The sequence below is a fragment of the Cydia strobilella genome, chromosome 18 (assembly GCF_947568885.1).
Source record: "Cydia strobilella chromosome 18, ilCydStro3.1, whole genome shotgun sequence".
NCBI classification, from domain to species: domain Eukaryota; kingdom Metazoa; phylum Arthropoda; class Insecta; order Lepidoptera; family Tortricidae; genus Cydia; species Cydia strobilella.
In genome coordinates this window covers 3,957,156-4,459,302 of record NC_086058.1, presented here as the reverse complement: position 1 = coordinate 4,459,302, position 502,147 = coordinate 3,957,156, and the positions used below count along the sequence as shown (strand labels likewise).

At 37.3% G+C, this 502,147-nt stretch overlaps 8 protein-coding genes and 2 non-coding genes across 25 annotated transcripts; 4 read left to right on the top strand and 6 right to left on the bottom strand.

Moving 5' to 3' along the window:
* Nucleotides 1-62,647: 62,647 nt before the first annotated feature.
* LOC134749421 (synaptic vesicle glycoprotein 2A-like) lies at nucleotides 62,648-98,672 on the bottom strand. The gene is made up of 10 exons (XM_063684345.1): nucleotides 98,598-98,672; nucleotides 90,329-90,553; nucleotides 88,046-88,208; nucleotides 84,122-84,303; nucleotides 72,935-73,119; nucleotides 71,892-72,070; nucleotides 70,242-70,398; nucleotides 68,902-69,075; nucleotides 64,678-64,805; nucleotides 62,648-62,757 (listed from the first exon to the last, which is right to left on the bottom strand). Exons 1-10 carry the CDS (start codon nucleotides 98,632-98,634, stop codon nucleotides 62,700-62,702), a joined length of 1,488 nt encoding a protein of 495 aa, XP_063540415.1. The 5' UTR covers nucleotides 98,635-98,672; the 3' UTR covers nucleotides 62,648-62,699.
* LOC134749432 (hemicentin-2-like) lies at nucleotides 85,486-403,826 on the top strand. The gene is made up of 8 exons (XM_063684360.1): nucleotides 85,486-85,545; nucleotides 336,553-336,646; nucleotides 337,477-337,628; nucleotides 340,664-340,744; nucleotides 350,663-350,746; nucleotides 396,990-397,124; nucleotides 402,445-402,661; nucleotides 403,604-403,826. Exons 2-8 carry the CDS (start codon nucleotides 336,553-336,555, stop codon nucleotides 403,717-403,719), a joined length of 879 nt encoding a protein of 292 aa, XP_063540430.1. The 5' UTR covers nucleotides 85,486-85,545; the 3' UTR covers nucleotides 403,720-403,826.
* On the bottom strand, nucleotides 91,535-92,509 carry LOC134749309 (uncharacterized). The gene has a single exon (XM_063684208.1). It carries the CDS (start codon nucleotides 92,421-92,423, stop codon nucleotides 91,605-91,607), a length of 819 nt encoding a protein of 272 aa, XP_063540278.1. The 5' UTR covers nucleotides 92,424-92,509; the 3' UTR covers nucleotides 91,535-91,604.
* LOC134749653 (uncharacterized) lies at nucleotides 279,880-280,560 on the bottom strand. Its single transcript, XM_063684669.1, has one exon. The coding sequence runs from the start codon at nucleotides 280,558-280,560 to the stop codon at nucleotides 279,880-279,882; it is 681 nt and encodes a 226-aa protein (XP_063540739.1).
* Trnaa-ugc (transfer RNA alanine (anticodon UGC)) lies at nucleotides 296,909-296,981 on the top strand. Its single transcript has one exon. It is a non-coding gene; the product is annotated as a tRNA-Ala (tRNA).
* On the top strand, nucleotides 315,902-317,412 carry LOC134749348 (uncharacterized). The gene is made up of 2 exons (XM_063684267.1): nucleotides 315,902-316,313; nucleotides 316,369-317,412. The coding sequence occupies exon 2, from the start codon at nucleotides 316,397-316,399 to the stop codon at nucleotides 317,282-317,284; it is 888 nt and encodes a 295-aa protein (XP_063540337.1). The 5' UTR covers nucleotides 315,902-316,313; nucleotides 316,369-316,396; the 3' UTR covers nucleotides 317,285-317,412.
* Nucleotides 403,827-409,521: 5,695 nt separating the features above from the next.
* Nucleotides 409,522-423,847, bottom strand: LOC134749200 (mitochondrial potassium channel ATP-binding subunit). Its single transcript, XM_063684064.1, has 14 exons — nucleotides 423,711-423,847; nucleotides 423,283-423,625; nucleotides 422,526-422,681; nucleotides 422,003-422,148; nucleotides 420,271-420,346; nucleotides 419,501-419,641; nucleotides 417,229-417,413; nucleotides 416,328-416,505; nucleotides 414,886-415,005; nucleotides 414,254-414,357; nucleotides 413,496-413,670; nucleotides 412,067-412,245; nucleotides 410,705-410,852; nucleotides 409,522-410,279 (listed from the first exon to the last, which is right to left on the bottom strand). Exons 1-14 carry the CDS (start codon nucleotides 423,755-423,757, stop codon nucleotides 410,187-410,189), a joined length of 2,091 nt encoding a protein of 696 aa, XP_063540134.1. The 5' UTR covers nucleotides 423,758-423,847; the 3' UTR covers nucleotides 409,522-410,186.
* On the bottom strand, nucleotides 421,526-421,632 carry LOC134749795 (U6 spliceosomal RNA). Its single transcript, XR_010128519.1, has one exon. It is a non-coding gene; the product is annotated as a U6 spliceosomal RNA (small nuclear RNA).
* A 22,669-nt stretch (nucleotides 423,848-446,516) lies between the features above and the next one.
* LOC134749321 (uncharacterized) lies at nucleotides 446,517-452,841 on the top strand. Of its 16 annotated transcripts, none has more exons than XM_063684234.1 (4): nucleotides 446,517-447,434; nucleotides 447,923-448,042; nucleotides 451,500-451,570; nucleotides 452,009-452,840. In XM_063684234.1, the coding sequence occupies exons 1-4, from the start codon at nucleotides 447,396-447,398 to the stop codon at nucleotides 452,286-452,288; spliced, it is 510 nt and encodes a 169-aa protein (XP_063540304.1). In that variant the 5' UTR covers nucleotides 446,517-447,395; the 3' UTR covers nucleotides 452,289-452,840. The 16 variants fall into 16 exon arrangements, 14 of the variants coding, with proteins under 14 accessions (XP_063540304.1, XP_063540298.1, XP_063540292.1 ...); XM_063684236.1 differs by lacking the exon at nucleotides 446,517-447,434 and adding an exon at nucleotides 447,446-447,755 and having other exon boundaries at nucleotides 447,923-449,821; XM_063684228.1 differs by having other exon boundaries at nucleotides 446,533-447,434; nucleotides 449,655-452,834.
* Nucleotides 452,842-483,666: 30,825 nt separating this feature from the next.
* LOC134749291 (forkhead box protein D5-like) lies at nucleotides 483,667-485,547 on the bottom strand. Its single transcript, XM_063684189.1, has one exon. The coding sequence runs from the start codon at nucleotides 485,265-485,267 to the stop codon at nucleotides 484,383-484,385; it is 885 nt and encodes a 294-aa protein (XP_063540259.1). The 5' UTR covers nucleotides 485,268-485,547; the 3' UTR covers nucleotides 483,667-484,382.
* Between the last annotated feature and the right edge of the window lie 16,600 nt (nucleotides 485,548-502,147).

Here is a 502,147-nt window from a genome sequence, read left to right as displayed (position 1 = left end):
ATGAGGTTTTTTACCGGAAGAGGTGTCAAGGGAAAAAACGTATAGCCACAGAATAAATAATATCGGTACGTACATAATTTATGTACCTATGTCATGTTATTCCTATATAAGCCGCATGTTTACTCGTACTTTCTTGCTCTTTAGACTGCCAGGCCAATTCGAACGTACTGACATCAGAATGATATTTGAATCATGTTATTTAGTTTTCATCACGTTTGCTCGAAAAATATCTTATTTCATGCAGGTGTACGAAGGGTAAAAGGCCTATATTGTTCCCGCGGGATTTATGGATTGCGAAACTTACTTACTTACTTAGTTTACATTTTAATTATGTCACGAATTCATACGAACCAAGTAGGTTGTAAGGTAAATACTTTGTTTAAAGTCAAGGTATAAGGGAGTTTTACTTTTAATATACTGACGTTTATATTGTTCCCGCGGGATTTATGGATTGTGAAAAAAAGAAGCTATAACTCCCTAGGGAGTTATAGTTTACTTTTTTAATTATGTCACTAATTCATACGAACCAAGTAGGTTGTAAGGTAAATACTTTGTTTAAAGTCAAGCTCAAGGTATAAGGGAGTTTAACTTTTAATATACTGACGTTTATAATTTAATATTTTTTGTTTATGCTTAAAAATATTTAATTTGATTAATTTTATAGCCGTTTAAAATAATTTTACACAATTTTCAATCGTGGCTGAATGCGAAGGTCTGTGCCTTCAATGCCTATAACCTGTTAAGAAATGAAAATAAGACGGACGAATGTTTGAGCCGTTCGCATAAAAAAACCGCAAATCGATGTACAGGTTAGCCATTGTTTTAACTAAAAAAAATGGCTGAAATTTAATGATGTGGTATATTTTTAGAATTGCCTCAAAAAGTCCTTTCGTAAACCAATTAAAAGACATGGGTGCTGCCTTGTCTGCTCCGTCTTGTAGGTATCGGCCAAATATTATCAAAAGGAGAGTGGGGAGGAGCCTGGGACCCGACATTCGGTCATCCCCGGTCATAATAATGGGAGATTTCAACGCTAAGGTCGGACAGCCGAAACCAGAGGAGCATAGGGTCATAGGTAAACATGGTTATGGCTCTCGCAACCAGCGAGGTGAACTACTGATAGACTACTGCCTTGAGAAAGTGACGGAAGTGAGAGAATCTATCATAGAAACTAACTGACCTACAGACTTTTTACAATCTCCGTTTAACAACAGTTTTTTTACGACTGACTTACTTACCGACATAACTAACTTTCTCCAAGACCTGTGTTCCCTCTGGCCACAGGCAACCCCTTTTTCCCCGGGGTGTCCCTCCGGGACCCCCCGGCGTCATAGCAGTAGTAACGGGAGTGATCTTCCGACTCAGTTTAACATAAAAAAAAGTCCTTTCGTATGATACCACACACGATAGGTTTTTGAAAAAACTTTTAGGAACTGCGGGCCAAAAATTTTGTTTTGAACTCTAGTATGCGTGTGCCAAACGTCTAACCTGTACATCGATTTGCGGTTTTTCTTTGAAATTCGGGTCGAGCGGCTTCCTCTATTAGTAATTATTTCGCTAAAAATTTCGTTTCTTCGCAAGTGTGATGAAAATCATTGTGTGTAACTCCGGGGGAGTATTGTAAGCTCGAGTCTTAAATTCCCTCTAGCCTGCGGCTGTGAGGAATTATAGACCTCGTTGACAAAATCTAGCTTACCCCCCTCGTTGCACAATGTACGATTATCGTGCGTTCATCAAGTACAGTCAAGGGCATAAAAATATATACATTCCCAAAGTTTCAAAAATATGTGTACGCTCTTACACTTTAGATAATAACGTTGTATTCACATATTTTTGAGCCATTTGTCTGGATCGATATTTTTTGCCTTCGACTGTACCTACGTATGCGTGCGATAAGTAAGAGCGAAATGCACGTAATGAGGTAAATTTTAATGGAATACCTACGTGTTTGTTTGCTGATTAAGTAGATGAACGATATTAAATCTTAAATTAACATAATCGTTGTGAAATTAATTAATTCCATTTCCAGCCACAAAGGTGGCCTATTTCCCGTTCGCGATTTTTGAATGATAATTTGAATAAAAATAATAAATCACTTACTTAATTGGATGGATGGAATTGTCCATAAACTTAAAAAGTTGTAGGTAGGTAAATAGGTTACTATACTATAATATAGTATATTTTAAGTCTTTGGGCACTAGCACGGGCGAAAACACACGTATTGTAAATTTCGCACGTGTACCGCACAACGTTTTACAGTGCGTAAACTTTAAATTTTCGACGTAGTTACGTAATGTGCTTATTATAGCACAGTGTGTCGTAATGGAGCACCAGATGTACTGTAAATATTATTAAATAATGTGTATTAAAAATATATTTTTTTGTTACAGGTACGTATTACTCCATAATTTAAGCCTACGGACATCGCCTTTGGAAATTTCGAGATTATCCTCCAAGATATGATAGCTGCAGCTTAGCATGTAGGTGTTGTTGGCATAGTCAAACATAAAAATAAACAGGAACTGATCGTGAAAAAACGAGTTTCAATGTCTTATCATACTTACCTTTCAACCACCATAAACTTTCGTGATAACTTTTAACACACACATATAAATATTATTATTACTTTCATAAACATTAACACCCTTAATGCGACACCCGGGCCGAAAGTCCCGATGCAAAGCACATTTAGCATCCAAAGCCCCATACACTAATTGCCCCAACGAGACTGTTCAATAAATGTATAGTCAGCTGCAGAGAAAAGTGAACCCCCCCGCAAAGAAGTTTGTTTGCAAAGGTGCTAAGCGAATAGTATTGCTGACTTTACAGTTACCTCTTAATTCGTGTCCGTTTTTATATTCTTAATTCACGGTTATCGGCAATTTAAACCGAAATCACCCTGTAAACAACCAATTACATAAATTCACACATGATTTCAAAACACGGAGCGACAAAAGGGTTATCAAAATCAATACGACCCAAGCCAAACAGATTTACATGGAACTTTGGCTATAAAACTTTGGTATATACAACTATTAATAGAGGGAAGGGACACATAAAAACTGAATACTCAACACGCCGTTTTGCTTACGCTTGAAGTCGTCAATGAAGACGATATGTACCTTTATCATCTAGCGTTCTTCCTACCTTCCTAATACTAGAACTAATTACCTACAATGACGTTTAAATTATTAAATTTATTATTAAATGGAAAAAATATATAGTTATATTTCCGTCGATTTTAAAACAAGAAATTCAATTCATTATTGTAATACCATTGATTTAAATTTAACCAATGAAGCCATTTTTTTGGTATGGTGGACCGGCTAGAGGTTATAAAATAAGTATTTATTTGTGAAAAAATCACCAAGTAGGTAATATTATTTATCTAAAAAATAGGATAAATTAAGGTATTCGATACATTATCGCCTCACGGAAGCCGAAATATCGTCTACAAAATGTAGTGGACATGTGGCGAGAACTGGCTGACGCGCGCAATCGCGCAGCACAGTCTGTCTTGTCTACGTTCTTTCTGTCTTCTATCACGTCAAGGAAGTATCTCAAATTTTTAAATTTAAGATTTCAATACATGTACTGTTAATTAATTGTTGCGCCTAGGTTTATTTATTCATTTTCCCAATTATTGATTGTTGTGTTGCAGTTATGTTATGCCCGGATGTTTTCTACAGGTCGCGATTCGTAACCAGTTCTCGTGAAATTTTGTGAGCAGGTTTTATATTATTTCGGTGATGGTAGGCAGTGCGGTCTTATGGAAACACTTGCTCCTACGGACTGCTATAGTAAAATAAAACAAAATATTTTCGATTGGAACTCAAACCCATTTATTCAAATAAAAATAACTGTCTTCATTTATTCAAATAAAAAAATATTTTTTTGATCGATTGTTTTTTTTTTCGTAAGTACATTTATTCAATTTTAAGATATTCTCGCGAGGTCAACAGCTCACCCAGCCACTAGTTTAAATACCTATATTATTTGTTGATAAATATATAATTATGTACTATATTTAAATAAAGCTTAGGTTATTATTTGTAGATAACGCCAAAACGAAAATATCCTTGTTTTTAAGAGTATTTCTTCGCGTCGTTCCGTGATAATTTGGAAACTGGAAGTCTCTTAAGAAGGTTTTACGCCAAGGTTGTTAAGATAGCTATCTTGGTAATGGTAGCGGCGCTTGATCTGAATTTTTAACAGGCTGGATGCCGTTGAGGGCTTTAAAAAGAAAAAGGATTTTAGAGTTTATAACATAAAGGAAAAAAAAAACATGAATCCAAACTATTTTCATCGTCTTACTTCTACCAACCGAATAAATAAATTCCGGTAGTATGTTACGTCTTGCTCAAAAATATAAAAATGTTGAGATAACGAAACGGACTTTAAACCAGATGTTAAAAAGTAATTGGGATGACGCAACATGTTTAACTTTATAACAACATGTAATTAAATATATATAACCATATAATTATAATAAACTGGAAACTAAATATATTTAATATATTAATAACTTTAATATATTAAATATATTTTAAAGGGTCACTTACGTATTTTAAGTCGAAAGTATTGAGTCGACCTGTTATTAATATATTTAATATGACTGTGTCTCACGGAAGTTTTGGTAACTAAATAATATATGGAAATGATGAAAAAACCAGGACTCGAAATTTCAGTTTGTTTTTCTAACATCCAAAAAAAAAGGTACCTACCATTCGATTCCTTACATATTATTAAACAATATATTGTGCATCAACTACACTCATGGACAAACTTAGAGAAACGCAAAAAAAAATTAAGTACCTATACCTACTAATTCTGAAATTATTTTAGGTGCTGTAATCCAGTAATTAAACCTTTTTTTCTGCATTCCTTTAAATTTGTCCATCGGTATAATTATATCGATACCTCCTAAGTTTACCTACTGAAAGTACAAGTGACAATTCTATGATTTTACGTTTTTTACTTATTTATATTATAATGACGTCACGATCACGCACCGTTTAGTGCCTTGCGTTGTGTGCGTATATTACGATATCACCCTTTGATTGTCATTTCTGGCTTTTGTATTTATTTAATGCCATGGGTCCTATATAGGATCCTCAAAACAAACCGGATCGACTGATACCATAAAAAAATGTCATCTAGCCTATTTAGAAGTTCGTTATTAATTATGTCTAGAAACGATATCATTTATTATTATTTCTAATTTTAGAAAAATAGTCGGCTCCTAAAGTATCAATATTTTAGACAATACCTTTATCTAGGTATTATACAGTCATTATTACCTAGACCAAATCTATCTAATGACCTAGACCAAAGTCAATTCTAATTATACTGTCCTCTAAATCTGGCATAAATTCCACGCAATACCATGCCAGTCTCAGGGAATAAAAACCATAATAAATAAATAAATAATAACAATACAACAACAACTACAACTACTTAGAAAGTTCCAAACAAGGTTGAAACTAATCAGTAAACAATAACACCCTAAATAAGTACCAACAAACACTTGTTCACACAAGTATGCAATATTTGACACGCGTGCGTGACCTACTTAAATAATTACATAATTTAGAGGATCGCGCGAAATCATATTTTCATACAAACGTAGTCCTCAATTTCCTCTCTGGATACTAACATTATTAAAAATATATTGACACAATTTGTTGTATATCAACCACAGCTATGCCCCTATGTTTGATTTTTTTCGAGTCTTTAATTATTATAAGAAATAGGGCTTCGTCACTTTTTCTTTAATATATGACATCTATTACAGTTTTTAAGAGATAGGAGCATTTACAAATGTGTACTTACAAAATCTGTATGTCGCTCCTAATTTTTACACAAATAAAAAAATGGAAAAAAGTCAAACAAAGGGCATAGCTATGGTTAATATACATCAAAATATGTTTAAACATTTTCCATAAATGTATGTATATGTATTTTTACTTTGTATATTATATTTTCATAGTAATGTGTATGGCTTCTGTGTAAATAATTTAAATATACAGAGAGGAAAATGAAGCCTACGTTTGTATGGAGAAGCGGCCGCAGTTAATCACAATACAGAGTTCCGAGGGCGGGAGAATTATTACGTACCCCGAGGCCTTCATTGATTACGTTAATTTTCTTGAATGATTAATTACTTTAGTTACCCGATTGCTCTAAGGCACATACCACTACCTATCATACTAGATTAAATTATGAAACTTGTAAGCAATTTTAAACAGTAAATATACTATGGTGCGTCCCGCTCGCCCACATAAATGATTAGATCTAGCACACCATTTTTTTATTTACGAGGCACCCATAGATTGTGACCACTTACCATCAGACGAGCCGTATGCTTGTTTGCCACCGACATTTAAAAAAAACCATAATCACATCAAATTTGGCTTCCTATCTTGAAGTGTTCAAAGAGTAGCTTTTGTGAAAATTATGCTTTAACGTTAAGTAGCTTGTTTAAATGAATTTAATATTAAGAGGGAAGAAAAGCTTTGCGATTCTAACGAAATAACGGTACTTTTTCTATGTCCGTTTCGAGAGAAAATGGTTTCCACTAACTAAATCTTAACAAATCACTTCGATTTTGATGTCGATCGCTTCAGCATAATATATTATAGGTTTATAGGTTTCGCTTAGATTTTTATTGGATTGCAAATTTTGAAAAAAAGAAACCCATAAACCTAGTTTTTTATTGTGTCAATAACATACTTAAAAAAATCATGGAGAATGGAAAATATTTAGAAGTGGAAAAACATTTTTTCTTTTTGTATGGACAAGTACGTGGTATACTTCCCTCTTAAGCACAAACGCTTAGAAATAAATGAATAGTGAAAAAATGTAACCTAAAAGAGCTTTTTGGGGTTCCGTACCCAAAGGGTAAAAACGGGGACCTTCTACTAAGACTTCCTCTGTCCGTCCGTCTGTTCGTCTGTCTGTCTGTCACAAGGCTGTATCTCATGAACCGTGATAGCTAGACAGTTGAAATTTTCACAGATGATGTATTTTTGTTGCCGCTATAACAACAAATACTAAAAAAACGAAACCCTCGGTTGTCACTTGTTTAATCATGTATGGGAGTGAAATTTATAAGTTTTACATAAATACTTACACTCGGTCTTGCTTCATAAATCTCTTAAATATTTTATTTTAAAAATTTACGTTTATTTACAGCCTATCGCATCCAATTTATTGGATCGTCCAGCCAAAAACTATATTGAATGCACGAAATACGAGAAATTTCAGTTACAAATATTTGATTTAGAGAGCGCTAGTTTGATGGATTAATATACGCGACGGGAATTTCGGAATCAAAGTTATGTGCTACTGCTTAATTGTTTAAAACAAACTCTGGATTAATCAAATGTTTGGTTGAATTTCAAAAGATAACAAACTAAAGAGAGGGTTATTAGCATACCCGGACGAATTGGGTGCAGGCATGATTTATGTTATGTTAATTTATAACTATCAACCTAAGATTTAACGATTTTAAAGTTATTACCTACTACTACTAACCAAATCTAGATATAAAATAGTGCTCGTGATTGGGAGTAAGTACATTTTTCGATTTTCTAAAAACACTTGTACTTAGTTGTAACGATTTCTAAAAACACCCATACTTTGGTAGTCTGGCAAGTTCAACATTTTATTACCATCACTTACATGATTGGCAGTCCTCAACTCTGCTTTTTCCAGAAACTGCCTCGCACAGCTTACCTGTGGAATGAACTGTCGCTTGCAATATTTTCCGACCCATACGACCTTCAAACTTTCAAGAAAAGAGCGTACTTGGGTTTAGAAACTTTATTGTCTAAGAAATTAGAGAAATTTCGCTTACAAGACAAGTCATAAATAGCTATTTTAAAGTAATTATTTACAGATAACGCATTAAGCAAGCACTTGATATCATATGATGATAACAATAAACAAATGTATTTGCATTTGAACTAAAATAATATACAAGAATAAAACTAAGAATCGACCCTAATGGTCTTAACGTAAGGTTTAGATTTAATTGGTTAGTAATAGGAATATGAGAGGATATCTTTTTTGTTCGGCTCATGACTGCCAGACTTGTTAGCATGGAGACTATATAAAGGAGCCAAATCTCTATGTATGAAAAGTGTCCATCAATAAACAGTAATTAGGCGGCGCCACCATACACCGATACTATCAAAAACAACCTACGTAATTTGGTCGGGTTATTTGTTGCCTTATATGGTTCATGTTATACTCATGTCCCAGAGCCTAACTAGCGCCACCGGAGAGATTAGGAACTATTATTTAAAGCTGGAATTCTGCCATAAGAGATTGGCATTCTTTCTATACCATCCATACTTGTTAGGGCCAGTTACTTCTATCTTAAATGCTGGCAAAGCACTTGCGACCCTTCTAGTGTTTCAGGGTGGTGGTGTTGCATGGACATGACGACGGTACATGCTGAGCCGTTTTGTCTGCTCATATGTCTCCTAAATCCGTATCCATACTTCACTACATAGTATAAAACAAAGTCGCTTCCTGCTGTCTGGATGGATGTCTGTCCCTATGTATGCTTAGATATTTAAAATTACGCAAAGGATTTTGATGCGATTTTTTAAATACATAAGTATCAAGAGGAAGGTTATATGTATAATACATCAGCATTGCACCCGTGCGAAACCGGGATGGGTCGCTAGTAATATTATAAATGCGAAAGTCTGTCTATCTGTCTGTGTGTTACCTCTTCACGCTTAAACCGCTGAACCGATTTAGTTGAAGTTTGGCATAGAGGTAGATTGAGTCCCGGAGAAGGACATAGGATAATTTTTATCCCGAAAATCATCCCTTAAGAGGGTCAAAAGCGGGGTGGAATTGAGATAATCAATGAATTGCCTGATAATTTGTGTAAGCAATTTGTGTGACCAAATTGAATGATTGCTATTACACTTTTTCTAGGCACTACACTTACTCTAGCTGCTGTTACTGATTCCACGCAGACGAAGTCGCGGGCAAAAGCTAGTATATCATAACAAAAATTTCTTGAGTGGTATCATAGATGGAGGTTCTCTTGCGGACTGCCTTTTCGGGCGGGCGGGCCTTATTCACAAATCGATCATGTGTGGGAATTCCGAGTATTCCCTTACCTGGCCTTATTTTCGGCTTTGAAGTATATCCGTAAATAGATCTCGCGTTTGAAACACGCCCCGTCATGTTACCGACCTTACACAGCTATACTAATACTTCTATTATGCTGTACTTACTTATACATATGAAGTATAGGTATTTCTGGTAGTAAATATTCATATTACTAACGCAGCGTACTACGTAGGCGAACAACATGCGAACGCGAAGCGAAACGATACGGCGCGGGGTGAATCAATCTTTTGATACCTATAGAAGTGTCGTACGTGGGCGATCTCGTTGCGAACGCGAACGCCGTGGGCCCGCCCGCCCGCGTTCGCGAGTTGTGCGCTTTCGTAAGACGCTGCGTAAGAATCCAAAGCTCCTGAAAATGCATTGACAGTGTGAGGCAAAGAATGGCAGTAGTAGGTAGTATACCTAGTTACTTTTGACGCATCAATATGATTCGCTACTTTTGATGCTCAATGTAATAGGTACAAAGAAATTAGATACTAGAAGTTTAACATACAAAACTTCTATTAGCTCAACTTTCTTTGAATAACAATTTTAGCAACTAAAAGTACTCGTAATACCAGACATAAATTCATTATTTAAGTATGCCAATTATGTTTCATGTCATTGCATAGTATTGTCATCAATGAGAGCTTGACTTCGATTGTATGGCGGCGGCTAGGTCCTTTTGACTCTTAAATACAATAAATTATTTAGACATACATACCTAGGTATATAAATATATGCGGTGTTTGCGTACTATCTATATTTAGAAATATGACGTACAAAAATTGTATTCTTTGTACCAATAAATAATATGAATCTGAATCTATCTGGTGGACGATACACATTTATTTGGTACGGTGTCGTGTTATAAAACTTTAATAGGTAGGTAACTCAATTTAATAGGTACGCTTTCGTGTCCCTAACTATTACTTAATCACACACATGACAATTTAGATTATTACTTTCTATTAGTTAACGATATGCTTTGACACAAGCTGTATTGGTTCTCACGATACCAAGAAGTTTTATTGAATACCAATACATATTATTAATATTTAATTATATAGACTGCCTATGTCGACTTAGAAATCCTATTTCAAATATACTTATCGGTAGGTTTAAAAAATAGCTACCCTGTCGTATCACTTAAGCGGCCGTCCTACATTCGTAGTTACACTCGCAAAGCGTTGTCTCGTAAACATCGGAGCGACGTGCGAATCGCATCCAGTATGATAACCGCCTAATTTACGGAATCTTTGTTAATTTTATAAATGGTTTTGCCAAAATAATAGACCTTGCGAACAATTTGCGTAGGCTTAAACGAAGCGTAGGCTATTAAACTCAAAATCGGCCCAACATCAAACGATAAACGCGGTACCAAAGGATCACAGACTATAATTAACTGACCGCACAATCTACATAACGCAGCGTAGGCGAACAACACGCGAACGCGAAGCGAAGCGATGCGGCGCGGCGTGAATCAATCCTTTGATACCTATAGAAGTGTCCTACGTGGACGATCTCGTTGCGAACGCGAACGCCGTGGGCCCGTCGCGCCGCTTCGCTTCTCGTTCGCGAGTGTTCGCTTACGAATCCGGCCTGAAGCGCTCACAGCTTACAGACTATTCTTCCATGGAACTGATTTCTCTATAATATTTCTTGATTCCACATTTCTATGGATTAAAACAAGAGGACACATAATGTCATTCCTAAATCTAAATTTATACCCAGTTTCAGTGCTGAATTAGAATCAGTCCTAAACCCACTTCATACGCTGCGATAAATCGATGGTGCGTGATCAGAGTTTGAGTTGAAACGAATCAAGTTTAAAAAAGCCAACGTTACGTGGTTATCACTTTTCCGTTACAAAAAACTTTTGCTCTGGCGATCCAGAAATCGGTTTGCAAAAACGCTTGTGTTCGCACCAGTATTGATTTAAAAAAAGTGTGGACCGTAGGTTGTTTTTCAGGTTACACTCCCAAGTGGATCAGTGTTGTGTGACTGTAGATATTGGTACCTATTATTTGTTCTTAATGGGGTACATGCATGATTTTTTTTATAATATTCCTTTTATAAACACTTACAACAAAGCTTAATTAATGCAAAAATGTGAAATCTGAATTTTTTGTTACATATTTGTAAAAACAAAACGAGTACCAAAAACGCAAAATTTGAACATACAATATACACTTTCATTATGTACCTACTTGTCCATGTATAATCCAAAAATAAATTAAACACATAAAAAACGTGACATAAACACAACTAGCATGCTGATAGTATATTGTAGCTCGAATAGTGATATAAATCACTCCCCCTGCTCGCATTAGGGGGGATGAAGGAAGCATACCTGCCAAATGCTATTCTCATCGCCTGCCCAACCAGGTTTTGATAGATCATAACATGGTTTTATAACACTTTAAACTCTCGCGTTTTGAACACATGTTTAATTATATTTTATTATTTTATTTTATACATGAGTTTGTGAAAAGTCAAGAAATCAGGTTTCGAATCGATGATGTTACTAGAGAAAGGCCTCAATATTGCTAATAAAATTTTTGGCGACCATATTATGATTTAATTTCATTGCTTTTACCGTCGGAATTTAAGGTAAAAACAATGAAATTAAATCATAATATGGTCGCCAAAAAGGCCATTCTCTAGCAACATAATCGGTTCCAAACCTGATTTCTTGACTTTTCACAAACTCATGTATAAAACGTAGGTAACCTCAAAAATTTGTAACAATTTTTGCACAAAAGCTAAAAACATGAAAATTACTTCTAAAAACGCGCAATTTTATTTTTGATCGAACTCATAGATTACTTTTTTTGTTAAAACTAAAAATAACAACTCAAAAACATGACGCGATCCCGGGCACGCACACTGCACAGCCATCTCGCTCATGCTTACGCTCAGTGAGAGTGTGAGAAGAACCTGAAAACTCAAAAAAAAAACATAATTCTATTATATGCCATTCTGTACCAATGATGACATAGACATAGACATAGACATTTATTCATACTTACTTACTGCTGTGGCGCGATGACCCGAAGTGGATCTTGGCCTCCGACACCAAAGACCGCCATGCTACTCTGTCCAAAGCCGTTTCTGTCCAGTCGACGGCGCCAAGTTCGCTGAGGTCTTTCATTGCTTTTTATTGCTTTATTTTTTTTTTGGTATTTATTCATAATATTTTTAAATATTACGTGTCAAGCATTACACGGGAATGTGGTTAAGTTTTCATTGACGTGTATTGCTACGTCATAAATGTACTGAGAAAGAAGTGTAAGAATATTGTTCACTTTAAATAGGTCGTGTGCTGGAGTACGAGGTCGCACAAGCGAGATGATACGTACAGCTCGCTTTTGAAGAATAAAGGCGCGTTGCCATTCAGCAGCCATAGCCCATATTTCTAAATCATAACTCATCACCGAGTGGAAAACCACCACTTTGACTAAATATATTGAAATTGGGGCATAATTTGACAAGGGGAGGGCAAGGCACAGTAGTCAGGATTGAACTTTACCCTAAGGTATCATGTCACTCAAGCATCCAAATGTTATTAATAAGTTTTTCCAAAATACATCAAATCATATAGGTAAATGATATAATAAAGTAACTAGAGTGAAGGCGCAGCGTGGGTAGACAAGTCACAAGGTGGACTGATGCCTGGTAAAGGTCGATGGAGTCCGCTGGATGCAGGTGGCGCAAGACCGGTCATTGTTGCACTCTTTGGAGGAGGCCTATGTCCAGCAGTGGACGTCCTCTGGCTGATATGATGATGATGATGATGAACTCTCGTGCTCTACTCCTTGCTCAATAATACACCATCCGGAAGGTGCGTAGATTTACGAATACCGCCAGGTTATATTTTATTCCCGTAGCGCAGATTACTTGCAAAATAATCTTTAGGTATATCTGGCTAACATGAGACGTCAGATAAAAGGGGGATGGTTTATTACTCTTTGATCTCGTTGCCTTGCGAAAAACCTGCCAGTGCGAGTACCATTACGCAAGAAAACGGCAAAAAAAATCACGATTGTTGTATGGGAGCCCCATTTAAACATTTATTTTATTTTGTTTTTAGTATTTATTTTGTTGTTATAGCGGCAAGACAAATACATCTGTGAAAATTTCAACTGTCTAACTATCACGGTTCATAAGATACAGCCTGGTGACAGACGGACAGCGAAGTCTTAGTAATAGGGTCCCATTTTTACCCTTTGGGTACGGAACCCTAAAAAGGAGGCTTGACACTCGAAAATTAGGGTTTGTGTCTTAAAAAATACATCTTCACTTCTAATGCTCGTAAAGTTCGACTTTAAGTCGTGCGTAGATGACATTGCTTATTATGTTCTAGAGCATAAAGTAAAATCATCTATTACAACACTTATTGACTTAGCAATAAAGTCCAAAATCTGTTATACAAACTGCCAGCCCTGCCGGCGCGTCCCCGACCGGCGCGCTCCCGACCGGCGTGCCCCGCGCCCCCGACCGGCCCGAGTACAATTTTCTTTATTCTTGAATAAATACGGTAAAATAACCTATAATACTGGATATTTTTGTATATTTTACTCACAATCGAAGTGAAAAGTAGAGTAGAGTGCATAATTCAGGTACTTAAAGCCTTACTTTAAGTTTATTTGTAGTTTATAATATTATTATTTTTAAGTTTATTTATAGTTTGCTGTTAATGTTGTTATGTGTAATTTCGTTTAATAAATATTTTTTCCCATACTTAGGTATAAATGTCCATTTTTATCCTCGACTATATTGCCTCGGATAAAAATGGATGCCCTTGTTCTAAAATCTACTATTTTCTTGTCACGATGGTGATTAAAATTTTACTGTTTGACGGTAAGCAGGCGACGCGGAATGGGGACGCTTACAACTGTAAGATAAGATAAGATAAGATAAGATATATTTATTTGCAAAAATGTAGTGGTAAACATAGTTGGACAGTGGGTAATTTTAAGTGCGTACATTTTACTTAAAGAAGCATGCAAACATTCCTTATTAACTAGGTACTATAACTAAGTATACAGAATAAATAATAAACCATGCATTATTGCAAACCAATCATATAGTATCAGTTAACTTTACATCAGTTAGAACACATATACTAATTATTAATTTCTATCTAAGATATACAATATATTATAATCATTATTCATCATCATACATTATTTCCATTATTAAAGGGTTAAAGGTAAATATTTAGGCATACAAGTTTTCACAGCGTTGAGGTTCAAGGATGCATGTAGTTTAATTTAGAAGTAGTTAAAATTAACCATATTTTCTTAATAGTATACGTGGCAGTCAGCAGCAGCATACGTAGAATAGCGGACGAGTTTTTAAAATGACCTACATATGCTCTCATTAACTTAACGACAAAGTTGTATTTCTTTTATTTCCACATCGCTTGTTTAAGCTAGCTACTTCTGAGGCTAACTATACTTACCTATTATATAAACTTAACAGAATTACCAAATAAACGGTACTCCCTGAACTCTTTATTTGTTAATCGTTATCTTTTTGAGCTTGTCTTTTTACGACTTCGGCTTAATCACCGAAGCGCACGCAAATAAACACAATTAAAGCAAATTAATGACGAAAAAGCTAAAAACATAATTTAAAGTTGAACCAATCTAACTTTAACAATTGAGGGTCAGTACCGGCGTTAAGACGAGCCTCTTCGTCTCCAGTTTTTAGTTCGAGGTTATTTTGACTGTTATGTAGCTGACGTTATTTTATAGATTTCGTTAAAAAATAAGCTCCTGTCTCTTAAAGCCTTTCTTTAGTTAGGCTTTAGGCCTAGCTTTAGCCTCAGCTTTAGCATTTAGGCTTGCAATGGTGGGGTACATAAATTACGTTAAAAACATATATTATGGAAACTTATACGCATAGGGGCCATTTTAATAAAAATCACTACACTTTCTTTTTTAATTTAAATTTTTTATGTCAATTTTGAGTGGAACATAAGATAACATAACAAATAACTTTAAATAAAATGGTCCATATTTAGAAATTAGAACACTTACTCTACAAACAATGGCTCTTTTAATCTCTTCGAATGTTATAAATACGAGCCGAAATATGACGACTGTACAATAGTGTATAGTGTACTGTTACGGATGAGATGAGTATTTTTGTTTACCTATGTGCACCAATAAAAAAAATCAAAGTCATAACAGTTTTAGAACAAGAAATGTTAGTGGGTACCTAATTAATAGTGGCACATTTATTTACTTTAAATAGGTAGGTACAAATACAATGTTTATTGGTTCTTTACAAGTAGTTTACAGCATGGGATGGGATCTTCTTTTAAGCATTAGATATGCTTGTGTCAGAAAACTCCGCTCTTCCGAAATCGCTAGGTTATAAACCAATATGTTCGTGTCTTTAAATGTAGTATTTAACATTTATATCTAAAACTAAATACTTCTTTTATACCAAAAAGTAGTAGAATATTTTTTCATATAATGCGACTGGGATTTTTGTGTTGTTTTTACTATTCCCTACAACCTCAAAGCGACGAACGAGCCTTTTGTACCCGAGAGTGGCGAGAGTTGCAAAACGAAATTAAAAAACTTAGAATTTTTATTGAAACTCGCTCAGTTCATTATGCTAATGAACTAGCAATGCAATATAGGATAATGTTTACTCTGTCTAATATTATAAAGTGCTAATTGATTTTGTGTAATGAAGTATCTTAAGTCTGGGGCTTTATTTGCGTTTGTTTATATTTCGATTACAACGATATTGTTGTACGAGAAGGGTAAACTCGCATTATTTGGTGACACGCCTAATTCGGTGATTGTATTGTAGTTCGGGCGATTTTCCGCAACTCGACGACTGGCGCCTATTTTGCGTGACATGGGGGTGGGCTAGTCCTGCCAGCCCAGCTCCTCGAGGAAACCTATCAAACCTTTGATGTTGAGTAGGACCTCGGGGAGGTCTCTCGGGGATCCGAGATGTTTTGCCCTGTATGGGGCCACTCCGCTGCACTCCAGCACCACGTGAGAGGCTGTTTCTTCTGTCTCCATGCATCCTCTGCATAGGGGACTGTCTGTGACACCTGTTATAAAAAGATGTTTGTTAAATAGTCCATGACCTGTTATGACACTGGTTACCATGCTCAGTCGGGTCTTTCCTAATTGAAGGAGCACCCTTGTGAGCTTTCCGTTGATGCCAGGCATGGCTTGTTTGGCCTGTCTGCATCCAGTCTGGTTTAGCCAATGTTCTGTGTGTAGTTTCCCTGTACGTGCCAGCAGCATTGAACGTACCTTGCTAAACGGTATCGGGAGGATCGGTTCTGGGCCAATCGCTCCCGCACTCGATCCTTGCCTGGCAAGCTCGTCCGCAGCATCGTTACCCCGGGATCCGCTGTGTCCTTTGATCCATTGTAGGGTGATCTTATTGTTATGACATACCTCCATTAGTCGTTCGTGGCATTCGTGTATAAGTTTGGATGTGACTATATGGCTTTTTAGAGCCATCAAGACTGCTCTACTGTCGGAGAGTATGCGGATGGAGGATCCTACTACCTTCCTTGCAGTAATGGCAGCCGCCGCGTTTATGATGCCCATGCACTCAGCCTGGAATACCGAGTTATGGGCTCCTAGCGGAGTGGTGATTGACATGTTCAGGTCTTCTGAGAAGGTTCCAGAGCCCGATCCGCTGTCTGTTTTGGACCCATCAGTGAAGATTCTGAGCTCCCGAGGATTGAGTCCTTCGTAATTGTCGTCCTCGTATAACTGTATTTTGTACCTTTTGTCGAAGATAGCTTGTTTATGAATCCGATCCGTGCCCGAATTGAGCACTGGAAATTCGTCATATACCTTATCCAGGCAAGTTGTGTGAAGAGCTCCTATGATGTTGGACCATATGTTAAGGGCTCGCAGCCTTACCGCTGAGAGACTGGCCTCTTGTTGTATGTGTAGGTGCAGCGGTGGAAGGCTTAACATGACCTCCATGGCTGCAGTCGGTGTGGACCTCGTACAGCCAGTGGTGGCCGCGCATGCGAGCCTTTGGAGTCTTTGTAGCTTGTCTCGTACGTTGCCTAGGTTTGTTCTTGGCCACCAAACCAGAGCACCGTAACAGAGTAAGGGGCGGATTATGGTCTTATAGAGCCAGAGAGTAATTTTTGGGTTGAGTCCCCACCTCTTACCAATCATCCTTCTGCATTGCCAAAAGACAACTCCCGCCTTGTCTATACGTTTGTTGATGTGATTGTTCCAGTTGAGTTTACTGTCGAGAGTTAGCCCTAAGTACTTAACTTCATCGGTCAGCTGTAGCTCGGTTTGGAAAAGTGTTGGTCTGGTAAAGTTGCCAAGCGCTCTTTTATTGGTGAACATTACCATTTCTGTTTTGGTGGGGTTGACTGATAGGTCGAATTCTCTACACCAGCGTTCTACAATCCGAAGAGCAGCCTGGGTGAGATCGCAGACTGTACTGGCAAATTTACCTGATATTAATATTGCCAGATCATCAGCGTAGCCTATTGTGTAGAAGTGTTTCTCGTTCAGTTTGGTTATAAGGTTGTTGACTACTAGGTTCCACAGCAGAGGTGACAGGACTCCCCCTTGAGGGCATCCTCGCACCGCCGCCACGGCCTGCGGTTCACCTGCATACCTTATAGTTCTTTTGTTTAGCATGTTCATAATCCACTTTGTTAGTCCGGGTTCCGCGCCGTGGCTATCCAAGGCATTCCCTATGCTGGTAAAGTGGGTCTTGTCGAAAGCGCCCTCGATGTCAATGAAGGTGCCAAGGCACAGTTCTTTGGCATGGATGGCTCTCTCAATGCGGCTGACGACCATGTGTAGTGCCGATTCTGTGGATTTACCTGAGCTGTACGCGTGCTGGTTGTTGTGCATCGGTGTGTTCTTTAGCGTTCGATCCCTCAAATCCCTGTCGCACAGTTTTTCCAGTGTTTTCAGCAGGAATGATGTGAGACTGATGGGCCTGAAGGATTTAGCCGCCGTGTAGTCATTCTTACCTGGTTTTGGTATGAATATCACGTTCACATCCCTCCATCTCCTGGGCACGTACCCCCAGGCTAGGCATGCTGCCATGATGCTGGTCAGGGTTTGCTGGATGGGCTCTAGACCCCACTGTAGGAGAGCAGGGAAGATCCCATCCGGACCAGCCGCCTTGAAGGGATGGAAACTGTTTATAGCCCACCTGAGTTTCTCAGCGGTGACGACTCTGTGCGCCATTTGCCAGTTGTTGTCTGCTGTACTGTATACCTCATCCTGCTGATCTTCATCGGCGAGACTTACGCATCCTGGAAAGTGAGTTTCCAGGAGAAGGCGTTGGGTCTCTACAGGGGAAGATGTGTACGTGCCATCGGGTTTCCGGAGTGAGCCCAATTGCGATGTGGTCTTGTACGCTAATGTTTTCCTTACACGGTTGGCGTGGTCTAGTGTTTCGATGCTGCTGCAGAAGTTCCTCCATGATAAGGATCTCCAGTACCGCAGTCTTTTTTTGTAATTGGCCTTGGCTTCATAGTAGTTGTCCCAGTCTACCTCGGCCATTGTGTTCATGGCCCTGTTGAAGAGTCTCCTGGTTTTCCGTCGGAGTCTCTCCAGTTCTGGACCCCACCACTTGTGTCCCGTTATGGCAGTCCTTGCCGGTGGTTTTAAGGGACACGCCTTGTGGTAGCTGTCTACGAGGGCATCGGTTAAGATGTTTACCTGCTGTTCTATTTCAGTCGGTTCCCGGAAGTCGTCCCTCGGAGGAAGCAGGTCGAGGCTTTCACCTAGGACCTTCCTGAAAGTGGCTCGGTCCGTTTTCCTGGGATTCCTTCGGGCGGTTGGTGTGTCACTAGATGCTAGTAGATTGAAGCGAATCCATCTATGGTCTGAGCAAGAGGCCTCCTGGGAGACGTGCCATCCCATGACTAGTTCACTGACCTCCTCCGAAGCCAGAGTCAGGTCAATAATCGTCCTGCATCGTTTGTTTACGAATGTTGGTTCGGCACCTACATTTAAAATGTTTAGATTAGTAGTCACAAGATATTCAACAAGTGTCTTACCTCTGTTGTTACTGGTCTCCATTCCCCACAGCGGGTGGTGTGCGTTGGAGTCGGCCCCGATGATTAATGCGAGGCCCGCTCTCTCGCAGTGGCTGACCAGTCGTTGTAGTTCGGCGGGCGGCGGCTCGTCCTCTCCGGGCATGTACGCCGAGGCAAGGACTAGGTCGCGACAGCCTGTTGGCAGTGGAACTTGTAGTTTAATCGCACACAGGTCTCTGGAACAGAACTCAGTGAGCGGTTGTGCAATGATATTGTTAGTGGTTAGGATACAAGCCCTAGGGACGGCGTGTACCGTGGAGTAATAGAGCTTACCTTTCGTGTCGGAGAGCCCGCGTATGTGACCGTTGCCCACCCATGGTTCTTGTAGGAGGGCAACGGCTGTTGGCAAACCTACCAGGCAGCGTCTCAGTTGGGCCGTAGCGGCCACGCTGTGCTGGAGGTTTGCTTGTAGGACACTAGCCGGTGTCCATGTTGTCGGTGGTGGGGTCTCCGTCTTGCATCTCCCCTCCCTCCTTCAACATGTCGGCCAGCCCCGTCTCTATCCAAGCCGACAGGTACTCACCGTCGGATGATGTCCCGGCTGGTTCGTCACCAGTGCCAAGGAGTTCATCCTCCGAGGGTTCGGCTGTCGTTGGCTTGGGCATCGATGGGGGGGCAACTTCCTCTCCGGAGGCAGATTTACTCTGACCGGGGGTGCCCGGGGCCTGTCGACTAGGGACCTGTGCTCCCGTTACCCTTAGGGTGGAGTCCTGCAGGGTGGGAGGCTGGTCCAGGTATTTGCCTCCGGGACCCCTGAACCTGAGGTAGACATTACCCACTCCACAGTTCAGGGATCTCCCCCTCTCCATAAAGGCGGGGACGAGGTCTTCGGGGATTGTGAAGGCGACAAACCACCCCTGGTCTTGCCGCAGTATCTCAATGATGGACCAAGTGCCGACCTTGGCCCATTCATTCTGGTACTTCAGTCCGTCAGCTGCCTGACGGACGTCTTCCCAGGACGAGTTGTTGATGTTGGGTATAAGGAGCCCGCACTTAACTCTCCTTGCCATCTCCGACTGGCGAACTGCCGTTAGGGAGATGTCTGGCAAGGTTAGGGACTGGATGCATCGCTGAGACCAGGCGGCCGAGTATTCGTCCTCTGCGAAGACCCTCAGCTGCCCCTCAGCGAAAACCGGTTTACCCTTGAATTTAGGTGGCCGGGCTCCCACGATGTTCTTCCTCGCCTCCACCACGATTGCTTGGTGCAACCCGCGGAGAATGGCGTGGGATGTTTCAGCGGAGATCTTACCCGACTTTGCGTCCGTGATGACGATCGTCAGGTCAGATGCCGCTGCTTGTGCGTACGACGCTTTCGGTTGGCTGGGGCTCACTAGTCGCTGCTTTTTGTTATCTCCTTGCGGGGAGAAGGACTCTTCTCGCGTCCTTTTAGCAGTGGCTCGTGCGAACTTGCCTGGCCGTCGTTTGGGTGGAACTGCAGTCGGAACAGCAGGGCTACTGGCCGACCTTCCTGCCTTAGGGGGTAGGATGGAACCTTTCCCCTTCGGCGGAGGCTTGCCAGCAGCATCCTGCTTGTTCGGCGCCGGTTCGGGTGCCGGCTTCTGAGAAGCCCGTGCTCCCTCCTCGGTTGCAGGGTTGTGTGTCTGTGTGTGTGTGTGTGTCTGTGTGGTGCCCAGTTGCTGCTCTCGTGCTAGCCGAGCCGCGCGCCTCTGGTTCTTATTTTTCTTCTTCTTCTTAGCCACCCCACCTTGACGTTGAACAGGGGGGGGTGGGTTGGAAGAGGAAGAAGTCCCGGCTCTGGCTGGGTGAGGCTTCCCACTAGTGGGTCGCTTCTTGGGCCTGCGGTCCACTACCTGCCAGTCCTGGAATGTGTTTGGGCCAGTCTGCTCCCCAGATGAACTAGGTTGCTGACCAGCCGGGTGGTTTGCTTGACGCACTGTCTCTGGGACAGCTTGTCTCGCATGTGTGGCTTCACCATTAGCGATGAACGCTGCTGGATCAGCTTGGGGGTTTTCGTTCGACCTGTTATCCATAGTTCGTACGTTTTATCTTCATCCTCATCGGCTCCCACCCTACAAGGGCCCACAACATTGGGAACGCTTACCGGCACATATAAAAGGTGCTTTCAGTCGTTAGGACACCGACTCGGGTATAGAAGTGAGAAGTTGGCTAGTTGCGCGACATCGGAAATTTGTGAAGGTGGGACGTAGGGTCGCCCAGGTCAGACGCCCTCCGCCAGAATCACCTAAACGAATCTCCTCAGCATGGCCTTTCACCACCACATCAGCAGCCGAAACTACCTCTGCGGCCCTCCCACTTCTTGCCGTGAGTCCACCTACGGTACCTCACTAGACCATTTCCCGGACTGTGGCTAGTAGCCCGGGCCACCGTTTCGCCCGAAATTCGGGCCGAAGCAGACGTGTTGCCACGCGGGTTGGCAATGGCTCAATCGCCAGGATCCCGTCATCCTTGCTTACGGCGCTCAACTGTGCAGGTCCTAGCACAGGTGGGTTGTGTGTAGGTTGTCAGCAGTAACCCACTCCTGCTGACAACACCAGTGTGGATGTTAGCCGTGACTAGAAAGAGGCACGAATGCCAGTCGCTAGTGACGTTGCCCAGGGTGGACCAGAGGAGACAGACGGACCTTTGGGCGGGCCGAAGCCCACCCAAACTTCCCCCCGTCTCCCGCTCGGGGAGGTCATCACACCACTCCACCCCTAATTCGGTGATACAAATTTTGAAGCATGACACCGAGGAAAACTAGTGAATTAGGGCCTTTTAAATGGGCCTCACGGCAAAGCCGCCGAAGCCGGAAGCCGTGAGGTCCCATTTAAAAGGCCCCTAATTCACTAGCTTTCCTGGGTGTCATGCTTCAAAACTTGTATTACCGAATTAGGCGTGTCACCAAATAATGCGAGTTTACCCTAAATGTCACAGGCAAATTCTAAGAATCCATCGTTTACAAACGGCGTCGTTATCTTACAAATGACGCTGCTCATCAAAACTATGAAAATGCTGGGGTGTCAATCATATCTATTCTGGAGTTCGTCGGACTTATTACGGGCTCGTGGGAGGGGGAGGCTTTTGGATCTGGGTGGCTCCGGCGCTGCGGAAGAGCAGCCCTTCCGCCCTCTGCGCCTCCGATTTCGTAATTACTCTACAGGACAGACAAGACCACTTGGATAGTGGGAGCTCTTATTCTGTTTTGGGTGACCTTGAGATTTTTGTGGCTGTGAGTATGGTGGTGTGGTATAAAAGTTAATAATATAAATTGATAAAACAGCAAACCATGGCGACACTCAGATAACCATCACGTTTACGTTGACCCTATTGATCACACTTACAATTTGCCTTTGGCAAATTTTGCAAACGTTTGTAAAATAACGACGCCGTTTGTAAAATGCCGATTCTTACAATTTGCCTGCGACATATATATTAAAGTAGCATTAAGTGCTATAACCGATAGAACTTTAATATGAGAAAGTCAAAATTTATAATTAATAAGGTACCTATGTTGTATTGGATTTGCAAAAAAAAAAAAACGATTTATGTCGAGCAAAATTTGATTTTAATTTTGAGTAAATTTATTTAGAAAATTTAAATTTTATTTAGTTTTATTTTAGATAGAATTACATTTTATTCAATGTTTTAACTTTTGATGTTGACATGAATAAAATTTATGAAAAAGAAAATCAATTGGAACATATGAAGCCAATATAGATTGCACCTACCTTTTTCACAGTGAAATTGGGTTATATTTGCAATCAGATACCTTTTGTTTATGCCCAATAAACAGAGCCCGAGCCAGTCGACGCCAAACGGCAATCGTCGTATAATCGAGGAAAAAATGACTCGATTAAAACAAGCGTAATAATCGAATTGCGATTCAATGCGCGCCATATTGCGGCGGCCATTTTAATTGCAAGTGATCTTGTGAATCTTGATTGTATTCGAAATAATACAGGTGAATATTAAAAACTTGTACCTATTGATGATAAATAAATGATCCATAGTCGTCCAAGAAGGCCGTTGAGAGAAATAAATGAATAATGCATCATTTATACCATACACAAATTTAGTGAAATGAACTTTTTGATTTTTATAATTGATAATTGTAAGTGCATCTATAAAGCTTACCTATAAAGCTTACATAGTTTTTCGTCACCGGCTCTCTTCATTCTAAAGCGCCAGGGCTGTAAGAATCATCAATTTTGGCCTACGGGATTGGTCTCTACTTACAAAAATATTTAATTATATAGACTGATAAAAACATGACCCTCATTGCCGGTGCGTTGTCGGGTAAATAAAGGAAATTTCTCCATCCTACTTTACATTCAACCCATCGACTTTCGGCATTCATATGTACTTGTAATTTGGTATCCAACCAACATTTACCCGACCACACCCCAACCCTAAAAATACATACATACGTAGTCGTCACGTCTGGATTCGTTTTTCAAATGCCTTCATCCCGAGGGTCTCGTTTTTCCGGAGCCCACCTCTATGGGTAAAGTGGGAAAGCTGTGGTTTTTTGACAGCGTATTTCGTTTGAATTTTTAATTCGAACTTTGCGATGCAAATTGGGATTTATTTGAAGCGGGAATTCGAGATAATGGAGGTCAAGCCGAGGTTTTGGAGTTTGATGAAATTTGGTTAGCGGATTATTTCTTTGCAAGGACGACGTATTTTTAAAATATCGATTTCAACTTTCACGATTATAGCAGGTTTACAGAACAATAAAAAAACTCTCTCAAGTACTAAAAGGTATCGACAATTTAATTCATTGATATAAGAACTGCCCACTTGTCACTAATTTTCGCCCTCTAAAACCCGATTTCTGGTGGTAAATAAGTACCTAATAACTAACGATTTATTTACATAATTGATATATACAGTGGTACTATTAAACTGAATTAATAACTAGCTTAAAGTACCTAATTAAATTATGTGGCCTCGGTTAACTGTTAACTTCTACAACGATATTTAAGACGCATAGCTAAGAAGATTTCTTTTGAATTATTTTCTGTGTAGTAAGTGTCTGAGTCGAGGCCACCAGATTCCTTTATATAAATGGCTTATTCTTTTGTAGTCCAAACAATAAAGTACCAGTCAACTCGGAAGACAAATGACATTCTCAACCTCACCTAACGCGCCTCAAATATACGTCTCAAACAATCCGCCATGAAATTGCTAAAGAAATAAATCACGTAGAACAGAAAATTCGTAGACAATTAAAAACCCGAGAATCCGTTCCTCGCCTGCGGAATTGAGTTAGTCTCCGCATGCCGTAGACCGTCTCCGCTAGACTCCGCATTGTCCTATTTATCAAGCAGATACGTCTTCGAGCGATAGAGTACCTACAAATTGTTATATTAAAGGAAACATTGAATTGAATTTCTGAGCTTAAATTAAGTAACTTTCTCAAAGGAACCGGTATTCTAATTTACTCCATTTTGGAGATAATGCTTATTATTTCAAATAAGGCCTCTATGAGCGTGTACACTTGCCTTAGGGCCTGTTTACTATTGACAATAAGTGTTTAGTATGAGTTTATATATAATTGCTACTAAACGCAAGTATTATCTCGGACGATAGATATTCGAAATGTCATTGATATGTCATAGTTTACAATTGTTTGGTGGATTTAAATATAGAATCTGTTCGGAAAGAGAAGTCGTGGAATGTATTGGGCCCTATACATTTCACGACCCTTCTCTTTCCGAACAATATATAATGTCCGTGTTACAACAATGCTATTAATTACTTTTTATGAAAAAAAATATGCCATTCAGTTTCCTTAAATATTATAGTTAGCCATACCCCGGACATTAACGGAGTTTAAAAAAAAAACATCGTGTATGCTACAGCTATTGTGTATTCTGTGCTGCACGTATAATGTAATAAGAAATCCCACCATTTTTCATCATTTCGCCTCTGCGCTTGCCTCCATTCCATAATTTACTCGTAGGTACTTCGCTTCCTATCTCCAAGTTTTCGAGTGCTCGTTTCATGCAAAAGTTCAGTGTTTTGTAAATGAAACTGAATTTGTAAAAATGTAAGTGTTGTTAGCTTAAGAAATGGAAGTGATCTGTGTCGCACATAATATATAACGTAATGTAAGCAGATAATAAATAAATATATAACACTTTTTTTTTCACTTTTATAAAAATATTTTTGAGTACTAAATATTCGATTTTATGTTTAATGTTATTATTTAATGTTATCGTTAACATTAACCGTATCGACTAGTAGAATAAAATAGCGAGTGTATTTTTTTGGAATTTTTAGTCCTAAAAAAAATATTTGAATGAAGTTATGTTTCTTTTTAAAACTAGAAAATTATATTATAGTTCCAAAACAAAAAGCCATGCTATAAACACAAATAACCGCCCTCACCGACCGGGATTCGAACTCGGGACGACCCCGAAATACTATTACCCTGTACAGTCCGACAAGAAATTGTAGAAAATTATTGAGGGCGCCACGTCCTACGTAACTGTAACGTTTTTGAACGGCAGCAATTAGTATGACAATTTTTTTGTTAAATTTTATTTAATTTCTACTATGTTATATCGCACTATAGGGTCACTAACTGATTAGGCTAGGAAGCCGTCAAATTCAAATAAATAAAATTTATTTCATTTTCAATATCAGTTTTAGCATTTTAATTAAGTAAAATATTAGTATTAATACACCGCACGGATACGCCTAATGCAAATCATTAGTGTACCAGAGCATTAGGATAATGTGAGTATTATATAAATAGATACTAATGGACTTTGCGGCCGTCCTAATATGAGGGCCTACCGCGAACCACGTTCGACGTGTTGCCTTTCTGTCGCACTTGTAAATTCGTACGTAAGTATGACAGGGAGGCAACACGTCGAATGTGGTTCGCCGTAGGCCCTCAGTCGTTATTTGATACTCACAGTTCACCAAACGAAGGTATATTGTTTTGGCATTAAGTTAAAGTGGGACTTATAATTACAGTTTATGTGACTGCCACGTTTTGAAAGGCATTAAAATACGCGTCTAGGTTTATGAAACGAGCAAAACGAGTTTAATAATAGCATATAAACTACTATTAACGGAACGGGATGAAAAACGGGAACATATCACTGTAATGACCATCTGATATGCTTAGTTTCAGTCCCTATTAAAATATCTAACAGGCCTATTCGAACGTACACTGATATCAGAATAATATTTGAATCATAATATTAAGAGGATACGGGAGCTGAGATTGAAATATTTTAGGTGAATATATCCGTCTCGCTAACGGAAGTGGCCCCTAAAACTAGTGCGATAAGGACAACGCCAGGTTAGGCGTCCTAATTCCTGCGTAATCTCAAAAACCGAGGTTTCGTACTGGACTGTTTCCTCCACCAAAACATAACCAAATATAACGAGTATTTGTGATCTAAATGTTAATGAAATTATCTGTGTCGGACTGTTTTGCTTTTAAGGCTAAAATTATGTCCGCTTTGAATACCATGCTTCTCTTTGCGGCCTAGTAAATTAGGTCGTTTTTGCGAATATTTGAAGCCTTAAAAACAAAAATATCACAAATAGCAAAACAGTCCGACATAAATATTAATAATAATAATCTGTGTTGAAAAAATCATTGCTTTAACTTAAAAAACCACGGAGGAAACAGTCTAGTACGTTTGTATGGAAAAATGACCACTCCTGTTGCCTCTTAAGTTATCGTGCGTCTCGCCCGCGCCAATACATGTAGGTACACAAGTAGGAGCGAAATGCACAGTAATTGAATAACAGTTAGATGTCATTCTGATATCAGTGCACGTTCTCGAATTGACCATTAAGACGATTTTTTAATGTTAGGAAAAAAAAATTGGTTTATACAAAAAAAATGCATTTATTTCAGACGAATGTGTCCATAGTTTGTTAGTACCAAAAAAAAAATACTTAAAAATAATACTTAAATAACTATATTAGTACCTAAACCTAAGTGAAGCGAGGACCAGTGCCTGATGAAATTATATTAGGTCATATTTTTAAATTTATTTAAAATGTATTTTCAAATGCCTAACTTATTACATTTTGTACATTAAATGTTATTCTGTATAGGTACTTTAGTTCTTAGCTCTTAAATGTATTGCAATACCCTCACAGGGTTGTGTTGAGACATGTAATGATTTATGCATAAGATCTTTTGTACACACACTAAGCAAGGAATAAATGAAAATGAAAATGAAATGAGGCCACTGTCCCACCTCCATACCTCCATTTATACTACAGCGCAGCTCGGTTACTTCAAAGACAACAAAATATATGAAATCTAAAATTAAACCTACTTGGGACAAAATAATAGTATTAAATATCACAGAAGCACCAAGCTTTAAGTACAAAGGATTTTGTTCTAAGTAGGTACTTTATAACTACTGTATTATTACCCAAAATTAGTTTAATATAAATTGAGCATATTTTAAGCAAATTAGAGAGAAAAACCCCTTTAAAGTACCTACTGAAATACCTTGCTTCCTTTTAACTTTAATTGCTTTTACTAAACGGTTAGGTTTTGTTTCTGTAACAAATACTCTTTTGTATATTTCATTTATACGTGCCAAAGTAGGTTACAATACAGGGAAGTCTTGAAAGGTCTATACGTATAATACGTATAGTTACTGTAGGAACTAACTGGCTTGATTGTCTCATGAATCTTGACGATGCACACTATTGCACAGTTTGGGTGCAATTTTAGGATTTCGTAACAAAGCGGCAGCCTGTTTGATGTCAATAAAAGTAAGTGTAGGTTTCTAGATCCGTATGTCTTTGATTAAAGCACTGAACCGATTTAGAAGAAATTTGGTACTCATGAAGATACTGATTTAAAGAACGGGACTTAATCGCGTGTTTAAGTTTTAACACTCCGACGTTTCGAGGACGGCCTTGTCCCCGTGGTCTCGGAGAATAGTGGCTAAAGTTGACATCAACATCTTCTAGCTGCGCGAGTCTTGTGCTTGAACGTTTTGCGCACTAGGGATGTTACTCTGTCGACACACAACACTAACGATATTCGATTTATCGACTGTCGATATTCGTTTCCGCCTAGGTACTAGATGTCACTTGTGTCGCGACTGACGAAAAGTCTATTGCTCAACAATTTACAACTAATATTATAAGCAGGAGTTGAAAAAACCGGCCAAGTGCGAGTCGGACTCGCGCACCGAGGGTTCCGTACTTTTTAGTATTTGTTGTTATAGCGGCAACAGAAATACATCATCTGTGAAAATTTCAACTGTCTAGCTATCACGGATACAGCCAGTTCTCGTTTGTTTGGTTATAATATTAGCTGAAAATCGTTGAGCATTAGACTTTTCATTCGTCGCGACATCTATTGTCCAGTAGCAGTACTGATAGTTCCGCTACTTTACAATAGATGTCGTCAATTACTTGACTAGACTACGAAAATAATAGTCGTTTTCGGTAACAAAACTGACGTATGGAGTGAGCACTCTATGTCCTCTTAATTCTCTTTGTTTTTAGATACAAAACATCTACTCGCTCTATTTATTTACTTTGTATTACAATTATTAGCAATGAAATCCAGTAACAGTAACGATCCGGGTCGGGGACGAGGCGTCCGACACTTCTTTGTCTATGACAGGTGGTCGGTGATCATGTGATGTTTGTGTCGGACGCCCGGCCCGGGCCCGGACTGTTCTAGTCATCAGATTTTTGTAGCACTGATAGCAAACTGGAAGAGGAAGTTTCGATCTCTGAATTTTTCCAATGCGATTCACCAAAGGTTCGTCGGCCTATGTCATTCAATTTCAGAACAATAAATTTAAAATCAGAATCAGGCTGAATGTCTTTACTTAAATTTCAATGTTGTTCAGCTCTTCAATTCAATAAACTGGAAGTTATTTCCTTTTATAAGAATGGCTTAAAAGTTACAAGTTTTAATTAGATTTTTTTCATTAACGGGTTCAACTTTTTATCGTTTTTCAAAGAATCTACCCCTTGGTGTAAATTAAACGGCTGTTACAAATAATAAGAAGTGATTCCTTATTGGAATTTTCTGATAACTTACTAATTGAGACTTAATTTATATTGAGAATAGATTAAAGGTTTTTCATTATTATAAGATATCTAATTCAAGTTTACAATCAAATACTTATATAAAATACTTAAATTTAATACCTACATGTAGTTTTAGTTTAGTAACCACAAACTTTATTATTAAGTATGTAAAAACTTTAATATATCCAATTAATTGATTACCAAAATAACAATGTATTTAATGACATGATATTTTTATCGATATATTTATCTCTCTGTGCTTGTTTATTAACAAGCTTTTCGCGTTAGTCATCTTCCTCGCGTTATCCCGGCATTTGGCCACGGCTCATGGCAGCCTAGGGTCCGCTTGGCAACTAATCCTAAGAATTGGCGTAGGCACTAGTTTTTACAAAAGCGACTGCCATCTAACCTTCCAACCCAGAGAGGAAACTAGGCCTTATTGGGATTAGTCTGGTTTCTTCATAATGTTTTCCTTCACCGAAAAGCGACTGGTAAATATCAAATGATATCAAATGAAAAACTCATTGGTACGAGCCGGGGTTTGAACCCGCGACCTCCGGATTGAAAGTTGCACGCTCTTACCGCTAGGCCATCAGCGCTTTTAAGCTTTTCGAGCACGTATAATGAAAAAATTGTTGGTAAACCTAACCTTTGGGGAGGCGTCGTGGTTAGAATGCTAGCGATCACATGGCGCCTCTCGTCAACGGCAGGTGACGGAAACGCCACAGGGGATTTTAGTGGGTATTCTCCTCCTCACTCTCTGACTAACAGAGGGAGCCTTGGGAGGAGCGAGTCCCACATACCACCCCCCAATGGGCTTCCCCATTGCCCGGGGGGCGAGATGCGTAAATGCATTTACCCCTGCGTAAAAAAAAAAAGGTAAACCTAACCTTATCCCCATTTATAACAGCAGCTGCTCAAGCACTCTTAAGAGGTGTAAATCCAGGAACTTAGACGAAAACAAAAGGTATGGCACGCCACGCGTAACTTGCGAAGGAAGATATGGCCGTTGCGTGAGTTTTTACCTTTTATTCTATAATAATAATTACTCTGAATATATACTTCTGTTCAAAATTTTGCTCACCAGATTCCTCGCTATATCACTAGTTAGTTTTTATTAAAATTATACTTCTATGGTTTGCAGAGTAACGATACCTACATATACAACTGGAAATAAATGAAAATTAGACATTTTAAATTATGAAACTCCCGTGAGACTTAAAGATATTGTTTTTAACTCACGTATTATTAAGTCGAATAAACGCTCGAAATTTTTTGATTAAATTTTCGAGGATCTTCTTCAAGGACCACCGACTGCTCACCTTTACTGGTCGACCAGTAAATTTTGTGATTTGTACCTTTGAAGGTTTTGGTAAGAGTGACCTTGCAAATATTGTCTACTTTCCGAAAGAATTGTTTCATGGCAGCCCTTGATTAAGACGTGTAAAAATTCAATATAAAACCTAAAATTTTGCGTTTTTTTTCTAAAATTCTTAAACACAATCAATGAGTCTAATATCTTCGCAATAAGTTTTACGAATCATCACTCAGTTAACAGTGCACGATGGTACAGTCGCATCGGAGCGGCCGAGGTGGTCAAAAATGTCTGAACACGCAATCTAACGCCTTTACAATAGAGGCGTGTTCAGATATTTGTGAGCACCTTGGCCGCTCCGATATAACTGATGGCCACTGTACATGGCAGGCGTAACTGTCTCCCGTTACTTCGAATTTCATTTATCAGCCGCGTCACCGAGATTTGTTCCGTGACGTCACTATTCCGCTCCCCATTGACACGTTTTTGCCCCAATCACGTAACAAGCGACTGTGAAGCAACATAAATAAGGTATACAATCGTGCGATCGAACGGTTGAGGGGAGCCAAACAATACAATATTAGTATTACAGTTTGTTTATGTCAAGATGAAGAGATTGCAAGGTTTTGATGATGTGACCTGTGTAAGAAAAGGTTTATTTTAGATGGCACTTTAGTGTACACATTGTGATGCGTTCGGTTTGGACAGTGCCCGTTACGTACTGAGCGATGTACGTGTTCAACAATAAATCTGTGTTCGTATTTCTGGCTTATTTATTGACTATCAAGATTCAATCATAGGCTCACTAAAGCACCTTTTATCCAAATGAGGTAGGTGGACCGGTATATGACTATGTGACTTGACATGTGTGTCGTGATTCCTTTTCAAAGTTGTCGGTGCGGAATCTAGCATAGGCACGGGCCGGACTGCACCCCGTATCCGCGCCAATCTGCCAACCTAAACATCATTGTCTCGATAGACAAGAATAACAAAACTATGTGTAATTTTCATTTATTCTCAGTTGTATATCGTTACCCTTCATACCATAGCAGTGCTTAAAATAAATTTAAATTTAAAAGTGGAAAACCACTTTTAAGTTTATTCTAAGCTTAATAGCATCGTTTGCAGACGTTTTTGGTTGTTAAAAATTAAATTAGTATGGGTAGCACATCGTAACTGGTGAATTTCCAATATGACTTGGAACTCCGGTAGCCGTTTAAGAAGTGTAACGCTCTTACGGTAGATGTCGCTAGGGTCCTGTAGACCCATATGGTGGAAAGATTCGCTAGACTATGGATGAGGTCTTGGTGGCTCAGTTGGCAGAGCGCTAAAGTATCGATCCAGAGGCCGTGAGTTCAAGTCTCACCCAAGACAGTAATTTTTCCACCTTTAAATTTATTTGCAGACGTTTCCGCTTGTTAGAAATTAAACATAGCTGTATTATTTTAGTATAAAATAGCTAGTGTGATAGCCGAGTGATATGATGTATGATGAGAAAACTTTTAAGCTGAAATACATAATAATATAATTCATGCCAAAGTAATTGAGATAAAAAGTAAACATCCATACCCAATATACCCATATCTATTCTTCTGTCGCAAGTTTCGCGCGGTACACCATATCTTTTGTTTCTTTGTTCTAATCTTCTGGCTTTACGCCAACCAATGTGTTTCATGGCCGAGGCATAATGCTGTCAAGTTTATTTTCGTGACCTTAAAGGGGCCAACTGATTACCAGTCCGCCGGACGATATCGGCCTGTCAGTTGTTCGGAACTGTCATATTTTTGTTCTAACCGACAGGCTGATATCGTCCGGCGGACTTATAATCAGTGGGCCCCTTAAGCCGAACGACCTTTCTGTCAACCGAAAAAATATATAAGTAAAAAGAAATAAAATAAAACTATGAAAACGGATTATATCGCGTATATTGAATTGACCACGAACGCTGTAAAGAGTTCTAAACGTCGGGATGTATTATAAATTCAATATACGCGATATAATCCGTTTTCATAGTTTTATTTCATGAGTAACTATCGCGGTAACCGAAGACAATATTAAAAAGAAATAATTTCTTTTGAAAATAATGACCAAATATTAAGTATCAATAAATATTCTTATTGAAGTCAGCCGATTGCATCATTGGTTTCCAGCGAAGTAGAATGAATACCTATTGTATTCAAATTGACGAAAACATTTTTTACCATTGAGTTTTGTTTCTTTGAGAAGGTAACCTAAAAACATTTTCGATATGATTTCAGATTATTATAGTTAAAAAAAGTATGACAGGATAAATAATGGCAAGGGAATATGATTATGTTTATTCAGCAAATTGGGATATAATCAACTTGTATACCGGAACATAATCAATCTCTCTGCTTTAATTGCCTTAAAGTTGACTGGTAGGAAATGCCTTTTGGGATTAAGTCCGCCTTTTGTACGATACATTTTATTTTGTGCAATAAAGTTTAAATAAATAAATAAACTTGTATCGATGAAAACGGTAACAAAATACAGTTGTAAACTTTTACTACTTAATATTTTTAAGCGCTGCTGTCATGTATTCATGGTTCATATTAATATAATATATTAATATGAACAATAAATACAATGACATGAATACATCAGATATGTAAATAAGCAGGTAATAAGTGAAACTTCCTTACCTTTTAGTTAAAGGGCAATTTGCAATATTCTGCATGAGACGAAGCGCAGCCTGCTTTTGAAATATTTTCTTTACAAATTGCTCATAAAAAGCTATTTTAACGTAAAATCCTCTTTAATTATTTATACTGTTCAGATTGAGATCTAATACTACTAATTGGCGCTTATTTCTCCTTCAGCTGCTTCAGATTAACCTAAAGTTATATATAATATTGTCTTCGGTTACCGCGATAGTTACTCATGAAATAAAACTATGAAAACGGATTATATCGCGTATATTGAATTTATAATACATCCCGACGTTTCGAACTCTTTACAGCGTTCGTGGTCAACGGGTGACTGAGGAAAAATTACAAATTACTTTGCATTTTGTAATTTTTCCTCAGTCACCCGTTGACCACGAACGCTGTAAAGAGTTCGAAACGTCGGGATGTATTATACATTCAATATACGCGATATAATCCGTTTTCATAGTTTTATTTCACTAAAGTTATATATTTATTATTACCTACATTCAATTCGTTTTTCGTGAATAAACTTTCATTTGATAAAAAGACATAGGGATGCCTTTTCATGAATGTAACTTAGGGTTTTATGATGAATAATTAATATATCATTTACTGTTGTAAATGATATATGTATATTATTTATGAAAAATTAGACCTCTATTATTTGAAGACAAAAATAACAAAACACGAGAATGTACATTACATAAACACAAATGCTCGCTGCGCTGTAGTACTTCTAGCGCAGCGAGCATTAGTGTTTATGTAACGTACATTCTCGTGTTTTGTTATTTTTGTTATTTTTAATCGTTACATAATGTAACTCAATGGATGACTGTTATTGGCCTTGTTTTATGTAAACATAATTATGTCTTAGTTATATTTACGGCTGTTGTTATACTTAATACCAATAAAAAATAAAAGACAACTTACATATTATTTTAGTTGCATACATACAAACACTGCCAGTTAAATAAAAGTTTGTTCTGTACATATCGTAACGAAATATCGTTATTTTGTTCACAAGTGTTGAAGTGTTACTTTTAGTTAAAGTGGTTTCGAGACGTGTTGAAAGGTGCTCGATTTTGTAAGAACGTACATAGAACGTAAGTAATTGGACTAACTGGATTTGCCACTTGGTTTAACGGGTTAGTACGTTTTTAGATTTTAGGGTTTTATAGTTGTGCCAATTTTATACTAGTCTATTTATTTGTACCATAAGTAGGTAATGTGCTAAGTTTTTTAAGGCGTTAGTAGCACACTAAACTATACAGCGTGAATATTTGATACGACCACATATTTTAATATTAGTATAGGTCCTAATGTGTTAACTTTCATTTATTTATCTAAAAATTACAACTTTTATTTTTCCTTGCCTACTCTAGGCAAATGAAAGTCTGAACACAAAAACTTTTTCTTCTAAAATTACACGTTGTAGTATCTTGAAAAAGCCTCAGTAGTGAGTTTATGTCACGGATGGATTGTTTGCGCAGGAAACTCTGAACCCGCACAAACTTAAATTATTTATAAGTAGTTTTACTTGCCCGTTCTTTAATCAAACCTTAGAAGTTGTTACTTAACCATGCGCAGGAACTCTGAATAAAACAATGCAATCTCCTTGGATTTAGGGTTCTAAGAATAGTCTTGATTAATCGTAACAGTGCTTAACCTATTGGACGCCAATGACGGATATATCGGCATCGCAGGTCCAACGCCAAAAACTGATTAATCCGTCACAGACTACAGAGCAACATAGACCTACGTGCATGTACATAAAGTTCAATTTCAGTTTTGACACTTCGGTGACGTGGCGTCCGAGTGACAGCTTTTGTGTTTGACACGGCGTCGAAAAGGTTAAGAGAAAATAGATCAACCGGACGAAGACGTACGTGGCTCAAAAATCTACGAATATGGTGGCACACGTTCTATATTTCTCGAGGTTGAATAAGTATCCAAAGTCTGTATAGATTTTATGATATGGCACTGGAAGAAAAACTGCCAAGAATTTTGATAGGTAGGTAAGTAGGTAAATGGGAAGGGAAATAAGTTTTCTGGCATCTTTGTTATATTTATGCCGCCGTGATTTTGAAAAGTTATATAAGTAGGTATATAAACTTACATTTCGTTCGACGTTCAAATACTTAATATCTATCACATAAGATATTTAATTATCTTATCAGATAATTAAAGAACAATTTATTAATTTGCCTACGAAGTTTGTAATTGCCACAAGAAAGTTCGAATTTTGATAACTGGAGTAGCTATATTGTATTGAATACCATTTTCTATATACCTACTAACTTATGTTTTTCAATAAAAGCACGACTGTTTAAATTTAATGTCGCCACGCGTATCGTCGCTTACGTTACAAAACGAATAAATAACACATTGCAAATAGGTTAAAAGTAGATCGATTCGAGTAAAATTGTCCACAAATATTTATTTCCGAAACGCAACTGATGGGTATGTAAAGGATTTATTTGCCCAATGTTCGGCGGATTCCAGTAAATAAACTTGAAAACGTACAAGGAAAACGTCCCTAGAAATAAATATGACGAAAACCAGAACTAACCCCTCCTTAAGGAAAACCGCTAGAATTTATTTTCTGTGTGATATTGTAAATGCGAAATGCCTCGTGTTCTGGCTTATATGTCTCGATTTACACTTTCACTTACAGCAGACAAAGAGATAATTATTTATATTATTTTTCCCCTCACTAGCTCGGAAAGCCGTCTTTTATCCTTTAAAACAAGCGGGAAAAAACGCATTTTATCCACTAGTGGGGAAAGTAATTTGACCTTGGATGGCCTGTTTAAGTAGCTTTTGACAGATAACAAAACGTAAAACGTTCATAGTAATGATTCGTTCGATATTAATAATGATTAAATAAATGGTTTATGGTATCCTAAAATTATAAATATATATATATATTTGAGATTCCCACAATGAGCTCTTTCATTTGATATGTAACATGATATAGTTGAAAAACTGTTTTTTTTTTTTAATTTTCTCATTTATCCCCCAAAAGTGGCTCCCATGTATAAAATTCATTTGTTTACGTTACATGTCTGTCTTTGGATCACAAACTTACATAATATGTATACCAAATTTCAACTTAATTGGTCCAGTAGTTTCGGAGAAAATAGACTGCGACAGACGGACAGACAGACAGACAGACGCACGAGTGATCCTATAAGGGTTCCGTATTTTCCTTTTGAGTTACGAAACCCTAAGAATACAAGCATACTACACAAATGGAATAAGCGAACATACCCCAGGGGACGCCCTGACATAAGCTACATAAAATAGCTTAGCTATTAACTAATTACTCTCTTTTTAAAACCCGACCTTAAACGTATGAGACGCTTAATACATTTTTATTTATTTTCATATTGTGCTACTACTTCTAGGTTAGGTACTTATGGTACTAAACAATGTAAGTGCCTCGTGTTATTAAAATTCAATTTGGTATAAACTATCTTTTTACAGCCTAATGTGAAATGAAAATTACAAACTATTTTAAACCGTAAAATGTAATTTTATAACTGTGTTTTTAACTTTTAGTTTTTGCTGCAAGGGAATTATCCATACAATAAAGTTAGTGAAAAATGCGAATGTGTTTCATGTTTCAGTTAAATTGTAGATGATGTCATAATTTAATGCTGAAAAATTATTTTGGTGTTTGTTTAAGATGATTTTAAACGTATTCGATATAAGTAAATATGTACGTAGTGTAAATAAAAAAATAGGTATTAGACATCTGAAATGCAAGTATGTATATTATAAAGGCGAAAGGTGAGACAATAAATATGCATAATATATTATAGATCATTTTTTTTTTCTAATGCAGATTCGATTCAGTAATTTTTTTAAAGAAAAAAGTGAAAAATTCACCGCTTCGGGCAACACTCAAACTTGAGACCTGGAACACCGGTCCACCGGTCCAATCGTTCTTAACCAACTGAGCCACCGCAAGTTACCAGAAGCAGGAGAATCTTTCCATTTCTTCCTTCCGTTTACACGCCTTAGGGAGGAGCATATAGCGACATCTACCGTAAGAATGATCTATCTCGTTGTATTGAGAATTCACCAGTAACAAAGGGCTAACCCATACTAAACTATGTATCAAGCGTAGATACGTTTTATAGATACGTATATAGCTATTTTGTTCTGTCATTTTGACATATGTATTTGTATGAAAGGGATAAACCATAAATTAACTAATTGAGGCTTATAAAGTTTTATAAATAGGGGGTTAATTATTACGGGTAACGCGTCACGTGTCATCTGATAATACCATTGAAGCTTAAATATAGGTTCACCAAAATCTTTTACCCTTTCTTCTGTTTTAACCATTTCTTCTGTTTTCCAGGTCATGTAATCAGGATCACATTATGGCGTTTATTCTTTATTGTATTGCAGTCATGTTCATAATACATTAGGTGTTACAGTTTGAGGATGGTAGGTATATGACACCCTGTCAGGGCACTCAATTTTCTTAAGTCTAGGTAAAATTACATGCATCTCATACAAATAGCAATAAAATCTATATTTATAACTATATTTTATCGACGTTTATGCAACGTTAAATGTCAAGTTCGTTTTTGAAAATTAGTAAAATAATAAAATAATGATGCTAAATATTAAATGTTAAATGTCCAGGTTAATTTATAAATAGATTTAAATAATGTGAAACAATATAGTTAATATTTAAGAAGGTAAATGCATGGTTACATGTCATTGAAAATAAAATGGCGTTAAGTAGGTATCTAAAATTAAACAAGAGTTTAACGGCCCACTTATCATTGCAAATTTTCCTTGTTTTGTAAATATACTTGGTACAAGCAAAAATGACGCAACCATATTTACTGAAATTCTTTTTTTGGCTGTTCTTAAACAAGCTGTAGTTTCATTGGCATATTATTCACCCTACAACCAATAGGTTTCTAGTTTAATACTTGTATGTCCCAAACCACGCACAATTCAACATATTCGCTTTGCAACCTCGTATCTACATAACTATAAAACCCCTAATACAAACTTTATATTCAAAAACAGAAGGTTCTAATTCCGATGCAGCCAGGAAGACTTACGAGTTTAGTAAAGCGGTTGTAGTACACAGTCGTGCGTATCGACTCTTGGGGAACGTTTTTCACGTCCTTACGGCTTTTTACGAGCGCAACAAACCGTCACGCACCTGAGCTTCGTTTTAAAAGAAAAAAGTAGTAAGTGTGTATGAAGCTTAAGCATTTTAATGCGTTTCTGAACAACAGGTGTAGTGTGTTGGTCGGAATACGATTGTAAATTGCTTAGTAGCAAGATTGATGACTTATTTTGATACGGGATTGGTTCCACATTTGGTTATACTTGAATGTGAACATGCTCGAATGCCTCGCCCGAGTCAGATGTATTTTCGGGAAAAATACATTTGTTCATACGTAAAGATAAAGGCAGTAATGCAGATTTATTATGCTCGTTAGAAGACTTCAATTTTGGGAAAGTATTGACACTTTTGTAGAAAGCTCCAGGGTTTCGAAGGACTCAGACTAAGGAAGAGTTAATGAGAGGATGTTGTTACCAATAAAAATAAATTGCAATAAATACATATAATTTTATAACGTGTAATGCCAAAGTTTTTTTGCCGAGGTTTTTCCGAGGGGCTACAGTATGGGGTTCTTCAAAAATGAAAGGTACAGGTTTTTAAAGGGTCGGCAACGCGCATGTAATATCTCTGGTGTTGCAGGCGTCCATAGGCTACGGTAACTGCTTACCATCAGGCGGGCCGTATGCTTGATTGCCACTGACGTGGTATAAAAAAAACTATTGTGTAGAATTCAGAAAATGCAGATTTGCGAACAGGAAGAATCGCTACTGTACACAAATAATGAATGTGCACAGTAACGAATGTGGTGAAATACTATTGTGTAGAATTCAGATTGTGCAGATTTGCGAACAGGAAGAATCGCTTCTGTACACAAATAATGACTGTGCACAGTAGCGAATGTGCTGAAATACTATTGTGTGGAATTCAGATTGTGCAGAATTGCGAATAGGAACAAAACGATATTGGCATGAACGTCGAATAATCCATAATATATTCTTGCCATTACTTACCACAAAATTTAATGTTTTCAATAGTAAAACATGTTTATGATGTTCATTTATAATAACTCTGCCCCAATACCTAAGGGTCAGCACGATTAACTTTCGAATTTCTTAAATAAACACACCTACCTATTCAAATTTCTTACCGCCCACAGTTTTATTTGAAGGCAAAATCTAAATATATCAATTTGCTGTCAGTAGAATGAGCTTTTACTATAAATAAAATACAATGAATAAAAAAAAAGATGGAGGAATCTTAATTTTAACCTGGAGGTTGTCAAATTATTCGAAACACCTTCGTAACAATAATATATCCAAACTTACGGCCGACATTTTCCTGGATTTGTTATAAATAAAAAGTAATGGAGACCATGATTCATTTCCTCAATAAATCATCGTGGGTTTAGTCACAGAAAACGTATAGTACAGTAGAATATCTATGTAAAGTAATAAATTTCGCTCTTACTAGAAGTACTTATCTCATATTTTTGCAGTATTGTACTAATAATACAGGTAAAAAAGAAGTGTACCTAACTACCAATTCAGCAAATAAAACGCTAGTTATTTTACGTTTGCTGTTCATGTATAGTTTCTTAATTTCATAGGTTTGATATAAATCTTCATTTGCTTCTTGCTTTCTGCTAGGTGTTAAGTACAGGTATAGCTATTCAATTCGATTCAATTTATTTATTTCTCTTGAACACTACCACCACTATACCACTACCACTACCACCACCACCACTATACTACTTTATACTATTGTAGACGTCAATAGAGAAAACTATAGATGATTAAATATCTAAATCGAGATACTTTTAGGATTCGCCAATAATTTAATGTTAATTTACACTGTCCATCAAAATCTGTGATTAATTTTTATTCAGTTTCAAAACGTGTTTAAAGCAGGCAATTAATAAAATATTTTGAAAGCGTGTAACGCAAAATATTTTAATATTAATTACCTGCTTGTTTGACTTTGAAGTAAACAATTTTGAAACGCCAGCCCATTACACAGAGAAAGACTTCTGTAATATGATGCTATTGTGTTATTTGTTGTATTATGTTTTCGTAAAAATATACAACCATTATTAACTAACGTATTTTCCATTTGCTCCACAAAAAATATTAACTATTACTTTCCTGGAACTAAATAGAGTTCGCGAACCAAAAGGTCAAATTTATATTGAACAAACTTGTCACTTAAGTCCTTTTGGAAACGAAGCGCGTGTAAGATAAAATGAAACCACTCATGTATTATTTATCCCCCGGTTATTTTTCTTATTCAACTCGAGAACGTCGGAACATACATAAGTTGACATTTTATTGTACAGAGAACGGAGCTGATTTTCTCAGAAAATATTATTCTTTGCTTTTACGTGGGGACGATGCCGATGTTTTTATATATATTTGGGATCCATACGAAAATATTGAGGGAAATGATCATTTCCGCGCTAGAAGGTAGCGTACCTGCGGAATATCTAATATTTAATCAAGGCAAATGGTTGTGTAACAGCCAAGGTTGGTACTAGGTATCTACAATAATGAATTTATACATATATTTATGCCCGACGCAACCCAAATAAGCTTCTGTTGAGTTTTGTTATGTAGCCTTGGTCTTATTAGGCACATAATTTGTTAACAGCTTAATTTACGTACACGCGTATCCTTGTTTCTTCCAATGTACAGTCAGTAACAAAAGTTGCGGATCAAAAGTATTTGCATTTCCTAATAACTTAACCGTTCCCCGCGACTATGGGTGCTCTGGACTATTATATAATCTGTGGTTCTGGTAGCGGTCAGGGCACTGGCGGAGTCGGGGGTGCTCAGAAAAGACCCACAACAAGATGGTCCGACGATCTGGTCGCGGGGAGCCGATGGATGAGAGCGGCGCGAGACCGGTCGTTATGGAGATCCCTGGGTGAGGCCTATGTCCAGCTGTGGACGTCTTTTGGCTGATATGATGATGATGATGATGAAGAACAATCAGATTTTATATTAAAGGAAAAAATGGAAAAGTTACACTTCCGGTAGGAGGAATTTGGAGTATCGCTCGCAGACGTATCTGCATGTTAAAAAATTGAACAATTAGATTGTAAAATGTGTAGAAAAATGTATAAATGTGTCTGTAATACTTATGAAAGCAAAAGTATGTATTAGATTGTTACAGATACTTTGAATGCAAACTGTAGAGATAACTATATCTCTATTTTTTTTATCTATTTACACAAAGGGTACATGCTTTACACAAATTTTATGCATCGCGAAACTGTAACCAGTTTGTTGGCGATTGACGCGCTCAATTACATAATAGAAAAGTATTCCAGGGTGACAATACTTTTATCGCGTTGTTTCATCCGCTACTATAAAGGCTGTCTGTACTTGTAATTGTGACATTTTGACATTTTGATTCAGAAATTGTTTAATTATTATTGTTTTCTATATTGACATTGTATTCTTTATCATAAAGACGATCCTTATTGGGAGATTTTTTATATTATTGTGTGTTGACGATTCTTATTGGGAGATATTATTTGTTATTTTACGAGTATACCTACTCCATTAATATGACACTGTAACCACTGTTCCCATTTGGGATAAATTGACTTTTTATTTATTGTTTCTACTTTTATTGTTCTTGTGTGTTGTGTTTTTATTGTTTAGTGTAAGTTTTGACATTGTAAATTTACTTATATTTTCGATTTGTAAGTATTTATCTACTGACTCTTATTGTAATTGTGTTGACAATCCTTATTGGAGTTATAATTTTATTTTCATTAGTATTGTTATTATTTTCATTTTTATTTTTATTTTGACGATCATGATAGAAATTCTTATATTTTTGACATTAATGCAAACTTATTATGTAAATTGTCTTTCATGAAATAAATCATCTAATCTAATCTAATCTAATAAAAGATATCTGCAAATTATAAATTCAAGTAAAGGTTAGGTACGAATGGTACGATATTGGTTTTTCGTCCGCACGATTTTCCGCGTTCCCGACGCCTGTTTTGGATCTTTCACGACACCAGTCCAACGGGTCAGCGATTTTCCATTTTCCCCTTTTCTATCCACGTGGTCGAACACAATAAGCTATTAGTAAATATGTAGGGTGCGTTGAATATAATTTGAATGCATATGTCATATCCGGCTAGGTATCGTTAGGTAATAATAGTGGCGATAAACAGTATATTGTGTTACAAGGGAGCTAAATGACATATTTACGGCGAGGGCGTACATTGAATCCTAAACGAAGCGAAGGATTCTACGTAATAGAATCTCGAGAGCAAAGAGGGATTCTAAACTAGAATTCTGAGTGTAGGAATTCAGCTGGTGTGTTACGCCCAAGGTGGAAATAATTTTGCTACCATGTGACACATACTGCTCTTCACATCACCTATGAGGTAATTATGATGTTACAAATATTATTTAAACTGAAAAAATAATGCGCAATTTTTTTTTTTAATAGTGTCCTAGAACAGAAAAGAGTTACTTTGATCCCTCCTAGCAAGGAAGAAAAGTGCCACTTTGATCCTTCCTAGCAGGGAAGAAAAACCCCTTTTTTGAATTGGTGATGTGAAAATAAATGTTTTGATTTTGACACAATTACGTATAATAAAGGTTCAAGTCTCTGACCTAGGCAAACCTCTTGGATTTCTCCTAGGTATGTATGTTGTCGAATAAACCACGAAACTCAAAGCAGTCCTAGGTTTCCAAGGTATTATGTTTCACTTAGAGAAACTCAAGATAACTAACGAACCTCTACCAATCTAGGTTCCTGCCTAAACTTAAGAACCTACCTAAATAAGAATATAAGTAGAAAACATCCAATACTTAGAAACAATTTGATTAGCTCATCAAGCAAAGAGTCCCCGGCAACCTCGGTTCTTCATGCAAACGTAGTTACGCTCTCATTTTAAAACGATTGCTCTGACATTTTGTACTTACAATAATATAAGGTATATCATATCATATCATATAATATAATATCATATCATATCATATCATATCATATCATATCATATCATATCATATCATATAATATAATATCATATCATATCATATCATATCATATCATATCATATCATATCATATCATATCATATCATATCATATCATTTATTCAGTAATAATCTTACATTGCCATTGGTATATACATTTCACTTATAGAAAAGTTAAGAATAAAATAATAATAATACAGAAATTGATTAATAGAAATTACAATGTCAATTTGGGTAAATATAAATGTTAATTTAGATATTTATTTATTTTAATGTCAGGTCTCATTATTCTTATCCATAAACTCATTCACCGAGTAATAGGCCTTCTGTACCAATAGAGATTTCAAGTGTGAATTAAAACCTGAAATGGTGTTCTTACTTTTAATGTTGGGTGGAAATTTATTATAGATCTTAGATCCGACTATATTTACACAGTTGCCAGTTTTCCTAAGGCTATGAGTGGGCTGTTCCAAGTCATGCTGACGACTGTCCTGGAATCTATTGATGTTCCACTGTTTTTTGGGGAAAGAAGACAAGTCTGAGTCTATATCTAGGTCTGTAATAAGTTTATGTAGCTTCAGATACCGTAGTATAAAAATACAGAGAATTTAAGTTTTTCATACAAAACTTGTTTTTACTCTTTTCGTTTGTTTTTTAAACTGGAGCTATATAAACTAATTACAGACCTAGATATACCTCATACCATTGTATATGCAAAGTTTCTTTACAATCCAACACGTAGTTTTAAAATGAGAACGAAACTCCGTTTGTATGGAAAGGTGAAATTCGGCCGAGCTTGCCACTCTTAATTAGTGTAGGTAACTAATATAGCTTTTAAGTTAATGTAAATAACCATATATATGGTCTTATGGATTTGGAGTAAAGATATTTAATTTAATTTAAGAGTTTCTAAGCCTTAGTATGACGTTTCAAAACATCCCCAAAAGTTTCCGAACCCCAAATTCCAACTCACTTTCTAATAAATAATCTTCGACTTCACCTTTCTAATTACCATGTCAGGTGCAGCTGGTCGTAAATTAAATAATTCTACTTATTAATTAAGCCGACTTTCTTTTGTTCAGTCCCCATTGTTTCAATTTAAAACCGTGAAGAACTTTTCGAGATTTTGGCAAATTTTCCATTGTAACCAAAAGTATTGAATGGCTTGTAACAAAAGGTGAAAATGGATTGTTATTGTGAGAATTTGCACGCTTGGAACGGGGGTGATAATAATGTCTTATTAATCTTATTATAAAACCAGTTTCGTTATGAAGAATTATTCCTTTGATAAACAAGTCAGAAAAGTCAGTGGATATTTTAAACTTTTGCTTTATCTCATTTTTGGAGTATCTGTAAGGGCATTTATTTGTGTGATGAACACGGAGCAATGGTATTCTTATTTAGAAATATAATAAAACTAGCGACCAGCCCCGGCTTCGTACGGCTAAACCTTAATAAATTAGATACATGAACCTTCCTCACGCATCGGTCTATTGGTAGGTGAAAGCCGCATGAAAACCGTTCAGCAGTTTTCGAGTTAATCGCTTACATACAAACACACAGACATACAGACAGACGCGGCGGGGGACTTTGTAATATAATATGTATATAGATAGATATCTTTAAATTCAAACAGATTTGATATCTTAATGGATATGAAGATTAAACTTGTTAATGTTACGTAACAGTGTAATAATGACTCTCTCTTTCAATAGCTTAGTGTTAAAAGTGATAATTCTATAGGACGTGGATAACCCCGTCCATAATAGTCTGTGCGGAATAGTATTTTATGCAATCGTGATATAATAGAGAGCTTTTTAGTCGAGTACCGTGTTTAAGCAACGAAGCTTGCTGAGTTGCTTAACTAAGGTACGAGATTGAAAAGCTTGATTATATCACTATTGTATACAATACTTTTTCTACGAGACAAAAAAATAATACTTTCAACTAGTAGAATCATACCACCAAACCAAACCGAAACCAAAAGTATACAGCTATACGCGAGCTGCCGCAGCCCGCGATACCTTCATACTCGTACGCGCGCCGGCCGCCGGGCCTGGCGCCCCTGGCGGGTTGGTCAACGACACCTCCTCGTAACTCATGAGGCCCTGGTACCTGCTCCGCGCTAAATTCAATTTTAAGACAGTTTTTTTCTCGATTTTGGCCACCGAGACTAACAAGCAACGCTAAGCGGTTTTCGTAGGGTATGGATGTTGCTATATGAAGGGTGTCACATGCGCGTTTCTGACTTATGAAGCAATTGTTTCTACTACAACATAAAATAAAATGTTTTTGTTGGCCAACCAATCACAAAGCAGATGCGACGCAGCAGCGTGTTTAAGTAGGCTAATTTGCATTGAATCGAGTCTCCTTAAACAAGAAATTTTTATCGAAATGTATAAAGTTCCATTTTCAAGATTTTTATAATTGACTAAACCGTATCGATAAAAGTCTTATGCTTGAGTCGGAAGTGCCATAGACTATCCAACGTTGAAAAGAGTACGGTTGTATTGTTGCATGTGAAGTTGTAATACACAGATTATACTCGACGAGTAGAAAAAGATGTATTTCTGTAGCCGCTATAACAAGAAGTACTAAAAACAATACAATAAATATTTAAGTGGGGCTCCCATAAAACAAACGTGATTTTTTTGCCTTTTTTGCGTAATGGTACGGAACCCTTCGTGCGCGAGTACGAATCGCACTTCTCCGGTTTTTTTACACTGTGCCAACGCTGACGGCTGAGCGAGGTAGCGGGGTGAAAGGGACCAATACGATTAATAAGTTAATGAAAGAAGGACAAGATTAATCGATAGCTGCGTTCATTTAGCAGCTCAATCAAGCGTTCATTTTCGGAATTACAGACGAACTTGTCTTTTTAAGAAATTAAGGATATTTCTGAAGATTAAATAATGAGAAATGTCTCGTATAAAAATAAATATCCACTATCTCCTATATAAAAAATACTTATAGTATTTTCTGTATGTGTTACATTACGATGGACGTTAAAATAAAAGTGTGTGTGTATGAAATGAGCAGAAAGCGAGTTTTATAAAATACCACACATTTTTGGACCCGGGCATGTCCTTAAACTACGTCCAAAAGAAAGGTAGGGGCACTGTGAATGTCATATCGCGATAGTGTGGTAGGGACCAGCACAGCAGATGTCATTCCAGATCCAGAGCAGACCACAACTGGGGTAAGGATCTCCACCTTACAGAAAACCGCAGCCAAATAACACACTAGACACTACTCATAGTGTTGTGTTCCTGCCGGTGAGTAAGATTGCCAGAGCTCAACGAGGGTGAGTTGCAGGCGTCCATAAGCTTTTTTTTTATACCACGTCGGTGGCAATCAAGCATACGGCCCGCCTGATGGTAAGCAGTTACCGTAGCATATGGACGCCTGCAATACCGGAGATATTACACGCGCGTTGCCGATCCTTTAAAAACCTGTACACTCCTTTTTTGAAGAACCCCATACTGTACATTTAGTTACATAGACTGTTGTATCTACACGCATATTATAAGCTCTTTATGATACATTTAGAAACCGCATGTTACGACCGCTATAATAATATTGCGGTATTTGTCCACACTGTTTGCAATTGGCATTTTATCTCGCCTGATACTAGAAATGTGGTCAACTCAAATTCATTTCACAGTTTTGAATGGTTCACGGTTAGACTTATATTGATTGTAGTGTGAATGCGACCGGTGGTAATGTTGAAAGCGAACGCAGCCAACACGCACGAATGAGGGTAGACCGAGCGCGGTGTACACAACTTTGACACCCACCCGCTATCTTCAGTTACCCGTGAACAAGATGCATGTAACTGCGTCGAAATATCGGGAGCTCGAAAACAAAACAAAAGGTAATCACGGTCCATATCCCGGTCAATAAAAGTCGAGTTTTGCCTTGGATGTTCGTAATTTTAATTTCATTATTAATTCGATATCGACGTTTCTATTACGTAATTAATAACATTTTTAACAGTTTATAGTATAGTATTCTGGCCGTAATTTGCGGATTTTAACACATTATAGAGGGTTGATATATTATGTATGTAGATAGGAGTTTTCAGAAAATTGTGTACCCAATTAGCGTGAGTAGCTAAGAAAAGTTAATCGCTGTCAGTTGTGACGACAATTTAGCATGAAATCTTAATAGGAATCAACTTTTTGCCTTTTACATTGTAATATCGGTTATCTTTCAAAAAATATCCTTCGTTTCATAAAAAAACAGATTAAAAAAAGCAGATTTTAAAAAGTATTTTTCTTTTAAATATGTTTAGTTTAAGTTAGTTTTAAGTTTAACATTAATTTAATTTTTTAATTTTAATTTTAATTTTAATAATATGTAACTCTATGGATGTAATAAAACTATGAAAACGGATTATATCGCGTATATTGAATTTATAATACATCCCGACGTTGACCACGAACGCTGTAAAGAGTTCGAAACGTCGGGATGTATTATAAATTCAATATACGCGATATAATCCGTTTTCATAGTTTTATTTCATGAGTAACTATCGCGGTAACCGAAGACAATATTCTATGGATGTAATTAATCCGAAATAAAAGCTTTTTGATTTTTGATTTTTTTTGATAAAAAGACAAGTTCGTCTGTAATTTCGAAAATTGGTTATAGTTTATGAAATGAACACCAAAGCCAAGTTATAATTGAAATTTAATGCTTAATTATCATCACAAAACTGACAGTGGTTAACTTTTCTTAACATTTCACGCTAATTAGGTAGGTACACTATTTTCTTAAACTCCCAGATAAAGATGTTACTCGTAATTAATGGGTAATTTACACAATCAACGCAATATTATAATCAACTTATAAACTATTGTGCGTTATAGCTTATACCCATATCAATACGAGATTAATATGGGTCTTATTTATAAAAATAAAATCTGCAATTGAGGCCGATCTCTCACTTCCGACAAATAAATGTCATTACCCATATCAGAAAGATATAGGTGTTATAGGAATTCTGACATTTAATATTTCCAATGATCCTTAATCATTTTCCTGTGACAAGCAAGGGCAAAAAAATGACGTTTAATGAAAATTTTACGATTGCCTATTATGGACCTACCGTTACTAACTATGTTATCGAATTTAAACTGTTGTGAGACATACTAACATTAAATCATTTTACGGTTTAGACTCACTTGTTTTAGTCACTCGCGCGACATGTTTCGGAGAGCCTAGGTCTCCTTTCTCAAGCACTAATAGAATGATTAAATGATTTAATATAAATAGTTAAGTTGATAATAATACCTATATTTATACCTGGACTAGTACTTGTTCTATAGAACAAAGTGTATGAAAAATGAATAGATGGCGTACTAAATCAATAGAAAAAACTATTAACACTGCTAAAGCCTTAGAACAAAAGAAAATAAGTACCTACCAACATATGTTACTTAGCAAATATACATTAAAAATTTAGTTATGACTTTAGTCGTTTATTACCTACTCGTACTTTACGTAATTGCTTTACCTACATTGTTAGGCTTGTTAGTTAAATACTTTTGGCCAAGGGCGGCTATTTTTTAACTAGGTAATGGCCTAATATTCATGTATCTACATCTACAGTATTCATATATGGCTAAGTCATTTTTGTTAACCTACGAGTACACAGACGTTTAGAATTAAAAGAAAATAATTAAAGAAAAAAACAGTCGTTTCTTTTCGTCGCTAGCCAAGGGTGGAAAGAGAATCATATTTTGGCGCTCTCACTTCGTTCGAGCGCCAATATTTCGAGGGTGGGTTGGTTACTTTTACCCGAGTTAAACACTCTACTTTTTATTTCAACTATAAGGAAAGTCAAACACGAAAATATTCTGACGGTTAAGAGAATTAGGGACTGGAATTGGCGCCATTTACATTTTGATGGGAAAAAATTCTAAAATCATAACTAAGTCAAACCGATCTTAAATTGGGATGTGTCGCGCCTTGAAAAAAAGTGAAACTGAATGAATGAATATAATAATAAATGAATATATGCAATGATAATATTTTACACATATATCATCGTCGTTATATTGATTTATTGACAAATATTTACGTTTATTTCATTTAAATACAAGTACTTAGTATATTTTTTAATAATGCAATGCAATTGAGATTTAATTGCGATAATACTTGGTATGAAAATGCGGAAGTCAATATGAGAGTTTTTAACTGAATAATATGGCATATATGGCTGTTAGCCGTTGCTCGAAGTACGAATATAAAAATAATAATACTTTCCACCCTAGGGTGGGAAATGCAATTTTCCACTCGGCTATCAGGCTATCAAAGGTGAACTTTCCTAATAAGAGATATTAAAATGTATTTATTAGTCAGAATATAAAACATTTATGCGGTCTTAAATTAAAATTAATGTAGTTATATTCCATTAAATTCTACTTATTAATATTTTATTTTATATCTATTTCTTACATCAATATCTATGGAATATTACAAAGCAGCAAAAGTGGCTAATTGCGTAAAGCGAAAGAGAAACAAAAAAGTTGTGCTCCGGTCCATTCCATGCATTTCAGCATAACACTAATTGTCACTAAGAAACCCATGTATTTAGAAACACGGTATTTTAGATCAGCAAAGCACTAAACGGATTATATTTTGATGACGCCATAAAATAGATTCCATAAATGTCTTGACTGTGCCCCAATAATAGATTGCCCTCTATTCGCAAACGCGAAATAATGCTAGGTTCACATGAGTTTAGTATTTGCCACTAGAACTAAGTATTCTAAGTAACGCTGCGTCTTACGTAAGCGACCAACTCGCGAATGCGAAGCGAAGAGGCGCGGCGCATCGGCTACGGCCCACGTAGGACACTTCTATGTATCAAAGGATTTATTCACCCCGCGCCGCATCGCATCGCTACGCGTTCGTGTGTTGTTTACCTACGTAGTACGCTGCGTAAGCCTTTATCTGTATTGTAAGTGGCATGTAGCTATTACACACTGCTGTTTATTAAAGAATGGCATTATCACTCTGTTGCAACGTAGGTATTTCACTGTTTGTAACATAATTATCACATTTAATATGGGATATGTTTTCATAGTATATTTCTGTAGGAAGTAATATAGAATAATTAACTTATAAAAATATATATGTTAATCAAGGTTAAAATATTTCTGCTTACTAAACCTGATCCAAATACGTTAAGCTGTTTTTGAGTTATAATCATTTAAACATACAAACTTTCGCGTTTATAAAAATGGTAAGGTGAGTGGAGTTATGATAAATAGTCACAAGCTCATGTAAACCCAGGCTAAAGCGTACAGAATCGATAGCGAATGGAGCCGACATGTCAACGTCTGCATGTCAAACGCGCGGTGTCGGATACAAATCTGTCAATTTACATAACAAACCGATGCAAAATATAAACTCGCTTGCGAAAACTCAAGAACACGGCTGTCGAAAACAAAAACTTTGCCAGATATCGAGAATATTTAGTTCGTTCTATTAGCTTTTTTTCTTAGCTAAATTTAGCACTGACTTGAAATGAACAAAGTGTGGGTGTGTCGTAATAAACATCATATTTTCCACACGGCCATTGCAAATGCCATGCATACAGTTAGCTTGGTTCTACCAAAGGTATATAACTCCGTAATAGATGGATACAGTTCAAGAAATTTGATTTTATTGTAATTTCAAATTTCACTTGTAATTTGGCGTAATTGAATTTAATTTTTTATAATTGTGTTATTTTATTTATTTATTAGGTAGGTTGACATTATTTGTATAGTTATTTTATCTCAATAATATTATTATCTTTTGAGCGTTTTGGGGTCACCTGTAAGCCCGCAAGAGATTTTTCACAAATAAAACAAAACAAATAAAACAAATACACAGTCTAAGGATTGGATTCTCGATCAGATGACGCCACTAGCTTTGCCCTACTCTCGTATAGAGGGCGTTGACGGTTTCGTTTGTTATTTATAATTTTAACGCATAACTTATTTCCGTTAAAGAACATGGGTCAAAATCATATAAAAATAATTAATGCAAATAAAAAATCATTTATCCATATTTAAATACATTTTAACGTATTTTTATAAATCTTCATTTTTAGTTTTAAAGTATGTCGATAGATGGCAGTGAATTTACAGTGGTTACAAAATTTACTATGACAGTACCGCTCTATCTTATTGAGGATATAATAAGATAGAGCGGTACTGTCATAGTAAATTTTGTAACCACTGTAAATTCACTGCCATCTATCGACATACTTTAAAACTAAAAATGAAGATTTATAAAAATACGTTAAAATGTATTTAATATGGATTTAATATGGATAAATGATTTTTTAATTTGGTTCTACTAACATTTCGAGTTGAATAGATTTCTATTCAACTGTTATCTCACATAGGTAGTTGCTTTTGAATAGTTAACACACAAAAAAATTTTAATACAAAAAAACAGCGTTGGTAGCCTGTAGCCTAGCCCCAGGACGCTGAACTAATTCCAATAAGGCCTAGTTACCCCTCTGGGTTGGAAGGTAATATGACAGTCGCTTTCGTAAAAAATAGTGCCCAAGCCATTTCTTGGGAAGCCCTGGCTCCCATGCGCCGTGACAAAAAGCTGGGACAGCGCTAATAAGTCAAGCAAAAAGATATGTTGAAGTTGAAATATTTGGCATTTACTAAGTTATCGCGTGAGACAGTCAAATCCAGATAACGAAGACCGAAGAACACCCCCATTTTCTTATCCACCAAGGATCTTATGTGATAGTCGGTATATAACATGGGTTTATACAACACAGTATGACAGGATAATAAGGAAATATGTAGGGACGGATGGGAAAGGGTCCTTATTAAGGGTGTCGCCGTTGACTACCTCGCATAGACTCCGTATTATGGAGCGTTTACTAAAACTTGCGGAAACCACATACTACACATACACATTGCGAAAATACTGCCTTTTAGGTTGGGCGGTTGAATTTTTATAGGTACGAAGTTAGTAATGGAGCGCTAATTTAATTCCAACAAACTTTGGATTGAAGACATTTAAAAAATATAAGTAACAAAACTAAACGCTGTGTTCATACTCCAGGAGCTCGGCATCACACAGCGTTTATCGACCTTGATACAGTCGCGCATACTGCAGTACTTTGGACATGTCTCTAGGCGTGATAACTACTCAATATAGAGCGCCTGGTCGTACAAGGAAGAGTGGAGCAAATCAGATCGTGCGGCAAAACACCTATGCGCTGGACTAACCAAATAAAATCCGTAGTTGGAAACCACGTATCTGACAGTCTCTGGCGTAGGAACAGGGAGAGATGGCGGGAGATCGTGCGATGAGCTGTGTCCGCCTCTGCTATCGATGCGGACGCCTCAACGGGCTTAACGTGACAACGACCGCTTTGTCGTTGCTTCAAATTTGAATCTCAACGCATGATGTCAATGCTTGGTTTTACATGTTTCATCTAGTAAAATTTATCTGTGGAACTTGAATCAAGGACGATATTCGAGCTACGAGGTAAACTACCCGTGAATATTCACCTTACACAATTTATGGGGTAACGGAAATGAGTTATTTACTGAATGTTGCCTTTCGCTAAGAAGCATAAGTCGGAGCTGAACTTATTTTCATGTATAAATATTTAAAGGAGCGCATTCAGAAACAGATATTTATTTACTTCCTTGTCCATAAAACATAGCAAACTTCTGTTTAGTTTTGTCTTTTTCTAACAAACAAAAATCTCCAAATGATGGATTGTGGCAAACGATTATCAACGACTTGTTAGATTTGATATTGGTCTAACGAAAATTTATCGTACAAAAGTAGGACTTAATGCCCCGAGGCATTTTATTATGTAGGTACTGTATTGTAAATATGAAAAGTGTTCCTACGATTGTGATATTACCTACTTCCCGTTAGAAAGGATTCATTAAGTTTTTTTATTGATAATTTTAAGTTGGTGATGTTACAAATATTTATCACAAAAGTTTAAAAAACCAAAGGCGATTACTAAATAGTTTTACCTATATTTGCGATATTTTTGTTGTATATACTTAGGGGGAAGTCCCGTAACCACGGACGGCATATAGTGCCGGACACACGTACTATCTCAGCAACTAACAACGCGAGCAATTCAAGGATAAACAAAAGTGGCGCGGGGAACGTACCATGGACGTGCAAGGGACGCGCATTGCTTGTGAGTTGTGAGCCTTGTGACGCCGCAGCGACTGTGGGAGCATTTTTTTGTGTTTTGTAGGGAAGGCACTTGCATCGCATAAGTTTCGGGTGTGTGTTTCGGCCTATTTTTTGGGTTCAGGTGGGTGTGTTTATTTTTAAAAAACTCACAAATCACTTAAATTTCGTAGTCTATTAAAATATTTTTTACATAATTGAAATAGTTGAGGTATACGATTAATAATTGTAATGATTTCCTATCCCTCAGTACCGGACACAGTAGTAGTCCCGTAACGCCTTGTACCTACGATGTTTCAGATAAAAGAACGGACAAGGAAAAATGGAAGAGAAGAAAAAACAATTTCAAAAAAGGAGGTGTGAAAGAAGTGAAAATTTGATATATATTATTAAAGCTGACAATTTAAAAAGTAAAGAAAAAGGTGAAGCTGAGAGGAAACTAAATAAGTAAAGAGCGAAGTTAATAAAAAGGAAAAACACCAGCAACTGGTTGATGCATGTAGTATGTTTAGACCATGACGAAGGCTGGATACAGTGCTCCAGTTGCCATGGATGGGCGCAGGAAGAAATCAGAAATCAGAAATCAAAAACATTTATTGTTCAAACTGTGTAGGTACAAGAAGTATAGCTAGGTACATTTTTTTATGGGTATCAACAGTTTTACCCTTTTCGGGCATACAATTTATTTTATCTTAAACTAAGTAATCTTAAACTAAATTTTAATATACATTTAGGTTTACAGAGTTATAAAATTCTTTTAGGTTATAGAAGCCTGTGCTTGACATTCCAGAATGTTCAGAAGATTATATTCGTGATCGGTATCAAATGTTTTTAAACCGTCCGGTGCTAGGGGTTCGAAATTCGAAATGTACTAGGTGCCTCTTGCAAACCTTTTTTTTTGTAATTCATAAATGGAGATATATTTTTTCATATACTTTTTTATTTTCCTCAAAAAGGCTTAGGTGTCCGCCACTCGGGGACTATATTATAAGTATGACAATAACAACATCTGTCATAATCATCGACATCGACAAAACCAACAACACAAAAAGTTCCTGAAACATTCAAACGTGTTTACGCCCGTCCAAAAACAAATTGTTAAAAGTTAACGGAAAACTCAATTAACTTTTCGAATACTCGGCAAACTTTGCACACGCGATATCTCTGAAATAATATATTACGGTAACTAACAACTAATAAAGTCCTGACGAAGCATAACTATTTAGTTTCGACCCTCGATAATGTTGATTCGCGTTTCAGCCAGAGAAGTGTTTCCTCAAAAGGCCGCGAGGGGATTGCTCGCAATCACTACCCTTGTATCTGTTTATTTCAAAAAGGACTTAAGTCTGTGACACTGACGTAGCTTATACAACCTTTTAAAGTTAGTTTTGTGGACGGAGAAGTGATATTTAACATTAGAAAAGATATATCAGCATCTTCATTGAGTCGGACTTAAGTGAATTTCATCAGAGCGCGGTTTTCCTAACATTGTGATGTTTTCTGCGGGGTACAAAGGTCATAGGGCAGTGTTATACAAAAAAGTTCGAAGTAAAGTCCGGTACAAGTTATTCTTTTTTCTCAGGACTGTACTTTATATATTAGCAGCTTTCTCTAAATTCCTTATCTATTTGTTATGACTGGGACATAATTTTGTTTACTTGGCTGTCTGTATCGTACTTGCTGTAGAACTAATCTTCTTTGTAGTGCTTAAAAAAAGAATATCTAATTTATTGAATTTAAACTGTTGTGAGACATACTAACATTAAAACACACACTAGGCTCTCCGAAACATGTCGCGCGAGTGACTAAAACAAGTGAGTCTAAACCGTAAAATGATTTAATCTAATTTATTCTTTGGTTCATAGTGAATTTTACGTTTATTATTTTCGAGTTCAATCTTTTTTAGGGTTCCGTACCCAAAGGGTAAAAACGGGACTATATTACTAAGACTTCGCTGTCTGTCTGTCCGTCTGTTCGTCCGTCTGTCCGTCTGTACGTCTGTCTGTCTGTCACCAGGCTGTATCTCATGAACCGTGATAGCTAGACAGATGAAATTTTCACAGATGATGTATTTCTGTTGCCGCTATAACAACGAATACTAAAAACAGAATAATATAAATATTTAAATGGGGCTCCCATACAACAAACGTGATTTTTTTGCTGTTTTTTTCTGTAATGGTACGGAACCCTTCGTGCGCGAGTCCGACTCGGACTTGGCCGGTTTTTTTATTTACATTACGGTAAAGATTTAAGTATTAGTATCTGGCCTAAAACTCTGAAATTTTTAGATTACCCTGTGCCTTCTACTGTTTTTGTTTTATTTTAATATTTTGCGTGTAGTTCTTTTTTATTATGAACTTCGAAGAACATGTGTTTATATTGTAAGTAATTAAGTAGAACAACCTCGACTTTTAATATAATCCTACATTTTAAACTCCATTGAAGGCAAAACTCATACTTACCTTTCATGCGAATAGCGGCTTCATCCGTAACAAAACTTGTAATACACTTAGTTCTATGGAACTCCGTTAACTTTCAGCACTGAATAGAACCATGTCTTTGTTGCGCTTTAATGTAGCAAACACGTTTTGTGAAATGTAACAGCGGAGTTGCCGAGCACGCTCTAGTGTAGCAAAGTTCTATCACAATTTTACTTAAGTAGATAATGCATTGAGGAAAACTACTTGGAACGGATATATTTACCTAGATAATAAAATTATTTACCCCCTTATTCATAAAACTTAGTAAACCTTTATTAAATTTTCCTTTCTAATAACACAAATGTCAAAATGCCAATAAGGAGAAACGATTATAAAGGGCTTGCTGGACTTGACAAGCTTTTATGAATGTACCATTAGAGTGGTGAGATTTTTATCTTCCTTGTGACTTGCGTGGGTTGGAACAAGGCGTTCCGTCACACATCGGTGTGGGTACTCTGGCGCAAGATAAGCCAGGGCCGCCGGAAGGAGTCACGGTAGAATCTCAGGCATCCCATGGCTCCTTCAACACGGTGAAGGGTGACGCCGGAGTGGCTTTTAGTGGGTATACCTCCTCGCCTACTCTCTTTAGGAGAGGATGGCTGCAGGAGGGAGTCCCACATATCCCCCAATGGCTCCCCAGGCCGGGGAAATGCGTAACGCATTTTACCACTCCGTCAAAAAAAAAAGGCGTTCCGTCACAATGCTTTTTTAAATTAATTACAAAATACATAATCACGCCTATTTCCCGGAGGGGTAGGCAGAGACCACGGATTTCCACTTGCTACGATCCTGACATACCTCTTTCGCTTCCTTCACGTTTCACGTTCATAACATTCCTAATACACGCTCGCTCATTTCTTCAATTTTATGATCAAATTATACTTTGCTGAACATAATTGTGACTTTTAGGTCATGTACTACTTTTAGGTTTAGGTTATGTTCACTTTGGTGTTACGTAACTTTTAGGTACGGGAGGGATTACACGAAAACGTCAAAAATCTTCGAAAATTGCGTTACGTAATATTTGAACGCCCCCTTTCTTGTTTGTCACAGAAATGCTGAACATTAATTATTATTATGATACAGTTCTGTTGTTCCGTTCCAACTGTGCTAAACTTTAGACCTTAATCTAACTTCAAACACGGCAAAGGACTAAGTGTGATGACATTTCTAGAACCAACTTGCTCGCTGCGAATCAAACTACTGCACTTAATATAACGCGCAGTTACCGTTTGCTCTCATAATTAGATGTCGGCTTTAGAGCACTTTCAAAGAAACATTTTCAACCGTGTCACGCCGCGCCGTGTAGTAGTACGGAAATCGTTTTTGTGTATGTGCGCACTACATGTCTGTATTATACCCATCAATGTGTTTGTGCGTTCTTTAGTTTACGTTTTCTTTTATATGTTATACTATTGACGCATAGTCTGATACATTACTTTTGATGCTGATTATAATAAAAATTTCTGAACTGTTTAAATATTTAAGAACATTCAATTAAGTACAATACCGTGATAATACCTACCTATTTACAGTTACAATTACATATGTTGTAATATTCATGTAAGAATATAACCCACAAAAATGGAACGAATTTTATTACGTACGATTGTTATAGGTAATACTTGTGTCTCTTTCAAAGACATAATACCACGCAAGCTACTTTCGACCTTACAATTTGTGGCTAGAGTTGAATTTAAATTAATTCGGCCCAAAAATACGGTGTGCAATTATGTTTTTGAACGTTTTATTATCTCAGTCCATAATATACCGGCTGTTTCCTGTAACAGGAGCATCAAATTAAGCTGTAGGCTGTATTCCTCAAACTGACCAACATTTGTTCAGCGACTTTTAAAAATAACTTGTGTTTTAATTTTCATTACACTTTAAAGTTTATTCGAAGGCGCAATGTACTTATTGCAAAATTTGTTGTTTAAAGGGTGACAAGCAACTTCAAACACACAGATGACAGCGTACATTGAAAATAATATTTAATTAGTATGAAAAAGGTATAACATAAACTTTCATTTTTATTAAGTTGCTGAACAAATGTTGGTCAGTTTGAGGCGTACAGCCTCCAGTTTAATTTATTGCTCCTGTTACAGGAAACACCTTGTATAACGATAAAAGCTAAGTTATATAGTATGAGACTAATGTAAAACCATTCCGTGGTTCACACTTACCTATAATACCTATACCTCTATGTATATATAATTATTATATACATATAAGTTCACTGTTTATACCAATTCTCCCTGTAAATCAAGATAAGCAAAATATAATTATAAGTAAGTATATTACATTCGGTGGTTGCGAGCGGCACAGGATCGGTCGGAGTGGCGAGCCTTTGGGGAGGCCTATGTCCAGCAGTGGACGTCTATCGGCTGACATGATGATGATGATGATGATGATATTACATTTGTAGATTTGTTATTTCGCACGCCATCTATTTTACGCAGTTTCTATCTGTAGAAACTTGTAATTGGCTCACTGTTTCTATGTCATTACCTAACTTGTTACTCTAGCTCTAAGTTTTCCTAACAAATAAAATAAATAAAATAAGTACCTACAGATTAAAGTCGGCTACTTGAAAGAGCGAAGGTGACTTTTGCTTCAATCTAAAACTGGTAATTTTATTATAAAATGGCTCTGTTTATCCTCGAATCACTTTAATAATTTTGAAAATAGTAGGTATTTATTAAATATTTTTGTTGTTTATTTTGATTAAATAATAATTGAATGTGAATTTTATTTTTGAATTTGCTAACACACTATTGCACACAGCTAACACAATAACATTTGTAAGTATTTTCTTCAAAGCAATTTTATTCTTTATCGTGCAAAGTTAATTCTGAATTAGATAAAAAAACCGGCCAAGTGTGAGTCGGACTCGCGCACCGAGGGTTCCGTACTTTTTAGTATTTGTTGTTGTAGCGGCAACAGAGATACATCATCTGTGAAAATTTCAACTGTCTAGCTATCACGGATCATTTTTTTTTCTATTTATTATTTAGGGACTTAAACCAGTTACATGATTATGCCAGCCCCATTGTACCTTATACTAGTATTCTTACATGTCTACTTATGGGATAGTATTGTACCGTTTGAAAAAATTTATAACATATAAAAATATATATTTGGCCTCTTCTGAGGTCGGTACAGCTAAGATGCTCTGAAAAGCACCTATATCTAATCGATTTACCTTGAGGGTAGTTAGTAACGATTGTCTATCGCTTTCATTCCGTGCACATTCTGTCAAAATATGTTGCAAATCTTCAACAGAACCGCAAACTTGGCAATTTGGTGATGGTTCTTTTTTCATCAAATAAGCAAATTTTTTTGACGGGATATGCCCGGAACGCAATCTTAAGCCTATCTTAATTAACTGTCTACTTAAATTACTGTTAGTAAACCAAGATCATGAGATACAGCTGGTGACAGACGGACAGACGGACAGCGGAGTCTTAGTAATAGAGTCCCGTTTTTACCCTTTGGGTAAGGAACCCTAAAAACCTAACACACCTCCAACATAATAACATAACATACACATAACATGATACATATGCTCCAAGCAATCGCAATCAAGCGCAAGCTTGCCAAAGTTCCTATTTTGTTACACGTAGATAACAATAAGTGAATTGATTCGACATCAAACTAAGTCCAACCTTCATTAACAAGAGTTCGGCCCTTTACGTTAACTTTGGTACTTAACCAACTTGTCAAAGGAAGGTTTTAATTTAAGGCAAATTACGAACAGAGGGTGTGTGTGGTTATAATTAGAAAGGGTAGAAGTTTCTGTGGGAGAAAGAAGCGGAAAAGTACCTACCTATTATAATTGTATAAGAATAGTGGTTTGTGAAGAAATCCTAATTTAAGGCTTCTTAACTAATAAACAAATATAGCATATTGAATTCAACACCTTCTCTTCGTCTAATTTCTATAAAGAAATGTACCTACTGTATGTAATTGCATGAATTCTATAGTAAGTAATTTAAATTGTATTTTTCCGTATTTACTCGTAATGCATTTTAATTATAAGTTGTAATGTTTTGAAAAGATGTGTCGCGCCGAGTTTATTGCCGGTCCCATATTGGGATAACCTCCTCCAATTAAGGAGGGATTTAAATGTTCTTGAGGTAGAGGTGTAGTGTTAGAGCCGGCGTAGCTTTATTTGACGTTCATAAGCGCATTGTAATATTATATGCCTACTTTTTTTTTTAGAGAACTGGTTATTTATTTTATTTTAAAATATAGAATTTGAGAAAATCTTAAAAAATAATATAGTTACATGTAAAAAATCCGCAACGCAGGCTTCGTCTGGTGGCCACAAATACAAATCAGCAACATGCTTCGTCCCAAAAATACCAATGATGATATCCGCAACAGGCTTCGTCACTTTTTTTTGTTTAAATAAAATAACCGTCACGAATCGCACCTGGCTCAAATGTCCCCATTACGCATATGCCTACTTGAATAATAAACTATCTTTATCTTATCTTTCTCGAATAATTTTCGCTTTCAGAAAAGTTCTATAGACTAAAACAGTACGAGTGTTCAACGAAGTGACAGCACTTTAATTTTGCTGCCTCGATTGTGTGACAGAGAAGGCAGATCTAATAAGAGAGCTGTCTCAGCACGGGTGTAATACGGGCAGTATGCACGTACCGCTGACTTCAGTGGTCGCGCGTTATTGAGGCAAACTTGCTAACGCGATTTAAGGAACAATGTTCAGCGTTGGAACGACATAACTGATGAAAATTGTGGCAGGGGTCGTGTAAAGTAATTAAAGTTATTATTCTTCTTCTTGCTCGTGTAGAGGGATCAAACTTCTTAAACTAAATTTTTGTCTGCCAATGTTTTGCCACTTCTAGCCCTCGGGGTGTGGCCCTAAGGAGATCTTCCTCAGTGCACATCGTTGAGCACAGAGAACACTGTCTCATGTGTATTGTTGTTTGGGTTACTCCACACTCGCAGAATGTATCACCTTGTCGCCCAATTCCCCATCTCAGAAGATTATCTTTTGACCGACCAACTCCCGTTCTAAGTCTGTTAAGGGCTTTCCAAGTTATTATCATATATATGGTTATCAGTATATCAAGTTTACAAATATGTTGAGTTATTGAGTAAGCGTATGCTAAGATTTTTGGTGGAAGTAGTAGTTTATATATTTTAAAATAATTTATAGGAATTATAACTAAATTCCAAACTTAAAAACCATGACAAATTGACTATAGAGTTATTTGTCCATTTATTAAATTAAAACTTGGATTATAAATTCTTCTTTCGAAGAAAACTTGTGATTGTGACAACCTAATTAACTCAATATTTGTTTTACTTTTGTGTCGCATTCCAGATACATACAACCTCTTTACGCTTTAACTGCTGAACTGATTAAGGTATGGTATGGATATAGTATGAGACCCGGGAAGGACAAGGATAATTTTTAACAATCATCATCATCATAACTCCTCGCAGACAAAGTCGATGTAATAGGAAGCAAACGAGCAGACGAGCCGCGTGATGGGAAGCAGTCATCGCCGCCCATGGACATAAGCAACACCAGAGGAGCCACTTATGCGTTGCCCACCTTTGAGAACCCTAAATACCTGCTTCTTGAAGAACCTCATGTCATAGCGCAAGGGAAACACCTCAGATGGTAGCTCATTCCACAACTTGCACGTTCTGGGCAAAAACGAGCGAGATGCCTGCTTGTTTTTGGTTTGCCTCGTGTCAAGAAAGTGAGGATGAGCTTTGTTTCTTTGGCGGGAGGTGCGGTGGTAAAAACGTGACGGTGGCACCAGATCAAAAAGTTCTTCAGAACATTCCCCATTGTACAGACGGTAGAACACGCACAGAGAGCCAACGTCCCTCCGAAGGCTAAGAGGTTCCAAACCGACTGTGAGATCGGGATCGCCAACAATGCAAACTTAATACTACACTTCTAGCGCTTAATGTGTATTTTTAGGGTTCCGTACCCAAAGGGTAAAAACGGGACCCTATTACTAAGACTCCGCTGTCCGTCTGTCCGTCTGTCCGTCTGTCTGTCTGTCACCAGGCTGTATCTCATGAACCGTGATAGCTAGACAGTTGAAATTTTCACAGATTATGTATTTGTGTTGCCGCTATAACAACAAATACTAAAAAGTACGGTACCCTCGGTGCGCGAGTCCGACTCGCACTTGGCCGGTTTTTTCTATACTATCAACCGATTAGAGTAGCCTATTAGTATGTCTTGTGGAGAAATGGTATTTTTGTTTATAATTAAACAAATAATACAAAAAATATTAAATTTGTTCATGTATTTTTTACAATCATGCTATCTTTCTCTTTCTTCTTCCTTGCGTTATCTCGGCAATTTGCCAAGGCTTATGGGTAAACAATCATATTCTATCTGTACAAATTTAAAATAAATAACTTACACTACACTTTACAATATAGGTACAATACTTTAATTTAATTATTTACTATTATCGAATTTAAACTATCGTGAGACATATTAACTAACTTAGCGGTTTCACTCACGTATTTTTAGTCACTCGCGCGACATGTTTCGGAGAGCCGTAGGTCTCCATTTTCAAGCACTAACAATGCCTGAGTGAGTAGCGGTCACGACGGGTGGGCGTCACGTACTCAAGCTACCTACCTAGGCTCTCCGAAACATGTCGCGCGAGTGACTAAAAATACGTGAGTGAAACCGCTAAGTTAGTTAAGTTATTAACTATTAATTTGTAAATATCACTGTTTCTTTGATGGCAGGAACAATCCACATATGGTGACGCCTGCAACAAATAAACACACTTTAAAAAATCTAGCGTAACCATGAACAGTAAAAAAATACGTAAAGCGAAGCCTACCGCAAAAAAGACAATCGAAAATTCTTTATCTGCCTCTCTATCAAACATCAAACATTTATTCAGCAAATAGGCCACAGGGGCACTTTTACATGTCAATTTTTATATCGGTCTTCTATATTCGTGCGATAGAGAGACAGATAACGAATTTTCCATTTACGTTTTTCAAGGTACCCTCTGTCTTCTGTTCTTCGACTAAAAAGAGCGAAAGTATAGAAAAATCAAACCAAAGAAAATAATTCCATCTCATCCGCAAAGCAAGTATACTGTAGAGTTGCCAAATATATGTATGTATAAAGCTTCAAGTATTTGTATACATAATAATATATTTATAAACATAGGTATATTTATAAACATAGGTATATTTAGGGTTCCGTACCCAAAGGGTAAAAACGGGACCCTATTACTAAGACTCCGCTGTCCGTCTGTCCGTCTGACCGTCTGACCGTCTGTCCGTCTGTCAGTCTGTCCGTCTGTCCGTCTGTCAGTCTGTCCGTCTGTCCGTCTGTCAGTCTGTCAGTCTGTCCGTCTGTACGTCTGTCTGTAACCAGGCTGTATCACATGAACCGTGATAATTGAAATTTTCACAGATGATATATTTCTGTTGCCGGTATAACAACAAATATTAAAAAAGTACGGAACCCTCGGTGCGCGAGTCCGACTCGCACTTGGCCGGTTTTTTATTTTAGCTATAACATGCAGTTACAAAATTTCACTATTTTATATCTTTGTTTGAAACTTAGAGGATATAACCAAACAGAGATAAAATAGTTGTCTGTAATTTTCTGTACACAAAGTCTGCCGATTTTTGCATGCGGGGGAGGGGAACGTCAAAAGTATATGTAACGTAAAAATAGCTATGTCAGATTTTTAAACGTCAATCCATACGTTGTATATGACTATTGGCCGACTATTTTCGACAGAGGGGAACGCCTGTTAATGGCTACTCCGTTTGGTTATATCCTCTAAGTGATGAAAGGTCTTTCATTAACATGTGTTATGTTGACATAATTTCCTTTAGTCCCAAACCGTTAATATTTCAATAAAATGTCACAAATGACCTCGATTAAAACCCTTATCACATAAGCGTTTAATCCAGATAACAAAGACGGATATTAATAAAGGAAAATACTCCTTAACACTATTTCTTTAAGCTTCACAGCGCGAATTCTATGCTTCTAGGTCACTGTTGGCAGATATTAATTGCTAGGTATAAAAATGCTGAGTCAATCCGAAAAAACTTATTACTTTTTGCAATTTCAGGAGCAGGCCTGTCATTGCGACTGCTGTGCCTGAGTAAAACTAACCAGTATACTTAAGCATCGAGATCAGTAACAACCATTGGTGATCAGAGATCATGCTCACACTGGACACTCAGCAAATAACTGTGGGAATAACGCCAAGGATTAAGTTAAGCACGCCATTTTACGATGATTCAGCTGATACTCTTTTATTTCGAAGAATTTTCGTGTCGTGTCGTGTTGACGATTTTCACTGGGAGTGAATTCTTTAGACGAAATAAGTAAGTAATCACATGACAGACCTCCCAAAAACTGGATTAAGATAAAAGACAAATCCTTAAAGATGTGGGAAAGATTTTATACTCCTTGACCCGAGATTTGTTTTTTTCGTTTATTTTTTTACATTTCTATTATTTGCAGAGGTCAGTATAAAAAAATTCAGACCATGGACACATAGACACATCATTATAAATGTCAGAATTTAAAGTTTTTTTTTTCACAATATAATATGAAGTACACAAAAAATATTCTGATATTCAAAATTTTGTATTTTTGGTATCAGTGTGTCCCTAGATTAACTTTTATTTGATAGTGTATAAGTACTCACCTATCATCAAGCCACCGAACCCAAAAAACGGCACCACACAACCCACGTCCAATAATATAGGAAACAGGATGTTTCCAACCAGCGTGCCGATACGTCCTATGAGCATCACGATCGAAATAGCCAGCGTTCTGAAAAAAAAACATAGGTTAAAAAACTATCAAATTAGAATGTTCGTAAGTCGCACTAGCTCTATCAACTTCGACCGATCTTCAGCATTCTTAATGCGCTTGAATTAATTGAATGTGCCTACACTGTACACGTTTTTATAACAAAGTTCCCACTGATATAGCAAAACCACTTAACAAATTTAAGTCATAAGCGCTCCTTGTTAAGTAAGACGTACTACACTGTAAATGATTTTATAGACGATAGAGATGCATTTAAGCCGGTAGCTTGATTTCGATAAGTAGTAAGAGGTAAATAAATATTTTTTTTTCATGTGACTTAATATTTGCTAGTCCAGTAGAGTTGACACATGAGACAATCATGCATGTTCTCGCTTGATTATATTGTATAATTTAATTTTAGTTTTCGACACTTGGAGACCTTATACATCTCTAAGTTATTGTAATACGTTAGTTTGAATTGGTAGTTGCAGTTAGTTGTATATTATAATTATAATTGATGCTGTATTATAATTTTTTTGCTTGTATGTAAATTCAATATTGACGTGTAAAAGTTTATTGAATATTCAAGCAATAACTCAGAGTAATATTCAAGCTTAAGCATAATGTATAATGGCAATGCTACCTACTTATAAAACGATTCAGAGTTCCTATCCAATACATTAAGAAGTTATACATAACAAAAGAATATACTCGTATTCTTAACTCCAAAGTAGGTATATACTTTCGTAAAATCGTAAACTGTAATGAATGCGCCAAGTTTCAAATGTGTTTATAATCGAGGAGTGTCTTTTCAAAAGGGCTTATTTCTGTATGAAATCCATTGAAAAATAAACCCTCTATGTAGGGTAAAAGGGTTTATTTTTGTATGGATTTTATAGAGAAAAAAAGCCCTTTTGAAAAGACACTCCTCAATCGTAATAGGCACTGCGTTGTTAAAACGTAATGATAATATTTGGTGTTTATTCTAGCGTGTTTACTGCCAAAAAAAATTTTTTATGGGTTGCTATTACATGCCAGAGGTATAAAATTATGAAAATTTTCGATACAGTTATCCCGGGTTATATTTTATGAAAGAACGTTTATGGAAAACCGTATTCTTACAGAAACTTATTTTTACTCTTGAGTTTTTTTTGCTTAATCGTTGGCGCTTAAACTTCAGTAAGTATGAAAATGGAGATTCTGTAAGATTTTTCTGGCTCTAAAACACTATGCTCTCTGTAACTTTTTTTTCACACTGTAGTGTCGCGTAATTAGGCATTTAACTTGCAATTTTCTAATTTCTACGAAATATGATCTAAAAACTGGATTAAGATAAAAGACAAATCCTTAAAGATGTGGGAAAGATTTTATACTCCTTGACCCGAGATTTGTTTTTTGGACTAACCATTTGTGGAACAATTAACAATCACACTTAATTTAATCAATACCTCTATTAGCCAGACCTAAAATGGATGCAACCACATTGAACCATGAATTTTAATGATGCCCGCGCGTTGAAATGTATAATTGAGCTATCGATATGTGGATCAAAGCATTTGAAACTATTGAACTGTGTGCCTTAATGAATCGTTAGTGTGAACTCCCCATGCTTTCATTTAATTAATTAAATTGTATATTATATTGACACATGTTTAAATATGTATAAACCTTATTTATCTGGTAACCCATTTAATTGCTAAATACATTCCAGCTTGCAATAAATAAGGGTCGGCTGTATTTTTTTTTTTTTATGAAATAGGAGGCAAACGAGCAGACGGATCACCTGATGGAAAGCGATTACCGCCGCCCATGGACACCCGCAACACCAGAGGGGTTGTAATTGCGTTGCCGGCCTTTAAGATGGGAATACGCTCTTTTCTTGAAGGTTTGAAGGTCATATCGGTTTTTTTTTAATAGTAAAAAAGCTCTTGTTAAATTTAAGTTTCCATGAAATGTTTATTTTAATACTTTGATAAAGATAATAAGGATTGTACCTAAGTACTTTTGCTCAAAAAAATTTGCTTTGATAATCTTAACTTCTGCACCCCTGTCGGAATTAAACTTAAACAGATGTTTAAGTACTTTCTTTTTCCTTTTTGCATCACCATTTCAAATATGAACTGCAAAAGCTAGTCCCATTGTCATTACGTCATATACCTAGCTGTTGTTCTATGTAATAGCCAACGTGCATTCTGAGGTAAACCTGAATACGGCTGCATAACCGTCCAACAATACCTCTATCGTGTTCCAACTCACAATAGGACTGAAATAGACTTGCCTGAGAAGTTTTAAGTTAAACTCGGCCGCTTAGACTTCGTATGGGAGTTCTTAAATCGAGTGACGTCGGTAAGTTAAGCCTATTCAATGTATTGGGAAAATAAAATGCAAGTGCACTTAAACTTTGCACTTCGAGTTACATTTAGTGTCTAAGGATCTCAACTGTATTGAGCCTTGCCGGGAGACTTTTACTTGGTATACTAAAAATGGAAAAATATATCAATAATATTAGTAAATATTTTTGGAATTCTGGCGTAGAATTTTCATTCTAATTTTATACGTTTGAATATTCAATTTGTTGTTAAAGCTGGTTTGAAAACTTGGTTGTAATACGTTTTTAATTTAAACATTTTTACATTTATACAAGCTGTAAAAACCGTACCATGGATCTATTTGCTAACAAATTTTTAAACAAGTTTCGTATTTAATGGATGAAAACAGGAATGTATTTTTAAAAACTCTATGTGATCTACATTTCTCGTATCTAGTAGCTTGTTGTAAGTGGCATTTTATTTCCTTTAAATCATCGTCTGCTAGTCTTATGCAGGAAGAAAATTAGTAGACGATGATTCTAAATCTGGCATGGTGTCCGATATCCGGCAATAACCTGCCCGCGCAGCATGGTTTCCCCTATCACTAAGTCCGTCACTTTCGCACTCACATACTTGTTAGAACGTGACAGGCATGGTGATAAGCGTTACTCCTGGACGTTTCCCCTCCAGACACGCCGCGCTAGAAAACCTATTAAGCCAACTGGCTGGAACTTGCCTGCCAACGCAATCTATATTTATACTTGCGTGATCTCCTTTTTGAAGCTAACCTATAAAGAAACACAAGAAAACTTGCCTTGTTGTAGTTGGAAATAGGTCCACAGCCGTCGCTACTAGCAGACTTTTCATAGTCTGTGCAACGGAGATGTCCACAGAGAAAAGCACCACCAGCATGACCTTAAGAGTATGCCCAAAGGCCAAAAGAAATACATAATAGCATATACATCTAACTACAAATACTCAAAATTGTTTAAAGCACTAAAGCTCAGAAAACTGTTTTGGTCAATTCCATGGTTATTTTTAGGATTTCCTCATCAAAATTATTTTTTAAATCTTTGGTCTGATGCTAGTCACATTATACCATATTTATTTAATTCCCAAGGTATACCAAATATTTGGTTAGTAGGTAAATTACTAGATGTTTGTTATTAAGGTTATGATTTACATGATTATCTCTTTTCAACTTAAGGAATGTAGCTAATAAAAAATTTCGAATTTCGAATATAAAAATTACCTTATAATCTGCCAGCCTGAACTTGCAACAGACTTATATTAAATCACATTTACAATTGGGTCTATCGCGAATTTATTTTGTTATCTTTAATTACCGACGTTTCGACACAGGTTTCACTGGTCGTGGTCGCGGCTGGTGGTGGTGATTTAATATGTGTTCAAAGCGCGAACTTATTGCAACAGACTTATCAAAATATGATATGCATAGAATATAATAAGCAGAAAAATATGTGCTACTTACCTTAAACGATAGTTGAAAACGTTCTCAGTCAAAAGACGACAGGAAAAAAGAACCAAAAGTGACCTTAAACGGCCCCTGATGGCATTATTGCATCTAAACTGCTTTTATTTTTAATTTTGCCCGAGCCCGATCACTATGGCTGTCCATAGGGATCGGGCTCAAAAAAAAGTATCTGTATACCATGAGATAATTGTATAGAGAAGTACAACACTTGCCTTATCATAGTCGGGAACACATCCACGGTCGTAGCTTGCAACAGACTTATTATGGTCTGTGACACAGAAATTTCCACAGAAAATAGCGCCACAACTGCTACCTTTGAGCTGGCCCAACGCAGTCCAAACGTAGCGCATACACATATTGCGCCTGCGACCAGAACAAGGGCTTTCTTGCCCACTTTGTTGACTAGTATACCCGTGATGAGGTAAGGCAGGAAACAGACGGTGCCGACAATCATGCTGTTTATATAGGTTTCTGCGCCGCTGGGGTGCTGAAAAAAAATGCCTCCATTCAAAAAGTGGCTTATAAAAACAATGATAAAGATTATTCAGTACAGCAGTATCGTATATATATATAACCAATGAATGAAAAACTGCAAATTGGGGCACTAAAATAAAATGAAAAGAAAAGATAATTCGACAATTTACTTTTACTACATATAAAAATATTTAGATCAGAACGGTTTCACTCACTTGTTCCGTTCTGACCTAAATATTTTGAAATATGTCTCACGATAGTTTAAGTTCGTTTACTACATATATTTTATTTTGTACTTTATAAGTACTGGCTGCCAAAATTCGTTATAACTGCTAATAGAACTCAATATTATTTAAAATATATTTAAGCTGAATCCGTATATCCTAAAGACAAAATAAATTTAAATCATTATTTAAAATATTGACTAATCAGAAGCAATATTTTGCCGGAGCAAGCAAAATTGAATAATTCAATTTATGCCTTGCGCATTTAATTTATCCCTGTTGACTTAAAAATTGAACGGAGGATTAAAACAATTAGTAAGGTTTGTAAAATAATTATTGCCTTTGATAATTTACAATTGAAAATGAAAATTAAAAATTAAAAAAAAAAAAAAAATGCACAGTAAAAATGGGTTTGACAGGGATATACGTGAAGTCAAGGTTGCGTGCATACAGCGGTACTTATATATAGGACAGTATGAACGGGGGTCCCCAAACTGGGCATAGCCTGTATCTTGGGCGACCCGTTAATGAATTAAACAACTAGATTGAAAAAAGTATGCCTAAAGGTAAAGATAGGTGCTAATATTTAACCTTAGCTACTAGGGATTTACGTTAGTCAGTCTGTCAGTCAAGTCTCTTAAGGCTAAGTGTCTAAACCTATAAGTATCTAATTATAGTTAGTTAGTTTAGTCTATGGTACCAAATGACTAAATAGTTTTTGGTAAACGGGATGCTGCTTAATTCGACCAATTCGACCGTACAGACATCAGAATGATATCTACTCGTAAATTATGTCTTAGTTATCGTGCATTTCGCTCGTTTGTCCGTACATGTATTGGCGCACGACAACTAAATGACATCATTTAAATATCATTCTGATGTCAGTGTACGTTCGAATTGGCCTGTTAGTCTAAGTAACTAATTATAGTAAACAAGACACTGGAACTAAACTTACCGGCACGCATACTGTACCCGTGTCCAACAGAGTCCTATTCCTAAGGCCCTCAGTATATGCATCCAGCATAGTACACAGGTCTCCGTTGCTGGTCGTGCTGCTATAGTGTTCCACCACAGTTGAGAGCTGAGGGTACCATAACCTAAACACATTGTATCTGTAACAATAAACATGACCATTTGGAATTTATAAAATAAATCGTTGAATATTTAGCGGATAAACGAATGCTTTCGACGAAATTATAGGTATGCTCAGAGCACTTTTTTACTATACTTTTAATATCCGCCTATAAATTAAATTTTATTAAAATAATTGAATTATAAATTATATTAAAATCAACATAATGAAAAAATGTTAAAAATAATTATTTTGTAGACATACAGTAAATTATTTAAAATTTAAAATATAAGTTATGCATGCACTATTAATTCGATATTTCTCTTATAATATTGTAACGATATTAAGGAATAAACGGCTTTTTTATTTTTATTTTAATATCCGCCTACACTGCTATCTCGTCAATAAATGTAGCAGCTTGGCAAAAATATAAATGTATAGTAACTGAGTTGTAAATTTTAATATATAAATAAATAAATAAAAAATTAAGACTTTTTAAATTATAAATACCAACTAAGAGCATAAAATGACGGCAAGAGACACCAAATCATCATGTAGTGACACGTTATTTTACATGAAGTTAATTGTGTACCTGACAGTTAATATAGCATTAAGTACTAATTAATGCTGAAAACACGTCGCTGAAGCGCAGTTAGGTAAGCGTAATCTACTCAAATTATTCCAAACAAATAGCTACATGATAAATTACGTCACAACTTCCTAGCATGTATCTTAGGCAGCACATTATTGTCCAATCAGCAAACCGGCTCGCCAGTTACCAAGTTTCTGGCCACACCAACTTGGCAGATTTTGCTGACTGACTATTAATAGATCCTGAAACTATCAGACTGGCCCCTTAGAGTTTTCAATGACTTGGCAGTTTGTAGTTGGTTACCATCCTTCCGTCCATCCGTTGATGTAATGTTTGCCCGTTTTGTGAATAATTACGAGTAATATATCCTATTTACAATTACCTCAATTGTTTACAGATCTTTTTTTTTATACTTACTAATACATCTCTACGCTTATTAATATATTCAGGTACCTACACACTTTTTTACATTCTATTAGGATCATCAATGACTTATTTATTATTTATTGTTTTTATCTTCAACAAAATATCTAATAAATACGTTTAATAGTGTGTGTTCTTCCAAAATAAGTCTTTTGAAAAACAAAAAATAATAACATGATGTAGTATTATAGTCCATGTGGTACCTATATTTTGAACCTTCAATTGCAGCTTTCCTAGACATACAAACAATTAACTTAGAGAACTTGGTACAACTTCTATTGTAGTTTGCTCTTCTCTTAAAAAAGTGTACCGACCCCTGTTCTAAGCTTAAGAAAACTAACTAAAAATAAAAATTCCATCATTGCCTTTTTTTAACATTAACACATGTTTACATTGTTTACACATTTTATATATTTAGTTTTATTATACATATTTTAACCTGTCTTATGTGCATGTGCAATAAAATGTTTACACACATATAAATAAATACATAAAATAAATGTCTTTAACGTACTTACACAGCCATGGTTAAGAACCCCATGGAAGAGATGACAGTTAGAGGCAGCACTAGGGGCATGCTGAACATAGGTTTCACATTATATAAACCAGCCATCAACTGATCAGATAGACTTTCATTTTTAAATTCCGGCGCTTCGTCTATTACTTGTTGCTTAGCTGATTTCCATAGGTTAGGATACTAAAACAATGAATAATAAATACAAGATAAAATCAATACATAATGATAAAAAAAATGCTACAATTTACACTTAACAAAACAAAACCTTATATTATACGTATAAAAAATATCTACAATGAATCCAAATAAAACTTAAGCTACACTAAGCCTAAAATAACCCACTGCATCGTACCTGGCTCAAAGGTCCCCATAATGCCTGCAGCATTCCTCCGCTGAACTGCTATGGAGAGTTGCTGAACCAAGTACGACCCGGAGCCAAGTTCACCTCTTTCCCGCAAACGCTAGACTATTTCCCAAAAAAGTCGGCGAGCTTCCACTCCCTACTGCCCCGTACTAAATCGTACGCCGACACAGAATAAATAATAGTACTTGGTACAGAAGGTTCACTCTCTAACAAAACGCCAGATAAGACCGCTAGGTGGCGTTCCGTAGCGGTGCGTGGTAACTACTATGGATAGACACCAAAGTTGGTGTGGGCCGCATGTACTTGTAGCGGCGCGGAGTGAACGACGCCTGACGCCGATGCCAGTGCAGAGTATTTACTGTGCTTCTGCTTGGCAGCAGTTTCCGCCGCCAAACCGGCACAATAGTAAATTAAATATAACTAGGATCATGCAGTAAACGCTGATTGGTGATCACGAAATGCAATCAAGAAGCGTCTATCAGACATCTCGCTCGCACTTATTGTAACCTAAGATCTTATTAAAATAAGATCAAAACCATATCAAATTCTAGGGAAAATCTTCGATACTTGCCCCTTTCTTCAATGGCATATTATCAGTTTTGTCTGTTCAAAGTTAACAAACTCCAAGATCGCTCCCTCTCCTCGATTTTTAGATCTTTAAAAATTCTTTAAACATTTACCGGAAAAGTATCTGCTGGCTTCCCTGTATTCCTGACATAAATCCTGATGAGAATTTCTCGTGCTTCCTCGTATCGTTGTTGAGTGATCAAGAATTTAGGACTTTCCGGTAATAACATGTAGAGGACGCTGGCAGTCAAAGACCACAATGACATCAGGTAAAGGTAGAAGTTCCATGTATGGAGGACTGAAACAAGATTTAAGGTTAAAAAGATGTTCTGATATAATATTTAGGTCTTGTCCTTGAAATGTTTGGTCTTAAAATATTATTGTTCCAATCTCATCAGTCGTCAAATGCACATTCAGTAAAATCTATTGCTCGAATTTAGAGGACCCCCGTCGACATAAAGATTGATCAAGAACATAGAATTTCAGAAAATCTATTGAGCGTTATATTGTATGTTGGAAAGCAATGGCAAAAAGAAGAAAAAAACTGTTGAAACGTGGTATCTGGCAACAATGCAATGAAAATACACGAGCTTGTCTTCCCGCCTCTTATCTCAGCTATTGTGTTAACGCCGAACGTCAATCCCTCGCCGCGATAACACGGCCATTTTGTGCGCAGGACAGTTATTGTCGCGTTTTTGAGGACTACATTATTGTCAATTAAAAACATTGGTATATGTTTAAGAATTGTGATAATTTTGAAAGCGGTCTATTATTTTAAATGAAAAGGCGAATGGTTATGGAATTAACTTGAAAGAAATTTATTTATATCAACCTGGCAAACTGGTTTTTTTTTTATAATGAGATTATTTTAATTTTTAGGTTTGTATTTTAATTTTAATAGATTTTTATGTTTCAAAGCTTTTATGAGCCATGTTGTTGCTCGAATTAAATGAATACAATACAATACAAAAATGTTACTAAGCTAACACAATGTTATAAGTGCAAAGTTATCTGTCTGGTCTCTTACCTCTAAATAGAAATTGTTGAAGTCCCAGAAAAGAACATACGATAGTTTTTATCGCGGAAATCACTATTTAATTCTACTAAGATAAAATTGCAGACAGGAGCTAGTATAATATAAAACAAAAAAATCTAAAGGACAAGATGCTTACACTTTTACCTTACCCGCTGTCAACTTTAACCGGCGGGCGTATTTATAATATAAAACACACTACATACAGAATAAGAGAATTTTTTTTTCTAGAGCAACCTAATCTGCTTGCATTTAAAACTAGTTAAATCAATCTTCAATCTTAGTAATTGCCTTGAACTTGACTCCATTTTATGTCGCCGTAGATTTTTATCGGAACCCTTTTAGCAACAATATTATCAGAAACTACCCCCAACTTACAACACTGCTACATTTTGGATAGATAAGACTAGGTAGTACCTAGCTATATATTTAGATAGAATTACGTTTGTCGATGTTAATACGTACTAAACAAGCAAATCTGTGATATGTATTAATTGGTAAGACTAAAACAATCGTAAATTCCACGAATTAATAAACTAGTGGATGTGAAATGACTCCTATTTAGTATGAAAACCAGTGTCGCTAAACTCACACATTCATAGCCACGTTAAAATACGTCACACACTTACAAAATTGCTCTGATTCGTAGCAACTTTCCATACCAAAAGGTTATTACCGGTGGATATTTCTCGAAAGAATATCAACTGTAGGCTACATGAGTGACGGTTTAAAATATAATGTCAAAGCTATATGACATACGACTCTTTCATTATCTCATTAATCTCACAAAAGCTCGCTCAACGTTCACCTAATACAACTACTCAACACCAGATGGCGTTATTTTATAGTTTTAAAATCACTTACTTATTACAGGCGAGAAAAGGGCTAAAAAACCAGTATAAGTAAGGTCTAATTACGCATGGTTTGTTACGGATCTCACGGTCACGTTACACTGGTGTTTTCGAGATCTCTACACGCCTGCGAGTAGCTAACCGTTGGAACATCGTTCCATTCGATATAGGGAGGGGACAGTGTAATCGGAGTGTTTTATCGATATTTGTGTGTTCAGTTAGGTATTGATATTTCATTACCGTATGTACACATACACATATACACATTTAGATGATACTTTATTTATGATTATAATATAGGTAGTGATAATCGTGATTGTATGAAAAATAATATGTACAACAAATATCTAACTAGAAATTTGTTTCTTATTAATTGACCAACTAGGTTGTTAATGTGAACATTAAATATATCTTAAAGTCAAACAGATAAAATCATAGTTCTTTAAAGGTCTATTAACTCGGTATTGCTGTTATTTTGTAATAACAAATCTGCAATTACTTACATAGGTAAGTATTCGTCTTTAACAATATATTTACTTGTAGCAGCATTTAAGGCCAATCTAGACGGGACAACCTGATTAAATTGTCAAATTAATTGTATGGTGTGAAAGCATACATGAAACTGGCTCATCGATCCCACTTGATTTGATTGTAAGATTGTGACCTATCAAATCAGGAAGGGGGGCGGCAAAATTCCAATATTTGACGCTAGTTTGCGTGGTATGGAACACTTTTTATTAATTTAGTGAGCCCGAATGTCACTAATAATTACTAAATTAGTAACTAAGTTTTAGGCGTGTGGACGCTAGATGAGATGTATGGCAATTTTATCCCCAGAAATCTTTCTCTAAGAAATGCTCCGAGCAAATGGTGCTATATTTTTGCGGAAACTAATTTTCTTGCCCAGTAGCATTGATCCATTTATTTTTAATATCGGCATCTTGTGGGAACCTACAATAATTAATAATAAAGAAATAGAAAATATAAATCGTTTATTCATGGCACATTGCATGCATTGTACGCATAAGTACATTAAGTACCTAGTCTAATTATTTTAACGATGAAAATATGATAGGTGTAAAAAACAAAAACGTATGTAAAGGAATACGAAGGTTTGAAAGGTTGCCATGAAATGACCCCGACTTAACTTAGTGCTTGATGACCAGAGCTGCCATATTTACTTAGACATTGATTATCCCAAATAATAATTAGAAACGTGTCTAAAATAATAATTTATTACCGAACCAAACATCAAACTTGAAATATCGTAACTTTAACTTTATCGATATAAATATCGACATTGCGCAGCATCTGAGTAGCGAAGTTATTTGACATTTAGGATAGCGAATATTCCAGATAAACGTAAAGAATAGTGACAAAGGATTGTGAACTCTAAGTTCTAACTGATAAAATATAGATTTACTTAACGAACATTCGTAAATAATGCAAAATAAACAGATTTTTCGTATTAATCGGATTATATTTAAATAAATAACCACCGGTGATGGGAAATACCTCCACGTGAAAGATTTTTTAAACCGCTGTGATTTCTGCAGCTTAATACTGCACAATACGGCATTTTAAATTTAATTATCAATTTTTGTTAGACGAGCGTACGTACGACGTGAATGTCATTCGAGCATGAAGTTTACACAACAACTGAGCATAGTCTGTGCATAAAGTAAGTCGGTCGCTACTAACTGTCGGATAGACGGGAACGCCCACTTGCCATCTCCATCCTACTCCGTGGTAAATTCAATTCAATAACAACATTTTTATGCAAAAACGGTGCGAAAGATTTAGGTTTATAGAATAGAAAGGCGTTTTCGAATTTTTTACATGATCATAACAAATGTTACGAAATTCAAAATGGCGGCTATTTATCACAACCTTTGACTACGAATTCATAATAAGGTAATACCTTTCGGATTCTTAGAATAGAACTTTCATCATGATTAGACCAAATTGTCCGTGGGACTTAACGTTTTTGAGCTACAAGCAAAAAACAGGAAAATAGCAAAAAAATTGCACACCTGGGATGGAGGCAGCTCGAATTACACGAATCTAGAAACAAATGAAGGTATTAAGACGATTTCCAGTTTGCTGGGAATGAATTCTTCGAAAAAATCTAATTTTATTGGCCTGAAGAGAAGAGATGATTTAGGTTTAAGAGAGAGTTGGGAAAGAGTTGTGATTAGATAGGTTTTAGAGACTAGGTAGATTTTGGCACACAAAATCTTTGAACCTGTATTACATAAAGTATACTTTTTATCTCCGAATTCACACAAGTAATAAAAAGGTGGAATTTTGTGGAGGAAGTCACAGAAAAAAAACAATTGCATTAGCGAATAATACTATCATAACGTTAAATCATTAACGTTAACGTTAATACATTGCGGGGTTACGCGAGTTCTTTTTTAATCATATAGTTTTGTTGCAATCGTCGCTTTTAATTTTTTTTTTACAGCTGGCGCATATTCATTTAGTATTCAAGCATCAAGATCGTCGTCATTATTACCTCAAACGACTGAAACGACTAATAAACGGAACGAACGAATAATATTGAGAAACATAATTTCTGTGAGAGATTCTGTCCCTTTAATGTTAAATTACTTGCACCGAGGTGATGATACGGATTGGCGCCATTTCAATTTGAGAAGTCAGTAATTTAACTTTACGAGAGTCATTTCAGATGTAGATACGGAGCTAAACTAAGGCAACAGAGGACTAATCGTCTAAACGATATTGTTACGTAATTACCCCATAGAAAGATTGAAACTAGAGATGCCCCGAATAGTGGTTTTGGCCGAATATCGAATATTCGGTCCCTCTCTCGGCCGAATAGCCGAATATTTGGCATGACATACGAACATTTTGAGTCATAATTATTATGAAAACTGTTCGCCAACAAAGCACAACGTTTGCTAAGATATATTTCTTGTTGAACAGAATTAATGAAAGAGTCAATCAAAGGATGTCCTTTAGCCATCGGACAAACCCTGAAATCCCACATTACTTCACAGGAATGCTCTAACGTTAATATTTATTTTAATTAGAATAAAAGATAAAAAACAAAATTTAAACAAAAGTTATTCCCAATAATCGATGACAAAAAGAAACATACTGTATTAATCATAGGCAGTGCTTATGACAATTTGTACGAAAATGTGCGGCAATGATGACATTTGTCAAAAGTCAGAATCTTATTAGTGTCACAAATAAAAAAGATAATCAAAAAGGTCGAAGAAGGTTTCATGTCTATTTATTACCTCAGGAACTACTAATACATACAGGCTGCTCCAAAGTAAAAAATCGTAATTTGTTAATTTCTTCATAACCGCTACATCGGTTGTTATGATACTTTGTATACTGATTCTAAATACCCTAATGCATATGTAGATTTCGGCTGTGTCCAATAGCTAAGGACAACCTGTATATCCAGCGATACATGAGTGCCACGCAATGATGCACGACCCTATTCAAACATGGGGCAAATAAATAGCTTGATAATTGTTATTTTATAGCAACGCTATGAAGTTTTAATAACAAAACTTCCGTAAGATACAGACATTAAACATATTAATAACGGGTCACCCGGGGTAAATACGTGAGTGACCCGTTATTAATATGTTTAATAAGGCTATGAATGAAGTGCTCAAAAGAACTTGCACGAGGCGCCGAAGGAAATTAAAAAACCTTGTCAGCATTAATTATGAATTATGATAATGATTCTTTTAGACTTTTGAATGATTCACGGTTAGTTTCACTAGACTTATATTGGCCGGGATATACGAGCCCCGATGCAAATTAGTTCGTCTAGTTCCACACAACAATTTTGTGTATTCTAATAAATTTTATACATGAAGATAAAATGACCCAGTAATGGGAACCGTAATAGTAATGTTTAATCTAGTTTATTTTGATCGTATAATAAAATTGCATGAGACTCTTATTGTAAAAAAAATGTACTTTTCAAAAACTTTCTCCAAATCATATTGTCCTCTCCTATAGCATTGATGCATGCATGCATGGTCTCGAAATAAAATTGTCAGTACATTGGTAGAGCCGTGTTGCTTTCCCTAGTAATAGTCCTTTTGATATTTGTTATATTCCTACCCGTCAAATAAAAAAAAAATCGTTATTTTTTTTCTTTCAGTACAAACGATATTTCTTGTATTTGGATTTAGTTATTGGAGAATATTACCATATAAAATTAAACTACATTAGCATTAGCATTAAATGTTAGTGATTTTTAAACTTAAACATTATTTTTGTACAAACGCGAGAAACTCAAAAAATGGTCCGACTAGACGAAAACATATGCATCGGGGCTCGTAGACCGTGAATATTGGGAGCTCATAAATAATACAAAAAGGTAATCACGGTCTATATCCCGGTCAATATGTCTAATGTTTCTTTTTATTTTTGTTTTGATCAATTTTTTATTTACATTTACACAGAAAACGAGCTAGACAATCACTTCAAATATGCTTACAGTTTTCGCGATTTTCGCTGAGGTATTCATTGCATTTTTTTTTAATGTTTTTTTTTTATGTTGAATAGGCAGGCATTTGATCACGATCCCACCTGATGGTAAGTGATGATGTGGACTACGGTGGAGCACGCATACCTATGAGATACCTATTAACTCTTGCCCTGAAGAGCCCAATAGACGAAATATATTGATATGATATGAAATATATTATTTACTAGCTGTGCCCGCGGCTTCGCCTGCGTGGAATTCGGTCTGTTTCAGTAAGCGGCTAATTCACCCCTAATTTATCTCCCTGTCCCCTGGAGACAGAACTTAAAGTAAAGTTGACAGATGGATACGCTAGAGGACTGTAGTCCAGATAAAATATTTTACAATTAGGTACCTACCACCAAAGATAGATATAACTCCGTAATAGATGGATACAGTCTAAGGAAAAAACGTGCCTCGAAAATCACGAAAATTTGATTCTCGATCAGATGTCGCTACTACCTTTTGCCTACTCTCGTATAGAGGGCGTTGACGGTTTCGTTTGTTATTATCTAACAATTTTAACGCATATCAGTGAAAGAACATGGGTCAAAATAAAAAAATTATTAATGCAAATAAAAAAGATCCATATTTAAATACATTTTATCGTATTTTAATAAATCTTCATTTTTAGTTTTAAAGTGTGTCGATAGATGGCAGTGAATTTACTGTGGTTACAAAATTTACTATGACAGTACCGTTCTATAATATTATATCCTCTTTGCTACCACTAAATAAAATTACACTACAAAATGAATATTTTTTTTGCCCTTATTCAAATTTTTTGTCGTGATTTAAATGGCATAGAGTAGTATAGGTGTATTTCGAACGATACAGTACCATTTTTGTTTAACGTCCTTGACTGTACCTATGCAATTCGGGTACACTACATAATTCCGAAATTTTTTATTTCGAATTTTAGAATGTCGAATTTTATCATTCCGATTTTTAAATGCTCGACCCATCAAAATTCCGACTGTCATAATTACGAATGATGAAAATCACGAAGATTTATATTTCCGAAAACCCAAAAAGCCGAATATTGTAAATTCCGAACTCATAATTCCGACTATAACAATTCCGATGGTGGCAAACACCGAATTTAACATTTACGATTTTCAAAATCACGAATTCGGAATTGCCCTTATTCCGAATTAACGTGATTCCTATTTTAAATATCCCAATTTTTAAATTTCCACTTTTCTGGCAACAGTTCGTTTTCTTGGGGGTCGCAGTTCTAACCTAACCTAACCCACTTTTCTGGCAACAGTTCGTTTTCTTGGGGGTCGCAATTCTAACCTAACCTAACCCACTTCTGGCAACAGTTCGTTTTCTTTGGGGTCGCAGTTCTAACCTAACCTAACCCACTTCTAGCAACAGTTCGGGTTCGCAGGTTCGCAGTTCTGTCTAATTTATTTATGCCGAATTTTTATGCCAAACATATTTTATGCCGAATTTAACATGATGCGGCACGACAGGTACCCGTAATAATTACTAAAACGTGAGTCTTCATTTGAATATCACGGATTTCATTTTTCCGATCTTGTAAAAAACCGAATTTCTGAATACCGAATTATTTTATTTCCGATCGGACAATGATTTTTTAGAATTTAGGAATTCGGAAAAAAAAATATTTTCGGAAAAGTGTAAAATCGGAACTTTAAGCTTTCTATCAAGTGACAATCGGATTTTAAGTTTTCGGAAATAGCACATTCGTGATTTTATTCCATCGTGTTTTTAAAAATCGTAATTTTGATATTTCGGACTTATAAATAATCGGGATTATGAAAGTCGTGGTTATAAAAATCGGAAAAACATATTTCGGAATATTTGGGTGTTCCCATCAAAATCATGTCATCCAAATCGGTCCTCCAGTCAAATCAGTCAAATGACGCCGGCGGCGGGCAGCGTCTGCCCCTTTTTTTTTTTTTTCGGAGTTTGAAATGCATCTGCCCCTACGACTTGTTGATGGTCATAGCGAAGCAGACGCTCACGGGGACCTGTAGGCGCTTGAAGCGGAACGGGAAGTTGCTCGGAATGAGAAGGATACGCGGGATGAACACGGCTTCTCCGGCGCCACACTCCGTCAGGATCTGCGCCTACATATGTATTACGTACGATATATTTGGGATCACAATCGAACTCGCGCTGGCTTGCCGTTTCAGCCGAAAGCGAAGCGACCTGCCTAGAGCCCCACTGAGTCTCTCACCGTGGTTTTTCTCAGTCTCCTGAGACCGTGCCCCTTGTGGCCGCAATGCATTGCGAGACTTTTGCGAAAGATTCGATTTTTTTCGGCAAGGCATGGTAACGCGTTTAAGTCACAAATCGTTTGACATTTACTGAAAAATGATTTTTTTAAAGTACCCACCTTCGTGACCATTATTAAGAGGAAAGGGCACGGCCGCTTCTCCATGCAAACGCAGTCTCCATTTTTTTGGTTAAAAACTACCCTATGTTCTTCCACGGGACTCAAACTATCTCTATACCAAATTTTATCTTAATCGGTTTAGCGGTTTAAGCGTAAAGAGAAATTAAAAAAGTTTTTTCATATTTTTTGTGTTTTCACTCGGGAATGGTGTCATTTTGATATCATAAATGAATTCGGCATACCCGATTTATACAAAATCGATACCTAACTTGGCCTAGTAGCTAAAATGATATAGTTATCAAGATAAAGTTATTAACCGCTTTTTCACCACCATCGGGGATGAATTTTTAAAAACGCTGAAAGTAATTTTCTTGCTTTTTAATATAATAACGTTTTGCAAAGTTTTAACTTCCTAGCTTAAAATAAAATTTGCACCCCAAGACAAACTTTCATCCCCTTTTCAACCCCCTGAGGGGTTAAATTTCCAAAAACGTCAAAATTAGTTTTTTTGTAATCGTCTATCATACCTTTCTAAGAAGTTTCAAAGCATTTGTAATGGATTCAAACTTTCAACCCCCTTTTAACCCTGTTAGGGGACGAATTCTTGAAAACGCTAAAATCACTTTTCCTGTATTATAATAATATGCTCATTATACAAAGTTTCAAGTAACGCACTCAAAAAAAATTGATCTCCATACAAACTTTCAACCTCTATTTCACCTCCTTAGGGCGTGAATTTTCAAAAACGCTGAAATTAGTTTTCTTGTATTTCAATAATATATCTTGTTACGAAGTTTCAAATTGCTAGCTTAAAATAAATCTTGAACCCCATACAAACTTTCATCCCCTTTTTAACCCCCTTAGGGGTAAAATTTCTCAAATTTTTATAGCCTAAAACCTGGCCGTGGATTTTTTCGACAGATTAGTAAAGTTTGCATCAAAATCCGTTCAGCCGTTTTCATTTGTAGCGCGGTCAAATAAACAGACAAACAGATAAACAGACAAACAGATAAACAGACAAAAATTCTAAAAACTGTTGGAATGTGTTCTGTTATCGATTCTAAGTATCCCCAGGCAATTTTTTTTCGAATATCTTCCATGTACAGACTTTCGACCCTCTTCCGCTTTATTATATGTATAGAAGATTGCATTTTATTTAATGAACTATTTAACCTTATCTTAAATCGTACATAAAATATGCTTATAATCAATTAATCATTGAGTGACAAAGCAACAACTTACATCGAATTGATTATATTTGATTAAGGCAGTTATTACTTAAATACTGAACACTAAAAACTAAAAGCATATATAGGTAAGTCAAAATAAAATCATCATTGTTACTGTTGTAGCTATACAATTGACTTGATTACCACCATCAAAAAAATTGGTGTCAAATTTCCAAAGTCAATAAATTTCGTCGTAGATTAAAGTATCCAGACATTGTTAAATTCGTAGCTACATAATTAATGTTTTTTCAAACGAGAGGTATTATTTTGATTACTAGCAATTAGACGTTTTTTATTGTTTTATACCGAAGGTGTCACCAAAGTCGTACCAAGGACGTAAGGTTAATAAAGTTTATGTTCGTAATGATAATGAATTATGAAAGGCTGTTATTCAATTTCAACTACTTGGTTATTGAAATTATTGTAATAGAACCATCATCATCATCATCATCATCATCATGTCAGCCGATAGACGTCCACTGCTGGACGACCGATCCTGTGCCGCTCGCAACCACCGAATTCCCGCGACCTTCACCAGGTCGTCGGTCCATCTCGCTGGAGGCCTACCGGCAGTTCGTCTTCCGGTACGCGGACGCCACTCCAGAACCTTCCGACCCCACCGGCCATCAGTTCTGCGAGCAATGTGCCCCGCCCACTGCCACTTAAGGTTTGCAATTCTGCGAGCTATGTCGGTGACCCTAGTTCTACTGCGGATATCATCATTTCTGACTCTATCACGCAGAGAAACCCCGAGCATAGCTCTCTCCATTGCCCTTTGCGTGACCTTGAGCCTTCTTATGAGGCCCAATCATCTGAGGCTTATAGAACCATCGCCTAATGTTAAATGACAACTTTTAAAGACATAAAGTTCACCTATGCTCCTATAGTCAGTTAATAAGGGTGTTACTATTAGTACAAAATCATTATTTTAATGACGCGTTGATTTTCAAAAAGATTATTAATTACTAATTAAATATCAGCGTCTACAAATGAAGAAAATGTATGCTATATTATTTGTAAAAAGATACATATTAAGTACCTCATGTTTTAACGAAGCGAAAATATTTTTAAAACTCAATTTCATGTACGGTTACGGGGACGGTATACGGCTTCGCAATGCATAACATACAGAACTAAACAAAACTCGTTCAATTTGCTTTTTTTGTATTCTCGAGCAACATGGCATTGTAATAATATCCCAACAGAACTCAAATATGTTTACAACTTATGACTCGATTTGTCGAAGTTAATGTTCTGTAAAAATAGCATGATCTTATATATTTACAAGTAAACTTACCAATGAACCCCCCAAACAGACTAGCAGTCCAGTCGTTAGTGAAGATGGCCCAGGACAAGCCAGCAATGACGACTTGAGAGAACCCGGAAAAGGAGGACTGGCATAACAGCACTCGGTCTCTGATCTCCTTGTGGCAGAACTCTGAGGTATAGGATACAGTGGGGCTGAAGGATGAGGCGAAACTGGAAAATAAAAACAGCGAAAATAAAAGACTTGTAGGCGTGAAAACTGGTGGGAAATACTGGGAACAATATTCTGTGCTTGGCACTTACTTACTTTTTTTTGCATTTCACTTTTTAACGCCTGAGAACAGTAAAAAATAAGAGAAATAATATAAAATTTTACTACATACTTATACTTAATTTTATAAACAATGTATTTTTTTGCATGTCACTTTTTAACGCCTGAGAACAGTAAAAAATAAGAGAAATAATATAAAATTTTACTACATACTGATACTTAATTTTATAAACAATGTAGTATACGCACTCAGTAGAGACGTATCAGCGAAAACTTACAGAATAATTAATCATTGTTAAAAGGCTTTTATAAACTTCTCAAGACATTTAACAATTTTGTATGCACTATTTGTTCCTTTATACATTTTTTATAAGGTTGTGCAATATAAAGGATTGTATTGTTGCAATGTATAAAATCACATTTTCTCTCATCGTTCCCCATTGTATGAACCTAAACGCAAATTCAATTATGCAAAACATGGTTGTGGCTTTGGTAATCGAACGACACCCATAATCAATGTAACGACTGCAAAATTTCCCATTTCAGTATACCTTAAGCTTAAATTGAAACAACGTGCCAAGATGGAAATAAAGATTACTCTAAAATATGAAGACCTATAAAAATATCAAAGTATTAATGACTCAGTATCCATAAATCAGTAAAACGTGAAACGCCTAATTCTCGGTTTCCGGCGTTTACGTAAATGGCTGCCGTTATCGTGAAACTTTGACAAATGTCCGAAGGAAGAGTTTCAACGGAAACCAAAAATTATCAGGTTTGTTTTGTAACAAAACTGGGTTAAGTGTTTTTGTAATTGCGGTTGATACGGTTTTATAGATTACCTATCAATTCACATATTGGGTGTACTTCCGTTTGGGCCAAATAGGTATATTTCGCCAAATTTCACTTCCCAACAAACTTGTCCAAGTAATTTTATTATTTGTTAATAATAATGTAGAACGGCATGCGAATTTTTAAAGTTTTCAATCATTCAATCAATCGTTTATTTGCAGATAAAAATATAGTACAATGCATGCAAATACAATTTATATTGAACATTACACCACCGGTAAAGTTGTATGTATATTGTATACCTACATTTTCTTACAAAATATTGTTTTTGCTACAGGTAAAACATATCAAGTAGACATCCGCCTGGCAGACAAGACAGCAGTAATTTAAAGGTAAGAAAAACAAACAAACTTAACAAAATTATGGTAATATTCCATACATTCTGACACTTATTTAGCAAAAGTTTGTGATTTATAATCAACTGTTTTATGAAAAGTATCACATCATAAATTATAAACGTTAACATCTAACAAACTGTAAAATATATTAATATCATCTTCCCAGCGTTGTCGAGGCGTTTTACCACGGCGCATTTAGGGAACCTCACGTCCGCTCGGAAACGGGTAGAGGGTAAAAAAAATACTATCTCAGATCAAAATAGACATAACGGTCATTGAAAAACAAGCTTGAATTTGGAATTTATAACGCAAGATTACGAGTTACCATTGGGTTTTCCAACAGCTGGTATACTATGGTAGGCATTGTAAACACCAAATACCTAATGCGATTAAATTCTAATCTACGAAGCGGTTGCCTGTTATCATAGATTCCTACTTACCCAAAGGCGATTACGTGGGATTGTATCCCCGTATCGAATGACTCGCTTAATGCTTCTTGAATGAGCGTTGGCAATTACGGGGGAATAATTTCGGTGTCAGTATTACTTGTACGGGAAATTCAGGTAATTCCTGATGGAGAAGCATGAAGAAGCTCAACAATGACATTAGTATTCAAATTTCAAACAATAATGAGATTGCAGTTGACAGAAGAATCTTTTGCCACCCGAATATAGTGTTTACCTATACTAAATATTCTCTCTGATCTAAACATGAATCTTTTTAATTAATGTTAGATATTAAGCAAATAATAATTTTCTTCTTTATTCATAAATCATAAATAACCTTCATTTATAAACTTTGTCTCTTTTGTCTGGCACAAAATTCAAAATGACGGATAGGTACCTACAAATGATTATCAAAGGCTTGTTTTTAACAGATATTTACGAATAACGCCATTCATTGTCTTTAATACCGCATTAAGGATGACTCACGTTAGACCGGGCCGTGACCGGTCCGGAGCTTCCGGCGCTTCGTTTTCTATGGAAAGCATCACGTGATCACCTGTCATGTCATAGAAAAGTCAGCGCCGGAAGCTCCGGCCCGGTCACGGCCCGGTCTAACGTGAGTCATCCTTTAGGCTGCATTTCTTAATTGATAATATGTAAACACTTGGTTCTCTCAGATTTGACATCAAATTAGGCTTAAAAGAATCGTCTTAATTGGAGACTTACGTTAAAAAGATTTGAGCAACTTAATCTGACACACAAATAAAACTATGAAAACGGATTATATCGCGTATATTGAATTTAAAAAAAGAAAGAAAAACGAAAAGAGTTCGAAACGTCGGGATGAATTATAAATTCAATATACGCGATATAATCCGTTTTCATAGTTTTATTTCATGAGTAACTATCGCGGTAACCGAAGACAATACTGACACACAAAGTTAAACACTGATTTAAACTTTCACGATTTTTACTCATTATTATTCACAACGTCGGGACTTAATCGCGTAAATATTATTTTAAAACCGCTCGAAACGTCGGAGGTAAATTTAAAACTTAATTTTACGCGATTAAGTCCCGTCGTTGTGGACACAAAGTTAAAATGAGAAACGTATAACACCATATTAGAGTCAGTACAACTTTACTACGAACTGCCGGTCTGCAATACTTCTATTTACTAATTTAGATATAGGTAAAATCGATCCCTAGTGTGTGAAACATTTTATAAACTTAAATAAGACTCCGCCGTAACTTAAAAGCTTATGTGAATGTTCCAAGTTTGCTGCAAGCTATTTAAGGTTAAGGCAATGGCGTGATTTGTTCGTAATATTCCTTAAGCCTCTTAAAGCAAAATCGTATTTTACATTAAATTGTGACACGTCTTTACAAAGAATGCATGTTTATGCGAAAACAAGATTATATTTGCAAAGGCAGACTAATCAAAACTTTATTAGGTTAAAGTTAGCTCGATAGAAGGTTGGACTAAAGCAAATTTTCATCGGAGTGATGTTATTATGACACCTATTTTTTATTATGTTATCGTAGAGAATACGCTAAAATAAGCATGTTTTGTAGGAAGAACTTTTCTCTAAAATAAAAAATGGCCGAGATATTTGACCCGCAAGTTGAAACCACTACTTGACAAAATCAATCATTTGGAACAGTAAATTTAAGTAACAGAGACAAGATAAGTGCGACGACGAGCGAAGCGAGGAGGAGTGTGTTAGGTTGACCGCAATGATTGCGATCAAACAGAGCCAGAACAGACGTTATTGTACCTACTAAAAAAATTCTAAGTCTTTTTTTGCACCCCCTTTGCTTTAGGCCAACCAAAAGTTATTAAATTACTGAACATTGAAAACTGTTTATACTGAACGACTTTTTTTAATACAGAAAGTTTATACCGCTAAAAGTACCTAAGTCGGAACCAAGACTTATTTTTTTATAATAAAATCTGTGTATCGAATAAAGGCATATAATGCGAAAACTGGAGAACGTAATTAATTCCAATGCAGTAGGGCTATGAATTATTAGATCACGATACTTACAAGATACCTTCAAAGAATTTAGCTGTAAGTAAAACTTCGTAAGTCTGGCTGCTCCCTGCGATGAGAGTGCAAAAGAAAATGCCAAAGTAGCCGCCGACGAGGAACAGCTTTCGGCCAAACTGGTCCGTGAGAAAACCGGCAATTAGGGAGGAGAACATCATACCTGTAATATAAAATGAGTTACATTGCTAACTGTGCACATAGTTTACAGTGATATTATTATAGTATTAAATCACATTTACGAACGGGTCTATCGCGAATTTATTTTGTTACCTTTATTTACCGACGTTTCGACACAGGTTTCACTGGTCGTGGTCGCGGCTAACTGACGTCCCAGCAAAATGTCAAAACATAGATTTGTGTGACTACCCCACGAAAAGTGCATTTAAAGTTTGAGGTAGACATCACATCGGTAAATAAAGGTAACAAAATAAATTCGCGATAGACCCGTTTGTAAATGTGATTTAATAATATTGTGTTCAAACCGCGAAAGTTTTAAATGTTATATTATTATAGTGTTGAAATATCTCCATAACCGTCAAATTACAACTAAAATATGATTATTATATTTATAGCTGAAATAATCTGCTATGCCGACGACACAGTGATCATTTTTAAAGGCGATACCTGGGAGAGTGTTTTTGCGGCAGCAGAAAAGGGTATGAGTAACGGACTCTAAAATGCCTGTACCTAATTTAATATGAGATAAAAGGTAATGTTAGAAATTATGTGAACTCAGCAGCTCAGTACAAACAATTACTACACATTTACTCTGCAAATCCAGTGTGTAAATCCAATACGGGCAATAAATTACACCAGATATATAATTTATCCGTCTAATCATTATTATTCTTAGGTCCTATGCTAATCACCGTTTAAATATTCACCCGTATTGAATTTACATACTGTATATTTAGTAGTGAGCGACAAGCATGTGCTGGTATTGCAATAGTTATTTGTGCAACAAGAGAGGAAAGTTGGTTTTTCTTGCGAGAGTTTTTATACCCACACACACACGATGTAACACGAGACGTAACATCTCGCACCATGCAAGTCGCACTTTCCTCACTCCAGGGAGTGACGAAAGTAGGCTTGTTCGAGCTGCTGAGGTGAAAATGTCCATCAGGCGATCCGTGCTTGCTTTGCTTTGCTACTATCGTATTTATCTTTTTTTTTATTAAACGGTGTGAACGAGACTTGAGTTCACAACTGGGATACCAGTCCGTTTACCAACTGATTCCTATTATGTAACATCATATTGCTCCGTTGATTTCAATATAAAAAATAATCCTCTTAATTAATATAAAACTGTATACAATTGGAATCCGATCCAGTGGTCGCATGAGCGCACTTCAAACTTCAGGGTATCAATTCGGATCGATCGGAATATCACAACTAATGAAACGCAAACAAGCTCTCTCTCTCTCTCTCTCTCTCTCTCTCTCTCTCTCTCTCTCTCTCTCTCTCTCTCTCTCTCTCTCTCTCAAGCTCTGCAGGACTTTTGATGAAGTTTGCGTGATTTTATTTGACGCTTGAATTTCCACGAAATGTTTTCAAAATTATAACGAGCTGTTTTGTGAGCTTTATAGCTTTAGGCTTATAATGGGGTTGGGAACTGTCAAAGGTTTGCAGAGATGGCGCCATCATAGCTTGCCCCTTTTTCTATGAGATTTGGCTTAAAGGGCTGGCATCCAGGGCATTAAAAAAACAAAAATTTGACACAATTCTAGGAATTGACAGGGCAAGCTATGCTGGCGCCATCTGCTAATTATTTCGACCGGCCATTAAATGTGGTTGAGTCAAAATGGTATGTGGATCAAACTAAAATAATTTCCATTTTACTTCTTTCCACACGGCTTTATCTAGTCAAATCCAAAAATTTGCTTGTAAACTATTTTCTACAAAAGCGGCTGCTAAGTATATGGCATTGTGAGAAAGAAGGATGTGTCTTGTTGAGATTAAAGCATTTCCTCATGAATTTTTCTTTTTTGGAAACCTAACGGTAAATATCAGATTCTGGGAAACTTTTTAATACTGTGTATATATACAACATGCAATCATCATCATCATCATGTCAGCCGATAGACGTCCACTGCTGGACATAGGCCTCCCCCAAGGCTCGCCACTCCGACCGATCCTGTGCCGCTCGCATCCACCGAATTCCCGCGACCTTCACCAGGTCGTCGCTCCACCTCGTTAGAGGTCTACCGGCAGTTCGTCTTCCGGTACAATGCAATGTAATCAATCAACTAATCATACAAATAAGAAAAATTATATGTTTACCAGTATAAGGTACTGCGTTCAGCATCCCTTTCTGCACCAAGTTCATATCCAGGTCACATTCTGCATTCGGTAGTAGATAAGCAGTTGAGTTGCTAACAAGTAAACTGGCCACTATTGCGATTAGTGCCGCTCCCAGGATTTGGACTTGAAATCTGCCAAACGTGCATGCTTTTAAGGCAAGGTCGATCTCTTGCATGGGATTCTTGGCTTCAACGCGGTCTTGACCTGTTGGTAATGATTGATATAAATCTTACATAGTTAATAAGTACTACTTACTAAGGACTTTTCTGACCTGAATCATGCGACATCGGGGGCCAAGATTATAATCTTACATGGATAAACGCCAAACGAAAAGTCACGTGAGTATTTCCATGACATGTGTTATATTGGCCATGGTGCCTATCCAAGATGCCAATCGTTTACGCTACAACGAAACGCTATCTGTCTCTCTGTCACACTAATATGAAAGAGTGCTAGAGACATAAAGCGTTTCGTTGTTGTATCGCAAACGATTGAAATCTTAGCTAGGCCCCCAGACTAACGCTATAAAGGGATAAAGGGGTTATTTTTTTGTTTTTATTTCTGTGTTATTAATTCGATTTAATTAAAAGAATGACGGATAAACCCGTTTATCATAATCATAAGTATATAGAAGAAGCTCTAAATACATTTTTGACATCGAAAAACGGGCCATATGACTGATAGTTGTCTGACACAATACTATTTACTGAAAGTTATGTTTTAGTTGTTATAGTAATTTTTTCTACTCCAGCACTCTTATTTGTACATTATATGACTGCTAGTGAGATCGAAATCAACTTCATAAGAAGTGCGGCGCGCGGGGCCCGCAGTGAGCAGTATTCTTAGGAATATTCATATAATATTATGAATCAGAATCAGAATAACTATGCAACTTTTGTTTTTTTTTTAATTCTGAATTCTAGGCAAAGATCTACAAACAATTATTTACTTTGATTTTATTTAAAATGTTAGCTGTTTGCTGTTCTTAGAAAAAATATTGTGTGCATCAGTACATAATTAGGTTTTAAATTTTTTGAGCGTCTTTACAAAACGAAACGAAGTTGAGACTTCGGACTTGAATTTTAAAAACCCTTATTATGCACCTCTTGCACAAAAGAATATTATGTTATAGTTTAATTAGAAAACACTTAAAATTAGAAACACTAAAATTGAAATAAATTAATTAATACGTCAAATTAAATTTTAATTAAAACAACATAATTTCATATTTGCAACCACTGACAAGGAAATCCAATCACAAGATAATTTCCAATTTATCAATGTTCGCGCGTCTGATGTAATCCACGTCATCCCAGAGCCGAAAATCCTGGACTTTATTTGACTTTTTCCGTCCCGATACGTAAATTTCCCTATACTCGTCCAACCAGCTCCATCCCTCGAATTTATGCGCTTCAGAAAAATCCCTGTTGTAAAGACGGGACCAAACTCTATCCTCTTTTACGATACAATTCATTATTTTGCACGATTCAGATAAGTTCAACACGTCTTTTATGGGAAGTTTTAAAAGTATCTCCAAAATAACGGCTTTAGGGAGGCTTAATAAGGTCCCCTGTTTTGTAGTGTATTGGTTTAGTATGCAACTTTTGATTGGGTCCGTAATCTCTTTTACCGTTCGCTCAAGAACCGAAAAGTTTTTTATAGAACATGGTATTCCAAGTTCAGAAATGCCCAAAAAGCGGCTCGGTTCTAGGCATACTGCGTAAGAATTTCCTGTGTCTGGTATAATAGAATTCAATAGAAAAGCGTTGGATAGAGGCTTGGCGAAAATTTTTATCGGTATATCTTGGAATCCGTTCAAAACGAATGTGGCTTCGTAAATATCTGTGTTCTTTCTTGTGGATAATATATACTCGGATATATCGATAGCGCCTTCGTTAAGAGCTTTTATTTGAAGGAAATCGTTTTCCCTCATTAAAATAAGCAACAAAGAGAAGAAAAGCTCGCGCTCGAACCGGCGAGGTTCGATTAACACTTCTATCAATGAACCCAATGTCTGTCGTTGCTGGAGCGGTAATTTTTCATTTAAGAATGGTTTTGTGTGTACCCATTCCATTATTGAGCACGTTTGCAATTAAGTTTCACAGTTTTTCCTTTCTCCAAATAAATATTGTTTAGTTTTTTATTTTGTTTGGTATTAAAGTTATTTTTGTCACGAGACTTTGACGTTGTCAGGTTTGATTGAATTGCAAAAAGGATAATATACTATATTTGAAACCTCAAAGCAAGTATGCTATAGAGTTGGACCATGCATGCACCCATGAGACAAAACATAAAATGCAATACAACGAAATAAAAAACACGTTTTAACATTTATGACAACATACCACAAACAACCTTCGTAATTGTCCCACATTAGGCTTTGGTGGGGAACAACAATATATCTACCGTTTTGATGTGGCAGAAGTAGGCAGAAATGAAAAGTGAGACATTACAAGGTTAAGCAATATCAGCGCTTTCTCTGCTATTCCTACTAAAAGTTTCATACATCTCCCCCTTCCTCTCTTGTAACCTCTATAGTATTGTTCCTCTAAGTATTAAGTTGTCTAAAGCTCAATATTTATTTGCAAAGGCCAGGATTACACTCGTAAGTTTTACTTACGTAAGTAGGGATAAAGCTATTTGCTAGAATGAGATAACGATATTCATATCTCATTCTGTAGTATAGCTGTGTCCCTACTTACGTAAGTAAAACTTACGTAATCCTGGCCAAAGATTAATCTTATTGTATTTGTAGCCTACAGTGTAAAATATAAAAATATATTTGCATCCCAAACATTTGACAACTAAAGTAGATACGCTTTTTGCTGTCTTTTGCCATTCCAATGTTTCCAGCACTACAGTGTAGGTTACCTACCTATTTACCTACCGTTTGTCTGTGAGTTTGGCTCGAGCCTCAGCATTGTCTGTTCTCAGTACAAAATTGAGTACTCAAGCCGTAGCAATTTTGGTGGTGGGCAAGCTGTATGTGTGTGCGTATAAATGTGTATGTGTGGGCTTTTAGCATGCATGTAGTCTTGTCAATTTTAATCAAGTCATATATCGATAATCTCTACACAGCGGAACGGAATAGCGATTAATAGAAGCTTCGATATCTTCACTAAAAATAAGACTCCTTTGCGCATGTGACTCCTCTGGAGTTGCAGGCGTACATAAGCTACGGGGACTGCTTGACATCGGGCGGGCCGTGTGCTTGTTTGCCACCGACGTAGTATTAAAAAAAACATCATAGAATGCTAATGGATAATGAACGATACTTTATGATATAATAAAAAAACTCAATTATTGCGGAAAACACATTTTAGTTGGTGTTATTGTAACTTTTATATATTTCCGCCGTTGATTATTGTAATAAAGAATTCACAAAAACATACTGTTTGATAATATATAAATTGTTAATTTTAGGTAGTTTAAATCCTTTCAAGTAAAATTTATATTGTAAAAAATGCCGATGGTTTATCGATAATATGACTTTATCGTCATGGCCACAGCATCATTGTTCCTCATTGTTAATCGTACCAAAGAGGATATAATAGGATAGAGCGGTACTGTCATAGTAAATTTTGTACCCGCAGTAAATTCACTGTCATCTATCGACACGCAATTAAAACTAATAATGAAGATGTATAAAAATACCATAATAGTTATTTACGATACAAGTGCGGAAAAGAGGAAATTGGCGATAAATTAAAACACGACCGCAGGGAGTGTTTTAAATCGACACGAGTTGCGAATTACCTATTCGCACGTGTATCGTACAACGTTTTACAGTACATATGGCCCTTTAAACTTTCGACATATGCACGAAAAGTGCTATTTGACGCACTAGTGCGAGAAAGTAGCACCATATGTACTGTAAAATGTATTTATATATGGGTAAATGATTTTTTATCTGCATTAATTTTTTTATATGATTTTGACTCATGTTCTTTCACTGATATGCGTTAAAATTGTTAAATAACAAACGAAACCGTCGACGCCATCTATCCGAGAGTAGGCCAAAGATAGTGGCACCATCTGATCGAGAATCAAATTTTCTTGATTTTCGAGGCACGTTTTTTCCTTAGACTGTATCCATCTATTACGGAGTTATATCTATCTTTGATCGTACATAAAAATGTGGCTGTGTATGTGAGGCTACGGTGACAGCTGGCTTAGACTTCGTCTTTCGGAATATTATATCTATGGTTTGACTAGTTATCAAGACGCATTCCGTCACTGTCCTGTCACGAAGCCAAATCAATTATGTTGAAGATCCTGATTGCTTTGTAGTTGTACCGGGCGCCACTTAAATTCAGTGTTAGCGTAATGGCCGCTCGAGATGATTAAACAGCGATCCATTTTGCGGTTGCTTGTATAATTAGTGATATATTTATTCTGACAACCCTGAGGAAAGAATAAATAACAGTGCAATGTAAAGTAAATAGTAGACTGACCACGCTAATTTTGGATAAAAAAGGAGGAGGATAATGAAGGTAAGAAAGCATGCATTATTACACCTTATAAAACAAAGTCCTCCGCCTTTCTGTCCGTTTGTATGTTCGCGATAAACTCAAAAAATACTGAACGGATTTTCATGTGGTTTCCAGTTATCAATAGAGTACTTCTTGAGGAAGGTTTAGGTGTATAATTTGTTAAGATTTTGTGTAACCCGTGCGAAGCCGGGTCGGGTCGCTAGTGTCCCTATAAGCTCCATATTTGATGTAGAACTTTGCATGAAAATTTAGCGTGGGCTGATTCTATTTTTGTGTTTGATGATTGAAAATATTGGATGGTTTCTATGCAGCCAGTCTTTTTTAGATGCACTGCATTATTAATATTATTATTTTGGGGTTTACTGTTACTTAGTAGTACTGAGACTGAGATATGATTTAAGTAAATTTGATTACATAATTATTCATAACGCCATTATGCTCTACGAAACATGCCGCGCGAGTGATTAAAAACACATGAGTTAAAACCACGTTACATTCGAGTTTTGAATGATTCACGGTTAGTTTCACTAGACTTATATTGACCGGGATAAAAAATACAAAAGGTAATCACGGTCTATATCCCGGTCAATATAAGTCACGTTACATTCGTTTTCTTAATCATGGTGGGAAATATCGTCATAACATTCTTCTTTTTCTATACCACGACGGTGGTAAATAAACGTGCTGCCCATTTGATGTAATAGTAGGCTGATTGGTTTAGTTTGCACGCTTTTTTTTATCATAGCCGATACCCGTGAACCGGTCTGGATGGATGCGTAGCCAACGTGCATTGCAATCGTTAACGCTCCGTAGCGAACAAAACGCACCTGTCACTGTCGCAATAGTGTGGAAGAGTGATAGAAAGACATGACTACGATACGCTACGGAGCGTTAACGATTGCACGTTGGCTAGGCGCCCTGAGCAGGCAAGGCAGTAGAAACTTTTGTAGAAATATGGAAAGAGAACTGGTATGGTAGCTTAGTTTGACCTAAGGAGTTATCATATCAAAGTACAAGGTCATTGCCACTACAATCATAGTTAGGCAGACGTTATTTATTACATCGGATAAAGGTGCAAAATAACGTGACTTTCATATCAACTGTTTACAACGAACAACGATCAACGTTTGCGATTAACAAATAATTTGTACAAAATTTATTTTCAACCTTATCACAACTGTCATAAAGTTTATACATTTCAAGCATTATTTTGGTTGGATAACGTGGCTTATATATACTTTTTAGGGTTCCGTACACAAAGTGTAAAAACGGGGCCCTATTACTAAGACTCCGCTGTCTATCTGTCTGTCTGTCTGTCCGTCAGTCACCAGGCTGTATCTCATGAACCGTGATAGCTAGACAGTTGAAATTTTCACAGATGATTTTCTGTTGCCGCTATAACAACAAATACTAAAAACAGAATAAAATAAATATTTAAGGGGGCTCCCATACAACAAACGTATTTTTTTGACGTTTTCTGCGTAATGGTACGGAACCCTTCGTGTGCGAATCCGACTCGCACTTGGCCGGTTTTTTTGTCTTACGGTAATTTTAAAATATGCCAGTCTTTGTTTTAGAAGTGCAAAGCGCGCGGTTGGTTTATGCGATAAACGCAGCGTTGAACGTTGAACGCATGCGCCAACGGAATGTAGGAAAAATGACAATGCGCTTATTACCGCTGCGTTTATCGCGTAAAACAATGTAGTGTCATTTCATTTTTATTTTTTTTATACTACGTCGGTGGCAAACAAGCATACGGCCCGCCTGATGTTAAGCAGTCTCCGTAGCCTATGTACGCCTGCAACTCCAGAGGAGTTACATGCGCGTTGCCGACCCTAACACTCTTCTCCCTCGAGCTCTGGCAACCTTATTCACCGGCAGGAACACAACACTATTAGTAGGGTCTAGTGTTATTTGGCTGCGGTTTTCTGTAAGGTGGAGGTACCTCCACAGTTGGGCTCTGCTCTAGATCTGGAATGAAATCCGCTGTCCTGTGCCCTACCACACAAAGCGAATTACTGTCATTAGATTATCTAATGTAAAATAGATGTACAGCAAACGCATTGCGTTTAAAGGATGGCTCCCGGGCCGAGGCAATCGATTATTTCATATGACAGGTAACCGGTGATCACGTGATGCTTTATATAGAAAACGACGCGTCAGATGCCTCCTACTCCGTGGATGCCTCGGCCCGGACCTGGCAATTCAAACGTGAATGATCCTTAATGATGCGTTTATCGCATAAAATAACCGCGCGCTTAAGGGGATCCCATACCCCAATGACCTTCGATTTGAATCCCTTAGTTTTCTAATGTTTCTTGTAGCTTATCATATTAACAGCAACGGATTTTAGCAATATAGTATCCTGTTATGTATGCATGTTTATGTGTTGTGTGGCTGCGCCCACCTTAACCGTTACCGTTACCGATGTAATAAACCAGTGCGATTAGAGCAGCCCGTAGTTTCAGTCGTGTCCTCGTACGCGTCACTGGCGACGAATCGGTTAAATCCCACGTGTTTGTTTCGCGATATTATAAAATGTCTAGTGCTAATTTCGGTGTGTTGGATACCTTTGATCATAACGTTCAAAGTTGGAACAGCTACAAAGGCCGATTACAACAGTATTTTATCGCAAATGATATAGATAATACGAAAGATGCGACGGGAATAAAAAGACGGGCCATCTTACTAACGGCACTCAAGGAAGAAACGTACAAGCTTACAGCTGATTTAGTCCTGCCAAAGCAACTGGACAGCGTGCCTTATGAAGATATTGTAGCACTTCTGGACAAACATTTCACACCCAAGCGGGTTGGATTCGGCGAACGCCACAAATTCTACGCCGCAGTGCAGCAGGCCGGCGAGACCCACACACAATGGGCCGCTCGGCTACGTGGACTCACCGCTTATTGTAGTTTCAGCAACGTGGAAGAGGCATTACGCGATCGGTTTATCATGAGCATCCGGCTCCACCGATTGCCGGTACCTCGGACGAGGATGATTTCCAAGAAGCGATCGAGGAACCTCAACCAGGCGGACCTCCTAGGGACCCACCACCAGTGGTGAACCGCAGAGAAAGATTGCGTAACCGTCCTAAGGTCAATTATAAAATATAGTGAACTTTATTATTGTTATTTTAGAGATAGTACTTATACTAGGGGAAGGGAATGTTATGTATGCATGTTTATGTGTTGTGTGGCTGCGGCCACCTTAACCGTTACCGTTACCGATGTAATAAACCAGTGCGATTAGAGCAGCCCGTAGTTTCAGTCGTGTCCTCGTACGCGTCATATCCCATATTTACTTCAAAGTTCATTGTTTTCGAAATATTTGGCATCAAAGCTAAACAATTTTAGGCCAAAAAACCGGTTTTCTGGCCATAACTTTTGTGTTAATTAGTTTAAAATTAAAACCTTAGACAAATTTTTAGAGACGTCTAAGACAAACCAAAATCAGCACTCGAGATACGAAAAAAGTGTTTTTTTAGACAATGTTTAAAACAATCATAAATAAATAAGTATTCATTTTTTTCACAATCCGGTAGACAAAAATGGAGATAAAAGATTGAAGAACCGATAGCCGCTTGTCTTATAATTTTATATGTAGTGCAAAAGTTGGAGATACGATTCAAAACTTGTCAAAAATCGATGAAAACCTCAGGTAGCCCCTTAAGAAGTCATAAAATGTTCTAATGTATGTAAACCGTGTTCGGGTGTATTGTTCGGATGTAAACTGCATGCATAAAAACCACGTACCGCTTTCCGCCAAAGCAGCTAAATTCACTTCACTCATTTTAATATAAACTGATCACCGAACATCACTTATCAAGACTTCACTTGCTACTAACTAGGCATATTATATAAAATCATGTTATAAATGAATGTTATAATTTATCTTACGATGATGTCGTTGGTAATTCGTCTGTTATAACTTGGTCTGTCTTTTATCTCGCAGCTACTTCTGCAATAAGAACGTCTTTGATATACGGGATGAGGGACAGGTCAATCAAAGTTGGTTGTGTCGTATCATATGAATCGCGGTATGGTAAACTTTAGATAAAAATGATTTACAGAAATTTCCGGTCTACGTAACGCATAATGGGAATGCTTGTGCAATAATACCGTTATGGTTTTGGCTTTTATTAATTTAATTAATTTAAATTTATTTTAATATATTAAAAATAAATTTATTATTAGAACATCGCGTTATGTGAAACCACGTTTTTTTTAAATATGATTAGGTGTATAATTATACTCAGGTATTTGAAGAACCACATTATTTAAAGAATAGGTATATTTACGTTAAATTAACTATTGACATTAAAATGAAAGTAGCTTTATATAGATTATGAAAAACACCAACAGTATATTCCAAGGAAGAACTTATGAATGAAAATGAACAGCTAAAAATGTTTACACAATTTTGCCCTCTAGATGTGAGAAACCTAATTAATGAATATAACTAACACTGATTTAACAAGAAGATGTATGAGTAACTACTCACTTGGGAAATCCTACCTAAATTCCTTTTATCTGATTCGGTGGTCCATATTGCACAATCCGTCATGGTTTGCGTATATTTTCCATGGTCCATATTTTTCTTTAAAATAATTAAACTGTATTGTGATTAATATATAAAATATTTATGACAACGGCACTATGCCTTAATTTCTTATATTTTGCGTAATAAATATTTTCTACATCACTTAACACAACTGGTTTGGTTAACGACGAAATAATACTTGTGGCAGTTCGCTAAGTCACTACTTAAGCATAATATTTAATGACACGTGTAATTATTGTATTATTAATTAGTGTGTCGCATGTGGCATTAAAATCATAATGGATGTATCGACACCAGACTTGAGTTACGCCGCACACAACAATATTTCTTAGTTTGAAATAAATTTAGTGTTATTTTATCTTAGCAATCAGCCAAACTGCAAGATTAACCAAAATGTATCTTCAATGTATAGTATGAATCTTATCAAATGATTTTTACGTCTAAGACCCTAAACTGTTAAACAAAAGCCATTGTTTCTTTTATGCGAGTGGTCGGCTATTAGAAACAATGGCTTTTGTTTAACAGATTAGCGTCTTAGACGTAAAAATCATTTGAGAAGATTCATACAATATGCACTTATTAGCAGGGACCGGACAACCCTTTCCGCGATAAAACCCTTTCAATGGGCGACACTTAAACACGGCTAACACATTGAAAGACTTTCCCTTTTGAACTGCAAGCCCATTCATACCCTTACCTTTGACTAACCCTTACCGAAAAGCTAACCAAAAATAAGGCTAGCTCTTAATAAGGGTTACCCTTATCTTTAAGCGCTTTTTATAAAGGTTTCCCTTTGCGTGAAAGAGACAGGATTAGTATATATCTACGGTAGTGTATGAAAAGGAAAGAAAATACGTGCCTAGTCAAAGAACGCCGCCGTCGCCGCCGACGATCGCTCGGATTTGAAGTAATGTGTGCTTTATGAACAAGGTAGACGACTTAAATTAGCACGCTTATATGCTAAAAGGGAAGCCCTTTATAAGGCTAACCCTTATAAGCAATATGCAAGGTGTTGGTGAGCGGATGATAAGGCTTTTGTAAGGGTATTTGGGCTACCGATTACTCAAATGTGGTAGCTTTATATAAGGGTTTTTAAAACCAAAACAAAGGGTTTCGTCTGATAAAGGGTATGGTGAGTTAAGCCTTATGCAATACCCTTATAAAACCCCGATAAGGGATAGCGGGCCGGTCCCTGCTTATTAGAGAGGGCTAACGCAAAACTGTAGGTTTTACATCAATGATTGTTTACACGTTTTAATCTATGCCAAATGCCATAAAATAAATACCACGGAAACTAGCCGAGGAATCTAACAAGTTTTTTAACAGAAATATATTTTCGAGTTAGTGAGATAAAAGTTAAAGAACTCGCGCGACGGCCATATCTTGATGAAATGATCCCTGATTCGTTCGTTCTTTTTGCATGTAGTACATCTAGCAGCAGAAGTTGCTAAGCGGGCGAGGTGTTCAAAATGATCTTGACGCTACTTTATTGTCAAGAGAATAAGAGCGTGTTAAGGTAATTTTGGACTTAGCAACTTCTGTTGCTGACTGTACGAGTACTCATTGTAGCCTGTGTGTGTAATCATTTGCCTCGACTCTCCTGCCAACACCTGAGCATACACGGTAAGAATACAATGTCTGTTTTGTAATATACGTCCTTATCCTTATCGTATTTATAATTAGATATTTATGATTATGACATTTTAAAGAAGAAGATTATTTTGGTAAGATATAAATACACAGATGAAGGTACACAGGTTTTTAAGGGCTTGGCTTGGCCACGCATGCTGTACCTCTGGTCCCGGCCCTCGTCCGCAACATGACTTCCGCCGTATCCTAACTTTTATCTAATAAGGCCAATAGGTATCTGGTATAGGGATGTGTGACTGGCCTTAACATCTGGACCTGTATACATACGGCACTGATTAGCAGTGATCGGCTAAATCATCGCAAAAATCATTCATATCTCAAAATAGGACAAGACTTATTAAACTCGTATTATACAGTGTTTTTGAATAAAATTTCCAGATTATACTCAAAACTGCAGTTCAAAATTGTTCAATTTTTTTATCCTGTTCCATACCATATTTATTTTTGCGATTATATGTCCGAACTCTGCTGATTAGTGTTAAGTTTATTGGGAATTCATACATTTACTACTTGCAACTTCCTAGCGGTTGCTAGTTTCGTGCTATAAACACAACGTGTAACGTGTAATCAGCCACACTTGCCCGTATTGACCTTACCTGTCGCCTTATTAGCGAACAGAATACATACTATGCATAACGTCGAATTTAAAACCTTAATTAAACTTCTAGATGCTGAATCACCAGCAAAGTATTTTAAGAGACCTGGTACTAGCATTAATTCTAAGGAAAATAAATGAAATAACATAATACTTTCTATAAACTTATTCAATGCATTACAAAGGTGTCCAGGTTTTGTTTTGTTATTAAGAGCCAACAGGAGCTGAGCGAATTCTCAATTTTGAGATTTCAAACTGATTATCTCCGTCGCGCTGACGGGGGCGGCGCCGCCATATCCCCGTGTGTGTGGTGCACGCACACAGACGCGCACGTCATTTGCGCTCACGGACCTTATGCCTGCAAGTCGCGTCGCGGTCGCGGCCCGCTATATAGGCATATCATAGGCTATAGCTAGTTCTTACAAACTTTTTCTGTTAGCTTAGCTCGCTACCACCACTGAGCGTTTACTTATTTCCTGTTATTGTGATTTAACTTCTTGATTTTAGGTAGCTGAATTCAATATCCTTCTACAACCTGCAATCCAAATAACATTTTGACTTTTACAGGAGAGTAAAAAAACAATCATTTCTTTTCTCGTTTCCGTGCGGAAAGTATCAACTTTCGACACGCTGTGCTATTAGTACCTACATTGTGCAACGAGGGGGGTAAGTGAGATTTTGTAAAGGAGGAGTTTACAATATTCTTACCCCCGGAGTTACACACAATGGTTTTCGTTACACTTGTGATGAAAAACTAAATTTTCAGGGAAATAATTATAAAATACGGTGACATTTCAAATATTCGTCCGCCATATTGTCATTTCTTGACAGGTTAGGCATCTAAGGCACAGACCTTCGGCATTCAGCCACGATTGAAAATTTTGTGTAAAAATATTTTAAACGGCTATTAAATTAATCCAATTAAATATTATAAACAAAAATGCTAAATTATAATTGTCAGTATTTTAGAAGTAAAACTCCCTTACACACCCTTATACTTTAAACAAAGTATTTTACTTATAACTTACTTGGTTCGTACTTCGTATGAATTAGTGACATATCTAATTAAAAAAAGAAAGCTATAACTCCCGCGGGAACAATATAGGCCTTTTGTTTTCCCTTCAGTACACCTGCATGAAATAAGATCTTTTCGAGCAAGTGTGATGAAAAACAAATTTGTCGCTCTCCGGCTTCGTTGATTAGAAAAAAAGAAAGATAAAATTAGATAAAATCAGGTTAGATAAAATTATCATAACAAGGAAACATGTGACATGAGATATTTCTTACGTTGATGTAATTATACAGTTTTATTAATGGTCCGTTTTTTATTTATGAGTCAGATAAGGATTACTTATCTTATGTTATATATAAGGATTACTGTCTAAGCTGTTAATTATTTTGTTCAGGTGCATGATTCCATTTTGTTATTGAGCGCTTCAATCGCCAACAAACTGGTTACAGTTTGGCGATGCATAAATTTTGTTTGTAAAGCATGTACCCTTTGTGTAAATAAATAAAAAAAAAATAAAAAAAGATTTTGATTAAAATAGGTATGTTTGAAGAGCTCCTAATCCTGGTCGGAATGAATAAGAAACCCCAATTTGGGACAATAGTCTAGTCTACAAAACGTTCAAGGTGGTTAAAAATATAGTGTAAGCTGTTCGCATTAAAAAACCGCAAATCGATGTACAGGTTAGCCGTTTGGTACACGTATACTAAAAAAAAATCCCTTGGGAGGGGAGTGCTGAAACTTTTTTTTGTATAAAAAATCTTTTTTTTTGTATAAAAAAACTTTTTTTTTTAAACCTATCGTATTCTTCTCTTATCTATCATACGAAAGGGCTTTTTGAAGCGATTCTGAAAATATATCACATCATTACATTTTAGCCATTTTTCTTAAATTGAAACAAAAAGAATTTTCAAAACATACCAAGTTTGGGCTCCTCCAGATACGATATGGCTGATTTTTTTTTGTACAATATACCAAAAATGATACGTGATTTCCTCATATCTAACCCAAAAAAAGGAATTTTAAAAATAATTTTATTTAGTTTTTTTTTAAATACAAAGTGACACAGTTAGGTTTTAAGATCTTTATTTTCTCATAAGAATACATAATATTCACTTACACGAGAATTAATTGTTTTTTCACGCAAAATACATTTTATCGGTGAGCGCACACTTAACCTATAACAAATAACTTAATACTGTAGGTATTAACATATATGACTTAAACTAAAAGTATACAAATTAAACTAAATTAAACAAAAAACACTTTTTTTTGGTTTTTTTTTTGTCGGGTATAACAATAACTTATAAACAGAACAATTAGCAATGGAATGCGAGCGTAGTTGCTACGGCCCGGACCGGCCGTTCTACTTCAATACCAATTTTACGAGACTTATGGAACTGTACTGCAGATACGGTACATATTAATCATACAAGGATACGTAATATCCATATATCCAACGGGAAATACCTCTTTAACCCTTTAACTTGACCCCAAACTTGGTATGTTTTGAAAATTCTATTTGTTTTAATTTACAAAAAAAAATGGCTAATTTGTAATGATTTGGTATACTTTTAGAATCGCCTCAAAAAGCCCTTTCGTATGATACCACACACGATAGGTTTTTGAAAAAAAAATGTTTTTTTCCATACAAAAAAAAAATGTTGTAGCACACCCTTCCTAAGGGATTTTTTTAGGAACTGCGGGTCAAAAATTTTGTTTTGACCTCAGTATGCGTGTGCCAAACGGCTAACTTGTACATCCATTTGCGGTTTTTCTTTGAAATTGGGCTTGTACGGCTGCCACTAATAGAGATACTAACTCCTAAAAATACGTATGATACTTCATTAGATTCGGAATGATGTCTAGAAAAATTTATTCGAAGCATTCCCACATAAAAAAAGTTCAAAAGCTATTAACAAAAAACGCAAACGTACCATTACGCAAAAAACAGCAAAAAAATCACGTTTGTTGTTTGGGGAGCCCCACTTAAATATTTATTTTATTCTGTTTTTAGTATTTCTTGTTATAGCGGCAACAGAAATACATCATCTGTAAAAATTGCAACTGTCTAGCTATCACGGTTCATGAGATACAGCCTGGTGACAGACTGACAGATAGATTGACAGACAGTCAGACAGACAGACAGATATTATTTTAAAGGTATTAAATATTCTTTTAAAAATTAGAAAAAAATATGGTGCATTTAAAACATATCATGGAATATACTACGGTTATAAGTTGATAGTATGTAAAGTTATTTTTTCAACAAGTTAGGCAATTATTAAGTAACCACATTTTTCTCGAACTTTCGTCTTTGTTGTAAATAAAAAAAAAAGAAAATAATTGGCGTAAAAAGTATTTCGCCTCGTGGAGCCCTTTTCATATACATACTTACTAAGATCACGTCATAAACGATTTAATAAAAGTAATACTTTATTAAAAATAAATTTTAGAATAATAGTGAAAATTGTAAAATATAAAACAATATTTTAACCAAAGTATTACTAATTCTTTTTACAATCAAATGTATGAATACGTACTTAGAACTGATACTTTTCTAAATAACGAATAAATGGACTAAATTGTGTAATTAATTTTTAGTGCAAATCACCACAATTTGCTTCTAAAGAGCAAATCAGTGACCAAAAATTATATATGATTTTAATGTTTCGTTCATATATTCAGATTTGTGTATGAAAATGTGAAACTATTATTTCTAAAATAAATTATTCGTCCCTAATTTACACAATAATTATACCAAATTTGATCTCATAGCAACAGATATGTAGAAATAGAGGCAAACTGGACCGCAGAAGCCGACTTTTCCCCTCCCTTTTTCGCGGGTTACCAGGACTTAATCTCGTAGCTAGTGCGTCAGCTCAGCTTTGTATGAACCAAGGAATAATAAATAGTGTTAAACGATATCCCCTGAGGCCAAAGTGCATACTCACTTTACTTACTTCGTCTACTAAGAGGCAAATCGCGACTTTGAAAAGGTTTATCGATCTTATCACATCACTAGATTATCGACATTTAATGTCGACTATTGCCCATCACTTTTCTGTCTGTGTACGTATTTAGAAACTTGACCCCGCCCCTAAAATTAGTGCGATAAGAACAACTGCAGCTTAGGCGAAAAATCCTGCGTAAAAATCTCAAAAATCGAGGTTTTGTACTCGACTGTTTCCTCCTCCAAAACTTAACCAATCGTAACCAAATTTGGAAATCTAAATGATTATGAAATTGTCTGTGTCGGACTGTTTTGATTTTTTGGCTAATTGATACCAGTTTTGAATACCACGCCTGTCATTGCGGCATAGTCAGTGAGGCCATTTTTGGCCATGTGTGAAGGGCTCTAGCGCCTTAAAAAACAAAAATATCAAAAAAAGCAAAACACACCGACACAGATATTGACAATATTAATCTGTGTTGAAAAAATCATTGCTCTAGCTTCAAAAACCACGGAGGAAACAGTCGAGTACGTTTGTATGGAGAAATGACCACTCCTGTTGGCTCTTAAATGTCAATTGGCATTGACAATTGTTTTTATACTGCCATCTGATCATCGGATACAACGATCCGATGCTAGCCACGACCAACTTAGAATTGTCATTATACGTTATAATTGTGTAACAAACATACACACAAATTGAAAATCCCCTACTTTCTTCGAAATTTAAGGAAAAAGTAAACGCATTATTTAGCCAAACTATAATATACTTTCATTATGTAATAAAAAAAGAAAAAAACAAGTTTTTGTACACCATCAGGCAGGGTATATGCTACAAATATTTATTTACCGCCACTGTAATCAGTTTGACATATACTCACAAATAAAAACACTTTGAACTTTGAGAGAATGGAGCATGAGAAGGTACGACGAGCAAGCGGACAAGGTTTTCCTAAAAATCTCAAGCCCTATGAAAAAACTTCTGTTTATTTTTTGTATTGTTAAACAATTTGCTTTTTATAAATGCCAATAGAAATATTTTGTTCTTTTATTTAATAAATGATAAGAGAATTGGGTGACAAAGTTTATTGAAAACACGTTGTCTATTTGACAAGATAGAAATTGTGTTTCGATGGCGTTTAGGTATAAAAAAAAGTTGATATATTTTCTTCGAGTAACTGAATAAATGTTATTAACATGTTTATTAACAAGGTTATCTTTTTATATTAAAACTTTTCTATAATATAATATGGCATTAAAAAGGGACTGGATTTATTTTAGGACTAGAATACTTAAAGAGGTAAACGTCCAGGCAAAGTCACTTACAGGGGTACAACGTAGGGTAAGACGCTGTGTGAATAGTAATAGAAATCTGTCCCAAAAACACTATATTTGCGAACTTATATTTGTAAGACACCCAACGTCCGTTTAAAACTTAATAGCAGTTTTTTTCATCTGATTTTATGTTTAAGATATTTTATCAATGAGGATTTTGATGTCTTCCAATAATGTATTAAAAGTCTATTCATACGCGATGACATCATTAATTCATTATAAACGAATGCTAGTATTGATGGAAGAATTCACAAATGCAAATGTTGTCTGCAGAGATATTTTCATTGTATCACAAGTTTGTAGTAATACTTATATGTACCTAACTGACTTCCTGATCCTGGATGAGATTGGCTCAGGATCGGGATAAGTGGCGTAATCGAAGAGAGGCCATGTTCAGCTGAGCAGTGGGCGATAAAAGACTGATATGAAGATGATGAACTACCAAAAATTTGTTCGAAAGTGGTTCTTTGGTTTGATAATAACATAATGGACAAAGCATTACTACTAAAATTACATACTTAAATAAAGAATAATACGCGAACAAATATACATATTTGTATTGTTTTTTAACTAGTGTTATAAATGTGTATTAAAATGAACTACTGCGTGATAACTTTTACAGGCTAAGATTGTTTTATTTATTATATGATAACGCTGAATTTGTACGTTAGTTAATGTTTGTTTGAAAAATAATTTGTCATTCCGAGTTTATAAATAGCTCCATAATTATGTTAATTATTTACTGTTATAAAAAGAAACAATATTTGCATTCAAAATGGGGTCAACCCTTTTTATCAATTAAATAATATATTTTAGAAATGAACTTAACACTTTATTGAAAGTACTTAAATAGCTCAATATTAGAAGACAAATAGTTAAAGAGAACATTTGAATGTGTGAAAAGGATATGAAACTTAATTTTAAATATTGTCGTTTGATCCATTTTAGTGATAACAACTTTTAGCGTTACGTGCCAACGTTGTTTAATGGAACACTTTCTGCCGGGCATAAAGGGGTTATTACAAGTAGATTGCTTTATAACAGGGATTTTAATGAAGACACGCCTTTTATTATTTTTTATGTGACAAAATAAGTACAGAAATTTAGAAATAACTAAGAAACCAAGGGCGAAAATTCTCCCCTGAAGATGGTTATGTCAATCAAGAGGCAAATAGGTTTTTAGTAGGTGCATAGGTACCTACATAGTAATTTTTTATATATGGCATTTGTATATAGGTAAAAATGGGCCGCATGCTTGATTGTCGCCGTCGTGGTCGGTATTATAGGTATCGTCTTTAGTTGTGTTTGAAAATATTCTACCTATACATTTTACAAACGTTGAAATCAGAAAGCCACAACCAACATTGAGTCGACATAGGGTTAAGCTCACACAGTCTTAATCGGATTGAACTCACTTTCCGACGCGGGGCGAAAACGCTCCTGTCGTTATTTCCTGGCCCTCTGTTCACACGAGCGAGCCAAGTTATTGATGACCAGGGTAATGTGACCTTATGTATGTAACTACTATACGAGGTCGGAGGGGGCACTTCTCTATAATTGCCAATGACTATACATAGGTTATACTCGTACATAAGAGCCTGTGCATATTTATTTTCATACCTAAGAAGAAAACTGTCATTCATACCCTAGTTGTCGCAACAAACCGTCAAAATAGGGATACCTACTGGGGATACCTATACTCTTTTTACTAAGCGACGAAACGATATAAAAATTTGATAGGGACATTAAAAATTAGAATCACCACTTTACATATCATCAAAGATCACCCCTACCGTTTTCATGAGGCTATGAGCTAGTAAGCAAAGTTAATCACATCTATTCTCTAGTCCACTAATCTCTGTACACATTCGCTGTAAGCCAGAAAGTCGTATCTTCCTATAAGTCACAAATTAATACGTCGTTTTAGATCTAAGTGGCAGTCCAGGTAATCCCTGCTTTATTTGTAATCGAGGCTTCTATTTGATACAACAGCCTATATATTAAAGTCGGATCTCTTTATCCGGTCGTTCAACCCTCTGTCATGCCATTTGTTTTACGCTTTACTACAAAGTATTGACTTTTAATTATTTTACTTAACCCTTAAATGCATGTTTTTTTTTGGGTTGGTTTAAAGGTGCGTTCAGAAACTTAAGCTCTTTTCTGTTGACTGTGAAACAATATGCATTTAAGGGTTAAGAGGGTCACGTATAATATGTACATACCTGTATGTTAGTGTATTGTTTACAAATGAGTCACAAACTAATTATTTTTAGGAATATCTTTCTTCCTTACACGTCTTATTATACAACATATAATAAAAAATGTTAATGCACCCAATCGAAAAAGAACAGAAGCTTATGAAAAATTACGTTCCGTACATTTTTATATATGTAGTGATGGTATGTATTCGACTAGCAAACAAATGCATATACGCGATACAAGCTGGCGGCGTCATGACACGCATCACCGAATACAATGAAAGACACGCGTGTTAGCGATATGATGCCAGATACCCATTACGCTCGAACGCATGCCAAATACACGTCCTGAACAGAAATCTGCTGATATTTCCTGTCGCCAAGGAGGCTAATTCAAACTTACGTTTTGGCATCAAAATGATATCCAAATTATGTCATATACGGTATGATATACGGGCAAGTACCAGCAAAATGTACGCGCGAAAGACAACTCAATGACAGCATTTTTCTGTCAAAATATAATTCGAATTGGCCTCTAGATTCTCTTAAGCGCCACTTGCACCATCCCACTAACTCGGGGTTAAGCGGTTAAACCGTTAAACTAGTGTCAAATTGTACTGGTAACCATGGTAACTCCAGGTTTAACTGATTAACCCCGGGGTAGTGGAATGGTGCAACTGGCGCTAAGTGTAATTTAGTGTGTGTTAGTGGCGCTTGGGTTCTCATCGGCTGTCGCGTGTTGATAAAATAATGTATTTTTTTGTATCAATTGTCATACCTACGTATTAATTATCGTGTCTTTATACTTCGATTTATAACTGTGATGGGCTTGCAAATTCAAAACTGAGGTGTAGGTTCGATTCCTGAAAATTAAGGTTACATTCGGATGGCAACTGCAGCTGTATTACCAGTATCAAAGATAGATATAACTCCGTAATAGATGGATACAGTCTAAGGAAAAAATGTGCCTCGAAAATCACGAAAATTTGATTCTCGATCAGATGGCGCCACTAACTTTGGCCTACTCTCATATAGAGGGCGTTGACGGTTTCGTTTGTTATTTATAATTTTAACGCATTTCCGTTAAAGAACATGGGTCAAAATCATATAAAAATAATTAATGCAAATAAAAAAAAATCATTTATCCATATTTAAATACATTTTAACGTATTTTTTAAATCTTTATTTTTAGTTTTAAAGTATGTCGATAGATGGCAGTGAATTTACAGTGGTTACAAAATTTACTATGACAGTACCGCTCTATCTTATTATATCCTCTTTGCCAGTATTAATATTTCGGCATTACTGCCGCGGTGTTGACGCGGGCGCTGTGTCTGTCAAATTCCTTGATAAAATGAATGACGGATTGAACGTTGTAATCAGATTTGTAATCTAATGTGTCAACGAACGTCAGCACCACCGCAGCAAAAAAAAAACAGCAACCGCAACAGGAATGTAGCTAGAGCTCTAGAGAGGCAAATTTTCACTGCAATATGTGGCCGGCAACTATTGGTGTCTTTCTCTAACATAAAAGAGACACCAATAGTTGCCTGCCACATATTGCTGTGAAAATGTGGCCCGTCTACATGACTTTTGATGTTATAATAAACCTTTTAATTGTTAACTGTATAGCAATATTTCTATACAGACAATTCATGATCATTAGTGCTCAGGTGCATTCACATAATTAATATGATTGCTGATGCAAAGCGTGCAGTAAGGCTATAATTGCTGCCCGCTGCAGTAATGGATGGCAAACACATCCAAATAGTTGCAGGATAGCGTTCCCTGCTGAATTGAGCTCCATTTGTACACAGCTCGTTTGTGGGGTCTCAGTGACAGAGAATTATAAGTCTTTCGCTACCTTCTGCAATGCTTATTAAGGCATCTTGCTTAGGGGAAACCGAGGTGAGTTGTGACATAGTCGATGCTCTTAACTGTTAGCGAGCTCGCAACAGTGCGCGTTTTTTAGCTATATAGTAACTTGAACTAACAAACGCGCGCTATTGCGAGCTCGTTATTAGTTAAAAGATACCAAAAATCGAAGATGTTCATACTCTCCTCTGTCAAAACTCACCTCGGTCTCCCCTACTGTTGTTACAGTAGCAACTGCTTCAAGTTCAGTAGATATTTGGGAGAATTACATTTCTATTTGTTACAGGTACATGCGTTCTATACATACACACTAATTCCTGTTCTCAAGTTGTTAGGGTTTGTGGCATACTGCATAAGGTTTGATTCATTTAATATTCGACAGTTCTTTTGTTGATTCTTAACAATTTTATTATGAGTTTCGAATCATTTTTCAGTACTTAGTTTATATTTTCACTTTTAATCAGCTGGGGATATCCAGAACAATTGATATAATGACTATGTACAAGATATTGTCTTCGGTTACCGCAATAGTTACTCATGCAATAAAACTATGAAAACGGATTATATCGCGTAAAGTAAGTAAGTAAGTAAGTAAGTAAATATTCTTTATTGCACCAAAATTATACATTTTACATACATGTAAAACTACAAAGAAATATTTATCGCTAAAAAGCTAGAAAGCGAAGCGAAGCGATAAATTGAATTTATAATAAACGTCGGGATGTATAATAAATTCGATATACGCGATGTAATCCGTTTTCATAGCTTTATTTCATGACTATGTACAAGGATAATTATGTAGCAAAAAAGGTAACAGACAGACAAAGTTACTCGCATTTACAAGAAAAAAACTACTTTCAGTTCTAGTTCGGAATTTACTGAAATACATAGGTATTCGTAAGTCAATAAAACTATTTTTTTACCAGTACTGCTCCGCTAACACTGCGACCACAAATTCAGGAACAAACATCGGTTCGGCGTTAATTGTTTGCAAACTGGCTACAAATGCCATACCGCGCATTCCGCGCAACAAAACTACCCACCTTTATACCTTTACTTTCAAATTTATGTAGCTTTTACTTGTGTGAAAAAACATTGTTTTACTTTTCCATAATTTATATCCTCTACTTTATTGCTGTTATGTAATATTTACAATATAATAGGTAAGCGTATTCATAATAATGACATCTGGCGGTCTAGCATGAGGCGTTCTCGCACGCGAGTCCATACTTGAAGTCACGCTAGATGTAGGGTAAACTCGCATTATTTGGTGACACGCCTAATTCGGTGATACAAGTTTTGAAGTATGACACCCAGGAAAGCTAGTGAATTAGGGCCTTATAAATGGGCCTCACGGCAAAGCCGCCGAAGCCGTGAAGCCGTGAGGTCCCAGAGTTTACCCTAGGTATGGAGTCGCGCGCGAGAACGCAACTCATGCTGGCAGGTCAGATACTACCTGCATAATACGTTCACACGATTCTCTTTCTCTCTTAACACAGTAAATTTGTCCTCTATGTAATCAACATGCAACTTGACTGTAACGGAACTGCAATCTTACTTTCTGTTACTGCTTCCGCTCCGATTTCTTCTCCCTCTAAACACATATTATTTCGAAATATTTAGATCAGTACGGTTTCACTCACTTTTGTTTTTAATCGCTTTTGGCGACATGTTTCGGTTCGTCGGACATCCTTTCTAAACAAACGCCACTTTGGCGTTAGTTATTGCCAAAATACTTGCACCATTGAAACAGTAGAGTTGAAGGCATACATAGCCTACGGAGACTGCTTAACATCAGGCGGGCCGTATGCTTGTTTGCCACCGACGTAATATAAAAAAAACAGCAGCTTTATTTTCCAATAGCTCTCCCACTCCCTCTCATGCTTACTCAGCGACCGCATGCTTTTTAGGGTTCCGTACCCAAAGGGTAAAAACGGGACCCTATTACTAAAACTCCGCTGTCCGTCTGTCTGTCACCAGCCTGTATCTGATGAACCGTGACAGCTAAACAGTTGAAATTTTCACAGATGATGTATTTCGTTGCCGCTATAACAACAAATACTAAAAAGTACGGAACCCCTCGGTGGGCAAGTCCGCCGCTACTCGTACTTGTTCGGTTTTTTTGTAACAGACATCATTTCGGCGTTAATCATTCTGATAGCACACCGGCGGTGTTAATAATTGCATCCACTTATTATTCCTGTTCCGCTCCCGCCGTCGCTTATACTCCCGCTCACTCAATGACCGCATCCCATTTGTAACAAACATCACTTCGGCGTTAATCATTTGCTAGCACACCTGCGCTTGGAACTGCAGCGTTGTATTCCGCACTAATGCGGCTTCTAGCTGAATTAATTTGTTGAGATTGTTGAGAATAATAGTTAAACGAACACCATGCGTACTCTTCCATCCTGCATACATTCCTTAAATATTAGTTTTAACACATTTGCGGTTTCCTTTGTAGCCTTTTCGAAGAACTGAATAATTTCATATTTCGAAATTACTAGGTTCACTGAAAGGTAAATAATAATATGGATGGTCAAGCATTGTCAGTAAAAAAAGGCGGCAAATTAAAAAAATGTAAGCGCGAAGGGATAGCGGCCTGTAGAAAATTTGAAGTTCGCGCCTTTTCTACTGACAAGATTTGCTTGACCAACTATATAAAAAAAAAACTGTATCTCATGAACCGTGATAGCTAGAATGTTGAAATTTTCACAGATGATGTATTTCTTTTGCCACTATAACAACAAATACTAAAAACAGAATAAAATAAATATTTAAGTGGGGCAACTATACAACAAACGTGATTTTTTGCTGTTTTTTGCGTAATGTTACGGAATCCTTCGTGCGCGAGTCCCACTAGCACTTGGCCGGTTTTTAATATGAATAGTTTGCTTCTAGAAAAAAGCAAAAATACCCAACTCTAACAGCCAGATCTTATCGCAACCTTCATATTTTATATTTTTTACGCCAAAACTGCCGTGCTAACAACATCTGCAGTAATCGCAGTCATGCGTCATGCATTTGTTTATCTTGTTCTCTTTGAATAAACGAACTCTTTATTTAAACGGATGTTTTTCATGCAACTAGGACTGCACATGCGGGAGGCAGGACAGTAAACGCGTAACGTTTAAATTACGACTCCTGCATAACCCACCATCCAGCAATAGTACATTATTGTCGAGGCTCGGAAGTAGCTATTTGCTGGCTGAGGATTCGTTTTAAACGGACGACCTTGGGAGTCCGTTTAATTGAATCCGAAGCCAGCAAGTAGCCTTCCAGCCGAGTCATATATAGTGCTTTTCTCAAAAATGGCGCAATAAATACAAATATAATAGAAATATTTTACAGAAGCAACGTTCTTATGTACATATTTTCACAGAAAAAAGTGAAAAGATTTGCTTTGCCGCCTTTTTATTTTTTTAATTAAAAATAGAAGTGTATTTTTCTGCTGAAAATACGCCAACCTATTTGAGACACCTAAATAGTCGCGGTACCAACATTATAATAATAAGTACTGATCATCTGTTTGGCTGTTTCATGGACCTATGCCTTCATTTGATATGCCACTTCAACTTTTAAAAAGTTTGGAACTCGACAAATAATGGAATTTGTATGCAACATTGCAGTCCCGAAATCGAGACTGCAACGTTTTTAACTTTTTAATTTTTTGACTGACCATAAACTACGCACTTCGCGACCTACTTTTTAACCGGCAACGTCGACTTTGCCGTCCATTTTTGAGAAAAACACATTATCCTGTATACATACCCTAACTTGTCTACTTTGCATATTCTGTTACTATACAAAACGCTTCGTGCAGGCCTTCGCAACCTTCATATTTTATACCTTTTACGCCTAAACTCCGCTGAACTGTAGGTATATACCTAAACGCATAACGTTTAAATTACGACTCCTGCTAAAGCCACCTTCCAGCAAGACACGTTATCCTGTATACATCCCCTAACTTATCTAATTTGCATATACTGTTACCATACAAAGAGCTTCGTACAGGCCTGTACAAAATCCAATCTCTCAGAGATTCACGCAAAATGAAAGGAGCATAATGGAACAGCAAATGATAACGTATAAAAATATGTAGTTCCACAAAAATAGGAGCGTATTCGAGTCATTAACTCGCTCTCGGATTGATATCTCACGAAGGTTGAAACTCATCCTTTCACCCCAAAGGGAGAAATTGAGATATAAAACAAGGATAAAGAGAGCCCAGCAGCGCTGTTCTATTAGCTTGCCGAGCTGAAGTTAGTTTTGATTATAGCTTTCGAGTGTTCTTGTCCTCTGACGAACTTCCACCAATCAGTTGCTTTCCGTTTTTCTTGTTGTTAAGCTGAGAATTACGCTTACCATTTAGTGATTACACAGAACGGTTTTGGTCCGACCAGGGTGCGTAGCCAACGAGAGTGCGTAGCCAACGTGCGAATACGATCCGTAGCGAAATAAAATACAACTGTCGCACTAGTATGGAAGAGTGATAGAGAGAGATGAGACGCTACGGAGCGTTAACGATTGGCAAGTTGGCTAAGCACCCTGGCCTTTGTTACACTTGACATTTGTCTGGTTCTTCGTTTCCGTAATGTCTATCTATATATCTATTAATGTATGACTTTGTTGGAGTTAGCCATTGTATTTAAGTTTGTTTTGCAGTTCTGGACTAGTTTCTGTTAAGAGGATAGTCTGGACTGCAATGTCTCTACGATTGTATGCGGAGGGACGACAAATTTTTCCTCAGTTTACATTGGCATTTATTTAAAGGTGGCTTAGTTGATCGTTGGCCTTTACCCAGAATTGGGTCCCCAAAAACTTTAGTTAATTTTATTTTTATATTTTACGTTTTAAAATAATTAGTACTTATTTGTTATAATTTATTTTAATTATTTTGCAATTTTAACTTTATATTCCTATTGCAATTCTTGATGTACTGATTAAATAATATTACTAATATTCATTCTTAGTAAGTACATAACATAATTTAATGTAAATTTTAATATGCTTATATAATGAAATACATAACTATAATAATTTATTTCAAAACTTAACAACTATGTTTATTTACACGAATAAATTAAAAGCAAAATGAAAATAAAGATGCTTGAATAAATTATAATCTAAAGTAATTGATAATTCTCAAAGTAAAACTATGCAAAAGTACCTATATAAAATGTTTAATCATTAAATTGTTTTAAATGTGTAATTATTAATTTGTACATAGATTGTATAAAAAAAAAGGAATCAATAATATTTTGAAAAATTGCATGATATAATATAAGTAGATAAGTTATGATTAAGTAGCTTTAGGTAATTGATGATAATCGATTTTATAAAATTTCTTTTAATTTTTCTTTTGGTTGTAATTGTTTTGCCTAAATTTTATGTTTTTGTGGGAATAAATGGCTTTATTATTATTTCTCTTTATTAATCTTTTTTCTTAAGTTAGGATTTTTATAATATGTATATAAAAGTAAAATATAAAACACTAACAAAACAATACAAAATACATATAAACACATTATAAAAAACCTAACCTAGGGTGCCGCCAGCAGCGAGGCAGGGCCCAAGCTGCCGGTGGTCAGGGCCGCAGAGAGAGGAACCGGCGGACTATCCGCGCCGTGTCCAAGATCACCGCCTTCTGCATCTGACCCTTGATCCAACCACCCAGCGAGAGTCTCTCTAGGTGTTGGTCGAGACTCTTCGCAATGAGACCGTTCGCTGACACGACTATAGGAACAATGATCGTCGAGTCAACATTCCACATGGCGGTTATCTCGTGAGCCAAGTCTAGGTACTTGCTGGACTTGTCCTTCTCGGCCTTCACGAGATTCTCATCATGGGGGATGGTGACGTCGACGAGCACTGCCCGGCGCTGCGTTCGATCTATCAGCACGATGTCAGGCTTATTGGCTACAATAGTCCTGTCAGTGATGATAGACCGATCCCAATAGAGCGTGGCACGACCATTCTCGAGAACTGGCACAGGCAAATACTTGTAGTACGGTACTTCGCGGTCCACAAGGCCATATAGAAGAGCAAGCTGCTGGTGAATAATCCTGGCTACGAGATTATGTCTGTGCAAGTACTCGCCGTTAGCAAGATGAGAACAACCGGAAATGATATGCCTGAGTGACTCTCCGGGACGGCGGCATGCCCGACAAATGTCGACCGTACCGTCCTTCAGGATATATTTCCGATAGTTGTTCGTCATCATAACTTCGTCCGCAATTGCACAGGCAAAACCCTCGGTTTCTCCGAAGAGGTCCCCGAATCGTAACCAGTTCACCGACGCGAGCAGGTCTACATCGGGTCCCGTGAGGGCCTTGTAGAACCGCCCGTGTAGCTGCTTATCCTTCCATACCGCCTTGCGGTCCGCAGTACTTTGTACCACAGGTTTGTGCCAGTTCTCGTTTGCCAAGGAGAGCGGCGTGAGTTTCCTGTCTACTGCCACCACGTCACAATGTATCCCACACTCGTTGTTAAGGAAATAATTCCTGAGATTGCACACCTCGCGGTTGTGGAGATCTTTGGCGTTTAGGAAGCCTCGGCCTCCACACTTCCGTGGGATGTACAATCTCATAACTGACGAGCGTTGGTGTAACATACGGTGTGTGGTGAGCAGTAGCCGGACCCTCCGATCCAGGGCATCCAGCTCGGTCTGAGTCCACCTTAGTATGCCAAAGGAGTATATGAGTAGGGGCATTACCCAGGCGTTGAAGGCGCGCACTTTGTTGCCTCCTGACAAAAGACTGTTAAGGACTTTTGTGAGCCGACTGAAAAAGCGCTCCTTCACCGTCCGTCTAATACCCTCATCCTCAATACCTAACGACTGTGACATACCAAGGTATTTATAGGTTTCTGATTCAGAGATAGATCTGAAAGACATAGTCTCAGAAAGTTGTAAATTTATTGAACTTACAACCTTCCCCCGCTGTACATGCATAACCGCACACTTATCGACACCAAACTCCATTCTGATGGCGGTACTGAAAACTTCTGTGGTTTTCAGTAGCACCATCAAGTCTTGGTTATTTGGCGCAAATAGTTTGAGGTCATCCATGTACAGAAGGTGAGAAATGACTTCACCCTCTCTCCGAAGCCGGCAACCTAACCCTGAATCCTTCAGCAGGGTGCTGAGGGGATTCAGAGCTAGGCAGAACCACAGGGGACTCAGACTGTCACCCTGAAATATTCCTCGCTCGATCCTTATAAAGTCCTGCGGGCCAGGGCGGTCATCTCCACCTCCTGGTTGACGAAGGACTGTGATCCACTGCCTCATACATGCACTTAGGAAGGATATTAAAGCTGCATCAAGTTTATACAGCTCCAATACCCTTCTCAGCCATGAGTGAGGCACCGAATCATAGGCCTTATTATAGTCAATCCAGGCGGCCGAGAGGGCCCCCCCGTTCCGACGAACTTGTTGGCATATGGTCATGTCTATGAGGAGGAGCTCTTTAGTACCACGGGACCCAACCCTACATCCATTTTGAGCGGAGGCCAAAATATTGTTTGCGACAATATGCGCGTTGATTTTTGCTCTCAAAATGGATGTAAGGAGCTTGTAGAGTGTAGGCAAGCATGTGATGGGTCTGTAGTTCTTCGCTTCCGTGGTACTACCGGACTTGTAGAGCAGGAAGGTGACACCAGTTGTTAAGGAAGGTGGGAGAGAACCAAGCTCGAGGGCTTGTTGAAATTGTGCTGCCAAGCAGGAGTGCGAGCATCGGAACCATTTTAGCCAGAAGTTGTGCAATCCATCCGGCCCAGGACTTTTCCAGTTCTGGGCCGTGCGGATGGCACAACTTATGTCATCGGGGCTGATGGTGACTGCCCCCATAGGTTCGATGGACTCGCACTCATGCTCAACAACACTCATCCAACTCCCCTCTGTGTGTCCGACAGGCACCGACCAGATGCTACGCCAGAAGTCAGTCATGACAGTAGCATCCGGCGTCTGCGTGTCGGACGCGCGAAGGTTGGTTTCCTCCCACCTTCGGTACACCTTCCTTTGGTCACTCTGGAAAAGACGATTCTGTTGGAATCGATCCACACGCTCTCTGTAGCGGCGAATACGGTTTGCCCATGCATAGACTATTATTATTATTATTATTTGTATCTCCTCGGATTTCTCGGGCCTATAAATCCCGGTCTTTTGATAGGCTTGCGTGGGGATATAGATCCAACACGTAGAGGCCCCTTGGAGAGCTTTAATGTCATGTAGAACGCCTGCTGGAACCCGTTCACAGGTGCAACAATAGACACCCATGAACCGGTTGCAACAGGCATTGGGACTATTGTAGAAAAAGTGAACAGTATACCGGTCTATGGATTGAAGTTTGGGTGGACAATGAGACTGGGCTATTGAAAAGAAGTCCGGACACCTGCCATAACAATGCTAACACACGTTATCGAGGCAGGTGGTGACTTGCCGCTGACTAGATGGGCCCCTGAAACTGCCGTCGTGAAGACGACCAGGAGCAACACCGGTGTGAGCGGCTCAGGGGTGTCGAGAGGTGTGCGCCGCTTTCTACCCAGTGGCTGTTACCAGCCACTGTGCCAACTCGCGTCTTATGCATCTTTCACTTCCACCCCTGGAGCATATAGCTCTAGCGACTCCTCTCTGGACAGCCAATGAAGGCAAGCCAGAGCTGAGAGTCCTGCGGGTCCCCTTGGGGTCCACTCCGACCGACGAAGACACGCCGGAGACGGAGACCCTGACCGACTCTCGGGAGCACTCGGGTCCGTGGGGTCGTTACTCCCCAACAGCTCGCCACAAGCTGCCCTGCGGGCTTATTATTATTATTATTATTATTAGTTGATCGTTCATGCGAATCAGATCAAAAAAAAAATATATATATACGTAGTTTATAAGTATATTAGTTTGCTTTTCTTTTAATTCATTGTTTTATTTATCTCTCTGCAGCAATTGTTAGTGTCTCTGTTTGACCCTATGGTTGACTGGTAGAGAATGCCATTTGGCATTAAGTCCGCCATTTGTACGTTGTTGTCTTGTTGTATATATTTTGTGCAATAAAATTTAATAAATAAATAAAGTCTAACGGAGGCATAGACTAATTTGAGAAAAACGAAACGCTTCTCTTTACTATAATGATCAACTACTCTCATAAGGATATTGAGGTCACTTTACACTGGTTCTACCAAAAATAACCGCTACACCCGCTCATCCAATGAGAGCACAAGGGTAGGATTTCTATGTCATTACTTTACCAAGCATTATTCTATGGAAAACCAGTATTGATGAAATCTAAGGCTAAGAATAGTCCTAACTGATTGTGAGATCAATTTGTATTGGTTTTTCAGTTTTTGAGTGGGATAATATATGGAGGGGGTGGGAATATAGACGGTTACAGGACGTTGAATAAAAGGATGCTTTATAAAGGGTTTTTGACGCTTAAATTAGTATGGAGAATTTGGGGATACTTTCATCATAGGATTTATAATAAGATCTTGATTACATGAATTGAAATGAGTCCTGGACGTTCTGGTTTTCTAATAAAAAAAAACGCTAATCAGTTTTTAAAATCTGTTGTAGTTTTGATATTGATATGATCGCACGCGCTTATTTATGTGTGCGAAATGCACTGCTATTCGTGTCAAGGTCATATCGTCATTACAGATTTTCAACTTAGAATCATGCCCTAGAATAAATATAACAGTTTTCTTATTTTAATTTCAAAGTTGAAATGTTTTCATGGAAATGTCATTTAAAGTTGTTAGTCGATAACAAACTAAAACTACAAATTATTCAAACTTTACAACAACCTAATTATTGAAACTAATACTGAGTTTAAAAGAATATAAATTTAACTTACACGTGATTGTGTACCAACCAATAACAATGAATAATTAAGTCATTTAGGTGACATTCGGGTGGTATCTGCAACAGCATTACTGCTGCCGCGTTTCCCGTTGCCGCATTCTGTCGCGATTAGAAAATTTAGTCTGTCACTCATTTTTATTATAAAGGAGAACAGATAGGTGGCGATGGCAACTGAAGCTGCACGTCATAATCGCGGCAGTAATGTAGCGGCGAAAGTCACTAATTTTATCAAGGAAATTGAGAGATACAGCGGCGGCAACACATTCCGCAACAGTAATGCAGTTGACTTTCGAACGTCACTTTTAAGCTGCTGCAGTCGCAATGTTAATGTCACATTTTAGAAACTCATGTCGACTTTGTACAGTTGATTGTCATTTACAAAATCAAACCCTAATACACAGTGTTCCCCAGGGACGAAAGTAAAATATTAAGTACCGCTCTAGCCCCTTCCAGGCTTTCGCTTTGTAGGTCAGTGAACATTGGGAACCTTTTTGTAAAGGCAGAACTTCTGATAAGTTTACGTTACCCCTTTTAATAAGAGGATATAACCAAACCCCAAACCCTTGTCTGTAATTTTCTATACAAAACAGTCTGCCGATTTTTGCGGGGGACGGGCACGTCAAATGTATGCGTAACGTAACAATAGCCATGTCAGATAAACGTCAGTCCATACATTGTGTATGACCATTGGCCGCCTATTTTCGACAGAGAGGAATGCCTGTTAATGGCTACTTCGTTTGGTTATATCCTCTAAGGTTTAAGTCAAGTTATTAAGTAGGTAAGTTAACTCAAGATATTTTAAATTAAGGTAAGGTACGTACTGACTTTCCCCGTTTATTATTACGGAGAGATGTATAGGTTATAAATAATATATCCAAATCAAATTTTCATCTATTGGTATGTTATATTCCACCCAAATCGATGCAGCTGTTTTTGTGCCATTAAGTAGCAAACATTAAAACTTACATTAAACTATAGGTATGTGTACTACAGCTACGTTGCAAAAAAAAATCACATGAGGGCTATAACAATTGTGATGCTAGTTAACTCGAGATATTCAAGATATTTAGATTTTTGACCAACCCTGTTACCTCCAGAGAATTGCTGTTTCCCACAGCGGTATTTACCCCCAGGTTTGCAACGATGAACGAAGTAAACCAACGTCATCGAACCATACAGAATGTTGCACATCAAAAGTCAAACAAACGCTCTTCCGAACTACAATAAAAGCTATTTGAAATTCTAATTCTCAATGACGAGTTCGCGGTAAAATTCTAAGGCTGAGCGTTTCAAACTCGGAGCTGAACAAATAGAAGTTTAGACGGGAGAGGAAGCTGCTATTCTTATTGCTTAAGTAGATTATAGCCTCTTAAATACCAGTGAAACTATCAGGCCAATGCAAACGTCCAGTAACACAATGGGTTCAGGATGCTGTTGGGACTGCCTCGTTTTTGCAGCGCGTCAGGTATGTTCGCGGAGGCGCGTACGGACTGCTTCGGTGCGATAATACGCAAAAAAACTGCCTCCCTGATGCGTCGCGTGCGAGACAGTTCCTCGTGCGCCTAGTGTTAGATTCGCCTGCTTGCGCCTTCTGGAAACATTGGGACAATGTACATATGGGATCCAAAAGGCTTAGTTTATAAGTTATTATAAGTTAGTATAGGTTTAACTAACATAGGCTTAAGGGAATGTACACTAACACTATGGACATGGTCTGAAAATAAAATATATTGATATTGATTGATATTGAAACGTACTAGGACATCAGAATGATATTTGAATCATGTTATTTAGTTATCGTGTGTCTTTCCCGCACCAATACGTGTACGTACAAGTAGTACGTGCGAAACGCATGATAACTGAATGACATCAGTTAGACTCATATCACCCTATTTGGTTGGATGCGTTTAGTAAGCTCGGGCTGCTCCGTATAGCCTTTAAGGTCCAGTGTTTAGGGAGAAACAACGTGATTTGTAACTAAGCCTTGTAGAAGCTTAACAAACATCGGTTTTGTTAAGCCCCTTCTACAAGGCTGCAATCAAAGCTTGCGGACTTGTAGTGTAGTAGTAGGTGGTTTGCTGGTTCGCTATCAAAATGTATTGCACCCGACCAAGGCCAGGGTGACCTAGGATCGTCGGAAGTTTGGTCGGGCAGATACTATGTCGTTAGGCCTTTAGATAGCCGATTTGCTGATTTCTGTGCCATTTCGTACGTTGTCACAGTGCTAATCTCATAATTATACTTCTATTAAACCTTAAAAAGGTACGTAATGGTATAAAAATCAAATTCCATGACCGTAGGGGAACCGGGTACGGTTGTTTCACGGATTAGCTATCACAACAGCCATAACACAACTGAACGAACAAATGAGTTCATCGATTGGTGTCGAAACATTGCAAAAACTCTCCCTTACTTAACGAATAAGTTGATAAACTATATTTATCAGTACGGTTTTTACTCACTATTATTTTTAGTCGCTTTTGGCGACATGTTTCGGATTCTGATAAATATTTTGAAATATGTCTCACGATAGTTTAAGTGCGATTGATAAACTATCTACTACACAGTACTGTGCTAGTACCTTAATTCGTGTCTCTGCTGTAATCGCATACTCGTTTCAAAATGGCCGACGAAAAATACGGACTGCCGCTCCGATTGCAAGTGCCAAGCCTAGTGCAGATAGGAATTTGGGCCGAGACGTGAATGTTTATTCGGATTTAGAAGCACGGGCGGCAATGGAGCCGTGTTTCAAGCGTGCTGTTACAGTTACCTGCCAATAACGAGTCGAATAAAAAGAACCAGTTTAAACCACACATCTGTAATGACGCTTACGCTTAAAGATAATGATGCAGTGTGTAAAAGGGAAGTGCGAAAAAGGCAGAACTACAGGTGAAAGTACGTGACCACTTTTGAGTTTCATAGCGACCGCTTGAATGTACCGAAACGTAAGGTTAGCAGACTAAATAGGAAATACTGTAGATATTCAGGAGATACGGTATTTTAAAATCGGGTCTAACATACTATAGTAACATTTTTCTGCAAATAACAACAGTACGTTCACTAAAATCATTACTGATATAAGTGCTGAGAAGAATAGACCTATTGATTCTTCTGACTGAACTATTTACGTAGGCAAGCTACGGGAATACCTACACTGTCAGTCGTGCTACAGACTCAGTCTTAAAGGCCATTTATACTGTACGAGTTTCTCGCCTTAAACGATTATAGATTATTATGTAACACGAGGAGAAATATAACATAAACTTAGTACACGTCAAAATATCGCAAAAATATAAATGTATGTGAATTATTTGTCCCCTATTGTTTAGCACCTGTCGAATGACATAATTGTACAGCGCATACTTATTTGATAATTTGCCTTTTTGTTAACAGTATCTAGTGAACGACAATTGCAGAGCAGTTATCATCCTCGCTGTATTTGCTCAAATCCCTTCGCTTAGCCCACTTGTTTTACTTCATTATTTGCTTAATGCTTATTTATAGATAAAAAGATTCATAGATAAGTAGATTCATAGCTTAAATGTGCGTAAATAAAGAGCAGAGAATTTTTCAAATTTACGAGAAAATCGTATAATGTAAATGGGTCTTTATGGAGACAGACTACAGCAGCTAGATAAAACTGTGGAAGTGGAAGATTCTCCTTTAGAAGGGTGTTTGCATCCTTTGAAGTTCAGTGGAAAGAGACAGATCGCGTTTTGAAGTCAAGATAGCATAGGAAATGAGATGTCGATTTTTTGGTAGTCTGGTGAAAAATCATATACTTCATATGGCTGGTTTGCTTTATTTATTTGCGTACTTCTTTGCGGTGGGAGGGCGGAAATATTCTTTGCATGTAAAAAATGCGCTAATAACTATTAGTAAACACCCCTATGATGGGACTGGCACCAGTAATGGGATGGTATAGACCAAAGGCCTAACACTCTTTGATAGAGAAAGATAGTCTTATTGCGATTCCTATAAGAGGAAAGATAAAATAGTGCCATGCTTTGTCCTTATCACCACCGGCATCATAGTTAGAAGGCGATGGCAAAATACCGAAATTTATAAGAGTAAAAGAGAAAAAATCCTACGCTGCCCAAATTTTATATGAATATTTTTTCTCTTACCCCCGGTCGTTCGGTGACGCGTCTATTATATACTATGTTTATGGTATAGACAAATCCTGTAAAATAACTGTTTACCATCAGGTTTTAAACGATGGCAACATTATACCATAAACAAGAGCAATAGAGCTACTTATAGGGCGACATAAAATAGTAGAAATTAAATAAAATGGAACTAAAAAAAATCCATATTGTTGCCATGTTTAAGCATTTTACGTCAAAAATGTGACAGTTACGTAGGAAGTAGCGCCCTCAATAATTTTATACAATTTCTTATCGGACTATAAGTTTAATTTTACATTGATGTTTGTTAGTTTGAAAATTAATGGCGCCATATATCCCATAACTGGAGCAAAAAAAACCTGGGTTTAATTTGTTAATAATATTGCAACCAATTGCAGCTGCTTTTATTAAATACTTAGAAAACATAAAGGATGAATAGGGCATTAAACTTTAAACGCATAACGCGGTAGAAATTTTAAGGTGTCGGTGAAATATCAAAAATACTCCAAATTTTTTCTTTAATGTCCCATGATCGGTGTCGTTAACATATACGGGTAAGCATTAATTAACTGGCACTACAATATTATTTATTTTAATCAGCACACTCTAAAAAAACCTAATGCCGCCCCTAAATGAGCGAGGTAAATGTATATCATACGAGTACGCTTTGCGCCATAAAAAAATCAAAGAAAAAATATTTCCAGCGTGAAAAGTTTCTGTAACTTTTTTGTTATATTTCAGTTAGCTAACTGGACGGCGAAAGCTTGAATTTTAGTTGAATACTAAATTGCAAGTCTGAAACCTGTAACAGAAGGCGTAGGTAGTCAGGCTCGTGAAATACAGAAGTTAATCCTAAATAATATTCGAGTGAAAAAAGTGCACCCGATATAATTCAGATTCGTTTATTTTATTTCATAAAAATATAGAATATATATTGTGCTACATGCATCTATGTATGTAGGTATATATGATATCGTCCATATGTCGTATATCATTAATCTATTAATGACACTTATAACTTGGCAAATATACAAATTATTATAACAAAAACAGAAAACAATACGAAATTATATATTACAAATTACGAATAAGTATGTGGATGTGTGGATAGGGGAAACTTGCCTAATTCGTACCCCCTAAGAGAAAATGGTAATTATCTGAAAATATAAATAAGAAAAGAACATTCAGTTGATGTATCATGGATCTTTATTTATTTAGTAATCAACTAAAATAATTATTTGAACTTAAATTTAAATAACTTCTGTAAAAAATATTTTTTTAAGCGACCTTTTCCACGAACTAGGCTTAATTATATTCCTAAATTGTACCAGCATTCCCATATCGTACCTGTATATCCCTATGGCAAACTCGAGGTCCTATGATTATATAATATCAGGACTGATATGAGACTTCTCATAGACAGATCAATTGAACTACATAAGCTATAGTAAATATTATTGCTTAACTAATCTAATTAATTTGTCGATACCTGTGACATGATTTCAGATACCTACCTACTTATCTGGGATGCAACTTGTGTGGATACTCTGGCGCCGTCCCATTTAGCCGCTACTTCATTGAGGCCTGGCGGAGCGGCGGCAGCAGCTGAAGCTCTAAAGCGCCGCAAATATGCTGGACTATCGAGCAATCACTTATTTGCGGCGTTTGCGGTGGAGACTCTGGGACCTTGGGGTCAGGAGGCACTAAGTTTATTTAAAGATTTGAAGAAGATGCTCCTAGACACCACCAGAGATCCTAGAGCTGGCTCATTCCTTGGCCAAAGGATCAGAATTACCATTCAGCGGGGGAATGTAGCCAGCATTATGGGCACCCTTCCGCAGGGATCAGACCTGGGGGACTTTTTTAGTTAGTTCTAATTTAGTTGTAATTTATTTTATAAGGTTTTAGTTTTATTTTAAATTAAGATTAGTTATTGTATTTTAAATGTAATTTGTATGTGATGTAATTGTTATTGTGGAAATTAAATCTTTTAGTTTCAGATATAAAACAAACATTTTAGTGATGGATAGCATGTCTAACTAATTAACTCTATTTTTTAATTCTTTGCAATCATCACACATAAAATTACCAGCATTTTTGTCAACTTCAGCACAAAGTTCATGAATCTAGGTTTCACAGTGATGAGCACAAATTAGGCACAAGATAACTAATTATGTTAAATTTGGCGTGTAACAAAATAGCTGCCAGGCTGGCATATGGACGTCTGTAACTTAAAACGTAAATAAGTATAGAATTAAGCAAGAAACTTCTAAGATATATAATTCAGCATAAACGAAATTGGAAACCTTATAAATCAACGAACAAAAATAACTCGAAAACAGCAAAATTACCTTTTTTAATAATGTTAAATTAGCAAGAGCGTGGAGTCGTTGCTCGGGTGACATGACATGGCGAATTAGTAGTTCCTTTTTCTAGCACTCGCATCGCCATTGCAGTTACACGTAACGAGAACTTGATAGGGTACAATTTAGAAACAAATACGATCTAGGCAAGTTTCTCCTATTTGGATGTGTTTTCCTAACTTACGCATAATAGCTATTAGACGTAGTTGGCTGGACACGCCAATAGTTCTAAATTTCGAATAAAAAATAGGTTAAATTAAAACGATAAAAATAAATTATATCGCGTATAGTTTTATTTCATGAGACAATATTAAAATATAGGATAATAATTTCTTCCTAATCTATCCCTTAATCATCTTCCTTGCGTTGTCCCGGCATTTTTGCCACGGCTCATGGGAGCCTGGGGTCCGCTTGGCAACTAATCCCAAGAATTGACGTAGGCACTAGTTTTTACGAAAGCGACTGCCATCTGATCTTCCAACCCAGAGGGGAAACTAGGCCTTGTTGAGATTAGTCCGGTTTCCTCACGATGTTTTCCTTCACCGAAAAGCGACTGATAATCTATCCCTTAATAGGGGTTGAAATTTAGAAAGGGTGGAGAAAGTGGGAGTAACGACTTCTACACGAACGAGGTGATGACGGGCTCTAGCTAATAGTTATTAATACGGCGCCGGTGTTAGGCTCACGTAACTTTTGTTCAAAGAACTTTAATATATCAATAAAGTTCAATGTTATATTATAACTGCCATATATGGCTTCGCATGAACTAGACTCTAGTTACTAGAGGGTTAAAAGCAATAAAAAAAATTGTTCGTACAAATTTATCCCGTAAATGATGTGAAAAAGCTAGTTTACGAACTGAAAATATAATCCAGCAGCGTAACCTGAAATAAGTTAGTTACGAGCGGAATGAAGGCTACCCCTTACCATGAGTTTTACGCGGCCATTTTTGCTAGTGACTACGCAAACTCTCCCGCAATGTATCTTGCTCGTACTGTCAGTATTCATAGTAGCGGATAAAACAACCTTCTGCCACTGCCAAGGATCTGCCACCCCTTAATACGAGTAGTTTTACAACTATTGATATATTAATATTGTCTTCGGTTACCGCGATAGTTACTCATGAAATAAAACTATGAAAACGGATTATATCGCGTATATTGAATTTATAATACATCCCGACGTTTCGAACTCTTTACAGCGTTCGTGGTCAACGGGTGACTGCGGGTGGAAACGTCGGGATGTATTATAAATTCAATATACGCGATATAATCCGTTTTCATAGTTTTATTTTATTGATATATTATTATCTTTATTATTGTATATAGGTATGTCTATAGTACGCGCTTAAAGTTTTGGCCACGAAATGCACAATGTATGGCAGTCGGTATCAGCGTCGATAGTGCACGCTCCGTGCATGAATTCCATAGCTTTCGGATAGAAGTATCGTCTTCGCCATGTGGCGGATTTTCAGTGGTATTCATTTATTTTATCGGCAAGGAGACTCTTTGGCAACAGACGTTGAAAATCATCAAATGTCACCGATGTAAACAAGAAAAAAAGATTTCGCAATCATAAGCGATTTTAACACAAAATTGCCAAAAATATTGTAAAAAATGCAAGAAAATATTTTGTATATAATAAAACATTTACATCAAAAGGAGAAAGGATTGCATAGCATTCCAATAAACAATGTTTTGAGACTAATCTTTGTCATGAACGGTACTATTATTTTATTGTATTGTGATACATAACGTATGTATGCATATTATTGCCATATTATATTAAGCTGATGAAGTGACATTATCTCAAGGCCAAATATAATATTGTCAAGCTCTCTCAGAAAAGAGTCTCTCACTTTTCGTAGAGCTATTATATTAGAGAATGGTACTTTGGATGCGTACTTAGTCTATTAATCCATTACTTTTTATGTCGGCTGTACTGATTTACTGATACAGTATTGGTGCAAGCGAGACTGCGAGTGAGATGACGCCGCTAGCGTTTACAGCTGCGGTGAGCTCATGGTAAGGGTACCGGTTTATGAACTGACTTCCTACTTTCGTTTACGACCACATATTAAGGGTTTATGTCCCGTTACATAACATATAAGGCGAATTACATTCTGGCTTAACTAAGAATCTGGTTCTTTTACAAATTGTTAAAATACTCATGAAATAAAACTAAATTGTTAAAATACTGTTAATGAGTTGAACATACCGAGTGACATCGGGATCATGATCCAGAATGAAAAAGACTGATAAATTTATTACATAATGAGTAACTTTTCTCATATAGGACCATTGGAGCGAAACACAATTTCTCGAGAAAAAAACCTTATTCCATAGAATACAAAACATATTATTTTTAATGTTTTTAATATTGGTGATATAGAAAAAGTTGTTTAGTACGGCCATGGAATCACCCAGTTTATTTCTGAACATACATTTCTAACCGAATAGTAATGATTCTAAGATGTTTGTGAGGGTTTCTACCCGCAGAAGGTCCCTCTGGGATCGAAGCCTCAACTTGTCGCCGGTAAAGAGGCCTGTTTAGTGTGAGATATACGCAGGACTGTCAAGAAAGGCGGGTAGGTACTAAGCACTTCCTCTTGATTGGACCAAGTTTAAACTTTAAGGAATTTTGCCCTCTGGTATATTTTTATTTTGAAAAGCTTTAGTTTCTGTTGCCAAAATATTGAAACTAAAAAGATGCGGACGATTGTTTCAAAAACCGGCCAAGTGTGATACGGATTTTATTTACAATATTGTATGATTTCATTAAGATCTGCTTTTTTTAGGGTTTCCTTACTAAAAAGGCAAAAACGGAAGCTTTATAGTTTGTTCATGTCCGTCTGTCCGTCCGTCCGGCCCTATTATGTCACAGTCACAGAGTGATATTTATTTAGTAAATATGAACGTTTGACACATCTTTTGATGTCTCTCAAAATTAGCTTAGGATTTAATTTTTTATCGATACTTAGAGTGAATACTTTTTAAAATAATCACTTCGTAAGTCGAAAATAGTGTGCCTCTCTCTAATTTTTGAACCAGGGGAGGGGTATAAAATAAAATATAAAAATTAAGAAAATGAAGCGTAATAAAGGTATGAAACCCTCCATTATGCGTGGCCCGACACGCATTCAGTCGGTTTTTTTATTTTAAACTCATCTTGGGTATTTATTCTTTAATCCGATAAATATTTAAAAAATATTCGTTGTTTAGTTTTCTTAACAATTCTATTCGACTGGTAGTTCTACACAAGATACTTCGTCGTTTTAGTGACATCAAACAATTGCTAGTTACCATCGTAAACACTGTTAATTGACCATTTGTATACCTTACTGCAACGAGATAAGGTTTACCAATGGCCAGTTAAGGGTGTTGCTCATTGACAAATAACGTGTCAAATGCTAGTTATTGATATTGTACTACAAACTTGTAGACAAAAAAATATAATAATAATAAAAAAAATACCCCCATTAAAATATAGCGCAATCGATTCTCCTATCGATTCTGAACAAATTGTTTTTAGGTTTTCAGTGGGTCATGAAACACCGTGTATACTATTTCTACACCACAGCAAACTGAAGTTTAAATACATTACACATTAGGTACCTACACCGTACGCATCTGGTGTGGATCGGCCTTTAAGCCAAGCTAACTTAGTCCAACATTAACTATGCATAGCATTTCCTAGACGAACCTTTGTTCTAGGACGTGACCCAGCTACCTAATTAATAAAGCATGTGTTATATCTAACACATTTTGCCTGAAATCCACTCTTAACGCTTTTGAAATTTAAATTCTTCCCGTTTGATGGAACGGCACGGCATACTTAAGTGAACTAATGTAATGTTTTCGCATAGTAATGAGCCTGCCAGGCCAATTCTGTTTTGACAATTTGATAAGGTTTTGATCTTATTTTGATACGACCTTGAGTCGCGTCGTCAGGCATCTCACGCGCATCAAGAAGTTCTAGAGAGATGCCCTAGAAATAGAGAGAAGACTCCTGATTGCATATCTTGAGAACCAATCAGCGTTAGTGGCTCACGCTGAATGGTGCACTCAAGGTCGTGTCAAAATAAGGAAACCATATCAAATTGGTAAAACAGCATCAGTCTTTGTGTTTGGATAAAGTGCGACCGTTTGGAAATCATTTGCATTTTACTATGGAAATTTTACTTTGATTCATTGCTTCAATAGCATATGGCCTTGAAGGAAACAAATTTTACAAAGTATTTTCCTGCAGTGCTAGAATATTAAAAAAGTAATCGAGCATTTGAGTCGATGGGGTAAAGCTTTTTTATTTGGAGCCTGAATAAATTTTCACGTGAAATTAGATTTATTTCAGTGACTTGGCACTTAATTTGGTTTCGTTTCGTTCCAATTTGAAATGCTAAATATGGCACATGAAAGAAGTCAGAGAAGTCTGCCACTTGACACAATACATGACAATAATGGCAGATAAATGGCGTTTGAGTTTAAATCTTTACAGGCAAAAATTATTTAACATTCTTTCACCAGCCTTCACAATTCAATAGGAGGTTGATTCAAATTTAACAATGTGTTATGGTTTAGATACGACGTTGTCGATCGAGATCGTCTTGGTGATTGACGCGTATCTCACGCACAACTCGCTTCATTTAACATGCACCAATCAGCTTAAAGCGACCTTCAATATCGCATCAAAATAAGTTCAAAATACGACGATTAACTTACTTACCTACCTGCTGATACCTACATTATACAAGGCGCTAATTATAATTACATATTAAAGCCTGACCAGGAATATACGATCACGCGCTATGTTGCGGAATTTCACTGGAACTAATTTTTTCATACTATACTAAACTGTCACTCTATACATGAGAATAGCAGTGCCCTTTTGACAATGATCATATTCCTGGTCAGGCTTTATATACATAATGGTGGTTATTGGTATGCTGCCGGCTTGGTTCCGTATTATCGCTACAGAGAAAAATATTCGTGTGTCGAGACGATATATATTTCTTTATCACTTTTTGTCATTCTAGATCATGGCCAGTATATTTTTGAAAACACGTTTAATCCAAGTAGTAACAAGAAGTCCCAATGGGGTCAGTGTGTTGACTCTTTACGATTTACAACTCGAAAAGTCAAAGAAAGGACAATGAAATCCAATGTCAACCAGAAGGGGCCTTCTATGCCTAAGCCAACTCACAACACTATAATTACAAAATAGAACCCTTGAAACGAGACAAACTTATACACGCGGTCGACCGCACTCCAAAAACTTTACGGTTTAATATCTTAAGCAGCATAAAAGCTAACCGAAAGTGCGCATCCCATGTATCAAGCACCCAACATTATTGGAGACCTGATATCTATACAGATGTATACAAATCAAGTGTAGGGGTATGCTGGATGTGAAGTTGTGAAACCATCCGTGATTGATTACCTCGAAGAGGATCTTTTGAATTGGGCATCTTTATCGCTAATGTCGTCAACGCTATTCAGAGCATGTGTCGTCTTTATATTGGGAGCAAAATGTCTAAAAACGATTACGAAGTAATAATGGGTCCTTGAACACTATACAAGAAATTAGGTCATGTGGGGAGGCTTGGTGAATTTTGTTATATTTTATACCAACCTACTGTTTAATATATCTAGTGCTGGATCAACTTCTTCTGAACGTGATCCCATCGGCGTTCCATTTTTTCAAGCCGCTGCTACCCTTTATTTCCCAAATGGTTCTTTCGAGGTATGAGTTCAGAACAATAAAAAAACACAATCCATACGGATGATAATAAAATAAATAAATGAAGAAGGAACTCTCAACTTCTCCTGAATCCCATCATCGAATTTATATATCTATCTTCTAGGAATCGGGAAACATACCAACATATATAAAAACCGAATGCATCGGATGCATGTTTTGGGATGAAAACTGAAACGGCGTTACTGTTGCATCACTGCCATTTCCTTGATAAAACTCGGCCTCTACTTATTTTTAAATTGACAGGGACATGACAACCCCCGTGTCAACAGAGCCGCAACAGTAAATTTGCAACAATAATAAATGTTGCAGTTACCATCCGATTATTATCTTTAAGAGCCGAGAATGGACTAAGTAGAGTCCGTGTAAGCTAACTTTATTTTAAGTTAACCGACTTTAATATTATAGAACAAAGTCAAAGTGTTATTATAGACTTCACATTTATATAAATTAATAATGACATAGCCACACTCTGTCATTGCAAATGCTGTGCAGAGTTAGCTTGGTATGGCTCTCGCGACCAATCAGAACATGAATCAGATTACGGGAGTTTTAATACCTCCTCCCAAATCACTCGTCTCGCGTTCGGCCATTCGAAGCTTTAATTTTCCTTTTACTAATAGGAACAGCTAGCCAAAGCTAATTGATGATAGCGAGCCCTATTAGTTGATTGAGCTTTGTGAGAGCTTTTTATGGGTCACCCGATATAGTTAAGTATTCTATGTACATATTGTTTATTCATTGAAAACATGCGCAGATTATAGTTATTTAGCAGCTGAGTACCCAAACCAAATAGATTGGTTTGGGTATTCAGCTGCTTTATAAACCCTAGGCCATAATTTTATATATGAATTTATAGGTCATAAATGGGGTCCCTTTGTTTGACATAATTATTGAAAGTCATAATGTAATAATTGTCATATTATCATTAGTCATAATTCTGAAACCGTTAACTTTCCAGGATTTTCCTCAGGTTATCATATAGATAGGTTAGGTTAGGTTTGTTTTATGGCAATCCTGAAAGTTACGCGTTTCTGAGAAAAACTAAATGATGTCGTAACGAAAATGTGGACAAACAATACATTATGACTTAAAACTATATGGGAAACAATAAGAGACCCGTCATAAATATATTAAGCAATTTTTACCATGGGACCCTGAAATCATGAAAAAAAATGGCTGGTTCATACTTTTCTAATTTTTGCTTATTTAGATGTCGATGTTTTTATGGGAGGATTGAGAAAGCCAAAACTTTTCCCCGATTTCGGGGTTGGTCCCATACTAAAAGTTGCTCAATATGGCCTTTATTCACCTTGGAAAATTTGGTTAAAGGTTTAACAAAACCCGTCTGTAACAGCAGATATTCAGCTAAGTGTTTTTATAACATTTTGCTGGTTAAACGCTGCGTCAGCATTATTTAAGTTCGAGGGTAATCCTTTCTCATCAAAATTACAAAATAGCCTGTCCTAGTGACCCACTTAACTGTAGATACCTACATCTCGACATCTTAACAACCCCGTAACAGATGAATAGTTCTAACTGATGTATTACCAAAGCGATCGCCTTATGCTTCGCCTATTTGCTATTGTAATCAGTGAACCCATCTTGCGGTAGACCGATCTACGCCGCATGTGGTTTGAACTTTCTATTAAATTACATCTCAATTATTACTCCATTCTAGATAGAATAGAGATGATGACACATGTTGAATTTTATAAAAAACTTAAGTAAAATAGATAGCAAATGAGCAATAATGTAAGTATTAAAATAATATATGGCAATAATACAAAAATACAGGATCTAAAAGTTTAAGTATTTTTAACTTCAAAAAAGGAATAAAGTAAAGATACCATTCGATTCCTTGCATTTGATCCAAAAAAGATTGTACAGAAACTATATGCATAAACGCAATATTTTTCCATACATTCAAGATGGGCTCTCAGTGACATTGACGTCATGTTCACTTATCGCTTTGTTAGGAGCGTTTCGCGAGTGAAGTACGACTGTCGGACTTTGACTATCATTCTGACTTCTGACTTTTGTATTGCTTTAATGCAATAGGTCCCATGCAGACATTTGATCCCAAAAACCAACCTGATCGATTTATACCATTAATAAAAAAAATTCATTTGCCTATTAGACGGATGGAAATATGGTTATACCTATACCTACTTTTAGCATAATTTTAATGATGTCATTCAATAATTAAAAATTTCTTAATAATACTCTCCAAACATAGTTCTATATAAAATATCCAAGAAGAAAATATATCCAATCATTTTATCCATTACAATAATTGTATTGTAGTGACTTTTTCACATCATAATTTGTAAAGAATAGAATATTCTTATTGTAGTTTACAATAAATAGAGTTTCCGTAGAAGACATCTCAAGAGACAGAGGTCAACATCGCTCGATGTCACGTATCGTTACTGTCACTGACTGTCTACAGTTTACTTTTGTATTATTTCACGTTGTATCAAAGTCGAAGTTGTTTGCTGTACGACTTCACAGAAAAAAGTTAAGAATGTTTCTGTCATCTTCTACAGTGTACTTAATGGATCTGGACTGGAGTATACAGTGTGTAAATCCAATATGGGCAATAAATTTAACCAGATATAACATTTATCTGTGTCCGTATTAATTAAGAAGTTTTTTTAAGTTACACCTAAATATGGCCCCGTAATAAATCTTTGAAAATTCGGGGTTTCTCTGCGTGATAGAGTCAGAAATGATGATATCCGCAGTAGAACTAGGGTCACCGACATAGCTCGCAGAATTGCAAACCTTAAGTGGCAGTGGGCGGGGCACATTGCTCGCAGAACTGATGGCCGGTGGGGCCGGAAGGTTCTGGAGTGGCGTCCGCGTACCGGAAGACGAACTGCCGGTAGGCCTCCAACGAGATGGAGCGACGACCTGGTGAAGGTCGCGGGAATTCGATGGTTGCGAGCGGCACAAGATCGGTCGGAGTGGCGAACCTTGGGGGAGGCCTATGTCCAGCAGTGGACGTCTATCGGCTGACATGATGATGATGATGATGAATAAATCTTTGAAAATTTACCGAGCAGCAATTGCACTCGACATCATTACGAGACACAACATGACACGTCATTTCGAGACGATACGAGCTCATATCTCGTAACTTGTGCTTTGCTTTACATTGCGGGCCGAATTATTTAGTATGGTTAAATTTTCATTGTATTTCTAAAAAAAATTATCTCAATATACTTCTTAGGTCCTATGCTAACTATATACCCTTTAAATATTCGCCCGTATTGGATTTACACACTGTATAGGTAGTTATAGCAGAAATGTTTGTCAGTTCCTTCGACATCTTTCTTAAAGACTGGCCCAAGGATACCTAGCATCGAACCGCGAATGCCCTGGGCATTGGAGGCCTTGGTCACATTTTCTTTAGTATACGATATCTACATCAGTTTATAAAATTTGTACACTTGATGTTACTTGCCCTGTTGATCAAAACCTAGGACTTCCCTACCTAATCTATTAAAACTTTGATAATATAAGAACTCAGGCAGGAAAGTAGCAAACTCAAAGTGTTTTAAGGAGCCCTGTCTCTGTATCTTATCATTGATGAAGGCAATCGAGGAAGCTGAAAGGAATTTACATACTTAAACAGAGGGGACGCTGAGGGTAGTGGAAGCATAGACTATCTCCCAAAGATTTCTCATTTAGAAGTATACCCTGGAAAAAAATAACCTCCTTAATGTACAGTCAGCTGCAGAACTAGTTGACCCCCCTGCAAAAAAAAAACAATCCAGGGAGGGTCAGTTATCACAGCAGCTGACTGTACCTAAGAGGCTAAGACCGATACTGAATTAACGATTGTTACGGTTTTGATAAGACCACCATTTTAAAAAAATACCACGACGATCATAATATTATATTTAGGCATCTCATTAATTTCACCAATAAATACGACCAAGATGCCTTATGATACGAATTTCTTAGCAATTTGCGTACATTCATCAGTGTAGGCGATCGTCAAGGTCGTATCAAAACAAAACCGTAATAACAAATTATTAATTCAGGATCGGTCCCCTTTACGAACAAAACCCAATGCGTTTGCAAATTCATGTTAAAATAATGTTTGATTGATGTGTTCTAGTCTGGGGATAGTAGCAATCACCTATGTATAAGTTCTGCTTCTATAAAGAAAACACAATTGATCTTAAAAGTGTTGCTTATTGCATAAAGTAAAGAGGTATCCGTTACAATTATATTACACATGAAAGTACTAGTTATCTCATATTTCCTAGAAGCATTGAATATTTTCAATTTACGATCGTACAGTTTGTAAACGTGAATGTGATTGAACTGTAGTAGCATTCTCATACGAAGTAAAAAGGCCAATAATGCCCCATCTAGTATGCAAGTCTGCGGAAGGGGGTGAAGAATGTTGTCTTATTTTGCTGAATACATTTAGTTTCCGATCCTTGGCTTCACATAAAGAATTAATATTGGGAGCACGTTTCTTGATACTGTATGTTCTTTTCCTGGGGGAGAGAACTGGCTTAAAGGAATCTGATACCTTTTCATGCTATCTTGGGCCAATGTTTGTTAAATAAAAGTACAACATGTGTGTGGCTTGTATTGTAAGTCATACTTTTTTTTTTCAAATTAATATGTTTTCCCGCTAAAAACACGTCATTTGGTTCCTTTTGAATTTTCTTAAGCGGATATTATACTTAATTTATCTCTTCTCAAATGGTGGTGGAGTGAAATAAAAATACTTACCTATTAATCACTTCCAAAAAAACTATAAAATTCAAAATCAAATTCTAACCAATTAGAGCGAAGTAATTAAACCTGCGCTTATGTAAAAGCTCCAGTGCAATCAAGGTTTTGTCTAAGCCTAGACTGCCTAGCTCCCAGGCGAGAGTAGGATCAAAGAGCTTTCAAGTCAAACACTACCTAGTCTATCTACACTGCACTCTAGGTATCTGGAGTGGCATATTGCGCGTTGTTCTAGTTTGTTTTTTGGCGGCGCGTGACATCACAAAATGTTGACACACACACACAGATACACACAGAGAGAGAGAGAGACGCACGGAGAGAGACACGCACGCACACACACACTCTCTCAAATTAAATATCAGTAATAAAACATGCGTGGGCCGGGTTTTTGTAAAAAAAAATATTCTTTAGATATTTTGCTATTTTGAAAATGTACATAAGCATGCTCAGATAATATATGTCAATTCTTATATAATTATTTCTTTGTAATATATGAAACGAGCGAGCGAACGAGATTTCTTTGTAATGTATGATGAGCGACGACCTGGTGAAGGTCGCGGGAATTCGGTGGTTGCGAGCGGCACAGGATCGGTCGGAGTGGCGAGCCTTGGGGGAGGCCTATGTCCAGCAGTGGACGTCTATCGGCTGACATGATGATGATGATGATGATGATGATGAATATATGAAATTTGTAATATTACAAGAAAGCAATTTACACGCAAATACTAGGCTTAGAAAGTTATCATGTAGGTCACCAACTGTCTGCCCTTTGACTGCATGGAACAACGTTTGTCAAATATCAAGTAAGTTTGTATTTTATTTGCCTTCTTCGAGACAAATTTATTCATATTTTACCCATTTGAGATTTATCATAAAATGAGTAAATTTTAAAGATAAATGTGATGAAACGTGACAAATCAAATACGCTCTTGAAATTTTAATTTTCTTCTCTGTTGCGAGCTCTCATGCATGTAAAGCCTTACGAAAGTAGTCACTCGTAACTCTTGTTCTTATAAATTTGTATTTGGTTTGTTAGTAGAGTTGATTTTGATTACACATATTAAAAGTTAAATTAAAGTTCATAAAAATATTCTTCATTGGCAGATTATAGAAAATTGTAGTGTAATTCTACAATTATAAATATATATTTGTTATTTATTTTTTATACATTTAAACAAACAAAAATACCTAACAAATATCAAAAAAACGAAATGTGAATTACTTCGTTCACAAAACAAACACAATGAAATCTAAACGTGGAAATGACATTTTTACACCGTACTATTTCAGTATAACACTTTTCCAGGCCGTACCAAGTGCAAATACCTAAAAACATAATGTTTTATTTCGGATAAAAAATTATAACAGTATTATATTTTATGCTGGCCCCCACACTAGGCATAACCTGTCTTATGGTGGACATAATACGGCTTACAAGTAAAAACAACACTACAATGAGGCTTGAAAGAAACAAAAAGAAACAAGTAAGTCTAAACCGTAAAAATTACTTAATGTTAGTATGTCTCACAACAGTTTAAATTCGATTAATTATTTAGTTAAAAAGAAACGGTGAAGAATTTACAAAGATACAGTTTACAGAATGACAAAGAATAAAAAGGAGATCGAGAAAAGTAATATTGAAACAAACATAAATTACGTTTAGCATACTAATGCTAAACATAATTTATGTTTGTTACTAAACAAAGAAATATTCTTTGTAAAATAATTTTAAAAAAATTTTTTTGTCGTGTTGGAGGCTAAGACACACTTTGGGTCGCAGCGCCAGAGGAGTAAGTAAGTAAGTAAAATAATTTTTAAAATATAATAACACTTGACGTAACATGTGCGTAATTGTGTGTATGTGAGTATGTCGTACCAATCTACAAGGTTTCAAAAAAAATAATAAGTACCGTACTTTTGTATTTAATAAGGTACACTTATTTTGGTCTAACATACAATTGCGATAGTTATCATTTTATTCTACCTACTTATGCGTTATTACTTACCTACTTATTATGCCTTACTTACTTATTATGCCTTATTACTTACCTATGCTATAATAGCAGCGTGTTTAATTGATATTTTTACAGACAATACCAGGTTATTATAGGTCAGGCCGCGTAGCCAACATGCCAAACGCTTACGCTGGTGATCGAAACGCAACTGTCATTGTCGCACTAATATGGAAGAGTGATTGAGAGACACAAAGCGTGTCGCTGTCGTAGCGATAGCGATTGTCACCTTGGCTAGGGCGGCAGATATAGGAAAAAAAAACAATGTGAAAATAATTAAATACAAGTTCTGTTTTAAAACATGTGTATGACCTATGTAGATCTGTACCGAAGTAATGGTCGTATGTATGTATGTATAAACTCTTTATTGTACAAAACACAGAACACAAATATGGCACAGAAATAGGCAGTATGTCGTATTTGTCCAGTGATTTCAAAAAAGACATAGATAGATTACTTATTTAATCATGTGGTTAAAGCCATCGATAATAGGCTGGTTAAGAATAGCTGGTTATCTCTTAGAAATCCTTTTTCATATTCAAAAATATTAACGTCTAGCATAAGGCTTTTCCACCACTTTCACACACATAGTACTATCAAAGCAGAGCTTCCACTCGGCTGGACATAACCTAATTGAAACAAGAAAATGGGTCAATACATTTTTAATACGGCCTTTGGAACAAAATTAAATGACTAACAGTAATTATTAGGTGAGCGTCATTTGTAGTGTTTCTTGAAATATTAACTTGGAAACAAATGGTTGGAGGGTTGGAAAATTGTTGTTTGTTTAAAAGTAAGTCTTTATATTTTTATATCACTTGTGTATTCAATAAGCTGACATCAGAGAAAACGCATTCGTTATAACACTTTTAACTATCGCATTTTAGTGATGAGATCGGTTTTAACGCGATATAGTTGCATTATTTTTACCTTTTTCCGACGTTTCTGATATAACCCAGCTGAGACGTCGGATAATGTAAAAATAATCACTAGTTCTAATCACTAAATGTGTCGTTTTCAAGCAAAAGGTACCACATTATCGCTTGCCATAAGGACGCTCTGAACGTTTTTCGTATAAAGATACAAGCAATTTTCGTCCTTATGGTAAGCGACAAAGCGACCTTTTGATTGAAAACGTCACAAATATGCACGCAATATTTAATAGGTACTTATCGTTTTTAAGGAGGAACGTGATGGTACTACTTTATATTACACACACAGTTTAAAATTGTATAGTGAAAAAAAAAACGAAATTTAAAAAGGTGCTGACAGTATCATGTCTACTACAATTGATATTTGCGTGGTCGCTTTCTACAGTGTGATAGTTACACCAACAACGCAGATTAGACACAATTACGTCGCTTATTACACAACTACTTGTAGGTAACATTTAACGCAGTCCTAAATGATACTTCCAGTAAATCACGAGCGATAGCCGCGCAGTTAATCATCTCTGTATCTCGGATAACTTGCTAGTTGTCTCGACCCAGTGAAAACATGCGAGTATGTGCGTGGCAGTTTCGTAGATAAGCTTACTTGTCTTGAGCATTAGTAAGAGCGGGTACACTACATCCATACTAATATTATAAATGCGAAAGTCTGTCTGTCTGTCTGTGTGTTCCCTCTTCACGCTTAAACCGCTGAATCGATTTAGATGAAATTTGGCATAGAGATAGGTTGAGTCCCTGAGAAGGACATAGGATAGTTTTTATCCCGAAAATCATCCCTTAAGAAAGTAAATAGCGGGGTGGAATTGAGATAATTAATGAAGTGTCTGCTAATTTGTGTGCATAATATGCTCAAATTGAATAATTGCTATAAGACTTTCTCCAGGCGCTATTCTTACTCTAGCTGGGGTTACTAAGTCCACGCAGACGAAGTCGCGGGCAAAATACACATATATATGTAAAAATACATATATATGTATATGTCGTGGTAAGATGATTACATCCGTGATATAATTATATCGCTAGGTTACCACCTACCCACCGCATGCCGTAATCATATGGTGTAATATTCGTCCTTAATTATACTAAGTTAATTATTGTAATAAACGTTGTCGTACGTGTTGCTATCCATTTGAAAGCCTGTTCGGTCGCGTTTTTTTTTTTTTTTTTTTTATACCACGTCGGTGGCAATCAAGCATACGGCCCGCCTGATGGTAAGCATTTACCGTAGCCTATGAACGCCTGCAACACCAGAGATATTACACGCGCGTTGCCGACCCTTTAAAAACCTGTACACTCCTTTTTTGAAGAACCCCATACTGTAGCCCCTCGGGAAAACCTCGGCAGGGAGCTCATTCCACAGCCGAAGCGTACGCGGGAGGAAATTCCTCTTAAACCGCACAGTACGCGACCATTTAGGTGCTAGGGTGTGAGGATGAACACCCTGCCGATGGCGAGCGGTGCGGTGATAGAAAGCGGCCGTTGGCATCATGTCAAACAATTCTTCAGAGCACAGCCCATTGTACAAGCGGTAGAACACACACAAGGAGGCGAAGTCTCTCCTTAGACTTAAAGGTTCGATACCGCTTGTGAGTTTGGGATCGTCGACGATTCGTACAGCGCGCCTTTGGACTGAGTCGAAGGGTCCAAGCTGGCATCCAGGTGCTCCTGCCCAAAGGTGACAGCAGTACTCCATATGGGGTCTGACTTGCGATTTATATAGCAGCAGTCTTTGCCCCGGAGTAAAGTATCGCCGTGCTTTATTGAGCACACCGAGTTTTTTGGATGCCAGATCAGCCTTCCCTTCCAGGTGGCTACGGAATTGGACGTCACTGGAGATGTCGACACCGAGGATCCCAATACTCCCTGACATGGTAAGGGCTGTGCCTTCGAACTGTGGGACCACAGTAAATGGGGTTTTCTTAGCGGTAAACGCGCAAACTTGTGTCTTGGTGGGCTTGAATCGCACTAAATTGTCCCGGCCCCACACCGAAACTCTGGATAGAGTGCCCTCAATATCCGACACAAGCTTTTCACGACTCTCTAGCACCACGGAACGAGGGATGTTGGCACGGCCTGCGTAATAGGCATCCCCAGTACTGTCGTCTGCATAGCAATGAATGTCGTCGATAGACAACATGTCATTGATGTGCAGCAAAAACAGCGTTGGGGATAGCACAGAGCCTTGCGGAACGCCAGCGTTAATGTCCATGCTATTGGAGCAGCTTCCGTCTACTACGGCTCGTATGCGTCTGCCAGACAAAAAGCTAGCGATCCATTTGCATAGTCCCTCCGGCAATCCATAAGATGGTAACTTCGACAGGAGACCCCGATGCCAGACCCGATCGAACGCCTTCGCTATATCTAGGCTAACTGCCAATGCCTCACCTTGACTCTCAATGGCCGAAGCCCAGCGGTGAGTGAGATACACTAGAAGATCACCAGTCGAGCGACCGTGGCGAAAACCATACTGACGGTCGCTGATCAGGTCGTGTTCTTCTAGGTATCTCAGGAGCTTTGCGTTGATTATACGCTCCATGACCTTAGAGAGAAGGGAGGTAATAGCGATAGGCCTGTAATTCGATGGGTCCGATCTGTCGCCCTTTTTAGGCACAGGGTGCACAAGGGCCGTCTTCCACGAATATGGAACATGCCGTTTGTTGCTAGAGAGTGTGAAGAGACGCGCCAACACGGAACATAACTCAGGAGCACACTGCTTAAGCACAAGTGCTGGAATGCCGTCTGGCCCGCTCGACTTATGAACGTTTAGGGATAGCAACTCCCGCCGAATATCCCTCTGCGTGAATGAGATTTCGGGCATGGAGTATGCACACCGCGGGATGGTGGGCGGCACGGCGCTACCGTCGTCGTTCAAGGTCGAGTTCGAGGCAAAAAGAGTACCAAGAAGATCGGCTTTCTCTTTTGCACTGTGGGCCAGATCACCATCAGCTTTTCGCAGAGGTGGTAACGACGACTGACAAAAATTTCCCTCGGCAGCTTTGGCGAGCGACCAGAACGCGCGACTCCCAGAGGGATAGCCCGCTAGCTTGTCGCCAATTCTGCCGACGAAATCGTATTTAGCCCTGGCAATGGCTTTTTTACTGGACCTCGAGGCAGCGTTTAAGTCGCGTTTCACATCAGAAACGTTCGGATCCTTATTAGCTACGGCCTTGGTCCAAGCCCTGTAAGCGGCTTGCTTGCGAACTGTAGCCTCTTTACAAGGCCGATTAAACCAAGGTCGTCGCTTTGCTCCCGCTGCTATTACCGTGTTGGGAATGAAACAATCCATTCCCAGCAGTATGGTCTCGGCAACATTGGCTGCGCAGGAGTCAGGATCTTCTGATGTGAAGCAGAGCTGCCTCCATGGGTACGAAGCGTAGAATTCACGCAGTCCGTCCCAATCTGCTGATTTATATTGCCACACGCGTCGCGAGCTAGTTGGCCGTGGTGGATCGGGCCGCGCGCAAGGCGCCTGTGTCCGGACGAGGCAGTGATCGGACGAACCGAGAGGTGCATTCACTGAGATGGAATATCCGTCCGGACGTGTAGTCAGCAGGAGGTCCAGTAAAGAGCTAGTATGATCCTCGATGTCTGGTATTCTCGTGGGAGAATGTACCAGTTGCGAGAATCCATAGGCCAGAGAAAATTCGTGAGCAGACCTCCCCGCGTGGTCGGTGGACCGGGAACCAAGCCACTCAACGTGGTGGGCATTAAAGTCCCCTAAAATCACCAGCTCTGCGGAAGGGTACTGCTCTAGAAGTTTGTCAGTCGTCGATTGCAGGTGCTCGAAGAGCCGGGTTGTCTCCGTGTTTCCGCTATGAGACCTGTACAGGCACGCGTAGACACGAGTGTGGCCGCTGTAGTCCACACGCACCCACAGAACTGACAGGTCCCTGTCTTCAAAGGCATGGAGGCGGCGACAGCAGACCCCCTGCCGGGCATACATGCATACACCAGCGCGTCTCATGAACTTGTGTTCAAGTGTATAGCCGGTAGTTATAGTATATATAGTAGTTATAGTTACTTCATATACATACAATTGTAGGTTAACCTATTAAGAAAGCGTACACAAATGGTGGGCTGTCTCTAGCTATTCAACTCAAGACATTCAAAAGGGGAGAACGACCTTGAAAACAAATGACGCCTTTCCAGCTGTTTTCTTGCAAAGTGATCCCTCTTCGTTTTATATTCTATGTAAATTCAAAAGTTTTTTAGTGCTTTTAAACAGTATAAAATAGCAATTTAGAGTGAAGGCGCTTGTAATAATTGAGTTTATTTGATTGTGGTGGGAATAAATTTGAGAGATTTTATAGCATTTCGAAAGTTTTAATATAAAATAAGTTGTGGATTTATTGTCTTCGTAAAGTAGTTTAAGTAGTTCATTGAAGAGTAGGTAATGTTTTATTAATTTCAACTACCTACAGGCCGATATCGTCCGGCGGACTGATAGTCAGTGGGCCCCTTTAGAATCATGTTATTTAGTTATCGTGCATTTCGGTCGTACATATCCGGACATGTATTGGCGTGGGCGAGACGCACGATAACTAAATTAAATTATTCAAATATCATTCTGATGTCAGTGTACGTTCGAATTGGTCTGAAAGTCCAAACTCTATGTTATGTAAACTAAAATAGATGCCATATACGAGATAAAAAGTGATCGAGGCGAATCGAATTTTCGAATTTCGAATTTTCGAATTTTTTCAGGTATATGCAACCTTACGGTGCCCTCTGGCGTACATTCTATGTAATATATTTATGACACGGAGCCTAACGGGTATAGATGGTATAGAAAGGATGCCAATCTCTTATGGCAGAATCGTTGCAAAAGTGACCGCTTTTAGCTTTAAATAATAGTTCCTAATCTCTCCGGTGGCGCTAGTTAGGCTCTGGGACATGAGTATAATATGAACCATATAAGGCAACAAATAACCCGACCAAATTACGTAGGTTGTTTTTGGTAGTATTTCGGTGTATGGTGGCGCCGCCTAATTACTGTTTTTTGATGGACACTTTTCATACATAGAGATTTGGCTCCTTTATATAGTCTCCATGCTAACGGGGTTAAACAAATCGAATTAAATTTGACTTTGTCACTTCACGCCAGTAAACAGTTGCTGGCTCTAGAACAGTTCACGACGATGTTCGTCCCAAGAGCGTGCTGTTGCGCGTTGGAAGGTCTGCCATCTTGTGACCTAAATAGGAAACTCAAACTTGACATTACCGAATCGCGCCAATAAACGGGGGCCCCTGTGCTACTCCCTATAATAGTTCATGACTTCATTTATCTCTGGGTGAAAGTATATTCTATATAATCTGGCAACATAAATGAGGAGCATCAAGACATTCATCAGTCTTTAAGTCGCCGAAATCTTATTAGTGTTTAGTATTATTTCATAATATGTATGCCAATTTTATAGCAAATAAGATATTATTGATTATCTAGGAGTGTATACTCTCTCTTCAGAAAATCGTTTTTTCCAGATTTACCAGACTTTTTTTTCAATAACTTCCTTTCCCGAAAGAATTTCTAACCAATCGCATATTTTCCCATTAATTTTATATTCCAGTAGCTTATTTTCCTGTTACGTTTTCTAACCAGTCGCATCTATAGACCACTAAATTAACATTTTTAATTTTTCAATTTCATTTCATTATTAGTATGAAAAGATACAAAGAGGCTCAGAATTCAATCTGTTTGCATGTTATGTATCTATATAAATTCCCCATAATCCCAGTCTCGAGAAAACTGCACACTATACGTTCTAATGGACACTTTACCCTAAGCACAGCTTCTACTAACACCTAAAGCTAAATAGGTCGCTCGGCTGAAAATATGATCTCGCTGAAATTAGCTTTTCAGCTCATTTCATAGCGATAGCGTTATTTTTTTCGTAGCGCAGAGTGCAGTGGGATGTTTTAGAGTAATAAAACATTTACATTTCATCTGGCTTTATGCTTGACTTAACACGGGGTGGTTTTATGAGAATATGAGGATGCAACGTGCAGCTTATGCAATAAAAATTTTATAAAATTGGAGCAAAATGAGGACTAAGGCTACTGAAGAGTCTTTCAATTTACACAAAAGGGCGAGGGTCTTCGCAGCGCTTTGTACGTACGTCTTTTTAGAAGGAAGGGAAGACTTTTTGCGATAACTCAAAAATTGCTTATTGCTTATTCGCTATAGTTTTTATTGAATGTCTTTATTAAGCTCTACTTTCACGATTTTATTTTTTTATTTTTTGATCCCATGGATCACTAGCTAAAATATAGCTAAAATAGCTGTAGCTTTTTTCTCGAGTAATTGTTTCCGAGAATTTAAAAGGCCAATCTGCGACACCCCACAACATAGGGTTGAAAAAAATATCCCTTTTCTGTGTAGGGAAAATATCCGATTTTTTTATGTTTTTATATTACCAGCACTAACGATCATGGAGCAAAGCCTCGAACGGACGGACAGACAGACAGACAGACAGACATGGCAAAACTATAAGGTTTTCTAGTTGGCTACGGAACCCTAAAAATGATGTACCTAAACCAAGACGCTAGTTGTACCTAGTTGTGATATTTGTGTGCGTAATTTTAATGTAAGATTAGGACAAAAGCGACTAAAAATAATAGTGAGTAAAAACCGTACTGATAAATATTTTGAAATATGTCTCACGATAGTTTAAGTGCGAGTAAGATTAGGTGTTCGAAGTATCAAAGTCCGCAGATCAAAAAGGAACGAAGTGGGCGCCATCAGCTTACAATTTATAACGCTAACGAAGTCACGTGCGGAAATTAGTCCTGCATATTATTCATTGTAAGTATAGTAGAGTTTGGTCTTCCTTTACTGACTTTCATCTAAAACTGTTTAGAACACAGTATAAATAAGCAATCAACTAGACATAGCCGTCTCTATAATACATTTCCCATAGCTCTCTATCGGATTTCCCGAGGGGCCATCAAATTTCTCAGGGTCAGAGGACGTCAGTTTCAGTCGTGGGTAATTCTGAGATCGGTCTCTCAGATCGCTGATTAAAACGGGATACTCCGGAACTAATAACTACTCCAGATGAAAAGTTTTTATACTACGTCGGTGGAAAATAAGCATACGGCTGTGCTTATTTTTTTATTTTATTTATTTTATTTTATTATAAACTAATCGGCGATTGGCCCTAGTCACACCTGATGGAAAGTGAAGACAGGGCCTAAGATGGAGCTCACCGGTTCAGTAACAGCCTATTCACTCTTGTTTTAAAGAGACCGAGGTCATATTGATCAGGGAATACAGATGGCGGGAGCGCATTCTATTCCTTAGCCGTCCATTCCTTATTTTATTATATTATGCTTATTAGTATTATTTGATTATGACGTCCATTCCGTCACTCGTTTTATTAAGGAAATTGGTAGCTACAGCTGCAACAATGACGCCGCAACAGTAATGCAGTTGACATCCGAACGTCACTTTAAGGCTGAACAATGCGCGGTTCGTTGATTAGATAAATACTCGTATATGTATACCCTATATATAGTAGCACAGATAGCTCTATCACTACTCACTTTTAGTTATATTTAGCGCTCAGTGCGTATTAGGACACTTATATATAACAACACACTCGTGGTCCCACAGCTGATTAGCTCTCAGTGATATTTAAATAGCTTAGGACTGATTAAAAGCTGCATTACTTCTGTTACCCCTTAAATTTCCGTTAAATTGTTGCCGCAACGCTGTAGCTATGTGAACTTAAGGCTGCCTAAATTTGTGCCCATTTAAGAGTTGTAAGAGCTATTATTAACTCGCTGATTCAGCTCTTATGCAGCTTTTGTATTCAGCTTCAAGCGTATTCATACTTCATTATTCGGCTGCTATACAGCTATCAGTGCTAATTGGCAACTTGAATTACAATCTTTCACTCACCCCCTCTTATGTTTATGTTTTATATTTATACGTATAAGCTACGCGTACCTAGTTATTTATTTATGCTTTCACCCTAAACGTATTCGTTTGCAAGCGAATCATAAACACAAATATCTAAACAATAACTTTGATACTTGTTAATACCTAAATAAATACCATTTTTATTTATTTATTATTATTAAGACCCAAGGCAATATTTGGTAAAAAAAAACAATTACTCTACATATTACTTAGTAAAATTATCTTATACAAACTTACGTTCTACAAACGCATATAAATGTTCTTGCAGAAGCACCAATTTCCATTATACCGCGCAACAATTTCCAACTTTAACTACTAAACTTCCATTAACAAACGTCCTACATAAAGTACATATTTTAATAATGTCTGCGTGCACTGTTCGCCTTTTGGAAGAACGCCATGTATAATCCCACTGTAAGTTAAGGGATCCACTTGGATTCATAGAAAGAGAATTTATGATATCTTTTTAATGAGAATGAAACGTAGCTTCCTTAAAAAAGGGTAAAACAACTTTTGTTTGAACTGGAGAGTGGGTACTGGAACTGCAGTAATTAAGACAGATTTTTTCTTTCCTCGAATGCTGTTAGTGTTTTACTTAGTATCTACCCACTAACAGAAATTTATCTGAGGGCACGGCAGTTCCCCCGCCAAGTCGAGCAAAACAAAGAGGCATGGCCGTACCATCCTTTTCTCGAAGCCATTCAGGCCATTTTCAACGTCCTGTAATTTTCCAACAGATCAAATTATTTACTATACATAAATTATAAACTGATATAGATAGGTAACATACACTTAGCCGCGTAAGCTGAAGACGCGGGTTCGATTCCCGCCTCGGTCACGGTGGACTTGGTCATTTTTTCTTTAGTGTATGTTATCTATTTCAGTTTATAGTCCTGTAATTTTGTACTGTGTAAAACTATAACCCTGAATTTTCAGTGATTCAAATTGAAGATATTAAAATATAAAGACCTCATCTAATATAGATGGTCGCCGCCAACTTAAACACAGGCCAATTTAAACCTGATATCAGTTATCAGACTGAATAACATATTATGTATGAATAACATCGTGCATTTCGCTCGTACTTGTCCTTACATGTATAGGCGCGGGCAAGACGCACAGTAACTAAATAATAAGATTCAAATATAATCCTAATAATTAGTGTTAATGCAACTTATGTGGGAGACCGTACCCAATGCAACTTACGCAGCCTACCGTTCGAGATCGCATCATCGGCAGCCAATCAGCGCCGATATCACGACATCTACAGCCCCTGTGATTGGTCCAGGACGTTGCTACGGAGGAGCCGATCCCCACCTACTCAAGGCATTCGCTATTCACCGCATTACCAGATGCACGCATACGTGCCTTTTTATATATACTTATACCTTTTCTGATTTCTGTACAAATTGTACTAGTTTGTAATTAAAGTATTTAAAACGAAAGGCGTCGTCTACATTATTGCTGCTGAACCCGCTCCAAGAGGCTACGAGCTGAACCTAGCCATATCCACGCGCGTACAATTAGGTATACTAGTATAACTTATAAGGGCCTGTTTCACAATGTCCAAGTAAAGTGTTGGATAGCTAATTAACAAATAAAATAACTGCCAGATAAAATTTCCTACAAAAATAGCACTTTATCCAGCAGATAAAGCTTATTTGGAGATTGTGAAATGCCAACGATGACTTTATCCGTTAGATAAGTGGCAAGTAGCTTATTCAGGACTTTACTTGGACATTGTGAAACAGGCCCATAAGTGTAACATAACTTAATAGTACGTGTCATAAAAAATTCATAGCAACATTTAAAAATACAACAGTCAATACTTGGGTATAGAGAACATTATAATAATCTTAAAATAAATATCAATTACAATATAACAGAAAAGTTAATCTCTAGGCTTAAAAACAAATTGGGAGATGTAAAACATCCCCAATACCCGAGAACGGCTAATAGGTACTAACTGCTAATAAGATTTGGACGTGTAAAAGCTCTCCAAGCGTCAGCTGCTCAAGCCGATTCAGCGTCGTCGATAAATACGGTACTTCTAGCTAGACTAGGTACATGTAGCGAGAGCCATCGCAGTCACATCACTGTTAACTGAGAATATGTATTGTGAACCGTATTGCAATCACGTAAGGTCCATCGATAGTCACTTATATAGTCGTTATTACATTTTGTTGGGTGGCATTACATAATGGGTCAGCCGGCCCACATGTTTCCTCTTCGTGAATAATTTACGCCGTTGATGAAATTAGCTTTAATCGGCATCAATTTCCAGTGTATAGGTTTTACTGGTCCTTAATGTTTTTAATTATTTATTCAATTGTGGTTTGATTTTGACATTTAAGCAATTTTGATAATTGTGTTTAATTTTTAAATTAGTAAGGTTATGTTGCTATTAGGTAGTGATTCAGACCTTTTTACCGAAGAAGTGGACAATTGCTTTAATATGTAGACGTAATAATAAACGAGTTTTTCATGAGGTTTCGATAATTTTAATGTTGGAAATGGTTTCACATATGTATGCAGGACCTATTTTAAAGCATTTGTATAAAGTGCCGTTACTGGATAGTGCGCGTTAGGAATATTGCAAACCCAGTAACCGCGCAAATGTGTTGATTGTTAGCCTTCTGCGAAATGACTTATTAAAATTTGGCGTTATGAATAAACTATCTGACTTTTTTTTGTCACGTGATAGATTAGGGAGACATAGGTTATCTTTTCTCTATAAGTAGGTATAAACTTTCAGTATAAAGAGAAACGTGCCTTTACAAGAAATCAACTTCATATACCAACAACCACCATGGTACCATGGTATGGTGATATGGTGGTAGTAAATACCATGGTGCGTCAACGTACAGAATGACGCACTGATATTCAAACTCGTCAAATTAATAAAAGAAGGAGATAAATACCAACATTAAGCGAACTTGGTCATTTACAGTAGTTATAATTAGTACAAAGTTGCGTACTGCTTGACCGCTTACAGTAATAACGATCTCTTAACTAGTAAACTGCCCGTTGCCTTCGTTCAAACTCTAGCCGAGCTCAAGCAATCATTGGCCCTAATAGTAGTTAGTGATCCTACTCTTAAGAACAACATGCTGTAAAAATAATATTGTATTGAATTCAAAATTTACAAGCATGACTGGAAGAGTGCCGCAACCGCTACGGACGACATCTTGATGATTTAATTTTTAAAACGTAAAATTTATTTCTTTATTCCAAATTATAAATATAATTTTTATTTAAAAACATAAAAAAATATTATTTTTTATTATTTTTTAAATGCATTTATCACTGGCCCACCCTGTATCTATCATCTATTTCAGTTTATAATTTATATATAGGAGCGTGAATTCAAAACACAAAAACCCAAATCAAAATATTTGATAAAAATAATTAGATTTGTATCCAAAAGTTGTGTATCGATAATAACAATTGGGTTGCCCGCCCCTCTATGGCTTGAATAAAAAGAAATAATTGATTCGTAAGCTACAAACACAGGAAGAGAAAATTATACAAAAGAAAAAAAACAAAGGAAGGAGAAAGTGCTACGAAATGGTCTCATCTCAGCATGATGCTGGCGACTTCCAGCGCTGATCTGTTTGTTGACGTGATCAGGTCCTAGCAGAAAATCAGTGCTTTTCCTAATGGGTGAAGCGTAATACTGAGCCAGAACCTTTTTGTTTTACTGCGACGCACATAGGATTTTTATTTGTATAAAACAGTATTTTTATGTATTTTTTCCTTTCTCTCTACATATTATGTAAAAATCGGTGTGACTTATTTGTTGTTGTAATTTTTATTTATTTTCTGGATTGTTCTGTGTACCTATGTCATTTCTGTATTTGAATATTTTGTGTGTATTGTGGCAAACAAATAAACAGTTATCTTATCTTATCTTATCTTTGATCTTCTGTTAAGACCATCACGACAGGTAACAAAAAAAATAAAGTTCTCCAATAAAGAAATCTGTAAAAACGACTCATATGTGATCGGTTAGCGTTTGTAATCGAACTTCGCCTGCTTCAACGATGCAGCAGTGAATTGCAACAGTAAAGCTGCAGTTGCATCCTATCCTATGCAGTTACAGCCAAGTACTGCAGCCATTCCATAAGAAATAAAACTACCTATACAAGTAACATGATGTAATATCAAGTTGCAATTACCTAACTTTCAAAGAAAGCGTAAGGCAAAGTTACAATTTCATTGTTACTGCTGATTACAATCTCGGTTGAAAGTTAGATTCCCTGACAACTGTAACTCGATTAAGTTAAACTGAACTTCCTTGTAAAGCTACTTTAAACTAGTTATAACTACGATTTATCATTAAACTACGTACCTACAGACTTTTATTTTCGCACACAAAAAATCTGTGTGTCTATAATAAATCAATTCTTCTAGCGATTTTTCTTAAGCCACTTCCCAACGGAGTCTATCCCATTCTTTATTCCACAGATAAGATCCTTCGGGACCCTCAATTGGCGCTAAAATCAATCAAAACGGTGCCCTGATAGAAGAAAAATGAATTCGAACGGAGGATGGCGTGTTAATAAACGAGAGCGTTTTGTTTTGCATTAAATTGTAAAATACATTGCTAAAAAGTAGAACAAGAATCGTAATTAGGGTTATACACAAATAACCAATAATCCTGCTGCTGGAATAGACAGTAACTCATTTTACGACAACGTTGAAAGAAAGATTTTTGAACCAACTCTACCTTTTCCTTAATATCTGTTTTTCAAGCTTTAAACTTTACTTTCTTTTTTTTTAAACTTGTATAACATGTTATATTAAAAGTTTGTTTGTGTAGCAATGTTTGAAACCTACACGTTATTCCATTCCGAAATTTAACGTAGACTATAATATATGTAGGTATACAATTTTTTTTTACTTTAAAATAAGTAAGTAAGTAAAAATTCTTTATTGGACCTATGATTATACGTTTTACATATATGTAAACCTACAAAGAAATATCACTTTGGAATTAGAGTATTTTATGAATCAATGGAATTCAAGAAAGAAGGTAGAAACCACAAAAAAAACCTTTCAATTCAATTAATTTCTTGCATTTGCTTTTAGAAAGTTCATTAACTTTTTAGTATTGAAAATGATTTTTTTATGTGGCCACAAAATCTTTTACTTATTGCTTTCAAAAACAATACTAATAACACCATTGCCCTTGGCACAGGGAGTTTCATTTCATCGTTAAACATTGAGGGCGTTCGTAAAATTTTTATGTTTCCTGATTTCGACTGTAATTTGGCTTTTGGCCGTTACGCACACGTGGCGCCATTTTAGTCGATAGGTACAAATTTTTTTGATAAAATTGTTACTTATTTTGTTACAAGAATCACACTTATTTTAATTGTATTAAAAAAATGTCTCGTCCCGATAAAAATTATCGACTGAGTAATTAGGATTACGATTGTAAAAAGGCCCAAAAAGAAAAGTACTCTTGTTGACTACTTATACCTTAGAGGATATAACCAAATGTAGACGCCTCTTGTCTGTAATTTTCTGTACAAAACAGTCTGCCGATTTTTGCGGAGGAGGGGAACGTCAAATGTATGCGTAATGTAAAAATAGCCATGTCAGATAAACGTCAGTCCCTACATTGTGTATGACCATTGGCCGCCTTTTTTCGATAGAGGGGAATGCCTGTTAATGGCTATTCCGTTTGGTTATATCCTCTAAGACTTATATAATAATGTAAGTAATCAATTCAATAGAGGTACAACTGTTCTAAAAGCTAGGCAATATCTAGTATCTGCAAGACGTCATGTTTCTCGGAAAAATCTTAACACCGCGAACTATGATTTTAAACACACTATACAGCGACATCTAGCAGGCAATTTGACAACTAAAATTAACTTCTTGCAAATGACACTAAGAAATACATGCAGGGGTTGAACACGATTCCAAATTACTTGTGGTAATGACATTTTTGAGTAAGGTCAATATGAAGAAAACCGGCATATACAATGTTTGGTTGGAAAGACTGTTATAGGGCAAAAACTCTCGTATTTGTATTGTGTACCTACGTACTTCGCTCAGACACGGTCAGAAAGGAAGACCTTCGCTCCTTCTGCTCTACCTACCTGATAGACGGTCGTTCCAACATTTAACTTATTTTTAAAAGAAACGCTATCTTTGATCTTCTTCTAACTCAAAGTTTTGTCTTGTCACTATTAATTTAATTTTAAAACATTTGAATTTTGTTGCGACATACTAAGTCATTATTTTGCGGCAGGAAGTTCAATTAAATCTGCCTTTTCCATGTCGTAACCTATTAAGGACATAAAACGAAACCGTATTTCGTAGGCAGTCTGATAATCATTAATTCGACTAAATAAATCTTATTCCAAAAACTTTCATGTTGGTAAAGTTCTAAATCATTTTGTCTTTTTCCAGGTAATATATTAGCTGTCGCGCCGACCTCTTTCGTGTGATCATCAATACGTAATTCACCAAGATCGTGGGGTTCGTGTTTAGGTACTGTTGTATTGAATGTCTGTCATCAGTGGTAATGCGTTGTTGTCAAGGTTTAATAATTGTGCTGTTCTCAGTTGAAATGCAGGGGTGTTGCTAAGTTAAAATATTAAAGCCGTAAAGTCGTGAAATTTCTGATTGTACAATGTACATCGTTTTTATTTTCTTATTTTACCTATTATGAATTTTCATAACTGTAGCAAACCCTTACGTAGACATGTATGTTCAATAAAGCATAGGTACTTAAAATTCCGAAGAAGACCGGGCAAAGTGGAGAAGACTGAGTAGGAAAGCGGACCCTGACGCTAGGCCGGGAAAACGCTAGGTTAAAGAAGATGTCTCAAAATATTAGCTAAAAATTGTCAATTAAAGGAAAAAAAAATCACCGTTTCGGGTCAGACTCGAACATGTGACCTTTGGAACACCAACAGTCTAATTGATCTTAATCAACTGTGCTAAAATGCAAAAAAATTAATGCTAGTTAAAAATACTGGGAACTGTCTAGTTGAAATTCGTTGTGCTACATTAAATAGAATAAATGTCACTGTCTCGGGCATCCGCTGTTCGATTGTAGCCGACATTCTAGCTCAGCACTCAGACACTCGATACTTATTAATCTTATTTCTACTGAGCTTTATTGAGCGAGCTAATTTTATATCCGCCATTGGAATGCAGTGTTGTTGAATATATATTTGATTTTAAAAGTTAACATTTTTCTTCTTCTTTTAAAAATGTCTATCATCAAATTTATGATGATTTCGCCAATGACAAAAGTGTGGTCGTAGAGCACGATGACGACGTTGTTTCCGGGTGCTGACTCATGAATGATTTGATGTATAATTCTTCAGCAGCAAACTTCCACGTTACTTCGCTACATAATAAACTATCAAAATAACAACATTAATGAGCTTTCAAAAAAAAATCTCGAGACGACTTCGCCGTTTTGAAGTTCAACCAGATTTTGTTCGTATTTGAGCTTAATTAATTACCTATATATCCAACAGCGCTCTTTGCTTTGAATTATCTACTTTTGAAACAGTTACAGTTTGGTGTAAGGTGTGGCGTCAATGATACAACTGTTGGTGTCTAAATACGAATATATTCTGTTTAAATAACGCGTACATGCTATTATATACTACAGCTACGTACATGTGGTGGTGAGGCATAGTACACACACTACAACATATTATATTGTGAACTAAAAGGTGTCACATATTAAGCCAAAATATATTATGAGAAATATTTTATTCAATATACGCGATATAATCCGTTTTCATAGTTTTATTTCATGAGTAACTAACGCGGTAACCGGACACAATATTAAATATACAAGGTTGAAAAATACCTACCAAAGTAACGATATATGCCAGGAACCCGATTCATTAACAACTTGTTACGATTATGATTTTATTTTTATACGACCTTCAAGATTGCGCACGCTGATAGGTGCATGCGAAATGAGTATGCGAGCCAATCACCTTCCAAGACGATCGTCAAGTAGTATCAAAACCATAACAAGTTGTTAAAGGGGGCTCCAGGAACGTGTTACTGCTTAACGTAGGTATAGAGGAGATCAGTCCAAAACCGTGACACGGGGTTAAACAAGGACACGTCAGTATGGCTACTTAGATAGCTTCAGATTGACGAACGCTTTGGTCACTGCTGTCTACCATCTTGGTAAGTTTGTCAACAAAATTTGAATGACGCGCGTGCTGGCGTACAGAAATTAAATTTAAAAAAAAACGTTTTCAGTGGTGCCTGATAAAAAAATCCATAGAATTCATCACGTCACATTTGTCGTACGTTGACGTAAGTACAATTTGTATTTTTTATGTGATTATGTATGTATTAAGGATCAACAAACATATATTAATTTGATTGTTATTACATTACGATTTTAGGTCAGCAGGTTTTTTAGTTTCTCGTAGGTACGTTCGGGTCAAAACCGGACGGGGTAAAGCCGAGTCGTCCCGGTTTTGTACAAGTGTCTTTTTTTGTACAAGACACGGAAAAACAAGGCTTGGGTGCAATGTCTCAAGTGTAGAAAGTTAGCCCATGAAGGGTGTACTGGTTGGGAACCTGAAGAACTTGACGAGTTCCATTGCTATTTTTAGTAAAGGGCGAATTCGGGTAGAGGATTTTGGTATACCCGGTTTTGGACAAGGCATGGGCTAAAACCAGACAAAATAGAGATTTAAAAATGGATAGTTTTTTCCACGTTTTATATAATATTTATATAAATTACTTTACGATTGAATTCTGACTGTCGATCCACATAGATCATGACCTTTTGAATACCAAACTGAAGTTTCGTTATTATTTCTTGCAAAAGTATGTTCCTTTGGCAAACTCTCGAGTAAACAATTGAGTTAGAAATGTTAAAATGACAATACAACGTAAGAAACAAAAGGGGCTGACGGCTGGAAGGGAAAAGGGCCGAAGTTATATTAATTTGAAAAGTGCCGACGCGTGACTGATTGTCCTGGATTCTTTCTTACACTTTATCTTTCTGATGTTAGTACAATTTTATGTTTATACAGAGTGTAATTTTTATCTCTGATCATACTCTGAGGGGTGAATATGTAGATCATAACTGAACATTTTTTACTATGGGGCCAACCCCGAAATCGCGAAAAAAAAACCAGCTATTCTATAAAAAACATTGACTGAACTCTGGTTCACTGAAATGTATGAAACGGTAGATTTTTTTTTCAGCGATTTCGGGGTTAAGAATAAGAATAAAGAATAAAGATCATTTATTTTTCAGCTAAAGGGTGGCCCCATAGTAAAAGTTCATCGACCTATATATTCACCCCTCAGAGTTTTTCTGTCAAGGACTGACTCTCTGCACTTGACTTTGAGGAATATAAACTCGTGAAATGTTTTTTTTAATACGGAGTATAATATTTGTGTAAGTAAACCGAGGTTCAAATGCTGCTGCTTCTGAAAATACCAATACCAATGTCTCAGATAATGCTATTAATGTATCATTGTGCCGTAGAAATACAATATGCTTTGCTTCGACATGGCGAAGAAATTTTTTGACCTCTTAATTTGACTCATAGTAACATTAGATAGGTATTATAGTCATAAAAATAATGTGTGAAGAAATGGATCCCTTAAAACTCTCGCGTACACACATATTTAGCGATTTAAATCGATCTAACGCGATAACATTATTTCATTTTTTTTTATCCGACGCTTAAGCTGGATTGCACCAGCTATGGTCACGAATCTTACTGACGTCCCAGCAAAACGTCAACGGACATATGGCTAAATAACACTAAAGTACCCGGAAATATTTTATAAAATGTTCAAAGTTGACAAAGAAAACGAAAATACCCGTTTATGTATGGCACGACATACAACACGACATCCGTATACTGGTCCGAAGATAGATCCCTTGGTTCCAACATGTGTCACTGGTCCCCAAATTGAAAATAATTTTACTGATTATCTGTGATGATGCCTCCTACAAGCATCAACTGAAAACTATTATATCTCCCTATTCACCCATTTACTGAGAACTCTCTCACAACCGAGTGGAACGTAATTAAAAATGCATTAAAACTTGGAAAATTAAGGCGTTTTCGATATCATTTTACGAGTTTTCGATCCAGTTTGTCTAAAACGACCTATTTGCTTTTATAAAGTATGCCGCTTACGCCTCTTTATTGTTGATAATTGGACGCGCGAATTAACTTTTAGCGATTCGAATACGACACCGCTGGGAGAAAAGTTGTTGTATATTATTTATTGTTACATTTGATAGCAGTTGCGGATAAATGTAGGAATCTGATGATTTGTTGCAATTAGTAAGTACAAACATAAATCGAAAATGGACTAAAATGGCCACGGCGTTAGGGTTACCACACACACAATTCTCCTGCCAAATCAGAGATAGATCATTTTGTCGTCAGCATTTTTTGATTAGGCAACTAACCAAATATAGGTAGGTAAAGTAAAGTTCAATAAAAATGGAAAATAATATAAACAAACCAATTTTCTTTCATTTCTTCGTAATCTCGCACTTTTTGTGGACACTTGGACTGTACTTAAATCTTTTATTTATATAAATAATAAAAATGATAACAATGACATTACCGCAGTTTCCATGGATCTTAAATATCTTAATTCCATGGAAACAGAAGGTCAGTGAAGTAAAAAAAGGTTAAACTTATAAATAATTTATTGAACGTCCCTAAACTTCCATGAACTCGTTCGAAAAACTAATACAAAAGATAAACTCCAAGAATTTAACCACATTATCTTAAATCAAAGAAACCTACATCTACAAAACAATTCTACTACCAAACGAAACTTAAGAAATCTCTTAATCTCGCCAAAGAGTACAACACGTTTCACAAGGACAAGATAAGGTATAAATAAAAAGGAAGAAAACTTCATTGAGCCAAGGGTCTTAAAACGGGATCAAAAGAAAACTGGCCTTCGTGGAAACTTAGCGACAAACTTTGTAGGCGTTTGTGCTCGTCTTATTGCGTTAGTTAATAGGGTTGTTGAATTTTACAACTAAATCTAGTTAAAAATATTGGTATATATGGGAATAATAAAAAAATACAAGACACCAGTTCCATAAAAAAATTTTTAAAACATCCAAATAGGAAAAAACAAATTAAAATATTGCAGCCGCGAGGCGGCAAGTTTTCCATATTAAAAATGGCGGCCGCCGCACGCGCCGTGCCGTGCGCCGCGCAGCCGCGAGGAATCAAGTTTCCCATATCAAAAATGGCGGCCGCCGCATGCGCGGTTGTCAGAGAGCGTCCCATTCGAGGTAGCTTGCCGCCTCAGGGGATAAATGGTTGCATTGCCGCACCGTAAAACTATACGATTGCTCAGAGCTGCGTTGCGTACTGCTACGTTCCTATTTGAAAATAACTTATATTTGCCATGTCGAGAGAAGTGGTACCAGAAACATGTAAATCTAATAAATTATGTTCTTATTTTATTAAAGGTTTATGGTTATTGTAATCAATTACAACCCCATTGCTTAAATTGATTCTATGTTTTTTTTTTTAAAGGAAAATAATTCGTATTACAATTCTGTAAGCATTTTGTATGCAAGAAAGATTAAACATTTTCCGCGTCTACCATCCATTGTTTCAACAAAGCGATGGCGTTCTGTTTACACAATTACGACCGTGAATTTCTAAAAAGGCACAGCCCTGATATGGAATTATCATTTTTAAAAGTAAAGTTTCCTATAGCAATTTAAGTATTAAATTGAACGGAAAAATTATCCTCGTGTTTTTTGTTTTAAGTACCTATCTGAATTTTGTATATTAAACAGATTCGTCTTCATTATTGTAACAATTTTTATATTATTATATTAATCTAGAAGTAGAATAATGGGTCATTAGAGACTCAATTAATTAATCCACGCTTAGCCCTGGTAGGGTTCCGTAGTCACTAGAAACCCTTATAGTTTCGCCATGTCTGTCTGTCCGACTCAACTGCGGCTTTGCTTTGTGATTGTTAAAGCTAGAAAGCTGCAATTTATAAATTAGTTAAAAACTAAAACAAACAACAAAAACAAAAAACAATGTTTGTTTTTATTATTATTAAAAATTTACATTTATAAAATTGCAAGCATTTTCAGCGCAATATCATTGTAATTTTATTTTATTTTATTATGAAATAAAAAGCCTTAATTATTATTATATAAATTAGTTACGCCGAGTCTTAAAATAAAAACTAGAAAAAAAAAATTTTGGGTTGAGGAGCGAGGGATGTTTTTTTTTCGCTTCAACCCTATATTGTGGGGTGTCGTTCGATAGGTCTTCCAAATCTAATATGGGTCTCCAGGAGTCCAGGAACCATTTTTAGGAAAAAATAATATTTTTAATATAGAACATGATCGACTAAGCCGTTTTTGAGTATTTACAAAAACTCTTTTTTGATGGACAGGATGGACAGGTAACAACGGAACCCTACACTGAGCAGGATGACCCGACATGATTAGGGTTTTTGTTTCTTATCCAAGCAACGATATACGAATATATTCACTATTTTAATTTAATGTAAGTATAAATCTTCATACTATTTTCAGATGAAGAAAGTGGGTAATTAAAATAAAATAATATAAGAAGTTTTGGTTTGTTCGTGCTTGCAAAGACGCCATGGACGACATGAAATATGGATACTAAGAAAAAATATAAATAAAGACGACCGGTTTGGCCTAGTGCGTAGGTAAACCCTGCCTGTGAAACCGATACTCCTGGATTCGATTCCCGGTAAGGGCATTTATTTGTATGATGAACACAAATATTTGTTCCTGAGTCATGGATGTTTTCTACGTATACTGATGTATTTATCTGCATAAGTATGTGTATCGTCGCCTATCACCCATAGTACAAGCATTGCTTAGTTTGGGTCTAGGTTGATCTGTGTAAGATGTCCCTTAATATTTTAAGACATCAGTAATAACTTCAATATCTTCAAAAATCTAATAAGTTAAGTTTATTGTAGCTCTCAAAATTATACCATGACGCAATAACAGTTTATAAGGCTAGGCGAAACGTTTAGCTAAACTTTCTCAATCAACGAGATTCAACATAATAATCTCAAATTCAATGAAGCCAGTGATTTCGCCAAATACTTAGGCCAATTCTGATTTAACAATTCGTTACTATTTGTTTTGATACCACAATAACGATTATCATTTGTCATCTCACGTGCACCAATAAATGCGAGGGAAATACCTAATGACTTTCATACCTAATCAGCTTGAGCGATTGTTAAATTTAGAATCGGCCTCATAATATCTTAGGAGTCGATTTTCGTTTAGATTAAGAGCCCGGCAAGCTCGGTTCTCCATACAAACGTAGTTACGCTCTCATTTTAAAACGACTAGCTAGATTGCTCTGAAACTTTGTATTTACAATAGGATAAGGTATATCTAGGTCTGTAATTAGTTTATGCAGGTTCAGATACAATAGTTAAAAGAATACAGCGAATTTGTTATTCATACAGAACTTGCTTTTGCTCTTTTTCGTTTGTTTCATATACTAGAGCTATATAAACTAATTAGTCTTAAGCTTGTATTTTGCTTTCTGTGTATTTTTTTAACTTTATGGTGCACAATAAAGAATATTTACTCACTTACTTACTTACATATATGTTTATCTACACATGAGGGTCATTGTATGTGCCAAGATTCATTACAATTAGGGTTGCCACCCATACTATAATATATAGTATCGTACTATATTTTAGTCACTTGTACTATATATTATACAAAAACGATATAGTACGAAAAATACTATATTTTCATCACTCAAGAATGGGGTATACAAATGTCACCGATATCGCATCGTATGCGAATTGGATTTTTAATTCGCCTCAAATCGGCTCAACTTTTTTTTTTCAAATTTCCCAGTAAATACTATATTTTTTCAATATTTTGACAAAAATACTATATGTGTATAGAAAAAAGGTGGCAACCCTAATTACAATCCAACACGTAGTTTTAAAATGAGAACGTAACTCCGTTTGTATGGGAAGGTGAAATTCGGCCGAGCTTGCCGGGGACTCTTAAGGTCAATAGCGAAAATACCGAAAACATTATGTGTCCTTTGTGTGTTCGGTCAATAATGTCATACCAGACACAATGTTGAGATTGTTTGTTTTACGAAGAGAAAGGAATTTACTTGAAAGATTAATTAATTTTGTGTTTACAGAGCCACTTGCACCATTAACTAAACTAAGTAACCCGGGGTCAACCGGTTAAACCTGGAGTTACTATGGTTACCAGTATAATTTGACACTGGGTTATCGGTTTAACCGGTTAACCCCGGGTTAGTGGGATGGTGCAAGTGGCGCTTAGTGTATGATATCTATTTCATGTTAATTTTGTGCTACCAAATCGTGTGCTTCATTTTTTTTTTATAATGGGTTCAAACGTAGAAATAAAATTCAGATTTCTGCTGTGGACATATTTATTTATTTAAACTTTTTTGCTCAATACATGAAAGCAGCCGATTCAACGGAGCCACGCCGGTTGATTGCATAAAATATAGTGTTTAGTTTCAACAAAGATAGATATAACTCCGTAATAGATGGATACAGTCTAAGGAAAAAAAGTGCCTCGAAAATCAAGAAAATTTGATTCTCGTTCAGAGGGCGCTACTAGTTTTGGCCTACAGTCGTATAGATGGCGTTGACGGTTTCGTTTGTTATTTAACAATTTTAACGCATATCAGTGAAAGAACATGGGTCAAAATCATAAAAATAATTAATGCAAATAAAAAAATCATTTATCTATATTTAAATACATTATATCGTATTTTTATAAATCTTCATTTTTAGTTTTAAAGTGTGTCGACAGATGGCAGTGAATTTACTGGGGTTACAAAATTTACTATGACAGTACCGCTCTAGTATAAGTTACTCTATGGTTTCAAGTTTATAAAGTGTAGATACCTATATGTACATATTTATAAGGTATTTGTAATATGGGCCTTGTTGCGATAATAAAATTTTCAAACAAATAAATGAAACATCCAAGTTAGTCCTACAGTTATAATAAGAGCAATTAAAAAACGTAGTACCTAAATTTATTTTTCCCCCTCAACAACTTTTGCCTTAGTCATGCAATTTCTTAAATGTGACGTTTTCAACCAAAAGGTATCACATTGTCGGTAGTCGATAAGGTTGATTACTAATTGAAGCTATATGGAGATAGCGCCTTACTGACAAGCGTCAATAAGTATCCTTTTAATTGAAAATGGCATAAATACTTCGCCAATATAGGTAAACAGCAAAGAACGTGAAAATTGCTCGTTCCAAACAATCAGTCAATATTGGAAGTTCCCAAGAATCGCTGATGGAGTTAGGGTCAGTTCGACGTAGGAACTGAAGGTTATATACCTAGACTAAACTTGATTGGTCTGGAAAGTTCTAGTAATTATGTACTTATGTACCAACAGAATGTTTAAGTAAATAGAGAAAAGAATTTGTTGCGAACAACTGAAAAATACATTAGTCGAGAATACTAATGTCCAAGCAATATTGTTTAGGTACCTACTTATTTGAAGCTAGCAGCAAAAACTTTTATTATAAAAAAAAATATTTATCAAACACTACGAAGATATCACAATTGGTAACAAACGCATAGCTCACCACCCAGTACCTCGCTGTAATAGTGCATTTCTTTTCTTATTACAAAGGAGTAAGGTGCAAAAGTGGAAACATATAATTATTTGACGTCGACGGGACGTCACACGCTGCAACACCAGGGGCTACAAAACCTGTATTCTCAATCTTACAAAAACTTAACACAATCCATTTTGAAAAATCTATACTGTAAAAATTTTCAGTTACCAGTACCAGTAATCAAAATTTTATAAACCAACATATGCAAATTCATACAGTATTCAAAAAATACCTTTGAAACCCATAAATCCATTAAAAGATCCCGAAGAAAGGCTGATTCTAGATATCAAACAAAACTCGCCTACAACTAATACTTACAAAACTCTTTGTATGTTTAAGCTTTCAATTTCTTTTCGAAAAAACTTGTTTGAGATACGCAAATAATGGGCCTGAACTAAAAGGTTCTCACAATCGGAGGCACAGGCAAAGACAGATAAAATACTTATAAGAAATTCTCAAGAATAGGTATTCTCTGAGAAAACGGCAGACACTTAGCGGATCGCGAGAGAATTTTAAACAGTTGGTACGAGTACGTCCCAGTTTTGGAGACTTATCATTCGCAGTTCTTAATAAATTCTGTTTATATTAACAACGAAACTTCTGCTAAGCTGCATATTGCAGGCTGTTTAATCTTAACGAAGTTCATTCTCATCTGTCTCGGTTTTGGTTCTCGGAACTTTGTTTAATTTTCTCTGTGACTTGAATAAAGGGAGATTGTTGACGGGTTTGTGTCTAACTCTAGAGCAATTATTTCAAACACTAATTTTGTAATTTACGATAAGACATAGGAAATGTGTATTGTTAAAAGCTTGGGCCAATATGCCTTCAACAGATTTGATGAAAAGCAAGCCATTCCATCTGATAACGAATCAATAATTCCTACAGTAAAATATATCAATGTAACGGTCCATTGGTCTATAATAACAGTATGCCAAGCCAATGAACGGAATTAATAAAATTTTACCAACTTCTATAAAGTACGGGGTATCTAACAGAAACCTGGCAAGTTTACAAACTCCAAACACATTGCAGGATCGGACCGGAGTGCACGCCAATACTGTTGCCGGGGGATAAAATTTTACGACGATCTAAATAACTGCTGCTTTGGAATGTCATTTTATCCGATAAAATTTTGTAAATGGACCTTGCTGGCTTAATCTATTACATACTTAGCAGTTTAGCGACTGCATATTCTTTTTGTTTTAGTTTTGTGTATTCACTTAGTGATTGAAAGAAAGAAGAAAGATTAAATAAATTTATTTATAAAATCAATTTTAAAATACAAGCTTTCTTTAACTTGACTAAACCAAATCTTCAAAAGATAAAAATAACAACAAGGAAAAATAAAAGTATTATCAAATTACAAACAAAAACACGACAAATTGCCAATTATAAAATCGAACCCCGCAAGTCTGGGCAACTAATAAACTAACTTTATTATTATTACTTAATTCTTCTTACTACTACTAAACTAAACTAATACTAAACTTTCTAATTTATACTACCTAAATGGAGTTAGTAAATATTTCGATTTTGTTTATACTATAATCTTTCTAATAACACTAATTTTAAATAATTGCCTTACTTAATCCCTCATTTTTTAAATTGCTTCCTTCGATACACGTTTTAATTAACAACAGATTACGAGTAACAAGTCGTTTGTAAGTACCTACCTTTTACAAATGGTTAAAGCTAACTTGCTTCGTTAAAAGGAGAATTGGGTGTACTGTAATCCGACGTTTCTACTTAAGCAGTTTTTGTACCGCCATTTTTTCCCAACCATTTTGATCTCTAAAGCTTGCAATACTTGCCCCCATTTACAGTTAATAAAACATTCTTTGTGACATAATTCAAGTCCCGATTTCAGAGCAAGTTTGCTTTCAAAAGAGTTTTTATTCACGACTAAAGAGTTTCAAAAATACGCTTCTGTACGCTACACCGAAATTTCAGTGCACGTAATAAATTCAATATTTGTAAATGTCTAGTGCTTACGCTCGTGAATCTTTTATCGAATTACTTTCAAATTCTTAGGTTTCACTCACTCAACGTTTCGGGTCTGAAGTTCATATGAGATCATTTATTTACTCGTGTCTATCAATTGGTTCATATTTAATTCGATTTATTGAGTCGAGTTGAAACACCCAAACACGTTTGCGCGTGTTACATACAAAATTAAGTGGGTGATTTGGAACTTCGTGCGCCCTTTCCACCTTTCCGTTGTGTTCGGGCGGAGTAAGAGTTATTCAAAGTATAAATTATTCCATCTTAAATCAGGTACAGGTACATACTCAATACGCGTGCCAAAAATAAAAGTGTTCATTATATGACAGTAAACTTACTATTTAAATGGACATCCTATTAGGTACTAGAGAAGAATAATCGTTGTATTCGAAACTAGGATGTCGAACGAGATTTCGAAGATAGTTTACTCTGTTTGCCCCAATACTGTGTTTTGGTTGCATGGTAGTCACGCGCCAAAGTACTTTACTGTAAAGCGTTAAATCGAGGGTGTATATGACAGCGATTTCCGCTGCCTTCTTTAACGTAAGGAGTTTTTTCATCGTGTATTTGACCATTCGACCTAGTTATCGCTTGTGGCCACCAAATATATGAACAACTTGTAATTTCCTTTTTTACTGACTGTACGAGTAGTCTTTTGATTACAGAACGCTGCCCTACTTTTACACGTTTTGTCAGATCTTCCAAGTCAAATTGTTTCACAGAAAGGCCTATTTCAATATTCATGAAATAAATTGAGCGTGATAGTATAAATGATAAAATGGAAGTCTGACCTTAAACTCGAGCAGATATAGCGCGGCCAGATGGGCGCGGTGCCAACCAAGTTGTAATTTCCACAGAGTAAACTAAGAACTTTCAGTAAGTAACCATTTGTTCTTACTTTGAAACGATATTGAGGAATAATTGAACATGGGGTTTGTTTTCTGTGAATAATTTAAAACTTGGAGCGTCTTGTCCGTCCCTTTGCTTTTCGACTTTACGTTATGTTCTGAAACTTGGGAAGTTTGGATACTTTAACCTTTTGGACTTGAGGGAAGAAATCAATCAAAAGGTTAATTAAGGGAGGCAGCTGGCAATATTTTGTTGAAACAATTTTGCGAATACCAAATTAACTGAACAGTCAAGGATTATCATATTGATATTTATCACGGGGATCAATCATGAGGCTATTAGCCAACGACGTAAAATTATAAATAATACCTATTGATGAAACACTGAAACAATGTAGGTAGTATGAAATTTGTAGCCAAACAAAATCCTTACCTTTCTCCGGAATTAAAATTATACAAATGAATTATATTAAAGCTCCTTTTCTAATATTCTCTTATCCTTGATTTATTATTCCGGATTGAAGAGCAATTTTTGTCGAGTTAGAGGCCTATTTAAACTATAAAAATCTCTACTTAAAACGACCGGGATGTGGACTGTGATTAACTTTTGTGTTGTTTAACTACGAGCTGACATCTTGTTCACGGGTAACTGAAGATAGTGGGTGGGTGTCAAAGTGGTGTAGACCGCGCTCGGTCTACCCTCATTCGTGCGCGTCGGCATCGTTCGCTTTCAACGTTACTACTTGTCGCGTTCACACTTGTTTAAGTCTAGTATAACTAACCGTAAATCAAAAACTGTAATAGATGTCATATATTAAAGAAAAAGTGATGATGCCCTCCAGTGGTGAAGGCCACTACTAACTACTAAGATGGCATATAGTCGAGAAATTGGGACGGGCACCGCCGTGGCGGGGTGGCCTAGGGGTTCATGGCGTTAGCCGCGATAGCTAAAGACGCCGGTTCGAATCCGGCCATCACCACTGGAGGGCTTCGTCACTTTTTCTTTAATATATGACATCTATTACAGTTTTTGATTTATCTACTATATATAAATCAAAAACTGTAATAGATGTCATATATTAAAGAAAAAGTGATGATGCCCTCCAGTGGTGAAGGCCACTACTAACTACTAAGATGGCATATAGTCGAGAAATTGGGACGGGCACCGCCGTGGCGGGGTGGCCTAGGGGTTCATGGCGTTAGCCGCGATAGCTAAAGACGCCGGTTCGAATCCGGCCATCACCACTGGAGGGCTTCGTCACTTTTTCTTTAATATATGACATCTATTACAGTTTTTGATTTATATATAGTAGTGTGACTACTTTAAAAACACAAATCAAAATATTTAATAAAATAATTTGATTTTTTCTCAAACTTGTTAACCGTAAATCATTAAAAACTTTTATTATAAAAATCTCAACTTGATTATATGAAACGTCTCGCAGTGCACTTCGCTAGCACTTATTGTTGCTCGCGTCATTCTCTGCGATTATCAAATTGAAAACAAGTCAAATGAGATTTTTAATGTCGCTTTTAAATCTCAAGGTGAATTCAAGGGATAAAAAATCGCTGATTCTATAGGTAGCATGATAAGTAAATTCTGAAACAGCAGGGTCCATGTTACTGCGTAGATACACAAATAAGTAAAGAGTTCAAAAACACTTAACCTAACTACAGTCTTTTCTGCATAGAACCTCTTTTTGGGAAATCGCTTAAAATACAATCAGTTACCCGGGTCATACTACTAATGGATTTACAAGTAGTGTTTTTTTTTCAAAATTGGCTCAATAGTTTTGACACTACGGCAGATCATGTGACAAAAACATATGTACCTACAGTTAAATTTATAACCCTTCCTTTTGGGTTTTCCGTAGTCGGGAGATGAAATGATTTTCATGAATGTGCAGGATTTTCGAGATTGAATATGTGCTTTAGTACCCATTATTCGTTAACCATCAAAACATTCTTTTCATCAACGGAAATAAACACAACTCATTCGTTCCGATCACATCCAATTTGATCCCAGGACAGCTCTTGAAAATGCTACCGAGGAAATAATACGAAAATTATGTGACATTTTGTGTGTTCAGCGGAATTCTAATTAAAAACAAGGCAAACAACTGGGGTTGGAACAAAGCCTTAAAAAGCCGTGATATCGCTGCGTCCTTAACAAAAGTGCGGGAACTGTGTTCTAGATTTTGTATACGGAAATAAGGCTGGTAAGGGGGCTGTGCCATAATATATCGTAGCACATGACTCTATTTTAGCTGTGTTTTGGTGTTAGGAAAGAATTGTTTTGTATTCCCGTCTTTTTTTTTATATGGACAAATAAACAAAAAAACACATCAGTATATTACACGTAAAAAAAAGAAACAAAGAACATTTTAATACAAAATGTACAATTAGACAATTAAACATGGAACGCAAGTTGTAATGACCTTGTAGTTATTCTTAAATCACCAAATATGGTAAATAATTTATGAAACTGTAGACATAAAATAAATTGTACAATATTTGGGACATTTGACAGTAAAATTAGTTTTGTCGAATATTAAAACATCTACTCATTCGACATAATATTATGTAGACCGGGATATAAGTAGACGTGATTACCTTTTCTATTGTTTTTGAACTCCCGATATTTCGACGCAGTTACATGCATCTTGTTCACGGGTTACAATACAAAAGGTAATCACGGTCCATATCCCGGTCAACATATGTTTAGTGAAACTAACCGTGAATCATTCAAAAGTGTTATCTACTCATTTTATTTTTCATTATTTAAAGTATTTACTTCTTCCTACTCTAAAACAACAACTACATTTTGGGACATTAATGTCGCATGTAGCACTTATCGTTATCACCATTTGTAATTTAATATGATACTATTGTAACATACTACCCGTCCTTGCTCCGGTCGTTACGTTTCTGTTTTATCTTCCTATTCCTAGCAGCTTCTATAGAAATATTCAATTCGAACATTTAACTGAATTACTCGAATCTGATGAAAAGAAAAAGGACATAGAAATTTGGCTCAGTTCTCTAGAACACTAAAAATAGTGCATTTGGAAAACTTTTCCTTATCCTCCGCAGCGCTGTCATACCCTCATATTCTATTCTTGGCGCAGCGTTGACGTACACTTGCAATCTTACTTTTACATAGTGTTTTAAAATTTTACTCGTAAACGAGTTTAAGCTTTAAGCAGTTTTTCATTTTAACGTATTATCCTATCTTTGTTTTAGCTGGAGCTCGCTTTATTAAATATGCAAAAAGGATCCCACATTCTGTCTACCATTACGTGGCCTTGTCGTATTTCTCCATTAGGTTACATTAAGAGCGCACATTTATTAACTCGGATACATAATGGCAATAAGCGCCTAATGCTTGTATGTTTCTGTTTTCTTATTAATGTGTTCTGTAATCGCTGGGTCCGCAATTTATCTTCGGGCATGAGTTATTGTTGGTTGATAGTGTCGGGTTTAATCGAGATTAAGAGTAACCTTTGAGCTACATTTTCGGGGCGTTTAAATTTCTTGAGCAAAATGCCCTAGCTCGTGTGGATTATCTAGAAAAAGAAATACATTTTCTTAATGATACTCTAGTAGCGAATACTCTGTCTGTCTGTCTGTTACCTCTTCACGCTTCAACTGCTTGACCGATTTAGATGTAACGTGGCAGGTCTAAACTATCTATAGTTTGAGATTCGGGGAAAGGTATTTTTAATTAATCATATTCATCATTCTACGCAGACAAAGTCGCGGGCAAAAGCTAGTAATATAAAGAGTCGGTCCACACTAAGATTTCATGCCAAGTGCTACGTCAAGTATGGCGCTCCTATGGAATATGTATTGTAATATGCATTGTCATAGCTAAACCGGCGCAAGTTTAGTGTATTCATTACAGTCACTATTATTGTGTGAAATAAATAATTAACTGCCATATTTATTCATTTAATAGATGTATGTTATGTTTCTAGATTGTCATTTGTCATTTGTTTTTAGATTGTCATGTCAATCATAACTTACGTGATTTCTTAACAGAACTTTCCTTAACATCCGCCTAACAACATACCTACCTGCTGAAAGGCTTCAAACTCAAAACGATCGCCGAATACTAATTAGAAATCTCGTAAACCCAGTATCTACTTAAATTAATCCAGCACCGATTCCCTCGACGCTTACCGTTGACGAATTGTTATAACTAACTTAATTAATTAAACCAACAAAAGCCATAAATTGAGCCACATCCATCAGTTTTAGATGCACAAGATACGCTGAAATTAGGCAAGTGTTATAACTAACTTAGAGCCTTTGGACAAGTTCTCTTTGAAGAAAGTTTGCTTTTCATAGCGAGGGGAGGTTATTCAGAAGCTGATTCTGATTTAACAATTTGATAAGGTCTTCATCTTATTTTTATACGACCTTGATCGAGCACCAATCAGCGTTAGCGGCTCACGCGCATTGGTGGTCACGAAATGTAATCTGAACTAATACGCCGTGTCATTGAAGTGAATAAAAGGGACCAAAGCAGAGTTGTGCCGTTCCTGGTAACTTTCCCCATTTTGTATGGGGAAATTTCTCGCTCGGTACAAAATGGGGAATGTTACTGGGAACGGCACAACTCTAGACCAAAGTAATGAGGTGCTAAAATAAGAGGTGCAAAGACGGCAATACTCAATTTATTGATATTTCTCACAGTATCTACTGTGAACTCCTATATTAACAGATATTACTACTATCACACGTGTGACCGTAAGGCACTCCACGGGTTAATAATACTTCAAATTAAATTCCCATAAAAACAATACATTCTTTAATAGATGTAAAGTATCAGAATTTCACATTTTTTGTTGTCTTTTATTAAATAATCTAATAATACTCTTAATATGATGAACCCTAATTCCGGAACCAGTTCCGGAATTCCGGAATCGGGATGTATCCCAATATCGAAACTCAGTTCCGGAATTGGAAACCATCCTATATTGCATGCCCTAGTCGTCTTAGGCTGTTGTCCACTGTAGCGGAGATTGTTACCTCGCTTACCGCTCCGCTGCCTCGCTCCGCTCCAGTAAGGTGGAGGTTCGCGCCGCGACAGAGACAAGCGACCGAGACGGTAGACCGCGTCCGGCGACCGCGACCGTCACGACGGTAGGCAACATATTAAAGCGACAGTTTGCGAGCGAGACAAAGACAGAGCGTCTCCTGTCTCTGTCTCTTGTCTATGTCGTGGCGCGAACCTCCACCAGTAGACAGACAGTTATTAGGCATGTCACTCGCACTTATTAATGCACTTGAGATTCCTGATAACACGACAGGACTCAAGGTCGTATCGAATTGTTGAGACAGAACTGTTCTCCATGTTTACGTTTGATCGATAAGTTGGTGCGTGCTGTGGTTAGGAATCATTCGCGTGGAAGCTATTGCAAACATGAAAGGTATTATTGTCTTCGGTTACCGCGATAGTTACTCATGAAATAAAACTATGAAAACGGATTATATCGCGTATATTGAATTTATAATACATCCCGACGTTTCGAACTCTTTACAGCGTTCGTGGTCAACGGGTGACTGAGGAAAAATTACAAAATGCAAAAATACCCACATACTAAAATAATGAACAATCATAGACTACAAACTTTAAGGCTGGTTGTACATGCAAAATCGGTTCATAAGGCTAGTTATACACTATAATTATTTTTCAAGTAAAGATATATATATACGCGATAAAAATAAACTATGCCGGCTCCAACCCTACACCACGGACCCGAGAAGATTTAATTCCCTCCTAAATTGTAAGAAGGGTATCCCAATATGGGACCGGCAACAAACTCGGCGGGACACATCTTTTCAAAACATCAGAATGTCCAGCATCATCCAACACTACGGTCTCACAGTCTATGTCTCGCTTGCTCCTTTATCAGGTGGACTACAGGATCCCAAGCTGGTGGTAGAGAAAAGCCATCTTCCCTATTAAAGTTTGGATATTTCTTAATCTCAATGGCCTCGCGCAGCATTCTGGGTATGTAACGCTTCTCCTTGGCAAGAACCAGAGGCTTATCAAACTTGATTGAGTGATTGGCTTTATCCATGACATGCTCACAGACAGCAGACCTAGGTCGACGGTGCTTGACATCAGCTATGTGTTCCTTCACCCGAGTGGAAATGCTCCGTTTCGTCTGCCCGACATATGATAGGCCACACTCACAGTCCAGCCTGTACACTCCTGCAGTCTGTAGAGGGGTATTGCATTTTACAGGCCTCAGGAATTGTGACATCTTCTTCATTGGCTTGAAATATGTTTTTATAGAAGCACGCTTCAAGATGTGGCTGATCCTGTCCGTGACCCCCCTGACAAAAGGCAGAATGGCCCAGAATGCTGCGCGAGGCCATTGAGATTAAGAAATATCCAAACTTTAATAGGGAAGATGGCTTTTCTCTACCACCAGCTTGGGATCCTGTAGTCCACCTGATAAAGGAGCAAGCGAGACATAGACTGTGAGACCGTAGTGTTGGATGATGCTGGACATTCTGATGTTTTGAAAAGATGTGTCCCGCCGAGTTTGTTGCCGGTCCCATATTGGGATACCCTTCTTACAATTTAGGAGGGAATTAAATCTTCTCGGGTCCGTGGTGTAGGGTTGGAGCCGGCATAGTTTATTTTTATCGCGTATATATATATCTTTACTTGAAAAATAATTATAGTGTATAACTAGCCTTATGAACCGATTTTGCATGTACAACCAGCCTTAAAGTTTGTAGTCTATGATTGTTCATTATTTTAGTATGTGGGTATTTTTGCATTTTGTAATTTTTCCTCAGTCACCCGTTGACCACGAACGCTGTAAAGAGTTCGAAACGTCGGGATGTATTATAAATTCAATATACGCGATATAATCCGTTTTCATAGTTTTATTTCATGAAAGGTATTATTAGTTAGCCAATTTTTTTTGTGTACCTACCTACTTACTGAAAGATTTAGCGGGTCAACTAATGTAGAAAAGTGCAAATTATACACTAAATCAATAAATAGCATATGGTTGATTTAGGGTCGGTTGTACCAAACTGATTGTCATCGTTAAAGAGTTCGCAAAATTTTATTATATGGAAAGTTTCATAGTAAACCGCCGCGGCGCACCGGGTGACATTAATCAGTCTGTCAAGTGCGGATGGTGCAACTGGCACTTAATGTGCTCTGTGACCAGTAAATAAGGACAAAAATGCTCAGATAACTTGCTTGTCCAAGTTTTATAAAAAGAACGCTTATAATTGTGTGCTTATCACGAATATTTGTTCCTGAGTTATGGAAGTTATCTATGTATCTGAGTATGTATTTATCTACTCAAGTATGTATATATAAATGGTCGTCCAGTACCCGTAGTAGAAGCTTGGTTTGAGATTAGGTTGTTCTGTAAAGATTGTCCCAAATAATTATTTATTAAATATAAATTTATACCGGTAAACACCTAGCTATATTTTATAGGATTTAGATTTCCACACAAAAAGTTAAATAACTAAATAATATATATAGTAGATTGTTAATCAAAGCGAGATCCATAGAAAGTACCTACCTAAGTTACGTTCAAGCTAGCGTATATGTCAGTGCAAACTGGACTGTGGTAGTAGAGGTAGCTGTACAGGTATTGGCGCGAGTGGGACGCACGGACGAATAATTACAAAATGATATCATTAAGATATCATTTTGCTATCAAAATATAAGTTTGAATTGGCCTCCAGAGCGTGTCTCGCTGCATCAGCGCTGCATCCCATTTGTGACAGCTCACGAAGTGCCTCTGCGTCATACTCGTAAAATGTCATGACGTTAAAGTTTCCGATTCCGTCTCGGATGTAGCTTCCTTTTTCGAGTGCGGAGTGAATTTAAGTCGCTCGTGCTTAGGTACGTTAGATACAGTCAGCAGCAAGCCATTTTTAGGGTTCCATACCCAAAGGGTAAAAACGGGACCCTGTTACTAAGACTCCGCTGTCCGTCTGTCCGTCTGTCCGTCTGTCCGTCTGTCCGTCTGTCCGTCTGTCCGTCCGTCCTTCTGTCTGTCTGTCACCAGGCTGTATCTCATTAAGCGTGATAGCTAGACAGTTGAAATTTTCACAGATGATGTAATTTTTGTTGCCGCTATAACAAATACTAAAAAGTACAGAACCCTAGGTGCGCGAGTCCGACTCGCACTTGGCCGGTTTTTTTTATTAATGTTAAAGTTTAAGTTTATTAAAATACGAATAATAATGACACTCCCTCACTTTATTCTGTTCAAGCCGCAACAGTTAGCCTAGAAAGGCTCTAGAACTTATTACATTCCATTAAAAAACCGGACAAGTGCGAGTCGGACTCGCCCACCGAGGGTTCCGTACTTTTTAGTATTTGTTGTTGTAGCGGCAACAGAAATACATGATCTGTGAAAATTTCAACTGTCTAGCTATCACGGTTCATGAGATACAGCCTGGCGGCAGACAGACGGACAGACGGAAAGCGGAGTCTTAGTAACAGGGTCCCGTTTTTACCCTTTGGGTACGGAACCCTATTAACAATGCTTTCTCCATTTAAATGTTAAAAGACGCCTGTGTCCTGCATCATCTTTGAGGTCTACATCAGTTTTGTAGATGTAACGTAATTAGCCTGTGTAACATCCAGTACTTTATGTGAAATTCATGCATAAAATTTATTTATAGCGTCAAAGTAAAACTCAATATTCAGAAGCGTCGGTACACTTACTAGCTGTGTACCTATCTATGTCTCCCTTTGATGTATCCTTTGACGAACCCAAACCGAACTGACGTAATATCCGCTTTTCTATCGACATTCTCTTGCAGGCGGTTCACGGATCACTTACCCTCATAATCTAAATGCCCTTTTTTGGATTTATTTGGAGCATTGCCAACACGGCCATTAGCTCATGCAGATACCCTTAAACCATGTGTTTACATGACCGCACTCGCTAGCTATTGTCTAAACATGCAGAAGATTCAAGGTTCAAAATATTATTTAGTTATTAGATTAGGCCTGGCAACAAGCAACACTCGATTCGAATATCATTAACGTATCTGAACGTATCTAGGCATCCTAAGTCCTCGCATACTTGTACAAGTACAAATTGATGATAGTAGCTCAGAACTGTCGTTTAAACTTCATAGATGATTTTAAACTGCATGATGTGTTTAAACTGCATTACAATCAGAATATGACTCTATGCTTTTTGCACAAACGATGTATGATGCAACTAATTGTACGCGCGAAATAGCACCGACAAGGTATGTTACAACAACAACTGTTCTTGGCATCTATGCGAGTGTCGTGAAGAGTCCTGCCGTGATAACAACATATACCAACCACATACATCCTCCCAAGAATACCGAACTCCTCCTCACGCGTGAAAGTCAAAAAACCGACATTGGCAAATTCACCCTGTGCAAAATTGCGGGGAGTAAAAGCCAGATAAGAGAAAACAAAAACATACAGTAATCGCAGTAGAAATGTCATGCAATTATTTAAATTGTTCTCTTTGAATAAGTTCTTTATTTAAACGATGTTTTACATGCAAGTACTGCACATGCTGATAAGCAGGGCAGCCAGTCGTCATTAATATTTTATCTTGCGGAGTCTGTCCGTCGGTGGTCTATGAGACGGTCCCAAAGCGAGCTAAAACTTGCAAAGTTTTCTGTGTTGTTGCAACTAAGGACGTTGATTAGGTATGTACATTTTGCTCTGAAAGTTCTGGTGGTCGCAATTAACTTAGTCCTGATGTGTGTTGGCCAATTAATTTCACCCTTCAATTGAACCTCGACGAATAGACCCTTAGATACGAAGTTAAAAGCTCGGAAAAGTACTACATAATTAAATAAGTATTTGGGGAGATGACAGGTATATAGTGACCATGAGTGTAAAGAATTAAGTGTGTCCTCACCAAAAAGTTAAGAAATAGGAAATTTGTGGATATTTTTAGCCAGGTATTGTTTATTTACTCTTTCAAAAGGTGAAAGCTTTGGTTTACGAATGACGTCTTTTTTAGGGTTCCGTACCCAAAGGGTAAAAACTGGACCCTATTACTAAAACTCCGCTGTCCGTCCTTCTGTCTGTCTGTCTATCACCAGGCTCTATCTCATGAACCGTTGAAATTTTCACAGATGATGTATTGTATTTCTGTTGCCGCTATAACAACAATTACTAAAAAGTACGGAACCCTCGGTGGGCGAGACCAACTCGCACTTGTCCGGTTTTTCAATACAACGAAGAAAAACAATTCAGAGACTTCGTATAATTACGTCCCTGAAGAATATTCGTATTGTATTGTATTAATAAAAATACGGCCCATCAGGGCTTACATTTTTTGCATGAACTTTAATGTGGCCTTAAATCGTATATTTAGAGTACAAACTGCAACACTCTTAACTGTCCATCGGTGGGCCTTATGGCTTTTGTAATAAGGTTTACGAACTGTCAGTTAACAGTGTGGGCAATGGTACATAGATTCAGAGTAAAAGGCAAATTCCTAAAGGATGAAACACATATCCAAGATGGCGGCGGTTTCTCGAGGTCAAATGAAAACAAGGCCTACTATAAACAATATGATAAATAATTTTTCAGCCTATATACGTCCCACTGCTGGGCACAGGCCTCTCACGCGCGAGAGGGATCTGTGCTATAGCCCAATGCAGGTAAAATGCACATAAACATACATAACAAAATTTCAGAACTGTTCTAGAGATTTCGACATTTGTCCTATTTCGATTCTGCTAAAGACTAGAGCAAGTTTATAAAAATAGTAATTCTGGTTGGCAACCCTTTTGTCGCGAAGATCGCGATAGATGGCGCTAACAGTCACGTTCAAGTTTAATATTTTTGCTAGGCGGTGATGATTTTTAGGTAAGAAGAGGTGGGTAGACGCTCGGACGACGGGAAACAAGTTGGTTGTGTGGTGTGCGAACAAATCAAGGGTGAGTGCTAGAATAATCGCTTTTATATCAATTCCTGAACTTTCTTATGGTATTATGAGGAGGATGATGTGTCTCACGTAGATTGACTAACGCATATCAGTGTACAGTGAGCCGAGAGAGTTATTGATGGCTATGAACTCAGGATAAATTTAGTGTGTGGTATGGGGTCGCTATAAGGGGAGGTTTTGGAGGCGACTATGAGGCCCAGGAAGTCAGGTGAATGGTCACGTGAGACTGTCGGTCATGTGTAGGCAAAGAGTTATCGTCATCTCACCATTTGTCCAGGCCTTGTGTATGTCACATATTATCTCTCCAGTAGTATCAGTAAAAGCATCAGCTCATTCTATAGATTAAATGGTATCGAAATATGGTGAGCTTGACGACAGGTTGGCAACCCTTTTGTATCGAACCCTAAAAAAGATCGTTAGACCCTAGTCTATTAGTACGATCCGCGTGTGCCCCAAATGGGTTTATAATGTGTGTACGATTCACGTGTGCCTCAAATGGGTTTATAACCCAAGTGGGTTTCAATTTGATCGAACTGGTAGGTAATTGATATTCAAACAGAATTTTCTACTTCCACTACCGTACTACCGTAACGTGTGATTATATCTAATCGAGAGGTGTGTGAAATGGGACGTAGGTGTGTTATTATTTATACCTACTTATGTACGTAGATACGTGTCGAGTACCTTCTAGTACAGTGGAAAAGTAAAATCAAATTTCTTTATTTAAATCAATTGTGAACGCTCGCAGGGGAATCGAAATCTATAGGTAAGGGGCTTCCCGTTGACCTAGTATTAAGAAAAAGTCAGAAAACCTACCGATATAATATGGGGATAACTGTTATACACCAGCAAATTTTATTTTGTCACTTGGTTGGTACATCTTATCTTTTCGTTAGAAAATTGGGATTCGATTCGTTGGAAAGTTTGAAAGAGTATTAAAAGAACATCCACAAGTTTATATCCTAAAACCTATGTCCTAAACTACGTCCAAAAGAGAGGTATGGGCACTGTGAATGTCATCTCGCTTTGTGTTGTAGGGCACAGCACAGCGGATGTCATTCCAGATCTAGAGCAGAGCCCAACTGAGGAAGTAGGTACCTCCACCTTAAAGAAAACCGCAGCCAAATAACATTAGACCTTACTTATAGTTTTGTGTTCCTGCCGGTGAGTAAGGTTGCCAGAGCTCAACGAGGGTGCGGAGTGTTAGGGTCGGCAACGCACATGTAACTCCTGAGTGAAGTTGCAGGCGTACATAGGCTACGGAGACTGCTTGATATCAGGCGGGCCGAATGCTTATTTGCCACCGACGTAGTATAAAAAAAGCAATACTAGGCTATAGCACTTATTATTGCTAAAAATTTAGACAAAACACAGAGATTTTTCAGTAACAGATTACAAATATCTACTCCAATTTCATGCGTAATCATTATTTATAAAAGGTCGTTACTACAATCCTAAAATCATGAGTTGTAGCCTTTTTTTAAGTAAAAACATAACGTCAAACGATATGTCCACAAATTTGGTCCTTATTTCTTTGTAATAAAGTGTTAGCGATCCAACCTTTGTGGTCTAGCGCGGATGCTACTTATAAAACTATGATTTCAAATATATGTCATAAAACATTCGCTATAAAAAAACAATAAGATATGTCAATATATTCAATGTTAAACACAATAAATAATATTCTGATTCATTATATTAACAAGTTTTCATTATTACAATAATAAAATCAAGAATATAGTTCACGCCTCATAGGCGCGTGAACATAAAGTGATAAACGTATACATATTTTTGACCGTCTTAAGAAGTCCTTAGGGACAAAGATGACGTATGCCATCCAACAAGATTGATGAGAGGGAAAAATGCGGAGTAGCTCGTTACAGAGGTTTAATGTAAAAGTGTTAACGGTTTTATAAATGTGAGATTTTTGATCTTTGGTAGTGATATGGGCGAGCATTCGTAAGATTTTTTTTTGTATACTACATTATAGCATTACATAAAATCTCATCTCTGACTTATAAATGCGCGTTGTTTTTTTTATGATATAGGAGGCAAATGAGCAGGCAAATCGCCGAATGGCACGCGAGTACCGCCGCCCATGGACACTCGACAGCAGACAGTTGTAAGTCCGCTGCCGGTATTAAGTTGGGAGTAAGTACTTTTCTTGAAGGTTATATCGGTCCGGAAATACCGCAGGCGAAAGTTCATTCTTCATTCTACAGTTTGGCCATGCGAGGCAGGAAATTAATTTAATGTTTTGTTATTAATTCAACATCATAGTTACAAGTAAAAGCCATAAATTATAAAGCTATAAAAGTAATTTCAAAAAAAATCATTTAGTTTACGAAGCTTATATATCACAAAATGGTCTACCAAACATTATTTATTTGTTTAATCTTTATTGCACAAAAGAAAATACAAACTTACAAAAGGCAAGCTTAAGTCTATAAGGCATTGTCTACCAGTCAACCTTCGAGCAAAGCAAATTTAGGCAGATTTAAAAAGTTGTTTTAATTATAATATTTTCTTCGGTTACCGCGATAGTTACTCGTGAAATAAAACTATGAAAACGAACCCACCCACCCAACTCAAACGGACTCGGTCACCTGTTGACCACGAACGCTGTAAAGGGTTCGAAACGTCGGGATGTAGTATAAATTCAATATACGCGATATAATCCGTTTTCATAGTTTTATTTCATGTTCTAAATTATTTTTACACAATACCTACAAGATACATTTACATATTCTGTCACCGAGCTTGCTCAGCTCAGGTTACCAAATATTAACGACCGGACCAAAGCCATGTGCACCTTACCGACCCTTAAATGTCTAGACAAATTACCTTGCCCTATACTGTACCGAATAATACCTAAATGTATTCAAATCACTTACCAAGCTTACTGAAAACACCAGCGTAGTTTGGTCAATACTGTCGCATAATTGTTACGGAGGTTAAGCTCAAGTTATACTGTGGTTATCCAGGATGGCTTGCGAATTAGAGCTATCTGTGAAAGCAGGTTAGGTGAGCCGATAACCCATCAATCACGCGAAACGAGCCCGCAATAATTCCAGCTGAAATATGACGCTGAATAACAGAATAACATGGCGTCCGTGAAATATATACTAATGGCAAATATCTGTCTGGAAATAGTAACACGTACTACTCATACTAGACGTGGGTGATTTAATTTTCTTGATGCCGGTTGATAAAATGATATCTATTGCTGAAACCTGTAAGTTTTCAACTTAGACGTTTTTATTTGGCCCAAGTTATGAAAATAAACTTTCAAATTGAAAATACTACCTACAGGTTTTAAGCTTCTTCATCACTACACATAAAACAAAGTCGCTTTCCGCTCTGTATGTATGTCTGTTCCTATGTATGCTTAGATCTTTAAAACTAGGCAACGGATTTTGATGCGGTTTTTTTAATAGATAGTGATTCAAGAGGAAGGTATGTATAATATGTAAAGGTTTTGTGTAAATTAGTTGAACTACCAAGGGCCCGTTTATCAAAATCTTGTAGCTTGTAATACAAGTGGAAGTCCCTTTCTAACAAAAGCTGTCAAAAAGGGCCTTCCACTTGTATTACAAGCTACAAGCTTTTGATAAACGGGCTCCAGTGCGTAGCCGGGGCGGGTCGCTAGTAAATAATAAAACAAGCAATTCTCAAATTTTCTTCTTCTATTATCAAAAACCTTTAATAAATAAAAATGTCACAACACTCAGAAAATAATATTGGATTTCTACCTTGTCATAATTTCGAAATGAAAAGTGCGTAACAACTTTTACTATCTGCGTGCTTTTACTTTCGTATTTCGGCGTCACGAACAAAACCAACAAAATATTACGTGTAAGTAATTGAATGTCATCGTATGCATTATAAATCTTTTCAAACAAGCAGTCCATATAAAGTTCTCATTACAACTTTCCCAGAATCTTGCACGCACCTACTTCAAACAAAAACTTTCCTTTAATTTCCTAAAAAACACAACACAGACAACAACGACTTAATATTTAGTTTTATAAAAGCCCAATTACAGAATAGATGGCGCTGTACTATTAGCTACTTTAGCCTATTAAGATGTTTCTGGAGCCCCTTTATGAGGTAAATTAGTTTTCAAATGAATGAGTTCTCAGGGTAAATAGTAATAGGGCTGGATTTGTCCGACCTACTTGGCTTTCCATGTTAAAAAAAAACGAATACATTTAATCTGTATTAAGTTGTCACGTAAAGTGTTCTTATACAAATAGAAGTAAGTGAAGCAAATACCTTATAAGCTATTTATGCACTCGTCAAATATATCAAAGTAGCCAAATGAACCACAGGTAAAATGTAAAAGTCACAAAGAATCAAAGGTAAAAGAGGGGTGGAAATCTTCGATCTGTTAAAATCACCAAGGTAACGCTGTCGACTTTTTCATCCCTCACAGGAAAGTCGCTTACTGTAAGTTTTTTGAATGCTTGTTTTTTAATACACGCATGGAAATAACTTGACAGTTTTGAATGATTCACGGTTAGTTTCACTAGACTTATATTGACCGGGTATAGACCGTGATTACCTTTTGTATTGTTTTTGAGCTCCCGATATAAAATATCGAATATCGGGAGCTCAAAAACAATACAAAAGGTCGAACTTAAACTATCGTGAGACATATTTCAAAATATTTAGATCAGTACGGTTTTTACTCACTATTATTTTTAGTTGCTTTTGGCGACATGTTTAGGATTCTTTGGGAATCCTTCCTCAGGCACAAGTGTCCGCGGCGGTCGCTCGTTGCGCACGCGCTGATGGGGCGGGGGCGGGGGGCGCGGGGCAGTCCGCAGATGGAGTCGTCAAGTGAAGGTATAGTAGTGAGTAAAAACCGTACTGATCTAAATATTTTGGAATACAAAAGGTAATCACGGTGTATATCCCGGTCAATATAAATCTAATAATTTAACACTCCGAAAGCCTTTAAGTGTAAAATTATTTTAAATACCTGCGCTTAAAAATGTTATGATATGTATGTCACTTGCTACATATAAGTAAATCAATTTGCAAGTTTATAGCATGCATAATAAACTAACGAATAACTCAGTTAAATAAAAATAAAAGGCTGCTAAAATACAGCGAATATGCTTACTTTAAATATAAAATATCCCAATATGAAAGTTGCGAATTTTCCATCTACTAATTAAAATTTTATTACACTTGGCAAGGCCGTTGGAAACCTCAATATTTCAATAGTTGGATAGTTTTATCATAAATATAAACTTTCCGCCGTTTTGTGCAGCCATTTAAAGGTTTTTCCGAAAAGCGCAGCCAGTATTTATGAAGGCATTTTCTATTCGGCCTGTTAGTGTGGTCGAACGCACATTTTGATGTACGCTTGAATACACGTAACTCTAACCATCGGCACCAGGCAGACGTGACGTGTTTTTAACATCAATAAAAAAAAATACACAACATTTTAAGCGTTTATAAGTGATGTTTGAGCGTCAACTGCTGCTGCATTACTGTTGCCAAACTACCGTTGCGGCCTTGCGGCTGTATCTGTCAATTACGTCAGCGAACGTCACTCATTTTATCAAAGCAACTGACAGATACACTGCGATATCAACGCCGCTGCTGCAGTAATGTCGAACAGTAATGCATCTTCAGTTGACATCTGAATGTCACCTTTAATTTAATGAATAATGACGTAATTAATGTTTTTAAAGTTGTTAGTATTTTTTCATTGTCAAAAACGTTCTTAATCTTAACCTTTTAAACGCTATATGTCAAACAAAAACGTCACTGACACGCCTAGATCCTGGGCGCAAGCGAGCTAATGTAAACCTTATACTTGAAAGTGTGACGGTTACTTTGACAGCCGAGCGTCCGCAAACACCTACCTATATAGTTGTCCTTGCCGCTGTCGGCTCGACTAGTTTAGGACGACGACGACACCTTTAGAAATTCTTGGCTTTCGAAGGGTTAATCATACCTCACTGACATCTCATTTTATACTCAAATTGTAATTTGGCGGTTTTTCTTTGTATTTTATTTTATTTTATTTTGCAGTTTTATTACTTTTAGTCAAACGTCAGTGCACTCATACAATTATTATGTACTTAGATCATGTTTCAAAGGAAAACTACGAGTTCAATGGATTTGCTTAAAAATAAAAAAAAAATTTAGTCGGTTTAATTAGAACAGTCAGTTTCAAGTCAAGTAAGTTTACATAATTATTGTCATTACCGGGTCTAACGCGATTAAATTCATTATTTTACCTTTTTTCCGACGTTTCAACTAGGTTGCACTAGCTGTGGTCACGGAAGACTAACGTCCCAGCAAAATGTCAATTGAGATATTGGCACGATATCGGTAAACAACACTACCCGACATTAGTTTATATAAATGTTCGCTATGTACTAGTATGTAGTATGTATAATATGTAGTGTGTGTATGTAGTATGTTCGGTATGTGCTAGTTGAAACGTCGGAGAAAAGGTAAAATAATGAAATTTAATCGCGTTAGATCCGGTAATGACGAGTATGTGTACAAAACGCGAGAGTTTCAAGTGAGTTTAATGTGAATTCCCGAGGTAGAGGCTACCCCGCTTCTGTTATTAGATTGATCGATGGATTCGATGGGATCCACTAACGACGTAGCGGTGTAAGGCATTTTTTCCCCATTTTCAAGTTATTTATTTTAAGGAAATGTTCGCTGTTCAGCCATTAACTCTACGTTCGTTTTTGGGAAAATGGGTGGATTGAAGACGAATATATTATTGGCCAAATTAATGTCATTTGTGAATGAAGATTGAAACAATGTTTGTTTAAGGTTATATTTAAGTTATAAATATATATGTATCACTACATGACATCAATTTGTATGTTTAGTGCGATTCAAATATAATATAATAACTGCTGCAGCAGATTTTGAGGTAGTAAGGTGTGCATTGCTATAAGAAAAGGTAACTTTATCAAGCCATTGATATTAAATTTGAGTTTTTGAGAATTTGAGTTTCCTGCAGCAATGCAGTCGGCAGCAATGCTGCAACGGAACATTGCAGATAGTAACACTGCACTGCGATTCAATATCGTAAGTAACTCGTATCTCGTATCGTAAGTAACTCGTAACAATGTCAGTCGTATGTACGAACTTTCACTTTGGCAAAGTAAACACATCCACTATTTTATATTGTAAGATTGTATTTTTAGTTTTTGTTATGTAATCACGTTGATTTTCTTTTGCTTGTACCAAATACTAGTGTTATATATTATTTTTTTATATAAATAATACATTAATCAGCACATGTACGACATGGCCCTCTATGTCATCATGACATCTCACCGGCAGATTAGATGGCGCTGATCGCCGCCCATTCGCCGCCGCAAAGTCGCGTTCTGTGTTTTAAAATAGGGCCGTGTCGTACAGCTGCGTTCGTTCGTGGCCCTCAAAATGGTTTCGCCGGAAGATCAGCGCTGACTTTTGGGTTAGCATTATGCTGAGGCGGGACCATTTCGTGGTAAACTATTTATTTTTATGTTTATATTTCTTTGTTCTTTTATACTTTTGTATGTCATAGTTTATCACGAATAAATGCGATGATTCTGATTCTGATTCTAACAGAGGGCTCATAGATCCGCCTAAAAAGTTATGACTGCCGATATTTTCTGCCAGTTTAATAACATAATAAAAATATTCATTGTTTATTCGTCAAATATAAAGGTAAAATATTCAGAACATTCACCCGAAATAAAAGTACTTTTTATTACAACCAGATAATAAATCTATCCCTTTGTTTTCGAGTTTCGGTTTATACACATACTTTGAGGTAGGTATTTGGAATGTTTATTTTATGTTTAACATTTATCGTAGCTGTTACCTAGTATTACCTATATCCAATTATATTTTACTCGGTACAAAAACTTGTGTAGGTGTAGGTACATTATTAAGTTTATTTACATCCATATCATAACCTCCCTATAATATATTCAGATACGATATATTAGACACCTGTATCTGTGGTGGAATCTTAAAGTTTATTTTATAGTATCGATAACACATTTTTTAATTATATTCAAATGTAGGACATCTCTGAGAAACAAAGCAATTAGATGTGACCTCTATTGTATACGAGTTCTATACTGATTCTATAACAGTCAAGATGACGTTTTGTTAGAAATGAACTGACAATTGCAACTTTGACAAATCTCGCATGTTACTTGATATGCAACGATATGATGGCCCTCGACTCTAGCTTGTCTTTGAATCAAAAAATATATATATCTAATTTCTAAAATATACTGTATACACTAGGTACCTTAATATACGGGCAATAAGGTCATATATATTTTTGGCACTTTTTACATATTGGTAGTTTTAGACGTGACTGTACCTCCGTGTAACGTTCTCATTGATTGGACTACGAAACCACATCAATAAATAAGGTTACAGTCCGGTCGTTTTGACAAATTACTGTTTTATTACAATGTTTGTAACTTTATATGTATAGGGCGGCTGTAAACATATATGGCGGAATGACCTCTTTTAGGGTTCTGCAGGCACCAAAATTGACAGAACCGTTATAAAACCCGTGGTTTATTACATCTTAAAAACCAGCTGATTCAAAACAGACCTTAAATTTATAATTGAAAAATTCTACTATACGCATACTTATAACTAAATCTAGTTAAATAGATAGAAAATTAGCAATTTATCACAATAAATTAGAAACTAAAAAAATATATGGGAACATTAAAAAAATACAAGACCTCAGCTTCAATTTTTTTTTTACTTTCAAATAGGAATAACTAATAGTAACCATTCGATTCCTTACATTTTATAAAAAAAAAATGGCAATAATGTACATAAACGCAATATTTCAACGAGAAAATCGCAATTTCCTTGATTTCCATTCATCGAAACGGCTTCTAAGCAATAGCGACGATACAGTCATGTTGTTCAGAAGCGTTTCGTCAGTAAAGTGCGGATGCCAGACTTTGACCATCGTTTGTGACTTTTGTATTGCTTTAAGGCAATGGGTCCCATACAGACTTTTGATCCTCAAAAACAAACCTGATCGACTGATACCATTAATAAAAATTTGTTAAATACCCTATTGAGACTACACCGGTACTACTGTTGCCGGCAGCAATTCAGTAGGCATCAATGTTGCGCCGCAATACTGCGACAGTAATGCTGGTATAGTAGATATCTAACAGTAAATATCTTTACTCAAACATGTATAAATGCAAATATCTGGGAGACATATGTACGAGTATAGGAGACAATAGGAGAGGGTAAACATATAAAAAATCAAAAATGCACGTTTTTCCAGAGATAAGACCTGGCTAGATCGATTTTTTCCCCCCGAAAACCCTCATATAGCAAATTTTATCGAAATCGTTAGAACCGTTTCCGAGATCCCCGAAATATATAAATTTATTATCGCACTAGTGCGGTAAAGTAGCACCATATGTACTGTAATAGTACATTATGATACAAGTGTGCTAAGTTGGTTATCACACACGAGGCGATATTGTGCGCGCGAGCTGTAAGCGAGCGCGCAATAAGAAAGCCGATGTGTGTAATGACCAATGCACACGCGTTTCATACGAGCGAGTTTCACTTACAGCTTACAGCCTTGATAACTTTTATATTCCAGTATCTGTATTGAGTTATTATGTACTAAAATAAACACATTAGTGGGTATTTTTAGCCAGTTATTGTTTATTTACTCTTTCAAACGGTGAATGGAGCTTTGATTTACGAATGACGTCACTTTTGAAAGAGCCTTTTGTCTGTATTTTTAGCAAACATTAAGTTCTACCTCTCATTTCTGTTTTACTTTCAGACAATTATTATTACGTCTATTCTTGTAGGAGATGCCATTTTCACAGTTAGAGCGTTTTCGCATTGTCCGATCCGATATCGGATGTCGGAAGGAAGTAAAATGTAAGATATATGTGTTTCTCTGTATTAATTGATGCATTTAATAAATCATTATTACTAAAAACCTATAAATAACGCAAACAAGTCGGACGGAAGATCTCATAAAAAATTAACTGTTTCTTACATTTTGGCTGGTCTGATGTTGACATTATGGGGGGGTTAATTTTTTTTGCGATTTGGGGTTGATCCTTTAGTGAAAGTTGAACAGTATGACCTATTCACGTTGTAAAATATTAAAGGTCATAAAAAACACCCTGTGTAGCGGCCAAACCTTTTGCTTGATCCGTCTTGTATCGCCGTAGCCGGGTAACGCGCGGATAGAATCCAGAGCGCTTGTAGATTTGTACTTTCGTAGTTCGATGTAACCGATAAATTAATGTTTTAGCATTTATTATTGTTAAAGCCGGGCGCAGAAGCAGACAATATTATTTATAAATTTAAAATGTGTTAATTAAGCCCTTTCAAATGATATACAACACGTTATCGATAGTTACGTTATCATTATTTAATTATTTTTTTTTGGTTCCTGACTTTATAGCCTATAACCAGCAGATGATTCAGATGATTCGAATGACCCATCGTTTGTTAAATTATATTTAGAAGTCTCATAACAAATGAATATACATACATACATATATACATACCCACATACATCTGTCAAAATCATAACCCTCCTTTTGCGTTGCCGTAGTCGGGTAAAAATTAACAATAGGGGTTCTCTTGGTTTAATTTTTAATTACATTTTGAAAAAGCCTGTAAACACAGACAAAAAAATACTTTATTCTCTTTGGTGTAAGAAAAATATTCATACAAAAATTTAGTCGACGTGTTTTTGGCCCACCCTTTAGTCACCAAGTAGGCGGTGAACATACACAAAAAAAGATTCGGACGAATTGAGAACCTCCATTCTTTCAATTCGGTTTAAGTACTAAACATATCGATAGATAGAATCAGACTTAGTTTAAGTTAGGTAATAAATAGCCTCTCCGAAAAGCAATCAAAATATTATATGGCCCCTTTTACCGGTAACCGCATAAATTTTGCATCCCCTTTTTTATTCCATTACCTTCCTAGGGAAGCAGATTTACATATTCTGGCTTCTTTTACTGCATATTGTTTAAGGTCTTGGTAAGAAAGGCTAGTAGTAAAGTTTATGTGTTATTACTAACTAGCGACCCGCCCCGGCTTCACACGGGTGCAATGCTGATGTATTATACATCTTATCTTATCTTATCTTATAGTTTCGGGGGCCCTTACGGATACACTTCGACCCATAGGGATCTTTTGTGCAGTTACCCCCTAGGAAAGATCCGTCCGCTACTCAAGAGCCTTCCCCACCATCTCCATATGCTGGATGATGGACCTTATGGGTAGCTTTTTGAATTCCTTTGGTACCAGGTAGCCTGTTCCAAAGTCCTTCATTCTTTGTCTGGCGAGGGCGTGACATTCACACATAAGGTGTTCTATTGTCTCTTCCTCTTCGCCACACATACGACAATATACATACAAACCTTCCTCTTTAATCACTCTATCTATTAAAAAAACCGCATCAAAATCAGTTGCGTAGTTTTAAAAATCTAAGCATACACAGGGACAGACAGACAGTGATTTCGGTCGGTGCTTTGTCTGTATTGAAATTGTTGAGAGCACTATAAACCCCATTTTCAGATATTTACAATCATAAACATAAAACTTAACTATGTAAATTAATAAATAAATACTATGCTATTCAAAAAAACCTCTGCGAGCTGTGTCGGCTACAAAGGTACCCATCACACTTGCCACGAGTTACCACGTTGCATGGCGATGGCCAACCTTCGCACCGTTTTTAGGCTATTAAGCACTAGCTTATTGTCTAGTAGGTATTATCACACATAGTTACTCATTTACTTGCAAATTACTATGCAATGAGCTGCCGGTGGGGCCGGAAGGTTCTGGAGTGGCGTCCGCGTACCGGAAGACGAACTGCCGGTAGGCCTCCAACGAGATGGAGCGACGACCTGGTGAAGGTCGCGGGAATTCGGTGGTTGCGAGCGGCACAGGATCGGTCGGAGTGGCGAGCCTTGGGGGAAGCCTATGTCCAGCAGTGGACGTCTATCGGCTGACATGATGATGATGATGATGATGATGAGCTGCAATATTCAATTACATCATACACCATTTCTTATAACACATCCCCTACCACTTAGGTATAGGTAGAATCTTTTTCTATGTATATTGGGTGACATCCGTTATTAATATACTAACTCATCATCATCATCATCATCATCATCATCATGTCAGCCGATAGACGTCCACTGCTGGACATAGGCCTCCCCCAAGGCTCGTCACTCCGACCGATCCTGTGCCGCTCGCATCCACCGAATTCCCGCGACCTTCACCAGGTCGTCGCTCCACCTCGTTGGAGGCCTACCGCCAGTTCGTCTTCCGGTACGCGGACGCCACTCCAGAACCTTCCGGCCCCACCGGCCATCAGTTCCGCGAGCAATGTGCCCCGCCCACTGCCACTTAAGGTTTGCAATTCTGCGAGATATGTCGGTGACCCTAGTTCTACTGCGGATATCATCATTTCTGATTCTATCACGCAGAGATATACTAACTAATTATATATATTTACAAGAAAAAGAAACACCAGACAGTTGTATGTAAATCGTATCTTTGTGAAATAACTTGAACCTCAATTATATTTCATTTTTTCCTTTTCAGGTAAATTATACCGTCACTTCGTGAAAGCTTCGCAAAGCGTCAGCTGGCAAGTAAAATTCAACCTTACACACCCAGTATTAAGTCGATATTTCACTGTGAAATATATTTATACAATTCCTATAAGTACAATGAGCAATCGTTCCCGTATTTTATAGCATCCTGTATAATGGATGAAGCCGGTCACATACATAAATCGTCCTAAATGTATTCAAATCTTTCTACCCTAAAGACGGCGCAATAATTTTAAATCCCCTTTATATTTAGTACTTACACTTGAGGACAAAGAAAATGTACATTCGTTTTATTGTTCTGACATAAAAGAATAAAGATCTTACAATGCCGTGAAGATTTTTTACACACATTATCTTCAGCCCTAAAAATGGAGTTTTCTTTATAACGAAGAGTTTTCTATTCTAAATGGTTGTGTTCTTTCATAAAATATTTTTTATGAACGAACAGTAACATATAAAGCTTTATAAAAACTCGATATTGAGTTCATTATGTTTGAGAGCGCGCATGAAGACACTTTATTTTGTTAATTATAAAACATAAGTCACTGCTATCTCGAAAGAATTTTTAAAATTAGCTTTGTAAAAACAAGACGTAGAATAAGTTAAGAGTAATTGATCTAGTTCTTATTTTACTACAATATGACATATGAAAAATGTGACAGGACAAGATTTTTGCTTCAAACTCAGACAGTGGCATTATCATAATATATCGTATGTCGGTTTAAGTTTTGGTTGATTCATTTAAATCACAATTGAAGAAAACCACTCAACCAGTTTCTGAATGTCCTAAACATTTGTTTTTATTTTTTCATATGGCAATTCTAATCAATATTGTGACGTGACCTATATTACAAACTATAATTACCTATATCAAAATGTCCAAAATAACGGCGGGTACTTAAAGAACAGTACAAAATAAATTACTCGACACAAATCACTAGCATCAAATAATAACCAACCATTTAATATTCCCAAACGACAGCGATCATGTCACGATGACATAACGTCATTATGTATGTTATTAATGTTATTATATATTAGGCGTATCTATCAGGGGTATCGTCTCGATTCCCAATTACAGATAGGGATGATCAATGACTGTTGACTGTCAGGTTGAACCTAATGTCAGCGGGGGAGAATAAATTCTAGATTGGATTCTGATGTTTGATTAGTGATTACCAGCGCTTTTACAAGTACCTAAATGAAATAGAATAGTAAATCTAAATGTAAATATGTTTGTATTACCACAGGCGTTTAAACTGTTGCCAGGCTCGAAGAAATGACTAAATAGCTTTCTATTCTAAATCTAATTATATTTAACTAGCTTGTGCACGCTGCGTAGAATAATGATGATAATTGATCAAAACTATCCTAGTATGTTCTTCCTCAGCTTACAAACTATTTCTTTACCAAATTTCATTTATATCAGTCCAGTGGCTTCAAGTGTGATTTAAGCGTTAAGAGGTAACAGACAGAAATATAGACTGACAGAGAGTTAAAATTATTTTCACGTCTCTATTATTATTAGCGATTCCCAACAATGATAGATAGATTTTTTTTTTTAATTTATTTACACAAAGGGTACATGCTTACAAACAAAATTTATGCATCGCCAAACTGTAACCAGTTTGTTGGCGATTGAAGCGCTCAATAACAAAATGGAATCATGCACCTGAACAAAATAATTAACAGCTGAGACAGTAATCCTTATATATAACATAAAAACTAACATGCACAAATACCTAATAAGTAAATAACTAGATAAGCGGCTAACTATGATTAGGAATATACACTGTTATTTCAAGTCAGACAATGTATGGCCTAGGGCATGATATGTGATAATGTTTGAAGTTTGCGGTACTTAACAGAGCTGTCTTGTCTGCTAACATTCATCTCTTTACGTCATGTGTCACACTCACATTCCTTACGTTGCGTACTTGTAACGTAATGGGAAGCGTCATCTAAAATATACTGCCACACATACAATCAGAATACTAAAGGCGTGCTAATACATTCACTTATTCAGCTTATACACAACAATGACAAAGCCTCCAATTAATTGGCCAACAAAGCAATATAAAAACCTCATGAACCGTATCTTTATATCGTCGTGAATATGAGAACAATAACCGAACTAATCCAGTCCTATACCATACTTACGATGTCATTCCATACGCTTATAGATAATCAATGACGTAAACTTTTCTTTTATCCCCTTCCTATCTCGTTAAAGGGATAGCCGTATAAAAAAGTTGTAAAACTGTGTCTTTTGCGTTATTAGCTTGCGTCACAATCACAAACAACGAGAAATGTCTTATTTATGCCCACGGTTATGACAGGGGAGAGCAGTTATAGTTTGATACCTGGGGTAGAGGAAATTGTGCGATGTTTGAGCTCCAAGTGTAATGGCTCGAATGTTGCTATTGAAAAACATATTGTAACTTTATGTTATACATTTAATCTCAAACAGTATATTCAGCTTCGATTGAAGTTACCAAAAATCTTTAAACGCGTCTCATAACCGATCCGTAACCAAGTTATCAAACAGATTTATACCATCACATAAAACAAAGATTGATTTTTGTTAACTTGTTTCTACATTATATTGTCTTCGGTTACCGCGATAGTTACTCATGAAATAAAACTATGAAAACGGATTATATCGCGTATATTGAATTTATAATACATCCCGATTTTTGTTTCTACATTCATTTTCTGATTTTAGCCGATTAGTAGTAGTAGTAGTAAAACTCTTTATTGTACAAAAATAAACATAAAACACGAGAAAAACGCATCATTTGTACAAAGGCGAACTTATCCCTTAAGGGATCTCTTCCAGTTAACCTTTGAGCAATTGAGGGAGAGTTGGAGAACGGTAGACATCAAAGCTGTAACCTATAACCTACAGTATATAGCATGGGCATGGGATTTATGTAAAATAAAACAAATATATTAACAGTCATGTATAGTTATAATATATAATACATATAATATGTTTTATACGATATAATACATATGATAAACTACCTAACCGCACACATCTTTTAGTTCCGAAGTTCCGAAGTTCCGTCCGAAAGCCATAGTTTTTTTAAGTTCGCCTTCAGCGATGCGATTATTATTCGGCTGTAGAAAAGAATATATTTTAAAAGGAAATACAACTGAAATCAACCAAAAAAAAAAAACAAATAAAACAAGGTAATCTTCCAAATCTATCCACCATTTTCCAAATAAGTAAATGCATTTCAAGTAAAATCTCAGATTTTCGGCTACAATCACACTTCAGTTTACCTCAATCGAATCGAATTCATTTCTGCTGGCTACTTGATATCGAAGCCCTCCAAATTTCGATAGGCGGCTTCGAATTTCACATAAAATAAAAGCTGGGGTAATAATGAGGGGTGGGGTAACAGAATATATAACAAAAGGGAATAATAAGGATGACTCACGCTAAACCGGGCCGGGGCCGGGCCGGAGCTTCCGTCGCTTTGTTTTCAGTCTATGGAAAGCACCACCATCCTTAAGGGGTCCGCCGGACGATATCGGCCTGTAAGTTGTTCGGAACTGTCAAATTTTTGTTCTAACTGACAGGACGATATCGTCCGGCGGACTGATAGTCAGTGGGCCCCTTTAAGACTGTACTGGTTTAAAAGTCATGTTTTAGTAGCTTTATTTATTTATTTTATTTTATTTTAAAATTTAATTCAGGCAACAAGGCATACATATACCTTATAGACTAACATACATATAAATTCCATACACTTGAAAACTAAACACTATTTTGGGTACAGAACGGCGTGGCTCCGTTGAATCGTCTGCTCTTGTGACTGTCTATTATTTGTGTGTTTCTTGTGTGTGTCTGGTCTTGTGTTTATGTTTTTAAAAATATAAATATAATGTATACCACTGTAAAGAGATTCTGTAGTTTTAAGATTTTAAGTGTCAAGCAGCTCTCAAACACACCAAAATTGGGGCGCCCTTGGGGCCCAGTTAGATGCCACGCGCTTCACACCAAAAGTAACAACATTTTCTTGTTTTTTTTTAAGGTGTGTAGTGGCTGTTTAAACAGCTATCATCATGATGCATCAATTATCATCATTTTAGCTGGAAGGTTTGGTGTTTAGCAAACCTTTCGTGAACCGCGCACCGCGCATTCACTAGATGTGGCACAACTTCTTAACTAAAAAGTGTTTCCGCAGGCAGATTATGTTATGCCGGAAGCCTGTGATTCCTCAGCAGAATGCCGGTGAGTGTTGTGACAGTGTAGTGGACATAGTGAGTTCATGCTGTGTGGCGCTACAAGTGTTAGGTGGCCCAAACCCAAACACACCACTGTGCCCGCCTACAACGATAGCGCAAGACCTCCCCCAACCGGTTTTCTCGGCGCGCGCGCAGCGAGCGACGCGGCGCGCGGCAGCGGCAGTACGCAACACACGGTCGTCGTGAACGCTGCTCGCACTATTAGTGCTTGAGAAAGGAGACCTAGGCTCTCCGAAACATGTCGCGCGAGTGACTAAAACAAGTGAGTCTAAACCGTAAAATGATTCAATGTTAGTATGTCTCACAACAGTTTAAATTAGATTATGTTGTGTTATATAAGATTAAATTTCATTAACAAGGCTATTTTTAAGACAGCTTTAATATTCATTGGTACATTATGTTTTATTGTATATCTTTCAAAGTGTAATAAATACAGAACTTTCTAGAAACTTTGTTAAGAATTCATAGTTGGCCTTAACGATTGTTTTTCTTGCTTAGTTTACTAAAATCATGGCTAGAATACAGTTAAGTAACTTTCAGGTGTTTTATTAGGCTTAGTAGTTTAGTTGTTTCAGACTTCTTTATCAGTACAACAGAACTTTACCTTTCTTGTTTTTAAAATGGCCTTGGATTGTTTTTGTAACGAAATGGTAATTCCAACAATATCTAAGTAAAGTTGCTGGTCAACGTTTGTAGTTCATAAAACTTGCGCTATGACAAATTGTGTTAAAATAATACCAAGAGACAAAGAATAGCAAATACTACCTACCTGCAGCGATTTGAATAGTTGCGGGCATTCTTATTATGGCACTACACGGAATCTTTATACCCATTGGAATATGCTGTCACGCGTGACTTGTAAATATTTAAGTATAATTTATTATGAACTGAGAACAACAACATAGTTTTTAAGGGATTTCCATAGTTATAATTTGAGTAGGTGAAAATTTTTTTTATTAGGGTTCCGTACCCAAAGGGTAAAAACGGACCCTATTACTAAGATTCCGCTGTCCGTCTCTCCATCTGTCCGTCTGTCTGTCACGAGACTATATCTCACGAACCGTGATAGCTAGGCAGTTGAAATTTTCACAGATTATGTATTTCTGTTGCCGCTGTAACAACAAATACTAAAAAGTACGGAACCCTCGGTGGGCCTGTCCGACTCGCACTTGGTCGGTTTTTTCATTATTTTATTGTTTTCTATAAACCGTAAGTCCAAAAACCCTCGAAAGGAGCTATTATCAGTAATAAAAGCAACATTTTTGACATACCACTGGCGGACCATAATTATGTAGGTATCTCTCTAATTAGGTTGACGCAATGATTTCAAAAGTAAAGATAGGCATACATATAATTTCGACAGAACATTCTCGTTTGGTGTGCCTGGGAAGAATTCTACAACGTGATTGGTTGATGAGTTCCAACACGCGTGCGATTGGTCGCAACTAGTTGCGTTAAACTGCACGATTGGCTCGAATTCGTGCGTGACACCCAAAATAACATCGGTGAACTGGCACCATTCTTGTGCCCGTAAGGCCCGTCTTTACGAAGTAATATTTATAAGTCAATGGGTTGACGTGATTTGTTAGTCGAGAGAATGACGATGGTTATACTGACAACAATGAATAACGAAATTTACCCTTACCCTTTCGACCTAGAAGTGGATTTAGAAATTGACGTTAAAATGAACTTATATCTTTCACCGTCTTTAATATTTTTATATCTCTCCTGAATAACTACGAGACGATTGCACATTGCACCTAAGAGCATTGTGATTGCTCAGTCTTCTGTAAATTGCCTGGGAAAGAAAAAGAGCGGTTTACAAGCTGTTTTAACCTGTTGAAGAAAACAATGAAAATAAAGGTGCAGCTATTTAGATTGCCTGTGCAACTTGTTGTTTTATTACACTTAACTTTGTTAGGGCCACTTGCACCATCCCACTAACCCGGGGCTTACCGGTTAAACCTGGAGTTACCATGGTACAATTTGACACTGAGTAAACGGTTTAACCGGTTAACCCAGGATTAGTGGGATGGCTGGGGAGGCGTCGTGGTTAGAATGCTAGCGATCACATGGCGCCTCCCGTCAACAGCAGGTGACGGAAACACCGCAGGGGATGTTACTGGATAGTCTCCTCCTCTCCCTCTGACTAGTAGAGGGAGCCTTGGGAGGAGCGAGTCCCACATACCATCCCCCCAATGGGCTTCCCCAGCCCGGGGGGTGAGATGCGTAAATGCATTTACCCCTGCGTCAAAAAAAAAGGATTAGTGGGATGGTGCAAGTGGCGCTTATTTAGTAACCCAGTGAGGCCATTTCCGTTTTGTCAATTTAATACAGTTTATATTTTATTACAATACGACCTTGAGTCGTCATCAAGTATCTCACGTGCATCAAATAAGTGCGAGCGAGATGCGTTATAAGATGACTGAACGACGACAACGAGACTGAATAACTTTTACTATAAAGCCAACCCCAAAATTTTAAAAATAAAAACAGTGTTCCATAAAAAACGTTGACATAATGATTCACCGAAGTGTACGAAACATCAGTTATTTGCGTTTTCGAGGTTGGCCCAATAGTATAGTATGAATTTTCTCAGATGATTTTTTCGGGCTCGGGCCCTAATCTGTTAAACAAAAGCCATTGTTTCTTTTAATAGCAGTCTTCAGCACGTGCCAAGGCAGCCATGTCGTTTAAAAAGCGACTATCGTGATAATCGAACTTAAGCTATCGTGAGACATATTTCTAAATATTTAGATCAGTACGGTTTTTACTCACTATTATTTTTAGTCGCTTTTGGCGATATGTTTCGGATTCTTTGGGAATCCTTCCTCAGGCACGAGTGTCCTCACCTGCACCTGCATGGAAGCCTATAATAACCTGGGGTCAAGCGGCAAGTGTGTTGTGACGATCGCGGGGTCATAGTGAGTGCAGTGTGCTTGACTTCGTTCGATACAGCCGCCCTACCAGACCTTCACTTGACGACTCCATCTGCGGACTGCCCCGCGCCCCCCGCCCCCCGCCCCCGCGCCATCAGCGCGTGCGCAACGAGCGACGAGGCGGGCGGCGCGGGCAGTGCACGACGTACAACCGCCGCGGACACTAGTGCCTGAGGAAGGATTCCCAAAGAATCCGAAACATGTCGCCAAAAGCGACAAAAAATAATAGTGAGTAAAAACCGTATCGTGATAATATTTAGGTTCAAATTTATGTAACAGCTCATTCAGAGAACAATGAAATCAAGGTGGGCTTTTCTTTGGAGATAACAAAACGTGTTATCTCCGAATAAGCTGTTTTATGAATTTGAACCATATAATAAGAATGGTAAATTTGCTTTTTAAACGGGCTTGGTCCCTTTACTTATGCCGAAGCTATTAGCAGTAAGCAGTGTAACCGCTGCATAAAGGAAACAATACCTTTTGTTTAATAAATTAGGGTCCGAGCCCGAAAAAATCATCTGAGATAATTCATGCTATGCTTATGTTGTTCGGTATGATCTACATACCCCTAGAGGGCTCAGAGTATGGTCAGATATAACATAATCACTCTGGAAACTCTTTTTTTTATATACCACGACGGTGGCAAACAAGCATACGGCCCGCCTGATGGTAAGCAGTCACCGTAGCCTATGGACGCCTGCAACACCAGAGATATTACAAGCGCGTTGCCGACCCTTTAAAAACCTGTACACTCCTGTTTTGAAGAACCCCATACTGTAGCCCCTCGGGAAAACCTCGGCAGGGAGCTCATTCCACAGCCGAAGCGTACGCGGGAGGAAATTCCTCTTAAACCGCACAGTACGCGACCATTTAGGTGCTAGGGTGTGAGGATGAACGCCCTGCCGATGGCGAGAGGTGCGGTGATAGGAAGTGGCCGTTGGCATCATGTCAAACAATTCTTCAGAGCACAGCCCATTGTACAGGCGGTAGAATACACACAAGGAGGCAAAGCAACTCTGGATATTCTTTATACGAGGGCATGGCCAGGCGTGGCTCAGTAGTTCAGCACCATAAGAATATTACCGTTCCTTTTCATTATCATCTTCCTCGCGTTGTCCCGGCATTTTGCCACGGCTAATGGGAGCCTGGGGTCCGCTTGGCAACTAATCCCAAGAATTGGCGTAGGCACTAGTTTTTACGAAAGCGACCTGACCTTTTAACCCAGAGGGAAAACTAGGCCTTGTTGGGATTAGTCCGGTTTCCTCACGATGTTTTCCTTCACCGAAAAGCGACTGGTAAATATCAAATGATATTTTGTACATAAGTTCCGAAAAACTCATTGGTATTTGGGGGTTTGAACCCGCGACCTCCGGATTGCAAGTCGCACGCTCTTACAGCTAGGTCACCAGCGCTTCCGTTTACCGTTCTTTTTATACAAGGATAAACTGAGGTGCACGAGTGCTCAGCGATCTGAGCTCGCATGGGCAGTAAACTTTGATTTCTATTCTAAAATGGGTTAACCGTTCTACAATTGGTTAGAAGATACGTCCTTTTTCTGCCAGGAAGCAATAAGTAGATTGTTCGAAAGTCGTAACGTTTAGTAGTAAACTTGTTTGTGCAGATTCTGTCTTGATTTAATGTATGACAATCAGAGTCACAAGTCCAATTTAACTTGAAAGTTACAGGAAAAATGCATACAGCTTAAACGACCGTGTCTTTTTATTGTGTTGACTTAGGAGTTTGGTTTTTTCACCTGACCTATTTCTAATTCTGTTTGATTAGGCTCTACGGGCTGTAGACATCGCGATCCCCTTAATCGTAAGCCGAGAAGAAGAAAAAAATCAAACCTGGTCACAAAATTTCAGGAGTATCGTTGGCAATAAGCGACTTACCTTTAAAGTAAAACATCCGGACATACAAAAGCATTATTCCCCAACCTAAACGAAAATCAAATGGTATATCATGGATGGTTATTGGCCTGTAGTTCCAGGGTCAGGGTGAAGTAGACACCGACAAGAGATTGAAATTATGATGATGACCACTGTCTAACTCGAAACAAAAGTCGCCTTAACAACTCAACAGCGACTCAAAATTATATAGGTATTGAAATTTAAGCATTATGTAGTATTTCCTATAGTAAAATTTTCAAAATGTATGTAAATGTAGTGTACGACGTGTGGTCTACGTGTGGTCTACGCGTCGTTTACGCGTCGTCCACTCGTCGTACACGAAGAGCCCGGCCCGACTGGTGCGTTGCGTTGCGTTGCGTCGCGTTGTTTCGTCGCAGGCGTCGTCGCAGCGTTGACGCTGCGACTTTTTACATATATTTTTATGACATGCCCAATTAAATGCCTCTTACCTAAACCGAAATTGAGTCATTGACAGTGTCAACACTGACCCCAACGACTACGTAATTTACTTTCAAAACATCTCGCTCGCACTAATATGTCAGTACGAGGGAGATGCATAAAAAGTAAGTTACGTTCACGCCAGCGTTTACGTCAGTGCTAAACTGTTGGTAGCCACACATTTGGTGTCGCAGTGGTGTGGAATTGATATAGTGTGCTAAGACCTTGTGCAAGTTAAATACTGTTAGCAAAGTAAGCTAGTCTTAGCGAGTCAGTTATCCCAAAACAATTGTCCACAATAAAACAAACGATGCCCAGGCGCAAGCTTCAGAACACAAATCGGGATGGCTCCGAATTAGCCTTAAGGGCGTAATGGCGAACGCGTACCGTCTACAAAAAGACGTATGTCACCAGACTAGCCATTCACTTAGATTTGTTTCCGTTGTGGGCTCAGTTAAGGCGGGACTTGCGGATTTATGCGAGGAAAGTACATGGGGATAATTCAGAACAATTACTTTGTATTTTGTGCGTAGCACAAGGAAGAATGCAAAGTAATATTTAATTTATGTGGGAAAATACAAACAAATGGGTTGAATGGAGGAAAATAGGCGAGGCCTTAGCCCAGCAGTGGGACACGAAATTAGAATAAAAATATAGATATGCAAATATACTATAAGTAAATTACGTTGAAAATCTAGACACGCGGCAGCGTGTCCAGCCAAGTTCAAAGAAAAGGGAACTGGCGACGCAGCAACCGTGTGGAATATTACACGAACCATTTCGAGCTACTTTTGACCCCTTCACAAATTGAAATCTTTTTAACCTACACACATGAAATTTGGCACGTTTATTGAAGCCCTTTGCTTGTCCAAAATACAAAATTTCATAAATGTAGCTCCTAAATTAAGGTTTAAAAACCGGCATTTTTGTGACTGACTGACTATATACATCAAAAACCTATCAAAAACCTTACCCACTTCCAGATGACCTCGAAACTTAAAATTTGGCATCAAGGTTGACTATTAGGTGTCCATAAGGGAAAAAACTGAAAAATATGGATAATTCGATGGAAAAAATCATATATTATGTTGATGACTGATTCGATTAATTTAGACTTTGGATCAAAAACCTAACCCACTTCCAGATGACCTAGAAACTTGATACATATATGGCACCAAGGTAGACTTTTAGGTGATATTGATAATTATTAGATTAATTAAAACTTAAGACCAAAAACCTAACCCACACCTAGATTACATAGAAACTTGATAATTGGCATGCAGGATTTTCTACACAGCACATAAATTGGCAACTATATAGATCTCAATTCTTTTCTCGGCGAGTCAAAAACGACACATGTTCTTAATATTGAACTTGGCTCTCATTTATGTTTTTGTTGGGATCAATGATACACAATACTACCTCCGAAACGAATACGAAGAACGAGAAATGTAGACGAAGAATTATAAGGTAGTTAATAGTATTGTATTTCATAATTGGGTGAATCAACTTTTTCTTGTCACTTGTGTTGTGGCGCTAGTTACGTTCTCCTGGGTCACTCTTAAAACCTTAAAACCCCGATGTTATGGTAATTAAAATAACCAAACACGCATTTTTGTGGTAGATATAAGGCATTTCCACTGAGCTACCATTAATAAGCACGTTTGTGGATCGTTATACAACATTCCGTCTAACAAACTGTGCTAATAATGTCCCCTGGCTGACGGGACAAAATAACAAAAATAAATAGTTGATTCACCTAATTATACGCTCCAAAGAAACGGAAACATTGTATCAAATTTCTGCAGTGACGTCAGTGACCCACTCTCATTGCTCTAAAGTATACTTCGCCTCTAACAATCAGTGTGCCCCAAACACATATAAAAATAGACCGCACTTGATACAGTCGTCACAGGCATAATAAAACTAATTTATTTAACGCCCGACTATTACATGGTTCCATCTAGCGAGTAATTACCATAAAACATGGAACCTTGTTGCTCGCAACTTCGACCATACGCCGTGGAGGCAATGGTGGCGTAAAACGGGTTAAAGTGCCCAAAAAGACTGTTAAGAATCGGCGAGCGTACATTTTGGGGGTCCGGTTAAGCATTTAACGGTTGATTTTTTTTTTTTTTAAACTTTCACGATTTTTACTCATTATTATTCACAACGACGGGACTTAATCGCATAAAATAAGTTTTAAATTTACCTCCGACGTTTCGAGGACGGCGTTGTCCCCGTGGTCTCGGAGAAGACCACGTCGTCTTTTTTTCGCTTCTTTGCTTCTTTTCTTGGTGAATTACTGGAAGTTTATACATATCTTGTTTGAAGAACGCTGATTGTAAGAACTTTTAATTACCTACTATTTAGCTTTTGTCTGCTGATAACTTGGTAAAAGCACAAATACATAAATTTCCAACCCCTTAGACGATGAATAAATAAAATATTCATGCGTAAAAGTAAAACCAAGTAGAAATAATAATCGCACAAAAAACATGGTGTCAAAGAAGCCTTTACCATAACAGATACAAAACCTTTTCTTAGCGACTTAATGTCTTAAGCATGTCTTAAGACTTGACTGGTTTGACGTGACTTGACAAGTCACTTAAAAATATCTGCAGTTTTAATAAAATTGTGAAATTGAATTACATTATCTATTGTCATTACATATTTATTAAATAATATCGCAGAGAAATTGAAATTATGGAAAATCCTGTCGTGGACGGAGTGACAATACAAGATGTACTCCAGGTAGATATCTGTCGCAGAGGAATCCTTGATTACCTAAGCATTAAGGACATTGTGCTTTCTGAGAGAGTAAGTCGACGATGGCAGCAGATTGTTCTAAGTTACCTGCAATTTTGCCGTAATTTGACCTTGGGAAACGATATTTATTACTGTTTTGGAGACCGTCATGTGCGATCTTCAGAGCCCCGTTCTATCAATATGTCGATATACTATCCTTCGATAGTTTTAAGTAAGATACTTGAGAAACTCGGAGTTGGGATAGTAAACTTGTGGACTGGTCGAAGCAACGAGCAATTTTTCGAAATTGTTGATTTAAAGTGTCCAAATTTACGAAATTTTGAAATGACTTTGGTACAGTTGTACCCACGTCAACTAAGAAGTACAAAAAGGATTCAAGATGAAAAGCTAAACAAAGCTTTTAAGAATAAAGGCTGGCAACTAAACAAGATTGTTAATACTAGTCATCCAAGTAATGGGGCCCCTTCACTCAGGTTTACCGATCCACCATATGATATTTACCATCTTTATTTTGAAAAGAAAGATCAATAAGTTTGAACTCAAATGACCTAAGAGGTATTAAGTACATATGTACCTATAATTTAAAAAAAAAACCGACTTTTATTAGTCGTATCATCTTGTTATTTTCATGTGTTTCAACCAAATAATAATTATAATTATCTGTACTTATGTATATGCGTTTCATTTCTGTATTAGTGCATGGAGGATTAATAATAATACCTACGAGTAAATGGAATCTAAAATAACTAGGCTATTGAGTGAAAGCAATGGACTAAATCGATACTGGACTATGGCATAAGAAACCGAACGCCTGCCTAATAAAACGGTATGCAATTCTATTTCCGGCAGACGATGACTCCCTCCACAAGATATACCCCCACAAAAAGTGACATCTAGAATGGCTCAAAGATAACACCGGTGTGACGGCTGAGGGTTGAGAAGTATGCACTGGACTTAAAACATGTAGCTAACTCGCTACATGTTTCTCGCGACGGCCGGACGATTCTGTCCCACCTTCGCACCTTTTGGGTGACTGGGCTTCCCCAGAAGCACTCGGGTACGTTGTCTGATTGCACTGGTAAACCAGCGGGCGATAGGGTCACATCCATACACCTGTTAAATATATATGCACACGCTTATATTAGTATTACCTATACGATTGAAGATCTTGTGGCTGCACCCAACATTATAGGCGAGACAAAAGCTTACCGTCTCCGCTGGTTCGGCCACGTTTTGAGAATGGAGGAGGATCGCGGCGTTAAAAGGGCGTACTTGGGACGTCCCAGGTATCGCTGGGGCGATGCTGTTGGAGTAGATTTGAGCGCTCTCCATGCCGATAACTGGCAGGATGGCACAGGATCGAGACGACTGGCGTATACTCGTGTCGGAGGCCAAGACTCATTTTGGGTCGCTGCGCCATTAAGTAAGTAAGTAGTAAGTAAGTATACGAGTAATTTCCAAATATAAATAACTTGACTAAAGAATAATCTCATGCCCTCAGCAGGACTAAAACCCTCAAAAACTGTACATATCAAATCGATAGAAACGGCTCAAGGAACGAATTAACCTTTCCAAGAGGCCCTTGACTTTTAACATTCGGCAAATGTAGAAAATCAATGTCTGGATATAAAACGGTCGGTTACTAGGGCTTGAAGGGTTAGGGTATTCAATTGGTTTTTTATTTGTTTCTTGTAACTGAGAACGTAATTCAAGCGCCTAAAGTGTGTAAATTTGGGTTGGTATTATTATTACATTATAGATTATTGATTAGGGTTTCGTAGGTATACTCAGGATCAAAAGTAACGGAATATACTACGATTCAAAAGTATTTACCATTCTCTCTATAGCTCAACAAAAAGAGAAGTCCCTGTATGTAAAATATAGAATAATAAGACTGATAGATACCCGTACTTTAAAATGCGAGCTGTAGAGATATAACTATTTGAAAAAGAATTCCATAATGGCAGATACTTTTGGCGCATTGTTTCATCCCTACTTTTGATGCTGACTGTACTACGTTTTAATGATGCCACGGACACTTTGTACTTTTGACTTTGAGCTATTTTTATACTGTGTATATCGAATTGAAGTAAATTAGGGTGAAGAGAAAAAGGAATACCATATAGTACCCTACCTAGCCGACCCTAGCACCTACCCGACCTAGATCGATTCTAGATATATGGTGTGCGAATATAAAATCCACGGAGTAGTAAAAGTGGTAACACTATTGTAAAAACATAAATATTTAAAAAAATAACACAAAATGTGTACTTGTGGACACTGTCGTCTTTGGATCGTTGTAAGGCCTCCAAAATAAATAAAATCTAAATTATTTTCTAATCTTAATTAAATACGCATTACAGCCATTATTTTGGTCGAGCAATTTCTTCCCCAGATAAATTAAAATTCTGCCTAAAACCTAACTACCCTTTAATTGCCTTAATATCCATAACAGCCACCCTTTAAGACATTTCAGCATATTTTTCCGCTAAAACCAATATTCATTGACCGTAATTAATTCTTCAATTCATTTCTGAAGTTTGAACAGGCCAGCGTATGTTGAGCTCTGATGTCCTTTTTCGCGCGTGAGGTTATGTGTAGTTGAATAGTAGTTGGAAGGTGAGGCAGGCCAGGTTATGTTGGTTGATGCACAGAAGGAATGGAAAGTCATCAAGCACGTGATTTGAATGGGAACGTGATGGGGGCAGGGTTTGGTAATCGATTAATAGGCCTTTTGATCTGGCGTGTGCTTGGCGTTTTAGGTTCGCATATTTTAGAGCATTTTGACTCGCTCTACTTATAGCTAGGGATAAACATACAAAAGACCATAACCATAACTAAGATAACCCAAGATAACGTAAATAGTGTCATTACGTTGACATGATTCCAATACTGAAGCAATAGGTTATGTAAGTAATATCTACGGTAGCCTACTGGTATACTTTCTCACCATTGTCTACCGTGACAAACGTTATAGTGCTTAAAACCAGAAATGCTCTCAAAATTATAATGCTGTCTTTATTAAAATTGATTTGATTGTAATTATATTACATTCAGAATACGCCGTACGATTTATACGTGCTTGTTGCTAGGCCTACATGTATAAAAGACGCAAAGACCTGATGGCAGTTGGAGAATCCGCAAAAACGCCGAAGTTGAACAACTAGTTGCTGAACTAAACATCATTGGTGTGACAAAGGCGCAAAGGCTTCGGTGGCTCGGCCATCTTGAGCGAATGGGAGGCGATCGGGCGGTGAAAAGAGCGTTTGAGGGAAAACCGACAGGCTAGGTATCAATGGGCGGATGTGGTGGACTCTGTTCTGCGCGAGCTCCGGGTTCAATACTGGCGAGAAACTGCACAGGACCGGGATCAGTGGCGAGCAGTCGTGTTGGAGGCTGCCCCAGAGGAGTACGTAAGTAAGTGAACTTTGAACATTATATTAATATAGGATTTTTTCCTCTATCGCTGCCCCAGATCTCTCAGTTCGTACCAAATAAACACTAAAAATATGTATAGGTATAGAACCCGAACCTCACTACAGAACCCTAGCTGGCAATTAAAATGGAAAAGTTTCTATTTCAATACGTTCACAGCTCCGTTCTATTTGAAAACCACTTCAGTAGGCGTTGGCGCAGTGAAATAAACCCTCTTTTTTATTTATACGTGAAGGAGTAAGGCGATCTACACACTGAATCATACCACTGATTAAAAATTGCATGGATAAATGGTGTTTTTTTTACCCCGACGGAAGGCATCCGAACTAACAGAAATGAATTGAAGGGAATAAAACTAGGCTCAACTATACCGGCATTTACTACTGCAGTAATTTCGTGCCGCATTACTGCATCAGATCTAAATCCGAACGGAACCTTCACTTCCGTTGCGCTTGACACACCTATGGAGTCGCGGGCGACAACGCAAGTTATACTAAGCGGTCACATATTTAAAGCGAGATTCAGTTTTCGGTAGGTTCTTTTTCTAACTGTGTTAAGTAGAGAGGGCGGGTAGTCAATCTCGCGGGCAAGAAACTGTCACGACGCTCCTGTGCTAAGCCTACATCGATGATTTTTAGATTTTAACACTTTCCCACGCGTATCCCACTGCCACAATATAAAAAGTAACAGTGGACCGACGCCTTTGATGTTTGCGTAAATGCCGACACTACACAATACAATAATTTAATAAGACACGTTTTAATAAGACACGCTAGCCCTGTAAGTAGTACCGAGCTACTAACAATGGCGATGTATGCAGCTCGGGTGCGCGCGACCCACCCCTCGCCCCTCGCACCCGCACGATTGCCCTGTCTAGACGGCTTCGTCGAATGACTGTATTGTTTTATAGACTGTGCCGCTGACCTGCTGCAGCAGTTGCAATCGCAATGTCACCTTTATTGATATAGGATAGTCATAGTAGTAATACTATGTAAAATACTTTGCTAGATTTAATATCGACTTTTCTATGACACAGCCAATATTTGGGTTGGTTACGGTCATGAAATTTTCCGGAAATTCATAATTATGTCGCACCTGAGTTAATCATTATATTAATTTTAAACTTTCCTTCATTTCAAATTTGATGTGCAAGAATAAAAATAACACCTAAAATTATATTATACGTTCAGTTTGCAGACACCCTTAATCTTTTTTACAGTAAGCGCGAATAATTTTAATTTAGGTACTCTTTGTTCACATCGGGCTGAAATTTTCGTAAATAAGAATATGTTTGTAAAGCATATTTAAAATTCTGTGCAAAGATTTACTTAGGAGCAACGCACTTAATTGAATTTTTAAGGTTAAAGATTTAACGTCATTGAAATTAAAATATGAAACCTAACGTTTTAAAATTAATTTTGTACTCGCTTGAGGGCATTTAAAAAATGTTAATAAACTAGATGCAGTACGATTTTATAATAAATTCTTAAAAATAAATTCGGTTAATCTCTAAGGTTTATGTTAAATATGATAAAACATTTACTGAAATACTATACATAGAATCGAACTTCGCCTATCGGCTTTAGCAAGCAAATGTTCGAGTTTTGGCCAAGTCTGGGAGTTTGCCTGCGCTTAGAGTATTTTGAACACATTCACTGAAATAACTTGCTTTCAGGTGTCAAATTTAGTTCCGATTAAAGTTGCTGAAGTCGAATTGGTTTTGGGATTAGTATGGTCGAGTTAGACTCAAAACACTTTATAGAATGTTTCGAGTTTACCGAGTTTCCGTGTAGTAAATAATTTGCAAATAACATCCGTGAAATGGGTTTACTTTAACCCCTGGAGTTACATTACCTAAAAAGTCTAACATTTAAAACTTTCGCGTTTTGAACACATATTAAATCACATTTACAACCGGGTCTGTCGCGAATTACTATTGTTATTTACCTGTATTTACCGACGTTTCGACACAGGTTTCACTGGTCGTGGTCGTGGCTAACTGATAAAAATCTTACGTATGTAATTAAACTTTAGTCAGGAATACGAGTTAGATGGTTAGTTGCATCAATTGCAGATGAACTACGGATTTTTTATACTTCTTTTTATAAAGGTTTCTGTTTAAAATGTACCTAACCTAATGTATATCACATGTGCCACAATAATAGATCGCTGACACCTACCTTATTCTTAAATTCACCTTATATTAAGTTTCAACGCGACGCGATTGAAAATGAGTGCTAAAATAATAAAACTTCCTTTTGACTTTGCCCCGACAGTTTTTTTTGCGAAAAGTGGCTTTATGACTAATGGAAATATTCATAGAAAGTTAAGGTTATACTAGTAAATAGTGCATAACGTTCATGTCATACATTTCCGAACAACGTATATATGCCCTGCCAAAAACAATATGGAATAATTTCTATTTGTTTATAATCCTGAAAATATTAATTTCATCGGATTTCCGGTCCGGTCCAATTCACTCACTTTAAATTGCAATCACCCGGTCTCGTTCATGAAATCGACATTATAATTACTACCCCAATAAAGGAAACCACTAATTACAGCTTTTTAATCATTCCGCCCTCTGTTCCCATTTTGTCCGGTTCTGTTTTATTTAGGTAACATTTATTTGATTATACAATCAAAATAAGACCATAAAATGGGGTGAGCAGGGGCAAAACTGACATTCAAACCTCGATAACATTTTATTTCTACATATGCAAACTGAATAGTGTATATAATAAGTGTTCCGGACCCTTTAGACGCATAATGCCAAAAACGCAAAACGCCATTCATACGCGAAACGCCAAAGACGTGTATTACCAAATTCTGTTAAAGCCAAACACGTGGAATGCCAAAGCTGTATAAAAACCAAATACGCATAATGCCAAAAGCTAATGACACCCAGCAAATTATTTGATATCATCCAAACCTTGTTTTTGTTTTTGTATGAAACCCCTCTACCCGTTCTAGAGGGAAGCACCGCTTCGCGGGGCTCCTATTTCTGGGCGGTTTGGCGGCGGCAGCGGGAGAGTTGGTCAAAGATGCCTAGAATTCTCCTTCCCTGCGTTATTTTAGTCTAAAGGCAAAATATTCCCAGCTTCCTTGTAACACAATTATTATATGAGTTCGTTTAATTGTTTCGTTATATGTATATGCTTTTTACTAATTTCCAACTGTACGTTTCGGGATGTTCTCAGCTAGAAATGCCGGTGTTTTCCCAAGGTAATTGGAATGAACTGGAAAATGTTTTGTATAATTGGGACCTATATGTAATGCTACCGTAGTTTTTGCACGTAATGTAGGTACGTATTTTGATATAATTTTCTCATTATTCCCATTAATACATGTACGGTCAAGGAATCTCATTTCAGTACCATTTCGTACTTAAATAATCTTTCGGTGGTCCTTAGTGGTTGTAAAACCGATGAGCTAAAGAAGCTAGTGTTGTCACAGTGACAATAGTATGAGGTTCCTAGCGACTTTCATATTGACTGTCACTGTGACAAAGTACGAAATAAACTTTGATTGTACGAGTGAAATGTACGCGCGAATGATAACAAATTAATATTATTTTGATATCGAAATGTAAGTTAAAATGGGCACCATGCCGCAGGGGAATAGGATTAAGTTATTTAATTTAAGATTTGTTTTATTTATTTTGAGATTTAGTTTTTAAGTTTCATAGGTAAGTTAAAAACCGGACAAGTGCGAGACGGACTCGCCCATCGAGGGTTCCGTACTTTTTAGTATTTGTTGATATAGCGGCGACAGAAATACATCTGTGAAAATTTCAACTGTCTAGCTATCACGGTTCATAAGATACAGCCTGGTGACAGACAGACGGACAGACGGACAGCGGAGTCTTAGTAATAGGGTCCCGTTTTTACCCTTTGGGTACGGAACCCTAAAAATGGTCTCCAGATGAAATGCAAGTTGATTTGCAACTAATACACTTTCTAAGTAAGTAGGTATGTGAAACTGCGATTCATTCGAATACCTATAATACGACAAAGGAAAACTAATAATTTTGCCTTGTTCTTTTAAACCTAAACAAACAGCAACACTCTTAACTGTCCATCAGTGGACCTTATGCGTTTTGTAATAAGGTTTACTATCAGTTAACAGTGGGCGATGATACTATAAAAAAAAATACCTTACCACTATAAAAATGAAAAAAAAAACAATAAACAAAAGTAATTTTTCATAGTAATTGAGGTTAAACTTTTGTATTTCTTTTCCCGCCTCCCATCTCATGTATCCATCATGTTTAATTTTTTTTTGTTCCCTTCTAATTACCATTTTTTTTTTCTACTAAAATCATCTAATGCTACTATAATCTACAAGAGTACCTTTTGACCAATTCCCACAATTTACTCCATCCTTGTAGTCAAAATGCATGCAAACGCAAACTTAGCAAACCCGGCATTTCATGCAATGTTAATGTTTGTTTCCTCCTCGCTTCAGCATTGCCAGTGACCCGAATTGCTATTTCGCTCACACAACCTGTATTATATCCGTGGCTACCGGCACTTGAAAATGAACATTATTCGCAAAATGATAGCGTCCAATTTATAAAAAGTGCTGATTTTAAATGTTGTATTTAGAATTTCAGCTAGAAATTAGCCTTAAAATTAACTTGCAGAGTGCTTTTCATATTTTATTTAGCGTACAAATTTTGGATAGTTATATTTAGCGTGTGTATATTGTACGTATTTAAACAATGTTTGAATTAAAGTCGTGGTCAATAGAACTTGCAAAAAATGTAAACAAATATTACAGATATTGTTAGCGTTTGACTTGACACATAACCTAACATTTTTACGAAGGTTATTTTCCCTGAAGTATTAATAATTAACATTTAATATAACAAAAAATTTATATAAATAAAATATTTAAGTATATAGACTGTTGATAAGGTAATGCTTGTCCTTTTAAAGAGCGAGATTACGAAGTAATAAGGGTAAAATGGTTTGTTTATATTATTTGCAAGTTCTATTGACGACGACTTTACTTCAAAATTGAAAATGAGCAGGGTTCATGATCCGTAGTTCTTTAATATAGTCTGTATTCTCTGACGCTACAACGGTCCGGGTCCGGGCCGGTTCGATACTTCGCTTTCTAGTGTGTCATGTAAACGTGTCAAACTAGCATTTGAAACGTTATTTATCAATGAGCAACACCCTTAACTGGCCATTGTTAAACCTTATCTCGTTGCAGTAAGGTATGCAAATGGTCAGTTAACAGTGTTTACGATGGTAACTAGCAATTGTTTGACGTCACCAAAACGGTGAAGCATCTTGTGTAGAATTACCAGTCGAATAGAATTGTTAAGAAAACTAAACGACGATTTTTTTTTATATTTATCGGATTAAAGAATAAATACTCAAGATGAGTTCAAAATAAAAAAAATCTGTTGGGGTGTCTTAGGTTTTCAGTGGCTCAAGTAACACCGTGTATAAACCGGTCACCTATCGTTTAAAACGAAGTTTCGGACGCCTCTGCCCGGACAGTTTTCTAGCGTAAGTTTATCCTTAATATGTTAGTCGCTTTAAATACGGGAACCTTTAAGCGGGTTTTATTTTACCTAAAGTTATTGTGGACTTGGCGGCGATCTGACAAAAATATTTGGGTCGCCCCTCAAAGCGAGCATGAAATAACTTGTGGGTAAAATATCCAAGCTAAATAATAAAGGCATCATTATAATTAGATTTTACGTATAATAAGTGTAAACGAAATAAATATCATATACAAAGGAAAAAACACAAAACACAATTTATAATATTTTCATAAGAAAGTAATTTAATTTTTTTCTTAGTGTTTTATAAGTACTTAGATGAGTATACATAATACCTATAATATAAAGTTCCACTAAAGATAACAAGTACTCCTATTTCACATAGGTGCATGGCTAATTCTTACGTTGTTACTAGTTATAAGTTATTCACGTAAAGTTAACAGCGTCATAACCTTGGTAATTTTTTTTCTAAAGTCATCAATGGAACGCGGAGTTTTTTTTTAATTCTTGAAAAAGTTGTTTCGTATGAAGCGGTGTTCACAATGAGTACAATGACATTTCATTCTAATATAGTGTATCTTTATTAGATTAGATTAGATTAATTTATTTCTTATTGGGAATTACATGATATTTAACAATGTCATAATGTATCTAAATAACATGAACTCACAAAATAACACGAATAACATGTAACATTTAATGGCCGATACAGACAGTCGGGTTGCAGTCCATCTGCCCTAAGAAAGACGTATTTAAAAAACCGGACAAGTGCGAGTCGGGCTCGCCCACGGCAACAGAAAGACATCTGTGAAAATTTCAACGTGTCTAGCTATCACGGTTCGTGAGATACAGCCTGGTGACAGACAGACAGACGGACAGACGGATAGACGGCCAGACGGACAGCGGAGGCTTAATAATAGGGTCCCGTTTTTACCCTTTGGATACGGAACCCCTAAGAATTAGCCTATCACAAAATCTAATTAATTCAATTTCTATCGGTCGATTTCCAGAACAACACATTAATCAAAATCTACTCGGTAATTTTGGAAGTCTCTCAATCTCAATCAATCATTCTATAGTGTAACACACGGCACAAAGTTATCAAACCAACCCCCCTTCCCCCTTTTAGTTTGTCCATAGTCAGTATGTACGGACAGATTGTTCCTCTGATGCAGGTTCTGATATGACATTGACGATCCTCTTGATGAATGGCGCGCATCTCATGCACGACCTTCACTGAACCGGTGAGCTCCATCTTAGGCCCTGTCTTCACTTTCCATCAAAAAAAAAATTGCATACACCAATCAGCGCGAGTCGAATCAAAATAAGATCAAAACCGTAACAAGTTGTTAAATCTGTATCAGACGGGTTTCTATTGTTTCTCATAAAGTTTTAAGTCATAATGTATTGTTTGTCCAAATTTTCGTTAGTCATAATTTGGTTTTTCTCAGAAACGCGAAACTTCAGGATTGCCATAAAACAAACCTATCCTATCTACAGGATAACCTCTCGAAAATCTGACAATCATTACATTGTGACTTTCAATAATTAGGTCAAACAACGGGATCCCGTATCAGACTGTGTGTTGCTCCCATCAGTTTGGCACTGAGATAAACGCTATCGATAACGTAACTTACCTTCTATGCATCTCGCTCGTACTTGCATATTAGTGCGAGCGAGATATATAGAAAGTAAATTACGTAGACGTAGCGTATATGTCAGTGTTGACACTGTCAGTGACTCATGGTACGGGTACTGGACGCAACTTTAAACTGCTATAACGACGATACTAAAGACATCGTTATAGCAAAATAGCGATATTTTAAGTTCAGCATATGCATATGCCAATTACATGCGATTTCCAGTAGGTCCGGGAGCCAGTTTTCCCTGGTCCGATGCCAAGGCATGAGTTGTCGTGTAATTATTTTCACGGACCATAAAGTAAATGGCTTTAGCGTGATTGAAATTAAACAACCTTCGGGCATGTATACAGCCGAGTTCACAAGCCAACGTTGTAAAAATATATTTAGACGACCTTAATATGGTCGATAGGTCGATACCTCCTGTAGGCCAAGCACATGATTGGCGCGACAGTATATCTCGCCGCGAGATAGACTACCCGTTTTTTACTAACTGTATGAATTAAAGAGGGACGGGTAGTCCATGTCGCGGCGAGATACTCTCGCGCCAATCATGTGCTAGCCCGGCTAAGTAGGTATACTGAGCCAAGTGCAAAATTAGGATTTTGCAGGAGAGCGTATCAAAGTTAGAAGGGAACGTTTCTTCCTTATTTGTTAAGGCAAGGGCCTCTTTGATAGAGAAATATAGTCTTATTGCGATTGCCGTAGGAGGCGATAGCGAAATACCGAAATTTATAAGAGTGAAAGAGAAAAAATCCTGTGCTGCCCAAATTTTATATGAATATTCTTTCTCTTACCCCCGGTCGCATGTCTATGGTTAAAATAATTCCATAAAATGTTAACGCCGCGATCCTCCTTCATTCTCAAAACGTGGCCGAACCAGCAGAGACAGTGAGCTTTTGTCTCTCTCCGGCGACGGGATATAATATTTATAAAGGTCCAATGTCAACAGCAGCTCCATCACCTACTGTTGCGACCAATTATACTCTTTGGTTGCGACATTGCTATGGTGAGGTTGATGCCGCCGCTGAATCTGTCGTCCTTGATAAAATGAATGACTTTCGCCGCCGCAATTATTTCCGCAATTATGATGTTCAATCCGTCACTCATTTTATCAAGGAAAGCGACAAATAGGTACAGCGGTGGCGATGGTGATATTTAATTTAGTTATATAGCGTATTACAAATTGTATCTATTCATAAAAAACGTTGCACACTTTGAAATTCAGATGGTATTCTTAAACTATTCAAGTGTGAATTCGGGTTCGGAAACCGATTTAGCCGTCAGGAACGTTTCCTATATTATTGTGTCAACTGGAACGCCCCCAATGCATAATCAATAAGGTTTCAATAGTTGTGTGCAATATCATCTTAGAACAGAGCAGTGATTGGAGTATGTAGGTATTTTTTTTAAACGTCACTATACCAAAAATAGTGCGCTTCGGTATTTATGTTTTTTTGGTTTTAAATTCAATATAATAAAATTATAAATAAAAAAAATCTAAAAAAATATAATTATTCCACAACTACTTTTAAATACTTGATTTTTTGATAAGCGTTTTTGAAATTTATCAATATTTGCTCTCTAGGTCTAGTTAGTTAGTTAGTTAGTTTTGCTGGGCATTTTCCGCAACTCGACATCCAATGTGCCTATTTTGCGTGAAACGAGGTAGCGCTACTCTAACCACCCCAGCTCCTCCACGAAGCCTAGCAAGGTCTTCAGGTTGCTAGTTGCTTCCTTTAGTGTGCATGGATTCCCTAGTTATTTGCTCCTATATACTTCTACCTGTTTACAGTCTAGGAGAATATGTTTTGTTGTTTCTTCTTCTGCCATGCACGCTCTGCACATGGGGCTGTCCGTTTTACCCATAATATGTAGGTGTTTGTTTAGTGTGTTATGTCCTGTTATTAATCCTACTATTTTACGTAGTTGGCTTCTTGGTGTTTTCAGTAATATTTTGGTAAGTTTGTGGTTCAGTTCCGGTAGAATTTCTTTGGTTTGCCTGCATGTCTTCATTTCATTCCAGTACTTGTTGTGCAGTTGTCTGTGATGTTGTTCTAGCTGGTTGTGTATGTAGGATATTGGTAGGGGCATGATTGGCTCGGGTCCATATGCCGGTGTTTCTGAACCTTTCCTGGCCAGTTCATCCGCTGCATCGTTTCCTCTTGATCCACTATGCCCCTTTATCCATTGTACTGTTACTTTGTTGCCTTCTTTGCTCACTTCAGTGAGGCTTCGATGACATTCAAGTATAAGCTCTGAAGTAAGTTTGTCGCTGCATAGCGCTTGTAGTACCGATTTACTGTCTGACAGTATTAGTACGGTTTCGTGTTTCACTTGTCGTCTTGTAATAGCATTGCAAGCTTCTATTATTCCTAAACATTCAGCTTGGAATACCGTATTGTGTTCACCAAGGGACTTTGTGATGTGTATGTTCAGGTCCTCTGAGAAGACACCACATCCTGTCCCTTCGTTTGTCTTTGAGCCATCTGTGAATATTCTTAGGTTTATTTGGTTTAGTCCTTCTTTCGGATCTTCTGTTAACGATATGGCGTAATCTTTCCAGAAGATCATAGTTTTTGGTATTTTGTCGATGGGCGCTTCCAGCATGGGCAGTTTTAAGATCGTATTTTCATAGATCTTTTTGTGCGATGAGCTGAAAGATGTCCATAGGTTTAGATTTTTCAAACGAAGAGCTGTGGCAGCCGCTTCTTTCTGTATGTATATGTGTAGTGGCAGGAGTCCTAGCATTATTTCTAGAGCCGCAGTCGGAGTAGTTCTCATGCAGCCCGTTGCAGCCACACATGCTAGTCTTTGTGTTTTATTTAGTTTGTCTATTACTGTAGTTAGCTGGGTGCGGGGCCACCATACCACCGCGCCGTAGCTGATCATTGGCATTATTACCATTTTGTACAGCCACAGTATAATGTGAGGGGCAAGTCCCCATCTTTTTCCCACCATCCTCCGGCATTGCCAAAAGGCTACTGTTGCTTTGTTCAGTTTATTGTCCAGGTGTTTGTTCCAGTTCAGTTTATCGTCCAGGATTATGCCTAGATACTTTACGTCCTTTGAAAGTGTCAGTTTTGTGCCAAAAAGTGTTGGCATTGCATATGTACCCAGTTTTCGTTTGTGTGTGAAGAGAATTGTGTCGGTCTTTTTTGGGTTTACCGATAGGTCATTCTCCTTGCACCATTTCTCTACTATTCTCAGTGCTGTCTGTGTGAGATCGCACAGTGTGCTTATTACTAGGCCGCTGATTAGTATTACTAAGTCATCTGCGTACCCTATAGTCATAAAGTGTTTGTTGTTTAGTTTTGTTATCAAATCGTTTACAACCAGGTTCCAAAGCAATGGTGAGAGTACTCCTCCCTGGGGGCATCCTCTCATGACTAGTGCCTGGTGATTTTGATTTTCGGTTAGTCTTATTATTCTCTGTCTTAGCATATTCATTATCCATTCGATTATGAGCGGATTGGTTCCATGTCTATGTAATGCTTGTTGAATGCTGCTGAAATTGGTCTTGTCAAAGGCTCCCTCTATGTCGATGAAGGTGCCTAGACAGGAGTTTTTCCTCGCTAACGCATTCTCTATGTTGCTTACTACAGCATGGAGAGCTGAGTCAGTTGATTTACCTTGACTGTAGGCGTGTTGGTTTGGATGGATTGCTATGTTTTTTAGAGCCGTGTCCTTCAGTTCTCTGTCACATAATCTTTCTAGTGTTTTTAGCATGAAGGACGTTAGGCTGATTGGTCTGAAAGACTTAGGATCCGAATAATCGGTTTTTCCTGGTTTTGGTAGGAAAATCACTTTCACTTCCCTCCATTTCTGTGGTATATACCTAAAGGCTATACAGCTGCACAGTAGATTGGATAGATGTTTTATTAGTATGTGTCCTCCCCACTTTAGTAGGGCTGGGTAGATTCCGTCTGTTCCCGGCGATTTAAAGTCATCAAAACTATTTACCGCCCAGGTCGTTTTGCTATGTTCTGTTATGCGTTCTGCTGTCTTCCATTCTCTTTCAGTTGGATTGTAGTTCGTTATGTGTTGTTCCGGGTCTTGCTCATTTACTACCTTGCATCCTGGGAAGTGGGTCTCAACCAGTAGCCTTTCTGTCTCTGCTGGGCTACTGGTGGTGCTATTATCCTGTCTCCTCAGGGTGCCCAGTAGTTGCCTTGGTTGGTCTGCAAGGATTTTCCTTGTTCTGTTTGCCTGTGTTACAGTGGATATGTTATCGCAGAAATTCCGCCATGTGGCTGATTTTCTGTATCTCAGTCTTTTCTTATAGTCTGTTTTAGCTGTTTTGTACTTATCCCAGTCCTCTTCAGCTCTTGTGTTCATTGCTCTGTTAAGTAACCTTCTCATTTTTGTTCTCATTCGGTCCAACTCCGGTCCCCACCAGCTGTTGTTGTTACTGCTTTTCCCTCTAGCTGATGAGGTCGATAGTGGACATGTGTTTTCGTAGCTGTCGGTAATGTTCTTAATAAGTAAGTTTACCTGTTCCTCCAACTCCTTTGTATTGCTAGGTCTGTCTGTGTGTGTGTTATTGTCTAGTTTACCTTCCAGAAGTTCCTTGTACGCCGGTATGTCCGTGCGTCTCGGGTTTCTTCTAGGTGTGGGTGTCTGTGTGTCGGCTGTTAGGTCGTACCGAATCCATCTGTGGTCGGAGCAGGATAGCTCGTCCGACACGTGCCAGTTGGATATGTGTTGAGCTGCCAGTCCTGTGCTTAGAGTAATGTCAATTATAGTATTACATCTACGAGTGACAAAGGTTGGTTTGGATCCTGTGTTTAATATATCTAGGTTAGTTGACATAAGGTATTCAACAATATCGTTACCTCTTTTGTTGTTGGTTTCCATTCCCCATAGGTTGTGATGGCCGTTGCAGTCTGCAGATATGACCAGCTCGAGCCTTTCTCGTTCGCAGTAGCGTATGAGGTTGTTCATCTCCACTGGAGGTGGTTCGTCCTCGGCCGCCATGTAGGTGGACGCCAGGACTATCTCCGGTAGATTTGAGTTTTGTGTTCTGAGGAGTTTTATGGCACACACGTCTCTGGAACAGAATTGAGTTAGTGGTTGTGCCATTATGTTACGAGATATGTATATGCAAGTTCTGGGTTTGTATTGTGTGTTATAAAATAAATTACCTCCGGTGTTACAAAGGCCGTTTATGCGTGTGTTCCTGATCCACGGCTCCTGGATCAGGGCTATGGATGTTGGGTTAACCTCCAGCCATTTTCGAAGTTGAGCCGTTGCAGATTCGCTGTGCTGGAGGTTAACCTGGAGGACCTTACAGTGGGAAGGCGCCATCGGAGGGTGTCCCTTCTGCCGCTTTTCCCTTCAGGTCCAGGAGACTTATCCCCTTAGGTAGCCCGTCTTCGTCCTCAGAGTCCAGCAATATGCCTTCCTCGAGGTCAAAGTCTTCTTGTTTTTCCGCGCTGTCCGTGTCCATAGCAGAGGGGGTATCGGGTGTGGATGTTTTTTCCGCGGTCTTGTCCTCCCCTTTGTTTATGTTCTCCTCTGTTGTGTTTTTCTCCGGTGGAGAATCCCTGAAGCGCCCTCCGCCGTGCTGGAAACGGATGTAGACTGTCCCACATAAGTAGTTCAGTCTCCTCCCTTTTTCCATCACAGTAGGAACGACGTCCTCAGGTATTCCCACAAGGAGTAGGGTGCAGGATCTCTTCTTAAGGGGGATCGCCTGGTTGAGAGTCCACTTTCTCACCATGGCCCACGGGTTCTGGAAGTTTAGGACCCTTCCCACCTTGGTAAGGTTTTCTTCCAGGGCCGGGATCAAAATACCGCACCTTGTGTTACGGACCATCTCGTCCTCCCTCTTCCCGACTAGACGGTCTCCGTTCTCGAGGGTGGCCGACTCCAGCCACTTCATCAGCCACTCTTTGGTTTTTGCGTCCTGGCACCACAGCTTCAGGTACCCATCCACAAAACTGGGTCTACCCGAGAACGCTGGGGCCTCCGCTACGGTATCCAGATCGGTCTCTATGGCCGCCTGGAAGATGGCGTCCCCGATCTTCCTCTCCACCGTTTCAGCGTCCTGCTGCGTCAGCCTGCCCGTGCGGTCGTTGGTGATCGCAACCGTCAGGTCCGTCGCTGCCGCCGCTGCATAGGAGGAGGGTTGTATCTCATTCCCCATGGCGTCTATCTTGCGTTTTTTGTAGTCGCCTCTGGGGGATATGGTTTCATCCAGGCGCGCCCTCTTGGCTTTTCCCTCCGGTTTCTTTGCCTGGTTTTGTTCTGCAGTGGTCGTCACTCCCTCACCCTGTCCCTTCTGGGCGTCAACCTCCTGCTTGTTCCCAGAGGTGCGGCTGTTTGCCTCTCTGCGCTTTTGGAGCCGCTGCCTCTGCCTCTGCGAGACTTTCTTCCGCAGTGGTGCGTTTTCTTCAGTCTGGGCAGGCTTCCCTCTTGGTTTGCACCTGATCTCCCAGCCGGGATCTATGATCTGCTTTGAGAGTTCAACAGGTGTTGTCCCACTCGCCGCCGTCATCGGTTTGCTTGTGGAGGGTCTAGCTGTCGGAGGCTCCATCGTCTCTAGTTCAGTCACCTGGGCTGGGGTTCCGGTAGGTACCCCGGCTTTCAGCGGCCTATCTAGCTTCAATGGCTTCTCCTCGGCTTTAGAATCAGAATCAGAATCAGAATCATCGCATTTATTCGTGATAAACTATGACATACAAAAGTATAAAAGAACAAAGAAATATAAACATAAAAATAAATAGTTTACCACGAAATGGTCCCGCCTCAGCATAATGCTAACCCAAAAGTCAGCGCTGATCTTCCGGCGAAACCATTTTGAGGGCCACGAACGAACGCAGCTGTACGACACGGCCCTATTTTAAAACACAGAACGCGACTTTGCGGCGGCGAATGGGCGGCGATCAGCGCCATCTAATCTGCCGGTGAGATGTCATGATGACATAGAGGGCCATGTCGTACATGTGCTGATTAATGTATTATTTATATAAAAAAATAATATATAACACTAGTATTTGGTACAAGCAAAAGAAAATCAACGTGATTACATAACAAAAACTAAAAATACAATCTTACAATATAAAATAGTGGATGTGTTTACTTTGCCAAAGTGAAAGTTCGTACATACGACTGACAATGAAAGTCTCCAAGTTTGTTACAATTGTTACACGAGGAAGATGAATTACACATATAGATTGTAGTAAAACACGCGAGCTAGTTCAACACTGTTTTATTATATTAATGTAGGTAGGTACAGTATTTTACAAATACCCTTAACTAATATACTACATCTCATCCCTTTTGGCAAACAAAAACGTAAATATATATATATATGTGTGTATATGTATTATATAAAAGAAAGTGTTTTATTTTATTTTATACATGGCGTCAAAAGATTAGCCTGCAGTTACATCTTATTTTACAATAAACACAAATATAATCAAATTAACAGGGCACTAGCTAAGTTTCATTAATACGGTGCTACAATAACCTAATACTAAAAGCAATTGTGCAATTTATATTTCCATGCATGACAAAACAGAAATACCATAATGGGTATCTATTTCTATATATATATCTACTCTTAATGTCTGAAATGAACATAAATAACCGGCAAAGCCACCAATGTAATTTGAGTCTTATTGCATAGAAAATAAGGACGCTAATAAATCAATTACTATAGTGGGTATATACTAGGTTCATCTCGGACAAAACAATTATTACATTAAATGAAACACATTTAGCAAGATCCTTACTAACCTACTTATTTGTAACATCTGTGCATCTCTGACTGAATGCTACTATTATACCTATTAAAAGAGGTCATCGATCTTTGCAGCTTCTTTTAACGCCTTAGTTTTAGAACGCGTTAGAGGTGGAACAATATGAGGTAATTGACGTTTATTATCCTCTTTTTGTACTGTCGTTGTGCTGGGACCGGGAGCTGAGTTTGACTGACCTACTTCCGCCTTAACTACCACCGGTTCCGAACTCGGGCCGCCCTCAGGCCCCTGGGTCTCCGGCGCCGCCTGGCGAGCCACCAGCTGCCGCCGGTTGCGCCTGTATCTCCGACCCTGGCTATCCGCTACTACAAATGACCGCGGTTCCGGTGCGCTGCCTACCACTGTAACCGGTTTTTTGTCGCTCCCGTCAATCAGTGTCGCCCTTTGCCCTGGCCATAGAGGTGACAATAGTTTAGCAGATCGATCGTAATTTTTCTTTATGTTATCCCTCTGGTGCAATAATCTTTCATAATTTAGTTTATTATCGACGCGTTCATGCAATAATGTAGTTTTAATTGGTAGTTTTGTATGTAAACGCCTACCCATTAACATTTGCGCCGGTGAATCTAAATTGTATCTCGGAGTTGATCTATAATTGAGTAAGCTCAAATAAAAATCTTCCCTCGAGTCTTGGCACTTTTTTATCATGGTTTTAATTGTTTGTACCGTTCGTTCGCTTTTACCGTTAGATTGAGCATATCGCGGAGATGATGTCACATGTTCTATTTCCCAATCAAGCAAAAACTTTTTAAATTCGCACGAGCTGTAAGCGGGGCCGTTATCGGTCACCAACTCCGAAGGAATACCGTGCCGCGAAAACTGATCCTTCATAAAATTTATAACTACTTTGCTAGTCATATTGTTGAGCATGCCTACCTCAACGTAGTTGGAAAAATAATCTACTAAGACTATGTAGTACTTCTTCCTGTACTCAAAGATATCAGAAGCCAGTTTCGACCAAGGCAAATCCGGCAGCGTATGCTGCAGTAGGGGCTCACGGCGCGGGGCAGGCGCATGCAGTGCGCATGCGTTGCAAGCACGTACGCGGCGTTCAACGTCGGCTGACATGCCCGGCCAAAACATTACCTCTCGAGCCCGACGCTTGCATCTATCTATACCTAGGTGCCCTTCGTGTATTTTACATAGCATCTCGTCGCGTAAGCTGCGAGGAATGTAAACACAATCATTTTTAAATATTAAGCCGTCTATGAATTGCAACGACTCACGATATGGCCAAAACATATTAACGCATTCGCTAACATCCCACCTGTATTTGGGCCATCCGTTGCAAATATATTGTATTATCGTTTTACATTCCTCGTCTTTTGCTGTCTGTTGTTTAATTATGTTTAGTTTATTATTACTAACCTGCACGTTTTCAATTAAGAAACACGTTTGCAACTCGACCTCGTCAGTGATGCGATCATGCATCAGCTCTGGCAGCGGCGCGCGCGACAATGTGTCGGCTATGTACATGTACTTACCGGGCGTATACTCGACCCTGAACTCAAAGCCCTGGATTCGCATCATCATGCGCTGTAGTCGCGCGGGTACCGCCGATAGAGGTTTAGTAAATAGAGGTTCTAAGGGCTTATGATCAGTCTGAACTGTCACATCGCGACGGCCATATATATACTGCTTGAACCTCTCCACCGCAAAACAAATGGCCAACATTTCCTTTTCTATCTGAGCATACCGTGTCTGCGTGTCCGTGAGTGTGAGCGAGGCGAACTCCACGGGCCGCCCGCCCTGAAGTAGTACCGCGCCCACCGCCACACTACTCGCATCTACCGAAATTACTACCGGCAGCTCTGTCGAGTATAATGACAGCACTGGTGCTGATGCTATTTTAGCTTTTAATAGGTCAACAGCATTTGAATGATTATGATCCCATATCCATTCCGAATCTTTTTTTAGCAACCCTCGCAGTATAGCCACCGAATCGGAATAGTTCTGAATAAACTTTGATAAATAGTTTACTACCCCAAGAAATCTTTCTAAACCCTTCCGGTCCTCAGGATAGGGCATTTCCATGATGGCACGAACCTTCGAATCATCTGGGCGCATTCCTTGTTTATCAAATTTGTGGCCTAAGTAAATAATTTCCGTTACACAAAACTTACATTTTTCTTTGTTGAACCTAATGCCAATTTCCTTTGACCTTTGCAACAAACGCTCTAATCGAGCGTCATGTTCCTCTCGTGTACTACCCCAAACAATGACGTCATCGATGAAACTTTCAACACCATCTAAATCCTCTAGGTATTGTCTTAACTTGGCATGAAATACCTCAGGGGCACAATTTACCCCATAAGGTAAACGAAGAAATTGGTACCTACCGAAGGGAGTCGCGAATGTGCAGAGGTCGGCACTGGCGTCGTCCAGCTGCACCATCCAGAACCCTGAGCGCGCGTCGAGCACGCTGAAGTAGCGCGCGCCGCGTAAACGCACGGCCAGCTCGCTCACTGTGGGCAGAGAGTACTGCGCGCGCCGCACCGCGCGGTTTAACGGTCGGGGATCCAAGCAAACTCTAAGGTCACCGTTTTTTTTCGCTACCAAAACAATAGCATTAACCCATTCGGTAGGGTGTGATACCTTTCTTATTACGCCTATTTTTTCCATGCGCTGTAATTCAGTATGTAACTTATCACGCAAACCTAATGGAATTTTTCTCGTTGGGCACACTACCGGTTGAACATTAACGTCAACTATTATTTTATACTTACCGGGTAATTTTCCTAGGCCCTCAAAAAGATCACAGTAATTCTCTAATTGAATAGCATCAATCCGGCGCACCAAACCTAACGTCACACAGCCTCTCAGTCCCAGTATATTTCGACAATTTAAATCAGTCACGATACACTTTAACTCATATTGTTTATTTCTACAAGATATCAACAATGTGCACTTACCTATAATAGGTATATTGTGTTTGGTATATGAGTACGCGCGCTTAAGAACCGGTTTCAATTCGCTTAATTTTAATCCCAAATTTAAGTACTCGGCCCTTGATATTACATTTAACATAGACCCCGTATCTAGCTTAAATGTTATACGTTTGTTATTACATGTCATAAACTCGAGCCATTCTTTCGGTGGTTTAGACTTAGAGTCCTGGTTAACAACATCAACGTAAAACATACCGTCCTCCTCGTCCGAATCGTCCTCCGCCAAATGACATACCTGGTCACGTATCACTTTACGTTGACGACACATTTTAGCGAAATGCCCTCTTTGCTCACACACATAACACAAGGCACTGTACGCTGGGCAGTGCTCATCCTGAGCGCACCACCCTCCACCGCACGTCGCGCAGGGTCGGCGCGATGATCCCGGCGCGCCCGCGCCGGCCGGCGGCCGCCCGCCGCGCCGCGCTCCGCGCCGGGTGGTCGCGCGCCGCCGTCCGCCGGCGCTCGCGCGCGCTCCGCCACCTCCTCTCGCACCAGATCCCCACACGGCATCTACTCGAACGTCCGCTGCACCTGACGCACCTCCACCGACACAACGACTCTCCTCGTGCGACATCTCCGCCGCCTGACAAATTTGCACCGCTTTTGCGAGCGTTAAATCTTCCGTGCGAAATAATCTATCACGAATAACATTATTATTAATCCCGCACACGATTCTGTCGCGAATTAATTCGTCTGTCAACTTGCCAAACTTGCAAGTCTGAGTTAACACTCGCAGCGCTGTAACCCATTGATCGATGCTTTCACCTTCCTCTTGGTTCCTTACAAAAAACTTATACCGAGCCACCGTGATATTTGGCTTCGTTCCGAAGTGGTCATCAAATTTTTTCAATACCGTGGTGATGTTCTCACTCTCTGTATCTGTCAATGATAACGCAGTGTATACTTCGTAGCCGGCTGATCCAATGAGGTTGACTAGCAGACCTGCCTGGACATCGGCAGACTCTTTGCTCACTCCGGAGGCTTTCAAAAACACCATAAATTGCTTTTTCCACTTGCGCCACGCCTCGGCCCGCGCAGCCGGCCCGCCTTCTAAAAGCAATTCCGCCGGAGGACGCGCGTGTTCCATTGTGTTTTTAATTTCACAACCACTAATAAACTTAAAACTCGCTGAAATAAGCCACTAACGCACCAAATAATAGCAAACTTTAAATTAATTAGTGACCACCGCTGTCACCATGTAGTAAAACACGCGAGCTAGTTCAACACTGTTTTATTATATTAATGTAGGTAGGTACAGTATTTTACAAATACCCTTAACTAATATACTACATAGATATAAATATAACACACAATAGTGAAGTAAGAATTGCAAGGCAGCGACAGAGATAGAAATGCCAACAAAACAAAATTATACAGTCTCATTGAGTTAACATAAGGATAGGACAGAAAAAATCAGGTATCTATATTTATATTATTGGTTTGCTCACAAAACAAGTAATAAACCACATAACTACATAACTATTGGGATAAAAAATTACATTAAATGAAGCTAGTATCGTGTCTTAAAGTCTCCTGTTGCCGCTGGTGTTGTAGTGTACATAATTTAAGCTTTGCTTTAAAACTTACTACACTTTGTAGGTTCCTGAGAGGTGGAGGAATGTTGTTCCAGCAGCGGCTTGCCATGTACCTAAAGCTCCCACGAAAAGCTGCCGAAGCATGTCGGGGTGTCACCAACTGTACACTGCAATTACGCGCCCCAAGTGACCTACGGGTGGACATCCATGATAACTTCTCGAAGAGATATGATGGGGATTTGTGTTTTATTACGCCAAATAAGAGATATGCCAGATGAAGCTTACGACGGTGTAGCATTTTGAGTATATTATGCTTATTTAGAAATGGAGTCACATGGGCTCTTCGCGGAATGGTAAAGCAAAAACGAGCACAAGCATTTTGAACCCGCTGAATGAGTCGCTTTGTTTTTGCCAGAAGACGTGGACCATAGACCAAATCCATATAGTTTAATTTAGATAGAACAAGTGTTTCAATCAGCTGACAGCGCAAGGTTTCATTAATGAATGGTCGTATGTTATACAAAAGCTTGAGCCTGTAGAAACAGTTTCTCACAGTTTCAGCAACATGCTTCTCAAATCTGAGTTCACTATCCATAATTAAGCCTAAATTCCTAGCCTCATACACTTTTTCAATGGGTTCACCCAATAGCGTTACATCTCTAGCAGCTTCAATGTTGCTCAACTGATTTTTGGTGCCAAAGATCAGATATTTTGTCTTAGCTGGGTTGAGCATTAGACTATTGTCTAGAGCCCAAGATGCTATGTTTGCAAGGTCGATATTAAGTTTTTGTATAGCACTGTCAATTTCAGAAGGTTTACAGGAAATGTATATCTGTATGTCATCTGCATAAATATGATATTTGCAGTGTGTTATGTGAGTTCTGATGTCTGCTGTATATAAAATAAACAGGATTGGGCCGAGTATGGATCCCTGTGGTACACCTCTGGAAAGGGCCATTTTACCTGAGACTTTAGCTGATCCGTCACTTGAGCTCAGTTTTACATACTGTTGCCGCTCATTGAGGTAACTATGAAACCAACGCAGTGCACTATTATCAAAGCCATAGTAACTTAGCTTGGACAGTAGCAGGTCTATATGAATGCAGTCAAATGCCCTAGAAAAATCAAGCAGTACAAGTAGTGTGCACATGCCCCTATCCTGTGAGCTAAGTATGTTGTCTGTGACATCTAGCAAGGCCGTCACAGTACTGCGCCCCTTCCTGAAACCCGATTGTACATCTGGTAAGATACCGTTACTCTCAATGTAGTCATTTAGTTGTTCGCAAACAATCTTTTCCAGTATCTTAGACATACATGGTAATATGCTGATAGGCCTCAGGTCCTTTAATTCGGAGGGGTTAGTGGTTTTTGGCAGTGGGCGCACGATGGCCACCTTCCAAGTGTCAGGAAAAGTGGATGTCAAAATAGAGGTGTTAATCACATCAGTTAATAAGTCTATAGTATAAGGAAATGTCATAAGTAGCATTTTTAAATTAATTAGGTCATGCCCTTCTGCATTCGACTTGAGTTTGGATACAATTTTTAGCAACTTACCGGAGCTAACTGGTTCAATATGAAATTTAGACTGGTTGTAGCTGTTGAACTCAAAGTAAGTTAACTGAGAAATTGTAACCTGTGATGCAATTGGTAAATTCAAAAAATGTTTGTTTATTATATCAGGGTCGCTGAAAGTGGATGGCAATTCTATATTATTTTTAGGCAGAATGGTAGATTTTAGATTTTTCCAAAGAGCTTTCGGCTCCTTAATTTTATTATTTATGTTGTGGTTAAAGAAAGCCAGTTTTTCATTGTATATGGCCTTATTTACTGTTGACTTTAGGTCCTTATAATAAAGTTTTTTACTCTCAGACCCTGACTTATGGTAATCTACGGCAGCTTGATCACGTATACGCATCATCAGTTTCACTGTGTCTGTGATCCAAGGATATGATGGGCCCTTTATTATGGACGTTTTCATGGGTGCATGTAATTCAAATATATTGACTATGTGCCTGCTCAATGCTTCCACCCTATCATTAACGTTCGGCAACGCAGACATCAGATCCCACCACACACTACGCACATCATTGTCGAAAAGCATGAGATTAATATTATTAATAGGCCTGTGCAGTATAGTAAAGGGCTCAGGTTTGTTCCGCTTTATCGCGAACTCGCTTTACCACTCACTATCTGTTTCGCCCCCCTTAGTGCTTCAGCTTTCGCCGTCTCAGCTAAGGAGGTCGTTTGTTTCTGTTTGTATTTTTTATTTTGATTTTTATTTAAAGTCTCTTCCATTCAGTTCCCACGAGTAGCTAGGGATGTAAAAGGTCAGTACTACGCAGAGCCCCGCTTGCGTAGACAAGGCTTTATACAACGGGTGTCGCCCGGTACCCGAGGCCTATCGTTCGCGACTGAGCTCCCTCTCAGCCATGCATCCATCGGCACGATCAGTTACACCTTGGATTAGGGGATTGGAAATTGGAAAGGGGTTAGAAGGTTAGGAGAAGGCAAGAGAGGGAAGGAGGGTTGACACGGGAATTTAACCTCTTGAAAGCCGGAACGCGGACCCAAACTAGCAGGCACTGAACTCCAATTGTTAATTAATTAGAATTCAATACCTACTGCGCGGGTCCACGCTCCGGCGTTCGAGAGGCTAAGACAGGAAATGATAGTTTGGAACATGGGATTAACCTCTCGAAAGCCGGAACGCGGACCCACTAGCAGGCATTGAACTCTAATTATCAACTAATTAGAATTTCAATACCCACTGCGCGGTTCCACGTTCCGGCGTTCGAGAGGTTAAAGACGGGAATTCTAGGGTAAGGAAGGAACACCTGGCGGGTGGGGATGCCACATCTCTTGGCGTGGCCCACACCAGGCGAGGCCCTCATACTCTGCTACTAGTGGTCCGGGGTATGTTGGTAAACATGGCGACGCCCGTACTAACCACTAGCATTGCCCAGGGGGGACGACTGGGACGCGTATGATGGACTTGGGGTGTTGGCCAATGGCTCAGCGTCGCATACCTGGCGTACCTACTACCCCCTCCCCCCCCTAGGTCTAATTAATACTACTATCACTCTGCAAGGTTTTTATTTTAAAACTGACCCATGTACTCCTAGAAATTGTTTTTTGACATTGAATTTGACATTTCCATCACGTCTTAAGTCATTTTTATAATTTTTTTAACAAGTTACCAAAATGTATAAGATAAAGATAACTATCTGTTGTTTTGAGGTTTTTGCATGCTAGTGTGTGCAACCTTGTCAGGATAAGCCACCAAATGTCACCTACCACCTAAAATAAATATACTATTATACCTACTTAGGTATTATTTTCAAATAAATACCTACTTACTAACTTAATAAATGTCTCATTAGTATAAGAATATCAAGTGCCCATAGCATAGGGGTGTTAGTGGATTCTGTAAATTTGAACACATTTGTTCTAGTAAAATCCTTAAAGCAATTAATTTACACCTACATAATTATAGTAATTTCTCTCTCCAGGCGCCCAATATTATGAAAAGCAATGTCATTGTAGTACTAACTTTAAGTAAACTTGCTTCACTAACACCAAGCTACGTAAGCCAGGTAATACAGCTAAGACCTTTGGAATTGGCAATCAATAATGAATGAATACAGCAAGCCTGCGAGCGACCATTTCGGGACGGGTCCGGCGTCATTTTCTTATCAATGCTTGACGTATGAGTATTGGATTGAAATCGTTTTGATTATTGTTGCACGCCGAATCCGAACAGCGAGTGCCCTCCCTAATGGGAACATACTTGGTTGTCGGTAACCGTCACCAACTTTTACTTAGTATGTCGCTGGACATAGTATTGGGACCCCAAAACTGCCGGGAGTGGCACAGGCGTAATAATGACGTCATCAAAATGACTCCCGCTTCGTTACGAATACTGCATATTGCACCCAAACTATGCATTGCATAAACAAGTGTGGGGTATCAAATAAATACAAATTGAATGTACTATATTTATTTAATACAACGTGTTCCAGAATATAGTACAGTTTAAGAGCTACTAAGAAACCAAAATCCTTTTGAAAAAAAAAACGGTTATTTGGTTTTTACAACCAAACCAAAAGTGGGTCGTTAAAGCAATGTACTACAAACTACATGCTTAAAGAAGACTTGCCACGTAATATATTAATAAAAAAGTGAAATCTGACCAATTTGGAAAACATACATAATAATTTAGATATTCGGCAGAACAAAATGCCTTAAGGGGCCCACTGTCTATCAGTCCGCCGGACGATATCAGCCTGTCAGATAGAACAAAAAATTGACAGTTCCGAACAACTGACAGGCCGATATCGTCCGGCGGACTGATAGTCAGTGGACCCCTTTAGTTTCAAAAATTCCTAATTAGTAATTTTTTGGCCAGTCTAATTGTCGTTATCGACATTGAGTATCAATAATAATAATAATAACGTTAATAATAACTGGTGTAAGTAAGTAATTAATTAAATACTTATCGCATTAAGTATTATCGATGTCTTGTTTAATGTCGATATCATGCAATTTGTAAATTAAATGACTCATTCTTGAATAAACAGTTTTTACTAAGAGCATCAAGCTCCCGCATTTATTCTTATCGCAATAGTAATTCTAACATTTCATTTTAATATTAAAACGATGTTATTAAAATAACGGTGATGGTGTGACACGTCATAAATTTATCGACATAGACTTCTAGTAAGTTTCATTTGTCCTCGCACTATTTACGTTAAAATTAGTTCGAACTTAACGCACAGAGGACGACACTGAATTTGAAATTAGATTACAACAGACATAATGCAGACCTTCGGTATTCGATGGGTATTAAGGACCTAAGAGTTGGTAATGGAAGGATTATTCAATCATAATCCCAAGATAGTTGAGTAAGTTGGATAAATTGTGTTTACGCACCGCTGCCTCAGATTGTTGAATTTGCTTAGAATTTCGAAATGTAAAATCACCCCTATAATTACCAATCAAAGTGAAATATTGGCTTATTATTGTGTATTGGCTTGTGTTCATATAAATTGCAAAAGATTGCGGGCGCTTTAGCAAGTAACGTCAACAATAGATTATGATACTACATTGCTGACCTAGGCCGACAAAGTTAATTAAGACACTGTTATAACATTAACATTTTTTATCGTATTATTGCTAATTTTTTCAAGAAAATTACTACACATACCGGCATAAAAGGCGTGGCTAACTAAGTACAGTTATATCCTATACTTATAAAGTAGAACCACATAGGTAATTAGGTATGCCAATAAATAAATTGCCGAACAACTATAAAAAGATTGAAGGCCAACAAACAGGCGAATAAAACGCGAAAACGACAAACAAAATCACAAATTAAGAAAAGTCAAGAAATTCCGTTTTACCAGGGCAAAGGAATAACTGTGCTTGCCATTTAGATTTACATACATATCTATCTGTACCCGTCTTCTATTTTTACGACGGACTCGATTTTACGCTCACCTGTGCGTTTATGGCCTCTTTTACGGCCGGTTGACGAATCAAGAATCGATTTGACTTTAGCTTGGATAGGTTGTGGATAATTGGATACATGATTGACCTCTGCGGTCGGTGGCAGCATAGTTCCATTTATATCGCCTGTCACTTTCGCACTTATGTACTTGTTAGAACGTGACAGGTATGGTAACAGGTGATAAAAGTGCGACCTTGCTGATTGAGTAAAGTTCAAGAGCAGATATCGCTTTGCCAATTAGGCAGAGTTATGTACCAACATTACTTATCTGTAATTTTGTAGGTAATAAAAACACTTGAATGTAAATAAAGATCTCTGTCTCTCTACGCAAATTTCATCGAAATCGTAAGAGCCGTTTCCGAGATCCGAGATATACATACATATATACAAAATTGCTCGTTTAAAGGTATAAGATAAGATTTTCTTTATAAGATTAGCTGAAAATAAATGATCTTTATTCTTTATTCTTATTCTTTAAGAGACGCGCTCGCTTCTACCTAAATTGATTTATTTCCTACAGGTACAATCGATAAATAAACATAAACCGTTTATCCTTTAGGGCGTACCACAGATCACTTGCCTTTGTAACACGCCAATTCGAACGTGCACTGACATCGAACCGATTTAAGAATGATATTGGAATCATATCAGTTATACATGTCATTCGTTCATTTCGCTCAGACTGCAAATGACAGCTATTTAACTAAAATGATTCCAATATGATTCAAATATCGGTTTAATGTCTAAGATGGAGCAATAGGACGAGTCGCGGCCCCTTACGCCAGGAGTTATTTGTTTGGCTAGCTAATTTAATCAGTAGAAGTAAGCCCGACATTCAAAATTTGTATGAGTTTCGATTTTACGCGCCTACTTTTCTTAAATTTGCTACCTTTATCTACTGATAAAATTGGCTTGCCAGGCTATAGTACGGAAGCGTATAAGCGGTTGACTTGAATTACCGAAGTAAGGGACGTTTACGACCAGTAAATATTATACTTATCACAGCAGATTGTTTGGCCAGAGAAAAATGAGTACTACGTTTGTATGAAAAAGCGATTTTGCGCGGATCCTCCACTTTCGTCTAGTAAAACCACAAAGTTTCTATAAAATAATCATAATCATTATCAATTTATTGCACCATGGTAAAAACAAGTTATTGTTTTGTATTTGTATTTGTATTTATTTATTTGCATAATCATGTACATTACATTTACAGAGATGGTATTTGCAAAGTAAGAGGCACTGATACCCTGGTAGGGCATAGCAAAAAATATCTTACACACTAACATAAAATTTACATATTAAAATACAATAATAATTTATCAAAACATTCATATAACATTCAATGCAATTAAATTCAATTGGTATAGTATTTAAATAATGTCACAAATTTTTTCAAATTAAAGTTATATACTTATATCTAAGTTGACATGCACCTATGCATACTTACATTAAATTACAAACATTACAAAACTATTAACAATTACAAAATTATTCTCTTATTTATTAAAACATGTCAAACGTATATCTAATCTAAATAACGTATGTCAAGCAACATCATTCATAAATTCTTCAATAGAATAGTAGGCTTTTTGGACTAGGAACGTCTTAAGCTTCTGTTAGTAGTCTCATGGACCCTATGGCAAACATTTTCTTAAATTAACTAGCTTTGAATGACATCTCGCTTTGTGTGGTAGGGCACAGGACAGCGGATGTCATTCCACATCTAGAGCAGAGCCCAACTGGGGAGGTACCTCCACCTTACAGAGAACCGCAGCCAAATAACACTAGACCCTACTAATAGTGTTGTGTTCCTGCCGGTGAGTAAGGTTGCCATAGCTCGAGGGAGAGGAGTGTTAGGGTCGGCAACGCGCATGTAACTCCTCTGGAGTTGCATGCGTACATAGGCTACGGAGACTGCTTAACATCAGGCGGGCCGTATGCTTGTTTGCCACCGACGTAGTATTAAAAAAAAGAAGCTTTATTTTAAGAGATCAACACTATCTTTACTTAACAAAACTATCAGTGACAAAATCGGTGACTGAATAATATGCTTTTTCAGCAAGAAACGATTTCAACTTCTTTGCATACATCGTGTCCCTTTCCTCTGCCTTTAAGTAATTAATAAACAAATACATAATATTGTCTTCGGTTACCGCGATAGTTACTCATGAAATAAAACTATGAAAACGGATTATATCGCGTATATTGAATTTATAATACATCCCGACGTTCGTGATCACGAATGCTGTAAAGGGTTCGAAACGTCGGGATGTATTATAAATTCAATATACGCGATATAATCCGTTTTCATAGTTTTATTTCATAAACAAATACATGTTTGATACTGCGGTGTCTATGCAACAAAGTCTAAATGCGTACGATCAAATTATGCAAATAAAGGGTACTACAGGCGGCCGCGAAAGGGTGTGTTATTTATAGACCCGCTTCGGCAATTATCGCAGACTGTACACAGCGTTAGGTTTGGTTGGAATGATAAGGTCCCAAAATGTTTGTGGGGTAATATTTTAGGGGGTATTGTTATGTGCAATGTCAGTGCTGAACGGGTAACGGGATGGTCAGAGCAGTTTGAGTGTTGTCAGCGGTTCTACTTAATTGACGGGTGTGGTGGTGACTTAAGTAAGATATAGAGCATGGCTAAAACATAAGTACATTCCCGTTGTCAGGGACGCTTTGGGATTATACTGAGCAACTTTTACTATGGGACCAACCCCGTAATCGCGAGAGAGAAATATCTCGGTACTCATGAAATATTGACATACTTTCCGCACTAGCATCGAAATGTACTATTACCCTCCCATATAAAAATGGATCAGCCAAAATGTACGAAACAGCAAATTTTTTTTTTACGAATTCGGGGTTGGTCCCATAAAATTTGACAGTTCCGAACAACTGACAGGCCGATATCGTCCGTCGGACTGATAGTAAGTGGGCCCCTTTAGATAGGGAATCAAGAAAAGAAAATGCTGTTTTTCTAATATCACGTTCATATTCTATATATATATATATATATATATATATATATTCATATTCAGACTACACCAGCAATACTGCAGCAGTATTGCAGCGCGACAATACTGACGACTGCATTGCTGCCGCAAATGTTAAAATCGATGTTACTGCCATGTTTTACATTAACGGCAGCAATACAGTCAGCAGTAATGTCGCAGTAATGCAGCAGTAATGGTGGTGCAGTCTGAATCCGAACGGTACTTTTACAGTATAAAATTGCAGCGCGCCCTCACGGTTGCAACCGCAAGTGCATATAGATCCTAATCCCTTATACTTTCCTTGTTGATTACGGAACCCAAATAAAAATCCGCGGAATCTAGATCGGCAATAAACTATCGGACATATAAACGAAGTAACAGAGTCCAAGCATTTTTACTCGCTCGCCAGTTATTAGTTTGATATTGGGACCTCCATAACTCAGGAGGGGCGTAAAAAGTTTCCGATTGTTCGCGCTGAAAGTCCCACTTTTTGTATTTCGGTATGAATTAAGAGTCCCCGGCAAGCTCGGTTCTCCATACAAACGTAGTTACGCTCTCATTTATAACGAGTAGCTAGTTTGCTCTGAAACTTTGTACATACAATAGGATAAGGTATATCTATGTCTGTAATTAATTTATGTAGCTTCAGATCATCATCATCATCATCATCATCATATCAGCTAGAGGACGTCCACTGCTGGACATAGGCCTCCCCCAAAAAGTGCCACAATGACCGGTCTTACGCCACCCGCATCCAGTGGACTCCCGCGACCTTTAACAGCTGTAGCTTCAGTGTTGTGTGTGTATAGCTTCAGATACCATACCGTTCCGTTTGTTTAAAAAATCGCTGTCCATCAAGGTCCATGATGCCCTGGAAGTCGCAAGAGATCGAAATGCCTGCCATCAGGAATCATGTGCTCCACGTAGGAGGTCACGACCCTCAGCACTGAGGAGAACGAAACAAGGAGGAGTAGGTGTCTAAAAATTCCAGTATAGTTATCGATAGATGCAAAGAGCATAGTCTAAATAATGTTACGAACAAAACATTGTTTACAATTGTTTAACGAATAAAGCATACAATCATGCTTTCACGTTAAACGGGAGTCGGGACTAAATATTATCCAAGTTTTTGCTTTATTACCAGTCAGGATCCAAAGGAAATCTCGCCATAAACTCCCTTTCTTCATTTTCACATCGGTAGGCAAGAATTTCACGAATAGCACAAGTTCTATATTGTTTCCTTGGACGCATTTTATGCAAATATGCACATTCTGTTTCAATAAATGATTTTTAGATAATGATAGCACGAATTAAAACCAAAAACACGAAGAAAAACTCCAAATCTAACAAAAATGTTTGAAGCTCCCGCAAACACAATATGGCCACAGAGAAGATAAAAACGGCGACTTTAAGATGAAGTAAGATACATAAACTGAGAGAATGAGACGGCAATATCCGCCATTAGTTTTATGCCAAATTTCGTACAAATTGTTTTTTGTTCCTACTTGCGCCAGGCTGATTTTTTCTTGCATCTTTGACAATCTTATTTGACATTTTTGTGATAAAATCGTTTATAATTGTAAATTTTATTTTCCTTTTTACATAGGAAAGGAAGATTTTATTTTCCTTTTTGCTATTCTATGACTTTGAACGTATGTTATCAAAGAGTCTCCTTGCGAGTAAATAATCCGCAACATGACGAAGGCCTAATAAAATCTTGGGAGAGTAAAAATCTTCAACATAAAAAATACTAATGGACAATAATTGTACATTTTCATTTATCCGGGCTCAATCGGCTAGGTAATAATGTTCCGAGGATTTTGTTGTGTGTCCTGGAAAGTACTAACGGTATATTACGCGGATTAAGTTTCGAGAAAAAACCGGAACAATGAGCAAATTCTCTGTAGACGTCCGGATAATCCTAGGAATCGGGGCAACGAAACGCACGGTCGAAATATGAAAGCCTAAATCATAATGATACGCTAATAGTTTTATTATTTCGGTTTAGGGTTTCACATACAGTGCTGAGCAACCTAGCTACATAGCTATTAGCTACCCGTGGTAAAAAAAACAAATCGAACAAATACAAAGAAAAATGCTATAAATATTTTACCTCATTCGTTATTTTACGTTCGTTGTCACAATACTGCCGCGAATAATGACGTTATCCACAAACGCGTTACTGGCAGTTAATTTATAACTATGAATTACTTGTCCTTATCTGTAATTTTGACATGTGTATTTGTAAGAAAGGGATAAAAATGAACTAAATCAGGCCCGTAAAGTTTTACGAATAAGGTGGTATGACGTTGAATTCGTCACTCATTTTGTCAAGGAAATTTACAGTGACAGAGCCCGAGCAGCTGCGGTGCTGTTGACGAAACAGTAAAATCGTCATTCGAATGTCACTTTCAAAATTCAACAAAAACTCCGTGTGGCCACGAGTATAGGTGTCATATAAAATATAATACTTATGACTTAATTATGTCCCTGATAAGTCTCTTTATATATCAGAATGCTTCTGAACCAAATTACCCATCCTTCAGTCAGCTGGGCACTGCAAACAAATCAAACGTCAACCGCAACTCATTATCACTGCAAATTCGAAGGCATGCGCTTTTGCAAACTACGACGTTTAAGTACCAATTTAAATTCGCTCGTCTGGTGGCCCAACTGCGGGCGATATTCGCCGACGGAACCCTGCAAATTGGATCATTAAAAGCTTAAGCTGCCCGCTTTAAGCTCCTCAAAAAACGTGTCGTCGGATAAAGCGTTTTTCTGTGTTTACACCTAAACTTGTTAGTTATGACAGTTTTCTAGGTCAGAGCTAATTTGAATATGAATATCTTTGTTTACCCGATTTTTCAGTGATGTTTTTTACATGTTTATAAAACGGTACCTTGAAAATAGATACTATAATAGGTCCAATTATGTTAATTATGTTTCTGTGCATTTATTGTAAACTATGTGAGGTGTGCAATATAGAGTATTGTATTGTAATAGCCACTGAACTGACTCACGCTAGAATGTCCGGGCCCGGGCCGGGGCGCCCGACACTTCTTTTTCTATGGCAGGCTTGACAGGTGATCGGTGATCACGTGATCATTTCTATAGAAAACTGAAGGGTCGGGCACCCCGGCCCGGACCGTTATCGATACCGATACGAATCATCACTTTATGAACTCCACATGATAGATTCTGAAGTAGCATCAAATTCATTGTCAAATATGAAGAGTCATGGATGCAAATACGTAAATATTGCTACAGGAGTAAATGTAAACAAGGGTTTTTGTGTAACAAAGAATCGCCGAGTCATTGGATCGTTTCAAAGGTATTCAATAGGTACCCGAATTTTATCCTCTGTCAGAAAAATGTACGACCTTTTTTCAATATTGAACGATGTAGCTACTTATAAATATACAGGATGATTTCTGGGTCGTGATACAGAAACACTTTTTCTGACTGTAACTGATACACATTGTCATATTATGGTAATATTTGATCAAAATATAATTAGTTTATTTTTTCTTATATTTAAAGTAAAATTAATCTTATACCACCTTATACTAAGTAACCATGGTAATCCTAGGACTTTTGACATACGCTGTATAGAAAGCGACAAAACATTGCACATTGCATCCAAAAATGTTTGTTTTTAGGGTTCCGTACCTCAAAAGGAAAAAACGGAACCCTTATAGGATCACTCGTGCGTCTGTCTGTCTGTCCGTCTGTCACAGCCTATTTTCTCCGAAACTACTGGACCAATTAAGTTGAAATTTGGTACACATATGTAAGTTTGTGACCCAAAGATGGACATGTAACGTAAACAAATTAATTTTAAACAGGTGGGCTACTTTTGGGCAGCAAATGAGAAAATAAAAAAATAAAGTTTGTCAAACTATATCGTGTTGCATATCAAATGAAAGAGCTCATTGTGAGAATCTCAAATATATATTTTTTATAATTTCTTAAAGTTATTCAAGAAAATAGGCAAAAAATGAACATTCCCCCCTTTATCTCCGAAACTACTGGGTCAAAAAATTTAAAAAAAAATACACAAAATAGATCTTTACCTATAGATCACCGGAAAACCTATTAGAAATGTGCAGTCAAGCGTGAGTCGGACTTAATTACTTAGTTTTTGTTCCGACCCCTACGGGTTTTTTAAAGACATTTCACATAAAAAATACATTGTTTTAATTGTGTAATGTACGGAACCCTTGGAAAGCGAGTCCGACTCGCACTTGGCCGGTTTTTCTACTTATCTAAAAAATAATAATCAATATTGGTGACAAACAATAATTAACAACATCATTAGCCTCATCTTTGTATTTATCATGTCTTGTTCTCTTGCTCCATTACCCCGAAATCAACCTGTATATACGAACTAATAAGTCTGGCTATTTTGCGTAAGTGTAACTTAACGTCAAATAAACATGAATTCTAAGTACTTAAGGGTCCCGCTTATTACCAGTTCACTTAATTTCGCATGCATCTTCAATGTCTTATCCAAATACGATAGAAACCGTAACATGTTGTTGAATCTGACTCGGACTCCAGGGGGCCCAGCCAAGGTGCCTATCGTTTGCGGTACGATAACGAAACGTTTTCTGTCCCTCTATCCTAGTCCGCAATCGCAATCGATGGCTTTCTGCAGCGGTCGCGACGCGCGCACCACAAACAAGCTGCTGACGTGCACGCAAGTACGTAATTGCGGGATTAGCAGGCCAATTCGGACGTAGGTACGTTGACATCAGAATGATATTTGAATCATGTTAATTTAGTGTGTCTCGCCCGCGTCGATACATGTGTACAAGTACGAGCGAAATGCACGGTACCTGAATGACATTAACTAGGTACTGATTTAAACTTTCACGATTTTTACTCATTATTATTTACAACGACGGGACTTAATCGCGTAAAATAAGTATTAAACCCACCTCCGACGTTTCGAGGACGGCGTTGTCCCCGTGGTCTCGGAGAAGACTTATTTTACGCGATTAAGTCCCGTCGTTGTAAATAATAATTAACTAGGTAAATAGCGATTAGCGATAAAGAGGCAGATAGCGAAATTTCGGATTCGCGTTTCCCGGTAGGTCCTCTGTATACAAACCGCCTTGATGCATCAATGTCTAATATTTTTTTACTTTATTTAGAACACAAACAGTCACATATACAAATGGGTTTGAAGTACAAATGTACTTAACCTGGAGGTTCATTAGTAAGTACATAATGTTAACATACACACTAAACAGCAGAGATAAAAAGGAGATAAAAGAAAAACATGAGCCTACGGTTGTCCTACCGGAAAGCCGGAAAGTTACATTTATACATTTACTTATTTATATTTATACTTGACATATTAAAACAACTTATGTCTAAGTTTCATTCTAAGACTAGACAGGGAAGTGTGAAAAGGATCAATGTCATGTAGGTGCTTATTATAATAATTTGGGACTCGTCTGAAAAATGTGTGCCGAGCGTAATTCTTGCGGGCAAAGCTGATATGAAATAGAGGTCTAGAACGTAGGGGTTGGTGCGGACAACTGAAAGTGACTAATTCTAAGAGATTCGGACATTTTATCACACCTTTAAGAATTTTAAACAAATATATAAATAAATATTAATATTTATTACTATTTTTATCTAATAATAATATTTTATTATCTCTGAAAGTGTCAAAAAACTGTTAAAGGCACAGTATGTATATGTTACTCTATGGTTTACTAAACGGGTTAGTGCTGCATTCTGGTGGCAGAACATTGCAGTAATATTCCCTATTAGTCTGTATATCGTGTTGTTAAATAGATACGGTTGTTTTATCAACTCATTTTAGCCAAATGTTGCGAGGTGAATAGGTACTGAGTAACTATTATTATGGGACTAACCCGGAAATCGCATTTGAAAAATTAGCTTTCACATACAAAACATCGACATCTGAACACCCAATTTGTTTGCGATTTCGGGGTTAGCTTCATATTAAAATATATCTTGTATAACTTAACTATAATTAAAATATGGCTACGGGTTAGAAGGCCCTTTATAACCTCGTAGTAAAATTTCTGTTTCATAGTATTCCACGAAAAAAAAAAAGAATTTCTCTCATCACTTTTACATTGTTCATTACTAGTATTTTTTAAATTCGATACAATATCCGTGAAACCTCAAATTTTCGAGTTTCAAACCTTAAGACCCCATTTCTCCATAGAATAACAGTGTTAAGTACAATTACAAAAGTATCAAAGTTGGAAAATACAATACCGGCAGCCATTTTGCTTCGACATCATTAACGTTTAACCAAATGGCGTCTTTGTTCTTATCAAAGTACATGAAAAAATTAATAAGTCCATTGAAACCAGCGAGCAAGGCTTTGTTCCAATTTTCATGATGACGGAAAGAATCAAAGGCGGGGAAAACTTTTTATAATAAAAAGTGAAAGGTGCTAACAATGGCATAATATCGCGGAATTATTACAGTTGTTTTGAGTTACGCCGCAGATTACATAGTACGTAATTTGTACGTAATAGCAAGACGTTTTTTATTTTTCAATTCAATATTTTTATTTCGAATAAAAAATCCATATTATTGTTAGTACAAGGCACAGCAAAACTTATAAATCTATGTTAGTGATAAAAATAGAATAAAAACGAACAAAACAAACATATAAGCTAGTTAATTTAAAAGCGGCGTGGTGCGGTCTGCGGCGGCGCGTGCAGCCGCACCCAGCGCGCGCACAAAGGCGAGTCCCAGCGCTGCGCCAGCACGTTTAGAATACTGTATTTTGGAATCCCAAAGGAAGGGACCCCGGGCCTAATTGTATATGGAAAATATGGTTTCAGTTAAATGGCCTGGGATGTTATTACGTTATAGATTTCTCTGCTCTGAACAAAAGTCTTTATGGGTGCTACCACTGTTTCCGAGTCCCTTTCAAAGTTTCAACTGATTTTGTACCAGATAACAAAGTAAATAGTACTTTAGTAGGTTACAATTCCCAACTATTTATTTAAACAATTGACCTTAGGTTGAACCTATTTTGCAGCATAATGACTGCTATGTCAACTTGAAATGCACGTCATGTTATCGTTTTTGTATCTGCGGTGGTATCACGATCGCATTTTTATCACTTGTCATGTCATGCGTCACTTTCGCACTTACATACTTGGTAGATAGTGATAGGCATAATGACAGATGATAAAAATAGGGGTCATTCATTAATTACATCACACGTTTAGGGGTGGGGGGGTCAAGAGAATGTGACATGTTGTGACAAGGGGGAGGGGGGAGTCACAAACTTTGTGACGTCACTTTAACTTGTTTAAATTATTTTATTCGCTGTACTGTTAAGTAACAAGTTTTCGGAACGATAATCGTTTAATCTTCTTTCCTAATCTATTTGGGTTATAAAATTACTAATAGTTCTTTTGTCAAATTTATTCGATTTGCGTCGTGACGTCACACCAGGGGGGAGGGGTTCGCCAAATGTGACCAAGTGTGAGGAGGGGGGGAGAGGTCAAAGAACCTCGAAATTCGTGTGACGTACTTAATGGATGAACCCCTAGAGTATGGAATGAACGGAATGGAATTAACATGCGACTGTTGCGTGTTGTAGCTACGAGCAACGTATACTGCAACCAAATTGCATTTGTCTGCTTCGTGTTTAACATTTCCGGACAGTATTTCCGTGGCTAAATAGGTGCTTTCCGGAAAGACTTAACTGTAAAACCATTTTGTATTTAACGATAACACATTAAGGGTCAACTGAAAATCAGCGTCGTCGTTTCACTTAGTGCTCCGACACATACTGAGTCGTATCCTCTTTGGGGCAACAAAAACCTTCAAACCTTCAAGAAAAGAGCGTAGGTACTCCCATCCTTAAGGCCGGCAACACACTTACAACCCATTTGGTGTTGCAGGTGTCCATGGGCGGCGGTAATCGCTTACCATCAGGTGATCCGTCTGCTCGTTTGCCTCCTATTTCATAAAAAAAAAACAAATTGCATATGTCACATGTTCCATTTCATACATTTTCATTTTCAACACACCTAGGTATATGGCCGTCTAGGTGACGCCGAGTGTAGTTGGGGGTCCGGACCCACTCCGTCTAAAGGGTATTCGGACACCAACAAGTGCGCTCTCCACGATATCGCCCGTATTGATAGAGAGGGCGACCTGGGCCATAAACACCTCCGATAAAAAAGAACAACCCACGATATATTCGTATTTCGGTATGGCAAAAAACACTTATATAACCAACCATTGCTCTTAACGTAAAAAGTTACAAAAAACTACAGGTGGTTAACCTTCCGACCCTTTTTCCCGCCTTTTTAGTAACACGAATAACACGATGGCTACATAAAGTAGGAAAAGGACCACCGCCCGAAGGCGCGCGACTGCCATTTGTTACTATGTCAAGTATTGGTCTGGTTTGATAAAAGAGTAAGACAGTCTACCAGCCAGCAGTCCATATCTAATTCATAATAATGCTCGCCTTTCCCCAGCCAGCTGCTTGGTATGGTAGGCAATATTGAACAAATTCACGAAACTTAACACGACAACATTTTTCATATTGCCATAAAGATAAGATAAAGATAGTTTATTATCTCCTCGAGCGGCAAAGCAATGAGTTTATGAACGTCAAATAAAGCTACGCCGCTTAGCGTTGTATCGTATGACGCCTCAGATAGCTTGTCCTTAGATAACTTTGAAACGAACTTCGTATCCATTCTCACGGTGAGTTTACCAAACTATGGAAATAACATTTTCACCTCAGCAGCTCGAACAAGCCTACTTTCGTCACTCCCTGGAGTGAGGAAAGTGCGACTTTCCTCACTCCAGGGAGTGAAGAAAGTGCGACTTTCCTCACTCCAGAGAGTGAAACAACGTAGCTTTTTAATTTAGTGTAGGCCATGATTTGCCACTTCATACTTTTATTACAATTTTTTTTCCTCTGTATTATTCTGTTATTCGAATTACATTTTAACCTTTAATATGTTCTCACTACTGATGTGAAAAATTATGTGTGCAACACGAGAGCAAAGTTATTTTACATCTCGTGTTTTTGAGTCCCTCGCTACGCTCAAGATTCTTTCGCTTTCTCGGGACTCATAATAAACACTCGCAAGAAAAACCAACTTTCCTCTCTTGTTGCACAAATAACTATTGACGGCTTGCAGCCGCGCAATTATTATCCAAGCTCAAGTTCCAATAGCACTAAAAAGTCACCCAGAAATGTACAATTTTATATATCAGTGTCCTGTTAGTTCATTTAAGTCGCCACTTGTACGTGGTGCTGTCGTATCCCATCGTATCGAGGAGTGGGACGGGTGGCGTCAGGAAATGCTTGATTGTAGATTTCATTTGGGTACGGAAACGGCTTTAAATGAACGTCATACTTAGGAACTTTACTTGACAGATACAACGGCGACATTAAAGACACCAGGGGTGCGAAACTCCTCGCTTCGAGCAAACTCGGCTCCGTTCGGCTCAGCATTGCTCCGAGCAATTATTAGGGTTGGCACAACTTGACGTCCCTTTGAGTACGAAGATAATGACTTGAATTTTGACAACCCTAAATAGCCAAAAGGGATAGTGCCATACATTATAAAGGGACAACATGATTCGACCCTGAACCGCTGTCAAACTTCGGTTTTGTAGGAAGTTTCCTTTCTGTACGGTAGTAGGTACTACTATTTATTCTGTGACGACACTGCAAGCAACAGTTTCAGCTGCAGTTGACAACGCAAACTTCACATTTACGTTTTGTGTTCCCAAACCCAATAAAACGCTTAAATAAATAACCGGCCAAGTGCGAGTCGGACTCGCCTACTGAGGGTTCCGTACTTTTTAGTATTTATTATTATTTACAAAGACGGGACTTAATCGCGTAATCGCGCGATTAAGTCTCGTCGTTGTAAATAATAATGAGTAAAAATCGTGAAAGTTTAAATCAGTGTTTTTAGTATTTGTTGTAATAGCGGCAACAGAAATACATTATATGTGAAAATTTCAACTGTCTAGCTAGACGGTTCATGAGATACAGCCTGTTGACAGACAGACGGAAAGTAGTGGTCTTAGTATTAGGGTCCCGTTTTTACTCTTTGGGTACGGCACCCTAAAAACAAAAACAGAAATAGCTTTTTCCGTCACGTTTTCATGTAATGGATCCTGTGCTTGTTTAACAGTATTCAGTCCAATTTCTCCGCAAAAACCTAATAAAGTATAACGTACGTGTGCCCGTTTTGTTCAAACAAACCCCTTTTATACCGTCCTTCAAAGAATGTTAGCCATGTCATTTAAATAAGGAGCAAAATTAATTTCGTCCACTTGCGTAAATACGCAGCGGGACCAAATGACATTGTTTTGGAGGAAACAATTTTGTAACTGACGACAAAGACTGGATTATTTTGGCGGGTTTGTTGCGGCTTAGGTATTTTGCTGAGTAATTGTTTTGAACAAAATCATCGATTAATTTCAGTAATAAGCTGCTGGCTACAGCACTGGCTTAAATAGGTAGAAAATTCATTGGCAATGCTAATTTGTGGCTTTCCATTACAGAACCTTATGCTTCAAGTGCAATAAGGTCCTTTTTATCTGAAATTCCAACAGAAATTCTGATAGTAAGATACTTGCATAAGGACCCTTCTCTCATAGTATGTCTGTCTAAAAAATGTCTCCCACAACTTTCAGTGCTTGATGGAGTAGAAAGTCTTCCTGACTACCTCAAATAGAAAAGTATTAATACATGTATTTTTTTTTGTAAGATGACATTCTATCCCAGGTAGCAAAATTACGTCAGCGACGTCATAATGACGTCATTTATACGTTATAATGACGTAACGGACGTCATAATGACGTATAAAAATGCTACCTGGGATTGAGCGTAAAACAACTTGTGAAAATATAAATACAAACGAAAACGCTGTTAAACAAAATATATTATAGGTACGGTGGAATATATAATGCTAAAACTCACAGACAACTTTACGTTATGTTATGATTGAATTTTTATTATGTAGTTTCATCAAACTACAAATCATTGAAAAAAGCGCTGCTTGTAATTCCTCATTCATTTAAAACATTTACTATATCATGCATGACCAGATTTTTTCGTGTCCATACTTTAGTTATCGTAGATGGCGCTACATATCATTGTATTATACATATTTTAGCCAGACAACTTACTGGCTTATTTTTTTCTTCAAAATATAAAATCGGTCTTATCCGACTGTGTTAGGAACCAATTTACAACGAAAGCAATAATAAAGGCACTTTAGGCATGTTTATTAAAAGACAGCGTCATCTAATTTTAACACTCTTAAGGGGCCCACTGACTATCAGTCCGCCGGACGATATCGGCCTGTCAGTTGTTCGGAACTGTAAAATTTTTGTTCTAACTGACAGGCCGATATCGTCCGGCGGACTGATAGTCAGTGGGCCCCTTTAAGGACGCAGTAGGCTCGCAGCTTTGTACAGTCGCCATCAGATATATCGGAGCGGCCGAGGTGCTCAAATATATCTGAACACGCACCTAGCGCCTTGACAATAGAGGCGTGTTCAGATATTTGTGAGCACCTCGGCCGCTCCGATATATCTGATGGCGACTGTACGGACTTCTCTGATTTAAAAAAATCTGATAAAGCTTCTTGAACACATATGAATCACTTTCATCGCCATCTGATACGATTTTGATGGCTGCTCTTTTATCGTCTTTCATGCAACACATCTCGTATGTACATAATTATTTTTTCTAAAGCAACGGCCACGATGATAGACGATAAAATGTTTCTATCTCTCTCTCTCTCTCTACCCCTCTCCCCCCCCTCTCTCTGTCTCTCTCTCTCTCTCTCTCTCTCTCTCTCTCTCTCTCTCTCTCTCTATTAGGCTCACTTAGATTCTTGTGACGCGCTCTTTAATGCCATCAACCCAGTGACACTTATTAATGAGAGATATGAGTGAAACTAATATTTCTCCGTAACTATTATTTCCAAATGTTTCCAGAGCTCCCCCGGGTACATTCAAATAGTATTTTTTTGTTATCAATCGGATAACCGTAAGGATATCATGTGTCAGCTGTCAACAGTGACATTTCTTCAACTAGAAATCAGCTGAAAGATCATATCCATAACCGTTTGATAACAAGAAATTACTCTCTGGAGGGGCCTCCTGAGATGTCGGCAAATTTGGGGAATAAGCACGATTTATCTCTCCTGTCACTTTTGCTGAGACGGATAAAGAAGTCAGCCAGTTTAGGTCTGACATAATTTGCGATTATATACTTCTCTTATATTTTAACGTCACGCTTTATCTGTGTAAGGTTAATTTGATTAGTTTCACGTATTGAATTTTATAACATAATATAAATATTTCATCACACTCACTCAGTAAATGTGGAATTGCACGCAGGCTTAGCGGGAACTGTAGAAAAAGCGTTTTCCCTAGGGAGTTATGAAGTTTTTAGTATTATAATTAACAGTTTTTTGTCTTTACACTTCATTATAGTATCTCAAGTGTGATGAAAAACATTGTGTGTAACTCGGGGCGTAATAATATTGCAAACTCGAGTCTATAAATCGCTTCGGTAATGTTTAACTTTGACGTTTAATGCGCCATGTTGCACAATGTACTATTAACAATAGAAAATATGGAATTTATCAAAACATTTTATTTTATAATATTTTATTTTTACCGGTCTCTTAACAAAAAAAATATATTCTAAAGTAAAATTAAATAATACAATTATCAAGTACCAATTACAAGAGGATTAATAAATATAAAGATATGCTTTTCGGCCTTCTTTTCATACACATACATAAATTGATAACTTATTTCCCTTCCTTAGCAACAAATTCGTATTTTCTTACAGTCATAATTGTATATAGGTTAGGTACCTATATACCTATTTTGTTAATTTCTACTTCCTTGCATTAATAAATCTTTGATCTTTATAAACAAAAATGTTTTACCTAAACCTATTTAAATTCTGTTTTATATATTGTAGGACATAAATAGGTTTAGGTTAACAACACCTTACCAGAATTACATTAATTTAGAATTAATAATTTTCAGCTCATAAAGGCTAACCTATATTCTTCATAATCTGATGAGTAAGTTATTTTATACACAAGTGGCAAGTAATTTGATGTAATTTATGAGTTATTTCTTAAATTAATGTTTGCCTAGTGATTAATGCTTATTCAGATGAAAGTGGACGACCGCCCCGAAACCGCCTTTTCATACAAACGTATGTAGTCCCCATTTACCTCTGGATATTAACATTATTGAAAAAAGTCAAACGAAGGGGCATAGCTATGGTCAATATAAATTGTGTAAAAATACATTCTATAATGATCCAGAGGAAAATGAGGACTACGTTTGTATGGCGAAGCGGCCGTCCCCTTTTCTCTTAATAATAAAGTACTTTCTCTTTTATCCGCTTATTAACGGATCAATCCGATTAACACTTCGTGCGCGTTACACTTTTTTAATACTCAAATAGTCCCTTCGAAATAACAATCATCAATCACATTGCGTGACCGATAAACAATAAAAACAAGCGTATTAAACTTGAATTAGTTTACATTTTTATTTAATTTGATTGTAGTTAATAAGGTTTCGAGCAGCTTCTTTAAAAGAACACGATTTGAAGCTTAGAGGTTATTAAATTTGATGTATTCTATCGAATGAAACATTAGGATATGCGAAAGCTTTATTTTATTAAGGGCTACAATTTTATGTATTTTATATGTGACAGTTTAATCGCAAAGAACTCTAGAAATAAATCGTATACCTAATGAGCAAAATATAAAACATTTTTTACAACTCCACTGACGTACTTACATAGAAAAACTACATCGCACCAACGCGAGAATACTAACTAGAACATTACAAATCAAATCCAAATTAATGCTATTAAATATTTATCAATCAACATCATAACTTAAATGTCAATTCTACCACCCAACACGAAGAAATAACTCATAAAACACATCAAATTACTTGCCACTTGTGTATAAAATAACTTACTCATCAGATTATGAAGAATATAGTTAGCATTTATGAGCTGAAAATTGTTATATCTAAATGAATGTAATTCAGGTAAGGTGTTGTTAACCTTACTATAAATATTTCTAGCCACTGATCTCCCCTTTATCTATTTTAGCGTCACCCACATCCATTTTCTATTCTCAAAAGAATCGCTAAAAGGCTCGAAGCCATTATAGTTACTTAATGCACTTATGTTTTTATCGGAGTTAGACACTTTAGCATTATTTATAGCATCGGACAAAATAAATATAACATGACAATGTTGTTTAAAGCAAAATAAAATTGACATAATAAGTTTTCTGAAAAGCTTTTACTACATAATACTAAGATAAAATCTGTATTTATGCGTCTATCTTGTACATCGAACGAAAAATAAAGACGGTATTCAATAAAATATTTCTTATGTAATCTTAGCACATTATTTTACGATTAAACAAATACCTATTTGAATTGATCGATTCGACGATCGACGGGAAATTTATTTGTATGTTCATTAATTTATCTAAAAGTTGTCTGATTTTAGCGGCGCGACGTCGGATCGCAACGCCTGTTAGCGCTATACCAAAAATAAAATGACCACATATTTAGCCAACGATAACTGTTTGAATGCATGAAATGTTGGAAATGGCATGGTGGATGGAGGACGGGGTAGTAGTCCACCAACCCGCTGGATAGACACTGTCAAGAAGGTCTGCCAGGGATCAACACAGGCGCCTATTATCAGGAAGGCGGGAAATCGTGCAGAAGAGAGCCTTGGTGCACAGAATAACGACATTATGTGGTCGTGACCCTCAGCCACGAGGAACCGAGGAAGAAGAGAGAAATGTTTGAATTTATGTAACTGTTTCCAAACCAATTCCGGAATAATAAAACTCAAACTCCACAGTTATAGTGTAACCTCGTATGTGTTTACGATCAAAGTTACCCATTATATTATCCGTTAGTTTAGTAAGTTTAGTTTGGTGTTTTATAGCACTGCATGTTAGTTGGCGTTCTGTTTTTACAACCCGAAATTTTTAAGCGTAAATGCTTGTTCCATAATGCTATGAACAGATATTGAAAAATTTTTGGTAGTTGCGAGTTTAGGAATGAAACGAAACCTTTTCACACGCGTTCGAAATTGCTAATTGTCACAAAAAAATTGTTACCAATCCATTACGTTGAAATGCCGTGTTGGGTGTCGGATCGAAAATTACAATCGAAACTACTACAAACAAAAGCTCGGCACATTTCTAACGTCCTAAGACGGGATGTCTTTTGCGTAGGTAATTAAAAATGGATCGACGATTTTTGAATATAGTTTTTCATGATAGTTCCTAATTGCCTATACTCTTACATTTTAAAGCCTTTAAGCCTTTTAACTTTCATGACCCTTTTAATGGTTCTGGGTATAATATGTAAAAAGGAGGGCAAAATATTTTTTGAGACTATTTTTTACGATATTTAAATCAAAAATGTTTTTTTAGTCCCTTTTCTTTCAAAAATACTTACTTCCCTAACGATAACCCACATAACATGAAGCAAATACCTATCGGACCGAGATCGCCACTAAGTGGCAGCCAAGCTCAAAAAGACGATTTTACCATTAAGATATTGCTAATTTATTTTACTATGCTTACAAAACAAGTTAAGGACAACTACAGCAACAATCTGGATTATAACTCTAAACATGTGTGCACAGAAGGACACAGTATGTTAAAGTATAAAGCTACAGAGATGAAACCTCATTTCTGTAGGTAATGGAAAAGTACAAACACTGGTAAAGTGTTTTTGCACAAGAGGACATATATTCTTTAATTCTAGAAAAACTAAAACAGATAACATTAATTCTGAAAACAAAAGAAATATGATGTTGCTTCTTATATTCATCTACTATTTATTTTGTTTTAGTAATAGGGATTTTTAGGGTTCCGTACCCAAAGGGTAAAAACGGGACCCCTATTACTAAGACTCCGCTGTCCGTCTGTCCGTCTGTCACCAGGCTGTATCTCGTGATCTGTGATAGCTAGACAGCTGAAATTTTCACAGATGATGTATTTCGGTTGCCGCTATAACAACAAATACTAAAAACAGAATAAAATAGAAATTTAAGTGGGGCTTACATACAACAAACTTGATTTTTGACCGAAGTTAAGCAACGTCGGGCGGGGTCAGTACTTGGATGGGTGACCGTTTTTATAGTTAATGGTACGGAACCCTTCGTGTGTGTCCGACTCGCACTTGGCCGGTTTTTCTGTTTTAGTTATTACTGCTGCACCAGGTGACATTCGTGTAGCAACTGCACTGCACTGTATTTGTAAATTTTCTTGATATGGGTGACTTTCGCCGTTGTATATAGATACAGCGCCCGCGTCAAGGCCGTAGCAGTAATGTCGCAAAAGTAATGCAGTTGCGCGCTGCAGCTGACATCCGAACGTCACCACGCAACATCAACAATTCTGCTAGAGCCGCAAAAATTATGTAAATTTAACTTGTGTTTAAATCACGTCCGTCAGTTCTGCGACAAACCTTTAAAATAAGGCCTGTATGATTCTAACCAATGAAAATGCGAATTTAAATAAAAATGCCACATGGATAAAAACGTATTAGCAAATGTGTGTCAAAATAAATTCAGATACCCATAATGCCCTCCATGGATTTACCCTGTATACACAACAAAATGGATTTCGTTTATCGCACAAACCGCGGTCCGAACCCTTTGGGTCCCTGGGAGCATGTACCCTATTACAAAATCTCGTTCAAGATGTGATATTTAGATAGGCTTTTACCCTGTGGCGAACGGGTTGAAAGTTACCGTTCTGAATATGGGTAAAGTTATGCTTTAAAGTTATGCAATTTAAACTTATGGATTTGATTTTAATTGAAATATTCTACCAATAGTAACATAAACTAAATACAAATATGATTCACTTGCATTGTATGAACATACGGCCAACGAATTAGATTTCGATGCCTACCACTTCGTACCTTGTCACAGTGACAATAATATGACGATCCCTCGCGGTTTTCATATTAACCGTCAATATGACAAGGTACAGAACACAAATTCCTTAACTGTATATTAATTATACATTGTCAAATATATTATCACACTATTTAGAAGATGTCAAAGTTACCCCAGAGCGTGCAAATCTTGTTTTTGCGTAAAGGCGGCCATATTGACGACGTGAAAACGTCGCCGGGTGAAATAAACACATTTATCTTGGCACTTAATCTATTCATCCTGGGTCTTGCGGATAGCCCACCTTATGGTTTGCTCCATGTAAATTGATTTATCTAAGAGATATTCTAATTCTAATGTACAGTTGATATCAAAAATTATCACAATTTTGTATCTTAATTATTCCATTGTATTTAATGTAGAAAATTAAAGGTGAAATTCGAATGGCTTTAGAAATGGATCTCATTATTTAAGTGATCATCATGATAATATATTATACTTAATATAACAATGCCGTAATGGCGATAAAAAAGCCTGGCTACTAATAAATAATTAGGCGTTTGATACAAAAAATAATAATAAATTGAAACAAACATAAAATGAATGGAAAATAAGTGACCGTCAAAAATACTTTTATTGCCGACTGTTCTTTATCTACTTTGCATGTCTCGCAAGTACTTCTTTCTAATGAGCCTCAACACAATGTGCTTATGTTTTTTCAACGAAATGTTCATTTGGCTACCTTCAAATCAGCTCCACATATTGTCATCGGAAATATGGAGGTATGCCAAATTTTAGTTCAATCGACCCCGGGAAGTGGTAATAAAGACTTCAATGTTACAAGATTTGAATTTGAAGCACATATAAAATTAAATATATAAACAAAGATACGCGGTGAAGTCAAATAAAAGTGTGGAAAAACAGTAAAAGTGAGAAAAAAAACAATCGGTCGAAAGTCATTTCCTTTTGCCATGACGGTAGTCGTAAAAAAAAACCTTCCAGCGTTATTACATTTATTTTACAACTTACGACATGCCGCCAGACTGAAGAAAAGAAACAAGTCCCCAGGGAACCTAGCCTTAAGTTTGCCGACCCCAAACTTTAACGTAAACTTTTAGTACTTACTGACGTGTCATGTGTCTTAGATTTAGTTTTGGTTGCGTGACAAAGTATGGAACATAATGGCAGTTAACTGTTTTTGAATGGTAACTTGATGGCTGTAGTTAATAAAAATCTTTACTACGCTCTTTTGATTTAGATATACCAACTTAAGACACTTAAGGTATTCTTACATTAGCAAGTGGTTTTAACTCTTTAACTCTTACAATATAAACACGCCATATTTATTTGATTGCCATGTAGAATTAAAGGAGACGCATGTAACTTTAGGACACGCGTCATGTCAAATTTGTCATTTTCTAGATGTTGAATTAAAAAGACACGGCCCGATTCAAACAATACGATACCTACTGATCTGTCAGTGTCAAAAATGACGAATTTTTGTCATTTTTTCAACCAAAAACGTCACTTTTGACACGGACAGATCCGTATTGTATCAGATAAATAATTAGGTCACTATTCTCGGCAGCCAACTGTACATCCATTAAAGGAACATTAATTTCTCTGATATTATTCAGTTATTTATTTGATTATTGGACGCTGTTTTTCCTTGTCTTTGAAAGCCTTCTGAGAAACAGATTCCTCGCCATCGGGAATAAAATTGTAAGTGGGATATTTACTTAGGCATGTTAGAACCTTGCAAATTTTCCTTATGTAACGATCTCTTACGTGGAAATCCAATTAAGTATATTGCAGGGGCACTAAGGGACAACATACAAGCAAAAAAGGTAGGTAGTTATCTACAAGATTAATTTTCAAATAATAAGGAAAAGGTAATCATTTCAGTCCACTGAAAATAATGAATTAATGACAATTAAAATGTGTAAGCGATTTTTATAAGCTTTCCTTTCCATTCGAAAATATTGGGTAATAGTTATTTACGATACAAGTGCGGCAAGTAGGGAATCGCAATCGACACGTTGCGAATTAGCTATTTACACGTGTATCATACAACATTTTACAGTACATTACATATTATGACCCTTTAAATTTTCGACATATTCTCGGAAAGTGCTTAAGCACTAGTGCGAAAAAGTAGGACCATGATACTGTAAAAAGTATTTTAAATTATTTTTTAAGTCTGAAAAAGTTTTATAAAAATAATAAAGAACGGAGTCAAACTTAAGATTCCTGTATTTATGATTACGTAATAGTTGTTTTGAAGCCCAAAAAACGCTAACTTAAATAAAATTAAATATTTATTTTGTACACATTGTTCAAAGATAAAGTGGCAATGTATTTGACATTATTACGCTATTATTAAAAATCATAAATCAACCTCACTATAACAAACATCAAATATCCGCCATAATTTTCAAGTCAAACCATTTTTAATAATCATTCGCTTCCGGCCGGCCGTCGCAACTTTTCAAAAGAACCATGATGGATGACGCCCGAACTTAGATTAGGGAAATGTCGCATTCGGACGGCGTATTAGGGCGATACGATCGCATTGCCGTATAGTGACGTGCTTTTATTCTCTACTGGCCCTAGAAAAATCGAGAACATTTCCAAAGAAAATTTACCCGGGATCAGGAGAGTTCCCCATAATCACAGTCTAGGAGGGCAATTGGAACGAACATTTTGATATCTAAATGTAATGATGGTGGCATTTAGTTACCATTCGCGCGTGCATTATCTTACACAATTTGTGGTATACGTTTCATTATTGGTGCCACGTCCATTATAAGGGTGATTACCATAGTCACCGAAACAAAAGAACCAGAAAGAACCTTTGTTTATATAGTTAATTAATATTACCCATATTGTTTTCATATTATTTAAATCTATTTATAAATTAACCTGGACATTTAACATTTAATATTTAGCATCATTATTTTATTATTTTACTAATTTTCTAAACGAACTTGACATTTAACGTTGCATAAACGTCAATAAAATATAAAATTATAAATATTGATTTTATTGAGATGCATGTACCTAGACTTAAGAAAAATTGAGTGCCCTTACAGGGTGTCATGTACCTACCATCCTCAAACTGTAAAACCTAATGTATTATGAACATGACTGCAATACAATAAAGAATAAAGAACAAAATAATTTTTCATTTATTGATTATTTATTATTATTATTTTTTTTAGATAATTAGCCAAATTTCTTACATGATTTATTGGAAACAAGAAAAATATTCATATAAAATTCCAGTGAATATTATTGGTGCCACGTCCATTATTTTACGTTTAGCTTACGTTTGATTGAATATTGTACATTTCGGTACATTAAGGAAACCTTTGAACCTTTGTTAATGTCACATTATTGTTACTTGTAAGACAAGGTTGTGACATATTTCGAAGGCAAAATTCCCTTGAATCGGAAACTCTAGGTATTTTGATTTTTTTCTGCTTCAAAACACTGCTTACATCACTGGCTTTACTAGTACTGTCGCAATATTTACACGAAACCAATAGACTGTGATGAATGCAGTACGTATTTTTTACTTCCTGATGATGATGATGAAGATATATTAATACTATTTACATGCACACCTGGTCGTGGTCGCGGATAACTGATGTCCCAGCAATATGTCAGGTAGTACAAAATATTGGTTTTTTGTAAGTACCTAACGAAAACATTTAAAACATTGTAATGTTTTTTTTTTTACTTTATAGCTAAGTACACAACTGAGTAGTCTATTTGTGGTGACATTAATTTACTTTATATCTGCAATTACACAGATAATTCGCAGTACCTACTCAGTTGAAAGCCTGCCCCTTGACTGAGTTCTTTTAATTACGGTTTATTCAATGATCATAATTGCTCAGAAATGTATGTTATTGCAGCGTGAAGCTATTTACAGTGAATGCATACTGGTCATTTTGTTTGAAAAGCTTGAATTTACTTACTTTGAACAAAGATAGATATAACTCCGTAATAGATGGATACAGTCTAAGGAAAAAACGTGCCTCGAAAATCACGAAAATTTGATTCTCGATCAGATGTCGCCACTAGTTTTGGCCTACTCTCGTAGAGAGGGCGGTGACGGTTTCGTTTGTTATTTATAATTTTAACGCATATCAGTGAAAGAACATGGGTCAAAATCATATAAAAATAATTAATTCAAATAAAAAAATCATTTATCCATATTTAAATACATTTTAACGTATGTTTATAAATCTTCATTTTTAGTTTTAAAGTATATCGATAGATGGCAGTGAATTTACAGTGGTTACAAAATTTACTATGACAGTACCGCTCTAGTATAAGTTACTCTATGCTTAAGATAAGGCGATAAGTTCAGGCATCAAGCCATAAACCTAGGCTTAAACTTATTAACCAAGATAATTGTTCAAGTTAAGCAAACTATAAAGGCATATTACATCTGAAACTGTTATCGCTGGGATCGCTTCTTATTAATTCGTGGCACAGAAACACATAAGCAGACCTTGAAGTTCTTGCGGTGGCAGCGTGGTTCCATTTTTATCGCCTGTCTCTATGCTTATTACTTTCGCACTTACATATCTGTTAGAACGTGACAGGTGATAAAAATGCGACCGTGCTACGGCTGCTGAAAGCGTTTTAAGGTACGATTCCGATTCAGAATACACCAGCATTAAAGATGAAATTCAAATGTCAAAAGTCCGGGCAGCAACATCTTATTATATCCTCTTTGCTTTGAAGTAACGGCCTCGTTTGTGACTAAAACAGCAAACAAAAAAGCAGCAACAAACAATATAGCAGGGGTATATATCCCAGTCAATATAAGTCTAGTGAAACTAACCGTCAATCATTCAAAACTCTTATTAAAACAGCATATTTGGTAAAAAATAAACACCTAAAATATGTATGATAAAAGATACAATTGTGAACTATATCTTCAATACATACTTTTGTTTAAAGTTTTGAAAGCATGTTTACTAAAACACAATGTTATATATAAAGTTATCTCGTTTATTAATGCATTTTCTTATAAGAAATATTTTTATACAACTGCTAAGTATATAACAGAGAATCCGAACGCTCAAATGGAAATGGACAGGGCACATGATGCGCTCACAAAAAGACAAATGGACAAAAGATGTCACAGAATGGTACCCAAGAGGAAAGAAAAGACCCCAATGTAAACGATACAAAAGATGGGAAGATGACTTTCCTGAAGACTGGAGAAGACTCAAAAATCCTCGATGAGTGGCGCCGCCTGGAGGAGGCCTATGTCAAAGACAGCCTGACAAAGAAGAAAAAAAAAAGCATAAATAGATAAAATATAGATACATATACTAATATAATTATAATGTAAAAACTGAGTCAGGAATAAAGGCTATTTCAATTCAATTCAATTCAATTTAAGTATATAACAATCATTAAATTACTAAATCAGTAACTAACAAACCTTCTTTAAGAGGATACGGGAGCTGCTAATATTTAAATATTTTAGGTGAATATATCCGTCTCGCTAACGGAAGTGGTTCCTAAAACTAGTGCGATAAGGACAACGCTAGGTTAGGCGAAAAATCCTGCGTAAAAATCTCAAAAAACGAGGTTTTGTACTCGACTGTTACCTCCTCCAAAACTTAACCTGATATTTCGTACACAAGTTCCGAAAAACTCATTGGTACGAGCCGGGGTTTAAACCCGCGACCTCCGGATTGCAAATCTCACGCTGTCGGTCAGGCCTAGTGGGTAGTGACCCCTGCCTGCGAAGCCGATGGTCCTGGGTTCGAATCCCGGTAAGGGCATTTATTTGTGTGATGAACACAGATATTTGTTTCTGAGTCATGGGTGTTTTCTATGTATATAAGTACATGTTTATCTATATAAGTATAGGTATGTATATCGTCGCCTAGCACCCATAGTACAAGCTTTGCTTAGTTTGGGGCTAGGTTGATGTGTGTAAGATGTCCCCTAATATTTATTTATTTTATTTATTTACCGCTAGGCCACCAGCGCTTCGGTAGGCCACTAGCGCTTCAGTCCCAGCAGTAATGTCGCAAGAATAGTGCAGCTGTAGTTGTCATCTGAATGTTGGTAATATTAATGTTCAATATGAATGAAACATTATGACAACATTAGTCATACTTTTCGGACTAAATTGAAAAAGCTTACTTAATTTAACCGAAGAGATAATTTCAGGGACTGGCGATAACGTCCGTCAAGTGTATCCCAAAACGACCCTAATTATAACGGTATTAGAGAACGTAATTACATGACCTCTGTCTATTTTATCTTGATAATTGCTTACACATTGCGAATAACGTGACGTTTTGTGTTGGCATCTAATTAAGAGTAATTTTTTCATTCCAACATTCAAAAAACCCAATACTAATACATACAGTGAAGGTCATAAATGATTATAGTTTAATCAATACACGTGTGATAATTTATGTATTTTTTTTTTTATAAATTGTCCTATAATAATTTAAGGTGCCAGGCGATATCGTTATGTCTTATATAGTACTATGTGTAATATAGTACTTATCTTTATAATTGTATAAATTTAAACTGCATAAATTATGAATATATTATTAATACTAAATCTATTTACAAAAACCACTGCATGTTTTGTAAACTAGTGTAATATTTATTGAAATAAATGGCTCCACATGTGTAATATTTTGGATGCCATACAACGATAGTATGATATATTATTATTATTAATTCATTTATTCATATAAAACAATTACACAGTTACATATATACTATAAATGCGTCAAACTGGAGTAACCAGTATGTTGGCGCGCCGCGCTCAAACCGTTCGATTTGTTTACTTAGAAATGTCCCTTTCAGCCTGTATTTTAATTTAATCTAATACCTACTACTCGACTACGCTCGTTGCACTACATCGTAGCCAGTATCGTAGAGGCGTAAAACATGCGGTGTTGACATAGAAGGGCCGCTAAGGATTTTAACGAGCTTTAAGAGTTGCATGTATTATGGGTGTTTTTTTTTCTCGTTTTGTTGTGTCAGCGTATATAAATGATATAAAATTTTAATTATTTATTCGAGCTCAGGCACGTGAGCAGCGGAAAATGATAGCACGAAAAAACTACTATCATTTCACGGAAAGCGTCGCGTGTCAAATCTGATAAGGATAACCATAATGGTTGGTAGACAAACGTTTGCCGTTTGGAAAGCTATGATTATGTCCGTGTATTGTTTTAACGTGGTGTGTGGCATTACTGTAGATTTTATACAATGTATCGTTTGATAAAAAAAATAACGCGTTATTATGCCCCTAAATATTCGCTTCAGGCGAATTAACTTTACGCCGGTGCTCAGCGTCGAGCGTAAAAAACAAATGAACGACCTTCCTTATGACGCACAGACCACGTATTCTAAAGACATAGCATAGTCCCGCTACCTCCTCTGCCACGCATACGGTAGCTTTACTCGATTAATTTTCGAATTTCGAATCACGCCACCAATCCTACTTCAGTCGGCGGACCACATGTCTTTGAACGGACCAATCACTCGCTCACCTCGTCCCCCGCACCCCTGTATTTTTGGCAGCATCGGTTTCATGAAATAATTGCTCTATACGAGTTCTTTAGAAATAGGTGTTCTGTGTTATGACGGTTTCAAAATCTCTAATAGTCTCTGTAGTTAGTGGCCGGTTTTGATGCTTTAACGTCAACTCTTCAGATTGCATCGTCATAAGGAAACATATTTATCGATCTATATTTTATCGACTCTATTATATCTTAGCGTTTTCCCCGTTGTATCCTAAATTAGCTTGGTAAAAGAACTAGTTCGTTCAAAAGCTGCTTTTATCGTTGACGTCAATTAGTCACGTAATTATTTTTCTATGTCCATCTGTATGTCCATCAAATTAAAATTGATACGCTGAAGAAGAGTTTTTCAATGTGACTGCAAAAGCAGTAGCTAAAAATACAGTCTTTTTCCAGATTATTTCATGAATCACTACTAGAATATATTGAGGTTGAATTCAAAATGAACTATTATTTTACTGGGTCAGGCTGCCTAGTCGTTAGATGATAGGTATTTTAATTTTTAAACGTTTATAAATATCGCCAACATAAATGTGAATGAAAACGAAAGATTAAGCATCCAGCTTCGCTCGGAGGAAGGCAATTGTATGTAGAATTATTTATTACTGTATTAATATGATGACCACATACTAGTAAATCCACGTGATATGATTTATTGTAATTTTAGTTCGCACCGTTTTATTTTACAGGAAAAACAGCGACCATCACAAAATTATGTCCTACCTTCCTTATCAACGAAAACCTTTACCACATAACGTCGCACAGAGGCTCCCGAAATAATTTTTATGTCAGCTAATATGACACCGGCTCCGCTATAAATCCATATTATCTTTATCAAGATCAATCATAGGACACGGTAGGATATTGAGGCCCGGGCGGGGGTGGTACAATATACAAGCGAACGGAATTCGAAAATAAAGAGATTGAACGAGAAAGACAATCGTTCTGGGTCAGGGTTTGTCCATATTATTGACAGGTAAGTTTTATTTAATTTTGTGCAATTTTGTCTCTTTTCCTATAAATGAAATAAACATCTAATGTTTTTAAGGATTTTAAGACAGGTTTCAGTGCTAAGTTCCAAATAATATTTTATTTTATTTTAAAATTTGACCGATTTCAGTTATAGCAGCGACGGAATGTACTTATATACAGACGAAGCTCTTAGACATCAAAAACTTAAAAAAACGGTCCACATTACTGACACTTACCTATCTGACACGTATCACTGACAGTTTATCCTTTGTCAATAAATATACCGCGCCCGCGGCTTTTAGTTCGCATCGTTTCATGTATTTGAATATTATCCAATACACAATAAAATTTCCCGCTATTTGACAACCGGTCTGGCCTAGTGGGTGTGGGTAGTGAAGCCTGAAGCCAATGGTCCTGGGTTCGAATCCCCGTAAGGGCTTTATTTGTGTGGCAAACACAAATATTTAATCCTGAGTTTTCTACGTATACACGTATGTATATATCTATAATGTATAAGTATGTATATCATCGCCTAGCACCCATAGTACAAGCTTTGCTTAGTTTGGGGCTAGGTTGATCTGTGTAAGACTTCCCCTAATATTTATTTACTTATAATTTATTTAAAAAGTTGTGATTGGTCGCTAAAAGTTTTTATTGGCTTAAAAAAAAAAAAAAATTTAAAAAAAATCGTAAAACTATGTGTCAAACATTTTACGCGGCATTGCAATATTTATTGAAACAATGTTTGTCGTCTAATAAGTTTTATATAGCTTTTATCTATGATACGAGTATTACCTATCCGAAACAGTTTTCAATTGTTAAATTAAAATTAGTTATGTCTTAATAGACCTAGGTATTCTCTTAAAATTATTCTTCGTTTTCTTCGCCTTTTTTTTTAAGTTTTCAATTGTTAAATTAAAATTAGTTGTAAGTCTTAATAGACCTAGGTATTCTCTTAAAATTATTCTTCGCTTCTTCGCCTTTTTTTTTAGGAGGGGAAAAATGCAATTACGCATACCACTCGGGCAAGAGGACAAACCCCGAGTGGTTATGTGGGACTCCTTGTTTTGGGCTAATGGGGCCCCAAGTCTACCCACTAAACAACCTGTCTGCCGCCATTGTGCTGTAGCGGTGGGCTGTAGGAACGCTCGCGCTTTACTTCTACAGCACCACCAGCACCAGTCCGTGTTTGCGGACCGCCGCCTCCGGAGGCCCTTGATGGCCTCGTTTCCTTATGGACCGTATCCAGTACGGTCGCCCTCTCAGGGACCTCGTGTGTGAAGGATGGCAGGCGTCCCCGTGCCTGTCATCCTGAGGTCAACCTACGGAGGCAGGCGGCGGTCATGTGCGACCCGTCTGCGTCGAGCACGCTTGCGGCGCCGTGGGTCGGCCGTTGGGTTGGTCTCCCTGGCCCGTTCCGCCATTTCCTTCTGCTGTATTACGTCCTTGCAGAAGGTCTTTACAGCTTGCCACGACCTGTCACTGTCGACCATGGACTTGACCACGGCCGGCAGCGACAGGTCCGGCCCCACTATGGCTATCATGTCAGCCCGCTCTGGTCGTTTTCTTCGCCTATCCCAAGTTTACATCTTAAAACTTAAGGTACCTATGTATATGTACAAGAGCAATGTTTTTTTTTGTAGATTTCCTTTTTTTTGTTAGATTTTGATAAAAATTGATAGGTTTGAGAAGCTCCTTATTTTGGTTGGAATAAACACGAAATACAAATTTGCGACAAAAAAAAATATGAAGATTGCCATTGAGTTACTGAAAATTCCACACGTTTTCCGTAACTCAGTGGAAGATTTTGTAGGACATACAGTGAAATTGCGCTTATGTTATACAGAATAAGGAACTCTATCTATCCACCAAATTTTATTAAAATCTGAGAAAAATGAAAAAAATGACAATAAAATAAAAAATTACCCATAAGTGGTAGGCTCAAATTTAATTTGTGTTGTTACTACCTACTACTAAGATCTACTTAAGTTACAAATAAGTGTCCAGTATCAAAATTATTCGTATTTTTTTTTCAGATAAAAACTTATACTCTTATCACTTGGACCCCAACTTAAAGTACGGCCCAATATTTCTTCATTTAATATTAAGGACCTTACCTTTTTTGCTTTGAGTAATCTCTGCTGAAATCATATGGGGAATAAACAGCATCCAGCCATCTTGAAATAATTTCAGCCGGGTGATCGGTTCAGTTGCCCGGACTTATTGGTTTTATTTATTTATTTTATTATTTTTTATTTAAAATGTATTTCAGGCATCAAGGCCCATATTACATGGAATGTGATGGATGAAAAAGTATGACGTATACGATCAAGTGTAGATTTCAGCTACAGAATTTATTCGCAATTTTTTGATATTTTATTCAATAATGTTGTCTATAAAAATTCATACTCGCTTTCAAGTCTATTTATACCGGGTGGGGTCTGTAACAAGATAAAATTTTAAAATTAAAACAGGTATCACTACATAGTATAAAACAAAGTCGCTTTCCGCTCTGTATGTATTTCTGTCCCTATGTATGCTTACATTTTTAAAACTAGGCAACGGATTTTGATGCGGTTTTTTAATAGATAGAATGATTCAAGAGGAAGGTTTATATGTACCTATATAATTTGTAAAGGTTTTGAGTAGATTAGTTGAACTACCCGTCATACCCGTGCGAAGCCGGGGCGGGTCGCTAGTTTAATATATGAGGGTAAAAGTGACTTCTGATGAGATATTATCGGAATTGTATGACGGGCTGATAATATATTGGATTAATGTCTGAAAAATAATAAAAAAACCTCTGTAATTAACGCCATTTCACGGGAAAAATTAAAATGGAATATTTCACATTTCATTCCATAAATGTTATGATGGTATTTTTAATCAAACGAAAATACATATTCAGTCCAAAATATCTGTAAATGTCACCTTTACACGTTTCATGGTAAGAATCTTATATTTTTCAGAAATTAACGATATTTTTATATTCGTGGTTCTACTACTCCTTTTACGACGAAAAACGAGTTTCTACGGAAATAATGTAAAATCTTAATGTATAATAGTCATTTACGATACAAGTGCGGAAAAGAGGAAATTCGAAACGAGTGGCGATAAATTAAAACACGACCGCAGGGAGTGTTTTAAATCGACCCGAGTTGCGAATTACCTTTTCGCACGTGTATCGTACAACGTTTTACAGTACATATGGCCCTTTAAACTTTTGACATATGCACGAAAAGTGCTCATTCCCGCACTAGTGCGAAAAAGTAGCACCATATGTACTGTAAAATCTTTTTCCAAACTTCTTTTAGTCTACCTCATTCTAAACGTCACTTTAACTCCCAACTCTCAGAAACCGCATATACCATATAAAAGGTACCTAAAATATACAGGTTACAAAACAGCTCCAGGTTCCTAAAGTTAAATTGCACGTGAACGCTTCCCAAAAGTTTATATCACTGGCTCATTCCCGATAAATTCCGGTATTTACGTCGACTTCATTAAAACCTTAACGATTCGCTTAATTTTATTGCGGTCCAAATTGCCCGAAGTAACTCCCATTCGCTATTAATCATATCGGGAAAACCAGTATAAGAGTGAAACCTGAGGGCCTACCGAGAACCACGTTCGACGTGTTGCCTCCCTGTCATACTTACGTATGAATTTACAAGTGCGACAGAGAGGCACCACGTCGAACAGGCCCTCTGATCCCTATGAATAGGTATTATACATGCGAAAGTAAGTCTACCTGTTACCTCTTTACGCTTAAATCGCTTTACGGAACAGATTTACCTATAGATGTAATCTCCGAGATAGTTTGAAGCCAGGAGAAGGACATAATATGATAGTTCTTATAATCATCATCATCAGTCCACGCATAAAAAGTCGCGTGCAGAAACTAGTTAGGTAAAAATTCGAAAGTAACTGTCTGTCTGCTACCTCTTCACGCTTACACGACTGAACCACTTTAGATGTAATTTGGTGTGGAGATAGTTTGGGGCCCAGGGAAGGACATTATTTATTACTGGGAGCCCATAATGTCCCACTGCTGGGCAAAGGCCTCCCCCCACTTTTTCCAGTATTCCCGATCCTGTGCAGTCACTGGCCATTCTTTTAAAAAGGAGTGTAACTCTTTTGTCAACGCCGACGACCGTGGTCTACCATATCCTCGTTTTGAGCCGCGCTTATAAATTACAAATTTTTTTACCGATTTTTTTTCTATCCCCAAATTAATTCGTACCGTTAAGATTCCATAATTGATCAACGACCAAATCAATGGGTACCTACCTACCTGCTCTTAAACATTAGTTTAAAATTATAAACTTAATTAAAGCTATTTGTAGATTTACTTGTAATCTGACTGCATGGTGCCCTAAAAATCACCGCCATGACACCCCCGGACACATGCTGCTGAAATTGCCGAATGGCAACCGTTTTCGTGTTTATTAAATAGTTATATCTTGTTTTCTTGACTTTTTTGGATTACCCTTGTTGGGAGTATCTATAGCTAATTATTTTATGAATATAAATTGAGCACTTAAACTCAGCCTGAAACAGTGAGTAAATAACCAATTTCCTTAGCCCAAAACATTGATAAGCTCCAAAATTCAGTAGGTAGATACTTTTTGAGGCAAATATCCTGCAAATTGTATTTTTATATTTATCCCAAATAGTTCTAAGCTACCCTCCGGCCCGGGGTGCCACAGAAAACCAGCGCTGTGGTATTTATTTATACCAGATCATATGCTGAGTGGCGTCCTTTTGTAGCCACTATAGCGGCGCCAAAATTTGTTGTTGTTCATTAACCCTTACCTTACTCCTTTTTCTATAACTACCATTGTACCTAGCTTTAAGTGTTTAGTGAGTAAGTTCTTTTTTGTAACTGAGGTGGCGCTGTTTGTAGAAGGTCTTTACAATAAATGTCTTTCTTTCTTTCAAATATCCAATTGTTCTATTCATCATTTATCCTGCATATAACAACAAAAGGTAACGTATACCTGTCCGTTGTACATTAAAGTACATTATGGTTATCTGAGAATTCCGAAATCCGTCTAAGTCTACTCAGCTTCGCGTAATGCCACGTCACGTCACTGAGAAGGCCGCAGTGGGTAGAATTTGGCGGTAAGTTATCTTATCTTATCTTATAGTTTCGGGGGCCCTTACGGATACACTTCGACCCATAGGGATCTTTTGTGCAGTTACCCCCTAGGAAAGATCCGTCCTCTACTCAAGAGCCTTCCCCACCATCTCCATATGCCGGATGATGGACCTTATGGGTAGCTTTTTGAATTCCTTTGGTACCAGGTAGCCTGTTCCAAAGTCCTTCATTCTTTGTCTGGCGAGGGCGTGACATTCACACATTAGGTGTTCTATTGTCTCTTCCTCTTCGCCACACATACGACAATCGGTGTTGTCAGCGTGCCCAGGATTCCCTTGACCCCGTAATGGCCAGTAAGTTAACATTGTAAACACAAACCTATGATATGGAGCAGAAATTGAGTTATGCTGGTCAGCAAAATATTTATTATCAGCGCGTGACGATAACTAGACAGAGGTTGGCTCAAGAGATTAATTTTGTTTCGCCGTAGATTAGAATTACGATTGCACGCTTGTACTTATATATAAATATGCACTAGTTAATATTATGGAATAGATGTCTAGGTGGCCGTGTGGTTGCCGGCTTAAGAGTAGCCCACTCCGTGCTTATCCATGGATGTCATAAAAGGCGACTAAAGGAGTAAGAGGGCAGTCACCTAAGTCAACTAGGGATTCCCAAGGAGGGTTGATGTCAGGCAGGCGGCCGATCGTAAAAAGATATGCCAAATCGTATACAACATGAGTGCGACAGATAATAGAATATGCGATAGTGCTAGGGCGTACCCCGCAGGCGACGCGCAGGCGCAGCACCCGGCGGCTGTGAGAAATGGACGAGGGTTGCTGCACCAGGGACGGGGGCAGCGTAAGAAGCTAGTCCGGGGAATAAGACTGAGGATTGCAAGTTGGAATATAGGTACGATGACTGGAAGAGGAAGAGAGTTAGCGGATGTTTTGGAAAGGAGACGAATAAACGTGGCATGTCTGCAGGAGACGAAGTGGAAGGGACGGAAAGCAAGAGAAATTGGGGCGGGTTATAAGTTTTACTATTGCGGCAGTGATGGGAAAAGAAATGGGGTGGGGGTAGTGTTAGATAAGGAGCTTAAGAACAAGGTGATGGATGTAAAGAGAGTGAATGATAGAGTAATTATCGTGAAATTGTTGATAGAAAACTTGATTTTAAATGTAATTAGTGTATATGCACCGCAGACTGGATGTGATGATAGTTTGAAAGAGAAATTCTGGGAGGATTTGGATGTGGAAATTATGGGAATACCAGAATGTGAGGAGATATACATTGGAGGAGATTTTAATGGACATGTGGGAAGAATGAATGACGGATATGAAAGAGTGCATGGGGGCCGTGGTTATGGAGTCAGAAATCAAGAGGGTGAAGCTCTACTGGAAGCAGCCTTAGCCTTTGACTTAGCCATAGTGAACACCTACTATCAAAAGAAAGAACAACACCTTATCACATACCGTAGTGGTCAACACTCTACCCAAATTGATTACTTTCTCCTAAGAAGGAGTAAAATACATTTGGCTAAGGACTGCAAAATAGTACCCAGTGAGAGCCTAGTTTCCCAGCATAGGTTACTGATTCTAGACTTAAATCTTAAAGTACAACGTTTGCAAAAGAACTCGAAGCCCCCACCTAGAACGAAATGGTATAGATTGAGTGACAGGGAGTTAGCTGAAGAATTTAGAAAAAGAATAGTCGATAAGATGGTAGGAATGGGTGATATGGCAGAGATGAGAGTAAATGGTTGCTGGAATGAAATGGCAGTATGTGTAAGAAGTGTGGCGAGGGATGTTTTTGGGGAAACAACAGGGAAAGGCAAGATTGATAGGGATACATGGTGGTGGAATGCAGATGTGCGAATGATTCTGAAAGAAAAGAAGAATGCTTTTAAAGAATGGAAAAGTGTGGAAGAGGGTAACGATAGAGAGAAAGAAATCAAGAGGTCAGCTTATCTAACAAGTAAGAAGAAGGCTAAAAAAGCAGTTGCAATAGCAAGGGCCAAGGTACAAGATAAATTGTACGATTTCCTTGAGACCCCACAAGGCCAAAAAGACCTTTACAGAATAACAAGAGAGAGAGAGAGGAATGCAAGAGATATAAATCATATGAAATGTATGAGAGACGAAGCAGGAAAGATTTTGACGGATAACAAGAGCATACAAGAACGCTGGAAGAACTACTTTAGTAAACTTATGAACGAAGAGAATGATTGGAGTGGAGTGCTAGAAAATGCTAGAAATAACATTGGTATGGTGAAAGAGATCACTATAGAAGAAGTAAAAATGGCCGTGCAAGGTATGAAGAATGGGAAAGCGGTTGGGCCAGATGGTATACCTGTGGAAGTATGGAAGTTTCTGAAAGCGGATGGGTGGAAGTGGCTGACTTTATTCTTTAATAAGTTGTTGCAAGAAGAGGAAATCCCTGATGAATGGTGCAACAGTTCACTGGTGCCCGTTTTTAAGAATAAGGGTGATGTACAGGATTGCAACAACTATCGAGGAATAAAGCTCATGTCACATAGTATGAAGATATGGGAAAAAGTGGTAGCGAGACGAATGAGAGAAGAAAGTGAGGTAACACAGAACCAATTTGGGTTTATGCCGGGCCGGGGAGCTACGGACGCCATATTTGCACTTCGCCAACTGTGCGAAAAATACAGACTTGCGCAAAAGAACTTGCACATGGTGTTCGTGGACCTGGAAAAGGCATACGATAGAGTCCCCCGTAAGGTTCTGTGGTGGTCTATGAGAGAGAAAGGAATGCCAGAGAAGTATGTGAGGCTTGTTCAGGCGATGTATGATAGAGCCAGTACTCACGTCAGGTCTGAAGCTGGAGTAACCGACAAGTTCAATGTGGCGGTAGGTTTACACCAGGGATCGGCTTTAAGTCCATATTTGTTCCTCCTGGTTATGGATGCTCTGACATCGAACATACAGGAGGAGGCACCCTGGTGTATGCTGTTTGCCGATGACATTGTTCTTGTCGGAGATAATGCACTTGAGGTCCAGAGCAGGCTGGTAAAATGGCAAGAAAAGCTGGAAAGTGTGGGACTGAAAATAAGCAGAACCAAAACGGAGCACATGTTCTGCGATTTCGGTGGTCTATCCAGTTTTTCCCATATTGCCTTAGATGGTGTATCCCTACCAGTCTGCCCCGACTTCCGGTACCTTGGGTCATTGATCCAGGGCGACGGACGCATAGACCGTGACGTGAAAAATAGAATAAATGCGGGTTGGATAAAATGGCGACAGGTCTCTGGAACAACTTGCGATCCACGAATGCCTCTTAAACTTAAGGGGAAAATTTACAGGACGATCGTGAGACCTGTTGTAATGTATGGATCAGAATGCTGGGCGATGAAAGTGACGGATGAAAGAAGAGTGCACGCAGCGGAAATGAGGATGTTGAGATGGATGTGTGGAGTGACGAGAAAGGATCGGATTAAGAATGAGTATATTAGGGGAAGTTTGAAAGTAGCACCAGTAACGGAGAAGATAAGAAGTAGTAGGTTAGCGTGGTATGGGCATGTGATGAGGAGGGATGAATGCCATATAGGCAAAAGAATGTTAGGGATGAATGTTGATGGACGGAGAGCGTATGGTAGACCCAAAAAGCGATGGATGGATTGTGTGAAAGAGGATATGAGAAAGAAAGGAGTGAGTGCTGAGGTGACGAAAGATAGAGGAGAATGGAAGAGAAAAACATGTTGTGCCGACCCCACATAACGTGGGATAAGGGCAGGAAGAAGAGAGAGATGTCTAGGTTTATCATCCCCCCTAAATAAGGTTAAGTTTCAATTTCCGTCGTAAACCTCAATCTGCTGCTATAAAAGATAAAACCCTTCGTGGTTGTTGTAGAAAAGACACGAAAGACAATAATGCGGATTCAAACAAACAGTAACATAAGAGATTTTTTACCTAGCCTTTTTTAGTGTCCCGTAAATTTTAATTAAAAAAAAAAAAATTTTAATTTAAATGATTTCATTTATTGTGAATTTTTAATTTAATTGATTTCATTTATTGTGATCATTTAAGTTAGTAAACTATTCCTTATTCATGTACAGTCGCGTTCACAAAGATCTTTACAAGCAAAAGTTCCAAAAATACATTTTCACTAGTTACAATAATATACTTACTCACACTGATAATAAGGTCGTTTAAATATATTTTTCAAACGTTGGCTTGAAAGATGGTTGCGAACTCGACCGTACGCGTACTGTTTCTAATCTATCGCCTATGCGCGGTTTTAATCCTATTTCCACATCTGCATAATCTAAAGACGACGACAGCATGTCAAGTGACAGCCTGCGTTATTTCAAGGAAAATAAGGTTCGCTTTGCCATTACAAAACTACATCTAAGGCGCTGAGGTGTGTCTTAGACAAGTAAATTTAAACTTTATTCCTATTCCTACATATAACAATTTTCTTTGCATGTTGAAAGGATTTTCTTACATCGTAGACATTCTGAGAGCTACTCAAACGAGCAACGCATTCCTTGCAGAAAATGCGACGTGAGAAAATAAAGTTTAATTTAAAATAAACCGTTTCAATGGTATAAAATATAGATGGTGCGTTAAACCGTTAACCCAGAGTGTCAAATTGTATTGGTAACCATGGCAACTATAGGTTTAACCGGTTAACCCGGGTTAGTGGGATGGTGCAAGTGGCCCTTAGACATCGATTTACTGTTCAATGCGATTGAATAAATAAATGTAGAAGATTATACCTACGCGCACGGTTTGGGCCGACGAAAATAAAATCATGTCACAAATCTTTCAAAGTGAATTTATGGTAGGTAAATAATGAAACAAAACTAATAAGCAAAACATATTTTAGACTAGGACAGGATGTTTATGTTATCCCGGTTTTTGCCAAATAAGGTTTTCAGAATGTTCCCAAAAGTGTTAAACAAATGGTTACTTACGCTAATAATATGATTTATAAATTGCTGTGGCATCGTGCCAGGAGGCTAAGAATACACAACGAAGCACAGAAAACATAATAGTAAAGAAGCTTGACTAACTAGTATGCATGTACTCAACTTATATATATTTTTATAACAAAAATGAAGCAATTCAACCAAATAGGTTAATTATCACGAGAAGTTGAAATATTATTATAATGTGTACTTTATTGCTAGTTTGTTCGCATGTAATGTATTGGATAGTTTTATTGATTTTAGGGTTCCGTACCCAAAGGGTAAAAACGGGACCCTATTACTAAGAATCCATTGTCCGTCTGTCTGTCTGTCACCAAGCTAGAAAGTTGAAATTTTCACAGATGATATAGGTATTTCTGTTGCTGCTATAACAACAAAATAAATAGCAAAAAGTACGGAGTATTTAGTAATATTTTGAATCGATGTTTTGATTCAATCACGTTACCTACATATATACCTCGAGACTGTGTGACTTTTTCACTAGGTACACATAACGTAACGTATCACGTAACGTTAAAAATAAGCATAATTCATTTTTTAATATCGAAAAAGTACAATCTATTTCAATATATTCTTTTATCGTTACAGGTACGTTGCTACAGAATCAAAAAGGGAAAAGAACTAGAATAAAATTAGCAGAGGTAAGATTACTACTAGCACAATTGGATTACTTACGACAAACCTCAAATCGATGTTGCTGCCCGGATTTTTGACATTTGAATTTCATCTTTAATGCTGTCATGTCTGAATCGGAATCGTACCTTAAAACGCTTTCAGCAGCCGTAGCACGGTCACATTTTTATCACCTGTCACGTTCTAACAAATATGTAAGTACGAAAGTGACAGGCACAGTGACAGGCGATAAAAATCGAACCACGCTGCCATCGCAAGAACTTCAAGGTCTGCTTATGTGTTTCTGTGCCACGAATTAATAAGAAGCGATCCCAGCGATAACAGTTTCAGAGGTAATATGTTTTTATAGTTTGCTTAACTTGAACAATTATCTTGGTTAATAAGTTTAAGCCTAGGTTTATGGCTTGATGCCTGAACTTATCGCCTTATCTTAAGTAACTATACGAGCATACATATAGACCTCAATACGTTATATTACTTAATGCAATGAGTAAGCATATTTACTCATTGCATTAAATCTAGATTTACAAGCTGAGAGAGAGAGGAAAGGGGGCGAAATCAAGTGACCGCTTCTCCATACAAACGTAGTCCCCATTTTCCTCTGGATATTAAATAATATAAAATATTTTTACGCAATTTGATGTTTAACGTTTTGATTTTTTTAATAATTGTAATTGCTTTTTAAAAATTGTATGGAATTTGTTTTTCGCCCTTATTTCTTATAATAAGTGCATTATTAGTTAAGCGGTTAGAAAAAAGATACGCAAAATCCGCTGGCCATAGAACCCTAAAAGTAAGTTATTTAGATCACACTGGCGTATGATGTCACTCACGGACTCCCGGCTCCAAAAAAAAGGCGGCAGCGATCCTATCACGACCGGGTTTCATGCAGATTTTAGCTTCTAAGGTCTCGCAGTGGATGCAGCAAAAATTACAATTTCTGACAGATACTACTCTGGCAGTGGCACGAATAATCAATGGACAGGAATATGACTGGTTAAAGATTAAAAAAATCAGTACATAGTCTGGCAAACCAATTTTGTCAATAACAAAAGAATAAAATTAAATACGATACTCATTCCTCTTTTTAGGGTTTATAATGCTTCTATTGACAAAAAATTGGACTACATGGAAAGCAGTAAAGAGAAAGAGAAAATAAGCTCATTATTCATTATTATTTACAACGACGGGACTTAATCGCGTAAAATAAGTATTAAACCCACCTCCGACGTTTCGAGGACGGCGTTGTCCCCGTGGTCTTCTCCGAGACAAAATTGAGTAAAAATCGTGAAAGTTTAAATAAGCTCATTATTTATAATAGGTAGGTAGTAATTATGTAATACCTACTGGTAGGATTATACACTTCTGTTTCGTTTTGTAAAAAAATAAATCGATGTCTTAAAAATGAATAAAGAATCTTCTAGAACACAAGCAATATGTAATTACAATAAGAGCAAAAGATAAAATCTTAAAACATCGCTTCACCCTAAATATTTCTTTTTTTATTTCACCCAAGAAACAGTGGAAATTCGTCCGACATTTTTCAAGAGCCAATAAATTTAATCATTCCGTAAATGTAGAGGGAGGGGGAGGAGATAAATTACTCCTCCCCGAGGACAATAAAGTAAGTGAGGATATAGTGTCTGGAGATAATTGTTAATAATATCCTTTTAATTGTTAACGCTAATTTACTGGTGCTAAATGTTTGTTTTACCCACTTAGATAAAAAAGACGAGCACTTAGGAGCTACTTAATTACGCGCCGTTAACTTATGGAGTAGGTATGCACTTGGTACTTTGACTATGTAGGTAATAATAGACCGCGAGCCAGGCGCCAATTTCGTCAGTCATCGCCTCCCGGGCGAAAACTCGTATAGCGGTTAACGGCTATGTATGATGAACCCTCGTGAACCTCAGCTGCCGCTTCGTTGGTGGGTTGAGGAATGGCAGCCACCGAAACGCGTAACAAGGTCTTTCCACCGCGATACAACAGGCTGACGATTTGTTTTATTAACAATAGCGTCTAAACTATCACCTGACAAAGTATCAAACGGGAGGCGATGACGTCGATGACTGAAAAGATTTTTTTTTACATGTTCATGTGACCAGCTGACGGTGTTTCCACAGCGATACAATCGGCTGACGGTTTTGTTTATTCACAATAGCATGTAGACAAAGTATCAAGCGGGAGGCGATGAATATTTTTTTTATAGAATTTATTTGCTGCCATTCCTCAACCCACCAACGGAGCGGCAGCTGACGTTCACGAGGGTTTATCATATATAGCCGTTAACCACTGTAAGAATTTTCGCCCGGGAGGCGATTGGTTATGGAAAATTTGAGGGGCTACCGCGAAAACCGAAATTCGCAAATTGCGGGGATCTTTCTCTTTTACTCCAACGAAGGCCTAATAAGAGTGACAGAGAAAGATCCCCGCAATTTGCGAATTTCGATTTTCGCGGTTATAGCCCGCGGTCTATAAGTAGGGAAATGCTTTCAGGTTCGAACGTAGGAACGTAGGTAGATAGGTTGCGTTTCCTAAAACGTCCCGCATGACGCGCTGTTCAAAATCCCATACAAAATTAGATTTAACGCAAACGCGTACTCACGTCACGCTATCGAAATTTACACTAGGGGTTCAGAATGACATCTAAATGATGTTATTCAGTTATCGTGCATTTCGCTCGTACTTGTCCGTATCAATTGTCAGATATCAGTGTATCGTTCGAATTGGCCTGATGAGCACGTTTTTCGAAGTCTGAAAATGGAATAGGAATACCGGGTGAGTGTAAACGAGACTTACCGGTCAATTCGAACAACATGATAATTACTAGATACGAGAACAATACGAGATCCAATAGATACGTTATAGTTTAGTTCTCAACTAGTTCTTTTGCAGTTCGATTCGAGAAACCAATTGTCATTTCACGCTACAATTATTGTGACGATTTGGGATATCCATTAGATATCCATTGGATGTCTAAGTAATATCTTAAGCAAATCTTAAACGGTTCGTTCGAGAGTACAAATTTGACATGGCTTTCTTTAATATCTCGTTATCGTTTCTGTTTCATATCTAGAGGATAACTAATCTAGATCATTGTTCGAATTGGCCCGTTTAGCTCCGCTGTCCATCCATTTGTCTGTCAGGAGATAGTATAATATTGTGGTCAGTAATATTTGTATATTGTAGTCAGTAATAATAATAATAATATAATGGGCAAAAATAACAACAGAGTGGGTGCCCAGATATAGAAAAAGGAAAAATCATAGACCTAAACTTAGATGGAGAGACGATCTGAAGAGTTATGACAGACACTGGTGGAGATCAGCTCAAGACAGAAAAAAATGGGAACGTTTGGGGGAGGCCTTTGCGCGCAAAGCGCCATGCAATTAATTAATGTTTACCTATAATTCATATCTAATTCATTATTTTAATCATAATTAAAATGGAAAAAATATTATAAATAATTAAAATTTAAAAGTTATTAATAATTAAAATTTAAAAGTTATTATTATAGATAGCTGTAATTGTAAATTTACTACTTATAAAAAAAATGTTTATAAATAAATAAGTAGATACTATTTGCATGTTATGTTACCTGTACCTGCTATGCAGTTAAATGTAAAAAAAAAACGTATCGTTATGTTAAATTGCATGAAATAAAAGGCTATTATTATAGTCAGTAATAAGCCTAATAAAGTTTAGTGTTAGTTGCAGCAGAATTCCTTAAAACTCGAATTATATAAAAATATAAGTAAGGAAAGAGTGCTAACTCCATACATCAATTTTCTTACCAAAACGCGAGTTATTTCGTAGTCAAGTAGTGGATTTATCAGTACCGCTACTTGACACCAGATGTCAAGAGTGTCGCGACCGACGAAAACTGTATTGTAATACATTGTAAGTACTTTACTTATTTCTGCGCGCAACATAAATAACATTTTGAAACAACTAACATTAAACTAACCATATTTCACTTTAACGCTCTGCGCAATGCATCTGGCGAGAGAGAAACACACTGCATATTGATCCAAATAGTGAAGAAACACAAGATTTCTGCTCTAGTAGTTAAAGATCTTAAGTCCTATGTAAAGCTACTACTGGTTGGCATTGTGTAGTGGTAATCCACATATGTACAAGAATATATTTAGTACTTGCTTTCGCGAGTTGGACAATGAGTCGTTTCGGAACTTATGTACGAAATATCATTAATAAAATTAATAAAATATTTTTATTGACAAAAGCAAGTACAAAATATGTTTTGAAGTCCCTGACTTCTGAGCGTAAAAACCTGTGTTACAGAAGTCAGTGTCATCATTAGATGTATAAAGCGTGTATGAAGAATGTTATGAAAGTGAAGGAAGCGAAAGAGGTATGTCAGGATCGTAACAAGCGCAAATCCGTGGTCTCTGCCTACCCCTCCGGGAAATAGGCGTGATTATATGTATGTATATATGTATCATTAGATATTTACCACTAGCTCTTCGGTGAAGGAAAACATCGTGAGGAAACCTACATACAGCTGCCAAATTCAAAGGTGTATGTGAAGTCCCCAATGCCCAGAGGTGGCCTGTGCTCAGCAGTGGGACGTATATGTATAGGCTGAATTATTATTATTTATTATTATTTCGCGAGTAATGACGTATAGTCACCAGCAATAATATGTTACACAATGAAGGTCGCAAAAATATCTGACACGATCTTATTTGTAGAGCCATAAGAGCATGTCACAGGGCCAAGTTCTCCCTCCCCTCTCGCCAGTTGAGAGGAGCGGCGACTTAATGATATAAGGCAATCTCTACTAGTCAACCTAAATGTAACTAAAGGAAATGTATGAATTACTTACTCTATTTCGTCTGTTTCATGAACAAAAGCTTTTTGAAAATTTAACGTCAATAAATTTTCAAATACCAATTAACTACAAATTATTTATTTTTCGTGCTACAATTTTAACAAAGGCCACAATTTAAAAGCAAGTTAACTCGAATAATCACTAGAATTAGGCAGAAACACCTAGCTCTGTTTAGTTTTGGAAAGTCATTAGGTACGAAAGTCTGAATTATTAGGGCTCTAGGTTTTAGGCTAGCTTTGGCCTAATTGTGGGCTTTGTACGTTTAAAACTGTACAAGTTGGCTTTTATTCTAGAGTTTATTGGATTACCTAATCCTCGTTTCAATGGAAACGGCTAGTTGGTAATTTCCCTGTGCCGTATAAGGTTTTTCGTGTCATAGGTATGACTCTTTTTAATTAAAAAAATACTTTTGAACTGTATAATCCGTAAGTTAATTGTATATATTTTTTTAACCTATTTTATAAATCATTTAAGCCATGACAGAAAGATATATACAGTGGTACTATTAAACTAAATTAATAACTAGCTTAAATCTAAAATAGGCTCTTGAGGCTTGTCAAGGATGCTGGCGGCATTTCCTCGTTTTATCGCAATGCTGATACGTTGTGCGAGGAAGCCGCCAGCTCTTCGGTCACCACGACACCAGTTACGTCAACCAGACGCTTCGCGATTTCTCCAAACGACTTGTGCTCCATTGGCAGAAAAAGTTACTCTCTACCGGGGCTCTTATTTAATGAATTATAGTTTGTCGGTTTTTAAAAAGTCAAATACATTTTATAATGTGTCACAATGTGAGTAAAATCTTATAGGCAATTTCAATTATTTTTTTCGATAGTTTTCAATCCTTATCCGATATTCGTGCACAAAATCTTCGTTTTAGATTTATAAAAATCTAAAGCCCGTGTAGTAGAAAATGTTCATTTCAACAAAAGATAGTTCCAAACAAAAATGCGTCATAAAAACGGAGTAATAAAAGCAAGTTTCATAGCCAATCTATCACAACAAAGGCTGTGATCAGCGGAGTGTGCTCCATACAAACCGTATCTAATCTATACGTTATACTTTCATAGGCAGACAAGGCAAAACGTAACATTGTTAATGCGCTTTTAGACGTGAAATATTTATGTATTTTAAGTATTTATATATTATACATATAGGTATATCGTTGTTAAGGTGCCGACAACATATGTCTTATTGAGCTTACAGTTAGTCAATGTATGTGTTTCGGTTCGAGCTTGGTCACTTTTTAGGGTTCCGTACCTCAAAAGGAAAAAACGGAACCCTTATAGGATCACTCGTGCGTGTGTCTGTATGTCTGTCCGTCTGTCACAGGCTATTTTCTCCGAAACTACTGGACCAATTGATTTGGAATTTGGTATACATATGTAAGTTTGAGACCCAAAGACGGACATGTAACGTAAACAAATGAATTTTAAACATCGGGTCCACTTTTGGGGGTAAATGAGAAAATTTAAAAATGAAGTTTTCTAACTATATCGTGTTACATATCAAATGAAAGAGCTCATTGTGAGAATCTCGAATATATTTTTTTATAATTTTAGGATAAACAGTTTAGAAGTTATTCAAGAAAATAGGCAAAAAATTACCATTCCCCCCCTTTATCTCCGAAACTACTGGGTCTAAAATAAAAATAAAAAATACACAAAATAGTTCTTTACCTATAGATCACTGGAAAACCTATTAGAAATTTGCAGTCAAGCGTGAGTCGGACTTAATTACTTAGTTTTTGATCCGACCCCTACGGGTGTTTTAAAGACGTTTCACATAAAAAATACATTGTTTAAATTGTTTAATGTACGGAACCTTTGGAACGCGAGTCCGACTCGCACTTGGCCGGTTTTTCTTTAGTAGTTCAGTATCATACATATGACATCAATGTTAATTGATACATCGGAATTCATTGTGAGCACGAATACCTGCCATCACAACACATAGTGCCTTCTTCTATCGCTGCAAATTCTTCCTCGGTAAATTCTGTGAACAAAACTCCTTCATCCAACGTTTTCAGTACGTCAGTTAAATAATCACTGTGTTAATACTGGTTATGGTTTTATTTAATGCTGTAAGATCACGGACTTTTGAAACTTGTAAATATAGGTAGTGGTTTAATGATAAAGAACATTCTATATTTATTTTCCATTAAAAATAATCAACAAAGAGAATTATCCATTAAAAAAAGACAGTTGCTTAAAAATTATTAAAACAATATTTGTAAAAGATTTCAATATTCGCATTGTTAAGACCAATTTTATTTTTAAAACCTTTATATCCATAAACAATTCCCTCTTTAAAAACGCTACCTCTCACATTAACATTACTAGGAATTTCCACCCCGATTGGATATTTTTTTAATTTATCATTCTGGACATTCTGGATTCGAACAAGGAAGTAATAAACTGAACAGCCAGATGATAAAACAAAAGCCAACATTATTTATTACGGAAGTACGAGATTTCTCTCAAATTAATCGGTGTCGATAAAATATTGACGCTCTTTTGTCTCATCGGAAAAGCTCTCAAATAATTCGATTGTACATTCATTAAGTTTACCATTGATTTCGTTTTTGGAAATATTTTTGTTTTGCTCGGAGACAAGTAACAGAATTGAAATTATTGTTTATGTGTGTTTTATAATTCAACTGCGGGACAATAAATAAGAAAGCAAAAGAAAAATGTTAAAATATGTACTAAGAGCAAGAGCAAAGCAGATATGAAATAAATTAGAGTTTGTATATTTCCTGTCTTTTAGACGATTTACAATTTTTAACTGAGTGGAATGGCCTACAACAAAGTATGCAAAGTCTCCTAACCTTAACTTGAGCTAACCTTTCCAATGGCCGCAGCTCCAAAAATTTAGTACAGTTATCCAATCTGTGTCCCGGTGCGGAACACATGACACAGTTGTTTACATTAGACACTGGCGGCACAAGGAGAGAAGGCTTAGCCTTATTCGACACTGGCTTACTATACACTGGTTTACTAGACAATGTTAACGACTTACCACAGCTGTTTTCTAACGCCTGGCTCCGCTTTTCAATAAACGACATTAATTTTTCAAAACTAGGAATTTCTGTGTACGACACCAGTTGCAACTCGAATGCTTCCTTAGTACTAACATCAAATTTTGACCAAAGTGTATGAAACAACATAAAGTTCTTATCAGGCAATTGATACTTTGATAGAATTTCTAAGTTTTCCTTAAATGTTCGACATATTCTAACTAATTCCAATGCAGTCTTGGACTTCGCTGCCTCACAGTTTAATATCCTTTCATAGAATATACCCGCAATGACCCTTTTCTTCTCAAAATGTGTTTTTAGTGTGTTGTATGCAATGAAATAATTTTCATCACATAATGGGTAATTTTTAATTAAGTCAAAAGCATGGCCGGTTACACTCGACAACAAATAGTGCAACTTTTCTACTGTCGGGATATTTTACTGTGAATTAGCGAGTCAAAAATCTGGATAAACGATACCCAGTTTTCAATTTTCGAATCGAAAGGAACTATATTAATCTTAGGTAATTTAACACTCGAGCTTGAACTACAACTGTCACTTTTGTTTACTATATCTGGCTTTATTTCCGCGAAACGTATTTTTATGGATTTTACCATTTGTTCGAACTGTGATGATATTTCCAATTCACTTGACCGATCACCATTTGGAATCGCAGAAAGCAATTCAATTTGAAAGGCGTGAAATTCACTTTCAAGTTTAATTACATCTTGTAAACAATATCCTTGCAAATCGGAACTCTTTATATACTTACTCCATCCGCACAAACGCATAACCCCGACCTACACGGCTCTTGTCGAAACTTTCGGTAGAATTCGCACCATTTGCCATGTTTATTTTGTAACAATATTGCTTATTTTGTATATTAATTCACTAAAACAACACCAAAACAACGATAAAACTGATAGGCAGGCAGGCATATATTTTGATTGGCAGGTTGTCAACAATTGGGTAGGTAAAAATAGGCAAATTATATTTTTATCCGATAGTATTCGTCATAACGATCACGAAAATGCAGCTCTTTTATTTTTATTTCGTATTATTTATTAAATATATTTTTTTAAGTGACCGAGATGACGTTTGTGAAATTTAATAGCTGATCAGGCACTAATGCCTGTGCACGTGATTTAATTGATGAGATAGAAAAAAAAACGATGTCAACTGTCAGTGTCACTTAGCTTAAATATAGCTAAAATTACACAACATAGAATTACATCCTAGACTGGATAGGCGCTCTAACATGAAGCTCCATCCAGTGCTTCTGAAAAGGACAGTCTAGCCTATTGCTCACTACGGTCAGGATGCCATTGGTGCCACGAACACGCTGCGCCAGGGATGCGACTAGCTTACGTATAATCGCGTGAAACCCATCTGTACGCGTTTCTGCAAACATACCCGACGCACTGCAGTGTCGCGGCAGCCCCATTAACATCCTGAACCCATTATTATATTGAACTCTTATAGTGTTCAACGTTCTCTGCGTATACTTCACCCACAGGCTGCACGTGTAGAAGCTTTGGCAGTATGCCTTAAATAGGGAGATTTTAACTTGTTTTGTACAACGTGCGAACCTGCGACCGAGCATATTACATTTTACCGCCAGAGCTCTTCTCTCCCTCTCAACATCAACTCCATCGGATAAATCATCGGTGAGCCAGTGGCCCAGGTATTTAAATTGTGACACGCGCTTAATCTTATTTGCGGACAGGAACGCTGGTGGCACCGCACCCACGTGACCACCTTGCGGCCTAAACATGAGGAGCTCTGTTTTTTTCGCGTTATACCTTAGCCCGTGGCTCTCCGCGTATGTTTCGCAAATTTTCAGCAGCTTTTTCAGAGCACTCATTGCGGGAGTCAACAACACCATGTCATCTGCATAGCTTAAATTCATGGAGACTATATAAAGGAGCCAAATCTCTATGTATGAAAAGTGTCCATCAAAAAACAGTAATTAGGCGGCGCCACCATACACCGAAATACTACAAAAAACAACCTACGTAATTTGGCCGAGTTATTTGTTGCCTTATATGGTTCATGTTATACTCATGTCCCAGAGCCTAACTAGCGCCACCGGAGAGATTAGGAACTATTATTTAAAGCTGAAAGCGGTCACTTTTTCAACAATTCTGCCATAAGAGATTGGCATCCTTTCTATACCATCCATACTTAAATTGTTGATGATGGTGACAATGAATGACAACTAACAGCTAAAAGTTGCGTTCAGAAATGTGACTTTTTCGACACAAAGTTTTAGTCTACACACACGCTCGCTAGTTTAACCACAGAGTTTAACTAACAGAAAAACGCCCAAGCCGAGTTTTTCAATCTTACCCTCAGATGTTTTTACGATTTTACAATGAACAATTTATTCACAAAATTGGTTTTTTAAAGCGAAAATAACCACGGTCACCTTACAAATTATCCGGGTCGTGGACCAAAAAGGTTAATGGGATTATTTTTCTTCGATATGTTGAATTACGTGGACTGTATTTTAATATATTTTGTCATGATTTATTTATGTTAACATTTAAGATAGCAGTTAAATAATAATTCTACTGTGGCAACATTAGTACGTTACCCCGATTAATACAGGGGTAGCTGGGAAAGTAACATTATACTGTTGGCAACACGGGAGTTTTAGCAAATGGTGGGGCACGGAGTAACGGGGACAGACTCGTTCACTTGGGTTGAGGCGGTCAAAGAGGACGCATCGCAAAGGACTGGTTAAGTCAGAGTACCTGTAAGTACCTCCATTGTTATGTTGGGAATAATTTAGAGTAACCATGCAAGAAGCTTCACAATTTTTTATGACGAAAAACGAGAAGTTATATCGCGAAGCTTAGGATATGCTGGGTCAACCGTTAGAAGTTAGAAGCACTCACCTTGCTGAGCTGGTGATGATGGAGCAGCTCACGGCGATGGCTGGCTCAGGATCCTCAGACTCTCGGCTTGTCCGGACTTTCCTTGAACCCGAGTTAACTTCACCAGCGTCGACGCCGCAATAAGCAGGATCAGCACTTCTCCAATTGAGCAGCCTTCCACAATGTTCGCACACGATTTTTAATATAAAACTTAACCTTTTAAACAAACGATACTATATTATTCCACGAGATAATTTAGCGCTGCAAAATGCGCGATCCGACATGACACGTTCACGAAACGAGAAGGAAGGAAGTCTTTTTTTTTAAGTTTAAACGATAGTGTTGCCATGCGAAATTATTTTGAAGCTACAATCCTTAATAACTACTTATACTTATAGTGGTTTACAATAGCAGACATTACAAAGTTTGAATTAAGTATGCCAGCCGTTAATACCAGCCTGGAAACATCAAAACGTCACAAAACACTAATTACGATAATGGCCTCTAAAAATGTAATAACAAGTATAATGGAACACTTTGTTTCATGTTAGCTTCACAAAAGAGGAGGAAATCACTCAACCTCCCTTTAATGTCAGTATTGTCAGCATTTGAGAAACTTGCCGATGGATGATACGTGGTTCGAATTAATACTATCCGAAAAACGAAGTTAATAGGAATCTAGGTTAAATTAGTTGGTTATTACGGTTATAACCAGCCATTTGAAGGTTAAAAGCCTCTTAAGGGGCCCAATAACTATCAGTCCGCCGGACGATATCGGCCTGTCATGCAGTTGTTCGGAACTGTCAAATTTTTGTTTTGACTGACAGGCCCCTTTAGGTACTCGACGTTAGTTAGTTTTCATTGAAATGACAATGTAAAGCGATAGCGGCTAATCGACTATTTATAAAATGTTTGTCACTATCGTATTGTTTGTGTGTCAAGCTATAAATTATTTTCATATTTTTTGTTCTTTTTCTTTTTTATCAAATATAAACTGAGAAATTCATTGCCACGAGCAAGATTTGAACTAAACTTCAAAAGAACATTGCGCTTGGACTATATTTCAGAAGGCCTTCGGGTTTAAATCGCTACTATCTAATTCCTCGATTTTTCATTTATTTCCAAAATTATACGAGTTTAACTAATATAGTAATACGTATATGTATGTGCTACGACTTTCTAGATTGTATTAAGGCTGTTCCATCGGTTTGCCGCTGTCTTTGTCACATTTCGCAAGAAAGAACGGGAAAGAACATACACGCCAAGTGTCAATTTTGATCGAATTTTGTCGGTTTTTATTTATTTTAAAAACGTTACCGTACAATATCGAAATTCTAAAGCTATGAAATTACTGTTTAAGTTAAGATTGTTTTTTCTTCTTTCTTTGTTTATAGTATCACATAATAAATAACCGAGTAAAGTAGGATTAAAAGTCAGAGTTAGAGGTTACTTTGGGAATTAATTGTATCGAGCGAAGTTTCATAATTCGTGTATCGGAAGCAATGTTGTTAAAGATAATATAGTCAAGAACTACATATATTTTTTCCACGTCTACGAATATCAACGCCTCTTAGAAAAACATGATCATATAATGAGATTTTTCGCCTTCTGGCTCAGGGAACCGCCTTAAAGTGAATATATGCTACCTAGCTAGTAATGCATACCCAGACGGTAGATTAGTAAATGAATCTATATAAAATGCTTAGGACTCGCTATCGATCACTCACAAGGGTCGCTCACTTAATCTATCTAGTACTCTAGCTCAGATCATAGCAGTAATCTCAGAAAGTATCTTGTTTATCCCAGATTACAGCCAGACATTACCCACTAGGGCGTAAACATTGTCCTTTATTCCCTGATTCACATTGTTTCGTTTTATAACCAAACCTGTGATAACTCGGGGCACATTCTAGGGATTTGATCTCGATAAAAAAGATGTCGATATATACTTTGCATCCGTCAGCCGCCCATTAGTCATTATATTAACAAAATAGTTTTTAATTAATTTTTAACAAGCAGAAACGTCTGCGATCGATGCTATTAAGCTTAGAGGCAGAGGCCGTGAGTTCACGTCTCACCCAAGGCAGTAATTTTTCCACTTTTAAATTTATTCTAAGCTTAAAATAGTTTGGCATATTTTACAAATTAAATAAGGTTTGTCTCGTAATGGTTTATGTACCTAATGGTATTTTTATGACTTAAGGCAAATTTCACTTTTTATGTACTTTAAGCAAAAAATGAAGATGGAGTAATGATTAAGAAATAATAAACAACGATATGAAATGATTAGAATAAAACAGTTAGTGCCAAATGTGGAAAAACTGACCTGGTTTAAGAATAAAATAAATTATTCGAAAAAATACTTTTTTCAGAATGTAAGAAGCAGTATACAAAGCGATTTTGTATAAATATATTTATTTTGTACAACATTTAGATGGTGACAGTAACATCGATATATTCAATTGTCGATAAAATATTTTTCTACGTCACTTTAGTATAAGTGCCCCGAGTTATCCCAGCTTTGTTTATAACCAAGACAAATTAGCGGACCTTTTACTATCTCGGTAATAAGGAGCCCTCAAGGAAAATCAAATAAATCCCTCAAGTTGACCGTAACTAGCCGAAAAAAGGAGCAATCGATCTCTTAGACCCGTACATTCATCCTGCACAAGGGCTGCGAATTTATAAGCCGGAGCATAGTGGACTCCGAAGTTGATGTCCGGTAGCAAGTATATTATAGGTCAGTGAGACCGGGAAGAAATATAGGGGTTTGTTGCCCGATTTAACTTATTCTTGTTATTTTTTAACCGTGAAAAAATTGTGTCCAGAATTTTGAATGTTTCTCGTTCGAAACAAATCAATAAGGAAAAAATCTCTTTTAGGATTACCTATGGAGGAAAATTCAATACAATCAAACACGTTACATGTAAAAGGATGCTTTGTTACCCGATTTAACTTATTCTTGTTATTTTTTAACCGTGAAAAAATTGTGTCCTGAATTTAAATGTTTTTCGTTCGAAACAAATCAATAGGGAAGAAATCTCTCTCAGGATTACCTATGGAGGAAAATTCAATCCCATCAAAAACATTACATGTAAAAAGATGGAAGTCTCTCAACGCAAATCTTCTACTACAAAAAAGTTTTTAAATGTAATGTGATACCAAGTCGGTTATTTTAGTCAGTGCCATGACTTGGCCATCGCACGGCTGCATGATCATCATTAACTATTAAAAAATATTCTAATTGAACATAACGCTAGCGCTAATCACATGCAGTTTGAGCATTATTTACACATAATTACGAGTACGGTACCAGTAAAAAAAAAATTAAACTGTTTGTTTCAAATAAAGAAATTACAAAATCTACTCTCAGACTTAGCCTAATCTACACTCTAATAGATTGTACGCTAAGTATGGTCTTATTTCTAATATTAGTAAAGTAAAGTAAAGCATTATGTGCGACAGCTGCTCACCACACACCGTATGCTGTACCCGCGCTCGTCTGTTGTTATGAGATTGTACTTACATCTCACGGAAATGAGAAGGTCGCGGCTTCCTAAACGCCAAAAATCTCCACAACCGTGAGGTGTACAATCTCAGGAATTATTTTCTTAACAACGAGTGTGGGATGCATCGTGATGTGGTGGCAGCAGACAGGGGCCTCACGCCGCTCTCCTTGGCAAATGAGAACTGGCACAAACCTGTAGTACTAAGCACCGAGGACCGCAAGGCGGTATGGAAGGATAAGCAGCTACACGGCCCTCATGGGACCCGATGTAGACCTGCTTGCGTCGGTGAACTGGCTACGATTCGGGGACCTATTCGGAGGAACTGAGGGTTTTGCCTGTGCAATTGCGGATAGTTATCATGACGAATAACTACCGGAGATATATCCGGACGGTACGATCGACATTTGTCGGGCATGCCGCCGTCCCGTAGAGTCCAAAAAATCAACAAATCTAGTCGCTAAAGCCCGTCACAGACGGAGCGATAATATACCGACAGATACCGAGACATACTGACAGATATCTCAGAGTATAGCTAAGCACCACACACGACAACGACACCAAAATATATTTCACTCTCTGTCTAGCATCTACATTGTGTGAAAAACAAAATATATCATAATAAGTATTCGTATATCGTAAGATACCAAAATATAATTATAGCTTCGTGTGTGGACTCTGTAAAATGTAAAACGTCAAATAGTACGTAAAATATATCGTAAGATGCCTTGCTGTAAGATATATTACGATATATTATCGCTCCGTCTGTGACGGGCTTTATCTCCACCATCCTCATCATAACAAATCCCCGGCGTAAACAAGATGGAACCTACTTACGCACATTTTCGGCCGATTGCTATCCCGTAATTGTCCGATCCTAATTCCAGATTTCCATTGATCAAGATAGAAGAATTGGATAAAGGGACAATGGCTGATAGCCTTAGCTATGGAGATTAGGGGGTATTAAAAGATATGTTAGGATTACTGGGATTTCTGGTAAGGCTGAGGTTGTTTTGGTAAAAGGGTTTAACAAATTTCTTTTGTACAGTCTTCAGATAAATTGGAGTCACAAAAATATATGTACTTTAACAACTTGATAATAAGGGCTTTGTTCGGATATTTGTTAAAACCTTGACCGCTTTTGATGTAGGTATATCTGTCATTGACCAAAGTCTCTTTTTCTTCGACCTAGCGTTTTCCCGGCCTAGCGCCAGGGTCCGCTTTCCTACTCCATCTTCTCCACTTTGCCCGGTCTTCGGCATCCTCAAGTGTGAGATTGATCTCTTGCATGTCCGCGACGTCCAGCCAGCGCTTCTTAGGCCTACCGCGGCCGCGTGATCTAGGGCCTTGGACAGTGAGGTTGAGGCATCTGTTTCCGACGTAGTCCACCGGTCTGCGGCTTATATGGCCATACCACCGGAGGCGACTTTCCTGCAGCTTATCCGCTACGTCACGGATTCCGAGGCTGCCACGGATGTGTTCGTTACGTATGACATTGACTCGTCATTCTGAAAATAATTAAAATTTCATCAAATAATACTTAGTATATTTTATTGTAAATTACAATCATAATATTTAAAAATTGTATAATGGTCTTACGTGTTATTTTTATCGACATTAACTAGTAGGTAAGTTTCACTTAGTAGGGTAAGTAAGGGCAGTAAATGTATGGAGCAGTATGCACTTTAGTTAGTCTCAGGCGATGCCGCTGGGCACGATTGTTCCTTAGATCACACAAAGCTGATTTAGCCCGGTAGCCACAAGATCGTGCCGTGACTACTCCCCCAAAAAGGCAGGGGTGGGGTCGACTCTCTAGGTCCAATCTGTAAAAATAATTTAAAGCGCGTGGCGGTGACGATTTCCATACAAATGGAACTATGGCCAAAGTTCTTATAAAAACACTGAATTTGGCATTTTGTCCTCTTTTTAAACGTCAAACCAAATTGGACCCGTCAAACCGGGTATGGTAATTTTGGTAGTAATCAACAAATATAGTATAAACAAACTTAACAAACCAATAGTTATAGTAGGACAAAATATATAGGATATTGTAAGTTATCAGACATAGAGTTAAAACCAAACTAAGAGGATGCATTAACACCAGTTAATCACACTTACATCACAAAGGCTGTGACTTCAGGCAAACTATGCGTTCCTAGAATTAATAACTACTACGGGGATAGAACCCTTAGGAAAAGAATACCATATTTGCTTAATAGTTTGCCCGAAGCCATAAGATGTGAAAATAAGAAGTCTAAATTTAAATGTATGTTAATTAACATTACCTCAATATTTTGTAGTAATTGCACTACTATAAAATTAAGTTAAGTACATATGTAACTAGAGACTGATGACCCCACAGTCAAACTCATTATTGAGTTTTACGGGGCTATGATTATTGTATGAATACTCTGTATTTTATTAAATAAATAAATAATAAAATAAAAATAAAAAGTTGGCAGCGATTTTGATAGCCCACTGTGCAAGGATTATTTGAAACGTCAAACTTCTATGAAATTATGACGTTTAAATAACACTTGCCCAGTCTGGGCAATCAAAATCACTGCCAACTTAGCTTGGTTTAACTCTAAGGACTCTGCACATTTAGGATAGAACGCTACGTCCAACCCAACCAAAATGGACGTTCACCCTATTATTGTTTCTTACCGCAAACCTCAGACTACAGCCCTCCCATTAACATTCACATCAAGCCATTATGACCCTTAAGACAATACTGTAGGGTCTTTGACATATCGCAGTTAAGTTGGTAGCCTTGGTTTACGAGCAATAACCGAGCGGAATCCGATCGCGATGTCATTTGTCAAAACGAAATACAATCATGGCGGCCGCTCACGCTATATACAGGGCTGTCCGAGAAGCTTACATATAATAGCACTGGAGGTTACAGATAGAAATACATTCATTTTGAAGATGAGTTTATTCACGTATGTCACTCTTGGTTTCTTATTTGGGGTTATTACCTTGAAAGTACCTCTAAAGCTGCTTTCAAGGCAATCATCTTGAAGAAAGAAACATTGTGTGTGCCATACCTAAATGAAGATAATATTATTATTTTCCTCAAATTTTTGTTTTAAGTACGTGAAACCTTGAGTGTTCTTATAAGCTTTTTGGAGCGGACACACGGCACAGAATTTAGTCAAAAAGTTTCGTGGCTAACGTTCTATGTCACAGGATTTTTTGCATTTGCATCAACAACGGTAGAGTAAATGAAATAAGCTTAATGAACTACATTTTGTTTTTAAGATTTTGTCATACGTATACCTATATTAACCTATACTACAACCTATATTAGGTACTAATGTACAAGTTACATACATAATTTGCCCACTCAATAAACCATATACATAAGTATATGACTTTATATAACTCAACTCAACCATTGACTTGAAATCAAATGTCTTTCACCATAACTACAGGTGTTCAAGCATCAATCAAATCGAACCTTCATATCAGAAACGTTAAAAACAATTTCCCTCGTTAATATTTTTTTTAAAGTTAAACCACAACTCATACTAGGTACCATTCAGTAGGTACCATTCAATATTCGTTCATTCAATGAGGGCTATCGCGTTTTTGCTCACCAGTTGGCGCCTGTGTTGATGGTGGTCCCACGGATTTAGATTTTGGTGGTCCAAAAGACTAAAGCATGGAGACTGTATAAAGGAGCCAAATCTCTATGTATGAAAAGTGTCCATCAAAAAACAGTAATTAGGCGGCGCCACCATACACCGAAATACTACCAAAAACAACCTACGTACTTTGGTCGGGTTATTTGTTGCCTTATATGGTTCATGTTATACTCATGTCCCAGAGCCTAACTAGCGCCACCGGAGAGATTAGGAACTATTATTTAAAGCTTAACGCGGTCACTTTTACAACAATTCTGCCATAAGAGATTGCGATCCTTTCTGACTAAAGAACAGCTGTCAGTCATTGAAGTGACAAGTGACATTTGACATTTCGAACTATGGAAAAGACCACCATCTACACTAGCGCCCCTAACGGCGAATTCATACGCGTTAGCCCTCATTTAATTTTGCAATATAAGCTGTATGTGCACGCCTAAGATCCTTAAAAAAATATAAAAGTTATGTAGTCTGATTTTATTAAGCAGTATAATCACGATCATACACGACGATCTTGTAAGCACGAGACATGTAAGTTGGTTTATCTTCCTATCTCACTCTATCCTATAGCTTGAAATATCTGCTGCTGACCTGTGTAGACGCGATTATCCATACTAATATTATAAATGCGAAAATCTGTATCTGTCTGTGTGTGTGTTCCCTCTTCACGATTAAACCGCTGAATCGATTTAGATGAAATTTGGCATAGAGATAGGTCGAGTCCCTTAGAAGGACATAGGATAGTTTTTATCCCGAAAATCATCCCTTAAGAAAGTAAAAACCGGGGTGGAATTGAGATAATTAATGAAGTGCCTGCCAATTTGTGTGCATAATATGCTCAAATTGAATAATTGCTATGAGAATTTTTCCAGGCGCTACTTATACTTACTTTAGCTGCTGTTACTAAGTCCACGCAGACGAAGTCGCGGGCAAAAGCTAGTAGGTAATAATAATTGGCTATTTGACTTGTTTTTCTTACTAGGTACATATTAGAGTTTTGAATGATTCACGGTTAGTTTCACTAGACTTATATTGACCGGGATATAGACCGTGATTACCTTTTGTATTATTTGTGAGCTCCCGATATTTCGACGCAGTTACATGCATCATGTTCACGGGTGACCGAAGATAGCGGGTGGGTGTCAAAGTTGTGTAGACAGCGCTCTGTCTACCCTCATTCTTGCGCGTCGGCTGCGTTCACTTTCAACGTTACCAACGGTCGCATTCACACTTGTTGGTCCGGTCGCGTTCACACTCGTTGGTCTGTCCAAACACACTACACTCACGGTGTCACTACGCGTGTTTGATTCGGATATCACTGGTTTTTTACACAAACAAATCACAGGATTCCACACATTTGACAGTTTAAACCCATCTTCACGATTAAAATTTTTGTATTTGTGAATTTCAACGGCTTCTCTTACCAATCTTGGTATATAGTGGCGTTCTGTCGAAATGACCTTGGGACTATGCAACTCGATCCAGTGATTTGTACCCGACTCAAGGAGATGCTGAGCAATAGCTGACTTGCGAACGTCATTGTTCTTGACCGCAGCAATGTGTTCTTTAATTCTGCAGGCAATAGTGCGTTTGGTCTGCCCAATGTACGAACTACCGCAGCTGCACTCAACTTTGTATACACCAGGTTTTTCCAGGGGAAAATTGTCTTTGGGCGACCGCAGAAATTGTGCAATTTTCCTGTGCGGGGTGAAGATAGCATTGAGGTAGTAAGAAACAAGATCCAGGAGAACGGCATGCCAATAGAATACGTAAGGCTCCTTGAACACTGCCTCACTACAAATTACTTTCTGTTTCGCGGGCAATATTATATACAGGCAGAGGGAGTAGCGATGGGCAGTCCGGTGGCTCCAGTGGTGGCTAACATTTGGATGGAACACTTTGAGCACCTAGCCCTTTCTGCGCCCCCAGTTCCCGTTAAAATTTGGAAGAGGTACGTGGATGATGTGTTCTGCATAATTAAGGGTGGTAAACAGGAAGCTGAACTGATGCTAGGATACCTTAATAGCATGCACCGATCTATGTCGTTTACATTGGAAATGGAACAAGAAAGGAGTATTGCGTTTCTGGATGTGAGACTGAATGTTACAGGTTGTGGCATGCTGGGACACTCAGTCTATAGGAAACCGACTCACACGGACCGCTATTTACACGCGAGCTCGCACCATCATCCCAGACAGTTAAACTCGGTTGTGGCATCACTGACTAATCGAGCACACGCTCTGTGTGACTCGCTACATCTAAACCAGGAGCTGAACCATGTTCAGAGTGTCCTGAGGATGAATGGCTACAGAGTTAACATGGACAAGCGGGACACAAAAACCAAGCGCCTTACTCATCGCGTTGAGAGACAGCCAGCGTTTATGCCGTACGTCAAGGGTGTGACAGACAAGATATCAAAAATACTAAATAACTACTCTGTAAAAACTATCTTCACCCCGCACAGGAAAATTGCACAATTTCTGCGGTCGCCCAAAGACAATTTTCCCCTGGAAAAACCTGGTGTATACAAAGTTGAGTGCAGCTGCGGTAGTTCGTACATTGGGCAGACCAAACGCACTATTGCCTGCAGAATTAAAGAACACATTGCTGCGGTCAAGAACAATGACGTTCGCAAGTCAGCTATTGCTCAGCATCTCCTTGAGTCGGGTACAAATCACTGGATCGAGTTGCATAGTCCCAAGGTCATTTCGACAGAACGCCACTATATACCAAGATTGGTAAGAGAAGCCGTTGAAATTCACAAATACAAAAATTTTAATCGTGAAGATGGGTTTAAACTGTCAAATGTGTGGAATCCTGTGATTTGTTTGTGTAAAAAACCAGTGATATCCGAATCAAACACGCGTAGTGACACCGTGAGTGTAGTGTGTTTGGACAGACCAACGAGTGTGAACGCGACCGGACCAACAAGTGTGAATGCGACCGTTGGTAACGTTGAAAGTGAACGCAGCCGACGCGCAAGAATGAGGGTAGACAGAGCGCTGTCTACACAACTTTGACACCCACCCGCTATCTTCGGTCACCCGTGAACATGATGCATGTAACTGCGTCGAAATATCGGGAGCTCACAAATAATACAAAAGGTAATCACGGTCTATATCCCGGTCAATATAAGTCTAGGTACATATTTTTACAAGATAAAAACACAATACAGTAATAACTTTCCGTCCGCTAAAACAGGACAATAATGTTTATTTTATTTTCTTTGAGTTTGACCATAAATCCCGTACTAGTTTTGCTACCATAAGGTAAACATTTCCGAACATATTTTGGAGTAAATGACGTTCCGCAAAAATTCTGCAATAATGCAGCCGAATGCATTACTACCGCAAATCTGGGCTGTAACACTGTTTTCGCAGCCTGAATCAGAATGGTATATAAGAACCTTCAATCGTATAAAAATATCTATCCTAAAAGTCCCAAAAACAACAGTACCTAAAAGTAATTTCCCGGCGTAAGAATATAAACAGCCTAGCGAGGAGATTACAAGAGAATGTGTAACAAGCGGAATCCGATTGCTCCTTTATTTTCTCGGATTCGATTCTGGAAGCTGGAAGGTATTGTTTTACAAGACCCTCATTCATTGAGTTACTTTGTACATCAGTCAATAGGTTCGTTGCGAAAATGGGTAACATTTCTCGCTACACGATCTTGACAACAGAGGGGCTACCGCAAAAACCGAAATTCGCAAATTGCGGGGATCTTTCTCTTTTACTCCAATGTAGGCGTAATTAGAGTCACAGAGAAAAATGCCCGCAATTTGCGAACTTCGATTTTCGCAGTATAGCCCCAGTACCCGTACCATGAGTCACTGACAGTGGCAACACTGACATAACGTGTATATAATTTACTTTCTATACATCTCGCTCGCACTAATATGTCAGTACGAGATGCATAGAAAGTATGTTAGTATGTTTACGTCAGCGTCGTTACTGGTGGTAGCCGCACAGAATCCCTAGTGCATTCGATAGCGTGACGTGATTGCGTTTGTATGGGATTTTGAACAGCGCGGCAAGCGGGACATTTTGGAAACTCAAAATCCCATACAAAATGACACGACGCAAGTAAACGCGTACATCACGTCAAGCTATCGAACCATCGTCATCATATATTAAGTTAGACTCTTGTCGGTGGAGCGATTTCCATGTACTTATGTCGGTCCTCTGACTTCTGCTTGACAGGAGTACAGTCTAGATAAATAAATAGTAACGCAATTACCTGTCTTTGTTATGCTTGTCGTTTGTGAAAACTATTCGCAATCGGAGATGACATCCTCACTGTCGCACTTGTAAATTTGTACGTAAGTACGACAGAAAGGCAAAACTTCGCGGTAAGTCATAAGTAAGGCATCCAAGCATATCGAGCTTGTTTTTCAAAGAAAGATAAGGACTTTAGATTGATAACATGTATACTTTACTAAAGATCAAAACTTACAAACTGCCCTTTGTATTTGTAAAAGTTAGCTATTAAACGACCCATCACTAGCTATTCCTGACAAAATATATTAATTTTCACGTATCTATTTCGTACCTAGTTACGAACAGCGAGCTGCTATATTGCACGAGCACATTATAAATAGAATTAATTCATAAAGTGGCCATAAACTTTTGCGGCCGGGTGTACAAAAACGCCAGCAATTTTTTTGATCAAAGTATAAAAATAGTATAATTATTATGTCCCTATACTATCCACTACTGGTGGAGGGATGTATTGATTCTACACTAAAATAAATTGCATTCAAAATAAAGAAGCACATTCATTACTACACTTCATTAAATGGTACGACAATCATTTTTCAGCAAATTTAACGAATGATGCGTAAAACATAAAAAAGCCTACCAACCGTATGAATAAATTTTCATTAGCTCCGCTTCATTTTTTTAATTCGCGGACGCTTTTAATTGGACACGCAAGTGTAACGCCAAAATCCTACAAACGCGTATCTTGAAAATCCTAGCGCTTCCAAAAGCGACCTTTACACCTAACAATAAAGTACAAATTCATTTCGAATAGCGTAAGCGTGTCATGGAATTATAAGCTGCTTAAATTGTGGCAAAGGTGTGTCCAATGCAGCCACGCGTCAAACGTTGATGGAATCAAATCGTGGTGCTTGACAGCGCGTTTTGGCGTTCTGTGGAATATTGTGGTGTAGGGTAGGGTAGCTAATTAGCTATATATAGGTCTTTTCAACACACTTGCTCAAAACGACGTTTTTATTCCACCGATTTTTGGCTCATAGTCCTAGATATTAAACACGCGTGCTCTTTCAGTGTATTATTCCACTCGTGCTTTTTTATTATATTATCCGACTGAGTTAAGAAGCTAACTGATTGCTAATAATATGTATGGAAAGGAAGCCTTCTTTAATTGGTCGGACTGGCGGGCACGGGCGCGCCCGACCGCCTGCGCGGTGCGCGGCCCGGCCGGCCTGCCCGCCGCGCCGCCCGCGGCCGGGGCGAGCGAGGGCCGGCCGGCAGTACGAGTATGACAGATGAAACACACAATACTAACTGTTTTAACTATTAAAATTTGATTAATATGAAAGTTTCTTTTTTTTTCGCAAGCGTGTTGAAAAACGTCGTATGAAACGCGTGTGCATTGGTCATTACACACATCGGCTTTCTTATTGCGCGCTCGCTTACAGCTCGCGCGCACAATATCGCCTCGTGTGTAATGACCAACTTAGCACACTTTTGTGATCAGTTTAATCGTATTGTAAAGTCTACTAAATAAATAAAATAAAATTCTATTGTAAATAATTTGTAGCTGTAATCAATATTTATGGTAAATAAAATCCTTAGCTAATAGAAAACGTACATCTTCGACGCAGGGTTGTATTTGTTATTGAAATCACTGTATACCTAGATATATATTTAGTTTTTGACTATGCACCTATAAGAAAACTAAATGACAGAATATATTTTCCGGGAAACATTTATTCAGATAAGAGAAATGTCTGTTTTCATAATCTTTAATCTTCTGTTATTAATTAATTTATCGCTGTAAAAAGTATGATGAATGAGTTTCGTGCCAGTTTTATGAATAAGAAGTATTTACTCTGTATTAATACTTTAGTCACTCCGCTACGCAAAAGATAAACAGAAAATTCCTAAATACTGTCAGAAAAAAGATCGTCCGATCAATCTCGTCCCTTAATAATGAGGAAGGAAGGCGACATAAAATACGGGTAGAATTTCGGCATTTCAATACATTATTTTTCTTAGAGAAATTATTTATTTTAGCTGCTAATATAAGGAATATTAGATATCGGTAAATAGTGGATAGAACTAATTTTTTTTAATGTTGTATGCTTTGGCCACTTTAATGTACCTATGTAAGTATAATAATCTATTAAATTTAAAGACGCTCATTACTAATAAAACGATGTTTTCCTAAAAAAAATCATTTTTTTATTTATGTTAACGTTACAGTTTTAGTAAGACACATCTCTTGCAATTCATTTATTAATATTTTTTTACTGCAATAATAAAAGACTTATTATTTTTGCCTAAGCACCAAAATACGTACGTACGTAATTACATTCATAAAGCTGCAAAAGTGGATACCCACCCACTTTTGCAGCTGGGTGTACATACTCGCTTAAAAAAATAACTACTTAAAAGTCCCAAAAATTTACACATTTTTGACGAAATAGCTCGAAAATGATACCTGGTCTGGTACTGCAAAGGTGCAAATGAATAATGCCTTCAGTTAGTTGTCAAAAATTCAGAGCCCGCGCCCGGAGAGCGACCCGCTTGTCATGCAGGCATACTTTGTAGCTACTTAGGGTTCCATAAAATATAACGTTCTAGGTTTTAATAACTTTGAAAGTTCTTGAGTAACTTGTTGCAGAGAACCAAACTACGAACTAAAGGAGTATAACCACGATTAATACGGGGGTTTTTGGGAGCTGACTTCAAGTTACATTTTTAGGGATGGTAAACAACATTATTGACTACATTTTCTTTAATAGGGAAATATCTAGCAGCTTTCGAAATTGCCTGTGATATAACTATTAACGTTTCCTTAATTACTTCATGTAAGTATATTGGTTGTTATCATAGGATTCATAGGGAAACATATAATAGGTACAGGTAAGTAAGTAAATATTCTTTATTGTGCACCATATATCTGTAGGTACAGATATGTAATAGGTAAGCCTACATAGTATTCGTCATATGAAGTAACATCTATTCTAAGAATCATTTAGAGTATTCAACTTCAATTCAATAAATACGAATGCATTGTTCTCAAGAACAATATTTTAATATTATTTTATATATAGATTTATTTAGCCAAACCAAGTTCAAATTTAAACCTAAGTTTACAACCAGTGAGATAAAAGAGCCCATGGCATGATGCCAAAGATGCTGGCACAGTTTCCTCTCCTTATTCCTATACTAATAACATGAGGTAAGCTTGTATCCCCTTGAAATAGAACAGGTGTTTTGAGAAATGGAGCAAACACTAGGGCCAATATTTTTCTTACAACAGACGCAACGCGCTACACTAGGTGTGGAAAAGTGTGAAATATTACTTGGATTTAAACGCGGGAATATTCTAGCGGCAAAGAATGAGTCCGCCTTTACAGAATATTTATTAATCATTTATTTTGAATAACAATTTTTCATATCAGATGTTTAGTAACACAACTTAAGTGTTCTTATTGTTACCTTTAAAGTTATACTTGTATCCATTAGTAGGTTTAAAATCGTTAAGACGTCGACAACAAAATGCGGTGTCGGAAGGTAAGAAACTTAATTACAACTCAAAGAGCTTTCTGAAGACTAACTATTTAATTGAAACTGTAATACCGTGGCCGCTTTCTTATAATGAAGGCTGGTATTTAGTTTAGAAACAAATTAAAAGTGGAAAAATTCACTGTCTTGTGTGGGACTTGAACCCAATACCGATCCGGTATGCATAGGAGACGTCAGATTTTTGGCGCGAGGCGTAAATGTATAGTTTATGCTTCCAAAGTAGCCCACCAGATGGCATCACTTGCTTTGGCGTGTAGTGTCAATGTACATGTGATGTACATGTTTATGGTTCCGATTCAGGCCACAAGATGGCAGACCCTCCAACGCGCACGGTCCCTATTGCCGCATAAGCCGTTTAAGAAGTATAACACTCTTACGGTATAGATGTCGACAGGGCCTCCCTAAGGCTCATATATGGTGGAAATATTCGCTGTATTGGTTGAGGTCTTGGTAGCTCAGATGGAAGAGCACCGGGCTTGCGATCCGGTGGTCGTGGGATCAAGTCCTACCCAAGACAAGTGATTTTTTCCACTTTTAATTTATTTCTAAACTTAATATCATTGTTCGCAGAAGTTTCTGCTTGATACAAAATTAATTTGGTATGTAGTTTTCCGCTTTAGCCAAGTTGTGAAACAATTGAGACAGAGACACTTATAATTGAGTCAAATAGATTGTATAAAACGCCTAGTTCAAAGCTTCAAACTGTTTACCCAAATGTCCCGGTAGATGGCGCTGTTACCTCCATCAAACTAGCGAACGTTAGTTCAACATAGTTGTATAATTGCGGTTTTTGTATTATTGGGAGGGTGTGTGTTAGGGTAAAGAGTAATAGGGCTGGGAAATTGTCCGGCCGACTCTATTTTCCATGTCAAAAAAAAATTGAAGGTGTGTGTGGAGATTTAGTAGTAGAATGAATACCTATACGTTGCTATACGTCTGTTGTCTGTTTATCATTAAACACGGTATTTGGTCTTGCTTCCCCTTCGAGACCCTGGTGCAAAATTGTACATTGATCATACAAAGAAATTAGGTTCGCGTCTCTCCTGTAGAAAATACAATACAATACTCTTTATTGCACACCTCACACAGTTTAAATATACCTATACATGTACAGAAACATAACAATTGGATAGAGGTAACAACAGGCGGACTTATCGCTTAAGAGTAATCTCTTCCAGATTTAGAGTAGGTAGGAGTAGGCTTTTGGCAGTGGTTTGTTATTATTTACTTGCGTATATATATTTGCGGTGGGAGGGAGGGAACATTAATTGAAATTGCATGCGAAAAGTAAGTAGGTAAGTGATTGACTAAATAGCACGTTATTTCTCAGATTAGTAAAATCATATTTTTGTTTTAATTAATATGGATGTACGCAAAGTAACGGCTGGTTCTATTAATTATTCACAGATTCATATTGATCATCATAATCACCATCGTTACCATCACTAGATAAAACCCTTAAGACTTCCACATCCACCAGTCATATGCTTCTAAACGGGTTACTGAGGTCTTGAATAGAATAGAATAGAATAGAATTTCTTAATTGCCAGAATACGTGTATAAGATGACAACAGAAAAGGTTGATGAGCTTACCCAATTTCCATAAAAATATCAGGAAAACATTTCCAAAAATATTAATATTTCCCGGCGTAAGAGGCGTTGGCTTAACATAATCTCCAAATATAAAGCGGATTACCGTGGCACCCAATTATCTTTATGGCCACCATTTTGAATAAACCTCAATCAGGTTTCGGTTTAGACAAATATTTAATTAATGAGAATAATTTAATGAGAATTAAACCATATTGGCCATTGTAATACCTAGCTGCTAACAGTGTTTATGATTTTGATCTTAATAACGATAATAAACTTAGTTTATCGAACAGGTTAATCGAATTGCCTGTACATACATATAATTTGATAGCCTGAGTATCGTACAAAAATAAATGTACGTAATACGATAGTCTCTCCAGCACTCCACAATGCAAAAAGGTCATAAGTTATTTCCAGGGTAGTAAATACAATCTCTTAGAGCATTTTCACATGGTTTTCACATTGTTCGATCCGATATCGGATGTAGGATCCGACATCCGCGTAGTCAGGCCGCGGGGGCGCACCCGGGCGCCATCTTTAGCGGTCACGCACACTACAACAGGCATTATGCCTACACATACGCACACAAACAAATATTATCGGTCCGACAGCTGACGGGGGACTCCGACATGGCTGAATTTATCGGAAGCACCTTTCCGATATCGGATGTCGGATGCCTATGACAAAAACAGCTGCAGGAGAGTAACATTGGCATTAAGTCCGCCTTTTTTGCGTTGTCGTTTTTTAGTAGGTAATAATGATTTAATAAATGCATACATTTTACTTTCTTCCGACATCCGATATCGGATCGTATAATGTGAAAACGCTCTTAGGTCTCGATTTTCGGTTGACACCGCACGCTGTGTGTATGTGCACGTTGAATGAGATGGTAAGGTCAGGATAAGGCCAGGTTTCTGGAAAAGCGCACAGTTGAGGATTGCCAACCATCCATCCACTCGTAAGTGTTAAACTAACTACAGCAACCCAAACGCGCAATAACGTCACTAATTTTCTGAATGGCAGGACTGAACGACATAATTTACTAACCAATCTTAATCCTTATTACAACAACATAAGACCTTCCAATAGTACACGGTTTGTAAGGACATAAGCCTTTTTAGAAATAATAAAAAACTGCTGAACACACATGGAATATCGTGATCAGTAATTAGAGTTTCGCGTTAGCCGTTCAAAAGGTATCATTATTTAAGCATCATCGTTAGCCTGCATTAGCGATAAAGGGATTTTCATGCAGTATTCATGGTTATCTCGATTTATGTAATTATGTGAATTAGGAATGACCCTGAGAGCTCTTAAGGGCCCACTGATTACCAGTCCGCCGGACGATATCGGCCTGTCACTTGTTCGATACTGTCAATTTTTAGGGTTCCGTACTTAAAGGGTAAAAACGGGACCCTATTACTAAGACTCCTATGTCCGTCTGTCCGTCTGCCCATCTGTGCATCTGTGTGTCTGTCCGTCTGTCTGTCACCAGGCTGTATCTCATCAACCGTGATAGCTAGACAGCTGAAATTTTCACAGATGATGTATTTCTGTTGCGGCTATAATAACAAATACTAAAAGTACGGAACCCTCGGTAGGCGAGTCCGACTCGCTCTTGTCCGGTTTTTTGTTCTAACCGACAGGCTGATATCGTCCGGCGGACTAATTATAAATAATATTTTTAAACATCATAATTACCTTATAGGTGATGTGAAAAGCAGTATGTGTCACATGGTAGCAAAATTATTTCCATCTTGGGCGTAACACACTTGAATCCCTCACTATGCTCAGGATTCTACTTTAGATTCCCTCGGTACTCTCGGGATTCTATTATAGAATCCATCGCTTCGTTTAGGATTCAACGTACGCCCTCGCCGTAAATATGTCATTTTGCTCCCTTGTAACACAATCTACTATTAATTTACACGAGTAGGTACTGGTCGTATTTGTGGGCGCAAACTGAAATATGTGATCACGCTCCCATACTAAATTTGTACGGGGTATTATCGTATGTGCTCAATTGTGCTTCGTCTAATATTGTCTTCAGTTACCGCGATAGTTACTCATGAAATCAAACTATGAAAACGGATTATATCGCGTATTATATTGAATTTATAATACATCCCGACGTTACGTTGCGTGTGCTTCGTCTAGTCACTAGACTCTCGTTAAGGTCATCTGTGCCCAAATGTCACCTTCAAATATCACAAATACCTACTGTCCCAGCGAAATTCAATCACTATTATGAGAAGGCATCATGAAACCGCGACGTATGGAACTTTTAGAAATTCTGACCGATTGCTATCAGGTGACGTATTCACAACGCTTACCCACTGAAGAGCCGGTCGAGCTCTTGGAATTAGTGTGACTGGAAGGTTGAGTCTAACTAAACTATGTGTAATGGTTTTGATACGACCTTAACGACCGTCTTGGTTCTTCTCTCGTGTCAAAGATAGATATAACTCCCTAATAGATGGATATAGTCTAAGGAAAAAACGTGCCTCGAAAATCACGAAAATTTGATTCTCGATCAAATGGCGCCACTACCTTTGGCCTACTCTCGTATAGAGGGCGTTGACGGTTTCGCTTGATATTTAACAATTTTAACGCAGTATCAGTATATCAGTATATCAGTGAAGGAACATGGGTCAAAATCATAAAAATAATTAACGCAAATAAAAAAAAAAATTATCCATATTTAAATACATTTTATCGTAGTTTTATAAATCTTCATTTTTAGTTTTAAAGTGTGTCGATAGATGGCAGTGAATTTACTGTGGTTACAAAATTTACTATGACAGTACCGCTTTATCCTGTTATATATCCTCTTTGCTCGTGTCGAGGTTCCCCAAAACAGTGGTTCGTCTTGGCGATTCTTCGGGGTAGTATCAAAACATAACAAATTGTTAAATCTGAATCAGGCTCTAGTGTACTCTCAAGATTCTTATATGAATTGTAAAGTTTACGCGTAGAACGAAAATTTGAGGTGTGAAAAAACCTATGATAAAACAATATAGCGACAAAACAGTTTTGCTAGACTTATATTGACCGGGATATAGACCGTGATTACCTTTTGTATTATTTGTGAGCTCCAAAATTAATATCGGCAGCTCGAAAACAATACAAAAGGTAATCACGGTTCATATCCTGGTTTATATAAGTATAGCGGCAAATCTAGGCTATTTATACATTCGATCGAGCGCAATGTATGAATGGCTTTGATTTGCCACCGGTCACGTGCATCCAGTCTTCGGCCCAAAACCTTCTTTAGTTAAACGTTCAATTCACCTTCGCTCAGTTAAGTAGGCGTTATGAATAATAGAACAGAAATGCTTTGATCGTCCAACCGTAGGTACCTACTTCCACGTGCCTAGCTACGTAGCTCGGTGGTCGGAAAGTTTTGCTAATATTTACCAGCTGACCCGGTTTTAATATGTAAATTTATCGATAGTTTAAAAAGCCATCTTAAATATAAGTAGCGGTATTATTTTTAAAATGATTAAACTTTTCTGTAACATGAGCTGGAATTTTAACGACAGATTATTAAACTTAATAGGCAAAGTTTTAAACAGGAAAAAAGTTCTGTACAACAATTTATACATTAATGTTTCACAATGTCCAAGTAAAGTCCTGAATTAGCTACTTGCCACTTATCTGACGAATAAAGTCATTGTTGGCGTTTCACAATCTCCAAATAAGCTTTATCTGCTGGATAAAGTGCTTTTTTTGTAGGAAATTTTATCTGGCAGTTAATTTATTTGTTAATTAGCTATCCCATACTTTACTTGGACATTGTGAAACAGGCCCTAAAACTGTTTACTGTAGTAAGTGAAGAACCTAGTGTATTAACTAGTGTTGTGTTAGTTTTATCATAGGTATAGTTTCAAAAGGAGGAAACAAACGAACAAACAACGAACGCATCATATCACAATGTGATGGCAAAGTTCATCGGTATTAAAACATAAATAAAGCATTGAAAACACAAAATAAAGTAATAACTCAAAGTCTAAGAAATCATTACTTTAAGTTTTTGCTTGTAAGTATATCGAACTTCTAAATTGTACGGCGAAGACTAACTCAAAGGAGCCTTACTGTAGTTGAAAGTATACCGAATGAAATTCCTAGAGAATTCTAAAAATGTAACAAAGGAAGAAACTTCAATTCTTTACGAACCTAAGCAAGCTACACACTTACCCAGAATGCGGAGTTTCACACGTGAGTGTGGCACTTTCGCCTCACGGTTCGACTCACAAACCTTATTAGATTTTCTCGATGGGCTTTAGGATTTTAAGTATAAGGGTGAAGCCAGACGAGCGAAACTTTGTGAGCTGCGTAATTTCAACTCATTTTACGTCACCTTGTGAACCAAATAGGCGTTTTTTATGAAACCGAATGCAGCAGAAATTGAGAAATCGAAATTACGCGACTCTCAGCTCAAAAAATTACGCTCGTACGCTCTATTCTATTTGAACATATAAGTACCCATTACCTTGTCAGGTTATTTGGTTTTTGGTTAAATGAAAAGGGTGAATATACGAGTATACACAATTTGATGTATATTATCCTAACCTATGCCGCTTTGTTTACCTTTTCTCGATTTTTGACTATTATAAGATTTAAAAGCGAAAAACAATTCCATAAAAAAAGCCTGAAATAGAGACTACGTTTGTATGGAGAATCCTTCTTCCACCGTACGGTACATTACCTACAACGAAATGTGTTTTTTGTTTTGGATATCTTGATATATAATAACATAATTCTAGTAGGTAAACACGGGCCGGTAGTTTGGAAAATTACGTATTTACAATGTCATTAAGTTAACGATGAGAAAGGTTTCATTGTACTTTTCTTATTCAGGTCAGCCGGCGGGCAAACTAGGACGGGGTTTAAAATATTTGAGATGCATTTATTTCAAGCTTAACTTTAAATAACTATAAAATGTAATAAAAGCGTATAAGAGCCGAGTCCTAATTTGAACACGATCTAAAGAGCTAGCGGCCTATGTGACAACTAATGCTGTCTGATTTTCTTATAGATATTTTAATCAATCCATCAATCAATCAATCAATCGTTTATTGATAACAAGCGTTACACGTCATTTAACATTTTCTGTTTAGCACACTTTATATACAATTATAAATATGTCATTATTCATGTAGAAATAGGATTACATTAGACTTATCCAATTAAATTATTAGACATCATTAAATTATAAAATATAACAGTATGTCACAGGCATTTAGAATATTATGTTAGTCTATTCGATTTATAAATTCATCTACCGAGTAAAAAGCTTTCTCTGTTCTTTAATGTACCTATATAAATTGAAGTTTTCCATCACCAAAAAGTTATCATCAAACATCAAACATTTATTCAGCAAATAGTCCACAGGGGCACTTTTACATGTAAATTTTTACAAGCAATAAAATTAACCAAAAATTACAAAAAACCATTACAAATATGGAATCAATTAAATTGATTGCTAGACATATTAAATGGCATTCGTTATAATTATAACTTACTACACTATAATTATAAATTAAACATCGGTTTAGTAACATCGACACGAAGTTTCGTGACGCTATCAAACTTCGCCGGCTTGCATCGCTATAATTCGAAAAAAATTATAGCAATCCTTATTCTCATACCTCCGAGTAGCATTTAGGACATTTTGACGACCGCTTTCGATTATGCCGGTTCATAATTATTCCTGTCACTGGATTATAAACCTTGTATAACAAGGCGTAGGGTTGTGTTTGATACGTCTTAATTAGTTTTGATTTCACCTTTGTTGTGGTATTGCGTGACTGGAATTGAAATGAGACCTTCGCCATTATAAAGTCCAAGTTGTGCTAACTGAACCGACGATCAATCACATTTATGTTGCTGTAAATTGGTGCTTTGGAATTCAATACATTTGCATCATTAAGTTTATTTAGTTTTTTTTTTTTTAGAGTGAATAGACATCTTTATTTTCAGAAAAATAATTAATGCAAAAAAGTAAAACTAAATTATAACAAATATATGCCCATATGGAGTACTGTTCTCATCTCTGGTCTGGCGCTCCACAATACCAGCTCCTTCCCCTTGACTCCATCCAACGTCGGGCAGTTCGTATTGTCGGCAATTCCGAACTTACTGACGGCTTAGAACCTCTTAGTCTTCGGAGAGACGTTGGCTCTCTTTGCATGTTCTACCGTCTGTACAATGGGGAATGTTCCGAAGAACTTTTTGATATGGTGCCATCGTCTCGTTTCTATCACCGCACCTCCCGCCAAAGGAGCAAAGCTCATCCTCACTTCTTAGACACATGGCACACCATGAATAAGCGGGCATCCCGCTCGTTTCTTCCCAGAACGTGCAGAATGTGGAATGAGTTGCCTCCTGAGGTATTTCCTTTGTGCTACGACATGGGATTCTTCAAGAAGCGGGTATTTAGGGTTCTCAAGGGTCGGCAATGCTTAAGTGGCTCCTGTGATGTTGCTTACGTCCATGGGCGACGATGACTGCTTCCCATCAGGCGGCTCGTCTGCTCGTTTGCTGAACATCACATAAAAAAAAAAAAAAATACAATATTACCCCCCACTCTGATTATCCCCCGGACCAAATGTGCCAAAAATACTGGCGGCATTACCTCGCTGAATGGCCAGGGATATCTTTTGGACGAGGAAAGAACCAGAGCGAGGGTCGCCGCCCCTTTCTCTTAAGCGTCGCCCTATATCCTTAATTTAGTTTTTATAATATAGAATGCAAACGAGCAGGCGAATCGCCTGATGGTAAGCGATAACCGTCGCCCATGGACACCTGTCAGAGACGTTACAAGTGCGTTTTCTTAAAGGTTTTATCGGTTTGGTTTTTCTTTATTTAGAAAGATTGTAATGACAGAGATTTATTATAAACCACAATGAACGATAGGTATACATTATTCCAAATTTTGAGAATATTAGCAATATTAAACCCGTTAGGGCATTATTGCAGAAGAAACAATGTTCATATACATCGTTTTTTTTAATTCCGTTAATTTCAAGGGTGCATTCCTGAACTTAAATTTAGTTTTCTCAAAGACACCGGTATTCTAATAAACTCCATTTCGGAGATAATGATTTAATTTCATCTGATAAGGCTCCTACGAGCGTGTACACTTGCCTTAGGGCCTGTTTACATATTGATTAATGTTTAGTACGAGCAAAGATAGATATAACTCCGTAATAGATGGATACAGTCTAAGGAAAAAACGTGCCTCGAAAATCACGAAAATTTGATTCTCGATCAGAGGGCGCCACTAGTTTTGGCCTACACTCGTATAGAGGGCGTTGACGGTTTCGTTTGTTATTTATAATTTTAACGCATATCAGTGAAATAACATGGGTCAAAATCATAAAAATAATTAATGCAAATAAAAAAAATCATTTATCCATATTTAAATACATTTTATCGTATTTTTATAAATATTTATTTTTAGTTTTAAAGTGTGTCGACAGATGGCATTGAATTTACTGGGGTTACAAAATTTACTATGACAATACCGCTCTAGTATAAGTTACTCTATGGTACGAGGTAATACATTTTCTACTAAACTTAAGTACTATCTCGACCGACCTATATTCGAAATGTCATTGATATGTCACAGTTTTCAATGTTTTGTTTGCGTTACATTGTAATGCCCGTATAACAACAACGCTATATGCAACGTTTCATTACTTAAAAACAATATTTTATGTATATAGGTATTTTTTTAAATTAAGTATGAAATTAAGTTTTCTTGCACGTCCTTAACCATACCCCGAAGTTAACGGAATTCAATAAAAACACGGTGTAGATAGCCTCGAAAATAGATATTCTGTGAACGTAGGAAAATATTTTCATTCGACTGACTTTTCATCGTCGAAAGCAATAACCTAGCTCCTAATATGGAGGGCGGTCGGAAAATTCAGCAGCTAACTGTACCTACATAAAAATAAAAGTCTCAAGTTATATTTTATATTTCTTTGTTAAGCAACATACAAGTTGAACCAAATAATGCTTTTATTTTACTGAAGCACAGCGTAAGGCGCCGTTCAAATACAATCTTTACTCGTCCCAGACATCACATCACCGAACATTAACAAATTAAAATGGAAAAATTAAATTTTTAGTATAAAGAGCTGTTCATAAGGTACAAAATTCTAACATTACCTTTCCTTTACATCCTGGAGGTAGCTAAGCTGGTGAGATGTAACTTAGAACAGTTCCAGTCAAACGCTGATGAACCCAAGTATCACTTCAGGCGCGGCCAGGAGCTCCGCGCTCCTAGAACTCGGCTGGCAAAGGCGAAAAAGTGTTTCAAGTCATCGGTCCTAAAATTTACAATCAGGTCTCCGACGAGATAAAGACTGCGAGAAACAATAACCTGTTTGTATCTAAACTGAAATCTTACCTAATCTCTGCTGCGTACTATTCGTTGCAAGAGTTCTTAAGCAAGTAAAATTATAAGAAAAGTTTATAAAAAAGTACAGTCGAGTTACTAAATACATTCATGTGACATTCATACTCGGACTCAAGCTCAAGTGATATAATTAGCTATAAATACCTACTATAATTAATACTTATTATTGTTGTATATGGAATATAAATTATAATTGTAAATTTGAAAATGTGACGTGTAAAATTATTATTTTATAAATCGATAATTGAAATTGAAATTATATAATAAAAATTAAAAAATAAAAATTAAACCAACATATTTTCTCATTATGACATCAGGAAGTAGTTAAAATGGTCAACATAATACTCACATTAAATATACGTACGTATCAATAAGGGCCCATACAGACGGACAGCAACCCGACTGTACAGTCGCCATCAGATATATCGGAGCGGCCGAGGTGCTAAAAAATATCTGAACACGCACCTAGCGCCTTGACAATAGAAGCGTGTTCAGATATTTGTGAGCACCTTGGCCGCTCCGATATATCTGATGGCGACTGTACAAATACAAGTTGCAGTCGTGTTGTAGTCCGTCTGTACCGGCCCTAATCGGATTTCAAACTAATCCTGTAACAATGTAGTAATTATACGGTATCCACATCGATTTGAAATAATTACAATGGAGTAATTACTGATTATGACACGCATTATTCCAATTCTCTGTTCACTCCAAACAAGCCAATTTAGATGACATGTATGCGAGTGATCTGGTTTAATCTCAATCATTAATTATAATTGTCAAAGGTTAGTAAATAGAAAAGACTGACAACATTCCTATAACATCTACAATGACTTCATATATGATGACCGGTCTGGCCTATTCGATAGTGACTCTGCCAATGAAGCCGATGGTTCTGGGTTGGAATCCCGGTAAGGGCAATTATAGAATAGAATAGAATTTTGTTTTTGCTTGTTAAAAATTAATTTAAAATGGGTAGCACATCGTAACTGGTGAATTTCCAATATGACTTGGAACTCCGGTGGCCGTTTAAGAAATGTAACGCTCTTACGGTAGATGTCGGTGAGGTCTTGGTGGCTCAGTTGGCAGAGCGCTGGAGTATCGATCCAGAGGCCGTGAGTTCAAGTCTCACCCAGCAGTAATTTTTCCACTTTTAAATTTATTCTAAGCTCAATAGCATCGTTCGCAGACGTTTCTGTTTGTTAAAAATTAACTTAGTCAATTTGTTTAAGGATGTTCTATAATATTTATTTATTTATATTACAATGGTGCTATTTACTATTTTTTTTTTCATTTTAGCTTCGTTTGTATAAAAACTATCCTTACTATTCTTATGACTAACGGCGCGATTCGAAAAACGAATTAGAGATTCACTAGATATGAAATAGTAAAGAAATGTGACGCATAGCGTCGCAAATTATTGCGGCGCTATGCGACGTAAGCGCCATCCAATATTTATTGGAGCGGCGTTAATAATAGCGTAAGCTCCAACCGCCATAAGGTACAAAATTAGCCGTAGGACGTCACATATCTTTACTATTTCATATCTAGTGAATCTCTAATTCATTTCCCGAATCGCGCCGTTATTTTAAACGTAAAATTAAACTTTGCTGGGCGCTGTAACATGCACGTAACAACTGTACCCTGCTTTTTCTACACATATAAATTAAAAGCTCTCTATGATGTGTTCAGAAATTGCATGTGACCGCCATTGCGATATTTAATCACACACTAAATAAAACGTCATCTCGACTGATACTAGAAAAGAGGTCAAATCAAATTCCTTTGTTTCAAAATCGAGAGATGATCGAAATTTCGGTGTCATTATTAAATCGATATCGACATTATTATTACGCAAAAATAACATTTTCACAGTTAAGAAATTTGTTGTAACAAACGAGTTTATCTTTATGCTGACCGTGATTTGCGGTTTTTGAACACATCATAGAGAATTATCATATGTGTGTAGATACAATAAAATATATTTGTATAAACAAGAAATAAGTATGAAACAATCCTATAATCACTAAGTACCTACTTAAACTTGACTTTATTAGTAAATATTTTATAACAAAACTCAATCCTCGCGAATTTAAAATTGTCGTAATGTACTTTAGATTCATTGACCTAAGTTCGCGTGTCTGAGCATTCTTGCCTGATTTCCACTGGCTTGGCTTCACGTAGCATGTTTTATGAGCTTTTAAAGAAAATAGTATAGTTAACTTGTCTTACTTCAATGACTACTTTTGACATGTCAGGAAATCGGAAAGGAGGGCAGAAAATGTAATTAAAAGGTGATTATAACTTTCGCGTTTTGTGTTAACTTTATCGGGTCTATCACGAATTTATTTATCTTTATTTTAGACGTTTGTAAGTTCAAACTTCTATGAAATTATGACGTCTAAATAACACTTGCACAGTCTGTGCCATAAAAATCGCTGCAGAGTTATCTTGGTTTAACTCTAACCTCTTGCCTGCACTGCACTTGCATCGAAACATCGGAAAAGAGGTAACAAAGTAAGTAAGTAAGATAAAATAATGTTTTAGATTTATCATTGCTACCTTAATAATAATATAATATGATGAACATAAATTAATTATGTTTTAGAAGGAGATTTATCATTGTTATCAAAGTAATAATCAATTTAATATGATGAGCATAAAATAATTAAATACATGAAACGCTTAGATTTAGTGCAGTCTAGTTAACATAATCATTCCTACTGCTGGGTACAGGGGGCTTAGTCAAGATGACAAAGGTTGATATAAACTTAAATAATGTATGGAAATTGTCACGTGACTTTTCGTAAGAACTATAAACCCGATAACTAACGACCTCATGTGGTCGCGACCCTCAGCCATGAGGAACCGAGAAAGAAGATAACCCCGATACATTTAAACTTTTCTTTTTGGCGTTTGACGATGTACGGTTTTTATCATGGCTAGGCCCCCAGGCCACCCCCATCATGAGTGTCTGTGATCCTATTGGCCGCTGCATAATAAACTGTAATAGTAGATTGTTAACCCAGGGATGAAAGGCACTCATTTCTGCCGAGGTATTTTGGCGCTCGAACGCAGTGAGATGTATCTAAAATGCTCTAGTGCAGACACGTATCATTTTCTGCACACCTTTTAGAACAACAATGACCCTCTTTTAGAGCATGAGAAATGAAAAATATTTTACCTATACAAATGTATAAATTGTTTTACCCGAAAACGTTGAACAAAACTAAACATTACTCAGAAACAATAACTAAACGGAGATATAACAAAGCAATGTCAAAAGCAGAAATTTGTATTGGACATTTGAATTGCCTTTCAAAACTTGTATTTGAATTTAACCTACCCTAAAACAACCCACTCCAATTAGCCATTGTTTATTTTATCTTTTGTAGCAAATTACACTGATTGTATAACTAGCGCCCAGAACTAACAATATATCGTATTTAGCTACACAAGGTGAATATTTCGACGGGGTTACTTATCAATCTGTCCGTTGTCTGAGGGCCTACTGCGAACACCGAAGTTTGCAAATTGCGGGCATCTTTCTCTTTCACTAATTACGCCTTGATTGGAGTAAAAGAGAAAGATGCGCGCAATTTGCGAGCTTCTGTGTTCGGGTTAGGCCTTTTGTTGTAACAAGATCCCAAATTAACGGGTCTATTATCTATTAAGACGCTTAAACATACAAAACAACCCTACATATCTATTGAGTTCATCCTGCCGACCGCGCCAGTTAAGGGGCCCACCCATTACCAGTCCGCCGGACGATATCGGCCTGTCAGTTAGAACAAAAATTTGACAGTTCCGAACAACTGACAGGTGATTGAACCTTTAGATGATTCGATGAATAGATATGATATAATACATTTTCTAATTCGATACTTTGATTGCTCAATGAAATACGTACCAATCAATACTCAATCAATTTAATACTGAATTTAGAATTAAGACGTTCCCTGATTCGTTAAGGAATGAAGTTAAAATACAATGGAATATAAAATAAATATTTGGGGAAGATCTTACACAGATCCACCCAGATTCAAGCTAAGCAGAGCTTGTACTATAGGTACTGATCGACGACATTCGTACTTATATAAATAAATATGTACACTTAAATACATAATATCCATAACCCCGGAACCAATGTTTGTGATGAACACACAAACAAATGCCCTAACCGGAATTACTAGTACTAAGTGATTACTACTACTAATACTACTACTACTACTACTACTACTACTAGTCGATACCTATATCAATATAAAATTATTTTCTCACAAGAAATATTATATTCACGCTAGACTTAAAATAACAACGATTGTTGTACTTTTTTAAAGATGCACATATTTATCGATAAAGAACTACGATGCTTGATTTATTTCCTAGGAACTAATGAGGGCTAACGTGTATGAATTCGCCGCTAGGGGCGCTAGTGTAGATGGTGGTCTTTTCCATAGTTCGAAATGTCAAATGTCACTTGTCACTTCAATGACAATGACTGACAGCTGTTCTTTATTCTTTTGGACCACCATCAACAGAGGCGCCAACTGGTGAGCAAAAAAACGATAGCCCTCTTTGAAGGACCCTTCGCGCGTCGTATAGCATAATCGCATCAAATAATATAATGACGGCCAAAGTGGCCAAATATATCAAGGCACATCATTTCATGGTAACATAGGTGTGTTATCCACTTTGATCCAGACTGTACCCTCGGTTATAAGTTTCGTTATTTACTTATTTCCATCCGCTCTAAAGGAAATATCAAGATATAAAAGGCGCTAATATGGTCCAATAATACTCGTATAACATTTTTATTTAGATAAAATAACGACATTTGCAAAAGTATTCGATGAAGCAGTCAATCACCGACAGATTATTAATATGTTGTAACATGACATCACTAGTTTTGATCTCACATAGACAATTTACGCACACAATGAAATGCAATGTTTCATTATTGGTCGCATTTTTGAAGCTTGACAGTAAAGTTGTTGTTTCTCATCCAGTTCTGTGATAAAATCAGACAGTAATGCGGCGGCGAACGACACTCATTTTATCAAGAATATTGGCAGATACAGCGGTCTCAGCTGAAATATCGCAACAGTAATGCAGTTGTTTTTGACATTCGAATGTCACCTTTACTGTCGGACCCCGGCAGATATCCAGTGAACTAAATTAGTCAACAGCAACGTGTAAAATATATGTATACCTAGGTTTTAGCACTCAAACAGGCGTGGTCGGCGATCGCGACGCGTCAAATGCCGTGCATCCGCCGCTTTGTGGCCCGTTTGATATGAATCATTCATTGTATAACCTTTACCTTTCGAAATAGCAAAACCGCAGTTATCGATTCGAATGTGTAATGCCTTGTTTGCCTTTGAACCATTGTGTTTGTATTAGTTGCCGAAACTAATACAAATAGTTGCTGTAGTAAATTTGTTGAGTGTTTGCGTTAAGTGTCATTTTGTATGGGATTTAGTGTTTCCAAAACGTGTGCTTGGCGCGCTGTTCAAAATCCCATACAAAAATAGATATAACGCAAACGCGAGCGCACGTCACGCTATTGAATGAATTTTACACTTAGGGTTCTAAACTCTGGTTGATTATTATTGGGTACTTTACCTACACTAAATTAGTATAATAAGCTAAAGTAAATTAAAGCGGCTAAGTTGAAATGGGACTGGGCTGGTCATGTCTTCCGAATACCGGACGACTTGTGGGCCAAGTTAACCACGGAGTGGGAGCCCCACGAGTCTTACAGGAGATCCAGCTCTCGTCGGCGATGGCGGGATAACTTGGACTCCTTTTTGAGAGGCTGGCCAGATATAGCACTTAACAGAGATGAGTGGAAAAAGAGGGGGGAGGCCTTTGCCCAGCAGTGGGACACAGTGGGCTCTGAATAATAATAATAATAATACTTCAAAGAGCAAATTGAAACTTTGAAAAAGGGCGTCACGTACATCCCTTCGTTAAGGAAGCTTGCACCCTTTCTTGACGATCGTGGCTTCCTCAGGGTGGGGGGTCGTATCCCGCACTCTGACCTGCCGTACAATGCGAAGCATCCTTTATTGCTGCCGAAGCAAAGTAGGTTTACAAAGCTCTTGGTTGAATATTTTCATAAGAAATATTTACACACAGGTCCGCAGACCTTGCAAAATATTCTCAACCAGAGATATTGGATCGTATCGGCTCGTAGTCTTATTCGTTCCATTCATTCAAAGTGCAGGAGCTGCTACAAATGTAGACCCACTCTGCTGCAGCCTAAAATGGGTGACCTTCCAACAACTCGGCTGTTGCCTAATAAGGTGTTTGAGCATGTAGGTGTAGACCTGGCCGGACCTTTCTATATAAAGGAAAGCTTGCGGCGCAATGCCAAGATAGAGAAGGCTTATTTAGCGGTCTTCGTTTGCTTTTCAACTAAAGCCGTGCATTTAGAAACGCTCTCTTCTCTATCTGCCGATTGCTTTCTGGCTACTCTAGATAGATTCGTATCCCGTCGCGGTCTCTCGGCATGCTTTTATTCCGATTGTGGGACGAATTTCACAGCAGCCAGTAAACATCTTGCTGACGTTCAGAAATTTATGTCTGACAACAGCACTCAACAGGATATTTTAAACGGCTGCGCCCAGCGCTTGATTAACTGGCAGTTTAATCCTCCTAGTGCCCCTCACATGGGTGGTTTGTGGGAGAGCTGCGTTCGCATTGCGAAATATCATCTTGTGCGTGCTGTCGGTGACAAAGCTTTGACTTTTCAGGAGCTAACGACAATTTTCTGTAAAATTGAAGCCATAATGAACTCACGGCCATTATGTGCTCTTCCGGCTAGTGATAATCCTCACGAGTTTAATGTCTTAACTCCTGGACACTTCTTGATAGGCAAGAGTCTGACAGCTGTACCAGAGTATGATTTGCAATCTGTACCTGTAAATCGACTATCACGTTCGCAATATTTACAAAATTGCTCACAACTGTTTTGGAAGAAATGGAGCCAAGATTATTTACATACCTTACAGCAAAGGTCAAAATGGTTCACCTCGCCTCCCAATATTAATGTAGGAGACTTAGTGTTGGTCAAGGACGACCGAGTTTCTCCTTGCAGTTGGCCACTTGCAATTGTTCAACAAACACATCCCGGTTTAGACGGCATTGTGCGCAAGGTTACTCTGCGCACAAGAGCTAACAATTCCTTTTTGAGACCTGTTAATAAACTGTGTCCTCTGCCCTATACTCACTAAATCCCCTCTTTTTTTTCTCAATAATTGCATAGATTTTATTTCTCGCGCCTAAACATGCGCATGTTCTGTTTCTCTTATTTTCCTTATGTTTTGTGAGAAAGCCACATAGTGCTTTCGGTAGGGGGTGTTTAGTAAATGCTATATTAACTCATTGGAAGTAGCGCGGCTACTGGCCGGTCACAAAAGAGGTCTTAAAAAACATAATAACTAACGACGTCAGTGTCATAAAAAACGTGATAAAAACCTAACGCGAACGTATGAAATTAAAATAATTTAATAAATAATTAATTTAAATAATATAAATAACGTTTAAAATATCTTGAACCCACCATCACCGTGTCGGAGCAACGATTATCGGATCAGGTGCGCGTCATTCAGCGGCTAAAGCGTTTGGATGATGCGACACTTGATCGGCTTCGCCTGGAGGCTCTCTCTGCTCGCGCAGCCTCCGCCTCGGTGCGAGATCTGCCCGCCACGTCGCCGGATCCGGTGCCCGCACCCGACCTGGCACCGGGGGCGCCGCGGGTTGATTTTAGTACCGACGAGGTGGATTTTGCGAGTCAGAGCGTGAGTACATCTGCCAATGAGCAACTGAGGAGGACTTTGGAAGAGGCGATTACGCAGTATCGCGCCACAACCAACTCTAGGCCACGATTACCACGTCTGCCTATAAATAGACGCAATCTAGCGCTAGTGGGAGCCCTAAACGCTTTACTAGAGCCACATTTACGGACTAGTAAAGATTTAGATGATACGCACTCGATCATGTACTGCGCAGCCATCGCGGCGTGCCGTGTTGCTCGAGTCAAGTTTCCGGACGCTGAACGTGCACCTAGGACCGCCGGAGGTGTCCCTGCATGGCAAGCGCGGATTGAGCGACGTATCAACTCGTTTAGGACTCTCATTGCAAAGCTGATCTGCTTTAGGGGGGGCAACAACCGCCCCCGAGTAATGCGCTTTGTGAACCAGGCGTTCGCGGGGACGGATGTCAGGCCCCGCGACTACATAGCCAATGTCACAGAGCGCATCGACTTTCTAAAGCAGAAAGTCTATGCATGGGCAAACCGTATTCGCCGCTACAGAAAGCGTGTGGATCGATTCCAGCAGAATCGTCTTTTTCAAAGTGACCAAAGGAAGGTGTACCGAAGGTGGGAGGAAGCCGACTCTCGTGTGTCCGACGTGCGGCTACCGGATGCTACTGCCATGACTGATTTCTGGCGTAGCATCTGGTCAGTGCCTGTGGAACACACGGAGGGCGGTTGGATAGACGTTGTCGAACGTGAGTGCGAGAACATCGAACCTATGGGGGCTATCACCATCAGCCCCGATGACGTAAGTTGTGCCATTCGTACGACCCAGAACTGGAAAAGTCCTGGACCGGACGGATTGCACAACTTCTGGCTAAAATGGTTTCGATGCTCGCACGCACGGTTGGCAACGCAGTTCCAACAAGCCCTAGAGCTCGGTTCCCTCCCACCTTCCCTAACAACTGGTGTAACCTTCCTGCTCCACAAGTCCGGTAGTACCACGGAAGCAAAGAACTACAGACCCATCACGTGCTTGCCTACACTTTACAAGCTCCTTACATCCATTTTGAGAACAAAAATTAACGCGCACATTGTCGCTAACAACATTTTGGCCTCCGCTCAAAATGGATGTAGGGTTGGGTCCCGTGGTACTAAAGAGCTCCTCCTCATAGACATGACCATATGCCAGCAAGTTCGGCGGAACAGGGGGGCCCTCTCGGCCGCCTGGATTGACTATAAGAAGGCCTATGATTCGGTGCCTCACTCATGGCTGAAAAGGGTATTGGAGCTGTATAAACTTGATGCAGCTTTAATATCCTTCCTAAGTGCGTGTATGAGGCAGTGGATCACAGTCCTTCGTCAACCAGGAGGTGGAGATGACCGCCCTGGCCCGCAGGACTTTATAAGGATCGAGCGAGGAATATTTCAGGGTGACAGTCTGAGTCCCCTGTGGTTCTGCCTAGCTCTGAATCCCCTCAGCACCCTGCTGAAGGATTCAGGGTTAGGTTGCCAGCTTCGGAGAGAGGGTGAAGTCATTTCTCACCTTCTGTACATGGATGACCTCAAGCTATTTGCGCCAAATAACCAAGACTTGATGGTGCTATTAACAACCACAGAAGTTTTCAGTACCGCCATCAGAATGGAGTTTGGTGTCGATAAGTGTGCGGTTATGCATGTACAGCTGGGGGAGGTTGTAAATTCAACAAATTTACAACTTTCTGAGACAATGTCTTTCAGATCTATCTCTGAATCAGAAACCTATAAATACCTTGGTATGTCACAGTCGTTGGGTATTGAGGGCGAGGGTATTAGACGGTCGGTGAAGGAGCGCTTTTTCAGTCGGCTCACAAAAGTCCTTAACAGTCTTTTGTCAGGAGGCAATAAAGTGCGCGCCTTCAACGCCTGGGTAATGCCCATACTCATATACTCCTTTGGCATACTAAGGTGGACTCAGACCGAGCTGGACGCCCTGGATCGGAGGGTCCGTCTACTACTCACCACACACCGTATGCTACACCCACGCTCGTCAGTTATGAGATTGTACATCTCACGGAAGTGTGGAGGTCGAGGCTTCCTTAACGCCAAAGATCTCCACAACCGCGAGGTGTGCAATCTCAGGAATTATTTCCTTAACAACGAGTGTGGGATGCATCGTGATGTGGTGGCAGTGGACAGGCACTTCACGCCGCTCTCCTTGGCAAACGAGAACTGGCACAAACCTGTGGTACAAAGTGCTGCGGGCCGCAAGGCGGTATGGGAGAGTAAGGTGCTACACGGGCGGTTCTACAAGGCCCTCATGGGACCCGATGTAGACCTGCTCGCGTCGGTGAACTGGTTACGATTCGGGGACCTCTTCGGAGAAACCGAGGGTTTTGCCTGTGCAATTGCGGACGAAGTTATGATGACGAACAACTATCGGAAATATATCCTGAAGGACGGTACGGTCGACATTTGTCGGGCATGCCGCCGTCCCGGAGAGTCACTCAGGCATATCATTTCCGGTTGTTCTCATCTTGCTAACGGCGAGTACTTGCACAGACATAATCTCGTAGCCAGGATTATTCACCAGCAGCTTGCTCTTCTATACGGCCTTGTGGACTGCGAAGTACCGTACTACAAGTATTTACCTGTGCCAGTTCTCGAGAATGGTCGTGCCACGCTCTATTGGGATCGATCTATTATCACTGACAGGACTATTGTAGCCAATAAGCCTGACATTGTGATAATAGATCGATCGCAGCGCCGGGCCGTGCTCGTCGACATCACCATCCCCCATGATGAGAATCTCGTGAAAGCCGAGAAGGACAAGTCCAGTAAGTACCTAGACTTGGCTCAAGAGATAACCGCCATGTGGGATGTTGATTCGACGATCATTGTCCCGATAGTCGTTTCAGCGAACGGTCTCATAGCGAAGAGTCTCGACCAACACCTTGAGAGACTCTCGCTAGGTGGTTGGATCAAGGGTCAGATGCAGAAGGTGGTGATCTTGGACACGGCGCGGATAGTCCGCCGGTTCCTCTCTCTGCGGCCCTGACCACCGGCAGCTTGGGCCCTGCCCCGCTGCTGGCGGCACCCTAGGTTAGGTTTTTTATAATTTGTTTATATGTATTTTGTATTGTTTTGTAAGTGTTTTTATATTTTACTTTTATATGCATATTATAAAAAACCTAACGTAAGAAAAATAATAAATAAAGAGAATAATAATAAATTAAAGCTGACATGCTGTAGCAGCTTGAAATGGGTAGTGACACTTAATTTCCTTGACAAAAACCGTCTATGCCTACATTATAACCTTACCCGAGAAACAGCAAAACCCCAGTTATTGGTTTCTCGAATGTGGAATGCCTTGTTTGCCTTTGAACCATTGTATTACAGCGGACCAGCGGCCAGTGGAGTTTGTATTAGTTGAACTCTGTTTGTACTTAGACCATACATCGGGGTTTTCGGTGCGGGAATGTTTGACATTAGCCAAAGAGTAGGTATTGACTTAAAAACAGAATGTACTCTAGGAGGTTTCTATCTAATGAATAATAAATTAAACAAAAGATTTATTTTTTGTATTTGCTGCAAAACACAATTTTTACACCACACCAACAACGCTGGGAAAATAAAAACTGTAAAACATTACAAATCAAATCCGAATGAACGTTATTTAATACCTATCATTCAAAATCATCATTTAAAAGTCAATTCTACTCGCCGACATCAGAAATCAACCCTAGATTTGCATCATTAAAGATAAAGAGGGTCTTTACGAGCTTGTGTGGTGAAAATAAAATTGTTTCATAGTGTGTATAAAATTCACAGAGAGGTCGTTATTCATTAGGCATAATGTGATGTTTTCTTAGACTAACCTATCTGTTTATCTCTACTCTTACTCAAATCATTCCCGCACCGAAAACCCCGATGTATGACTTAGACGCAGTTTGTAATTTTATGCCCCGTTTGTTGTGCTTGACTACAGTTTAGAGGCGAGTGCAAGTACTAGTCCTAGTAACTTGCTTACCACATTTGAATCTTGTAAAAAAATCTTTAAAACAATCACACTACGGTACATTTGTATTTGACATTATTATAACTAGCAAGTCCCCCACTAACGAGCAACTATTTTTATTCGCCGTTGTATAATTGACACTATTGACATGACGAACTTGAACGCAAGTAGCAAATCAAGTAACTCGCTCAAGTACACTCCCCACTCTATGTGATATATTATGCGAGTATACCTATAAAACATATCGACCAAGCAAGCAAGCAAGGAGCAATTACTGTTTGTTCCCCGTTGTATAATTGACGTTGCCGTATTTAACTTTACTGTTTGCACGTACATAGTTACTGCTGCGGCCGCCGTTTTTAGGAACTGTGATTAGGGGGAGAATATTTATAGGACGCTTGCCTCTGCCTGTGACGTTGTCTATTTTGTTTCCTTAGCAAAACTATTAAAATGGCGGCCGATTTTCAAAATGGTCCTAGCGCGTTGAAATTTTATTCACGGAATCTCGGGGCCCTCTAGATTGGTATGGAAAAATAAAATTTCGAAAAAATCTAAGATGGCGGAAAAAATGGCTTCTTATTTTGTATGGCAACTTTTAAGCGGTGCGAGATGGGTGGAAGGTGCTCGACCAAATGTCATAGAGGGCCTCGAGACAAATTAAACTGCATCAAAAAATATTAAAAATGGCCGACTTCTTTTTTTTTTCAAGTTGGAGAATTGGCATGCGGCGAGCCGGGGGGCCCAAGATTACCATGTAATTTTATTTTTTTTTAAATCCTTATGTTGAGTTGTATAAATGTGAAAACCCTTGCATAATTATATATGCGGGTAGTTAGAAGAATTCGCGCAGCTAGGTATTAATTTCAACTTAAGCCAATCTTTCTCCGAGATCACAAGGACAATGTCGTCTTCGAAACGTCAGAGGTAATTATAAAGCTAATTTATACGCAAATTAGCCCCGTTTTAGTTATTATCAATATACAAAAACCGTGAAAATTTAAATCAAGTCTGTAAATTACCTACTTAATAAAAATAAATAAATAAAATGAAATAAAATAAAATTATATCGTAAGCATTGTATCTAAAAATATTTTAACATTAAGCGACATTTCCTCTACAAACAACTCGGCCGTCAAATATTGAACAAGAGATTTGATGACGGCACCGGCGCCATCTTTAAATTAGGTATATAGCTATCCCTGACAAAGCGGGCATCAGATACGGGTGTTTAATATTCATTTCTGAGAAATTCCCATTTCTTACAAGCACAGAAAATATATCAACGCAGAAAAATAACTAGGTGTAAAACCTGATAATGAAGATTTTGAAGGAACCATTTCAAAAACGTTATCTCAAGCGAGAAATATAAGATTTCTTTTCAAGTCTTGAGATACTTTATAAGACATAAGGGTGTCAGAAATTATACAAAATTGAACCTTATCACTTTAAGAATAATGTTCAAAATCAGGTGGGAAATATATTCCCTCTTCCTTATAAAGGCTTAAGCACCGATCCGTTAGCGGTGTTATTAGATCGCAATTGGCCCCATTGGCCTGGAGACTCCGCGAGAACCAGGAGATTGAAGATCTAGTGTCCGAGCCGAACATCATCGGAGAAACGAAAGCCGCCAGGCTCCGATGGCTCGGGCACGTAGTCCGGATGGGGGAAGATCGCGCAGTCTGGAGGGCGTACTCTGGAGTACCAAGTGGCCGAAGACTGTCTGGACGCCCTAGGTACCGCTGGAGAGACGAAGTGCAGAAAGACCTCAGCGAACTCGGCGCCGTCGACTGGACAGAAACGGCTTTGGACAGAGTACCATGGCGGTCTTTGGTGTCGAAGGCCAAGATCCACTTCGGGTCGTCGCACCACAGCAGTAAGTAAGTAAGTAATTGGCCCCATAGGTACATACAGGACTGTTCTAGAGATTACAACCTTTGGTCCTAGTTCGATTGTGCTATTATTTGAAGTCTCGCTACTGCTCTTAAATTTCTTGTGGCCCAAGTTACTCTGAAATAAATCGAGCTTTATAATGTAATGCTAGAAGCGATCCTCCAAGCTCAATCAATTGGAGACCGGCAAAGAACCTTTTGTTGTCCAATTACGATTTCTTTTGAAATCATCCAGAATACACTGATGCCTTTGAGTATTATTTATTTGCAGAGGTAAATAAACAAATATAAAAGTAATTTTTACGGCTCGGTGGGTAAATGTGTCGTATGCTGGGTTGAAATGGTTGATTAGCCTCAGGCAAAATCGATGACAGTACGTTTTGAGAATCGACAAGTAACTGACTTTTTATAGGGCAGTCAGTTGAAAATATTTTAGCATAATCATGGCAACGTGATACAAACAAAAGTTGTTATTTAGTTGAAGTTGATAAGCAGCCATGCTTGGCACAATACACCGACAATTTTTAGTCCTTCATACAGATAACCAGCGGCAAGCCATCAAAGCGAATACCTATGTCTCTTCTTGTATATGGAGACACATAGGTATTCGCTTTCCAGTGATGTAGAATAGTTATTTGTGCAAAAAGAGAGGAAAGTTCGTTTTTCTTGCGAGTGTTTATTTTGAGCCCCAAGAAAGCGAAAGATTCTATAATTGAATCACGAACGAAGCGAGTGATTCTAAGTTAGAATCTTGAGCATAGCGAGGGACCAAAAACACGAGCTGTAAAATAACTTTGCTCTCGTGTTGCACATAGATATAATTTTTCACCTCAGTAGTGAGAACATATTAAAGGTTAAAATGTATTTCGAATTACACATAATAATACAAATAAAAACGAATTTGTAATAGAAATATGAAGTGGCCTTCACTAAATTAAAAAGTTACTTTGTTTCACACCCTGGAGTGAGGAAAGTCGCACTTTCCTCACTAGGGAGTGACGAAAGTAGGCTTGTTCGAGCTGCTGAGGTGAAAAATATTTAGTCCCTATGATCTATGACGAGTTGCCGTCGGATTTAAAGACCACAAGGATGACAAAACAAACATAAAAAAATAAGTTACTATCTATTAAATTAAATAAAAGGTCAAATACAACCCTTATAATATATTGCATTTTTATACTGTACGCTCAGATTATAAAGTAAAGTTAACCCCTTACTTCATGTCGAAAATAAAAAAGTATTTGTTTAAAAATAAACATTAATAGCTATCAATAGAGTTGTAAAGGGTTAAGTAGATAAGTTTAGGTTTAAGATAAAATTAAGTTACATATCAAGCTTACACAAACGCAAAGGAACCTCGTCTGCCAACAAACCACTTTGTGGTTTGGCAGAAGAACATATGTTTTAGTTGTACGTAAGACCTTTGAATAAACGTTTTATTTTTTTTATTTTTAATGGCTTGCCGCTGATTATCTGTATGAAGGACTAACGGCGCGATTCGGGAACTGAATTAGAGATTCACTAGATATGAAATAGTAAAGATATGTGACATTTCACGGCAAAAGGTAGGCGGCTGGCGCTTACGTCGCATAGCTTCGCAAATTATTGCGGCGCTATGCGACGTAAGCGCCATTCAATATTAATTGGAGCGGCGTTAATAATAGCGTAAGCGCCAACCGCCGTAAGGTACCGTTACCCGTTACTAGTGAATCTAATTCAATTCCCGAATTGCGCCCTTAAAATTGCAATTTGTTGGATAGAAAGCCACAAATAGTCTCAATCTTTTAAAATCCCCCGATTTGAATATTTTGTCACTTAAGTTACTGTCTACGAGTTAAAATATTACAATATCGTATTTCGTTAAATGATTAATTTCATCGAGCACTGATTAATTTCTCAGCATAGTAACATGGATTTATTTGTTTGTGTTTATACCAAAAACAGGTTTTGTTTTAGAATTCGTACTATTTTATACCTATTTTTATTTACTCCACTCAAAAAAATACCGTTCATCATTCATCCATCCGATCAAAAATATTTTAGAAGAAAATTTAACTGGCTTAATATGTACATAATAAATATTAACAGAACAAAGTAAGGGAGTGTCATTTATAAACGACAAACTTTCATAGAAACTTGTCACTAATGATGGCATTGCCACACTTTATTGTTGTAAATGCCATACATAGTTAGCTTAATCCGAGTCTACTCCTTAACCAAAGTTATATCCGCACTCCGCAGTTATTGTCAGTAGCAATATTTTATCTCAGTTGCAAATTAACCTAGCTATTTACTAGTTAACTTAGTAATAATTCACCGGCTCCATTGTCTGGACCGCGGAGTCGCAATGGCCACTGTTTTAGTGATAAAGTGCTGTGGAAAACATTAAGTAATTTAATTTCGGTGGAGTTTTGCTCGTACTTTATACTTATCTTTCTCATTATACTTTTGGTTTAATATACAGTGCTCAGGAGGAACCCGTAATGGCTCCTCTACACGATGGGCCATCATACTGGCCCACTAAGATGAGCGTGTAAAGATGTGATAGATAGTGGTGTCGGATGGCTTATGGCGCAGCGGGATGTGTCGATTTTTCGTCTGCACATCAAAGGTAGTAGGCCAGCGATGGTGCGTACGCATCTATACGTGGCCCATTCCATAGTGTGTGCTCTCAACCATCGCATGGCCATCTCGCTGGTCCATCACTGGGCCATCGTGTAGAGGAGCCATATTTTACAGTGTGGGAAAAAATTGTGGGCCCTGGAGGGAAAGTACCTTAAATCATTCATCATCATCATTCATCATCATCTTCATCAGCTAGATCATTTTAGTTAAAGGAAACATTTTTAAGAAGAAACAAAACTGCATAGCGTATATGTCAGTGTTGACACAGTCACTGACAGTGTCAACACTGACATAAACGCTAACGACTACGTAACTTACGTTCTATACATCTCGCTCGCACAAATATGCGAAAGAATGTACGAGCGAGATGCATAGAAAGGAAGTTACGTTCACGCTAGCGTTTTTATGTCAGTGCCAAACTGGTAGTAGCTGTAACGATCTGCTATCTTCCCGCTAAACTTGGTGATTAGCGGGAAAAGGAATTGTATTTTACTTTTTAATAATTCTATCTTCACAGTCCGATCACACAACACTAAAGAATCACGGAACAATACCAATAACACAAATTAAAGGAGCCGTCGGACAGTTTAAAATAACTTTTAACTAGTTTTCTTTGCTAACAATAACTTTGCGATAATGGCCCCAGTTATAGACTCGGACAGTTGAACGTCCTAGATTCACTTGCAAGTTTTTATCAGATCTTGGAGTGTGAAGAGTCTTTAAATCGCACAGAACCGTGACGGAGGAAATTCTTCTTCTTCCTCCTCGCCACTTCCCGTTACGCGGGGTCGACTTGCTCGTCTGATAAGCGTCGTAGGGAGTTAGGCCGAGCTCCTTTATGTCTCTCTGGACATTCGTCATCTCTGGACATTCGTCATCTAGGTAGTCAGCGGCCTACCTCTCCCTCTTTCATACGCAGCCGTGGAAAGGCACTTTTTCACGACACGGTCTTCGGATCTACGCATTACATGGCCGTACCACCTTAGCCGTGACCAAAGATAGTATATATAACTGACCATATATAACTCCGTAATAGATGGATACGGTCTAAGGAAAAAACGTGCCTCGAAAATCAAGAAAACTTGATTCTCGTTCAGAGGGCGCTACTAGCTTTGGCCTACTGGCGTTGACGGTTTCGTTTGTTATTTAACAATTTTAATGCATATCAGTGAAAGAACATGGGTCAAAATCATAAAAATAATTAATGCAAATAAAAAAAATCTTTTATCCATATTTAAATACATTTTATCGTATTTTTATAAATTTTCATTTTTAGTTTTAAAGTGTGTCGACAGATGGCAGTGAATTTACTGGGGTTACAAAATTTACTATGACAGTAACGCTCTAGTATAAGTTACTCTATGGCCGTGACGGATGAAACTAATAATTATTATTACAAACGTTTTTATTTAATGCAACATAGAATACCAAAAAAAGAATTGTAGTGTGATGAAGACGATAAAGTGCCTAATGAAATGAACTAACAAACCTAAATTTTCACCCGAAATGCTCTTTGCCGTTTAAAAAACATCTGTATTTAACTACCTATCCTACCTATGAATATTAAATATACTTACCTACTCGACACACTATAGAGTAGATACACTATCTAGGTATTTAATTTATTGAATTAGCAAACATAATTACAGTATGTATGTTAATAATTAATATTACAAAGACCAGTCGTAGGTAAAACACGTGTAAAACACCCTGAGGAGGTTTGTATGTCGATGGGGAGTACAAACAATGTTTGGATTATTTCAATATCTAGTAGTACTTAAGTAGGTAGGTACTTAAAATGTTTTTGCTTTCAAGTACCTTGCGCCCAACTGGGTAATTGTGCTTCAACAGTTAAAAAAAAAAAGCATTTATTTCGTTAAATCAACAGTTTTTATATGTGAAAACTATATCACTACTTCATTTAAGTGTTAATACATGATATAGGTAGTGGTGGCGATGGTCTAATTCAAACCCGTATATACTAACTACAATATAATAATAAATGTATATGTGTGAGTGTATTAAATGTATATTTAATTTCGAATTTCGGAGGACATTTTGGAGCAAAGTAGGCAACGGTACAATTATATTTGAGCCGCCATCTTAGAAATTGTGATTCAAGGCCGCCATTATATCCCTTTGGAATGAATTTAATCGAATTGACTTCAAATTTAAATTAAAATCGAATGTCTTCCGCAGAGCTGAGCGTTGTATTAATATTTATGTGAGGTATCTAAATGGAAGCAAAATCCTTCGTTTCAATAAATGGAGTTATATTTCCTTTTTCTATTTTAACGTTTTTCTCTCTCGTAACAGAAATCTTAACGTTTCTTATTTCAGTCTAGTTATGAAACAAGTAGGTACTCACTACTCATACATAACAATTATAATGCCCAGTTGGTGTCAAGATTGTCACTACAAGTGTACTCTCCACCTAACAAAAATTTAATATAATACTACTACAAAGCAGTTACAGTTACATATTTAACGTTGTAAGACATTTTTTACTTTACAGATATTCTTAATAAGCTTATTAAATCAACAGAAACGAGCCAGAAACTTGGGGAAAAAATATTAAAAGCGTAAACATACCAACTGGTATATCTTTATTACTATATTTCATTAAACTTTAATCAACAAAGTCACTCACCTTACACCTGGATTTCAATTTAAACTTAAAATAGCGTCATTTAAAAATACACTAATTACCATACTAATGAACTAAAGAAAACTTTTCTTCTTGCCAAGAATAAGGTCTTATGTAATACACGTTGCTTATTGGAGAAGTGCTTTTTCCGCTCTAGAGCCATTGCCCTCTTGCAGAGACTAATTGAGTGGTATCGAGTTTGTCCCACTTAGCCCGGCGAGGCAATTTGATTCTTTACTCAACACTGAGGCGGCGGGGAAATAAAGCTTTGGTAAAGTGAATTTATATGCTAGTGCGGAAAGGAGCATATTGTTGCGCTTGTGGATTAAAAAGTAGATTTTTAAGGGCAATTTTAAAGCATTTTTGAGCGGATAAAGAAAACGGGACGAAAATGTTATTTCGTGCTTACACATTACGTGAAAATGGCATAGTTGCATTATGAATTATGAATGGTCCCCCTGCATAGAAATTTGTTTGCAGGGGTTGGAGGGGGGGGGGGGGGCAACGACTCCAGTATAAGTCTAAAGGCAATAAGTTCGCCATTTGTACTATCATGTATTATGCAATAAAGATAAAATAATATTGTCTTCGGTTACCGGGGTCGGGCCGGGGGGGGCGGGGGGGACGGGGTCGGCGGTTACCGGTTCGGGTTCGGTTAAGATTAAATAAATAAATAAAAGTCGTTGATTCAAGCCTAGGTTTCAAACTTTAATAACCACATGCATTACCGCTAAGATAACCCTTCATTCCACTATAAATAACCAAAATAAATCAATCAATAAATATATTGCTCGATCGTGTATCAACATTTGTTATTACCCATTCTCCACAAATTATCTTCTAAAACCCTAAACTTGTTATGTACCTCAATTTGCCTCTACCTCACACGCACGGAGTAGAGCCGCCGAGGACATTCGTGCCTGAGGAAGGACTCCCGAAGAGTCCGAAACATGTCGCCGAAAGCGACTAAAAATAATAAGTAAGTAAGTAAACATTCTTTATTGTGCACCATAAACTAAAAAAAATACACAGAAAGCAAAATACAAGCTTAAGACTAGGTAACAACAGGCGGTAATAGTGAGTGAAACCGTAGTGATTTAAATATTTTGCCTCTACCTCATTTCCTGAGCTATAACCATTACACGTAAGGCCGTGGCAGGTATTATTTTCTTACTGAAATCCACCATTTTGCTTTAGCGGAGAGAACTGAGTCCTTAACTATGGCTAGAGACACATTAAGAGTAAAGACCGATGTATCTGGGCAACATTTCGTTTCTTATCATTGTTATAGATGTCGTCCCATCAGGAACCCAATTGCAACTTGCTACGGACGGTACGGTTATGATCTTATTGTGCTCTTACGCTGATTGGTGCATGCAGCATGCAAAATTAAGTGAAAGTCATGCGTAAGATGCGCGCCAATCACTAAGATGATCGCCAAGGTCGTATCAAAACCAGTTTAAAACCATAACAAGTTGTTAAATTTGAATCGGGCTCCAGGTCAATTACTTGTATATTGCAAGTCACCTTTGACATTTAGTTTGACCAGCTTATGGTAACGACATCTGGGGCAACATGCCCTAATATCGGCCACCTCTTTAATCATAATACATTATCTATGTACTAAAGAAAAAGTGACCAAGCTCTCCGTTGGCCGAGGCCGGAATCGAACCGGAGTCTTCAGCTTACGCGGCATACGTCCTGACCACCTGAAAAATATGCAATTATATATTTTCATTTGCTCCCTAGTTGTATCGTCTATCTGTCTTTATATTTATTAGGGTATCCATTTTTTACTTAAATTTTTAGTAGACGCCATTGAAAATAACGAGGCGTTTGAATTTGCTTAGAGATGGCAGTCTATACCTTTAACTGGTATCTGTAATGGCTCATAAATAACGCCTAAGCCCCACACTCAAATCTGTAATTTATTTCAATGATTTTCCATTCCATACCGTATTTAACTGCCCAGTTTACTGCTATTTGGATATAAATTAGTTATTGGCAGATTGTTTAACGTTAATTTGACAATTTAACATTGACAATTGAATCTGAAACGGGTTAAATATATCGAGACCATTATTTAGGTCGCCGACGATTTACATTGACATTTTGTTTTAAATGATCATTAATAAATCTGGTGCATTCTATATAAGTATAGGATATCTGTAGTAATTATATAGGTAGTGTGTTCCATGCCAGTTGAATGTAGGTACCTATTCCGATTACACAATCATGCCATGCCACATGTACTCTTGCATTTTTAAACACTTAAAAATTAGAACTACCTTCTGAGGGGTTTCCCTTGCGCTACATGCAGGTATTTAGGGTTTTCAAACAACGCATAAGTGGCTACTCTGATGTTGCTTATGTCCATGGGTGGTGATGACTGCCTCTCATCAGACGGCTCTTTTGCTCGTTTGCTTCCTATTACTTACATAAAAAAATACATTACCCATTAGATGTAATTAGTGTACCGTGCATAACTTTGTTGACAAACGGAACACTAAATTATTGTCACCCTACCAATGATTTAGTCCAGAGTTTAAAAACCTCTTTCTAAAGTAACAGCCATAAAAAAACGAAAACCTTATGAGATTGTCAAATTGTTAAATTCCCCGCCAGAGCGATGGCACTTGACGTACGTACACCTACTTCCCTTCAATAAAAATAGGTTGTCCATGTATCCAGTGGTTATTAATTTTAATACTATCATTAACTGTAATTAATTTAACGGTGAAGTAAATTGCATGAGATCTCGCGTATTGAATTCTATTTAGGTTGGAAATATTTTTCAACTCCTTATCACCGATTAAATTTAATCGTGTAGGTCGACCACATATCTCAAGGGGCCCACTGACTATCTATCAGTCTGCCGGACGATATCGGCCGTAACCACTAATAGGTAAAGATACAAAGAAGGTAGCTGTGTTCAGGGACTAAAACTAGTTTATATACTTGTTCAATTTTTACTTAATTTACATACTTAATACGAATCAGCTTCATGCAGCCAAGTCTTCAACCATTCCGAAGTTGACCATCATAATTTCTTACTAAATGTCTCAATTATTACGTTATTTTTTAATGTCAACAAACTGGTAGTTTTTTAAGTCTAGACTACTAGAGAAATAAATAAACTTTGTATTTAGTCCGTAAGTTTTAAGCGAGCTTAGCGAAAGCTTATTTACGATAAGATTTAAACTTAATTACTATCTATCAAGTTTTAAGCAAATTTAAAACTTATTAATCATAATTAAGTAAGGAAATCTATGTATGGCCGATCGCCGTTCAGTTTAAAATAAATCGCCGATCAGTCTATATAAAAAAAAGGATTGAGCACTCTAAGCTGTTTCTATGGTGTAGATAACAGAGTGCAGATAGTATTAATAACGATTAATTTATTACGCTTTCAGCACATTCCGAATCCCGACAAATGACAGTATATTTTACAATATTTACAAATTCCCCCAACGTTAACAGTTTATCTGGTTGTCACACGTAACGCTTAAATACCGCCGTTTCGTACATAAGCCTGCTTTGTCAATGCCTGATAATGATTCTGTTTATTTTATCGGTAAATTTAACAACATTTTACCAAAACCTTTAGTTAAAGCGTCGAAATTTTGGAGCGTAATTAACTTTAAAAGCTGACAAGCGTGATACGTTGGCTTAAATGACATGTTTTATTTTGTTATTATGACTATGTTTGGCGGAAATCTAATATAATTTAGTATAACATCATTATATAGGGTGGATTTTCTTTTTTGGTCAGTGAGGGCAGCTACCAAATCCCGTGCTGCTACGCGAAAATGGTCTTAGAAGACCCTGAATTTCGAATTAATGAAGATAGAAAAATGTGAATAAAATTTCACTTTTTCTCCATAGTAAATGCATGGAAAAAGTTTTCCTTAATTTGTGGCTTTTTAGTACATTACCGTAAGCTGACCCCTAGGATAGGAATGGAATCGATTGGCATAAAAAAAGCATTTGAAAAATTAATGTTTAGTATATCGTATGGAAAAAGTTTTCCTCGATTTGTGGCTTTTCTAGCCAAAAAAAATTTTTTTGTTCCATACAAGCTTTTGATCCTGGATAGGAATGGGATCGATTGACATCAAAAAAAAGTTTATCAAAAATCACCTTTTACTCGCACCCTGTATGTTTTTTTCCAAAATCTTTAAACGCCAATGTTCATTAGTTTGAAATTAAGGGACCATTTTCGCGTAGCAGTACGGGATTTGGTAGCTGCTCTCACTGACCCAAAATGAAAATCCACCTGTATACAGTTTTTAAATTTTATTTCAGCATTTGTGGCAAATGTTTTTTCACTTAAGTATACGAAGTTATTATAGGTAAACAGGTATAGATAGTTGACCACATATAACAGTTTTTATTTCTCTTAGGGCCTGTTTCACAATGTCCAAGTAAAGTATTGGATAGCTAATTAACAAATAAATTAACTGCCAGATAAAATTTCCTACAAAAAAGCACTTTATCCAGCAGATAAAGCTTATTTGGAGATTGTGAAACGCCAACGATGACTTTATTCGTCAGATAAGTGGCAAGTAGCTTATTCAGGACTTTACTTGGACATTGTGAAACAGGCCCTAATACTTATGTAATGGAAAATGGTGACACTTCAAAGTCAAAAACGGATAAATTTCTAGCGGCAAGAATAAAAATAGACTATTAAGGGGCCCACTGATTACCAGTCCGCCGGACGACATCATGCCTGTCAGTTGTTCGGAACTATCAAATTTGTGTTTTATCTGACAGGCCGATATCGTCCGGCGGACTGATAACCAGTGGGCCCCTTACAAAAAGTTTTCCGGATGAAAAATTGAACATGGGCAGTTAAGAAGTGTCAAAATGGTGTAGCTTACAACTGAGTGGTGCTGCTTAAATCGAAGTGCCTTTCGTTTTGTTGCCTGCTTATTTGTATGATAACGGTAGCACAATTCAGGGTTAAACTTATGACGTCACATAACACATCCATCGAAACTCCCCACAAGCAATCAGCCTCGCAGCAAACAAATCGCAACTTTGATGAGTTCGCTCTCTTTTCACGCTCCGTAATATTCGCTCCAACACAAATACGCACATTGTGTACTCAAAGGCGCTTTATATACTTAAAGGAGAATGGAATTGTCAGCCTGTGGGCGTATTTGGGAATTGCTTACGTAATGCGTGTGGTGGGGATCAGCACGTGGTATTTGGAATAAGTGAAAAGTTTGAAAACTTTAACCTAAGATTTTTTTTAAACAAAATCACCTTTTTGAGGTATATCACGAGCTGTAACGTACAAATGCATTTTATGTCCTGCATTTTTTTTGGAAGTTGATTAATTTTCTAACCATTTTTTAACCGTTTGTGGCAGAAAAATAAACTATAATTACCTGCAATTTTACTTGAAGTCTGTTGTTAATGTACCTTATGTCACCCGGGCTACAAGAACTCATTCATTAAAACCAGCTTCGTAGTTTTGACGTCACGGTGAAACAAACAATAAAATACGTTCACACACCCTTTCCTTTCTTTTTGCCGTCGGGTATAATGCAAAATCACTTTCTGTTTTTTCTTTTGTCATCGCTTGTTAAAACGAAGAAGTTGGAACTATTTCGGTACATAAGTTTAAATAGCGGTGCTTCCTCGTGGAGGCGTTGTTTTATTTCATGAATAGACTAACACGAATCGCAAAGTAACAAGTTTTTGAATATATTTACATTTCGTCAGAAACATCGGCCAAAATATGGCAGTTAATCTTTCTTGCCTCGAGCCCCTCTTAGTTCAAATATATACCTACTCATACCTCTTTCTGTATTCTGTATTGCCCCTAAATTTAGAGCGAAGCGCCCGATTCGTAGAGAATTTCTTATTTGAATCAATGACCCTATATAAAAATGCATTATACCCGGTGTTGATTTGACGCAGTTGTATGTATGTATGTATGTATAAACTCTTTATTGTACAAAGACATAGAACACAAATATGGCACAGAAATAGGCAGTACAAAGGCGAACTTATCCCTTTAAGGGATTTCTTCCAGTTAACCTTTGAGTAGATGAGAATTGATGAAGAACGGTAGACAAATATAGACTAGAGGAAAGTCAATAAATTTATAAAAGAGGGCGAAAATAAATAAAATAAGATAAAAATTTGAAGTAACAGTATAACAAATATATATAATACCTACGTTATATATAATAAATATACATCTATAGTCACAAATAGTTAATTCTGGTCCGATAGCCACAGTTTCCTAAACTGCCCCTTAAGCGATGCAACGGGCCGCGATTTCCTTAAGGAGGGAGAACTCATTCCAAAGCTGAACCGCTCGTACCGCAAAAGATTTACCATACGCACCAGATTTGTGATGAGGTGTTGCCAGTGCAAGATTTGCACTCGATCGAAGGCGATGACCACTACCATCTGCCATAAATTTGAATTTTTGTAACGTTAGGTTAGGGGCCGCTCAGAGCCAGAATGTTCACAAATGAGGTTATACATGTTTATACGATGCGTTAAAAATTCTACATCGTCCCAACCTTCGTTACGCAATGGCAGGATTACTTCTGTACTTTAAGATTGTTATTCTGGGACTAATGTGACATAGTAGTAGATATAGTAGTAGTAGTAGACATAGACTTTATAGAGGCAAGTAATTTTGAAAGCAATTTTCGTATATTTTATTTAGACGAGCCTGTCATGATTACAATGTTAATTTCATAAATCTAGATATCTTCTCATTGTCTTTCGGTAAATATAGTAGTGGTCTGCGGAGCTTACTTTTTCCATAGCAGTGTAATGCTACTCACTTTGCTTTAAAAAAAAATTGTAATTGTTCTATAGTCTTATGTAACGTATGTATGTTTGTAAGCATGTTACTTAGGTACTTTATTAGTTTTTATCCAGTTGTTACTTCTGTGTATCTTCCTATTTATAGGCAGTGCCGAACAAGCCCTGTTTCTACTTGTTATCAATATCAGTATGTTATAATTAATGGAACTATAGGTGATATTGTATATCTACAAGTTAAAACTTATCTGTATATGACTGTTTGTTTCCTAAATAAATTAAAAAAAGAAAAAAAAATCTTAAGGCTTTGTTACACTATTTAATATTAGTACATAGAAGAGCAATTCGAAATGTATTTTCCTTCGATTTGCAGGGCTCTCATCTATATTTAGCTTCAATAGTAGTGTATAAAACAACACTCCGAAAGTATCTGGTATCCTGGAATACTTTTCCAAGTAAACAATTCTGATTCTGATTCTGATTCTGAATAAAGGTAGGCAGATATTTTTGGTGCGTTATTTAATTCCGCTACTATTTATGCTGATTATACAGTCGCCATTAGATATATCGGAGCGGCCAAGGTGTCCACAATATCTGAACACGCACCCTAATGCCTTGGCAATAGAGGCGTGTTCAGATATTTGTGAGCACCTTGGCCGCTCCGTTATATCTGATGGCGATTGTACAGAAAAATAAATAAGAATACTTGGTGGTTGACTGGTAGAGAATGCCTTTAGGCATTAAGCCCGCCATTTGTACTTTATTTGTTATATTGTGCAATAAACTTTAAAATAAAATAAATAATAAATAATACTTAAATTGTCCAGGTATTAGAAAAAGTTATCACTCGTTCAAGACTTTTAGGAGTTCTTAACAGGTGAAGGTGCATCGGGAAGAAGTAGAATAATGTATGGAATTGGAAACAGGTGAATTCTCGAACTTGCGGGATAGAACTTTTGCATTGGTGCAGTTTTAGCAGTATCTTGTTCATTGTTCATTCATTTTTAGTGTTCGGTACGGTTCACAGAAAACTTAATATTTGTCCGTCTCTCGAATGTGTTTTTGTTTTTAATACTGTCTTCTGCTTGGTTGGTAGACGCTTTCTGATAAAACAAGAACCGAGATCCCTATTCAGATAATAATTTCTTGTTATCAAACGGTTATTAATATGATCTGTCAGCTGTCAACAATGATATTTCTTTAACCAGAAATGTATTTGTTGGCAGCTGACAGATAATAATAACCGTATGAGAAACTACTACATGAATAGACCTTCACAACTCCTTCAAGTCATCCAATTATATACCTCTGGATAGGTAGACAATAAATTCAGGACTGGAAGAGCTGAAATGACGTTCTCGAAGATACTGTACCGTACTCGCTACTAATATGTAGTTAAGATCAGCAGTGTACGATAACATTATCATAGTGATTTGCTTTGTGTGACGAGTGTTGTGCCTGGGAACCAAAGTTCACTGAGAATTGGTTAGGAGTTGCAGGAGGTGGAGTTGTGTTGTTAAGTATAGCAACTGACATTCGGAACTTCTTAAGCGCGATGTAGGGAATGTATGGCGCTCCATATAAAGTTGCACTCTTTGTATTGAATTGGCTAAACTAACGCCATCTGTTAGAATCTTGTGGTACGACGTTAACAGTGACAGAGAGACGCCACAGCTTCTTCTCTCTCTCTCTCTCGGCATTCGGTCACAACTTCAGGAGTGATTGGGTAGATAAAGGTACTTTGGAAGTCAAGTCAAGGCTACAGTATGGGGTTCTTCAAAAAAGGAGTATACAGGTTTTTAAAGGGTCGGCAACGCGCGTGTAATATCTCTGGTGTTGCAGGCGTTCATAGGCTACGGTAACTGCTTACCATCAGGCGGGCCGTATGCTTGATTGCCACCGACGTGGTATAAAAAAAAAAAAGTAGAATTATTAATACAGACTCACATTAGTCCATAGAATCCTGAGCTTCCTCTAACACAGATACATAGTACCTACAGCTAATGGCAAACCTAGTACTTGATTGTAATCTGGAATGGTAATTCGGCCACTTAAGATTCCAAGCAGCCTGTAACCTGATTACAAATACTTCTGCCACACTCAACACGAACACAAGGCAAGTGTTTGTGTGTCTGTCACCAATGCGTGGAGGACACATTAGTAAACTAAGTCAAAATACTAATATTGTTTGACAACTTAAAACTTACTTGTGTATTTTTAAAATTTTATAAATATATTTTTTTTAATACTCGCCGAGTGTTTTAAGTTGGGTTATACTCAGAGTAAAAGTAACTACTTTAACTTGTGGACCAAAGATGTACCTATACTGTACCCTCACTATCTTATCTTATTAAAAAATTTGGCTGTTCATTTTCTATGGGAGGGTAATTTTTTTTTTCGCGATTTTGTAGTTGATCCCATAGTAAAAGTTGCTCAGTATAATCCCAAAACCTCACTGGCAATGGGAATGCACTTATTTTTTAGCCATCCTGTATAAACTAAAGCTGTAAACTTAGCGTAGGTAAATTATTCTGCGATTACAGTTGAACAGTTCAGAGAGTTTGGATCAATCGAGCGCAGGTGAAGTTGCAATGCTCTTTGCGACTTAAGGTATCATTCCAAACGTTTACCGAGTCAAAGTGAACGGTTAAAACACTTTAACCAATCATAAATCAACTCAACATCAAGATGGAGCATATAAAACAAATCTCGAAGCTGCGTTTTTCATTTTACATATACATTTTGATATTGTTATGAAGTGCATGTCGCCGGCAACAATAAATGCGAGCGATAGTGTCAAATCAATATCCAAGCCATAAGTCCCCGGCAAGCTCGGCCGAATTTCACCTTTCCATACAAACGGATTTTCGTTCTCATTTTAAAACTCCGTGATGGATTGTAATGAAGCATTACACATACAACGACATGATATATCTAGGTATGTAATTAGTTTATATATAGCTCCAATTTATAAAGCAAACGAAATAGAGCAAAAACAGGTTTTGTATGAAAAACTTAAATTTGCAGTATTTTTTATCTGAAACTACATAAACTAATTACAGACATAGATATACCATATCCTATTGTAAGTACAAAGTTTCATAGCAAACTAGCTACTCGTTTTGAAATGAGAGCGTAACTACGTTTGTATGGAGAACCGAGCTTGCCGGGGACCCATAACGGATTTAAAAATAAGTATATCGTTCCACTGATTTAGAGGTCAATTCAAACTTACATTGTGACATCACAAATCATAATGATATCTAAATAATGTGCGTCTCGCTCGCGCCAATGCATGTACGGATAAATACGAGCGAAAGTCTAAGTATAAGAGCGGAAATTTATTACAGATGCGTCCACAAGGTCCTGTTTACTTACAACCTGCAGGCACGTTTACGGCATGTAAATTTTAAAAATAAACTACAAAAAATGATTTCGTGAAATGACTGGAGGGGCTTTTAAATTATTTATCTGGAGGTCACGTAACACTGGTTGGACCCTGCGCAACCGTTTGGAATTACGGCAAGCTTAAGTTCGCTCAGCGATCGCTCAGTAGAGAAACTATCAGTAACCAGTGATGGTGAAAAATGTGAGAAGATATAATAAATATAGGTATAGATATAATAATATATGTGTTCGTCATTTTTATTACTAACTATTCGCCCTGAAAATGTTATGGCAGAATTAACCTCATAGTTTATTATAATCAACTATTTATAATATTTTTGTAAAATAGGAAAAAACGTACGTTCGTACCGACCTATGTACTGTTTTTATCGTACCTGCGTTCGTTTCTAACAGTCGCTTGCCGTCGTATCCTGAGAAAGTAGTATTATAATCGTTATTTGTGTCTGGTTTAGTGTACAACATATTACCTTGATTATGATATATTTATTTTGAAATAAAGAACATATAAAAACAACAGTCGCTCGCGTAGCTAATTATAATAATATGCTCTCGGTAGATACTGTTTTTTTTTTTTTTTTTTTTTCAATTATAATACATATTTGTTTTTGAAAAGTACAGTGCTATTAGTTTTAACTATAAAACTCCCGTGAGACTCAAACATATTAGATTATTTTAAACCGGGTCACTCACGTATTATTAAGTCGAATAGCTTTAAAATAATCTAATATGCTATTAGTTTTGATGAGACAAAAGTTTTACATATTTTCAATACATTTTTAAAGTAATTTAATGAATTCTCGTACCTCCCTGAAAGAAAAACCGATGAAAAGTTGGATACTGTGTGAGAGATGATATGTAAATAACGCGAGTGAATGATGAGATGAGAGAGAGACAAAGGCAAGCGAATAATGATTTAATTTAATTTAATATATCTTTGTTCCCAGATGAGATGGCGAGTGGCCGGCGGGATGGGCGTACCGCTTGCTGCTGCTGTCTTCTTCATGCTGCCTCTTTTCACATCGCCTACAGGAGACATACGTAAGTACTTACATAAGTTTTAGTTATTAAACTTTCCTAGTCTACCTACTGATACCTAATAGAAGCATAAAATTTGTATATTGGGTAACCAAGGGATGAAAGGCAACCATTTGTGCCGAGGTAGTTTGGCGCTCGAACGCAGTGAGTGATGGCCTGCCATTGATTTAATAAACTGTTGATAACTAGTACCTCTGATATTTTTTTAAGCTATTATGTTAATTTGTTTTATGACCTTAAAACTGATGAAAATTACAATTAGCCCATACACGAATACGAGCTCCGTGGACCAAAGTGTAATCTTTCTCATCACTTCCACTTTACCTCAAGCACTTCTCTGAGCATAAGTTGCATAACAAGGAAAACTAAACACCAAACGCGAAATATGTGGCATTGAAGAATTCCATTCTTGTCCTTGTCAGCAGTTTCCACTTCGCCGGATCATACTTTTTGTGTGCAAATACTTAGTTTATTCCACAAGAATTCCGCTTATGTAACGCCATTTTCTAATAATTCTGAAAATGCTGTGAAAGCGATATAGGTTCTGGTAATAATGACTAGGCTGACAAATTGGCACTATATTCTTGACCTTTACTTTACGGATTGTGATAGCTGCCATACAAGGCAAAGGCGTTACGTTAGCGACATTCTTATAGCGAGGTTTAGACTAGCAAGAACTTGCATGAAATTTAAGTTACATTGCTGACTACTAAAGTAAATTGTATTCAAAAGGTTGATCAGATACCGCAATGTAATGAAAATTGCATGCAAGTTCTTGCTAGTCTAAATCTCGCTTATGGAATGCCCCATCTATAATCTGATAAAATTTACAGGACATCACGGCACATCTCGAGCGCGCGGTTGGCGCGCCGGCGCTCAGCCCACCACCGAAGTGGCGGCTAACAATTCTGTCAGCAACATTACAGCGCAGCTGGGGGGCACTACTTATCTACACTGCCTTGTAGGGCACCTTAGTGAACGAGGGGTAAGTCATATAAATAAGAAAACAAAAGCAAATAATTAAGAGGACGTGTCGTTGTCAAAATCATATCAATCAATCAAATCAGATAGACAAATTAGAACTTAAGGTTGTCTGGAAGAGATCGCTTTTTAGCGGTAAGACCGCCTGTTGTTACCTGGTTCTATTTTTTCTTTAAATATTTCTTTGTAGTTTTACATGTATGTAAAATGTATAATTTTGGTGCAATAAAGAATATTTTCATTTCTCATGCTCTGAAAGAGAGTCATTGTTGTTCTAAAAGGTGCGCAGAAAATGATACGTGTCTGCACTAGAGCATTTCACGTTCGAAGTACGATTTTTTTAATTTTGTTACGATACGCAATTGAAATTTGAGTTTAAATGGATTTGTTATAAAATTTCCATTTTGATGTTTGACTCTCCATTCCATAAATAACGATACTTTTGCCTGAATTGTTAATTGAAAGTACCCTCAAGAAATACTATAAAAATGTATACTTAGCCATGTTTTTAACAAAATACATGCATTTTACTTTTCTCGTATTCGAAATGAAAAGTAGAGTGTTTAACTCGGGTGAAAGGCATCATTTCTGCCTCGGACTATTGGCGCTCTCACTGCGTTCGAGCGCCAAAACACCTCAGCAGAAATGAGTGCTTTTCATCCCTTGGTTAACAATCTACTATTACTTACTTAATTAAGCGTAATCTAACTATACGACAGAAATTATATATAAAATGCTGTAAAGCAATAAATAAATAGCTTAGCATTATAAATGGCTTACAGTGAAGATATCCTATCATGGAAGTATTAAAAGTTCCTCGTAAAAGCACATTAAAGTTGCTTGAAGCCGACGTAACAAGCTGATCTGATAACGTGTTCATAGTCCGCTTGACCACAGCGCGCCCTACTTGCGAACTTAATCGAGGCCTGTCGGGCTATTTACTTCACTTTGAAGTTGAATCGTCCCTAGGTTGAGTTTATCTCTGAAATTTGGAGACTATATTCGTATTTCGTACTAGTTCCGTAGTAGTAAGTAGAAATAGAACGGAGAGAAATTTCATTTCGATACAATTGAAGAAATACCTCTTTACACACATCAGACACAAAGACACTGAAAACAATGACCGCAATGCTCTTACGAGTAAATGTATACTCAAATCATATCTGTCAATAAACATGAAATTGTCATTTAAGTACTCTTATTAAAACTAAAAGTGGAAATTTTGTGCCCAAGTTCCCATTTTCGCTTTTTTATACAATATTTATTTATTTATTTATTTTAAACTTTATTGCACAAGAACAAGTACAAAAGGCGGACTTAATGCCTTGAGGCATTCTCTACCAGTCAACCACTGGGCCAAACAGAAATTGTTAAGGTGGGTGCAATGCGATGCGAAAAAAAATATTTCTAAATATAAATTCTTATACTAACGCCAATAGCGGTTAAAGTAAAAGCAAATTTCTAAGAAACAATATATCACAATAATTATTGTATGTATGTAAATACGACAAATCTAAATTACGACAATAAAATTGTTATTGTATGTATATAGTTGATAGCATTTGTTGTTTTTTTTTATTCATCACGCAAAAAGACACGGGGGATAAATTTGATTCGTCGATGTCATCAAGAGCTCTAATGATCTTAGACTAGGCATTATTGCCATCATTGTGTAGGGTCATTGCGCTAGTTCTCGTCCAGCTCCAGTTTTCGTCCATTTGACGAAATTTGAATATAAACCAACATCGCTGCACAAATTTGGACTTATTGCAATCCTTAATGTCTAAACAATATAGGTATCTATCTACATATAAATGATATTTCGCAAGTAGCAAATTAAAAATGGAATATATTATTTGCTAATCCGTCAAGTGGACGAAAACTAGGGCATGGACGGAAACTAGCGGAAAGACTATATGTATAAAATAATTAGCATAATAATACATAAGCCAGTCTTACACTGGTCACCTATCGGGGTTCTGGTTGGTTAGTACTTATGTAGAACAACGTAATGAATTTAAAACTTTGACGGCGTAACCACACTAAAACGTAACAAAGGCGAAATACAGCAGAACTTTTGTTATTAAATATTGTAAATGGTTTGATGAATTTATGGCTTGGTAACTATGTTGTAGTTGGTTTTAGAATAATTTATTGTAAAACATATAAATGCAGGTACCAAGGTGATTTCAGGAAACATATTGGCTTCTTTGATAGATTTAAATATAACGATCATAAGAGTAGCTTTTATAAACTCACGGGTATATACATCCCGCGGTCATTAGATAGGCGTGCGTGAGGATACAGATCCAACACGGCATGCCAGAGCTGTGAGTCCTGCGGGCCCCTTGGGGTCCACTCCGACCGACGAAGACACGCCTGAAACGGAGACCCTGAATGACTCTCGGGAGCACTTTGGTCCGTGGGGTCGTTACTTCCAGCAGCTCGCCACAAGCTGCCCTGCTGAGCACAAGCTGCCTTGCTGTAGAGAAGCTTTATTTTTATTTAATCGATACTTAAAAGGTCGTCTCTTTAAGATAGATTCTAGTTAGAAGAGAAAAGACAGTTCTTTTATTTAACACGGATCTATGTTTTAACTCTTTTCTTTAAGCATGATCTTTGAACGTGGATTTTACACTGTCTGCTTTTTTCTCGATCAAAATTTGAGCTGGGATCTGGGATACACGCGGGCGTAATCATCTTGACATGAACTCACAATTTATCTTAAGCGACCTTAGTGTCAAGTCTGTGCCTCATTCTATACTTATTATTATTACGAGCCTATTGTGTCCCACTGCTGGGCAAAGGCCTCCCCCCTCTTCTTCCACTCCTCCCGGTTTTGAGCTACATCTGGCCAGTCGCTCAAAAAGGAGTCCAAGTTATCCCGCCATCGCCGACGAGGTCTGCCGGATCCCCGGTTTGACTCATGGGGCACCCACTCTGTGGTTATTTTGGCCCACAAGTCATTCGGCATGCGGCAGACATGACCAGCCCAGTCCCACTCCCACATTCTATACTTATTGTTGTGTTTATTTACAGCAAGTGTCCTGGATCAGAAAAAGGGATTGGCACATTTTGAGCTCGGGGAAGTTTACGTACACCAACGACGAGAGGTTCCAGGTAAGTTTTTTATAATTATACATTATGTTAAGTAACTTTTCACTTGAACCGAAAATACCTGTGAGAATTTCTTTATCTTCTTTAATTACAGCTTGAAAAGATAACTTTGTTAGGCTTTTAGTGAACGTAGTGTCATGCAAGTAGTTCTTGGCGTCCATGACAATCAAGCCCGTCAATCACGTTTTCATGTTTTCAAGTAGGTACATAAATAAATAAGGAGTTCAAAAGTTTATGGCACCGTCAAATTTGTCGGATGGAAACCCAAGATAGCCATAAAATTCAGTAAAAAAGGAGCCACATTGACTCAGGCTTAGAACTGTATTGATTCGTAATAGATGATTGTCTAGAAAAAAGTACAGTCGGCGATAGAAATTTGTATCCAAAAACATTTCATTTACCTACAAAAAAAAAAGTACTTATATTTTTATGTACATAATATAAGTATTTATTCAAAGCTGGTACAAAATAATTCAGTGCACTCTGAGACACTACCAATACACCTTACAAATTAGCAATTGCACAACAAGGAAACAAACGCAATTCAAACTCTTTATCACAGATACTGCAGCAAAGTAAATTGTAGCGCGTGATGTTTATTCATAGGACTAAGTGCAACTCAAGATTGTATTCCCATTGCGAGCGGGTGAGGAGACTCCTTTGGCTAGCCGATGAAGCGTGACCTCGAGATATGTAAGGGTCGCTGTGCCTCCAAAAATACACTGAAGGCCTAATCGTGGCTTACAACCTCGGTTGTGCTGTATTGATAACTTGTATGATATGCCTAGGCATTAGACTCGCCCTGGTCTGGTAAGCGATTAGAATGACCAAAAGCACTACGGTTTAGTGCCTCAGTTTCATTGTTTAACAAAATTAGTACATTTCATCTTTCCTAGTAGGAATTCCTAGTATTAATGGAACTTATAGTTAGAAGAAAACATCGAAAATAAACTTAGGCACTAATAGGAATCAAAAACAGTATTTTCTTAAATTCGGCAAAGTATATCCTCACAAACTTGAACTTTCATAACAATTAGTTATCATTAGAAGAATTTTACTTTACCTGCACCAGATCGCTTTGAGTTCTAATTTAATTTACAACTAGAACGTTAACGATGCAAAATTACAGCGATACCATCTAAAGCGTATTCCGTGTGTTGCATCATTAGCGCTCTTGTGCCTGCCGGTATTAAAAGGTCGGCCTTTTAATGCCATTCGTCGTAGGAAGCCATTTCTGTTTTAATAGCTTGATACGGTTTAGCGTGGATAAAACGTGAGCCGCTTAATGATTCTTTTGGTCCTGACGAAATGAATCAGGAGTCGTCCCATAAGGCATCTCGACTGCACTGCCTGATAACACGACTTAAGGTTTTATCAAAATCAGATCAAAACTTTATCATTGTTAAAACAGGATCGACCTCGAGGCTTCTATTCCGAAAACGATTAAATGGAGCATATTTAGACTGCATAGGCAAATCACTTAAGCTCTTAGGGTGATTAGCGTTGTGAAATATTCATATTTTGGGTGCATAAAGGCTCTTAAACGAACCAACAAGTACCTGAAACATAATATATAATACAGGTACGCAGATACGTTATTTAGGTATATAGAATGGTAGAGAGTTTATTTAGGCCTAAATTCTTCGACCGTTACTTTCCGAATTTAAAACCTACGGTACTTTTACAAACGGCAAACATACTGTTTTAAATAGTACACACAGCTGCAAAAGTGCATACCCGCTTTATGAATGGAATTTAGTCATAAACTTGTTATGCACTTTTACAGCTCAATGTACATTGGGAGGCAAATCGTTAATCGTCGAACAAAGACTAAGAAAAGGATCCAGAATTAAACCTTGTGGGATGCCCAGTTTTTTTTTTCTTATTGTCTCATGAACATGAATCATTTATATTCATCTTGTAATTTTTGATGCCCAAGTACGATTTACTTCAGTACCATTATTCTTGGTCCATAGTGCTTGGCTTTCTGGTCAGGAAATCATAATGGACACAGTCAAATGCTTTCGATAAGTTACGGAAAATTCTAAGTTTATCTTGTTTCAAGCGTCTATGCACGTGTAATATCAACATTCTTCTATCCGAGCAAACAGAAAATTAATTTCTCATCGGAACCAAACGCACTCAGTTGTACTTTACGCTCTCCATGGACGCTTGAGCGTAAACTAAACGCAGCAGTAATGGGGGCTGGTCAGCCGCGAAATTAACGCCGACGGTGAATTAGAACCGCGGGGTAATGAGGCGATCTTTGCGGAATTTTACCGCGAGCTCAAAGCTCAATCGAACTGAGCGGGAAATATCAACATAGTGGTAGCAAGCAGTTTTTAAAGGGCGTAAGTCATAAGCAATAGCGATTACGTTACGTCCTTTTACGGTGCGGTGTTCGTAATTCCTATTGGTATTGAAATAAACTGCGTATTCCGATGCTAATAGTACCTAATCATGGACCTGGATTAATCGGCTGGTACATAGGTAACATTTATGCATGCTTCATGCATGCTGATAAATGTTACAAGCTGATTATTTTAAAGCTCAAGTATCTACCTACATATTCAATCTAGTCATTAATTATATTTGCCATTACACTTACCTACTTACTTTCATTACTTATCTCAATATATATTTTTATAGTATGTTTAACAAGTCTTTTAGTTTTGAATCCTGGGTTAATCATGTAATAAGGTATCATAAATATCGTAATTATCTGTTACGATAAAGTATCTATACATTAATCAAAAGCATGGCAGTGAGTACAGTCAGCAAAACTGCTTGCATACAAATATGTACGTATATATATATACGTACGACCAGTACGACCACGTTCGAGGTTAGATTTGGACATACATATTAAAATGCGTCCAAAAATTAAAAAGTAGAAAAACCTCAAGTCAAAGAACACGTAGTTAAACTACGTGCACGTAACTTAACGGGCACACAAACTCAGCAAAAACTAAATTACAATATTCAAATCCACACATCGCTTCCACAGCTAACTTTACTTTACCGTTCGACTTTAATTCGCATATAAATTAGCCTAACTATAGGTAGATGACAACGCTGACAGTGTGGCCGCATCTTTACAGAACTAGGGCCTAACCCTTACCGGTGCTTACAGGCCTTAATGAAGGATCGCATTGGAAATTTGGACCATTAGCATAACCCACTGTGCTGTAGCTATCACTAGCAGTTCACTTAGCTGATCATAGGTAGACTTTATTTCGTTGCAATAAGGTTGAAGAGTGATCAATTAAATATCATCATGATGGTACATAGTTGGTTCGTTAGTGCAACCACGGGTCATTCGTTTGTCGAACAGCCGGGCTAGCACATGATTGGCGCGAGAATATCTCGCCACGATATAGGCTACCCGTCCCTCTTTAATTCATACAGTCAGTGAAAGACGGGTAGTCTACCTCGCGGCGAGATACTGTCGCGCCAATCGGCTACGCTCGTAGCGCGTAGCACGCGCTGGCACTGAATGTGCGACATGGACCCCTAACTAGTATTTCACATTATATTTTAATTGTTTTTGGAACTGGTTTTGATACGATCGTCTTAGTGATTGGCGCGCATCTGACGCACGAGAAGCACGACTTTCCCTTCATTTTGCATGCATCTATCAGCGTGAGCGATCTTTAAGGTCGTGTCAAAACCATTTGTAAACCACAACAAATTGTTAAATCTGATTAGGGCTCATGGTGACGTGGCCCATATGTGCTAAATGTATTGTGGTATTGTGCAAAAAAGGTAACATTACCTACCTACTATTGATATTGATAAGGTTCAGGAGGTGGTTAAACTCACGACCTTTATTAACTGAAGCCTCTATATCGCCGCTATACTTACTTAACCTCGTATCTGCAACACACATTTGATGACAAAAACATCCGTATTCCGAATGAAAGAAAAGCGACATATCCATCAAATGATTGTTGCAGATATGAGGTTGAGTAAGTATAGCGACGATATTATGCCTTATAAATTTATTCAAAAAACACACCCCCTCAAGCGAAAGCATATAAATAATAAATAAATAAATAAAAATGTTATTTATTTAGGTATCAATCCATTACATAAAGAATAATTATTGTATTAATCTAATTTAATTATTGTATTAATCATATAAACTGTTTTACAAACATTTCCCTACCGATCTTGACCCTCATATTCCTCGTTGATCAAAACGTCATATATCCAACTAAAAAGGCTTACATATACTTCCTGTTGAAAACAAAATGACTAAAAGGCTGTTTAGTAAAACTTTGATCCCACTTAAACGGAGTTATGGTCTCGTCTCGATCTTTATTTACAAATCTTACTACTTAACCAAAAACTGGTATAACTGAGACCTCCAACATACAAAATAGTCCTTTTTATTGGGGTTGGAATGCAGTTACGCCCCCCTGTGTAGTTCGTCCCCCTGGGCCTGAAGCGGGCCCATTTTGGGAGAGTACGTGGGACATTCAGCTCCCAGCTTTTTCTACTGAGGAAGAGGGAGAAGAACCTACCTACTAAACCCATCTATTAACTTATAGTCCGACAAAATTTTTTAGAAAATTATTGAAGGCGCCATTTTCTACGTAACTGTCACATTTCTGACGTAAAATGCTTAAACATGGCAACAATTTAGTATAGTTTTTTTTTAGTTTCATTTTATTTAATTTCTACTATTTTATGTCGCACTATACGAGGGCATCGTCCGTCCAGTGGCGCCCTCATTGGGAGAATTGTGTTTTCTAATAAACCAATAAATTTCTGTATAAATCAGTATTTTAATATTGTTGTCCTACTGATTCCCCAACTTTAGGTCTATGTCTTTTATCTTCTATTTTGGTTAAAGTCTGTCTTTGCTTTACTCTAGTTTCCATTTTTATGGCATTTGGTTTTGATGAAACTGTATAAAAATTCAAATAACAACTACTTGACACGTGGCAAACAAGCGGGCATCTCGCTCGTTTTTGCCCAGAACGTGCAAGTTGTGGAATGAGCTACCTTTCTCTTTCTTTTCTTCTTCAAGAAGCAGGTATTTAGGGTTCTCAAAGGTGGGCAACGCATAAGTGGCTCCTCTGGTGTTGCTTATGTCCATAGGCGGCGATGACTGCTTCCCATCAGGTGGCTCGTCTGCTCGTTTGCTTCCTATTACATAATAATAATAAAAAAATAACAATTTGCATTAGCCTCCTTATACGAGTATGCCTCCTTAGCATATGTAATACGTGAAAGTTAAAATAAATGTATATCAGGATCAATTTGCGATGGTGTGAATGTGTGATGACCAGAGCCCGGAATTTTCGCGGCAAAACAAAATACTGTCGCAATTTTGCTAGAGTTAGAAACATTTTTATCGATATCGATAGTTGAGTAATGGAAGAAAAAAATGGTCCATCAAATAAAAAATCTACATCAGTACACATAGCACATGACATTATATTTGCTTTGTGATATTGATAGGAGTAGATAATCATTAATTTCTCAACCTTCTCTGGGAGTAAACAGTTTCGTTTATCACTATAAAACCATTTATGTATACTAATTGTGTCTGTTTGTATATAATTTTATACAAACCCCACAATTGAATTTTTTTGTAATATTGTTTTTATTTGGTTGGCTGTCTTTTTCTTCTATTACACAACTATCGATATCGATAAAAAAATGTTTCTAACTCTAGCAAGATTGCGACAGTCTTTTGTTTTGCCGCGAAAATTCCGGGCTCTGGTCTGGTGATGACTGTTATGAGACAATATTTTTTGAATACAAAAGGTTCTGGGTGATCCGTTATATTGCATAATATGCTTCAAGATCGAGCCACTTTGAAACTGTTGAGCCTACGTAAGGTTAAATTTGGGAAAAGGTCGAATAAGAATATTGGTAGCTACTGCGCATAATAACAACACTTAAGTTTATTGATTTAAGGTTGTTTTGGAAATTTTAAAGGTTGTTTATGTTAAACGTTTGGCCTGATACTTTGTAAATATAATTTTAACTCAAAATAGACTTTTTGTTTGTACAGCCAGCATCGAAAGTAGCGAATGAAACAACGCGCTAAAAGTATAAGCAACCCTCGAATACTCTTCCAAATCCATACTAATATAATATAATTATAATATAATATTATAATATCCATGCTATTTCATAAATTCTCCCTATTTTTTTATCTTGATATTACGGGAAATATTTTCAGTTTGATGTATATGAATCATAAAGGTTTGTTTCACTTTGGTTCTTTTTTTCGATTTATTAATTTTTATAAGACTGGAGCAAAAAAATAACTCGCACATCTTTTTGGGTACCTATTTTGGGGCACATCAAATTGTATAAAGATATTTTCTTATTTTAATAGGTATCCAGGAAATAAAGCGGTCATTCACTTTCCTCTTAATGTCATTTAAAGCACTCTAAAACGCAGCGGCTAGAAAATAGTGGAGATTAAAACTAATTAAGCAATTAGGTTGCGCCGGCGGCCCGCTAATATTCTTTTCGTTGTCCCACTTAGCCACAGGCCACAGCCTAATGGGGTAGACACACCAGACTGCGGCCGAGGATACTTGGTGAGCGATCGCTTCTGGAGAACCGTAGTCCTCATTTTCCTGTCAACCTGCGCTGTGTACGCACTCCTCCAACCTTTTCTTCGGAAATAAATGTAACTTTTTTTAAAATAATTTATTTATTTAAGTCAACAATGGGAGTGGAAATCCTTTGGAACTTTGGAAACGCAACTATGCTTAAATGCGTATGCACGATGATCTGCTGGTCAGCGATCCACTGTTTTTAGTCAATCGCAACACTCACGGAACTAACCCTCTCTCGCGTTGCGTTCTAAATTCCCGTACAAGCGCATTTTATTTTGTTATTTTGTATATAACCAAAATTTTTTCAACGATTCTATCGATGAAAAAACTGTCGTGTTGAGAACATCTATTGTGACAGCAAAAAACTCTCCTGTACCCACAAATTTTTACAAAATTATACGGGACAACGTAGACAATTTCGTGGAATGCTCCTAAAAGGGATTATAAGTTACGTGGCTGTCCTTATCGGCTGTTGAAAGCGGAAATCAGTTCAGTGGCTCAACATAATGTCTTTCCAGCTGTTGGTCGATTTCCTTAGCTTTGCTCTTAACGACCAGCCGACCATTGCGAGATGACGCTGATGATTCTAAAGTACCGTTCGGAATGTCCTGATAAAAACCGGACAAGTGCGAGTCGGACTCGCCCACTGAGGGTTTCATACCTTTTAGTATTTGTTGTTATAGCGGCAACAGAAATACATCATCTGTATCACAGTTCATTAGATACAGCCTGGTGATTAATAAATTAATTATTACTCTAAGTTAGCTCATATTACTTAAAAGAAACATTCTTCTATTTTTAAAAAGAAACAAAACTGCATTCAGTTTTTTTTTTACTTGACTTAAAAATTTTCGTTGAGTACTAAATATTCAATTTTATGGATATTTTATGCGACAGACGAGTGTAAGACCAAGACCTAATGTTTCTTGGATAAATGTTATCATAAACATTAACTGTATTGACTAGTACTTTAAAATAGCGTTTTTTGGAATTTTTAGTCGGTTCAATTCGCGGTCGAGACAAGCGAATTTAAAAAATGTTTGAATGTAGTTTTGTTTCTTTTTAAAAATAAAAGAATGTTTCTTTTAAGTAAAATGAGCTAACATAACGTTTTAAGGCACTTCTCTCCAAAGCCCATAATTATTTTCAACACTGTATATGTTGCTCTAATGTTGTAGAGCTCTAAAAATTATGAGATTTAAACCTTGAGGGGTGAAAATTAGGTTGAAAATTTCAACAGCTACGCGGACGAAGTTGCGGGAGAAATCTGGTAGCGAATGTAGATCTTCGGTCGATGAATATTTAAGCTAATCTACATACGAAATATCATACATAGGTACTACAGATCTAGAGAATGACGCTAACGATTACGCTTAAAGATTGAAGAGAATTGAAGTATGGAAGCGATGTAATTGTATATGAACATTTCATAAGAAATGAAATAAAATGAAATTTATTATTCATAACACACAGTTATAGGTCAATACATAATTAGATTATTTCACATTTCACATTTGGTATATTTAAGTACTTATTTTTAAGTATTAATTTATTTATTTATTAAAATACATTATATATATTTAATTACAAAAAATTATATTATTTATACTGCAAGAGGCAGATTGAAAAAATCTTGATAATTATAAAAATAGGCAGAATTATGATAATAGGCAGAATACAAATTAAACTATGGGACCACCTTTGAGCTTCACAGCGGACGCTTGAATGTAAGCGGGCATTGAGTTATTATAACTATATATAGAGACGACATACCAAACAATGAAAATGTCGCAATCAAAACCTGTACCACGCGACGAAAACGAGGTGACCGGCGTAAAATTCATGGCGCTTACGCGTTTAGGTCACGAGATTCACGCTCCGCTTCTATGGTTTGATGCCAAAACAGCAACTACTCATGGCGCAAAGTACTGGTTCTCTGTGCCGCTTCTATATTTTAGTAATAATAGTTATATGTAAGCGGGCTGGAAAATATGAAAAGCTATATTTAGGAGATATGTACCTACCTACGGTAAATAGTTACAAAAGCAAGTATGTAATTTGCGCAATCATATTTTCCTCACACTTTTGATATTTGATAGGAAATATTGTATCATCAGCCGCAAAAGTGCATGGCGACTTTATCGATGAATTCATTCATAATTTCTCCATGCACTTTCGCAGCTCATTGTACATTCTGGGCCTGTGATACATAAATACATTTACTACCAACGTAAAGGAAAAAAATAAAATAACACCGTGAAACTCCGTATTACAAGACAAATGAAGACACATCCAATTTCGTTGTTCTCGGCTTGATATGCAAAAGCAGATGTCTGCAATTTCGTACATTACTGACTTACATTTGCTTACATAAAGTACTCGTAAAGTGTGCTTACTTTGACGCGAGCAGTTCCCGAGTTTCGAGAATTTGTTGTACGTGTGTAATATAAACCGGCCAAGTGCGAGTCGGACTCGCGCACCGAGGGTTCCGTACTTTTTAGTATTTGTTGTTATAGCGGCAACATAAATACATCATCTGTGAAAATTTCAACTGTCTAGCTCATGAGATACAGCCTGGTGACAGACAGACGGACAGACGGACAGCGGAGTCTTAGTAATACGGTCCCGTTTTTACCCTTTAGGTACGGAACCCTAAAATGACTATTTTATATTTTGCTAGCCATAAAATGTATAGTTACCTAAGGTGACGTTTAAATTTCAACTGCAGCTGCATTAGTGTTATTAAGGGTCAATACAGACGGACTGCAACCCGACTGCAACGTTACAGTTGGCGTGCAGTCGACGTGCAGTTCCCATACAAATTGCAGTCGGTTTTCAGTCCGTCTGTATCGGCCTTTTAAGACTAAGTTTTCTCCAAAATGTTACTATCTAAGCGTTTCCAAACGTCTAAATCAGCCTATTTATTTTATTTTATTTTCTTTATTGGGGAAAAAAACAGATACAGACCAATAAGATTTACAGACAAAGTTAAAACAGTACATATAGCCTACATCCTAAGACAATTCCCACTAGGAGGTTTTCATTCCTTAAAGCCCGGTTCACTGACAGCTGATGCACGCTACATCAAACAAATATGCACGCAATCATATTAAATGTATGAAACCGATATGCATCACGAGTCACAACACAACACAACACGACACGTCAGACAACTGTGAACCGACTTAACCTTTCCTTGTTTAGGTTTAGTTCCTTACACTTTTAATGTTAATAAATTTTGACATTTGAAGTTAGACAGCAACTTCATTTTTTATTTATTTATTGGAACCCAATTGTTGTTATTTTTAAAATTATAATTCCTTTTTTTTTCCAGGTCCTACACGGCTATGATGGCGAGGACTGGACGCTACAAATCAAGTTCGTGCAGAAAAGAGACAACGGCACCTATGAATGTCAGGTAAGCGACGAATTATTTTTATCTTTCAGGGCTTACTTACTTACTATAGGCCGAGCACATGATTGGCGCGACAGTATCTCGCCGCGAGACAGACTACCCGCCTTCTACTAACTGTATGAATTAAAGGGGGACGGGTATATTGCGACTGTTAAGTATTCTTTATTCTCTCCTTTGTGACCCTACTACACCTGAATATCTCAAGATCCAAATTTAAATTTGTTACTGCTCGCCCTGGTCGTGTTCTCCGTACCGCTGTAACCCTCCCCATACATTAACCTCTACTAACCCTCTAAATAAATACATATATACTTATATAAACCCTTTACTCACTTACTTACTTAAATAATTTGGCCATGTGATCGTCTAGATAATAGTTAGGACCCCTCGAAGTGAACCGCGGTACCATAGATTCTTTAATGAGTAACAGCTAAATTTTGGACTCTGATTCTATTACTATTATTACCTAAATTTTAAGGAATAAATATTTATGGTATTGAAAATATATTTGATTATGATACTAAGGAATATTTTAATAGTTACAAGAGTAGAAATAGTATACTGTGTCACAAGGAAGCAAGATGACGTATTGACGGCGAGGACGAACATAGAATCCTGAACAAAGCGAAGGATTCCATAATTGAATGCTGAGCGTAGCGATGCATTCTAAAATGGAATCTCGAGCGTAGTGATGTAAATAATTTTACATTTTTATTAAATCTATTCGTGTAAAGTAAATGCTGTTGAAGGTTTACTACATATGATGTTATTTAGGTATTTGCAGCATATATGGTTAATATGAGGTTAAAAATGTTGTTGGAAAAATGAGTTTAAAATTGTTTTTGGTGAAGTCCCGCTACGCCTATTAAGTCTTCGGGATAACATACAAAGCAGTACTCCTGGGATGAGCCTATTTACACCCTAGCTTTTTAGGAAAGTTATAATTATACTATCACCTTCTAAACGATGTGTGAGTCCACACGTACTGCTTCGCATGCTCGATGCGGGTCAGAAAACTCTTAGCCCGTTTCAAAACATCATTCGGGTCACCTATCCTAACATTGTAGCCAGACGGGCTATGACCAACGCTTCGCAATCCTATGCATTCCTAGATGATTTGATGAAAGAAGCGCCAAGTATCATCAATCAATCAAAATTACTTATTTTTTTTATGTTCAAAAGCTAGGGATACTGATCCCTTTTCCCCAATACCCAAAACTAAAAGAATAGACTGTATTTCTAGTCTTTAGACGCACAAACGAAGTACTAAAGCTATTTACTATATTTTATGAGACAGAAATATCAAGTCGAGCATTATTCCACTCTGACTCTTCCCATTGGACTGCTCTTGCCTGCCAAGGGTTCCCTAAAACAAACCATTCTTCTATTCCAGAACGGTATGTATACCTAAACCCAGCTTGATATTTTAGGAATTTATTTTGTATATACCTTGGAAACCAAAATGAAATATTCAGTACCTCGTTTTTACATCAGAACACTAGAAATTTTAGCAAAATAAAACAAATAGGATAAGATTTTATAAACAACAATACCTTTTTACGCAGATACATTATAAAATAGGAATATCTAGGCAATTAAACCCCTTGCCTATTACACGTACGCTTTTTAGGATAATGAAGCCATATTAAAAGTCTTTAATAGAGAAATATATATCAACCAGATTAGATTTCGATAAATAGTGTGTGATTCTACCCTACACCTACCTGGAGCCCTAGCTAGTACACTCAAAGCACAATCCGTACTTACCATAGGCCTAGTGCTTTGACATGTACGCAAGTGTATCCCTAACTCTCTGTACAGTTCAGGAGGCGACCCTGAGGTATGGCAACCTATCGGCCAGTGTTGTGTGACTCCCCCCTATACAAGCTCGCAAGCCCGGTGGTATAGGATAAGTCGCCCTATTCCGTGTCTATCAGTGGATCAGCACCCTTAGAACACACCAGCACTACCTACATTGGAAGCTCTGCCGAGACTATGACTGTAAGTGTATGACATCAGTCACGACAGAATCCTCCCCTACAGCCAGCACTAGTATGAACCGGAGCACCGAAATATATAAGTATATTTAATAGAAGACCGGGGATCAAATACTGCCGACTGCAATGAGCTCCGATTACTCGGAATGGCACGCACGTGATGCCCTCACATTCATCGGACAGCCGGACCTTGATACCTGGGAGGTAGTTCATCTCTTAGGTAAATATAACCGAGATGCCAAGAGCCTCAAATCTTGGAACAAAGACTCCCAAGCATCCACTTCTTAACACCGCAAGGGAACTGGATGTTTGGCTGGACAAACAGTCTGTCCAAACAATGATCTGGCTTATAAAATAGTAAAAGCACTACATAGCAAAACACTAAAATAATTAAGTTCACTTTTATGTAACTAAACTGGACAAATAAACCGAACAGAGAAATGAAATTCCTTCACTGTTATCCAGGCTTAACGTTACGAAAATTGCTTTTCGTAAAATCAAACCAAGACACCATTCTAAGTTCCTGATATGCACGATATTTACTATCTATGCATAGCTTTACGGCACTAAGAACAACACAGCGTAGGAAACCTCACTTCACAATAAAATAAATCAAACAGGTAAGTAAAGATCCTCCATCATAGTCCAGGCTTAATTCCACAGAGATAGGTTTATCTTTGTACAATCAAACACAGATCCAATGTCCCAAGTTTAACTTCACTTAGATAGCTCTAAGCTAGGCTATACAAATGGACAGAGTGACAGAGTAATTTCACTTACGAAAGTTATGCACGCGCGAAGCCAGAGACACTGCTAGTTTGACGGATAGAAAATTAATGAATCCCCCCTGCCCCGCTCCAGCTATTTATATTGGCCAAATGGCGACATATTCTAAAAAGAAAGATCATAAGTCCTGGTTTGTTTACCATTAAGGAAAGGCATATGTCCGACACTTTAATGCTTACAATCGCTTAACGCTGGCAAATTAAAATATTCTAATAATATGGTAATAAATCTTACGAATTTAATTACTAAGATAAGGATTTAATCCCCGGTTTGTTTACTATGTCTTACGCTCATCATATTAAAGGCCATATTCTTTATAATTCGAGAAAGCAATTATTAAACCATAAAACCGTAAAACTAGCGACACACTCCAAAAGGGAATAGTCTTAAATCCTACTTTGTTTGTTAAATCATCTGTAGTACATATTAAGAATCATAATCTATTAATGCTACCAAAATAACCTACGTAGGCATTTCTGCAGGTGCGATCTTGGAATTGCATTTGTGTGGTACTGTAAAAGCGGCGACAAAAAGTTACTCCTGTCTTGCTTACTAAACTTTAAGTCAAACATATTAAAGCTCCAAATCCATTAATGCTCACGAAGGTGAAGGTTCACTCACACAAGTTAAAGTAGCGACCAAGAGTTTCTCACGAACACATGTCTATAATCCCGCCTTGATTAATAAGCTTTATGTCAAACATATTACAACCCCAAATCCCATACTGCTAACGAAGACGGTTTTCACGCACACATGTAGACTAGCTCAACGAAAACGGTATGTTCCAAAATCTGTCAAACTCCATTGCTGACAATTTTCCATTTTTAGATTATTTCTTATTTAGCTTGTTATTTCAAAATGATGCCCGTTTTGAAATATTTCATGTTTATTTTTAACATATTGTATTAAAACATAAATAAACTTAAAATTCAATTATGGCAACGTCTTATTTCTATCGCACCTTTTGGACTTTATATTTCATAACGATTTTGGAACGTTACGTCACTTACGTCACCCTCAATGTCAACAAACAATCGTAATGTCAATATATTTTCTATTTTCTCAAGCGGATTTCTGCTCGTATTTTGTGTTTTTACTAAGCGAATTAGTAATTAATTTAACCTCAAGTTATATGTGATAAATCGTAGACCGTGGAAGCAGTGTTAGAAGTTATTATTGTTAGACTATTCGATGAAATTATGAAGAAAACCGGCGATGGAAAGGACCGACGAAAACGAACTTTGCTTCAAGGCTAAAAATGTATGTTTTATATTGATAAGTAAGCTTTTTACTGTGTAATAGGCTTCTGGCCAGTCACAGCCGCCCCCAATAGGTTCAAGTTTTTGTAATGGATCACAAGCGTGTGCTATGGAAAACTTTAACCTATTTTCTAGTCACGAATAAAAAAAAATTAATTTCCTCTAGATTAGTCGGAAAATTTTCCCCCCTTCTTTAAATGTGTGGTGTGTATTCCAATACTAAGTGACTGTTAGCGACTCAGCTCTGAAATTAGTTCATTAGAACACTGTCAATGAATAATGACGACTCTTTCCCCAGAAACTTCGCTCCGCCAGAAATACCGGGTTGTGAATCCGGTAGGTTCTAATAACCCGTCCTTGCCAGCTTATCCCGGCCGCGGCGAGTATTCTTTCCCTCTATGCGCCGTACCCCTCCGTAGAAGAGCATCTGATGAGACAGCAAAGACTTTCCATGCAAAACGAAGAGACCTTTAATTTTTATAAGTACGGAACCTTCAAGCTCCATTGCCAGAAATTCAAACCAAATTTCATTGCCCTATCACCTCCAGCCACGTTTTCTCGGCGCATGTCTTATTTTTGAATAAAATATACCGACCTTTAAGTTTGCTTGGGTGTTTTTTTTTTTTTTTTTTTATAAACAAACTTAAATTGACAAATAAGTACCACAACATAATACGGTAAAGGCATTCTTTGTCCAAATCAAAGAACTGTTTATTATTATACCTAATACCAATGAAACCAATAAATCAATTGTATTTAATTAACTCTTGAAAAGAGCCTCGTCCTTCTAGACGCTCACGGCCCATCAAATTATGTCGGATGTCGGATATACCTCATCCAAAATAAGGTGTGTAAGATTTTTGAGCGTCCGTATACCTTGTATAGTCTTAGCCACAAAAAACTACCCTTTACATGGGTCTAATCCAATGGATTTTAACCTACTGATAAGATTTTTCTGGCTAATTGTGTTCCCCGCTCCCCCCTTTTTTTTGTTCTCCCCTGCAAAATCCGACAAATCTAGACTGATTACACTCTAGCCTTTGTCTATCTGCATCAATCCAATCTTACCAACACATAAATACATTCGTCTACTTTGCATTCATCATCTCTCATACAAATTCTTACATACTCATAATTATAAGTACTCGCCATACACACACACAACCATTCCTCCTCAGTTACGCTTACACACGATTTCTACAGACAGCCAAAGCTCTCTTGTGTAATCAAATCAAAAAATAAGAATTTTAAGTTTTTTTTTTTTTTTTTTTACATTTATACTTGAATAATAACAAAAAAAAAACAACTATCCCGTCCTAACCCAATACTAACCCATTATGCCCACAAATAAAATATATATCCACAAAAAAAAATTTAAAACTAGTCATATGTCGACTGAAGCAACTGTTAGTTTAAGTTTATTTTAGCATAGTTCTTAAATGATCTTTCGCATGAAAAGAAAAGTTCGCTTTTTTTTTTCTAGTCCTATATAACTATAAAAAAACTAGGCATTGATCCCGAGCCTACCCTTTAATAATTTTATTTTTATTTCTTATTTATTAAATTACTATCTGTAAATGTGTTTGACCAATTATTAAGATTAATTGACTCTCGTGGGAAATAAATGCATTTACTTAACTTATTTTTTTTCTTCGGTTCACTAGATTTTCCTTTGTTGGTTCTCAACCGAACGCTATGTCAATGATGACACCCCATGACCCATTCCCCTGTCTTTTGTTCAACAAAGTTGTTCAAAACGCAACACTAACAACTCATTTTGCAACGAACAAACGCTGGAGATGTACAGTCACCTGCAGAGAAAAACGACCCTTCTTGCATATAATTTTGTAAGCAAATACTAAGCGAAATTGTACTAAGGATAGTCGATATAGAATTTGCACAAGCACCAACTAACAAGATGGCATTGCACAGTGGTAGGTTTGGGTGAACGAAAGAACAACCACAGATGATCGCGACCTCGCGACCCTCAGTCATGAGAAATCGTGGAAGAGAATGAACGAATATTATAGATGACTGTACATACAAATAATGAAAAAAATAATTCTGAGATGCGCTCAACCATCCTACTTTCAACCCCAGATAGTTGATATGGCTGCTTGTACTGTCTGACAATTCCTCTACCAAGGGCCCTATAATATATTACGCAATAATCATAGAATTCTGATCTCATCACCTTAATACTGGGAAATTTTGTTTTAATGAAACTACATGTCACTTATTTAAAAACTGGACTAAAATCCGGAATGCGTTTCATACATGTAAAAACAAAATATATATATATACTGACTCTATTTGTATTTGTACATCGTCTTTATACAACTAGCCCATTGGCCAGTCAAAATAATTCAACCATACAAATAGATAAATAAAAAACCCAATGACACTTATAATGCTAATGATGATGATGATGATTATGAATCATATACCATATATGCTGCAAAACATATCTTTTATAATGTTCATTTTGATTTCTGCCGATGATTATTAATTAGACTTACAACATCTCACTTACTTTACACCATAACATACAACAGTGATATCCCTTCATGTTAGATGGGGTATCAAAATTTACAAAAGAAAACATTTCCTAATTTTTTATTTGATTTTACCTACCTCATAAAATATAATATTAAAAAATAAATTTTATAAGTATAAGTTTTCTATTGAATGTTCTCTTCTTGGTTGGTATCTTCCATCTTGTAGATTTTCTTGAAAATTCTCTGCAGTCCTTAAGACGGTGGCAACAGGAAAAACAGTGGTTGTCTTTGTTTGGTTACACGAACGTCTTGAATACCGGCCTCGACAAATCGGCAGCACAAATATTCACATTCTTCCACTACACTAGAGTATTGTATTGTATTGTACACTTGAAAACACGTAATCACTACTTATTAACACTATAAAACGCACACACTCACAATAAACCACACTCCTGAATCATAACACTATTAGACTCCAAGGCATCCTAGGTTCTAAGTAACTTTGAACTAAATACCTACTGACTTTGTTTTATAACACTGCACAAGTGCATAGCCAATATAACTGGTACAAGTAAATTCGATAAAAATTTTGAAAGGAAACAGACTACGGAACTAAAACATTGTATAAAAATTTAGTTCTAAAATGATCCAAACCATAGCCATAAAAATTTGCAAAAATGTCTAATTATTAATTCCAGTTCGTAAAAGAAAGTAAAAAAAAATTAAAACTTATTCACTACGTGGGATTCGAACTCGGACCTTATAAGAATATATATCCCATACATTTGTCTGCCCTAGAGACCGCTAGACTATCATAGCGTTAAGAGGCTGGTCAAATCTAGCAATGGCTTTCAAAGAAGCACTTTTTTGGATTTCTTTTATTTTTTCCACGTGTTTTACGCACATATTAAGATAAAAAAACGACCAAGTGCGAGTCAGACTCACTCACGAAGGTCTCCGTGTCACTACGCAAAAAAAACGGCAAATAAAAAAATCACATTTGTTGTATGGGAGCCTCACTTAAATTTTGATTTTATTATGTTTTCAGTATTTGTATCGCTATAACAAGCGGCAACAGAAATACATCATCTGTGAAAACTTCAACCGTCCAGCCAACACGGCCCATGAGATACAGCCTGGTGACTGACGGATAAACAGACAGACAGAAACAGACACCGGAGTCCTGGCAACAGGGTCCCGTTTTTACCCTTTGGGTACGAAACCTAGTTACTAAGGTTTTTATTTCTTATAAGAATACCCAAATAAGAACACAAATATTTACACATACACTTCTGCAAGTAAACTATTATGGAATTCTTAAAAAAAACTCTTTTAGTCAGAATTTATGTAGATGGAAAATCTAACAAGCCTACGTATTATATTCCGAAATGTTTCAAGGATTTGAATTGTAATGCAAATCATCGTTATGTCGTATGTAATGCGAACAGGAGATTTAATATGTAAACATAACCTATAAATGTTCCGACTTTCTGAGTTTCTCAAAATATTTGTACTCACGTGTTTTATGAACATTCCTCGCACTGTTACACTTAACTGATGCACATGAACGAACCCGCATGTTTTTTTGTTAAGAAAATGCTCTGGTATTCTAAGTTTCTTAAGATCGCAACACGGAAAACTAATGAAATTAGCGCACTTACTTTGTTCAAAAGTACCCGAACTAAACTTCTTAATATCCTCTATTTGCTTCACAAAGGATTTTAATCATTAACGCTACTCACAGTAAGAATTTTATGAATAAACAACTTTAAAAACTAATCTAGTTACGAGACGCTCACGACATTCGACAAAAGTGACAAAACTGTCAAGCGTTTCTGAGGTGTATTTTTCTTTTAAAATCTAAAGTATGACTCGATAAGTCACGTTCGTCAGTAAAAATGGCGGCAAACTCGAAAATGTATGCGCAAAAAGTTGTCTTCCATAACCGCTGCTCCAGACTACGCTTCGCGAATGAGTGTGGAGGGCTCTTTAAAAAAAACTTGAATCCCGCGCTTGCTGTTGAATTGTATTATATATTATCGATTTTTAGAAATTATCTTCTTTATTTTTTTCTTAACACTAGCAAAATATACGAATAACGTCAACTATAACCCGTCAATGTCAAGTAGCAATACCATTAACGATTGACATTTACTTACTTACTCACTCTAATGCTAGATTTACATTCGCGTCTCATGACTCGGCTTGTAGCTCGTACAGGAATGTAAACCGGACTTTAATAATGTCGTTTTTCCCGATCCGAAAATCTACATTGTCTATACTCATCCTTTCTTTTGGGTGCTAGTATTAGTGCAAGACAAAGACAGTATGACTCTCTCTGTCTACGCTTGAAATGAAACAGTCTTTTGACAAACAATTACATATTAAAATGTAGGATATTTTATAGTAATCGATGAATAATAATAATCAACCTTAAAATATGGAATAAATAACAATAATAAAAGAAAACATCAACTACAAATTACTTTGATCATTGCAATTCAAAAACCGTCTAAGTACGATACTAGCTGGCTCTAACTTTACATGTATTTCAAAATTTTATAATTTGGTAAAATTTATCAACAAAGGAAATCTATTTTTCACTGCGTAAATGAAAATGGCAATTTATTTATTTATTATTTTCGATACTAAATGAAATCGATCGTGTGAACTCGCTTTTTTTTCATAAACGTCATTCTCTATGACCACACGCACACATACATTTACTACTACAGCAACACGCACGCATACACTATGCGACGAAATTAAAAACACGTTCCAATAATCCTGACAATACACCAAACACGACCCACACAAATTGGTCGGACTCAAAGAGTGAATTCGAAAATAACTTGTCTATAGCTCGTGAAGCTGACTTAGATATAAGATCCCTACAGATGGCGAGAGTAAATTAAGATTAAAATAAACAAAAACGCTAATATTTTATCATCTAGTTTTTAATTTTTATGTAATAGCATTTGAATGGTAAAACGCTTTTATACAACATAAAAAACTCAATAATTGATCTAATAATTTCAAACCATAAGCTATTTCTAGAGAAAGATGGAACGTTCCTTTTCTGTCTCGTGAAAATAATTTTTTTGTCTATGGCGTATTTTCGCTGCCGCGCATCTGCCGCGAATCCGCCATTTTTCGGATCCTGTTGTTTGACATATGTTTATTGTAGTTTTTTTTCTTCAAAGATACTTTTACAGATTCTGAAGGCAAAATTATATCGTTGAGCTAAATTTAATGACAGAATTATAAGACAAGAATATTCTCCTAGGGATTTGTAAAGTTTTCGCGAAATCGAACAAATATTTTGCAAAGTATTACAAACGTCAAACAAAATGGAAGTATTATGGAACTATTATGGAATAAACAGTGAATTTTCTCGTCAAAAACGGTGTTCCCAGTGTCCTCAAATAAGTACGAGTGCATCTATTAATAGCCCAAAGCAACAGATGTCTAGAAATGAGCCTACAGTGCGGATGAAATGGATTTAAAGTCGAAACTGATGCGAAGGTAAGGTTATGTTCTTGTTTCTTCTTTTAGACAAGTTACTGCTAACTTACGAACTAACTTTTGAGTCTCAAATTTTTATCATTCTACTTAAAATGCTTATGACTGACGTGTTATGTTGCCTTATTGTTACGCTTTGGTCAACAACATGATCACATTTCTTTTTGACAAACTGACAAGAATCAAAGTAAAATTAGTATTGGAGAAAAAAAATTACATGTTGGTATTTGTCTTACACTATGTAACATACTGTTAGGCCTCCATTACTCCCTCCCTATTGCAACAAGGCTTACAAACTGTGTTTGCTTTTCCAGCAAGCTGAAAACTATTGAAATGTTTCCTGGTGCTTGATATACATGACTGTCATTGAAGAAAAACAGAAGTTGAAATTTTGCTGTGGAACCTCCCTTTGCTGGTTTTGAAACCTTACGACACTTTAAAAGTAAGTATAAAACCTCTGTACCCATAAAAATACTCTTAGCTGGTCCTACTGTATATGGAATTTGAAAGTGCCATCGCTCTAGAAAGATGAATTGGCTCAATTTTTTTTTGTGAAATAATATTTTTTGAACTTGAAAGTGCAATATATTATAAAAATTATAATATCAGCTAAAAATAGACAGGCTTCTTTGCATGTTTATTGCAATTGATTTCTACCCTTTATAAAAGAAAGTCCCCGCTGTGTCTGTCTGTGTGTATGTATGTTCGCAACAAACTCTAAAATTACTGGACAGATTTTGATGTGGTTTTCGCCTATATTGAGGAAAGTTTAGGTATACAATTTGTTAAGGTTTTGTGTACCCCTTGCGAAACCGGGGCAGATTGCTAGTAATGAATATGTATTTTGCTGAAAAAGGCACCCGCTGCTGTATGCTGATGTTGAAGTATGTTGACCTAAAATCCTTCCATCAGCACAACCCATTTTCCATTCAAGAAGGCTTTTTATCAATAATGTCAACATATTTTACTTACTTGCTTACTGTCATACAATAAATGTTTTCTTTTTTCCTGCTGATTATTTAAATATTGGAAGCAATTTGCAGAAACACATTCTTAAACACTACTATCTGTTGCCACAATTTATTTCTTAGTTGTCTATGCATTAATCATTTTAAAGGGAACAACTTAACTTTTTTGGAGTGAGCGACATTTTTTTTATTTGAGTGGTTATTAAATATTACTACTTACTCATTTACTTTACTGATCACAATATTCCTCTTATTGCAATAAATTTACCGTTATATGCTGAACTTTTCAGCAAACAACCTAGTTGCCGGCCGGGTGGTACTTCAAGTCGGACGGAGAAAAATTTCCAGTGCTGCCTTCCTTGGTTCTTCTGGAGACTTCGACAATTTCCTAGTAAGTACGAGCAGAGTCAATTACTATGCTACTTAAAACGCAATTTTTAAACTAAGGCCTTATTAGAAAATAAAAATCTCGGTTTTCCATAGTAAAAAAAAACTGAACTGTTTATTCTTTCTTTTTTTCTTACTAAACTGTGAAGATCTTCCCTTGTAAATAATAAATACTTAATAATACTAATAAATATACCCTACTTTAACTAACTTTTTTACATTTTCAATTCCAGTGTTTGTCGGAGAACTACCCCCGTGCCACAGCTTCGTCCATCCGGCTGACTTCAATGTACATCTACTGAATGCTTCTATTTATGAAAGGTATTTTGTCTCATTATATAAATACTAAACTAATTATAAGCTAAAATATTCATGACTTAAGTCTAACATTAATATTTCAAAAACCTGAGCAGTGAGTCTCCGGTGAAAAAACAGAGTGATGAAAACTGTCTTCAGCCTTACATACCTTATGCTAATTCTGTAGACTTAAATAACTTATTCTAGCTTATTTGTAACCTAACTTTATGGTAATGAGTCCTGTAAGGCAAAGATTCTCAATCCTTTTTTCGGTTTTTAGAAAAATTTAAGCACTGCCTATGAAACCTGAAATTTCCCATGGATGTTTGAGTCGCTGGATCCTATTGGGGTTGCAAGATATCCGAATAATATGCATGTTCTTGACTACAATATATTAATACACTGGTATGGTTATTGATACTCTTGTTACAGTATGTAAGTACTTACATTACATGGCTATTGGTCGTTCTCGGTGCTTACGTTCTACATGGGTATCCAGTCTCGATGACATGGGAAAGAGAGCTAGAACGGATGGTGTTTGCGTTTATATACTGCAAATTTACGAGGTGGAGCGACGACCTGGTGAAGGTCGCGGGAATTCGGTGGATGCGAGCGGCGAGCCTTGGGGGAGGCCTATGTCCAGCAGTGGACGTCTATCGGCTGACATGATGATGATGATGATGATGACTGCTAATTTTTATTATGTTATTATTAGAGATCGCCTACAGCGATAAGACCGTCTGTTGCTACCTTTATTTACATTGTAAATCTGTTATTCAAATTTTCTTTTGTGGGGCAATAAAGTGTATTTACTTACTTCCTTACTTATATCGCGATAATATTGCCGAAACTCGGGAGAGTACATGTGATTGCGCCTCTGACAATTCCAACAAAACCAGTTGTTGAAAAGTCCCTCATATTTCGATACACTACACAAGACTTTAAAGTAATGACGCGCCCCCGCGAATGGATGTATGAAGAAAAATATTAATGTTTTGCCCAGCTAAAACTGACTCTAAAGTTACTTATTCTTACTCTTCCTTTACTGAAATTTCTAATACTTGTTTAATTTATTTCAGACTGCCGAGGGCTGCTGATTTCAACACTCCGGTTCGACGGCCGCATCTCAAGAATTTTGCTGCAACGCTGCCTACTCCGCATGCTATAGAAATAATGAACCTCACATTCTTTCTCTATGTTAGGTACTTACTATGCTAGCTTAAACTACCTTATTTAAACATAATCAGAACACTATAAAATGGTGCCGTCTACAAATCAGTAAATTTACCTCTTTATACTACAAATAAGCTTATGTATGCACACTGTTCGCCCAGGGTACTTGGCGAGTTACATATCGTCGTAATCGATTTTCATGAAATTATTAGAACAAGACAGCTCGCAGAGGCTCTAGTAACTAATAGTATTGACTATAAACTGTAAGCTTTACATACTTCAACGCGATTCCTACTAAATATTGAGGCGTTGTAGGGTTCCGTACTAAAATGTGAATAGGTAAAAATGTCCATACGTATGTGTATGTCCCACTAAATCTCTAATAACTGTATGATATACTATTACTATTTAGTTTGATGTCCAAATTTCATGAAAGATGGCGCTGTTACAAACGCAAACTAGGTAACGCTAGTTCATCCTAGAATATTTATATTAAACTGTCAAATAAGAAAATAAATGATTGGTAACGTAGTAACTTGTATCTCTACAAGCAATCACGGCTACCTTGGACTAAGTGTCCTTAACAACATGCATGGTAGATAACTCTGTTTGTCATTGCCAGGTGTACCCTGCACTCAAATTCTCGTTCATACATACATAAAGACATGTATATTCTACACTTCTACAGTAGCATATGTGTGATGTTTACGTACACCAATCAAACCAAATGTAGCCCTAGAATGACGTCACCGTCACTTAGACACAATTAATATTCTAAACGTGAGTCTAGCAAAATTATCTGTTTCTTGATACTATTATATGAATGTCAAGGCTACTTTTAAACTGTTAGATGATGTATGCAGCTCTATTATTGATCTTGTAGCTTATAGTGTAGTATTTTTATCAGTAAACAAGCCGAATCTAACTAATATTAACGCATGTACGTAGCTATATATTTTTTTATGATATATAAGGCAAAAGCGCAGACGAAATGCCTGGAGGCAAGTGATCACTGTCGCCTCACGGAACCAGAGGGGTTATAAATGCGTTGCCGGCATTTAAGATGAGAGAATATTTATGATATAGAAGGTAAAAGGACAGACGAATCGCCTGAAGGCACATAAATATCGTCGCCTCGCTAAACTAGAAAGCTGAAAGTGCGTTGCCGGGTTTTTAAGCTGAAAGAATAAGAAAACCGCGAAATACGCCCCCTTTTCGTTAGTATCCTTGCGTGTAAATGAACAATTTCTCGCCCCCGCAAGCTTTCGACTAAAGAATATCTTCTTAAATAACTAGTTATCTTATCTTAGCCTAGGTTATCTTAGGTAAACTTATTTCTAGCCTATTGCTAACGGCCTCCTAGCTCGGTCGGTAGTGACCTTGTCTATGAATGTTGTCTGACAAGTGCATGCACCTACGTGTATTTTACCACGAGTATGTGCTCCCAAGTAATGGATATTATTTATTTATCTAAGTATGTACTTATCAATACAGGTATGTACTACGCCGCCGCCTCGGTGCCGTAGTATAGGAAGCGTGCATGAACTATAGGGCAATGCAATTATATAGGTGGCAGCACATGAAGTAAAATTTTTGGCGCGAGGCATAAATGTGAAGTTTATGCTTCCGATGTAGCCCACAAGGTGGCGGTACCTACTATGCTAAAGAAAACGTACGTGAACGGTAGATGGTAGCACTTTCTTTGGCAATGTGCCTACATGTTTATGTTTCCGATTCAGGCCACTAGATGGCAGCTCCTCCAACGCTATAGGTACCGTTCGCTTTTGCTTACACTGAAGTTAGGTTGATATGCGAAAGACTTGACTCGAAATATTTATTTATTTATTTCATTGTTATTATTGGTACCTGTGATGGAGTTAAATTCTTAACAAATCTATGACGCGCGAGAAATAAGTCGGCGATAAGAATAACCGTAGTTAGTAAGTACTAAGGTATATAATATAATACGAGTACGTAAGTGGGCTTTAATTTTGTTACTTTGTTTTTCAGGTGTCAAAGACGCAAAAGATGAATCGATCCTTGTGATGATCACCCATCCTAGCGCATGAATATGGAAAGGAATCTTTCGGCGACCAACGGCGCGAAGAGAACGAGTGAAAATTGTAAAATAATAAGAAAATCAAATAGAACTTTTATTTTTATGTGTACATAGAAACTATTGACTAATAAAATTGACGTTTTATGATTTTTATTTAAAAACTCAACAAAAATTAGTAACTTATGAATAATAAACAATGTTTCACGAGTTTTATTTAAAACCAAAATAAAAACAGGGTCCAATACTTAGTGTACTCATTCCATTCTCACGCCAACAAAATGTAGCCAAAGGCTACTTTCTACTTAGATATTATATCTCGAAAAGCCATAGTAACCCAGGTAAACTACATCCTGCTGTCACGGTTTCGACCAAAATGTACCTTATGGTACATTTTACATACTGGTCATGGCTTACACCAAAATGTAACCCTCCCCATACATTAACCTCTACTAACCCTCTAAATAAATACATATATACTTATATAAACCCTTTACTCACTTACTTACTTAAATAATTTGGCCATGTGATCGTCTAGATAATAGTTAGGACCCCTCGAAGTGAACCGCGGTACCATAGATTCTTTAATGAGTAACAGCTAAATTTTGGACTCTGATTCTATTACTATTATTACCTAAATTTTAAGGAATAAATATTTATGGTATTGAAAATATATTTGATTATGATACTAAGGAATATTTTAATAGTTACAAGAGTAGAAATAGTATACTGTGTCACAAGGAAGCAAGATGACGTATTGACGGCGAGGACGAACATAGAATCCTGAACAAAGCGAAGGATTCCATAATTGAATGCTGAGCGTAGCGATGCATTCTAAAATGGAATCTCGAGCGTAGTGATGTAAATAATTTTACATTTTTATTAAATCTATTCGTGTAAAGTAAATGCTGTTGAAGGTTTACTACATATGATGTTATTTAGGTATTTGCAGCATATATGGTTAATATGAGGTTAAAAATGTTGTTGGAAAAATGAGTTTAAAATTGTTTTTGGTGAAGTCCCGCTACGCCTATTAAGTCTTCGGGATAACATACAAAGCAGTACTCCTGGGATGAGCCTATTTACACCCTAGCTTTTTAGGAAAGTTATAATTATACTATCACCTTCTAAACGATGTGTGAGTCCACACGTACTGCTTCGCATGCTCGATGCGGGTCAGAAAACTCTTAGCCCGTTTCAAAACATCATTCGGGTCACCTATCCTAACATTGTAGCCAGACGGGCTATGACCAACGCTTCGCAATCCTATGCATTCCTAGATGATTTGATGAAAGAAGCGCCAAGTATCATCAATCAATCAAAATTACTTATTTTTTTTATGTTCAAAAGCTAGGGATACTGATCCCTTTTCCCCAATACCCAAAACTAAAAGAATAGACTGTATTTCTAGTCTTTAGACGCACAAACGAAGTACTAAAGCTATTTACTATATTTTATGAGACAGAAATATCAAGTCGAGCATTATTCCACTCTGACTCTTCCCATTGGACTGCTCTTGCCTGCCAAGGGTTCCCTAAAACAAACCATTCTTCTATTCCAGAACGGTATGTATACCTAAACCCAGCTTGATATTTTAGGAATTTATTTTGTATATACCTTGGAAACCAAAATGAAATATTCAGTACCTCGTTTTTACATCAGAACACTAGAAATTTTAGCAAAATAAAACAAATAGGATAAGATTTTATAAACAACAATACCTTTTTACGCAGATACATTATAAAATAGGAATATCTAGGCAATTAAACCCCTTGCCTATTACACGTACGCTTTTTAGGATAATGAAGCCATATTAAAAGTCTTTAATAGAGAAATATATATCAACCAGATTAGATTTCGATAAATAGTGTGTGATTCTACCCTACACCTACCTGGAGCCCTAGCTAGTACACTCAAAGCACAATCCGTACTTACCATAGGCCTAGTGCTTTGACATGTACGCAAGTGTATCCCTAACTCTCTGTACAGTTCAGGAGGCGACCCTGAGGTATGGCAACCTATCGGCCAGTGTTGTGTGACTCCCCCCTATACAAGCTCGCAAGCCCGGTGGTATAGGATAAGTCGCCCTATTCCGTGTCTATCAGTGGATCAGCACCCTTAGAACACACCAGCACTACCTACATTGGAAGCTCTGCCGAGACTATGACTGTAAGTGTATGACATCAGTCACGACAGAATCCTCCCCTACAGCCAGCACTAGTATGAACCGGAGCACCGAAATATATAAGTATATTTAATAGAAGACCGGGGATCAAATACTGCCGACTGCAATGAGCTCCGATTACTCGGAATGGCACGCACGTGATGCCCTCACATTCATCGGACAGCCGGACCTTGATACCTGGGAGGTAGTTCATCTCTTAGGTAAATATAACCGAGATGCCAAGAGCCTCAAATCTTGGAACAAAGACTCCCAAGCATCCACTTCTTAACACCGCAAGGGAACTGGATGTTTGGCTGGACAAACAGTCTGTCCAAACAATGATCTGGCTTATAAAATAGTAAAAGCACTACATAGCAAAACACTAAAATAATTAAGTTCACTTTTATGTAACTAAACTGGACAAATAAACCGAACAGAGAAATGAAATTCCTTCACTGTTATCCAGGCTTAACGTTACGAAAATTGCTTTTCGTAAAATCAAACCAAGACACCATTCTAAGTTCCTGATATGCACGATATTTACTATCTATGCATAGCTTTACGGCACTAAGAACAACACAGCGTAGGAAACCTCACTTCACAATAAAATAAATCAAACAGGTAAGTAAAGATCCTCCATCATAGTCCAGGCTTAATTCCACAGAGATAGGTTTATCTTTGTACAATCAAACACAGATCCAATGTCCCAAGTTTAACTTCACTTAGATAGCTCTAAGCTAGGCTATACAAATGGACAGAGTGACAGAGTAATTTCACTTACGAAAGTTATGCACGCGCGAAGCCAGAGACACTGCTAGTTTGACGGATAGAAAATTAATGAATCCCCCCTGCCCCGCTCCAGCTATTTATATTGGCCAAATGGCGACATATTCTAAAAAGAAAGATCATAAGTCCTGGTTTGTTTACCATTAAGGAAAGGCATATGTCCGACACTTTAATGCTTACAATCGCTTAACGCTGGCAAATTAAAATATTTTAATAATATGGTAATAAATCTTACGAATTTAATTACTAAGATAAGGATTTAATCCCCGGTTTGTTTACTATGTCTTACGCTCATCATATTAAAGGCCATATTCTTTATAATTCGAGAAAGCAATTATTAAACCATAAAACCGTAAAACTAGCGACACACTCCAAAAGGGAATAGTCTTAAATCCTACTTTGTTTGTTAAATCATCTGTAGTACATATTAAGAATCATAATCTATTAATGCTACCAAAATAACCTACGTAGGCATTTCTGCAGGTGCGATCTTGGAATTGCATTTGTGTGGTACTGTAAAAGCGGCGACAAAAAGTTACTCCTGTCTTGCTTACTAAACTTTAAGTCAAACATATTAAAGCTCCAAATCCATTAATGCTCACGAAGGTGAAGGTTCACTCACACAAGTTAAAGTAGCGACCAAGAGTTTCTCACGAACACATGTCTATAATCCCGCCTTGATTAATAAGCTTTATGTCAAACATATTACAACCCCAAATCCCATACTGCTAACGAAGACGGTTTTCACGCACACATGTAGACTAGCTCAACGAAAACGGTATGTTCCAAAATCTGTCAAACTCCATTGCTGACAATTTTCCATTTTTAGATTATTTCTTATTTAGCTTGTTATTTCAAAATGATGCCCGTTTTGAAATATTTCATGTTTATTTTTAACATATTGTATTAAAACATAAATAAACTTAAAATTCAATTATGGCAACGTCTTATTTCTATCGCACCTTTTGGACTTTATATTTCATAACGATTTTGGAACGTTACGTCACTTACGTCACCCTCAATGTCAACAAACAATCGTAATGTCAATATATTTTCTATTTTCTCAAGCGGATTTCTGCTCGTATTTTGTGTTTTTACTAAGCGAATTAGTAATTAATTTAACCTCAAGTTATATGTGATAAATCGTAGACCGTGGAAGCAGTGTTAGAAGTTATTATTGTTAGACTATTCGATGAAATTATGAAGAAAACCGGCGATGGAAAGGACCGACGAAAACGAACTTTGCTTCAAGGCTAAAAATGTATGTTTTATATTGATAAGTAAGCTTTTTACTGTGTAATAGGCTTCTGGCCAGTCACACCGCCCGTAGCCTTAAGCTTTCTATTCCCCCTCATCGTTCCGGTTTCCTGACCAACTCTTTCACTGTTCAGGCGATACGCCTATGGAACGACCTTCCCCTAACCATCCGGAAAGCCCAGAGTAAATTTACCTTTAAGCGCATGCTGCGTAAGCATTTATCTGCGAAATATAATTAATGTTTCAGAGTTGGTACATGTATAATGTATGTATATATGTAGATATTTATGTAAGTATATCATATAAAGTATATGTTTAAGTTTATGAATTCATAGTATATTAATTAGTATTTACTTTGTATATACTTATTTTGTAAATAGTAGGTAGCGATTATCGTTTTAATTTTTCGAGTATTAATCCTGCACCTAACAACCATCTCTTTTTAGCCCAGTGGTTGACTGGTAGAGAATGCCTTATGGCATTAAGTCCGTCATTTGTACTTATAATTTTATGTACAATAAAGTTTAAAATAAATAAATAAATATATAGTCTATGTCGCGGCGAGATACTCTCGCGCCAATCACGTGCTAGCCCGGCTGCTGTGGCTGGAAGTGGATCTTCGCCTACGACACCAAAGACTGGCGCTACTCTGTCCAAAGCCGTCTAAGCAGCTTTCAGGGCTAGATTTTTCAATTTAGTCTACGAGGAAATATCTTAGCCAATCTTAGCAAAGCTTAGGCAAGATGACAAACTTTGGTAGAAAACGCTAATAGATACTCAAATAATCTATAGAAATATTAGTCAAGTTACTTTTCGTAGCATCTGTCATCCTGATACATTTTTTCGTTTGGCATTTGTCGATGTACGACATGTCATCTTGCACTACAATGTGCACCGTCCCTTTGGTTTTAATTTTACAAGCCTATCTTCAATTTCGTAGTTTTGCCTTCGTTTTTTGCTCGGCTAACTTATCCCGAAAATGGGTGCGAAGTTTAAACGAATGCGACTGCGATCAACAGCCTGGCTACTCTGGCTAGCACATGATTAATGAATGATTCTAACTATATTAATAAAAGAGGGACGGGTAGTCTATCTCGCCGCGAGATACTGTCGCGCCAATCATGTGCTAGGCCTACCGTCCGGTTTCCTCGCGATGTATTTGCCGATGTCGTACATAATTTTAGAAAAAATCCTTTTGAACAAACCGGGGTTGGAACCAGCGAGCTCAGGTTTCGAATGTGTACACCGCTTTTTGTACAAATGGATTTATGTTTTACTTTCAGCGCTCCATTCTTGTTTAGTAAAAATAAGATGTTCTCCCCAAATTGAAAAAGCTAAGAGTCAATAGGATTATTTAGAGTAGGTACCTACTTATTCTGTTCTCGAGTAAAGGTCTCGCCCTTGAACGCTTATTTTGCCCTATACTTAGTTCGTTTTTAGGGTTTCGTAGCCAAATGGCAAAAAACGGAACTTTATGGATTCGTCATGTCTGTCTGTCTGTCTGTCCGTCCGTAAGTCACAGCTACTTTTCTCTGAAACTATAAGAACTATACTGTTGAAACTTGGTAAGTAAATGTATTCTTGTGAAAGACAATAAATTTTGGGGGTTCCCCATACTTGGAACTGAAACTCAAAAATATTTTTTTTATCAAACCCATACGTGTGGATAGGTCTTCAAAAATGATATTGAGGTTTCTAATATCATTTTTTTTCTAAACAGAATAGTTTGCGCGAGAGACACTTTCAAAGTGGTAAAGTGTGTGTGTGTGTGTGTGTGTGTGTGTCCTGTAACTTCTAAAATAAGAGAATGATAAAACTTAAAAAAATATATGATGTACATTACCATGCAAACCACATGCAAACTTCCACCGAAAATTGGTTTGAACGAGATCTAGTAACTAGTTTTTTTTTTAATACGTCATAAATCGTAAACCGCAATTTACCTTTCACTCACGTTTCACATAAAAAATACATTGTTGAAATTATGTAATGTACGGAACCCTCGGTGCGCGAGTCCGACTCGCAATTGGCCGGTTTTTTTAGCATTAGAAATAAGGTAAACAATCTTGACGTGTCTTTATTATTATTGAATAATATATGAATACGCTTTTAAAAAAATTGTTTATATTACTTATGAAAGCAAAAGAATGTAAAAGATAGTAGATTTATAATTGTAACATATTTGCTGTCTTATTTTTAAAAGTGATTTTTAATAAAAAGACACGTCAAGGTCGCTTACCTTCTTTATAATGTTAAAAAAAACCGGCCAAGTGCGAGTCGGACTCACACACGAAGGGTTCCGTACCATTAATTATAAAAACGGTCACCCATCCAAGTACTGACCCCGCACGACGTTGCTTAACTTCGGTCAAAAATCACGTTTGTTGTATGGGAGCCCCACTTAAATCTCTATTTTATTCTGTTTTTAGTATTTGTTGTTATAGCGGCAACCGAAATACATCATCTGTGAAAATTTCAGCTGTCTAGCTATCACAGATCACGAGATACAGCCTGGTAACAGACGGACAGACAGACGGACAGCGGAGTCTTAGTAATAGGGTCCCGTTTTTACCCTTTGGGTACGGAACCCTAAAAACGAACTACAGCATCGGGAAAATATGTCAACAAAATACTACCCAAATCAAATTTCTACAACATCCTGCTTAATGATAAGGAAAATACTGAGAAAACATTATTTACCTACTTGTGTACTTACCTATATAATTATACTATATACCTATCAGATACGATGTTCTCTTACATAATATTGGTTATTACCAGACATTGGTTACTATTACTACCTCCGTGGCATAATTTATTAACACGTGGTGAGTTCCCATATCGAAACTCAATTATTGATGTTTTTCCCATATAAGTAGTTAGTGATCGCTCCAAGTTTGTTCATCATCATCATCATCATCATCATGTCAGCCGATAGACGTCCACTGCTGGACATAGGCCTCCCCCAAGGCTCGCCACTCCGACCGATCCTGTGCCGCTCGCAACCACCGAATTCCCGCGACTTTCACCAGGTCGTCGCTCCATCTCGTTGGAGGCCTACCGGCAGTTCGTCTTCCGGTACGCGGACGCCACTCCAGAACCTTCCGGCCCCACCGGCCATCAGTTCTGCGAGCAATGTGCCCCGCCCACTGCCACTTAAGGTTTGCAATTCTGCGAGCTATATCGGTGACCCTAGTTCTACTGCGGATATCATCATTTCTGACTCTATCACGCAGAGAAACCCCGAGCATAGCTCTCTCCATTGCCCTTTGCGTGACCTTGAGCCTTCTTATGAGGCCCATCGTTAGCGCCCACGTCTCAGATCCGTATGTCATCACTGGCAACACACACTGGTCAAAGACTTTTGACTTAAGACACTGCGGCAATTTGGACGAAAAGATACTGTGGAGCTTCCCGAACGCTGCCCAACCGAGTCGGATTCGACGAGTGACCTCTTTCTCGAAGTTGGACCTACCTAACTGGACTGTTTGTCCTAGGTATACATAATCGTCAACAACTTCGAGCGCAGAGCCTCCGATTAATACGGGAGTTGGCACAACATGGACGTTAGACATGATCTTCGTCTTGTCCATGTTCATTTTCAGACCAACTCGTTCAGATACTCTGCTGAGATCAGCGAGCATCGCACTGAGGTCCTCCATGGTCTCAGCCATGACTACGATATCATCGGCAAACCGAAGGTGAGTGATGTACTCGCCATTTACATTGATGCCTCGTCCTTTCCAGTCCAGAACCTTAAAGGCATCCTCCAATGCAGCGGTGAACAGCTTTGGGGAGATTACATCTCCTTGTCTGACTCCCCGCTGCAATGGAATAGGCTTCGAGCTCTGGCCCTGTAGTCGGACGGACATGGTGGCGTTTTCGTACAGACACTTCAGCACTTCGATATACCGGTAGTCGATTTGGCACCTTTGGAGAGACTGCAGCACAGCCCAAGTCTCGATCGAATCGAAGGCTTTCTCGTAGTCCACAAATGCAAGGCAAGTTTGTTAGTAAAAATATATTTTTTCTCAAACTTGCAATGAAATGTTGACATGACTTACTTCAAATTAGGTCCGAAAATGCTAAGTATCCGGTGCGATGAGTGAAGATGATATGTAAAGGATTTCATACAGCCTTACACACCTAGGCCTGAAGCAACCTTCTTTTGTTTTTAAACGTCAAATTGTTGACGTCTGAATTGACACAACGTCTTGGCATTCAACCATAAAAAAAAACTATAAGCAATTTTTTTTAGGCATTGGTAGTCATACATTATATTATATAATAAATGTTGTAACATGAATATAAAACTGAAACTAAACTACAATTAAAATAACTAAAGCTAAAAATTAAAAATACCTATCAAATTTTTGTGCCCTTGGTAGGGTGTCCATCATGCGTTCCCGCGATGGATTGCTATGGCCAATCTTTGCGCGAGGTAGCCGCCTGCGCGGGGGTCACCTGAAAAGGAAAGAAAAGATTTTTTTTGATTATTTTGCGCTACGACGCACGGTTTAGGAGATATAAATATTTCTGCATGACTAAATAACCTTTCTTGCTGAAAAAAAACAAGTAATTTTAGGGCTGTATGCAAAAATAATCAAATTCATTCCCCTTTAATACATTAATACCAAAAATATTACTTTGCTAATTTGCAGAAAGAACGTGCTAGTCAATCAGTGCTAACCCGTTATACTTACTTGCGTCTTGCGTTTTATTTACATGCAATGAATACCCCTATAATACCCCACGCACTGAATAACCTATCACATTAGGACATGAAACAATCAATATCATCATCATATTTTTATTATCCGCGTATCCCTATCTTCTACATCTACTTGGCCTGCAACCCTTCGTTTCCCGGCCTCTATAGTGTATCATCATATCAGCCCTTTATCGCCCACTGCAGAGCTGCTGAGCATAGGCCTCTCTTCCAGTACGCCACTTGTCCCGGTCCTGAGCCAATCTCATCCAGAAGTGACCCGCAATCTTCCGGATGTCGTCCACCCAACGAGCCGATGGACGCCAGGGGCTTCTTTCATTCGAAAGCGGCCACCATTCCGTTAACATTTTAGTCCACCCGCCATCACTCTATAGTGTACTATTGGTAAAAGTATAAAAATCGTTTGATTTAATGAGTGGCGGCAAACGTCACTTATTTCACCAAGGAAATTGACAGATTCAGCGGTGACAACAACGACGTCGCAGCGCTGCAGTTGACACCCGCACGTCACCTTTACCCACTGACTATCAGTCCGCCGGACGATATCGGCATGTCAGTTAGAAAAAAACAGTTCTGCCCGTGCAGCATGGTTTCCCCTATCACTAAGTCCGTCACTTTCGCACTCACATTTAGAACGTGACAGGCATGGTGATAAGCGTACCGTGCTACGACTCCTGAACAACTGACAGAGGCCGATATCGTCTGGCGGACTGATACTCAGTGGGCCCCTTTAGATCTTAGTCGCTGTTTGACATCCTACACTGCGTACACAGTCACGTTCTGTAGATATGTTGCCGACTTTTCATACAACGTAAGATAGCGCTTATTACATTTTGAAAGGGATTTTTTTCGCCGCTTGCCTCTTTTTATCTCGCATGTAATCGAGGTGAGAAGGAAATGAAGTAATACAGTGAGAGGGCATAGAGCACCGTATGTTGGTTTTATGCGTATAGAAGTATTATAAGACGTTTGGAGATGTAATTTTTTATTTTATTTTTATCAACACACCTGGCGTCGTAGCACGGTACGCTTATCACCATGCCTGTCACGTTCTAACAAGTATGTGAGTGCGAAAGTGACGGACTTAGTGATAGGGGAACCATGCTGCGCGGGCTGCTGAAGCTTTCTTAAGGACTGCAGTATGAGGGCTTTAAAAAACCATTATGCAAAAAATGGCAAAAAAATCACGTTTGTTGTATGGGAGCCCCACCTAAATATTTATTTTATTCTTTTTTTAGTATTTGTTGTTATAGCGGCAACAGAAATACATCATCTGTGAAAATTTCAACTGTCTAGCTATCACGGTTCATGAGATACAGGCTGTCTGTCACTAGACAGACGGACAGACAGACAGACACACTGCGGAGTCTTAGTAATAGGGTCCCGTTTTTACCCTTTCAGTACGGAACCCTAAAACAAAGGAATTTTCAGGTTTTAGCAGGGTCGGCAACGCGCATGAATTGGGAATAGCAAGATTATGTTGTTTAACCCCTAAATTCGACAACGTCCAAAATACTGTTTTTGACCTTCTTTTTGCATTTTTAGTGTTCCGTACTTCAAAAGGAAAAAATGGAACCCTTATAGGATCACTCGTGTGTCTGTCTGTCTGTCCGTCTGTCACAGCCTATTTTCTCCGAAACTACTGGACCAATTAAGTTGAAATTTGGTATACAAATGTAAGTTTGTGACCCAAAGACGGACATGTAACGTAAACAAATGGATTTTACACATGGGGGCCACGTTTGGGGGGTAAATGAGAATATTCCACAGTCATGTTTCACATAAAAAAAAATACATTGTTAAAAATCGTGTAATGTACGGAACCCTTATTGGAACGCGAGTCCAAGTTTGCACTCATGACCTTCTGGGTTTTGGGTCGAATTACAGGATAAAAAACACAAGAAAACAACTTCAGGATTTGAGTAGTGCTTACAATCATTTAAAATGTTTTTGTAATACGGAATTCCTTATTTAACTGAAACTAATGAGCACGGGTCATTACTATTTGTATTATGTACAATAACAGTAACGTAAAGGAATGACTAATGAAAAAAAGCTTTCTATCCATGTTCCATGTAATGAAACGACAGGAAAGCATTTCACAATCTAAAGAACGAAATGGCGTTATCCTTTGTTATTTTATTACTTTCATTAGGCAGATGCTTTTAGCCGTAACTGAGCTGAAGTTATTGCAAGTCTCTTCCTCGTCCTTCTTATCCTGTTCGATTTAGTTTTTAACAAGTTTTATAAGAACTGAAAATATAGGTCACTTTGAGTAAAGCAATCTGAAAATGAACCTTATAAAAATGCAAGGAAAATCTAAACCACAACATTTTTTAGATTGACAGTTTCATATTTAAGTATTCACTGTTACTTATGGTCGGTTACACCGCTAAATTTTGTTGTATGGGAAGTTTCATAGATCTCGGCTGCGGGAAGTTGATCAGTCCGTTAACTGTAGTTAGTGCAACTGGCCCTTACTCGTGTAATAAAGGGTACATATTAAATTTTCTATTTTAGTCTGTATGTGTGTCTGTGAAATGGCGAACTTCAGGTACTTTTTTAACGACGGTCAAATTATGTGGCCCAAGTGCGCGCGTGTCGTCCACTTTCGTCTTTAAAAAGCGAAACGGTCGCACGCAAAACATTTGAAAATTAAACTCCAGCCTTTCTAACGTTTTGCATATTCAAGCGTATAAGCATATTTATTACATTTTTCTTTCACCCCGTTACTTTTATCTCGATCATACATTTTTGGAGAACCGTAGAGCATTACGTAAGGTATTCAAGCCGTAGTACGGATTAAAATATTCATGGTCCCTACAGCTGAATTATTCCTTATGCAAAATGGGTCCTTCCACTTTCGAGGCACGTATGTGGATGGATATTTTTAGTGGCGATTGCATTTTTAGGTGTCCTTGATCGTAAATATGATGTTTAGCGTTGGCGCGGCTATCCGAAAAATTATTGGATACAAAGAGATTCGAGAATTATTATGACTGATTTTTATAGTGTTAAACTTTTGTCTTATTAGTTTTTCGATGAATTATAAGTTCTAACTAACCAAGCTGCGTATGCATGCCATATGATATGCAATGAAATTTTGTTGAATGCCATCATTAATGTCAAATTTCTATGAAAATAACACTCCCTCACTTTGTTCTTTTAAAGTCAGTGTAAAGTTAGCTTAGATGGACTCTCTATTCTTCCAGTAGTAGGTAGGTACTTACAATGATTACAATATCAGGTCTTTTGTCTAAGTACGTACGAACTATGTACGAAGTAAGTACAACAAAGTATATAGTCTGTCCGTTTTTCTAAGATCAATTACGCCATAGTAAATATATGGCGAACTTGATCTTAGAAGTCGAAAATCGGACAGACTAGATAGTATCTTAATAAATATCACAAACAAAATTAGATAAGTAACCAGAAACTCCATTCCCAAGTATCTCCGAAATAACGCTCTTGATAAATTACAGCCTTTGAAGTTTTCCGATCAAAGAAAAATATAGTTAATAACAATAACACAAGTATTTTCCGTCGAAATACATCTAATTGAGTTGAAGTAAGTTGAGAACGTAAACAAACAACATTTTCCAATATAATCTCAGTTCTTACAAAGTAAATCCGAAAGCAATTAATCAAAATAAGAACCATTTACTACTAACTGAAGTTCGGGAGAAAAAGGAGGCGGTTTCTTTGCACGTGAGCGAAAGGCTGTATATTTAATATTGTTTTTATGTAGGTTAATTTTTTTATGAATGTAAACTGTAAATATAATTAATTATACAGGTACAACTCGACGACAACAACGTACAAGGTGCAAAGTGCTAAAAGGTTCGAACTACGTCAGCTGTAGCATAATAATCTAGAAGTCGAAACCTATCGCCTGGTATAAGAATTTTCTTAAAATGTCACTTAGTATAGATTTTTAAATGACGCATACAGTGCCATCTGAGTCGAAAATCTGTATACTAACACGAACACCGTTCCAAGTGCCACATCGAATCGTACGCGATGAATGCCATCTCACTCACTCGCGCGTACGGAGCGCTATTTACCACATCGCACTCAGTTCGCGGCCGACCGGCTAGTCGACGGTTGTGAATGCTTCGATCGTTTTCTAGAGAATATTAACATGTTATTACGTTAATTTTGTCCTAATTTTGAGTTTTTGTAAGAATTTTGTTGAATTCATTCGATCGATCAATTTACTACAAATATAAAGTTTGTTAATCATGACGGAGAAACGTGCGAGATGGCTGGAATCATTAAAATCAGGAGCAAAAAGATCGGGTACTGATTGCATCTAAACAGAACTAAATAAATCGACCACAACAAAATGGAGGTATGTAATATTTATTTACGTTTTCTTTATATTTTTGTGTTTATATGTTTAAAAATGTGTAAAGTGTTCGATGTGACATATAGAACTACATACGTGAAAAGTATTATTTAAGAGAACTACGCACGCAGGACTATCTGCCACTTATAACTGTTTACGCCATTTAATCAGTCACTTAGAACTATTTACCTTTTTTTTATTTGTTTTTGAACACACTCAAAATAGTCATATCTGTCATTGCAAGTGCTAATTTAAAAGCGTAAGCGTAATATTATGTTATAATGCTATGCTATGTGTAATAAAATAACTATCACAGATGAAGTTTTTATATGGGCAGTTTGTTGAATAGCTAATCCTTATTTTGTTCACTGTTTACATTGCACCACTAATATAGCTTTACGTATGAATATATGCACATAATGTTAAAGCTTAATCTATGTTGCTTTTAATATGCGTGGTAGGTATTTAACTTTCAGAGTCACCACTAAGGATGGACGAAGCATCGTGCGAGGAATTATATATAAAAAAAACCATTGTCACCCCAGTTAGCAAATATAGTTCCAGACAGGCAAGACAACCAAAACTTTGATTGTATAAATACTAATAATTTTGAAAATATTAGAGATCGTTCTTTGAATGTCACAAATTATGTGGCTTGGCCGTTTCGCTACCGTCACATGGATGGAAGGTGAAAAATTTATTCATTATTCTTTATTATACAATAGTTCTTGTAGTAACGAAACGGCCAAGCCACATAATTATACTAAGATGTAGAGTTTATATAGTTAGGGCAAGCCCTAACTACAAGTAAGTCTACCCACAAGTAGTTAGAAGCTTGGCTCTACAAGAGATCTGATATTAAGTTTTTGACAGTGCGAGCCTTATGGTTTCTTTCGTCTTGGCAACATTTTACATGAAAATGTTTTTGGTGGGATTTCACTTCTATTTGTAAGTTGCTTATGACAATTTTCCATCCCCTAATTTAAAGGTCTAGGGGTAATTTACTATTAAAAATCCTGAAATACGTATCTGAAGGCATCTTTCACACAATCTGCTTTTTACTGATTCCCCATACAAACTTTAGGCCCCTTTTTCCCCCTAACGCTCTTTTCCACCCCCTTACGAGGTGATTGAGGGTTGAAAACTAATTTATATCCTTCCCCATAACAAAAACTATCTACATACCCAATTTCAACAAAATCGGTTCAGCGGTTATTAATTCCCCATACAAAATACCACCCCCCTTTTTACCCCCTTAGGGGCTAAAAATTTCAAGTTTTTGATTTTTTCTGTTGTTTGTGTACTAAGACTATCTTATATACCAAATTTCAGCTTCCTAGGATTTCCGGAAGGTCCCTAAATGTTTAGATGATCATCAGTGAGTGAGTGACGAAATGGGGTTTTGTTTTTAGATATGAATAAAATCTATAGTATAAGAGTTATGTTATTGAAAGTGTTTATGTTTAATAAGTCTACTAATGCCATCATATGCCGAGAAATTGTTTGAATACGTAATTTTGTCAGAAAGACTGATAACTCACGTGATATTAAAGAAGATTGATCAATGTGATAGTAAAACCTAAGGTAAATAAGTAAGAACAATGTTCAAAGGTGCTCCTTTTTCCTAATTCCGTGATTAAGACTGATATGTAAGGTTCTAGTAACAGGTTTACATTTTTAATACATATTTATTGAATAAATAACACATCTAATACACTTTTACTTTTATTTAGTACTTTGTACATAATTCTTAAGTTATAAAACTAATGTCGAATATGATTCTATCTACAAAATGTGTCAAAATTATAATTATTCAGATTTATACAGAATAATTATGCAACCAAAAATTAAATAAAAAATGGTGCGTTAAAACTATGTTATATAATTTAAAAAAATAATCAAAATAAATGACTTAAATTTGATGACTTACTTCACACATAGAATCTTTTACAGTGAGACGGACACTTTTTTTACCAAGTATAATATTCTAAGTCCCAGATAGACCTACATACGTAGATTTGATAGAAAATTACAACCAAGTATAATGTTCTAAGTCCCAGATAGACCTGCTTACGTAGTTCTTAAAGAAAATTGAAACGAAGTATAATATTCTAAGTGGTATATAGAACAGTATACACAATGGTGAGCAAATCGTTATAACTTAATCTAGTGGGCTATCTGCATTTTCTCGAAAAATACCATTAAATTGAGTTATATAAAAATAAAATAAGCAATAAAATAAAATTATAATCATGTGTGCCAAATTTCAGTTTATTATCTTTAATACAAAAAAAAGTATAAGGATTCTACTTCTGTTTTGCTCTCCTGTAAAGTTGTCATTTCTCAATTAGAATCATATACGTTGTTGTCGTCGAACTATGGATGGTATAGAAAGGATCGCAATCTCTTATGGCAGAATTGTTGTAAAAGTGACCGCGTTAAGCTTTAAATAATAGTTCCTAATCTCTCCGGCGGCGCTAGTTAGGCTCTGGGACATGAGTATAACATGAACCATATAAGGTAACAAATAACCCGACCAAATTACGAAGATTGTTTTTGGTAGTATTTCGGTGTATGGTGGCGCCGCCTAATTACTGTTTTTTGATGGACACTTTTCATACATAGAGATTTGGCTCCTTTATTCAGTCTCCATGGGTACAACGGTATTTTGAGTCACTATTGAGCAAAGAGTTATTTATAGTAAAACAGGAATAAAGTTTAGAAGAAAAATATGATTTGAGTTTGACAACTTAAGGACGAAAGTAAAGCGCTCGGCTTTCTAGTTTAGCTGTCAAAGTCGTAGGCACATTTTTTTTTTCTCATTATCTTCTACAATAAATAACTCTTAGATATTCAGTTTCTATCTATTATATATGTGCATGATTGCAATCGAGCATGCTTATTAAATTTGTGAGTTGAGTATACTTTACTTTAGTTTTACAATTAAGAATTTCGGGACACTTTTTGACTCACGAAATTGACACAAGGTGACGAGGTAGACACACCGCTACTTATTGTGACAAGTGACGATATCACGATCAGACAGGCCAATTTCCTCCATCTTTTTCAATTTAAGAGGTATCCTCAAAATATTTAGGTCACTACGGTTTCCTTTTGGCGATATGTTTCGGACTCGTCGGGAGTGCTTCCTCAGGCACGAGTATCCGCGGCGGCTGTACTCCATGCATTTTGAAATATGTCTCACGATAGTTTAATTAAGAGGTCCCTCTTGTCGGTGGAGTATTTTCCATTTCTCCCATTTATCATTGACCTCTTGATATGACACGACACTAGCTTTTTCTTTTATTTGATCTATGTAGGTGCGTCTTGGTCTGGCCCTGCCTCTATTTCCTTTTATCTTTCCTTTTATGATGGTTTAAAGAAGTTGTCGTACCGTATCTAATGTCCAATCATTTTTCCCCGTTTATCTATAAATATCCATAACTAAAACTACCCAACGGATTTTCATACGGTTTTCATCTATCAATAGAGTGTTTCTTGAGGAAGGTTTAAGTGTATAATTAGTTAAGGGTGGCGGGTCGCTACTTATATAAATATATAGCGACGTCTAGTACCCACAACACAAACCTTATTGAGCTTACTATGGGATTAGATCGATTTATGTAAGATTGTCCCTTTTTTTTTGAAAACATGACATTACAGAAATCCAATGCGCCATGAAACTTAAAATTAACATAAAACAAACAGGTTATTACAAATAACAATCGGGTACAAACAAATATTTATTTATTTTAATATTTATTTGGATTTTATAATAACGACAAATAATTACGTTGCCTTCAGCATCACCCTGCAGATCCAGGCCGGGTTGAGATGTGAGATACATTCTCACATACCCCTTGTTATTTGCTCACCGTGCCAAGCCAATCTCACGCCTAGCACAACAGCATAAGATGCTACACCAGCTAAACTCTTCAAAAACACTTCAGCAAAGAGCAATATCTGGATTTCTCGACAAACATACTAAGAAAAGAAATACAAATCTTGACGCCACTTACGTTTATTTGTTTTAGCTTTATTGGAGGAATAATATAACGCGGAATCTCGAGGTAATATTCTGTAAATTGGAAACATGGTATCAGATTACCAAAGGAATAACCTAGTTAATATTTAACAGAAATGTAGACGCATACCGCCCTGAATAATAATTTAGAAATGTTTTCCGAATTATCTGTGGTTTTGATAAAAATTTTAATGATTAATGATAAATATTTAATAAAGTTCATTAGAATTTTACTTGTAATGTTTTATAGTTAGTATTTTTCTCAAGTTGGTGTGGTGAACATTTTTGTGTTTTACTCGGGAGCCAAGTTTGTTTAACCCTCGTTCCTTGAAACCCTCGCAACGCTCAAGATCCCACTTCTTGAAGCACTCGCTACGCTTGTGGTTCAATAATGAATTCTGTCGCTTGCTTTATTAGCGATATTTTATTATTTGGCTATTGTTGTCACTGTCATTTAACATAAGTAAAATTGTCTTCTGCACTTTTTATCATAAAAAAGTAACAGTTTGTTAATTTAATGGGATGTATTATAAATTCAATATACGCGATATAATCCGTTTTCATAGTTTTATTTCATACGTAACTGTCGCGGTAACCGAAGACAATATTAATTTAATGCGTTTTTTTTCATCAAGGTGTTTTTTATTTGGACAATCAAAAATCTCAAATAAAGGAAAATAAATTGAATTGATTCGAACCGAAATTCGGTGAACCATCGTTGATATTCCATTTCCGGTTTGTCGTTTAGGGTTCCGCGACAGATTGATAGGTTAAAAGTATCATTTTTGATGGTCGGCTCAAACTTTTGACACACTCAAACAGATGACATATTTATAAATGACGTCATTTTGCACACAAGATGATGTGGTTATGTTATATTTTCCATTATTTTTGTCGTCGCATATTTTGCAATAAGTACAGTTTTTATCTATTTTCAAAACGATATTAAATAAATTCTTCTATGCCTTACATTTTATTGAAAAGTAGTATGACCTATTGATGTATTAAAGAAAAGCCCTGAACCAAATTCCCCACCTCTCGACACGCGCTTGACACTTTTTTATGAATTTCGGAACACCGCCTGTCCCATCTCACCCTTAATTAAAATTTTCCCGTCGGATTCGCGCGGATTACGGCTCAGCTTTAATTCGATTAACTGAAACATAAATATACGTATTCCTGTAACTGACTTATACGGTAATGGAGACTAGTAAATAAGAAACACTGTTAATAATACCCTACTAATAGTGTTGTGTTCCTGCCGGAGAGTAAGGTTGCCTAAGCTCGAGGGAGAGGAGTGTTAGGGTCGGCAACGCGCATGTAACTCCTCTGGAGTTGCAGGCGTACATAGGCTACGGAGACTGCTTAACATCAGGCGGGCTGTATGCTTGTTTGCCACCGACGTAGTATATAAAAAAAAAAAAAAACCACGTGGTGGTTCACGTATGTATGAGAAAAATTTAAACTCTAGCTAGAAGAAGCGGCACCCCCTTATTTTATTACACTTATTATGTTGATAAAATGCGCCAAGTTTTGTAACTTTGTCTCAAACACTGAAATTTTTCAACGTTATATGAAATCCAAAAAAAAATATTTTTTAGATTTTTATTTAAGTTGTTCTTTTTCACATTATTTCTCCGTAGCGTTGCGTAGGCATCTCTCTCTATCACTATTCTATATTAGTGTGACAGAGCAAGTTGCGTTCTAACAAATAATAACAAAAGTACGGTTTCACAACTCTTGTGTAAAATCCACACTGAAAACTCAAACGTTTCGTTACGATCAGCAGCATTTTATTAATTAGTACGGTGGCGGGTCTGACCAGCTCATTGAATATTGACCGATTTGCCAGACAATTTCAATCTATTGTCGGGCGGAGTTAATCGCACCTATTGATCGCTTGACTTTTTCACCAAGTAGTCAGGGATCGGATACCGGTATTTTTTGTATGGAAACGAAAACGGTATTTTTTCGTTCTTTGCTAATTATTTCATTTCTAATTGGGCAATCTAATAATAGAGTATAAAATAATTAGAAAAATATGGTTATTTCCAAAAATTTTCAAAAACACTGGTTCCGATCCCTGGGTAGAGTACAGTCAGCTGCAAAATACAGTGGAACCTCGATAGCACGAATCTCAGGGGAGACGCCAAAAACTTCGTGATAACGAGGTTTCGGCTTAAATAGGGCATCGACTTAGAGAGGTTTTTGTTCGCATTACAGAGGTTTTTTTTTTTTTATACCACGTCGGTGGCAAACAAGCATACCCTGATGGCCAACGCAACAAAAGCCATAAAATATAATTAAGAAACTAATTAATTTAAACTAAATATCCTCATCTAACTAACGACCCGCCTGGCCTAGTGGGTAGTGATAGTGACCCTGCCTGCTGTGAAGCCGATGGTCCTGGGTTCGAATCCCGGTAAGGGCATTCATTTGAGCGATGAACACAAATATTTGTTCCTGAGTATGGGTGTTTTCTATGTATATATAAGTATGTATTTATCTATTTAAGTATGTATATCGTCGCCTAGCACCCACAGTACAAGCTTTGCTTAGTTTGGGGCTAATCTGTGTAAGATGTCCTGGGGCAAAACAATCAAGCCACGACGTGCGCAGTTTGTCGAGTGACGGAATAGTGACACAGTAGGAAAGGAAATGGAATAACATATTTATTTAGCTAAAAAGCACGTACATGAGTGCTGGGCTAGGATTTCTAGTGTAACAGATCTGGTAGGATAAAAATAAAACCGGACAAGTGCGAGTCGGACTCGACCACCGAGGGTTCCGTACTTTTTGGTATTTGTTGTTATAGCGGCAACAGAAATACATCATCTGTGAAAATTTCATAATTGAAATAATACAGTTAATACTGTCAAGCTATCACGGTTCATGAGATACAGCCTGGTGACAGACAGACGGAGAGACGGACAGCGGAGTCTTAGTAATAGGGTCCCGTTTTTACCCTTTGGGTACGGAACCCTAAAAACATACCTTCGTACAGAAAAATGGGTCAATAAAGTTACAAAAACGGGTTATTTCAACGGGTAGACAATAAAAGCTAGAGATTTGGCTCCCTTGGCAATTTTATTTCAACTTGTACATCTTATTTTAAAGCGTTACTTAAGCTGTGATTAAATCACGTCTAGCTGTTTCTTTCCTTACAAAATGTTTGGTTTGATATTGACCGTCAGTTTTGTGATGATTATGGTTCAACGGCTACATTTTACTAAGGCGTAAGCCTGACCAGGAATATATGATCATTGTCAAGAGGGCGCTATTATTCTCATTTTTATGGCAACAGTTCAGCTATAGTCTGAACAATGTGGATTGGCAACTCGTTTTTTTGACTTTTACTTTTATTTACCGTAATAAAAATCAGAATCCAAATATTCGGTGTTTACATTTTTTTATTGTCGGTTCTTCTTTTTTACCGTATAACAAAATAAAAATCATGCATTTTCTTACGTATCAGCGCATCACACATCTTAGGTCAAAATTACCTTACATATAGGTTCTATTAGTACATAATCAATGAACAAGATTAATCCAGCCAGCCAGTCTCCAAAGCCCATAGTAAATGTTTTTCAAACTCATTTTTGTTACTGTAAGTATTTTCTCGCTTGTATAACATAACACTACAATAACCAAGATTTTAAAGTTCTTGATAAATAAGTATACCTACCTTGCAATTGAGAAAATTCCCCATATATTTTGAATTTACACGTTAAAGTTAAAAGTAAATTATCTCTTAAAGTAATGTTGCGAAAACAATTGTTACCGTTTTTTTAACCCTGCACTCTTCAAATAAACTTTCATTTGGTTCGTTTATATTTTTTTACAGATGAAACTATGCATCCAAAAGCAAAACTCAATTTGCACACTGAAAGTTTCACAAAGTTGCCTTTACCCCTCTCCAGCAAAAACATCCGTATTTCAAATCTAATAAGGTGGAGATTTCCTCTAGAATGCATCTGATGTGTGCTTGAGAAAGTACTTAAATCCATTTTACGTGTCCATTGTCACCCCATGGCTGAACCACTTTTACTTTCGGACCGAAATAACTTGATTACTTTGACTCAATTGAAGGCCTTTCTGATTTATTATGTCTTTTATGACTTCCAGTGGGGATTGTTTTACTTATGCATAAGTATGTAAGTCCACTAACACTATTTTATAAGTTAAATATAAATGTAAATGTAACTAGAGTTAGGTCGAGATAAGTCTGCAACGATTTTGATAGCACACGCAGTGCATGTGTTATAAACGTCAAACTTTTATGAAATTATGACGTATAAACATATATATACATATATGACATAGTGATACTGAAATATGTATTTAACATCTTGTAACTTACCTATGTTGAACAAATAAATCTTTGAATCTTTGAATCTTTGAATCTTTGAATAAAATAACACTTGCACTGCGTATGCTATCAAAATCGTTGCAGACTTTTCTTGGTCTAACTCTAACAACTATGGGTTTAGGTAAATATAATATGATAAATAAATAAATAATAAATATTATAGAACATTCTAGCACAGATTGACTAAGTCCCACGGTAAGCCCAAGGAGGCTTGTGTTATTTGTACTAAGACAACGATATATATAATATATAAATACTTACTTAAATACATAGAAAACACCCATGACTCAGGAACAAATATCTGTGCTCCTCACACAAATAAATGCTCTTACCAGGATTCAAACCCAGGACCATCGGCTTCGCAGGCAGGGTCACTAGCCACTAGGCCGTTAAATATATCCGAAATTTATTTTATTTATTTATTTATTTCATTCATAAGTTATCTTTGTTACCTAGTATCGTTGGATAAACAAGATAAATCTACATGAACATTATATTTGTTTTATAGTCACCTGAATTGGTTTCGTTTTCACCAATTAGAAAGCGCGGAATCATAGGTATAAAAAGTGTAAATTTTCTTCTTAATTTGCTTAATATTTCTAGTTCTTGACTTGCATTTTCCTTACCACCTAGCTTCTACCCTTTCTTACGTAGGATATCACGTAAGTATAAAATTGTCATTTGGTCGTTGTCGTTAAAACTCGTTAAAATAGTGAATATTTTGTGACATCTGTAATATTAATACTGACTTAAATTCCACGACGGAAACGTTATTGAGACACCTTAAAAACCTTTGTGGTGTAATATCCAGTAACTTAATTATAACCCAAAAGATACCTTCCATTCCTGAAATTTAAGCAGTCTCGCAAACAGAAGCTCTAAATTGATAATAAAACACATAATAACCGTAATACGGCAGCAATAACAATAAATTCCCCTTCAAAACATTTGGGCATCTTAAACTCCATGCAATAAAATGGAGCGTAGACGAGTGAACGAATGGGGATGTCGTTTTCATTCAGTCATTCAAAACGCGCACGTCACTCAAGCGGGTCAAGGACTTGTATTAATTACTAAGTGTCAGCCGCACAATTCCTTATTCTTGTAGGCGATCTGGGTTGTGGTTCCAGTCGCTTCCAGAGCACAGGCGAGTTTGTGTAACCTAGCCCCTTCAGTATTTATCCCATCTGGATGGATCTCAGTCTGGACTGAGCTTTTCAAACCAGCCAAATTTTCAAATCAACAAAAAAAATACAACAAAATAAACATCGGCCCATATAACTAAAAAACTGTTAATTTGACTTGCCTATGAGATGGTAGTTTTGACTCTGATTTCGGTAAGTATGGTGTAAATGGGCTTGCAATAATTTACGTAAGTAAATCTTACAGAACTTACCGTACATCTATTTTTAGGTGTAAACGCAGTCGTAATCTACTTATATTTTTTTTATTTTTTTATTTATTTATTGGTTCACCAACAATTGTTTACACTTTGTTAAGTATAACTACAAACGTTTTAACTATTATACATATAAATCATACGTTAGTAACTTACAAGTCTATCTTGACTCTCATAAGCAACGGGAATTGCCTGACACCATGCCATGGCTTGGGCTTATTGCGTAACAAGTAACTTATTTGTATACGCCGTTGCATCTGGAAGGTTTTGTTGTTTTTGGCTAAGCAATGTTAGGATATTTAATTATAAGTTATTATAGACTAGATGTAGGTTCTTAAAAGAATGTAAACAAAATTAAACTTTGACTTACAGTATTTTTCAAATAGCTTGTATACGGTGATAGCTGTCGTCTCCATACAATCCAACCTTAAAATCCTTAAAGCTCAAAATACCTATGTATTGAGATGACAGTTGTCACCGTACCCAAGCTATGTGAAAAAATACTATAGTTGTTCGACCCATAGCAATAGGTATACTTGTACATAATATAATAGCTTCGTAGTGCTACGCCGTAGTAGCTATACTTCCTATACTAATTTACGTTGGTTCAAATGTAATGAATGGAACACATGGAATTACAAACATTTACAAAGATTATGGAGGAAAAAGTCCATAATTATACATCACAGTTTAATACCTGGTTGTCGTGTGACCTCAACTTAGGGTAAATTTAGTACATTAATATATTTCCTACAATTATTTTGAACTTTACTTCAAAGTTATAGTGTTCAATTTTACGTAATTTCCGACACAGTGCCCGTAAAAGGGTTAACAGCTGTACCTAAAGGTTTGACGGCAATGTGTCGTGTTTGAAAATGTAAAATAGCTACTAATGTTTAAGTTTTTATGAAAAGTCTTAATAGGAAAGTGGAGTTAGAAGCTTTCATAAAATTATTCGCAATTTTTTTTTTTGCTCCAATCTCTATAATAACTAGCGGCTCTGCACTCTATGAGCTGTAGACCTCGCGAACCCCATGCCTCCGCCATTTTGTAAACTTTTCAAAAGCTGGATTGGCATAAAAAATCTATATAATTTTCGGATCTTCTCACAAATTTTCACGAGAATCGGTTGAGAAATGCGAGCTAGCAGGCGTGGCTCACTCCGCGATTTTGTCGCGTCGCTACAAGTACATGCGGCCCACACCAATTTTGGTGTCTAGCTATACCTATAGTAGTTGCCGCGCACCGCTACGGAACGGACGCCTGCTCACGCTTGCGCCACCTTGCGGTCATATCTGTCGTAAGTCGTAATAGACGCGTTTTATTAGTGAAGCTTCTGCACCTAGTACTATTATTTATTCTGTGGCTGTAGTCGAAAACATCCGGACTTACGAAAGCATTTTTGTCCAAGCAGAAACAGTGACCTAAAAATCGAAATGTCAACCGAAGGGCCTCTATGGTTAATGAATGAATGAATGAATAATATTTATTTCAGGACAAGTCCCATATTATGACATACAATTGCAATTATAAATAATAATAATAATAATTACATGTCAATAAATAAAACAAATAAAGTTACATATAAAACTTACAAAACTAATAACCTACCTACGTGGAGTGCGAGACATGGAGCGTCCAACGACGCATCAGCGCGGAATCCCAGCAGTCCGCGAAAGCGCTCGGATCCCGTTGGTGCTAGCGAACTCGGGCTAGCAGGGAGGCGCAACGCTTGCGCATTATGGCATACCTAAATCGAATTGTCTATGGAGAAGTGATCGTCCACTTTCCTTTAAATGCAGTATTCCTTTCTACTTTCAGTAGAAAGTTCTTACAAAAGAATGTAATATTAAGCCTCCTACATTTATTTTTAAAAGATAATAAAATTCAACTTTAGTGCTGCTAAAACTTATTCAAGCTGTAACAATGTAACAAACTGAGATGAAATTATTAGTAGGTTTCAGCCATAAGCTACAATGTAGTTTTTGCGAGTAACAAAGTTGCGATATAATACTGTGACGTTACAACTCCGGATTAGTCTCAAAATGGTTTTCCTGTGTTTCAATGTTTTCGTCAGATAGTAAAACTAAGTGTAAGGCCTGAGTGGACGCTTGAGTTGAGCGTGCAGCGGGGCGGGGCGTGCGGCGTGCATGTTAAACAAATGCAAACGTAGAAGCGGCCTTAGTGTACGCTGCTCACATCACTTGTGAGCCCGACGCCACGCTGCACGCCCCGCCGAACGCTCCGCTTTGAGCGTCCACTCAGAGCTCAGGCCTTATACTAAGAAACAAAGTTAGCGAAAGTCACAAATTTTAGTAGGTACCTAACTACCTATACGTAGTACGTATGTTACATACATACATTCGAAGGCAAAACTATCAATTCAGACAAATGGCTCAAAAATATGTGAACACGACTAAGGTATAAGAGCGCACACATATTTTTGAAACTTTGGGAATGTATATATATGTATGCCCTTGACTGTACATATATACTTAATGGCGCCATAATCTTAATCTCGATCTTGCGCAATCTCCCGCCAGTTATCGGCATGAGAAGATCGCGCAAGTCCGCCTAAAATTTGGGACTTGCTTCACGACGTATTACGTACGGTACGAAGTTCTTTCTTTCTTTTCTTGATGGACTTGAGGGCGGTGATGCCCGTAGCCAATGTCACGTAAAAGGGTAGGAACAAAATAAATGCTCTTAGAGCACGACGCTGTTCGGTGGATGTTGCAGTTGTCTCGAAAAACCGATAGCTGGATTTTACGAGAAGCACGTGGACTACCGGCCGTTGACTCCAAAGTGGTGGTTAAACACGCTTTGAGATTAATTCTCCATTCACTGCACACTACCACATTAGATTATTGTATAATAAAGCTATCGATATTACACTTTAAACAATATTAATGAGCAAAAAACAAAGGAATCACGAGGCTACTATCAAGATGGCGTTCGAACCGGAAGTCCGGTACGAAGTTTCATTGCACTTACCTGATAGGGGAGACCGAGGTGAGTCGAAACAGAGGTAAGTTGAAACAGCGTAAATTTTGCGGAACTTTATGCATATTAAGCGTGAAGACGCCTGAAGAGGCAACAGACAGACTTTTACATTTTTAATAACAAAACTTCCGTGAGGCACTGACATATTAAATATATTAAACCCCCAACGCGAGTGCTCCTTGAAAATGCTCCTCGTTATGGAGCGAAACATGTCGAGCAATTATCGACTTTATAAACGTGAGTGACCCGGTTTAATATATTTAATAGACTTTCACATTGATAATTTATCAGTACCAAAGGCGGCCTACCAGTCTTATAACACAGAGCACGTTTTGCAGCGGTATCGCGGCCTCAAAATGGGGTTGGGCATTGTAACACTAACAGTGTAGCGAGAGGTTAATAGCAGTGTTAAAAAGCTACAACGCATTAATAAGTAAACAGCAATTTGCCGGCAACATTATGTTTGCAAATTACTCTATTCCATGATTACGATCATGGACATGGGGAAAGAGTGGCGCGTTGCGCATTCATTATTGACAGTGTTTAGATCAGCGGTTCCTAACCTGGGGGTAATTACCCCCGTGGGGGTAAAACTGGCATTTTACGGGGGTACCTATCTATAAGAAAAAATATTAATGATTATGGAGGAAATCGAGTTCCCTAGTTAGTCAAAGGGGTCACAGTACTAAAAAGGTTAGGAACCACTGGTTTAGATTCATAAATATAGTTTACGCCTATCTAAAAGCTTCATTTTACTGCACTAACATAGTGTAAACTAAAATAAGAAATATGCTATTTTGACTTATTCACAGTATTACTAGTAGTGGTGGTACCTAATTGTTTTAACTGTTCCAAATTTTAGGTACAGTCGCCATCAGATATATCGGAGCGGCCAAGGTGCTCACAAATATCTGAACACGCCTCTATTGTCAAGGCGTTAAGTACGTGTTCAGATATTTTTGAGCACCTCGGCTGCTCCGATATATCTGATGGCGACTGTACCTATATTTATGTATTTAGTTACCGTTTTTACTGAGGGTCCTGGGCTTTAATCTCGATAAATAACACTATTTACTTATTTAAACAAAAATAATTGCTTTATGTATTTACGTAATTTGTTTATATTTATAAGTAGATATATATTTATTTATATAATTATGTAGCCTAGAAGTTTAGTCTGTTTGAGAATAAGTCAAGTGCCGAAATGTTTCCAAACATTATATTTCAATTTTTGTTTTAACTACTTTTTCGTTGATGAAAGATATCTAAATAATTCCTACCCACAATACGGTAAAATCTGTCATTAACCATGCATCTCGACTTTCTATCCAAAACAGTATTCTGTCAGTTAATCCCCTTTACCTAACGGTGTCAATGCTTATCTCACGTGAAAAATGGGGCCAGGAAATTGGCTCAAAGCTGCCTAGCTAAATATATCCTAGCTAGAGAGCTAGATATATAGGCGACAGATAGCAGCCTGTGAGATCGGTGCCGTGGGCTCATTTAATAGATTTTCGTGACCTTTTTGCCTGGTTTCCATTGATTTTAATAGACATGCAAAAAATGTTCTAATGTTTAATTCCTTTTGGTTTTCTTAAAATTTTTGGAAGCCTCGTTTATTAATGTTTTGATTATAATTAAATATCGATGTTGCCGCCAAAGAATCTCCTCACGTCTATGGATGCGGGATCGGCAATAGCCTATAGAAAAAACCAGCCAAGTGCGAGTCGGACTCGCGCCACGAGGGTTCCGTACTTTTAAGTATTTGTTGTTATAGCGGCAACAGAAATACATGACTGTGAAAATTTCAACTGTCTAGCTATCACGGTTCATGAGATACAGCCTGGTGACAGACAGACAGACGGACAGATGGACAGCGGAGTCTTAGTAATAGGGTCCCGTTTTTACCCTTTGGGTACGGAACCCTAAAAAGCTTTATATCTACGCATTAAGAGCGAAAAAGATGTTATGTTTTAAGCCGAGCCGAGACGAGTGACGACTGCTAGTACAAGTACGAGCAAAATTCACGAATGATAACAATATGAAATCATTCTGGTATGGGAATGTACGTTCGAATTGGTATTTTTTCCAGCAGACTGCTTCATTTTAGCTTTCGGCAATGCCTGAGAAGAACTATTAAGTTCATTTTTGAAGAATCTAAGAAAAAAGTGTATTTCAAGTACCCTTTCAGACGAAATAACCGTTTATATCTACAGACATTGAGCGTGCTAGACACGTGCCGTGTCTGTCGGCGTCTGTACGGCCATGTACCGATAGATATAAATACGATTATGGACACTGCATCGAAAAATATTATTTTTCATTTCTCATGCTCTGATTGACCCTCTCAGTGACACAATGACCCTCTTCGTTTTTGTTCTAAAAGGTGTGCAGAAAATAATACGTGTCTGCACTAGAGCATTTTACGTTCGAAGTACGATTTTTTAATTTTTTTACGATAAGCTATTGAAATTTGAGTTTAAATGGATTTTTTATACAATTTCCATTCTAATATTTGACTCTCCATTCCATAAATAACGATACTTTTGCCTAAATTGTTAACTGAAAGTACCCTTAAGAAATACTATAAAAATGTATACTTGGTCATGTTTTAAAAAAAACAAATGCATTTTACTTTACTCGTATTCGAAATGAAAAGTAGAGTGTGTTTAACTCGGGTGAAAGGCATCATTTCAGCCTCGGACTATTGCTTGGCTTAGGAAAATACCTCGGCAGAAATAAGTGCCTTTCATCCCTTGGTTAACAATTCATTATTGTGCCACGGCACGTTACTGGCACGTTCAATGTCTGTATACTTATATATATACCGACATTAATACCTAACACAGGCGAAGGAAAGTTAAACTTAATACCCCCGGCTGACTGATCCTTAAGATAATATTTCCTTATTTGCCTATGACTTCGTTCCCCGCGGCGGCTATTTGTATCAACACTCGCCCTGGGGAGAAAATGATAAATTGCTTTTACAATTAACTGTTATTATTCCTTCGCAACGGACAAAAATACCCCAATTTCCCGCTCGGTTAAAGCCTCTCTTCGAGTTAAGGCGAAATTTACGATCAAAATGAAATTATATTTATACAAAAATAGCTTCTGCCCATGTGTTAATTTGCGTAGAATTAGTACTTCCGTAAAAACTACCCTTTCAGCTTTTTTAAATTATGATTTCCACAATAAAAACTATCCTGTCCATTTCTACTAACTAAACTGACTGACTGACACAAGTATATTGGGGAAATGTAGTTTATAGCCTAGCATAGACCGTAATTTGGGACTAACCTGATGACGTGTTACTTTCTCCAGGGGCCCCTGTTCCTTCGATGATGAATGTAGCAACCTCATAGGCTGGAGTCGACAGACGATCTTCTATTTGTGCTGGACACTTGGTATGGTTTGATTTTGGGGTTTTGAGATCGTTGTGTAGACTAAAACTATCTTCCTCCATACCTAATTTCCTGGTGACATGACGCGATGACATGTGTGTGACGTCATGGTAGGTGCATCGCAGCCGGGTCACGGGCCGCCGCCAGTTTCTGTGCGCTTTAGGTATTGCCGTAACACATACAGTTATTATTTTTATATATTAGTAGAGATTGTGTAGTATATTTAGGACGGAATTGTAGTACTAAGAGAGCGTGATTTAAACTTTCACGATTTTTACTCATTATTATTCACAACGACGGGACTTAACCGTTCAAGTTAATAAACAAGACCAAGTGCGGGTAGTTCGCAAAACTCGCGCGCCTAGAAGATGTTGATGTCAATTTTAGCCAGTCTCCGAGACCACTGAGACAACGCCGTACTCGAAACGTCGGATGTAAATTTAAAACTTATATTACGCGATTAAGTCCCATCGTTGTGAATAATAATAAGAGAACGTGTATAGTATTAAGATTCAAATTAGAAAATTTAATTAGGAGTTACCGAAGTTGGAGTTGCCTCGGGCGAGTACAATTTCTCGGAGTCTCGGAGTTTAGTTACATAGCTTCGTCTTCTGTATTTATGTTAGATTTCAAGTCTGTTACTGTTCATGTACCTACCTACAAATCCGGATTGTTAAGATAAACGTCAAGTACCTAGGTACTCTTAATAAAAATAAGTAAGATGTATTTGGGTAATTTCAGATATTGGGTAGGTACCTAATCCCAAAAACAAAGACCTATGTAATTCCGTATAAGATGAATACAGTCTAAGGAAAAAAGGTGCCTCGGAAATCAAGCAAATTTGATTTGATTCTCGCACAGATGGCGCTACCACCAATACCAAACTTTGACCTATTCTCGGCTTGATGACGTTGACGGTTTCTTTTATTATTTAACAATTTAAACACATATCAGTGAAAGAACATGGGTCAAAGTCATATAAAAATAATAAATACAAACAAAAAGAATCATTTATGCACACATATATGCATTTTTTGATATTTTTATTTTGTGTTTCAATCGTGTGTCGAGATGGCAGTAAATTTACTATGACAGTACCCCTCTGCCCGAAAATCATTCGGAATTAGGTACCCGAATACCCTACACCTTATAAGTTATAAGTAAGTTACCTGGACTGTGTGCGGCACTGTGCGGTACAAGCATATTCAGTGCAAAAATGCTTGTGCCGCACGGTGTCTCCCGCTGGTGGAATGTGTGGAATCCCGCCTTAACACTCATTCACAAGTTTCATTCCGAAGTTTCAGAAATGTCGCATCTGACATGTCAGTAACAGCAAAGATAGATATAACTCCGTAATAGATGGATACATTATTATGAGTAAAAATCATGAAAGTTTAAATAGATGGATACAGTCTAAGGAAAAAACGTACCTCGAAAATGAGGAAAATTTGATTCTCGATCAGATGGTGCCACTACCTTTGGCCTACTCTCGGATAGATGGCGTTGACGGTTTCGTTTGTTATTTAACAATTTTAACGCATATCAATGAAAGAACATGGGTGAAAATCATATAAAAATAATTAATGCAAATAAGAAAAATGATTTCTCCATATTTAAATACATTTTATCGTATTTTTATAAATCTTCCTTTTTAGTTTTAAAGTGTGTCGATAGATGGCAGTGAATTTACTGTGGTTACAAAATTTACTATGACAGTAAAGTACCGCTCTATCCTATTATATCCTCTTTGATAACAGTAATTTATCTCAATCTGTCTGGTATAGAAGTAACTAAATGTATTAAAATATTTGTTCCAGGTGTCGACACGAACGGGCATCGTGTCACACTACGTGCGGCTTCAAATAGTGGTGCCTGAAGCCTTCATACTTGGCTCAGGAGAGCATCACGTTGATATGGGCAGCGTCATACACCTCATATGCATCGTTGAGAAGGTCAGTTACATACATATATACAAACATACATACAAATAGTAGTGCCCGAAGCATTCATATTCATACTTGGCTAATGTATAATCCATTTCTATCTGGGTCCGACTCTCATGCACGCTATACATCAAAAATCACTTGCGTTTCTATACTTTCTATGTGTGAACGGCACGTCTGTACACGCGTCATGCGTCATAGTGTGAGTAAGTTGCTTAAAAATAGTACTGCCGGCCTAGCCAAGGTGACAATCGCTATCGCTTCGACAACGAAACGCTTTGTGTCTCTATCACTAGTCCATATTAGTGCGACAGTGACAGTTGCGTTTCGATCGCTACGGAGCGTTAGCGATTGGCGTGTTGGCTACGCGGCCTGAGCGGCCGGCAAACGGCTGTCAATCTGCTTTCGCGGGGCGAGGTAATTCGAGTCGGGGCGGGGCTGTGCGTGGCCGTTCTGTATGATAATACTATTACTTATTCTGTGCCTCATGTCTGAAGATCGTGGTCATCATCAGGCTTGGATCTGTCTCCACCGGTTTCTGTCCAGGGGGCTTAGCCAGAATGTACATGGACAAACGCTGACCGAAAAGAAAAAAATATCGGGATGACGCTACGAAAAGTCACGTTACTATTTTCATACATTATTTAATTTTTGATTGGCGTTTTCTATCAACGATTCTCATCTTGGCTAATCCCCCAGGTTATGTACGGAGAAGATTCACTATTACGAGAGTTACTAGATTGCACGTTAAGTTCATAAAGTAGGTATATAAATACCTACCTAGGTATAAAGCTATTCCGTGACTTCTTAATTAATTCCAATGTACAAATATTTACATAGCAAGCTTACACGCCATCAAAGCGATTCAAGCAAATAACGCAAAATAACCAATATGACGACGGCTTTAAAGTTATAAAACATTCACCTATGCATACACGAGTGAAATAAAATAAATTTAATAGAATTTCCAAAATATATGACCCAGTTCGTATCGTGGAACCATTATATCCCTGCTGCTGTTAACTCCCTTAATGTCAACTAAAGACACATCTCTGCCTCACCTCACCACACAAAAACCAAACGCCAGTTTGAATTTTAGAATTTGTTTCGCAAGAATACGTTAAACAATTGAATGAGTTGTCCAATGGCTGTCATGGCGTTTTCACTGAAGCGTAGATGAGCGAAGATGAAAGGAAACTTGCAGAGATCAGTAACAATGTTTTAATTTCATCGCTGCGTGGTCAAGTTAAAGTACCTAAAGGAAAATAACAATTATATTTTGAAGCAGACGGTCAATTTTATTAAGGTTCATTTTATAGGTTATTAACTTTAATTAATATAATTAAACAACGCTGCCATGAAATTAAAACGTTGTAACAGATAACTACAAATAGCATTGGATGTTATCTACACTTTTTCTCCGCTTTCCTGGCCTACTCCTCTCAACTCCGCCTCAGTGGAAAGACAAGCCTTATGCGGAGATTTGTACATTTCTATTTATTATTTTCTGGCATACGACAAATAGTTAAACTTAAAATATTTTTTTAAATACAAATGCAGCATATCACGATATTTCACTGACGTTAGCGGGATAAATACAGTGCAGAGCTGAAAGTAAATTTGACCCAGTTTAGTTTAACACTCGGTCAGACTCCACGTCACTTACGAATTAGATTGGACATTTCTAGATACGGGTGAGCCAAACCTGAGGTGAATATTATAGGTATAACAACTTTTACTATGTATGGGACTAGCCGCGAAATCGCGGAAAAACTGTTACCTATTAATAATATTTTATTCACATCGCAAAATCTGGCTAAGGGTTGTAAGAATTATCCTATATTTTGTAACTTAATCTAATGGAATACTAGAAATTTGTAAAAATGGGTTCTATATAACCGAGTATTTACAAATTAAAACAGGTCGATTAGATTTATAACAAATAATTATTTTTGAATTGTATTGAATTACAACTTTAGATATGACTTTAGTCTACTTTTTTATGTGGCCTTCCTTGTTGTAAGGGTTCCGTACCCAAAGGGTAAGAACGGGACCCTATTACTAAGACTCCTAAGACAGAAATACACCATTTGTAAAAGTTTCAAGTGTCTAGCTATCAAGGTTAATGAGATACAGCCTGGTGACCTGACAGACAGACAGACAGACAGGCAGGCAGACAGGCAGACAGGCAGACAGGCAGACAGACAGACAGACAGACAGACAGACAGACAGACGGACAGACGGACGGACGGACGGACAGACGGACAGTGGAGTCTTAGTAATAGGGTCTCGTTTTTACCCTTTGGGTACGCAACCCCAAAAACTTATAGAATATTTAAAAAAAATATTTAGAGCGCTAATAACTCAATATTATTTAGCGATATAAATCTGCTAACAAACAAAACTAGTAAATTATCGTTTGAACGAGCTGCGCCGAGCTGACGATGACGTGCTAGCAATTTGCGATAAACACTAAATTATCGCTGTTAGCTTAATGTTTAAGTTGGTGGGTGAAAAATACAATAAGGGCAGTGTTAATATTTAATACTGTCTTCGGTTACCGCGATAGTTACTCATGAAATAAAACTATGAAAACGGATTATATCGCGTATATTGAATTTATAATACATCCCGACGTTTCGAACCCTTTACAGCGTTCGTGGTGGTCAACGGGTGACCCGTTAGTCACCCGTTAGTGACGCGTTGCCGTTGTTTCATCCGCTTTTATTTGGGTTTGGAAATCTGCTTACTAGTTTTAACAATATTAACACTGAAATAAAACTATGAAAACGGATTATATCGCGTATATTGAATTTATAATACATCCCGACGTTTCGAACCCTTTACAGCGTTCGTGGTCAACGGGTGACTAACGGTAAAACTAGTAAGCAGATTTCCAAACCCAAATAAAAGCGGATGAAACAACGGCAACGCGTCAAAATGTTTATAGTGAGTGTAACATAGCATGTATAATTATAATAACATTACCTATAAGCGCCTTGGTTTATTAGACTGTAAGCTTATTTGTGAATAACATTGAAATTGAAAGCATCCGCCACCCAGGAATAGGTACTTTTTTAATGTAAATCTTACAGTTTGCGTCCAAACGTAAGGGAGATCAAGGTGAGTTGTGAGTTGTGACGTCGTCGATTTTTTTGGAATCTATTAACTAATAACGAGCTCGCAATATAACGTGTTTGTTAGTTCAATTTACTAGCTAACAAATGCGCACTGTTGCGAGCTGGCTAACAGTTAAAAGGTTCGAAAAATTCGACAATGTCACAACTCTACTCTGTCACAATTCACCTCGGTCTCCCCTATCTGTCATAGTCTATGTGTTGTACACGAGTATATCTCTCTACTCTTTGTCTGACCATTGTTAAAACTAGTAAACAGATTTCCAAACCCAAATAAAAGCGGATGAAACAGTTACCTACAACTACTTTTGGCGCTGACTATATCTACCTTTTCACGGAATGACAGGTAGAATTAAATAAATCTTAATATGAACACAACTTATAGCAACTGAAGAAACGACTCTTGTTTATCTTCGTGCGTATGACTCATCCATAAATCGTCAATGGTAGAAATAAGGTTCTATTTACATATTGTACTAGTAAAATGCTAATGCATTCGGAAAAACTCGATTTCAATCAATAAAACGAAACATTCCCATTCAAACATTCCCAGGTCAAATTCCGCAAATAACAATAACGACTCTCCGCCATTTCTCCAGTCGTTACGACCCCCAATCTCGTCCGATCAATTCCCGAATTCAATCGCCCTGTCCTCGTCGCGCCAGCGTTATGTTTAACTGGATTGACAGAGACAGACATTAAAATTCGTTGACGTTGGCGTAGATATGTGTCTACGTAGATCACTCAAATGCATTTACTTCGCGTGACATGATTGAAAAGATCATTTTTGAATTCAAATATATGCTGGGCATATCGTGAATATTTATCTTATACGAGTACATCTTTCTTATTACTATCCTAAACCTATCGGGCCTTCTCTTGAACTAGGTGCGTAAAGTATATAAGTCGTCGAGGGTTGGCGCTGTTAACACAAGTTAACAATTTGTTTTCGAAACTTAAGGCAGACTTAAGGGGAAAAAGATTTTCTCCAGACGGTAAAGTGACCCATGTGACTTTTACAGGGGGATAGAAAATGCTAATTTACAAATTTAAAAAGTGTGTTGAAATAGCGGGGGAATATATCGAAAAATAAAAATAGTTGTGTAAATGTATGCTCTTATTATGTCAGGCCGGAAATTTTTGGACCTCGTAATTATCGAACTTGGCCGGACAAGCTGCCGATGCCGTGCGTCTGTCAGTTAAACAATAATTTGATACCTGGCTTCGCTCTATTCAAATATATGTCCGTGAGTAGGCTTTACTGTTGGAATTTTACGAGCGCCGTAAAGGCTTGTTTTATTGGCACGCACGGCAATATGCCGTGGACACGCCATTCGCGCCACGTTCGAGTATGTCGCTTAATTAGGAGTGGTTCACAGCTCGCTTAGGCTATTGAATAAATAAAAAATGCCTTTTTCCAAGGTTTTATTTAACTTGCAATGTTTTTATATAAGTATGCGTATACTGTATTATTCAATTAAGCTGAAACCAGGCGTGGCTCACTTCGTGATTTCGTCACGTCGCTACAAGTACATGCGGCCCACACCAATTTTGGTGTCTAGCCAAAGTAGTTGCCGCGCACCGCTACGGACGCCTGTTCGCGCTTGCGCCACCTAGCGGCCTTATTTGTCGTAATAGACGCGTTTTGTTAGAGAGTGAATCTTCTATACCTAGTACTATTATTTATTCTGTGCTGAAACTTCACATAAATACGAGTACTTACTTACATAAGTTTGGTGACAAAGTAATATTATGGTACAGACGCCATCAGATATATCGGAGCTGCCGAGGTGCACAAAAAATATCTGAACACGCCTTGACAATAGAGGCGTGTTCAGATATTTGTGAGCACCTTGGCCGCTCCGATATATCTGATGGCGACTGTACCATCGAGCTGATCTGATAATGGACACAGGAGGATAAAACAACGTAACCTAGTTTTACAAAATTATTCCTCTCTGATGGCTGCCTTCCTTGTTTGTTCGTATAATGAGCCAGTAATATTTATACTGGAGCTAACCTGACTGGGATAGTTTTAGAAACCTATAGGTAGGTATATTTTTTTGGGATAACAATTTGAAAGGCATTACATTACATTACATTTTGGCGTCAGCATTTTCGTACTGCATAAGTACTTTAACAGGATCTTATTGCTAAAACGATTTCTCTAACAACGGCTTTTCTAATTCCAGAGTCCAACACCCCCTCAATACGTGTTCTGGTACCATAACGACCGCATGATTAACTACGACGCGACGCGCGGCGGCATCACGGTGGAGACGGAGCCGGGTGCGCGTACGCAGAGCAGGCTCACTGTGCGCGACGCCACGCTGAAGGACTCGGGGAACTATACGTGCAGCGCGAGCAACACGGAGCCAGCTAGCATACACGTGTTCGTGTCTGAGGGCAGTAAGTATTATCCCACAGAAATAAATATACCATAGAAGACGCAAATGCATCTACTTCGCGTGTCCGAACCCCAACCAAGCGTCGAGGTTGACCGTCGCTCTTTACAGTCCACGCCGCCGGTTGTTGCAACCGGACGTCCGTGAAAACTGAAAAATGCTTCGTTGCATGATAATTAACTGCAACAGCCCAAAAATTGCGAGCACCCAAAGGCAAGAACATATTTCCTATCACAGTTATCTAAGTAATTTTAAAATTATATTATGCGTAAATTTTGTATGAAAAAGTCGGCACGCTTGGTTTCAATACAAATCGTGGTATTTACGTCATCTAGCGTATATATTAAATCTGTGTATTATTATCCGCATTTTAACCCTTTGACGGCCAAGATTTAAAAAAATACACGATTCCTCATTGCCACATTAAAGTCCTGAAAATTCTGCATACGAAAAAATGCAAAAAGATGATGTTTTCATTTTTACCATATGATATCTAAGTGTGCCCTACAAACGCCCTAATGGAGACTTAGTTGTGTTTTAGGCCCTTACCTAACTTGGTAGTGTAGGGTGCATGTCCGAATTAACGGTATCTTTCTTAATGGTTCCCACATGACTGAAGATCTTGACCATGAAGACCCTCTATGTGATGGAGTCGAGAGATGTGGGTACCCACATCGCGCATGGTTATGGGGCCACAAGATTTACGACTGACGATTTTGTAACATCTATGCTCTGATGCGCCCATCCTCTACGCGTCTTCTATGATGGTTATTTCGAGCCTACTGATGGTGAAAACGCAAAATATGCCCTAAGAACTTGAGGACATCGTTGCATCTTGATCGCTATGGATTTTCTCCGAATCCTAATCCTAAGAATATAGGATTAAACAACTTTTCGGATCTTCAGCCGTGGCGATTCTCTCTAAACCCACCCTTTAAATTTCCAGGCAACAAAATGGCTGCGATTCTCCGACGGAACGAGAGCGCCATCACAGGCATCGCGTCGAGCATGACGTGCATGCTGCTGCTTGCGTCCGTGCTGCTGCAGTGCGGCCTGCGATGACGGAGCGAGGCGCAGGAGTAGGCTACAGTGTCCTTTAGGTTAGACCGAGCGTTGTGGAGTAAGGGGGGTTAGGGTTAGCTATAGGTTCCAGCATAGCCCTCTCCCAAGAATTTAAAGACCATCTCAGTATATTTAGCAGTCAACTCTCTTAGGCACATTTAACTACTCTCAGCGCTTACCAGGGTTAATCCTCGATAGATGGGTCATGTTTTTTCCCTTCTGTTTGGAACGCCATATTTTAAAAATCTTTCTGCACCACGGCCACTACCTACTTCGAAAAGACTAGTTTCTGTCCGTAGTTCCGCAGAACAATCGTTATTTCGGCAGCTTCTTACGTCCGTAAACCTTTATCAAAATCCTTTACCAATTTAACAGGTTTTTTCTGCTACAGCATCTAGAGATTCTAGACTTCTTCTGACTGCCTGTATTTCTGTCAGTAGTTCTGCGGAACAGCTCTGGAGGTGTCAAAAACTGTTAATCTTCTGCTAAATCTCAAGCTATCTCTATTGTTGTTCGGTGGTTCTTTAATATCAGAGGCCAGTATACTTGAAATCTATGTTTGATTATTTTTATGACGCCCAATACGAAGACTGCCAATCGTACGTCAATGCCAAAATTTTCATGTTTTTTGAGAAAAAACACGAGTGTCGCGGTACTTAATTGTATATTCCAAACGAGAAAGTCGTACCGTGAATACCTTTTACCTTCGTACCTTTCACCGATAATTCTCTGGGCTAATAAAGGAACAACAGGAAAATATGGAACCTATGAATCAATCTTACTCCACAACTGTAACCAAATAGTTTACTGACTAAGGCTCGATTTCTTCCGAAGAACTTTTCTACCAAATAGCGAATTATTTATCACGTAAACAGTTGGTGCATGTAATCCTTGACACTATTAATTCTCTTAGAAAACACAAAACTTAAACGGCACTGCCATAGCTAAGTAGGACATCCTAAATATTTTATTGTCAATAATTAAAATGGAATCCGTCTAAGTTAACTCTGCATCCACTTTGACAGAAAAAATTGTAGAAGTGTCTTTTTATATTTCATATTTTCACATAAATTACGACTATATTTCCACACTGTCCGTCTGCCATGACAGCAAAATATGCTATGCAGAGTTACATTGATGCGACTCTGATAGTAAGGGGAAACTTAACAAAAAGTTCAGACTTGCACGATATATAAAAAAAAATATTTACCCAGACGTGGATCCGGATATCCCGATCTATACGCTGGGACATCCACAACAACGTCATTGGCTGGCAGCCTAATTTTTAATTTATACAACTGTTTCACTGACATCTTGCTATATCATTCGACAATGATAAGCAAGGGCCTGACACTTTTTGATAAAGAAAGATAGTCTTATTGCGATTCCTATAAGAGGAAAGAGAAAATAGTGCCATGCTTTGTCCTTGTCACCGACCGGGCCTTTCATGGTCGGGTTATGGCATAGGTAGGAGGCGATGGCGAAATACCAAAATTTATAAGAGTGAAAGAGAAAAAGGATTATGCTGCCATACATTAAACTGTCAAATATATTAATATGTCTTTCTCTTACCCCTGGTCGCTCGGTTTCATGTCTACTACTTGTATATACTATGTCTATGATGATAAGTGTTTCTAACGTCATTAAACGAATGGACATCGTATGGATGGTATAGAAAGGATGCCAATCTCTTATGGCAGAATTGTTGCAAAAGTGACCGCTTTCAGCTTTAAATAATAGTTACTAATCTCTCCGGTGGCGCTAGTTAGGCTCTGGGACATGAGTATAACATGAACCAACAAATAACCCGACCAAATTACGTAGGTTGTTTTTGGTAGTATTTCGGTGTATGGTGGCGCCGCCTAATTACTGTTTTTTGATGGATACTTTTCATACATAGAGATTTGGCTCCTTTATATAGTCTCCATGGGACATCGGTTAAAATTAGGCTGGCTACTCACGCTGAATCGTAGTCAACATATTTTTATAAAGAACAACACTATTTTATTTTATTTTAATCGAGGATTAGATGCACTAAAAAATCAATTCCTCATTAAACATAAATAGCCGAATTGTAATTACTAGTGTAGTCCATAATAAATTTAATATCGGAGAATAAATATGTAACCTAAAATATTACTCTATGTAAAATAATGTTTGTTTGTATATTATTATGTTATATGTGGTTAAGACAATGTGCAATAAAGGTAATATCAATTAGAAAAGATCAAAATTATCTTTAAAATTATTTGCCTTACTGAATTGTTTAACATCGTTGTAATTTCTACGTTATAACTAAATTAACTGAATATATTTATCATTTCTATCGAACAATAATAAAAAACCGGCCAAGTGCGAGTCGGACTCGCGCACCGAGGGTTCCGTACTTTTTAGTATTTGTTGTTATAGCGGCAACAGAAATACATCATCTGTGAAAATTTCAACTGTTCAGACAGACACGGACAGACGAACAGCGGAGTCTTAGTAATAGGGTCCCGTTTTTACCCTTTGGGTACGGACCCTAAAAAACGACTTTGACCCTTCAATTACCCCGTATGAAGACGATCAACGTTTCACAGTTGCAATGTATGCATAATACTCTGTCACATATAGCGGACATCTGCGGTTAAAATTTTACTTAATTTATATCCGTCATATTAAATGTAATTTATTTGCCTTTTCTTAACCATTTTGTCGTAGCAAACGTAACCATCTTATTACATAAAAACAGGAAATGAACACAACCACGGTCTAATATTTCAAAAATATGAACAGTGGCGTTACGCTCAATGTAATTTATAAGTTGGTCACCAAATCTAAAATGTAACTATTCTAGCATAGGTACATGAATTCAAATTTGGGGCATTTTCTATGAAAAGGGACCTTATTGTCGATGGCGCTTACGCCACACACCGTCACGCGGCATTGTATTTATATCGGAGCATCGTTTGTAATGGCGTAAGCGCCATCGACAATAAGGTCCCTTTTTATAGAAAATACCACATTTAAGTCAATTACGGTAAAGCAGAAATATGTGTAATTATCAGTTAATCAGATATCAGTCAATGCGTATAATTTATACCTTTAGAATGCGTTTTATTTATTAAATCATTGAGATAACTTAAATTTAAATCCTAAAATGATACTGGGAAATTAGTTGGTATAACTAGATAGCTATAGCATACCTAATCAATTTTTTTTTTTCATATACTTACCTCGCGAAATTACATAATATTATAATGTTCAAGCACTGTCACTTATAGAAGACAGGGATACTCGGGAATAAAAAAACGTGGCTTATTGACAGAAAAAGGTCCTTATGTTCCATGTGCTTAGGACCCTATGATGGAAAGCCATATATGGGGCATTTTCTATAAAAAGGGACCTTATTGTCGATGGCGCTTCCGCCGCACAGCGTCGCGCGGCATTGTATTTATATCGGAGCATCGTTAATAATGGCGTAAGCGCCATCGACAATAAGGTCCCTTTTTATAGAAAATTCCACATATTTAGTAATGACAACGGCATTAGTCACTATTCCTCATCAAATGTCTTAAATGTAAAAATAAATAGAATAAGTACTTCATTCCAAGGAATCAAAATCTAGAAATATTCGAGATGTGTAGATGAGTTTTTAATAAGCATGACAATTCAAAAATGGGTGTGTGCTGTGCACTCATATACACTAAAGTGTTTGTCAACTTGTTAAAATCGAGTAAACGAAGATTTTTATCATATACTTAAAAGTGTATGGAAAATCTTGATCTAGGTAATAATAGAAACACATAGATAAATACTATCGGTATACTTGTATAATAAAATATAGGTGATGTTTGAAATAAATGAAAATTGTTACTTTATTTAATGTAAATATGGATTATTTGAATGAAGATTAGATAATTATATCGATAATTATTTAGCATTTAAGTATTGTAAATATTTGTCAGTGTTATTTAAATTACTGTACAAACAATTTTCGTGATCTGTATGCAATAAAGATTTCTCCGGATTTGGTGTTTTTCATTCATAAATTTATCAATCATCATCATCATCCTACGCAGACGAAGTCGTAGAAGCTAATAATTAACCTTTTGGACGCCAATGACTGATATATCGGCAGCGCAGGTCCAACGCCAAAGACCGATTAATCAGTCACAGACCACAGGGCAACATAGACCTACGTTCGCATAAAGTTCAATTTCAGTTTTGACACTTCGGTGGCCCGTGGCGTCCGAGTGACAGTTTTTGTGTTTGACACGGCATCGAGAAGGTTAATAACTGCACAAAATCGAACTAATTGTTATTTATTTCATTTCTAATGGTTTTCAAATAACACACTTGTTATAATCCCATATATGTATATCGAAGTTTTTTTTCTCCACGGTTAACTCCACTCCACTCGATCGGTCGGTTTATTGCTTTAAATAAATAAAAACATATTTTATATAACAGTAATTTATTCACAACAAACCCAGTCACTAACACAAACAAAATAGTTAATAAGTATTACAGAAATGTAATAAATTACTCTCCCCTAATACACTTGATATAACAACATCATAATAATATTACAATCATATTACAATGTTATTACAATATCCGAAGATCTACAACTGAGCAATATTATCTACATACATGATAGTGGTTTCAGTCACGGTTATCTCTGATTGTATGAAGAATAAGAAAACGTTTCGTCATGCATGGATTTTTGTAAGATGGTATTCGAATCTACTTCCCGATTTTCCCGTGAGACTCAAATTTTTCTAATAAGTGATATCTACCGGGTCTCTATTGTTTCCCATAAAGTTTTAAGTCGTAATGTACGTATTGTTTGTCCGCATTTTCGTTAGTCATAATTTGTTTTTTTTCTCAGAAACGCGTAACTTTACAGGACTGCCATAAAATAAACCTAACCTACATATAGGATAACCTTAGGAAAATCCCGAAAATTAACGGTTTCAGAATTATGACTAATGACACTCATTACATTATGACTCAATAATTATGTCAAACAAAGGGACCCCAATATCTACCTATATAGAGAGAATCTTTCAAATTGCAAATGTCGATGTGAAGCGCGCACCGCGAGTGAAAACGCTCCATACAAAATGCGTGCTCGCTGTGACGTCATCTCGCTAACTGCTGCGCCAAAATGTATAATTTTGTGTTGGTAAACGTGATTATTAAACAAAAATAACAAAATATTATTCATGCATGAAGCCAGTTATAACACTTTTCGCGAAATACTGTTTCATCAAGGATAACAGCTATATAAGGCAACCATTACAAAACTAATTCGAATATTATGTTAGCAAATTGTCACGCAATTGAAAATACTTTTCCAAGGGATACTACAGTAGCAGGTGTTATGCTTGGTGTGGCATCCCAGGTAGCAATGACGTCAGCGACGTCATAATGACGTCATTTATACGTCATAATGACGAAATGGACGTCATAATGACGTATAAATGCTACCTGGGATATCAGCGGAGTTACTCAGCAAAAATTGTAGACAACTCGTTACATTGTGTAAAATGCATAGAGTAAAATTCTAAGCCAGGTAATAAAAAAAAATACTTTGGATGTGGAAATGAACAGATAGTACAAAGGTAATAAAAATAATTCAAAATGCAACATACCTTCAAAATAAATACTTTCACAGCCGAAAAGTGATATTATAATTAAACACAAAGCTAATTGGTTTACTTATACATAATAAATAAATAAGGGACAAAACTAAATAAAAACATTATTATGTGATATTGAATAAGTATTAACTTTATCAAATATCTATTAACTACAGATTTTACAGTTTTGAGACATATTTGTGTAGCTTTTCTTCGTTTTCTAATAATATTTACTACATTTATAGGTCATAAATCGTAATAACTATGGAATAAATAATGTTAGGATCACTTCAAAGTGAAGCGCTGGTGGAGTCTTACCGGGTGTGCGACTTTCAATCTTGAGGTCGCGGGTTCAAACCCCGGCTCGTACGAAAACTTATGTACGAAATATCATTTGATATTTACCAGTCGCTTTTCGGTGAAGGAAAACATCGTGAGGAAACCAGACATCCCGATAAGGCCTAGCTTCCCCTCTGGATTGGAAGGTCAGACGGCAGTCGCTTTGGTAAATACTAGTACCTACGCCAGTTCATGGGATTAGTTGCCAAGCGAACCCCAGGCTCTCATGAGCCGTGGCAAATGACGGGACAACGCGAGGAAGATGATGAGGACCACTTCAAAGTATCATAATAAATAATAATAAAGTTATGGAAAAAGACCTGTACCTAATATGGGGCATTTTCTATGAAAAGGGACCTTATTGTCGATGGCGCTTACGCCGCACAGCGTCGCGTGGCATTGTATTCATATCGGAGCATCGTTAATAATGGCGTAAGCGCCATCGACAATAAGGTACCTTTTTATAGAAAATACCTCATATTAAGGTTATTGTGCTTGTTCTCATAAGGACCTGCTTTCTGCATCCTGATCCTGTTGTTTGATCAGATTCCAGTAGAAACCTTTCTGCTTCTTCAGCTGATCGTGGGTTCCCATCTGAAAAATAAAACATAAACATAATTAACATAAAACCATACACAATAGGCTTGTTGTTGTTGTTGTTGAATTGTATAACTAAATCTAGTTAAATAGATAGAAAATGAGCAATTTATCACAATAAGTCGGAATTTACAAAGTATATGGGAATAATAAAAAAAAAATACAAAATAATGGTACCATTCGATTCCTTATATTATATTTAGAAAAAAATATTGTACGGCAACAACTTGTTTTTGCTCTATTTCGTTTGTTTTATAAACTGGAGCTATATAAACTAATTACAGACCTAGAATTATATACCTATTGTATGTGCAAAGTTTCGTTACAATCCAACGCGTAGTTTAAAAATGAGAACTAAACCGTTTGTATGGGAAGGTGAAATTCGGCCGAGCTTGCCGGGGACTTATTAAATAAATTCGTACCTCGACGATCTTCCCTCGATTCAAAACAACTATAACGTCAGCATTCATGACAGTTGACAGTCTGTGGGCGATCACGAGCGACGTTCGTCCTTTCGAAGCAGTCTCCAGTGCTGTCTGGACTACTTTCTCACTGGCGGAGTCTAGAGCGCTGAAAAAGGAAATACAAAATGGTATTTTCTAGGGTTCCGTACCCAAAGGGTAAAAACGGGGCCTTATTACCATAGAGTAACTTATACTAGAGCGGTACTGTCATAGTAAATTTTGTAACCCCAGTAAATTCACTGCCATCTGTCGACACACTTTAAAACTAAAAATAAATATTTATAAAAATACGATAAAATGTATTTAAATATGGATAAATGATTTTTTTTATTTGCATTACTTATTTTTATAATTTTGACCCATGTTCTTTCAAGGATATGCGTTAAAATTGTTAAATAACAAACGAAACCGTCAACGCCATCTATACGACAGTAAGCCAAAGCTAGTAGCGCCCTCTGAACGAGAATCAAATTTTCTTAATTTTCGAGGCACGTTTTTTCCTTAGACTGTATACATCTATTACGGAGTTATATCTATCTTTGCTTATTACTAAGGCTCCTCTGTCTGTCACCAGGCTGTATCTCATGAACCGTGATAGCTAGACAATAGGGATGATGACACATGTTGAATTTTATAACAAAATCTAGTAACATAGATAGCAAATGAGTAATTTATCATAATAATGTAGATATTAAAATAATATATGGAAATAATACAAAAATACAGGACTTGAAACTTTCAAAATTTAAGTATTTTTTTAACTCGCAAAAAGGAAAAAAGTAAAGGTTTTGATAAGTGAGTGAGTGAGTGACGAAATCGGGGCTTTTTAGATATGAATAAAATCTAAAGTATAAGAGCTATGCAATTGAAAATGTTTATGCTTAATAAGTCCACTATTGGCATCATATCCCGAGAATTTTGTTTATCTGGTGTAATCCAAACCCAAGTTATGAGGGTTCAAAAAAACGACGAAGCGCTTCTAGAAAAGGTAGGTAGTGCCCTTGCGCTTCGCTTTGCTCGTCTTGGCAGGGGCACTACCGTGCCCCCAGATATCCCAGAAATTGTGATAATAGTGTGTCTACATCTCTCTCTCTAACATCGTACCGTCTCTTACCTAGTGGCCTCATCCAGTGTTATAAGAGGAGGGTTTTTCAGTACAGCGCGCGCTATAGCTATCCTTTGCTTTTGCCCGCCGCTGAGCGACATGCTTCTCTCTCCCACCATCGTGTCGTAGCCGGCGGGAAAGCCGAGGATGAAATCCTGAGCGTTCGCTATCAATAGTGTGCCTACATCTCTGTCTAACATCGTGCCGTCTCTTACCTAGTGGCTTCATCCAGTATTATAACAGGCGGGTTCTTCAGTACAGCGCGCGCTATCGCTATCCTTTGCTTTTGCCCGCCGCTGAGCGACATGCCTCTCTCTCCCACCATCGTGTCGTAACCGGCGGGGAAGCCGAGGATGAAATCGTGGGCGTTTGCTGTCATGGCCGCGCGATATACCTAAAACAAAAATAAACTTTAATAGCGTTATTCATAAACGCGTTACTGGCCTGAATTAGCTATGAATCGTTTGTCTTTATCTGTCATTTTGACTTATGTATTTGTAAGAAAGGGATAAAACATAACTTAACTAAATCAGACCCGTAAAGTTTTATGATTAAGGGGGTAAGCAGCCCAACGACGCAATATCGGGTCAGAGAAAGAGACAACATTCATTCTAAATCATTTCGGGGCCAACATTTTAACACCTAGAATAAGGAATTCAGAAGCTAGCTGCACTAAAATCTAGAATTGCAAGCTCCAAAAAGCTGCGGTGGCTGTTTAACATTAGGCGGGCCGGTTATTCAGCATCATGGCGATACCACCATACAAAAGACACAAAATACAAAAGAAACAAAACATACAAATTTATACAAGTTTATACAAAAGAGGGGGGCAAGTGAAATATTGGAAACGAGGTTATTCACGACATCCGCAGGCTGGAATGAATTAAGTATTAAGATTATATTGCCATGCCCTAACAGGGTACCATGTACCGACTTTATAATGTTTCAATACCATCCTATGTAAAAATTAACATGGACGCAATAAAGATATATAGGTATGAATAAAGACTCGAGTTTCACACAATCGACCCTCCCCTCGGAGTTACACACAATGTTTTTCATCACGTTGGCATTTCAAACATTCGTCCGCCATAAATTGTCGTTTTTTGACAGGTTAATCATCGAAAGCACAAACCCATCTGACATTCAGCCACGATTGAAAAACATGTACAGAACCACCTACTGGTAAGACTGACAGACAGAGTATAAGAAACATTATATGTTCTGTGGTATAGTGTAATACGAATTATTATGAATATATAGGTACAAATATGAATATGAATATGAATATTGTGCACTTTTCAGTGTAGTTTAATATACAATTAGATTGTGTATTTTGTAGTTTTTAGGGTTCCGTACCCAAAGGGTAAAAACGGGACCCTATTACTAAGACTTCGCTGTCCGTCCTTCTGTCTATCTGTGCCACCAGGCTGTATCTCATGAACCGTGATAGTTAGACAGTAGAAATTTTCACAGATGATGTATTTCTGTTGCCACTATAACAAATACTAAAAACAGAATAAAATAAATATTTAAGTGGGGCTCCCATACAAAAAACGTGATATCTTTGCGCTTTTTGCGTAATGGTACGGAACCCTTCGTGCGCGAGTCCAACTCGCACTTGGCTGGTTTTCTTTAGATTACCTCATCATCGCTGGCCTCTGGGCGGCCATATCGGATGTTCTCCCTCACACTTGTAGCGAACAGCACCGGCTCTTGGCTGATCAGGCCTAGGGCGCGACCGCGTAACCACTTGGCGTCCATTTCCCTGATGTCTATGCCGTCTATGGTGACTTGGCCTTCGTTTACGTCGTAGAATCTGAAAAAATAGTCCGCTTGTAATCATTATGTAAATAAAAAAAAATGTTGAATTTCTATTTAGCCCCGCCGCGGATACATGAGAGACAAATGGGAATACACCAAATATATGGCTAATTATTTTGGGCGAATTTAGCAATTTGAGCGCTAGTTATGAGCTTAGAAACTAGGGGGTATTACTGCAATGTTTTGCCACCAGAGTGCAGCACCAGCCCCTTTAGTAGACCATAGAGTAACTTATACATACCTACTGTGCCTGTAACAGTTTTTGACAAGTTTTCAGAGATAATAAAATATGACATTGATGCATCAAGGCTGTTTGTTTACAGAGAACCTACCGGGAAACGCGAATTCGAGATTTCGCTATCTGCCTCTTTATCGCTCTAATATGCAAGTGACAGAGATGTTAGATAACGAAATTTCGATATTTCTTGTTTCGCGATAGACCCTCAGATTGTGGTAGTGGCGCCCCCTGCGCAGAATTTCGCGTAATATTCCCTGTTTTATAGATGTAATTTATAAAGCGGTAAAGTAGATTTTGAGGCCGTTTTGTATGTTTTATAGATATATGACAGTATCCGTACCTTTCAAGCAAAGCGGCTATGGTAGATTTCCCGTTGCCCGATGTACCGACGATGGCTATAGTTTTTCCCGCCGGTATTTTCAAATTGAAATTCTTCAGAACTATCTGTAATTTACAATAAGAATATTATTTTATATTTTTGGTTGAGAATTAATCCAGATACCACAGATTTTAAAGCACCGTACAATGCCATCTATTTGAGTTTTCTTGAAGTACAATATTTGCATTACTTTAGCACACCTTTGTCTCTAAGAACAAATTAAATTATTTTCTATGAAAATATTGTAATTTGTGTTTTTTCAAGTAGACACACTACTATTTAAACTATAAACTGAAATAAATGTCATATACGAAGGAAAAAATGACCAAAGCCTCCAGTGTCCAGAGCTGGAATACTGTTCTACCTTAGAGATGGCCAGGGGGCGCCACAAGCCTTCGGGAAATTGTCATATTCTTGGAAATTTCGACCCATGCCACCGTGGCCGGATAGCCGAGCGGTTCAGGCACCTGTCCGGTAAACGGGGTACGCTGGTTCGATTCCAGCTCTGGACATTGGAGGCTTTGGTCATTTTTTCCTTCGTATATGACATTTATTTCAGTTTACCTTTGTCTCTGTTTCTAGGTTTCTCTTACCGCTTCAGGCCGAGTTGGGTAAGCGAATGTGACGTCCTTAAATTCGATGTCTCCGTGAAACTCGTGGTATTTGATCACTTTCGTGCCTGAAGTGTCCATTTTTGGTTCCTTGTTAATGTACTGAAAAGAATATAAGTGTTAGGTTATGAAACCATATAAATTCTAAACAATAAGAAATCATAATATGATAAACGATAGTATACTTCTGATTTTGTCTTCAAAAACATCCATACTAATATTATAAATGCGAAAGTGTGTCTGTCTGTTACCTCTTCACGCTTAAACAGCTGAACCGATTTAGTTGAAATTTGATATAGAGATAGTTTGAGTCCCGGGGAAGGACATAGGGTAGTTTTTATCCCAGAAGTCATCCTTAAAGGGATTGAAAAGGGGGGTGGAAGTTTGTATGGGGAATCGATAAAAAGCAGATTGGATTAAAGAAAGCTACCCAAATTACTAACAAGCAGATGAAGTCGCGGGAAAAAGCTAGTAGTGTGATAAATTGAGCTAAAGGAATCATTTTGAGCAAGTACCATACTAACCACCGACGCTTACTCCCTTTTCAATTTTACAAACGATAACGAAGAAAGGCGAATGCCTTTCGTGAAAGGCTTATGATATGTGACGTTATCATCACCGATATTTATTTATTTATTTAAACTTTATTGCACAGTAGAAGTTGTACAAAAGACGGACTTAATGCCAGAAGACATTCTCTACCAGCTAATCTTTGGGTCATACAGAGATAAAATAATAATAGGTGCGAGAAATGTTTACAATAGGTATAAGAGAAATTGGATACTAATAGTACATTGCGATACAAGTGCGAAAAATAGGAAATTCGAAACGAGTGGCGATAAATTAAAACACGACCGAAGGGAGTTGCGAATTACCTATTCGCACATGTATCGTACAACGTTTTACAGTAACTATGGCCCTTTAAATTTGTGACATAGTTGCGTAATTTGCTAATTATCGCACTAGTGCGGTAAAGTAGTATATGTACTGGAAATACATATATCATATCTGGCCATTGATTTACATGGAAGAGTCGACTTTAATTTCATAGGCATAAAGTCTCATCTCAAAAACACGGCCACCGGCGCTTACTCCCTTCACGACTGAACCAAATAGCAAAGAGTGCAGAGAGTGCAACGGACCTCTGGACAGTTTGAGCGTTGACTAGAGAAGCTGATAACATCAACGATGGCCATCGGTGTACCTACATTCAAAAATCAACTCTAAGGACCTAATCATAAGGTCTCACCTCAAACACGCGGCCACCGGCGCTTACTCCCTTCTCAACTGAACTGAACAGCAAGGAGAGTTGTGCAACGGATCGCTGGACAATTTGAGCGTTGACTAGAAAAGCCATGACATCTCTGTTGGTATTGAAACTGCATTGAAAAACCTACTCTAGCATCTTTAACATAAGGTCTCACCTCAAACACGCGGCCACCGGCGCTTACTCCTTTCACAACTGATCCAAACAGCAAGGAGAGCTGTGCGACGGATCTTTGAACAGTTTGGGCGTTGACTAGAAAAGCCATGACGTCACCAGCTGACATCTGGCCGTTGGCCATGAGATGACCGCCGAGGAACATTGTGGCTAGGACCATTCTGAAACAGAAAATGACAAAAGATAAATACATATAAAAACAGTTCATGCTTAAATAACTCTTCCACGGACTTTATAGCGACAAAGTGATAAAATAAACGTAATATTTTCATATTAATTTTACGTTTATGGTGGCACTGCTACACTATGTTACTTGCCAAGTCTGTGCAGACATAGATGGTGTTATTTTTTGGGGAAATTCTTGTTTCCCGCTTAAGACGCTTCTTCCCACCTTCAAAATCTTCTTAAGCGGGTTTCACTACCTACACTGATCCCTTTAAATTCCCGGTTAATACGCTGTCTGGCTTAACTTAATACGCTTTTATAATCCGCCTTTTGTACTGTAAGGTTTTTCTTTTGTGCAATAAAGATTAAATAAATAAATAAAAAATAATCTAGGTCTATGTCTGTAATTAGTTTATGTACCTTCAAATACCATAGTAAAAAAATACAGTGAATTTAAGTTTTTCATACAAAACTTGTTTTTGCTCTATTTCGTTTGTTTTATAAACTGGAACTATATAAACTAATTTCAGAGCTAGATATACCTCATGTCATTGTATGTGCAAAGTTTCGTTACAATCCAACACGTAGTTTTAAAATGAGAATGAAACTCCGTTTGTATGAGAAGGTGAAATTCGGCCGAGCTTGCCGGTATCTTAAACAACTTCCGAATCTTTTTAAGAGAATTTCACTATCCAAAGTTCTAAAGTGCGTGTACTGACCCGTTCAGGAACAAGTTCGTGCCAGCTTGGAACAGCCCTACGCCCAGCCCGAGCTCCGTACTCAGTTCGGCCGCGGCGTCGCATTCGCGCGCGAACATTCGGGCTTCGTTGTCTTCGCCGGCGAATGCTCGGACTGTACGCACGTTGGATATCGCTTCTTCTGCTACTAGCGTCGCTTTCTCTATCTGTAGATCAGAGTAACACAGAGTTGAATAATAATTGTAAGATCGCTAAAATAAAATTGTGATTTCATAACACACCGATTTCCTCGTGTTTATGTACGACTTACACACATTGATAACTCGAGGGCTACCGCTAAGTCTAGTCGTGAAGAGAGTAAGCGCTGGTAGCAGAGTAGTTGAACACTAAAAAGTGAATTTGTGTGCGTGCGAAATCATCTAGTGATGAAGTCACAGATTTTATCGCGACTCTACGTCTATAGTGGTCTGAAGTGGAAGGGGCACGTTGACAACTTGTGCGAAAGGCTGGGCAGTGCTGTATTCGCACTGCGCAAACTAAAGCCAGTTGTCTCCAGTGACGCATTGCTCCAAATCTATTATGCCTATTTCTTTTCACTTATGTCCTATGGTATCGTTCTGTGGGGCAACTCAACACATTCTGACAGAGTGTTTAAATTGCAAAAGCGAGCCATACGCGTATTAGCAGGTGTAAACTCGAGGTACTCGTGCAAAGACCTTTTTAAAAAATATAGCATTATGACACACTATTCGCTATATGTGTACGAAATCATAATGTTCACACGCCGTAATATAGACAGTTTCAAACGGTCAAATAACTCGTGCAGAATAACCCGCCAGACCGGGCGCCTGCTGCCTGTGCGGCGTAGACTGGCGCTGCTCGACAAATCACCGCGCGTAATCGGCCCTGCATTCTATGAACGCCTACCCGCTAGTCTCAGAAACGAAACCTCTGATGATATTTTTGGACGCCGACTCAAAGAAATGTTATTAACAAAATCGCTGTATTCTGTTAAAGAATACACAAACTTGAAACGCGATTAAAATGTATAATATTTTTTCTATAATAATTTAATCTGACATTGTTATTTTTATGTTCTATTGTTGTTTTTTATTTCTTATTGTTTTAGTTACTTTGTTAATTAGAATTTTATTTTAATTTGACTTTGCAATACTATTATTAATTCTGACATCATATTAACTAGGGTGCCCTAGCAATATATATATTTTGACCGCTTATTTATACTCTGAAGAAATAATTTTTGACATTGTGTTTAGTATAACTATCATTACTTTCTGACATTTTATCTCACTGTATTTGACTTTTAATTTTTTATTTTGTTATGACTTGTTTGTTTTTATTTATTTTTTAATTATTTTACTGAATTATTATTTTATACAATTTGACGATCTTTTTGTGAGTTCATGTTATTTAGATACATTGTGACATTGTTAAATATCATGTAATTCCCAATAAGAAATAAATTAATCTAATCTAATCTAATCTATACTGTATTAACGCTGTGGTTTTACTGGTGTTAAAACTGCCAATTGTTCAATGTAGAGGGCGCTGGGAGAATAATACCTATCTGAAAAGTTGTTGTCTAGTCTATAGTTAGTCTTTTAAACTTATTTACAAAGATGTTTTATCTATTTTAAGAATGCTCAATTAAGTTTAGCCTGACCGTTAACGGTATCGGTTTTGAATTTCGTGCGTTGTAATTAGGTACTATTATTTATTTTGTGCTTATAGATTCAACAAGTACCTGTTGCTGTGCCTCCCTTGAAAGTTTCCTCAACAGCGATCCAATGAAAGTGCCTCCAATGACCACCTAAGACACTCATACCAGACCAGAGTCAACCCCGTTAGGTGCGGAGACTGCGGAGATATGACGAGCACACTCACCGCTGAACCTACCTTGAACACAACCACAGGGCGGACACGCTATACATCAAAAATCACTTGCGTTTCTATGTGTGAACGGCACGTCTGTACACGCATCATACGTCATAGTGTGAGTAAGTTGCTTAAAAATAGTACTGAGCGGCCGGCAAACGGCCGTCAATCTGCTGTCGCGGGGCGAGGTAATTCGAGTCGGGGCGGGGCGGTGCGTGGCCGTTATGTATGATAATACTATTACTTATTCTGTGACACGTATCGACAGGATGACAGATGACACATGACGTTTTAACGTTTCGTTTCGCGCGGCCAAAATCAACACGCCAGAAAGGTTGCGTTCAGAAATAATAATAAAAGAAATTCACTGACACAACTATAGATTCAATAAGTTAACCTGTTGTTGTGCTTCTCTGGACAGCTTCCTCAGGAGGGAGCCGATGAACGTGCCTCCGATGACGACTGACGGCACGCACACCATAGTCAGCCCCGTTAGGTGCGGAGATATGACGAGCAAGCTCACAGCTGAGCCGACAACCTGAAACATAATTATTTTATTAAAAAAATATGCCTATTGACAGTTCATTAAAATTATGTTTTGTCTTGTTTTAACTTCTAACCAACGAATTTTGACTAAGTATAAGGCCTCGTAAGGTTTCCTATTTATAATCTGAATCTTGTTGTGTGTGAATTAGCACACAACAAGATTTAGATAAGATTTTTGGTTATTAGCGAGGCGGTGCGCGCGAGGCACGTCTACACTGGCCGTTTTGTGCGCGAGGAAATTGCCTCGCGCGTATGTTCGCTTTGTGTGGACCCGGCTATGAATCAAGAGAAATGCTACTTTATTTGGTTTATGAGAGGTTCAAATTAGATTGAAAGGGAAGTGTACATTGTAATAAACATTGGGCTTATGAGGACAATATACACGGTGGCTAAAAAATAAGTGCATTCCCGTTGCCAGTAAGGTTTTGGGATTATACTGAGCAACTTTTACTATGGGACCAACCCCGATTTCGCGAAAAAAATTTGGCTGTTTCATACATTTTGGCTGGTCCATTTTCTATGGGAGAGTAAAAATTTTTTCGCGATTTCGGGGTTGGTCCCATAGTAAAAGTTTTTAAAGCATTTAATAGACTTAATAGTTGTGTATTATGGAATTCATACCTGTGTTAAAGCCCTTAATCCTCCAGCAATCGTCATTTTAAATGAGCTTTTGAAGTCTTGTACATCTACCGTTAACCTGAAAACAAGTACCTGACATACACACATATACACACAATATGACATGCAGACATGTTTTAACCGGCTATAAACACGGACAAGACCTAAAATTATCATTAAGGCCGTTCCATCGGTTTGCCGCTGTCTCTGTCACATTTCGCAAGAAAGAACGGGAAAGATCATGCCCGCCAAGTGTCAATTTCGATCGAATTTTGTCGATTTTTATTTATTTTAAAAATGTTATCCTACAATATCGAAATTCGAAAGCTATGAAATTATTATTTAAGTTAAGATTGTTTTTTCTTCTTCTTTTGTTTATAGTATCACATAATAAATAACCCAGTAAAGTTGGATTAAAAGTCCGAGTTAGAGGTTACTTTGGGAATTAATTGTATCGAGCGAAGTGTCATAATTCGTGTATCGGAAGCTATGATATTAAAGATAACCTGTCATACCATTGGCTTTTAACTCCGCACTCTTGTAATAAAAGAATGAGGGCTATTGTTTTTGTGCTCAGTGCTCACCAGTTGGCGCCACTGTAGATGTAGGTCCAGAAAAACATGTCTCATAATTCTTCTATGCTTATTTTTATAAAATCAATACGTTCTAATATACACAAACGTATATTAACGTCTAAATGTGCCATTTTTTCAACCTGTTTAATTTTGCATATACATATTTTAGTTGACACTTTTTTTTAAACCACTAACATTTATTGAGCTATATCTATTGTTTACCATGGTTAATCAAAGATGGACAAAGATTTACCACAATTATGAATAAGGACTGAAAATTCCCGATAGAAAAGTTTGAAACCCCCAAAACTTCTATGCATTTGATTTGACATTTTGACCCCCATCACCCCATCTAGCGCCCCTAGCGGCGAAATTAAATGCGGTAGCCCTCATTGTGAGACATGGCGTTAAAAATGATATAAAATCTTCTTCCAGTACTCACTGTTTGTATAAATTCGAAAGAAATTGAAAGAGCTGGGGCCCGTTTATCAAAAGCTTGTAGCTTGTAAACAAGTGAAAGTCCCTGAAAAGCTTTCAAAAAGGGACTTCCACTTCTATTATAAGCTACAAGCTTTTGATAAACGGGCCCCTTGTCTCAGGAGCTACAAGCTCTACCTTTAGAATGTATTTTTAGAACAAGTCAGCTGTTTTACTGAAAATAAAAATCAAACCGTAAATGTCCAAAAAATGTGGAACGCTTCACGATTTTGCGTGTCATCCTTGCGCAGGGGCCATGCTAATCTTCTCTGTATCGTTCCAATTTTAGTATATGTACTGCCGAAGCAAGTACACTTAATAGGGTCATCCGTTTGTATATATACCAACTGAACCTCAAAACTTCGTTAGTATGATACACGTTTCTTGAAGTTTAAACGCTAAAAAAACTATTATATTAGCATTTTACTTCATAAAATCGGTTTCAATTATAATAAATAAACTAAAAATAACACAAAAGTCCCAAATAGTTACTGGTATATATTTTTAAAATGATAAAATAATCAACACTCATGGTGTTAACACACAGTAGCGACACCTAGCGGCGAACTTACGAACTTTCACATGGGAGTAATGGTGTTGATGGTTTTACTCTCAATACAAAGTAGTGCATCACTTCACCGATAGATGGCGCTAATAACAAGAATTACTAAAATACGGCATACCTATTGACAAGCTCTCCCGTCCTCTCCTGATCAAAGAAGGCCAAATCCTGGTTAAGGATGGAGACAAACAGGTCCTGTTTCATCTGTGAAGCCACTCGCTCGCCAACTTGTGCCAATAAATGGATGTACATGAATGTGAATGCTGCCTGCAAGATAATAAGTGTATTCAAAAACTATTACCATTACTAAATCCCTAATATTATAAATGTGAAAGTATCTATGTCTGTCTGGGTGTAACCTCTTCATGCTTAAACCGCTGAACCTACTTAAATCAAAATTTGGTATGGTGATAGTCTGAGGCCCGGGGAAGAACATAGGATAGTTTTTATCAAGCATCATCATCATTCCATGCAGATTGCAGATAAAGTCGCGGGTAGAGCCTATATAAATCTAGCTATACTTCTTTTGCCCTACTGTACATGTACATACATAAATTGGTCTATTGGTCTGCTAATTTCAAAATATTGACTCGTGAAAGAAATAAATCTACTGAATGGTGTTTAAACAGTAAAACATTTTATACCTGTCCAATGTAAAGTGATATGAGCTTCAAAGCAGGGAATTTGATCTCTTCTAAGAAGTCCGCTGTCGGATTGTTCTTCATGTTCGCTAGGACATTGACGATCACTCCCAACATCGCTGGGATGTACACATTTAGGAATGCTACCGCTAATGCTGACTGGAAACAAAATGGTATTATTAGCTTCAAGGCAATAATTTGAATTTGAGGCACGGGAATTAAGGGAATTTGATTTGATTCTATAACCTTCTACAACACATGGTTTTAACACTATATGGATCAAAATGATTCGAGTTAAATAAATATCTGAATTGAATTGAATACCAATAAGTACAGTGCTTATTAACTTAAATAATGTTTTATCATTTTATTCAAACACTTGCACTTGTTTAGTTTTATTTAATTTTATAACGAAACAAATTAAATCCAATTTTCCAACACTAATAGTGTAGGTATTTAAATATAATAGTAAGTTTTTGTATATGGCAGGCATCTATACACACACACTTGACTGCCATTGACATAAATAATGATTTTAACCGCACCCAAGATGGGCTATTAACCTAGAAAAATTCCAGGGAACCCAGACAGATTGCAGCCCTACTTAGAAGACATTATGTACTGTACATGTTGAAGAGTTGTTACATGTTTAAACATGTTTCCAAACACATATTTTAAAGCAAATGTAAAGGGACAAATCTTTTAACTGGAACAAAAATTATACTAGCTATTTTTATAATGTAATTTAAGGGATACTTACCGCTATAGCACCCACTAATAACCATTTGTGTGGCCGTAGATACTCAAATAATCTTCTCCAATCAAACTTTGCACTGTCATCATTAATATTAGGTCTCCGTTGTATTATCCTAGAGTTCTGTTGTGCCTTACACAACACAGATCCATTACTTAACAATAACTTCGCTCCTAAACCTAAACTAACGCCTGTACACAATTTCCAGGGGCTACAAATCAATAGGAAACCGGACTTTGAACTTTTTTCTGTCGCATTTTTGGCTTCCGAAAAATAACGTCTCACAAAGTTTGACGGCTTTTCCTTCACCAAGTTGGTAAAGTAACAACTGTTCTTTACTGGTAACAACCTGAAAATACAAGAATTTAATTCAATTATTGATCATTTAGGCAGAAAACACGACGTAACCACTTAGAATAGGTTATGGCATTTACCTTTGCCGCATTAAGTGGCTTGATTGAGTTTGTAGCAACTGCCACATTTTAGTTGAGTAATTTTACTTGATGAATAAAATTCAAGCTCAAAAAAGCATGACTTATTTATTAATTAACGGAATTATGTGTTGATTCGGTAATAAGAATAACACATAACAACTGTCAGAACTTCAGAAGTGTCAATGTCATAGGAGTTTGAAGTCAACATGAAGTCATATGTCATATCAAATATCAAAGTCACGACGCTGTTTGAGACACTCTACCTTCGCTCTTTAAAGAAACAGTGAGTTTATTTTTGCTACAAAACATTGATATAGTTTGTCAAAGGACTATCTTCTCATTTCAAACATAGACAGAGAGTATGATTCTCTCTGTCTATGTTTGAAATCTCTGTCTATCTTTGTCTTACACTAGTACTAGCACCCAAAAGAAAAGGATGAGTATTATAGTTTATTTTGTTCTTATTTACTGAGAAGATTTGCTTGACCAACTATATGTATATAGAAAATTTATATGGTAGGTACTTACAAATTATACACGATTAAAATCGTTTTATTTTAATAAGAAAACAGATAACAATATGTACCTATATTAAACCATATTAAACTATAATCGGCGCGGCGAATGATGATCCCTATGGCAGTTCCGCCAATTAGCTTTTGGATAGACATTATTTAAAAAATAATTGATGAAATAGGTTTTTACCGTCTTTTTATTACTTAATTGTTACATTTCTAAATACAAAAATGTGTTAAAATCAGGGATGTTGCGGATGCCGATTTTTTTGACATCCGCGGACGCGGATGCGGATGTCGAGATTAGGCACAATAAAAAAGTCATATATTACACTTTAGTAATTTTTATTTAAAAAAAAACGAAACTTGGTATTTGAACGAGAATATAGGTGCCCCACAATCGCATTACTACATTACTGTATTGGCTAATGGGTCTAATGACGAATTTACCTAGCACTTACGCCGCCGCTAAGACGTTCCTGCACCTACCTGTTCCACATCCGCATCCGCATTAAGCTCCGCATCGATTTTATGCGGATGCGGATGTTGAAAATAATGCGGAAGTTCCGCGGTTGCGGATGCGGATGCGAATATTTGCAACATCCCTGGTTAAAATACCAAAAAAAGTCCAAAAACATTTGACATTGACAGTTACTCCATACAAAACTGAACTGTCATAGGGATCATCATTCGCCGCGCCGATTATAGGGATCAACTCAAATTATTTTATGAAATATTTTTTCACATCACCTATTCGAAAAAGGGGTTTTTCTTCCCTGCTAGGAGGGATCAAAGTGGCACTTTTCTTCCCTGCTAGGAGGGATCAAAGTAACACTTTTCTGTTCTAGGACACTATTTTCACATTTTTATGCACATTATTTTTTTAGCTTAAATAATATTTGTAACATCATAATTACCTCATAGGTGATGTGAAAAGCAGTATGTGTCACATGGTAGCAAAATTATTTCCATTTTGGGCGTAACACACTTGAATCCCTCACTACGCTCAGGATTCTACTTTAGAATCCCTCGTTACTCTCGGGATTCTATTTTAGAATCCTTCGCTTCGTTTAGGATTCAATGTACGCCCTCGCCGTAAATATGTCATTTTGCTCCCTTGTAACACAATCTATAGGTACTTTTGATTTGTTTTTTTTTTTTTTTTTTTTCAAATTAATCTGCAAATAAATTAATGCGTTTGATTACAATGGACGTGCTGACTTGCTGAGCATGTGCTGAGCAAAAAAAGATTCAAAACAAAATGGGCAGTTGGCTATAATGACGGTATGTCAGCGTCATCACTTACAGTAATAACATATACTAATCTATGGTCATCACACCGGCAGACACCGGCTAAATCGCGAAATAAAAAAAAAGTACGCTCGCAAACCGCGGCTAATTACGCAACACGAAACATTTCAAAAAACTCTAGGTACTTACATTAAGTAAATATTTAAATAGGTAGTTTAAATACCTCTTCATTTTTACTAAACTCAGAAACGAAATAACAAGCACCAAACCTCAGGGCGCCCTCATACCAAATACCGAATATCTCGCAATCACAGATGGTTGAGTACCGGCCATTCTTTGGCCATTGTTTAACTCAAGTAGCGCGAATAACTCGATTATTTGTATATCGCCTTTTTGTTCCGAGGGGCTTAGAGCTCGAGTGGTTATAATATCATGTAGATTATGATTTTATTTGTATGATGTTTCAAGTACAACGCAACTGTGAGGCTGGAAAGTAATTGAAACAATTCATTGTTTTAGCTAGGAGGTAAACGAGCAGACGAATTGCCTGATGGTAAGCAAATACCGTCGCTCATGGACACCCACAACACCAGAGGGGTTGTAAAACTTTAGAAAATAAAGTTTTATCAGTAAGGGATCGAATTGGATCGAATATTACCGACATCAGCGGACTTAATAAACAAAATTAATATTAGATATTAATTTTCTATAAATTTAACAAAACTAATAAATTAAAAACTGTAATAGATGTCATATATTAAAGAAAAAGTGACGAAGCCCTCCAGTGGTGAAGGCCGGACCACTGGAGGGCTTCGTCACTTTTTCTTTAATATATGACATCTATTACAGTTTTTAATTTATATATAGTAGTGTGACTACTTTAAAAAACACAAATCAAAATATTTAATAAAATAATTTGATTTGTTCCCAAACTTGTTCAAAACTAATAAAATTTTAATAATCCCACGCTATTCTGAACTATCACGCCTAAACGATTAGGGGGACAAAATGGGGTGAAATTATAACTGTCATGTCTTCTCATCCACGTCATTAAAATTAGGACCTTATTTTTAAGCACAAAAGGTTTAAATTCAAATAGCAAAATAATCAAAAAGGGGCCAACTTAAAACAGGTCGAGGTCCTATCCTGTCACCACAGACAATAAATTATGGTTTTAAGAGATATTATGGCTACCGTTATTGGTATTTGTTAATATTAATGTTGTATTGAGATGGCCATACGGAAGAGCAATATAGGTAATTCCTTTATGAATAAAGTTAATCGTTCAATTTGTCCGTGGATCGCCATTTGTATTATGAATTTTCATAATATTTAGGTAGTAGGTACAACGTACAACACAAATTCGATTAAAGAGAAAGGTAGAAATTGGACGATCCTTAACTATAACGGAAATCATTAATAGTAGATTGTGTCACAAGGGAGCAAAATGACATACTTACGGCGAGAGCGTACATCGAATCCTAAACGAAGCGAAGGATTCTATAATAGAATCCCGGGAGAAGCGGGATTCTAAAGTAGAATACTGAGCGTTGTGAGGGATTTAAGTGTGCTAAGCCCAAGATGGAAATAATTTTGCTACCATGTGACATATATACAGCTTTTCACATCACCTATATATGAGGTAATTATTTAAGCTAAAAAATTAATGTGCAAAAAAATTAAAAATAGTGCCCTAGAAGAAAAGTGCCACTGATCCCTCCTAGCAGGGCAGAAAAAGCCCTTTTTCGAATTAGTGATGTGAACAATATATTGTAAATATTGTAATCAAGCTTTTCTTAGGCAAAAACCGTCCCGTCCCCATAGGTATCCACAACCATTTAATGTTATTGTTACCAAGAGCAGTACTGTCATAGTAAATTTTGTAACCCCAGTAAATTCACTGTCATCTGTCGACACACTTTAAAACTAAAAATGAAGATTTATAAAAATACGATAAAATGTATTTAAATATGGATAAATGATTTTTTTTATTTGCATTAATTATTTTTATGATTTTGACCCATGTTCTTTCACTGATATGCGTTAAAATTGTTAAATAACAAACGAAACCGTCAATATCTATCTTTGTTGTTACCCAGGGTTTTTGGCAGAAAAAATCGGGACGAAATCATTGAGTGTACCAAAATAAACAATGAACTAACCTACTAGATTTTGCCCGCGACTTCGTCTGCGTGGAATTAGTAGTAATTTGGGTAGCTGGGTTTATCCATACAAACTTTCACCTCATTTTTACCCCCTAAATTTTACCTATTGAACGTTCAGCTTGTGGTAGCAAAAGCCCTGCGGGCGCAGCATGGTTCCATTTTTATCGGCTGTCACTATGCCCGTCACTTTCGCACTTATATACTTGTTAGAACGTGACGAAAATGCGACCGTGCTACCGCCGCTGGTCTCCCATCAGTAACGTCTCCCCAGAATAAACTTGATCAGCAGTCTTGTAGGCGCCGAGGGACGCGTGGAAAAGTCACCTCTCCAGGTTGTTCCAGGTCTTGGAGCTCAACCTGATTTATTACATGCATTTTTATTATTAACTGGATAATATGGATATATATCGCGCGAGTGACTAAAAATACGTGAGAGAAACCGCTAAGTTAGCTAACTTAGTAATGCAACTCAAAAAAAGAGTCAAAAAATTATCTACGCAGTGGATTTGTACGGGAAGAGCTCAAATCGTCTATGGCCGTAAACGTTTCGCGAAGCGGGCGCGTCCACCGGCCCCGCCAAACTGTCATATCAAATTACTCTATAGAGTGATTTCATACAACATTCTGAACAGTCCAGACCGCAATTTGCCGTCTTTCACTGCCTTACCTGCGTAGAAACGGACTCTAGTCGTACCATTATCATTACTTGTTATATACGGCGACAATATTAATAATTTGATACCGCGATGCACGACAAAACAACTCGAAACTAAATATACAAGTAAGTTTTACATGTTTGTTGCATTAAATGTTTTTATATGTTTGTTTTTTAGTTTTTTTATAAAAATACGCCATGATGGATTTCAATTTTAATAGTATTTTGTTTTTTTTTGGTATACTTTTGCGGATTTGCTATCATGGCGCCATCTGTTGTTTCAAACTTCAAATTCACATTTCTTGTAGGTCAAGGCAAAGGGGAAGTCCCTAGTTCAAACTTTATACGGACAACGAAGAAAGTTCTTTTTATAGGGGAATATTACTGCAATATTTTGCCAATACAGTGCAGCACTAGCCTTTTTAGTAAACTATAGAGTTGCTATAGAGTAACTTATACATACTGTAACTTTAACAGGTTTTTGACAAGTTTTCAGAGATAATAAAATATGACATTGATGCATCAAGACGGTTTGTTTACCGGGAAACGCGAATTCGAAATTTCGCTATCTGCCTCTTTATCGCTCGAATATGCAAGTAACAGAGATGTTAGATGACGAAATTTCGATTTTGCTGTTTCGCGATAGACCCTGAGATTGTGGTAGTGGCGCCACCTACGCAGAGTTTCGCGTAATATTCCCTATTAATATTCTAGTTTTAAAACATTGCCATCTAAAACATTTTTTAAGTCACACGTGTATGTGAAATGACAGTGAATGTCACGCATGTCATTTATCTGTGTAATCCTATTATATGCGCAACAGGAGGGCACTTATTCAGTGCAAGTGTTTAATGAATTGGATTATAGCGGGTTCGATTGCTGGTTAACGTTTTGGGGGCGGTAAAATGCTGCAAATAAAGGAAAAACTCAACGTCGTGTCGTATCAGGCTGTCAAAGAGAAGGCAGAGGACCGCGAAACATGGAAATTGCTCCACCGACGAGAGACTTACTCTTAAGTATATGATGATGATGAAAATGCTGCAATAGCGCATAAAAGAACGCATATTATTTTTATTTTCATATTGGCTAGGTATGTGGGGGAAGGCAAGTCAAAGTGAAAGTATTTTTTACAACACTAGCTCGTAAAGGCTCTCTTTATTCGTCAAAAACTGACGAGAAAGCTGCTTTTTATCCACAAGAGTGGCTTAATTTGTTAATGAGATGCAAATTTCGAGTTGTCTCATCATGTTGGCTGGTGGAATTAACTTTTTAGTGAATTTTTTGAATGATAAATAACGTTGTAATGTTTTACAGTTAATTAGTATAGTAGCGCTGATGTGGTGAAACGCGTATTCATTCGGTATAAAAGTTTGTTTAACCGCATCGTGCCTTGAAACGCTCAAGATTCCACTTTTTGAATCACTCGTAACGCTCGTTATCAATTTTAGCACGAGGAGTTAAACAGCAACTTTGTCCCCTTGTAAACATATATTATATCTAATACTCAACAGCGCAATTTTATCGTCACACCACGCCACACGTATCCTTTGCAGCTGGTAATGACCACCCGCGCGCTTTGCTGCCCGCACCCATATACAGTTTGACTTTAAAATATTACCAACATATCGACGTCACCCCAAATAGCATCCTACTCTCTACATGCACCTAATTAGAGTTCAATTTCGTTTACCTTCTGTTTTCAAAAACGCAATTAGAAAGTTGCAGTTTTCGAAAATTACCATTCTATTCTTGTAATTTATTAATTTAATTTACGCCTCTATTGCTAATATAATAAAGACGATGTTTGTGTCGCTGAAATTAAATTAACAGCAAATATAAGTTTGTACAAGTTGGGTTTTAGTCCCGGCAGATGGCGTTGGTAAGGATAATGCCACTCGTAATACTTGTAATACTTGTAATATGAAAAGGTCATATCTTCGTAGTTATTTTGTAAGATATGTGTCGTTTATATAGCTAATAAAAGTAAGCAATATAATCGTTTGCATATATTCGAAGTACGGAATATCGTTTTGACTTTTGTTATTAGCCCATATGGGCAATATTTTAGGAAGAGAATCAAAACAGATACGGAAGTACCTAAGTTTTTTTATACTTTTTATTTTTACAATAATCATTTTTTCAAGAAGAACTATGCAAACCTGATCGGTTAAGCCATTTTTGAGTTTTTGCAAAAAGTATTTTTTGCCGGGCGGGTAACTACGGAAGTACGAAACCATACACTGAGCATGACCCGACATGCTCCTGGCCGGTTTATTTTTATTTTTGATCAGCAGGTGACTCAACTTGCTTATTCTATACTAAAAATTTCAATTATGATGAACAACTACGAAGAAACAACGTTTTCTTATGTCATCTATTTTTCATCTCTTTGTTAACTTAAACACCCTGTAGCTCCTAAAGTATTGATCGTAGAGTAAAAATAAATATAACCTAATTTGTAGAAAATTTTATGTAGAAACTTTTGTTCGAAGTAATTATAATGCTATTCGTACAGATATTCGAGATACGAGCAAAAATCTGAAAAAAATATACCTTCAACCCCCCCCCCTACACCCTCAGCTCACCCCCCACCGAGGACTTTTAGTATGTTCATCTGGACACTACAAGGTACAACTATACCAATTTTCAAAACTACACGAATTATTTCTGCAGATTTCTTTAATTTTTTCTTGGGTTATAAAACTATAAAGAGTATAGGCAATTTGATTGTATTCCATAGTAGCAAGTAGCAAAATCGTTTTGACAGATCGAAAAAAGAAACTGATTTGACTAGCTGGGGGCCGTTTATCAAAAGCTTGTAGCTTGTAATACAACTGGAAGTCCCTCTCTAACAAAAGCTGTCAAAAAGGGACTTCCACTTGTATTACAAGCTACAAGCTTTTGATAAACGGCCCCCTGACCTTATGCCCCATCTGTAAAATACTTCGAGCGGCCAACCCCATACAGACTAGGCAAATGACTAGACAAATGACTAGACAGTTAATTTCATCTTACTAAAAGCAAAAGCAACATCAAAACTTCATTCCAGAATAGACACCCATATATCTAAAATCTCCAAAGTCCCGTAACTCCATAATCCAACAAAATCAGTGTACATTACTAACAGATGACGGTACGTAAATATTTACCCAATGTACGCGTCTTAAGAGATTATGAGGATTTTTATTGTGAGAACGGGACTTTATTGGCTATTAGGAGAACAACTGTTTGAGAAATTGTACAAACAAAATTTTGATTTTTAAGTTATAGAGTTTTCGTTAGGAAGTAGGTGTTCATATAAATATATTATAGTTAATAAAAGATCCATTTTAAGAAAGTTCGTAACTCGTATTGTATCAAACGCTTAATTTTTGTGTTTACCCAATATCCTGGTAGATGGCGTTGTTACGGACGGTGAATATCCTACATCGCGCGAACGTTTGTTCACCATAAAATCTTTAAGACGTTAAACTTGATTTGTGTAGTGTAGTCGTTTACTATGGTGAAGAGTAATAGAGCCGAGAATTGCCCGGCCGATTCGGTTTTCAATGTCAAAAAAAGTAGAGTCGGTAAGGATTTGTTTAGAGGTATTTAGTTCCGCTACTTCCGCTTAAATAAACCTTTAGGTACCTACGTTTGTTTATAAAAAACTGATATTTTTAATAGAAAAAATCGACTTCACAAAACAGTTTGAAATTTGTCGATATGGTACCGGCGGGTAATCATTACAGTCCTTTTCTTTGAAACAAATCATCGATGGTAATATAAGCCTAATTTCAGCCTAGTATAACAGAGCAAACATAATTATTTGCAATGATTCAAAACAGCATAACATCTGTATCGTTTAATTGAAGTTCACTTGTCAAAAAACGGGTTAAATAAGAAAAAAAAAACGAATTAGATCGACAAACTACAAAAACAAGTAGGTACTTATTTTTCCTTAAAAGTCGTACCTACTTTATTACCTTCCCATCCTAAACTTTCTTCCAAAATATTCTCGCATCTAAATAACCTATTTCGTATGTTATGTCCAAAAACAACTTAAAACCCCAAATTGCTTATATAAAGCACAAGCACACAACAAAGCCCCTTTGACTTCGAAATTCATGATAATTTCAGGAACAATTAACTTTGACTTTCATGTTCACCTTTGTGGCGGCCCAATGCTCCTATTTTACTTTGAAAGCTTAATAGAGAGTAACCTCAAAGAAAAATGTACTTGCAAACAATTACACCTACGTATGAAACTATGAGGCACTTCGGAGGAAGCTGAGTCAGCCGAGAGGGATGGGAATAGAACGAGTTATCGATGTTTTCTCGACAAATTGTCAAAAATATATGTATATTATTTATGTATTTATGATAAGGAGAACCAACAGCTATATATACACTTACAATAAACAACAAGATATATTATTTAAAAGATTTTCTTTAGTTTGACATGAAATTACTAAACGTGCGAGTACAAAGGTTAATTTCAAAGGTTTAGTGCATCCAATATTAAAGAGTTGAATGTACTCAAATAAAGATCAAGGCCGGCACAAACGGTGTATAGATTGGCTGAAGTTATGCTTGATAAATAAATTATAATCATTTTAAATATTCACTTAAGCATGTGGATTTTGTGGTTGTAAGTTCTGAAACTATAAGAAGCGGAATTAATAGCTGGGTCGATATGTACAACAGTATAAAGGTCCAATATAAAATAATAAATAAATAAAAACCGGACAAGTGCGAGTGGGACTCGCTCACCGAGGGTTCCGTACTTTTTAGTATTTGTTGTTATAGCGGCAACAGAAATACATCATCTGTGAAAATTTCAACTCTCTAGCTATCACGGTTAATGAGATACAGCCTGGTGACAGACAGACAGACGGACAGACGGACAGTGGAGTCTTAGTAATAGGGTCCCGTTTTCACCCTTTGGGTACGGAACCCTAAAAAGGTCAAGGCACTTGCAATTAGGTGTAACTTAAATTAAAGCTACGTTACTTTTCTATACGTTCGATTTGTTCAATCTTCGACAGTTGATCGATTCAAAAACATTCAGGTGTAGATCTGGAGTCATATTATAATGCTGTAAGTTGTAAGTTCACCTACAACAACTGCAACATTAATGTATTGCACCAATGGGATGTATTTGTCAGCGTTACCGGTGTAGACTTATAAAATTGTAATTTCTAGCTGCTATTAAATCCTAGGTTAGATTTTTCTTTAAGAAAATTTTGCGGTTTCACTCATGTATTTTTAGTCACTCGCGCGACATGTTTCGGAGAGCCTAGGTCTCCATTTTCGTTTGAAAATACACATACTAACAGTGCCTGAATGCATGAATAGCGGTCACGACGGGCGGGCGTCACGTACTGCAATTCCATTAGATTTTTCTGTTGCCAAATTCATTTTGTAGTTAAAATAATTTCTACAGATATGTACAAACCAATTTCAAATTTGTAGATTAAGTAATTATTTATATCATAATATATCAATGGTTCGAAATGGTAACGTCAGTAGGTATCATCATTACCCTGTAATTACCCACTGACAGACAACGTATGGTTAGTTTGATATAATTGCTTAAATCATTTATTTTATTCGTGATAAACATAAATTTAAAACATTAAATTTATTTAGGTATTTAATGCTGACAATAAAAAAACTACAAGCTATGTCAACAATGCACATTTATCGACACAACCTCAACCAAAATCTTAACAAGTTTCATCGACTTAATTCATCCCTAAGTCCCCTCCCTATCCCCCCCTGGGTGGCCTTTGTGGGGCTCTCCAATATTCGCTTTGTTACCCGGCAAAACGTTCCCTCGCCGCGACGGGCATTACTTTTTTATTTATTTACGCTCCTCGCAAACAGCGCGGAAAAATATGTAAATGCACCATTTTACTTTGAAACGGCAACAATTTTTTCGAAGTTAAAGGAAGCGGGAAATAAATATATAGAAATTTTGTTTGAGGCGAGGCTCTGAAATTGCGTTAATTTAAGTGGTTGAGAGAAAAAAATGTGTAGCAATGGTGCAAAAATAAATATACTTTTAAGTGCATCCCCTTATTATCTAGAATAGATAGGCAGCCACCGTACCTATTTATACAGTATATAACGCGCGCGCGCGTGAGTACGCCCTACTCACTTATTCTTTCGAATATTGCCGCATATAATAATCAGCGGCTTCCGATGGCAATCCTAAAACTATGGACTGGAAAACTATAATTTAATAAAGAACACTTTAGTACAACTACTGTAGTACAAGTATCTACTTTTAACTTGATAGTTACCTACCTGGTTTTACCTAAAAAAAATATTATGTTACTCTTTGAAGGCTGCAAAAATATGTGACAAGCTCTTATGGCTCTACAAATAAGGTTGTGTTAGATATTTTTGCGGCCTTTGTTGCAGGGCTCGGAACCGGTATTTTTTAAAACCGCGAAATAGCCCAATATTTTGAATTTTTTTATGCTCATTACGTAGGACTGAATCATGTATTTAGGAAACAATTTTGCATTATTAAAACGTCCCATTAAAAATGAAATTATAAACAAAAGAACGAAAAAGAACGTAATAATACCGGTATTTTTGTATGGAGCAAATACCGGTTTCCGACCCCTGCTTTGTTGTGTAAAACATATTATTGCAGATGACTGTACTATATTTCTATATTTGTAAAATTGTTATCTTTCCATGTGTATCATCATCTTCCATTCCATGTCCCAAACATTAAAACACAATTGCAAACCTAAATACAGGGTTCAGTTAGTGTTAGGTTAATAGAACGTAAAAATTGAAAAAAGAAAACAAAAACAATAAAGCTGTTTTAACAAGGACAAATAAATTCCGAGTACCGTCCGGGCGTCCGGCAATCCGGCACAGCTCCATTACTGGAATTCATTACACGCTACTGATTGCGAGAAGGAAAAAATTCTAAGTGAATGCATTAGGACAGCTTAGGTATTGTTTACCTAATAAATACATACTATAGTCAGACCACGCTAAGTTTTTATGCCAAGTGTTACGTCAAGTATGGACCTTATGTATGCGTTCTTAGTCTTACTGCCAAGTTCGTGCTAAGTTATCGTGGTCAGAGTCATGGTGGATAGCATAGCTAGTTCAACATTCATTCGTCAAAAGAAAAATCAATAAAGCTAAAGATTGTAAACAAGTAATTACAAAAAATTCCGAGTACCGTCGACGTGTCCGGCAATCCTCCATTACAGGAATTCATTACACACTCCTGATTGCGACTATTGCGAGAGGGAAAAAATTCTAAGTTAGGCAGCTAAGTTAGGTAGTGCGTTAGGCTGTGAAGGTTCTGTTTTAGTGGAAAATAATGAAATAGGTAAGTACTTGGTTGATATAAATACTGTATAGCTAATTCAAGTTTATTGTTTTTCTGTTTCGACGAACGAATGAGTGTTGAATAATTCATTTTATTGTTAACGGGAAGTAAAAACTTATGTATATTGAATATTATAATAATCTTATATATATATTTTTTAAATAGCCTATCTTGTTTCCCACTGCTGGACAAAGGCCTCCCCTTTCTTCCGCCACTCATCACGGCTTGGTATAATGCTCCCGCCAGTCGCTGCAAAAAGCGTCGAGGTCATCCCGCCATTCCCGCCATCTCTTTTTTTGGTCTGACTCTTAAGTATAGATGATACCTAAGTAGAAATGAGTGACTGATACCTGACTCGACAGTCAAACTAAATGTAATTTTGTGGAGCTTTGTAATAAAAAATAAATGCAATACCACAGAGCAACACGAAAATAGTCTTTTCCCGGTTCCAAAAACCCCCTCTACAGTTCCAAAAACTTATACAAAAACTATCATCAAATAAAGAGCTCATAAGCGCAATCTCGCAAAATATCAAACATGGGAAACAAGCCCGCAATGGTGTTTATTGCACATATCCCGCTATATGCCGAGCTATGGTGTCCGGCATCTCCGTACATTATTGGCGAGTCAATAATGTCCGCGCGCCTTTTGTCAGCTGCTGCGGGGTAAGTGTGGAGACGGACTGTGGAAAATGCAGCCTAAAAACAAAAACCGGATAAGTACGAGTCAGACTCGCCTACCGAGGGTTCCGTACTTTTTAGTATTTGTTGTTATAGCGGCAACAGAAATACATCATTTGTAAAAATTTCAACTACCACGGTTCATGAGATACAGCACAGCCTGGTGACAGACAGACGGACGGCGGAGTCTTAGTAATAGGGTCCCGTTTTTAACCTAACGTTTGAGCGTTTGGCAAACTAGGTTGGCATTTTTGCGTGATTGAATGCATGATTTAGAGATTGACATATTAACTATGTTAACACTTCACCGTTTTGTTGTACATATATATTTTTTTTCTTTTTTTTTCTCTAGTAGGTAGGTGTAAGCGAGGCTTTTCTAGAAATAAATGTATTAAAAAAATCCAAAGTTAGCTGGCTAGGCTTTTCTTCCGTACAATCCATACATCTATCTTATTACTTATTTGTTTTTGCTCTATTAGGTCCAAGGCAGGATTGAACTCAGTTTTTTTTATTTGCAATGAAAATAACTAAAGATAGTATTTTCCATAGTTAGTTAGCTGGCTAGGCTTCTCTCCCGCACATTCCTCTGCGTGATTAAACGAGGCGGGCGATATTGCCGCCAATCCCGACTACTGCACGACTACGTCGACTACTTTCAGCAATGGGGTGCCCAGAGAACATCGATATACGCATACGGCTTTCGTAGCCTAATAGTTAGTACAGTCGCCATCAGATATATCGGAGCGGGCAAGGGGCTCACAAATATCTGAACACGCCTCTATTGTCAAGGCGCTAGAGCGCGTGTTCAGATATTGTGAACACCTTGGCCGCTCCGATATATCTGATGGCGACTGTACCTTTGTCTTTCGGCGGCAGATCATGAAATTTCTAGGCACCTCGTAAGACCCAGGGCAATTTTGGGGCTTTTGAATTTGCAACTTTCTTTTATTTCTATATGAGTTCAAAACTCGAATTTATTTTGTACTTGTTCAAGTACACGGGGACTTACGAGTTTATCGTGAAACGTGAAAATCATTGTCTCGTTCGCATGGGGCTCCTATTTCTAGACAGTTTGCCCTTTAGGCATCTGAAGCGACCTAACGAACCTATTTTACTTATCTATTGGCAAAGACCTATAAGCTCCGTATAAGATGAATAAAGTCTAAGGAAAAAACGTGCCTCGGAAATCAAGAAAATTTTATACTCGCACGGAGGGCGCTACTACCAATACCAACCTTTGGCCTATTCTCGTTTAGGTGGCGTTGACGGTTTCGTTTGCTATTTAACAATTTTAACACATATCAGTGAAAGAACATGGGTCAAAATCATATAAAAATAGTAGGTATTTAGATTTAGTTGAAATTTTTGTGTAATCAATTTATTTTCAGTAATGTAATTGTAATTTATTCAATCAAAATAAAAAAAACATTTATCCATATATATTTTTTAACTATTATTTTTTATTTTTTCGGTGTGTACGCCACACATATGCTCTTGTGGCACGGACGTGGACCGACTGGGACACCATGGATTATCTTGTCAAAAAAGTGCCGGCCGTTTTTCAAGACATGCGTCGCTTAATGACATAATCCGTCGGTCTCTTGCCACCATCAATGTACCCGCTCTTCTAGAGCCGACTGGCATTATCAGAGATGATGGCAAGAGGCCCGATGGGATGTCCTTGGTTCCTTGGAGCTTGGGACGGATGTTGGTGTGGGATGCTACCTGCGTAGACACACTGGCACCGTCCCACCTCCAACGGACTAATGTAAAAGCGGGCGGAGCGGCGGAAAGCGCCGAAATTTTAAAACGTAATAAATATAAGAGCCTCGGTTAGAGAGTATCATTTCGTTCCATTTGGAGTTGAAACTCTAGGTCCATGGGGTCCCAGCGCGCATAAGTTGTTTGCAGAAATCGCGAAGCGTCTGGTTGACGTAACTGGTGACCGAAGAGCTGGCGGCTTTCTCGCACAACGTATCAGCATTGCGATACAGCGGGGAAATGCCGCCAGCATCCTTGGTACAATGCCTCAAGGGCCTATTTTAGATTTAAGCTAGTTATTAATTTCGTTTACGTAGTACCACTGTATATATCTTGTATGTAAATAAATGCTTTAAAAAGTATTTTTTTAACTTTATTGCACGATATAAAATTGTACAAAAGTCGGACTTAATGCCTTAAGGCATTCTCTACCAGTCAACCATTGGGTCAAACAGAAACGTGTAGTTAGTGCAGGATTGTAGAAGCCATATAAATATATATAAAGAAGATATTTTTTTTAGTTTTAATTTAAAGGACATCTTTAGGACAGCAAAAGTGTTAATTTAAAAATCTGTAGTATCCCTCGCTTTATACTAGTGAGTCGGATAACGGTTTTTTCAAGCCTTTTTATAAATAATCTACACTGAACCCTAAAAGCTTAAGGAAGTCCGGTAAACATCCCAAATAGAGCCTGAAATTCGTAAAAACCAAGCCTATTGAGCACAAAGGAAAGTCAACTCCTAACAGCTACTTAAATACCACATTTATTCGCATTGTCCAACACCACTTCAACTCAATGCCGCTTGGTCTTAAAACGGCACCATTTTTCATTTCTCAGGCAAAACCCTCCACTTTGCCGATTAGCAATAAGGATGAAATCTGATTGCATCTACATGGAAATATCGTCTTATTGACAGTTGGCAAAGTTGGATTTTGCCTGAAAGTGTAGTCTTTTGTGAAGGACTTAGGACGTAGATGCCGAGAGGACAGGGCATTAATCTGTGTCTCGCGAGATCCATCAATTGTCAACATTGGACTGGCAGGGGGAGGAGGGTGGGACAAAGATTAAGGAGGGTTGGTGCTTGAAATGATTGTAAAAGAATGTTTTTATATCGATTGCCACAACTATTTATTACACTGAAAATCGGCGTCGTAACACTACTCATGTGCTGCAACACATGCTGAGTGTTATCCTTTTCTGGAACCACTCGCAGCACTGTAATTTCTAATTTAACTAGATTTAAGCCTATTTTATTTAATATTGTTTGTTTGTTTCGAATAAAAGCATTAGTCATTCAAGCATTTGTATTGTTGAGTTTTATTTCTGGAAATGTTTCCTCAGGATGTACCTATAATTTGCTACTCAAAACCCATTTCATAGAATTGACTTATTAGAAGTTACACGTATACGTAATTTTCCAAATAAGCTAGTAGAACCATTAGCGAATGGAAATAAGCATAGTAAACCTAGTATTGGGAGTCTACTTGTTGACCACATACGCAAAGGGTTCGAAACGTACTGACGCGACGTTTGAATTGACATATTCATTCATAAAATACATACTTTATAAATGAATATATCAATTCATAAATAATTTATAATATACAAAAACTTTCTGCATCTAAGCACATCTGAGTAAAGTATCGCTTCGTTTCGCGCACTGAAACTAACATAATTCACAGCATATATTCGTCTATTAACACTTTCCGCAAACTTTCCTCTCTGCCTAACCTACTCTATGGAGGGCACCGATTACCTACCAGTAGATCCCGTATTACAAATGGAATACTAGACACGATTTTGCCACCCGGAGGCGATCTCATATTTAAAGTACTGTGCTGCGGTTTTCTGTTAAATCGTACACGATTTTATTTTATAGTACAGTCTTTCGCCTGGATAACTCAGCTATTTGCTTACAATCTGCAATATTTAATATGCTGCATAGCTTAACTTTGAATATAAAAGTCAATCAACTCCTAGCCTCATATTTATTTGAGTATAAACTGAGTGATTACAGCGTTATCGTATGGTAGTATAAATAGAAGTCAGTTTCACTTACCCGGCGTAATCATATTTTTCTGTAACATATTTTTACATAAATATGCGTGCTTCTAAATAAAAATTCCAACTGCCGTCATTTTCGTATACAATATAACAACGCCTTCAGGGTGCTGATGGGACTACCTCGTTTCTATAGTGCGTCGGGGATGTTCGCGGAGGCCAGGGTTGACTGTTTTACGCTACAATGAGGAAACGCTGCACATCCCTGGTGCGCAGAGTGTGCGGGCTAGTTCCAGTTTGCGGAGAGGTTTGACTGCCAGTACTTGAATCACTGTCAGATGATTCACGTGCTGGTGTCCAAGCCTTCCTAAGGCTCGACCGGGCGTTATTGTTTAGGTTAGATTTTAAGTAATAATTATGATTTAATTAATTAATTTAATTTAAATGTTAATTTTAACTTAAACTATAGTTTTATTATTTAATGTAATGTCCCAATGTAATGTGATATGATCCTAAGTTGGTCGAAATAAATGATTTTATTTATTTATTTATTATTCATTTTACTCTTAAATATGTAATAATAATAATATTTTATTTCTGCAATTGGGACATTTCTTACTTTACAGCCCTTGTTGGTATGTAATATACTATTCCCCTTTACTTTTCAGACGCTCTCTTCGTATCTGGGTTCTGGGTCAAAAACTTTTTTAGAATGGGTTAAGGTTATGTGACACTACTGCGGACATGATAAAATAAATTTAATTTAAAGGCTAATTTTCTTGCCTAGGCATGTATCTCCTCCGTCTTAGTGAAATGTACCTAAAACGTTAACTTTCGTATTGGCCACAGAAAAGCCGCCGGTTTTTCTTTTTGAACCATCTAGCGATAGGCTATCTCTGAAGGGGGTCTCCTCCTGCCCCCCTAGCTAGTGATTGTCAAAATTTGGCTTGGAACAAAGCGCTATTTACCAACGAGGGAGCCTTTGTGAAGGCATTACGCCACTCTACATAATATTGTGAAAGTTACAACAGACAATGCCGGCTTAGGGAAAAACTGAGGTGTTGTGGACGAGTTGTGACGGATGTTTGAGTTTAGGATTTCTTCTTGGAGTGTTTGGGCTTGAGGAGTGAAGATTCGTATTAGCACGGTATTACTGTGGTAGAGTAAGACCAAGAAAAGTTTGCAGGGGTTTTGACAGCACACGCAGTGGCAGTGTTATTTACACGTCATAATTTTATAGAAGTCTGACGTTTAAAATAACACCTGCACTGCGTGGGCTGTCAAAATCTCTGCAGATTTCTCTTGGTCTAACTGTAGTAGATATTAAAGGAGTAGGAGTGATGCTATCTTTTTTTATTAAAATAAAATTGTCGTTTGAATCATCAATAATCATTAATTTTCAAATCTATTAGTTAGTACAAAAAAAGAATCACACTTAAATTATCATAAAATGTTCAAACATTTTTTAGAATGATTGATTGATCTATTTTCTGAAAAAAATTTATATAGATTATATCACATTTTTAAGAAAATATTTTAGCTATGTCATATATTATTTTTAATGTTTAATTTTTATGATAAGAAACTAAAATTTTTCCGGGAGCGAGTAGATTCCATATTATTTAACAAAAAAAGGTAAGTAGGTATTTTTTTCAAGCGTAGTAGGCCAGTATTTATGTAATGTACTCGTAGCTGTACCCACCTAATTTACCTAATAATAAATTAGCTAAGATAATTTAGCTGAAAAATGTCATTAGAAAAGAACTACTTCATTAGGCAGGTACAATAACACAAAAAAATAGCGATTTCAGTTATTTTTATTTGCCTATTACAAAATATGTTCTAAAACCGAGTTTTATCTTTTTTTTAAATATGTAATAAGTAGTAAGTTAATAAGCAAGTATTCGTTATTGTATTTAAAATTAACAGTTTCAACAGCATCAACAAACATCCAAAAACACAGAGCAATATTAAATCTCTCGTCAGTTTTAAATCCCCGTTTAATTTAATCTCAATAGCTCCCCAAGCATCAATTACCAACAACAAAACCCATACAGATTCGACAATTAACAGAAACCAAGTTATGTCAAAATTAATTGGCCGAAAACCGTTATGCAGCATTCGAGCACACGTTCGAAAGCAACGGGTTCGAATTTCAAATGAGGCACGCCCCACCCTCTGCTCCGCCCCGCCGCCATCTTGGATCCAGGGGGAGGGGGGGATAGGGAGTTGAATTATTTCATTCGGCGCGGGGCCGCGTCGGTTAACGGATTTAAACAATTGCCTTAACTGAATGGGTAATTTTTGAATGTGGTGTGTGTATTTTTTCAGCGGCGCTTTGATGTTTATGTATGATATTTACGCTTTGGAAGCGTAATAAATCTGTCTAATATGATGAATGATTATTTTGCTTATAACAACTAAGAGTAAATTAAAGAAAATGTTAATTTTCCTACAGCCTATTTAGGTTTTAATTTCTGCTAATAAAGTTTACAAGAAGTAAATAATAGACAAGATACTAAATTACAATTATCACAATCGTATTTTTTTAGATTTTCGCGAGGTAGTAAAAAAGCCGGTTGATGATATTTTTGTTTACATACATTATTTTTTAAATAAAGATTACAGTTAATTTTGAAACAATGTCAAGTAATGCAGATAAATTATAACAAAAGATCCAATATAATTGATCTGAAGTAATAGTTCTCACCTTATTTTCCTTTTCCTATTGACTGCTATTATATTCCACACAACTGTATACTGTATATGACTATTTCGATTTGGCCTTTGATCAATAGACGCTTACTTAAAATATGTTTTTTATACATTTTTTTTAAATGGCTCTACATAAACAAAAAAATTACTAAACATAAACAACCAATCCCTGAACCGCTCCAAAGCCACATCCGTGCACACAGCGAGTGCAACTCGATTCAATTTGAATCAGCGACGAGTGGGCGGAGGGGGGCGCTGATGGCTAAACCGTGTTCGATTCGCACCTGAATAGTTTCATAGTGCGCTTGGTGTGGCGATAGGCTCTACTTGAATAGTAGAAATCCACCGGTGTCACTACTTGTGAATTTCAAAGGATAACATACCTTTGTACAGGTACCTATACAGGTTGTCCAACGTCAGATTTCCAATTTCAAAATTTGGTTAAAAACCAACTAAAATAGATAAACCAAAACTTTTTATTTTTTATGATAAGAATATGTCGATCTTCGATGTGTACGCCCTCCTCCAATGTTTTCCGCATTCCAAAATTAATACAATACTTGCGATTAGTTTAAAATGTGTACCAAGCGTACCTATAGTGCGACACAAAATAGTAGAAATTAAATAAAATGGAACTAAAAAAATCCATACTAAATTGTCGCTATGTTTAAGCATTTTACGTCAAAAATGTGACAGTTACGTAGGAAGTGGCGCCCTAAATAATTTCATACAATTTCTTGTCGGACTATTATACACCTTGACGATCTCACTACCTATGTGGGTGTTTTTATGTTTGTGGTAATGAAAATTTTGTATCGCTATTAAGAAATAAATATATCTGAATTTAAATCTGATAGGTACTAAGTGAAAATCCTTTGGTAGGATAAGCCTCAATTCTAACTGATGACATTTAGTTATCGTGCATTTCGCTCGTACTTGTCCGTACAAGTAAATGAGGGGGAGAGACGCACTACAATGAAATAACATCATTCAGTTATCATTTGGCCTGTATTATACATATTATCTGTGATTGGCGTTAGGGTAAGAGCCTAAGAGGAGGAACGTATGGTTGCAATTTTAGTCACAACTAAATATTTCATATACCATGGGAGACCACGATAAAGTATAAAAGCCCGGATGTAGAGTATCTTTTCGGACAGAAGTGCCGCTGTCGCGGCGACACGACCGCACTATCGCTGTCACCCCGACAGGCGGTCACAAGTTTCTCTAACTTCTATAAGAAAAGAGTAAACAAAGCATACGTCATTCTATTTACATTTGATGGATGGAATAAAGATAAATAGATAGATAATAGTTTATTCATCAACACATGGTAATAGATACATTTAAAATATACATCATGTACACAATATCTGTACTACTAACAAGTGCGACTAGTCAGGAAATTATTGAACTAAGGTAAAGAACTTGTAATAATTATAATTGTTGATCTATGTAGTTTCTGTGAAATGAAAGTAGAGTATCTTACCGGACAGAAGTGCCGCTGTCGCGGCGACACGACCGCGACTGTCGCTGTCACCCCGACAGGCGGCCGCAAGTTTCGCTAACTCCTTAAGTTGCTAAGCGAGCCGAGTTTTTCAGTTCGGGTCACTTCGCGCTCCAAGCTGCAACTTAATATGATAGGTGACTTTCCAGCTTTAGTTTTGCAGAAGTTTTGCGGCTTAAGCTGTGTGCTCACTGTGAAGAATACAAGCTTCTTATACAATGTCTCTATAGCTATACGTTACGTATTTCTTATGAAGGTTACAAATACTTTTCTTATATAATAGAAGCTACAAGCCTCAATTAGATACCTAAGAAATTGTCTTTTCCCCTCACTAGCTCGGAAAGATGTCTTTTATTCTTTAAAACAAGCGGGGAAAAACACATTTTATCCACTAGTGGGGAAAGTAATATGACCTTGGATGGAGCGTGTTTAAGTAGCAAAACGTAAAACGTAAACGTAAAGCAAACGTAAAACGTAAACGTAAAACGTAAAACGCTCATAATAATGGTTCGTTCGGTATTAATTATCATTAAACAAATGGTTTGAGAATCTAATAAAAAATACCAAATTTAGCTTTATTTAATGATTTTATGTCATAAACCTTAAAGTTCCATAAGAAACGTTTGTTTTTTAATAATGATGTAAAATATAATTCTGAACGCACAAGTTGAGTCGATGCAATTTCAAAACGCATCATTGACGTCAGTAATGTCAACATTGTCAACAAATTTTTTACTTAAAAACTTCTCACGTAAAAATACAGAATTTCCAGAGTTTTTTGTTATAATATCGTAAAAATGAGTGACTCCAGTGATGAAGATGATGTATGTGTGTGTCCTGTGGATGTTGCACTTTCCTCGCTATAGTGAGGTGAAAAGTTTTGTGTTACACACGGGTGCAAATGTATTTTACTTCTCGTGCGTTGAAACACTCAATTGCACCCTTGTATAACAAATAACTATAGTTCTGTCAGTTGGACTTATACATGTGCTAGAAAGGAATAAAACTAATTAATTAATTGAGTCTTGCAGCGGGTTAGACATTATTATATTACTACATAGTATACAATAATAAACCATAAAACAAAGTCGCTTCCTGCTGTCTGGATGTATGTCTGTCCCTATGTATGCTTAGATATTTAAAACTACGCAACGGATTTTGATGCGGTTTTTTTTAATAGATAGTGATTCAAGAGGAAGGTTTATATCAGCATTGCACCCGTGCGAAGCCGGGGCGGGTCGCTAGTTATCTATTTAAATTATTTATACTTAAGTACTGTTTTTTCAGTCACGGGAACAAAGCCGCCGCCGCAATACAATCGATGTTATATATGCTCTGCCCGCGCAGCATGGTTTCCCCTATCACTAAGTCCGTCACTTTCGCACTCACATACTTGTTAGAACGTGACAGGCATGGTGATAAGCGTACCGTGCTACGACTCCTGGTTTTAAAATGACATGCTGAAATAACTGGCAACTCAAAGTATGGCTAAGGTTAATAAGTTTCTACTAAAAATTTCATTTTTAAAAACACACTTACGGCCTGATTCGAATTTTAAGATAAGTACGTCAAAAATTTGCTAAAGATGCGATTTGGATGGAGTGTCAAGTGACGTTTTTTTGAAGGTAATTTAATCCTAATTTATAAAATAAATCTTTGTATCCACTTGGGCATCCCTGCACTATTATACCTAGAAAGGAGCCTAGGCCTCAACATTTGACACTGACATACCCGATCCATGTCGTATCTTTAGCAAATTTTTTACGTATCTTAAAGTTCGAATCAGGCCGTTAATAGTTGCCGAATGTACCTTGGTAGGTATTGTCTTATGATTTAGGTACTTTGCAAAGATTCAAAACGATATACGGCTGTTAAGACCTATCTTAACAAGTAGCAGATAAGTAGGTATTAGCATACCTAAGTACCTACTTACCTAATCTAGACAGATTAAGTCTCTCAATCGTCCTATGATATGTAAAGGTGACATCTACCGAAACTATTGTGTACTAGTTTAAGTGCTCAATAAGCTGTTAGCTATGTCAATGTATGTAATAGTTCCTAACCCATCCGTAGTGTCATAGTGTGGCGCTGTACTTTACTATATAAGCTTCTACATGTATGTAGATAAGAGCACTTTTTCTAACCAGCCTTCTGTAAAACATTAAATTAAGATATCAGATTCTCTGCTTTCATTTGGTCGCCATTACCTCCAACGCTCAACATAATGGTGACCCCTAGTTTAAATCGCGGTTAATCTCAGTACTTTAAAGCGAATCGCTAGTAAATTTAGTAAAATTTGCGAGCCGGTACGTCGAGGAATCGCCGCGTATCCTGATTTAGGCCGGGAGAGCAACGTTACCACGTAGGCAGCAACCGCGTGGGGCTCCGCCGACCTGAAGAAGCTGAAGAGGTGACTAGGAGGCGACCACACCACTCGATCGAGCGGCCTGAGCCAACGCGACAGGCGCCGACCGAGCCACCAAAGCGGGACCACGTGCGTGGCACCGCAGCCGCAGCAGGGAACGGCTACCGCAAGTACCAAAGGGACCACGTGGGTGGTACCACACCAGAGGCAGAAGGAGCGCCCAAGCGAGGGCAATCACCAAGCTACGCCACGCGCACGAGCATCAATCGAGAAGGCAAGTGAGCTGGCATTCCCTAACCTATCTACCAAATCTCCCTACCAAATTTAATTGTAATCGATTTATTTCCTACAAATTGTAAATTGTAATCGTTCTTAATCATGTTAGAAACTTCCAAAAGCACTCTAGAAGAGTTAGAAATTAGGCAGTTAAAAAATAGACGAGGTGTCTGTAAGCGAAAATTAACTGTATTTAATAAATTTATAGAAAGAATCGACTCAAGTGCATTGACGGCCGAAATAATTGTAGACATAAGCTTAAGACTAGAACAATTACCAAAGTTATACAATGATTTCTCTGAGATACAGGACCGGATCGAGACACTGTGCAGCGACGAAGGGGACATCGAAGCCCACGAGGCCGAGCGTATGTCATTTGAGGACACATTTTACCGACTTAGCGCTAAGGGCAAGCTGCTGGCGAAGGTAGATACCGATTCAACACCAAATGACCATAGTCCGCAAGCCCCGCCGCAGCAACCCCTCGGTGAGTCGATAAAATATCCCGAAATTAGCCTCCCTAGCTTCGACGGAGACCTAACACAGTGGCTGCAATTTCGAGACACATTTGATGCCCTAGTCAACCAAGCTAGCTTAGCACCGATCGTAAAATATAAGTACCTACGCAGTTGTTTACAAGACGGCGCACTTGAGGTAATTAGTTCGCTCGATTTCTCCGAGGACGCGTACATGCTCGCGTGGCAGATGCTTTGTGAACGTTATAATAATCCTAAACGTTTAGTCACCAACCACATGCGAGCCTTGTTCGACGTGGAACCGGTACCGTCAACTCCTTCGGGTCTAAGAGGTCTGTGCGATAATATTTCCAAACATTTGAGATCTTTGCGCTCATTAAATGTACCTACCGAAAATTGGGATCTCGCAATTATTCACATGTTAGTTAAAAAGTTAGACAGTCGATTGCAATCAAAGTGGGAAAACAGTGTTGATTTGAGAAAATTGCCTTCGTTGCAGGATTTCAAAACCTTCCTAAAGAACCGAGCTGACCGGCTGGAAGCGACCAGCCCAGCAGTACCATCGGACGCACCCAGCACTTCCAAGAAGGCCATGGTAACCACGTCCGAACCTATCAAGGTAACCTCCAAACAGTTTAAATGTAACCAGTGTCCGTATTGTTCGAGTACGCATTATATTAATCAGTGTCCAAAGTTTAGTGCATTAAACGTTATCGCGCGCATCCGAGCCGTGAATAAATTACGATTATGCTTTAATTGTTTGTCCGGAACGCATGTCTTAACAAACTGCAGGGCCAGTACATGTCGAGTATGTAAGGGCAAGCATCATACGTTACTACACAAACCAAATACCAACACTCATGTAGGTAGTAACCCCGTACCAACGCGATTACCAATATCAACGTTAATCGACGAACAACCGAGTTCTAGTCAAATCGAGACTACCTTGTCGAATAACACTTTAATCGAAAAACAAATAAACAATGCGCGAAATAGGTCAGTTTTCCTTACAACAGCCCAAGTGCTCGTTAGGGATAAGCATAACAATGTGCATAAAATGAAGGCATTTTTAGACAATGGCTCGCAAGAAAATTTCATTACCGAAAACGCGGCCAAAAAGTTACAATTAAACAAGGAACAACTTGCCTTAAATGTCATAGGTTTCAATGAAAAAGTGTCTAGCCTTTTAGAATCGTGTGACGTAACATTGCATTCCTTAGACGGAACCTTTACAACGAATTTGTCCTGTTTTATTACGCCTATAATTTGTACTACCAACATTTTAATACCAAACGTGCAACGTTGGCACATTCCGTCGCGTTATAAATTAGCTGATGACGAGTTTAACTTAGCTCAAGATGTAGATTTGCTTATCGGTGGGGAGATATTCTTTGATTTACTTCTTACCGGTAAATACAAGCTCGGGCCCGGATTACCGGTTCTGAGACGCTCGCGATTAGGATGGATAGTCACGGGTTCCGTACAAAAAAAAACCGAGTCTGCCATTCAATGTAAAGTTACAGTAGAAACTCAATTAAAAAAGTTTTGGGAAATAGAGGAGGGTTCCGCACCAAATTTACCCTATGATGAAAAACAATGTGAGGATATATTTCTGAAAACTCACACTCACAACTCTGAGGGTAATTTCGAAATAGAACTTCCATTAAAGCAGCCACCTACCAAGTTAGGTCAATCTAGGCACATAGCATATCGGAGGTTCAAAACATTAGAATCCAAGTTCGAGCGGAACCCCGAATTTAAAGATAAATATGTGAATTTCATGCGCGAGTTCGAACAAGCTGGCCATATGATTCAATTACAAGATAATTATGATGGCCCATGTAATTTTCTACCCCACCAAGCTGTTTTTCGCGACTCCCCCTCAACCCCTATTCGAATTGTTTTCGACTGCTCATGCAGAACTGATAACGGCATTTCTTTGAATGATATCCAATACAAAGGCTCAATAATACAGGACGAACTCATAAATATACTTCTACGATTCCGAAAATACCAATATGTTATTAACGCTGACATACAAAAAATGTACAGATGTATTTATGTTAAACCAAATCAACAATACCTACAATGCATATTTTGGCGGGAAAATACTCACCAACGACTCCAAATTTATATGCTGACCACATTAAGTTTCGGCTTAAAGTCAGCACCACATATTGCAACCAGATGTTTGTTACAATTGTCAAACGAAAACCAACACACATTTCCAGCAGCTGCAGAGGCCATAGCGAACCAGTTCTACATGGACGATTTTATCGCCGGCGGCGACGACGAGAATCAGGTAGCTGAAACTGCATCACAGGTGAACGAGATCCTGCGGGGAGCCAACTTCACGCTGCGGAAATGGAAGTCCAATTCCGAAGTCATCATAAAACGGGTGAGCGAAACACACACACACCAAAACACACACACAACCGAATTTGGAGATAAAACACATAAGGTCCTGGGTTTAGCGTGGTCTAGTGACTCAGATGAGCTTATGTATACCATTAAAGAAAACCAAATTTCACACCCAATCACCAAAAGAAAGGTACTAGGGGTAATTTCGTCCATTTTCGACCCCCTAGGCTTGACGGGACCAGTAATTGTAGTAGCCAAAATATTTATTCAAAAATTATTTAAGGCTCAATTAGATTGGGATACCGAATTAACACAAGACTTGATCCAAGAATGGAACACATTCTATCGAGACTTGTTTTTATTAAACCAATTGAAAATTTCGAGATGTACAGTCATACCCAATTATGTAACGATACAAATTCATGGGTTCTGTGACAGTAGTATTAAAGCCTATGGCGCTGCCATCTATATACGATCAAGCGATAGAGTAGGAAACGTACAAGTTCACCTACTTTACTCAAAATCAAAAATAAGTCCAATACAACCCCAAACTATTCCAAATTTGGAACTTTGTTCCAGTTTACTGCTCGCGACACATGTCGACAAAATAAAACGAGCATTAAAATGTGACGTTTCCGGAATCAACCTGTGGTCAGATTCAAAAATAACATTATGTTGGATAAAAAATAGTAACCCTAAATTAACTTGTTTTGTTAGTAACAGAGTCACAAAAGTATTATCACTTACAAACAAGCACGAGTGGTCATGGGTCCGCTCGGAGGATAACCCCGCCGACCTTTTGTCCCGAGGGGTAGCACCAGGCAAGCTGGAAACCAACCAGTTATGGTGGTCTGGGCCGGCGTGGTTGACCCAAAGTCCGGACACATGGCCGACCCACGATTCTGAGTCACTAAATCATGCACCCGAGGCCGAGAGCGACGTAAACATAACTCTCACCTTGGCTATTAGCACAGAATCTAACGACACGATACAATATCTTTTCCACAGGTGGTCAAGCGATAAAACACTTATTCATGTATTAGCATACATACTTCGATTTATATATAATACAAAAAATAAAACTCGAACAATTAATCCAAATAATAAATTATCAGGACCATTGTCCGTAGAAGAATTAAAAAAATCGGATCACGCATTAATTAGACATGCACAAATGGAATCATTCCCACACGAATATAAATTATTGCAAAACAATAAACCGGTTCTTAACAAATCAAAAATATTATCTTTACACCCATTCATGAAGGACGGACTCGTTCGCGTAGGCGGACGAATCGGTCTTTCGCATTATGCATATGAAAAAAAACATCCTTTAATATTAAGTCACGAGCACGCGCTTACCAAACTACTGATGGCAAACGCACATATACGTACTCTGCACGCTGGCCCTCAGTTATTACTTTCAACTATTCGCGAGCGCATCTGGCCAACAAAAGGTAGGATGTTAGCCTCGAAAATTGTAAATAAATGCGTTCCGTGTTTTAGAGCAAATCCAAAGACTACTAACCCTATAATGGGAAACTTACCCCCCTCAAGGGTAAATCCTTCCCCCCCCTTTGCTATCACGGGTATCGATTATGGAGGACCTTATAACATTAGAGATAGGACAGGGCGTGGTTACAAGGTCTCTAAGTGCTATATAGCAGTGTTTATTTGTTTTGCAACAAAGGCAATTCATCTCGAATTAATTACAGGGCTCGAGTCAGCCAATTTCCTGGCGGCGCTGCGACGATTCATCGCCAGGAGAGGTAAACCGAAGGAGTTGGTGAGTGACAATTCAACAACCTTTCATGGGGCTAGTAACGAGCTAAAAGATTTACAAAAATACCTACAGGACAGCTCGAGCGAGCTAGTATCTCATTGCGCAGACGAGGGCATAAAATGGAGTTTTATTCCTGTCTATACACCTCATATGGGGTCCCTATGGGAATCTAGTATAAAACTTACCAAATATCATTTAAAAAGAGTGTTAGGGTTATCTTTGTTAACTTACGAACAATTTGTATCAATCCTATATCAGGTAGAATCTATGGTAAATTCTAGGCCACTATGTCCCTTACCTAGTTCAAATCCTGACTATCCTGTCCTTACGCCAGCTCACTTTTTAATTGGAAAAGCACCAAATTCACTTCCGGACGAAGATTATAACCATGTACCAAAGAACCGATTAACTCACTATCAACTTTTGCAACAAATCACGCAGGACTTCTGGCGGCGCTGGTCACGTGACTACATCGGAACGCTGCAGGAACGCACGAAGTGGAGGAGCGCGCGCGGCCCAAGCCTCGCAGTCGACACCGTCGTCCTGGTACGAGACGAGCGTCTGCCGCCCTGCCGGTGGAGGCTGGGCAAGATCGTCGCGACGCAGCCGGGCCGGGATGGCGTCACCAGGGTGGCCGTCATCCGAACCGCCAGAGGGGACATCCAACGCGCGTTCAATAACATTTGTCCATTACCTACTTCGGGTGAAGTCATATAAGTAGTAAATACCTACCAACAGTACCAACCTAATGTAAAGTTCAAATAATTATAACTAAGTGTCAAATAAGTATAATTAAGTACCTAAATTACCTTACTTACCTAGTACCTATGTACATAATTAGAATACCTACTCCCTATTTAAAATAAAAATCATTTCCTATTGTTGTTTCATTTATAAGAATGGGCACAGATCTAATTAAAATTTAAGTAATTACCTAACTATAACTCGTAACAAAGAACTCTGCCCATCCTTACTGATAGGTAAAATGTATAAAGCCTATTCTTTGAAATACCTAATGTTACTCATAAAACATTAACTATTTCAAGGGGTGGCAAAATGTTAAGACCTATCTTAACAAGTAGCAGATAAGTAGGTATTAGCATACCTAAGTACCTACTTACCTAATCTAGACAGATTAAGTCTCTCAATCGTCCTATGATATGTAAAGGTGACATCTACCGAAACTATTGTGTACTAGTTTAAGTGCTCAATAAGCTGTTAGCTATGTCAATGTATGTAATAGTTCCTAACCCATCCGTAGTGTCATAGTGTGGCGCTGTACTTTACTATATAAGCTTCTACATGTATGTAGATAAGAGCACTTTTTCTAACCAGCCTTCTGTAAAACATTAAATTAAGATATCAGATTCTCTGCTTTCATTTGGTCGCCATTACCTCCAACGCTCAACAACGGCTATAAAAAGTAGGTTAAATAAAATCGACTAAATAAATATTATGTTTCAATATCTAGTCATAAAACTATTAAAAAACTCATTAAATAATTTCGCGGTTTAGACTCACTTGTTTTAGTCACTCGCGCGACATGTTTCGGAGAGCCTAGGTCTCCTTTCTCAAGCACTAATAGTGCGAGCAGCGTTCACGACGACCGTGTATTGCGTGCGTTGCGTGCGTCGCGCGAGTGACTAAAACAAGTGAGTCTAAACCGTGAAATTATTTAATGTTAGTATGTCTCACAACAGTTTAAATTCGATTATTTAAAAACTCGTTTAACTACATTGTTGGCTACAATGTATACCACCGTATAACACAAAACGGTTTTCTCGAACGAAAATATTTCCCTCCCACGCACAAATTACCTGGTACGCGCTCTAATGCGGAATAGAGTGAAAGCTCAGTTGCATTTTGTAGTAACATTGTGAATTCGGTTGAATATCTACTGCTAAATCTTAGACCTCTTATTAAGTAATGTAAATCTATTCTAACAGTTAAAACTTCTAGAAATACTATGATACAAAACACTAATGGAAAAGAGAAAAGTAAATATGCTGGTCTCTCATACAATATATATAGAATAATATATATTTATAACAATATCCCAAAAAAGGCGTAGTTTCCCCTCTGGGTTGGAAGGTCAGATGGCAGTCGCTTTCGTAAAACTAGTGCCCACGTCAATTCCTGGGATTAGTTGCTAAGCGGACCCCAGGCTCCCATGAGCCGTGGCAAAATGCCCGGACAACGCGAGGAAGATGATGATGATGACTGTCTTTTGCAGCCTATAGCATAATTTAGAAATGTTTCATTTAATAAAAAAACCGGCCAAGTGCGAGTCGGACTCACACACAAAGGGTTCCGTACCATTAACTATAAAAACGGTCACCCATCCAAGTACTGACCCCGCCCGACGTTGCTTAACTCCGGTCAAAAATCACGTTTTTGTATGGGAGCCCCACTTAAATCTCTATTTTATTCTGTTTTTAGTATTTGTTGTTATAGCGGCAACCGAAATACATCATCTGTGAAAATTTCAGCTGTCTAGCTATCACAGATCACGAGACAGCCTAGTGACAGACAGACAGACGGACAGACGGACGGACAGACGGACAGCGGAGTCTTAGTAATAGGGTCCCGTTTTTACCCTTTGGGTACGGAACCCTAAAAAGTAACACACATATTTAATCATATTAAAGTATATACATATTGATAAAAAATCATCATCATCATCATCATGTCAGCCGATAGACGTCCACTGCTGGACATAGGCCTCCCCCAAGGCTCGCCACTCCGACCGATCCGATTTGATAAAAATACATATACTAAATCAATGAGGGTAGGTACCTAGGCCTCCTAACAAAAATGAATTGAACACAACAGTAAAATCTATACGTCTACAAAAGACGATACGCAATGGCGTCAGCCCCCCAAACGTATACGTATCGGATCCGACCCCGCTAAGTGTTTTGTCCGCTAGCCTGCATTATTGATACGCAGCGGGTCGGTTCCCAGCTACTCTCTGTATATACCGTGTTGTGCATCCGAGAATATAAACGGAATTGAAAATCAATTGAGGAAAACGGGATTGGTGTTTGGACCCGGCCTTGGAAATATATAATATAAATAATGCTATTAAATCATTTTACGGTTTAGACTCACTTGTTTTAGTCACTCGCGCGACATGTTTCGGAGAACCTAGGTCTCCAGGAGCTAGGTAGCTAGGAGTACGCAACGCAATACACGGTCGTCGTGAACGCTGCTCGCACTATTAGTGCTTGAGAAAGGAGACCTAGGCTCTCCGAAACATGTCGCGCGAGTGACTAAAACAAGTGAGTCTAAACCGTAAAATGATTTAATGATAGTATGTCTCACAACAGTTTAAATTCGATAAATAATGCTACCTACATCTAAGAGCACAAGAGAGGACTAGTGAAAAGACTCGATTGAATCTGGAGCACATCAAACTGGCAAGTACAAATACAAAAACTGCCACCATACATAAGACCACGACCATTATAACACTGTTATTTGTCTATTTTGGACCCGGTTATGTTTTTCAAGTACATACAAAACCATAAGAAAAGTGGAGCAAAACGGAACGTCATCGCGCTCGAATCTACTTAAAGTCAGTATGGAAACTCCACCTTTGTGAAGACCCTATAAATAAAATAAATAAAATAAAATAAAAATTATTTAATTCAGAAAACATAGGTTCCATAATATGGTTAGTAACTCTTTACTTTAGAACTATGTTAGAATATTATTAAAAGGAAAGGAAAACTAAAATAAAATAAAATAAAAATTACAAAACAAAAACATACGAGTATAAGATGCGACCACCCCCTCCGCCGCTTCATGCATCCCGTGAACTCCTTCTCATAACATGCAGATCCATGAAGCGGCCGAGGACGGGCGAGTCCAGCCTGTCCGCTATCATCTGCAACACAGCTACTTGATCTGTAAGTATTTTGTGTTCCTGATGGTGAGTAAGGTTTACAAAGGTCTCGAGAAAGCTGTGCGGTCTGTGAGAGACCAGCATTTGTGCCTTATCCGGTTGACATAGTGAATTCATGACTTATTGTTCTCAGGCATGACTGAGCCCTTGTAACTGAAATACTAGGAGTTGCTGGGGAAAGGGAGGAAGTTAATGGAAAGAGGATTAAGTATAGCTGAACTCATTCGCTTCGCAAGAACAAATAGCATATTATTAATTAAATATGTGAAGCTGACTGCCAAACTTCACTAGATGAGAAAACTTTAGACAAATTAGAAGTAAGTTTTTGCACAAGTTGTTCATTGGACTGTTGACTACGGGATACAATAACAACCAGAAGCTGACTGAACCTAATAATCTTGCTTTTAAATTTAATGTTACCATAAGCAACATACAGTTTAATAAAATAGGTACATAGGTAATAGTTAAACTAATTAAAAACTAAACTTAATTACTAAACCTAAATATAACTATAAACTAAATGTGTATAAACTACCTACTGAAAACCGTCCCGGGCTGTCCCCGACGCAAAGGTGCCCATCACTCCAGCTGCGTTAATTCGGTTAATTTCCTATTTTATTAATCAAAAAAAAAACATCTCACATACCTACAGTTTTTATATACAAAGTAGTCGGTATTATCCAAGTGTAACTGTAATCTGTATATAGGCAGAATTTCCATCAGTTAGTTACGCGATCGAACTTCCAAACTGCACCGTTTGCATGTTTAATGCATTGAAATGGACGCAGCCGAATGCCGCTTATTCTGAATTTACACGAGAGAGTAAATTCGCTCGGTGGTTTAAAAACAAAATCGCATACCGCACTTTATGCTGACGAGACAAATACATGGGCGTAACAAAAATACTGCCGGAAAATACCAAATTAACAAATGTATAAAAACATTTGTAATATTGTTTTAGTGGCTCTGTGAGCTGTAGACCTCGCGATAAGGTTGCTATTCTATCTGTCCAATATCTCGGTCCAATGTGCAGTTTGCACACTAAGCAAAATGTGCAATACACATTGTACAGGTGGAATACCACCCTGCTTCATAAGCTTAAAAAAAACTTACGTTGAGTCATTATCACAGCGAACATAAGATAGTCTTAACTCTTTACCGCATACGGAGCCATATATGACGGATATGATATTCAACTCTATTGACAGTTATTCAAGTTCAAATAAATAAAAAATATATAACATGCAGTAAGGGGTAATTATCATTTACATAATCATTTATTGTGCGCGCGCCATAAGACACGCATCACGACTCACTTTTCCTCCACACCGCACGGTTGCCTTCCGTGGCAGCTTTCGTTTCGCTGCCACCAAGTGTTGGAATGATTTGCCACCACCAGTACGTAATTCGAAAACCGTGTCCACCTTTAAAATTCACCTCCGTAAATTCATACTGGCTAAGCAAAAATGCAACACTTAGGCAACCGTGCACACTCAGTCACTCACACACAAATCGCATAGACACTTACATACATACATACACACAAACATTCATAAGACTTAGGTATAGGCTAATTTTAATTAAGTAATTTGATTGTTATTTGTATTTAAGCTTTCCCTTATTTATTTTTTACATTGTGTTTACTAGTCCATCTACTGGGCCTTACTGAAAATCAGCGTCGCAGAGTGTGCCATGTTGGCTCACACCGTGACACCAAGCTGAGTAAGGACCATTTAGCGCAACCTCATTCTGTTTAATTATTTCTAGTTTTAGTCTTGTTATGTTGTGCTAATAAATGCTTTTTCTTTCTTTCTTTTCTTTCTATTGTATAATATTAATATTACATGCCAATTATTTACAAAAAATATTGGATAAAAATTAATTAATAATATAGGTAATATAGGTAGCTTAAGTGCCATAGAACCTGCTGGAAAAGTCCTTTATGCCAGTTTCCGCTATTGTAAAAAAAAATCCGGAAAATTAAACGACCAAAAAAGTTATCTAACTACAAAACTTAACGTGACCTTTCTGAAGAAGCTAAAAAAGCGGTTACCTGCTTCCTGTAGGTATTAAGAATTAAATTAGACATAAATAATATAAATATTTACCAATAAATATCATATCATATCATATCATATCATACTGACTCTTCCATTTTCCTGAATAAACCTACTCATAAAAATCAAGTTAAATTCGATAAGTCAAAACAAAACATTTCATTAACTGCCAAGGAAAAGATCAAAAACAAAAGAAAGAAACGGCCTTTTAAAATGAACATTCTTCATCAAGGAACGAAGGAATGTGGGATCTTTCAAGTCCATCACGACTTTTCTAGCTAGGACTTAATGAAATACCTTTTTGATGAAGCCGACGAGAGGTTTTTTTAGAGAAAACAATTGTCTCTGGCTGGTGAGAACTTTTTTTACGGTGGCTGAAACCTCAGCCAGTATTCAAAAATAGCTTTCATTTTAAAACAAAAAGGATTATTCTGAGACCCTGAGTAACAGCCATTTATTCAACACAATCATATATAAAACACTTTATTGTACAAAAATCAAAACAAAACAGGAAAAATTCGTCATTAGTACAAAGGCGATTTGATTTGATTAGTTTTCATTTTCAATAGCTAAACGTTACATTTCTAAATACTAAACTTCGAAAAAATGTCTATAAACATTTTACGTGACACTTGACACCATATAAAAATGAACTGTCATGTCATAGAGATTGCATAGAGACCATCTTCGATGCGAGAGGTTAGTAACTCTAATAAGTTGTAAATCGAAATGTGTGATTCAGTGACATTCATGGTGAGGGCCGTCTGGTCTAGTATATTTTTATCAAGATAATACAGAAATCGTCTTGACTAGAGCCATTCTGATTCAGTCTTGCAACATCTAAATTGTAACGTACTTTTATCCGAGTTTAAACAAGGGCGCAATCAAAGTAATCTGTTATTTTTAAATCTAAAATACTCCTAATCCATTCATGGGAATAGGCAGCATCACCAAAGAATATTGTCAAATAGTTTTCCACTCTAAAGGAGCCATAATATCCTATGTGCAAACAACTAAATTCAATAACATTTAGTGGTCGGGAAACAATCCCTATATCTGTATTATTAAGACTATACGGTTGATATTGCAATGGTTTTTATTTTTGTAGTTGTAGTGAGGGTTGTAGAGTTAGCATCGAAACATGTTGACAAGATTTCAAGGGGTGTTGAGGCAAATAAAAAAGTAATATCGAGCGGCCACGTGGCGCGCAGTGATATTGAGATCGTGTGGTGATAAATACATGTTTATTAGTTGTAGACCTTGGCGTTGAAAATGAACAGCAATTAGAGTTTTTAATTTAAATATTGAAACAAAATATATAATAACCTGTAAGGAGTATATCTATACAATACAATACAAATCCTCTTTATTCCACAACCTCAAAATAAAATATACAAAGAAACACACATAATCATTATACATTTAAACGACCAATTCTTGTATATATCTATCTCTATATATATATATATTTCTGGGATCTCGGAAACGGCTGTAACGATTTCGATGAAATTTGCTATATGGGAGTTTTCGCAGGCGAAAAATCGATCTAGCTAGGTCTTATCTCTGGGAAAACTCGCATTTTTGAGTTTGCATATGCTTTCCGAGCAAAGCTCGGTCATCCAGATATTGGGTACATAAAGACAGAGGTAAACAACATCAGGCGGTCTTATTGCTAAAGAGCGATCTCTTCCAGACAACCTTTAGGTTATCTATGTACTTAGTGTAAGTTAGAATCATTCCCCCAGATCTTTTTAATGATCTAGTAAATTACCTATTATTATTATCTCTTTTAGCCAAATACAAACTCGTAACTTTCATCGTATTATACACCTACACTTAAAATACGCAAATAAATATGTATATTTCTTCGCATTCTTCGCAAATAAAACATACCGTAATTCATAACTCGCATTTTTCGCTGATAAGAAATAATAAAATTATACATTAAATTCGCAAATTTCAACGTTAAAAGACAAAGTAAAAACAATAATTGCTTTACGGTTCTATCTCGCAGCTTTCTCGCAATTATAAATATTTCAATTAAAAACCAGGCGGATTCTCGGTTTTATGATAATTTTTCACGTACGCAATATGATGCTTGTAAAATATATTTTTTATGATATAGGAGGCACAAGAGCAGACGAACCGCCTGATGGTAAGAAATTACCGTCGACCATGGACACCCGCAACACCAGAGCTCGCAATTGCGTTGCCGGCCTTTGAGATGGGTCTACTATCTTTTCTTGAAAGTTGTAAGAATGGCTAGTTTAAGTAAGATAAGTCAATTCCGGAGTTTTGTTTTATAAAGGTACAAGTGTACTTGTCAGAAAAAGAGTCATATGATATGATATGATATGATATGATTTATTTATCTCACAATATACAAATCACTTAAAATTACACGTGGTAAATTCTTAGGAATTATTGTCTACGTGAGAACTGGTTCGGCAACGCAAATTTTTTCAACCTTGGAGTTACCTACAGGCGTCCATACACTACGGTAAATCGGTTAAAACACGTGATCGTTTAAATTTAACAAAGCAAAAAAAAGCTTCATTTGTTGGGCCTAACATATTTTTACCAGAAACTTAAAGCACATAGAATACCTACGTGTAGGTATAGCCCTCCGTTTTATTCAAAAAGCTAAATTCGATATCACCCTGATTCCAAGCATCCCAGTTTGAACACAGCGCTGGGGCTGAACAATTTTCATTATTTGAGAGAGTTATCACTTATTACAGCGACGCGACGCTCAATTTGTCCTGAACGTAACAATTTAACTGTGAGTTTAAATTTCAAACCGCCTTTGTTTATTGCCGAGCTGATATTAAATAAAATGGTCGACGACGCCTGGAATTTAGAGTAATGTTTTACAGATACAAATGAATTCGTGCTTAGCTTCGCATTTAAATTATGTTAACGTTTTCTGGAATTGTACTATTCAATTTAATGATTAATATCGCTCGCTTAGTGATAAACGGGAACAATTAGATGAAAAACGAGAATTGTGGTAAAACGCGTTTAAAGATTTCTTCGTCAGCGCATGACCCATTCCTTGACTTATTTTGTAAACTTTAATCGCATATATCATTATTTGTGTTATATTTGACATTGTATAGGTACATAGTAAATACTTATATATTTAATAAAACCCAGTTCTCAATATGTTTCAGAGCATTTATAAGACCTTAAAAAATAAGTTACAGTTATACAACGCTTTGTAATAAAATAAAATACGATGTTTAAATTATAAAAAGGCTCAATTCCAAAAGATGCTATTTAAAATAAAAAGCCACGGCAACGATTGAGTTTGTATTTCGTAAAAATAAAATTTACAACGAAAAGTTATAGGAAAGTAGACAGTTTAATTGAATATATTACATTTTAATAATTTAAAAAAGGTAATAGTAATAATATTATTATCATTTATGGTACAGTCAGCATTAATAATAGCCAGGCTTGGATTTAGGAACCTAGGGCCCCTAGGAACTTGGTATGGCACTAGGGGGGCCCCTTCTATCTCAAAACCATTGCTAGGTTGCCTGGGCCACTAGGCCCGGGCCTTGTGGGCCTAGGCGGAAACCCAGTCCTGATAATAGCGCAAGGGTATCTAAACTAAAATTACTTACTACGCTGCACCTTTACGCAGCATACTACGTATAAGTAGGCGAACGACACGCGAACTCGAGGCGAAGCGATGCGGCGCGGGAAGAATTAATCATTTGATGCCTATATAGGTAGAAGTGCCCTACGTCGGCGATCTCGTTGCGAACGCAAAGTCGCGAACGCCGTGGGCCCGCCGCCGCACCGCGCCGCGCCGCTTCGTTTCGCGTTCGCGAGTTGTTCGCTTATACCAAAGATAGATATAACTCCCGTTATATCCTCTTTGCTTATACGTAAGACGCAGCATTACAGGCGAGATACATTTTTCAGTACTTTAGACTCATAAGAAAACCGAGATACATATTAACCAGAGTCATTACCTTTTGTATTGTACACAGAAGTGACCCTTTTTCTAAAATGTGTATAACCCAAATATAATAACCGCTTCCCACACTGACAAATCATTTGAGCATAAATTACGCGCGATCATACGTCGATTACATTATAATCGCGGCCGCGGGGGTGTTTGCAGTTCGCACCGACTCGTGCGCACCCCATTAGAGAACGTGAAATGAGGAATGAAAATGTTCAACAGAACCCCCCAAACTTTGCGAGGTCGATCGACGTTTAGTCTGCGATACCACCTGATATGTGCCGGGAAATCTGAGCGAGGATAGGAAAATGAAGTGTTTTTCCATTGGTTTTTAATAAACACATCCCTCGATACGTATCCGCGCACATCTCTGGCGGAAATGCAGCCTTAGGTAGGAATCAATCCTGATACCAAATAAAGTAGGAAAAAGAAAACTGTAAATTTTATTTCCATCACTTTGGGATTTTTCGTATATAAATAGGTATCTTCCTCGGGACCCAAAATCAGTTGTTTTGTATTCGAATTTGGAATTCTTAGTTACTTAATATAAAAATATCATTATAAACATATCATTATAATTATCATTATTTGTATTAATTTTTGTATTGCTGTTGATGCCCCAAATAAATAAAATAAAATAAAAAATAAAATAATAAAAATAAGGCCCTAAGATATCAAACTTTAACGTGTGTAAGTCGTAATTATTTTCACATCCAAAAATCAACAAATCTCCAAACATTGTTCCTAACACTTCACACCCCAAAACAGTCAGCGTAGTGTAAAACACGTTTGATGTGCCGCGTGTCAGTAATCAATTGACGCCTTTTTATTAGTACCACTCGCTCGCTCGAGAGGCGCGTAATGGAATTGTTATTGACAATTTTGTATTCATTTTGATTGTGTTCTACACTGCAGAGGGGCTATCTAATGATATAGCCGAAACAAATAGGGGATGTTACCAAATAGTAATTGTTTTTCTGTTACCAATAAATAGATTTGGCCAAAAAAGGCGGGTGATCTTTAAATTAATTAAAAATGTTGCAGATCGTTTTAAGTGCTAGTTTCATTTCATTATTTCACCAGTCCGCCGGACTATATCAGCCTGTCAGTTAGAACAAAAATTTGACAGTTCCGAACAACTGACAGGCTGATATCGTCCGGGATGTTACCAAATAGTAATTGTTTTACTGTTACCAATAAATAGATTTGGCCAAAAAAGGCGGGTGATCTTTAAATTAATTAAAAATGTTGCAGATCGTTTTAAGTGCTAGTTTCATTTCATTATTTCACCAGTCCGCCGGACTATATCAGCCTGTCAGTTAGAACAAAAATTTGACAGTTCCGAACAACTGACAGGCTGATATCGTCCGGCGGACTGGTAATGGGTGGGTCCCTTTAGATGCTGTAGACTGTAGACTGTACTCGTACAAGCGTGGTCCAATTCTTCAGTTTTTAGATTAGAATTAGTTGCGTATTCCATGTTAGAATACATTTTATAAATCTAAGTTAGGCTATTTTATTTTATAGATTTTACACTTTCTTGTCAACTTTTAGGCTACAGGTTTTCAATTATTTACTCGTGTAATAATTGAAACATAATTTCACTTTTCTATACATAGTGTTCGTTTTTTTTTAATTGTCTACTCTCAGTGGCTCAAAGGTTGACTGGAAGAGATCCCTTACAGGGATAAGTTCGCCTTTGTACATTGTATACTTTCTGTTTAATTGTATATCTTAACCTGTCTTATGTGCAATAAAGTGTTTACATACATACATACATACATACTTTTGAAATGTAAAATATTTGAAATTTTGAATTAAAAGAATATAGATACGTCTACATAAATAATAAACTAAAGATAGCAAAATGAAACAACAATGATAATGTTGTATTTATTCTTTAGTTATCGATCTCGCAGACAAAGCAAATCGGCTAAAACTATAAGCAGCCGGAGTGTTTGTGGAACGGCTCTGTCGGAGCGCTTCGGCAAACTGGGGCTCTTTGGCTCTTTGTGAGATGCTCTGGGGTAATTTTGGTAAGGCATTATTTTAAAATACCTATAAACTATACAATCGATTTACACAATCAAGACATCACTACATAGTATAAAACAAAGTCGCTTCCTGTTGTCTGGTTGGATGTCTGTCCCTGTGTATGCTTAGATTTTTAAAACTTCGCAACGGATTTTGATGCGGTTTTTTTTAATAGATAGAGTGATTCAAGAGGAAGGTTTATATGTACAATACATCAGCATTGCACTACGAAGCCAGGGCGGGTCGCTATAGATGAACAAACGAACTGCGTGAAGTAGGTATATTATAATTTCCGTGTACTATTTCCATATCTGATACATAATAGGTACTTACCTAAAACCATATCTAAAAACTTTTAAACTAACAAGCAAACGTGCCAAATAATAGATAAACTGTTAAAAAAATGTAGTAAGCACAGGATTTGAATTTTTATATAAAATAACAGCAGCATTAGGTCAGACTCTATTCAAAAGCTCCGACAAAGTTAATGAAAACCTTCTTAAATAGTATCCCTCCTCCAACTTTTGTAATTTTCATTATTTCCCTAGTGCAGAAAGCACCGAAATGCGCATTTCTGTCTCGCCCTCGTCCTAATATTAACCCTCTGAAGCCCCGGGCACTCATTTAAATCGTATTTGTAGTTTTTAGTTCGCAAAGTCAACAGTTCTCTATTTGTTTAAAACGCGTTGACAGAAATTTGTCCTGAGCGATTTGCTTAAACCCTTTTGAGTGAAGGTTGGATTAATTATAGGGTTCGTGTCTTTTTGATTGAGATGAATTAAACATAATGGTGATAACTGACAGTAAAACTAAAAATTACCTTGTTATTAATCTCATTTTGTAATTACTAATTAATACCTATAGGTACCTACCTACTCGGTTACAGGTTTAAGGTATTATGAAACAAGTCAGAAAATTCTGTTGTTCTGAAGATAGGTTTAACATAGGTTCTTGAGGATTATTTTTATTTTTAGGGTTCCGTACCTCAAAAGAAAAAAACGGAACCCTTATAGGATCACTCGTGCGTCTGTCTGTCTATCTGTCTGTCTGTCTGTCTGTCCGTCTGTCACAGCCTATTTTCTCCAAAACTACGAGACCAATTAAGTTGAAATTTGGCACACATATGTAAGTTTGTGACCCAAAGATGGACATGTAACGAAAACAAATTAATTTTAAACACGGGGACCACTTTTGGGGGGTAAATGAGAAAATTAAAAAATAAAGTTTGTCAAACTATATCGTGTTAAATATCAAATGAAAGAGCTTATTGTGGCAATCTCAAATATATATTTTTATATAATTTTATGATAAACAGTTTAGAAGTTATTCAAGAAAATAGGCAAAAAATGACCATTCCCCCCTTTATCTCCGAAACTACTGGGCCAAAAATTTTGAAAAAAATACACAAAATAGACCTATAGATCACCGGAAAACCTATTAGAAATGTGCAGTCAAGCGTCAGTCGGACTTAATTACTTGGTTTTTGATCCGACCCCTGGGTTTTTTAATGACATTTCGTATAAAAAATACATTGTTTAAATTGTGTAATTTACGGAACCCTTGAAACGCGAGTCCGACTCGCACTTGGCCGGTTTTTTAATAATTATGTAAGTACTTCATAACATTCTTCATACACGCTCGCCGGTTTACGGTGCTCTTGGCCTGGCCTTTCTTCAGAATTTCCCCGATTTGATCAGAGAAAGTCCGCCCTTCCAACTCCCGCTTCTACTTCTCCCTTATACGCTATCTTTGTAAGCCTTCTTTTACTCATTCTTTCAATGTTATGAAAGTGAAGAAAGCGAAAGAGGTATGTCAGGATCGTAGCAAGTGGAAATCCGTGGTCTCTGCCTGCCCCTCCGGGAAATAGGCGTGATTATATGTATGTATGTATGTACTGTTGTATGTATAAGTACCTGTAAGATAAGATAATATTTTTTTGTCAAAATTGTGTAAAAAGTATAACATGTTATAAATATAAAGTTATCAACAATTTTTCCCATTTTACGTACCTACCTTATTTGTACTTACCTGTCTGCTTATCTGCTTACAATAGAAGTTTTTGGACAATATCTGCCAAATGCGCGATATTTATCAACTATAAAATATCCTACAAAGGGCTCCCAAACCCAAGAGTTTTCACAAGTACCTTATATAAGTACGCATGTTTACAATAGTGCACCTTATCCCATTGTAACAAGGATGTACATATTTGAAGTCAGTACATAAGCGCTCAGCAAACAGTACAGTCGGCGACGTGATCCGCCACGAGTATTGTGTCCACACAATATAAGCGCAAATAAACCGGATCCTCGGCAGCCCGGATGTGGTACACGGGGACGGAAAATTGTGGAGCTGGGTCAAACACAAAACTTTGTTCGCTTCTTTCCTGTAACCCCATCGAGTTTGGTCTCGTTTGATCCGTCTTGACGAGTATTTTGTCTTTAGATAGTATCCGGGGTCTGATGATGGAGCTGGACGGTGGCCATAGGAACTCCGATATAAAAGGGCATAACCCCAGTTTGGGCTCGTATGATTAGACTTAACGAGTACTTGGTCTCTAGAATCTTTCGACTAAAATAGTTACCGGCCTCTTAAGAGATAAAGATGTAGGTATTTTGTTTTAGTCGCTTTAAGAGCCGCAATCGTACTTCCAAACAGCCGCATGCGGCTCGCGAGCCCCGGTTGGCCGACCCCTGCTAGTCGACCGTTTAACACTTTCACCGTTGAGCTACGGTCGTAGCGCTACGTCGTAGCCGATAACATAGGTTCCCGGCATGTAGCGAAAATGCTTCGTAGAAGCAATATGACAACGTGTCGTAATTAGAGCTAAATGAGTTAAACCAAGTTAAACTAATACTGCACCGGTTTATTGATTCGGTAAAATTATGATTTTTGAAAAATAAATTGATACCGTTTTGAAACGAATGTACTTCTGGGCTTTTCGTCCTACTACCATCTTCCAGCCTCTCCCTGACACCCACCCCCCTTTTATCATGAAATATCTCCCGGTTGACGGTTTTTTAGAGTTCCGTTAATCAATTAGGAAAGTTTCAGAAAAGTTGAAAAAGTTCATAGGAAATAATTAAGGAAACTTTTATTTTGGAAACGGATAATTTTGAAGTTTTTTCAATGTGGAAATTACACGGATATTTTTTATTTTTTTTAATACCACGTCGGTGGCAATCAAGCATACGGCCCGCCTGATGGTAAGCAGTTACCGTAGCCTATGGACGCCTGCAACACCGGAGATATTACACGCGCGTTGCCGACCCTTTAAAAATATTGCGACCGGACTGGCCCAGAGTACAATTACAAGACAAATTAACATGCAAATTAATGACTAGAAGCTAACTTAGGGCTAGGACAAAACCGGACGAGCCTTATAATTTAACATAATTATAACTGTATATTTTTTTGTTTTTGACTGTGATTTCTTGGTGGCTCCACAATTCGGAAGCCACGTCACACTCATATGAAAATAGTGCCTTACACGTTTTGAAGCAGCTCTAAAGCGCGACTCGAGAGAGATTAAGGCAGACAGTTGACTACAAAGGTACCTAATGTAGGTATTCAGCTTCCCTTTATGTGGCTGTGATGGTGTTCAAACTCTTTTCACCACAATGTTGAGGACGGCAATGTTTTCCGTTTATATTTTTAGATCACTTTGAATTGACAGTCAGTTACATACAGGTCGACCTAATAAAAGCGTGTTATTTCTACTATACCTATATTTTATTTTGTGGAGTATTTAATTGTCACCGGTTTTTAGTCCATTACCACCACTATCTACCTAAGAGGACCATAAGGCAAAGTTCGTGTTGTATTCGATTTTATACATACGATACTCGTATCAGGAGAGGCCAAACAGTGTAGCCATTATTATTATAAAAAAAAAAAAAAAAAAAACGCGTTAAAGCGTCTTAGGAGTCCGCGGCAAGCTCCGTTCTTCATACAAACGTAGTTACGCTCTCATTTTAAAACGATTAGGTAGATGTCTCTGAAACTTCGTACTTGCAATAGGATAAGGTATATCTATGTCTGTAATTCGTTTATGTAACTTTAGATATCAAAAAATACAGCTAATTTAAGTTTTTCATACGTTGTTTTTGCTCCATTTCGTTTGTTTTATAAACTGGAGCATACTTAAACTAATTACAGACCTAGATATTACCTCATGTTATTGTATGTGCATAGTTTCATTACAATCCAACACGTAGTTTTAAAATGAGAGAGGAACTACGTTTGTATGGGAAGGTGCAATTCGGCCGAGCTTGCCGGGAACTTAATATTAACCACCCTTGTACAAGCACTTCACTAGTCACTAGACAACCGTCTATCAATTTTTTTTCTTAAAAAGCCAGTAGTGATGTTCCGGCCAATTCACGCAATGTTTCACGCTGTTTTCACTTCGACAATCAGCCGTTTTGCGGACTGGCGACGATTGGGGGTTTGCGCGCTCAGGCGTGGGGCACCCACCGGCAAAATATTTATTTCATTACTCCCATTCATTGCCTCTAATCTGTGGGACGGTTAAATTCGAGAGACGGGAAGTTTGAGAAGTGGCAGGGTTGTTTGAAATAAGAACGCTTAGCCGAACTCATTGAGTAATTCAAAAAATAACTGAGGTCAGGTAATAAATAAATTAAATTTTGACCAATATCCTAAAAACGATTTTGTTGTTACATAACACAAAATTCGCAAGTCACAACTTTTGTGTAATTAGTAACAAAATATTTTTTTACTGTTGTGCAAACATTTCTTTCAACTAGAGCGGTACTGTCATAGTAAATTTTGTAACCCCAGTAAATCCACTGCCATCTGTCGACACACTTTAAAACTAAAAATGATGATTTATAAAAATACGATAAAATGTATTTAAATATGAATAAAAAAAATATTTTATTTGCATTAATTATTTTTATGATTTTGACCCATGTTCTTTCACTGATATGCGTTAAAATTGTTAAATAACAAACGAAACCGTCAACGCCATCTATACGACAGTAGGCCAAAGCTAGTAGCGCCCTCTGAACGAGAATCAAATTTTCTTGATTTTCGAGGCACGTTTTTTCCTTAGACTGTATCCATCTATTACGGAGTTATATCTATCTTTGTTTCAATGTAACAATGTGTTTTATAAATTAAAAGTAGATAATAATATGTTAATATCTATACTCATTTATTTGATAATAAGTGTTATAAAATAAATATTAAAACTAAAACTAACTACAATTATAACCAATTATACTAAAGCTAAAAATTAAAAATACCTATTTATCAAAATTTTGTGTCCTTGGTAGGGTGCCCATCACGCAGGCAGCGTTCCCGCGCTGGATTGCTATGGCCAATCTTTGCGCGAGAAAGCCGCCTGCGCGAGGGTCACCAGTGGCCTCCCTTAGGCGGCTTATAATAGGTTGTATGTACTAGAAATAACAGTTTTTTTTTATGTGAAAAATTATTGTGTAGGTACATTACGACGTTGTAGAAACACACAAGGACGAAACTTAATAGGTAATATGAATTCGTTATTCTTTTACATAGCCAATACTATTTTATTGTGTTGACACACATTTTACATATAGGCATATTTAAAAAAGTCCTAATTCAATAACCCCAACAACAAGACAGTGCAGGAACAGATCATAGCTTACTTCGCGGGGCGTCACATCGAGGGTAGGATTTTGTCGACCCCCGTGGCGACATTATCACCCCAACACCCCTAAAACCAACCTTACTCCATTAGCCATAACGCTCCAAATCCATTGCCATCAATTTGTCAACGCAGCTTCAATGCAAAGCACTATTGTGAGGATAATGCCACGATCAAAAGTAGGTAGTTCTATTGTCGTCCCTATCAATCCAAAGCCAACCTTATTTAAAGAGTTTTAAGGTCGGTTTTTTATTGGTAAGTTGCTCAGTTTAGTGAAACCAAATAAGGGGTAAGTGAGATTCATTTAATTCGTCTAGATTGTCAGTGGAACTCTTAATTTTCATTGTGATATAGGAGGGTGTCCCAGAAGTCTTAGGGATGTGTGATTAAACATCTGCAAGTAGTAATGTGCTCAAACGGCTGTGTGGGATTGGCAGGGGGACCTTTTTTGGCAAAATGTTTGACCGTTTGTAGACAATCAATGTTGATTACAGATTACAGTCTATAGGTATATCCCATTTTTATAAAGATTAAAATTTTGTAACCTCAAAAGTAGTGCTAATTATGCCCTCACAGGGTTCATGTGGAACTACTCAGACTTTGTAATAACTATAATACCATGGTTGCAATAAATAAATATGAATATTTATTTTAGTTTTACTTTTAATTGAATAATAATATGTTGTACAAGTTGTAAAAGAAAAAAAAGAAAAATAAATGAAGAAAATATTTATTTATTTATTTTATTTCATCATCTTCCTCGCGTTGTCCCGGCATTTTTGCCACGGCTAATGGGAGCCTGGGGTCCGCTTGGCAACTAATCCCAAGAATTGGCGTAGGCACTAGTTTTTACGAAAGCGACTGCCATCTGACCTTCCAACCCAGAGGGGAAACTAGGCCTTATTGGGATTAATCCGGTTATTTATTTATTTAAACTTTATTGCACATAAAATTATAAGTACAAATGGCAGACTTAATGCCATAAGGCATTCTCTTAAAGTCAACCACTGGGCTAAAAAGAGATGGTTGATAGGTGCAGGATTAATACTCGAAAAATTAAAACATATAAATATGAATTAACTTTTTCTTCCGAAATGCTATTTAATTTGAAAATTTATTTAATTTCTATGATATTATATAATGTTGCGGTGCGGTAAATAATACGTAAACGACACTTTAATTCAGTGCATTGTTACTCAGATTTAATTTTGAAGGAAAAAGGTTACCACTACATTTATTTTAAGATTATAATAGTTCTAATCTGAAAAAAAACGGGATATAGCAATATACCAGGAGCCCGATTCAAATTCAACTATTTTCTAATTGTTTTGGACTTGTTTTGATACGACCTTGAAGATCGCTCACGCGGCTTGGTGACAACAAAACAAGATGAAGAGAAAGTCGTACGTGAGATGTGCCCTAGCCAGTCGCCAAGACGATCGTCAAGGTCGTGTCAAAACCAGTTCAAACCCATAACAAATTGTTAAATTATAATCAACCCACACTTCAACTTACTTTACTCTCATTCACTTTATATCATTGGCACTATGCCCCGGGGACCCTCTTTAGATATTGATTTTTAGTTTTTTTTAGGTATTAGTTTCAGGTTACTTTTTTTTTACTTCTTTTGCGATATTTTAATAAATTGCTCAGAATGAAATCAATTTTTAACATGTTTTTGTTTATACATACTTCTATGACGATCCTTATTGGGAGAGAAAATTATTTTAATTTATTTTATATTTATTAATGTGTAATGTTTGACGATCATGATAAGAAGATAAGCACGTCAGCATGAATTACAGACCTAGATATACCTCATGTTATTGTATGTGCAAAGTTTCATTACAATCTAACACGTAGTTTTAAAATGAGAGCGGAACTACGTTTGTATATGGAAAGGTGCAATTCGGCCGAGCTTGCTGTGGACTCTTAATAAATCACTCTTTAGCGATAAGTAATACAGCAACAGGTTAACAATATCAGTTAATCAAAAGTTTTTTAAATCTTGTATTTTCTATCGTTACTTTTAATAACGTGAGTAGTACAAATAGAAGGCAAAACAGAGCCCGTTTTCGCCTTCTGGCTAAAACATTTATGCAGACCCTATATATAATGTATACATAAAAGGGGCACGGGCCCTTGTCCTCCGTGATCTAATAAACTGGACCCGGACGTTCAAATAATTCGCTAACATACCTTGTATACGTGTACACGTATTGCGCATAACGGATGATGCTGTGGGGAAACTGAAATGTTATGAATGTTGAAATAGTTACCGTAAGTTTTTCTTGCTGGGGAAATTATTAAGGTCTACGTTAACTTGGTGTTTGTGTGTGTCTTTGTAGGTGTATTGTGCAACATAATGTAATGCAATAACTGCAAATTATTGGCGTCGTCGACTTTTAGGTATAGTCACCTTCCAACCCACCTGCTAACCAAATTTAGTATAAAAATAATGGCTCCACTAACATAAAGAACCTTGATTATTTCCAGATTACTTCCGATTTCTTTGTTCTGTGTTTGTTAAACAATATCTTGAGTGTAAGTAACATCATAAAGTATAACGCGAGGTCTGTTCTGGACAACTGGTTTTTTATTCCGCCAAATTGCACAAGTGTCATGTCCAATTGTCCCCCCAAGCCGCACTTGAACTGAGCTGTATTTGATTCCCGTTGAATACAAACTACACAATACAAATACAAAAACGTCCCGATTACATGCCCAATTGAGGCCGGAATAAAACGCATTGGTTAATTTTAACAATAGGTCTGCGCGGTGGTTGGAGCGATGTCGTTGTAGAGTAGTTTAATATGTAGGCAGGTCAAAATTGTAACTTTCTTGATTTTTACACATTATTAATTATGATAACGGAACTTTTTCTTGGGGACTTTCTTCGTTACCACAGGGATAATGCCGTCTTCGAAACTTCGGAGGTAATTTTAAAACTTTTTTTTACTTTATTGCACAAAAGAAAAACTTAGTGTACAAAAGGTGCATTAGAGAAAAAAAGTATTCTTTTAATTGCTTGATTTTAGTATTTTATACCTACAAGTTGTAAACTTTTTCTTTCTACCCCTTCCTAAGTTTCTAAACCTTAGCCATATTTTTCGAACTGAATGTAATAGGTTGTATGAGCAACTTTCACTATGAGACCAACCCCGTAATTTTTTTTATAAGACCTTGTTTATTTCCATATTATGATACCTGTAGGTACATAAATTACATAAATTCGAAAACCGCTAAACTTGTAAGTACTCAACTAAAATATGCATATTTAAATTTACTGCATTATAAATTGAGATTCAAATCGTATAAACTTTTTATCGCTGTTTTACAACTGTTCCGTCTCTTTCTCTCTTTCGTTCAAAGAAAAGGAACAAGATCCCTGCTGCGTTGCCCCCATGATTTTTACATATCAATCAAAGGTTCTTGAACTTGCATATGCGTGTACGATAGTTCTTATTTTAATGGACCAAGATTGAGTTTTGCATGGAATAAACGCATTTGGTGAGATGAGATACAAAGGGGCTAGTATTGAAAACCGCTGGTCGATACAAAATTCTGCATTTTAGTTATACTCAGAAAACATTAAAGCAAGTTAATTTAATAATAAGAATTTATCGATTAAATTAAACCTACCAGAATTTTTGTCTATTATCATTTCTATGGCTTGAGTATTGCAAAAGCGATAAATATGAAAACATGCGATACATTCATTTTCAAAAATGTCAATCGTTAAGTAACACATTATTTAAGTTTTGATTTTCAGTGAGCGAATCGACAAACAGCATACGCAACCTGCTACCGTATGAGCAAGGTCTACTACGCCTTTTTCAGGGTTCCGTACCTCAAAAGGAAAAAACGGAACCCTTATAGGATCACTCGTGCGTCTGTCTGTCTGTCTGTCTGTATGTCCGTCTGTCACAGCCTATTTTCTCCGAAACTACTAGACCAATTAAGTTGAAATTTGTCATGCATATGTAAGTTTGTGACCCAAAGACGAACATGTAACGTAAACTAATGAATTTTGAACACGGGGGCCACTTTTGGGGGGTAAATGAAAAAATTTAAAAATAAAAAATTTCAAACTATATCGTGTTACATACCAAATGAAAGAGCTCATTGTGAGAATCTCAAATATATTTATTTTATAATTTGAGGATAAACAGTTTAGAAGTTATTAAAGAAAATAGGCAAAAAATTACCATTCCCCCCTTTATCTCCGAAACTACTGCGTCTTAAATTTTGAGTAAAATACACAAAATAGATCTTTATCTATAGATTACAGGAAAACCTATTAGAAATGTGCAGTCAAGCGTGAGTCGGACTTAATAACTTAGTTTTGGATCCGACCCCTACGGGTTTTTTAAAAACATTTTAGTCACGTTTCACATAAAAAATACATTGTTTAAATTGTGTAATGTACGGAACCCTTGAAACGCAAGTCCGACTCGCACTTTGCCGGTTTTTTGGGGACATCTTACACAGATCACTAGCAAAGCAAAGCTTGTACTATGGGTGCTAGCCTGCTAGGCAACGACATACATACTTATATAGATAAATACATACTTATATATGCAGGAAACACCCATGACGCAGGAACAAATATTTATGTTCATCACACAAATAAATGACCTTACCGGGATTCGAACCCAGGACCATCGCATACCACCGGCTTCACAGGCAGGGCGGCTTCTCATACTAAAAGAGTTTTTGACACATTTGTATGGTAGCCGCCACAGTATCGCTGTATTATGACGGGTGCGTTCAAGTGCGCACACTTGAACACATGCGATTCGTTCCTTATTGAACTGTCAGCATTGACAGTTACACTTATCGCTGTATTGTGCGTAATGATGCATAAGGCGATTGTTGTTGAGTTTGGTAAGTTTTTAAGTTGGTACAGTCACTGCAAAGAGAATATACACGGTGTTACTTGAGCCACTGAAAACCTGAGACACCTCAACAGTTTTTTTTTATCTCATCTTACGTATTTATTGTATAATCCGATAAATATTTAAAAAAATATTCGTTGTTTAGTTTTCTTAACAATTCTATTCGACTGGTAATTCTACACAAGATGCTTCGTCGTTTTAGTGACGTCAAACAATTGCTAGTTACCATCGTAAACACTGTTAACTGACCATTTGCATACCTTACTGCAACGAGATAAGATTTACCAATGGCCAGTTAAGGGTGTTGCTCATTGACAAATAACGTGTCAAATGCTAGTTATTGCATTACAAACTTGTAGACTGGGCATATAAAAATAATAAAAAAACTACCCCTATTAAAATATAGCGCAAGCGATTCTCCTGAACAAACTGTTATTAGGTTTTCAGTGGGTCATGAAAAATCGTGTACATATAGAATAGAGGGAGTGCTGTATTACGGTTTTTTTGTAAAATAAAATTATCATTTTAAAGTTTCGCACAATCAGTTATACAGTCGCTTTCAAAAGTAACCTACTGGTAATATTGCTCAGTAATATCTGAACATAAAACTCCAAGACAAAAACCGATGATTTTTGTGTATCTCGTGTGCTCCGACGATTTTAATGGCAACTGTACCCATCAACAAGATTTTTTTTACAAAACGCATACGCACTTTTTCTAAATTTTTGTCGGAAGTGTAAAATATATCAGGTATCGATATAATGGACATAAAGGAGGGATATTTGGTGCAATGGACAATTTTATCAAGCGATATGTTATGTCTATTGTGTGAAGATTATGTCAGATTTGTATAGGTAAAATGCAATTGTTGGCCAAACGTTTTGACATGCTGTGCTAAGTCAAGTGATATGTTTATTCATGTTTACTTATAGTGAAGATATTTTTTACGAGAATACTATAGAGAACGAGCACAGGGGGTCTACCGCATATATTAAACATACACGACCGCATTAAGGATGACTCAGGTTAGACCGGGCCGTGACCGGGCCGGAGCTTCCGGCGCTTACTTTTCTATGACATGACAGGTGATCACGTGATGCTTTCCATAGAAAACGAAGCGCCGGAAGCTCCGCCCCGGTCACGGCCCGGTCTAACGTGACTCGTGAGTCATCCTTTATGAAGCGTTTACTAAAAGTTCAAAAGTTCAAATATACTTCATTCATGTAGGCCTAGTACAAGCACTTATGAATGGTGAATAATATGTACATATATATTATCTTAAGCTAATTATCAGAGCAATTTATTGATGTTAATATTATTCCATAATAATATTGAATATACAGATCAAATTTAATACTAAGAGTTTCATAAAAAGATCGTCAAATATAACAAATGTATAAAAATACTAGTCAAGAATGTTACTAGAATAAAATCTAAATGTCAAAATAAGCAACCAAAGAAGTACATACATTGGATTACCAATTTCCTGCATTAATCAAATATTTTGTTGGGTCAGTTGGGTCGCATTTCTTACTTAACCCACTTTTCTGCTAGCAGAAAAAAGTCAAATATTATGCCTACATGCTAAACGAAAGTCGGCAAAGGTAAGCTTCTGCTAAATAAAGAAATAAAGTTTGATCAATGTAGGATATTTTGTTTAAAAATTACAAACCAACCGGCGTAACAAATAATTCGCAAGTCCCAAATTTATTAAAATATTTTGTTACTGTTAAGAGTGTTATGCAAACATTTATTTCAGTGTTATCAAATTTGATTGTAGCCCTGACCGTCTAGGCGTCTACCATGAGTTGTCTCGCGCGCGAGTCCATATTTGAAGTCGCGCGAAATGTATGGAGTAGCGCGCGAAAACGTAACTCATGCTGAACAGGTTTGAAAAGGTAACAGTTACTTTAGCACTTATTAGCATGACTACAATAATAATAATTTAATAACGTACAATTAGATATCAAACATAGATACGACATTCAAACACTAACAAAATGTTATCAGTTTGCAGATCTGTGCAAACCTTGTTAATTTTGTTATTGTACTGTTACAATTACAATGTTGTTGTTTTACGATATAGGTATTTGTGCAAGATTGTAGCTCGAACTAATATTAGTGGAGCAAACTGAGGAGAAATTATAGCTTTGCTTTGCTTATCTCTTTATCTATGAAAGTTACATTATGTTAGAAGGCTGAGACAAATGCCTAAATATTTTACGCTTGAAATTAAATTCTTTAAGAATTTCTTTTTCCCACCTTTATAACCCAGAGCTCAAAGAGGAATCTGGACCATGTAGGGATTAATCCAGTTTTCTGCTGTACTTATCGAATAACTTATAATTACAATATTTTAATCGCGACCAACTATATGATAGAGCATTAGATACTGAAAAGCTACTACGGCTTCAATTACGATCAGTATGGATTATGATGGTCACTCTTCTCTAAGGTGATAATGCTTGTTTTGTTTCTTATCCTAAAGTTTGCTTTATCACGTGGATAACGGCGTCCATCATACGCCAGCAGGTATAATCAATGACAGCATTGACATACGGCCTAAGCAAACAAAAGTGCAGTTTCTTTTCTGTCAAAATCCCCATGTTTGTTCTGCCGTGAGTCCCAGTTGTCTCTTATCAAAATGAAACGACATGTCACAACGTTTTTAAAGACTGTTTGTATAACATGAATTACTGGCATTAGTGGCATTGCTTACAGTCGCGGAGATAAGTTTTAGAACATAATTACCGGGCGCTATATTTTATATATATAAAAAAAAAAAAAAACGTTTATTCAAAGATCTTACTTACAACTAACTACATATTTTCTTCTGCCAAACCACACAGTGGTTTGTTGGCAGTGGTTGCGGTAGGTAATTCTATATGCGAGAATTCAGAGGAGGAACGGAAGTTCCCACATGGTCCTAGCACCTCCACCATATGCCACATGGTGGTCACCAGCAGTGAGACACCTAAACCTCGCGCACCCTCGAGGCACGTAGACGTCGCGACCCCCATGGCTCCGCTATTTTAAACTTCATAAAGTGACGATGCAAATGAATTAAGAAGAGATTAAAGGATGACTCACGTTAGACCGGGCCGTGTCCGGGCCGGAGCTTCCGGCGCTTCGTTTTCTATGGAAAGCATCACGTGATCAACTGTCATGTCATAGAAAAGTAAGCGCCGGAAGCTCCGGCCCGGACACGGCCCGGTTTAACGTGAGTCATCCTTATTTTTAACATAATATACGAGTAAACGTGACATTCAGCGCATATAAGTACTTATACAATACAATAAATTAGACTTAAAAATAAGGTATGTACCGTAAAATGGGGTGAGTAGGGTTCGCGGGGAGAGTTGGGTTATGAATGGAGAGAGAAGGGATGAAAGGGGGGGTGAGATGGGTTTTTAAGGCTAATGCTACAAAAATAATGTATTCCAATTTAAAATGGAGCTATAGTAATACTCATAATAAAACAAAAACGATCCAACAATCTTCCAAAATCACCTTTGTATGAAAACCCATCTCACCCCAATTAAGAGGGACTACGGGGTGAGGTGGAATTTCCTGTTTATCGTCAAAGTTTTGAAATGGAACTACCCAAAATAAAATAAAAACAAAATTCAAACGTCCGGAACACTAATTTTATATACCATTCAGTTTGCATATGCAAAAATAAAATGTTATCGAGGTTTGAATGTCAGTTTTGCACCTGCTCACCCTATTTTACGGTACCTTAAATTTACATTGCATTAATTTTATATCGATTATGTATCAATAAAACTTTATATAATTATGTGACAATTTACTGCTGAATGCGGCCTGAACATATCTCGCAAATGTATGGTCTATATAACTTAACCTTAACTCTAGTGTAGCTAGAATAATTAACTACAAAGTGAAATCTAATACGAATACATAATAACATGTACATATCTAATACCGGGAATTGGCGAAACGGCTGGTGGATGGGAGCGGAGATAAGAGAGCTGGCAGCTTCCTCGCCCAACGCTTGAGCATAGCGATCCAGCGCGGAAATGCTGCCAGCATCCTCGGCACCATGCCACGGGGGCCCATTTTAGATTTAGATTTTTAGTTTTATAGTAGTTTTAGTTTAGTTAATTAGATTGTGCCTTTCACTTTAATGATAGTAAACAACTATAGAAATACGAATCTACTTATAATTCCAAAGTTTTGTTAAGACATTAATCTTGGCATAAGATAACAGAACACTTTTCTACATACAAGTCCATAGTGTTTTCCAAATAAACTAATGTTGGTTGTTCATCCAAACATCACGGAGTTATGTTTGTCCCGAGTTTGTGTTGCGAAACGAGATGTAACATTGTGAAATGGTTTTATTGTTATTTGCCCGTAATTAGATAATTAGTAGGATTAGTTAGTTTTTAGGGTTCCGTACCCAAAGGGTAAAAAGGGACACTATTACTGAGACTCCACTGTCTGTCTGCCTGTCTGTCTGTGATGTTTTTTGCCGTTTTTTGCGTAATGGTACGGAACCCTTCGTGCGCGAGTCTGACTCGTACTTGGTCTGTTTTTTGTGAGCTTAAGAGGATATTGCTTATTTTAGTTTTACGTGTGTGGATATCAACAAGTTCAACAACATATAAAAACAATAGTTCTTTCTTTTGTTACAGAAAATCTAGAAACCTTAATTTGTAATAATTAAGGCCGTTTCATCGGTTTGCCGCTATCACTGTCACATTTCGCAAGAAAAAACGGGACCATGCGCGCCAAGTGTCAATTTTGATCGAATTTTGACGATTTTTATTTATTTTTAAAACGTTTCCTTACAATGCAAATTCGTAAGCGGTAAAATTACTATTTAAGTTAAGATTGTTTTTTTTTGTTTATAGTGTAACTATCACATAAAAAATAACCGAGGTAAGGGATTAAAAGTCCTAGTTAGAGGTTACTTTGGGAATTAATTGTATGGAGCGAAGTGTCATAATTCGTGTATCGGAAGCTTATAAATTAAAGATAATATAATCAAGAACTACATATATTTTTCCACGTCTAAGAATATATCAACGACATCAACGTCTCTTAGAAAAATATGATCATATAATGACCGGTCTGGCCTAGCGGGTAGTGACCCTGCCTGCGAAGCCGAATGGTCCTAGGTTCGAATCCCGGTAAGGGAATTTATCTGTGTGATGACACAGATATTTGTTCCTGAGTCATGGTTGTTTTCTATGTATTTAAGTATTTATATATTATATATGTCGTTTTCTGAGTACCCACAACACAAGCCTTCATGAGCTTACCGTGGGGCTTAGTCAATTTGTCTAAAAAATGTCCTATAATATTTATTTATTATATAATGAGATTTTTCGCTTTCTGGCTCAGGGAACCGCCTTAAATGTATGAAACCGATATGCGTCACGACACAACACAACACGACACGTTTGGTTACTCCAGTTTGGCGCATTTATAGTATATGTGTAACTGTGTAACTGTTTTATATGAATATATTTTTTATACTACGTTGGTGGCAAACAAGCATACGGCCCGCCTGATGTTAAGCAGTCTCCGTAGCCTATGTACGCCTGCAACTCCAGAGGAGTTACATGCGCGTTGCCGACCCTAACACTCCTCTCCCTCGAGCTCTGGCAACCTTACTCACCGGCAGGAACACAACACTATTAGTAGGGTCTAGTGTTATTTGGCTGCGGTTTTCTGTAAGGTGGAGGTACCTCCCCAGTTGGGCTCTGCTCTAGATCTGGAATGACATCCGCTGTCCTGTGCCCTACCACACAAAGCGAGATGTCATTCACAGTGCCCATACCTCTCTTTTGGACGTGAAATGAATTAATAATAATAATATTTAGACAAATGTGAACCGGGCCTAACGCTTGTGTTGCTGCTGTTGTGTTGAAGGCTTGTATCCAGTATCGTTATGCGTTCATGTCTAGAGACTTTTCTAACTCACATTCATTGATCCTCTCATGTCTTAGCATCGTGTGAGGTACCGCTGGACAAACTCCGTCAACTGTCGGCGGGAAAGCTCGGCTTACGCGTTATCAGTGATAACGGCCGCGAATTACGTCACGCTCTTGCGGCTTTGGGTGGTCTTGACTTTAGCTTTCATTTTATTATAAAATCTAAGGACATAGAGTCCGTGTCCGTGTAAGCTAAAAAAATTGTTTTGTAATGTTCAATTCGAGCTCTTTCGAATGATATCCCACTCGACCTAGTAACTAGACTGACATTTGCCCCCACTTTGCATTGGGCATTTTTCATAATTAATAAAAAAAAAAAAATTACACATCCAATGTGTTCAGGTTAGCGCTGTTCATAACTATTCCAAATTTTCAAATCGATAGCTTCAGTAGTTTTCGAGATATTTAGCAATGTGACAGACAGACAGACGGACAGAGCCACACCATAAGGGTTCCTTTTGTACCTTTTTGGTACGAAACCCTAAAAAGCACGGACTCGAATAGAACAAAGTGAATGAGTGTCATTATACCTACATGTCATATTTCCATGATTTTGACATTAATCCGACTCTGAGGTTCGTAATTAAATTATGCAGACCATTAAACAAAAAAAAAACTGTTTAAAATAGTAAATGCGTAGAATTTGTAATAATTACAATAAACGCCTAGTCTCGGTTGACATATTTAATAATACGCGATCTAACTTCAAGCGCAAAGTCAGCTTGCTCCTATAATTTTAATTACCCATATTGTAGCTTCATTTCTTGTGTACTATTTATTTACTGTAATTTGTGTAATAATTATTTTTGTGTTTATGTAAGTTTAGCTGCTTAAGTTATGTTACGAGTAACTATCGTTATTGTTTAGTTTTAGTTATGTAGTTTTAGTTTTAGTAGGGATATCTGTTTATGTTCCGATTACAACGCTGTCTGCCTGAACTCCTAGTGGGAATTGTGTTAGGATGCATGCTAAACCTATCATTTTATAATCTTATCTGTGTATTGTCACTGGCCTGTATCTGTTTTTTCCCCAATAAAGAAAAATAAAAATAAAAATAAATAATAATGTAAATAAATGTTAGCATGAACACTCTAAAACGCCAGTACGGCAAAGCCGTCTGATAAATGCACAACATCTAATAGAACATATTAAAATTTAATTATATAAAAATAAAAATCCCAGTACCTAAGTAATATTATTATAATTTTAATAAAGTTTTTAATTAATAAAAATAAATAAATAAAAATAAAATAAATATTATAGGACATTCTTACACAAATTGACTAAGCCCCACAGTACGCCCAAGAAGGCTTGTGATGTGGGTACTTAGACAACGACATATATAATATACAAATTAATTACATTACCTACCAATTTACTTAGTATTAAGGGGATTTATTTATTATTAAGGGGAAAGTGGAAGACCGCACGCTACCGCTTCTCCGTGCAAACGTATACCCTAGTCCCCATTTTCCTCACTGAATATTAACATTTTATAAAATATATTTTTTACACAATTTTCACCACACCACAGCATTTTAACCACACATGGAATTAACCCCTTGGTTGTTACGTGCATAATTTGGTTTTATCGTAGCTCAGTTGTACAAGCTACAATAAAACCAAAATACTGAGCTACCTACTCTTTTTGGTCTACACATCTACAATAATATAAAAAGCCTTAAAAATTTTAATCAATATGATTTTAGACTTTTATCCCAGTAATAAATGTCATTATCTTCTGATACGTCATTTCCAAACTTAAATGGAGCTGGGCGGGACATGTTGCCAAACAGAGTGATGGCAGGTGGGCCAAAATGTTAACGGAATGGTGGCCGCTTTCAGACGAAAGGAGTGCCTGGCGTCCGTTGGCTCGTTGGGTGGACGACATTCGGAAGACTCCGGGTCACTTCTGGATGAGATTGGCTCAGGATCGGGATAAGTGGCGTAGGTAGGTACTCGAAAAGAGGTCTATGCTCAGCAGTGGGCGATATCAGAAGGCTGATATGATGATGATGATGAATAAATGCAAAGCTTCATCAGGAAAATTCGAAAATAAATTAGGTTAGAAACCAATGTTTTACTTACCATGTAATCCATATCCATACTATCCATATCCATACTAATATTATAAATGCGAAAGTCTCTGTCTGTCTGTCTGTGTGTTACCTCTTCACGCTTAAACCGCTGAACCGATTTAGTTGAAATTTGGTATACAGATAGTTTGAGTCCCGGGGAAGGACATAAGGATACTTTTTATCCCAGAACTCACCCCTCAAGGGGGTGAAAAGGGGGGTGGAAACTTGTATGGGGAATCAATAACCGCTGAACCAATTTAGATGAAACTTGGTATGGGGATAGTTTGAGCTGTGGGAAAGGATATAGAATAATTTTATGCCCGAAATCATCCCTTAAGGGTGTAAAAAATGGGGTGGAAATGTATAGTGTGGACCAATTTGGGGGTGAAAAAGGATGTATTAAAAAGCAGATTTGTTTAAGAATTAAGGTACCCAAATTACTAATTCCACGCAGACGAAGTCGCGGGCAAAAGCTAGTCTTCAATAAACGGGACTCTCCTATCATAGATTTTTATTAAGGTAAACCAGCTGTTTCCATAAGAATTTTCTTTTACATTACTTACATAAATGTCATTAAGAGTCTGCAGCAAGCTCGGTTCTCCACACGATTAGAAAGAATTTAAGTTTTTCATACTAAACTTGTTTTTTGCTTTATTTAGTTTGTTTTATAAGCTGGTGCTATATAAACTAATTACAGGCATAGATTTCAATCAAAAGGTACCACATTGTCGCTTGCTATAAGGACGCTCTGACAGGTTATTCGTATAAAGATACAATCCAATTTCTTCCTTATGGTATTAAGCGACCTTTTGTTTGAAAACGTCACAAATAATTATTTTAGTTTTAATTTAATGCTTGTTTTGCATTATTATTATTATAAACTAAATTTTTAATTTCATAAAACTGTTAATACCTACATTCGCAGTGATATTTGGTTCCCGGACAAGGCTAATTAACCAAATTAGGTATTAGATTAATTTTTAAAACAGGAGAGTGCAGCCATGGACGGACTTTTAATTATTCGTCATAAATAATCAGTCAATACAAAATATTAGTCATTATTTCAAATAAACAATAATCAGGAATACATAATTATTTCAGTACGCGGAGGAAATACTCGTAGAAAGCCATAATATCTATTGGCTATAAAGTTACTGCTTGTGCATTTATGATTGCTAGAATATTGCTTTAGATGACAATATTTTGCTGAAAAGTCAAAAACTGCAAACACTTCAATAGTGATATGTATTTTAATATGGTTACCTACTTACCTACAAACTAATTAATTTAATTTTGTTCCATTCAGAAAAAAAGAAAAAAAAACATGTCTAATTAATACATATGTAGGTATGTTTGTAGGCTAGGTACTTGGAAATTCAGAATTTTCAATACCTACATAGTATTGAAAATTCTGAATTAATATTCCGCCGTCGGGCGGGCAGTTCGGTCCCTATTGTGGCCAATTAAGTAAAATTAATCTAAAAAGAACCTGACGAATGAAAAATACGAGAGATCGGTCATATTATTTTAATTTTATATTTCATATCTTAGAAACGAATTAGTTACACAAAATATACTACAATTATGAATTATCATAAATACAAATGGTTCGGCGATTTATTTACCAGAAAAGTAGGCATTTACCTACTTTATCTACACTAAGTATTGCGTACCTACTTACAAAGTTAAGTTAAAAATATTTACATAGGAAAAAACTACGAAACTACTTTGTACATAGAATGACTAGATTTTATTAACTTATTTATATAAACAAACTAATATTAACAAAAATAGGCACCTTTAGTATTATAGGAGTTGATCCAGTTTAGTTTGGCAAAAAAATCACAACGCAACGAACTAAATTAATATTTGGCACAATTATTTACAAGTTAATTCTTACTTAAGTATTGTAGTTGTTATTAAATCTCTGATTATAATTAATATTTGCTTGACACGGACGAGATAGAAAATAATAGCAGTATCCGACGGCTTTTTAAAATAATGAACCGTCGCGGCAATTACAGATTTTTACTTAATTAGCGCTTTTCAATTTTAGTGGACGGTCTACTTTTTGTTACTGTTTTACTGAACACAGCAGCACGAACCAATAAGAACCTAATAGCAATAATAGCCTCATTTCTAATCAGCACACAAAACATACCCGTCTTTACATATACTGTACAAACACCACTAAGGAACACAGTCTCGAAAGTCACTTGAACCGACGTCTAGAACGGATCGACGAAGAAGGCTCATCTCCAGTCGTCCGGCGGGCCGCTGCCCTGGTACAGCGGGCTGAAGGCACTTCGCCGCGGCTCGGATTCCACTTGAGATCCTATTATGGATTCAATGGAGAACCCGTTGCGGGATCGCTTGGATCTGGGCTCGGTGGTCTCGGAGACTCGCGGCGGGAGCGGCACGGGCCGGAGCGTCGCCGGCGGCGGGCGCGGCAGCGACAACAGCGGCGTTGGAGGAAGATAACAAGGCAGCGGCAGAAGCGGGGCGTAAGCTTCTCTCGCCAGCATCGCCACCATGGCATGCGCATGCTGCAGCGATGGCGCCGGCCGCTTGTAACGCTTCCGTCGCCTCAAAAAACTCCCATTGTCAAACATATCCTCCGCCAAAGGATCCAACGTCCAGTAATTCCCTTTCCCCGGATTCCCTGGCTCTCGAGGTATTTTTATGAAGCAGTCGTTCAAACTCAAGTTGTGTCTAATAGAATTCTGCCAAGCGGGAAACTTTTCACGATAATACGGGAATCTGGTCATGATGAACTCACAAATTCCGCTGAGAGTTAATTTCTTGTGTGGAGACTGGAGAATTGCCATTGTTATTAAAGCTATGTAGGAGTACGGTGGTTTGATGAGTTGGGTTGAAGATTTCTGTTTAGACTTCTTAGGTGATAAAGGTTTTGATTCACTAGGGCTGGAGGCGTCGTAGCGTTCTGAGTCGCTGGACGGCGGCGGCATGTCTGGCGTGTCTTCGTCAACAGAAACGTAAGTGTCATCTTGAGGATATTCCTCCCTGTCATCCCGGAGGTAATGGGGCAGGTAGAGCCTGGGTGGTGGCCGGAGGTCCAGCGGCAGGTCGCCCTCGATGATCATGTCGCGGTATTGTGTGAGATCGCATTCCTCCATAGCGTCACATGTCAGAGGTGCGTTAGGGCGCGTGGTTGCGCGCGGACTGAGCGAGCCGTAGCTCCGCCCTGCGGCCCCCACCGAGCGCAGCCCCCGGAGCCCCGGGGCCGCGTTTACGTTCCAGTAAACACAACAATTGTCGTTATTATTCCTGCGGGTCTCGCTTTGTGCATGAATTTCAGGCCGTCGACTAATAATAATTATTAGACCGCTTATCGATTCAACTTTGTTGCGGCGGATCCAGTTCCGATTCGTTTTGGTTTTTACTTTTTGTTTGTATCTTTTCAGATTAGAATGTTTGGTTAGTTTGTGACTGATGAAGCTTTTTACTAGTAGGTAGTTCAATGTTTTAGGCAATAACGTACCTACCTAAGTACCCTTATTATAGGTACAGTTTTCATTAAATTTAAATTATAGGTAATAGGAAGATATAGAGGTCTTCGTAGTTAGTAGACTGTTAGAGTAAGTTTGTAATTAAATACATAATTACCTTAGATAGTAAGAAGTTTTAAGAATAAGTATTGTAGTAGCTACACTACAACATATTGCACAGCTACAATACCTACCTACTGCTAAAATTAAAATTATATTTATTCTGTTTACATCATAAGTACGTATAGAGCTTTATCGTTGAGTAATCAGAATCTGAGAATAATATAAAAGCGTCTCAAAGAACGAGCGCAAAAGTAATACTATAAAATATAAAAAGATTCAACAAAACGAGCAAAGGCAACTGTTTACAGAGATATGTATGCGACGCGATCCTTTAATCCCGAGCTAAAGGACTCGAGATCTATTGAAAAAAATCTCATAAAGCGAATTCTGGTACTCCATTCAGGTAGACTTCAAATAAAACGCGCGTAAAAAATATTCGCCAACGAAACGCCTTGACAATGCGAGCGGGACTCTAGAAAACCCTCGTATATGTTGCCTACCATAACATTTACCCCTCAGGCGTTGAGGGAAAAGCTACGCGGCGGACAGAGACAAAAAACGGTATAGAAAGAGAGGTGACGCAAAACGAACCAATCGGTAAGAGGATTGGCATGGGCGGAGCCCCCAAAGCTAACATGTCAGGGCGTGGCATAAGATCCCATTATTGTCTGGCAAGGCAAATAATATTTTGCACAATGTACACATTGGCGAGGGGGGAGATGGGGGGGTTGCTAATTTATTCCCAACTTCGGTCACGGGTTGTTTTTCAGCTTTGCGAGGCTGTTGTTTAAATTGGACGTTAGTTATTTGTATGTAGCCTTCTGGAGCCATTGTCTCTTTAATGAAGGAATTTGTCGTTTGCCGCGCGGAATATTAGGCTTTGTATACGTATACACGTATTATAGCTCGCTAGTGAACAAAGGATTACTTTATTTATAGCTGCGGGACTTTACATAGGACGATGATGAATGAAGATACGTTTGAAAATGTTTTATTTAAGTAGTAGTTTCAAAGTTTATTGAAACTTTTCTTGAAACTTTTCTTGAATAATTTATATTATTAGTTTTAGAAAAGGGGATAATTTAATTTTCTATATCTTTATCATTAAACGTTAACTATATGAGAGAAAAACAATCGTTTTCATTACTTTTGTTTTCCAGTTTAGGTACTATGTACATAGATACATATATAGCTGTGTACTTAGGGATTTTTGCTGCTAATATATTGACATAAATTTGTTTGAATGAATAAAGCCAGTTATACCTACTATTTCGGGTTTTTTTAAGTATTTTAATAAAAATAACAATTACAACATTAAATTGTATAGCTAAAATACAATTTAATGTAGTAATGGCACAAACATATTAAATATATTCAAACGGATCACTCACGTATTTCTCGAAGTCTGCATCGGTCCGCTAACGCGCGTGGCTCCTGTTGAAGCTTCTCGTTATTGAGCGTAACATGTCGAGTAATCATTGACTTAAAATACGTCAGTGACCCGTTTTAATATGAACCTACAATTAATAATGTTATTGACAGGTTAAGGGGCCCACTGACTATCAGTCCGCCGGACGATATCGGCCTGTCAGTTGTTCGGAACTGTCAAATTTTTGTTCTAACTGACAGGCCGATATCGTCCGGCGGACTGATAGTCAGTGGGCCCCTTTAGGGATTATTTCAAATTTCGTAGAAATCATAAATAGGGTAGGGTGGTCTAAGACTGCGCACTTAAGGTTTGAGACGTGATAAAATAAAAACAAACGGTATAATTAAAGTCAACTTTTGTTATTTTCTTCCCGAATAACAAGACAACATAATTTTAAACTCTATTAGTAAATGAGATCAACCAATCTTGATATATTAGAGCATAATTGGAAAACGAGAAATGCGCATTCTTACACTACCCGCGTTGTAAGAATGCGCAGCAGGATGTGTAAGATTGCGCGGGTGGTGTAAGAATGCGCGATACCTAAGGAAACGCGGTAGCATATCCAGCCAAGTTTAATTATTTACATAAGTCACAAGCAAAGGCGGCAGCACCCGTGTGCGCTGTGTATTGATCATGCCACCATTCATTACAAGCGATACACGTGATCCAGTCTTCAGTAATTGGATCTTTATAGATTTCGCCACATCACGGGCATGCCCAAGAGGGTCAACATCATTTACAACAACATAGCTTGTATAAATTGTAGATTGCTCTTTGGCTTCAGCAAAATTAGCCTCGTGTTTTCTCGTTCGGTTACAGAACTAGCCAAGAAATCAGCTTCAGTGAATACCTCAGGATTACAAGGTGATATTCCTAAAGGTTTAAAACTTTCAGCAGCGCATGCGGGGTTTGCAGCTTTGGGATAAGCTGGAGTGAAGATTTTAAACATTTGGAATATTTATAGTTTTTCCTGGGTTATTTCTGAGCCATTTTTCACATTCGTGTGGAAATGGATGTGTAAGACTGCGCGCGCATTTTTACACATTCGTACCATGCGCATTCTTACACATTCCTCCATTTTCACTAAAACATACTGGTAACGCCACCTATGCAAAATGACGTGAACTAGCGACGGCCGTTCAAACGCGCCATCGCATACGCGATCCAAATTCAAGATCTCATATTTTAATTTACCTAGGTCTTATTAGTGACAATACATTTAAATTGAAGAAAAATAAGATCAAAATGTGATAAAAACTTCAAACTTAACCTAGAGTATCTTATTTTCACAGTAAACTAAATTGATTCCGGGAGCAGTAACAGGTGCTATTACACTTCAAAACAGCACTGAAGTTAGCCACGAACTTCACTTTGTATTTAAGTTATGACGTATGCGCATTCTTATCGACCGCGCAGTCTTAGACCACCCTACCCTAATATATTTATTTCCACCATCCAGATAGATAAAAGGAAAATTATACAACTGAGATTTGCCATAATCCTTACTAATTCTATAGGTAAATGCGAAAGTGACTGCCTGTCCGTCTGTTCGCGCTTAAGAGTATGCATACGGCAGCTGAAATTTAAATATTTTAGGTGAATATATCCGTCTCGCTAACGGAAGCGGCTCGGCAGGTTAGGCGAAAAATTCTACGTAAAAATCTCAAGAAACGAAGTTTCGTACTTGACTGTTTCTTCCTCCAAAACTTAACCAAATGTAACGAAATTTGAGATCTACATGGTAATGAAATTATCTGTGTTGGACTGTTTGGCTTTTTAGGCTAATTGATGTCAGTTTTGAGTACCATGCTTCTCTTTGCGGCCTAGTAAATTAGGTTGTTATGCGAATATTTAAAGTGCTCTAGCGCCTTAAAAAACAAAAATATCAAACAGCAAAACAGTCCGACACAGATGTCCTGTGTTAAAAAAGTGATTGCTCTAGATTCAAAAATCACGGAGGAAACAGTCGAGTACGTTTGTATGGAGAAATGACCACTCCTGTTGCCTCTTAAATCATAAGTATCGTCATCCCATGCAGATGAAGTCGCGGACAGAAGATGGTAACCTAATATTCGGTAAAAAAAATATGAAAAATAAAACCAGATAATTTATTACAAACTTAAGTAAATAACCATTTTATAAACCTAGGTTTCTATTATGGATTATATTAGGGTCATGTCTATTCTTTAAATATTTTTATTATTTCATTATTGTGGAGTACATAAAAGTTAAAAAAACTTTGTAAAACGTATGCAAAGTTTAGAATAGTCAGTCAGTATCTACCAGTCAGCATTTTCAAACAAACAAACAATAATTTATTTGCAAAAAAAGGGTAACGTTTACAGGTCTGTAAGTAAATACTTTCTTTCACCTTTTCAGTTGTGTACAACAACATGTTCAGTTTATAACAAGTCAGTTTTCCAATGAATCATCTACGGCTGTTTTTAGTAGTCGCAATACAGGGTCTTTAGGTAATTCTTGCACATTGTGGAACAAATGTTTGTCAAACTGCGACTTTAAAATCTTAAAATGTCGTTCGGAATAACCTTTCTCGTAATCCTTCGGCGCGCGTAAACATTTCAACAAGATAAGTTGGTAAGCCCAGTCTAGGATTAGCTCCGGAGCTAGTTTAATACTGGGTACAGTTGGCTGAAAGTATTGAAAAGATAGCTAAATCCTTTATAGAAACTTGGCTTAATAGTTTGAAAGAAGCCATTGAATGTGAGAGGATTACAGACATGTTTATCATCCATGCCTTACCATATCGACTGCCGGACGATATCGGCCTGTCAGTTGTTCGGAACTGTCAAACTTTTGTTCTAAGCATAGAGTAACTTATACTAGAGCGGTACTGTCATAGTAAATTTTATAACCCCAGTAAATTCACTGCCATCTGTCGACACACTTTAAAACTAAAAATAAATATTTATAAAAATACGATAAAATGTATTTAAATATGGATAAATGATTTTTTTATTTGCATTAATTATTTTTATATGATTTTGACCCATGTTCTTTCACTGGTATGCGTTAAAATTATAAATAACTAACGAAACAGTCAACGCCCTCTATACGAGTGTAGGCCAAAACTAGTGGCGCCATCTGATCGAAAATAAAATTTTCGTGATTTTCGAGGCACGTTTTTTCCTTAGACTGTATCCATCTATTACGGAGTTATATCTATCTTTGGTTCTAAGTAACAGGCCGGCGGACTGATAGTCAGTGGGCCCCTTTAGCAGTGTCAAACTGACATCTTCGCTAACGTCTGCGTAACATACTTGCTATACATCTCGTTTGCACTAATATGCCAGTACGAGCGAGATGCATAGAAAGCAAGTTACGCTCACGCTAGCGAATATGTCAGTGTCAAACTGCCTTGCAGGAAGTAGGTAAAGAAGTATTACCAAGCGAGATCTACAGATGTAACACCATTGACAATAACAAAGATAGATATAACTCCGTAATAGATGGATACAGTCTAAGGAAAAAACGTGCCTCGAAAATCACGAAAATTTGATTCTCGATCAGAGGGCGCCACTAGTTTTGACACTCTCGTATAGAGGGCGTTGACGGTTTCGTTTGTTATTAATAATTTTAACGCATATCCGTTAAAGAACATGGGTCAAAATCATATAAAAATAATTAATGCAAATAAAAAAATCATTTATCCATATTTAAATACATTTTAACGTATTTTTATAAATCTTCATTTTTAGTTTCAAGGTATGTCGATAGATGGCAGTGAATTTACAGTGGTTACAAAATTTACTATGACAGTACCGCTCTATCTTATTATATCCTCTATAACTACAAGTGTTGCAACAATACTATTAAGTATTTTATAATTTAATTAGTGTCTGACCAAGCCGGATTTTTTTCCGAAACCGAAAGTCCGCTTCTGCTCTATTTTACATTATTTATATGCCGAAATCTGCGGAAAATTTCGGTTGAACAGTGGACACTACATTTAATCATGTCTACATACCTATTACCTGTTAGCTATAATTAACATCAAATTGCGTAAAAATATTCCTAATATAATGCATTTAACATCTAGATAGGAAAATGGGAACTACGTAGGTATATGTGGAGAATCGGTCACGTGTCTTCGTCCCCTTTCGTCTTAATATTAAGACGAAGCTTCGTCTTATTATTCGAATTAAGTCCCCGGCAAGCTAAGCCGAATTTCACCTTCCCATATAAACGGAGTTTCGTTCTCATTTTAAAACTTCGTGTTGGATTGTAACGAAACTTTGCATATAAATACAATGACATGAGGTGTATCTAGGTCTGTAATTAGTTTATATAGCTCCAGTTTATAAAACAAATGTAATAAAGCAAAAACAAGTTTTGTATGAAATACTTAAATTCGCTGTATTTTTTTACTATGGTACCAGAAGCTACATAAACTAATTACAGACATAGATATACCTTATCTTATTGTAAGTACAAAGTTTCAGAGCAATCTAGAGAATCATTTTAAAATAGCGTAACTACGTTTATATGGAGAAACGAGCTTGCCGGGGACTTAAATCAAATTAGATTTTACTAAGCCCCTCGAGCGTGATACATAATGAGCTACTCAGAGCCTGTTAAGGCCTGATTTTAAAAAATCTGCTTTATATTTTATTGATAGTTCACCAAATATCACGAGAGAGTTGTGTCAAGTTTTTAACATATCAATAACAAATTGCAACTGGTTTTTATAGTTCAAATAGGGCCTCCTGAAGCCTAATCACAGAATAACTAATAGTGCCCAATTCCATTCAAATTTCATGAAAAAAAGTTGTGCGCGAGATGCGCCCCAATCACCAAGACAATCGCCAAGGTCGTATCAAAACCAGTTCGAAAAATAACAAATTGTTAAATTAGAATCAACCTCCTGTTATTACAATTTAGAATACGTGTTACAGTGTATGTGAAGGTGGGAGTTTTCAGAAAAAAATGGTACTATTTACTTTTTTTTTCGAAAAACCATAAACTTGGGTTATTTAGACTTAGAATCACGAGTTCTATTGAATGAGACAAAGGAAAATAGTGTCCCCAGTTTATCATAAAAATTTTGGGTGTCAGTTTTGTAACGGTCCATACAAAATGTATGTGAAAATGCGTTACAAAACTGTCATTTTTTTGGAGACATATTTTTTTCTTTTTAAAACTATAGTCCTCGTGATTTTGAGTAGAAATCACCCAAAAGTTGATGGATTTTCGAAAAAAAGTAAATGGTTTTGAGTGAAAATGCCCAGGTATCTACATACGTGCAATTTTCCTCATATAATATTCATAAAACGAATTTTATATTTTTCATTTCTCATGCTCTGAAAGAGGGTCATTGTTGTTCTAAAAGGTGCGCAGAAAATGATACGTGTCTGCACTAGAGCATTTTACGTTCGAAGTACGACTTTTTTAATTTTTTTACGATACGCAATTGAAATTTGAGTTTAAATGGATTTGTAATAAATTTTTCATTTTGATATTTGACTCTCCATTCCATAAATAACGATACTTTTGTCTGAATTGTTAATTGAAAGTACCCTCAAGAAATACTATAAAAATGTATACTTAGTCATGTTTTAAAAAAAATACATGCATTTTACTTTCCTCGTATTCGAAATGAAAAGTAGAGTGTTTAACTCGGGTGAAAGGCATCATTTCTGCCTCGGACTATTGGCGCTCTCACTGCATTCGAGCGCCAAAATACCTCGGCAGAAATGAGTGCCTTTCGTCCCTTGGTTAACAATCTACTATTGCTAATACATACCTAGTTGCGCACTACGGGCCGCAGTATAAGTGTCTACGCTTGTGCAAATGTCAGGAATACAAAGTTATGTAAACAATAATCATAAAGTAATGTAGTCTGTGCTACTATTGTGCTACAAATTTTTAATTTAATTTTTTTTTCACTCACTTAATAAGCCATCATGAAGTTCAACTACTGATGTTCGCTTATCTCCTTGTAATTATTTTAAAACTCACATACATACCTACATTACCTACATACAAACATAAACGCTGAAAACAATACACATACACTTCTTCTTTGGGCAGTAGGATCAAAATTTTATGACATGGCTACCACTGCGCCATCTATGTAGCAATACAGGCATTTACTAGACCTCGCATGAAGTAGCAACTGTTACACATAAGTGTTCACATAAGTGTTAGATGGCGTTGTAATCAAATGTAAAACTGTGCCATCTAGTAGCCATTGCTTTAACTTTTAGGAGTAAGCTACAAAGTAACAGTAGCTTGCTCGTTCACAGTGATTCCACTAGATAGCGCTGTAGTCATATATTAATTACGCCAACTAGTGGTTTTTAGAAGTGCTCTTGTACAAAATTTAGTTTAGTATTTTGGATGGATTGTTTTAAAAATATTTTCCTCTAAATTATTTTTTCCTGCGATGATAGTTAAAATAATTTTGTAATAGACGATCATAATTCATTGTTTTTTGCGGGTAGCCAAAATCCCGTTGCCTGGGATTGAGAGTATTATTTAAAAAAATATATTTTAAATCTTCTCTTTATGGCTTCTGCCGCAAATCTTTCTGAATTCGCCTCGGAATTTCCCACAAGGAATACAACAATTTCCTACTCTTATTTCAAATTTTCAAATGGATATGTACCGCGTTTGTGCTTTGTGTAATTTGTGTTATCAAGGTCAGAGCAAAGTAACTTTGCTCTAGGGTTATTGTTATAGTAAATTTTGTAGTCACAGTAAATTTACTGCCATCTTTCGACACATGATCAAAACTAAAGATGAAAAGAATAATGGATAAATGATTTTCTATTTTTTACTATTTTTAGAACGCCATAATGACTTTGACCCACGTTCTTTCACTGATATGTGTTAAAATTGTTAAATATCAAACCGTGTCGCCATCTACACGAGTATATAGCGCCATGACGCCATCTATTCAAGCATACATTTTTCTTGATTTTCCGAGTACGTTTTTAAGGTTTCGTAGGTACCTAAAGGGTAAAAACGGGACCCTATTACTAAGACTCCGCTGTCCGTCCGTCTGTATGTCTGTCTCACCAGGCTGTATCTCATGAACCGTGATAGCTAGACAGTTGAAAATTTCACAGATGATGTATTTCTGTTGCCGCTATAACAACAAATACTAAAAACAGAATAAAATAAATATTTAAGTGGGGCTCCCATACAACAAACGTGATTTTTTGGCGTTTTTAGCGTAATGGTGTCGTGCGCGAGTCAGACTCTCACTTGGCCGGTTTTTTCTTAGACTACTTATTTTATACACGGAGTTAAATTTATCTTTGGTAATAGGAATTTTAGGTACTTAGGTAACTAAATGGTTACACTTCTACACTTGGTAAATCAGTGCAAGATTGGACGGACTATGGTTACCTATGGTCTCTATTGTTTGACATAATTATTGAAAGTCATAATGTAATGATTGTCATATTATCATTAGTCATAATTTGGTTTTTCTCAGAAACGCGTAACTTTTCAGGATTGCCATAAAACAAACCTAACCTAACCTAGGTTAGGTTAGGTTAGGTTAGACACGTTTGTTGTATCTATAAGATACCCCGAGGAAAAACCTAATGATAATATGACAATCATTACATTATGACTTTCAATAATTATGTCAAACAAAGGGACCCCGATTACCTACCTACTACTTCTAATTTTTAAATCGCGATTTTGACATCAAACGTTTCGACTCCAATGAGTCTGCTCTGCTGAATGAGAAGATCGGAGGCGACCAAAGACCCATTGAATACATTTTTTACTGCATTTTTTCAAAAAAGGAATGCCGACCGTAGTAATAATAGTAATCGGTAGCTATTAATGGCACCTGCGCGATCTATTATTATTGAATCAAATATACAACTTTGAACCCTGATCCCTGGATTTAGGGATCAAACCTTACATAGGGATTATTTTAGATACAAATGAATGGGATAGCCGTGGAATCACAGCTTAAATGTGTGTAACGAATCAGTGAAGTAATGGTTAGAATTAGAACTATCTTTTTTCACTAAGTAGACGTTTTGTGTCTAAATTAAGTTGATCCTTTATATATGACTGAAATGTCTTAAATTAATATTGTCTTCGGTTACCGCGATAGTTACTCATGAAATAAAACTATGAAAACGGATTATATCGCGTATATTGAATTTATAATACATCCCGACGTTTCGAACTCTTTACAGCGTTCGTGGTCAACGGGTGACTGAGGAAAAATTACAAAATGCAAAAATACCCACATACTAAAATAATGAACAATCATAGACTACAAACTTTAAGGCTGGTTGTACATGCAAAATCGGTTCATAAGGCTAGTTATACACTATAATTATTTTTCAAGTAAAGATATATATATATACGCGATAAAAAACTATGCCGGCTCCAACCCTACACCACGGACCCGAGAAGATTTAATTCCCTCCTAAATTGTAGGAGGGTATCCCAATATGGGACCGGCAACAAACTCGGCGGGACACATCTTTTCAAAACATCAGAATGTCCAGCATCATCCAACACTACGGTCTCACAGTCTATGTCTCGCTTGCTCCTTTATCAGGTGGACTACAGGATCCCAAGCTGGTGGTAGAGAAAAGCCATCTTCCCTATTAAAGTTTGGATATTTCTTAATCTCAATGGCCTCGCGCAGCATTCTGGGTATGTAACGCTTCTCCTTGGCAAGAACCAGAGGCTTATCAAACTTGATTGAGTGATTGGCTTTATCCATGACATGCTCACAGACAGCAGACCTAGGTCGACGGTGCTTGACATCAGCTATGTGTTCCTTCACCCGAGTGGAAATGCTCCGTTTCGTCTGCCCGACATATGATAGGCCACACTCACAGTCCAGCCTGTACACTCCTGCAGTCTGTAGAGGGGTATTGCATTTTACAGGCCTCAGGAATTGTGACATCTTCTTCATTGGCTTGAAATATGTTTTTATAGAAGCACGCTTCAAGATGTGGCTGATCCTGTCCGTGACCCCCCTGACAAAAGGCAGAATGGCAGGCCTGCGCTCAACTGTGGGGATCTTAATGTGGGACCTCTGGTTGACCCGCGGTATCCTGAGCTCGTTTGTTGTTTGCGCGCGCTCCAGGCAAACGAGCTCAGGATACCGCGGGTCAACCAGAGGTCCCACATTAAGATCCCCACAGTTGAGCGCAGGCCTGCCATTCTGCCTTTTGTCAGGGGGGTCACGGACAGGATCAGCCACATCTTGAAGCGTGCTTCTATAAAAACATATTTCAAGCCAATGAAGAAGATGTCACAATTCCTGAGGCCTGTAAAATGCAATACCCCTCTACAGACTGCAGGAGTGTACAGGCTGGACTGTGAGTGTGGCCTATCATATGTCGGGCAGACGAAACGGAGCATTTCCACTCGGGTGAAGGAACACATAGCTGATGTCAAGCACCGTCGACCTAGGTCTGCTGTCTGTGAGCATGTCATGGATAAAGCCAATCACTCAATCAAGTTTGATAAGCCTCTGGTTCTTGCCAAGGAGAAGCGTTACATACCCAGAATGCTGCGCGAGGCCATTGAGATTAAGAAATATCCAAACTTTAATAGGGAAGATGGCTTTTCTCTACCACCAGCTTGGGATCCTGTAGTCCACCTGATAAAGGAGCAAGCGAGACATAGACTGTGAGACCGTAGTGTTGGATGATGCTGGACATTCTGATGTTTTGAAAAGATGTGTCCCGCCGAGTTTGTTGCCGGTCCCATATTGGGATACCCTCCTACAATTTAGGAGGGAATTAAATCTTCTCGGGTCCGTGGTGTAGGGTTGGAGCCGGCATAGTTTTTTATCGCGTATATATATATATATCTTTACTTGAAAAATAATTATAGTGTATAACTAGCCTTATGAACCGATTTTGCATGTACAACCAGCCTTAAAGTTTGTAGTCTATGATTGTTCATTATTTTAGTATGTGGGTATTTTTGCATTTTGTAATTTTTCCTCAGTCACCCGTTGACCACGAACGCTGTAAAGAGTTCGAAACGTCGGGATGTATTATAAATTCAATATACGCGATATAATCCGTTTTCATAGTTTTATTTCATGTCTTAAATTAGTTTAATAGAGTTGGTCCAAGATAAGTCTGCAATGATTTTGATAGCACACGCAGCGCAAGTGTTACCTATTTTAAACGTCAAACTTCTATGAAATTATGACGTATATAAAATGACACTTGCACTGCGTATGCTATCAAAATCATTGCAGACTTTTCTTGCTCTAACTGGTAACAGATAGTATATATGTATATTATTGTTACGAGGCCCTAGAATTATAAGGAATTTCCTTCCATGAAACTTATATATTTAGTTAGTAGGTATTTTCCTCGCATTCGTGTGGTGAAAACATTTTGTATTTCACTCAGGAGCAAAGTTTAAACAAACCCTCGTGTATTGAAACCCTCGCAACGCCCAAGATTCCTCTTTTCGAACCGCTAATATTAATAACCCGAGCAAGTGAAAAAATCCAAAATTGAACGAAGATCGTAGCGAGTGGTTGGAAAAGTGGAATCTTGAGCGTTGCTAGGGGTTTCAAGACTTGGCACGAGGGTTAAACAAAATTTGCCACCGAGTGAAACACAAACATTTTCACCACACCAACGCAAGGAAAATCCTAGCTGTAAAATATCACGCAAAATCAAACCAAATCAAATCCAAATGAACCTTATTAAATATTTATCATTCATATTACCTAATCATCGTTTAAAAGTAAATTTTGTTCTACCAGACAACATAAGAAAACAACTCAAAATTTGCATCAGAATACTTTGCCACACATGTGGATAAAATGAAACTTTCTAATCAGTTTTTGAACGATCAAGAGAGCCTATATGTATCATTTTAGACCTGTACCAATAACTTCTGAGGTTATAAGAATATTAATGTTGCTTATTTTTTATATATAGTTTCCAGACCATATACTAAACCTAAAAATAATATTTTGTGTCATCCTAGGTATTTGCTTAGGTAGAAATTTAGGTATTTCTTTTTTCAATCAGCATTCTGTAAAAAAAATATTCGAGACGAAATTCTTTGTTTCCCTGTAAAGGCAAAGTGGATTCTTACGTACACACGCATTTTGTGTCATTTTCATCCACGGGTATAATGGCATTTAATAAATACCTAATATTGATCCTAAAACGCCTAAAAAAATATTAGAGTCGGTAAGTGAAGTGTTGTACTTTACAGAACATTGTTATATGTTATTCAAACAAATCTGTGTCAAATTCATCCACCGCTTTTATTTAAAAAAAATTTTTTTCTAATTAACACCCTGTATCTGCCACAAAAAAAAATTCATGTTATTAAGTTTACGTCTACAATATTATAATACCACATTGAGACATCATTCATAATTTGGGTCATTTTGATCCACGGTTTTTTTACTATCTGGCAAAATAAAACTCAATTGAACAAGAAGGGCGTGCGCGGGGAAGGGTACCTACGCGGGTGGGGTGCTTATTATACTTGCCGCAATATCAGCTGGCGACTGAGATCTTAATACTATCTCCTTTACCCTTGTTAAGACCAACCAAGAGATGGCATTATGAGCTATCTCGCCACTTAGTTTTGCGATACAGTGTATTTATTTCATTCGGAGGCATAATTACATTGTCTTATCAATCTTACCGTAGTAGGTATATAAATATAATTAAAAATAAACTGTAGGCTGCACTCCTCATACTGACCAACATTTGTGACGTTCCTAATGAAAAGGTACCACTTTCTCTGACAGGTTATTTGTATAAAGATATAATCAAATTTCGTCTTTATGGTAAACGACAAAGTGGTACCTACCTTTTGATTGAGAATGTCACAACAGCGACTTAAAAATTACTTTTGTTTCGATTTTTAGTAGACTTTTTAAGTTTATTTTAAGACGCAATTTATTGTGATTTTTGTTATGTTTAAGCGTGGCAAGCAACATTAATTACATTGATGATGATGTTCATTAAATACAATATTTTTTCATACTATACTGAACTGTCACCCTATACATGAGAATGAACAGCGCCCTCTTGACAATGATCATATATTACTGGTCAGGCTTTAATATGTGTCATAATTTAGTAAAGTCCCCTTTGTGGATTCTAAGTTTCCGAGTTACAGCAGTTTAGTGAAAGCGTTTTTTTTTTTAATATAAATTAAGGGTTGAATAAAGAGGAAAGAAAATTTGATTATTTTTGCGCTACGACGCACGGTTTAGGAGATACAGCCCTATAAAGTTTTTTTTATTGTTTTTTTCTTTTTTACATTGTGTTTTTTGTATATTACTTTGGGGTTTCATAAAGGGGAACGAAAATTTAATTATTTTTGCGCTACGACGCATGGTTTAGGAGATCAAGCCCTATAAAAAAACTCTTTTTTTTTTTGCGTTTTTTTTTTGTATAAATTAATGGTTACATAAAGGGGACCGAAAAGTTGATTATTTTTGCGCTACGACGCACGGTTTAGGAGATACAGCCCTATATAGATTTTTTTCTTTTTCTTTTTTACGTTTCTAAATCTTAATTAAGGGCTTCTTAAGGGGAACGAAAATTTGATTATTTTTCGCTACCATGCACGGTTTAGGAGATACATCCCTAAAGTTTTTTTTGTTGTTTTTTTTTCTTTTTTTTGTCATTGCGTTTTTTGTTATTACTTTGGGGTTTCATAAAAGGGAACGAAAATTTTATTATTTTTGCGCTACGACGCACGGTTTAGGAGATACAGCCCTAAAATGATTTTTATCTCTTTTTCTTTTTTGCGTTTTTAAATCTTAATTAGGGGCTTCTTAAAGGGGAACGGATATTGATTATTTTTGCGCTACGATGCACGGTTTAGGAGATACAGCCCTATAAAGTTTTTTTGTTATTATTTTTTTCTTTCTTTTTCTTGTGTTTTTGTATATTATTTAGGGGCTTCATAAAGGGGAACGAAAATTTTATTATTTTTGCGCTACGACGCATGGTTTAGGAGATACAGCCCTATAAAGATTTTTTTTTTAAATTTTGCGTTTTTTTTTTTTAAATATAAATTATGGGTTGCATAAAGGGGAACGAAAATTTTATTATTTTTGCGCCACCACGCACGGTTTAGGAGATATTATATCTATATATATATACTATATATAGCTATAATAGCTCTATAAAGTTTTTTTTCCTGGTTTTTTTTTAAGTTTTAATTAAGGGTTTCTTAAAGGGGAACGAAAATTTGATTATTTTTGTGCTACGATGCACGGTTTAGGAGATGCAGCCCTATAAAGATTTTTTTGTTGTTTTTTTTTTTCATTGTGTTTTTTGTATATTATTTTGGGGTTCCGTAAAGGGGAACGAAAATTTTGTTCTTTTTGCGCTACCACGCACGGTTTAGGAGATATAGCTCTATAAAGATTTTTTCCTGTTTTTTTTGTTTTTTTTTTTAAGTATTAATTAAGGGATCCTTAAAGGGGAACGAAAAATTGATTATTTTTGCGCTACGATGCACGATTTAGGATATGCAGCCCTATAAAGATTTTTTTTTTGTTTTTTTTTTCATTGTGTTTTTTTGTATATTACTTTGGGGTTCCGTAAAGGGGAACGAAAATTTTATTATTTTTGCGCTACGACGCACGGTTTAGGAGATACAGCCCTAAAATGATTTTTTTTCCACTTTCTTTTTTGCGTTTTTCAATCTAAATTAGGGGTTTCTTAAAGGGATTTTTTTTAATTATTTTTGCGCTACGATGCACGGTGTAGGAGATACAGCCCTATAAAGTTTTTTTGTTATTTTTTTTTCTTTTTTTTCATTGTGTTTTTAGTATATTACTTTGGGGCTTCATAAAGGGGAACGAAATTTTTATTATTTTTGCGCCACCAAGCACGGTTTAGGAGATATTATATCTATATATATAGCAATAATAGCTCTATAAAGTTTTTTTCCTGGTTTTTTTTAAAGTTTTAATTAAGGATTTCTTAAGGGGAACGAAAATTTGATTATTTTTGTGCTACGATGCACGGTTTAGGAGATGCAGCCCTATAAAGATTTTTTCCTCTTTTTTTTTCTTTTTTGCGTTTTTAAATCTTAATTAGGGGCTTCTTAAAGGGAAGCGAAAATTTGATTATTTTTGCGCTACGATGCACGATATAGGAGATACAGCTAATACAGCCCTATAAAGATTTTGTTTCTTTTTTTTCATTGTATTTTTCATGTATTACTTTTGGGTTACATAAAGGGGAACGAAAATTTTATTATTTTTGCGCTACGACGCATGGTTTAGGAGATACAGTCCTATATATTTTTTTACAATGCATCGAAAAGTGCGTTTCCTACGGAGCCATGTCGTGCGGAAAGTACTGCTTTTCCGCACTAGTGCTTTTTGTTTTCAATTTTTTTTTACAGTACATATGGTGCTACTTTCTCGCACTAGTGCGGAAAAGAGCACTTACCGTGCATATGTCGAAAGTTTAAAGGGCCATATGTACTGTAAAACGTACGATACACGTGCGAATAGGTAATTCGCAACTCGTGTCGATTTAAAACACTCCTTTTAATAATTAAACTTATTTGCCATGACATGTTTTTTTATTTACTCGCACAATGCATAGTAAAACATTGTATGATACACGTGCGTAAAGATGATATCCGCACTTGTTGCATAAATAGCAATTTTTTTTATCAAAGAATGAAAGAAAGTCACGGTATTTATAACCAAATTTTACTTTAGTGGTACCTTTTCCCTATCACTGTCACAAATGTATGTGGCGTTCACGTAAACGCGATATTTTTAAGATTTCCCTGCGCAATGTTGCCAGCTCGCTCGCAAATCAAACATGTACTTACAGTTCTTTTGCATAATGGTGACATTGTACAATATCTATGAGATTTAAATAGGTAAAAGATAATTCGACGCATTCTTTGCTTGCTTGTTGCTTGTTGTTGTGTTGTTTGCGTAACTTCTTTGAATAAGTTGCGTTAATTTGGCGCACAGGCGAAGTAAACATGCGTTGCGTACGGCAAGGTCACGCCGCGGCCCCACCCT

Coding starts and splice junctions, on each gene's coding strand:
- LOC134749309 (XM_063684208.1), bottom strand. CDS start 92,423: ATGGAATGGGTACACACAAAACCATTCTTAAATGAAAAATTACCGCTC.
- LOC134749432 (XM_063684360.1), top strand. CDS start 336,553: ATGAGATGGCGAGTGGCCGGCGGGATGGGCGTACCGCTTGCTGCTGCT. Junction 336,647..337,476: donor ATCGCCTACAGGAGACATAC/GTAAGTACTTAC, acceptor TAAAATTTACAG/GACATCACGGCACATCTCGA. Junction 397,125..402,444: donor TCATATGCATCGTTGAGAAG/GTCAGTTACATA, acceptor TTCTAATTCCAG/AGTCCAACACCCCCTCAATA.
- LOC134749291 (XM_063684189.1), bottom strand. CDS start 485,267: ATGGAGGAATGCGATCTCACACAATACCGCGACATGATCATCGAGGGC.
- LOC134749321 (XM_063684222.1), top strand. CDS start 447,396: ATGACCATAGTCCGCAAGCCCCGCCGCAGCAACCCCTCG. Junction 447,435..447,922: donor CCCGCCGCAGCAACCCCTCG/GTGAGTCGATAA, acceptor CCTTCGTTGCAG/GATTTCAAAACCTTCCTAAA.
- LOC134749348 (XM_063684267.1), top strand. CDS start 316,397: ATGCATCGTGATGTGGTGGCAGTGGACAGGCACTTCACGCCGCTCTCC.
- LOC134749421 (XM_063684345.1), bottom strand. CDS start 98,634: ATGAGTGAAGTGAATTTAGCTGCTTTGGCGGAAAGCG. Junction 72,071..72,934: donor AGCCAGCAGATACTTTTCCG/GTAAATGTTTAA, acceptor TCATTGTTTTAG/TATCCTAACCTATGGAAATC. Junction 62,758..64,677: donor GTTCGGTGGCTTGATGATAG/GTGAGTACTTAT, acceptor TATTTGTTGCAG/GCGTCACCATATGTGGATTG.
- LOC134749200 (XM_063684064.1), bottom strand. CDS start 423,757: ATGTGGCAGTTGCTACAAACTCAATCAAGCCACTTAATGCGGCAAAG. Junction 419,642..420,270: donor GATTAAGGGCTTTAACACAG/GTATGAATTCCA, acceptor ATTATGTTTCAG/GTTGTCGGCTCAGCTGTGAG. Junction 410,853..412,066: donor ATACTGGATGAAGCCACTAG/GTAAGAGACGGC, acceptor TTCCTTTTTCAG/CGCTCTAGACTCCGCCAGTG.
- LOC134749653 (XM_063684669.1), bottom strand. CDS start 280,560: ATGAATTTAAGCTATGCAGATGACATGGTGTTGTTGACTCCCGCAATG.